Source organism: Stegodyphus dumicola, chromosome 7, assembly GCF_044657685.1.
Source record: "Stegodyphus dumicola isolate Sdum_Otavi_A_Nest chromosome 7, ASM4465768v1".
NCBI classification, from domain to species: Eukaryota; Metazoa; Arthropoda; class Arachnida; order Araneae; family Eresidae; genus Stegodyphus; species Stegodyphus dumicola.
The window spans coordinates 136866730-137403537 of NC_140774.1; the positions used below are offsets into that span (position 1 = coordinate 136866730).

The window sequence follows — 536808 nt, forward strand, 5'->3', positions numbered from 1 at the left end:
ACATGAATTCAAATTCCAGTGAAAGCCGGTTGAATCGGAGCTTTCATGGTTTATAATATAATGCCAGGTAATAAAAGCATCGCACACATCAAGAAACATATAAGAAAACAGTATAAATTGAATTGCAGTTATAATAATTGTGTCATCTATCTATAGAAGACTCTTAGGTCAACTTGTGGGTTAACAGTCATCTGTTCATTTAATGATCATATAGTATATTAAGTATGGTTGTATTTCTAGATAGATATTTCACTATCCCAAAAGTTACAAATTTTCATTTTTAAATAAAATAATATTTTGTTGCTGATTTCATTGTTGAAGAATATTTTTGTTGCTGTTTTCATTGTTTATCAAGATTTAAAACTACAGTGAACAATGTAATGCGCAAATATACCATTGAATAGTTTACTGCGCTTTCTGAAGCTTATAAATATGAGTTTAGATTTTCAACAATGCAATATCATTTTTACACACCTAATGAAACCATACAAATCTTTGCGCACGGGTTTTGGCAGGCAACCAGTATCATTTTGAAGGGATTATGGTCTCCACATTCAGATATCTGTCGTCCCCCCCAAATTTTTCTTGTGGGGTACATTAAACGAAACGTCTTCCCAAACAATCAACCTGGACTCGAGGAACTAAAGAGGAACGTAATCATGGCGGTTAAGAACATCAATATGTAGCCTTCTGAGATCTTTTGAAGGAAACCTTTGCATCATTATCTCAATTTCAGACAAAAACCTACCAGGATAACGGATGGCAAATATGGAAAAAATTGTCTTCGGGATATACCTAATAGAAAAAGATGGGAAGCAGTGGATGCTTTTTCGACTACTTGGCCAGGCATGATTGCGTAGCTGCTCATCTGTGTCGTATTGCGTTCTCACTGATGACGCTTACCCCTTGCGTAAGAAAAAACTTGCCATGGACCAACATCACTCTCCATGAAGATATTGATGCTTCTAGATATTAGATAGAAAGGCTAGAAGATTCTTGGGATGATAAGCTTCTATCATCTCTTGAACGTTTTGATGCTGTTTATACTACTTGTATTTATTTTTTTTTCTTAACTACTCGTGTTCATTTATTTATTTTTTTGCCTTACTACTTGTGTTTATTAGTCCAAAAAGGCTTTGTCTCTGAAGGACTATTGTTTCCGTTTCGCGATTTTGCGTTGAATCACTATAAATGGCCGTTTCACTTTTCAAACAGTTGCCACCAAATTTTACAGTCCTGCATTATATTTGAAGAAATTAAATAATGAAAAATCTGCATAAATGTATGTATATTTCTAGCATTGTCATAAAACAACGGTACATAGAGTCATCGAATTTTGAATGACGCAATCCTCCTACGACTATGGGCATGTGGAAGATCAAATTTGAAATTTGGAATTTGTTTTATTATTGGTTTATATTTTGTAAAACTTTAACGAATTTTTGAGTAAGAAACTCAACGATTTAAAAGCGAGCAATAGCAACACTCTATGTTTTATGTTTATGCTTTGTTTTATGTTTATGAAAGATGTTTTTCATGCTTGGTAAGTGGGAGTAATGTTTCAGTAGTTTACAAAAAACAAAAGTTATGCATCACTTTTTTTTTCTATGTACAGGTCCGGTTAATCCTCAATCAGATTCATCCGCCTTCGGTTAATTGGAAGTTGACTATAATTAAATCCAAGACTGCGAGAGACGGACACCTGAATTAAATGGAAAGCTATACTGAATTCTGATGAGATTAAGTTAGATGGTTTCACAGATTGTGTAAAGCGATTTCAAGTGTTGGCTGTATTTCCATACATGCGCAATTTAAAATGTTATTATAATTCACTATTTTTATATTGTCCAAAAATATCGTAACAATTTTATTTGTTCCCTTCAATTAACCTGTTGTTCAAGAATAAAATATTGAAGCAAATATCATGAGCGTGACATGAAATGTATACAATATTTAATGGAATTGAGTTTAGAGAAACAAAGTTTTGTATCACATAAATGAAAAATAATGAAAACTTCTATTATTATTTCCATTACATTATCATGAATATTATTATGCTTCTAAATGCGCTAAAATTCGCAAATGAATCAGTAGCGAAGTTTTCGTAGGTAGTATTAGTGGTATTCACAATGTTTTGTCATACCTCATATTGCTCACACGACTCTGCAAAGATTGTAAGGAAGTAGATTCAGTTCTTTTATAAAGTTAGATTTCCTCTATCCTGTAATACTCTCGGATACCCCATGCGATTATTTTTCCCACTGCAATAATGGCATACTTTGTGATTCATAAGCCCTAAAACGTGGCTAGTCTATGAATACTGTGAGTATGATGCAGGAGATATCGAAAATACACAGTATCCTCGCTGGGATTCGAAATGGGATCTCCTGATCGACAGTTGGACGTCCTATCCAGTTACACCGCGAATGCATGCATTAAAGAGGGAGAAAATATCTTATATACGGTCCCTTTTAAAAGTCGATTTAATATAAGAGGGCCGAATCACCAAATCCTGGTGGTGCCAAATTATCTTCAACGACCTATTAGTAAGGAAGTCACGTACAGTCACATAGAATTTTTCGATCTCAGGAAACTGAAGAACTCACCAACATCTTTGCCAAGATTCGAACACCAGACCTCCCGATTTGCAGCCGGATATACGTATTCCCAAATTCTTTATCGACCAAGCCAGTCTAATGCGAATGAGAGTTACCTTCCAAGAAATGGAACGGTGAGAATCAAGAGCTCTCTAAATATATTTATACAGGCTTCCAAGATGGTGGCCTTTCATCCGTCATTAGTGACGATTCCACCTGATGCCTTAAACTTGTCATGTTATGAGTGAAAGCTTTGGTCATCGCTTTGTCTAGATATGAATACTCCGAGGATCAAGACTCAAGTTGAACATTTCTAAAACATTAAAAATCTAATAAACTTTATAAGCTTAAATATAAACTTGATATTATGTACATCAGTTCAAGCAGTCTCTTTCGCATGAAAGGAACGGAAATGTGATTCGCCTGCCTTACGTAAAGGTTCGCTGATTCCCTTTTGCAAACTATTATTTTCGCTATCGTTACTCAGGATGCGAGAAGATCCCAAAAGGAAATTTCATGGCTACAGATAAGCAGATATAGATATATAGCATATATATAGGCTATAGATATAAGCAAATATAGACTATAGATAACTTGATAACACAGCAGTTATTTTCATCATTAACTGTTACTCTTAGCGCCACTAACCTGGCTTTCTAAACATTCTATTAGTCTTCTAAAATGTGTTTATAAAACGGGGACAACTTGTTAGAAACATTTTCCCAATGAACAAACAAAATCATGCGAGCATAATGAATAAAGATCTCATTCAGTAAAGCAACGATTATATTTTCCTAATTATAATTACAACGATGAAATACAAGGCAATAAATAGTAAGAACTACTTTTGTACACTATAATATGGTGACAAAATGCATAGAATGATTTGCCTACCTTTTGCAAAGTTTTATCCTATTAGTAACAATTAGTAACCAACTAATACTTACCTTTAGCAATTGAATGAACAGACTATGTACATTGTTAGCTAAGTTTATAGTATGTAGCAAAGGTTTTTCCTATAAAGGTCATCATGAAATTTCGTTTCCAATAGCCGAACACCCCGAAAGTGTTTCATGATTTTAAGTCTGAGGAGGTTAGTAACCTGGCCTAATTCAATTCAAAGCGAGTGCATTTTTTCTAAAGCAAGATTCTAAAACCCTAAACTATTTTCTTCGAAACCGAATCTTATAATTTATTTCCCGCACTTCCTTTTAAAAAGAACAGAAGGTGGAGGGTGAGGCACTTCCTGATAAAAGATTAAAGTAAAGCGATCCTAATGGTTTTATCAAACAGACTCAGGCAAAGTCTCCTTCGCTTAAATTTCATTTAATTACTTCCGTATGATGCCATATCAGTTTGAAAAGTTTTTATTAGTTTTATTAAATAATGCAGGATTTTATCGATCGTCTTCCACCAGCTGTTCATCAAAATCGATCAATATTTCAGAAACAAAGGTAACCTTAATGTGAAAGCCTAAATATTATGACTCCGCAGATTGAAATTCTTTATATATCTGAATAGATATGCAAATTTTTAATCTGCTGCAATTACTGTGTAGCAAATTTTTAATGTAGATATTAAAAACCTAAGGTTAAATACTAAATCACACTGCTTACATTGGGAAATTTGCTCGTATTCATCATATAATTTATATGACCTGTAAAACTGAATGTTTTATTTATGTAGAATTACACATGCTTTAACATGTAATTTTACGTAAATATGTACGTAATATAATAAAGTTATTCATAAATGTATGCTATATTACTTAAGATATCCCTAATAAGAGCATTCGTTAAATGATCACATAATTCTTTATAAATTGAACGAGAAAGTTTAAAGACCATTAGACTTAATGACTAAGTACTCTTCACGTCGGAAATAGGCCAAGCTGTCGTTAATTCGGTGGCGTGGCAAATGCGGTCAAGAGCAGGAGACTGACGTTAATTACGGAAGGGGAAAGTAAACGGCTGTGTCAGGGATCATAAGGGGAGATATATTTTTTTTTAAAAGTGTTTTTTGGCTAGTTTATACATTCAAAGGAAAATACAAGTTACTCACTGAACTTCGCACATTAGTCTGAATAACCTTTAAACCCGATGAACAGTACATTTGTGTGACAAGGCGAGCTTTCTGACTGTACAATCTGTTTTACATTTAGCGAGCTTGTGCCGAATAAGTTTATTCGCTATTTTATGTAATTTCTGCAATATTTTGTAATTCTTTTATTTTTTTAATTTAAATTTAATTTTTTTAAAGATAATTTCTTTTTATTCACAAATATTTATATTTTATTTTTCTAATAAGTGAAACATTTAATTAAATTCTGATATTTTGTTTTCATAAGATAAAGTACGAAGCCTTTGTTAAAATTTTCATAGCTCACTGTAGTTCAGTGACCGTATTTTAATGTGCCATTTTACTCGCGAGTCCATTCATCCGATTTGAAACTTGGGAATGAATTAACAAATCGATCTTTCCATTCAATTGGTCCTATCGACTTGAATACAGTGAGCCTGAGTAAACGGGAAGTATCTTTCGTAAATATAAAAACCATTATAAGCGCATTTCTAAATAATAATTTTAAAATATAATTTTCACAGCTGTTTGACGCTGCTTTCATTTCTTAATTATAAATATATGTACTGAAAATTACGAAGAGAATAACACATACGTATCTGTTATTACGAGAATAAGTATTGCTAATGTGTGCGATAGGGCTTGAAAACTAATTTTGATTCACCTTTCTTTTCTTTATGAATGACGAATATCTGTTTGCCATACACGTGATCAAATAGGGAATAAGTGTTTAATCCGTAAGATTATAAGTATTGATTAACATTTCATATAACTACTTTTAATTGAGGCTTTCTAAGAGCAACCCCCTTAATTTTGACTCGCAGCTTTTAATTTTAGACTAGGATATGAGCATAGAATCTACCTTTAAACAATGGGATTTTTTTTTAAACACTGTGGCATGACAGTGCCTAGTAATAATAGTTTTAACGTCACTAAGAATCATTTTCTGGATTCTCATATTGATTTTTTTCCAAAAGATATTAAAAGCTGCAATTGACGAGTATGAGCAATGCATAATACATACATATATAACGTAAGCATACCATAAAGAAAAATGAACCCCAACAAAAGCTGATCGATGCTATTAAACTCTGAAGAGGGGTTTATCAGAGGGAAAATGGCAATTAAAATCAATTAAAATTCCATTTAATTGATTTTAATTATTTATTTACTGTATCGATTTATTATTAATTCTAATGGATTGGAATATTTGAATATGAATTAGCTGAATATTTAAGAAAAATATTATGACTGCGAGAATAGGAAAAAAAAACATTTTTTGAATATTTACTTTCTTAAAAATGCAGATAAATTCATTTTTACTCAATGAAAATCAAAATTTAGTAGCTAATTAATCTGTCCTGTATCGAGCACTTTAGTTCAGTGATCCGTATTAATGTGCGCTTTTTTTTAAAAAAATTTAAATGTTTCAAGAATAATTAGAAAAGGGCATAACTCTCTCCTTACCCTTAAATTCTTCAATAAAAAAACTGCATTTTCAGCTATAACCAAGTGAAATAATTTTCTAAATATAATTCAAAGCATGAAAAATAAGGTACATAAACAGCTTGGAAATGGAACTAGCATTGAGATTCTCTTTAAGAAATATGGTGAAGCTTAGCAGAAAGTCTACGAAGTGAAGTAATTCCGTAGAATATTTTCTCTTTATGATTAAATTGCACTCAATTATACTTTATAAACGACATGTAAATACTATTTAATGTATATGTGTGGATGTGTGTGTGTGTAGCTCACTAGCGGCTGAGCTGTAAAACCTGGCAGGTCGATCCGGGGTTCGAATCCGGATCGACGGGGATGGCTGTATTGGCGTTTTCGAGGTTTTCCCCACGTGTAACGTGCATAAGAGTCAGTTTTGCTTCGAAAGTTCTCCACGAGGCACCCTTACCCTTAGGCAAATAACAGTCGAATGCTTTGCTATAATCAAAGAAACCAGACCAAACAATAGATATAAGTAGCTTAAAAACTGCTATATTTTACGTATACTTATCAAGTAATATTTCAATATATATAATGATTAAAAGAAAGGAAAAGTAGGATCCTAACTGATTGTATATAATGTAATTCCTATGAAGGCCCTAACAATTTTTTCTCACTTAAAGTCTTAACCCAAAAAGAGAACAAATTAAACTTCAGATACGTATACAATACTGAATCTAATACAAAAAATACAAAATATAAAAATAAATTATATATGTACGAAACCTAACTAACCATTTATATTGATATTACGTAAATATACGTATGGTAATGAACATTGTATAATAAAGATATTTTATACCTTGTTCTATATATGGTTCCATTTATATATACCTATACATAGATATATATAATTTAAGAATTTCATTTAAGGATTATAGTAGTAGTTAATACTACTACATATAAAACACAAAAGTGCATCAATAATGTATCTTTCAGTATTATTTAACTTCCTTCTTAACAATTTTCGGCAGTCTAGTTTGCGTTATTTTATTCATAAGTCTCAAATAAAAACAATTATTGGTTATATATCATTAGAAAATTAACCAAAAAGCAGCGACCACAATGTAATTGAGAAACAGTTCTTAGCCGTGAAAAGGTTGAAAGCCATTCGGTTATGACTATTATCTCACATACTCAGCTACTTCGCATACATGGAACATAGCATTCGAAATGAAAAACTCAATATTTACTACAAATTCATTCGTGTAACAAATATCTGTCTTTCTACACCTATGGCTTTAAAAAAAGATGTTATTTATCTTACAGTTTATCATTAAGTAATACATTTTCATTGTACAAAACTGCATTCATTCGAAGAATTCAATTTGTATTTTCCTCTGTATAAAACTGAATGTACAGAAGTTAGATGTTTAAACGACCCCCAAGACCCCGAGCAAGATTACTCCCTACTTTTCAGCCCCCCTGTGAAAAAAGGGGCTCTAAATTTACGACCTGACCGCATATAAGGGTATTTCGTTAATTCGTCTAATCACCGTGAACGCTACCCAGGGTACACTATCGGAGACGAACAAAAAAAAGGGGGGGGAATTTTAGTCCCAGTTTCGATGGAGACCTGCCAAGGGCCCGAATCCGATACTCTGCCATCCTTTTTTCCCAGCACCAGCTGGCTATCTCATGAGCACTCGCCACTATTTTAAGTGTTCCTGTTTCACAAAGGTACTGCACATTTATAGACCCAGAAGCCTTCTCAAGGATTGTAACCAAGGTCGAACAATACGTAAAACATTGTATCGATCAGAGCGGAATGTCGGAAATATGAAACAGTGTACTGTGGCTTATCACCATGTTCCCGTACATTTCTGCTGCTTTGATAATTATCCACGTTGTATTTTAACACAAAGATTGGATTCTATTTAGTGTGAAAGCCAACATAACTTTTCTTTTGCTTTAAGTACTAAGAATAGCAAATAATATAATAATATAATAAAAGCCTTGGATAATTTATATTTATAAGAAAGGTTTTAAAATAAATTAAGTTATATTGATCTCTTATTTTTTAATAACCCTTAATTTTAACAGCCCCACCAGTCGCGAAGTGGATAACACAGACTATTATTGGTTATTCGACCTGGTTTGGGTTCGAGCTCAAATGAATGGAGTAGCTGGTTGGTTTTTGTGATTTCCCTACGCGAAAGGTAAATACTAGCCAGTTTACCTCAGAAAATTCTCTACTAATTCATCCTTTCTCTGAGAGATAGCCTTAGAGGCTCTGCCATATTCAAATACCTAACCTCACTTTTAATACTTGTACACTAAAGATTACGATAAAACCTTATTTTAACGAAACGTTTAGGAAAATGTAACAAATTTACGCATTGATTTCAACAAAATAAAAAGTATTTTTTAAGCTTGATTGATTCTGATAACTGCATCTAACTATTAATGAAACGAATAGATAAAAATTGGGCATATAAAGGGTTAAGATTTCCTTTAACACGGAACACTAAGTAACTTTAGATAAACCTGTCATATAAATTCATTATTTTTTGAGTTACTAACATAATATTTAGAAAATCAAATTAATTCATGTGAACAGGAAGTGTAGAATGCTTATTATTGCTGCGTACCGAAACTTAACGTTAAGGAGCTTTTATCTCTTAGCTACTGCTGTTTGAAATTGAAGAGAAGAAGCTTTCAGTTTAGAAATCGCAGTTTAAATTCCAAGTCAGTATTCTAATATGCTTAGCTTAGATAATGCAAGATTTAAAGCAGACAATGACCGTCTAGAATATTGCAATTAACATCCGTCTGGAATATTGTAGCCTTGTCAAATATGATACACAATGACTCGTTTAATTGAAACTGTCTGCAACTGAGTGCTTTCAAGTATGCGGGGACTTAGTCTGTAATCCATCTGGTTATCTTGTTAAATTTATTTATCTGTAATCAGTTTTGTAAATTCAAACTGTTTTCACTGCACGTTTAATTTTGTAAACGTTAGAAATAACCACTTTTTAACTGATTGAGACTAATTAATGTTGAGAAACACAATTAAAATAAAGCTGGAGTTAGACCTAGATTCTGAGGAACTAAATTTAAAACGAAGCGTAAGACGTAAAATAGAGAAATTCTTCATTATTCGAAAATTAAATCTATTTCTACTTTTGTGATCATTTTAAAATTTATAACTCTTAAATTGTCAAACTTGAAATATTTGAATAGGAGTGTTTTATTTCATTTTAAAGCAACGGAATTCATGTTGCAGGGCTATTGTTTCAACAACTTCATCTACTTCATTCAACGCTTTCGATGAATTATTCCCGTCATCGAATTTATAATATAGGTTACCAAAATTAAGCACGTAAGAATTCTAAGCATCGAAATGTTTGCTTGAATTTTATTGGATTAAACTCCGAGTGACAATAGAAAGAAATATGTAAATATCACTTATGACATGATCAGTCAGAATTTATTTTCCCAAAATATGCATATTAAGCTATAAGGTATTTTTGGAAGCAGGAAAGATTAAAAATGAGTAACTCCCTCGCCGGGAATCGAAACACGGACCTTTGAAATACACGCCTAGCGTGCAGCTACGAAAGCACGCTAAGAACGCAGGAGAAATATCTTATATATTCCCCTTTTAAAGGGTGACTGGGGTTCAAGGTACCCAATCGCCAAATCCTGTGTGTGAAGAACCATGATCCACCATAATGGTTAGTTCAGGTGCCACTGTAGAGGCATTAGGTATTTTTTGGAAGCAGGAAAAGTGAAACATGAGCAACGCCTTCGCCGGGAATCGAACCACGGACCTCTGGAACACTCGCCTAGGGCACAGCCACTACACCACGAAGGCACACTAAGAAAGCGGGAGAAATACCTTATAAAGCATTAGCTAAGACGGTGTTTACGCTGCTTTTGAGTAGTTGAGATTAACAGGTCATATAATTGTTTTTAAAAATCGTTACAGTTGTTACAATTTTATTTCGTTTGAAGAAATAAGCTCAGTTGTATCTCGAAAAAAAAAAAAAACTACTTAAAAGCTACAGCACTTTTTTTATGTTTTTGGATGATTTCTCATACTGTCGGCCGGAATCTGCAGCTTTGATTTTTGTTGGCCATTCTTGCCGTTTTAAATGGTATTGTAAGAATAGATGAATTGACTGTAAATTTATTTCCAACTGATCAAAGTTTTCCAAGCCATCATATGATAAAAATGTCACTTTATTAGCTAAGCACAATGGATGAGAAATAAAATCATCTCTAAAGGGGGTTACCACGTATAGTTACACACAACGCTATAAGAAATTTTAAAGAGAAACAAGTTTTTTTTTTTTTTTTTTTTTTTTTTTTTTAAATTTTTATTTAAACGAGTAACTTGTGGCTGACACAGTTCCGTTCGACGATGAGTTACAGGCATCTTACGAAGAGAAGAAAAATGCTTCATTTGCAGCTCTGTCTCGCATACATATTTGTCAAAAATTAGTTTTTTCAACCAATCAAATATCATGGAAGTGTAGATTCCTGGAAATATTTCTTCCGACGCATTTTTGACAGTAGCTGGCTTGTTTGATAGCAGTTTAAGAGAAATAGTGACAACAACAGCTGGAAGATCCGCATCTGCGAGTTCTGTACTGACACTGGATATGAAAAGAATAAATGTTTGTGGATATTCAGATTGCGTCCTTTTAATGGTCAAAAGCAGAGAAGCCCGGTAAGGATGGATTCGACTGGAAAGAAGCTGGATGACTTAACGTAATATTCACTGAGGAGTTTGCGCTGCAATTTAATAGTATGTGCGGAAACCAAAAACGAAGAATGAGTACAGAAATTACAGTATTATTGTTAATAATACTGTTGCATACGTACTGTTTCGTAATAGAATAAATGCGTAATAGATTGAATGCAATTTAGAAACAAAAAGGACCATGATCTTATACCATTTACAATTATATACGCAACTTACTATGGCCATAGTAAGGAGCTAAACTGTCGTAATGAAGTACTTTAGGGTTAGAGTTTAATGACTTACGGATCCGAACCTCGACGTCTTTCAGCCTGTTTAGGACTGTGTACGGACCACCCCAAGGGAATTGTAGTTTCAGACAGAGTCCTTTCCGTCGAGTCGGATTCCACAACCATACCTTGTCTCCTTCGTTGAATCGATGTTCAGTAGCTCTCGTGTCGTATCCGGTCTACATTTCTCAATCGCCAAGTTAACGCATCGACTGCTCTGTTTTGGCCCCGACCTAAGATTGTGGCCAGCAGATAGCAGATAGTTTTACCTTTGAGTAACATATTCCGTTTGTTGCCTTTAGGCTAACTAAGGTCGGAAGTTGCTCAGTAGGTCAGTGCTTCAGTGATGTCGTGCAAAACTGTGCATCACTTCAAACCGGGCCTGGAGATCTTGAATGTATTCCTCAGGCGATGAAGGCGCATCCGGACGGCTACGAAAGAAAAGATTACAAGGCAGACGAATGTCACGATCGAAGAGCATCCGAACTCCAGAATAGCCGGTAGGCTCGTGTTGCTCTTCGAACCTAGTACGATTTCGGCAGCTTTCTGAGCAAGGCCTTTCAGACAAGGGGTCGGCGTTTCCAGGTGAGGATCACTTCTGATGATGGATAGATATGTCCTTTGATTCTGAAAGTAGTCTGTTGTTTTTGAAGTCCAATCCGAGTATGCAAGGATCTGTAATTTTGCCCCATATTCCGTGTGATAGTAGGCTGCACTTTCAAAAGTGATGTTCACGTTTATTTTCCCATCTATGGCGTTTTCATCACCAGACGCAGTCTAGAGGGCAACAGAGGATGATGTCCGAATTAGTTTATGTTTAAATTGTTGAGCCAAATCTTTCGGAATGTGGATAACATTAGCTCCTATGTCAATGATCATACTGCAAGAAATTACATAGATAAGCCCATTGATGCATAGTCCATTACTGTTGCCACTCACAACAGAAATCTTGAGCGCTTTGAAACGGGGTTTTTTACTATCGTTCAAACTCCGCTCTGCAATATGGTCATTAATTTGTTTCCTGCGTTGTTGCTGGGAAATGGTCTTATTTTCCTTGGCCTGGGGTGTTCTGCAGTTCCTTCGTACCTGACTTTCAGCTCCGCAGTTCCAGCACTTTGGTTCTTTGTCACTCCTTTTCCGTCTCATGGCATTTAATTGTCTGTTTATATCGTCTGTCTTATTTTCCGTGCTCTGGGGTGTTCTACAGTTTCTTCGTATGTGGCCTTCATCATTGCAGTTCCAGCACTTTAGGTTCGCTTTCTTGTAACTCCTATACCGTCTCAAGGCATTGAGTTGCGTGGTTAAATATTCTGTCTTATTATTCCTGCCCAAGCGAATTCTGCAATTCTTTCTTACGTGGCCTTCAACACCTTAGAGTAAGTTTCTTCTCAGTCCAACTCCATATCAAAGTATTGACGTTTTTGGATAAATCATCTAAACGAGCCATCAATTGATCCACTGGCTCGTGGACTCGCACAGCTCTGACTGGGTAGTGATGTCTACGAGTTGCTTGCTGGGCTACCTCGAATTTCTTGGCGTACAATAGGGCGCGTTTTACGTCCTTGACATCCACCATTCGCAGAGCCTTTTTGTATTTCCGGATCCGGGATGTCATCGATAAAATACTTCAGGGACAGGATTTCCCTTTTTTTCTGTCGGACACTCCAAAAAGTCGAGGTGAGATAGCTTTCGAACATTCGTGGAGAGCTTCTGGAGTGTTTCTGTGGGCTTCTGTTGACGAGATTTTAATTGAAGCCTACTGTAATCTTTTAAAAATTTCTCGCCAAAGCGCAGTTTCATTGCGTCGGATAGAGCTTCGAAGCCTAGTCTTTGGTTTTCTGGAAGAGTTTGAAGTATATTCGCGGCTTCTGCTCTCAGAGAAGCGGAGGGATGACAGGACTTGGCTTGGGAATCCCATCCATTCGCTTTTGCCACTATAGAAATTTGTGTCTTATACATTTGCCAAGAGGTTTCCCATCATATGTGGATAGCTTCAGAGAGAGGCAAGCAAGCATAGGTTGAAATTTAAAACCCGCAGAATTGCTCGCTGCTGTCACTGTGCACTTCTTAAAGGTGTCCATTTCTTTAGCAGCAGCAGATACTTTGTAATCAATTTGCTGTCGAACGGCGGAAACTCTTTCTTCAATATTTCTAACTCTGTTTTCAACCGTGTCAATTCTGGCTGCCATAGTTTCAAATTTGTTTTCTATAATGCAGGTAATTTCTCTTTTATATCGGCCACTTGTAGGGCACAATGAGAAAGAAATCCAATGGTTATTTAACAAATGCTTTATTTTAAGTAGCTCAATACCTGATGAAACTGCCCTCAGATACCTTGTACTCAAACTAAAAAGTAGCTGAAAATTAAAAAAAAAAAAAAATACCACATAACATGCGGTCAGTTAGATGATCAGGAAGTTTGTAAAACTATATTGTTTCTCATTAAGCTATATTGTGATGGTTATTTAATAGTGTAAGCTGAAAAAAACATTTTTTTGTTTTATTTTTCTATCGCTATATCCCAGAAAAGTTGCCTTTCGCGTACCTAAGCAAAATGAGCAAAATATTTTAAAATCAAATTAACCGTTCGCGCATCGCTGTCAAAATTTTGAAAGATGCTGAAATTTTTATGTTTCTTTTTAACTTTTTTATACTTCTCACTACTCTCTAAACGCTATAGGTCCTAATGTGAGTTTTGGGGCATGAAAAACACAGAGGATAAGCTGTTACTTCAAATTATTGTCTGAGCGAAAAGCTCAAAAGCACAATTTTTTATAAAAGAAAAACAATGTTTCGTGATTTTTGCTACAAATTATTTTAAGCTATAGATCTTTTTACCTGTAATTATCCAATATTATGTAAGTATAATGTATATTTAATATATTATGTAACTATGCATGTGATGACCCATTCAAAGAATTCTCAAGTGGTTGACGAGAACAAAATAAAAAGAGGAAAGTCACATAATAACAGAAATGATTTGCAGAATCAGTCTATTAAGGAAACACTGTAGTCTGTACTTTGATGGAAGAAAAGTTTGTTTAGAAAACTGTTGTTGTTTACTGTTGAATTTGCGGTGAAATCGGTTAACTTTCTTTGTTTTGAATTAAGTTCTGTGGAACGTTTGAGTAGTTTAAAAGATAACTACTGTGAGATATTGCCATATTATACGAATATCTGAGGAGATTTACGAATTTTGTTTTATTTGTTGTGATAATAATAAATTTTACTCACTTTTCATCGGGCTTGTGTATTCAATTTATTACGAACCCGTTCGCGCGCAACAAGATATTAAATGTTTGTTTAAATGAAAAAGTAAAATTCTCCGAAATTATGAAATATTGCTATTTTTACCAAAAAAAAAAAAGAATTGTTCATTGAGATTTTAGCGCTAACAATAGATAATTTGAAAGCCCAGGTTTTAATATTTTTAGTGTTCCCGATTCCTGAAAATTCAACAACTGCATTTCGATAGCAGTGAGTTTAGTAACGATAAAAATAGAAAAAGACTGCAAAATTTCCCTACGTTTTAAAACTTTGTGTACTTTGCGCGAACGGAAGCTATATTTCTGTATGTAGAATTTTCTTTTCATTTTTCATAAATCAGTCATAGGCTACTTTACCCGCATATAGCGAAGAAAAATTTAAAAATGGTTTTTTTTATCGGCCCAACTTATTATTTACATTCTACACATAAGGAAACTAAAACGTATCATTGAATGAAATGGTTTGGGCAACTCGGCGCTAGAGGTAGTGTATATGTTTTACATCGGAAAACTTATTTTTAACAAATAGCTGTAAAAAGCACTTCTATCAGAACTGGAATAAATACAGAATAAAACTAATATTTCAATTATCTTATTATTTGCTAAATGTCATCTTTTCATACAAAACATTATGTGGTATGTTTTTCTGAAAACCCAATTTTTTCAAGAGCTCTCTCTGCTGATAGCATTTATGCTTGCTATGAGTCAGGGACAACAATATTTCGCCAAAATTTTAACAGATGATAATATTAAACAATAAAGAATATCATGTCTGAAAGAAAAACTATATATGCTTCACTCATTATTAAAACTAATTTCTGAATGTATGTATATTGTAGTTAGTTGCTTATTTCTCTCTTATTTTTATTAATTTTATCATTTAAAATTCGAGCGGGGAAAATTATAAAAACCATTATTTCCGAAAGACGCGAGTACAATAAGAACATAGCAAATGAAAAGCTTTCATGAATAAACTACCAGTAACTATCACAATTTCTAACAGAAACCTACATTCTAATAAGAATACACTGAAATGTTAACCATTTCCATTCCTCTGTATGCTGATTCTCTCCAGCTCTGATTATTGTCTATTGCCAAGCGAGTACGCTAATAATTTGAGGCCAAGCGAGTCCTGCTGGTCTGTCTGTCTGCTGGTCTATTTACTCTGTCAGTGTCGCCTGCTACGGATTGCAGCTCGTCAACATCATCACCATTGTCATCTTAGTCACCATTCAGTCCGGCTTTCTAGACGCAATGATCTTCAGAGCTGTCAACAACTTTAGATACCTTCCTTTTCTTGAGGATCTTCATTGTTATTTCTTCGTCAAACAGCGCTCATGCACTCAAAATTCACGAGAACATCAAGTGAAAATCATTCCAAAACTTTAAAAAATTTTCAGAAACTTGTGCTAAATAGAGGGGAGAAAACTAACGGGAGCAAATATGGTGTTTTTTAATCTAGTTTGTGCACATACTTCTCCACATCTTAGAACTATCTTCTTGTAGATTGTTTAAAACTAATACGACAATTATTGAAATAACTCGTGTTTATTACTTAAGGATATACTAGTCCTAAATATTTGTTATGCATAAATTACTGAGCGGGTCCAGGGCCCGAGACACAAGTTGCTTTCCGAGAGTACAGAAGTTGACAGTTGTTGCTTTTGAGAAAACTCCTGTCATCTTCAATTACTTCTGACCAGATAATAGGTTTCATTCTGAAACATTGCATCAATTAATGTAAACTTTGGAAACTTGATATGTAAAGGAAAGTCTTTATGTAAAAGTCTAAAGTCTTTATAAACAAGTCACCAGATCAAAAGCAAGCACCTTATACTGTGTGCAAAATATACAATCTAGCATCGAACATTATAAATTAGAGCAAAAAATTTCTTTTATTTTACAAAGAAATGCATTTCTAGATTTCATGTGTTATTTTAAATCCTCTGCCTTACAAAATATGATGTTGTTAGAGAATTTAATAAACGAAACAAAAAAAAGCAGGAGGAAAAGTATCTCATAAAAATTTCAAACACAATTTTATATAATTATTTTCATACTTAGAAAATAAAACAAAAATTTTTCTAAGTTTTTTAAACACTGGAGTTAGCCTCAGGGAGCAAGGGGATACAAAAATTATTTTACACCCAATTAAATATTATAATATTTAATATTAAATAAATTAGAAACCTTAAAAAGTTTTAATAATAATTGCTTTCAAATGCACTTATATTTATAGAAAAAAATTATGACATTACTGAAAAAGAGATGTTAGTTTAGCTGTTTAATGAAAGCAAGAATTCTATTCACTCTCCTAGTAATTGGAGCAATGTATTTAAGCTAAAATGCTTATTACATAATTATTTTTTAAATAAATATATGCCAGAGGAAAAAACCTATTCCCAGCAGTTACCTGTCACCCACAACAATAGTAATAACATAAAAGATATGACATTAAATAACTGTATGAAGTACATTAAAACTCCAAGAATCCGGACTAATAGGGGCGTAAACTGAGCTGGATACTCAAACAGTCCTGGATTACTGGGTTTTACGGTTTTTTTTTTCAAAGCCGAATATAGATAAAATTATTACTTCTTTATTACTTAACTGATTTTTTTTTTGTAATTTACTTGATTTTATTTCCGTTTATTGACATGCAATATGCTAAGCGTATTTTATTTTATTAAACATATTTTTGCAAAGGTAAAGAAAGATCTGAAAATTTCTTATAGCTTTAAGAAAAATTCCAATACACATTTAGTTTAGATATTATACAATATTTTTATAAATACTTCCAAATTATATTTTTATGTGTTCTTTTGTAGCAAAATTTATTTTCATTTGCTATCGCTCTAATCGTTTTTTCTAAAAAGACTTTTCGACCGTCAGACATTCTTCTCTCTGACGGAAGGAATATGTGAGATGTAAATTATGAAGGTAAACTACTAACTTTAATTTAGCTATAGGCCTTTTAATTCTTCATATTTATTTGGATACGTCCCTTCCTGTCTTAAACATACTAATACAGATATTTAAATCGCGTCATCTAAAAATCAATCTGCATTACATTATTAAGGTAGCATTGCGAATTTTTATTACCTAATCATGGTTGAGAATTTAAACAAAGTAACCAACTCTATAAATACCTTTTTCCTGAAATGCCCATCCACTTTCTTGACTTCCTCTCGCTGTGCGCTACTCATTTTTCGCTTCATGCATTTTTTAAGATATTCTATGTTATAAATTGTGGGTGCATATCGCCCCCAAATATGAGAATAAGTACTGCAAGAATTAAGTGTCCAGAGATAAATTGTATCTTGTTATTTTTAGTCACGTAACCTTTTTCCTTCTCCGTTGTGACATATTTTGTATCTACGCAGCTGTTTTCTAAATCGTAAGATATTCACAGAATACATAACGTATACATAGATGTATACGTTTGTTCGTGTTTGTGTGTGTGTATAAGAGCATTTATAATGAACGCATTTCAAGTATTTAATTGAAGTAATCTGAAATATTCGATGACTTTCGTAAATTTGTGCAATTTCTATAAATATTTATCATAAATTTAAAAAAGCTATTACCGTATGTAATAGCTCAAGTCATTTCATGTTTCTATGGGAGAGCATCGTAAGTCAAAATTCATAGAACACTTGAATTGATGGGAATGATCATCAGTGTAAATTATAATCCAAGGTAATTAATTTAACTGCACAAAACAACATTTTATTAACGAAACATAGCATATTTATATATTTTCCGCATTTAGCAGGGGCCATGAAATATCTTACCAAGTATTTTACACATGCTCATTTTATAACGTTGATGTTTCAAGAATTCAACAAATATCTTGACACATACGTGATTGTACTGGGTTTCTACTAAGCTGGGCAGTACTTACCAATTAACCTGCTACAATCCCATTCTCGATCTTCCATTTTTCATCGCAAGCGCTAGCGTAGTTTCATTTCTAGAGCAGTAGAAATCCACTATAACAACCTATATACACAGCTGGCTATTAGAATTGCAACACCAGGAAGAAAAGATATTAGTGCACGCAAAAAGTACGGCATGAAGACAAAAATGATTAAATTTGTAAGCATTTTGGGGGTTTACAGGAGTGCGAAATTAGTGGATACAGCTGCCGAGCTTGGCATCTAAAATGGCCTTACCCCCATTAGGCATGGAGTCAAAATGGTGTTGGATGAAAGACATGGGCAATTCAATCCATGCTGCCTCAAGTCCATGCCACACATCAACAACCGTATTAGCTGAAGAGGGGAGACGAACCAGTCTCTCAGCAACCCATCTCCAGACGTTTTCAGTAAGTGACAGATCTGGAGACCGTGCATGCCAGGGCAGCAATCGAATAACATGTGTATCGAGGCAGGTCAGAATACGATGTGCAACATGTGGTCTTGCATTATCTTGTTCTAACATGGCGTTTCGGATCGTCGAAGATGGGGCACAATCAATGGACGTACGATGTATCCATCTGCGTTCAAATTACCGTCGATCCGAACTAGAGATGTGCGTGTCGTGTACCCAATATCTGCGCAAACCATCACACCAGGTGCAAGGTCTCTATTCCGATATCGAATGCAAGCAGGCGACGTGCGGTCTTCTCGGTACTCCAGACACGTATACGGCCATCAGAATATTGCACGTATAACCAGGACTGGTTATACGTGCAATATCTGATAATAGTGTCACTCCTGTACCCAGCTTTGTCGTTTGACGCACCAGAGTCGCCGTCTCTCTCTATGCTGAGTTGTCAAGGGAAGCCGAAGTAAGGTCATCCTGCAGATAGACCAAGCTGCTGCAAATGTCGACACTCCTTACGAGCTGATACTGGGTGTGTTCAACCATGCCCATTTCCTGACTAATGGTCCGTGATGTGTTCATACGGTTTTGCAGGCTGACCTCGCAATATGTCTGCCCTCTCTAGCATTAGTCATGGGAGGGCCTTCAGACCCTGCATGCCTCTCAATATGACCCTCAACAATCCATTGATTCCATATTCGCATGAGAGTGGTTGGATATCGACCAATGCGACCGGCCATATCACGGAACGATAATCTACACTTTCGATAGGCAACGTTCCTTCCTGTATCGAATTTCGAAACCTCCTGGTAAGCATTTCCTCATCTTATTCGACGCATAATGCGATATTCTGAGCAAACACAAACCTTTCAAAGTACATTCCGAATGACAAATCCACTACACAACTTTTCTTTTATGCAGTGCTTTAGATGTCGTTTCTCCCTCCTGCTTCGTCTAAATGCGCTGAAACAGCAATCTTTTTCATATCCGAACTTCTTCCGTTCATGTGATTTTGACGTTCGTCAGATGATGCCTTCTCGGTGTTGCAATTTTGATGGCCAGCAGTGTATAAACATATCAGCGCCACCTATCTTCCAAAGGTGGAATACCGTACTTCCTCGAATATTTTCATTCCTTTTTTCACCAATTTTTTCTTTGGAAAATGGAGAGGGGGAAATGATGCAAATAATTTGTTTCCAAATAAGATTTTTTTGCAGATACAAAAAGAACATTAAAAAATGAAAAGTAACCGTAAATTAACTAAACGTAAATATCTCATTATTTCTTTAAAAGAAACGACTTACATTCCACTAAGAATACATAGTAATATTAACATCATAATATCGAACACAGCAGTTTCATTTCTACTTCCCTGTAAATAGACTCTCGCCTGTTCTCACTGTAGTCTCTGATACTTCTTAGACCTCCATGGGCATCATTAAATAACTACAGGAGGTGAGTGTGCTGCTAACTCAGCGAAATCGTAGGCTGAATATAAGTTTGCATGTGCTTCGTTATCATTTGCCGATACTTGTATTAGTACCATTTTAAAATTTAAGAGCATCTCGTTCTGTGTACACAATAAGGCGAGGGAAAATTACGCGAATCATTTTTTAAACTTTTAGAACGCGGAAATAAAATGTTAGGGGGGAAAATACGCGAGGAAATAAAGTATTCAAAATTAATAGAAAGTTAATTAATAGACAACTTTTGTTGTTGAAATATTGAAGATCACTAAATAATTACTTCTTAATTCTTAATCTTTGAAATCCAGAAATGAGATTTCCAGTTTTAATAAAAACAAAAATTTATTTTTACTGGAATCATTTATTTTTCCATGAATAATATGCTATTTACAAAATATCAACGAAATGCATATCAAATTTTGAATCGATATTCTTCGTGCAGTCTGAAAACTGGTAATTTGGTCCAGGTTTCAAATCCAGGCGAACGGGCTGGCTACATGGGTGTTTTCGTGATTTTCCAAATCTGTAACGTGTATACTAGCCAGTTCCTCATAGAAACTCATCTACGAATGCAATCCTCCTTTTAAGCAGACAGCCCTCGAGTGCTGTGCCATAATCAAAGAAATCAGATAAAATACTATTTTTGCAGTATATTCGTGAAAGCGTGAATAATTTCCAAACGGTTAGTTCTATCAAGATGGCATGTGCGTTTTTCTTTCTATGTATTAGTTAAATGCGATACAAAAAAATAATGTAATAACACAGAAGATGAAATATTAAATTTTTATTGAAAATCCATTGATAATTATAAACTCAATTTTTATCAAGATACAAATGATTTTCAAAGAAAATAAAAATTGAAAGAAACTGAAGTAATAATAATGTTACGTAAATTTATATAAATAAGCATATATAGATTTCTTGCTTTTAATGCATACACACATTTAAATGTTGCAAATAATTGTATACAGTATTCCAGAAATAAATATATCTTGCCTCAAACACCAAAATCAGCATAAATTATTAATAAACTCACATTAATGTACATTAAAATATTTACAACTTTCTTTTAAATATCAGAAAGCATTTTCTTCCATAGAAAATAAACATATCATTGCGAATTGGAAATTCAAATTCAGAAAGTATAAGCATTTGAAAGTGAATATATATAAAAGTGTATTCAAAATATTTTACTTCAATAGCCCATAGAACGCTTTCACTCAATGATATGGAAATCTATGCTCTTAAATCTATAAGTATCAAATTACAGATGAAATAACGGTAGAAAACAAACTTACTACAATAATGACAGATTTACTAAAAACTAGTGTTGTGTTTTATTAAAAGTTTTACAGCAGTAAATGATAAACAATGCGAATTGTTAACATATACACGGATAAGGACACAGCATTTAAAAGATCAGCTTTACAAATAATAAAAAGTGAACGATTTCTTTTCAAGAAACCGAGAGAAATCACACAAATTTAACAGCTGTTTAAACAGAATATATCGTACTAAATACAACAGTACTTTTTGAAAATGTTGCTTGTTTGCCTCCGGAGATACCATTCATTCATACACTTTTGTTCCTTGTGATATGCCATTCTTTTCCTAATTTAAATAACAAATTACACATTTGAGAGCAACCTGTAACAGGTTTGTCATAGGTTCATCGTAAACTCGCTTGAATGGCAAAAAATTAAACGTATTCACAGTTAAACTATTTCTCAGAAGTTCCAGATTAACCTACGTCTTACAGACAAGAAAATATAAGGTTTATAATTAGCAAGTGGACTCAAAATACTGAAATTATATTTTAATTCTGCAAATTCTTCATATAAAAGTCGCGAGAGGTTATTATCAGGCAGCATTTTGTTCTGGTTATCAATCAAACAATAACAAGTAATTAAAAGTTCTTAAATGATACACCTGTAATATATCCACCTTTGATAGCACCACTTTAAGATACCCGCAGATTTCCACTTGCGATTCAAAAGACACAACACACAAATGAATAGTTTTCTTTACGTGAGGAGATAGATGCCGAATGTATCCTTAACGTGAAAAAAATCTCGTCATCATACAATACATCAAAATGCTTTTTGATACAAAAACCAGAATTGTTCCCGTCTTAAGTGATACTCTTTTGCCTACTCTTCTTTGAGCAGAATTGAAAGAAACTAAAAAAATGTCATGGATACTTTCAAGTGAGCTTGTCAAAAAGCTTATCAACAAACACCAAATCAAATTTCTGTTGTACGGTTTATAAATTTAAAGGTAGAAAATTTGCAATTAATTACTATTTCACTTGAAAAATCTTTCTTTTTTTCCCTGTAGAAGCAAATGCATTAAGAATATTATAAAAGAAGAATAAATGGTTTGTATTAGAATATCTCTAATCCGATTGCAAAGAGTTTATAAATATTTAATTTTAATGTTACTATTTTTGCAACTTTAATACTTATATACTTTTAGGAAAAGGAATGTTTTAAACATGTATCAAAACACAAAACAAAAACAATATCTTTAACACTTTAGCAAAAAAAACCAACAAAATCTTTTTTATTTTCTTATATAAGAAATATATCCGCTCAGGTTTTTAATATCTAACAATTCATCAAAATATAGGCAGTTCTTTACATGCCAAAGAAGATAGGTTATTTGTAAATTGAAACCTAATTATGAAAGTAAACAATAAAACGAAGAGGAAATAAAATATTGTACGAGAATCAACATAACGTATATAATTGGAACAATTTTACACGTGCAAAATATATATGGCGGCCAAATACAGTGTAATTTTCTAAACGTAATGATTTAATACTCTTTCCAAATTACTTGAACGTTGGTTACGTTCTTCATATGTAGCATGAGTTTTATTGCATTTAAATCGAAAAATTGCTTTATAATTAAAATTCACCACTGCAAATCACGAGCAGTTTTCAATTAAATTCCTTGCATGATACATTTTTTGAAGGATAAATGAAAAATTCGATTTTTATAGGTTTTTGGGGAAAAATGAAAAAGGGAGAGGGAAAATATAATAAAAAAATAAATAAAATATAGATAAAATAAGGAAAATTAAGAATTCTAAAACCGCTCTAATAATCCATTTTTGTGTAATTAATGAATTGAAACACAATGATAACAGTAAAAAGAAAAGGAGTTCAGAATTATTTAACTTACCATTTGTTAATTTTTTTAAATATCTCCTTAACGAAAAGGAAATTATAATGCTAAATATAATTAATTTCGATAATTTTTCGCAATTTTAGTACAAAATAAGTATTTGTCATGTGATTAACAGCAATGTTAATACTTATATTATTAACTGCGCCCATTAATTAAATTTCTGATTGTCTTCTTGCATTTTAATTAAATTTTAATGCCTATATATTAAAAAAAAGTTTAATTTCAAAATTAACATAATCAGGGGTATACTACCCGTATAAATAAGAACTCAGATAGTTGGTGTCATTTTAATTGGAAAACAAGATTGAAATTTCCATACAAACTGCTATTTTAAATAGTATATATATCTTTATTAAGTGTAAATGATATCGATATATTATGTATACAGTATCTTAATGTCAGCTAGTCTCCCATTACCTTCCCAAACAAGAACAAACTAGATATAAAATGATGAGACAGAAATGATAAAATCTCTATCCCCGATATGTTGGTTCCAGTTTCTTTCATTCTTTGAGAAGGAGTAGGCAATCATTATCACAACCTGAACTTACGGGTTTGTTATTCCGAATAAAGAGAAAGAATGAGTCCAGACTGCTTTTAATCTACTATCGATTAGACAAGTAGGAGTAAAATATTGACAGAAAAAGAACAGACAAAAGAAAGAACTGATGATGTGGATACAAACACATGACAGAAGAGGCGTAACTGTAAGCAGCACTGTAAGCATAGGCTTGGCAATCTTTAGAATTGTGTTTGAAATTCGAGCAGTGTAATTCAACCAAAGGTCCACCAGCTTGCGTCACGATGTGTTCTCCAAGATTTGCCGCTTCTTCACTGCATTTCTCTCTAACGGCTACTTTAGTACATTCTCTGTAACCATCAAAAAGGCTGAAAAGGGAAAAAATAAATATATATAATACAAAAATTATATAGCTAATTAATATCACGTAAATGTGTTACTGTTACTTGAATTAGCAGTTTTAAATTTTAATTTTTTTTACCCGTTAACTTTCCATATTCTCGACGTTATGATAGAAAAATACTTTTGAATAAAAGATAAACAAATTACGTAAAATCAATTTTGCACACCATCGTCCTTCATTCGAAAACTTCTGGTCATCCCTACAGCATAGGAGACATTAGCTAAAGGTAGCAGAATCAATGTTAACTTTTAAAAATAGCCTATTGCTACAGACGGTGGCAAATAGGATATTCAGAGGCTAGTTGCTATGATATACGTATATCGAATTCTTGGGATAAGGCTTATGATATAGAAGTATGATCCAAAACATACATGTATGTCTACCTTTTCATTCAGTGGTCGATGGAGCTTTGGGATTCTTCCCATGAGTAAGAACGATCCTCATCCTTCCAAAAATCCTTTATCAGGCAATCTGGCATTCAGGCAATCTGAATTTGCCACAATCTTCTAGCAATCAGTTTCGGAAATTTGCTAGCACGACTGTTGTACTTTTGATGAAAAACTAAGCTTTTTATAAAGTTAAAATATAAGGGATATCCGATATTTACCTTTTTTTTTTCATCGAAAAGCTAACTTTCCTGTGCACGCATATAGTTTTTGGTGAGAAACGGATATATTATTTTCATCACACCATAGCATTAACATCACATTTGACAAGCTATGCAAAAATAATGGTAGTTTCAAATAATTTTGTATGCATTTTGTTTAACAACAGTCGTCAAGTATTTTAGGATTATTATAATATCATTCATGGATAATGGCATTTTTGTTCGTTTGGGGCTGCGATACTTTAAAGAACAGCAGAATCAATAAATACATAATCGTATATTTATGGCGATTCTTGGTCATAAATTTAATATAAAAAACAAAATCTTGTGAAAAATACAATATAGAATAATATTTTATATTCAACATAACTGATGCGTTAACATAAATGCCTTGTTTGCTAAGCGCAATACTTTGAAATAAGTTTTATAGTTGGCCGTTTTTTAGTAACATGCAGTTCTTTTTTTTTTTTTTTTTTTTTTTTTTCAGATTTATAAACGTAATCTATAGCAAATTAAATTCTCTATAACGTTTCGCTAGTGAATTGTTAAGAGCGAATCATCTTCTTGTCATAATTAACCAGTAAGCGAAATCATAAAGTAACCTTCGCCTTTTAACAACAGCCATTTTGAAGAAAGCAAGATGCTAGGCGACATCCGTTACATAAATTGATTTTGGGATAAGAAAGAACTTACGTAAATTATCATCAATTACTAAGGAAGCTCACTCTCAAATGTTACCAGTAAGTGAGAATAAAAATTGTAAATAAATTTGCAGTTGCCCGTAATAAATTGTAATAAATAATATAAGTTAATACCAACATTATTAATACCAACATCTAAATTGCCATCCAACATTGTTAATACCAACATCTAAATTGCCATCCAACATTCTTAATACCAACATCTAAATTGCCATCCAACATTGTTAATACCAACATCTAAATTGCCATCCAACATTGTTAATACCAACATCTAAATTGCCATCCAACGTTGTTAATACCAACATCCAAATATTATGAAATGAAATATGATAATTTTCGTTCTCTGTTAGAAACAAAATTAAATCTTTCAGCCTTTCAACTTTGGTTTTAGAAAATGTCTCATCAATTTTCTTGAATTTTTTTTCAGATTTATAAACGTAATCTATAGCAAATTAAATTCTCTATAACGTTTCGCTGGTGAATTGTTAAGAGCGAATCATCTTCTTGTCATAATTAACCAGTAAGCGAAATCATAAAGTAACCTTCGCCTTTTAACAACAGCTGTATAATACCTGTTTCTTTCACAACGAAAAACACTGCAGTAAGTTACATTAGATTCCATTAGATTGGGTGACCTAAGGCAGTAGTTCTAAATTCGTGGTTCGCTGGACGCATGCAGTCCCTGAGGCAATTTTATGCTGCCCGCAAATTTATATTAATCATAAATTTGTTGCAGGTATGATGCTTATAATTTTAGAGATATAAAGGTATGGACTGAGCTTATATACGCTACTGTTATTGAAGGGTAAATGATCGAATGAATAGGTTGCGGCCTTGTCGCTGTATGTTTGTACATCAGCCCACGTGACTAGGTTTATGTGGGGAATTTTACACATATTTCAATCAGCAAATTTACTTTGGTAGCCGACAATTTAATTTTTTCCCTTGTGTTCTTTTGATTATTGCACTTTGTGTAGGTTTTATAAAATATTCAATGAAATTCAAAATGTATTTTATTTGCTTATTTTTTTGTTTTGTTGAAAATGTTTTTAAATTTTGTTAACAAATGTTCTGCAGAGTTATTAGGTTAATTTTTTTTGAAGCAGGAGACATGAAAAATGAGCTATGCTCTCACCAAGACTCGACCCAAGACTAAGGTACGTGCATTTTTTTTTTTTTTTTTTTTTTTTTTGAGCAACTAGAAGTGATGTTAGCACCAGACACGAGGTCCAACCTCTGTAGAAACGGACTACATAGTGTACAGTCCGAATAATTGTTGATCATGCAGAGTCATTTGAGAATTAAACGAAATACAAGGACATAGTCGCGCTCATAAAATTTAAGAAGTAGTGATAAGCTGATGACATGAGGTTACTTCTAAACATTCTTAGGCAATCAACTTAAGGTTCTTACCAAAGCACATAGGTGTTACATAAGCAAGTGGAACAGTTTTAAGAAACATTCACAATACATTAATACAGAGTCAAAAAGAAAGGCTGCAAGAAACAAAATATAGAAACATAATGAATCATTTACAAATTATTACTTAAGATGTCCACTGGAAACTTCGCATACATCTAAGAATGGCAATCATAATTATAAATATGAATGTTACTATTGTTAGAGTTCCTAAAATCCAAATAGAAACTGTCTGCCAGTTGATGAAGTGGGCACGAAATTGTGCTATGCCCAGTTCTTCATTAATTGCATTATTTCTGACAAATCACGGGTAGCTGGTGATACGTCTTAATGCAATTCTATACAAAGTGAAGCTGCTTCCGGGTTGTTTTGCAAGAGTATGCCCAAACAGGGCAGGTGTAACTCAGCATGGAACGCAATAAGGTTTTGTAAATGTGTAACTTGTTGTCTAGAGATAAAACTGTTTTCCGGCCAATTAAACGGGAACCTTTACGTACTGAAACTTCGTGCGTTCACTCCTTTTGAAATGCACAGAACACGCGTACAGTTTTTGTTCATTCAAATCTGCCAACAGAAAAGGAATTCCCAATGACTTTTAACAGTCACGCCAATTTTAAACAAGCACTACAAGTTCAAACTGAAGTATTATTTATTATATTTAGTCACGAACTTCGCGATGGACTTCATACAGAGACCAAGAAATGAAGATTGATCCAACAGAGAGGTCTACGGTACTTTCTAATTTGTCTCTTACGCACCAACTTTTATCCGATGTTAGATATTTGAACTATTACATTTTTATTAATGTTTTTTCCCCAGTGGTTCATATAACGTATATACCACATGTCAACAAAGAAATACGTCAGCTGGCTCTACATAAGTCTCCGTATGCTCACGTTAACTATACGCACTATATTCATATATGTATATATATGAAATTTGAAATAATTTGGAAATTATGACACGTAATATCAGCAATTCAACTTCCATACAGAACAAGTTCTAATGAGACTATACAGGTTTACATACTCTTTTTTTTAATATTAGTCGAAAGTTGAATTTAAGTGTGAGAAACCTGTGAAACAGAAAACAAGTTAGTTTACACATTAAAAGAAAATGTTTAGTAAGAAGAAACTATTAATAAATTTACCAGTAATATTTTTAAAGATGGGAAGAATGTTCAGGCATTTTCTCTTTAAAATTCAGTATTATTTTAGTATTATTATTAAAGATTAATAGTAAGGGAGTATTTAATCTTATAAGATAAACTGATATTTGAACATTTTCTCCCATCATATATACAGCAATTCACTTCATGCCTAGTTGTCTGTGAAAAAGAATTGTTTTCTCGGAGCTGTCTGATCAGACAAAAAGATTTCTCTATCTGTCTGAATGAAATCTATTCCCAATTCTGCAAACAGCAAACAGATGTATAAAATAAATCACAAACATACTCATTCATTCTTACAGCTACCAAAAAAAACGACTTGGCTCAGTAATGATAAAGTAGCTGTTCAGAATTCAGGAAAAGTTATTTTACATAAATTACCATACATTAGCATAAAAGAGCAAAAGAAAGTAAATGAGGTATGAAATGTCATGCCATAACGAGATAATGAAATGTTTATGCATTTTTCGCGTTACCAGCATTTTTCAGGATGCAGCATCTTTAAGCATTAGTTGCGTATCAAATATAAAGTACTTTATATGTAACCTGGCTTCATAAGGGCATTGAGTTCAGCCTTAAAGATGTTACTTTTAAACATATTACAATCTTGCATCGATTATGTGCTCAAGTAGTAATCCATATACTCATAAGTTTTAGTAGAAACGAATAATTTATGTCCAAAAGAAAGCAGTCTTCGAAAATATTTTAGCCGTAATCTTCAACCAAAACTAATTAAGACAAATTATATTTAACAGCATTTTGGAATTAAATTATGCACTAAATGTTTGGTCTTTTAACAAAAAGCAATAATACATTCGTTAAATTAAAAAATGAAAGTAGAAGAAAATTAAAAAATGAAATTTTTTTTATTGATGAAAGTTTATGTAGCAGTGGATTTAAAATTCTTAATATATGCTTTAATGTATTAGCTGTAACGGCAAGTTTTTCGCAGGTTAATTAAAATGCATCAAACGTTTTAAAAGTTCGTAATGACTAATGGAAATAGAGGGTTATTATAAATGACTGATTGGGTTTCAGAGAAGCTTCATTTATAAATGACTGATTGGGTTTCAGAGAAGCTTCATTATTTATCTATCAATAATATGTTTACTTAATGTTCAGGAAAAGAAAACAAAAATCACCGCCGTTCACAACTTTATCAAAATTTTGTTTCAAAATATCTTGTTTGGGTAATGAAGCTAAATGTCGCTCATGTTGCTTAAGTCACAATGGATCCGATTATTGCACGTTCCACCACTGCATCCGCATAACTCTTAAGTGATGCTAGAACCCATGCAGGGAAATGTGACAATCATGATAAATAACAGTGTCTTAAGTTAAAAAAAGAACAGCATTGAATATATTGAAACAAACAATTTTTGGTACCTATGTAGTATTCCATCGACCAGGAAACAATCGCCGAGAAACGCCAGTTATGGGTAAGCTTGATGAAACACACTTATAACATTCGCGCATTGCTTTGATGTTAACTCGATTCATTCTCGATGTGCGTCCTTTTATTTTTATAAACAAGAATATAAATTAGCTGATTTTACTGTATTTTTCCTTACATTTTGAGAAATAGAATTCTTGCAATTTGGCATCTGCCTTCCACAGAATAGCAAGCAGTGGATTATTTTCAAAATTATAAGATTTTACCATAAAAAATTATTAATGGACACGATATGGTCAGATGAATATGGGCGACAGAACAAGATTGAATCTGCGAGAAGATTTTACTTCATAACGTTCTAAGCAGAGATGAGATGTCAGTTCCTTGAAAATTCAGCAGGAACGTTTGCCGCAACTTTGATGAGATCGCCACCAACTTTAATGATTCGATGGTATCCATCTTTTACAGACGACTCGATGGTATAAGTACTACATTTGACAGAAAGGAATATTTAAATAAAATCCTATCTAAGTTAGATCTGTAGAAGATAAATCGCTTTTTCAGACAAGAAATAATAAATAAGCTATTCGGGTCACTCAGAATTATCTAAACTGAACGAAAAAAGATCAAATGACAGATTAGAAAATCGTAAAGTTTAAGGGAGAAATTAGGTATAGAGATAATCACCCTGACTATCATCACATGTGAAGACGCTGGGTATAATTCTAAGAGCGAGGATTCTACTGATAATGATGATCATTAATTTACTAAGTGAAGTGAATTATTAATGGAAAAGTGGAGCTGGCTAAATCAGCGAACTAGCACCTAACTTCTTGACATTCAAGAATCATGGCGATGTATCATGTGTCAAAGAAAACAATTTTTAGCCCTTATAAGAAAAGCCGATATGATCTCCAATTCAAAATTCCCTGAAATTAATAAATCAAATGTCAAAGGAGATCAAGAGTCTGGGATAGTTTTCATCTCAGAAATATGACGAAACTACCCCATTCAGAAATTGAAGAAAAACAAGAAACATAAGCAAAACAGGAAAAAGAATGATACCCCCAAAAATCAATCATTTAGTGAATGAAAATAAAACTGAACATCACACACACACATAAATAAATGAAAGAAAAGCTTGAGTTGTTGGTTGAAAAAACGAAGTGATTTAAAAAGATAAAAACTGTTCTCAGTTGAGAGGAGTTTTGTTTGAAACAACTAAGGCGAAGCTTTTATTTTAACCAATTAGTTCCTTAATGGGGAGTGAATGGTTAAAATAAAAGCATCACCAGGTATTAGACTTACTAGACTAACTGTTTTAGACCAATTATACTAGTAGACTTTAAATCTAAGAGATCTGGAAACATAGTTAGTTTTCTGCTTCAAGTATGTAGATATCCGTATTTTTAAAAGTATTTATTTTATTAATTCGATTTTTATAGAAACATGATAACTACAATATATGTTAGAAATCGTTTTTGCGAGAGTATCTGTATCTAAATAGCTATTAAATGAGAAATTTTAAACACAAGTTTATGGGGTTTTGCAATTTTCTTCGTTTTAAACTATTCAGTTTATAGAGTTTGGCTTTATAGAGTGTGGCGATGTAGCTTAACTAACAATCAAATTCGAATTTATAACGTAGGCTGGTATTTAAAGACTACACAACTAACTTCAATCTAAGTTGGCTCAGAACTTTAACCGGCGACCACGAAATTAAGTTTAAATGACGACAGCTATTACGCAAAGCTGTTGTGTAGAGAATTTGTCTGATAGCGTTATAAAAACTATGTGAATGATTTTCTGATTTATGGAAATCTTAATTTTTATTTGATTATGAATTATTTATTTTAAGGCTTTAATTTTGGGAAAAACAGATGCTTCTGGGAATATTATTTAGTTTAAAAGAATATTATTTATTTTCTTTTATTTGCAAATTTTGTACAAGCTTTGATTCATTGTGAAAGAAGCAGGGAAAGGGAAGCAATTTTTGCCAAGTCATGATTTCGCGCGCTTTGTCCTTTAGAATGTTCTAGAAGGATTTTTCATTGTGGAGTTGACCTTAAGAGAGGAAGTACGTGACAAAAAAAGGTCAAAGGTTGCTACTTGCCTTTCAATGTAAGTCATTCAGGTTTTTTGGCGATTGAGGGTCCGGTTGTTGGCTAAGTGAAGAAAGGCGCGCATGCGCGTTCACCCTTATTTCCGCATTCAGGGGTTGAAAACGCAAATTTTGTCAAAATTAAGGGGGCGATAAGTGAGGCCATAGTGGGAGCCCGTGTTTGTGAAGGAGACGAAGGAAATTCGAGTTGGATTCACTCTCTTACTTACGGGCTTGCTGGACTTTTGGACGTTACTCTGGAAACTTGCTGGAAAGGGAGAGACCAGATGTAATTACGAAGAGAGATGTTTCCTGGCGGGGAGCGGCAAATATGCTCCCCGGCCGCGTTTTGGTTAAGAGGACTCTTTTACTGACTGGCGGGTGGAACTTACTGGGGACGTTACTCGTGAAGCTTGCTCTTGGGATGAGTAAGAACAGGCGAGCCGTAATTGCCTAGAAAAAACGTTTCTGGCCGGAAGCTGCAAACACGCTCCCTTGCCGCGTTCTGGTAAAGAGGCGAAATTTGAACGAGTTACCTGCGTGTTGACTTAGGACTTTCAGGACCAAGCGGATAGCCGTCCTGGGCAGCAGTGCTCCTGTTTCTGTTCTACAGTGGTGAAGTGGCGTCGACATTATGAGAACCAGCGTAAAGATGAGCCCGGCCGACGTCAGCGCTTATTAAGATACGAGTCCTCCACTTCAAGATGTCCAACCAAGTTAAGTTTTATTTTTTTGTGTTTGAACTTTAAGCAAGTTTTTCAAAAACGTCCTTAGAAGTAAAAACAACGTCGAATCTTAAAATTAATTCTCAGGCTATCAATTGTTTTCCCTTTCCCCTTTTTAAATTACCAGACAAACCTTAAGTTTTTTTTTATATGAATTTAAATGAAAAAAAAGGGTAAATGACAAATTGATGACTTCTCCTTAGACTTTCAGATGAGGTTAAGATTTTTTTTCATTGTGATGTAATTGAATAAACTGATATTTAATCTGGAAACCTATCACAGTATGTTTTCTTTATATATTTAATATGTTTTTCCTATATATCTTGTATATGTTTTTCTTATGTTTTCGATCCTCTCACGGCGTGGTCCCGGGATGCATTTTTTCACAACGCAAAATGCTTTAACGTTTCACTATACGATCACTAAAAGTTTGGGTAATTAGCAAATTCTTAAGAGTTTAGTTTCCTCCCTAAGAGGAAGTAGAAACCTTTCACTGCAAGTAGGTTCATATTTAACATTTAACATATAGGAGTTTCTTATTTAACAATGGTACCTTGAAGTAAAGCTATTTAACCTTGGTGTCGAAACTCTCTATATAACAAAGCCGAATAATTTCAATCTTACCAGAGCTGGCAAAAACCTAGTAACGTGGTTTCGAGAGGCAAAAACACATGGGCCTTTACAACCGAAAAAACTCGCCTTAAATATTCTCTAAATAATTTGCATTCTTATGAGGAAACGAAAAGGAAAAGTGAGAGCAAAGGCTGAAGTTATAAATACCTAGTTAATGCAAAATAATAGTAGATATACAAGTTTCTTATAACTCAGATAATAAACGGTAAATACTTTAAAGTTTTATGTTGTTGCAAATATTTCATGTTAAAATTGCAATTTTCAGTATGTTTGTTTAATTTACAAAATTGTTTTGCAAAAATTCAAAATTTTGAAATACCATGTACACTGCGAAAAACAAATGACAGTTGTATATCTCCCGTCCTAGCAGGCCGATTGCCGAAATTCAACTCTCATTTTTTCATGTTTCAAAAGCGCGATTTAGGTATGTATTATATTTATCTATAGCATTATTCTAATACAAGTATTTTGACACAAAATCGAACTTTTTTTTTCTGAAATAACATACCATTTTTTTTCATATTTCGACTCAAATTATGCCTAGATTAATTAATTAAATTTTATAATTTTTGGTGAGAAATTTATGAAGAATTTTAAAAATTTATTTTTGCTAATTTTTTTTTCAGTTAGCGCCAAGAATAATTCACTGGGCGAACTTCTTAATTTTTAGCAACCTATTTTCTCTTCTTTTTCTTCATTGACATCGTTCATTCAAAAAGTCATCTTTCATACTTTCAAACAATTTTAACTTTTAGTATATGTTAAGATGATGGCAAAATTGTATAGGTTATAATTCAATATTTTTTCAAAAAATTTATAAAATTTATTTTAAAATAAAAATTTTCAAACTAATTCATAAAAATATGCGAATTGTATTTGGATGTACCTAAACTTCGAATTCTTGAAGAAGGAATGTAATGAGTTTAATAAAAAAGAGAGATATTAATAAATATATATCGAATTCAATTAACTTGGAGGAGCTAAAATTTTGAGTGCTACGTTTCTGAAAACTACTCGTGCGATTTTTACAAAACTTGGCAGTTTGGCATAATTGGAGTCGTAGAATCGAAATACAGAAAAAACGTGGCATGTCATTTCAGAAAAAGTCCAATTTTGTGTCAAAATAAATGTAGACGTATTTCTAAGCAAACCTGCAAAAAATTACAGTTTTTTATTCAAAATTTCCGAAGATACACGTGAATTTATATATTGCCCATTTTGAAATTTGGCATATTTGTTGAAAGCGATAAAACATTAAATGTAGTTTAGAGACTTTGCTAAAATTATTTGGAAGTAGAAATGAAGTGATTTTTTTCCGCTCATGCAACAATGTAAAAAAGTTAGGAACGAGGTGACTTTTTTCCGCTCCAGCATAATGGAAGGGAAAGAAAATTGGTTGCCTCATATTAAGAAGTCCGCCAAGTGAATTATTCTTGGCGCAAACAGAAAAAAATTTCGCGAAGATAAATTTTTGAATTTCTATGTAAATTTCGCACCACATTTTACCAAATTTAATATCTGGGCATAATTTCAGTCGTAGAATCGAAATATGGAAAAAAAATATTGGTATGTTATTTCAGAAAAAGTCCAGTTTTGTGTCAAAATACCTATGTTAGAATAATGCTGTCTATAAATTTAATATATATCATAAGTCGCGCTTTCGAGAAATGAAAATCGCAATTTGAATTTTGTCAATCGGCCCAGTAGAAAGGGAAATATAGAACTGTCTATTTTTTTTTTGCCCAATGTACGTGATAAAACATTGGCACGAGACAGCCATGGTGCATTCCAGTAAGTACAACAAACACGAGTGTTCGACTCCCATATTCTCACACAGTTTGTTAAAAAAGCTTGCTTTCAATGGATGAGATTTTATAAGATTTACCACATTCACGACACATTCTAACACCAGATTCAGCGCAAGATTCAGATGCTTTGAAGCAAGCGCTTCTCAGTGAATAATGCTATAGATCCACAGTGCATTTCGTGATTTGCTTTGAATAAGTGCCCATAATCCACCAGAGCAGTCAGACATGGAGGGAGCTCCATCACTACAGACACCAACTCACTTAGGCCAATTTTAATTATTTTCAGATATGTATGCATCAAGAATCTCGAACAGGTCTTGAGCCTTCGCTCCTGCAGTGCTGTTTTTACAAAAACGGTGCTATTTACTGTTATTATCATCTATAAGCCGTATAGAGCATATCAGTTTAGCGTACTTATTATTATCCTTAGCCTCATATAACTGCAATGCATATTCCACTCCTTTAATTTTTTCAGTTATTTGATCGTTGATATCCTCCGCCATATGTTGTAGTCTTCGAAGCCGGTTAGTTCTTCTGCGATGTTACGAGGCTTCTTACATTTCGCGATTCTGTAAGCCATTTTGTATGATGCTAGCAAAACATTGTTTGGTATTGATGCAGTTTTTGAAAATATATTTTTTTCAGTTCTTTTAATTATCTGGCTAGAAAAATGACTTTGCCTAAATAGCGCTTCAATTTACTTGTTAGTATACACTCTGCTGCCATAATTTTCATATACAATATACATCGCGCTCTCTCTTTATCATTTATTTCTGTTGACGTAAACCCAAACTCTAAGTAACTGTCATCATGTTTACGATATTTTCGTTTTTTAACAATCGTGCCCTTGTTGAAAAGATATTTTCTTCATCTGCACTATTACGCTTATTTCTGTTCAACAATCGGTTGATTATCAAAGACGGTGCTGACTGTGTGCTAGTTCTGAGATTACTCTCCACATCAACCAACTTTTTTTTTTTTTTTTTTCCCATAACGACCGAGCGCGTCGATCGTGATCTGCCTTCACTAGTCCTTTCAGTTCCTAACGACTCTTAATGCATACACACATTAAGGCACGGCTGAGATCTGTTCGGAAAGCGTTCTCGATAAATTCATTCAGCGGCTCGTTCATTGCTCGTAGCTATTCCATATACTACGTGCACGTCTGCAAGCTCATCGTTCGTATATTGTTGCGTGCTCTTCATGTGCTATCTACTGTCCGACAGAGGAAATCCTCACTTTCCTCTCAAATGCGTTCGTGCAGAGTACCACTTAGCAATGTACAATGACGTTTCTGGTCTTGCATTGCTATGCAGTTCTCAATCCTTAAGATGTGCCCTACCTCCCTCAAAATTTTATCCGTTTATTTTGAGACTCCCTATATAAAATTAAGAGTCTATCCAAGATAAAACCCAGATTCATTGCTAAACACTATCGTCAGCAGGATGAAGATACAGGTTTTCAGTCAAGACATTTCTGAAGACGATTCCTATTAAAACAGATAAAAATATAGTCCAGTAGAATAAATTATCAGTGGAAACTTTTGGACGGATGGTAAAAAACGAGTTATGGCACGTCACCTGCGTGTTGCAAATTCTGGTGCTATGGTAAACACGCAGTTTAAAAGACATTTGCCGAAGATGATGGTCCTGTTATTTTTTCGGTCTTTGAGACATTTTAGACTTTGGCAACAACACGTTTCTGGTGTAATGTATTGCAATCACCTTCTCTGAATGCTGTTTATATTTCTATAAACATACCATATTTCTTTTAGGTAGACTACTTTGCACTTCTGACTGAGTAAACAGAAAATGCAACATCTTTCATTATATGTCAATTGTAATTTCTACCCGCAGAAAGAAAATTATGATGATTAGGTTACATATAAGTTCAACATTTAAATATCAAAATACTGATAATCTTTTCATTGCGTATTTGCTTTCATTGTATAATAATTTTATTGTTTAACTTTGTAGAATATTGTTAGTGAGTGTTATTAATCCCAAGTTGCTCAAAAATTAATAAATGCTGTTCAAGTTTCTGAAATCATATGCTGACATGATAATCGAATAGATACTAGATCGAAAGCGAAAGACACAATAATGTACTTAATATCTCCCTTTCTGATATCAACGTTTAAGGTTTTCTAAAAATTATCTGTATGTTTATTTTATAACAAGTTATGCTATTTCTATTTAACAAAATATTCAGTCATCAAAAGTTTTCCAAAAAGCATTAACTTCTTTGGATTAGTAATTTGGGTCAAAATCAAAATTTGAAAAAAAATCTAAGAATAATTTATGAAACTGATTTATTAATTCAGAGTGATTTGTAATGTACAGAATCTTGAACATTCATTCAGTAGCAATATAAATTCAATATTATCTCGACATAAAACATAAAACTATATGGTGAAAATTCCAAGAATAATCATCAACTTGCATTGAACCTATTAAGCAAAGAAATTGATACTTCCAATAGAAAGTCCTTTCTTAACGTAAACTTTGCAACTCGCTTCATTATGAAGAGATACAAAAGATTTATGTGAGCTGAAATGAAAATATATTCTCAGAAATTCTTCCGTAGTAAAATTGAAAAATAGCCGGTAGGAAGATTTTTCCACCTGTATTTAAATTGAGAAAACATAACTGAATATTTGTGAAAAATAAAACTAATGGGGAGAGAATATACGACAATAATGTAAAAAATATTGATAGAATGTAGTACTGTCTTTTATTATGGAAAATAGCCGAACTTACTTAAACCCTGATACAAAATGAAACATTTGAAGAACGAAATGTAGGATTATTGAAGTTTTCAGTTCGTACTTAAGATTACAGTATATTACCCTACATATATATTAAGTAATCTAAGCAGCATGCTTCTATATTATTACATTAGGTCAAGCTATTTATAGGCATTTCATTCTGATTTCGTATGTTACCTCAAGTGATAGGATTCAACCAACGCTGCATATACCACTATCCCTTACATTATAGCATCAACTATGAGGAGAAATTATCGACTTTCAATAACGAAAGGAGAATATAGTCGCAGTTACAAAACTGTGCTGACATATTCATCAATTTCATCGTCAATTAATTGAGGGTTAATGGAGAATATCGATTGACGGATCTTTAAGTGAAATGCTCGCCAGCAGAATTAATCTTCGTTGTTACTTTACTCGAACCAAGTACTTTGAAGGGATATTAACAATCTTTAATTAGAGTTTCGCATTTCAAAGCAGTTCTCATATTTTCTTGAATGACGGTCAAATATATCTTTATAGGAAACAAAGCTGAAACTCATAAATTCTACTTTTTATTAATCTACTTTTACTGAAAATGTTCATGTCCACTTGCATATTTCGAAAAGATCTCACAATCAAAAATCTACTTTATATTTATGTTCATTATATTTCTCTTTAATGTAATTTTATTAAACATATATGTGGTTTATACAACTATCGCTTCGTTTCATACATACTACAATTTCGTTTATGCTTATTTTATAGTTCAATATTAAGTACTTTTTCCAATCTAAAATATATTCTCTTTCCTCTTCTGCTAGTGTCTGTATAGTTACGACGGGAGTTTGCTTCACCAGTGTTTGCAAGACCATCGTAGTTCAGCTCTTCAATAGATCATGCAAGGCTTGTTTCTAAGTTTCATTTTCCAACTCGGAATTTCAGGAATCGTCGCAAACACTAGCTTTATGCTTATTGTCCATTACCCATATTATATCATATTGCCATTACCCTTATTGTCCATTACCCATATTATATGCACAAATATTCCTATTAATGTATATTGAATTGAACTTCGAAAGCAAATATCCCGATGTTGTTCCTATTTCAATTCCATTACATCTTTGAAAAGCAACTGTTAAAAATCATTAAACTGCATTCTTCAGAACTTAACTCTCTGACCGACAAAGGTTTTCGTTAAAAAAGCCCAGATTTTCCAAGGCTGCCTTGAGAAAGATGTATTTCTTTGATTTTAATGCTAAAATGCCCTTGATATTTTGTACTAGAATATCTGTGCTTTTATTATATTGCCTTGATTTCATGGGCATATTTCAAGATAAATGTTTGTATACTTCCTTAAGGAATACTGCTTTGTTGGTGAGAAAGAACAACGTAATTTTGTAGCAAGTTGATGCAGGTAGATTATCGCGCCTTCTTCCGACTTTTCATGCAACTGAAAAAAACGCATTATTTATGGAATGATCCAATATAGGAACATATACACACATATGTAAAAATAAGTATAGAAATTTCAGATTATGGATATTCAAATTCATTATTAAAGTTACGCCATATGCTGCGAAATTATATAAATAATAAAGAAATGACAATTAAATAATGAAACCGCTAATTCTTGCTGAGCGACACGAGAACAAATATTAATCCTGTATATAAGGTACATAATGGTACGTAAGGTATCGCATGAAACTTTTTTCATTAATGCTCTAGATCAGGGGTTCCCAACCTTTCTGTCCCTAAGAGCACATTCAAGAATATCTGTTGGACGGCGGGCACCATTTACTTTTTCAATGTGAATTTATAGTTGGATAGAGTTAATAATACATGCACATAAGAAAAGAGATCTATCGCATTTCGCTTTGTAGTGGTATATGTGTTCGGCGCAATTTTTATCTCATTAAAAATTAGAAAACTTTCACATAGAATTTTACTAAAAGCTAAAACATTTTTATTGTGATCGCACAGCAGCGGGTACACGTAACATGATCGGCGGGCGACAAGGTGCCCACTGGCATAGTGTTGAGAACCCCTGCTCTAGACATTAATAACTTCAGTTACGTGTATAAGTATACCATTAATATAAATGATATTTATAATAAAATAATTTTTTACATTTGTAAAGAGGAGAAAACAATAGAACTGAATGATTTTAGACAAACATATCATATATGTCTTGAGGAGACTTGCCGCGCTTAAAGACAATTCTAATTAGAAAATTATACGAATGCCGTAATTAAATAATAGATTGATAATGTATTTATAGCCATTAAATCTCGCTTCAGTGTTTCTTTTCCTTTTTTCAAACCATTATGGGCAATAGAATAACTTACCAGCAAGATTTTCGAAGTCTTTCTTTAGCAGGCATCTCAATTTTTTTTGTATGTTCTTGTTGGAGCAAAAAACTATCGGCGCATTTTTTATATTCTTCGGTCAAATTTTTATAGCAGCTTGCATGAACCAAATATTCTGGAACAATAAAAGGTTATCATAAAGAATCCGACAATTAAAACATGCATAAACTTAAATTATTAAATAACTGAACATTCTAAAATATACTCAACACCGAGAAGTTTTCCATATTTAGAAGAAATAAATAATATAAAGACGGGTTTAATGCTAAACGAAATTTAAATTTTACTTTTATTTATTCTAAAACAGTGATAACAGGGTTATATCTGAAACATACGTTAACTGAAAACTTAACTAATTCGAAATGGTATGAAAACGTATGATTCGGAATAAAATTTAATTTATTTATGCACGGATCATTGCAGCTGTTCAAATTTCGTAACAATATTTGTACTCATGGGTTGCGCTACGAGTCATTTGACAGCAAGCGTTGACTCCAGTAAGTTACCCCAGTTGCATGCCTTGCGAAAATCTACCATCCTGGAGGATATGCCAAAGGAACAGCAGCATGAATTTACTCGAAGTTGTATTGCATAATAAATATGCAAAAACTCTTTGAATTTATATACCATCTGCAAGAAAATAACAAAATATTGCAGATTTAGACCACCCGGAGTTCCGTCAAAATTTCATCTGAAAATAAGAATACAGAAATATTTTACAAAATAAAATATGTACCAGTTTTATGGATATTTACATAAAAATTAATATGCGCATCAAATACATTGTACAATATAAAAACAATAATAATAAACAAACACTTAATACACTTAGACGTATTTTTTGAAAGCAGAAGAAATGAAAATGAGCAGCGCCATCGCCCAGACTCGAACCTCAGACCGCTCGAATGCGCGCCGAGTGTGCTAACACCATGAAGGCAGAAGAAATGCCTTATATACTCCCCCTTTTAAAGGGCGACTGGGGATTAAGGGACCCAATCGCCATATCCTGGTGGTAGAGAATCATCACCTTAATTTTGCTCATGAGTGTATAAGGCGGGAGAAATACCTTATACACTCATGTGCAAAATGAAGAAATTTCGGAAATTATGTCTGTTTTTCGAAACATATTGAGCCAAAGGCAATAATTATGACGACGAAGAATTGTGTAAATATTCATAATCGAATACATATATTCGATAATGTGTGTAAACATTCATAATCGAGTACAACCGGGTTCTTTGGAACAGGTGATTGTGGAGGGGATATAAGAGCACGAGGGTCTTTCGTCGATTTGCGTGCTAATCCTTCATAACATCCGCCATATTTCGTGCAAGAGATGGGTAATTTTTAAGGTTTCATGAAAAATGAGTATACACGAACGTATAGATGACGTAATGAGATGAAGAATGGTTCGCAGGTGGGAGACATTTTAATCACAAGCGCGGGTGGCTACACAGCTCAATGTAATTGCTTAGTATCGTCTGCAATTTTCGGAAATACTTTCGGGACACTGAATACATATTGATAAGGACTGGATAATCTGTATGCTACCGCTGGAACTAGAGTTTCACGGTCTAAAATTGGCCGAAGGTTTCATGAAATAGAGCTCTATGTCAGAAGTCCCGCTTACTAGAGGCCACATGACAGCACTTTTAACATGGTGCAGACAACATGCGCCTTGGACTAGACTACATTGGAGCGTCGTGCTTTTTATAGATGAGTAAAGACTCAGCCTGGACACTTAGTCTCGGCATACCCGCATCTGGAGGGAGCCTGAAACACGATACCCGACCTTCATAAGGCAATACGGAGAGTCTTTGGGCAAGTATTATGCTATACGGCCGCACCTACCTGCATCTTTATGATAAAGTCTTGCTGACTGCTATGAGCTACAGAGAGGAGATTTTAGAGCGTTATGTCCGACTTTTCACGGCAACGGTAATCCACATAGGTTCCGATAGCATCTATTACCTGGAAAGTGAGAATATTCGCAGCATGGGTTGGCCAGCCAATTTTTCTGACTTTAACCTTTTAGAGCATGTCGGTAACGATGTTAAGAAGCAAATTCTTCTTGCCATTCCCCTCAGAGAACCATCCCGGTATTGAAACGTGACTTATTACAGGAGTCGGATCGACTGCCACAGCGATTCCTCAGCTTCATCCTGTCCAGAATGCCGTCACGCTTTGCGACCTATCAGGCTGTGAGAGGGAACCATACCGCATTTTATACTTATTTACAGTTCGATATCACAGCGTAAATTCAGACATCAATACAGTATGAGCCTTAGTGACAATCACGTTTTCATAGAATGACTTTTGACTGGTACACCTCGCTCTACTATAAATGTCTGTTACTAAATTCCATTGAAATCTGTCCTTTACGTTTTTATAAATTTGACATAATGTGGAAATTCTCCTAATTTTGAACGCGAAAGTAAATATTAGAATATCTAGCGAAACTGCAACTACAATACATGTATTTACATTTGTCAACTCTTCCAATTTAATTTTATACGTTGGAAATACTTGTCAAAATAACCAAAATATTCTGGTTCTTTTCTGAACTATAAAAGTTATTTACTCAAGATAAGCATCAATGACAAATTTTATACTGAATATTAGATCTTTATGCTTATAATTCATATATCTATTTCAATACTATAATTCCAAATAGCGTCCCTTCCATCATGTTACGAACAATAGAAGGATAGTTTCGTCCAAGAATTAAATGCTAAGAATATCTACAGGGAAAGCAAATTTTTTGCACAAGTTATTAAGTGGTATTAGTGAAACCACACTTTACATTTTCTCAGAAAATGGGTAAAATTGAAAACATTCATTATTTTTATCAAAACATCTATCATTGGTATAATATTTTGAATATTAGAAAAATAATTACAAAATGCTCAATTAAAATTTAAATTAATAAACTTGTAAAAATATATATAATATTTCAACGGATAAAAATGAATGCACGGTGATGAAAATAGAGAATAAAATGTGGTCAATACCGTTCTTCTGAATCTTTGTCCCCTTAAACTGGGAGAAGCCTTTTCATATGGACCATATTCAGCATATTGTGTTATTTTACCTTGATGTGAATTTCAGTCATAAATGTTTGATGGGATTTATGTCCAGGGATTGAGCTATGTGATTGAGAGTATGAGGCAACGCAGCTCCACACTTCCAGTCAGAGTGTGAGATAGAAAAACCAGGCGGACAATATGTGCCACATGTTTGTAATCATTGTTCGTTCTACTGGACGTAGCAATTGTTACACATGTACTTGCGTTTAAAGTATACTGGAAAGCTAAGGGTGGATAAATTAAACTTGTGAAAGCGAAAATAAAATTTATTAATTGTCTAGTGAAATGCATACATTGTCTAGAATTTTCACTAATGTTAGTTTCCTTCCAGATCCACTGGAAGGACATGAGACTCAGCATAAAAGATGTATTCAAAATTTAAAAATTGTGTTCCTCGAAGTTGTATTGTTAAAATTCCAAAATATTTAAATAGCTTTATGTTGTAAGGTTGGTTCTTCAAGTTTAAGATAGAACGTAAATTTTTCGAACAGGTCGTTTAAAGAACTTATTTACAACTATTTAAATTCTGGCAGGAAATATTATAAGGACCATTGTTATTCTAACCAATTATTTTTTGGTTTGACTTTCTTTTCTCTCCTGATTTCAGTTTCCTGTCTAAATGCAAATTTTTAATGACGCAGATGCAAATCTAAACGTGTTTCAGAAGCAGTATTTAAGCTTCGTTTCCAAAGGTCGAAAAGAGTAGCAGCGGATCTAGTTCCGATGTTTATACTGCGTGTTTGAATTTAACTCTCTAGTTGGTGTTAGACACCTTTCATTTTATATTGATAGTTCTCGGCTCGGCTTTGCGGTGTGCATCCGATTTAGCGTTTATTTCAGCTAAGGGAACAGTCGCTAGATATCTTAATTTATTAGTGATTTGTTACATTATTAATTCTGTTAAATTTACGTTAGCCACAAGTGCTGGTTATTTGTGAGCAAAATGTGTGTGCATCTATTTCAATTTAGTTTAAATAAGAAGATTATTTAACACCTTCTTTCTGCAGTAGTTATTCTTCAAGACAAAGCGAGAAGACTGCTATGTAGACTACTACTTCGTCTTCTATGTAGACTACAAGTTTTATGCTACCATAAAGAACAAGGATACTCTATACAATCAAAGCCTTGTAATTATGATCTAATTTTTATGAATTTACATATTCTGTGAATTGCTTTGATGTAAGTTTTATACTATTATGATATGAATGAGCTTAATGTCTTGAATTTCATAATTTAGTTATTGTTTACTTAAATTATAATTTCCAGTGCTAGTAAAGACATCAGCGTCTTGGAAAAGTTTCGCACCTCCGCTTACTCGATTTGTTAAAGAATTCGGGTCTTATTCAATAATTGCTAAGAAAAACTTTCTAGAAACAAATTATGCACTTTAGAGGTTAAATGTAATATTCAAAATATGACAACTTTAATGTAGTCCTACCATGCAATCTTTCTCAGGGGGAGTTAATATAGCTGAAAGAACAGTGTTTATAGCAAAAGCGAAGTTTGGTGAACTTTTTCCGTTTTATAGTTTTTCAAAGCATAGGATTCTGTCGTAGTCTGGACTCTTCACTTCCCAAAGGAAAGGGCGTCGAAGCCGCCCGCCAGCGGTATAGAGGTTAGCGTCGCTGACGGGTCGTGCCGAAAGGCCCGGGCTCGAATCTCGGAGAAGGCATGAATGTTTGTAAATGTATAGTGTCGCTGCGGGGCATGGCGGCACTCTAAATATGCGGCGAGCTGAAAGTCCTCTAGTGTAGTTTTGTGGACGGGGAGAGGGGTGGGAGACTCTCGGACCCGTCCCTACGGGGTGCTCTCCATTAAAATTGGGGGGGGCGGAACTGAGGAAACGTGTACTGTCACCTGAATGGTGCTCAAGGCTATTGCCAACGGCTGGCGTATTTTAGCGCTCCTTGCCACGATGTATTTAGTGGATTTGGGCTGACTATGTCAGACAAGTGAGCATAAGCAATAACACAACAATAACAGGGGGGCCGAACACTGAACTCTAATTTGCCTGTCGAGCACTGAAGGGTCCGGTTGAAGAACAATGTTCAAACGAATTTTGATACACTAACGGAGCCTTAAACAGATAATAAGTGAACTCATTACGAAGACCAGGTCCATAATTTGTGATCTGGAAGTACTTTTCGAGGAATCTTTGAGAATAAGTGCCAGATTAAAAAACTTAATATCCTTAACACTCCTGGACAACATTAGAATCTTTTAGTTTTACAGGCATTAGAAACAAAATTAAAAGGACATTAGAAGAAAGAATGGAAGTGAATCAGCTTCAATCTATTCAAAATTGAGTTAAAATTTCCTGAAACAGTGAAAGAACAAAAATCTTTCACTAAAATTTATTACTTAGTCGAGATAAGCGTAAGAAACGAAAAGAAAAAAATAGAATTTTGCTTCATCCGAATATAGTTGAAATATCGTCGGAAGAGGCTAAATCAAAGACGATGCATGCTGTTGATCCTATTAAATTACAAGTGGATATTAAAAATGATAAAAAAGTCAATAAAGAAGATCAATTGCTTGAATTTTTAAATAAAAATAATACCAGTATATTAAAAGAGGAAATTAAAAGGAATTCCATCCAAAAGGATAAAATTCAAACGAAGCTGCCCACAAACAAAAATCCATAAGTAATCATGTAAAATATTGACCAGTATTATGAAGAAGAAAACAATAAAAGATGATATACAAAGGGAAAACTTTGTTTTCAACGAGAAGGTATTGATTTCATGCTTCCAAAAGGAAAAAAATGAAAAAGCTCACTGATGCCCATTGTTGTTCCAGATAAATTTAAAGTACTTATTGAAAATGAAAAGATTAGTGTTAAATGGCAAAGAATATCTACTATAAAGGAATATTTGGAAAAGGCTTCAAGTGTCAGAGATTTGGACTCTTCAATATAGGTACTAAATATTAATTACGTGCTCGATGCTCTGACACCGACCGGCTGGCTATAAATGTTGCAAAAATATTCCAAAACCTGTTAATTGTAAGGATGCTAATGCAAATCTGGAAAAGAAGAGGCCATGTTTGAAAAAACAAACTGACCTTATTTGAAAGAGCAATTATGAGTATTGTCCGTTAAAGTCCATTGAAGGGTGTCCAAATTAACCTTCATCATGCAAAATGTTACCATGTTCCCGTCATATTTTAAAAGGACCGAACAAAATTAAGCATTTGGCCTCATTCAAGAGCTTTATATAATTGAGAATAAATATAGCGGAATTCCTGCCAAATCGCACTTATCAGTGAGCAATTGGTAAATCATTAGCTGGTATAATTATCTTTGATAGAGATACTTCCTCTGCTCAGATTGAAGTTCTTGAAACTATACGGCAGTTAAAGCTGACAGTTTGTATTACAGTTTTAAAGATTTAATTTGTTAATTTTTTTTACTTGCGTTAGCATTTTAAATGATAATTTCCCAAAGGCCAAACTAGAAGCGGATTTATCAAAATCATAAACAAATAACAGAAAATGAAATTGAACATTACGTTATTTGATATTTTTATCCTGCATGTAGATTCTGACTGCAACATTACTTAAATTATCTTACTCGGTCTAAGCGTTGTTAATTTTAAGTTTTACTCTGTAAATATATTAAAAACATTCTCTATAAAGTGTTTTGCTGTCTATATGTTGAACAAGTTATTCTCTTTTATTTACCTTTATTATGTTATTAACGTTCTGTAAAGCACACACAGCTATTTTATTTATCTTATTATTGCTAAATACGAATAAACTGTATATTATGTTTTTGTGTCCAATTGCATATGTATTGATTATGTTACTTGCATTAATAAGATATTTGTTGGTGATAGCAGTCGAGATTTCCAGTCAATAATAAATGATCCCAGCTAGGGTAGGCTAAAGTTGGCTACTTATTAGGATTAAATGTTTCTATTAATATTAATAATTAATAATGTCTTTAAAGCGAAGCAGTTAAGGAAGTCTTTCTTATACATGTTAAGCCTTTCTTATACATGTAGTCTTATACATTGTAGTCTTATATATACCATCAAGATATTTTTTAGAAATTATTTTTCTAAACTACATTTAATTTCAGCTTTAAGTTAAACCTGCCGCATAAATCAAACGGTTTCGTTGGCATAGTGTTAAAGTAGCGGTCTCAAACTCAAATTGCATGCGGGCCAAGTGCACGATCTGAAGATAGCAGATTAGCCAGCATTCATCTTTAAACGAAATGAAAAATTTTATTAACAAAATAAGAAATATTTTAAGTACATTTCGTGGGATTTAACTATCTTTACTATCATAAAATTCAGTAGATCGTACTAAGAAACTTGGCGATGATACCAACGAAGAAAAAGGGTAATAAACCCTTTATTATTTGTAAAAATTCTTAACTCAAATGCACGTACTTCGTACTTACAATTACACCGACAACTTTCGGTGAAACTGAAGAATAATTTCACAATAAATTCAAACATAAAGATGTAGTGCTGGACTAGCAATTTAATTTAAGGCTAACTAGGCTGACTTAACAACCTACCCCGCGATTAAATCCAAAACGGCATATAAGCAACTCAGCGTGTAAGGATCCTAAGTTTTACTAACGTTTATTTTATTTTAAAACTGTACTATCACTTCTTATTTTCTACTTCCGGCCAGAATTAAATGCTTTAACTTGTTTATGCAAATTGTCTTGCTAACGCCCAAGTATTTAAGTTGTGGCTTTTTGCCAAGAGAGAGAGAGAGAAGGAGTTTTAGGAAGCAGGCCGCTTGCCACTGCAATTTTACGAGTTTTCACTCAGTTGCTGGTTGCCTTTAAGGCCAGAGGTTTAGCCCTCTTGATATTTGTAAACGTATTGTAGTTTCTGTACCTCGGCGTACTACATACGTACCCTTTTAAATAAAGGCCAGGCTTAGTGCTAGCCATTTGTATACTAATTCAAAGTTAGCTTTTAGTTAGAGTTTTAGTTAGTAGTTTTATATTCTTACGTTCAGACCACAAGTGGTTGGTCTTTGTATCCCTAAGTTCGGGAGTACTTGTAAAAGTATAGAAAATAAAGGGTTTCGTATACCCTTCCTGCTTGTGTCGTCTGTTATACACAAATCTTGAACATAGCTTGAGTAAGCTTCCTGTTCCTATTCAGGACACTTCATGTTTCCAAAGCAAATCAAGAGAAACACAATTCCTGATAAGCATAACAGCAAAGATAAACTAGTAACGTGTGCTGGCTGGCGAAATACCGCTCTGAATAAACTTTAAATTTGTAAGTCGTGGGGAGGAAATGCGAAAAGAAAATGAGAGGTTCAGGAAAGTACCAAACTGAAAATATTAATTTGTTATACAAACTGAGGGGAACTCTACTGCTTACTATATATTTATCAAAGCATGCATAACTAATAATAACAATATTACATAGGATTTAAAAAAAACAAATTTATATTTGTTTGTTATCTGAAATCTAAAATTTGGTACTTGTAAGACATTTTTAGTGATTATACGTTGTAATTCAAACATATTGACAGCTAAGTACTAATTCTTAGATTAATAATTCTTTCAAACAATTCTAACATGTTTAATTAATCATTAATACCTTGCTTTAATTTAAACTTAAAATAAGCAATTTATACAAAATTTCGAAGCTTTCAGGGGAAAAAAAAATTAAGTGGGAATAAATAAAACTTGAATAAATCAAAACACTTTGTGTCTTTCTCTTATTTATTAAATTTTCCTTCTATATATATTAAATAAAATACATATATTTGTAAGCAAATAATTCTAAACTTCTTTATTTCCTTATAACTTAGCACTCAGTAGTAGCAGTTCGATTTTCATAAATTTTGTAACCTTGGCGAGAAATTACTGGAAATAATCTTCATCAGGAATTTAGATGCTCAAAGGTCAATCTGGTTATTTTCTTATTGCTTTTAACTTCGAAAACAGCGATGTTAACATAGATAGATAAATAGATTTCCAAACAAAGCGATTACTCTTTATGCAAAAGTTCGTGGTACTACTCTTATATGCACTCTCAGGTTGCCAAATGCGGCGATATGTGTTGTGCGCTGGCTTTTGGCGCAATTGCGTGTTTTGCGATGGTTTTGGAGGCGATGTCGGTTTGTATGGCAACCTTTTTTATGTGAAAATTTGGATTTGCTAGTTGGTTCGTGTGATGTGTGGTAATTAAGTGATTTACGACCTGTTGGTAAAATATTATACGCGTGCCTGGTACAACTATTTTTTTCGGGTGGCTGGAAATTCTACAAGTATTTAGGAGAAGAAGATTTTGAACACTTATTTGTGAAAGATAGTATCAATTTTGTGAATAATGGATCTGGCTGTTATATAAATACGATAGAGATTACGTGGCGGAATGTTAAAGCTACGTTACCTACTTATAATCGAAAATCCGATTTTGTGTTTTATTTGGTGGTTTATATATTTTTCCATCGTTTTTCTGAAACGGGAGAAGATACTCTTAAAAAATTTGTGGTGAAATTGTTTTCGTGATGTTTGAAATTGATGTTTCTGCTGTTCGAAGAAGCGTTCGTTCATGGTAAGTGCATTTTATTTTTGTTCTTATTTTGTAGAATGTTATGTTCATTGTTTTTTTAGTATGAATTTCGTCGTTATTATTGTTTTTTGAATTGTTTACTTTAGTTTATTTTGTTGATTAGTGCGCAATGCCTAGATTGTGCAATTTGTAGATGTTTTTTAAAGTTTAAACAAAACACTGTGTACATGGTATTCTTAAAATTTATTGTTGTTATATTAATTTATTAAAGCGAAGTGTGCATAGTTAGTAAATTCCTTTGCTGACTAGATTGTGCAATTCGTAGATGATTTTTTTTATGTTTAAACAGAAAGCTGTGTACACGGTATTCTTTTAAATTTATTGTTATGTTAATTTATTAAAGCGAGGTGTGCGTAGTTCGTATATTCCTTCCCTGCCTAGATTATGCTATTCGTAGATGATTTTTTTAAAGTTCAAACAGACCGCTGTGCACATGGTATTCTTTGAAATTTATTATTGTTATGTTAATTTATTTAAGCTAGGTGTGCGTAGTTCGTAGATTCCTTCGCTGCATAAATTGTGCAATTCTCTGGTGTTTTTTAAAGTTAAAACATATCGCTGTGTACATGAATTCTTGTGAAATATTTTTGGTTAGAAACTTTACGTTTTTGCTATTTAAATTTTGTTTCGGATTTTTAGCTTAAATTCTGTGTTCAAAGCGTGGTTTTTGCACGTACGAAAACCGCGTTTTTTGGAGCCATTTTAGGCTTAAAGTTCGAAATGTAGACAAAAAATTTAAATAGTAATATGGCACCGTGGAATTTCTCGCCAAAAGTATTTGGCGAGCAATTTGTCGCCAAGCGAGGGCGTATATAAGAGAAATTCCAAGTTCGTAAATTAGCTTATTTAATAATTGCCAAGTACGAATAAAAGTTAATAAAATCTGCATCTTCAAATTTTTGAATAAGATTTATATCACATTTAGAAATTTGGAGATTTTCCATTGCATTGTTCATGTTCAGAGTAACGGGTAATGAAAATAATATAAACTCGGACTTTAAATAAATAAAATCTTGAAATACTTTTAACGCCATATTTATAACAAATCCATAATTGAATAGTTTTCATGGCCGCATAAAGTTTCTGATATTACTTTGAGAGCATGCAGGCGCCTGTACTGAGACCACTGTTTTGAAGCATTAAGGAATAAGATCGAAAAATAAGATAAATTATGCAAAGTATGTTTAACTTTGGCTATATCATTACAGCTCACATTCCTTTACTAATGCATTCGTTCTCTCCCAAAGTTAATTACGCTATTCCAGAATATAGGAGGTGTCTATTATTTTTTATTATTTAGCTTTAGATGGTGAAAGAAGAAACAAAAGAATGCTTTGTTTCCTTTTAATGGAAATCTCTTTTGGCATCAAAGCAAGTAAACCCCACTCTGTTAATTTTCGCTCTGCAGTTTTAGTATAGGAGAGTGTTATTTTTTTTTAAACATCATATATTTGTCTTGCATAACTTTACATAATTACAAAATGTTCGCTTCAAGTCCAAATTGATGACTGGTAATTTTTATTAATTAAAAGATTATAAAACAGAGGTAATTTCCTTTAATTATTAAGAAAACTCGCAATGTGTCGTTTTTGTTTCTCTGTAAATAAATAATTGTTGGTGATTTTTCTTTAATTAAGATATCATACAATTTCCAGATATGAAATTATATAGAGACACTTGCTGGAGTGAAATTATTTCGGTTAAAAAATTTCTAAACTAGATAATTAAAATTTCAATTATTTCGGCTTAATCATATTGGCATAAATTACGTACGTATTCCGTCACATATAAGGCATTGCAATAGATTTGAAGAATAAATAAGTTTTAACACTGGAGATTAAATAATAAATAAATTTTAACACTGGAGATTAAATAATAAATAAGTTTTAACACTGGAGTCAGCTTCATATGTATATACACTCTTAGACAAAAAAAAAAAAAAAAAAAAAAAAAACGACGCACCGAGAAGATATAAAGCAAATTGGACACAAGTTGATATGCATACAGGTTTCGATATCCAAAAAGGATAACGTTGATGACCGCCACCACCCAAATTAAACAAATTGTAACTGTAAACCTTTAATATCTTCAAATAAACGTTAGTTTGATTTTACTTACCTCGTCTTGTAATTAATTTTCATTAATCATAGTAATTAAACGGGTTACTGCCCGACAATATGTCACACAACGCAAACAACCTTTTTGTAATTTAGAATTGCTTTATTCCTTATGGTTCACTCTGATCATTACTCAAATGGTTATTTAATGTGTTTGATATAGAATTGGTTAAGGAAAATTTTCCATATGTATGCACATATTCACACATTTACCTACTACAATGTAGGTATTAACATGATATTTCAATTACACAGAAATGATGTTAGGTAGTAATTATTGCATATGATCTCATGTTATATTGTTCTATACATAATAATGCCACTACTAGACGATATTGACAGGAATGGGTGAACCATGGCCGCACACAACATCAAGAAGGAAGCGATAGGCCTAGAGAAATGACAGAACGTGAAGACCGAGCAATCGTCAGAGTGGCACTCACAGCCCCATACGCATCATTATTGTACGTGCAATTAGTGCTTCAGTGACCGCAAGGACCATTCATAGACGGCTCACAGAAAGGGGGCTTAGTTCACAGCGCCCCTTACGCCGACTACCATTGACCTCTGTACAACGTCAAGCCCGTTTGCAGTGATGTCGGGCTCATTCGCACTGGAATGTCACTGACTGGAGTAGAATAGTCTTCAGTGATGAGTCCCGCTTTGAAATGAGCCCCGATGACCAGCGAAGGCGAGTCTGAAGACACCCCGGACAGCGGTGTGATACCAACCTGACTGTCTTCCGGCAGACAGGCTGATAACCAGGAGTGATGGTCTGGGATGTCATTTTATTTCATAGAAGGATCCCTTTGGTTGTCATCCGTCCCAACTCTACAGCACAGCGGTACGTCGACGAAGTTCTAAGGCCCGTTGTGTTGCCTTTCATGTCACGCCACCCTGGCCTTACATTTCAGCAAGATAATGCCTGCCACCCCGCACTGCACATGTTTCTACTGCTTGCCTTAGTGCTTACCGAACATTATTAGAGCGTTATGGGCAAGTCCCTCTAACTAGCTTGGGATGTTGACGATCTAACGCGCCAGTTGGACAGAATTTGTCCGATATACCTCAGGAGGACATCCGCAGCCTCTATCAATCGACAACAAGCCAAATAACTGATTGCATAAGGGCCAGATGTGGACAAACGCGTTACTGACTTTTTCACTTTGTGAAGCTCTATCACTTCAATAAATTATCCAATTTTCCTCAAACTGTAATCATTTGTTTTTCTGTACATGTACATCACTTCTACCGATTTTCGTCCCATTCAGATAACTCCTTCTTAGCGCGTCTGTTTTTTTTTTTTTTTTTTTTTTTTTTTTTTTTTTTTGGTCTAAGAGTGTATATTCAAAATAAAGTAATTAAAAGTAAATTAAAAAGCCTATGATTTGCGTTACAGCTGCAAAGTAATAAACCAATAATTCGTAATGATTTATAATAAGAAAACTTTCCATGTACCATCTCCAAGGAACACAAATTAAATTTAAAGCCGTAAATGACAAATTTTTAGAATTTAAATTAGAATTTTAAATAATTTCAACTTCTTATTTAAAAATCAACTAATAAAAATCTTTAAGTAAATTTTAAATATTAAAAAAGTAGCTATTGTCATTGATAGCAGATTAATCGACTTATCAAAGGGATAAAACAATCTACCATCAATTAACAACAGCTAAAGGAAGAGAGTGTTTCATCTTACTTCCAAGAAAGCATCAAATTATTTGCTAGATTCAGACCATAATTCACAATTAATACTCAATCCAAATACAGAAATTAGTCCAATTAAACCAAAAAAATCTTGTAAAACAAAACAGCAAATAATCTTAAAATTAAAGTTCTCAATAAGAACACAATTAATCTGAACGAGATGCTAACTTCAGAAGACATATCCTCCTACACTCTCATTTTCAAATCCAAACATAGTATTAAACATATTAGAATGTTAAAAATTGATTCAAAATCATAAGAACATAAAAAATGATACAATCTTAAAATAAGAAATTAATTAGAAATTTAAAGTTTAAACTAGTAAGTTAAAATTAACAAACTTGCCTTCAAAAATTTCTTTAAAAAAATGGCTGGAAATTTAAGTATTATGTGATGGAAGTAAAAGGGTTGTCGTAAAGAGAGTTTTCTATTTAAGGAAGTTTAGCCTAAATTGACGAGAAAATGAAATTATTTAAAATTTTAATTTAAATTCTAAAAATTTTTTCATTGATGGTTTTAAATTTAATTTGTGTTTATTGGAGATGGTATATGTAAAGTTTTATTATTATATATGTAATAAATTCAGGAGAAAGAATTTTGATGTTTTTGAATGCAGAAACGACGATTCACAATGAATAGGAAATTTGGAGGCGAATGCAAATTAAATCTTCTGTTTTGTTTTTAGCAACATGTTTGGGTTACACACAGGTCGGCACATTAAATGTGCCTGTTCCAAAAGGCTTACATTTTCGATAACTTTGTAGCACGAAAGCAGCACGAGATAGACAGCAGTGTAGCTAGGCCAAAGCGTGGAAAGCAAGTGCGTAATGTTCAGGGTAAAGTCAGAGGGAGTTAGTTTTGGTTCTCAAAGCATTCTGATTGGATGGTCAATATTGCTGTAAAATTACTATTGGCTGCTTGAATTTTAGTTTCATTTATATCATCAGAATTACATAAGAATCATATGACATATATTTTTCTCGAAATGACGCAGTGCAGAGAGAAGTTACTATTTTTAGAATAGAGAAGGGAAATTAATTTACGCTGCTAATTTTCTTACACACACATATATATATATATAATATTATTATGAATTATTGGCATATATATATATATACACCAATATACCAATAATTCATAATAATTTATAATAAGAAAACTTCATTTATACCATGTCCAAAGAATAGAAATTCAATAATTCAATATAAAACCGTGAATTAGCCCGCGAGAACGCGCGTTGGGTCTTATTACAGGCCCAGGTGTTGAGAAACATCTCTCCCATTCGTGAAAATGGTTGAGTCTACCAGTACCTGCTCTCAAGGTCACCCCCTTTTCACCCCCTTTTCACCCCCTTTCCATTATGTGGTAGGTCATGTTTCTCGAAGCAGTCTTTGGTTAGAAACTGAATCTCCGAGCCTGAAAGACCCAACGCGCGTTCTCGCATTCCTTTTTTTAATAACGCTTGCATAAGAATTTAAAAGATTTTAAAAGATGCATCGTTATTTAAGCTATAAAGATGAAATGAAACGGCTTCAAACTAATGTTTGCCGTTTATCAACAGATGAACAACTAACTTGCCGAAGTATCAACAGATGAAGAATCAATAAATGCAGATGATGATGAATAAAGTATCGATAAAGAGAAATTTAGTGCTCATAAAACTTCATCGGAAGAAGAATTTCATTTATATAATAAAATAGATGCATCCAGTTTAGGTGAGTTTTATACTGGGAAAGATGGGATTACAAAATGGAATGAAAAAAAGACCAAAACAAAATATACGAACACTTTCGCGTAATATTATCACTAAATTACCTGGAAATATTGGTGATGCCAGAACTGTATCGTCTCCTACAGACTCTTGCTTACTACTGCTCTATAATACCATATTAGAGCGCATTGTTGATTGCACGAACAAGTCATATGGACAAGATTGCAGATAATTTTCAAAGATACCGTGACTGCAAAATCTAATTTAATTGAAATAAAAGCCTTTATCGGTCTTCTTTACCTTTGTGGAGTACATAAATCTTCCCACGTTCATGTGAAAGATATTTGGGCCATTGATGGCACAGGACTGGAAATATTCCACCGGACTTATAAGAGATTTTTTATTTCTGTTACGTTGTCTAAGTTTCTATGATATTAGAGATCTTATGAAGAGGAAAGAACTTGATAAACTTGTTCCTGTAAGATCTGTGTTTGATTTATTTGTAAATAACTGTAAGAAGTTATACAGGCTTGGTAAGTACGTTACTATCGATGAAAGATTAGAACCTTTTAGAGGCAGATGTTCTTTCAGGCAATCTATTCCCAGTAAGCCTGCAAAGTACGATATTAAAATGTTTGCTCTAGTGGATTCATGGACCTTTTATACCTGGAATTTAGAAATATATGCAGGGATGCAACCTGAAGGTCTCTACAAACTGGAAAACAGCGCGGACAAAGTTGTTATGAGACTCGTCGCATCTATTTTCAACAGAGGAAGAAACTTCACTGTTAATAACTGGTCGAGCTAGACCAACACTGCTAATAACGAGTGTTAACACTGCTAATAACGTCTAGCTAAAGACCTTCTAGATAAAAATATTACTCTTGTTGGAACAATAAAAAAAAAATAAATGAGAAATACCGAAGGAATTCACTTGCTCCAGAAAACGAGAATTGCATTCAACTCTCTTCGTATTTCAGAAACATATGACTTTAGTGTCATATACTCCCAAAAAGAATAAATGGGTGCTTTTATTATCAACTATGCATAATGATGATGCTATAGCTGTTTCATCTTTTGATATCAAAAAACCTCAAATTATTTCTTTTCATAACCTGACGAAAGGTGCAGTGGATGCAATACGCGAAATGTCGGCATTATATTCTACAGCTAGAATTAGCACCAGATGGCCGATAGTTGTAATTTTAGTATGTTAAATACAGCTGCTATCAGCGCTCGTGTCCTGTTATTGTCAACCGATAAACGTGAAGAAAAGTACCGTAAAAGGAGGCTCTTTTTGAAGGATCTTGCGTTAGAATTTCTAAAGGAGCACAATGAAAACAGAAGAATCCAACCTAATGTTTCCAGGAGTTTGCGAATGGAATTAAACAGAGCACAGCCTGAACAAATTGAGGACAGCAAGGAAAAGATGCCATTTATGTCCCGCTGTGAAGAACAGAAAATCTAAAACATCATGAACAAAATGTGACAAAAATGTTTGTGGTGAGCATAGCTCCATAATGTGTAATATGTATCAATAAATATATGCCAGCGTCAAGTTTGTAGCTTCATATGTAAGTATTTTTTAAGTATTAAAAGTTTAAATGCATTAATTCATTAATTTAGTTACCTTCTTTAACTATTCAATTTCTTACCGTATTCTGTTATCTTATTCACCATTATATGTGATGTAAAGATTTAACAAGATTTTTTGTAGATATTAATCCATAGTTTTCAATTATATAACTTATCTTAATTTTTATGAATCGTGGTATTAAAAATATATTACTGGTTCAATAATAAGCCGCATGAATTAAAGAAAACTGCGCACGGGCCTATTCGACCCAACGCGCGTGCTGCCGGGTTAAAAAACGTTTTAGTCAGCAATTAGTATTTTAACTAATATATATATATATATTATATCGCAATCACAAAACACATTTTAATAACATAATATTATCATGCATAGTATTTTCGCTAATTAAGCTGTTGAAAAATTATCAGTATAAACATAAAGTAAGAAATTTAGAACCAATTTTTCACAAATACCAAAAATTGAATTTCATAAGTATCTAGCGTTTTCCTTATTTTGCATAAATTTATTTTAAGTTTGATACCTGTTCTAGACTTTTCAACTTCCCCTCACATTCTCTCGCCAGGATGTAAATTTAAAGGTAAATGAAGTGCTTTTTAAAAGTGAATATCTCAGTTTATTCAGAGGGTGTTTCGCTAGCCAGGCGCACATTTTGTTCTTATTTCGCGGTCACGCTAGTAAGCCTCTTGGCCTTATCAGATTAGTATCACGCCGGTTAGGTTCCTGCGAGTCCACCTCTTAGGCGTAAACTTAAGTGCGCTCTTGCACTATATATATCAGATTTGACTTGTATTATATTCTACGTTATAATTTCCACCGCAAGTGGATGGTGTTTTTGTAACGCACGAAGTCCGTGCCTTTCTGTTAAATTAGTTTGAATTACTAAAGGGTTATTTTCACCCTTCTTTTGTGCTGGTGATTAATTCACGCCTGTGCGAGAATTCGTCAGGTTCATTGTAAGATCTAATTTAGTTTATGTGGAATAACAGAGACAGATCTTAAAGTAATAAATTTCAAATAATCCTATAAGGGGAAAAAATAATTTAAAAAATGTTAAAACCAAAATACCCCAATTAAAAAAATCAATGAAATTTAAAGAAAAAAGAACACAATAGAAGAGAAATTCAATCAACTTCAATGCCACTTCGTCAGGAGCAGAAACACTGAAATCAATGAAATCTATCTTCTCCAAAAATTCTTGCTTTTCTGTATCCAGAATTAACCAATGAACTATTTCAATGTATTTTAATTATATTAGTTCATCCGAATATTCAAGTCCCTCCCCAAAACAATGGGAAGAAAGTTTTTTTTTCTTTTTTTTTCTTTTTTTATCTTTAAATAAAGATAAATTCTATCAAAGAATTCGAGCAGACGTTTCAAAAACAGTGTAAAGGCAGAAGTGAAGTGACGCCACGATCGAATGAATATTTTTTGCACAAGTGGTGCTCAAGCGAAAAAATTATTTTAGAACAAGTAGCATTCGAAATACAAGAGTGTCACTTTGAAGAATCTTCACAAAGCACCATAAAGACTCTAGAATCCAGAAGTAGACTCGTTTAGTTTTACTGTGTCTTGCTCATAAAAAATCTGTTCAAAACGCACGGTTTTGGCAGATATGCTAAACTGTTTGATTCTTTAGGTTTTCTAGAACCTGTAATCATGCGTGCCAAGATGTTCCTGCAAAGGCTGTGGCTTTTACGTCTAGAGTGAGATGATCCACTTCCTTTCAAAGAGCGTCAAGAGTGGGAGACATTTCAAAAGGCCCTACCAGAGTTGAGAAAAATCAAAGTCCCTCGTTACGTTCTGATAGAATCAACTAAAGAAATTAAGCTCCACTGTTTTGCTGATGCTTCAAAGTTTGGATATGGTGGAGTAATTTACTTGCGTTGTGTCTCTGAAACTGGCGAAGTTAAAGTGACTTTACTTTGCAGCAAATCTCGAATATCGCCTATCAAAGCAATAACAATTCCTCGTCTGGAGTTGTGTGCAGCAGAGTTCCTTTCAAAACTTGTGTGTAAGGTAATAACATCTTTGAATTTATATTTTGACAAAGGCATTCTGTACACGGATTCAACAATTGTGTTAGCCTGGATTGCTACATCTCCTCATCTTCTAAAAATGTTTGTCAAATAGAACAATTCGTATCCAAGAACTAACTAAGGATTTCTGCTGGCAACATGTCAGAACCGCAGACAATCCTGCTGACCTAATTTCTTGTGGTCTGAGCCCGGAAATTATTGTTCACATCTCTTTATGATTTCAAGGACCAAATTTTCTGCAACAACAGGTCATTAATTATAATAGTGTTAATAATAGCTTGGAAAATTCAAATGAGAACTATGTGCGAAAACTGAAACTTATTTCTAATGTAAATTTGACAGTAACTGTTAACAATTCTCTTTTGGATTATGTTTTTAGTATTACTAACTGTTATGCTAAATTAACTAATGTTTTTGCTTATGTTTTAAGATTTATAAGAAATTATAGATCCAAAGAAAAACAAGTATGTCATTTGACAGTAGATGAGGTTTCGTTAAGCGAAAATAAATTACTTAGTCCAACATCAAAGCTTTTCTGAAGGATTCAAGGAGTTAAGTAAGAAAAAGGAAGTAGGTAAAAATAGTCAGTTAAAATTTTTAATGTCCCTTTTTAGATGAATCTCAAGTTAGTAGAGTAGGTGGTAGATTGCAGAAAGCTAACTTGCCTTTTAACACAAAGCACCCCGCTGTCTTGCCAAAAAATCATAAACTGACTCATTTAAGTCATTACACTACCATATTCGAAACTTCTATACTGGAGCACAAGCTTTCTTGCATAGTGTTAGACAAAATATTTGGCCGATAAGTGGACGTAATCTTGCTAGAAAGATAGTAAGAGAATGTGTGCCAAGGTCAAACCAGTATTGCTGGATCAAAGGATGAGAAATTTACCATTAGAGAGACTAAATCCATCGTCCATCGTTTACCTTTAACCACACTGGTATAGTCTTTTGTGGTCCTTTTGATATAAAATATACGACTCAGAAGAAGAGCGTAGTGCACAAGATTTATGTTGCAATTTTTTTTTTTTTTTTTTTTTTTTTTTTTTTTTTTTTTTGCCTCTTGACTCGTGCGGTCCACCTCGAGATCCTTTCAAATTTGTCTACAGAATCATTTATTGCAGCTTTAAAACGATTTATTTCTAGAAGAGGTAAGTGTGCAACCATATTTAGCGGTAATGCTCGAAATTTTGTTGGGACTAGAGTGATATGGCAACCACGAATAGAAAACGGAACAACGTGGACAGCTAGCGGCCATTGATTGGGTGTGTGCTGGTAGTTCGAGTTGGTAAGTGTATGTATGTGGATGGCAAGAGTGTCTCTCCAAGTAAGATTATGTAAGTTCTCATGTGTTTAATATTTGTTAACAGAAGTAAAATAAAAGAAATCTACAGTCTATTAAATTCAGTGTTTGAATTTCATGAATAATTGTGTGAGTAAATTCTATTCTCGAACAAACAGGGTCCAATGAATACTGAAACATCTATTTGCAGTTATGAAATAAAGTTATTAAATCTTAAGCTTTAGAGTGATACCAAAATCATTTCTTTTTCCGCATAAAATAAAACTTATTTACCGATTTCGTGTTACTTTAGACTTAAAATCCGAAATATTTACAGTGTTTCAGTTATTGTATGCTACAGTAAACGGTGCTTAATGTGATCACGCTTGTCCAACGACATTTTGATAACATTGACCAAATGATAACTGTAATTGATGAGAAAAAGTGTTCCTCAAAATAATAATGGAATTTAACCAATTTAATATATACATATATAACTAGAAATAATTAATAGTTTTCTAATAATAAATTATATAACTAGAAACATGTAAATAGATATTTTCACAGGGTTGTAACTGAGAAAATGCATTTTATGAACTAGTCATAATGCTTTAAGGCGAATGTTTATTAATGAATTGTTCATAATTTTTTCTAGAAATTATTTAATTATTAAAAGGCTTCTGGAAAATATTCGACCGTTTCTCTTGCCTTAATATTCGGAAGGCATCTGTCACTGAAAAGGAAGTAATGTAATCTTAGAATTAAGCTTAAAAACAACCTTAGTTTGACAGAGATATTTTCAGGGGAGGCAGGAATTTGGTTCTTTAAAAGAAGAAAAACTGTGTCTAATCGCTGTTAAAATCTGTAAAGTTACTGAAAATTTACTCTAAGCGTAGGTTCAAACCTCCCCAGTTTTAAATGGTTGAATAAAATCGAAACTAAGCTGTTTGACGATTACTTACTACGGGATAGAATTTTTTTTTGGTAACTTGCCAATTTTTGTAATCTATTTTAACCTTATTTGGCGACGTTATATCACTTCAAAAATTTATTCTATAATTAGTTTCATTATATTAATCCAATTGTAAGCGAAGCATTTTCTATGTTTTCTATGCACAAACAGGCGGGACCTTTTCAATTCGATAACAATATCCAAATGCTAAGATTAACCGTGATCACATTCAGCGGCGTCAAGAATATTTACGATAAACGCTAATGCAATATTAATTTGTTATCAAACAGATGCGCAATATGGATACACCCAGATGCATGCAGAATATGATTGGGCTACGAATACGAAATGGATTAAATAACTCATTGATTAACTTAGATTCCACTGGACAAGCCATACAGTAAAATAACAAAATAAATATAAATATTTGCACTTACGCTTCCGGAAGTCTGATCCTTCCGTGCAGAGATCCGCTAAGAGCTTCTGCGCACCACTAGTCAATTGCCGGTAAATCTCCTGCTTCGATTTATCAAAACATCGGACAGTAAAATGATTCACGCATTCCATTGCATCTTGCAAATGCCTAGAAATATTTATGCGAATTAATAACTATGTAAGTAATCAAACTCAGCAGTTGCCAGTTTGGCTGTTGCTGATACCAGTATTCACAAATTAAACATTGCAAACTGTCAATATAAAAATATTCTCAGGAATGATAATATCTTCTTGTTCTTTTATGTAACGCAATCTTTTTACAACTTAGTAGTAATATAGTATCATAGTAGGCAGTTTATCAAACCTCTGGAATGCAGAGTTTAGAAATGTACCTTGCTACATTAGCTAGAATCAGTTTCGATACTTTTCTGTTAACAAGACTCGAATTACTCACAATCATCACCATTGGTGCAAAAACTTATTAGATAAAGGCTACCCTAAAGTTTGAAGAAAATAATGAATGTGTAATAATGGTAATGTATCATGTAATATAATAACGCTTAATAAGTACAATGGCAGATTTGTTCAGTTCAGTGTAGATGCAGATGAATGGGATCACCTGACTAATTGTTAACAGATACTGTCCCCACATCCACCATTAATGTTCTTCCAATGAACAGCGCAACCGTAATTTCGCTTAAAAATGGTTTTCAAATATCGGAAACTTGCAAATATTTGGCATTACCAATAGCCTACGAAACTCTCACATTAAACATTACACATCTGTTCATACGCCGTACAAACAGCCTACCACATTAAGTGCCTTGGGGCAAATTTGGCGAAGGGCTCTGCGATAATAGATAAGCACCTCAATTTCATTCCAACTTACATCCAAGTAACAGTATGTCCTTGCAAGCTCTGAGTTCACTTGATTTATTACCTTTCCAGGGATCTTCCAGTTTAAAAAATTTTCATTTACATTTTAAAAAACTAGTAAGTCTCACCTTAGTCAAGAAAATTCAGCATAGACAGCTATTAATATAGACACGCCTATATATAAATAACATATCAGCAATAGCTTTTTTGAACAAAAGAATTTTTTATTTGATTTAAAGTAGCTAATATCACAAACAAAAGAAACCCAAACCGAATGTTCAAATGCTGCAAACCTAGCCCCATGATTAAAATACCGAAAAACACCTCCAAAGTCTCTCTCTCTCTATTGTATCTCTCGCTTGTTATGCAAATACCTTCCTTTCATACAACGCTTTAAGTCGTTAAAAATAAACTTCTCAACAAGTGGTGATTTTCGACCTTTGAAGAAATATTCTCAGGATCTCGCTTCTTATCAGAGAACTAATTAAGATACATAGCGTTTCTACGCAAATGATTTTAGTATATCTTTATTTTTTAAATCCTGTGCTTTGTTATTCAAGTCTTTAATATACAAGTATATATACATATATTACGTTATATATATAAATAACTTGGATATATATGTGTATATATACACAAAGCTAGGGGACAAAAACTGCAGGGACATTCATAAAAGGTTAATATAAAGTAACTGACTGTCGTTATATAACATATATAATTAGCCATTTTCTCATACGAAAGAAAAACAGATATTTACATTGCTTTAAGGCAAAAATTACTTGTTACGGGTAGTCTAGATTGGAGAATAAATAAAATACCGTAACCTGTGTGCAGTGTTCATAGGTCACAGTGTAGAGTATGCATAGTGTCATTTTATAACATAACGTTATAAAAGGAGGACATATCTGTGATACATTTTTTGCCGAAATGGTTCGAACCGAAGGGAAAAACCATTAATTAAGAATAGAAAAACCGTTATAAAAAATCTTGTCTTAAATTATATCAAACAACATTTCAAACCTAAAATAACACTGAAAACAAGAATAATACGATGAATACGCAAATAGAAATAACGCAACTCATGTAATTTCAATTTTTTTTCAAATTGGAAAGAAGTGAATCCTATAAGACAGAAATGATGACAGCGATGTTGATGCATTGAACGGATTTACTAGAAATAGCAGAGAGAAATATGGTAAAGGATACAATTACCGACCCACTCTTTTAGATTAGTATTAGAAAGAGTTTCATTGATTGTATCGCATGTACTAGTTTCATTGCCTTCCTGAATGTCTCCAGGCGATGTTTAGCGTTTGCTCTATATGATGAGACGTTCATTATCGGAAGATATTCTCTATTGTATAATTCTTCATGGGCCATCAGAATTGCACTCCTAATTCGCAACTAAATCACATCATGCTTCAAAAGTTGAACGATCTTTTCTCAAAGTAGCAAACATCATCGTCTTATTTCTTCAATATATGATACAGTTATTAATTTAAGAGCCTGTAGTAAGCCAGAGATTCTCTTTAAACTACATTTCTGTAATAAATTTCATAATATTTGTAATATGATATATGGTGGCATATTATTATTATTATTATATAACGACATATATTAATAAATGAAGTAATTTAGTGAAATTTCTATCACATGCTTATTGGCTCACATAAAGTTATTGTTATTGTAAGCCAAACAATAGTGCATAAAATTAAAGCTTTTGAAAAATATATTCCAGATAGTGGAGCTGCGAATAATTCAAATCATACCGTAGTTACAAATTCTGATGTCTTAGTAAAAGAGTTATTTGTTTTCTCCCAAGCGCCAATCATTAAGGCTAACAATGAAACCTTAGCATATGTTTTAAAACATTGATTGACTGCTTTGGTAACTACAACTGAAGACATGGTACTGGGCAGGAAAAAAAATCCGATGAAAATATTACAGCAATTAATAAATAAATTGCCAGTTTATAACTGCACAGTACTGAAATACGTAGACTGTTTTCGTAGTTATACTAATTGAGCTCTACTAATTGAGCAATGCCATCGGCCAGAATTAAGTGTCAACATATTTACGCAGCTATCCAGTGCAAAACTATTTATTTCAATTTAGTTGTTTGACTGATACAGGCGGATTTTTAACACTGTTTTTGATGTGAAGGTAGACGTGAATAAAGCGTATTGGTGAAAGTATTTTTTCGTGTTGAACGTTTGGTTTGGTTTATGTAATTATGGCACAGCCTTGACGGCAAGTCGTTGAGTTTATTAATGAAAAATTCGTTAACATTTTGCAAAATATGAAATTGATAATAAAACAAATTCGAAATGTTTTAGGGCTCACGGGTGCCCATTTTCGGGTGAAGGACTATGTTATTCAAAATGTGATGGATTTAGGTACCGCTGTTTTTTCACAGTGCGAAAAACATGAATACATTCATACAGATTCTTCATTATTTAATTTCTCTAAATATAATAGAGGGCGATAATATTTGGTGGCAACAATCTGAAGAGTGATACGCGGGTTATAGGGCTTCAACGAAGAATGTTGTTTCGAGACTAATACTCCATTCGGGACTGACGTCGATGTGTTCAGATTAACCATGTCGTTAATAGGTGCATTGAGGCGGAAGAAATGATCGGTGATATACAGTGACTTATCCCAACAAAAGATTTTGTTGAAAGAAGTGTATTCAATTAAATACGGATTATGCTGAAAAACTACATTGTGATACTAATGAAAGTTGATGAAGTAAAAAGATTATAACTAAGTTTCTGGAACTACTGAAATATACCTCGTATATGCGATAAAAGTGTCTTTAAATCTACATTTTTTTTACTTCCGTATCTTGAAAATGAAGCCATTTTTCAAACGAGATTCATTTTATCATGATCATAACTGCATACAGGTACCCAAGTGATTGAAAAACTGAAAGACGATGACGAAATGTAAAAAGATTGAAAAATGATCCCAGATTATAAAATTAGAGTAATTTTACAGCCAGCACTTTTATAGTCTATTCTAGCTCTTTAGACAATCATAGTGAACTGTAGATGAGCTAGTTTATGAAAGGGTATGAAGCCATTTATGTTATTGGAATACATCGTATAAATTGCCTCATAAATGCCCTATGATACTGCAAAGATAAGGCATTAACGATAATATTTTTTGACACTTAAACAGTTCCAAGATTCATTGCTTTGAGAAACAGAATTAAAACTCTGATTTTTTGTCATCGGCAGTTATCCACCAATCCTTTAAGCAAACTCAAGTTCTCTTTCTTTCTCGTCCTTCAAGTATTGACAGATGTTGTAAACATAAACAGGGTCTAAATTTAAAAAAATAGCAATCATTCAGGCAGAAGGTAAAGTCAAAATATTATACTTCAATAATAATAGCCTTAATAAATGGCTCGTGCAGATAATAAGTTCTTTTGACGGACCCCATTAGGAAGATATTATATCACCAACCCATTGGAAAAATTATATCTCGAATATATAAGTCGAATTATGAGAAAAAAAAATTTGTATAAAATTTCTTTTCTTAAATTTAAAATGAGGATTAGTATTTATTTTTACTTCCTTGTACGAAGTAAAAAGAAAGTCTGGTAATCGCGAAGAGTTTCAGGCAGCATATTTCAACTAAAATATCCATTTTGACCGCTATCGAATGCAATTTAACGATGATTTTGTGTGATACCTGTACGTAAGGACAGAATAAAATACTCTTTTCCTTCAAAAAAAAAAATTATAAAACTGCTTTAAAATTACTTCTGAAGAGAATTTTTCGTGCCGTCTGTACGAACGTATGTACGTACGTACGTGCGTGCGTACGTACGTATCTCGCATAACTCAAAAACGAGTTGCCTCAGAACGTTGAAATTTTGTATATAGGACTGCTATAACATTAAAATGTGCACCTCGTATTTTGGTTGCAATCGACCGCACACAACGTATATAAATATATTTATATATATATCCACTCTTTTACCCGGCTCAGTAATCTCAGTTTCTTTACTCTTATATGTTTGTAAATTGTACATTTTTTGCTTTAAAAATGGTTGTATTATGTTGTTTTTATCTTCCGGTTAAGGTTTTTATGCCTTTAGTAAATCTGTATGCAATATTTTTCGAATTATCATTAATTTTAAAGTTGTCTAAGTACCGCTAAGGCTTTTCACTTCCTTGTACGAAGTAAAAAGGAAGTATTGTAATCGCGAAAAGTTTCAGGCAGCATATTCCAACGAAAATATGCATTTTGACCGCTATCGAATGCAATTTAACAATGTTTTTGCGTCATATCTGTACGTAAGGACAGAATAAAATACTCTTTTCCTTCAATAAAATTATAAAACTGCTTTAAAATTAATTCTGAAGAGACTTTTTCATGGCGTCCGTACGAACGTATGTACGTACGTGCCTACGTACGTATCTCGCATAACTCAAAAACGAGTAGCCTCAGAACGTTGAAATTTTGTATATAGGACTGCTATAACATGTAGATGTGCACCTCGTATTTTGGTTGCAATCGGCAGCCCCAAACGTATATAAGTATATTTATATATATATCCACTCTATTACCCGGCTCAGTAATCTCAGTTTCTTTACTCTTATATGTTTGTAAATTGTACGTTTTTTGCTTTAAAAATGATTGAATTATGTTGTTTTTATCTTCCAGTTAAGAATTTTATGCCTTTAGTAAATCTGTGTGCAATATTTTTAGAATTATCAGCAATTTTAAAGTTGTTTAATTGCCGCTAAGCCTGTTTTTAATGGCGGCCATTGATGTTTACTTTTGAAAGAGGAGACTAGTGGATTTGTTGCCAGTCTAGAGAAACTTAGCCTCGCAACAACAAAGATAACGCATTCATTTATTATTGCCAACTAAATCATGCTTAATTCTTTCTGGAATTTTTTCGAGGAAATAAGCTTTTGAGATTTACTTCGTAATTTTTAATATAGATATGTTTAGTTTTTATATATTTTTGCCTTCTCGCGAAGTGAGAACTTAATTAATTAAATGAGAAATACTCAATCGTCTGTGAAAAACTGTTTCTGTTTTGTTTCGTTTGCTTAATTTCTTTTATACATGGTTTTAGCTTTATTATAGTATTTGAATAGAACATGTGGCAACGATTAGATAATTCTTTAAATGATATACATTTTGTGCATTCTGAGTTATAATATGAATGAAATATAATACTGTTAAGTAAACCTAGTGCCAGAGTGTCGCTATGGTAAACAAAGTGAATTTTAAAGAATGCATTTATTCTATTGTGGTTTATGCGCTGTCGGCGAAGTAGGTTTACCTCAATCTCATAAGTTTAAATAAAATGCAAGAAAAAATGCGTATAATTTAATATTCCGTACAAGGAAGTCATGTGGTGTACACATCAGATTTTTTTTAATGGCGGCCACTGATGTTTACATTTGAAACAGGAGACTAGTGGTTTTGTTGCCAATCTACAGAAACTTAGCTTCGCAACAACAAAGATAACGTTTTCATTTATTATTGCCAATTAAATCATGCTTAATTCTTTCTGGAATTTTTTCGAGGAAATAAGTGTTTAAGATTTGCTTCGTAATTTTTAATATAGATATTTTGAGTTTTCATGTATTTTTGCCTTCTCGCGAAGTGAGAACTGAATTAATTAAATGAGAAATACTCAATCGTCTGTGAAAAACTGCTTCTTTTTTGTTTTGTTTGCTTAATTTCTTTTATACATTATTCTAGCTTTATTATAATTTTTGAATAGAACATGTGGCAACGATTAGATAATTATATTCTTTAAATGATATAAATTTTGTATTATAATAAGAAGGAAATATATACGTTAACTGTTATATAATTATCGGATTATATAATAGTTAACTTAGTTCCCGTTATATAATTATTATATAATTAACCGTTATATAATTATTAATACTGTTAAGTGAATCTAGCGCGAGTGTCGCTATGGTAAACAAATACTAGAGTGAATTTTAAAGAATGCATTTATTCTATTGTGGTTAATGCGCTGTCGGCGAAATAGATTTAATGAAATCCAATAAGTTTAAATGCAAGAACAAATGCGTAGAATTTAATATTCCAATTTAATATCTCAATACAAGGAAGTCATGTGGTGTACACATCAGTTTTTTATTAAAGAATTAAAGGAGAAATTACTAATAGCAGCTTCAAAAGTCAGGAATGTACTCGTAAATTCAATTCTTGAATATATGTTCAGACTAAGTGGATTATGTGCTTCTCTAAAGAAGCTTTTATATCGATATAATTATATCATCATACAGAACAACAGAATTCACATGAAGTATAACCTCGCACTATCTAAGAAATAAGAGAGTTTCTAATTAAGTAAACATGTAATCGGACTTTAAACTGTGCAAAGCAATATGCAGTGGCGTTGATTAGGATCCAGCTGCATAAATTTCAGGCTTTATCGTTCATTTTTTTAATCACTCCCCCAGTTTTCACAGAATATACTAATACGTCTTTAATATGAAGTTTTTTTTTTTTCAATTTGAGTAAAAGTGTTCCATATATAATTTTAATTGCTTATAGCACCTAAATACCTTCGAACACTTTGGAACGGTAGTTCCTTTGTACCATGCATATCTAAATGCATATTTAAGCTCATAATTACGCATAACATACCTCATACCCAGATTTCAAACATTTCATAATAACCCGAATTTAATTTGTCATGAAATAACTTACAACATCATAGAAACACGTATAGAAATAATATAAAAAATGTTATTTTATTTTTTTTTCTACGTAACTCATTCTGGGAATGACAACAAAAAAATGGGGATATAATTGCTAGCATAAAATTCATTAACTTCGTCTGAAAGCCGGGATAATATATATTATGACAATTAAATTTGGTATAATTGACAAGTTATTTTAATTTGCATCTTTATTGTCTTTTCTTACTTCAGCTATGCAACTCAATCCTTCTATAAAATTATGTAGATTTTAAGTGGCAAGTGCTAGTGTATAAAAGGCTTATTCGAAACCGTAGAAAGCGTGCGTGCCAGAAACAACGCAGCAGCACTCGGAATATTGAATTAGCTGTTGGCGAATATCTGGTAGTAAATTTGGCTTGCGTTGAATAGCTATTCAAATAGTAAGCTCTGCTGAAATTTAAACTGTTATTATCCGCTAGGAAAATGTGTTTCCTATTGGATTAAACTGAATTATGAATTCTTCGAATTAAAATTTTTTTTCTACATTGTATTCTACAATAAATCTCAAGTTAAGTAGACTTTTGCCTAGTAATATTTTAAGACCTCAAGTAAATGTTTTTCAAAACTAATTTGATTGTATTCGGAGCTTGTGTTCGAATGAATTTTGCACTTCGCTTCTTTTACGAAAATTCATGATAATGGATCCTTTCGATATCTGTTAAACACTTGCGCTAAAAAGACGTGCCACGCACGTCGAGATGCTTTTTTCTCAAACCGCGAGCGAAGTGAACACCACGTCGATAGGCATTTATTCGCAAAAATGAAAATAACGTTGTGCACACGTCGCTTAACAACGAGATTGTTTATTTCTCGAGTTACAGCTCTGGATTGCACTCGCAGACGCAGAGCGGCGTAAATGAGACACTTTATTGTAGCTTGTTATATTGTAGCACCCAGCACCGCAACAGTGATGTGGTGTGGTGTATTTAATTATGGCAAAGCACACTAGGGCTATCTGCCTAAGGGGAGGGATGCCTTCGTGGAGGACTTTCTAGGGGAAACTGGCTCGTATACACGTTACACATGAGGAAAACCACAAAAACACCCATGCAGCCAGTCCGTTCGCGGGATTCGAACCTCGGACCGAACTACCAGTGTTCAGCGACTTTACCGCTCGGCCGCTGGTGGGCCTTCCACAACAGTGAAGTTTAGTCGTAGCGCAAGTGGTTAAAACTAACGCATAGTTAGAAGATGATATTGTTATACACAAGTACTTCACGTTTAACATTACCCCATCAAGATGACATCCGTCCTAGGTTAAGCCATGCGGAATTAAATGTCACTCCAGTGGGAAATTTCATCGAAAAAAGGGAGGGGTAAACGTAAAAGAAAAATAATAAAATAGATACACAAAAGAGCATAAAAAGGTACTATTCTGTTTTGAGGGCCGTAAAAAAATTGCAGCGAAAATGTATGCGCAAAAGCGCCAAATCTAGCAAACGCGCCCATTTAACAGCGCGCGAAATCTAGCGTACGCGCTGATTTCAGATTGCGTAAGTTTACATAGTTCTATATTTCTTAAGACGCCATTAAAATACTAGTTTAATTTTTAAATACTTTTTTGATTTTAAATCCTTTTTTGATATCCTATGGATTTAACAATTGCCCATGCCGAAAAGACGGCAATAGAATTTTGGATAAAGTGCAGAATCATCCACTGTTTGACGCGTTTTTAAAAACTGCACATATTCGGTATCCATGTGCACATCGACCTATTTTCACTTAAAAAAAAATCGTAGAATCGCACAAAAATGACACTGCGCGCACCCTTGACATTATCTATGTACACATCGACCTATTTTCACTTAAAAAGTAAAGTGAAATTGACATAAATCGAATTGTTTTTACTCTTGTAAAAAGCAGCGAACAAATAAGTGAGCGATTCTGCACTTTACCGAGAATATTTTCAAAGAAAAGGCATCATTCATTATAGAAAATTACGTTTGAACAACCAACGAGATGAAATTATGCTTTAGCGATAAGTCGGTAGCGAAATAGCGATGCAGGCATCCATTCAGTTATGTTTAGCAATTTTTATATCAATTATAATAATGATCTGAAATAGTTATTTACTCTTATGCTTCCATTCAGTCATGTTTAGTCTTTTTCATATAAATTATAATAATAAAAAAGTATTATATGAAATTAACCTTTCATCTAAATTAAAACATCAATCTTAGATAGTTATTTACTATTATACTTCCTTTCTTGCCACAATTATTAGGGTTGCTGCAATTATTTTTGGCAGCATTGGCATCAACAATAGTTTGGCGATTTTGTACGTTCCTCGAAACCGAATAGTACACATAAAAAATTACATGCAGAGATTTTGCAGACTTTCTTTCGCAACAATGGTATTACAAATTCAGCAAAATTACTGCTATCAAAATAATTAATTTCAATAGTCTACATGTACAATACCGATTCTTAGCGTTACACATATTTTTAAACAGAACATTATCATGCTTCTCTCAGATTTTACAAAGATCAAGATTATTTATAATGCTTATTTGTAAATATCATCAAGATATTTATAAATGCGCATTATAAATACATAAAAGAATCAGCAAAAGCAAAAGCTGATGACAAGGAATTCTGGAATAGGGCGAAGTACAATAATTAATAGCGTTTTCAACCCTTAGATCTTCAATTTCATTAGAGCGTGTGCTTTCTGTGCAACCCCGTGTTCAGGAGACGTTAATTTAAGATGATGATCCTGAATAAAGGAACATTAAGATATGTAGTAATCAGGGTTGCTAAGCCCATCCTTGTCATTATATCCAGATTGGCTAAAATAGAACAAAATATTTGCGTTTACTGATAGAAACTGGGTATGCTGAATTATGTTTCTTGTAGTTAGAAGAAAAATAAATCCACACCTGCAGATTAGTTCTCAAATTAAATCTCGTAGTTCTAGTAGTTACGTCTCGTTCTTGTAGCCTGTCTTTCAATCACTGGGTGAAGTGGAAGCGGACCAGCAATTACTTCGAAGGCAACTGGTGGGTTATGCATGTGAGCATCTGCTGTCCTTGGATTATTAGGAGTTTTCTCTTCATATGCGAAGTCAGTTTACCTTCCCAGATAGAAGCTCCATAAGGAACTACACGTTTTGTGCCCCACTTTAATGATGCTGTACGTTGCATAGAATCGGTAAGCCTACTAGTTTTATGCTTTAAAATGTTCAGATCTGTAATACATGGTAAACAGGTGTCAATAATACGAGACCTAAGTATCTGAACTCAGCAACTAATTTAATAGGCAAGCCCAAAAAGACTAGGATTATCCGTCTTAAAACTCCCTTGCGTCGTATTACCACCGCCTGTATTTAGTAAGTCGACATCTGCCGCTTATGTTCTCTGAGCCACTGAGCAAATTTGTTTAGGCATGTTTGTCCTCTTCTCAGCATGCCACTTCTTTCCGCAACAAACAACAGGTAGTTTTTACTGCAAGTCAGGTTTAATATAGGTGTTATGATACGCTCGAAGCGTTCAACAGGTCTAAGAGCTTGTGATATGTTTGGTCCGCTCTGGAAGCTGTAAAACTACCACCGAAGAAGGAAAATTGCTCTTCTGGAGGACACCAAACATTCAAGACATTACCCAGGATCCGTCAGAAAATGTATACACAATTTAACAGATGGTATTTGGGTATTGGTTTTGAAGTTGAATTGAATTATCTTTAAAATATGTAATATGGTGTTTGCTCAACACTTATCGCTATTCTCATGACAGTAATATATCCCGTATGGCAGAGGATAGTAAATCAAAACAATCTTAAGAACTTTCAAGAACGTCGTGTGATGCAGAAAGTAATCGGATGGATATGATGGAAGTTTTTCATCATGAAATTAAAAACGCAAGCGTAGATAAATTTATAAACGTTGTTTAAGCAACTGCTCGCAACTATGCTCGCTGTCTGGCTGCTAATAGCCATCATTTTGACACTTTGAGCACTCTACAGGTTCGCGTGTAGAAAGGTTATTAAACCTAATTCATGATATGTATATATTAGTGTATAATTAAATTCGACACTAGGATCCAATATATAATTCTATTTCGTTTAAACGTGTATACATTTTTCTGACGGTTTCTGTATATTGTTCAGAAAGGAAAGTAAATTTATATCGTAGAAGTTTTGAGTCTGTAATACTATTCTTTAAATTGAAAGTAATCGCTTCTAACTTACACTTAGCGACGCTGAAAACTTAGAGAATGTTGTTTCCTTCTAATCAACTGTGATGGAACAACTAATGAATAACTGAAAACAACTAATTTATGGCATATAGGGCTACATTATTCTTTCATTTTTTATTAATATGGCAGTTACGTATATTTTGTCAGTGGAGATGAAATTCACAAATTGTCATCCTTTCTATAAATGTTTCCTTCGCGCAAAATAACTTTAAAGCCTAATTTTTTAAAAGCTTAGAAATGTAAAAAAAAATTGAATTAGCTATTTCTTGTGAAGTTCTTCGAATAAAATATAGCAATGCAGAGATGGCATCTGCATTCATACGTTTTCTGCTTGAAACACAGATTTCTCAGAATCCACTTTCGGCTTTTTTAAGAAATACGAAAAAACGATAGCCTTGAGGAAATTGCTAAGCTCTAGAATTTTAAAATAGATTTTCCGAACTTATTTTCTAATGTACTTCTTCGCAGTTGAGATCTGATTTAATAAAGCAACGACACAGACTTGTTTACGATACTCGCCAAATGTCGAAACTAGGAGAGTTGCCTAGTTTATAGCTTGGAAACTATTCGCAAAGAAAGTAGAAGAAATATTAAAAAAATTCGCTTCCAGAATGCATTCCAAAATCAGAAATCTAAACACATAGACTCCTTACAATTATTGGAGTCAAACTCCGCTACAGGAAACCCGGCTTATAACGAAGCTCCGGATATAACAAACAAAGCTTTTCTTAAAGTTCATTTAACTATACGCTGAATTTTATTTTATAGGGCTGTACTGAACTTACAAACGTATAAAAATTGGTCAAAAGTACCCTAGGTTACTGCCGTTTTATCTTTATCCCCACTATTCTATGCTCTGAACAAAAGGCTATGTGAGGCAGGAGTAACATTCAGTTCTTGAAAACCAAGAAACACAGTACACATAGTACTTTAGAGATCCTACTATGCGACTGTGCTACCACGCATTAAGCAAGAAACCATTGAACGACTGTGAAAGAAAGCTTGATCGGGTTCTTTGATGCTATTCATGTTCTTTGATTGATCTGCCAGAGAGCATTCTATTCAAGCCTTATACTTATTCATAATTAAAAGTGCTTATTTTAAATGGGAATATGTAATTAGAGTGACAGGTCTAAACCATGACTATTATGTTAAATAATTTTTGAATAAAATTATTAACGTATGATGAAACTAAAAACAACGGGAAAAAAATTAGTTATTTTACGAAATAATAATTGTAATTAAGTTTCAAGCCTCCCTTTTTTACTATAGTTACTATTAACATCTTTGGGAAAATGTGATAATTCTGGTCACTCTTTTTTATGTGATTCGTCAAACAAGTTTTACTCTATTTTGTGAGACTAGCCATTTTTTTATCAGACTGGACATAGCATACCAAATTTTCTGTTTCTTGAAGTGCTCTACTGGATAAAAGTCCGGTGAGAATGCTGGCCAGTCCATACGAGTGATATCCTCCGATTGAAGGCATTCGCTTACGATGTTTACACGGTGAGGACGGGTGTTGTCATCCATAAACACAAATTGTGCGCCCATGGTGCCCCAAAACAAACGTACATGTTGTTCCAGAATGACGTCCCGATAGATATGGCTTGTCATGGTCCCAATTTGAACATGCAGGTCAGTTCTGGAACCCAGAATAATTCCACCCCAAACGAGCATTCCTACACCACCGTAACGGTGTCGTTCAATGATGTTTTCTTGGTAGTAACGGGTACCTGAAGCTCTCGATATGAAAGTCCGGCGAGAATCAGACTGCAAGCTAAACCTGGACTCGTCGGAAAACATCACACAAGCCCACTGTTGCGGTGTCCATAATGATTGCTCTCTACTCCAGGCTAACCGCAGGCGACAGTGAGTTGCAGTAAGTGGAACGCATCTGACAGGTCTACGAGCATATAGACCAATCTGCCTTAAGCGTCTAAGCGTCAGTACACGGTCTGCCTTGAAATTGTCGTACCAGTGGCTGAAGAGATCTGACGAGACAAGTCTGAGGCTGTGCTCCGCCTGTTTCTTTTGGCAGTAACTGCCAAATACCGGTCCTCATTCGGCGTTGTATCTCTGGGGGGGGGACCTGTGCTGTAACGTCTACTCACATTACCATCATCTTGGAATAGTTTCCAAAGCCTGGAGATGACACTGTGGGAAAGTCCAAGTTCGTCTAATATTTCCAGTTGAGTACGCCCACATTCCAGACGGCCGATAATTCTACCACGTAAAAAATCATCCAAATAAGTCCTTTGTGTCATAACTATTCGGTTATTGCACTGAAATGCTTATAAAGCGCCTGCGAACAATTTTACTTCTTTGCCTGTATTCCTTATATATCACTCTCTTACACTCTCGTCGTTGTGACGCACCATCGGTGTTATCTGGTTACTTCCTGAAATTCGCATATGATTCTTGAAGATGTGTGTAGTGATTTTGGGTCTGGGTCATAATCCCGACAGCCGAAATCCCGACAAGCCAGAATCCCGACTGTCCAAAACCCCGACAGGGCCGAAATCCCGACAATACAAAGTCCCGACACGGTCGAAATCCCGACAGGGTCAAAATCCCGACAAGCCAGAATCCCGACAAGCCAGAATCCCGACAGGGTCAGAATCCCGAGTATCCAGAATCCCGACAGGGTCGAAATCCCGACTGTCCAAAATCCCGACAAGTTAATATCTAAATACAAACACTCAATTTAGCTTAATAAAATACAATTTTTGACTAACTATTACATATTACTAATTAAATGTTTAAATCAAAAAATCATAAAAATTATGTCATTACTTAAAATATTTTTTAACAAATTGAAATGACCGTTAAAATTTGAAATGAAAATTTAAAAAATTATTTTTATTAAGAAAAAGAAAACATCACTTGCACATGCAAACGACATATTTACAGTGACACATCGTGTGCGATAGCACAAAGATATTCCATCACAGGTCGATTATCACGATCGTCCACAACAGTCATAATTCTCATTGCTCCGTCATCATCTACCTTCATACGTTTTGGTTGTTGTTCTCCGCGAAGAATGCATTCAACTTGGTATTCCACATGCTCCTGTTCCACATGCTCCCATCTTCTGTGATAATCCTCGACAGCATTTTGAGCGCGCGGAGCATTTATAGCTGCCAGATTATATTATTATGATCACTAATGATTCTAGATGGCCTCAGTTCAATATTATTTTCTTCAGCGAAATCAATTAAATCTTGGAATAATCTTTTGTAATTTTCCTCAGATTTACTAGTCATCAAAGCATATACTAGTTGCAGCTGTGGAAGTATGTTAAGGGGTCATTAGGCCTTATTGAGATTTCGCCCGTGTCGGTATTTTGACCCTGTCGGGATATTGGACAATCGGGATTTCGACCCGATTGTCGACAATCGGGACAATCGGGATTTTGGCTTGTCGGGATTTCGACCCTGTCGGGATTTTGGCTTGTCGGGATTCTGGCTTGTCGGGATTTCGGCTGTCGGGATTATGTCCGGATACCAGTGATTTTACAGGTGATATATTTATTTTAGAGTTCGATTTCCGCGTGACTCCGAATTATCCTTAATTTATGGACATGAGTGTATATCCAAGCCAATGCCTAGTCTTTCTTCATCTACATCTACGTATAAACGCTGAAGATAGAAAGAACCCTCAATTGCGTTTTAGTATTTTATGCTGGTCGTAGTTAGTTAAATAAAATATCAGTAGATTAGTCTCGTCCGAGGTCAGTAGACAAAGTTTGGGTTCTTCCCAACCCTGGCGTCACTTACTTATAGAAGTGGGAGAAAAAACGAAGACACAAAAGGAGTAGGGAAGAAGGTTGCTTTTGAGTAGACTAGGAGTCAATGACGTCGCACAAGAACAAAAATTATAGTGTAGCAATCTTAGTTCTCTTTAAGCTCGTTTGGGTGCTATTTTAGCACAATGTAATTGCTACGAATCTTAGAATCCTGCATCCGATTCTTTGTTGAGAACGAAGGTACTACTGCGTTTTAAAAACCAGCGGTAAGTTCTGTCTTAATAGCTTTATCACAAAATGCACCAACGCGTACAGCAAAAACAACATGTGAAACAATGAAAGATTTTCATGCGCGCGTTACTCATTCACATGAAGCGAAACACGCGAATTCACGCGAACTTCACGCGAAGATCAATTCGAAATTTTGCTTGCAAGAAAGCAGTAGATTCAAACAGAACATGGATGATGAAGCAACTTTAATTTCTGTATTATTTCTGGAAAAAGAAAATGAAAACCACATAAACGGAATTGCATCAAAGTTCAATGAATTTTTAATTAATTAATATTCCTGTTTATCCAAGCGCCCTCCGGATAAGTTTGGATAATCGGATAAGTTTTAAGACCCGTTGAATGCTGAAAGTTCAACCTCGGGTTGAACAAATAGTTCTCGTGTACTTTACCATATTCAGAAAGCCCACCAGCGGCCGAGCGGTAAAGACACTAAACACTGGTAGTTCGGTTCGAGGTTCGAATCCCGCGAACGGGCTGGCTGCATGGGCGTTTTCCTGGTTTTCCCCATGTGCAAGTGTATACAATCCATTTTCCCTTAGAAAGTCCTCCACGAAGACCTCCCTCCCCTTAGGCAGATAGCCCTCGTGTGCTTTGCCATAATTAAATACACACATACATACACACCATATTCAGAGAACCTAAACTAACTCTTTTATTGCATCCATTTTGCATTTATCACATCACATCTCTCATGTGTTACATGAGCTACATCACAACGAAATCACATGAATCACCTTTTCTGTGCATGCGAACAGGTATTGCTGTTTTCATAAAAAGAATAGTTTAACAGAAATCAAACCTATCAATATTAAATTGTTCACTAAAGCTTTTATTTAACTCTTTCATGGCATTTGTCCCTACGGTTTCGTCGACTTTTAAATTATTTCCTTGTAAGTTATCAAATTCAAATTTTGTACAATCATCCTTTGTGAACAGCAATACAATGCAGTGAAATGATTTTGTTTTTCAAAATTCGATTTAATTTTTTTTAAATTGTTAAAACTATTTTTCTCAGATATCTTAGGTAAATAAATAAATTAAAAGTCTCAAAATTTTACTATTTGCAGCATCGAAGAGCGGACAAAAGTCTTTTATATGAAATTTCTATGAAATTTATAAGATGAATTTTGATATTTTAGTAAATTTTCGAAAATGGTTGAATTTTCGAAAATTTGTTCGCCTATTTACGCCTGTGATTTTAAAATCCCAGCACATAAAAATTCATCGCTTAATTTTTTAATTTTTACATACTACAAAATAAAGTCTTCACCTTCTTTCAAAGCAGGAATGATAAAAAGCTATAAATTTAGCGATTATTGCGTTAAAAAATATGTTGTATTACGAAGCAGAAGGGAAATTAATCGATTCGTTCTTGGCATTGTTCTGAAATATATTTATGAGGATGTGATTGCCATTTCATAACATAGACATTCATAACACAACATCCAGTTTTCTTGATAACTTTATAAGGAATTCTCCCGCCCTCTTAGTATGCCTTCGTTGTGTAGTGGCCAGCACAATCAGCGCGTATTCGAGAGGTCCGTGGTTCGAGCCTCAGCGAGGGCATTGCTCATTTTTCATCTCTCTTGCTTCGAAATAACCTATTGTCCTTACAGTGGCGCCCGAACTAAAAAGAGTGGTGGATGATCATTCACCAGGATCTAGCGATTGGGTTCCTAATCCACAGTTGCCCTTTAAAAGAGGGAGTATATAAGGTATTTCTCCTGCCTTCTTGGTATGCCTTCGTGATGTAGTGGTCAGCACACTCGGCGCGTATTCGAGAGGTCTGTGGTTTGAGTCCTGGCGAGGGCATTGTTCTGTTTTCATTTCTCCTGCTTCGAAATAACGTAATGTCTCTACGAGTTCTCAAACTCAGGTTTTGCATACACACTCATTGTGGATGGTAACATAATGCGGTGAAACCATATTTTCAAAATTGGATTTATAATTTTTTAAGTTTACTGATGAAACAATTTATGGTACATACCTTTGTTTAATGAACAAACTAAAGCTCTAAAGAACTTTACAGTATGCGCCATCGGCTAGAGTAAGGGAAAAAATCCTTTTAAAAAAGTTTTATAAAGTCATTAGGTTTTATTGAAGGCGGAGTCTTGAAAAATAAGCAGTGCCTTCGCCTATAGAACACGGCCGAAGTATGCTACTGTTACACCACGAAAACATGCTAGAAGGAACGAGAAAATACCTTATATATAACCCCTCCCCCCATTTTAAAGAGTGACTGGGAATTAGGGAATCCATTCTCTAAGCGCTGATGGTGACGAATTATTGTCTACCATATTTTATTAATTTCGGGCGCTACTGTAGAGTCACTAGGTTTTTTTGAACCAAGAGACGTGACAAATGAGCAATGTCCTCGCCAAGACTCGAACCTGGACCTCTCGAATAAGCGCCAAGTGTCTACCGTTATACCGCGAAGGCATGTTCTAAGCAGGGAAAAAATACCTTATAGTTTATATCCGATTTTTTGTCAAGATCTCTGGATTTTTTCCATCATTTGAGTAGAACTGCGGGAAGTAAAAGATATATTATTGATTACTATTTTTCAACTGAATAGTTTAATTGATAACTCAGACCAAAAAGATGAAAACAGAAAAAATTAAAGTTTTCGTCAATTAAGCTTTTCTTTAAAATTCATAAATTAATTAATGAACTGAAAGATGAAGAATAATTTACACATAATGTATCGGGAAATGAAATTAAATAATTCTCTTCACGAAAGTCGTCTATTATATTATATCACGAATAGTGGACATCTAAATAATGAAATGAATAATGGAATCTCATTATCAAAATTATAATATATTATCTTTAAAAATCCATCAACCATACCTCACGCTTTTATTATTCGTGTTTTGAAGTATAGATGAACTTTGTAAAGAGATTATTAAATCTCATGTTATCACTAAAACTATACGATATAATATATTTTTCATTTTATTTCATTAATTATTTTACGAGTTTTAAACAAAAATTTATATCTTATATATATGTGAAAATCTAGTTATTTACTAATTTATTTTTATTAGATTTACACAGCAAATTTTTGCAATGTCAGAAACTTTGATATGTAGCAAAATTTAGCTCTACGGAAGGTTGATATATCTCAAAATCAGGTAAAAAAAAAAATTTGAAATTGCGAAAACATTTACACAAGATATATTTAGTAATTATAAATTGTTTAGAAAATTTGCAAGAGATATTATGCAAACTGTGAATGAGAATAAGAAGAATATTGGTATCGAATAAGAAGAATATTGGAACAAAGCAGAAAATCATTCTGCAAACAGAAATAATTGAGGTAACTTATAAATTTAAGATGATTTTTGATAATATAAAGAAGATTTGAATAATAATATCTAATTGAAAGTGAAACGTATAAAAATTTTAAATTTAGGAAAAAACACAGAAATGAAAACGATACATTTATATGCTATTTCACCGAGAGTGTTTGGAATATATGTATCTACTTTACGTTTTTTTTTTTTTCTTTTTTTTCTTTTTTTTGTTATGCCTTTGTGCTTTGGCCTGTCCCCTCATAGCCATATGGCAGGTTTCACCTGCTAGGTGGGCTGGGGGCCAGTGCTCAGGACTAACTAACAAACATTTACACAGGCTAAGCGAACATATGATAACTTTTGGCATTTCGATTGCCGATTTAACTAGTCTGGCTTACTGACCAAGTAGATATGATCGCTAAACGCTAATCGTTCGATCCATGCTAGAATTCCAACGAACGGGCTGACTGTATGGATATTTTGGAGACGGTTACAGCCGAAAACATCGCTGTAAAAACATCGCGAAGAAAACAACGCAAGGCGAAAACATCGCTGTACAAAACATCGTGGGAGAAAAGAAAGCAAAGAGAACATCGCAGTTCTAAAACATCGTGGTCGAAAATAGAGCAGTTCAAAAACATCGTCGTAGAAAATACCGTGGAAAAAAAGTAAACTACGTACAAATCATCGCAGGACGATAACATCGCACACATGCGTTTTCCAAATCCCTAGTCATGACTAACAAAGCGTCATCCAAAAAATTGATTGTGCGCTATACATGAAAATGTTAACGACACTTTAAGAATAAACGGAAACAAAACAAAATATAATTTTCACTGAAACAATATCAGAGAAACAAATGGGAAAGAAAATAATTTTATAACTAACTAAGCAATTTTTATAGAGGTAAACTCATGCAATTATTTATCTTCCCTCTTTCTAAGCATTTGTAGATTGTATTCTGCATAAAAAAATAGTAAAACTTTATAAGTGTGTGTGTGTGTATTTAATTATGGCAAAGCACACTAAGGCTACCTGCCTAAGAGGAGGGATGCCTTTCGTGGAGGACTTTCTAAGGGAAACTGGCTCGTATACACGTTACACATGGGGAAAACCACGAAAACACCCATGCAGCCATCCCGTTCGCGGGATTCGAACCTCGGACCGAACTACCAGTGTTCAGCGACTTTACCGCTCGGCCGCTGGTGGGTCTTAAAACTTTATAAGAAAAAGTTAATTTATGAATGACCTTTGTTAATTAACTACGTAAATTTGAAATTCTATTAACTCCTGTAAAGTGCATTAATTTTATACTCACTTTCAATTTTTAAATGCTTAAGTTTCCTTCTTATAAATATAGAATTAAAATAATCTGTCTTTCCTTCTTAAAAGCATTATGCGAACATACATTTCAACTTTAAAAACCTAGAAGTATGAGATAACTCACAGAACTATGAGAAGAACGTAAACGAATGAGTAACTCATTCTTTTATAGTTTTCAGTTAAGATGCATCTGTTTTTTAACGAAATGTGTTTTTTAAATAAACCGTTTTGAGTGGAATGGGTGGTCGAATCAAGAATCAAGTAACTTCAGAATTTTTTTTTTTTTTTTTTTTTTTTTTTTCCCCGTTTCAAACAGTTGTAGAGTCACTAGTAAATTTCGAAGCGGGAGACGTGAAAAATGTGCAACCCCCCAACCCAGATTCGAATTCCGGAACTTCCGATTGCTAGCCAGACGTGCTTTCCAATTACACTACAAAGTATATTGTGTGGTGGAAGAAATAAATTGTATTTTTCCCTATTTAAAGCGCCACTGGGGACCCAATGGTTAGATCCTAGGGGTGACGAAATATCACCTACTTAGTAGACGATCAGCCGGCTGCACAACTTTTCGTCGATAGTATGAGCTTTCCCCGATTTAGCAATTAATTTTAATAAATTATAAGAGGCTATCAAACCATCGTCCATTGTTTTGATTGCGCTACTAGTAAGCGTAAGACAGAGTGTGCTTTCAGGAGCATGTCCCTGATGTTCGTGAAGAACCATAAATCTCTATCTTGTTTGTCAGGAAGAATTTTAGCAGATGCTGTTGCAAACGAGATGATTTCATTGTCTCATTAGATAATACTTTGTTACAAAGTAAGCACATGGGCAGGCAAGTTCTACGGTGAAGGAACGAATCCAGATTTCAAATACGTGGAACGGTATTGACAACATTTCTTCTTATTAAACAACATCGTTGGCCAAAGTAAAATATGATGAGGGAAAGATAACTATTTCTCAAAATTAATAATTCACAATCACAATAAAGAACTACCGAGCGCAATTACCTAGGCGACTAGCCAAATGAACAATGAAAGTAGTTCGAAACTGAGGAAAATCAAATCCAGCATTCATATTGAAAGGACGCTCAACGTATCTGCTGCGATTAATGGCGCGCGGAAATAGCTGACGCATGCGCTGTGGTGATTCTCATCGTCGAGTTCTTCAAGATCATCCTACCTAGAATATATTTCGCCTCACCGTTTTTAAATGTGCTCCGAGATATATATCTTCGACTTGTTTATATGTATTTTGTGTTAACATTTGTTCTATTCTGCATTTATTCTGTTATTTTGCAACTCATATTAAAATTACTTGCATATTTGCTTTCCTGAAACATCTTCGTTCTCGTACTTTCAGCGCTATATAGCAAATAACTCAGACAGCTGGAACAAAACTTTCAAATCCTGCAAGTTAACGGCATATTCAGCGGAACTTGGAACTAATGAGCATTCGCTGCGCCTACTGTCTCAAGATGCTGGTTGCTGCTTCTGTGACAAGGGTAACCTCTCTTTACCTTCGATCATATCCCTGGCTTCGGCCTACACCAATCATGAGCCTTTACTGTTATGCGTCCTCTCGGACACCACCTCACCGAGCCGGAACAAGTTGCGTAAATATACACAAAAATCTCGGCATATAGCGGAACCTGGAACTAAGAGCAGTCGCGTAAGTTCTTCTCATTGCTAGTACAAATGCTGTAAACCAGGTAATCGATTTAATAAATTTTTTTGAAAGTTTTAAAATTAAGTTCAAATGTCAAAAAAAAAGGCATGCGCATTGCTCCCTACCACTCAAAACATGCCAATCGCCCTCTACCGCCCAAAACAAGTTCACCACCCCTTAGCATATCATCTTACTGCCTCTCGGGCGGGCTACACCGTCCCGGTTGAGAACCAATGGTCTACCAGCTTTTAGCTCGTATCCCACTTGTTAGTTCTAATACTAGAGTATTTTATAATTTTTCGAAGGGAAGGAATCGAAGAAATCCGTAATGCTCTGAGGAAGACTGGAACTTCGAACCTTCCAATTGCCAGCACGATGGGCTTTCAAATTACACGGGGTAGAAAGGGATGGTTACAGTAAGAATATAACAAACGAAAAGTAGTCACGGATAAACTACAAATAATTATCACCATATTACTTTTTAAAGAAACCTATATTCCAATAAAAATACATATTAATATAACATTAAAATATCTAATAAGATTTCTGCATTTCTGCTTCCAGTAACTTGAATCTGGTGCCCGTTCTAATTGTTGCCTCAAATACATCTGAAGCCACAAATCGTCTATAAGTAATTAAGCAAGGTGAATGTGCATCTGATTAAGCGCAACTGTAGACTAAACGTCAGCTCCTGTTTGCTTTGCTGTGATGGGTTGGTTCACCTTGGCTTTCATAGATAGTTTGTAAGGGTTTGGCATTCTTAGTAAGACGGAAACAGTCCGCACTTGTATAAATACATCTTAAAATTTGGAGAAGTATCTTCTCTGAATGCACTGAGAAAGGGAGAAAACATCCAAGTCTGCATATTTTGCATTTATGTTAATACAAAATGTGTTTTTAAATTTCGATAATTAATTTTTTTCAGAATGAACAGGAAGGATTTTTATATACCAAATATACATTATATCCATTGTCTTCAATTTCAATATCAAATAGAAAGCTAAACATATTAGATTAAAAATTGACACACAAACATTTAAAGAAATAAAACAGATAGCAGTGCATTAAATTTATTATAAAGAGCATTCAAATAAGAATGATATAATAAATTTCAAACGAAATGGCAACCATGTTTAAAATATTATTACTGCTACCAATATTTATTTATACAATTATTTAGTATGCTCCTAAAGTTTATCATGGTTTCACTTTAAGAACGTCTGGACAAAATATTTCTTTTCTGGACAAAATATTATCATCTCAAATGAAGCTCATTTCTTGTTGAATGGTTATGTTAAATAAAACTGTCGTTTTGGGTGTTAAAAGAATACACAAGGTATACAGAGAAGCCCTCGCAGTCGCGAAAGATCACTCTATGATATAGTTTAAGCATAGTGACTTTATCGAAATTTCTACTTTAAAAAAAAAAAAAAAAAAAAAAAAAAAAAGAGAATTGCCACTATTGACGTATTACAAACAAGTTGGGTGAAAGGATAATTTCATGAAGAGGATAATTTCATGAAGATGCAGCTGTTTACTGGCCTTCGAGACGTTTTCAATTATTTTTAGATTTAGATTATTTTGTGTGTGGTTATTTGAAATCAATGGCCTATGCCAATGTTTCTTAAACTTTTGGTTGGCGACTCAAATTGGGGTAGCGGGACTTGCAGTAGGGGGTCATCGAAAATTTAGCAATTTTGATATTTATCGAATTTAATATCAAAGAAAAACTAAAATGTTTCGATGCATTTTTTATAATAGAAACTTCATTTTACTTTAAAAATTAAAGTCAGTGCCGTAAAACTTCAATAGTACAATTTCAGTAGAAGTGAACAAACTGATAGTTTCACTCACGCGTGTGTCGGATTTGCGCAATGCTTATAGGGTCCAGCGAAATTTTCGTAAATATTAAGGAGCCCACACCAAAGAATTTAAGAAATCCTGTCTACGCAAACAAACTACGAATCCTTAAATCATTAAAAATAAACAGCGAACTCTACATTCATGGCATCAGACCCGAGTTATTGCATATAAAGTCATCGAAAGATATTTTCATCAAATTCGTTCGTGAGCATTAAGTGGAAGTAAAACTTAATTGGTGTTTTGTGGTTCAGAATAATATAAAAAGATGGCCGTATCTGAAATAGCTTTTATTTTATTTCATTTTTAAATTCTACCATTCTTATTGGAATGCCTATTATAAATGCTCTTGAATTGTAAATAAATAAAAGGAAAGTTTGAGCTGAATAATACTTTCATTTTAGAAACCAAAATGAAACACAAAACTGCACAAAATATATGACGAAAATAACTAAAGGAAGAAGGGAAATATTTTAAAAGCAAAGCATCTATTGAAGCAAACTGAGAATTTAATACAATGAATTTTACTTCAAATTCTATTTTATATATTGTTCGATACAAATCCTATTTTTAGTCATCTGTCTGGAAATTCTTCGTTTTTGATTTCATTTATTTCAATCAGTATCATAAGTATACAAAGAGATTAAATTTCATATGATATAAATCAATGAGTTATTTATAAGCATGTTGTTTTCATTAAATATACATAGAAATGCTAAAAGTATTTTGTGAAATTAATGATATATGCCCTTTACACACGTACATCCGTTTTCTAATATCTCTGTCAGAAAACAACACTCACCTTAAAACTCGTACTCTGTAATGTTAACTTTTATAAACCGACATAGAAAAATACTTCGGAAACATTAAAAAAAAAGTGTTTTTTAAATTTTGGACATATCCTATCACTTTAATTCCTTAAAATTGGCAAATATTCCGCTTCAAATCTGTAATTTTATAGTTAACATAAAAGGTTAAACTAAAACACAGTTTATTACTGATACAACTTAAATTGAAGAAACTTAACGCAACCTAAGAAGATTTTAAAAAAAAAATCTTAGGTGGACCTGGACATCTCATGGTACAATCCCTCAATCTACGAGATACTCTATGTTGCCACATAGCTTCTCTCGGACGTATTTTACTCAACTCGTGACTAAGACTAACGCTTACAAGTCCTCTTGAAACGATCACAAATAAAAGTTTTTTGGATCTCCCTACAATCCACTCGGCTACTTTAGACTTGTCCTCAGTGCTTGTGTAGAGTCCACTCGACTACTGGACATGACAGGACTTGGCTCCTTTTCGGCGTTATTGGTGGTTACCGCAGGAACACCCACTTACTTTGTCGGATCTTCTCGAATCTATACTGTGTTGTCACAGCTGAAATCCCATGCTTTAACTGGTGACGTTTGCTACTGCTTGAGCGAAATATGTTAATTCCAATTGAAGATATTTAACAGATGGCCTCTCTTGGGCTTACAGTAAGCCTCCACTTGGGCTTTAACTTAAGGTAGGAAATAAGAAACTGATATTATCTACACTAAAACCAGCGGAAACTGCACGGCAATGACTAACAGAGTTGACCCTTATTAAAGATCGCGGGCGAAATATTAGCAGGCACGTAGCAATGTGGCCGAAAAGTCTAAGATTAGAATTTAAAGTAACGACGTGGCCAGAAAGCGGAACACGCTCTATTAAGAACTTCTTCGCTTTTCTACTGAAGTGACTGAGGCTTAAACTTAAAAACTGGTTCTCGCTCATCTACATAAAACACGATCCTGGAAACTCATTCTGGTAGGGAGTTGTAAGCGGAAAACAAGGAAGTAAAGGACGACTTATTCAAAAAATAAAAGTAACTATTAGAAAATTAAAATAAACCCCTACAGTTATAAAATTCATTGCTGAATACTGCATAGAGTTAAGCATAAAAATTATTTTACTTGGTCTTTCGAAACATGTTTTGCAACAAGTAAAAGCAACTTTTAATAAAGCAACTTTCTACAATTCGTTGATTGCAAAATTCTTATTCTACATCATTGGCTTACTGTCATCTGTATCTGTGTTAAATATCTGAAAGTTTAGGATTTTCATAATTTTAAAACTTTACTGGAACTAATTTATGGTGCCGGAACAAAATACTCAAAAAGAAAATATAGAACATTCGGAACACATTCATATATCATATCGGCATTCTTATAAACATTTGTATAGTGGTAGTACAATTTAACTTTTAGGTTTGCGTTGTGAGTAACCTATTCAAAGGAAAAATCAATAACCCCAAATTCAGTTAAACTCCATGTTTCTTAAAAGCCTCCCGGCTCAAACAAATGGAGGGACATGACAGACCACAGTATAATACAAGATAAATACACAAATGCAATTAAATTTTAAATAATATTTATTAAATTCTTGACTATATTATATAATTAAATAATGGATAACTGATCAGTAATCCTACCACATATTTTTCTAAGCAAAATAACACATAATACTACACCAAATTACAGCTTACATAAATTAAGATTAACATTATCAAATTCTACTGTATCATAAGTGTAACACTAGTATTTCTCCCATTTCCTCTTCTAACTTTAAGTATTTATCATGGTAATTCACTTTAAGAACACTGATAATTTCCACATCGATTAATTAATTTAAGTAATTGCTCAAATTTCAACAAACATTAAAATAACGACTCTGCTTGAGTATTAAGATAATTATTAAAGTAAAACAAATAGAAAAAAAAAAACAAATCACTCACGGGTTGAAGTCCAAACCGCAACACTCACTTTACTCGGGAATACCTTCGTAAACTAATTAACAAGGTGATTTGACAGCTCCACAGATCGTCCAGCGTCCAAAGTTTACTCGAGCACCACATTATTCTAGCTGTCCTTTATTCACAAAATCCTCGTTAATGGAGATAGACATTTCTTGCGAATTTTAAAGATGACTTGGTTGAAACACCACTGAAGCTGTCCTTTCAATAAATAAATTCCAGAGCACGGAAGGATGAAAAAATCGACGCGGCTGACACAGGCAGAATAAACAGCATCGCACACCTTAGACGGATTCTACACGTGTCTCTTTCATTCTGGAAGCCTCGAAACGCACGAGCACATTTAGAACAGAATCTAATTAGGAAGTCAAAGTCGGAAAAAACAGGAACACGACATCCGGATCACAACGAGAATCTGCATTTCAATTCTTGGAACAAGAGAATCGAAATTTTCTCCTGAGCTCTACGCCTTATGTAGAGAAAATCATACCCGCTGCCGGCTGGTTCTAGCGGCCGCGAGAGCAAGACCCGAAGGGTCAAGCCCCACTTTTTCTCCTCTTACTCTTGAAAATCAGAATCAGAATAATCTCTAGCCTGGTGCAAGTACCCAGGAAATCTCGTTTTCTCCGCCTCTGTGAGTTCATAGGCTTTCAAAAAATCATAAAATTAAATTTTACCAATCCCGGAATTTTATGTTATCTAAACTGAGCAAAATGACACATCCATGACGAATCAAACACCAGAAAATCTGACAATGTAGTTCGAAAAACATCTGTACACATAACGTGAGAAAAAAAATGGACCCCCCCAACTAACAAGCGAAACTAAGCTTTACGAGAATCCAATTATCTAAGCTTAGTACACCCCCCACTGTCTTGAAGTAAGTCAAACTGTAACGTTAACAAAGCGACAAGAAGACGTTTTCCGTTTCACACGCCATGAGTTAAAAGGGCGACACACAACCCTACTGCCTCCATTGTTAATAAAAAGGCCATAAAACAATAAACCAGATGTGTTTCCTTGCAACCGTCTCCCGCCTTTGTTACAATTCCTACTCAAGAATAACGAGTTAAATAAAACCTTAAGAGCTTAAGAATACTTTTTTTTTCAGATTAAAATATACATGAATGCAAACAAAAATACTAGAATAATAATAACTTAAAACACATATTAATAATTAAAATACTCGACATAACATCTGGATAACAAACTAATGATCCCTTTCCCACATTTGTTAATTGTACCTATTTAAAAAAATGAGACATTTTCAATAATAAATTAGTTTTCAGGTGTTAGATAGTAATTTAAGACTTCAGATTGGAATTTCTTTATTTTCCAGTTCACTAATAAAACTTGAACCGACAACAAACATGCGCTAATAAATGACGTTGTTATTACTGATCCCATACACCCAAAACTAATGTTATGAATAATTACCGATGAGTCATTATATAATGAAATTAAAATTGAAATATTAAATTTTATAAATAATTATTTATTTACATAAACATTGAGCATATTATGTTATAAGTATTTCTCCCACTTTCCTAGCGTGCCTTCGTGGTGTAGTGGTTCTGTACGCTGGGCCTGTATCCAGAGGTCCGTGTATTCGATTCCCGACGAAGGCGTTTGCTATTTTTCATCTTTTCTGCCTCTAAAAAATCCTAATGACTCTACGAGTGGTGCCCGAACTAAAAGGGTTGTTGATGATGATTCTCCGCACCCAGGATTTGGCGACTAGGTCCCCCAAAACCCCAGTCGCCCTTTAACAAGGGGAGTATATAAGGTAGTTCTCCCACTTTCCTAGCCTGCCTTCGTGGTGTAGTGGTTCTGCACGCTGGGCTGGTATCCAGAGGACCGTGGTTAGATTCCCGGCGAAGGCGTTTTCTATTTTTCATCTTTTCTGCCTCTAAAAAATCCTAATGACTCCACAATGCAAACAATTTATTTGTAAGTCTGAAATATGTGACATCTGATATTTTATAAATTTTTTTTTTAATTTTAAGGTCAAATTTTAATAATTTTACCAATTTTTAAGATACGAGAAAGAACTGTAATCCCCAAAATTTCCAAATAACATGTATTTCAAGAATTTAATTTAAAATAAATCATTCCCAAACATGATTGCACTATTTTGAGCTTACTTTACGTAGTGTTAGCAATACGTCATTTACATTATGTATACAAAAACCATTGAATGTCAATTTCCTATCTGCTGCGAAAATAAATCAATTAATTATGTTAAATCAAATTAAAAACACTTAAAAATATTCAAATTTTAAGGATTCAAATTAAAAAGGACTCAAATTTTAGTGGCGCATCAAAGAATTACTAAAGATTTTATGCTGTCGAGGAGCATCGCGTGTTATTAACCAGCTGTTGGACTCACTCTTCCTAACACAATGTTTTTATCCTTTTAGCTTTACTATCGCGCATTGCTTTCTTTACACTTATGCCATATAAAATTGAACAGCCAAGTCCTAAAATATTTAAAAGCAGCATAGCTTTAGAATTCCCGATAGTGTCAGGCGTTGCCATAGATTTTTTTTTTAAATATTTGCTATGTGTTTCTCTTTTAATAAGATAAATAAATTGCTATTTATTTCTCTTTTAATCTTTTATTTTTTGTTTGATATTTATTTCTCTTTTATATCTGCTATATTATTTCTTGCCATAGATTTATTTTACATTTGCTATTTATTTCTCAGCGACCAACCGTCTAAAAGATGTATCATAAAAAATAAATAATGAATTTAATGACTCCAGCTAATGATATTTCTTCAAAGTATTTAATATATCTAATTAGACTTGATTTATATATCATGATGTATTTAATATATCATGATGTAAATGTACTTTTATTTAAATCAATCAGATTAAAAAAATCGAAAAATTATTTTTAAGAACTGGGTTTATTGCTTGTAGAAGAGAGGTTAAATCTGAAAGTTAATTAGCTTATGCTTTACTGAATGGCATTACGCTGGTGTGGGGAATAATAATTAGTTTATTTCAGACGGTGGCAACACTTCGCTTTCGAATAGCCGGACATTTTGCCGAATGGCAAGTGTTATTTTCGTTACTTCCTGTTTGATTAAATACAAAGTGTTTGTTCGAAAGCCTGAATACATATTTGAGTTCTCATTTTCAGAAAACTTTGAATAATTGTTTTAACCAAAAGTGCTTTGTATACTTTTTTTCCCAAACAAGCAGGCTTTAAAAAAGGTGATGAATAAAATAGTGAAAAAATAAAGTATTTAGTAGCTGATACTCGCAAATAAAACTGGAAAACACAAGTGTTCGAAAACAAATGTAAGCCATTGTAAATTCTTTAAGAGATTCTGAAAGTATTTCTCAGAGTTTTGACCTGAAAATATTTACAGATCTCATATTATTCAAGAAATAAAAGCAATTACTTTGGATGTTTTAGTTAAAAAATTATATTAGTTATAATAGAGCATAAAAGAGAAATATTCTTAAATATATTCTGAATTTCCTCACAGTACGCTAATCAGGCTCAAGTAATATCTGCATGTGTATATGTGGATAATGAATCAAGACTTTAGGGCATTTTGTATTGATGGTAGTTTGTGAGGAATAAATAAAATGTTTTCGAATAAGTCTTCTCAGGAAAGATAAAAAATCAGCTTCGTTGATTTACGACTTCTTAGAGACAAAAAGAGGCAGAAGTTTTCATAGAATGATGGTGATAAGTATCAAAATAGACAATCCTTTAAACATTTTTAATACACTGTAAGTAATAATTTTTATATTCCATTCATGTTATTAAACATAAAAATTACTTAAGATATATTTAAAAATTTAATCGGATACTTGTAAATTTACAAAATATAAATGATACTTGCGGAGTGTTTTCATAAAGAATTTTAGAAAAGCAACTTAAAAACATTTGATATATCAAACCTTCTCTTACTATATGTTAGGAAGTTTTTTTAGATATGCGCGAAGTACGGCTATTAAGTATTATGTGGTTTTTAAAGTGTGGTTATTAAGATTATGGTTATTATAATCATCATCTATCTGAAGGACATATACAAACAGAAGTGCCTTTTCCTTCTTCTATATCTATATTTACGCCAAACTGAAGGATTTGTATATAAAAAGCAATTGTTTTCAATTTTAAAGCAATCGTTATAAAAACATTTCCAATTATTTCAGCTTTAATAAAAAAAAATCACGTAGGAATAGATATAGTTACTCTGTTACATCCCAACCTAAATCCTCCTCAGCGTGGTGAAAGAGTGATTCCTAAGTGAAGACAATGGAATTTTCTCCCCTGGGACCGATAAATTATGTTATGTCTTTACCATACCTTCGAATGCGACTGTAACGTTCAAATACGAAGAGAAGAAACTGAGAGAGATACGTGTCTTCTTATTTCTTTCCATGGTGCCTGTTTGTTGCAATATCCCACGTTCCTTTTTCCATATTAAATAACAAATGTAATAGTAATAAATGAACAAAAATACCAATGTCTGGTGAGTTTTCGCCGATATTTTGTATTATGTAAAAATGAAATCATTCAATCTCCATAACTATAGTTTCCTTCCTTAGTTGAATACATTCTACACTCTGAATTTGACTGCAATAAGTCTTTAAAAGAAGCGGATATAATGTAGTCCTATTTTTATCAGAAGATATGTAATGCATAGCATTTTTGCAACACAATTATAAATGTACCTCCATTTAATGATATGCAGTGTTTTTAATTATAAAACATATAACAGCTATGAAATTAATTTTTACTGTAATACAAAACACTTCTTACCCACATGTTTTACTCAATTCGTCATCTGTCTCAGCGAAAGCTAAATCTTGCTTGCTTGTAAGGACTTGTAATTCTTCCATGCAGTCTTTGAGATCTTTATCATCACATTTTGGAGCTGCAGATACACAATGAGCTGAAAAAGAATCAAATTATTGAGCCCCAAGTGAATTTCAAAGATAAATGCACCTAAACTATTTCATAAGTGACATAAAATTATGAATGAGGAAGAAATGATATGAAACTGCAATAAGGCATCCACAATTTAACACACAAAGTTTACAAATTTTTCCTTCAACTGTGACTTGATTTCATAGTACGATACGTTGCCACCGAGTTTACTGATTATGTATTCTAGTTATCTCTTTTAAGAGTTCTTTTAGCTTTTCTATTCAAGATGCGTTTTTATTCAAGGTAGCCATTATTTGGCTAAGTGTTTGATCGCATAGAATAATGATAGTGTTATGCTAGCGGGAGTGCGATAGTGCGAGTGAGAAAGCAGATATTAAAGCATAAAAAACTTAAACTCCTTTACCAATTTCCTCTACATTTAAGATAAACGTGTACGGATATTTTTGATTAATCTCTGAGATAAAGATCCCCTTTGTAGAAGATAGCAACATGGAAATGTCTGGCCAAAGTTTAGTTTCTCCATTTATTTTCTTGAAGTTTATATCTCCAATGCCATTTAAAAATTAAACATTTGTGACACGGAAATGATTTATTACAGCAGCTTTTTTTGTAATTCGAAATTCATTTAATTATATTACAAAATCTCATACGAACTATCTGGTAATCAAACAATTCAGCTGTGTAGGTTTTCCCTTGTCTTTTCCAAGTTAATATATACATGTAAAATATAAAAAACTACGATGGCTTTGCTCTACGCGAACCAGAAACCTTTAATTAATTTTCTGCGATTTAGGATCTTATGGCCTGGACCAGTACCTTCTAGAATATGCTTACCTATTACGTAACCGCTACTATAAATACTGAGTACGCGCCAACGTAAAATAAAGAATATGTAAAAGATTAAATTAGCAGCGTAAATTGGTTTCCCTTCTCTATTCTAAAAATAGTAACCCCTCTCTGCACTGCGTCATTTCGAGACTATTCTATGTCGTATGATTCTTACGTAATTATGATGATGTAAATGGAAATTAAACTCAACCAGCCAATAGTAATTTTACAGCAATATTAACTGTTCAATCGAAATGCTTTGAGAACTAAAAATAGCTCAGTCTGACTTGAGATTTCATCCTGAACATTACGCACTTGCTTTCCACGCTTTGGCCTAGCTACATTGCCGTCTGTCTGCTGCTGTTTTCGTGCTACAAAAATGTAAGCCTTTTTGAACAGGCACATTCAATGTGCCGACTTGTGTGTAGCCGCAATATGTTGCTCAAAATAAAACTGAAGATTTAATCTGCATTCGCCTTCAATTTCCTAGTCATTAAGGATCAACACTTCTACGCATTCAAAATTCCTGCTCCTCCTGCTCTTCAGTTACTTCTGACTATGTTATATATATATAACGTTAATTTAAATTTTGAATTATGAAAATTCAATTGTATTCAAATAAAAGATTACTTATTGCTACGAATTAATTTGCAGTAGCATTTAAATTCGGAAAGCATATGTAAATTAAGTATCTAAAAACATAAAATATTTAATAATACAAAAATTAATCCTAAAAAGTTAAAAAGAAATTTAAGACTAAATTAATTGCATAAAGTAAATAATATATATATGTATGTGTGTGTGTAGTATTTTAAATGCGTATTTAAATAGATGTACGCTTAACGTCAGTTTAGGCAAGTGGACATAGCAGCGTGTAGATGCTGGCATGGCAGGAGGTAGGAAAAGGAATGATGTAGTTGCTTGCGAGCAGTACTTACACTAAGTAGGTGCATATGGTATAGATAGGCTGTGATTGATTAATTTTAGATTGTTATGCAACGTGAAAAGATCTCGAATTTGGGAGAACAGATGAACTTTGAGGAAAGAATACCAAATTTAAAATAGTTAATTTTGAGGTCGCCAATTGTTTCTTAGCGCAGCTATTGTATTTTGTTATATCTTACATACCAAAGGAATTTCTAAGCAAATCTTTAAAAGTTTATTTTGTGCAAGATTTACTTTTTCTATAAAAGTGATAAAAATTGTACAGTAAAATATTTATTTAGAAAAATAATTTAATGCAAATTTCTTTACTAATTTTTTAAACTTGGATTTCCTTCAAATTAAGCTGTCAATAAATGCAGACAGAACTTTCTGAAACAGATTTCAGAAAAAAACAAATGGGCAACGACAAGATGTCGAACATCTTCTCGAGTCTTTTTTTTTTCCTTCCCATACAAAACTTATTTCATTATTGCTAATTTGCTTAAAATGATAGAGTTATTTAAACATTATCTTTTTGAATATTTCAGTTTTCATTAAAGATCCTTTCATGACTGCAGTTTGATAAATGGATGATCCTCAAATATTTTCAGAGAAAGTTTGAAAAGGCATTTTATGGACCATGAGCTGCAGTGGTCATTTCAAAAACATGGTTATATGCGTCAGTTATTCAGCTTTAGTATATGTCAGCCGAATTCACCTTTTTGACATTATTCACAGTAAATTAGGGATAAGTGAGAAGTGAAAAGCATCCTTTATTTAATTGGATCGGAAATTAAACTTCTCCGAACGAATAAAGCAAGGCTCCCTGCTGTATTCATGGCTATCAATTGAAAGCTAGATTAAAGAGAATTTTATGGGAACAGATCCCGTAAATACGAAATTGAGCTCTCAGTGAATAACAACTCAGTTTTATTACATGTAGCAAAAATAAATCTTTTATAAAGCGTCAGTATATCAGCGGTGATTGCATTACTAAACGAATTGCTCAGAAAACAATTTTATATTTCATCAATCTTACAAATAAATAACAAATTTAAGACGTTATTGCATACGCATGTATAACATAATAAAGTAAGTAAAGTAGCCACATTAGCCTTGATATAAAAATACATATATCAGCTATTTGCACAGCTATTGGAAGCAATAAAAAGCAGCTATATTTATGATGCGAAAAATCTAGACTTACGGTAAAGAGTAGGAAAGAATTACGTATTTATCGTTTTTGAATTTAAGGAATCAAAGCTAATTTAAAGCTGGAACCTCATCAAAATGTGTACAAATTGCGCAATTTCTAAAAGTGAGTTGTAACACTAAATCATATTATTGACTCACGAAGAAACTATCGGAATTCCCGATGACAATGGCAATGGATTTTCAGAGATGATGAAGTATGTGAAGAATACAGCAAGAGCATAATGTGACATTTCTCTATCGTTCGTAACCACCAGAAAAAGATGTATAAAGCGAAGTGTTTATCCGCAGTATTTTCCTCCCCGTCTTTGGCAAACATGACGTATCTTTAGTTACGAAGTTCATAATCTGTTAAAGGTTCACTCCTACGACAGGGAAAATTGTTTGAATATTTCGATATAGAACATGGGCACAATTTACGTTACTAGTGATTTTGAAATAATGCATATACTGTATACCAAATGGCTTGTTATCCACATGGTATTCTGAGGTGATATAGAAGTACTCAAAAAGGGACGCTGTTCCAGCATGTATTGTACAGTATTTTTACGGGAATTGTTTACCCTGTTTAAACAACAACAGTCTTTAGTTGGCCGGAATTGCAAGACAGCACCAAATAAAATACTGAAAACGGTCACGGTTCTTGAGACAAGTGGTGTAATGGAACACAAAGTATCCCGACTTTGTTGGAATCAAATTCCAGAAGGCAAACTAGGTTGGACTCATTTAGTTCTCAGATACATTATAAATATAAAATTGCCAATCTATGGATGCAAATATTGTAGGCGTGCTCTCTACTTTATACACTTTATTTTGAAATTTTGCGGTCGACTGCGAAATGCCAGACTTTTTCCTTACTATTTTATTCTTATGCCTGATCTTCTCTGAATGTTTTGTGCTAGCTGTCGTAGGGAAATCGGATAGCTATTATATGAGAAAAGATTCACCAAATAAACACTGATGAAGTTTCACTCACATACTGCATCATCTAACTAAACACTATTTTCATAGTCTGGAAAAAAAGAACAGTTGATATTTAACGTAACTTAATATAAAATTTTTTTTAAACTATTAAAGAAAACCACGAATTAAAATTCGCTTAAAGGAACGATTAACTCTTAAAAAAGAGGAAGGACATTTTATAATAAGAAAAGAAATTAAATTTAAATAAATATTTACTTCCCTTTTTGGTAAAAACTAGGTAAAATTCATTGCTATAATGGGTTATCAATTATGGATTAGTTAAGAGTTGCAACATGGTTAGTTAAAGTTGCAACAACGTGAAGGAAGCAGTCGATTGACAACAAATTTCATAATAGACAGAGCATATAAAAGCATGGAAAAATTAGCATTGCAGCGTATATACAAGTAATAGGCGCCTGTAATACCACATAGAATCAGCATAAAAGAAGACAGATGTAGGACATGCATCTAACAAGAAATGGATTTTTATTGCAGGAGAATAACAGGGTACCGTGAATGCGCAATATTACACCGCAAATCTACTGCTTTAAGAAGTACTGCAAAGCTGCAGCATCAGAACACATATGGAATTTGATTGCAGGAAAATAACAGTGTACCGTAATTACGTATTATTTTACCGCAAAATTGTTGCATCGGTCTAAATCCGATTGCTCTCATGACAATGTAGAACTCCTCTATCCAGGAAGCATGACCGGATTGATATCGGAGCTCATAGTAACCTCGTTGCATCAGTTCTCGACAAAACAGACATCTTATGGGAATGACCCATACGGATAGCAAAGCTGCATCCCCTTTAGCGCTGAAAATACGACATGGGCGGTACGATAAGAAACCTGAAAATAAGGTAAGATGGGTCACGGAATATTTGCACGGCGGTCATTACACTGAAGTGACAAAAGTCATGGGATACCTCCTAATATTTTGTCGGTCCTCCTTTTGCCCGGTGAAGTGCAGCAACTCGACGTGGCATGGACTCAACAAGTCGTTGGAAGTCCCCTGCAGGAATATTGAGCCATGCTGCCTCTATAGACGTCCATAATTGTGAAAGTGTTGACGGTGCAGGGTTTTGGGCATGAACTGACCTTTCGATGATGTCCCATAAATGTTGGATGGGATTCATGTCGGGCAATCTAGGTGGCCAGATCATTCGCTGGAATTATCCAGAATGTTCTTCTAACCAATCGCGAACAGTTGTGGCTCGGTAACATGGCGCATTGTAATCCATAAAAATCCCATCGATGTTTGAGTACGTGAAGTCCATGAATGGCTGTAAGTGATCTCCAAGTAGCTGAAGGTATCCATTTCCAATCAAAGATCGGTTCAGTTGCACCAGAGGACCGAGTCCATGCCATGTAAAAACGGCCCAGACCATTATGGAACCACAACCAGCTTGAACAGAGCTTTGTTGACAACTTGGGTCCATGGCTTCGTGGGGTCTGCGCCACACTCGAACCCTACCATCAGCTCTTACCAACTGAAATCGTGACTCATCTGACCAAACCACGGTTTTTCATTCGTTTAGGAACCAACCGATATGCTCACGAGCCCACGAGAGTCGCGGCAGGCGATGTCGTGCTGTCAGTAAAGGCACTCGAGTCGGTCTTATGCTGGCATAGCCCAAGGAAGACAAATTTCGCCGCACTGCCCTATCGGACATGTCCCTCGTACGTCCCACATTGATTTCTGAGGTTATTTGATGCAGTGTTGCTTGTCTGTGAACATTGACAACTCTACGCAGACGTCGTTGGTCTCGGTCGTTAAGTGCAGGTGGTCGGCCACTGCGCTGTCCATGGTGGGATGTTATGCCTGAAATTAGATACTCTCGGCACACTCTTGACACAGTGGATCTCGGAATGTTGAATTCTCTAACGATATCCGAAATGGAACGACCCATGCGTCTAGCTCCAACTACCATTCCGCGTTCAAAGTCTGTTAATTCTCGTCGTGCGGCCATAATCACGTCAAAGCCTCTTCACATGAATAACTTGAACACAAATGAAAACCCTGCCAAAGCACTTCGCATTTATACATTTTCTACGCAATACTACTGTCATCTGTATATTTGCATATTGCTATCCCATGACTTTTGTCACTTCAGTGTATATTTCTTCCATTTAAATGTACAGCAGAGGCGTTTACTATAACAGTGTGTTGAACGAGGTATATAGATGCTTTAATGGAGCCATACCTTTCGTCTTAGACGAATTTTGCTTCAAAATCTCCATGGACATGTAAGCATACGACAACATCGTGGCGAACTCTCCATGGAATCTTTCCTAATATGTAGTCATACCGGTTCGCTAAGACTGTATGGGGTCCCAATTGGATACGAATTCCACTTGTGTCTAACATGCATATCTAACTCAATTTTGTATGTTTCAATTTTTGTGTTATGCTGAACAATCAACGTTGCTTTTTAGAGTTGTAAGGCCAGCGGTTTTCCCATATTTTCAGGAGCACAGTAAGGCCACCTTCCAACAAGGCAATGTAGGATCAAAGTAAGTGAGCTCAATTGCACTAGCGACGTCAGTCGGAGAATGAAACGCATATGTTGCAGAGGAAAATTCACCCAAGCGGGGGAAAGACGCAAGTAATACGCTTAAGGGGACGGTGGACTTTAAAATAGCTAAAAATCAACTAAAATATTAATTTTTTACTCTCCTAATATTCCACATACGTAACTACATAATATGCAAGAAACCTGAAGAATAAAATGACGTCTTCTATGTACATAACAAACATTTATTTAAACTACGAAGACGTTGAACAGCAGAGTAGAAACATGATATTACACAGCGCTTAGCCCTTCTCGCTTACATGCATTACTCACCATTGACTTTGGCTAACTGCCTACTAAGTATAAGTATTACGCAGCAGAGAACTTGCTTATCATGCGCATGCGCTAGGGGAATCGACGTCGGTTGCCAACATACCCCCTTTCGACGTTGATTCTCCTATTCCTGAAAAATAAAACAAAATACATATTAAACAGTATTCAATCCTACAATTGTACAACAGTTTTGATGTTTAACAGGAGTCTGGGGTTTGGTTAACACATCAGCTCCCATTTCACTGGTAGGTATGTACTTCACATCTAATTCACCGCGTTCATACACTTCACGCACAAAATGATGGCAAATGTCTATGTGCTTCGTACGGGAGTGAAACACAGAGTTCTTTGTAATTTTCTGAGCTCCTTGATTGTCGCAGTATATTGTTGTTGGGTGTTCTATGTTGTAACCCAGCTCCTTCAGGAAACGACGTAGGTAGACAGTTTCTTTGGCGGCCTCAGACAGAGCCATATATTCCGCCTCCGTTGAAGATAGAGCTACACTGCGTTGTTTTCGTGATTCCCAGGTTATAGCTGAACCACTTAATATGTATACAAAACCGGTGTAAGATTTTCTATCATCGACATTTGATGCCCAGTCTGCATCCACAAAGGCGATGAGTGGTTTTCCTGTTTTCGTATAAATTAGTCCTTGATCTTGGGTTCCCTTTAGATATCGAAGTATTCTTTTCGCAGCATGCCAATGTTCTTTTCCCGGATTGTTGTTAAATTGACTTAAGAAATTCACGGCGTATGTGATATCTGGCTTAGTAGCTACTGAAAGGTACATTAATGATCCGATCAGATTTCTAAATGGAACATTTTTCATGTCAGCGATATCATTTTCGCTTTTAGGACTAATTTCTTTTGATAATTTTTTGCTGTTATCTATAGGTGAAGACACAGATTTAGCATTTTGCATGTTATACCGATTTAAAATATCATCAACGTATTTCTTTTGAGAAATTTTAATTGAATTCTCATTTTGGTAAAATTCTATTCCTAAGCAATAATGTAATTTTCCCAAGTCTTTCATTTTGAAAGCAGAAGCTAAACTATCGCGAATTGTTTCATACGTTTGCTGAGAATCGGTAAAAACGATAAGATCGTCTACATAAACGATTATAATAGTTTCACTGTTAGGCGTCTTTTTAATATAAACACAATTATCTGAATTAAGAGATTTAAATTTCATAGATTTCAATTTTTCATCCAACTTTTTGTACCACTGACGTCCTGACTGTTTAAGACCGTATAATGATCTCTTTAAAAGACACACTTTATCTGAATTAGTTTCATCGCGAAAACCTTCGGGAATTTCCATGTAGAAGATTCCTTCATCTAAATTTCCATTTACATAGGCCATTACAAAATCTAATTGGTAACCTTTGAGATTGTGTTCTACTGCGTAGGCTAAAACTGTTCTTATGGAACTTAATCTAGCAACAGGGGAAAAGTTTTCAGTGAAATCGAGACCAGGGATTTGAGCGCACCCTTTAGCAACTAGCCTAGCTTTGTATTTTTCGATAGTGCCGTCATGATTATATTTTAATTTAAGAACCCATTTGCTACCAATAACTTTCTTGTTTTCAGGTCTTTTTACTAATTCCCAAGCCTTTTCTTGAACAAGCGAGTTATATTCTAACAGCATGGCATTATGCCAATTTTCAGCATATGGTCCATTTAATGCTTCTTGCACCGTAGAATTAATGCTTTCCTCAACAACATTTTGAGTTTGTTCATTTTTATTTACAACTGTATAATGATATTCCTTTTTAGGCCTTCCTGGCAAACCTGTTTTTATTTTCTTGGGTCGACCAGGCCCCCTTTTAATCAGGATAGGAAGCATTGATTCGCTATCTAAATCACTTCCGCTTTCCTTTTCAGCTTCAGAGTGAAGTGGCGACTCGCTACCGTCCAGAGGTGATGATTCATCACAACATGTTTTATTTATAATTTTTTCCTCCGGAGCGAAAGGCAGATTTATTTCTTGCTCTGAGTCATAACTACAGCAGTTTTCAAACTCATTAATAAATTTTACGTCTCTGCTTATTATCACTTTACATGCCTCGGGATCCCAAAGTCTATACGCTTTTGATTCATCAGAATAGCCAATAAAAATACATTCTTTAGATCGAATATCAAATTTGCCTATTCCCGGCCTTTTATTTAGCGAAAATGCTTTTTGGCCAAAGGTTCTGAAGTGAGAGACAGCAGGTACTCTGCCAAACATCACTTCGTAAGGTGTTTTTATTTCGTGTTTTAAACCTCGCGTTGGGCAGCGATTTCGAATGTAAGCAGCCGTATTGACGGCTTCGGCCCAGAATTTCTGAGGCAAATTGGATTGCAATAACAAACATCGCGCCATTGAAACTAAAGTGCGATTTAATCTTTCGGCGACGCCATTCTGGGCTGGCGTGTAAGGAGTGCTCATTTCGTGTTTTATTCCCGCATCATTAAGAAATTCATTAAAGTCTTTCCCTAAATATTCTAGCCCGTTATCGGTTCGCAGGATTCTGATTTTAGAATTAAGTTTTTTTTCAAAAGATGCTTTAAAATTTCTGAAAGCTTCTTTAACCTCATCCTTAGATTTCAGAAAATAAACACGAACATATCGAGATTTATCATCAATAAATGTTGCGAAATAAAATGATCCACCGATTGATTCAGTTCTCATGGGACCACACAAATCAGAATGAATTAGATTCAACAATTCAGTACTTCTATATTCAGATTCTTTGGGAAGAGAGGTTGCGGTTTGTTTACCCTGAAGGCATACCTTACAAGTAGAAAGAGAGTCATTTTGAGAAAAAGAAAGACCTCTAACCATGTTATTTATTTGAAGTTTTTTAAGATCATTTTCATTTAAATGGCCAAATCTTATATGCCACTGATCTATTTCTTTAGCAATTGATACAGATTCAAATATTGGCATGACAAAATAAAGATCATTTTCGCGTTTAGCTAAAATTACTATTTCGTTATTAGAATTAATTATTTGAGCACATGTTTCTTTGAAAATTACTGAAAGATTATTTTCATTACTTTAGACACTGAAATTAAATTATTTTTCAAATCAGGTACACACAATACATTTTTGAGTTTGATATTTTCAGTTTTAGAACCTATGCGAACTTTAAATTTAACAGTTCCTTTTCCAATAGCTTTAACAGTTTTATCAGCAGCTAATTTAACATAAGTATCACCTACCTCGTGAATTTCTTGAAACAGTTCCTTTCTGTTACACATATGCGATGTTGCACCACTATCCAGACAAAAAATGTCTTTAGAGTTACTATTAGTGCATGCTACGGCTTTTTCTCGCTCCAAGGAATTCTGATATTCTGCAGACATCGCAGTTTCACTGAGGCGTTTGCTTTTAGTTTCTTTATTTTTCTTCATACATTCCGATGCTCTATGCCCATAGATATGGCAGAAGTTGCATCTGTAGGTAACTGGATACTGTCTTCGGTTTGCAGATTTATCTTGTTTCGGTTTAGGAATCGGTCGTTGAGTATACTTCCGATCTTTTGAATAGCACGCATGTTGTGGTTCAGAAAACGTTGAATCTTTATTTTTGCGAGCGTTAGCTTCTTCCAACAGTTTAATTTTCAGCATTTCTGGAGAAGGCAGTTCATCACGAGATTCGATTGCTATTCGAAAGCTTTCATAAGAGTCCGGTATGCTATATAAAAGCAATATTGTAAGCAAATCATCCGCAATGTTTATTTCCATTTCTTTAAGTTTGTCCACAAGCATGAAAAAATCATTTAGATGAACAGTCATTTGTTTAGAATCACTCATTTTTGTAAAAAGCAAGTTTTTTAGAATTGTGGCCTTTCTAGCTGGTCCCTTCGATTCGTAAATAGAATGCAATTTACGCCACAGTTCGTGAGATGTTACACAATTCTTTACTTGTGAAAGTTCACTGGGTAAGATGGATAGGATTATATCCGCTCGTGCCTTTTGGTCAGTAGTTTTCCATTTAGCAAATTCTTCATCACCAGGTTCTGGTTTCGGAATTTTCCCAGTTACATAGTCCCAATGATAATTTTTAATCAGTATTGCTTCCATTTGCAACTTCCACGTGTCAAAGTTGTCCTTGTTTAGCTTTTCAATTGACACTGTATTAGTCGTCGCCATTTTCATTTCAGTCGACGCAGCTTGGCTTGCCGAAAGAATTTAACAATGGTAGTTGCTCTGCACAGTTAAGCGCTATCTGGGCCCATAACCTTTGAAGAATAAAATGACGTCTTCTATGTACATAACAAACATTTATTTAAACTACGAAGACGTTGAACAGCAGAGTAGAAACATGATATTACACAGCGCTTAGCCCTTCTCGCTTACATGCATTACTCACCACTGACTTTGGCTAACTGCCTACTAAGTATAAGTATTACGCAGCAGAGAACTTGCTTATCATGCGCATGCGCTAGGGGAATCGACGTCGGTTGCCAACAAAACCGGGTTCAAATATTCTAATTTTTAAAGAAGTTACAAGCATTTGAAATGTGTAAACAGCGTAAACTTTGCCCTTTAAATTTTGGAGAAAATGTAAAAAAATGTATTTCAACAGTTATTTATAAATGTTATAATTTATATATTTACTCAAAAAAGTGTTTATTTCTTTAAAAAAGGCTAGAAATGTCAGTATTGACAACTATTAATGAATTTAACTTTGGTTATGTAAATACTATAGGCGTAGAACAGGAGGAAGTCAACTCGTTTTCCCTACTCATTGCAAAAAAGCGTGATAAATGTCGCTTGATCCAAAGCAAAAAGAGAAGTTTACCTGCTTGAGGAAAAAAAAAAAAAAAAAAACAGAAATAGTAAAAAATATTGTAAAGCATTAAAAGATAATGTAAATTTAACAAATGAAGGTAAAACATATGATGCGGGTGAATTTTAAAAGTTTTCATTGGATATAATGCATAAATCGTTTTTACCTCTAACTTCGAATCACATACCAATTTGCGATATGTTTATTTTTCTCAAATTTAATATTATGAGATTAAAAATAGTTAAATGATACAAAAATGTCATCCAGTGTCTATATATTCATATTAAAGTTAATTTGCTATTACCATGTATCAAAGGTAAGTTTGAAGAAAAACTTTAATTCTATTTTCTCAAAATAAATTTTCTCGCAGTTCGTATGCCTTGAAAATGCTCCATGCGTCTCATTTTTGGTTTAAAATGAATGAGATTTGGAAGAAACTATTTTGTTATATGTTACAGTAGATCTGCGTATGCATTTTTAGATATGATGTTATTAAAAAGTTTAAACTTGTAATAATATTTAACAAAATGTGACTTTTTTCCAAAAAGTGAGTTTACAAAAATCCTTTTTAAAAATTTCTGATCCATCATATTCAATAACGGATATACAAAACCTTTTGTCAAGTCTTTATAACTAGCCCACCGTCCCCTTAAAGAATTACTGAGCGGAAAAAATCCTTTGATTCTCGTTGAAGGCTGCAAGCGAAAGGCTTCCATCTATCATTTTGCGATCTGCTCAAGAGACAGTTCACATAAGACAAGAGATACACGGTTCAAGAGACGCACATTTTTTTCCTTTGCGAACATACAGACTCCCCGTGCACCACATATGAACAACACGGGGCTTACAGAAGTAAGTTAACTAAAACATTAAAAGTTACATGCATAAATAAAGCGAACAAAAGCAGAGAACAGCAGTCTGGACTTCACGAAAATAGATAAATTGATTGGCCAAGTCACTCCTAACATTTTCAAATCGTTCTGTAAGAATAATCTAGGGCCATCAAATGTAGGGCATGAGAAAATCAAATGTTCCACATCCTGAGGAACTCTTTTTGAAAATTCACATAAATTGTTTTGATCGTAGATTAAAACGAAACAGGTAACTTGCAAATTTGCCGTGACCAGATAAAAAGTGAGACACTTTAAAATTTAACGAGAGGAAAGACTCAGAATTCAGTCTATGGTAAATAGAAGGAAGGAACGTTTTCGTGACTTCAGCATTACAAGATGCAATGTATTCCTCATTCCACATAGCTAAAAGTTTTTTATAATGAAAGGACTTTGGAATGCTAATGTTGATATCAATGGGTAAATTTAAGGCATCTTTAGCTAAGAAATCAGCTCTTTCATTTCCGTAGAAACCATGAGCACGCACATAAGCAAAGCAGATATCAATACCTCTAATTCTAAGTGAAATAACAGTTACTAGGGTTTCGATAACTAATTTATCGCAGCTGGTAATACGGTTCAAAAGTTGAAGAGAAGAAACAGAATCAAAACAAATAAGGTACTTTGAGGATGTTATCCTGGATCCATTTGATGGCAAGATAAATGCACAGAAGTTCTGCTTGAAAAACTGTGCATTCATTCCGTATATGGTGTCTAAAAAACCAAACCTCGGAGTGGCCTTCAAAAAGAACAAATGCAAGGCCAACCTTGTTGTTCATCTTGCTGCCATCTGTAAAGAAAACCACATGAAAACTTATTTCAGCAGTCTCTTTATAATCGCAGATATTTATGGGTTTTAAAGTAGCGGGATGAGGAAGATCAGTGAAGGGGACAATTCCATTATTACAGTCTTCCAAAGCATCAAATGCCAATGACTCGAAAATATTATTCTTATATGCAATTTCAAAATCAATAGGCAGAACTCCAGCAAGAACAAAAGTAGCCTCATAGCTTAAGGTTCTATAACCCATTTCACAATGTTCATATAGTGAGGATTTTAACAAGAAAGCACAAAAAGATTAAGCGGTTATTATACGAAGAATTAAGATTTAATGCAAATTAAGACTAATAAAAAATATTTCAATTGCACAACATATAAAAAGTACTGAATAACTTGAAAGTCCATCCTCCACATAATAAAATTATCTTCAGATTTTATTCCTTCATTTCATTTTTATTTGCTTGTTTCTTTATGTGTGTAAGCGCTTCTTTATTATAACGTTCTAGTACTCGTAATAAAATCTGTATAACAAATAAAGTGTCTTATAATTTCGTCAACCTAGTATTTATTCGACTAAGATTCTTCTCAGTGTACTTCCTCTGATTATAGTAACCGTAAAAGAAAGAAAGTTAGACAAACGTTTTGAGGTATTTTTTTTTTTTTCTTTAAATATACACAACACTGAGTTTAATGACTGAGTTTGATGACTAATTTTCTTTGACATACCGAATATTCAATGATCAAATTCATTATTTATCTATCATTATTTTTAAAGCTTCTTATTAAAACTAAACATGTTCCCAGACTTAAAACTGAATATTCATCAGGAGTTTGGGAGTTAATGGCTTTGCTGCTGCCGAATTTAAATATGTAAATCAATTTATTTTTGGTGTACATTCTTCATTTCTGTATTCAAGATAATGTACAAACTTTGGAAAGGTTATGTTTTGCAGTTATAAGCAGAATAAAATATATAGTAAAAATAAAAGGTAGTTCGGGCAAGAGATGCAGATAAATTAGTACAGGACGTATTATTGATTATGCACAGTGTACATTTTTAAACCAGAAATTAAAAAAAAAAAAACGAATTCCAGATGAAATAAGAACAAAATTATTCTTGATTAAATATAGGATATATCTTAAAAAATAATGAAAAACTCTAGTGATAATGGAAAACAGAGGAGAAAAACTGTGATTTTAGAAGTTTTTCAGCGACGCCTTGATTTACGATCTTAACCTATACATTTTCTTCGGCAGTGTATAATGAATGTGCAACATAAGCAGAATACAAATAATTGCACATGAATAATTTAAAGATAAGAGGCTAAGAATACAAAAAAAATGATAAGAAAACGGTTTATTAGAATAATATTTTATTATTTTATTGTCATAATTGTTTTTAATTTTACAAATGTAAACAAGTTTTAAGAAATAAACTATTGCTAATAACACAGAAATTTCACAAATTTTGAGAAATAAACTTTCTACTGCACAAAAGTTCGATTTTAATTAACCTGAAGGCTGCGGTTGAAGTATTGATATAGTTTCTAAATATTTGGCGTAAAACTGTTTAAATTTAATCCTTAAATCCCTTCGTTTAAAATTATTCAACCTGTTCCTGTATCTGTCACATCACGCTCACGTTCTTTTCAAGGCCATGAGGAATTGCGCAACTTTCGCATGAAAATACAAGAAAAGATTGAATAAATTTCTTCAAAAGAATTTGTTTACATTGTTTTCAATAATATTTTTGCATCCTTTTCGACAGCTGATCAGTAACAGGGCACGTTTCTATAACTGTCATAATGCGCAGACCGAACAAACGATAATGTTCCATCTCCATTGTTCTTTAAGCTAATCTTCTCTCCTCCCCTCCATACATCACTTATTTAAGTGCTATCACGGATGCTGCATAATAAGGAAATATATTCGCAGCTGAAAAATTTTCGCATTTATAGGAGCGAAACTGCGTAATCCAATGAAGAAAATGTTCACTTTCTACGCATTGGTGTCTATTCAGTTACGCTTCCATGAACAAGCTAAGCCTAAATTTAATAGAATGTCGTTCTTTATGGATAACTGAACAAACAGCGCCACCTGTATGATAGCCCAATATATGCTTTCCCTGGTTTAGTTACACATCAAACGAATTTTAAAAAAAATATTTTTCCAATGAAAAATGGAAAAATACATCTTTGAAACTAAGTAACACATTTTCTGGATATGTCGTTTACAAATATTTGTCACGATTAATATACAGTAACTGTTGTTAACTCTAATTTAATAACTGGCTGCTAGAATATTAGATTTTTAACTAAATTCTAATGCACGCCATTCTGAAGAATGAGTGCATAAAAGTAATGCTTATTACTTTTAAAATACACAAGAGAGTTCAAATGGAAAGTTTCCTGGAAACGTTTACATTATTATTATGAATAAAAATTTGACTAATAATAAAAATTCGGTTTTTAGGCTGGTCATAATATTTTTGGATTTTAAAATATCTTCGATTTTGTTTGATTTTGTGGCTACTAAAGCCACAAAAAAGAAAGAAATTTAAGTAATTTTTCTGCCAACAGGAATGACAGATTCTTTGTATAGCTGTTATAATAGAATAAGGTACTAACGTAATTAAATAATGTAATTAAGCAACGACAAATAATGCTGTAATTAATTTAAATAACATTTTAAAAAGCTGGTCTTTAGTTTAAAGTAATAAATAAAGTTCTTAATATCCTATAACTTTTGCCTTTCAATAAAAGTCTGCCTAGCTCCTGAAATAAATTAAGCTTTACATAATTTCTTAATTTTCTTTAAAATTAAAAAAAAAATATGCTTTAAGGTCTTAAATAAAATATTGATTATATAAGCTAAATAAGAAAACATTCTAAAGCTTAAAAAAGTATGGAAAATTAACTACTACGAAGGTGTTCTTTCTTTTACCTCCCATCAATTTACCTCCCACACGTAAGAAGGCGGTTTTCAGTTCAGAATTTCGATAACGAGTTTTCAGTGAATAAGCACGAGTTAGAGTCCTTGCAACACGTTTTGTTATTTTTACAGTGATGCCTGCTTATGCATTTGTCTGTATGTGTGTGACGGTTTTTTTAACCTCGATAACTCTTATATCAAACTTCCAAAATTTTGTGTTTCCTTCATTTAGGCTTTCTACATAAAGAGTTGATTAGATTTTGAGTAAAATAGGTTGTGTTGGTGTATTTCATTATGGCAAAGCACACTAGGGCTATCTGCCTATGGGGAGGGATGCCTTCGTGGAAGACTTTCTAAGGGAATCTGGCTCGTATACACGTTACACATGGGGAAAACCACGAAAACGAACATGCAGCCAGCCCGTTCGCGAGATTCGAACCTCGGACCGAACTACCAGTGTTCAGCGACTTTACCGCTCGGCCGCTGGTGGGTTCGAGTAAAATAGAACAAGCGGAAGGTGTACTCTATTTGAAGCCTTAACATATTTTCATCAAGAGAACCAACCCACACGATAAATTTCGGCTGAAATTGATGAACTGTGGAAGTGGTAATTTACTGGAAACTGAACAGATTTTCACGAAAAACATTATATATGATATAGTCCAAAACTTCTTAAATCTGATACTTAAAACTAGTATATGCATATACGATGCACTTAAAATCATGATTGAAAACAGTATTTTAGATATTAGCTATATACGACAAACCGGAAGTGATATTTTACTTGTAAGTCTTCACAGATTTCTTCACGGGATAAAATATATAATCACTATAATAAAATTTTAATCTAAAATAATGCAGAACGTGTTAAAGTTGTTTCTATTATATGTAGACATGATGCTTATTTAAATCAAGCCAGAGAAGAGAATCATTTTCATTACAGCGTTTCATTTGAAGAACTTAATTTGCAAAGGTACCTTAAGTTTCATTTTGAAAATTTAATTTTCGAAAGGGATTTTCCACTTCATTTGGAAAACTCTTGCAATGCAGACACATTACCGAAAAATGCAGTTATTTTTCTTTTGCAATATTGTTGATGACGAGATACAAGACAATAGAAAATTCGGAAACGCATGTGGCTTTACTTCTAAGTGATTCCGGAAAGAAAGATACTCACTATTTAGCTTAGTTCCAAAATTAACACGCATTGTTTGCAAATACTTAAATGTCCCGAAAATATACGATTAGATCAAAATTAATTTAGTTTTGCTGATACTATGGAAATAACATGGAAGAAATTTTGTTTTAATGGCCGGGCGCTTTATTTAATAGCCATTACAATGCGCTGGAATGGGTAGCCATTTCATTATGGAAGCACCTAATAAATGGTCCCCGTTGCCTCCTATGAAAGGACGGACACTTACAACCACGGTTTCTGCAGGATTCGAACCCAGGCCCATCGCTACGGCAGTCAGTGTCACTAACCATTATATAGTCTGTCGGCACACAGAAGAAAATTAAATTATGGTATTCGTGTCAAAGTATTTATTTTGAATACATTATAAGCAATCAATATTTTTAATTAGAAACCAATTAAATTATATATTTAAGTGCTCAATAAAATATATTTTTAATAAAAATAAATAAAGGAGATTGCTTTGATATAAATTTTGAAAAACACGTTTTTTACTTATGGTCAACTATACCTTATAAAATGCAATCCGAAACTCCCTATTATAGACATTTCTATTCACTGGAACTATAAATTAGACTTTGTTTCCAAAGGTTTACAGGAAGTGAAACTTTTCTAAACGCTCGTTGCTGTTTAACACATTGAATTGGCGATGTGCATGTCTGGCGACATCAGATTATTTTAAATCATATATTCAAAGTAAATTTTTCAATATTAATAAATATCTACCTAAAACATCAGGCATGTCCATTTATTCAGTTATGAAAAATAATTACTAACAACTCTTTTTGATGGATTTTGATTTGAGAATATATCCTCAAAAACAGAATATTTAATATTAATGATGTTAAACTATGTACTTATGTCAAATAATTATGCAAATTAGGCCAAATTATGATATATGACAGAATAAAACAATTAGTAAAACACTTTTGGAGTGTTTAATTTTCTGATGGAGGATTTCAAATAAATTTAAATGAAGAAAATTTTGTCTAGAATTCATGATTAATTTTATATAGTACCATTCATTAAAAACTATGTTTAGCAACTTTTTTTCTCGTAAAAGAAAAATATATTATGAGATAATCTAAAACTTCTGAAACTTAGTATTTAAAAGAAATATCAGAGCCTCCCAGCCGGTATAGTGGTTAGCGAAACTACTGTAACTTACTATCGTAGCGATGGGCCCTGGCTCAAATCTCGGAGAACGCGTGATTGTAACGGTCCGTCCCTTCATAGGAGCCAACGGTTGCCACTCATTATGTCCTTCCATAATGAAATGGCCACCACTTCCGACTACTTGTAATGGCGCAATGCTAAAGGCTATTAAATAAAGCGTCCGGCCATTAAAAAAATATGATTGAGAGCAACCTATTACATTCAATTAAAAATAATTTACATTTTGCTAAAAGGTTTTTCTTCAGTCTTCTTTGAGACACTCCTTTTTTAAGTTGTAATACATGACAGTCTGTTTTAATTACATTAACGGAGACCAATCGCTTTGCAATTCTATTAATTATTTATTTCCTTCTTTCTTTTTGCATAATTAACTTTTTCATGAGTTCACAGGTTTTTTTTTTTTTTTTATTTCATTATTCTTAAAGCTCAATTTTTTACTTGTTTTTGTAAAATGTAAAAATTGTTATTATGCTTTTATTTTAACTTTTTTTTGTGTGTTAGAGAGCTAAGACAGATAGAGAAAAGAGACAGTTAAATGAGACTCTTGATTCCACTAATTCGTTGATTAATTCATTAAGAACTACGTTTCCGAGACTCAGTGAATTAGTCGTAACGAAATTTTTCTTGACTATCTAATCAATCGACCAGGTATGGAGTTTCAAAATACTTTTTCCTTGACACGTGCTGTTATGAATCTCCAAACCAGGGAGATTAATCTCTGCAAATTTTCTTTCTTAATCTCTTTTATACATTCAGATCAATGTCTTAGTATCTTGATTTTTACTTAATTGTTTTACATGTATTGCATTAATTGGTAGAATTCATGTCTTGTTGCTGATGAATTGGATCACACATTACTTTTGAACTTCATTTATAAGCATCAAGTGTATTCTTGGATTTATGCCAAATGCAACAAGAATAAGTTCATTATAAAATGAAGCAATCAAATTTATTAGCCTCAATCTTCAATTTATGTTCGTTTCGCTTTTCTGTGGAATCACTTTTAAAATAATAGGATGCTGCAACCAAATATTATCGTTGTGTATTTATTTTTAAAGAAATAATGTAGTAAATATAATAAGTAATGTAAGGAATATGAAAATAATATATGGCAACCATTAACATTCAACTGAGAAATTTTAAAGATATGCTGATTTTCAAGATTTTGTTGTTGAATTTTATGGGTCTTACGAAAACTCGTAAGCTTCTTAATGATTTTTTTTAAATTTATGAATGTTCATCTACTTTTTATGAGTAATATTAAATAGTTTTGTTGGATAGAATGATTTTAAGCTGAAAAAAAGTATTCTTACCGGTAACTTTTTTTAAATTAAAATTTTTGGAAGAAAAATTTACAATTAAAGTATCTTTCTTTCTTAAAATTTTCAATATTTCCCTCCAATATTTTTGCTGCATTTATTAGAATGTTCTTAACAACTTTGATGATGGATTTTACAGTCAGCAATTAGCTTCTGAGAAAAAAAATAAAAATAATTATATGGAAAACCAAATACAATTTCCATTAGACTACCAATATTTTTTTCTTTTCAACATGTTGCAAAAACGTAAAAGTAAATTAAAATAATAAACTGTAAAAATATTAAATAATTTAGTCTCTGTGTCAGGTTTAAAGTGAAAGGATTTATCGAAAAAAGTGCAAACTGAGAAAACGCAGTTTAAAGAATGTAAACTATGTAAATGATCATTAAATTAGTTCTATTTTTCAAATTTTTTCTCAGTGTTTTGATATATGTTTGTCTAAAATAAAAGTTACTACTATTCAACTGGTGAATATAAACATAAAGTGCAAGCTTTTATTTGAAGCCATAACTGAGCGGAGATATTGTACGAAAAATAATAAAATGCTAGTGAAATATTTGCTTGCCTGTTTTTGTTTTGTAAAACACATTAAAAACAATATAATGTGTTTCCTAAAACATTTAGAATCAATATTAATAACCTTAATATGTTGTTTCATTTCCCTTTTTCAAAAATAAAAGTTTGAAATTTGAATAGATATAAAAGTTTTTATAAAAAACTACCCAACAGATTACGTAATTTCCTGTCATTTGTTCTCGTATATAAATTTCTGTTTTAATTAATTTAAAAGAATTTTAATTAATTTCAGAGTTTAATCTTTGTTCTAGCACGATTTTCACTAATGGTTCAGTCAGGAGCTTGATCACTTTTATTATGCCACATCTTTCTGTTCATGTCTATCTTAATTTCAGCTTCTGAAGAAGCATAATAAAACTGATAGCTAATGCACATAGAAATATTTGCTGAGCTAAGTAAAAAAAGAAGAAAAAAACGTTAGTTAACAAGTGCACATATTTTTGAACATCACTTATTATTTATAATTAATGTTTACACATGCTATAAACAGTTTGTTGATAGTCACAGTCACACCTAATTACATTTCTCTCTTTTATACAGAATTTTAATAAATAACTGAGACAATTATGAAGTAAAAGAAAATAAACACTAAAGTAGGTGCGGCATTTAAAGGGCTGCCGAAATTTTTAAAAGTCTTTGTATACCATTTTTATCGTCAGATCGTTGTAAAATTTCTCCTTAGTGTACGAAGTATATTAAGATACATTTTTAGTGAAATATTGCAAAATGGGTCATATTAAGAAAACTGAACATAAATTTTCTATCGGGAACTCTAAGGATACTCAGCTTTTAAAAGTGTTGTTGTTACTAAGCCACTGATTGTTAACTCCTAAACATATTTTCAGATCAAATTATGACAACAGATGTGTATATTATCATTATCCACTGTATGGAAGAATGCCCCATGCCTTTCTTGTACGGCCTGTTGAATTATACACGTATTTTGCTGCACTCCATTTAAACTTACTATCTCGACTTTCATTAGAGATATAATTTTTATTCAATCAATTCAGTTCTCACTTTGTGGTAAGACAAAAATACATAAAAACTGAAAATATTTTCATTAAAAATTGTAAAATATAGGAAAACCTAAAACAAAGCTAAAAAGTTACAATTAATGTTATATGCGGTGCAATTAAAACACACCACACTTCTTGCAATTAAAATTACAGCTTGTATGCGAAATCAAGTAATTTTTCCAACGGGCACGGAGACAAAATTTTCAGCGCATAAAACAGAAAGCTAATTTTTGGTCCCACCGGGCAAAAAGACGATACATTTGGTGCGCCTACTGCTTTAATTCACTATACTAATAATAGTTTCAAATATGAGCAAATAGTCGTCTCGTTAGGCCTAGTATGACTTTCAATTGTTTATAATTCTACAACTAATCAATACAGTTAAACTAAAGGCATAAAAATCTTAACCGGAACATAGGAACAATATAAGCCAATCACTTTTAAAGCATAGAATGCGCAATTTACCAGTACACAAGATTAGCAAATAAGTGTGTATATATATATATATATATATATATACATATATGCAGATTAAATACCACCGATTGAAAGAAAAAAAGGGAGGTGTACAACAATCCCATATGCCAATTTTCGAAGTTCTCAGGCTAATCGTTTTTGACGTATGCAAGATATGTACATACGCACGTACAGAATTTAAGGAAGAAAAACACTTCTGAATCCATTTTGCAATCCATTTTAGAAAAAATGAATCCTTTATTCTGTTCACATCACGCAAAAAATCGTCTAAATGGATTTGAGATCGGTCAAAATGGATACTTTCGTTAAAATATGACACTCGAAATTTAGACGATTACAGTACTTCCTTTACTTTGCAAGGAAGTAAAAAGGAGCAGTGTTCATAATTCTATATAATTAACATCCAGCCATAAAGATCAACCGCAAGTGATAGTTACATTAAGCTCGTTGCTATTCCGCTTGCGGAATGTAATATGCTGGCAACATCAGGATTTTAGCATCGGTAATGCTAATAGCCCCTCAAAACTCACATTTTGTCCGGATCATTTTCTTATCCAAATTACTTTTCAGGTTGTCACCATTAAATGTTATCACGACCTATTATTAAAAAAATCAAGTAATGAGGAATCTATATGTATGTCCCTTTTTGTGGGAAAACTACAACAGAGTAACCCAAATTTTAGTTTACATAGTCCTCCACCTAAACATGGGCGCCTATAAGGCTGAATTTTAAACTTCCAATTAGCTGTTGACTTATTTCATATCTTCTGCAAATTTAACGAATTTTTCTTAAACAAACGCAGCAGCTAGTGGCAACACTGTTCGAAATGAAACATTTTTATCTGTAAGAAGTAAAGAAATTATTGTAGTCGCCGAAAATTTCAATTGTGATATTTCAACGAAATCATCCATTTTCTCCGCTCTTGAATCCATTTGAATGATTTCTTTTGCTTGACATTCGTATGTACGAACAGAATAAAGGACCTTTTTTTTTTCAAAACATTTTGTAAAATGGATTCAGAAGGGATATTTTTTATTTATGTCTGTACGTACCTATTTATGTATCTCTCAAAATTCAAAAACGATTAGCCGTAGAACATTTAAATTTTAAATATGGGACTATAATATCTAGTTGCGTACCTCTCTTTCTTGCTGCAATCGACCGCACCAAAAGTATATGTACAGAAAGAAATACCTAGCCTCTTTCCCGGAGAGGGGAGCACTTTTTTTATTCTTATATTTTGGTAAATTGTGCATTTTTTGCTTTTGAAGTGATTATATTTGATTATATTTTTCTTATGATCCAATTAGGGTTTTAATGGCTTTAGTTAATCTGCATGCAATTGTTGTAGAATTATCAACACTCCATAAGTGTAAGTCGCGCTAAGCCTAGCAGGGCGGGTATTTGTTTACATGTGAATCTATTAAGAGTTTAGTGAATTAAGTCATTTGGCGCATCAACATCCGTGTCTTTTTGCCGGCCACTGAGAGCAAACGCTAGCTTTAAATGTTTGTGCTCCGAAACATTTGTCTTTCTCCCCGTTTCCGAACAGCTTGTTTCCGCATACAAACTTTAATTTTTAATTGCAAAAATTGTTTTTTAACTGTATTTGTTGTTTCAAGTTTTTCTGTATTTCGCAATTTTTAATGAAGATGTTTTGAGGTTTTATGTATTTTCACCTTGCCGCGAATTGATTAAATGACAAGTATATTTCTAATAAAAGTAAAGCAAGTGATCAACAAGCAATAAACGCAGATGTTAAAAATACTCTTTCTGCTTTTTGGCTGATTGATTTAAATAAAAATGCTTTTAAATCATGAGATGTCTAATTAGAAATACTGAATATTTCTATGAAATGGCACTATCTAAACTCATTAAAATTATTATTTACATTTTTTTCTTTTTTGTGATAAACCATTAGGTGGCTGGCAGGTTACGAGGCTACTTTTCAAATGAATAACATAGCGAATATTAAAAAATGAATTTCTAAAAATAAAAAAAAAAGAAAGAATGAAAATAAAATAAAAAATAAAATTCTTTAACACTGAATCGGGAATTCTAAAGATATGTTGTGGCGTAAATACAAAGCAAGCCATGCATATTTAATGAAACTTTATTATCTTCTATATTTCATAAAGCCTCTCATATTTAATAAATTGTACTAACAAGGGTGAGTTCAAGAGCAGATTGGTAACTTCCTGTACTCAGGAGCTTAAATTACCTTAACAAATCTTCTGGTGTGACTTTGAAATCTGAATCATTTCAGATTTTTTTTTATGTTATTTTTATGAGGTCTTTTGATTACATGATATAAATGCTTAGAAATTAATATGAAAATAATAAACTGCAATTTGCCATAATTTCGTTTTAATTAATTTTGCCATTTGAAGAAAATTATTTATAAGAGCATAAATGCAATAATATTATTTAGCATTTTAAATGTATGTAGCTTAATACAATTTAGCTGTTTCTTAAAATCAATGATTTCTTTAAAATTTCAAGCGGAACAAGTAAATTTCGTTAACATTCATAAAAATCAAATTTTTGCTAATCCTTGTGAAAGAGGTAATAACCAAAACATTAACGAAGTATGAATCCTGATGGCATTTTCTTGTTAACTGATTCCATATTTTTAACAATGGGAAATTACAGTTTTGTATATTTTTTTACGTAGGAAACTATCAGAGCGGAGACTAGAAAATTTTGGAACCTTTTCTTTAAGTACTCGCCGTAACCCTTGCATTGGCAAATATTGTCGTTGAGCGAAACACGAAGTTTTCCATGTGGCCTCGAGCTGAATAAATTTCAAGAGTGCTGTCATTTTCCAGAAATGAGATATTTCATTTATCTAATGACTGTAATCAGATCTTCACTCCAGACATCATATTTAAGTAAATGTCCGAAAGCTTATCTGAAGCAAATTTATCGATTAGTTGAATTCAAAACATTATATAAAATTGCTTAAATTTTTAGAATGGATTCAGTTTATTTCACAGAAATGCAAATTAATGATTTTCAAATGCGTTTGTTCTTAAAACTCTCTAAAAGGTTTGAAATTCAGGTGAAATCGTTGATTTACCATTATGAAAGTCCTTTTCAAACATATTAAATTAAAAAAATATTTGAGCACTTTTAATACGAACGAGTTCTTTCAATAAATAAGTATGCGATTCGTTCATTTGTTTCTTAAAATTTAAGCTAAATTTTCTCTGAGCGCAGCAATTGAGCAACGGCTGAAATCTACAACTATATAGAAACTAAAAGGGAAAAATCAATAAGAACCATCAAACGAATCAATACTCAGTTCCAGACGAAATGTTCAAACACATTACCCCGCCTCTAACAAACTACAGAAAGTTTTGCAGCTAACATCCAAAATACAAAACAAAGATTCAACTACGGGAAACATTTTATCTTGTAAAACGTAATAAAACTGTTCCACGGTGAGTGAAAATACAAATGAAAGGATTTAACTAGAATTAAATGGGTAGGAAGAATAGTCAAAAATAAAAGGACTGTTGAATCCAGAGGAAGAAAAGGATTTCGACTTTACATTAAATGGAGAAAGTTTTATGATGCTTTACTTATATTTTTTAGACTAGAGAAAAGTTTTTCTTATAAATTTCTTTTATGTTGCTTCATACTGTACAAAGTCATTTCTTGGTTTGTTAAATTTATTAATTTAATTAAGTTGTATTCTATTATTAGTTCGTTATATACTAAAAACATTTATTTTTAGCATTCCCCAATATTTAGTTTTCGAGAGTATTTTCAGACGCATTATACTTTTGCTGAGACCTGGAATGGTCTCAAACTGGTGGCAATTTTGTGTAGTCCGAGAGCATTTCCCGTAAATTAATCGGAATTATTATAACAGTAATTGTTATAACTAAAATTTAAAGAAAGGTTTTTAAGATTTTAATCATCTGGAATCTAATTGTACATTATTTTCATTACCATTGAAAACGAACGTCAATAGTGTTCCAGAAAATCTGCAAATGGAAGTAATTAATTTATACTATTATATTTACACTATTTATATTTTTAACATATAAATGTTATTAAAAGTTCTGGAGCTAGAAATATGATTATTTTTTTCTGTACTTGTCAAAAGGTAAATGCCTTCAATTACAAAATGTTGCCATAAGAATAATCACTTTGTTTGGGAATACATTTATATGTGAGTTTTTTTCGGTAGTTGAAATCAAGTCTAGAAATTGAGCCAGATTGACCGACTGGCATCTACAATTACTGATGAAGGTAGTTTGTGGTAATTTTTTCCAAAGTTATAAACTTGATCAAAATCGAAGTCATGAAATATTGTAGCTAAATGTTGTAGTAACATATAAAGAAATTTATACTTATTCACATACAAGTATCTGTATCTTTTCTACATGCGTCAAAGAAAAGTTAAAAAATAAAAGAAAGAAATCAAGTTGTCATTAATTATTTTCAAGTGTTATCCCACTTGGCATGTATTTCAAATAATTCTATTACGCTGGAAAGTTTTCGTAATTTTTTTAAGTTAGAAATGTAAGTTATTTAGAGGCTTATTCAGCGTAATAGAATTATTTGAAATACATGTCTATCTGAAAATTCAATACATAACTGTCAATATGTTTGAATTACAAAATTGAATCATTAGAAATTTCTTGAAGTTTTTTTTTTTTTCGGTTAGACCAACCGAAAAAGGTTTCAGACAGGAAATGAACATAAATTGGAATTCTTTCATTTTCATCGTTATTATTGCTATTTATGCATGTTTTTACTAACACATAGTAACAACATTTTTAGTTTAATTCCCCCCAAAACACTTTTTCACTTTGGTTTAAAAAATAAAATTTCGTCTCGTCCACCTTTTCCAGATCAAGCATTTAAAAAGAACGCCTTTTTAATCTGAAACCATTACTCTAAACAATGGTTAATTTTTGAAAGCTGTTGATTAAAGGATTATTTATTAACTCAATTTTCTAAATTATACCATGCATAAGAAATACTGCATTTTTTATTTTTAATTGAATAGGCTATACAATATAAATACACAAATGCCCAAAATAAAAAATATGAAATTCATACACAATTATATATGTATGCTTTATAAGTCTGCACACGTGTATCTTGCGTCGCGTATAAATTTGAGAAAATAATTGCATGTATTTATTTTATTCTTTTCTATTACATTTCATTGTGAGACATTTGAATAACTGTACGTAGAATGTTAGTAATCATGCCATGTTACAGCGTAAAATATACTTTAACATATTTCATCCACACATCAACTTATATATCATAAACAGAAATAATACAATTTTAGTTTGGGGCTGATATCGAAAAAAACGTTTCAGTATATTATGAGATTCGATCCGGAAGGATGTTTTTTCTCCTAAGTTTGTTATTCAAACAATATCACTTGCTTGTTGTGAACAGATAAAGCAATGGACTCTCTCAAAAATGTTTTAAAATTTTGACCTATGCTAATTTTAAATCTGCTTCATTCCTAAAGCACGCAGTTTTTATCGTAGTCGTTGTAGATATCTAAAACCAGACGTACCCAAAACGGATAATGCAATTTTTTCATAATTTCGAAAGGTACATATTACGTCATTTAGTAAAAAAAAAGTGTATTAAAATTTTTGTCATCGACCGTCATTTGTCACGTCAAGACTGCAAAGACATTTAACATGAACTACAAACACGCTTGCGACATTCATGACAACAAAGGTAACAGTTAGTAAGAAATGGTGCCTTGACAACAATATGATCTGCCAGTGCCAAAGCGGATAAGATTGATGAACAATGAATAGTTCGACCCTTTTTTCAACTTCTAATGAATTCCTTGATTATACGGCTTCATAGTTTAACCCGTATAAGAAAACGAACGAGAGCATTTCCCGTAAATGAGCGAATTTATCTTATGGAGACCTTTAGGAGGGCATCCGTTTCCTTACGGCCTAGGCAGTAATCAAGTAACCTGAGTTAACCTTCTAATAATGCAAGAAATAAGAGTATTGCGCACTTTTGTGGTTTTCAGCTCAGTGAAGAGTGAAATAGACCTCTAATCCTAATGTGTACCTGTACTAATGTTGAACTTCAGTCGTACTATTGCATTAACGTTGATTATTGGTTACAAATATATGAGCCATAAGTAAGTTTACGTATGAACTCATACTATGAAAAACGGCCTTGTCATTTCCAAGGTGGGAATATTACAGAAGACAACATTGCAGCCATAGAGAACATGGTACGGGAAAATAAATGTATCAAAATCCAGAAGATAGCATCATTGTTGGATATCTGTGTTGGATCAGCTTGTTAGATCATTCATAACCAACTGAAATTCTGCAAAATATTTACAAAATGGGGTCACAAACACTTGATACTTGAAATGAAAAGAAAGATGTATCAGTGCTTATTATGAGCTCTCCATCGATACGAAACCGATTTTTAAATATTTCTGCAGCATATCGTCACTTCAGATAAGTCTGAATATGCTTTAAAGTAGAACGATTAGGTTACGTTAGATTAATCAATTAGGGCAAAGCAATTCGAGAGCTATCTACCTAAGAGGGAGGGTGCTTTCGTAAAAGATTTTTAAGGTAAACTGGCTCGTGTACACGCTACACGTGGGGAAAAATACGAAAACTAGCCAAATAGCTAGCCGTTCTCAGTTACCACCGGAAGAACAAAGCCTCTATTCTGCTGCAAGTGACGTCACTAGCAGTGGAACTAGTAGGCATAACAAACCGATCTCATGGTACCGCTTGCTTGTAGTTAATAGCGAGATATTTTATATAGTGCATGTAAATTTATAAAGGATTGACAAGCATTTTCTTTCCTAATTACCGATAATCTGCTGATGCATGGTTTATATTTGTTGTGTACCTAATTGCACAGAAAATTACGCAAATACTAAAATATTGGACTTGTTTTCATCTCTAAAATCGGATTTTATGTACAAGAAATTGTTTCACTGACGGAATTTCAATCCATCAAAACATTTTAAGTTATGTAAGATCTTTTTTATAAGAATGTCCCATTTTTATCCTTCATAAATTTTTAATTAAAAAAGGTACTATATTAGGTGTTCTAATTATGTGCAATTTATAAAATTATGTAGCCCTTGATAGTAAAAGATTAGGCCTTGTACCCTTTTTAAATTTTTATGATAAAATCTAAAATAAATTATGTGCTAACAAACAAGATTACAACAGTTATCAATGAAATACTTTTCTCGAAATGTGCAATTAAATACGTTATTAATTAAAATATAGCATTTTAGTCAATAATATATAACAAGGAACTCATAAATGCTTCATGAATACACGAAACCTTCTCATAATATCAGACTAATTAGTATACATCCTGGAATAATTCTGCATAACATTTTCCAGTTCCGTAAATTTGTTCCTAAATGGAAACCTAAGATCTTGCATGAAAATTGCATTTTCACTTTACATAATCTATTTTAAAGATTTCCTTGTGAATCTATTTTGGATCCTTGTGAATTTGTTTTCACTCTTAATTTGGGCAAACCATTTTCGAAAAGATGATTTACCTTCACATATGCCTGAACGCTCAAAATATTTAGCAAACAAATCTTCAGCCTCTTACGAAAGTGCTGATGAGAATAGAGATAGAACTGATAGAAACAGTTTACAGATTGCACTTGTCCTACTAATAAAACAATTTATTATAAGAAAAATTATTTTTACACATTTTCGATTTTTATTGCGCATAAAACCTAAGAAACGTTTTAATACTAGAGTAATTATTTTCAAAGAAGATAAAGTATTTTTTTAATTATTGATACTCATTCTGAATCAATTATAGAATCTTCTATAATATTGGCCTTATGTAATAAATGATGTAAATAATTTTTATGAAATTTTAGATATTTTATTAAATATTCCTAACCCACAAAAACATATTTTTTTAAAGTTACGAAAACAGCTATTTTTGTATTCGAAGCTGTTAATAATAATGATAATGATAAGAAAAAAACTGTAGCATTCATTACAGAACAACTTTAACATTTTATTTGCAAAATGGAAGGTATTCGTTATTCCTCACATATTTATACTTTGTTCTCTATTTTATATTCTATTTGTTACTATACATATATAATTTTTAGTAGTGCAAACGGTTTCAATTGTCGATAGTTCTGAAACACCTAAAGTTCTAAAACAATTCTGCTGTCCTTTTTTAAGGTATAATTAGATATTATTCTCAATTAACTTAATTATGTGATGATTTTGAAAATAATACTCAAAGTTTAAATCTGCAAATGTTATCAGGTTCAATGTTCCGTCTTACCTTCTTCGGGAACGTGCAAGGACCTGACTCGGAACAGAGAGCTTACTAAAGCTATGTTCAAAACTGTGGGAAGTAGACAGGATACACAAGAAGGGTATACAAAACCCTTTATTTTTCTCTATTTACAATAATTTCCGTACTTCGGAATACAAAGATCCACTACTTGTGGTCTAAACGTAAGAATATAAAAATAGAATTAAACTCTAACTTTGAAGAAATAAACGTGGAAGATTGACCTTATGTTAACAGGAAGCCGTATGTAGTACAGAGAACTGTGAACACTACAATACGTTTAAAAATTATCAAGAGGATTAAAACCTCTGGCCTGGAAGGCAACCAGCAACTGAGTAAAACTTCTAAGGTAAGCGGCCTGCTTCGACTAACTGCTTCCTCTCTCTCGCTTGGCAAAAAGCCACAACTTAAATACTTGGCGTTCGCCAGACAAACTTTGCATAAATACATTAATGCTTATAATTCTGGCCAGAAGTAGAAAATAAGAAGTGATAGTAAAGGTTTAAAATAAAATAAACGTTAGTAAAACTTAAGATCCTTACATACTTCCCGCCAGAGTTAATTAGTTTGAAACTGAGGTCTAAAACGACCTTGTTGAAAACTTTTAGCTCTAGAATCTAACGCGAGGCCAATCTTTTACAAACATTTTTCGCTAGAAACTAGAAATTTAAAAGAAAGAAATTTGTTTTCACAACACATGTACTGCATCTAAACAGGAGCTTTTATTCAAATCTGGTTCCTTCCAGAGATCTGGAAGGAAAACTAGTTTAACGAAATATTACACAATGAAATGGCAAGTAACATGTATAATTATATTTCTCTTAACATTCTTATTTCATTCATGACTATTTTAGTTATCTCTCCCCGTGCTCTCTGACATGTGTTGTAAAAGAACACCAAACACGAATGTGTTTATGTCTATGTGTTCAACACTTCCTCCTACAATCAAAGTATTAACGTGTTAAAATTCAACATACCAAGACCTCATAACACACCCTAATTTCAACTCTAAACCCTGAGGTACTATTCTGAAAGTGGCTAACTCTGAAGTGTAACGTCAGAGAGCCTAACTACATCATTCAACCTTTAACACATATTCACCATGATTTAGTCTTTTTACAGTCACACGAATAAAAAAAAATTTGACATTACTTTCACTTTTACCATATCACGGTATTTCTTAACATTTAAATTAACAGTTCACATTGTATATAAGAACATATTAACATGCCGTTAATTTTACACATTTGAAAACATACATTAGTAGTACATTGTTAACTTCTATTCTTTTCAAAGCAAGTGCCAATTCTTTCTACATTGAAATAATACATTTCAAAAAGTCTTTCAGACTAAAACATCTTTCTTTCCAGAATGTTTTAAATAATATTTATACAATAACTTTTTACAATATTTAAGTCTTTACACAACGCTATTATACATCAACTTTAGTTTTACGCGCGAGTAATTGAAAAACATAATACCAAAATCGGTAACAACTCATTTCTCGCCCTTTTGGCGATAAAGGTAGACCTCGCATGAGGTAAACCTTCTTGAAATCTGCCACTTGCAGTAAGAATGAAAGATTAACTTAAGTTTACAAAGTAACATAAAATTTTACTTATTTTTGTGATATTCGGGCATTCTTTTCTGGGCCCAGTCCTGAAAGGTAGTGCAGATTGTTGTTTGATTTATCCTCCTTCTTGTACGGGCTCGCCCTTCAGTGCCTTCCTCTAGATGCTTTTTTTTTTCTCCAGTTCGGTCACCCTTGAATACCTTCTTTTTCGCTTCTGCCTGTGGTCTTGGTCGTTTGATGGCAGCTGGTCTTGGCGGAACCGGGAAACTTCTTTCGTGTTCCTGCTTGGACCTCGTTGCTGGCCGTTCAAATTTTCCTTGTAACTTTTCCTCCGTCGCTGGTGGCCCTTCCGCAGTTCGGCGACATTTGCTGCGGAGAGTCCTGTCGGATGAGTAGATCTTCCGTTTTAGAGCCGGGTTATAGTTGCCGTCATTTCTCCTGGTCGTCCTTCTCCCTTCTTCATTCTGGGGGTGTTCGTGAGCTCTCTTTTCTGGACGGTGGAACGGCTTCTTTTTCTTGCTACCTTCAATTTTTCCGCGGGGAAACTTTCTTTTCACTTGCTCCTGCCTCTTAATGGCTTGCCCTTGTACTTGTCGTTTTTCCACCTCTGGAGCTTGTGCCTGCGGTGTCTGCCGTGCCGGATCCTGCAAAAGATCTTTGAAAATTTTCATTTTATTACGATCATAGTAGGGTTTGATTTGATCAATGTTTGCGGAGCAGGTTTCACCATTTCTAGCTTTTAACACTACTACAGCGTGAGTTATTTTTTCTATGACATATGGTCCTTCAAATCGTGGAAAAAATTTGACAGTTTTATCTTCTGGTGCTGAAGAAAGTGAATGCTTAATTTTTAAAACTTCATCCCCTACTTTATAAGTTACTCCCCGTCTTTTCAAATCATAATAGAGCTTCTGTTTTCTCTGTGCTACTTCAGTATTCTTCTTTGCTTCCTTAATTAGTTTTTCTATATCACCCATTTTTAATTCTGGGGCTCTTTGTTGCACATAAAATAATTTATCTAACGGCGTTATAATCTTTCTGCCTAAAAATAACTTAGCAGGAGTTTTGCCCGTTGTATCATGTTTTGCGGTCCTAAAGGCGAAAGCAAATTCATTGACATAGTTATCCCAGCTTTTATGAAAATTTTTAACATAACTACGGATAATTTTCACTATATTTCTATTGACCCGTTCCGCTATATTTGATTGCGGCCGATACGGGACCATTTTTAAATGACGTATGCCCAGTTTTTGGCACAGGTCTTCAAATACATTACTTACAAATTGAGGACCATTATCCGATATAACTTTTAGGGGCGCCCCGTATTTTAAAATATATTTATTTAAAACAGAATCAGTAACTAATTTCGCGGAGGCTCGTTTTAAGGGAACAATTTCGGTCCATTTACTAAAATGATCAACCATAACAAGGAGATAGCGACTTTTATTTAACTGACTTTTTGGGAAAGGGCCCAATAAATCGATGCCAATTATTTCATTTGGAAATTCGGATTTAATACTATTTAGAAACCGGGCCGGGTGGAAATTAATATAATTAACGGCTTGACATGTTGGGCAGGACTGGACATACGCCCTTGTTAACTTTTGCAGTTCAGGAAAATAGACTGCCTCGCGTACGCGTTGGATAGTTTTTCGAATACCAGCACGAGAAGCTAAAGGGCTGTCATGGAGCTCCTGCAGGATATTTAATCTAAGACTAGCTGGGATAACAGGTCGAAATTCGTTGTTGGAATTCGTAGTTTTTGTATAGAATAATAGACCATCTATTAGTTCGTAATGGGCCGCCCTATTTCTTATCGCCACAATATCTTGGTGGCTAAAATTTTCAGGATCCTTTAAATACTCATAAATGCTTCCAAACTCAGGATCCTTACCCAGTTCGGTTATTACAGTTTCTCGGGAATTTATTGTACATGCTGTGAGCATAGCCACCTTTACGGTATTACCTTCTTCATCTATTTTAATTCTGGATAGGGCATCTGCTACGATATTTTCCTTTCCGGGGGTATGCTTGATTACCAGATTATATTCTTGTAGCTTGAGTGCCCATCTTATTAACCTTGGGGATAAGTTTTTCCCTGAATACAATCTATGTACCGCCGCATGATCAGAGTACACTGTTATTGGCGCCTTTCAAAAATAGACTCGGAACTTTTGCACTGCTAACAGAACTGCAAGTGCCTCTCTCTCGGTCGCGGAATAGTTTCTTTGTGTTTGATTTAAAGTTCGGCTAAAAAATGCCACGGGCTGCTGATTTTGCGAAAGTACCGCTCCTACCGCATAATCCGAAGCATCCGCTGAAATTTCTAAATTCTCATCCTTTTCAGGAAATTTCAACACAGGGGCTTGCGTTAATGCTTGTTTTAATTTTTCGAAAGCACTATTGGCTTCGGCCGTCCACGAGAATCTTGCCTTTTTCCTTTTTAATTTTAACAATGGCTCAGCGATAGCTGCAAAATCTTTTATAAAGGACCTATAATATGAACAAAGTCCTAGAAAAGAAGAGAGCTTCTTTGCCGTGTTTGGAGTCGGATACTTTTGTACAGCGATTATTTTTGATTCGTCTGTCTCTATTCCTTTCTGAGATATTTTGTAACCTAAATATTTTAATTCAGGGGCTACAAATTTGCACTTTTCGACATTAACTTTTAGACCGGCCTCATTTAATAAAGAAAACACCTGTCTTAAATCCTGTACATGTTGGTCGAGATTATCACTAGTAATAATGATATCGTCTAAATAGATAAATGTGGACTTTCCAAGAACAGGTCTTAACACAATGTCCATACATCGCTGAAATGTTGCCGGGGCCCCTGAAAGGCCAAACGGCATACGCAAAAATGCATAAGTGCCAGACTTGGTTATAAAAGCAGTCTTAGGCACGTCCTCAGGCCTAACACCTATTTGAAAATAACCAGTCGTTAAGTCTAAAGTCGTCATATATTTGGTGGATGTTATGTTCCTTAGAATCTCTTCAATAATAGGTAACCGATATACCGGATATTTAGTTATGGAGTTTAATTTACGGTAGTCAACTGCGAATCTCCACCTTTTTGGATGTGTCAAAGGATAGTCATTATTTTTCTTACATAAAACCACCGGGCTAGCATAACTACTTGAGATGGGCGTTATGATCTTTTTACGTAGCATATCGGTGATATGCCATTCTATAATTTTTTCCTTATTCTTATCATACCGGTATGCTTTGTGGCGAACTGGCATTGAATCTCCGGTGTCAATACTATGGTTAGTAACCTGAGTAAATCCTGGAATATCACTAAATAACGAAGCAAATTGACTTACCACTTGTCGGATTCTTCGCTGTTCTTCATTAGGCAGGTGGTCAAGATTTAACATCGGCGGTTCAGCCTTTTCTCCACGAACTGGTTTCATTGTCAGCTTAAGGGACGCTTCATTAAAATCCAGCGTTGCTTGTGCCTCTGAAAGAAAATCTATTCCTAAAATAATATGTGCTTGCAGATTCTTTACTATGAAAAACATCACCTTTACTTGTTCGTCCTTGATACGGACATACAGCGGTACTTTACCTATACACTTACATTTTTCTCCTTGCGCCACTAACACTGTCGTATTATCCGAATTATATATGCGGTATTTCCGAAAATACTTCCTAAAAAAATCTTCTGCCACACAGGAACACTGCGCGCCTGTATCCAGGAGTGCGGTGGCTGGGATATTATTCACCAACACTTCAATCTTCGGAAGAGTCAAATTTTTCACCATTACTGTATTTAACTTGAAGGAAGAGGGGTTTTCTTGGCCTTCGGATTTCCGCACCCTCCCATCAGCAGAAATCCGTTTTAGTTTAAATTATTTTTCATTTCCGTGCTTTTCTTCTTTTTCCACTGGCCTTGAGACTTTTTTCCTGGATTGCTATTGAACTGTCGACGTTCGCCGGCTGTTTTCGAATGCTCGGGTTTCCTTGCGCACTGATTCGCTTTGCTTCCGTAGCCGTGTGCTTGAGTTTGCTGTAGTCTTGGCGCACCAAATTGGTTTCGCTGTTGATATTGGCGTCTTCTTTCAACGTCCGCCGTTCTTCTACTTTCAAACTGGATTGCTAGCTCAAATAACTTTTCCAGTGTAGTCGGATTTCTTAATTCAATAAAGTCTTGCACTTGGGGCAGTAACCTCGGCAAAATCACTTGAATTATCTCAGGATCCGGACGGTTTCCATACAAGAGTTTGAAGACGTGAATTTTTCTTAAAATAAAGCTTGAGAGGTTTTCGATTCTTTGTTGATATATACTAAAAAGTTCCGTTTCTAATTTCGCACGATCCCTTACAACAGGGAAAGCTTTTACTAGGGCAGTCTTGAAATTCTCGTAAGTATAGGTGGGACTTCCTGCTTGACCCAAGAGACTTCTGCCTATACATTTGAACCAGTTAAGCGCTTGGCCCCTCAAAGCGCTGGTAGCTAAGGTAACTTTTTGAAATTCGTGCACGGGGTAGAGCATGAAGTGGTCATCCGATTTTTCCAAAAAACTAGTTACCGGTGAGTTTCCATTAAATGTTGCTTCTGGTTTCATCGAAGCGCGCATGGTCTGGACGATGTAACCAAATCCTTCCAGGGCGGCAGCTGGCATTTCTGGATTCTGAGCCGCTTCTGCAGGCAGCACAGGTTCTTCTTGAATCTCGGCCATGGTTATTCTTCTTCGTTGGGCGCCACTATCAGGTTCAATGTTCCGTCTTACCTTCTTCGGGAACATGCAAGGACCTGACTCGGAACAGAGAGCTTACTAAAGCTATGTTCAAAACTGTGGGAAGTAGACAGGATACACAAGAAGGGTATACAAAACCCTTTATTTTTCTCTATTTACAATAATTTCCGTACTTCGGAATACAAAGATCCACTACTTGTGGTCTAAACGTAAGAATATAAAAATAGAACTAAACTCTAACTTTGAAGAAATAAACGTGGAAGATTGGCCTTATGTTAACAGGAAGCCGTATGTAGTACAGAGAACTGTGAACACTACAATACGTTTAAAAATTATCAAGAGGATTAAAACCTCTGGCCTGGAAGGCAACCAGCAACTGAGTAAAACTTCTAAGGTAAGCGGCCTGCTTCGACTAACTGCTTCCTCTCTCTCGCTTGGCAAAAAGCCACAACTTAAATACTTGGCGTTCGCCAGACAAACTTTGCATAAATACATTAACGCTTATAATTCTGGCCGGAAGTAGAAAATAAGAAGTGATAGTAAAGGTTTAAAATAAAATAAACGTTAGTGAAACTTAAGATCCTTACAAAGTTACATAATATTTATATACTATTTATTATGTTGAAGAACTGTTACTATTATCATTAAATACTATTTATTACTTTTCAAATAAATAATATTTGAATGGGAACAAATATTTAAGTATCACGTTGTTTCAATAGATATTTTTACGAATCCGCCAACATTTGCTATGTTATTTTTTTGTTTATCAATAAATAAATAAAGAAGGGAATTTAGAACGAATTTTTCACAAAGACAAAAAATTGAAATTCATAAACAAAAAAATTCAAAAAATCCTTTGAACGTAGAATAAGAATTCTGAAAATGTTAAAAGAAAAATCAAAATAAACAATCACAAGAAAAACCAAAAATAAATAAAGTAAAAAACAAAAAGGAACATGAAAGAAGATAAATCCAAATCAACCTCGATATAACGTCGTCAGGAGGAGGATATAATCGAACTCAATTACATTTCCTCTTCCATACGAAAAATCTTGCTTCTCTGTATCCAGAATTAGATGATGAACTATTATAATATATTTTTAATCGTAACAGTTCACCCACAAACTCTATTGCAGCAAAATGTGAATTATTAAAAATCTAAGGAAAGTTTAAAAACGAATTTATAGCAATTCATTAGAAAATACTTTGCTGAATGTCTTAAATTCGATAATATAAAAAAGAAATACGTAGAATTAATTTAGTATTCATGCCGTTATTGGGAAAAAGGGGATTTTCGATAAGCAAAAAAGTCTCATTTCTGACTTATACGGCCTTACCTGTCGCCCAGTTGGTATAATATTTAGCGTCGCTGACTGTCGTGCCAAAGGGCCCGAATTCAAATCCCGGTTAAGACATGGATGTTTGTAAATGTACAGTGTCCGTGCAACACTCCAAATATGTGTCGATCCAAAAGTCCTCTCGTATGCTTTGGTGGAAGAAAAGAGGGGTTAGTGACCCTCAGACCCGCCCCTCGGGGTACACTCCATCAAAATCGGGGGGGCGGAACTGAACTAAATCACACTTCACCGGAATGGTGCTCAAGGCTGTTGCCAACGGCCTTTTAATAATCGTTGCCTCGAGGAATTTTTGTGGGCTTGGGCTGACTACATTGGACAAGTGAGCCTAAGCAACAGCGCAACAACACAGCATTAACTAGGTGCAAGCACGTTCTTTCCTTTACCCGCTACTAGTGTCGTCACGATCTCAATGTCAAGGCCTCGTTTTTTCGTTGGTGATGTTTGAATCCAAGCCTACCATTTAGCGAATTTACTACTCGGCCGCTGATAGAACGATGAAGCTCGTTCATGATGCATGAATTATAAAATACGTCGGAAAAAAAAATACAAAAATACCCTCATTATTTATTCTAAAGCACGGGTGAAACCCAAACGAATTAGTTTCGAATTTGCTGAGCAACGACCTTATAATTATTTCAATGCTAAAACAAATAAAATAAAAAAAAACCTATTTTCCAAGGAAGCCTGTAACACTGTGAGAAACTCGAATTTTACAGTCGCTTGCAATAATAAAACATTTCATGACAACTAAATACCTCGATAAAAATAGACACATATCCGGGATAAAAGAATCAATTTCCAATCTCATCTTTCTTCCTCAAGCGTTATTTTAGGCACACGTAAGTGCCGCTGGATGACTGAAAATAAAGTGTCAGAGTTTTGGTCATCTGTAAGACTTTTCGATAAAATATATCATATGTCTGGACGAAAAAATGATAGCGGAAGCTGAGGTTTTGCTGATATATCAATTTGCCATTTTTAAGGAAATTCATAGAGATTTGACAGACAGTTTCGAAAATTCTAAAAAAAAAAAAGAAAAAATGCAGTTAAACGTTTTTCAGATTTTTATTCTTCATAATATACCAAATAATTGCGGAATTTTTCTGGACTTGCTCGCAATTTATGAAATATTTTCGTTTTAAATATTTTCTCCTTTCTTTCTTACAACTGTTTTTAGACATTAATCATTATTTACTTCCTAAATTCTCTCTAAATTTTCATTCATGTTCCTTGTTGTATAATTGTATTTTATTATGTTAAGATTCTTCTACTTAATCTTTCCCATGATATGTTCTTAAAAAACTGTTTGTGTGTTCTAATGCATGATAATTCAAGTTCTTCTTCAGATCCTAAAATTATTACTTCACCCACCAGCGGCCTAGCGGTAAATTCGCTGAACACTGGTATTTCGAATCTCGGCGAACAGACTGGCTTCATGAACGCTTTCTTATTTTACCACGTGTGGATAAGAGCCAGCTCCTTTAAAAATTCCTCTACGAAGGCATCCCTACCCTTAGACAGATAGCCCTGGTGTACTTTGGCGCAATTAAGTAAACCAAGCCAAACTTGTCGAAACAAGCCCTGATAGGCACTCTTCGCAGGAAGCGTTTAGATGTCCATATATACTTGGAATATTTAAATTATTTTATAGTATTCTTTATCTGGGTATTATAGCAGCATAGAAAAAAAATCATTTTAAGATGTTTTGAATATATATATAATTTGAATCCTTTTGTTAAATAACTCTGAACTACTACTTTAAGACAGCTATATTACTTTAAGACAGCTATATTACTTTAAGACAGCTATATTAAAATAAACTCACATAATATCTGAAATCTAAAAGCTGGTGATTGGATTTAAACTAAATTTATAAATTCATATATCTTTGTAAAATAAATTATATTATTTCATAGCTCAAATTCTTAAAGTCAATATTTGTACATTGAAATAAGATAATATTCTCCTTGGTGTGTTGTATAAAACCAAAACAGATTATGTTTCATACAATTAATTTTCAAATTCTACAACCCCCCGTTTCTCTTCGAAATAATACTATATATTCTTAACTTCCCTGAAAACACTTAAACTATTCCTGAACTCAAGAGATAGCCACAAACTCCTTTCATTGAAACACAAATGCATAACACTTCAAAACATCAGGAAAGGATAATCCACACAAGTAAGATTTCAGTCATAAAATAATAAATCAAATCATAGAATTCAAATACATAGAAATTAATTCGACAACTACACCGCATTACGTTGCCGGGGTTCGTTTCAGAAGATTCTTGTTAATGGGGGACATGATACATCACTAAAATAAATATAAGCAAAAATTTATGATTAAAACTCTTTTATTATTCAATGATTAATATATTGTTACGTTATTTTCTTCCTTCACGTTCGTACGGGGGCAGCGAGTGTCGAGTGGGACGTCGAGTGCATCGTCGAGAGAGTGTGTTAAACTCCGGGAACAACTGAACCGAAGAGTCGGGAGCTGTGCTCTGTGTGTCGTCGAATGCATCGCGAGTTGTAGCGTGGAGAGTCTCGAGAGTTCCGAGAACGACCGAGCAGAGTCGGGAGCTGTACTCTGATGCTTTGCAGTGAAGCTGTCTCCACCGTTATTGTCTGACAGTGTGAAGGCTGCGTCGCTGATTGTTCCAGCGTGTTTATAGCAGATCTTCGAAGACTGTAAAAGTGTTTTGGAGCTGTCCTGATTAATATTGGTAAATGATAAAGTGTGTTTTGATACTTCATCAATTGTCATCGTTATTCACTCCAAATCTACGAACCCCGCACGAACGTGAAGGAAGAAAATAGCGTAACAATATAATAAGATAGCTGGCGAGACTACTCCTACATCCATTGGTTAAATAAAATTTCAAATCATTTCTGTTGCAAGCGAAATTCATCGAAAAATAAATAATTAATAATATGTTATTGTACATTATTTTGTTTGATTTTTAAAAGGTATTTGCTTTTCTTAATTAAATTTCACTGGGATTTTACATATTCAAATGTTTCTACAGCATACCAATACTTAGTCTGCACGTTACAAATCATTTTCAATTACTGTAAGAAAATATGAGTAACCGAATTATCCTTTTCATGCTTACGTTTCAAAATCACCCAAGTATAATACAGTTCTCTATAATCGAAATTTTACCAATTAACTTAAGGTTAAAAAAGGTGACCATAACTTCATAAATCAATGGCATTAAAAAATAATGGAAGGAAAACTCAAATAAAATTTCCACTACAAATATTCCACTTAATAAGCCTCTCCAAAGTCAGATGTTGATTTATATACATGTCTGTGAACAAAAGCATGCAGTTGCATGGTGATCTGTCCACATCAAATAATCTTCACCATTTGTTTTCTTCTTTCCCTTTATGTACATCAGTCTCTGAAAGAAGGAATGCAGTTGCATGTTGCACTGTCCAAATCGAATATTCTTCACCCTTGTTCTCTTCTTAGCGAAACCCTGAATCTTGCTTCAAAAGTATGTCAGCACCCGGGAATGTCGACGACAAAACAATTTTCCGTGGCTAGTATGACCTTTTCCGGGGAATGGAAAGAGCTTACTTTGTCGAATTCGGGAACACTGTCGCTCTTTAATTATTCTCATGCAAATTGTCATTCGTGACCTTTCTGTGAAGAAACGCGACACTCAAATACTTTCTCGCCAGAAAGCTGAACTCGCAGACCGCGGCTTTACAATACAGTGAAAAATTCGCTTTTGCCTCCAGTGCAACAACTTTTAAAACACCGGCTTCTCTCATCTAAGGACCGCCTCTAAATTCGCTATTTGCTCAAATTAGCTGAACTTTAATATCTACTCATTCAGTTCCTTTTCTTGAACTCTCTCCAACCAACGGAAAGGAGTAACTTAGAGCCAATTTTCCGAGAAAATTCTAACCCCCTTTTAAATATGACATAACTGGTTCCCACACAAAACTTCAAGGAATGTTTTTAATCATATTTAGTCAGAGCTGTGACAACGGTAGTAATTAAAAAAATCAAAAAAATTTCTTCTTTAGACGAAGCGGAATTTCTGTCGCTTCCCACAAGCGAAAGACGTGTACACTTTTGAAAGTTAAGGGCTCGGGAGCCGCAGTTGTCGATCACTTTTATGAACCAAAGAGGGTAGCAGCCTGGGAAAGAAAATCACCCGGTTTTAAGCAGTGCAATCCTTTTCGCTAGCTTTTAAAGAAATGCAGTGCATTCAATAGAAAATTGTGTTTAAATTTTAGTTCATTACATACATTAAGAATTATTGCACAGATATAAATTCATTATATACTGTGAATTAATACACAACATCATAATGCTTAGTAAGAGTCCAAATAATTTTTTAAACAAGTATGCTTAAGATAAGTATCGCATGTGTTAAATCATGAATTTAATCCAGAGTGTTCGTTCTTTTAAGATGCATTTGATTTACTACGATGCAACGTTTGAGTTAGTTTCCTCATTACTTTTAATCTTCTCACCTCTTGCGACTCATTAAAACATAAAGGTAGTTTTTCAGATTAGAAACACTTGCTGTGACTCGAGTAATCATGTTCAACAACTTAGCACTTTATTATCAACTTCGAAAGGTAAAATGGTTTACGCAAATTCACGAATTTCCATATTTTTGGTTCCATTTCCGGGTAAGTCAAAAACTTTAGTGAACTGTAGTCTCATTGTGACGTGGAGCACCACTGAAAATTTGTTAAGACGAAAGATTCGTCGAGGAACTAGTAGTAGGAGGCAGCAATAAGATTCCGAAGTAGTCTTTGTATATTTTGCTTAATGTAAACAATCTTATTCCTGCTTCTGTTCAACGTAAAATATTGAGATACATCTGATAAATTTATTATTATCAGATTGTTAACTTTGATTCCAGATAAACTTGCTAACAGTCTTTATTTCAGTAACTTTTATTACTCTTGTTGTATTGAACATGCTAACGGAAATAAAGTTTCGAAAATAAAGATTCTCAAGTCTCAAAATCTATATCATGGAAAGAACTCAGAACTACACTGCTTCCATTTTGAAGAAAAAGTATAATGCACGTAAGATATAGATACAAACTGCCATTTTTGGTTTTCATACTATTCTTTAATATTTAAAATATGCATAATTTCGAATTCAGAATTATCTTCCCTGTTGATTTCAAAAGAAGAAATTATTTTTATATGCAGCCATCAAACAAAATTTAAAAACTTCTTTAGTATCACCATCCATTTCCGAACACAGTACGAGGATTTTTCTATTGCAAAGAACCAAAAAATTCATGCCTCTCCCCACACTCTGATTTTTAGCAGTTTTCAATCGTTACTGAATTTATACACAGATTGTGTTTCTTATAGAGATAATGGAAATAGGCTGGTCAGACAACAAAAGTATATTCCTGACGTATGGACGTAGAAGATATTTCCTTTGCTAATCACTATGTTCACCGGAAGACTACTCATCCGAAACATTTGTATATATCTTTTTCTATTTATTATTAAAACACTATTGTTGAATGCTTGGCTGAATGCCTATTAATTATACTTCTGAGGAATAAAAGCAATTGAGCATTTACCATACGTTCAATTCGTATTTTCTTTAGCAAATTAAAGAATAAATCCAGTTTAAATTACTGAATTAAATTTAAATAAGTGGGCTTTATTGGAATAATCAATACATACATATAAAACAGCTCAAGTATGTGGTCTGATGCCCGTTAGGCATTGAAACTGACCCTGTTTCCAAATAACCGATATTAAATGTAATTTTATGAACAAAATAAACCAAATAAAATGAAACAGAAGCACATGCAATAAGCACAAACAAATTTCCGTAGTATTCCAATTGTAAAACAGTAAAACCAACATGACTAACACGTCGTTGTAGGGTTGCTTATGCCTCCCCTTAGTCTCCAGTATTTCCTCCCACGCCAACGGTACATCGCTGAGCATGCGCAGTAAGGGGAATTCGTTAACATTGATGAACTTAATGTGCGGTTTGCCATTACGCTTCCTTACATGGTAAAAAAAAAATTAGGTCAACAGTTTCAGCTGAGTATTATAAAAATAAAATTTAACAGTTCATGTGTCCCCTAAAAGGCAAAAATTATAAGCAGTTAAATTTAATTCCTGATTTAAAAGGAAACTGTCAAATTAATTAAAATATGCATACTTCAATTAATAAAATGTTGATCACGTTCTAGTAAGTAATAAACGAATTTACCAACTTAGATTACTTTTTGATGTTTTTTGTTACGCAAATTCTACAAGATTTAAGAAGGGTTTTATTTTTATTAGATTACGGCTAAGCACTCGAGGGCTATCTGCCTTAAGGGAAGGATGCCTTCGGGGAGGATTTTCTAAGGGAAACTGGCTCGTATACAAGTTACACATAGGGAAAACCACGAAAACACCCATGCAGCCAATTTAAAAAATAATTTTATGGCCTTCACGCTAAAAATGTCTATTGCACGATAACATTTTATGAAGTTTAAGTTTTGCCATTACCTGCAACAGTTGAATTGAATCAGAATACCTACATATTGATTTTGATTCATTCGATTACGAACAACAGTGTAGTGCCTTACTTTCGAATGGTTTACCCAACTTAAAGATGAGATTTATTTTCCTCAAAATTCCTATTAAGTTTACCCTTAAAATCTGAAGCTCATTATTAGATTTTGTAAATATTGTTTATATTTTTTCACTTTTCAGCTTGAGCCAAACTGAAATATTTCTTCTCTTGATTATTTACTTGTGACATTAGTTTAAGGGACAAATACATTTATTCTAAGCCTTTGTAACATTTCTGTAGTTTACTTTCTTTAAAAGTTTCACATTTTGATGAAAAAATACAAAACAGATTAGTCACAGAAATTATTTTTCAGTGTTAGAAACTTCGGAAGGAAAAACATTACCAGAATTAATTTTAGATTGCAGGTAAAATGGAAAAGCATCCAGTTACGCAACTGAACGTTATTGGTTTACTTTGATTATGGTAAAGCACTCGAGTGATATCTGCCAAAGGAGACGGGTCGCCTTCGTGGAGGGCTTTGTAACGGAAACTAGCTCCTATACACCATATACATGGGATTAACCACGAAAGCGCCCATACAGCCAGCCCGCTCGCAAGAATTCGATTCCCGGATCAAGCTACCGTGTTCAGCGACTTTATCGCTCGGTTTCTGATGGGTTCTTCGTAAATAAATGGTGCATTTCTTATCTGATTGTTTATTTCAAAGCAAAGAAAACGTTTCTTTCAAAGTAAATTACTTTAGTGTGGTAGAGCGGGTATTATGGCCTTCATTGTTTACTTCAGCAATTATTTCCTTTTTTTTTCCATTAATCCATTAAATACTAATCTGACAAAAGTAAATTTGAAAATTTAAAGAGGAAAACCTAAAGTTTTATAAAAATACTTTCGTTAAAAATACGCGACATGAGAAATCTTTTTAGTTATAAATATAATAGTGGTAAAATGTACAAAGCTATTGAATGAGCGAATTTCGTGATATTACATTTATGTAATACGAAATGCACGTAAAACGTAAGCTTCAACAATGTAAAACGGGGTTTCATTGAAAATAAATGAGAAAATACAAACAATAATACAACAAAATAAGGTATAAGAAGAAAGTATGCGAGTTTCCTATTAGAAATAATTTTCCGAATAAAATTTCAATCTTTCTAAAAGTAAATCAATTCTTCAATTTTTCAAATAGATGCTTCTCGATCAAAAGCAATCATTTCCTTTCTAAAAATAGATCTGAAACTGAAAATAAATAGCATAACATCAGAGGCATACGAGTTCTAGAGTAGAATACAAATTTATTTTTCAGACAGACCACTTAGATTAATAGAACCTCCATTTTGTTCCATGTTTTTTCGTGTGGATATTAAGTTTCATTACGATATTAAAATTGCTTTCATTTCACTTGGAATCTATTTAATGCAAAATGTAGAGCATTTAAATGTAATTGCAATATATTATATTTTTCAAAAATTGGTACCAAAAATAAAATATTATAGAATTAAGCAATATTATTGGAAATAATATACCAGTATTATAAGAAACAGAATTAAAATAATAATACAGAAAAAAAAATTTTAATACGGCGTGCTTCATAAATTATTCGCGCAAAGCCCATCAGCGGCCAAGCGGATAAGCTCGTTTAACTCTGGTTGTTCGACCCATGTTAAGCCACAGTAAACGAACCGGTTTAATTGGCGTTTTTGCAATTTTTGTCAAGCAGAATGTGAATATTTAGAGATTGTCAGGCATTTAATATCTAAGCACGAGACGTGAAAAATGTAAATTGTCATTTCCAGGACTTAAACTTCGGACCTCGGGATTGCTAACCGGATGTGCTTTACAATCACATCATGAAAACCCAAAATAAAAAGCAGGGAGATAAATTTTTACATTCTCTTCCATTTAAAGCGGGAATCAAACAACCAAATCAAACAACCGGGAGCGGGAATCAAACAACCAAATTGTGGTGATTTATCGTCCATCGTTTTAGTTCCGTCGCTACTTTCAGAGCCTTTTAGAATTTTCTGGAGTCATGAAACAGGATAAATCCAGAAATCCTGATTTCTAGTCTGTCGTGCTTTCCAAATACACCAATAAGGCACGCGTTAAAGAGATATAAAATACCTTAGAAATAAAACTACGTTTTTCCTAGAAAGACTCTACGAAACTGTGTTTTGGATGAGGACGTCGACGTTAAGGTTATCATACAACAAGTTTTCTATTCTCTACCAAGGTCGCCACGTTGGTTGACCTTGGTATAGAATAACATATCTTGTGAAATAATAACATTGTTATTAATTAAAAATACTAAACTACAAGGTTTGCTTTTGCATGACGTCACTGGCTTCTCCATATGTTCAAAAACAATTTCTTCTGTACTCTCTTTATATCTTTGCTTCACCAACTTGCATAAGTACATGGTATAATATTGGGAAAAGCCTAAACTTTTGTTGTTATTGTTGTACTTTTTGTTTATTTAGTCTAAACTTGCTTGTCTACTCAACTTGATGTAACTGCAGAAAATAACAATTTTATTGTTTTCATGTCTACTTAGTTAAAGTATTATGTTAAGTATCAAATGCTCATCCCAGTTTGGAAAGAGATTTATAACAGAAGAAAATTTCATGAATGTATGGCATTTAAGAAAAAATATATTCATTATTAAGAAAGTTAAAACTGGAGTGCAGTGTTCTAAAATTTAAAAAAAAAAAGAGAAAATGTGTGAGATAATATAATATACATAATATCGTATCAAATACGACCGAAGATACCATTTTTCTTTAGGCTGATGTTGATTTCTACTGTAACATTTCTGTTCTGGCAAAATTATGTAAATGAACATTAAAACTGTGGCGGAAATTTCTTTGAAATTTTAGAAAAAACACGAATATCTTATAATAATTACTTCCATAATTTTCGTTTTTAATAACAGGCATGATTTCAAACTGTTTTTAAACAAAGTTCAAATTTTTTAACTTTTAAATATCAAAATAGTTGTCAGAATTTAAGAATTTAAAATTTGTCAGTGAATATTTTCTTATATTTAAGAATAAATGTCAGTTATCTTTTTGTAGCAAAATATGCACATAGTTCTAACGCATGAAATCATTTCGTATTATATTTCTAAGTTTAAAAAAGATGTTAGAATACGTTTGACTCTTTTCTATGAAATTTTCCACAAGCAGTTTCTCAGAACTTTTAAGTTGCAAACGTTTAAAATATGTGTATTAGTACGTACTTTTAAACATGAATTATTAATTAATAATTCAATTAATGAATTCGGTTAATTGAAAATCATCATTAATTCGAGAGCAGTTTAAAAAGCACAAGAATGAAAAATGAGTTTTATCACAATACTAGCTATAGTACTAATACTAATATACTAGTAATAGTATTAATTACTAGTACATAATACTAGTATCATAATACGAGTCGTACCTTTATTTGCAAGCAGTTTAATGTAAAGAATAAGTCTATTTGGTTACCTAATTTAAATTAGCATACAAAATACTGTACGTAACGGAAGAAAGAATATTGTTAGATGTGAACATATTAAGATGGAATATACACTGAAGAGGAATATTTACAAACGAACATGAACAAAGCCATTAAATTCAAACTTGCATAAAAAATCTGTGAGAAACTTTTATTTTTTGGCAGAGTTTCTCTTTGTTTCTTTCTGTCTCTCTCCATGTTCATTCCGTACTTCACGATGCATCAATGCGAAAAAAAAATTAATGGTTGTACCACTTGGATTTATTTTTACGATTCAAGATATTTACTTTTAAGGGATGGTTTAACGATGTTCGCAGAGGGTGATTCAAACATCAGCACACATGAAACTTTCAAAACTTGGGGAGATTCTAAACTGAATATTAATGAAAAATTGTTTCAATGTAGGATATCAATACACTCTTACAAATAATATATCTCTTGAAACGTAGTTACAATTATAAAATCCCTCTCTTTGTTGCAAGGTGGGGATGAGTTTAGCCTCAGAAGAACGAATGTTTATAATTGGGCATTACTTCGCAGGGCGTACATCTGAATGCGATTTGATCTTTCTCACCATTTTTGTTAGTAATTGCACCATCTTGTTGAATTCGTCTATTTTGTCCGAACTCTGATGAGACTTCATCTCTTAAGATAAAGACTTCCCGTTTCTTAAAATCAAGTTACCAAGAGTAAGCAATGTCTTGTTAGCGTTATCGAAAACTTGGGAAGGTCTCTGTAATGCTTCAAAAACTTTACTTAAAAATGTTTTGCGAAGTAATGCTCAACCATAAAAATCCATTCTGCTTGAAGAAAGTTCGTCTCTGTCTTGCACGAGATGAACGGGTTTTAAGGTTAACAGCATAAACTGCAACTGAAATTTGAAGTGATAACATTTCTTGCAACAGTAATAAGAATATAATCTACTTAAACAAGTTGCCATTGAAATTAATTTTGGAAATTATTTAAAATTTAAAAGACCGATATGCAAGACCTTTGTATCATCTTGAATATTCCGGTTACGTGCAATTAAATTACGTATTTTTGTTAAAAAAATTGAGATCATCTGCTGTGACTACTTTTATCTCACACATTTTAATTTCCAGTAGACTGTTTTGTTTTACGCTGACGATTTGATATACAGATTTTTACATGATTAAGGGAAAAAAATTGAATATTTTAACGTTTTCAGAAAAGATCCACCTTAACCCCGATCACTCTCCCCTCAGTTAAACGGGAGCTAATTGATTTTATAGATTTTTATGAATTTTAAAATTCAAATTTCTTTGGACCTTTTTGAACAATGTAAAGAATTAAAACTAACATTTCTTTTTATAAAAAAAAAACCGCTTTGAATGCAAAATTTACTGACACTTCATTAGAATACCAACCTGCAATTCGGAAATAGGTGTAGATTTTCAATTCAAAATCACGATTGGCAGTTAAATTTTACATACGCACTCAATAATAAAAAAAACGTGAAAACTCCATAGATGATAAGAAATGGAAAAAAAAAAAGGTGCGATCTCAATGTATCAAACATTTCCCGAGCTAGAATTCCTTTCTTTTCAGGTAACGGAAATCAAAAATACCCGAGGGTACAATGGTATGGAAATTCTCTCAACAATACTATCGCTTTAGAATCCCTTTTTGAAATCCAGCACATTTCCTCATGAAATTCAAATATGAAACTGGATCCACTGTCGATATGTGTTTTTGCAATGCGATATGGGAGTATTCCGTCATGATATCAAGGACATATCAAAGACGAGAAAAATCACTGCAGGATCATTTTCGCACAAACGCATTTATCTCTGTATAAGTTTCGAAATGGAAGTCTAGGGATAGAAAAAGTTATTCCTCAAAAAGGCGTCTATTTCTAGAAGGGAAAAAAAATTCTCTTTTTCTCAGAGAAATGATTGTAAAGACGAACAAGTGAAGAATTTGCAATTTAAATACCTCATAAGAGGGAGACACTAAAACGCGTGCGCAGTCATAACGTGAAGTTTCTCAAGTTCTGTCCAAAGCATGTATAATGAAATGCCTATGTTTGGTTTCTTTACAATATTTTCAACGAATTCTGTTTTTCAAAAGGATGTTTTTACATGAATTAACATGATTTAACGAGGAAACATTTTCTTTTGCTATGATTTATTTTTATTGCGCACATTACAAAAGGAACCATTTAAAGTTTATCTTTAAATTTTCTTTGAAAAATATTATTATTCAGGAAAAGTATTCTTACAGCATTTGCAGCAAAGATGACATAATAATCACATTTTTTGAAATAATTTGAATGTTGGAAAATTTATATATACATATATGTAAGGTAAAAATTAGTAACTATCAGTTATACCTTATGTAATCAATGCAATGCGGAATAGCTCTCAGCCAATCAGATTAAAGAAAATTTTTACTAAAAATGCCTCCGCCTCGCTTCTCCCAGCCACGTATGGTTTTCCTGCTGCGCTATTGTTCTCTGTCTAAACAAGATGTAAGCTTTCAAAATTGCGCGGGTGTATAGAGCACCCAAAATGATGATACGTGAACATGTTTAAATTACAAGAACAAAACTATGCATGAATAAATGCCATTTCTACTAAAAGTTTTTTTTCTTTGCTGTTGCATTATGAGGTATTTCTCCCGCCTTCTTAGAGGGCCTTCGTGGTGTAGTGGTCTGCACGCTCGGCGAGTATTGGAGAGGTCCATGATTCGATTCCCGGCGAGGGCATTGCTTATTTTTCATCTCTCCTGCTTCGAAATAACCTAATGTCTTTACAATATTATCATATGTATCTTCTAATCCTCGAGATAACTACACAGCTCTATTATTAGAATCGCTAGAGAATCATGATCTTACTAATTTAGAGAAAATAGTGTTGATAAATACAGTAAAGCAACGTATATTAATTTTTCCATTATACTCATAAAGGTTTGTCTCATTGTTAAGAATTACACCAATATAATTCTTCATAGTAATTAGATTATTACCAATAACCAGAAAATAATTTAAACCCTTAATAAAAATAAATAAAAAATGTAAACTGATACAATTTTGAAAACTTATATAATACATTACCTTATTATTTCCAGCATTATTCACAGCTACCAATGAGAAATACTGAAAAATATGAATTCCATAAATTCTCTAGGAAATGTATGGAATGTACTACATCCCGATTTACAGCGAAATGATAACGGTGATCCACATCCACTACATTGCAACAATCGCGCTTTTTAAGCAAACATTTCCAAAGGACATAAATAAAACTAATTTTTTTTTAAACATTTTAGTCCTTTAGTAGTTTTTAAGATCGAATATAAAATATTCAAATGACGAAATAAGCGTGAATGGGTTTTTGAACTTTTACAAAATTTGTGAACATGGAGGATTCGTATGTCCCATATCAAAATTATATTTCATTTAATATGAAAACAATGTTACGTAAGTATGCACACAGTTTCTCGGTTTTCCTGTATTTAATTTCAAAGTCATGCTTAGTATAGCTCCAAAGATGTAAATAATATTTTTTTAGCAAAATTTTAATTTAAGATGCCTTTTATTAACTTTACTTAAAACATCTATATTTAAAAAGGAAATTTTACTGTTAGTCATTTAATTTTCAAAATTATTTGAATTCATCAAAAATTAAAGACAATCTTGTTTCGAATATAACAAAACAAGCAAATAAGCTGCTTTCGCGCGAAAAGTCTGGTGCTTATTAAAATTCTATCCACATCTTCTTTCTTAAACCCATATATTTTGGGACTCGAGTAATAAATTAAATGTGCCTAAATTTACGGTGTAAAGCGCTCTCTTTCTTTCTTAGTCGGAGGAAGTTTCGCAGACACCTGCTGTTTCTTTGCCTGGAAAAGAATATGTTATTGTTTCCGGTCCAGAACAAAAGAAATGGAAAATTCTTGGTTTGACTGAACATCAAGTGGTTGCCATCAAGCAATCAAATAAAAAGAGTGTGGAATTAATTACTTTAAAGGCGTTTTTAAAATTATCTTACTGCATATTAAAATTCCATTCTCCGTTTTCTAGAAAAATTGCTTTTATATTAAAATCTTACAGAACAGAAAAACCTTTGGATTCGTTATTAATAAAAGAAATTAATAATGAAATATTTGATTCATGAGAATTACAGCGGGTGATGATCTGCAAAGTGCAATTCGTGAAATGAATTTAAGAATTCATGAGCAGCCCAAAGAGCGGTAATTAAAAAGTTATAAAAAGAGATGCTTAATATTATTTTTAATTAAATAAAAAGAAATTTGGTGAAATTTAGTTTATAAATTAACATATAACAGCCACCGAAAATAAATAGTTATAAAATATTCTAAAATCATTTGTACAGAATATATATATATATATTCTATGGAAATATATGTATGAAATTTCGAGGCAGAATACCTGGGAGGCAGTCGAAGTCCTCCCACCAGCCTCTATATTTGGTAGTATATTTCGTGAATTTCGCGTTCTAAATTAACATATAGCAGCCTCCGAAAATAAATAATTATTAAATATTCCAAAATCATGTCTATAAATTATGTATCTCTCTCTCTATCTATCTATCTCTCTATATATATATGAAATTTCGAGGTAGAACACCTCGGGGGGGGGGGCATTTCGAAGTTATCCTAAATCTCTTCCCCAACCATCAACCTCTCGAGGAGACTTTGTCTTGCCATGTATACATATACAAAAGAAAAAATATATAAATTAAAATTGTAACTCAAATTAGCAATAGTTCCTTAACTCTTCGTTTTAATTTGGGTATTTTCCCTCTTTGTTTTAAGAATAGGAGTTGTTTACATTAACGTTTTCTATATCATATGACTATATCATATCTATCATATGACTATATCATATCATATCTATATCATATGACTATGTTAATCTATATCATATGACTTTTATATAAAACTGGCGGCGCTAAATCAAACTAAGAAATCAGCAGCCAATAATAATTTGAGTGCTTTATTAATTATCCAATAAAATGGTACTGAAACCGAAACTAATTCATCCTGAATTAATATTTTGTCATATACACAACGCCTTTTGCTTCTGCGTCTCGTCCTAGCTAGACAGCTGCTTTCTTCTGAAGAGAGCAGTCTCAAAAATGTAAACGTTATGTTAGAATGTTTGTGGCCGCAAAATGCGTAATGAATGTAAACGAAATATTAATTAAATCTATCACGTTTGTAAGCTTCTTTAAGTATGGCATATCATCTACCTTCAACTTATGTACGTATTATCATATATTCAACAAAAAATATGTAATCTACGTAAATCTTCACATACATGCGCACGTATTTATACATATAAATAAACACACACACATACCACAGAGTACAATATATATACTATATATATATTATCGCATAATATAAACTATTTTAAAATAAAATATCAAAATACCATAGGTATTAAAAATTTAAATCGTTTTTCAGTGTACTTTACTAAAATTTCTGTTGTATTAGGCACGAAAATTAAATGCTTAGTTGGAATTTCTAATATTTATCATACCGTTCGTACATTGTTTGAGTTTTTGAAATATATTATTATAAATTTTAAGAGTTGAAAAGCATTTAAAGATTCAACTATCAATAATGAGACCCGAATTTTACCAAGTAATATAAGAAATTCATAAAAGCAAAAACATAAGAAAAATGACATTGATACGGAAGAAGAAATAAAAACTAAAGTGCTAAAACAACTATGGAACAAGAAAGTAAACAATGGAAATAATGGTGTAAAAAAAAATTGTGCAAAAAAATTTTTAATCTTCCCTCTCTGGAGCTTCATAGCAGAATTTGTCATGGGTAAAGTGTTTTGAAGTTTCAGACTTGGTCGATTAAAAAGTGATTATAAATTTTATTTACATCGCACCAATTCTCGCTGGTAAATTTTGTTCTCTTTTAAACAGGTTGCACTGGTAATTCGGTATAAGGTTCGAATTCCAGGGAATGAGCTAGCTGCATGAGCGCTTTCGTTGTTTCTCAATGTGTAACATGTATGCGAGCGACTTTCCCTTAGAAACCCCTACACGAAGGCATCCTTTCCCTCTGGCATATAGCCCTCGAAAGCTTTTCCATAACTAGGTAAACCAAAACAACTTCTTTTAGATAACTGAAGTAACATAAATTTCGGTACATTTTCCCTAAAAGTTTAATATCTAAATCTTTCCGGATTCAGGTATAGGATGCCCGTTAGAAGCGGAGAAGATTCAAAACGAACGGAAAGTATGGATTTTGAAAAGAAAATTTAATATTTCCAAAATAAAATATTTATTTCTACTGCCAAGATTTACCAATTTGTCCCTTTTGCATGCATATGGATCAGCCTGAGTTTATGGAACAGCTTGAGAATTCAAAAATGCGAAATACTATGCATGTTTTATTACTTTTCTTTAATCTCCTTTTATGAAGGTGAATAAAATCTGATATATATAAGAATTATTTCTTTTTTGTTTTGTGTATCTTTATATAAAAACGAAGCATAAGAATTACTATACACATTGATTCAAATCAAATTTATTAACAGAAAAATAAATTTTTATATCATTTTACCCTTTAAACTAAGCAAATATTATAATTCTACGACGTCAGTTACGCAGAGTTATTTGTTTACTATCGCCAGTTAAAATTAGAAATGAATTATCAGTATCAAAAGCCCGATCATTTCTGTACTATCATATTTCTGGTTTTGCAAATGACCTTGTTCCTAATAAAGGAAGGCAGCATGAAAAGTGTCTTAGGAAAGAATATACGTGCATTCTTTCATTAAAATATGTGAAAGCAAACCTGAATTTTATCATTTGTATAAAATAAAATCTTTTTGCTATCAAATATTAGAACTATAGATACTGTATTTCATTACTTAGAATATTATCATTTATATTAAGCTTTCTACGCAGTAAATAATTTAAAGCTATAACAATATTTTCAAAAAGTTTATAGTTTACCTTTATGTCGTTCCTCTCACTTCGTACACAATATTCCCGCCTGGGTGAATATTATTGAACAGTTTGAATTTGACTGAACTATTTAGATAACACAAAACAATGGAATGCTATCTACTTAAGGGGATTGGATACCTTTGCAGAGGACATTTCTAAGTAAAACTCGCTTGTATTCACATAGCACCTCGTGAAAACTACTAACGCTCTTATACTTCGCAGGAAGCTGACCGTGGTCGGAATACCAGTTTTTAGCAATTATATCGTTCTAGTTAGCCGTTTTCTTCAGAAAAATATATGCATATATGATTCAAGCTTTGAAAAAGTTGCGTCCTTATGACACAGTTCTAACCGTTACTGATAGCGTTCATTTGAACAGATTTTTTCGCTGTGGCCGTTTTGCCGTACTTCCAAAAGTTCATTGTGAATATCACCGTGTTTAACCTAAGTTCGAAAAATTGAGTCATTTCCTTTACATTCTTGTTTGATTCAGAATTAGTCACTAAGCGATAGTAGCCTCTCTTTTTAAGATTTAAGAGACGTTAAAAAATAGCTTATTTTGTCCCTTTTTCGCATATCATAGTACTACGTTACGCTATGTTAACATAGTACATCTGCACAGAATTGGTAAGTATTGGCATTCCCCTACTTATCAAAATTTACACTTATCTAATAAATCGCTTCAACAGTTCCAAGTTTCCAGTGCTGTTGCCAGTCGCTATGTCATAAAATCGTTAATTTATATTACAAATGTTAAAACATACATTGTTTTAATAATTAAGCAATTAAAATATACATATTTCCTAACATTTCATATTTTTACTACGAAGACTGCGAACCCTTGGCCATCTAGAGCTGATTTCTTATCAAAGCAATATTTTACTTTATTTTATTTTACTTTTATACTAAGGCGTTTGAGGAATATAAATATTTATATACTGATATATATATAGATAACAATGAGAGCATTTGGAAATGGAAAATATTTTTATTTTATTGACAATCTTGCTATTGTCAATGGAAAGTAAGAAAACACTTTTTAGCACTCATATTGTTATTGTTTCTTCTTTAAAGACTAACATACAAGCGTAATCCGAATCCATTAATGTATAAACCTTCAGGAAATTCAAAATTAGACCAATGTGTGAGTGAAAATCATTTTGCCGCAGCTCAACAAAGGAGACAAGATGATTTGGTGAGTTTTGTGTAGTATATTGAGGAAGAGCAACACAGAAGACGTTCTTCAACTTTAAGAACTGAGAAGGTAATTACAGGTTTTGGACTTCCCTGTTCCAAGAACTAGCTCACTACAGGTTGACTCTGCCTTCGGGCACATCGTGGAGGTTCAACCTCCACTATTACCCTCCAGCAGAGCCGCGCACCACCTGGATACGTCACCAGGCAGCACCGGTCGTCAATTGCTCCTGCCAGTCGCTCGGGCGAGCCCGTCGCGGCGGGACATTACCCAGCGACCCCGGGGGAAATCCCCACGGGTTACTAGCACCACGCCGCGCTAGGACGTGCCAGACTCCGAGGCCGGCCAATAAGTGACCTTTCCCAGAGCCTTCAGAACTACCAAGTTCATAAATTTTATACCCCCGTGGCCGAGACTGCCTAGGTACAGATCCTAGCCAGTAGCTTCGCAGAGTTCTCTACGTCGACCCCCGGGGGGGAGAACTGTGAAGGTTTTGGTTTATTGAGATTCCGGCAAAGCACACTAGAGCTATCTGCCTGAGGGTAGGGATGTCTTCGTAAAGGACTTTCTAAGGGGAACGGGCTCGTATACACGTTACACATGCGGAAAAACACGAAAACGCCCATGCAGCCAGCCCGATCGGCGAATTCGAACCTCGTACCGAACTACCAGTGTTCAGCGACTTTACCGCTCGGCCGCTGGTGGGCCTGAGAAGAATGTAAGAAGTTTGGTTTGGTTTGTGTGATTACGGCAAAGCACACGAAGGCTATGTGTCTAAGTGAAAGGATGCTTTCGTAGAAGACTTTCTAAAGGAAGCTGGTTCGTATACGCGTTACACATTTAGAAAACCACGAAAATGCATATGCAGCCACCCCGTTCTTAGGATTCGACCCACGGAACGATTTACCAGTATTCAGCGACTGTACCGTTCGGCTGTTGGTGGGCCTAGAATATAATAAGTAAAATTGCCTTTAGATACTCTAATATTTGAGTAAAAGAGCTGCGTATGTTCACTTAAAAATGGCAAAGTTTCTGCTATAAAGAATGCGTCAAATCAATTATCACAGTGTGAGAGTAAATTTTGCGCTAAAAAATATCCCATCGTATCGCCTTTATTTTGCGATGTATCGCATATAAAATATGATACTGCTCTATTAAATTTCTTTTAATCTTAAAGCTTCAAAACACAAAAATAGATGATTCTGAGATAACTAAAAATGGCCAGTAGGTTGCCACGAGGAGTTTAAGTATATCTCAAATAAAGATGTCTTCTACTGCTAAAGCAACGCCAGAATCACTACATTCATTCAGCATTCCATTCTTTAAGGTTATAAACTGTAATTATATTCAATTTAATACATTAGTTGAATTAAAATAGAAATTATTTTCATTCTTTTGATGACAGACAGTATACATGTGCCTCGTTACAAAATAATCATTTGTGAAACCTCTTATAAGAATTTTTTTATATTGCATGTACATGCAATATAATTGAAGGAAATAAAAAAAAGATTTAAAAAATATATAATCTTGGAATTGTGCTGCTCGCTAGCATACAAAGTAAATTATTATTCTGCGCATATAAAAGTAGTTTAGCTGCGCATTTACCAGGTACAGCAATAAAGGTAGAAAATTATGCAATGAACAATGCAATTTCATAACTATCCTTAAATAGTAATTTCTTCGTTTTGTCCTTAAACTCTTAGGTTTCCTGAGAGAAACAGGAAGCATCAGCCATGCGTCAACCAAGCAACGTTGGTCTGAAACCACGGATCTTCTACTTCTTAAAGGAACATGCTAACTACTTACATCAAATGAGCACGCGCGTGGAAATGCGTTAACTTTTATACGTTTTCCGCTGCAGAGAGGGTACTTGTAATAGAGTAACTTGGGCCCTATAAGAAAAGTTTAGATTCAAGTTCTAGCAGAAAGAAATGAATACAATGGTACTGACCTAAAATAGAAGCTTTAGAGTAGCGTGGTTTGCTCCATTGTTATTATGCTTGACGGAAAGGATAGAAATAGACGAAAGTCTCACGGTATAAGGTAGAAGTGTAAAATACCATTTCGTATTGTGAAATTAGAAGCGATGAAGTTTGTACACTACCTCGCTAAGTAAGCAGATGTAAGTTTCTTCTTGAAGAAAACAATATCCGCAGTTCAGATGGTTAAGAGTGAATAAATTATGTTCTTCTTACACGGGCACATTACTTAATTCCGCCGCCATGTCAACATGCCATGTCATTAAAAGCACAATTTTCAGTTTTATCCATAAAGAAACCAATCGAGTCAACTATTGGTTTCGGACACTTCTAGAGGTGACGAAAAAGAACGAAAAGTATCGAACCAGAACTGGCATCGAAGAAATAGAGCTGTAACTAAGAGATTCCTTACATTTTTCTTCCTACAAAAATTAACAATAAAATTCTAGAATGAAAAATTTTCAAAAAGTTGAGAAATAATAAAAATGAAACTTATTTTTAATAATACAGGATAAATATTCTTTTCATCCCTAAAAAGGGAATCGTTTCCTGCCGCATTTCCACTATTTCAACAAGAGTTCCCTGTTTTTTTCGCAGAACTAACTGCAGATTCCTATTCCTGGCACGCTTTCAACAACAGCTGTCAGTGAACATTAAAAGAGCTACAACTCCGTGTTCTGGAATCGGAGTAAATTCGCTCAGTAAAGTGAACAGATTATTTGAAATAGTAAAAGTAAATCGGTTCTCCAAAACTCACTGGTTACTAAATCTGCAATTTATACAGCGATTTAACTGAAATAGAGTTAGTTTAACGCTATCACTGAAAGCAGTCCTTGCTAAAAGACAAAAATGACCTTTGAATAGAACAGCTGCAGGGCTAAGCTAGACCAATAAATGTAGAAAAAAAGTAGACTTCAAACTCTAAGCGCAACAAATTCTGATCGTGTTACATCAATAAATGGCGCTCGTGTGTAAAATGTATTTCATTTGCTTTCCATTCACGTAGGTCTTTAACCTCAGGTTATGCAAATTTCTTAAACTGACACTTTCATAAAAATGGAAATGTTTCCTAACTTCTCCTTTTGAGCTAGGAAAAAAATTATGCTTTTTAAATCTCTGAGAAATACCAAACAGTAAAAAACTGTTTTTAAGGTATTAAGAACATAATATATTATTTTTCCTCTCTTGATGTCAAAAGAATTTTCTTCATTACCGGCATAAAAATGCATTAGCTCAAACACTTATCCATTGTGTCTCTTTGCAAATTCCTTTTAATTATGATTTAAAGCCAAAACATAATAGCAAGCATCTTTAACAAATAAATTTTAATGACTTCATAAAAATTAAATATTTATTTTTATAAAAAGGATGTTAAGCAGCATTTAAAAAAATTATTAAATTCATTTGAAAGTACTAAGCCTCAGGAATGATTTGTATTTTTTTAAAAGCGGGTATTAGCAATTCTTAGGCTTTCGCCACTACTAAGACCAGGAGTGGGGGCCATTTTATCATGAAGGTACCTAATATGCGGTCATCATTAACTCCTATGAGGGGGACAGACAATTTACATCCATGTCTTCTCCGGGATTCGAACCTGGTCCCTTCGGTATTGCAGTCGGTTCCCCTAAACACTATACCGTCTGGAAGGGGGTTTGTATTTATATGTGCAACATAAGTAATGCTTGGTTTTAAAGCTGAAAAGTAAATTCTTATGACAAACTAGCAGCTCAGCACAATAATAAAAAATCTCTACAGAATCGTCCAAAGAAATTATCAAAATCAATATCATAAAGGAAAGCGTATTGATTAGCAACGAATGCTAGTTCCAAACCCAAATGTGGGTTTGACTCCAGCATAAAACCTGGATGTACGTACGTTCGTTATGCCGCCCAGTTAGTAAAGTGGTTAGTAAAGCTGGCTGCCCTACAAATATGCACGGGTTCGAACTCCGTAGGAAGCATGGGTGTTGAAAGTCTGTGTGACAAGGACGCGCTCAAAATACACAGCAAACCGAAAGCCCTACCGAATGGTTGGTGCAAGGGAAAAAGGATGGGCGACCATAGGACCGCCTCCAGTGTGATTTCCATCAAAATTTTAGAAAGCAGAAAGATACTTAGTATAACTTCAAGAATGCACAGGCGCTGGCTTTTCTTCAACCAATGCACCTCCTGTCTTCCTTTTGTGAGTGAAATATTGGTTTGCTTCCACTGGTGAACCTTTGGAGTTGTTCTTGATGTTTGGATAACTAAATTGTTGATGGGGCTCGGCGATTCCCAACGAATGTGTTTCAACACGTGTACGGTCCTTGACGTATACAGTGTGTCCCACGAGTCTGTAAATATTTTGAATTTTTACAAAAATTGAGGAAATTAATAGAATTGAACGCGGTTTGCAAAAACATTATTCTCGTCAAGGGGGATTTTGTTTAGGGGTAAAGAAAATTAAATAGTTGCAATTTTTGCCGATAGAGGTCGCCTCATAGATGCAGTAACAAGAAATATGTAAATGCAGGTTTTACGATTAACAGCTCATTTCTGATATTTCCTTCTAGTTGTTCGTGCGCAAAGTTTTAATGGCGATGCTGACATTAGTAGATAAAGCTTTATGAGTGAAGTTGTTTTACCTCAGCCAAGAATCACCGACTGAAGCTTTACGGAAGTTTCGGACACAGAAGCACTGGAAGAGAGGTTCAGGTCCTTTTTGCTTTGAACAACGCTCTGCAAACGCTGGCTGGAAGGCTTGCTGAATAATTGGAAAACGTTACTTGCGGTTGCTGCAAGAGAAAGTGATACCGCGCTTGCTAGAACTTAATGTCCTTGATACAGTGACGATCATGCACGACGGGGCACCTACTCATGTCGCAACCGAAGTGTGAAGACGTTCCTAAGAAGACATTGTACCGAACGATTAATTAGCCGTCAGTGTAGATATGAGTGACCCCTCGCTCGCCGGACTTACTACCACTTGATTTTTGGCTTTGGCGTTATGACAAGTCCAGAGTGTACAGTAATAGCCCATCATCTTTGGTGCAGTTAGAGAACGCCATTCGTCACGGTATCTCTTGCATCCATTCACATATGCAACAAGCTGCAGTTAATGGTGTCGCAATTCGATTGCAAACTAATTTGTGATAATGACGGTCATATAGAATGAGAATGATATACTTACAAACATTTGACTGCGTGCATATAAATATAGTTTTCCTTGACATGCGTGATTTGCTCTCTTACAACGTCCTCTACCGACTAAAGTGTTAAATATTTATTTCTTATCTTTGCCAAAATAAGATCCTCTTTCATGAGAATAACTTACTCGAAAACCGTGATCAATTCTACCAATTTCCTTCAATTTTTATGAATTTTTAAAATATTTACTAACTTTGGGAAACACTGTATATTTACTTCTACACATATACATATTGCATAAACATATAAAAACGCATAACATTTATATTTAATTGTTCTTTTTATTAAATATTATCGGGAAATAAATAATTTTCCATAAATCTTCTTCTCGGTTCAGATGTTCTGAATAATGCGTTCGGAAATTTCCATTGTTGTCATTTTTATTAAAAAAGATTATTATCATTTAAGGATTAGAGAAGCAACACACCAACGTTATTCTAGATCCCTTTGCAGCAAGTTATTTACTTCTTGTTTTATAGGGATTCTGTGAGGAAGTAATTTGACAGGTTTAGAATTCCCATTATTGATTAGATGATGTTGGATTGTGTTCGTTGCGGCAAAGTTTTCATTTGCCGAGTCTGCGAGAACTAAGTAAACATTGAAACAATTCTTAATGTTTGTTTTAATAATACTTTGGATCTTTTAAAATAATTCAACAAATGCTAAAGGTTTTCTGAGATACTTTATGTCACCCGGAGGATTTGAGAAAATTCAGATAATCAATTTTCAATGTAAGAAAGAACTTTTTATAGAATACCAAATAATCGTGAAATTGTTGGATTCATTTAAAATTCTAAGTTGCAGTAAATAAAATAGTAGTGTTTAATAATTTACACGTCTAAAAATGGCAAATATTATTGACATTATATTTTTTCTTTAGCTTACTCATTTATTCTGGCTATAATCTGATTTATGAAATAATAAAGCTTTTATGACCTTAAGGAAGTTAAATTTTTTAAAAAAGGTCACTATTTATTTGTTTGTTTTATTAAAACTTTTTTGTTAGTGTAAGTTGTTTTATTTGCTTCGTTTTCGTGCTAGACCTTGTCTTTAAGTAGACATAATGTTTTGTTCAGTAACAAATTTTCATTGTTCAATTCCTGTAATTGCCGCATTGAGAACTCCACTAATTGTCATTCGAAATGCGTTCGTTCTCAACAAACTTTTTGTCACTTTCTTCACTATCGGTAGCGATAATTTCTGGGCTGAGAACTCTGGTTTTAGGAGTAGATCACTTTTAGAAATTATACTATTCTGCGGACCACCTTTCTTTTGTCCTTCTTCGAAAGCAATTTTTAGTATAGGTTACTCTCAGTGTATTCGTATTTTTTAAATAACATTAATTAAAATTAATTCAAATTTTTATTAATATTATATAATTAAGTTAACAGACTGAAATGTTCACAGCTTTTTAAAATTTCAAGGTATTAAAGTTTTCTTATTATCTATTAGGTTTGGTTTCGTTTATTTAATTACGGCAAAGCATACTAGGGCAATCTGCCTAAGGGAAGGGATGTCTTCATGGAGGACTTTCTAAGGGAAACTGACTCACATACACGTTACACATGGGGAAAACCACGAAAACGCCCATGCAGCCAGCCCGTTCGCGGGATTCGAACCTCGGACCGGCAGTGTTCAGCCACTTTACCGCTCGGCCGCTGGTGGGCCTCATTATCTATCAGAGTAATCTTTACCTTATTAACTAAAATTAAATAAATGTTGGAACTTGCATTAATGAGATAAATGAGCTTGCAATCCTTACATAGCTGTTATATGGTTGGATGTATAGTGGTAAGAAGCACCACAGTCCTAGTTCTTTAAATACTTTTTTGAGCTAAAATTAGAGTGGGATGTTCTTAAATAAGGTAACCAATAAATAAATTTCATGAAATGACAGTCCCGGAAGAAAAGGTGACAAACTGCCATGTGCAATTTCTAAATTTTGAGAATTTTATCTACAGAGTAGAATTCACAGTTAATTTGAATTTCAATTTTTGTCTTTTACAGAAACCTAGGATGACCATAAGCTGAAGCTCTGAGGAAAACTTGTGTTCCGCTGGCCATTGATTGAGAAGCGCTATATTTTTTTCCAATGACGGGCACTTGCCTACAACAGCATTGGCCACTACTAAGGCCAGAAGTGGTGGCCATTTTATTGTGGAGGCACCTAAATAGGCGGCTACCGTTACCTCCTATGAAGGAACAGGCAATATTACATACATGCTTCTCCGGGATTCGAACGCGGTATCGCAGTCAGGCTTCTCTAACAACTATACCGTCTGGGCGGCAGAAGCGCTATATTTAGGTAAAGCACTTAAGAGCTGTGCTAGGAGCAAAAATGTATGAAGAACTATTCTACTCGGGAGATAATTTATTGCGACAAAGTAATCGAGAGTTATCTGATAAGAAGGACAGATTTTTGGAGAACGTTCTAAGCTATAATGGCTGGTATTCAAATTACAAATAAGGAATACAAAACGGTTAATTATCAGTCTGTTCTTTCTTTAGAAATCAAATCTCGTGTAAAAGCAATTAACTCTCAGTAATCTATAAAATGCATTACTGTAAGCCTTGTTCTCCTTAATTTGCTGTATCCAGTCGGTTAAGTTACTGCAATAAACCTGGGTTTTGGAAATATTATTATTTATTTACTTCAACCTCTAAGCAAACACAGCAAGGTAGCTTTTATGTTACATGAATAAATTAGCACATAATGTCCTCAGAAAGTAATTTATTTACTTCAACGATACTTCATAAGGAATACATGTCTCACGCAGTGCAAAACGGGAAGCTGTTGAATTTTCAGGAGTCATGAAATTATGAATAATAACAGATACTTTTGTTTTGACAAAAATAGTGCTACACCTTTATCTCAGATAAAATGAGTAGAAAAGAACACGAATTGTTTGGATATTGTAATATAATTAGTGTTAATCATTTCCCAACAAAAATTTACTACAAAATGAAATTTAGTTCCTTGTAATTAATCATCACATATGACGCATATGACTTCCTTATGAAGGACGCATACGAGCATTCTCAAAGTTCTATTGATTCAAATACTTTATTAATTAAAATTTTAAAACAATTTAAATAAATCCGTTTATTTTTCAAAGTAAATATCCAGAAACATCCATTTTTGTCATATATTACTAAATTATATCAATTTCTGCATCTTTATTATACGTTCATTCATGTTAAAAAAAGCATTGTAAAATTTTTATACTGGTGGAACGTCGCCGAGCTTCCGGGATGGGAAAACTAAGCCCGGTCGTCTTTTTTTTTTTTTTAGATTTATTAAAAAATTAACAAAGGCTTTCTTGGTTAATTAAAAAGTAACATTATAGCACTATTACAAAAGGGGAAAGACGTCAACCATCCCGACACTCGAAAATGTCTTACTCTCTCGGCATTTCTGAAACAAAAGTTACCTGTGTAGAGACATTCGGTTATTTCGAAGCAGGAAAGATAAAAATGTGCAATACCCTCGGTGGGACTCGAACCTGTCGAATACGCTCCGATTTTGCTGACCATTACACCACGAAGGCATGCTAAGAAGGCGGAAGTAATGCCTTATATACTCTTCCTTTTAAAGGGCAACTGGGGATTAGGGAACCCATTCGCCAAATCTCGAGGATGGAGGATCATCATCCACCATATTTTTTAGTCCGGAAGCCACTATAAATTTATTATGTTATTTCGAAGCAGTAGACATGAAAAGTGTGCAGAGCTCACGCTAGGCCTCGAACCTCGGACCTCTCGAATGTACGCCGAGTGTCCTAACCATTACACCACGAAGGCATGCTAAGAAGGCGAGAGAAATATCTTATACCTTTTTATACTTGACAAGATGAGTCAACGGAAACCCTCCAAAGGGGTTGTGTTTTTAGCTAGTATTTTCTTAGTCAGCCTCCGCGGTGGACACTGTTGTTCTTTCCCAATAGTACAGGAAGTTCTCTAAAACATATACCTGCTGCTTGATACTGTTAAATTTAATGTTTGGCTGGCTACGTTTGGCACAAGGTACTGCAAAAATGCCTACATATAATTTAATATATCTAGTAAGCCTAAAAGCTCTCTGTTAAAGTGCATAACAGCTAGTATATATGCCCCCAATTTAAGAGTTTGCAATTCCACAACGGCAACTATCGGAACCATTTGGAACCATAAATTTCCAATAAATGTCATTAAAATTTTGTTTGCATTTGGTGTCTTTCTTTATAAGCACTTTTGTAAGAGCTTCTGCTCACATAGTTTTATATACACTCTGAAGGATATTAATTACATTCCTTGGCCCAGTCCCTTGGATTTGTTTTCTTCTAACTGATACAGCTCGCTGATATTTAGAAAAAATGTCTGGTCCATCTGGGCACTGACCATGTATAGGTAGTTTTGCACTAGAGAAAGTGTGAAAAAAATGGAGCAATTACAGAATTTTCCATTCATTGTTCCTGATTCTAACCCCATTTTGAAGTTTGTCATTAAAGACATGCATTAATGAGCGACGTTGACCTTTCCATCAAGATATTTTTGTTTTCCCTTCAATTTTTTAACTCTAGAACGGGGCTTCTGAATATGACTTGGGGCTTGGTGTTCTGAATATGACTTGGTAGACGGTTGCACGGATTTTGACGATTTTTTTTTTTTTTTTTTTTTTTTTTTTTTTTTTTTTTTGTGAAGATTTACTCCTTGCCATGTTCACTTCAGATATGTAACTGCTAATATATTTTGCTAAACAAGTAAAAACTTCAAATGCAGACGATAATTCTTGCAATGTGTTTCCAAATGTTAAATGTTCCAAATGTTTGTGTTAAAACAAAAAATTACAACAAGAAACATTGCTTATGAAATTATTGCATCAAAAATTTGGAGTGTCGGAATTATTATGTGAGCTACCAATGAGCATTTTTGAACAATTACTTTACTATACGGGATGTTTTGATGATATTTATTTTACGATAAACAAGGCTTAAAATACAGAAAACACAATATATTAGAAAAAAACTAATATTTTCAATATTTAGCATAAGATTGATGCGAATAAATTTCAAAAATACAAATGTCTGTGTGCCACTGTATGCATTTCAGATTATGTTAATATTTTTTCCATTTTGTCCGCTTCAGAATATAATTTGGTCTCTAAATAAAGCAATTAATGCTTGAAAATACATTTAATTGCAATAAATAAATAAATTTTTAAAATTAATATGTCACTTGAAATAATCCTATAAAATACGAAAATCAATATCTGAACGATCCAATTATTGACACCTAACCTAATATCTTTCATTTCGGATAAAACAGCTCTACATACATTAAGACACCTATTAGACAATTAAAATTACATTTTGTATAGGATGGACACCCGTTTCCGAATTCTTATTTAAGAAATGTGGTATTGGTCCTGAAACGTATCTCATACAACTAATGACATAGAGTTTTGCAGAAATTTTGAAACAAGATACCCGAGAAATTAACTGTCGGGATTTGATTCATGGATCTTTCGAGTACTAGCCGGACCTGCTGCCACAGATACCACAAGAAAAATGCAAGAGCAATTGCTTTAGCTTCTTACAATGCATATTTTTGCTCTCATCTACAAATTAAAAATATTATATTTTTTTCTAATGAACTCAAGTTATATTTTTGTTTTCACTCAGTTTTATTTTTGAACGTCAAAAGCTCGAGCTTGAAACAAGAACGTCGCCAGAATTCATTTGTATGAAGAAATATCCGAAAGCTTTGCTCCTCCCAAGTTGGAAAGGAAACAGCACGTAACTTGCTAGCCTTAATAATCGAAGTTTACAACACGTTTTATAAGTTTTGAGGAAAATGCAGAAAAGGAAAGAGGTTGTAAAAGAAATTTTGTTTTCCTACAGAAGATTGAATTAACAAATCGTCATTAAATCATTGAATGAATTGTAACTTGAGTGATAAAGTAATACAGATTTTTCTGGGCACTGTACTTTTGTACTATAAATATTTCAAGCATATGTGCTGTTTCTTTTCTTGCTCGATAAACTTCCATTCGCTAAATATTTCAGGTGAAAAAACGAATGTATAGAATTGGAATCAAAAATACAAACAAAGATTCTTTTTGCGATTGACACCAGCACTGAAGTCGCATATCTTCGAAAGACGTAAAATTTCAAGCCATAAAATGTACTAAAATTTTCGTTGCAAAAAAGCAGAAGCAAAAATCTTTCCTCAATGGAAACCTATTGAAGAGAGAGGCGTCGAGTGTTTTGTTTAAGAAATCGACTTAAAAGGGTTTTGATGCTGAAGTGGCTGCTTTCAAAAATATTAATATTCAAAAATACCAGAAGGTTCGTGAAGAAAATGCAAACGTAGACACGTCTGCTATTACTGAGTGCAAAGAACATTGAAACTTTTAGAGAATATACGAGAAAATATTGTGATGTATAAGAAAAAGATTTGTTTTTAAAGTCCTGCCAGACGAAATATTTGTTTTGAAAGTGAAACGTGCAAGTTTGAAAAAAACCGTAAAATGCACAATATTATTTTGAACCAAATTTCACTTTTATTCATAAGTATTATTATATTTATAAGAGAAACATCCACTTTTATTCATAAGAACACACAAAAAGTCAAGACACTTTAAAGTACGTAAAGAAACTCTACTCGTTGTACTATATGACCAACAATGTGTAAATTACCGCTGAAATTTGCGAAAAGCTCTTAGACCAATAATTTTTCGGAAAAAGGAAAATTTGTGTTGCAGTGAATAACTATAAGATTCATATAGAAGTCCTTGGGTTTTAGAAGTGACAGGTACCTTGTTTCCGTGGAATATTATTTCAGTTTTTGAATCCGTGAATCAGAGGATCATGTACGAATTTGAACGAAAAATACACAGTTTCGAATGAAAAGTACTTTTCCGCATTTGGAATTTGAAAAATGTTATAATATTGACATAGTATATACTTTAGTTAATGAGTCTCTCCAACAGCAAGTGTCTACTCATTTCAGCATACATTGCTTACAAAACATAAAATCATTGCAGTGTAAGAGGCTTTTCTTCCTCCTTACCGCATGCCTTCGCGGTGTAACAGAAAACCACTCCGGCTAGCACACGAAGGAGTGGAGTTTGAATCCCGGCAAAGACATTGTGGATTTCTGTGGTTTCCTAACTTCAGAACAATTCTATATGACTCTAAAGGAGTGCCTGAACTAAATGGTGGTGGACGACAATTTCTCCAACTTTTAGTTAGGGCGCCACGTAATTCGGAGTCATGGAGTCGGAATCGGAGTTGGGCAGATTTTGGGGTAAAAGGAGTCGGAGCTGGAGTCGCTAAAAACAGGTTGACTCCAGATTTTGTTGGACAGTTTGAATCTGAAATGAAATTAAAATGAATTGAAAAAAATTAATGACAAGCTGAGTTATTATTTTTATTTATGCACTATATACATTAATAAATAGTTATTTTCTATTTTATTGACATATTAATAAATAAATATAAGGGAGGAGGATGGATGTGATATTTGCCATTAGTGATTAAACTGATTCATTTAATTACTTCATGTAGTTACAAATCTCACTGGTAAATTTAGGTAAGGAGCAATAGCAGCAATAACTCCCAAAATTGATGTCATTCTTAGGAAGCGAGCAGGAAAATGAGCAATTATTGATCAAGCAATGCTATAACGAAGTACACATTTGATGATAAAGAGGTTTTTAGAATTAAGAACTTTTTTAGATGTAGATAACCCTAATGTTTCACTAACAGAAAGAAATATAGAAATATGATGAAATATGAATTTTGAAGAAATAGAGAAATATGATCTTGCAGAATTGGAAACTCTTCTTTCTACATCGTATATAGCCACAAAAAAGCTGCAATCTGAAGAATTAACAGGAGGCGAGAATGGAAGAATGGGATGTTTGTCCTTTCTGAAATGAAGGGTTTATTGCGGAAGGAATCATTTCTTCAGTGAAGAAAAGAGAAACTAGTTTGCTAGACAATGAGATCTTGCTGGGTTCAATATATGTAGATCCGAAATACCGAATTTTCTTGGATGACGAACAAATTGAAGAGGCAAAGAAAGCCACCTATGAACTTTCATTAAGAATGAAATTATTCTCAGAACAATTGGAGAATTCGAAACAGGACAGTCAAACTGCAGACATTGCAACTGAGTCTCTATCATCATATTCCAGTGATGAAATAGATTTTGAGAAATATTTTTGAATAATACTGAAAAGGCTAAGTCAAAGCGAATGAAAATAAAGAGCCTTTAGATATAAAAATGTAAAAACACAAACAGGATTTCTACACGGCTTTGAAGAAATAAAGAAATATGATTGCACTTGCAAGACACCTCTTTTAGATCTTATAAAAATCTATCCTGAAAAGTTAAAAGAAGTAGTAAGAGCTTTTTCTCCTACTCAAGTTAATGTAGAAAGTTCTCAACTCTGAAGTTTACCAAATCGGATCTATAGGCTTCCAACAAAGAAGATCTTGCCGAAACTTTATTGTTTCTTAGAAATGACTAATGTCAGTTTTTTCATTTCATAATAAATGCTAATAAATATAAATAATTTGCTATGCCATCAATTTTTTTCTGTACCCTTTATTACTTTTTTTATATTAAAAAAAAATAAGCTGTAACCCATGTGTATATGTTTACATACATATATGAGGGAATTGGAGTCTTTAAAATTCCAGGAGACGGAGTCGGTCATTTTCCCTACCGACTCCACAGCCCAGCTCATCACGGTCCAACATGCAATAAAATAAGAAGAATTAATTCCGCAAACTTAGAAACCCACAAAAAGAAATGCTTGTTTTTTTTCGGTCTATTTTTTAATACTATTTCTATTTACGAACTTTCGATTTTATGAACTTTGTAATGCTTCTTAAAAGTTCGTAAAATCCAGAATTCATTGAATTTCACAAAACCTTCAAACTAGTACACACGCCTTACCAAACGGGTACGCGACGATACTAAAATTTCAGAGATGTAATTTCAAATACATTTTGCCCTAGAAATCCCATGCTTGGCAAAATCTTATGTTAGAAAAGGCGAAGAGAAAAAAAATGTATATGTTGTGGACATCAGTTAGTTGATCAGTGTTCACGTTTATAGAATATTAAGTGTTGTCATAATTCTTTTATATTTATTAAAATATTTACATTTGGAATGTACATTTATTTAACTATCGAGATGATGAAGGTATCCGGATCTGCTTCGGTTATCTTAACCTGTAAAAACCCGTTACTTACTGGGGTTGTAAAAAAGGGTTCTAAGCATTTCATAATTTTTTTTGCTCTTATGGCATGTTTATTCACAAAGTTTATACAAACCACACGCACGAAATACTAACGAAACGCACGAAAACGTTAACGCACGAAAATACTAACTCAGAATTTAAAACTACTGGAAAATATCAAAATGTTTAATTTACATATTTTTCGCTTTGAAACTGTGGATGGCAACGATTTATAAAGCAATTTAAAACGGAATGCTAGGCTAGATGTTGAACTGCGCTGCTTAACCACCAGGGTGCCTGGGCGCCATAGCCCTACCCCTCATCGAATAACATGATAAAAGTTTCGAATTATGAGAAATATAACTGAATGTGCTAAATAATTAAATGAGCAAGAGTTTAAATTCATAATTGCTAATAGTTAAATACATATTTTTCCCTTAAGTACCTAATTACTAATCCATACATAATTAACTATTTTTAACAACTATTTCACAGAAGAATACATGTACACACAAGAGAACAAGAGAAACAAAACACGAAGTGCGACGCCTTAGTGCCACTAATAAAAACAAAAAGCAATCAGGAGGAAAAAGGAACATTATACAATAAAGAATCTGAGCAACAATTTGCATAACACATATACAAAATTACACATTACTAACATTTAGGATCGCCCTTGGGCGTTTACTGAAATTGGGGTCCCTAGTATCATAACAATAGTTAACAACCACAGGATTGTCCAGAAGTTCCTGTTTATCATAAAATGCCCTAGATAGGCGGCAATAAAAATCACAAAGATCCTCTATTCTTAACTCTTTACGAATTTGGCTATTCCGAATGTACCACGGGGCATTACATATCATAAAACGGAATGCTCAGTTTTAAGGCTTTTATTTTGGAAAACAGGTAAGATGTTATTTTTACACATTCTAAAACTATGAATTTTAAGATTCCACTAATGCAATCAGCATGGAGTTAGTTTTAAGGTACTATCTATAAGATGAATGAGTTTAAGGTACAAATTGCCTTCTTTAGTACTATTTACGTACTTCTTTAAGTTGTGTACTTCTTTAGTACTGTTTACGTCACATTAGCTATCATTTCGAGCATTAGTAGTGACATCAGTATCTTAGTTCATATGATTTTTGAAAAGATGGCGGAGAAAAAAGAAGGTCGAAAAGAAAAATTGTATGTGTCGTATACGCAATCAACTGATTAATGTTTACTTCTGCAAGTAATGTTTTCGAAAACATTAGTAGTCAAAAACAGTCTGAGACACACTATTAAGTACTCAAACGTTCGTTCCCGACGAGTTAACATATCAAAATTATCACATCACAAAAATTACTCGAGACAGATCATTGAGGACTGAAAACAAGGGCTGAAAGTTACATAGGACATCTGTTGTTGATTGGTCATTTTAAATTAAAGCATATTTGTTTGTTAGAAAATCTTGGGTTTATTAGTAAAATATAGTATAGTAAGTAACTAGTTACATATTAAAATCGTTCTGGATTTTTTTCTTGAGGAAAGGTTAACATTGTCTGTTACTAACTGTTTAAAGAGTTTTTAACGTCTTTAACGCTTTAACATGAAACCCATTAAGTCAAATAAATACAAATGAAATATTTTAAGTAATCCATGTCGGTTTGCAGCTGGAATTTACACTACAAACTAAAACAATGACTTGTAGTACGAAACTTCCAGACACGAGGCTGCTAGCCATGTGGCTAAAGTTCAAATTCTTACATCACAAAGTTCTAATTGAAATCACACACAACGCCCACCTAAAGTACGGATAAATTTTTAAATCACGCGAGGTGTCAATAAATAAAAATCTAATGTGTACACCACATGACTTCCTTGTACGGAATATTAAATTATACGCAATTTCCCTGCATTTAATTTAAACATATTGAATTAACAGTTAAAGAATTTGGAATTAAATCTACTTCGCCGATAGCGCATAAACCGCAATAGAATAAACGCAACCTTTAACGTTCACTATATTTATTTACCATAGCGACACTCCGGCGCTACGTTCACTTAACAGCATTAACATTCATTTTATAACTCAGAGTGCACAAAAATTATATCATCTGAAGAATTACTACAAGTTCTCTTCAAATACTATAATAAATCTAAAACGATATATAAAAGAAAATAAAAAAGAAACAGTAACAGTTTTTCGCAGAAGATCTCACTTACCTAATGCGCATGCGGTACTAATTACTGTACCGCATGCGAACTAATTCAGTTCTCACTTCGCGGCAAGGCAAAAATACATAAAAATTCAAAATATTTTTATTAAAAATTGAAAGATATAGAAAAAAATAAAATACCAAGTACAGTTAAAATAATTTAAAAAAACAATTTTTACAATTATAGTTTCTAAGAAATACAAGGTAATAACTTAACCGATAATTCCAGAATGAATTAACCATAATTCAATTCGTTAGAATAAAGACATTACATTGTTGTTGCAAAGCTTAGTTTCTCTAAATTGGCTACAATCCAGTATTCTGCCAAATTTCAAATGTAAACAAATATGGCAGCCATAGTAACAAAAATTAGGCTTAGCCGTACTTAAAAAACTTTTAAATTGTTAATAATTCCACAATTATTGCATGCAGACTAACTAAAGGGCATAAAAATCTTAACCGGAAGAACAACATATCTTAATCATTTTTAAAGCAAAATATTCACAATTGACAAACGTATAAGAATAATGAAGCTGAGCTTACTGAACCGAGTAAGAGAGTGGATATATTCATGCATATATTTATACACTTTTGGTACGGCTGACTGCAACCAAAATACGAGGTGCGCATGTACATGATATAGCAGCCCTATATACAAAATTTCAACGTTCTGGGGCTACTCGTTTTTGAGTTACGGGAGATACATATGTACGTACAGATGCCACGAAACACATCTCTTCAATATTCATTTTAAACCAGTTTTATAATTTTTTTGGGGGGAAAAGAGCCCTTTATTCTGTCCTTACGTAGAGATGTCACGCAAAAACATCGTTAAATTGCATTCAATAGCAGTCAAAATGGATATTTTCGTTGAAATACGAGTATTATACCCGAAATTTTTCGCGATTACAATACTTCCTTTTTACTTTGCACAAGAAAGTAAAAAACAATATAAAATCTAGCAAAATAGAATTCAGACTAATTTATCGTTATTACAATAAACATTTCTACTACTTGTTAGGAACATTTCACGTAAAACGTTAATTTATGACAAACTCATGCATAAAAAAAATATATTTTTGCGTTTTGGAATTACGCATTTTAATGAACTTTGGCATTTCTGCGGAGAAAAATTTTCATGTCTTTGTAGATAATTCTTCATTATACAGCCGCTAAGTAAATTGTAATTCTTCATTAGATTATGCGGTAACACATTAATTAATGATTTCCTAATTCCCTCTTACTCCTGCCTATCCATTATCTGTGCAGATAAAACTGTAATACTTTAACAAGCTCCGGAGACCTGTAACCAATTACCCATGCTCCCAGAGACACTTTCACGATGGAACCTCATAAGAAAAAATAAGATCTCGCTACATCCGGTCCTTATCACTTCAGTCGCTGTACTTTAAGCAAAAACGTAATGAACTCCAATAATGCTTTATTACCCGAGGGCTTCATTAGGTGGCTTCCTCTGGGATGATTTACTTTCGCAAAGTGCTTCCATAGCCTTATCGTAATCTCCGGCTTCTTAAGCCATTTCCATTTTTGGTTTTGCTTAAACTTCGTATAAATTTCAATAAAAATGCTTATAATTTTATTTATGTGATGCTTTATGTAAAGTTAAGCCGAAAATAACACCACATATCCGGACTAATATGAGATAACAGCATCAAATTCAAATAATTGTTTCGACCTCCTGTAGAAATATTATTTGCGTTTTTATTTATCGTATTTTATCTCAACAAGAATTATGTAAAGATAGAAGATGAGATATTATTTCCGTTAAGTGGCATGCAAAGCAGACATTTTTTGATAAAATTAAAATAAAACAATTAAAATTCGTTTTCCAATATACAGACCCTAAAACTAACACATATTTGTTTTTTATATTTGCTGCATCAAAATTGAAAAAATATCAAGTTATTTTTTACGTAAAAAAATTACCTGATATGATTCATTCAACTATGGCTAAATATAGGCATATTTACATCAAATAATAAAAACAAAATTAAATTTAACAATCGGTCAAATTATTTATTTTTTTGCCTATAAATTTTATAAATTTGTAACCAACTTATGATTTCAATTATAAAAATTTAAAAACGATTTTCTACCTTGTTGCAAACTTTGCTTTAGCATCTAAATCCTATAATCGTTCTTTTTTTCTTTGAAACAGTTAATCTATTTTTTAGAAAAATGCTGTAAAAATTTGGAAAGTTTGTTTTCTTTTTTCTCTTTTTCTTCCCCGTTAATCTGATGTCTGAATCTTAACCTTCAAGTACAATAACTCAGTTATAACTTCGACGGATATAGATTTACAATAACATTGGTTTGCATCAGAAGACAGCAGCAGGTAATTCTACTAATAACACTAGCAATCAGTGCAATATATCATGGTTAGGTTTTTGCCAACACAATAACACATCAAATTCCATTCGACAATTTAGGACTAAAGTATATCGGTACTTAGCTCTCTCCTTAACTAAACTGCAAACGAGCTTCTTTTATAAGAACTACAGGTATGCACTGTTCCTAGGCCACGGAATTTTTCCATTTGCTAAAAATTATTTTATTCTCTTTTAATACTCAGCATACACTTTTATGCTCTCAAACGTTTACACAGACGATAAATGTGAAAGAAATATAAAGGAATAAAATTGAAAAAGAGATGTCTGTGATGTTTTATCATCCAGAATCCGTAATCAGAGTTAGTGGTCGCATTGATCAGTGAAATAACATACTGGTTGCACAACACAGTTTTATTTGAAAAACGTAATAGTTGGCTGGAGCACTTGAACCAGTTTTCAGTGCTGAAACTTTATCTGAATCGTAACCTTTCATTAAAGAGCTAAACAAGCGAGGGACAGAACCGGACATGTCTCTTGGACAACCTGACTTTTGAAAAGCCCTAAGGTCATAGGAACCAAGGATTATAAGATTTATCATGGAGGCTCTGTCATGGAGGAGAGAAAAGCCACAAAATGTTCGCAGTACGCATGGAATTGCCATGGTATTATAAAGATGTACTCGGATTACGGCTAGAAGCCATTATCCAGTCGATTGAGACAACGGTATATCGCAGATCTTCGATGTCATTAATTCGCGCCACATCAAATAGGAATATAGCTGTTTGATTGATTGCGTTCAATAAAAATACAACATTTCAGCGATTTTTGAGACATTGTTAAGGTGAATATATGACGCTTGCATTCTACGGTTAGTGAAAGTTAAATTTATTAATGACTACTTTATTAATATGGCTCTTGGTGTGAAAGGTTGAAAACTTTCATTCTACAGCTTAACAAAGAAGATAACACGCACATTAATTTTTTTCATCAGAGCATCCAACGGAATTCCCCAACGGTCAACCCATTAATATTGTATATTTCCACAATTAAGGAAAACATCTCACTTAAAACTATAATTCGCATCTGTGATTTAACTGTAGTAGTTTATCGTTCACAATCTGGAAGTCTTCTTATAAAAAGATGTAATCTTTGATGCATTAACGATTGATTACTTAACACGTCGAGTAATTTTCTTTCATGAGCAACTGTCTAAATCTCCTCTATTACCATTAATTCGCAAAAGACAGACATACGATTACAATAATTAAGATATTGTGTTTTATCTATAAATTTTGTAATAAGGATTTACCAAAAGGAAATTTAAACTGAAATATAATAGCTTCTTGTCAATGTACATAATATCCGAAATATCCGTTTATTATGTGTGTGATATGGAATGTATATCTAATTATTAAGTGCAATTTACAGGAAGAACTTTGTAAAATGGAACAAAATAAATGTGAATTAACTTCACCTTATATGCCATATTTAAATAAATGTGAATTAACTTCACCTTATATGCCATATTTAAATAAATGTGAATTAACTTCACCTTATATGCCATATTTAAATAAATGTGAATTAACTTCACCTTATATGCCATATTTAAATAAATGTGAATTAATTTCACCTTAATGCCATATTTAAAAAAATATATTTTATGCAATTTGCTCCAAAAATAAAAATAATTATGCTATTTAGAATTTGAATTCTTAAATCGTTATTTGAAATACCAGTAGGCAAACGTAAAGCGAAACATCAGTGAACCAAATTCTAAAAATGCATAAATTACTTAGAATATTAGGCTGCATTTTTCATATTTCGAAGAGGTTCTAGGTGTGCTTTCACAAATTTGTTTATTTTTAATGGCTTTTATATTTAATATATTTCAATACAATAAATATAATTTTGTATATATATTTTAATGGTTTTTATATATTTTAATGGCTCGAGCAAAATTGATATTGTCAAGATTGTGTAACCCTTTTATAACCTCAAAAATTAATACTTCCTATAATTGCAAATTTTTAACTGGCTTTATACCGAGAAAATATACTAGTTTTAACGATCAATTCTAAATATCATTATAATTTTTAATTTTATTACACACATAACCTCTATCTCACAACAAAGCCCTGTTTGTCTTGAAGGTTAAAATTACATTAATAATTAATGGACTAATGAAATACACAAGAATAACAGAAATGGTCTATCAATAAATCTAACTGTTAAGCAGCGATGTTGTAACTTATGTTACGTTTCTCGAGTTGTAGCAAAATATTTACTCTTAAAAAAATTATCATAAAATTTCTGGAACATTTGCTCACAAAATGATTTGTTTTAGTTTGTTGTACTAAGCAAAGCACACAAAAGCTATCTGCAAGAATCGAGAATGCTTCTGTGGATAACTTTTAAAGGGTAACGGGATTGTATCAAAGTCACACATGGGGAGACGTAATGAATGAACTTTAAGGTATAAATTGCCTTCTTTAATTGCCTCTTTACTTTAGTTTATTATTTATTGGCATTTTAGTTATTGTTTCAAGCATTACCAGTGACATCAGCATCTTGGTTCATATGATTCATTCATATGATTGATATCGGGAGTACCGATACCTGTAACCAATTACTCATGCTCCCATAGACACTTTCACGATGGAACCTCATAAGAAAAAATAAGATCCCCCTACATCCGGTCCTTATCACTTCAGCAAAAACGTAATGAACTCCAATAATGCTTTATTATATAGGAAGAAACTCAAAAACATTAAGAAGAATTTGCTTAAAACTCATTAATATACTATATAAGTAATATCTTGTTGAATGGGTAGCACCTGTAATGGATTTAGGCAGTTCTTTTATTGCGTAATTTGAAGCGCAACTAACTCTTGAAACACATAATCTTCTTCACATATCATAAAAAACGCAATGTGCAACGAATCTTCAAATTATTCTTTAAAATGTATATCTTTAGAGAATGGATGAAGCAGAGAGATGAGCGGCACGTGTTAGGACAGCAAGACCATGCGGAAAAAGGAATACACATTCAGAAGAAGCGGAAAGAATCAAAATGTATCTTGATCTGCGTGATTGGATAAGAGCTGTCCACATTGCAGGATTATGTAACAGATCATGAAGAGGATTGGTTTTTAGATGACGCAGTTTAGATTCATATATTATAAACAGTTACTAATTTTAGGAAAGAAAGGGGAAATAGTGAAATTAGAATGAGGAATAAAAGTTGCCAAAATTATTGCCAAAGTTAGCAGTTTCCTTTCATAACTTTTATGTTACACACACACACACACACACACACACACACACATATATATATATATATAAACTCCAATTTAGAAATTCGTAACTTTTAAGTAATATTAGAAATTTTAAAATGTTAAAAAAGTTTTAGAATTTTTTTTATAAGTAATACATAGTAAAAGTTAAATCGGCATGGAAAAATTGCTTTACTAGCAGTGGCAAATAGAAGCGGATATGCATAAAATTACTTCTTTGCAGATATAGATTTAATTCTCTTTTCTTTTGCTTTTTACGATAACTATGCTGTCTAATATTGCTAGAACATCTAGTGGTCACATCTCCCCAGATTCTCTTTAGTTTCGTTTTTGTGAGAAATAGTCAACCCCATCACATCAGCCAGAGAAAAAGTTTCGGAAATTCTACGAACAAAGCGATCAATGCCTGCCTTCTTTCCTGGAAAAGAATAATCGACTTCCGCATGTAACTCTCAATGAGGAAAGACCACCCCATTTCCAATAGAACGCATAAACGGAAACTTGTTTTTCTTTGATGTTTGCTCTGTCTCTTTAAGCACAAAGGTGTGATCTCTTTCCTCTTTGTTAAGACACGATTGCTACAGAGTGAGGAAAACGATCGATGAAGTAGAAATGTAAATAAATTGGTACGAAAGATACGCCTTTATTGGGCTATTATTATTTCAAATGTCTGAGAAAATGTAGGAAACCATAGCTCAAGATCGAAATAAAGAAACAAATAATAACATGCATGTTGATGCAAAATCCATGCAGTTGTCATAGCATGCAATGCCTGCACTCCACTGTCAAAACTACTAAAATTTATGTAAACGCTACAATTTATGTACTACAATTTAATTACTTTAATTACTACAATTTATGTAGACGCTTCACAATGACAACTATTTCAGAGGCATTTCCACAAATTTCACGTACTGTTTTAGTCGAAATTGTGTCTGACCGCTGGAATTAGCGCGAACTGTGTTCCCGATGGGTTCAAAAAATGCTCACTAATGTTCACAAAACAAAGCGACTTGGTAGTGCCCTGACATTTCTCACGCGATACAGTGATGAGGGAGAAAACTTTTTAAACCAAATTGTGACAGGTGATGAAACGTGGGTGTGTCATTTCATACCAGAATCGAAACAACAATCGATGGAGTGGAGACACACTCATTCTCCGAAAAAACAAAAGTTCAAAGGGACAATGTCATCACAAAAAATCATGTGCACTTCTTCTGGGATAGGAAAGGCGTTTTGCTTACTGAATTTCTTCCCAGAGGTGAAACCATTAATGCGGCACGATATTTAACGAAACTAAGGCGTGCCATTCAAAACAAACGAAGAGGAATGCTCAGTAAAGGAATTGTGTTGCTCCATGACAATGCTCGGCCCAATACTGCCGGTGTCACTCAATCGTTAATTCGACAGTTTCATTGGGAGCAGTTCGATCACCCGCCGTACAGCCCGGACTTGGCGCCGTCCGACTATCACTTGTTCCTGCACATGAAGCGCGAGCTTGGTGGCAAGTGCTTTGGATCTGACGATGACACGAAAAATGCTGTGGACTCGTGGTTATCGAAACTGGTGGGAAGTTTCTTTGACGATGGTATACAAAAACTGGTCACCTGCTATGACAAGTGTTTGATCATTGGCGGAAATTATGTTCAAAAATAGTTTAAGACATGTATTTACATGTAAAAATAAAATTGGATTCGAAAAAATTGTTTTACTATTTTTTTTCAAAACGGTACTTAGTTTCCGAATACGCCTCGTACAACTATGTGAACTGTGTTACTGTTCAAACTACGATCCGTGTTTACCAAAACCACGTACTATGCAAATGCGCAAACTGCAGAGTTTGCATCCTCCTGTACTACAATTGTCGCTATTTGCATCACTGCCTCCGCAGCCAGCTGCACCCTCCTGTTTTCTTCGTCAAAATTCTCGCAACGATCTGTAACTGCGAGCTTATAAGTGCACGTTCGCAAACAGAGACCTCACGCAACTGTAAACTATGTGCAAATTATGAATAACACGCGCAAACAGCGAATAATTTGCGATTATACACATTTGCAAACTGTTTACCTATGTGAACTACGCAACCTGTAACCTGCAGCGGTCTTACGCAAAAAACTCCCTTTTTATTTATTGGATATCTTAAAATGTTTCATAATAAATTGTTAAGCTACACAATCTTAAAGAACATTTTATCCATTTATGTATTTAATGTTAATACTCAAGAACGAAAATAATATCTATTTGTTTAATGCATCATTTAAAATTATACCCTGTTGAATTGCGGAAGCGAAAGATGATTCTTGATAGTGAGTAGATATGAAGCTGTTATTCTTGATGTAAAAGTACCAAAATCCCCATTATCCGTGAGTAGACTGGATGAATAGACATCCGATAGTAATTTATCTGGGTTAAACACTAATTTCGAGGAAAAATATTATTCTCAGTTGCAGAAGGCATCAATGACTTGATGAAGACATCAGCAAAAATATACACTGGTGTGCAAAAGGTGTTCTTTTTGCCATAAATCTACGAGAAATCATCTGATAGACATGAAATTCAGAGAGACAGCATTTTGTATTTAAACGAACACGAAAGCATACTTGCGCAAAAATTAATACAATGCATACAGCACGGAATCACACGCAAAAAAGGCTTTATTAAGCTCATAGTATCGTTACACATGATTGTCTGTACAAAAGGAAGAACAACAAGCAGACGTTCCTTAGTATGAGATATGCCTTCCCCTTACTGCAATGGTTGCTTCGCACCGTCTGTCCATACTCAGCACCAGATTGTCCAACAGATCTTCAGGTAAAAGTTTCCATTCCTCAATCAGCTTCTGTTTCGGTTTTTGGGTGTTTCCTGCAGGATGTAATCGTGCAAGGCGTTTTCCCAAAGCATCCCACACATGCTCTATGGGATTTAAATCAGGAGAGTATTCTGATGATATCTTCACTTCCCAGTAGCTTCTGAACAGCAGACGTCCGGTGTGGACGTGCATTGTCATCCATAAAAACGATGTCTGCTCCAATTGCACCTCGGAACAGACGCACATGGGGAAATATCACCTCCTAAAAATAGCGATCTCCGGTTACAGAACCTCTGTTGAAAACGTGGAGCTCTGTTCGCCCGTTCAGCATAATGTCTCCCCAGACGAGAACCCCAGGACCACTACAACGGTCTCTTTCTGTGGGATGAAACCGTATCTCGACCTCTCTCCAAATCAATTGGCATTGAGAATCGCTTGTGGTACTAAAACGACTCTCATCCGTAAAGAGGACACGACTCCATTGGTGAGGAGTCCAGTTTTTGTGCTCCTTCCACCACTCTAAACGGTAGCGCCTAAGGCCTACCTTCAAAGGGATGCTTCGCACCCTTTGAATAGTTCAGGATTGTGGGCGAATAAGCCACCTTTGTGAAGGCGTCTGGTTATAGTGAACCGCGACAGTTGTCGCTCCGTTGTTGTGCACAGTTGCTGAGCTATGGAGCTTGCTGACTGGTTTCGGGCTCTTTACGCCTGCAGGGCGATATACCGTTCATCCACTGCAGTTGGTTTCCTGGGGCGGCCACCACCACCCTTTCTAACAGCTGTACTTATGGTTTGGAAGGCTTACCAAGAGCGTTAAAACGACACTTTTGTTGATTCCGAACTCTTCAGCTACACTGGTCATACTACGCCCCTCCTCCAGGTTTCCGATCATTCTTACAAGTATGAAGTCATCTAGGTGATTTTTTCTAGCCATATTTCACGAAAAAACTCACTTGCACCTGCAGCGAATGTCTAACTTTTTGGGTACATTTGACGACTTAAGACTTGTCATGCACTTGTTTTGTCTAAGTTATGCATAATGAATCTTAATCGTCATTCAAACTAGGACAAAATTAAACATGTACATTCTTGTTCATGGCAAAAGCGATTGGAATCAGTTATAAGAGTAAGTTTCTTCCTGCACTTCAGCGAATGTTGTTTGTGAAAAGTCAACAGAAGAATTGTTTCAAATAATTCCGTATGCTTAGGGTGAACTGCGTTTCCGTTCCTCCTGTTCTTGTTGTTTTGAGTTGAGCGCGCCGACCGCCCGTGTTTTGCGTACGGTCACGTCGCCTGTGACGTTTTGTTCCTGACATTTGCACACTCATGATCTTTCTGCTGAACGTGTTCATTGTATTGATTGCAAAAACCCCTTTTTCTGCAATTTCATGGCTATTTGATGAAAATTTACATTGTTGCTTACGTTTTGCACAACAGTGTATATTTTGCCGTAGGAATCGTGTGCGAAAAATTATATATTTTCATTTTTTTCCTCTTAAAACTTGCATACTACGAAGTATATTTCAAAATGAGAAATAAACAACACAGTTTCAGAAATATAACTGATTAATGCATATTTGTTCATTTTCGTCTTTATAAAATTAAATACATAAACTGCAATGTGAAAAAGTTAGATTACTGTCTAACACCATAGAAAGTTCGTCATCGTTTGAAAAGATTAGGAAAACTATTTAAAAAATTTTAAAAAAATAAACTTCATAAAATTAAAAAGAAATTGCTGTCTAATCTTGGTAGGCAAATTCCAGTTAAATACCTGAAACAACTTTAAGTTGAGCAACTAGGATAAGCTATATATTTTAAGAATTAATCCTACAAACATTAAATGTAGTTAACAACTTTTATATTTTATTAAGAAACTTTTCAAAATAAGCAACAAATCCGTTGAAAAAAATGTTTGATTTTTTTTAATATATTATTTCAAGACGCAAATGCATACTTATCGCTTTCTCAAGAGGGATTGCCAAAAATAGTTCTCTCAAATGGAGATATACTTTATTCTGACAGAACAAAAATAGCTTACTTAGAACAATAAACATTTCTTCAAAGTATTTGCATATACATATAAAATAATTTACTTTAAAAATTATTTTAGAGAGAGTTTCCTATCAATAAATGAAAATACTATTACAATAATTTAATTTATGAAAAAATAAAAGGATGATTTGTGAAATAATTTGGCCCTAGGTGCAACATAATGAACAGTTAAGTACTAAATATGCTTTTGATTTTCTTAACTGAATATAAGAATATCTTTCATGCCAAGAAAAAAAAGATGTACTCGCTCATCCTAAAAATAGGTTGCATTCACAAAGTTTTTTTTCCCTGTCATTAAACTTTTAATTTTAACAAAATAGACTACAGTAAATGATTGGTTTGGTTTATTTGATTATTTCAAATAAATCAAATGACTATCCGCGTAACAGGAATAATGCCTTAGTGAAGGGCTTTCTGATGGAAACTGGCTTGTGTGTTATACATGGGGAAAACCATGAAAACGCCCATGCAGCCAACCCATTCGCTGGGATTCGAACCCCGGTCCGAAGTACTAGTGTTCAACGTCTTTACCACTCGGCTCCTGATTGGCCTCCGCCTTCTACAGTAAATGAAAAGACAACATACTTTTAATTAATTCAAGTAGAAAACCCACAATTAATTAAATTATAATGAATATATCCCAATGCTCCTAAATTTTCATATGAATTAGACTACATAAAATATATAAGGAAAATATCAAATTGCGTGCGAAGGCATTTCTTTTATATCAGTACAAAAACATTTGCTTTGCATCAATTTGATCGATAGAGCGAAAAATCATCATCAGACTTAATTAATACTTTGTACACAGGATGAGAACCCGTATGCAACCTACATTCGTAACCGACACACGACACATAATCGATACGGTTAAAAAAAAGAAAAAAAGTTAATCCTGTTAAAATGCGTATTTGGATTAATGTATTAATTGACAGGGCGTAGGAAGGTCATTGATATACAATCGATATTACGTAGACGAACCGGCGTCCAATCAAGACTCTAAGAAAATTGGATTGAATTATTTTTAAAGTACCTAAGTGAGACAACTTAGTAAAGGCTTTGCCGACAAAAAACCGCTGCAAATTCTGCAGAGTCAACCTTACCTAAATGCTTGAGGATGACCATAATTGCAAGAAATTACATATTCTAGATAACAAGTCTAAAGGTTTCATAAAAAAAGTTTTCAAATGCCAAATAATTTCTGGCTATCTAAAATCCTACACATTTCAAAATTGAGCCTTCTTACCATATGAGTCCTCTTCCGAAAAGCTCGTTAATTATTTTACGAAGTATGGAAATTTTGTGAAATGCCACCAAGAGTCATAGTTATCTGATTTGTCTCATTCTATGCGTTTTATGTAATTTGTATTTAGGCCTGGTCAGTATATAATTACAATATTTTACAAGATTGTGAGTTTTCACTGTTACATAATAGAATGGATTTTATTTTTATGTGATAAATTTAATTTCAATGCAAAACTCCTTATGTTAAATTTCTGAAAACAATGAAAAATTGCAGTTATTACAAATTTGTAAAATCTGTGCAAGTCGTTTATAAAAGTAGTTTTAAATTATAGGTAAAATGTTTCAGATTTTTGGTATTATTTTGCAAAATGAGAATTCTTGGATTGCATTATGCATAACTATGTACTGCGATATTCTTATTGAAATTATTTTCGAATAGACTAGACGAGGGTCTAGAGTGATGACATTTAGGTATGAATCTTAAATCGGCAACCTTAACTCTGCAGTTCATAATGCCGCCCTTCGTCGGTGAAGTGATTAGCGATGACGCATCGATGGGCCCGGGTTCAAATTCCGTTGAAGGTTTGAAAGTTTAAGTGTACACTATCTTTTTAGCATGTGGACACTCAAAATACATGGCGAACCGACACTGGGTTTTAATTAAACTAATAAGGAAACTTTCAACTTTAATGGAAAAACTTTGTTATACTCCTTGTTTTTTCTAGAAGCATGTCGGAATTCATTCATATACTATTATGGGAACGCCGCCCAAAGCTACTAATTAAAGTTAAAATTCCTTTAATAATCGACGTAAAACAAATAGAATTCACCCTAATCTCATTTATTACGGGGGTTGACTTTCTTCAATCTTTTTTTTTTTTTTTTTTTACTTCTAGAATGAATAAAAAAATAAACTAATTACTGTCACGTAATGAACGGATGACGAAAGTTTGGTAAAACACACAATTTAAATTCTAAAAACTTACATCATGACTAATGAGAGATTAATATTTTAGTATCAATATATAGATTTTTGCCGAAGCAAACGGCACTGGAAAAGATATGAAAGCAAAGTATGATTTCATCGAGATTTACCTATTTGACATCTACAGTGTCCATATGAAGGATTATGCTAGTTTTAATAATAGGAATTATAACCTGTTTAATTCTCACTACGCAATTAGTATGTTTAACTTTCATTATAAAGTTTTATGTTCCGAAGCCAAAGGCCTAACCACTAGTGTTGCTAAAATAATACCAAGGGTCTTTACTCCGGAGTGAAGTCTGAATATTCTGAAGCTCTAAGTTGGCTGCTTTGAAACATCCAATTCAATTAAATGAATCGAGATATCAGCTGCATGGAGCTTGTAGTCAACAGCATAGGAAAGACCATGCTACCATACAGAATAGTGACAGTTTATAATATATTTCTCCCGCCTTCCTAGAGTGCCTTCGTGGTGTAATGGTTAGTACACTGAGCCGGTATTCCAGAGGTCCGCGGTTTGATTTCCGCTGAAGGCGTTGTTCATTTTTCATCTAGCCTGCTTCCAAAAAAATACGTAATGTCTCTACAGTGGCGCCCGAACCAAAAAGGGTGTTAGATGATGATTCTCCAGAATTTGGCGATTGGATCCTCTAAAAACCACAGTCGCCCTTTAATAAAGGGAGTATATAAGGTATTTCTCCTGCCTTCCTAGCGTGCCTTCGTGGTGTAATGGCTAGCACACTGGACCAGTATTCCAGAGGTCCGCATTTCGAATCCCGGCGAAGGCGTTTGCTATTTTCCATCTTTCCTGCTTCCAAATAACCTAATGTCTCTACAAGTTTAACGTTTGTTTACTATATTTTGACATGGTTTGTAGAGTCATTAGGTTATTTTGAAATAAAAGAGGTGAAAAAGTGCAATGCCCTCGCCGGGACTCGAACATTGATCTCTCGAATACGCGTCGAGTATGCTTCCAGTTACACTACGAAGGCATGCGGAAAGGAGGAAGAAAATATATTCCGACTTTCACTTAATTCTGGAGTGAACTGTTAAGGACTAACACTAAATTCTAGAATGACTCTAACAACTATCATTTTATATACTCCCCCTTTTAAAAGGCAATTGAGGATTAGGATCCAATAGTCAAAACTTAGAGATGACGAATTATCGTCCATCACCTTTTAGTTCGGGTGCCGCTGTAGTGCTATTGTTTTTTTTTTTTTTTTTTTTTTTAAGCAGGAGACATGAAAAATGTACAATGCCCTCGCTGGGACTCATGACGAAATCAGGTTGAAAGAAGGGAGAAAATACCTTATAAGTTAACATAAAGAAAAGTTAGCGAATACCGAGAAAATAACAGAAAATATTCTTTACTGATCCATGCTTTCGTATTTAATTTCATCCACAACCCCCCCCCCCAAAAAAAAAGGTTTTCAATAGTACATTTCAGCCTGTACTAATTCAAAATCGACAGATATGTAAGAGTTCTAGATTTACTTCCATGGGGGGGGGGAGCCCATTCCACCAGTAAATTTCTCCATCTAGTTTAGGAAGCGAAGAAGATACTTGGTCATCGATTTAGTAGGAGTAGATCCCAAACAGCTTAACAACACCTCATGGAATCAACACATCTTCATTTAATTCGCAATATCCTTACTGCAGGTACACAGGTTACAAAAAAAAAAAAAAAAAGAGAAAAAAATCTGATTGAATTTTAATTGTACACGCTTCCGTTTTAGGTAGATGATACTATGATTGTCGTCGACTAAAGTTACATCTTTCACTTTTGAAAATTAAGAACTACAGTAGTTATAATTAAGATTTTTATTGGTATAAGGTAAATCTAAAAGCTATCAATTAAATATAATTTAACTTTTATAAACATGCATTGAAATTAATTGGAATTATAATTTTAAAAACGTATTTAGAATTTGATTTTAAACTGTCAACATGTTCCCTGCAATAAAATTTCAAGACGTATAAATGCTCTTTTCTCGATAAAATAATGGACGGATTTGAAATTATATTCAAAGGGAAACATTACTTTCATTTAAAATGACAATAATCAAAATATTATTTTATATATTTTAAAATAGCAATTTATTTCTGTGCAAAATGTCATATATAAATATTTTCGTGATAAGAATTAATTCGAGATAATAAATTGTTATCCACAAATTTAATATTCTTATTATTGTCATATGATATTTTATAACAATTTGACATTAAAGTAAACACACATAGGCGCAAATACAAAAAGAATTAAATATTTTATAAGTTTATCTTTGTAAAAAAAAAATTATATATGAAGATTTAATGTTGAAAAGATCCTTTTTTTTTATGTGCACATGGGTGTGTGTGTGTGTAACTGAAATCTAATAAAAGTATTTTCTATTGAATTAAAAGTTTAATGCATCTAAAAATCAACTACTGACCTCATGCATATTTTACACAAACAATCTTCTGTGTAAATTTTAAAAAATAAGGATTTATGTAATTTATATTAAATACTAAGTTGCCTTATCCGGTAGCAATGGGTAGCGAGGATCTAAATAATTCATCCTGTTTCGCAGCAGTAATTTTAAAAAAATAACCAGCGGAAATCGTATTACGTAAAGTATAATAGAATGGGAGAAAAAGATAAATAAATGACAATAGAATGAGCAACGAACTGGAAATGTGGTGAAATATTTCGTTTTTCGTTTTTCGTTAACTCATTTTTCTCCATTTCTCCTGCTTCCTTTATCGTTTTACAATTCTGAAAAACGATTTTTTTTTAATGCTCAAATCATTATTAATCATAAAGCAGTCACCTATATGCCAGCAAAGAAAACGTGAAAGTGAAATACATTTCCGACAACGTCATAATACAAATATCAACTTCCTTTCTTCTATTTTCAAGGACATAACACACGGTTTTCAACATTTGGATGGATATGTGTATTAGCCGTGTCACGAAGCATTCCTGGGAACTAAAACATTCGTTTCTCAAAGATGTAAGCATTAAAATTAAAACTATAAATACTTCTCTTTGTTTTTATGCGCCTTGTATATAGTATAAATATCCTCAGAATTATAGTTACGCGAATTATTTAAAGTTATACAATTGGAAAGACATTAGTTTTTTTTTTTTTTTTTTTTTTTGGGGGGGGGGGAAGCAAGAGAGATTGAAAAATGAGCAACCACTTCACGGGGAATCGAACCACGAACTTCTGAGAGAACGCAGAGTGCAGCCCACCTCACCACGAAAGCATGCCAAGAAGAGGCGGGAGAAATACCTTATATACTCCCCCTTTTAAGATATCCGACCTCGTACAAAAGACGATTTTCGGACAAAATTTCGATTTTTACTTTATTATATTATCTTAAAGAATACATCTTTAGCTATCAAATACAAGTTTTTGCTTGTTGATATGTTAATTAGAACTGAAGTTATAAGCATTTTTCTGTAACGGAATAAACCGGAAGTTCCAATATTCTGGACCGTAAGTGAGCGTTTAAATAGACATACTTATTTAGAAACTTTATTTATCATCAAGATTTTGTAAATTATAAACCATCGTACTAAGTTTAGATATTTTGTAATACATTTTAAGAATCTGGCGGTAGTTTTTTCCTTTAATTTCGTATTTAGTTTGGCGCAGAGGGTATTCGACGTTGAATGGATGTGTTACTGCTTTGTCGATTAGCGTTGACAGTCTTGATTTGAAGGCTGTCACAGTCTTGATTTGAAGGCTATGTCACATTTTTGCATCATTTGCAACAAACTAAACAAAATGGAATGCAATCTTCAGCACGACATATAGTTCATAATATATATAGCGTAACATTATTATTCTGCAAATTATAAAGAAGCAGCTTCGGGTATGGAAGCAGTTGGTGTTTATTCACTTTTTGAATGATCTATTAAATTACGAAAGCTGAAGTACACGGAGTATTATGAGGATGGAGATTCTAAGGGGTTTTTAATTGAATGTAAAAGTACAACATATTACGACAACCATTTATAAATGTTTATCTCTTGTAGCTCGGATAACTGAGTTCTATTAATTTTAAATCACTAGTATATTAATTGGAATTATAAGCAGTTTCGCTCCCCCATCCGGAAACAATTCTTTATCACTTTTTCTTAATTCAATGAACTTATGGGATACTAAATTTTATTTAATTTTAAATGTGCTTTTAATTAGACTTCACATATATAAACTTCATTTTATTGCTATAATTTTCTGGTGTATCATTTATCCATTTTCTACATTACTGAAAATTTTAGAATAAATTGTGAAATGTAATTAGAAAAACTCGTATTATCCTCCTACCCTTTTCCCATGTATATCTACTGCTCACGACTGTCTAACCATAAAAGACTCAGCTATAAGTATAAATATACCTGAGTAGTGCAGAAGGTTTTCAATAATACATTTTCAAACATGCTCTATTTAACAAATGCGATAGATGCCTCCTGAATTTTATGATTTTATTGCCTTTTTAATGATCGATACTTGTATTCATTGTTAGCTATCGAAAATGAAAGAGGTAATAAAACCATTAAACAATTCACATCAAAAATTGTAACTAGCACAATGATAGCAATAAAATGATAACCATTAAATAAACTGATAAAAGAAATTGTTTGAATCTCTTCAGATGAGCGCTTTTACAAACTAGTAAAAATACTTTTTACATTTACGCAAAATGCAACCTAAAGTCATCCTATTCATGATTAAAGTATACATTTTTCATCTGCTTTTATCTTCCTATAAATATATTTTAATCGAAAGCAACTTAGATCCTCACTCAGAATAGAAAACACGAGAATAACAAACTTCACATTGCTGAATTTGTACACTACTGCTTTGATACAATTTTTTAATCATCGAAGCATACAGGGTGATTCAGAAAGCTAAAGACACATTTCTATTTTTCACTTACTGCAGAGATCAACAATTAAATCATGGATAAATGCGTACGGTAAAAGTTGCTAAGGAACGCAAAGGAGTCGTGTTTGCCATTTGGTATGCCGATTGAATGCACGCAAGTAATTTATAAGCTTCCAAAACCAAAAATACGTTATTACAATTCTTAGGAAATTTTATTATTTTAGATAATAATCTGACAATCCTACAAAAAGTTCAATAAAGTACAAATATTTTTCACTTACAAATTAAAGCAAATTACGGTCGTTGCTTAATCTTTTAACACAAACTATTTTCTAAAATTATAATTTTCAGTTACGTACAAATGCAATCATTTGGTCTTTAATTTGTGTACAGATCCTGAATATTATCTCCGATTTTGATATGAAGTATCTCGGTCGGTTTTTGGCCCGCGGGAATCACATGCTTTTTAGTATGTTATCATTTACACCCAGGAAAAAATACAATTATTATGAAAAACTTTTATGGTAACATGCAAACATGCGAGTTCTTTCTATATATTTCTCTTTTCAGTTCTTTTCAAATAACAATACACATTTTAAAACTTAACAAGAGCTGTTTATGTGATCTTAGGCTCCAAAAAGAAATGAGAAACAAATTTTGTTCTAAAACTGAAATTCGTTTAAGGTTGCTTTTAATTTTATTCACTTCATAGTTTCCTGAGCTCGAAACAGTGGATATTGTGTTAATTTAAGAAGAAACGCGAAATATTTATATGGCTTTTTCATATTTTAAATATTTTTCATCCTTATTATTTTTCTAAATTTTGTTTTCTTAAGCTATAATCTAAAACACCTTCAAAGCATTAGGCTGTAACTTAAATTTGCCAGATTGCAGGTCCTTTTCCTATCCAAAGCAATTATTCAATATTTCGTACAACAAATATATCTACTAGACATGGGCAAAACCGCTCTTTTATGGAATCAGACTACTAAATTGAATCATTTCTTTTTTTATGACTCGCTGCTAATTAACACCTTTGATGAAAAAAAATTGTAGAATAGGCTTCCATTTCTTGAACTAGATATCTTAAAAATATCTATTGACAATCTCATTAAAAAATGACACAAGAATGGAATTTTTGTGAGTAGGACAGACGCACATTTAACTATATGCCTACAGTTGATCGTAAAATTTCGATATTCCAGTTTCAAAATACATAATAGGATATAGTCCCTACGCAACGTATTGCTCTAAGCACTGGATTTACTGATACTAATATTTGTGTCTGTGGGGACGCTGGATCTCCAGATCATTATAAAATGAAATGCCCTTTGAAAAAACAATATCACATTAAATTTCGAGCAGCTAATGTGAAAATACAATTATTAAAAAAGGATTTTTTATTAAAGGTTTCATGTGGGATTCCTTTCAAAAGCTTCCTTATTATTCCATCATGTTCTTCCAATTTGTAAAATTATGAATCTACCTGTTTCATTGTGAAAATATTTTTGCGATCCCGTTTAAAAGTATGAATATTATAGTGGCATATTTACTACTACTTTAAAATTTCATTCTTTTATTTATAAGTTCACATACAGTAACTTTTTTAAGATCACAGAGTAAAGCCTTAATTAAGACATTATGATTCTTTGTATGATCAATTTTCTGAATGTTTTATCAAACTTTATGGACTCCATAAACTGTGGACTTAATGGGCTTTTAATTTATTTTTAATGCAACCGCACTTTATTTTTAGTCTTTATTCCTCTTTCACGTAAATATGTTTCAAAATTTATACTTTTACATTATGTATTGTAACATAAAAAATGCAATTATTTTCCTTATATTATTGAAAATTAAAATATGTCTAGTTAATAATTAATGTGGGATAATACCTGTTAACCCCTGAAAAAGAGCGGGTGTCTTTATTCACCGTCTACTGAACTGAAAAATGAAAAAATTGAGAAATGGGAGTAAATCAAGAATAGAATAAAACGAACAGCGAAAAGAAGTGAATGAATAACGAGATCAGAAGAATGGACTTAATCAAACCACGAATTCGCAGAGATGATTTCTTCCAATTGTAGTTTTGAGATTCCCTAAAACCTCCTTTCTACTAAGAAGTAACTATAAAATTCTTGTATACAAATTTTTCAAAAAGTTGAGAAATGATAAAAATTAATCTCAGTTTTATTTCGGGCGAGGATAAGCATTCTTTTCTCCCCTAAAATGGGAACAGAACTTTCATGTCATGCTTCCAACAAAAGCTTTCGATAGACGAACTGTAAACGAGCTACTGCTCTTTTTTTTTTTTTAAGGAATCAAATTTCACTGTTTGGTGAAGTGAGTCTGTTGTTTGAATCAGTTCTTGAAGGAATTGCACATCTCTAATATCTACTTCTACTTCCATACACATATTGTTGGCACAGATCTGCTTTTATGCAGGATTTTCTGAAGATAAATAGCCAAATTAAATTAACTGTCATTCAAGAACTTAAACCTCTTCAAATTGCTTCCCAAGATATTTGCATATTTAAATGTTTAAGTAGTGAAAGCATAGACTGACCAGTTTATACCCACATCCATATTGTCGTACATCTTGAAGCAACGATTAATAAATGGCAAAATGAAGGCAACAGGTGTATATATATCCCTGTGAGCTTTATCTGTTTATTTTTAACTATTAGTTCATTTTTAGTATTTTCCTATTACTCTCTTTTCACCCACGCTTTTCATGCCAGAATGTAAATGAGATATCGAACCTTTATTCAGATTAAGGTAGAAAGAAGTGCTATTTAAGCAAGAGTTTCGGAAATTAATTTTAGAGCGTGTCTGCTTATTCCAAGCCATGTTGTGCCATGATTATTAGCGACTGGATTCTGTGAAGTTGAGTGCTTCTAGCATTCATGGAAAAAATTTTGGCTTTGTCTCGCCGATTTTCTACAAGCCAGAGCCTTTCCTGCAAGTTAAAGTATTCTGTGAACCATTATGCTAAACTATCATTTCATTGTTCTATTTCTGTTAAGTCAGAAGTGCTTGGCTTGTGTAAACCCAAGCTGGGTAGTTGCTAATTTTGTGTTCGTTAAAAGGGTCTTACACACCCTTCTTCTGACTGAAAGACTATTGAAGAAGATAATTCTTTTTAAAGTCTATAGTATATGCTCTCTAAGAGACATAGACTTTATATACCATTCATTTTCAATTATTATTATAAGGGGAAAAGTGTTCGCTCATAAGATACAACCATCAGAGCTGTCATGCAGCGAAAGGCTAGCTCATTTACAGAGAATTTATTTCTTCGTGGTGCAGTAGTTTACCTATCGAAATGAATTGAGCTTTCTTATTTTGTTTTCAAAATCTGCATTTTTCCAGTTATTTATCTCTAAATCCTTAACAACGTGCTTGCATCTAATCATTAATGTTGCTGAAAGAGGATTAATGAGAATTTCCATGATCTATTTCGCTGAGTATATAATAAATTTCTTTTAAATATAAGCTCATTTATTCCACAAAATTATTGCTCCAAGAAGAGAGCTTTAACACGTGTTCTTGTATTTATCATTAAATTATATTTTTATATATTTAGCCTATCCTTCACTAATGATATTAGATTGTCCTCCTTACATGAAAGGAGAGCTAATTTTCATATGTAATATTGTTGCATGCATACGGATTCGTAATAGATTGCAAGCACACAAAACCAATGACACCTTGTTAAAATTAATTTTACCAGAGAAAATGTTTCTCAATTTTGGAATTTCTCATAAAAGTATTCGTACAACGTTTCACAGTATCACAAAATACAATCAGTAGAACGTTAAGCACAGTGCAATGCAAAGTGCATCTAAAAGGTGAATCTCTCTCGGATATTTCAATACTCCGACTCTAGTTCTGAAAAAACAACTGAGAAGCTGATGCTATCTGCGGTCTTATAGTTTTCCCTCGGCCATCGGAAAATCTCTAGTGCTTTTTGCTTCTCTAAGTTACTGTAAGGCATATAAGGGCCGGATATGAGGACAGCTAATAAAGGAACCACTTGCAGTTATTTAGTTACTATGACTATTACGGTAATACAGGCAGCGGGCCAAAATATTACCAAATGATCGCCAAGGTTGACGACTTTCAGCAATTCCTTGCAAAATTTGGTGACAAAAATTAATCTTTAATACCGTTGTCAGCTTGGCGATATCCCGCCAAGTTAGTGAGATAGCCATTTACTCAATGTTAAACAGACTTGCCCCTGTACTCTTCTTTTTCCGGCACAGCATCATTTCTCTCAAACTTTTTACATTACTTCTACAGAAAAATAGAACAGTTACACAGATGATTTCACTGAAATCATCTATCTGTCTACAGAATTCGTAACAGTATTTAAATAATAATTTTGGAATAAAAATATGATTATAATAAATGATGCAATTTCAAAGATACTTTATTTCATTTTAATAATATAAAAACAACACTCATTATCCATAACAACATGAAAACATTTAAATATACATTAATACAAAATTTATCTCTATTACCTTGAAATCTCTAAAAATCATTTATAAACAAATAAAAATCTTATAACAACCAAAACGCTCAGCCTCTTTTTTATGCCACCTGCTTAATATGTGTAATTTACATACAGGAAAAAATCATTGCATTTCTACATTTCATTTCCTCCCATCATGAACATTACGCAATAACCAAATCCTCAATATATGTTACTTCCTTTGTGTCTAGGCCGAGAAAGCTTTTATATACAAACAAACCGATTTCGTCCTCCTTACTTTGGTAACTCAGATGTTTTATTGATGTTTCCGCACAATGTATATTTTTCTCCCGTTTAACTATTCCTAATGTTCTCTTTGTGGATAATCATTCTTTATTTGAGGTTTTTTCCATAAATTATATTTTTTGCTCTGTCTGGGCAATGAGTGACTTTTCTCATTCCTTTAATTAGTTTCCTCTGAACAGTTACATAATATTAAAATTTTGTAATAAATAAACTGCAATAAAGGGTAAAATTTAACATTTCTAAGCTTACGGCACGAAATATAAGGATATTTATTAGAAATATGTTTTTAAAGTGATTAAGTTTCCTTTGCATCAACACTAATTAAAAGCAGGGTATCAGATTAAAGTTTTGATTTAAAATTGAATGATAATTACCCTTAGTAAAAGAACATAAAAATGCTAATAAATTTAAATACATATTCACACTTATATCACATGAAAAATTCAGTCTAAGTCAATGATGGTGGCATCTTCAGCAAAAGTGAAGACAGAAAACAAGCTGCCCTTAAAACTAGCTCTGCAACTGATACACAGTGGAACCTCGAGATACCTATATACGAGAACTTCTAAATACGAGAAATTCGAGATACGAGGAAAGTATGAGAGAAACATTTGTCTCTAAATACGATCATCGACTCAAGTAACGAGAAATGAGCCAGGCTGTAGGTATGCGTGGCACCATTTCCCGATCCGGCTCGAGTTGGGGAATGCCCTCGTCAGATCACTTAGTGTTCATTGTTCTACGTATTTTTGCGCTTGTGAGTTAATTGTTTATTACATTTAATGTGGAAATAATTATCTCATGATGCCTCCCAGGAAATTTGTTGCCTCAGATAGTGCTGCAAAGAAAAATAAAGAAGCCGTGGCTATTGAAATTAAGAAAGGAATCATATATAAACTTAAACGTGGTGTTAAGAGTGACGGATTTGGCGAAGACTTACGGCCTTTCGACATCAATGATCTACACTATTCTGAAGAAGCAGGAAGAAATTGAGAAACTTGATGTAGCCAAAGGAGTTACCGTTACTTCCAAAGACCATCCAAAACTCCTAGAAGATTTTCAGAAGCCGTTGATGGTGTGGATTAACGAAAAGCCAGTTGAAAGGTCGGTGTCGGAAGATATGATAAAGTTAAATTATGGTTATATTATTTACCAGTGTTATTTATTAGAAAAATTTATTTCTATGTTTATATATTTGGGGGGTGCGAAACGGATTAACTGGATTTCAATTTTTTTCAATGGGGAAGGTTGTTTCTAGATACGAGAAATTCACTATATGAGCTCAATGCTCGAACGAATTAAACTCGTAACTCGAAGTTTCACTGTAGTGGTTAGTGGCGCCGACTGCCATACAGATGGGCCCAGGATCTAATAGTGCAGAAAATATGAATGTGTACTATTTCTGAGAACCGAGAATATGCATGGGTATCATTTCTATATACCGAAAGTCCTTTCGCGTGGTTCATAGCCGATCTGTATAGTCTTTATTAAGAAGCATATCCAGACCGTTCAGATATTACAAGCAAGTATACATTATTCGCCGATTGAAATAGGTAGAGTACGATCTAAAAATACCTAAAAAATCCTCTTCAAGATATTATTATCTAAAGTTCGATAAAATTGCGTTAATATAAACATATGTTGTTGCTTCTCTGGGATGAATAACATCCTTTACTTGATTTCGATATTATAAGCACGTGTTGATATAGCATTAAATCCATTTATCTATATTTCTTATTAACAATTTGAAAACAAAAATATTAGTCTAATGCTGTGAGTGTTTAATGTAAATTTCTCATACTTATCCACTAAAATCGAATTAATTCTAACTCTCTTTCTTGTACGCGCTACCGTCCTCATTAAAAATTGTGATGTTTTGTTGTAATAATATGTAAACTGCTAGATTCTTTACGTATTTCTTTATTTTTTTGTTTGAAAATTTTGATCAAAAGAGTTATGTGCGCTTTCATCACTTTATGTATTTTTCCCTTATTATTTTACAGACACAAACATGTGAATTTTTTTTATGTATTCTTTTTTATGTTTTTAGCATAGTTATTCAGTCGTAAAGATTTCAACTTAACAAGGTAGGAACAAATGGCAATATTTTCATTTAAGAAGGCAAGCAAAATATATAAATTTTATATTTCAAATCTAAAAATGTAATTGTTAGTTTTGTTAAATATATGATACTGTGATCCGAAACTTTAAAAATTCATCAAAATAGCAATAGCAAGGCGAAATCAAAACTCGTCATCTGGTTTGCAGAACTACGCTCACACATTCTTCTAAGTCATACCAAGCTTTAAGATATCACCAAACGGTCTTAATAAGGTAAAGAGCAATAACATTTGCGCAGAAAGAAATACATACGCTAACATACACACATATAGCATATGTATACGTTAATATTTGCAAAATATGTGAACATGCGTTTTTAACATAGGTTTCCTTTGTGCGCAAATTTCATCGCCCATTAACGTTTATAACGCTTCGGTAATGAACATATTTCCACGATTTTACCATATGTTTCTCTTTGTAAGCCAATTTCATTGCTCGTTACCGTTTACAACAGTTTGGTAATAAACATGGGTTGGCCGTTTTTGCCTTTTTTTTTTTTTTTTTTTTAATTGGGCGCAGATTTCATTGTCGGTTAGTTCACTAATGTCAAATTGGTGGCCCCCTAAACAATTTTATGCCGCCCACGAAGTCATTTCCCGGAAGTCAATTATCATTTCTATGACAATAATTATTATGGCAAATATTTGAAGAAAGATTTCAGGTTTTAATGATTCTAAGCCCAATTTTACATTACTTTTAAAAACGAACGTGAGTAACGCCCCAGAAAATCGACAAATGAAGTTAATTCATTTACACTCTGATAGAAATCATATTCGAGGAACTGAAGATACATTATTAATTAAACTTTATTTATTCTTGTCAAAAGATCGTTTCCCAACTTTCAGTTACAAAGTTCTGTAATAAGCCTAATCACTTTATTTGAATATAAACAATGAATAATATACGTGCAAACAACAAAGTAAAACTAACAGAAATTTCTTGCAGATATCAACCATTAGATTTCAGAAAATAAGCATAAATTGGAGTTTTTTCTGCTTCATCATAATTATTACTCTTTAAGTATGTTTTGACAAATATGTATTAAATAAAATTCAATTAAATAAGTTTGTTTGTTAAAACAACATCTTTTCATTTAGCTAAAAAAAATTGGCCCGTCAGCTGCTTTTAGATTACGCAGTTCTGCCCGCAATTTGAGTATGAGACCGCTGGGTTAGCGTATATTACCAATTATTAGTAACAAACATAATTTTGGTAACATTGTAGGATTTATATTTATTTTAACTAACATTTATTTTAAGTTTAAACTATCTTTCCTGTCAAGCCTTACTTTCCCCTGGAACTACCAATGCCAGAATATGTAAATTTGAGTAGAACGCGCAAGAATTCAAATTATCAGCGGAAGTATTCTGATTTAAATAGAAGGAAACGAGTTCGGTGTGAGATTCTTACTTCACGAGCGCGGATGTAGTTAGCGAGAAATTGAAGAACCCCGCGTTTCGGCCTATGTGCTTGGCGGGAAGTAGTGTTAATCGTCCAAGTGAGCTTCAAGTCTGCTGAATTAGCAGCGGTATTGTAAAACGCGGTGAGTTAGTTATTTTAGAGAGCCTCGTAGTTAGAGTCTTGTCTTTAGTTTCTTTTCAGGTTATTATTTTTATTTGACTGCCGAGTTGGCACAGTCTGTGAGCGTCAAGAGCACGCAATTGTAATTTATTACGTTGAATAAAAAGAGACTTAAACCCTTCACAAGACTCTATCTTTTATACAGTTTTCACAGTCACCCCTTGGTTGCGTGCAAGTTGGAGGCGCGCAACGTTACATGGGCGCCCGAACAATTATCGAACTGAAATGGCCGAAAATTGGATGGAAGTCGCTGGACAACACCAAGAAATGACAAGCCAGTTAGAAGGATTTGGATACCTGGTCCAGACTTTGAGAGCATCAATCAAGCCAAACGTCCATTTCGACGGAAAACATTCGGTGGCGGTATTTCTAGAAGGTCTAGAAAACCACTTTCAGCTCTACCCTGTTCCCGAAAGACAAAAAGTTGCCATCGCCACATCAGCACTAAGAGGACAGGCCGCGCTATGGTGGAAAAACATAGGCAAATTTTTATTAGGGGAATTTGGAAGCCAGACATATACATTTGAAAATTTCAAAAAATCGTTAGTAAAGGCCTTCCCCATAGTGAAAGATCGCGCACGGCTGGAAGTCGGACTATATAGTTTCTATCAACGGGATACAGCAGAATTGACGGACTTTATTCTACGAAAAATTAAGCTAACGGATATGCTGTATGGGAAGAAACCCGATGCGGAGATAATCGAAATAATATTACCAAGATTGTTACCCGCTCTTCAAGACTACTTTGAAATTAGAAACCCAAGCACATTGCAGGAACTCTTCGAATTGGCGGTGAAGTTTCAAAATCGCAGAATAGCGGAAAAAGCGAGAGGGGAAACATATTCTCAAAGTACCCGAAGGAAATCTTCAAAGGAGGAAACCAGAAATGGAAATCGCTCTTATGGGGGAAAGAACTATCAAGCTAACGCATCGAAACTCGAAGGTCAAGGCCCAAAAAGAAAATTTGAAAATAAGCATCCGCGTACCCAGAAGACACAGATTGAAAGGAAAGCGTTAAACGAGTAGAGGGGCCTGTGAAAGGGAGGGTCCAGACCCCGGAAGTTTTAAAAAAACCCTCAAATAGACATTTAAATACGGTCATCGTAAAAAACTCACAGCTACCAATTATACAAGTCCTGGTTGGCGATGTACCAGTAGAAGCCCTCATCGATACAGGAGCAGAAGGAAATTTTATGAGTGAAAATTTCTTCAAAAAGAATTTTTATAGGGTACGACTATTTAAAACCAAAAATACGGAAATTATAGCGGCGCAAGGAAAAACATGTCACTGCATCGGAAAATTATCATTAAACTTACAGGTAAAAGAGGAAAGTCTCAAAGTATTAATTTTTGTGGTGAAAGATCTGCAACATTCTCTTATTTTAGGTATGGAGTTTTTAAGGGCCGCGAGGGCCAAATTAAATTTTCAAGATAGTTCCGTGGTGTTGGAGATGGACCAGAGGGTGGTGGAACCTGTGGAGACACCGCAATGGGACCTTAGCCATCTGAATGACCATGAAAGGAAAGCAATACAGCAAGTGGTGAGTAATTTTTCTCATTTGTTTTCAGAAAAACCAGGAAACTGCCAAATAGTGACGCACAAGATTCAATTAAATGCCGAAAAACCTTGTAGGACTAAGCCATACCGTTATGACAAACAAAAAGACTTAATCATCGAAGAACATATTCAGGAGATGTTAAAGAATAAAATAATAACGCCCATAAATAGTGAATACGCGAGTCCAGTCGTACTATGTAGGAAAAAGAAGGAGTTTCCTCCTTCGGATAAAAGGGCTTGGAGGTTTGCTATTGATTACAGAAAACTAAATAGTATTACCAAATTTCCAGTTTACCCTTTGCCGGTTATAGACGAGATCATTAGACAGATCAAATCGACAAGATATATGTCTACTTTGGACTTAACGTCTGGCTACTATCAAATAGCTATGAGACCCGAAGATATACATAAAACCGCGTTTATAACAAAATCGGGCACTTATGCATTTTTACGCATGCCTTTTGGGTTGTGTGGGGCCCCATCAACATTCCAGAGAGCTATGGACATTGTTCTAAAGCCTGTCCTAGGAAAGTCAACTTTAATTTATCTAGATGATATAATTATAACGCGTAGTACGTTGGAACAACATATGAATGATCTAGAACAAGTTTTTAAATTATTAAAAGAGGCCGGTCTTACAATTAACGCCTCAAAATGCAAGTTCGCAACTAAAGAACTTAAATATCTCGGTTATAAAATTTCGCAAAAGGGTATAGAAACGCAAGATTCAAAAATAAAAGCTATTAAGAATTTCCCACCGCCCAACACCGCCAAGAAACTTTCATCCTTCCTTGGGTTATGTTCTTACTATCGATCTTTCATAAAAGATTTCGCTAATATTGTTGAACCACTCTTAGTAATCAAAAGAAAGAAGGGTAAATTTACGTGGACAGCGGAAGCTAACACAGCTTTTGAAAGATTAAAAGAAGCGCTTATTAATGCCCCTGTTTCAAAATTCCCGGAGGGGGACGAAAACCTGGAAATTGCAGCAGATGCGTCAGACTATGCGGTGGGTGCGGTTCTTATGCAAAATAACCATCCTCTGGCATTCTTTAGTAAAACGTTGAATCAGACACAAAGGAATTATACAGCTACAGAAAGAGAAACATTAGCCGTATTAATGGCTGTACACAAATTTCGAGTTTATTTCGGCAAATCGCCAGTAACAGTCTTTTCGGATCATGCGGCTGTTGGTAGACTTTACTCGGGGAAAAACCTAACGCCCAGGTTAATAAGATGGGCTTTAAAACTCCAAGAATATAATATCACAATAAAATATAAACCGGGTAAGGAAAACAATGTAGCTGACGCACTTTCTCGTATAAAACTGGACGATGAAGGAAATGAACTTAAATGCGCTGTGTTGACTTCAAAAATTTTATATTCTATAGATACGGTTATTACTGAACTGAAAGCTGATCCTGAATTTGGAAATATCTATGCTTATTTGAAAGACCCCGAAAGCTTTGACCACACAGATATCGATGTGATAAGAAATAGAGCAAAAAACTATGAAATAATAGATAATTTATTATTTTATACGAAAACAACAAACGAAAATCTTGAGTATAACCCAGTCATCCCAGCCTCGCTTCGATTAAGCATTTTGAAGGAGTTGCACGAAGCAAAAACAGCGGGCCACCTAGGGGTCAGAAAGACTATAAAAAGGGTACGCGAGGCGGTATATTTCCCGCAATTATACAAAATAGTAACGGCGTATGTCAGGTCCTGCAATCAATGTCAGTTAATAAATGATATTAATTACAGCCCGGCCGGGTACTTAAATAGCATTCGCGCTACATTTCCGAATGAAATTTTAGGCATAGATCTTCTTGGTCCCTTCCCCCAGAGCGAGTTAAATAAAAATCGTTTTCTTTTAGTAATAGTAGATCATTTTTCAAAATGGACAGAAATTGTTCCACTTAAACGCGCGTCAGCCAAAACAGTCGCAGATGCATTCTTACACAGATACATTTTAAAATACGGTGCACCGATAAAAGTCATTAGCGATAACGGAAAACAATTCATTAGTCAAATATTTGAAAACATATGCAATGGACTTGGCATACGCCATACCAAAATGGTTCCGTATAGACCACAAGCTAACATAGCAGAAAGAGTTAATAAAAATATAGTAAAAATAATTCGCAGTTACGTGAGCGCACATCACAAGCGCTGGGATGGCTACATAAATGAATTAGCTTATGCTTTAAGAACGGCACATCATGATACTACGGGAAAAACTCCAGCAGAATTATTCTTAGGCCGAAAATTAATTACGCCTTTAGATAAATTATTCTTTGTGCAACAAAGAGAGCAGGAGTTTAAACAAAAAGATGTGCAAAAGCTAATTGATCAGGCGCTTAAAACCTCGGATACGGCAAGAAATAGACAGAAAATATATTATGATAGAAAACGCCGTGAAGCAGATTTTAAAGTTGGGGATAAAGTATTGAAGCGGAAATTTTCTTTATCAAGTGCCCCAGACAATTTTATGGCAAAGCTAGCTCCAAAGTTTGAAGGCCCCTATGTAATTCAGGAAATCAAAGGAGTAGTCTTATATCTTAAGAACGAGAGAGGGGAAATCTGTAAAGCAAGTCCCGACCAGGTGAAAAAATACTATAATCCAAATGATTTTGAAATCCTTAAAAGTTTCTTGCAGGACTCAAGTCTAAACGAAATAGAAGGTCCAGAGACAACAACTATTCCACCACCCAAGAAACAGAGAACTGAAGAGAGACCTAGCACTTCTACAACCCGGACGTCGGTATCAAAAAGAAAAAATAATTTTCAAACGCCGGCGTTTAAGAAAAATAAAAATACAGATGCACCGGGTAAAGAAACCGTGGTAAAGAGAAAAACACCACCTACAAAGGATTGCAGGAAAATTATACATCAAGGAGAACGCGCACACGGCCACAGAGTCAGGTGCCAGCAAGGCCGCCGTTCCGGAAACTGAAACGCCAACAGGAGGCACAAAAATACGAGGAACAGAAGAAATTCAAGAAGGACTCCAGACCGGAGGACGTCAAGACCAGCCGTCCCAGGGAGAAACGGAAATGCCAACAACCAGACGATTACTCCGCCAAGAGGCCAGCATGTAGAGGACGCAAAAGAAAAAGTTAGGTGGACGACACTCGGAGGGCAGTAAGGAGAAGATTAACATCCATGAAACCTCTAACTTGGGACCAATTCTGCCAAAAACGAATGACGGAGTTTCAAGCATCGAAAACTCAAAGATAAGTTAAAACCTTCTATAAATTTTTTTTCTCTTTTGTTCCGAAATGTTATGCATAAGTACGAAGTTCTATGTTTTGACGAAAGTCAATATGTCTCGGTTGAGACTTAGTTTTGTTTTACTTTATTTAGCTAAGGCAAAAGTATTATTTTCTTTAAGTGTAAAAGCTAAAAACAAGCATTTTCTGTTGGTCGAAAGACTAATTCTGTTATGTTAAAGCCAAAATTTGGCCGAAGATAAAAATAACTTCGTATTCTTGTACTAATAAGAATTTTAGTTTCAGTGCCTCCAGCTTGGCGAAGAATGAGTAAAGTAAAAATTTATTTTCTCTTATTCATTTTATGGTAAATTGTAAAAATCATATGTATTAAAATCTTGTAAATGTACGTACATACTTGAATGTTATGTAAAAGTAGAATTTAGTCTAGAAGCATAAAATTGTAGATGCTAAAAGTGAATGCTTAAAAGCAATGAAGTCAAAATTTAAGTATTAAATTGTAGATAAAGTCATGCTTTAGAGCGAAAGCCTGCATGTTTAAAGATGAATGAGGGGGAAATTAGACTGAATGTGTTTTGTAGGGTTCTCCACCTACATTTGAATTTTTAAGACTATTAAAGTAGCTCATTGAGTTGTAGAATGTCGAGTAAGGTGTGTCTATTTGGTCGTTGAATTCTAACAAATCATGGTGGTTAGGGGAAGTGTTGTAAGACTAAAACACGAATATTCCCGTTTGACACCACACACGGTGGAGAGCCAGGGTAAAGTTAAATTAATGCTTGAAAAATTGAATGAATGTGAAGTAAGCAATAACTAAGAAAAACGAATCGTTTAAAAACAAAAATTTATTGTGTCAAGAAAGTGTAAATTATAATGTATGTAGAAAGATACTGATACTTATTCCTTCCAGATGCTGGAAGGAAAGACCAAGATTGATTGATGAAGTCCAGGAAAAGTTGCTGTAAGAAGAGAGCTTTATAACGAGCAACAGAATTTTAGTATACAAATTGTTACTTAAGATTTTTTTTTTTGTGTAAACGAGGTTCTCGACAGTTAGTTCAGAATTAGAGAAACTTACAACAGGTCGTTTGTAAGACCTGCTTCCAAGTTTTCCAAATTCTGGCAGCGGCAAATGTAGGGTTTATATTTATTTTAACTAACATTTATTTTAAGTTTAAACTATCTTTCCTGTCAAGCCTTACTTTTCCCTGGAACTGCCAATGCCAGAATATGTAAATTTGAGTAGAACGCGCGAGCATTCAAATTATCAGCGGAAGTATTCTGATTTAAATAGAAGGAAACGAGTTCGGTGTGAGATTCTTACTTCACGAGCGCGGAGGTAGTTAGCGAGAAATTGAAGAACCCTGCGTTTCGGCCTATGTGCTTGGCGGGAAGTAGTGTTAATCGTCCAAGTGAGCTTCAAGTCTGCTGAATTAGCAGCGGTATTGTAAATTGAGTTAGTTATTTTAGAGAGCCTCGTAGTTAGAGTCTTGTCTTTAGTTTCTTTTCAGGTTATTATTTTTATTTGACTGCCGAGTTGGCACAGTCTGTGAGCGTCAAGAGTACGCAATTGTAATTTATTACGTTGAATAAAAAGGGACTTAAACCCTTCACAAGACTCTATCTTTTATACAGTTTTCACAGTCACCCCTTGGTTGCGTGCAAGTTGGAGGCGCGCAACGTTACAACATCTTAAAGCTATCTGTGACTTAGAATAACGTGCGAATGTTTCAAACGGACCAACCTGTATTTAAAATTTTAAAATACATTATTTTTATTGTTATTTAAAGTTTTTGTTTTGCAAGAAAATGTATTCATAAAAAAATTGTAAATGAGTGACAAAAAGTGGCAACATAAGAATGTCAAGAAGATTAAAGTTTTCATTTATTTTTGTATCAATTCATATCGGCTACAATTATAATTCTATTTATTATAATATTTTTACGAAATACACAGGCGCGGTTAGATGGCTTCTAAGCAAAGCAGTTTTAGGATTGCCATATAATGACAAGCGAAGGCAGGTTTGCCACATTTGGCGACAAAACTGGCGATATGCCATGGCCATATGGAGAACCTTCTGGAACGAATTATTACCATTTTAGCCCAGAATGTTCTCGAACACAAGGCGAAAGCTATATAAACCCTGCTGGTCCGCAGTCAGTGTGTCTCATCTAGTTAGTCCGTGCGGAGACAATCGAGTTAACAGCCGGACCGCGAGTGCCGAGTGGATCGTCGAGTACATCGAAGAGTCTGTTAGTGTATCGCGGTTAGTGCATCGTCGAGAGAGTGTGTTAAACTCCGCGTTGTGCTCTGTGTGACATCGAGTGCATCGCGAGTTGTAGCGTGGAGATTCTCGAGAGTACGTGGAGTTCCGATAACGACCGAACAGAGTCGGGAGCTGTACTTTGGTGCATGGCAGAGAAGCTGTCTCCACCGTTATTGTCTGACAGTGTGAAGGCTGTGTCGCTGATTGTTCCAGTGTGTTTATTGTAGATCTTCGACGACTGTAAAAAGTGACTTTGGAGCTGTCCTGATTAATATTGACTAAAAAAACTTCATCATAAAGGGTCATCAATGTTCACTCCAAATCCATATTTCATCATCAAATGTCGTCATTGTTCACTCCAAATCTACGAACCCCGTACGGAAGAAGAAAAAAAAAACAACAATATCTTGTAAGGATTATGTTAATTTTATTAACAGTTAAATTTTTGAGTTAAACTCCTTTCATGTCAAAGTCTTAACTTCAACTTATTACTTCCGGCCAGGATGTAGTTTTGGAATCACGTCTGAATACATAATGAGGAACAGCGGTATTTAACCGCGAAGTTCTACTTGCTGAGATAGAGAGAATCAGAGTTTCCGATTAGCGCGCGTTCGCCTTTTGGGCTACTCTTTTTCAAAGCTGTTATTACGCTCGGCCGTACTCAGGCCCTTGACAGCTTTTGAAATAAGGGGCCAACTCGGTTAGAATCTTGATAGCTTCGGCGATATCTCTTTAGTTTAAATTAGTTTTAGTTTACTTCTTAGCCTCTTACGTTCAAGCCCAAGTGTCGGCTTTTATTGCACACTCCAAGACAAAGTTCTGTTAAATCTTATTTGAATAATAAAGGGTTATTTACCCTTTCATCCTGTTGTTTCTTGTCACACGAACTCAAGCGATTATTCGCTTAACAGTTCTTAAGATTCTTCACGTTTAACAATAACTTAGCATTTACAAAGTGAGGAACTCTACAATGTACAAATATATTTATTATTAAAAATTCAAAAGATGTTCAATTTTCGCATTGCACATTTGATAACCCTTTTACGGAAGATAAAGTTTCCACTTAAAATTGAGAGAGATAAATGTTTTATTAAACATTAAAAAGCAGCACTGTATACTTTACTGTTGCTGGTACGACATGAGCATATTTAATATTTCCTAAAAGAGTTTCACTTTGTTGGCTATATCACCAATAACATTTATTTCTAGAGCTTTCATCAAATAATTTCCCACGCTTTAAAAATACATAAATTAAGAGTTATGCAATTTTGGTTAAAAATGCTTGCCTTCTGTAAAACTCCTGCACATATAATGGAGCAGTGGAAGTCCTAAAAGTAGCTGTACAAGCTCTGGTGTATCGCGCGTGCAAGTTGGGTGGGAAATTCTGTGGTTGGATAGGGTAATAGTGGGTCTTAGCTAAGCATTGCAACACACCATTAGCTAACCATTTGTCGACAAGCAGTTAGAGCTAGATTAACTCACGAAAATCCTGGAAGTAGTGGATAGTGGAATTAATGAACCCTGTACGAGTGATGTCTTGTCTCATTAAAAAAATATAGAACCATTTATCGAACAGTGATACGAAATAAAATTGTGCGTCAAACCCTCAAAATTCGGAACAGAAACGTATGAGAGGTTATTATTATCTACGTGTTCTGCCCTAAGGCACTACACGGAAGGGGGTGATACTTTTCTGGAGGACTTTCTAAGGGAAACTGGATCGTATTAACATGTTACACTTCGAGAAAACTACGGAAACGGCCATGCATCCAACCCGTTCGCGGGATTCGAACCTCGGACCGAACTACCAGTATTCAGGGACTTTAACGCTCGGAGACCTACGTTTGAAAGTTTCAAGACAATATTCGGCGATGGGTGTTTCAGTAGATGAATTGTTTCTAGCTGGCATAAGGCCATCCAAGGAGGGGAAAGAAAATGCTGAGGATGAAAGACGAGTGGGTTGACCTTCCACCACTAAAACGAACAAAAAGGTGGAACGTGTACGCGAAAGTTTGAACAATAAACGAAGAAAGAGTGTACAGTTAATCGAGGATGAACTTAACTAGAGGAAAAATAATATTTATGAAATTGGTGCCGCAAGAATTGGGCATGCGAAAAGTGTGTGCAAAGTTAGTGCCAAAAGTGTTGACCGACCAAAGCAAAGCAGAACGTTTGGCAATTTAGCAAGAATTGTAGGAGCGTTTGCCAGCACAGCCAAACTTTCTGCAGAAAGTGATCACAATCGAAGAATGCTAGCTGTTTGTATACGATTCAAAGACCAAAAGACAAAACCCTATTGGCTCAGAAAAAGGTCACCCTGGCCGAAGGCAGTTCGGATGAGCAAATCCAAAATCAAACAAAGAGATTGTTTTACCTGGACAAATTGTAAATGCAACATTTTACGCTGAAGTACTCAAATGACTTCGTGAGTGAGTCCATCGCACAGTCCAAAAAATATTCCAACCTCCCCACCACCGAATAGCCCAGACTTATCTCCATGCGATTTTTGCTGTTCTCTCGGTTCATGAATGAAACCATTTTCATACCGTTCAAGCCATTCAATACGTCAGGAAGAAATAATTCAAAGGACCCCAGGAAAGGAGTTTCTGAGTCAACGAGTGACATACGAGTCATTTCTGAGCATACGAGTACTGGAAAAACGTTGGGAGAGCTGTCTATCTTCAAGAGAGACTGACTTTGAAGATTTTTAAATGTAACTGGTGATATCCGTAACAAATTCTATTTGTCAGTATTAGTTCTTTTACTTTTAGAACAAACTATTAAGAGTTAATATATATATTCCAGTTCTTCCTTTATATTACCATGCATAATTAATTTCATCTCATTACACTTAAAATTGATGCTATGGAAAGGTTTGTTGCAAATTAAAATAAGCCTGAAATAACAAAAGTAATTAATTATAACTATTAACAACAACAACAAACAAACCAAGAAAAAGGTAGAATTTTCATAACTTTAATATTCGATGCCTGTCTTACGTTTATTATTTTATTGTATTCTGTTGCATTTATGACAGAATTAGCTGGAACTATAAAAGATGACAGAAAAATCTAACTCATAATTTTTATATTCATTTATTTAGTAACTAACACGATTATTCTTTTCAGTTTGTTTTAAAACTCACCAAGGAATTTCAGTGTGTCGACAAATTCTTCCATACTTCAGTTCACATAATATCTTCTGACAGATTTTTTTTCTCAGCTTTTAAGTGTAAAAACGTTTCTTCTGTAGGATCGTAATAATCTTAAATTAATAATACATATCCTTTAAAATTAACTTATTCATTATACACCTTGGAGAAACGTCTTCGAGGGTGTTATTGTTTTAGTTCGTGGATTTCATGGCCTGACGAAATGAAAATTTGTTACAAGTTTGGTCGTCCGCAAGCAGTCCACCAGCTATGTTGTTAAACAATGCGCATCTATGTTTCGAATAATTAATTCGTTTCCTCATCCAATTAGAGACAAGTAAAAACGTGACATTAATTTATAGAGAAATAATATCGTAGCACTTTTTAAATATTTTGTTTGTCCTTATGAATAGTTTATTAAAAGCAAAAATTTATGTTTCACATCTCAGTTCCTGAAGGACTAAATCGTTTTACCAAAATAATTTGTGAACAAGTCTTCTGTACATTTCACTGTGAAAGTAATAGTACCCAATACGCATCAGAACTTTCTTAGACACTCAAATCCTTTTAACATTCTCTACCCACGGTTTTCTTCCTACAAAAACTTTTATTCGTAAGACGAGAAGGCTTCCTTAGGATTAAATGAGCAAAGAGGAGGGTGCGGTAACCTCTTTTCCGGAAAATCGTCGCCGAAACTGCTCTGAAATCTCATCTGCCTGAGGAACTGATCAATAGTTAATAAAAAGCAAAATCCAGACCAATCGATATTCCTCTGGATTAATCGATTAAATTTGCTTTTAGCCTGCTAGTAGTAGTTGCCAGTGTTTGACGATATTAATATTCCCAAAGAAATTTTAGGAACCATGATAATAAAAAGAGAAAACACACATTTAATTTAACTGTTAAAGAATAGAATGTTAGAAATAAGTGACAGATTTTGGAACGATTGTTCGTTTTTCTATATGTGTACAATAAAAGATTACGAGCAAAAATATAATATTCAATTTTTGGTGTTAATGGTATCTTCAATGAACAGATAAACGTAGAGTAAAATCAGTTTTTCTTTAATTTGCATAGCCACTAGTTTATGCAGATGCAGTATCGTGCAAAACGCACAATGTCCTCGCTGGAATTCGAACTCCGGACCCCCCTCCTGAATACGTGAAATACCTTATACGAATACGTGACGAATACCTTATACAATTATAACTTCAACAAGGTGTAACTGTAAAAGCACTGTGCAAAGGACTACAGAAGCTCACTTTAAACTAGCAGTGCACTTTAGTACTTCTAAGAATATCCTAGTGTCCAAAATCAAAAGGCTTCTTACGTTAAGATAAGACAGGATAAATTATCATATGCTGGTACAAACAAAAGGACCGTCATAATTGATCACCAGATATTATTTCCCCGGGTGGTGAGATCTTACCATTTTGACCAAATGAATTATATAAGTACTTTATAAAAAGATAACAGTATCAGGCTGAACTAATTAAGATTTCATAGGGCTGCTAGTCTTTTGATCAGTTATCAAGCACCATTGACCAGAGCTATTTACATTTTAGCAATATACTAATATATATATATATATATATAATACGCAGAGTGTATACAATAAATTAATTTGTAAATATCTGCCAGAGTTTCATTAACGGTAAGATAAATGTTATGTTAACGAAAACTAGTTCATATAGCTCTGAATATATCATTTTATGACATTATTAATAAATCCGAGACTTGGACATAGTTGTGTCACGTATGTTGCTAATTTTGTAATGATAGTACTTATTTTTACTGTCAGATATGGAGTCTTGATTAGGTATCTTCTGAAAGCGAGCTCATTGTGTGCTATTTTATTTACATGAAATCAAGACATTAAAGGACATTTGCGTCTTTCGATTCCCCTCCTACACAGATTCCTGTAGAGGAAATATTTCTCGCATTTAACTGACTAATTACTTGGTCAATATTTATATTCCCCATCTATATGTATCATCAATCTCAATAGAAAATCCGGCATTTCAACTACGGACATTTTCATAAGATGCTTGGCAAGATTTGTAGAACGATCTTCGAAGAATAAAACCAAATAAGGTACATCTAAATCAAATCAAATGTCCCAGTAGTATTGCTCGAATCCACATCTAAGATCTTTCTTAGCTACAAAACTTTTTCCCAACATTACTGACTCTTGATATTCCAACAGGTTTAACAGAGCGGATACGTGTAATTGCCTATGTGACCTGCGAGAAAACATGAATTCATATATCCAACCTATCTAGCCTGAACTTTCCCATCCCTTTGAGCGAAATTCTTTCAGTTTGAAAAAGAAGATTTGCAAATACATCGGGCTTGAGAGGATATTAAAATCTCTCAATTCTATAAATCAGCGTGTCAGATTGTAGAGCCATTATGTTATTTGAACGAGGAGACATGGAAAATGAGAAAAATGCTCGCCGGGATTCGAATTTCGGAACTCTCAAATACGCGTCGAGTGTGCAGACCATTACTCCACGAAGGCATGCTAAGAACGGAAGGAGAAATACCTTATAAGATAATTAACAATATTAATAGCTTGGACTTTTAATCTTATTTTTTATCTAAATTTTGCTTATTTAATTTAATAAACGGAGAAATTACTATTATTGCTGCACCGGTCATCAAAATATCAAAATTAAAGAATAATGACAGAAATAAAAAGTAACTGATACTTAATAAAAAAAAGCTATTAAAAGAAATTTTAGAAAAGCATCAGTTATTATAAATTGCAATATTTCGCAGTTGATTATTCGCAAAATATTGAAATTTAAACCAAATTTATGGAAATTGGAAAATGATGGAAAAATTAAGTCACCTATTGTAGAAAAAAATTTTCTTTAATATGGTGTACATGGTCACCTTTGACAGACAGACATACCTCACATCTCGATTTCATAGACTTTACCAAAATGTTGATGAAGTTTTGCGGAAGAGAGGGTTGTGACCATTTACGTAATTAGAATTCCCCAAAAGCATTGTGCGATGTCAGACCAGACGGTGCACAATGACCAGCGACCATCATCTATGACGTCATGAATGCAGGTCTTGTGATAGAAGGGTATGGGAAAATAATCTATAGGTTACTCGAAAATTACACGAGAAAAACGTAAAGGTAGTTAAAAGGGACCGAGATATATTTTATCTGTAGAGCTGCAGTTCAATATGAAGAAGCTGCTCAAAAATGATAAATGGAAATCGTTCATTTTACCTTTTTATAGTAGCTGCTCTGGTTTAACTGCAACCTCATAGATAAATTAGATAAATTCATGTCGGTGAGCTTCTTATTCAATTGACGAAGCGTATTGCTTAAACCCGCATGGGGAATGGAAATGTATGCTAGTTAAACGCTTTCAGCTTGCTTCAAACGATACCCTGTATCATTTTGGCACTCAAAACAAAATCTGTTACAAAATCTGCTTGTTTCGATTTCTTCTTTTGCCTTTCTGCCAGATACTTTCCGAACACCCTGTATATATATGTATATATATATATATATATATATAATGAAACAAAATTAGACGCAATGATGAAAAAACATCCATAGCGTAAATGAAGAAATAGGGCATTCCCTAGGCGTTGATCATAACGAACAGCAGCTTGGCACCTGAGGCAGACCAAATGTTAATTTTTCTTTCGGTATATATGTCGCAGCCACAAACAAATCGGCACAGTGCCTTTTCAAGAACATTTACATTTTGGATAGCTTTACGGTAAAAAGGGAAGCATCAAGCAGCAGCCTATCTAGATCGAAGGGCAGAAAGCGAATAACTTGTGTTCAGAAAGAAACCTTAATTCAGAATGAATTAGTTCCGGTTTTCATTGCATTTGATTGGATAATTAATATAATGCTGTAAAATTATTTATTGGCTGTTTGAGTTTTAGTGCCATTTACATCACCAGGGTTGTGTTACAGTCATATGACTTGGATTAGTATCGTAATGATGCAGCGCAGAGAAAGATTATTAAGAACAGAAATATCCAAATTAAAATTAAGCATTAAGAGGCTACTGGTAATTTAAATTATAATTAATATTGTGAGACATGAAGTAGATTGGAAGCCGGAAAGATGAAAATTGAGCAACCGTCTTCGCCGGGAATCGAACCGCGGACCTCTAGAATACGCACCTAGCGTGCAGACCACCACACCACGGAGGCATGCCAAGAAAACGGGAGATATACCTTATATACTCCCCCCCTTTAAAGGCTGACTAAGGTTTTTTAGGAGACTCAATCGCCAAATCATGGGCGAGGATTATCCAACACCCTTTTAGTTCGGACGCTACTTGTAGAGACAATAGGTATTTTTTTGAAAGCAGGAAAAATGAAAAATTAGCAACGCCTTTGACGGGAATCGAAACGCGGACCTACAGAATACGCGCTTAGCGTGCAGACCACCACACCACAAAAGCATGCCAAGAAGGCGGGAGAAATACCTTATAATATCTAAATATTTAAAAATATTTCTATATATTTTTTATTGTTCTTACGCACACATAGAAGAATGAAAAAAGATTACAAGAAAAAGAATAAATTTCCAATTCGTTACCCACGAAACTTTTACTGCCAGAATTGTGAATTGGTAATGCACAGTAGCGTTATTGAGTTATGTCTGCAGAGAATTTTTTCAGAGAAATCACTTTCAAAAATAAATAAATCTCTTAATGAGATGATGGCAGTGAATGATTTTACTGCACTTTCAGTTGCACAGTTTTTTTAGAAATAAGGAGGTGCTCAGCCTATAAATGTAGATTTAATACGGTGGTAAGGGTACTTTTGTTTCATAGAATTCTAAAGTTATATACCATTGATGTAGCTTTAAAACTTAAGTTTGCAAAGCATTCATTTCACTTTTGTTAATTAAACGAAAAACGTTCCATATTATTACAAGCAAATTTTTCATATATATTCTACAATGGATTTATTAAATAAAATAAACTTTCTGTTCCTACTATCGACTAAACTCAAGTCGTTTCTAACAAACTAGGCGCAGCTACATAAAAAACTGCTCATATTGACGATTAATATTTTTTTTTTTTTTTTTTTTTTTTTTAAATAGTATTCGTTATTTGATTTGTAGATGATTCCTGTATTTTCAAAACATTAAGGTTAGATAAGTTACATTAGAATATAAATATATGAAACGCTATTTTCGAACTAATGAATAAATAATGAAGATTTCACTAATTGGAACTCTGTGGCAACTGTGCAAAACTAAAATCGTACGTAATTCTCGATACCCGCATTGTTGAGACAATCCGCATGTGATATAAAACACTAAACTTAATTTTAAGCTCTTGTCTAGACTGAAAGAGTTTGCTTTGCAATCTTTTTTTAACCTCAAAATATCTGTTTTACCATCTTTAATTACAACTCCACTTCTGTCTTTGAAACATCGCTTGGTATTTTTCAAACGCTTTATCCATGAGCTCAAATAGTGCTTTTCCAGTTAGAAAAACAAATACATGCATACGCAAGATTATTGGAAGATTTCAAATTTTCTTCTTTGCTAATTGACTAATTAGACTGACTTTAATTAACTTTCAGCGTATTTTCGTTTTCACATTGCTAAACATTGGCTCAGGACTTAGTTAAAAAAAAATAGAACGCTTTGTAAAAAAAATACTCTTAGGCACTAACACATATAAAAATAGTTATGTACTTCAACCCGTAGAATAACGTATAAACCTATCAGAGTTTATCTCTTCATAGGGATGAAATTGCTAATTGTACCAATGCTCCGCTAAACGAAATTCTTGCATGCTCGAATGTGTTTAACATGCGTAAAATTTGAATTTAAGTGCAGTCTTTCTTCTACCTTGTAATAAACAATATTGCAGTTAAGACTTATACCGCAATTGTATTGGTTTTCTTAGCTTTGTGAAAAATTGTATACGTGCATCAGCTCTGCATTTTGAGAACATGCATAATTTCCAGTAATAAGATAAGGTAACATATTATATAATGAAGAGTATTAGAATGATTTCTAAGTATTTGCATTATGAAAATTTTATTTTAGCATTGCGTAGAACTTTGACAGAAATGCACTGTATATTGCATAACATAGTAATTTTAAACTGATAGGTATTGCAATGTTCTACATGCAATCCTGTTCTTGCATCTTGATACATGTGTACGTATACGTTACTTATTAGTCCAAAGGAGCTTTGTCCCTGAAGGACTATAGTTTTCGTTTTGTGATTTTGCGTTGAATCGCTATAAATGTCCGTTTCACTTTTCAAACTGTTGCCAGCAAATATTAGAGTCCTGCATTATATTTGAAGAAATTAAATAATGAAGAATCTTCATGAACGTATATATGTTTCTCACGACGCTACCTAGATTACATCGGATTTTGAATGACGTAATCCTCTTACGAATATGAGCATGTGGAAGACCAAGTTTGGTATTTGGAAATTGTTTTATTATCGGTTTCATATTTTATAAAACTTTAACGAATTTTTGATTAACAAACTCAAGAATTTCAAAGCGAGCAATGGCAACATTCTATGGGAGAAAAAACCTTTCTTTCTCCAGCGCGCGGAACTGTGTATCGGAAATTTTAAAGATAGGCTCATTTTAGAATTATTTTGCGACACTGCTATTGAACTTAATTTTATGGTTTAAGTACAAAGAACATGATATTTAATAAATAATGGTAACACACAAACGTTAAAAAAAAGGCCCCTTTGGACGTAATTTAAAATCTGAAAGCTTTAAGTATTTTTTTTTTTTAATTTTATTTTTTATTTTTTTTTATTTTTATATATTTCTGTTGTTTTACCAAGTGTTTTTTATTAAGTTTCTTTCAAATGTTTTACTGTTACATATAAAAAGGAATATTCACGTATACCATAACATAAAATAATTCAATTACACCCTATTTTTCTTGCATTACATTAACTACATCTTTATGACAGTAATAGCTTTACTGAAAGATAAACTCTTCAGCCAGTCCCTCCTTCTAGTATTTTTCAATGAAGGTAAGCATACAGATACGTCCCGTAGATCAAACATTTATATTAACATGCATTTAGGCTGGTACATGCAAATGGAGAGATTACCTAATCGATTTAAGAAACAGCAAAAATAAGAACGAGATAATACCGTGTTTCTTCGTGTACTCTTCCCCCTTTAACTTAATTTTAAAGTCCGAAAATCGAGAGGGGATTTCTAAATAACATGGTTATAGTAAGAACATAAAAAATGAGTTGTCATGGATACTTGTAGCTCTCACAATATTATTTCTTTATAAGAAACCTACATTTTAAGATCGAACTTATAAGGCCACAGTAAGCTGGAAAGTAAATAACAGAAAAAATTGGAAAGTTTCGTAAGAGTGATCTGTCATGACCAGTTAGTTTAATGAAACATCTGCACAAAATACGTATCCAATAATAAATGCAAGGGAAAATAAATTTGATGAAGTGCTAATACAAAAATGCAAATACAAATTGATTACTCTAAATAAAAATAAAAATAATCAAGGGAATTACAATTACCAGCAAACTAGCTGTCAGGGGAGGAAACCTATATATGTACGTTAGAGAAAGAGGAAAAGTATTCGAACGTTTTTAAAATTTTCAGAACTTAGTTCTAAAAAGCTAGGGAGAAAAGTAGCGAGGAAGTATAATACAACTCCAATTATCTGAACTCCGACTATCCGAATCACTGCTTACCCGAAACGCTTTCAGAATTTAAGAAAAAAATTAAAACGGAAACGTACTGCGATTCGCAAAATAATGATTATGTCTACATATGCTATTTTCCTTCTCTTCGCGAAGCTAGTGTAGCCACAGCGCGAACATTATTGGGATGATGAGTCACCATCTCATAGTGCACTTCTATTATTGGCTACAGTAATGTCGTCCGTCGCCAGATGGCCGGTCCGACTCACTTGTTACTATTCGTTTTGATTGTTAGTCAGTCAGTGTGTGGTTGACTTGCTGTGATAGTACTCTTTCACGTCGGTGCGTTGTTTTGTGTGTGTTCGTTTCATCGTTCACCAAGGCTTCTAAAAGAATACGTGTTGTGTTATCATTAGCGGATAAACTAAAAATTATAGAGCAATCAGATAATGCAATTACGGGTAAACAGTTGGCTGAGATATATAGTGTTGGACAATCAACGATTTCAGACATTAAAAGGAGCAAATGATGTGTAATTCGTCAGAACCTGGATTTAAAATTCTAAATGATGATGAACTCATTGAAAGTGTGAGAGAAGAAAGTGTCGAGGAATGCTGAAGTCGAGGAATGCTGTGTCGAGAAGATGACCTTAATGCTGAAGTTGAAGCAGACACGGGACCATCAGCTAGTGAAGCGTTTACAGGCCTTGAAACTGCAGCTAAAGTGGACGTAGCTTCAGCCCGAGTGTGACCACATCCAACTTCTCTTTCTCAAGCGGCCCCGTGATTTGGCTGTCCGAAAACGGATGAAAACAGTCAAACAGCTTACTTTGACCGAGATGTTCAGCAAGAAATGACTTTCAGCACTTGTAAGTACTGTACACTACGCTATGTAAATTCTTGCATTTTCATTTTAATTAATTAAAACCTATTTTTCTTTAAAAATAGTGTTTTTCTTTTAATTTCAACAGACAGTACGTATAGTAACTAATTAAAGTGTACGTAGACTCTTTCTTCGGAAAAAATCCAGTTATCCGAATGGTGTCCGGATTCGGATAATTGGAGTTCTATTGTACGATATTTAAGAAATTACCGCATTCCTCTGTGGACGTAATCGTTTTCAGTGTAAGTGATTAGCACATCCTGCTAGCAATTGCAAAATCCTGATGAGAACACAGTTCACTTTATACCTTTTTTCGTTCCCATATAACTCAACGTAGAATTTTAACTAAACGTATGGAAAATGAAAACTCGTGAACACCCAGATTTGGTCGACTAAGCTAATCTTGTACTATATTCCCGAGTCGCCTTTCGGGTGAGGATAACCTAAGTAGTTATCGAATTTTCTACATGTACTTTATAAAGTAGGTGGACAGCACATCCAGCAGGCATTTGGTATAATCGCGTTTCGAATCCTGGCTAAGGCACAAAAGTTTTTTTTTCCGTTTCTGAGCTCCAAAAATGCAATAATCTCTATGCAATTACTAAAAATTTAATTGTCATTTAACTTTGAGTTGCTTATGCAAAAAATAAACAAGACCTCATCTAAACATTAGCTGCAGACATTCGCAATACTAGATGTAACACAAAGATGGCCATAAACCCAAACGTTTTTGTGTCTTTATTACTCCGCTATGACAAAATACGGAAGGGCTGTCTGCCTAAGAGAGTAGATGCTTTCGTGGAAAACTTTTCAAGGTAACGTAATTATTATCCCTGGTTTACGAACGCGAAAAATCGAGGAAAATGCCTTATGTGGTTACCCTCTTTCACAGGACTCGAGACCAAGTTGAATTGCCAATGTTCAGCTGTCTTATCCATTTGATGCTAGTATACAGTTAATTCCTAGATCAATCGAATAGGCTTAAGCTCTGAACGATGATTGTTGTGCATTCACATTTTAAGTCCCGTAAAGGCATCAAAGGTATCAGAAAAGTTAGGATAATCAAACTTCTAAGAAGTACCAAAATTCACAATACTTCTCTGAAGTATACTGTGACAAAATATTTAAAGTTTAATAATATATGTCAACTAAAATATATGCTTTAAAAATATTAATGAATAATCAGTTAAATCAGCAGAATGATTTGACATTTTAACATTCTTTGATTTATAAAACAGGCAAATCGGCAACCTTGTATTCGGCTTAGATTTTGTAAAATCCCAATCGATTTCGAGGTCAATACGAGTCCCCTTTCATCAGCAGCAAGAAATTCAGCAGAATTTCTTGCTCCTGATGAAGGGGGACCCGTTTTGTCCTCGAAATCGATTGGGAGTTTACAAAAGCTACCCCGAATACAAGGTTGTCGATTTGCCTGTTTTACTTTAGACATCGGTGTGTTTCTTTTGCGTCTTGATTCTTTGTTTTACGACAAATTACGATTAGCATAAAAAAAGAGAAAACATTTTGTAGCCACCTGTATTATTATACCATATAAAAAACTTCCTCGGCCATCCGTAAAGGGTTAACGTTCCTGATTCAAATGTAATGAGTCGTTAACATCATATACAGGTGTGGCAAATGAAACAACGGCATAGCAGTTTCAGAATTAAAGCGTGATTACCAGCAGACCACCTAAATTTCATCACAGCTGGTCATTAAAATTACTACTCTACGAAGACAGCATGCAATAGTCGTCAAATTTGTATGCATGCTGTGAATGGTTAGCATTCCAGCTCCTGCACACAAACAAGGTGTGAGTAAAGCAGTCTGTATGCAAAGTGAATAAATAGGGAGTTTACTCATCGATTTTCTCATCTAGAACTCGTATTTGAATTTTGGCTGTTTGTGCAAAGACCATGCTAAGCCTCGTGTAAGAAGGAGGAATTCCTACCAGCACATTTCAGTGATCATCATGGTAGGATCGTGGCTTATAGGGACAGCAGTTTATCGTTCAGCGACACTGCTGCTCGTATTGGTCAAAATCGCATGACTGTCAGGTTAATATAGAATCGATGGATCTAGAAGAACCACACTAACTGCCAAGCAGAATCTTACCAGCTTTGCCTCGCTAACGCTCGTGAGGATAAACATATCCACTTGGTTTTGCGGGATCGTACAGCCACGTCACGGACCATCAGTCAGGAACTTTGCTCATTTGCATGACGCAAACATCCGCACGGACAGTGCGACAATGTCTGAAGCTCCACGGGCTGACCAAACATAAATAAGTATTATATAAGGATTTGTATTATTTGTATTAGGCCAATATTTAGGTCTATAATTAGGGCTTGTGTTTAGGACATACTAAATTTTATGTATTATTACGTATACAATTAAGAATGAATTAACTTTATCAACGTAGCAAATAATATTCGTATTTTATCAAGCCAACAATTTAAATGTAAGTAACTTAACATCCTGACGAGCTAAATAAATTCTAGAAAGTGGTCGTTCCTGAGGTACCTACTGCACCCTGGAGGTGGCACTTCTGCCAAATATTGTGGACTTCCCGTGGTTGGATGTCCAATGCGGATTCTCACTGAAGCCGTTAGGTGGCTGTGCTTCAATCTAGTTAGCCAGCAAAGACGTTACCTGGTGGTTAATTGACGACGGAATGGTGCCTCTTCCACTTCTACCTCTACGTCTGGTCTATTTGAACCAATTACTTCATAGAAAAAAAATGCTCGGTATTCTTTGGTCAGAAGAGATGCCCGGGATAACACAACACCTAAACCTAGTTTTTCTCTTTTATTAAAATGATTCTACGGGGTCAAATATTTCAAACATTTCAAGCTGTCCAAGTGGAAGCAACAGCCAGTCTACGACAGGCTAAAGATTAGGCGTTTTACTAGTGCCTCTGGTAATGCCATTAGCTTTGAACGAAGTGTGTGTGTTATTTTGAAGGTAGAAAATTTGACACATAACGTGGAACTGCTCTACAAGCCATTTTGCGAGCATTTGGATAGATAATTATGAGTATTACACATACAATAGCTAATCTTTATTTTCGAACACATGTAGTTTTAAATGGTTTTGCATAGATCTTGTAATAAAGATTGAAACATAGATTTTAGATGTTTTTAATATATTTACTAAATTTTGAAACATTAACTTCATTTTTCCTAACATGTATTTCTGTCTCTCAATTCTACATTACACTGATTTTTGTAAAACATATATTATCAAAACATTCCTTGTAATAAAATATTCTATTCAAAATATGTTAAACAGTAACTAGCATAATAAATCGGATACTCAAAATATATGCTAAAATATTTGTGTAGACAATGTTTCTTGTTATAAAATTTTATTTTAAATGAAAATATATCTCTACATCGTCTGAATTTACAGATCTAAATCATTCTTTTAAAACTGATAAAAGTATTTGAAATATCCAAATAATCCTCGATGTAAAAGCTTTTAACAATCTTTGATGCAATAAAACGATGGAAATTCCGCGGATCTTTTGACAATGCACTGAATTCTGGACCATATTACAAACAAACGCCAAGGAATCGCATATATATTTTTTCAAAAATCAAACAAGACCCAAAATTAAGTAATACAAAACATTCAACAGATTTAGGAGAATGGTTTGCAATGAATGTTAACACTGAAGATTTTAGAATTATTTACTACACAAGGATATGAGTGATCAGCGATAAGGAAATTCTTGCGGATTAGCAAGGAAACAAAGAAAATATTCCTAGTGTTCGTAAAAACTGTAGTAAGTAAAGTTTTATCACACTGGAACAATGTTATAATAATTGAAATTTTATATATTTGGGTCCGACAGACTAATTGACAAATTCCAGATTCAGAACAGAATTCGAAAACCTTTTTGGCTAATATTGCACACGGGAGTGGAGCTTTGGAGATATTTCGCTGCCTATGGAATACGTTTATCGAAATAGTTATAAATATTATTTATGAAACCCTGAAAGCATCTCTAAAAAAACTTACAATGCAAAGCGCGTTCAAGTTCTATAACGATCTAAACTTCAAGATAACGATTATAAACATAAAGCTTTAAATGTTCACTTGAGGCTACAACTGTCATAAAGTTATCAAAACGTGTATGGAATACGTAAGGAGTGAGTTGGAGAAAAGAATAAAGAAACATGATACTTCTTCAAAAGCACCACTAAAAGCAATTCTCACGCATGGAATTAAAAACGGAAAGCTTTTACAAGAAAAAGATAGTTGTATCCATTCCAAAACGCATGAAAAGTGTAATTTAGCTCAAGGATATTCAACGAAATGCTGAATATCTCGTTATTTTCTATTAATAATTTATGTTTCTGTTAAATATAAACTGTTTATTCAAAGTTTCTGAATATTTATGTAAGTTCCTTTTAGGAACTGCGTAAATCATATTTTTGTACGAAAATGCTTTGAATAACTTTTTTCCAAAACAAAAAAAGGTTTTAAATAACGTAGAAGATGAATATTATATGTAAAAGAAACATAAAGTCATTTTTCTAATATTTAGAGTTGGTATTTCCAAATAAAACTGAAGCTTCCATGCGTCCAAACCAAATGTCAGCCACTTTATATCATACAAGTTCACGTTAATCTAATTGATACACAATAAAAATGCGCCAATGTCGTGAAAAACGCGGATTTTTAAAATTAGAAATTCAGCTAGGATTGTGGCAAAATATTACTTCTTTTACTTGGCGCGGGGCCCCTGTTTACACATTTGGAGTATTGATCGCAATTTAACCATCTGTTTCTTACGAATTATAGAAGGAATTATTCCTAAGCTAGCTCAGAGAAAAGTGATTAAGTTTGACCTTCAGTGTAGACTTTATGCATCATCGCTGTCGAGGAAGCTATCCTCAGTCAAACGGCATTCTATTTGCAATCATGTAAAACTTTGCTTTCTTTGAATTAATAAAGAATTAAGTTTTTAAGCGGTTCGTAATTATTAAATATGGCTTAATGAAGTGTATTTTGTTGGAACCGATAAATATAAAAAGGGAGGATAATTATTTGGGAAACGTAAGCGAGTTTTATAAATTCTGTGAGATGTTTTTGTGAAAAGTATTCTCCAGGAAACGTAATTTTATCTGCGTTACTTGTATTTGAGAAGAAATGAAAATACTAAGGCATTTAACTCACGTCGTGTGTATATATAAAATTGAAGTAACATGCAATTAAATAACTGCATGATTTCGGTTATCCAAAATGAATTCAAATAATATTTTCAGTTCGGATAATACATTTTTAAATAGATGTCTATTTCAATTAAATAATTTATTCTTGAAAAATACCTAATTTGTTTGAATTAAAGATAATTTTATATTCATAAAAGATAAATACTTTTATTATATTAATTTTTACGACAAATTAAATTCTACTCTCTTGCATAATGAATTAAGATGTGTAGTAATCCTAAAAGATAATAGTTATTGATTTTCCCGTATTATAATCTACAAGTAACGCACATATAGCTTCACCGTTTAAAAAAATGATAATTGTTAACTTCTTAAAGTAGATGTGAGTCTTTTTAAATAGCACGATTAGGAGTAATACCTTCATAAAGCCGATTGTCTATGTCCAAACTACATAACAGAGTGAATAAGAGAAATAAAAGTCGAATGAGGGAGGTGGAACAAGACTAGATGACTACAAAAACAATCATTGTAAAATATCGCAGAGATCTATGAAATAAATCTGATATGTGCACCACATGACATCCTTATACGAAATGTTAAATTACAGGCATTTCTTCTACATTTCATTTCAACTTATTTCCTCCAATTTCTTTAGAAATAAATATATTTTTCATTCAATTAATCCAGTTCTCCCTTCGCGGCAAGACAAAAATATATAAAACGTCAAAATATCTTCATTAAAAATTGAAATATATAGAAAAACATAAAAACCAAATACAGTTAAAGCAATTTTTAGAATTAAAATTACAGTCTCTACGCAAAAGCAAGCAATTCGGTCAGCAGGCAAGAAGGTAGATTTTTCGGTAGACAAAACTAAAAGTTTCCTTTTGGTCCCACTCGGCACAAAGACATTGAAAGTACAGAAAGACTTGAATCAATATTCTGCCAAGTTTCAAATGTAAACAAATATGGCCGTTATGGTTGAAAAAAAAAAAATTAGGCTTAGCTACACTTAAACAAATTGTTGATAAATCTGCAATTATTGCGTGCAGATTAACTAAGCTCATAAAAACTTTAACCGGAAGATAAGGATAACATAATTAAATTCTTTTAAAAACAAAAAACATATAAGAATAAAAAAATATTGACCTCACTGAGGCAAGTAACAGAGTGGGTATATATATAATATGGGTACATATATATATTAAATCTTTTATATGTTTGCACATTATTTTAAATTTAAATTTGCTTTTTTACATATTCATGTTTTTTTTACATATTCTTTTTATTTGCTTTTTTACATATACATTACATATTCATGTTTGTTAAAATATATATATATATAATTGAAAAATGTGTCGCGTACAGTTTCATTTGTCTGTTTCGGCGAAACGTGTGATGGAGTTGGCTTAGTTTGAAGTTCATTAAAAAAAATATTTTCCTTGACGTGCCTTAGTGAACTTCGAATTGGGCTAATCGACCATTTACCGCTTCTTAATTTTATTTTTAACTCGATTAATTACTTAATACTTTTACTATGTTTTAAATATACTTAATTAGTTTAGCATATAGCTTACTATTATTGTTGATTTTTACTTGTAAATAATCAAATTTTGTATTTTTCTCTTTTAACACATTTCATTACAACTAATTTTGCTTAAGTTAAAGTTTTCACGGAACTACAGTATTTAAGCAGCTTTTTAGCTTGCGTACTAGAATTTATCTTTTAATTTCCTTAATTTTGCAGCGCGATGCGCAAAATTTTTGACAACATAGGTTTTATATCGTTTGTTATTTCTACTTTACTTTTTAATTATATATATATATTTATATATATGTCATAATAAAAGCAAAGGAAATAACGGAGCAGTGTAGATGCGTGATTAGATCCATATTGAAGAAGAATTTTGATTGCGTAGTATTTAAAGAACTTGGCAGTCGAAGCAGTTTTAATTCCATTTTAATTTCCAATTGATATTTGTGGCCACAATCACTTGGCACTCTAGTCGTGCCTTTCCACAGAAGATTTACATTTTTGATATTGTTGGGATAGAAAGCAAGCCAGCGAAATTACATATTAGCAGAGTAGAGAGCAAAAGCTGAAGTGCGTAGTTATGAAAGATGGAAGCACGCGAAGAGAAAAGTTTTGGTTTACAAGGACAGTTTCAGTTCCCAATGATTACGTCATCAGAGCTGCGCCGATCATAGAGTGATCTAGAAATGACGCAATGCAAAGAAGTTATTACGATTTTAGAATAGAGAGGAAGAATTAATGTTTATAGTTATATTATAATTCTGATTCATACATTTTTATCTTACATATTTCCCCCCTTCAAAAAGAAAAAGGCGTAGCGACAGAGAAGCCTTTTTAAAGAGAAAGAGTTAAAGCACTAGCAAATGTTAAAAAAAATAAAAATAAATAAATCATAAAATTTTTGTCCTGTAAAGTATAATTATCAATTTTTTTAAAATAAATTTTTAATTTTTAAAGTCCTATTGAATTTTTCAGCATTTCAGTCCAAAAGTCTTTTTGTTTGAGAATTCACATAATCATAATTCATCAGGGAAGGTTCTTGTTATTACAGAATATCACAAAAACTTTTACATAATCATTTCTTATAATTAAATGCACATAAATATTTATGATATTAATTTTCATATTGATAAATTATAATTTAACATCATAAATAATAGGATTAAGGTTTTCAGAATTTATGGTTTCACCGTTATCATCTTTCATTTACAATTCCTGATTTTACCAAACTGGAAGCCTCGCAATACTTCTAAACAAACATATCCATCAATAGGGCTGTCCTCTTGAGCTAACCAGTGTGTTCTCTGCACTGGTGACCCAGGGTGCCTAGACAGTTACTTGAAAAGGCCTCCGTTCCTTGCATTAAGGTAACTGGCCTTGAGAACTGCACTAATACATTCCATAATAAAAAATATAATAATAATAATATAAAAAATTTACATGCATTCATAAAATGAGAGCCTCCAACATTATCTTGCATGAAGAGGGTAAAAGGAACAACTGTACAGAGGTAATTACAGGCCTCTGTTGAAGGAACCAGTACACCCTCATCATACTATACTTAACACACAATAAGCCATAAATTTTAACATGCATTTACCATAATTTCATATTACTTATCTATAATAATTTCACTTATTTTTTACACCTACTTCATTTTTAGAATAATTATAAAATTAGTATTCAAAATTCTCAACAAAATTTCAAAAACATAAAAACTTATCTTAATATCCTTCCCTATGAATAATTTAAATAGCTTAAAATTCGTTACTTAATTTTCTCACACATAATTATGAAAAATCAGCAAAATTAATAAACAAGAATTTCAGATTTTCTCAAAACAAATTGCAGAAAATTTTAACTAAAGTTGAAATGAAAACTATAGAATCCGCAGCACATTAAATAATTTAGTTCCTGAGCTAGATTCACACGAATGTAATAATTTTTGAGCTGTTGAAAAAGCGGAAGTGCAAATAACTTTCTGTCGCACATACTTGCAAACACTAACTCAGATCGACCTTGAACCCGCTGTTATGCTTAATTCCTAAACGGTAATTCACTGATGATTTAACTTTCACTAGGCATTCGAACTTCTCAATTTATCGAGAGATTACTTTCAATCTGTAAACACTACGCGTGATTATTTTTTGAAGCACTTGCAAAACACCACAGCAGAAGAATGATCTGTTATTTTTTAAACACTAAAAAAACAAACTTGATGATTCACTTCTTTCACATTATCTTGGATTTATCACATATATATATATATATATATATATATATATAATTATATACTTTTGGTGCGGCCGATTGCAACCAAAATAAGAGGGCACAATTACATGTTATAGCAGTGCTATATACAAATTTTCAACTTTCTGAGGCTACTCGTTTCTGAGTTATGCTAGTTACATACATACGTAGGTACAGAAGTCACGAAAAAATACGTTTTGAATCCATTTTAAATAAGTTTTATAATTCGGCGGGGGAAAATGAATTTGTTATTCTGTCCTTACGTACAGATGTGACGCATCGTTAAATTGTATTAGATAGCGGTCAAAATGGATATATTCGTTGAAATGTGATACCCATAAATTTTCATAATTACAATACTCCCTTTATAAGATATTTCTCCAACCTTCTTGGCATGCATTCGTTGTGTGGTGGTCTACACGCTGGGCGTATATTACAGAGGTCCGTGGTTCGATTCCCGCGAAGGTGCTGCAAATTTTTCATCTTTCCTGCATCGAAAAATTACCTAATGTCTCTACAAGTGGCGCCTGAACTAAGACGGTGTTGGATGATGATTCTCCACACCCAGAATTTGGCCATTGGGTTCCCTAAAACCTTAGTCGCCTTTTAAAATGGAAAGTATATAAAGTATTTCTCCCACCTTCTTAGCGTGCCTTCGTAATGTGGTGACCTGCACGCTGGGAGCGTATTCTAGAGGTCCGTGGTTCGATTCCCGGCGAAGGCGTTGCAAATTTTTCATCTTTTCTGCATCTAAAAAATACCTAATGTCTATACACCTTTACTTCGTACAAGGAAAAAAAAAATCAACGTTCACGAGAAGTCTTAGAGAAAAAGTATAAAATTACCAAATTTTAGAAAAAGAGGGCTGAATGCGTTTTGCAGAATTTCATTCGTCACATCTAAGCATTCACATTTGTATCATAAACATATAACATTCATTATTTCTAAACGCTTGCTGGAATCTTCACCGATATTTGTTCGCACACGTTGCACTGAATTCTGATAACTGATTTTCGAATAATTTAAACTCTTACTATCGAGAGAATTTCATTCGGCCACTGTTTGACCCATTCCAGAGAAGAAAATGTGTAGAAGCAGTAAATGAGGTCCGTATTTGCAAATAAAAGATATTGTTTTGTTTGTCTGTTTCAGTATATTGAATCAAAGCACACGAATACTATCTGTAAGGAAGAAATTATTTTGAAGAGAACTAAGAGAACGTAACTTGTATTTACACTACTTATGCTTCTGTTATGATCAAAGGTTCTGAGAAAATTATGCATTGGATTTGGTATTAGTGAAAATCCAACCACCACTTTCATATAAAAAACACAAACATTATAACTTTTCATACTAAAAGGTACATCATTATGGGTCGTACATATATATTGACTTGTGTTTTGTATAATTTATCTCTCAGATCGTCAATAAAATTAATTTTTCCCAATAATGATAATTTTTAATTACGTAAACGGTGATAAAATTTTACATCATAACTTAAACGTCATTTCTAGATGTATTTTCAAAAATATTTAAGTACCAAAACTATCTTTAGTGTAGAAGTTCGGAGTATCAGTAGGATGTAGTTAATGATAATAATATAAACTTTCGATTTAATCCCACACAAATTACTTTCGTGTTCAGGTGCTAAAGTTAGATTCTGGTAAAACTACAGAAAAAAGAACCATACATTCGGCTTACAACACCTTATATAAAGAGAATTTATTTTTAATACCAAAAAGTATTACAAATAAAATCTTCCAAATTAAGACGACTATATTTGGTTATTTTATTATTAATATCCTTTCAGGACATTTCCAGTGTACTTAGAATTTCTATAAATCATCCTAATTTGAAACGTTCTGAAAATATTTGGGAGGAATAGGATAAACTGAATTCAAAAATATTTTCTTCCCTCAGGGATTTAAAATATACTCTAACTATATTTCTCACTTCTTAGAATTCATGAAAAATTTTAAATTAGACGTATTTTAGTAGTCACAAAATGCTCGTGCTTTTGCAACAATTCTTTTAGATGCAGTTGAAATGAATGCTTGGATGGATCGTTCATGGTTTCCGTTATATGCATCGTAAATACCTAACAGGTTCTGTCATAAATTCTTCCACATCCCTTCCCATAGGCTGATATCATTAATGTCATGTTTCCTTGTCGATAATCTGATGTTCCTTTCACGGTAAAATATACATGAAATTTTTGCGTTTTTTTTTAAACACTATTAGTCCAAAGAGGCAATTTGTCCAGAAGGACTGTTAATTTCGCTTCGGCATTTTGCGTCGATTCACGATAAGCGTTGCTTCGTTTTTCAAATTGTTGCCACCAAATATTATCGCCCTATTTTATACTTAAAGAAATTAAATACTGAAGAATGTGCATGAATGTATGTATGTTTTGCGATAAAACAACGGTACCTAGAGCCATCAAAATTTTAATAACGTAATCTTCCATAGAATATGGCATGTGGAAGCCCTAATTTGAATTTGAAATTTGTTTTATTATCGATTTCATATTTTGTAACACTTTGACAAATTTTTTATTAACAAGCTCCACGATTTCAAAGAGAGCAATGGCAATACTGTGTAGGGTTTATATTTATTTTAACTAACATTTATTTTAAGTTTAAGCTATCTTTCCTTTCAAGCCTTTACTTTCCCCTAGAATTGCCAATACCAGAGTATGTAAATCGTAGTAGAACGCGCAGAGTATTCAAATTTTAGCAGAAGTAAATCGAGTTTAAATAGAAGAGAAACGAGATTGTAAGTGTGCTTCTTGAATCGCGAGCGTGAAGGTTGCTAGGTAGAAATTTAAGAACCGCGCGTTTCGGCCTGTGTGCCTATTTCGGCAGTTCGTTGAATCTTTCAACTTCTTAATCAGTAAGTTTGCTGAATCTCAGCTGTATCTTAGAACGCGGTTAAGTTAGTTACGATTATAGAGCCTCGTAAGTAGTGACCTCGTTATTAGCGTGAAGTTAGAAAGCGTGAAGGGCAGCCCAGGCTATAATGACTTGAGGGTAACTACCACAGACGATAAATATGCACAGGATTAGCAAATTTCCCCAAATCCCGTTCTTTTAAGATAAGGCATGAAGCAAGTAATACTGTTAATACGTTAGACAATGTTTCAAGTGATTTTCATTACTTACATGAGGGGTTTCAATTCCTGTGTCATATGGACTGAATGTTTGATCTGAAAGAAGCTGGAGAACCAGAAACATTTTCTAACATAATTTTAAAGCTGATCACACTGCGACATGAAAATGTGAGTGCTACTTTTCGAAACGTTTGAAATTCATTCTCTTTCATTAGAATTCCGAAATCTTAATTGTTTGTTTTTTTAATCCCGTATCTCAGCGCAATCCTTTAAATTCCAACGTGTCAAATTTTCATTTCGACTCATCGAACCATGCTGTCTTTAGGGGTTCGTATAATGCAAATGGAGTTCTTTTATGATCAATCTGCACATCTAACTTGCAGATTATCCTCTTACATTTAGAACTTTAACACCATAACAATTTGTTTTTTTTAATACATGAATAAATTTAGATACTGTTTCATAAGCTGAGAATACCGATAAAAGTGTAATGTAGCATTAATGAAAATATTCTTTATAAAAATGTATACGTATTATGAAAATGTGTACAAGAGTTTCATAGCACAAACTGCGTAACTCCCTTTTAAACACTTTTGCGGAAAGATAATTTTGTTTGCGTCCCATATGATTAGAATTTTGTTAAATTCTGTAAGGAAATTACTTATCGTAAAGAAGCTATTTAAAATGCGTAATGTAAATTAAAAACATATCGAGTTGCTTAGCTTACGTACTGAGCTTACTGATCAGAGACGCAGAATAGTTTATCGGTATTCATTTAGCTTGAAGTAAATTAACTCGCTAATCCAAACACATACTCATCATTTTTGACATCAGAAACTTAGTATCTGGTGTCTAATGAGAAGAGATACGGATAAGCGAATACGTTAATACAGTAAAAATGTTACCAAAGAATGTATATTTTTAGATTTTTAAAGTCAGACTAAAAAAAAGTTTAAAAAAATTTAATTCGTGTAGGTTTACAGTCTGGGGATTTCATAGGCGAAGTAACATCGGTCTTAAAGAAAAGGGACTTTTGCCCGTATGTCAGTTTGCCAATATGTCAGTTTGTGTCAACGCTGCTAGCGAAAAGAACTCCCTTGGTTTTGCACTTAGGGAAATCCACCTTATGAATTTGGTTATTCGGTCAATTACCTTTTTTAAATTTCATGACTAACAATGCTGTGATTTCAGATCGCCTGTATTAAACCTTACACCATTCTTCCAAACAAAACCATTTTTAATTACTTAAAGTAAAATGCATCATGCAAATTTACACTAATCCCAGATGATGAATTCAACTCAAAACGTTAGTCCTTGTTAAGAACGAATGGACTACCTGGCTTGTAGCTTTAAAGGAGGAGTTCAACGCGGGTTCGATACCAAGCGAACGAGGTGGATATTTGGTTAGTTTTCCTGGTTATTCCCACGCGCTATGCGAATGCGAGCCATTTCTCATATTCATGTATCAGACAATTTCTGTAAAAAAATGGGTTGCCAAATTTTGCTCTGAACCTTTCATACAAATTGTAAAGGCCATTTATATTAAGTAAATACTATGTGTTTATATAAATATAAGACGACTTCCCATATACGATGACCTTGATTCTTAGTTGTAGTTTACAAGAAAAAAGGCTTACACACAAATTGGCTTCACAGATATGAGTTTGATGTGCTGAGAGTATGTTACAGGTACATAATTAAGTGGCCTAACTACTACACCCTAGAATGAAATAAATGAGTTCTTCTTATTGCATTGAAGATATAAATGCGATCTACTGTTTCGAATACATTTTTTAATCTGCGTACAAGAAATGAGTAAGGTTTCCAGAAGAAATTTTAAAGCAAAATTCATCAGATCATACTTGAAACAATATACTCTTTGTTATACGTCAAATGTTAAAATTATAACTATCGGACTGCGTGTTTCGTTTCCATTTCAGTCGAGAGATGTTTAAATTAAAATTTCTCAGAAATTAAATCTAGTTCCAAAACAGATTCTTCTCAATAGTGAAGTATCCCCTATTAACATATTTTAGCATAATTATCGGGGCTCTAATATCAATAATAATAATTATCGTGGCTAAGTAGCTATTTCGCGTTAAAAATACTTCAATTCGAAATTAGTCTTTTAATATCTCCATATCATTAAACAGAAAGCATATTCACCGAACGAATTAGTAACAAAATCTCACTGAAACTGGTCTTATCAGTTAATGTTAGGTAAAAAGGCTTAATCAAAACTTTAAGCAAGATATGTTTTCTTTTAAATTTCCATTTCAAAGTTGTGTTACATGATAATAATAGTTTTATGGTGATAAAAACTCAATATAATCATTACTGCAAAGGTTTGTAAAAACGAATAATATCACTTATTCTTTGGCATAAAAAATCCCACAAATCATGCTACTTTTAATTTTTAAAGTTAATATGAAATAATACATTGAATTTTTGCAGAATCTTATCATTTAATTTATATGCAAAATTACTCAGTCATACTTATTGGAGAATCCTGGTTCTTAAATTCACTTATAAACTAAACATCTCCATATTAAAGAAACACATTTGTTCATTTTTGAAAAATTTTTAAATTCATTTTGTCATTTTGTTTTGGGCCGCAGTCGCCACAGCATGCTATACATCGAACTGCTAAACACACTAAAATTCCCTGTGCACTACTACACTTACAGAAACTTATATTTGAGATGATGACCGGCCGATCGATAACTATAATCACTGAGTAGCCACGTGGGCTCGTTACGTCAAATGTCAGGATCGTGGTATCCCTAAGAGAGAAAACAAGAAGGAAAGAAACGGGGAGAATTCATTTGCCCTTTGCGTTTGTTATCCAAGAAACATCTGATAAAAGTGAAGCAGTATGCAGTATTAATCAGGCTGATACGGAACGTATGGTCAAAACATCCTAGTTGTTTAATGTAAAATCATGCTCTCGCTGGTTGAAGTTTCTCTGTTGCACGAGCAAATGTATATACAATACAAGAAGACATAAATACAAAAACTAACCGATGTATAACTATATACAGAAATACAATACTACAATATAGAAAAATACATAAAAACTAAATGGGCAATTTGGGGAAGGATTAAGTCGCAATGTATTGGAGACGTATTTTTTTTTTTTTTTTTTTTTTTTTTTTTAGCTTTGCTTTCATCAGCACGTGATTATCAACTTGATTATTGGGAACGACTCCTGCAGTGATGAGAGAATATTTATCTAATGTTAGTTATTGAATAACAAACACTTATTCCTCACGTTCTTTGAGAAAAAAATTTTCGTTTATGAAAACTCACGAACTCCCATTATATATTCAGAAAACACAGTGTCCATAGACAATTTTTTATATCCGACAAGAAAGTCTCTCTTTCATAGCATTTGACAATTCATTACTAGCATAGTACATCTAGCCGGGATCGTTTCCAACAACTTAGAAGTTAATTAACATTCATTCAACTGCAAAATCATTATATCCTGATATTTTTTATGCAAATATAAAATCGAAGGAGACAGTTCAATACATTTTCGTCTTTCCAAAATTGCATACGTATTTATTAGCATATTTGTAATCCGAAATATAGGTTTAGTTCAACTTTTCCTATGACATCTCATATAGGGATATAAATTAAAATAAACGTATAACTTTATAGATAACCAAGTGTACTACGGATTTCATAAAATTCCATAGTAAAAGTGCATATGAATGTTTGTATGTTTCGTAAAACAGAAGAAAAAAGTCTGATGGGGACACCAGTATAGCCTATTCAACTATACACATTTTTTGCTTATTTACTATAATTATTCTAACTTGAATAACCAATCTCTTAAGGCAAGTTAAAGACGACATCAAAAATTTCAAATTTTGAAATTAAATATACCGGTCAATTTTTGTCGTATGGAAGTCAAACTTCTTATAATTTTATGTTTTCATAATAAGATTCACCTTTCACTGATATACATAGAGGAACCGGTAGTCCGTGTTAAAATTTAGATTTTTCTTTGTTTAAAATAATTTATTCTTTAAATTTGACATTGCCCAAACATGAAAATTTTCGTCACTAAAAACATTTCTGTAATTTGAAGAATATGACTACAACCAATGATTGCGAAAATAAAGATCGAGTAAGGTCTTTTAAGCCGGATAAGGGGGTGGGTATGTATATGTGTGTGTATATATATATATATATATATATATATGGTGCTGCTCAATACAATAATCAAGGGAGGTGCATAACTAGATGTTATAGCAGTCCCATATACAAAATTTCAACGTTCTACAGCTAACAGTTTTTGATTTATGCGAGACACATTCATATATACGTACGTACACATGTGCAAACGTCACGAAAAAAAATCTCTCTCGAATCCATTTACAATTCATTTTGAGGAAATAAACAATTCCCTTTATGAGTACGTACAGACGCCACGCAGAACAATCGTCCAAATGGATCCTGGAACAGTCTGAATAGATATTTCCATTAAAATATGATACCCGAAATTCTTCTTGATTGCAATATATCCTGCACTTCGTACGGAAGTAAAAATGTAATAGCCTCTCATAAAATTATTTAAGGATATCGTAGCTTTCTTTCTTTTTTCTGCCCTCGTTGAAATGAGATTCCAGACATGGTGGATTCTAAAAAGTACAACTGTTATTAGAAACATATTAAGAAAAAATTTTTATCTTACGTTTCTACTTTAACGGTTTCATGCTGTCTTCAAGTATTTCATTAAAAGGATGCATAGCTGTTAAGTGTAAGTCTCATAAGCGTTTTTCAGCTGAAATCTCAAAAGAGACTCTGCGAGAAATAATAATGCCTTATGAAGAAGAGTCAAGGTAAAACCGTTTGATAGCGGAAGAGGCATTTGAAAGTAAGCTATTTGGTGGACATAGCCAAATTTTAAAAAAAACAATAAATGTATTTATTAACTTTTCTAATTAATTGCTATACCTCACTCTGTAGCAAATCCAGTTTTGAAAATATAACTAGGAATAATTTAGATCCTGAAGAACGTAACTGATGTTCAGTTTTTAAGGTATATTTTAAAGGTGGACTTGATGACGTATCATAAAATTTCAGTTGCTGAATACAATCACCTCAACTATTTCGGCATGCAAGTAAAATATAAGTCAGTATTACAAATAATAGATCAAACTGAAATAAACAGGAGAAAAATAAGCCTAAAAATCTTAAAGCATTCCATTTAAATGAAGGTCAAATAAACTTCACACAAATGTAACTGTATTTCGTTACTTTAAGAAAATGCGAAGTATAACAAACATTATACATAATTTCTTTTTCAATTATTCTGCATATAAACGCTCAAAACATTCGAAATACTGTAGAAAAAGACACATTTTACCCAAAAATGTTTCATGTCACATGGACTTCATATTCAATTTATTTGTATTATTTCAAACGTAGTTTAACGTACGCCGAGACAAACAACTCTTCCGCTTGCTTTCCTAATGGAATGTCAATAGATATTGAATAAGTCTGGATATTTTAAGATGGCTTCTGTCGGTTCCAATTTGAGCTTTATGCCAATCCCTCCTTCTTTCCGTTCTGTTTGTTTATGTATCATTTTCGGTATAAGATTTTAGCATTATTTTCGTATGAGTCATTTTACTGCACTTTTCAAGCACGCTGTTAAAACTTTCCTGCCCGTGAAATAACATTTAATAAATGATTGCATACAATAGTCACTTAATATTTTCATTTATTTATTATTTATTACAAATTATGCAGACCACTTTCAAATATTCACTCTTTTTCTTTCAAGTCTTCTACCTTTCAAAAACATTATTACTAATGCAAAATACGAAAGAAATTACATCATTTCTTGAGAATTCTTTCATGGTGTGCCGGGTAGCACTTCCAGCTAACATTGGTAAACTACTGTTCGAAGCTCTGAGAGTTAACTTGATTTCTTATATACACTATCTAGTGTCTCTATAATAAAAAAAATAGTTTAGCAAATTTTTATCAATTACATTTCTACTTTCGGAAACATCGCTAGTAAACATGCCCTGGATGATATGATTATAAATACTGAAATCTTAGATTTTGCATCTCGTCGAATTTTAAATTCCTTTTAATATCCCAGAAAGAGAAAAAAAATTAAAAATATGAACATGGTACATGCTTAAAATAACTTTTTCTATTTCTTCAAACATGCGAAGCCTTTATCTATACTATATAACTAACGATAATGACATCATCATACTGCAATCAATTTAATAGTACAGAATTGGTTTCTGAGTAAATTCTATAACTATCTGATAGGGTGCATTCACCTTCATTTAGATTATTACATTTTAAAGAAAAAATTTTGTTTCAGACTATACTGTCTAGACTATTTTGTTAATCATTTAGATAAATAACTTCTTATTAAAGGCGTACAGACATAAGCAAATAACCTGGGAACTAAGTTAAAACAAACTGTTTGATGTTCCAAAGAACGGAAAAAACTTTAACAATCATTTTTTCAAAACATTTCATTCAGATATCTATGATAAAACACATATCTATTCACATATCTATGATAAAAACAAGGAAAGGGATTATAAAAATTCTATTTTTTTAACTAAATTGAACGTTTAAAAAATTAATTACAATTTCTTGGACTAGTTGGATGAATACGATTTTTTCCCTTAGACAAGTTGCGATTGAAGAATAATGCACCGTTAAAATTTTAAATGTTTCAAAATTAAAATTAAGTAATTATAACTAAAATGCGGTTTTTTTTCGTGCACAAAATGATTTAAAAAAAGTTGGAAAGTGAGTATTTTATGATTTTCATGAAAATCTGATAAAGGCATTCTGGGTACTTTAAGACACAGGTAAAGAATTCACTTCATAAAAATTTCATGCGTAAGATGATTTTATTATTATTAATGTAAAAGTTATAAAGTTCTAGTTAATTTGCATTCATGGCTACTAGAACTTTAGGGAAGCGTCTAACGACTATTCGCTGGTCTTCTTACAACTATAAAACCAGGGTTAAAATACCCTTTTATTCACTCAAGGAAATACCAACAGACGGGCTTACAGAAAAGGTTAGGTTATTTAATTACTTCAAAGCCTCGAGGGCTATCTGACTAAAGGGAGCGGTGCCTTCGGGGAGGACTTTCTAAGGGAAACTGGCTCGTATACATGTTACACATGGGGAAAAACACGAAAACACCCATGCAGCCAGCCCATTCGCTGGATTCGAACCTCGGACCGAACTACCAGTGTTCAGCGACTTGACCGCTCAGCCGCTGGTGGGCGCTAACAGAAAAGCATCCACTTAAGATAGAAATTAAGAAACTAAGCTAATTCTAACTAGCTAAACTTTAGCCGAAGCTATACAAAGGTTGCCCCGTAATTAAACCTCACCGGCGAATATTAACAGGCTCGTAAGACAACGGCCGTACACAGTAAGATAGGCTTAAAGCAATGACGTGGCCCGATGGCAGAACCTCCTCTACTAAGAACTCCTGAGCTCTTCTACGGAAGTGTATGAATTTCCCATTAAATACTGATTCTACTTCATTACAATAAAACGCGTCAATGAAATCTCATTCTGATAAACTGCAGTTCTTTATATGACTAGATAAGCTAGTTGGTTACTATATTAGTTAATTAATGAAACGCATATAATCACTATCAGTCTAAGAAGAGGGATACTTTATGGAGAATCACGTGATATTAGTCTTAAGGAGAAAGATGCCTTTGTAGAGGACGTTGTAACAGAAACTCCTCATTTCATGGACTTTCTAAGGATACAAATTTTTATATTCACATTATGTATGCAGAACGCCATGGAAACATCACAGAAGCAACCGTTTACCAGCATTTCATCAAGGGTTGAACCAACGGTATTCAAGAAAACCTTCCACTTGGTGGCGGGAGGATCTTGTTTATTTAAAAATGAATTATGAAATTCTTTCAAATAAGCAAACGTCAAAAAAAACTGCTTGTCAAAATTTTACTTTCCAGATTTCTCTGAAAAATATAAAGCATAAGCAAAATTAAAGCTTATATGTGATGTCGTGATGTTAATGAAAATTAGATAAGAAGGAAATTTGAGCTCACTAACTTTCCTTAAAGTAAAATATTACTCGTTCAAGGTGTTGCTCACGATATCCACATGAGCAAAAGACGCCTAAATTTATTATTCACACATGTGTATATTACCACGTATTATATGCATCATATAGTTTTTCCCATTTTTATTATGATTTACGGTTTAGGGAAGAGTCAAAAGTCGTATAGATTATTCAATTAAATAAAAAAACGAGAACATAACATTAATTTATCTCTTCTCATAACATAGCAAAATGAATGATAAGTAAATTATATTCACATTAATTAATGAAAGTCATATTTACAACAAAGAACTTTAATAAATGTCAGAAACCGAAATTTATACAGTATATTACCCTTTTGTTTTAACAGTTAAATTTCTAAAGAGCAAAATTAATTATTATTAAAGATGTAAATTTTTAAGTTAAGTTTTCTACTTTTTTGAAATAAGATCAAATTCTAAATGAAGCTTGTTTTATCGTACATTATAAGTGACAGGAATATTGTTAGTCTACATTAAAAATAAATGTGTCAAAACTTTCTCACAATAAAAAGAAAGGGTAAGATATATGTCATAAATAGGCAAGTTATGAATGTACGATGAATAAAAAAACATCTCACTGGTATATGATGTTAAAACAACGAAATCATTAATATATTAATATAATTAATCTACATTATTGTTAGATACATCGCTTAAAAATGCATGTTAAGACGATATTGATGCTAAAATAAGAGTCAGTAAAAATTCTGCAACGCTGAAGAAATGTGAATTTTAAAGTTGAGTTTATTCATTACCTTAATCCATTAATAGTCATTTGAACTATTTCAGCTAATTAAAACGTTTCTGCAAAAATACTATTAGGAAAATATTACTTGGCGAATAAAGCGAATTAATGTCATCATCATCATGGATGAGATCATGGATGCGGTCGGAATTCTTTAATACAGCAAAATTCTTCGATATTTGAAACCATTGTTACTCATTATCAATAATTTAATAAAGGTTTTTCTAATACCTTTTATAATGTTCGGCTTAAAGGAATAGGCTTTCTGATAATTAATAAATTAGATATTATTGTCATTTGAACTATTTCAACTAAATGAAACTTTTCTGAAGAAATACTATTAAGAAAATATTACTTGGCGAATAAACAACATTGCGCCTTCTTTTATATATTCAAATTCGCTTTAAGCCGAATACATGACTGTAATCTAATAAAATAAAAAAGAAAACAAATGACCGTTGTTCGCTCTTTAATATAGCAAAATTCTTCGGTATTTCAAAACCACTGTTACTCATTGATCAATAATTTAATAATGGTTTTTTTAATGCCTTTCATAATGCTCGGCTTAAAGTAATCGGCTTTCTGATAATTAAATACGATCAATTAAAAAAAATTTTGATAATAAAAAACGATTTTTCTGATAATAAAAAACGATCAATTAAAAATTAATATAACATTAATTTCTCTCTTCTCATAACATAGCAAAATGAATGATAAATAAATTATATTCACATTAATTAATGAAGTCATGTTTACAACAAAGAACTTAAATACATGTCAGAAACCAAATGTCAGAAACCGAAATTAATAATATCTAATATTACTATGTTACGCCGAATACTCGTAAATTCAGCATCATTTTTTTAGCATTCAAGGGAGCGGAGAAGTGTGTTATATCGAATCATCATAAAGATGGGTCTTATTCTATGTGTTAATTAAGTGTGCTTAGTGTGCATGCGTTAAGCTGTTCGCTTTCACAGGAACGTTGCCTTCCTAGCCGTGCAGTGAAGTTTCAGAACTGCTGGGCAACTCTTATAAATAACTCTATTTATAACTCTATAAATGCTGCTGCGCTGGGGAGAACAATTCGTTCAATTTAATTAATACGTTGACCGCCATGGTGCACAAGCATATTATGTTCCCAGATACCCGATACCATTTACTTCATACCACTCGTTCCAAGTAGTGTTAAAGGCATTTGTGCTCGAGTTGTGAGATATTGTTGCACGTGACAGAAAACCGTTTAGTCCAAACACTCGCACGTGCATTAATTACAACTGTAAGTATGCCGCTTAACACAAGAGTAACTATAATGGAATTAGATGACTATACAAATATGAGTGTTTCAGATACTGATGGTGCTTAAATGCATTTTTTATTCTTTCTTGTAGAATAATAAGGTTAAAATAAATTTTATTGAAAAGATTGTTTTTGTATTTTTTTGTATTATTTTATGAATAAATAGGTTTAGTTATTGTTAGCCCAAAGGCGTGTTAACGCAGAAGGGCTAATAGTCTCGAAACGGCATTTACACTGAATCACCAAAAGGCTTGAATCACTTTTCAAACTTGTTGCCATCAAATATTATCGTCCTGTATTATATTTAAAGAAATTAAATAATAAAGAATCTGCATAAACGCACTGTGAAAAAACGACGGTATCTAGAACCATCAAATTTTGATTAACGCAATCGTCCACCCTAACATGTACACCTGGAAGTCTGAATTTTTAATTTTGAACTTGTTTTATAATCTGTTTCATATTTTTTAAACCTTTAACGAATTTTTGATTAATAAACTCAACGATTTCAAAGCGAGCAACGGTAGCAATGTAAGAAATCAGCACACGAGACGTCTATCGGAAATTATAAAGTTATGCTGTTTTCAAATATTTTGTGATATTGTTGTTGATTTGAATGTTATGTAGTTTAAGTGCCAAGATCATGATATCTAATAAATAGAGGTAGCATAAAAAACGTTAAAAACGGCTCTTTAGGCGTTATATAAAACCTGAAAGTTTTCGGATTTTGAGTTTATGGTTATTATTATTTCTATTAGCCTATGCATATTCATTGCATCCCCAGGTGCTCCAGTGCATAATTAACACGTATTTGCTACGAGAGCTTTAAAGTTGTCAATCTAAATCGAACCCACAAATAATAGTATAACCACCTCAAACGCCGGACACTGGATGGACCCTGGACGTGTGGTCGCCCAGGCCTAGAATTCTGCTAAGAGGTATCTCGTAGTTGGCAGTCAACGTGCTAAGAATTAGCTGAGTGAATTTATCAGTTGTTTGATTACACTTATAATTACTGTTTTAGAATTTATATATATATCGAGAGAGAGAGAAAGAACATTTTTCATTTTTAATGTTACAAAATTGGCATATAAATTTAATTAAATGAAACAAATAATATAAAAAATTAAACATTTTTAGTTGTAAGTAATTTAGATACGTTTGAGGCTTTGATTTAAACGTTTTCTACAAGTAGAAATGTGATACTGAAACACCAAGTGAAATTATAATTTTCTGTTTTACTTCAATCGTAGCGTAAAACCTATAATATTCATATTTTAAAACAAAAATACTTTTGACGCTTAAACTTATTACACTTATTAATTGGTAAAAATTTACATTTACTTATTATTTTGAAAAAAAGATAAAATAAAAACATGGTAAAAAAGTAAAAAATAAGCACTTTTAAAATAATGAATTAACACTTGAAAAACTTCTTTACTTCTAAGCACTGAACAAAAAGACTTTCCGAAATGCATTTAAATTTTGCTGCCACTCTTAAATAGTTTTGCTTCGCGTTCTGTCTTTCAGTATCTTTTAAAAGTTGGTTAAAATTGTATTAAATACATACAAGCAGACAATACTTCGTTGTTCTATAAACTCAGTTTCATAATATTTCGCGAAGCACTTAGCGATTGTTCGCAGAACCCAGTTTAAGAGAACTTGCTTTATCTATCAAAGTTACCTACTTTGCTGCGAACTGTTATTTACTTTAATAAAGCAACCATATCATCTTTATAATCTGGCATAGTATTAAAGATATCTGTGCGAAACCGCAGATGGCAACAGAATTAATTACTTTATTTCTTTACATTAATTTAATTGAACATTTATCACTTTCAAAGCCGAAAGCATTGTTATACATTTTACAAGTTATGATTCGCTGCCACTTCATATTCGCCTTACTTTGCGCTGTCACTTCAGAAAAACACAACTGGCTATTAATTTCGTTCTTGCATTTTACCTTGATTCACTATATAAACGGCGAATCGTTTTTTAAATTGTTGTCACAAAATATTAGAGCCCTGTATAGTTAAAGAAATTAAATAATGCAGAATTTCCATAAATGTATTGTTACGAATTTGGTATTTAAAAAGCTAATGTTAGTTCAATTATAAATTAATTGGTTTTATTTCCCGCGCAGTGCAGCGCGTGACGAATATTAAAAGAAGAAAGCTAAGCCGGAAAAATTAAAAATACAAGAGCGCGTGCGTTAAATAAATAAATATCTCTTTTTGATTTCGAGAAAGTGCTGGAAAATTCTAGCGCGTGATTTTAAAATCTTATAAAAGGAGGAAAACATCTCAGTTTGTAGGTGTTGCTTAGTTTGTTGTTGTTTAGAAAACTGCTGTTGTTGATTGTAGCGAATTCGGCGGATTAGCGTTCTTTAGCTGTTTTGAATTACGTTCTATTGGATATTTGAGTAGTTAAAAGATAACTACTGTGAGATATTGTAATACTGCATGATAATTTGAGAAAATTTAAGCATTTTTGTTGTGATAATAATAAATTTTTGTTCATTTTTCATTGGACTTGTGCATTCATTTCATAACGAACCCGTACGCACGCAACAATTTTTGGTGTCAGAAGTGGGATTTTGAATGCCAATCACAAGAGCGATGGAAGAACAGTTAAAACAATTCGTGGTAGCCTTTGCTACATTTAAAGAAGAAATGAAAGACTCTGTTAAAGAAGAAATTAGGTCAGTTAAAGAAGAAATGAAGTTGGGCCAGGAATCCGTTAAAGGAGAAATGAAATTGGGCCAGGAATCCATTAAAGGAGAAATGAAATTGGGCCAGGAATCCGTTAAGGAAGAGATGAAATCTCTTAAAAATGAGATGAAAGCAGGTCAGGACGAAATGAAAAAAGAAATTACCTGCGTAATAGAAAATAAATTTGAGGCTATGGAAGGCAGAATAGACGCGGTTGAAACTAAAGTTGGACAAATAGAAGAAAGAGTTTCTTCGGCAAAAGAACAAGTAGAAGAAAGAATTTCTTCTGTAAAAGAACATATAGAAGAGAGAGTTTCTGCCGTCGAACAACAAATTGATGATAGGGTTTCTGCTGCCGTCGCCAAAGAAGTTGACAGCCTAAAGAAGTACATAGCGACGGTAGGAAACAATTCTGAAGGTTTCAAATTTTTATCGATGCCTGCTCGTTCCGTTCTGAAACTATCTACATATGATGGGAAGACCTCCTGGCAGGTGTATAGCACACAATTTTCTATCGTTGCGGATGCGAATGGATGGGATTCCCAAGCTAAGGCCTGTCATCTCGCCGCTTCTTTAAGAGCTGACGCAGCAGATATCCTTCAGACTCTTCCCGAAAACGAAAGGTTAAATTTCGAAGCTCTGTCCGGCGCCTTGGAGCTGAGCTTTGGGGAGAAGTGTTTAAAAGACTACAGCAGGCTTCAATTAAAATCTCGTCAACAGAAGCCCACCGAATCACTCCAGGAACTCGCCACGGATGTTGAAAGGTTGTCCCACCTCGCCTTTTCGGAGTGCCCGACAGAAACAAGAGAAATCCTGTCGCTGCAATATTTCATCGACGGCATCCGGGATCCTGAAATACAGAAAGCTCTTCGAATGGCAGATGTAAAGGACATAAAAAGCGCTCTGTTGTACGCCATGAAGTTCGAGGCAGCTCAGCAAGCAACTAGTAGAGATCGCTACCCAGTTAGAGCTGTGCGAGTCCATGAGCCAGTGAATCAACTGATGGCTCGTTTAGATGATTTAGCCAGACAAGTCGACGCTTTGATACGGAGTAGGAGCGAGAAGAAAGTGGCTCTAAGGTGTTGGAGATGTGGTAGTGAAGGTCACCTAAGACGGAATTGCAGAACACCCCAGGGTCCGGAATATAAAGCAGATGATTTTACCAGACAAGTCAGTGGCTTGACACGGAACAGAAGTGAAAAGAAACTAATTCTAAAATGCTGGAACTGCGGAGTTGAAGGCCACATACGAAGAAATTGCAGAACATCCCGAGGTACGGAAAATAAGACCATTTCCCAGCAACGACGCAGTAAACAAATTAGTGACCATATCGAGGAACGGAGGTTGCCAGATAATGAAAAACCTTGTTTTAAAGCGCTTAAAATTTATACAGTGAGTGGCAACAGTAACGGAATGTCCATTAATGGGAATATCGATGGAGTTCCTTGCGATATGATCATTGACACAGGAGCTAATGTTACCATCATTAGGAAAGATTTAGCTGAACAGTTTAAAGATAAACTTATTTGGACGCCATCCTGTGTTACCCTTCAGACTGCGTCTGGTGACAAGATCGACATAACTGGGAAGTTAAACGTAAACATCACGTTTGGAAGTGCCGCCTACCATCACACGGCTTATGTGGCGGATATCACAGATCCATGCATACTCGGATTGGACTTTTTAAGGAAATACAATTTTTCCTTAGACTTCAAAAACAACAAACTGCTTTCAGCATCTAGTGACATGACTATCCATCCTCAAAAAGGATCCTCGCCTGGAAATGCCGACGCCTTGTCCGAAAGATCCAGCTTGGGAAGCTGCCGAAATCATACTAGGGTCGAAAAGAAACGCAAGACTACCAGCTCTTCTCCAGCCCAGATGCTCTTTGGTCGAGACCTTCGTCTGCCTTGTGACCGCCAGTTTGATCGCCGTACGAATGCGCCTTCATCGCCTGAGGAACACATCCAAGATGTCCAGGCCCGTTTTGAAGTGATGCCCCGTTTCGCACGAAAGCGAGTGAACTTGGCGACAGAGAAAGTAAAGACCAGATACAACACGAGAGCTACTGGACATAGATCCAACGAAGGAGAGAAGGTGAGGTTGTGGAACCCGATTCAACGAAACGAAAAGGTCTCAGTCCTAAACTACAGTCACCTTCGGATGGTCCATGTACAATGCGGAACAGACTGAATGACATCTCCGTAAGTCATCGAACTCTAAACCTAAAGTCGGTCATTACGACAGGTTAGCTCATTACTTTGGCCATAGTACATAATGTAAATAATTGTAAATAGTGTAAGACATGGTCCTTTTTGTTTTTTAAATGTGTATTTGATTTGATTTGTATTTAGTATTTGATTTGCATTTAGTATCTGATTTGTATTTGATAGCATTTGATTTGTTTTATTTATTGCATTTATTGTTCATGTTGTTTATTATTGTAATGTAATACTTATTAATGCATTTACGCCACAGTTGTAAGTTTAGATTCCTGTCCAGGGATTGTACTGCCCGGAACGTGCAGTCCTTGGGAAGGGGGCAGTGTTACAAATTTGGTATTTAAAAAGGTAATGTTAGTTCAATTATAAATTAATTGGTTTTATTTCCCGCGCAGTGCAGCGCGTGACGAATATTAAAAGAAGAAAGCTAAGCCGGAAAAATTAAAAATACAAGAGCGCGTGCGTTAAATAAATAAATATCTCTTTTTGATTTCGAGAAAGTGCTGGAAAATTCTAGCGCGTGATTTTAAAATCTTATAAAAGGAGGAAAACATCTCAGTTTGTAGGAGTTGCTTAGTTTGTTGTTGTTTAGAAAACTGCTGTTGTTGATTGTAGCGAATTCGCGGATTAGCGTTCTTTAGCTGTTTTGAATTACGTTCTATTGGATATTTGAGTAGTTTAAAGATAACTACTGTGAGATATTGTAATACTGCATGATAATTTGAGAAAATTTAAGCATTTTTGTTGTGATAATAATAAATTTTTGTTCATTTTTCATTGGACTTGTGCATTCATTTCATAACGAACCCGTACGCACGCAACAGTATGTTTGTTTCTCGCATTGTGATCAAACAACGGTACCTAGTTTCATCAAATTTTGAATAACGTACGTCTCCACCCGAATATGAACATCTGAAAGCCTAAATCTGGAATTTGCTTTATTATCCGTTTCATATTTTGGTAAAGCATTTATGAATTTTTGATTAAGAAAGTCAAAGATTTCAAAGGCAGCAATCGCAACACTGTACAGGGGAAAGGAAAAAATATTTCTATCTCCATCGCACGATACTGTGTATGGGATACTCTAAAGATATGCTCTTGTAAATATTTTGTGATATTGCTGTTGAATTGAATTTTATAGTGCGAAGAACATGATATTTAATAAATAAATGTAGCACACCAAACGTTAAAATAACGCCCCTTTGTGTGGAATATAAAACATAAAAGCTTTCAGATTTTTTTTAAAAATTTCTAATATTTTCTATCTCAACACATCGGATATATTAATTTAATCCAAGCATCACTACATAAAAACTCTAACAAAATCTGTGCAATTCATATTTACTTATTTCTCGAAACTTTCTTTCCAGAAGTTTACAGAACGTTTCCTATATCCAATGGCATTGCGAAAACTGAATTTAACAGAACAGGAATAACTAATGTGTCAAGTATAAAATTTCATCACTCGTGTAAACGCCACGTGGCAAAGACAGTTTTCGATGTTCAAGAAAGACTCTAATATACAATTTAAAACAGTGCTGATCGCATTAAAGAATTCCCTAGACATCAGCGAAGGCTGTTTTAACATTATAATGGACAGAATTAACACAGAACGTGGAATTAGAAAATTAGCGGATTACGCACGTTAATTACTTTAATTAAATAAGCCGATGAAATTGTCTCGGCTTTAAATTAAATTTAGATCGCGAATAGTAATGAAGCGTCAACATGCGCAGTTGCAATATAATACTACTTTGCGAAACACTATCGGATTTACGCAGTTGCAAACTTTATATTCAAATGAATAATTAAATACAAGCTGAGTAGCAGATGAAATTGTTAAATCGGAGAACATTTGTGTCATAAAAGTTAACTAAGTTGCAAATATTGTAGTAAGTTGCAAATATTGAGTAATAATGATGTATAAAATGAAATTTAATAATGTTGTATAAAATGTGTGTATTTAATTATGGCAAAGCACACGAGGGCTATCTGCCTAAGGGGTGGGATGCCTCCGTGGAAGACTTTCTAAGGGGAACTGGCTCGTATGCACGTTACACATGGGGAAAACCACGAAAACACCCATGCAGCCAGCCCGTTCGCGGGATTCGAACCTCGGACCGAACTACCAGTGTTCAGCGACTTTACCGCTCGGCCGCTGGTGGGCTGTATAAAATGAAATTCAATTCCCGAATAATTTCTGAGTCTAGATCAAAATAATTAGTTATTGTTGTGTTTCTATTGTTGTTATTATTATTTAATTAAATCAAATACCTTGAAATTGAATGCTTCTAAAAACGCTTTAACGAAAACTAAGTCAGATGACTGACTAACTTTTAAAAATGTCTTCATATAACATTTTGTGCTTTAATTATTAAAAATCTTACACAGTGGATCTTGGATTATTCGAAATATACAAAATCTTGGATTATTTGAAAATAAACTAAAGTTTGTTATCGTAGATTTATAAAAATTCCTGATGTGAGCACCACATGCCTTGCACGCATATATATACAAATAAATATTTACAAACTGCAGTAAAAATGTATATTAATTAAATAATATACATTTTACTGTACTGATTCTTCAGTTCTTTATTAATGTAGACAGTTACGCAACTGCTAAAATAATGGTTTTATTAACAACAAATACTTATACAATTATTAATTCGTATGGTGATTATTCTAAATGGTGATCGGGCAAAATTAGCTTAGACTTTCGTATTGAAGGTTACGTATACCTACTTATATGTACTAGGGTTCCGCAAAGGTACGAGTACAAATTAAAATGTTTTACATATGGCGTTCTTAGATAGTATAATTGAGTTAGATTCAGGGTCCTAAAATTTCAAAACGAATTAGATCTTTCTCCCTGAGAAATAAAAAACGTGACCTATGTTAATAAACAAGTAGTTAGGCAAACCTATAGCTTTCTTAATATTATCGGCACAAGCTCACGAAATTCGTCGTGGCAAGGAGTGAAAGATCGCGCCTGTCGTTAGCAAGAGCCTTGAGCCAGCACTCTCCTAGATAAGTTCTAGGAGATGTTCCTTGAGCACCATACAGGTACCAATACGACTCTGCTCAGTTCGTCCCCAGTTCTGATGGAGAGCACCCCGGGCGGGGACGGGTCAGAGAAACTCCCAGCCCTCTTACCCTACATTAACCTCTATAGAGAACTTTTGGCTCGCCTAGCCTCCCCGCCGCACAGACACTATACATTTACAAACATCCATGCCTTCTCCGAGATTCCAGAACGGGAGCTTCGGTATGGCAGTCAGCGTCGCTAACTGCTATCTGGCTGGAATTTTTACAGTGTTTAAGGAAATCAAATTTGAACAAAACTGTTTCGATTAAAATGCGTTACATTTAAATCAGGCAGAAAAATCAGAATTAGTTACACGAGATCAATAACCTGTGTACGGTGTTTCGATTACAAAGCAAATAATTTAATGTTACTTTTAAAGCGGGAGAACAATGCTTTTGAGAAATTGAGGCGAACGGGTAAAGTATAATTAAGAGAACGGGGAACGTTTATGAACGGGGCAGAGTTTGAAGTACATAGATATCTGAGCGAACACATTTTTCTTTGGATTAAAGAGGCACCTGTATATCATGCTTTCAATGGCGAAAGTGTAAAATAATGCATTTGATTTACAGATTACTTGGAAATATGATGAAAATGATGTTTTTATAGCAATTCAACGTCATAGACATACTCATACATGTTACAAAGGAACAGAAATATAATGAAGCTTCGAATTAATTTTACACAGCCTGTTATTAACAAAGCAATGATTTTGTAGGCTTAAATAATGATGAAAAGACTAATGAATCTGTAAAAATTTAGTCTGAAATTCGCAATCTGATGTTAAATTTTTCAGAAGATATTTTAATTCAGTTATAAATAACAGAAAAAATAGTATTTAGCTTTAGGGAGTTCATTAAATGAGCACACGTATTTGTAAATCATAATAGTTTAGAAGTAAATATTAATTGTTTACTAAAACCATAAAAAGTTTATTTAAATCTAATATAGACGTATAGTTTGTTTTGAAAGAATATGACATAGCGTTGAGCATAATTAACTGTATAACTACACATGGAAAATAGGTGTAGATCTGACTAAACATTTATGTGATGCAGAATCTGATGTTAATAGTAGTAATATTACTGTAAAAGAAAAATTACTGACATAGTTTTGGATGGTAAGTTAATGCTGGCATAAGAAGCTGTTATTAATTAATGTTGCTATTGTTAAAAAATAGTAGAGAAACGACTTACGAGTATATTAGAATAAGTTACTAAATGAATGAGCTATGATTTTAAGTCTCCGGCAGGATTATGAAAATTGAACTTTGAATCTTCTGAAATATTCGTGGATAATGAAAGCCATAATAATGTATGCGAAACAAACCATCACTTGAAAATGCATATTTAGCAGATTTACTTTCTAATTATTCAAAATGAAAAATTCGAAATAATGAAAATGATAATAAATTGATTAAATACGACCTAAGGAAAAAATTGCTGTTATTAGATACAGACGGTATAAATTAGATCAAGACTCGTTCATTATTATCATGAACAACTTTTGTTATTTTTGCACCTCGTGAAATAAATCTAACGAGACAGAAAATATAAATACGTTTACAGTAATAACATAGAAACAATCGAACGAAATAGATATAAATATCAGATGAAGACCCATTAAATAAAGCTTTAAAAAACTCTCCGAATGAAATTCAAAATGTCAAGAGTAAAGTGTCCTTTTAAAAAGTCCGATTGAAGCCAAAAACTGAGGTATATAAACAGATGCTATATCATGCCCATATACAAAATTTTAACATTTTACCGCTAAACGTTTTTGAGTTACACGAGATCCGTATGTACTACACTGCGAAAAAAAATGGAACAGTTCCTATATCTCTCGTTCTACTGGGAAAATCGACGAAATTCAAATGCGTTTTTCATGTCTCGAAAGCGGGACTTAGGATATATACTAGATTTATATATAGCAATGTTCTAACGTAGGTATTTTGACACAAAATCGGACCTTTTTCAAAAATAACATACCATTTTTTTCCATATTTTGATTCTACGATTCAAATTATGCCTAGATATTAAATTTTGTAATTTTTGGTGAGAAATTTTAAAATTTATGTTAGCGCATTTTTTACCGTTTACGTCAAGAATAATTCACTTCGCGAATTTCTTAATTTATAGCAAATTATTTTCTTTTCCATTGAACATGAAGGGAAAAAGTCATCGTTTATATTTTCAAACAATTTTAACAAAGTGCGGAAACCACATTTGGCATTATTATCGCTTATAACAAATATGTCAAATTTCAAAACGCGCCAATATGTCAATTCACTTATATCTTAGGAAATTTTGAATAAAATACTTTAATGTTTTGCATGCATGCTTAGAAATACATCTATATTAGATAATAAAAGTATAGTTTAGTAAGTTATTGGTATAAGAATAATAAGTAAAAGTTTTATGGGTTATAATTGACCTTTGTTTCCGAAAAATTTATAAAAATTATTTTAAAATACAAAATTTAAAAACAAATAATAAAAAAATGGGCAAATTGTATTTGGAATGAACCTAAATTTCGAAATTCAAAAAGAAGAATTGATAACTTTAATAAGACAATAAATATAAAATTATAAATATTATAAAATTATATATTTTATATTATTATTTATTTTTTATATATTTTATATTATTATTTATTATTTATATATTTTACATTATTATTATTTATTATAAAATTATAATATAATATTATAAAGATATTAATAAATATACACCAAATTCAATTCATATGGATGAGATAAAATTTTGAGAACTAATTTTTTTAAATCTACTCGAGCGATTTTTACACACCGTGGCAGTTTGGCATAATTTGAGTCGTAGAATCGAAATATGGAAAAACATTGGTATGTTATTTCAGAAAAAGTCCCATTTTGAGTAAAAATGTCTATATTAGAACAAATTGTATAAATTTAATACGTATTCTAAGTCGCGCTTTCGGAAGATGAAAAACGCAAATTGAATTTCGTCAATCGGCCCAGAAGAACGGGAGATATATAATTTTTTCCCAGTGTACACGCAGACGTCCTGCCGAAACTAATAAAAATGGATATTTCCATTGAAATCTGAAAACCGAAATTTTTCAATGAATCGAAATCTTTCGCGATTACAATACTTCCTTGTTTTAAGTTTTAAATTGAGATGTATTTATAAAAATTCATTGAACACTTTCGTCAAGAACTATTTATTTATTGCGCATTTTAACAATTATCCACGACAGAAAAAAAAATGTTTTTAAGATGTATTTAATCTGAATACCTCTTTAAAAGATGAACTCCTGAAGCGTGAATCTTACTTATGCGAAAAGAATTTGATTTCATTGAATTAACAAAGCAGATAATTTCCTTTTAAATTTCTATTAAAACGAATTATTACAAAATTTCAAAGAAAGCGAAGGAACTTAAATCATTAAAGTTAATATATTTTAATTGCGATGTGTTGCTGAAATTACTTTTAGAGAATAACCAAAAGAAACTCATTAGAAATATTTGGGAAATTAATCACAAGTTCTCGAAATAATTACTTACATTTTGAATATATAACTATGCAGAAAAGATTTCTGTTCTTAAAACGACAACATGGAAATTCTTTTCAAACTTTTGTTTTCTTAGAAACTTATTTAGATTTGTTTCTCAATTGTAATGAAATTAATTAATGCATAGTTTAATGAACCATAAAACACCAACATATTGAAGCAAAAATGGTACATGTAAATAGCTTAGAACATGATATTAGAATATTGCTGAATTCTGACATAATTATAGCTCAGCTGAGGTGATGGAAATATCAAAATATGGAAGAATAAATGATAACGTATGTTCATATCAAATATAAATAATGTTAAATTTTTTTCACATATTTTAAAATGTATGACTGCGCAAGACAACTGCAAAAAAAATCTGATTTTATTTTCTCATATCGTAGACAACAGGATACAAAGAGCCAAGAATTCTCGTAAACCCCTCTAAAAATTTATGAGTGGCATTGCAGAATGATCTACATCAGCGGTTCTCAACATATCGACTAACTACCATCTAAACAAAAATTGGTAAACTTCAGTACCACCACTACATTTAAAAAAATTATTCTTTAGTTTCTCAATACAAATCATAAATATATACATAGGGCCATTTGCACAAGTTATTGGCTATTGGCATCGAATATGCCCACATAAAAATATTAGAATAAAAATTGCATTTTAATTATCAAATTACAACTGATAATTTTTAATAACAAATACAACTGATAATTGATAACAACTGATAAAAAATTACAACTGATAATTGATTTTAGTTATCAAATTACAACTCATAATTAAAAATTGATAGTTAAAATTACATTCAAATTGTCAAACTTTACGTTATAATACTTTAATTCTAAAATTTAGTTTGAAATTTGGGCCTGTTTAAAGAGAGATCAATTTCTTTATGTCTTATCTTATTTCACTTAATTTTAACCGTAAATTAGTATGCACTTTCAATTTTACTCCGTATTTATTTTTCAAATAAAACATGGAATGGAATAAAATCCTCGTTCACACAAATAGGTTGTGTAAAAAGGCAATAAATGTGTGTGTGTGTGATTATGGCAAAGCCTCGAGGGCTATCTGCCTAAGGGGAGGGATGCCTTCGTGGAGGACTTTCTAAGGGAAACCGGCTCGTATACACGTTACACATGGGGAAAACCACGAAAACGCCCATGCAGCCAGCCCGTTCGCGGGATTCGAACCTCGGACCGAACTACCAGTGTTCAGCGACTTTACATCACCGCTCGGCCGCTGGTGGGTCAAAAAGGCAATAAAAATTTAATAGCTTTATATGAAATGGCTTTATTTATTTTTATTAATTTTTGGAGAGGGTGTCAGGCAAAATTTAACAAGTACGCTGTTTTTGAAATCTTCAGTCAAAGCTCGATCACAGGAAATTTCTATCAATTGTTCAAATTTCAGGTACATCTAAACAAAATGGAATTCTAATCCATTTTTTTATAATCTTTGAGAAAATACATATTGAAATTATTTATCATAGAAAAACAGATTATTATCCTATTCTTTGATTATCAGCTCGAGGATTTTATCCTTGCATTTATTTTATCTCTACCGGTAAACGAATGAACACTTTGTCCTTGTAATCCAAAATCTTAACTTTCTAAAAATATCAGCTAAATATGCTAAACGCGCCAACCATAATTCGCTAGATAAATAATTTTGCAATTCAAATTTTCAATTTCTGATCCAAGTTCAGAAAGACGATTTAAAACTTTGTCTCTGGTCAACCACCTTACTTCGGAATGTAACAAAAACGTTTCATGTTCACTACCCACGTCTTGGCAAAAAAATTGTAAAGATACTTGAATTTAATGTTTCGCTTTTAATAAAATTCAAGTAGCTTGATTTAAACGATTTTTTTCAGGTTTTCGAGGATTGTTTTGGCTACTAAAGCTTAACAATAAATGGATCAGTGAGTAAATTTCGTTTTACGTGCAACTATCTTTATTTGAGAAATAACACCGAAATGTTTTCCTTTTAAAGGCCGATCTTCGTCACTGCATACGGCAATGCATTTATTCCAAGGAATATCATTCTCAGATGTAAAATTGATAATTACTTTGAAATTTCAACTTGCAGTTGTTCTATCAAAAAGCGATTCACAAAATAAACACTCTTCGCCAATTCGTTTATATTCGATACGTAAGTAAACTAACAATTGAATTAAATTCGTTATATCAGTACTTTCATCCAACTGCAATGCGAAATACTCAATGTGTTTTACTTTTGGAATAAGAGTCTCATCTATGGAATTTGTCATTTCATGAATTTGTCGACGTACTGTATTATTTGCTAAAGGAATATGCTTAAGTTCATTAGCCGCTTTATGGTTAAATGCTGTTAAACAGTATATTTAGTTGCTGGTGATATAAGGTTTTCTTCAGCAGTGTGAACTTGCACAGTGCTGGCAATTCTTAAGCTTACTTAGTAACTAGCTTTCAAAGCTATATAACGGAACCTTTCATTACGTTTTTACTATTTTTGAACTTCGATAATTTTCTCTTAATATATTCTTCAGATTTATCCTTTAAATTGGCATGCATAGATTCAAGATGTCCTTATAGAAACGATGATTTCTTATTTTGATTGGATAATAAATAGTTCTACGCAGACAGCACATTGAAAACAGGGTCCATCTCATCTCCATTCCAAGTCAACCCAAATGATAAATAACTTTCATTACATTTTCAATAAACAATTTTTCTTTTCTTTTCAGTATTCTTAGCGCTAGTAGATTTTCCTTGACGCATGACCTGTGAATCATCACTTTTCGGCCTAGTCATTCCTAGCCATTCTTGTATTTTGCAAATCTAAGTTTAATTCAGAAGTCAAACAACAAAAATCAGCGTTATATTTTCAAAATTTTCACAGGACTTGCTGCAAAACCGCAAATGCAGCTGAGGATGGTGATTCGGTAAAAAAATCGAAACAAGTCCTATGAAAATTTTGAAAATATAATGCTGATTTTTGTTGTTTGACTTCTGAATTAGTATTTGTTTGGCGTGTTATTGTGTCTTAAATCTAGGTTTGTTTTATTATTTTTTCACAGATTATTTAAATGCCTAATATGTCACGAGTTCTTCAAAAACAAACGGCTATATTCTCGAATCGCTGATAATAGTAAGGAATACATGCAAAAAGATGACAAAATAGAGATAGCAAATCGACGTAAATGATTCTAATTGAAAATAGAGCAGTATGAATCCGAAAATCGTGGCTATATAAAGTGTTGACATGCTAATAAATCGGTTAACTCCAAAAGAATTAATGATCTTTTTATAAGAACTTATTTTTACTTTTTATTAAATACAACATCCATTTCTATTACTCCTTTTAAAAATAGCATTTATGACAAATTTTGTTAAGTGTATGGCTTAAAAGAATATTTGTGAAAATAAAAAAGGGTAATGTAATTTTGCCGAAGTCTAGGAGAGGCTATTGAGCTTGAACAAAGGTCAGATCGCGTAAATTTAGAAGTGTTAGAGAAAAAACTTGAACAAGATGTTGGGTTATTTAAATTTTGAATTTAACAGTTAAAAAATACTTAGTTTTTTTGCGTACGACCTATTTTTCTGTTGCGTACCACCGGTTGAGAATCTCTGATCTAAAACTCATTGCTACTTGGTCTGCAGGTGGCTGCTTAATGTGCAAGACCACTAACTTACAACACGTTTCTCTCAATTTTGATCCCAATAACTATAGTTTGTTACTTTAAAGCACTTCAAGGTTGTAGCATCCCTCCCCTCTGTAGCGTGTGTCGTTTTCTCAGCGGAAGTTAGAGGATTTTAGCAAATAAAAGGAATCGACCTATTTTCCGCAGCAGTCTCTGCCAAGGTTATGAATCGTAGTTTCCGGAAAAGGAATGGCATTGAAGTGCTATTCCAATGTTATAAACTATTAATGGATAGGATGTATGGTGCTTCTATAGTACTTTCTGTACACTGTGCGAGCGCGAATCGATTTACGTTTGAATGTCCTGCAGAAACACATACTTCCTTATATATTGATAGCACAAGGCTGCTTTTTCATAATAATAAACTTTAATTCAATATTAAGCAGCAAGAAAACGTACTGGCGAAGACTAGAAAAAATGCTCTTTATTATGTTATTTATTATTAAAAAATGTAAATATTACTATTTATAATGAATTACGAAGAGCGTTTCACAGTTGAAAATGTCATAACTCCTTCGGCCTGAAATAAAAAAAAATACATACCACAACTTCAGATCTCATGTAAAATTGTTTACAGTTTATAAATCGAAATGTTTTCCACAAACCTTGGCGTTTAGCTTATACATTACTCGATTCTCAGTCATATAGTTAAACTTTTCTTCTGCCTCATCTGTTCCCGAAGCTTCTTCAGCAGGCAAAATTAGATTTTCTTGAAGTTATACACATCCAAACATGTTTTCCCCTTTTTATTAATAGTTTATTCTATCCACATGAATAAACTTCCAACAGCTTAAATCGCGTTTCCTTTTTTATTTTACTTATACATAATTAATGACGTTAGCTGTTTTTATTTATTCTTTTCCCAGAAAATGTTCTCAATTCTTCTTTCCTGTTCTTTATCCTTCTTTCATTTTCCTTCTGATTAGAACCTGCATTTCATTCATTTATAAACTGCGGAAAAGACATCATGAATAAAATTTTCGAAATATGAAGATTGCAAATTTTTTTTTGGGAAAAATTAAAAACATTCAAATAAGCTTGTAGTTTTCTTATCTCCAAAGGGCAGTTTGCCCAGAAAAGCTATTAATTTTGTTTTGACATTTTGCCTTGATGCACTATAAACACTTTTAAAGTTGTTTTCACTTTTTCACTTTTTAAGTTGTTGCCACCAAATATTAGAGCCCTGTATTATATTTAAATAAATTAAATAATGAAGAATCTGCATAAATGTATGTATGTTTCTCGCATTGTGATAAAACAACGAGCCATTAAATTTTGAATAACGTACGCCTCCACCCGCATATGGGCATCTGGAATTTTTTTATTATCTATTTCATATTTTGTGGAGTATTTATGCGTTTTTGATTAAGAAACTTAACGATTTAAAAGCGAGCAATGTACAGAAAAAAAAAAGTTTTATCTCCATCGCAAGAGGCTGTGTATGGAAAATTCTAAAAATATGCTCTTGTAAATATTTTGTGATATTGCTGTTGAACTGAATTTTAGGGTTTCAGTGCGAAGAACACGATATTTAATAAGTAAAGGTAACACACAAAACGTTAAAGTAACGCCCCATTGGTTGTAATATAAAATCTGAAAAGCTTTCAGAATTTTTTTTATAAGCGTTTAGCTACTTTCTCCTCGTGTTATTGTCTAAACAAAATTACTGTGCTGTAAATCAGGTTGCCTTGAGAAAAGTTTAAAAAAAAATATGATTTCAGAATTTTGTTCCTCTCTAGTTAGTTCTATCACGTAGAATAAGCCTGGATTTCATAACTGATAGTTACCTTTATTACAGTTATAGCTTATCATAGAACGTTAGCTTTCACTACATTTGATGTAAAAAATTGAATTTTATTCTAACTTTAAATTGCTAAAAAGAACTTTCGCATTTGATACAAGTGAATAACGTTAATACAGGAAATTGTTTCTAGAGGACTTAGGTGTAATAATGCTGATGCATTATAAAAATTTTGAAATAATACTGTTATTTTCTCATTTAAATGAGCAGTAACAAATGACGGTTCTGTAAAGTGATAAACAATAACAATCTCTTTTGTATGACGATATTCGGTTATAAAATTATAAGATATAAAGCTTATACACGGATATTAATGGTAACAACTTTATAGTGTTTAATTTTATTGCTATCCATTAATATCGGAGCAAATAAGATTATTGAAATCTGATCTGTAGGTTTTAGACAATGTTACCTTTATTCTACCAGTTCACAACATGATACCAACTACAACTGCTGTGCTACTAAGTTTGTTCATCAAGGTCAATTTAGAATGATGACATCGACATCCTGTTCCAAAGCAAGGTTTCCTTCACTTCCATGGGAAAAGTGACATCACTGAGCATATGAATAAATGCGTCACCGACTCTAGAGTTGGAAAGAGAAAGGTGTGACCTTGAAAAGCAACATTTTTTGCGCTCTGACCTTGATAACGACCGGTTGGTTTTTACAACGAGGATATTCTATATTTCTCTGGTATTAAATCATATAATGTTCTTAACAAATATTTGGCTAAACACACGTCTTTACAAATATTTGGCTAAACACATATGTCTTTAACAAATATTTGGCTAAACACACATGTCCTCCTGTCTTAACAAATATTTGGCTAAACACACATGTCCTCGTTAAAAACCGGTTTTTAACGAGGATTTTCTATATTTCTCTGGTATTAAATCATATAATGTTCTTAACAAATATTTGGCTAAACACACATGTCTTTTCCAAGATCAGGTTCATCAACAGTCGACCGGTTAAAGCACCAAAATGGTTGTGGTTCTTTCTGGAATTGTCACTCAGCGATTGAAGGTGTTACCTGCATTAAGAGTATCTCCATCTGCTAGGTAAAGGCGATTCATTTTTTGTTACAATGTTCACAAAAAACGCGTTTTCACATTTATGCAGATATAGCTCTCGCAAGTGCCTGTAACCTAATAATCCATTCATCCAATCCTTTCATACTTTGCTGTGATCAGTTACCTACTTCTCCAAGGGTTTAATCTAGTATTTTTATTTGAAGCGTACACTCAATGTTATATATAATAATTAATTCAGTTTTAAATTTCCGTAAATTTTTCCTTTGTTAATCATATTTACTACATCTAAAAGTAAGCTATATGCATCAATGGTAGGTCATATGCAAACAACTTTTGAGTTATGAGACGTAAATAAGTATAGTTTCATAAAAATCCCGCGTATATAAATATTTTAAGTTTTTGCGAGATTCTTTGAGCTCTTGAGAGAAAAAATATATTCAGACTGTATCAAAAAAAAAAAATCTACCATTTAGGTGACTAAAGCTGCTCGGGAAAATAATTTTCATAAACACAAATTATTAAAAATGTCTAAGAAATTTATATTTTAATAGTTTTAATTAATTAATCCTATTAAAATAACAAGTAGAAAATTTAAAAGAAATAATGATTTGTTCTGCATCATAAATTTCCTTTTGCACACTTCACTTGAATTCGAAACAAATTGTACACTTCTTATTCAGTCAACGTAAATGGTTTTAAAATTTGTTAATGACACTCTTTTTTATATAAGATAATCTGAAGAAATTTCAAAGAAATAATACAAAAGGCATGATAAAAAAGTTATTTAATTATGAGCTTTAATTAAAATTGTATTAAGCATACGTAAAGCAAATTTTTCAATATACATTTAGTATAAAGTTTTTATGCAGATATGATTTCTTAGTTGATAAAATATTACTTTTGAAATTTTGTATAAAATATTTTTTCACAGTAACGACCGTGGTGAATTCAATATAAATTCGTTTTTGCTATCTGCATTGCTATTTATATACACTGTGTCTGTACATGTCCTTACCCGGCATTTATTTTTGCAACCGTTCTTCGTGGACATATACTATTTTTGCTACAAAAATGTTTTAAACTAATCATATGTTCGTGGTTTGATATTTTTTAATTTAAAAATCGATTTTGTAAAAATTTTTAATCATTGAATGCTAGTGCTTTGTGATTCACTAGCGTCTTTAATTTATAATTTTGCTACATCTCTTAATATCAGAACCTTTTTCTAAATTGATATTTTATTCTTAGTCGCATATAACTGCAAACATTTCGCTGTTCAATTTGGTTACGACCTCTGAACATAATCTACGATTTTAGTATCAAATATATCGGTAAATTTTCGTCGTACAGGAGTCACACTTTTTATGTTTTTATTTTTTATAAGAAAAACAATTTTTTTTCTAAATATAAGAACAAGGTTCGGAAGAACACATAAAAAGTTAAACTTCGTAATTTTTAAAAAATTCATTTCTTTAAATTTAAATATGGTAAAACATGAACGTTGGCGACATTTAAAACATTTTTGTAATAGCGAAAGTATGCCTACGACTAATGGTTGTGAAAAAGAATTAAGGGTAAAGACTTTTGTGGACACAATGTACATTGAATTAAATAATTTATTCAGATGTAATATTTCTTTTCTGTAATATATACATTTTATTTACGAATCATTTTTCGAAATTTTCTAAAAAAACTATTAAAATTCGTAAAACATTTTCGAAATAAGCTAAACATAAAATGTAATGTACAAACACTTAATATTTGGCTTTCGCACAGAACGTCTACCTCCCCCCCCCAAAAAAAAATACAAAAGTGATAAAAAAACTATTTATTAAAATACAAAAGGGAATTAACAAGCTCTGGTCAACCGTGTAAAAGTTTGTACCGAATAATTCAAGGTATCATCATTTTTCCCATACATAATAATATGTTTTTTATGTATTTTAAATTTTTTTGAGTTACGCAAATAGCTATTAATAAGTTGCCTAATTTGCTATCTAGACACTAACGCTGTAACTAGGCAGCATATGAGTTAGAAAATAAAATATAAAAAACACTTGAAACCAATTTCACCCTGTTTGCGAATACAAATTACGTTTGCTATCGATAAAATTTTGTTGAATATCTTCGAACGCTAGCAGCAGCACAAAACCTCTAAGGCGATGGGTTCGTTTGATTTGTTTAGCGATTTCCTCGTCCATCTGAATCCGAATTCCGCACTTTTTGTGATTTAATCTAAAAAGGTGTTTATTCCTAGAGGCTTTCAATCTCTTCTCGAGAACGTGCGGAGAAGGTAAGGGTGAGGGGAAGATTTACGGGTGAGAATGGGCTTCCAAATAATCGGCACAGCCAGAATTGGGAAAAAGAGATCAGAATTCTTCCATTTGCCTATTCGTTATGAATGAACCACGCTAAGCAGCTTATCCTCCCACTCAAACAGGAAATGAATTTTTGCAGCAAGAACATTTATTTGGTCTATCTGAACTGCGGACTTAGAGCGTAAGTTAAAGCCAGACTACACCACCAGGAACTTATCTACACCACCAGGAACAATATAGTACAGTAAACTAGGGAATAGGCAGCTGTTCGGCTGTGAGCTATCAATTTTTATTACTTATCCTATGGTATAATAGATTAGCTAACACAAATATAAAGAGTAGTATGTCAAACACAAAATCATATTTTACGCATAATAAATACACATTCATAATCTTACTATTTCTTTTTCAAATAACATATTGCAGATTACACACTGTGTCCACAAAAATGATTACCCTGAATTTAATTTTGCGCCTTCTGGACGAAGAAATATATTTCCAGTTACGAAAATGTTACAAATGATGTAAAGATTTTTTTGGCATTTTTAAATTTAACAAATAATAATTATACAAAACAGCGAAATTTAATTTTTACACGTTCCTCATCCCTATACGTGAAAATTTTGTACATTTTATAAAAATTCAGACAAAACTAGTTTGACTCCAGAATGACAAATATTGCCCATGCATTTGATATTAAAATCATAAATCATACTTAGGGGTCGTACTTAAATTAAAGATCGAAATTTTTACATTTGTATTTAACTAACAATAAATTATCATTTAAAAATGGTTTCTGTTGTTAAGAGGTTGCGTGACAAGCATTGCTATGCAGATGTTTGTAAAAAATATTCATCAATACAATGTTTTTCAAAAAAAGATCCCAGACTCATAGAATTCGACCTCTAGAAAACACTAGGATGTTTTAGCATTGCCAAGTAGCAAATTCATAATATTATTCAATAATTAAAAATAAAAATTTTGTACTTTAATGAGCTTTTTTACGATTACCAGACTATGATTCTAAATTAAGAAAATTTCATGAGAACATTACTAACAGTCTAAGAGATTAGTCTAACAGTACGGTGAAACTTATGAATTACTTGTGTGAAAATTCTTTCGGCAAATCAAATGTAACAGCATTATAAATATAAGACATCAGAGATTTCAAATTCTAATTTCTTTCCTGTTTATTGTATGATATATCATTAAAAACTCTTAAAACCTTAAGCCTTTAAAGATGACTTATTGCAACAGCACATTGTTTTGACTGGCAATTTCCAGCTGAAAAACAGTGGAATTTTCCGATTCACGGGTCAAATGCTAGATTTATTACGGAATCGTGAGGTATGCGAACGATATTCTTTCGTAATTGGGTGTGACTTAGCACAGAATATCGTTCTGTACACGGTTACTTATAACTTCCTCAAATCAAGCTCTTATAGCGTAGTCTGACTACATTCTAGAAGCATTGAATTGCAATAAATTCTCTTATTGCGAAGCTCTTATAGCGTAGTCTGAATACATTCTAGAAGCATTGAAACAGCACTTGTAAAGAGCGGATCCGATCACATCACATTTAGAAATCACATGGGTACTATGACATCAAGCAGAAATTACCTAACGCTGATTTCTACAGCTCAAGATAGATTTCCTTCCGCCAAAATGTAGCCCACTTATTCAAAATCCTAGTCGAAGCCTATGCTTTTACATAGTGATTAATGGAACAGCGTAGTTAGGATTAACTTTCAGATTTTTCTAAGCTTTTTGAATGCTGCATTGTAGATTCGCTTGTAAAATTAAGAGAATGTACAAATTATGTCTATTTTTACAAAACGTATTGAGCCGAAAGTACTAATTGTGCCACCGAAAAATTATGCAAATATTCAGATCTAAGCGTATACGGAGTCTGCGGAGCTCTAATTGTGGGAGGTATATAAGCTCACGAGAAGTTTTCAGCGATTTGTGCGCTCATGCTTCTTGACGATATTGGTTGCGGAGATAATTGAGACTTTTTATGTGTTTGAGTATGCAGTAAAAAATATTGGTTTGACCGTCAATGAAGACAAAAACTAAGTTCATGACAGTTACAAACATAAGATATAACCTTATACCGCTGAAAATAAATAAATATGTTTTTGAAGAGATCAAACAATTTAAACATTTAAGTATAATTTTAAATAATAATGTAACTATCGAAATCACATGATGTAACTACTATATAATGGCATATTATGTAACTATCGAAATCAAGAACCGAAGGAACATGATTAACAGATGCTATTTTGAATTCCGAAACCAGTTTCAAAAAGAATATACGTATTACAAAGTGTTATTGTGTTCAGACTATCGATCACTGCGCCTCGGCTCGGCTATTGGCGAAACGAATACACAGTCTAGTTTATATTAATAGCCGCTAGATATTAGTTGTCTTCTGTTTTGCGTGGTAACCGTCGCATGTTTAAAATGGCTACTCCGCAGCAGAAATCATTTTGTATTCTCGAGTTTTCGAAGTGCAATTCCGTGGTTACAATGCAAAGACGTTTCAAGTTGAGGTACCAGAGTGATCCTCCGAATGGGTGGAACATTCGCAGATGGTATCGACAGTTTGTAAATACAGGATGTGTTTGTAAAAAGAAAGTGTCCTGGCCGACCTCGTGTTCCAGACGAAAATGTTGCACGAATTCAAACTGCTTTCCAACGCAGTCCTTCAAAATGAACTCGCCTTGCCAGTCGGGAGTTACGACTGTCTACAAAAACAATTTGGCGTGTTTTGAGACGTCGTTCGGTTATGAAGTCGCACAAGTTACTTTTGTTATAGGCTCTGCGTCCTGATGACAAACGCAAACGTGTGGCATTTTGTAACGAGATTATTGATGCTATTGATAATGATAACACTTTCGCACAACGCATCGTGTTCAGTGATGAAGCGACCTTTCATGTCAGTGGTCATGTAAACAAACACAATGTTCGAATTAGGGGTCTACAGAACCCACATGCAGCCATTGAACATGTACGAGATTCGCCCAAACTCAATGTGTTTTGTGGGATATCCCGATATTTACGGCCCATTCTTCTTTGATGGAAACACGGTTAACGGTCAGCAGCATCTCGCTATGTTACAAAACTGGTTGTTTTCGAGGCTGCACGAAGACAACTTCATTTTTCAACAAGACGAGGCACCCCTCACTGGTGTTGTCAAGTGCGTGATTATCTGAATGAAACTCTACCGAACCGTTGGATTGATCGTCAAGGAGCTGGTGCCTCAGCTGGCCTCCACAGTTACCGGATCTGACACCCTGTGACTTATGCTGTGGGGGTTCCATTGAAGACAACGTTTATGTACTTTCACTCCCACAGAACCTGAAAGAGGTGAAGAAATCCGTACTGCCAGACAACGGACATGTTTGCCCGAGTATGAGAGGAATTTGTGTATCGATGTGATATTTTTCGTGTCGCTGATGGACGACATATTGAACATCTGTATAGTTCGACCGCCTCATCCGTGATCATGAGCGAAAACACGCATGCGCCATTCGGACCGAATTATTCTCAAAATAGGGTGGAAGGATGGGGACTTTCTTTCCCTCCAGCGTAGCTCTTTCCGGCGGAGGGAAGACCTTTCACGTCGCATCAGTAATACCACCCCTTTTGGACGAGTCTATGTGTTTTGGCAGAATGCCAACCAGGATTGCACTTGTGATGGTCGAACTATATAACATCTGTAATCTGAACTTGAGAGGGCCGTACATACGTGTGTAAAGTTTCATATTCGTATGTCATACAGTTTAATAAATATATGCATTCGAATATAGAGTTGTATGAAAAATGAGTGCTGAACACTAAATAAAACAGATGAGGACAGAGTAATGACATCTGAACAAAATATTTTGGGAAAAATTTTTGGAGTAGTAAGTGATAATAGAGTGTAGAGAATAAGATATAATTTTGAACTAGAGCAAAAATTTAGAGAGCAAAATATAATAAAAGTTATTAAAGGGCTATCAAGTAAGATAGCTAAGCCATATGTACAAAGATGAAAACACAGTGAAGAAACGGGTATTTCAAAATCCAGAGGAAAAGAGAAGAAAAGGAAGATTATGAATGAGGTGGCTAGACAAGGTGAAAAAGTGGTTAAAGAACGCTGGTATAAATTACTCAGATGGCAGAAAGATTGTCAAAATGGCAGAAGTTGACTGAGACAGCTTTGGCCAGAAATCGGCTGCATAGCTTAAGAAAAAGAAGATTCACAATACTGAAGTTGATGCTAGTAGCATATAATTGGAAAGAACTTCCGAGATATTCATCATGATCATTCTGAAACATACTTGTCACAAGTAACGCTTAAATCTAAAAAAAACGTCTAAACATATAATCACAAAAAGGTTAATAATTTTTCTTTTCTTCTTTATAATAATTCAGACACTTGAAGCGCCCCACGCTTATTACTTCGTTAATAGCTCATTAGAACTTAATAAATAATAAAAGAAAGGTATTTTTTCTTATTATTATTTCCCTCCAGCATCAGAACTTCAACTCATTTCAGAATTATGCAGTATTGTTGAAGAGGGTATACTGATTATCATGCAGTAAGATTATATATCGCTAAAGAAAACGTACTGTAGAAATACAACACTGAATAATGCAGACAGGTAATAAGCATACGAATAGGGACTGAATTAATGCTTTAGTCATGAAATTTCGAAGAACTGCAAATACCGTCATCTCGACAAGAAGCTGGATTACATTTACAACAGTCGGATGATTTATCTGATGGTGAAAAATGTTAACGTCATTCAAATATTGCAAAAAAGCTGAATATGTAGGATAAAGCTGCAGTTAGAACAATCCTTGTGGGAAAATATGCAATACCGAAATATATAGATAACTGAAATCTCTATAGTACCTTAATCTCAGTAAAGCTACCTTTGCCTTCTATAAAAGATTCTGATGTCATTGATATGCAAATACCATTTCTTCCAATTTGAATAAATTGAAATATTCGTTGGATGTTTAAAGATATCTATAATTCGTCACTAAAACTGCTTGGCATATATTTTATTTAGTTTATTAAAACATTTTTTCCTCTTAACACCAGGTAAAAGGTAATTGAAAGATTACGTGACTTTGTTATCATATTTTTCACAATAACGTTTCATTCCATTTTGTGCCTTTTTCTCCCACTGTAAATATCGTTCAGGATATTGGGCATTTGAGTCATTTCCTTTTCATCACTCGCTTCCGAGGTGCTTTCAATCAGGCAATTCTCATCTGAACCTAAACTATCAAACTCCTTTTCTGTTTCACAGTTAACCAAGAGAACACGAAACTGTTATTACTTTGCTTCACAATTCATCTGAGCACGCTAGTGCACGTGTCAAGTGTACTTCCTTTCTGTCACAGAAATAAAAAACGATAATAAAACAGATAAAAACTTTTAGGCTTTCTCGCCCTTGATCTTGAAAGGTCCAAAGATAAATAAAAGTGGCATAAATGTAATTCTCACGTTTTCCAGCAAAACAAAGCAACCATACTATAGGATGAATCAGAAATATGACTGCATGTTTCGAGCAAATGCAGCCTATTGTTGTATATTGTAAATGGAAATGGTAAATTGTATTTTAAATTTGAAATTTCAGTTTTGATTTTCAAGTAACACTCACATGCTCGCTCTTATCTCAATAAGCAAGAGAGCGCTGGACATGCAACAGCAGTTTAAAGTAACTGATCATTTCTCAAAAGGATCGTAAAACTGGGAAAATTTAATTTTAGTTCAGTGTACTATAGAAAAGTTAATAAAACGAATACCAAGGATGGGAAAAACTCAGAAAAGGAAATTTACAAGATGGACTTGGTGCATCAATATCGATATGTTTTGGAATCTCTACGACGATTTATATGATCCATACGAGGATTTATAGGTGCTTTCAGAGATTTATAATTAACCTGCAGCAAGCGGTATTTGGTTGGAGAAGTCGATTTAATCTACGTTGAGTATAAGTGGGATTAAATAAGACCCAGTTGGATGTATTCCTAGAAGTGCTTACGATATTTTTTTAATAGACTGATGCAAAAACCTTTCGTACTTTTTTAGAATTAAATCTGTATATAAGTGGCAATAAATGCTTTTTTTGGCCTGAAAAACCAAAGAAAATTGAAACTAAATTTAATTTATTTGTTTTAGAAACTTCTACTTGATTTAGACATTCGGATCATTATGTGACAAGGTAATGTCTCAAAAGTACAAAAAGAAATCAAAAATGAAAATTTGAGTTCTCGCCTTCAATATGCATTGCAAGAAATATCTAAGTCTTAAGTCACCTCTGCAGATTTGTAAGATTCGTTCCGGAATGATTCACTTTACTGAGTGAATGAACAGTGATTCCAGAAAACGAAGTGGTAGCTGTTTTATAGTTCAAGAACAGCTCTTGTTTGAAGTGTGCCAGGAATAGAAATGTGATATTTTTGTTAGAAGCGTGAAAAGAAAGTTCGATTCCTATTTTAGGGAAGAAAAGATAGTTTATTCTCTCATGTTAAAAGAGAGTTTAGGTTTTACCATTTCTCGATTTTTTGAAAAACAAATTTGAGAATTTTAATATTACTTCTACCTAGAAAGGATATTTTAGGGAATATCTGAACTACAGTTGAAAGAAACCAATCCCGGGAGCTAAGGCTTGACTGAATCGATTCTTTTGATCCAACTACTTGTTCAAATAGTTTCGCTCTTCCTTCTATCTCACAAAACGCTCTTGATTCTCTCCTCATTCACCATGATTTTCATTTATGTCATTAGTGAGCGGTGAGTCAGAAAATAGAACTGATTAATTTCAGTGTGCGAACAGTTCTGAGGGATCACATAAAAAATCGCTTTTGCACATCTCTACATCTATAAATGTCTCATAAATGATATTTTTTCTCTCTCTCCGAATGAGAATAGTTTAAAAGAAATTTATTGATGTCACATCCAGTGCAACGAGAATAAAATTCATTCCAATTATTATAAATATCGATGCTTTTGTTCGATGGTTATATTAGAGGAGGCTCAAAACGACTAACTAAAAATACCTAAACGACAGATTTGAACCGCTTCATTTTAGCAACAGAATGAAGATAGATAATTTACTGATAATAAATGCTCCCATCGTCAATCATGTTCAACACCAAAGATTAAAACTTACGCAAATATAGCGCTATTGACTAACTGACAGTTTATTTTAATCCTCTATTCGCAAACGCCGCAAACTTGGGTCTACATGTACTGTTAATATAGGCGGACCTGTCATCGCGTCGCATTGAATTTTTAGATTTAGCGGCAGTTTTGGACACTGTGGAGCATTATTTCCCCGTTTGATGAATTTTATTACTGTTTGAATACCCGTAGACTTTGTTTCATCAAACAAGCTTCTAGGAATCTTTGTCTTCCTAAATAATATTTATTCTAGGAAATATTTTGTTTTCTAAATTTTCCCTCAAACTAGTAAATCTAGTTATTCAGCAGCACTCAAGCGGTTCAGACATATATCTCATATAAACAACATTATACAGTGGATTCTGAAAATATCTGAACATGCTGCTCTATCGAATAATAGAAACAACATTATACAGTGGATTCTGAAAATATCTGAACATACTGCTCTATCGAATTTTGATTTGCAAAAATACATATAGTAAAAAATTGCCAAACACATCGTTTTCTTGAACTACATCTTCCTTTTTAAAAACAAATTATCAAATTATAGACCTTTTTAACTGAAACTCTATGGTATTTTCTCCCTCCTTCATTTTCCAGCCGCTCTTTAAGTGGGAGAGAATGTAAGGTATTTGCTCCCTTCTTAATGCATGCCTTCATTGTGTAATTAGAAAGACGTCTAGCTAGCGACAGGACAGTCCGAAGTTCAATGATTTGGTTTGGTTTATTTGATTATGGAGAAGCACTCGAGGATTATCTACCTAATAAGTTCTGCCGAAGTTTGAATACCGGGAATACACTGCACATTTTTTGCATCATCTGCTCTGAAATAAAATGTATGATCGCCTCTACAAAATATCTAGACATATTTTTACCCATAAGGGTTTGTTGGTTTCTTATTTCCAAGAAAAATCTCTTTCTAAACACTTCATTGAAACATTAAATTGCCAGTAACTTCGCAGCATAACTTAAACTCCTGAAAAACGATTCTTGGCGTTATCATAATTTGAAGTGAAGCATCGTGATGCAAGAATGGTGCATCATTGAGCAATGGAATGTTTCTGTGAGAAGAGCCAAAATGATATGTTTACTTTTGCGTATCAAAGCTTATATGTCCAATGTGTGCTACAGGAAAAGAGATTCTGTATAGTTAGTTGATCAACGTATACATTGATGCTTACAGTAATATATTCTGAGTCATAAATTTGAAGATTGTATGCATAAGATTGCGTCTATACGTGTTAAGCATTAACAGATAATAAACGAAAAAAAGTACTACAGTTTGGAAAGAAAGAGAAATGAAAGCGGCTGAAATATTAAGCAAGTTGGACAGAATTTAGATGGATTTGAATTTCATTGTACACGAGAATATAAGAATACCTTCATATTCATACGCACTAACATATGAAAACGTTCTACAAATGCTGCTTTTTCTGATAATAACATAGGAAAAGAATTTTACATATTTCCTTAAAACAATATAAAACACTGTTTTAGTTATTCTAAAATAAAATGTTCTAGTTCTTTTTTCCTGTAAATTGTCTAATTTTTAAATACAATCAAATGTTTTCTGTGACATTTCTCTTCATTAAGGCTGCATTCAGATGAAGACCTCTCGATTATAAGGTTTTGTGGTTTAAGGCATTAAAGTCATCAAAATCTGTTCAGACTTCTTTAATAGGGTTTAAGCTCTCGACAGTTGGGGAAAATAAAGTGGCGCATGCTTAAATGGGTATCTGACTCAGAAAACTGTCAAGATAATATAAATTCGTGTTTGCTACGCTGTCATTTATCCGTTCTCATATCAAGTTGGCATAAACTTGAAAAGTTAGCACTTCTAGGTAAAATCCTTAAACCAGTTTTTGTGTCTTAGCAAGGTCTGGCTGCCTAGCAACAAAGTTGGACTTTTGCCTCTTACGACCAATATACCACCATTATGTGAACGGGACCTAAGACATAATTCCTGAATTCCTAATATAACGAAATAACCAATTTTCTTCAATTTACTGATCAAAGCGACAATAAACAGAAGATTTTATCCTCTAAATATCTGTTAAGGAAGACTCGACTGTAATATAAGTTATAAAGTCGGCTTTTAAATTCATTTTCTAAATTTGTTGTTCTTTCCCTTTATAAAAAAGAACTTACGTTTGACTGCCTTTGAAACTCAGAGTTTCGTTCAATATCTAAACCAATCTAAGACTGTTTTTATTTTATTTTATTTTTATTTTTTCCCTCAGATTTACATTTTACAGTGCGGTTTTTCTCTTCTAATTAATTAGAAATACAGAGTACTAGAGATTTGTATAAAGGATCGTAAAAAACTGAGCCGTTTACATACTAACATAAACTCCAAGCGATAGAATTGTTTTGTTCAAAAAGAAAGAGATAATCTTTATTCATTTGTTTTCATATCTATATTACAAAAAATGTTTTAAAGAAAATAACTCTATTACGTCTTATATTTTGGCATGGAAACATAAAATAGAAATTCCTCCAGGACCGCATAAAGTACGATAAAAACTACTCCAAAGAATTCTTGCTTTCTTTAACATAATTGCATTTTTTGTTTCCTTGCATATTTCAAAAATATCCCAAGAGGTTTGTTAGTTACAAAGTTAATTACAGCGTCTTATTCTCAGAAGCAATTACGTCTGGAAAACGTTCACTTTAAAATTTGGGATTATACCCATTTAGTAATATTAGAAATTTAAAATTATCACTTTTTGGTGGAACTTTTAGATTGTGCATTTGATATTCAAGGAAAAAAACTATGTTTAAAATAGTAACATGTTAATCTGCAGGTATAGAACAATACATATAAATTATATATTTTTGTAACTAAGTATAAGATTTAAATATTTCAGTTGAAACAGTTATATAGCAGAATATTAGATTTTAGATCTTACTTTCGTTTATATTTTATGTGTTGATAACTGTTTACAAGTTTTATATTTATACATATTTTCCTTCAGGACTCCAACTTCCGATTTACTGTCTACCGGAGACGGGATATACGATTAACTTAAAACCATTATTAATTAGATGGCAGTTAAAAAACGAAGGAAGAAATAAGAATCCTGACTGGAATTAACAGAAAAACGTAGCTTGCAATTTACTTGTATTTCGAAGGAATTTAATCTAGAGAATAATTTTATCTGGTTGTATAAATTACCATATTTGCCGGCTTATAAGACGCAGCGGCCTATAAAACGTACCCCCTTGTTTATGTACATTTTTGAAGGATAAAACTGTATTACTGATTATTATAATGAATTAACAGTATTTTAAAATACAAATACAAAGTAATATTTTCTGCGAATACCCAATCTATCTTGGAAAGAACACCTTTTAATCTTCTTCGTCAAAATCCAGACACTCATCCCCAGAGCTAAAGAGTCACTTGAAACCTCTTCTAAATCAGCATCTGAGTCCTCATACAACGAATTGTCCTTCCATGTTCAGCCTGTTTCCATGTTCTTCAGCATACGCAATCACACATAGGTTGTATGCTATGTTATAGAAATGCTAACGTAGTTTTAGATTAGAATTTTACAACTTGCCAACAAATTTTAAAAAATTGAACAGTAGAAATTTCACACACTTAAAAGTCGTTCACAAAAATTGGAAAATTTAAACGAATACAGCTGTGATCGTTGATGACAGCGCATGCGCATTCTCTGAACTCAGCGTTACTGTAACATTCCCACACTCCTCAAGCAAACAAGTAAAAAATCGCATAAATCCGAATAGAGAAAATTTCCAGAAATGAAAGTAATCAAAACAGAGTATCGACGTATAAGACGCATCCTGTTTTTCAGACCTATTTTCAAAGGGGAAAACTGCGTCTTATCCGCCGGCAAATACGGTAAATCGTATTAAAAATTTTCTCTCGCTCTTGAAACAATGCGTCCTTTTCCTCTCTTGTTTTTCCTGAACCTGTCGGTATTTCATTCAAGCTTGCATACTGCAAAGTTTGTTCTTGTATGACGTCAGAGGCTCCTAGGCAACTTCTTTCCTACTCCCTTTATGCCATCTTTTCTTCCATTTTTGTAGGTAAGTGACATTTAGCGTTACGGAGAGCCTAATACTGTTTGTCTGCTAACCTAGGTTTCTTCCTCAGTAAGGCAAACAAGTGGCCGAACAGTAAAGTCGCTGAACTCTGGTAGTTCGGCCTGGGCTCGATCCCAGATGAATAGACTGGCGTTTTCGTGGTTTTCCCGAAGGTAAGTGAACAGAGAAGATTATGCTTTTTCAAGATCCTCATGTAAGGGGAAGAAACCTTGCTTGGGAGCGAGACATCGCTGCCATCACTCTACTGTACCTTAGTCGAGAATAGTAAACCATGTTGGAGAAGACTGGTGATTGTATACTTGATTTATTTTTAAATTTCAGCATACAATTTGCTTTTAACGAATGATTTAGCAATGGTTACGTACTCCAGATTACGTACAGTTGAATTAACTTTCAGTTTGTAAACGAAAACTCCAAGATATTTACACATCATTTATTTCAGCAGTATTCCAAGCATTTTTCTTTTTCTACTTTCCGTAGAAAGTTTTGTTTCACTCTGCTGGTTTGTGATAGATCTATAAATCCATTTTCAGAAATGTTTAAAATGCAGCAAAGACTAACTTTTTCATATTTTAAAATTTAAAAAAAATATAAACAAAAAGCAAACTGTTTCGCAACGACTGACAAGAATAAACTAAATTTCGGAGAAATTTTCAAAATAATCAACTGATTCAGCAATTGAAAATAATTGCAGGAGAGATCCTTCTCGATATCAAAAACGTTCGATAAACTTTGTGAGGCAATTTTAACATGAACATTTGCAATATAATTGACCTTTCTTCCGGTTCTTGAATAAAAATGGAAAATGCAAATTTATGTTGCTATTTTAGAACGAAGTAGTATGGACCCTATATCTTGTGGAAAAATCACCACTTGTTTGGATACAAATTTTCTGTTGCGAATTATCTGCCAAAATGTTAGATAATGTGTTGGATAATACTATCACATCCAGGAATAAACTACAAAGAAGTAAGTACAAATTCAGGGTCGTGATATTTGTTTTGTTTAATAAGAAAAACGTGCTTAAAATAAGGGGCAAAAATATATAAAACGTTGTTGAGAAATGTTTTAAATATAATGCATATAATACTTTATTTTTATGTAAACTCGAGCGTTGCAATTAACATTTGGTACGACCTATGTTTTTAAATTCCCTCCGAGAGCAAGAAATATTTTTTTATATATATATATACTCGTATATATATATATAATTTATCATGATGGTACCAATTCCTCTCACTAGGAAGATGTTCAAAACCTACTTGCGTTTTTAAAATTAAAATTATAACTTTTCTTGAAAAGTTTTAAAAACAGGATATAGAATCTAATACATCACTTTTGGAGTCTTGACAGTGAATAATTGGGAATTTTGCATCATTGTTTATTCTGAGGAAGGTTGTTTTAAGAAATTCTATGTCCCCGTGCTTTGTATCCTGGTCTGTTAGTTTCAACACCCGATTTGAATAGTTACCATAGAAACAACAGCTGCGGGAAAAAGGTTGAGTGGCTTAATTAGTTTTCTCACTTTATTTCGGTTTGGGCACTTAGCGCACGAATGAAGCCGATTACATCTACAGTCTCAGACCAGGTGGACAAAATAAACGCTCTGCGGTGATGATGACACGAGTTACGATCGCAAATGGGGAACTGGCAACGGCTTTGAAGTGCCTATTTTAAAGTAACAGAGTATAATAGCCTTGATATTAAATCTCTGAACATTGAAAGTTCAATTCGTTTTCAAATCTCATTTGGCTTAGTGAGAGTTTTACTGTTTTTACTTCCTTGTACGAAGTAAAAAGGAAGTATTGTAATCGCGAAAAGTTTCAGGCAGCATATTTCAACGAAAATATCCATTTTGACCGCATTCGAATGCAACTTAACGATGTTTTTGCGCGATATCTGTACGTAAGAACAGAATAAAAGACTGGTTTCCTTTGAAAAAATTATAAAACTACTTTAAAATTAATTCTGCAAAGAATTTTTCTTGGCGTCTGTACGAACGTATGTACGTACGTGCGTACGTACGTACGTATCTCGCATAACTCAAAAACGAGTAGCCTCAGAACGTTGAAATTTTGTATATAGGACTGCTATAACATGTAAATGTGCACCTCGTATTTTGGTTGCAATCGGCCGCACCAAACGTATATAAATATATTTATATATATATCCACTCTGTTACCCAGAACAGTGATCTCAGTTTCTTTACTCTTATATGTTTGTAAATTGTACATTTTTTGCTTTAAAAATGATTGAATTATGTTGTTTTTATCTTCCCGTTAAGGTTTTTATGCCTTTAATAAATCTGTATGCAATATTTTTAGAATTATCAACAATTTTAAAATTGTTTATGTGCCGCTAAGCCTTTTTTATGGCGGCCATTGATTGTTTACATTTGAAACAGCAGACTAGTGGATTTGTTGCCAATCTAGAGAAACCAACAACAGTTCGTGCGCAACAACAAAGATAACGTCTTCATTTATTATTGCCAATTAAATCATGCTTAATCCTTTCTGGAATTTTTTCGAGGAAATAAGTGTTTAAGATTTACTTCGTAATTTTTAATATAGATATTTTGAGTTTTATGTATTTTTGCATTCTTGCGAAATGAGAACTGAATTAATTGAATGAGAAATATTCAATCGTCTGTGAAAAACTGTTTCTTTTTTGCTTTGTTTGCTTAATTTCTTTTATACATCATTCTAGCTTTATTATAGTATATGAATAGAACATGTGGCAACGATTAGATAATTCTGTTCTTTAAATGATATAAATTTTGTGCATTATGAGTTATAATATGAATGAAATATAATACTGTTAAGTGAATTTAGCGCCAGAGTGTCGCTATGGTAAACAAATACCAGAGTGAATTTTAAAGAATGTATTTATTCTATTGTGGTTTATGCGCTGTCGGCGAAGTAGATTTTATTCAATCCAATAAGTTTAAATGAAATGGAAGAAAAAATGCGTATAATTTAATATTCCGTACAACGAAGTCATGTGGTCATACACATCAGATTTTCTCTCTCTTCTTAGGCAGAAAGCGTTCCGCGACTTTGCAAAGGAAAAAAAACACCATTTATCTCTAATCGGAAGCCTATTATTTATATCTTTGAAGCTCGAAATTTAATATGAGTGTTTAAGCATAACTATCGTTCACAGAAAAGAGCTTAATTACAATGCCTTTTATAAAAAGGAACAGCTACTTAAGTTCCACATTTTTGCGAAGAAGCAAAATTTGGGGCAGATTTATTTCTTCCAAACAAGTTATACAGACTGTGTTTTCATTAATTTGCTATCACTAATTATGCAATTATGCTTTTATTTTCTTTGATAAATAGTAGCTTCCATCAAAAATTGAGCGATAGCCATGAAAATCATATGAAAGTGTTTCCGATCCATGAAGGAAACGCCATTTACTCGCTTAAGAAGGACAGAACAACAACAACATAATTGTGAGTTTATTTACTGAACCGGATATTTGATCAGCAACTTCAACTGGTGAACTCTAATTACAGTTTGGCGGTCTAATTTCAAATCTGAACCTATTTTATTGCAGTAACGGAACTATTAACTAAATTGCGCCCTCTTCAGGAATTGTATGGGTTATAATGCATACACAAATATAGCTGAATACTCTTAGGGCATTATTAGATAAAAAAATGTCATTGCTTAAAACAATTGTTTACATAATCTTGTTTGACAACTTATTAAACCAACTTGCGTAGTTTTGGAAGAACAAGTTCTTTTTTAAAAGTTTGAGGCTATTCTGGATGAACCAACTGCTGTTTTATTACCAATTTTGCAAAAATTCGACTTGTTAAGAAGCAGATAGACAGTGTCGGAAGCGCATTTACCATTAAGAAATTAAATCAAATGACAGACAAATAATATAATTAATTTAAACTATTTTTTTGCCAAATTTCTTTCCAAAAGCAATAATTTGGAAATTGGTTGACTATCGACCACCAAGCATTAGCAGATTTGTGTCAGTTGCAAAGCCTGTGGGGCAGAAATGATGGAAAGTAATGTTTTTTACACAACATTTTCCAATTAAGTTAAAATTTAATTTCTATAAGCATATCCTCCATGACGACATATTTTAAAAGTCAAAGTGACAATTCTGGAATGTTTAGTCAACATTAACTGTATTTGTACATAATCTCTGCATTTACAATTTGGAACTTTTGAAAAGTGTAGGCTGAGGAATCTGAAATTAGAGTTCTCGTGGTTCTTTTTGAGTGTTAAACGATGGCAAAGTGAATACGTTAAATGTGTTCCTCAGCTAAATACAAATATCTAGTGTAAGAACCTAACTAACTATACGACTGTAAAAATAATTTCAAATAGTAACAGAAAATATCATTTAATGCGGCGGAAAGGAAAGAAAATGGTTAAAGAATCGAAAACTTACATGTTCGGGATGTCTTATATTTATACGCACCAGGAATACAAACTAGAACAGCCAACAATTTGACAATATTGCACCAGAGTCCTTTTAGGGTTAGTTGGTTAGTTAGTTAGTACTAAGCACTGGCCCCCAGCCCACCTAGCAGGCGAAACCTGCCTATGACTCTATGCCTAGCTATGATGGGACAGGCCAAGCCACAAAGCATAACTCCCCAAAAAGGTTAACACAACGAAAAATAACAAACTTAATAAACATCTGGTAATGAGTTCAGATCATACAATCGCATAACCGAATATAAGAGCTAAAACAAATAGTTATTTTAAAAGAAAAGTAAAACAGATATAGTCGTTCTAGGACATCTCGACACTTTTAAGGAAGTCCCTTAGTAGAGTGGTGTGCACTCTGGTGTCGCATATGGAAACCACTGTACTGGAATAACCTAAGAGTGCAGTGCGTCATTGTGAATCGAAAATGTTGTAAACTCAGAGACTGATCAAGAAAATAAATATTAATAATAATATGTCAGGTAAGTTCTTTATAGTTTGCAATGCATAAAGTATAAGATTGGCTTTGATAACGATGATAAATGTGGACGATGGCTTCGATTTTTGGCGATTTCCAAATGACTGGTAAGCGAGATCAGGCATTCAGGAACATGGATGTCTACGCAAAAAGTTTTCATAGCCAGTCAGAGGAGGGATGCTGCCATCTTTCATAGAAATGTGTAACTCGGGAAGATTTCAACAGTAGATTACGGGGAGATCTCGACAGTCCAGTCAGGCAATTTTGCCAATGGCTTTCGAAAATGTGGAATATACCCGTACAATCCCGATATTTTGGAAGACAATGTGTTTGAATATGAACTCATGTCTACTACAAATGGCACCATTCCAGTTATGGTAGAGAAGACGATAACCTCCAGAGGTCATCATCACCACCTACTGCATCAGCTTCTACATCAATTTCGGAATTATCCTTTGTTCCAGTAGTACAGAAACACTCTGTACGGAAAAGGAGGAAAAAAAAACAAGAATCAGCCATTATAACATCCGCAGAATACAGGAGTCAACTGCGCAGTAAAACACCAACACAGGGACCTAGACAAAAGGGAGGAACTCAACCCAGTACCTCGAGGGGATCTCGAAGAGAGTGAAAATTACTGTAGCGAGTGCGGTGGGTACTATTTTGATGATACTGCCGGACAGAAGTGGGTGAAATGTGTTGGAGAGTGTAGTACGTGGTTCTATGAGGTGTGTGTAAAAAATGGGAATCAACCCCAGTTTACATGCAACAAATGTACATAGTTAAAAGGAAGGATATATATTGTTGCATTGTTAATATGTGTTTAGTCCGTCAATCTTTCTTTTCCATAGTGCATTGTCCTTATTTCTTAAAAAAAAGGCCATTCTTCTGAATTGTACCTAGATACCTGTCGAGATCTCCCGCAGTTAAGGGGGAAGTAGACATCTGGCTTTTATGTTTTTCATTGCATTTATATGACCTATGGTATTTTTCAGGTAAGCCAAATTTTCATAATGTGTTACTAATACAGGAATAATTATTTTTTGTAAAAATAAATGATAAAATCCTTAAATATCAACCAGTCATTCATAATTTTCCCTTAAGGTGTCGAGATGTCCCTAAACGACCTTACATACATTCCAAACACTCTCGGTGGAATAGTATATAGATGTGTCGTTTCCATTTCTTTGTTTTTTCCTAAGTTTAGAAACTTTATAAGTTTTACTTTCAATTAGTTTTTATTATTAAAATCTTCTTTATATTTATTATCAAAATTCATCTTAAATTTATAAGTTACTTCAATTACTTCTGTTTTCAGTATGATTTTCTGCTATGTTATATTCTCGATACCAATAATCTTCTTATTCTCATTCACAGTTTGCATGATACCTCTTGCAAATTTTCTAAACAATTTATAGTTACTAAATAAATCCTCAAACTTCGTAAATTTATATTTTCCTATCACACTTCCAGTCAGGCAACAGTCCCCGATGAAGTGCTTTTGAATCGCCGAATTTATTACAAACTTTACATATATAATTTTCCTGGAGGTGGAACGTTTTCAAGTAGGCAGGGAACCTTCCATGTGCAGTTAGAATTTTATTAAAATCTACATCGCCTAAAATTCGCATTTGTTTGCTAATTTGTAAACATTTTAGACAGTTTCTGTTTCTTTCAGAGAGATACCACAAATTTTCCAGTCTCTAATAAGCTTGTCATATATTATAGTACATGTCTTCTTTTTCGAATCTTGAATAGAAATCTATTCGGTCCCAACCCCCAGGGCGGCATCTTTCGCTAGAGCATCCGCTCTCTCATTCCCATAATGACAAGCGTGAGCTTTCATCCAATGTAAATTCAAAATTAATCGCAGACGCATTTCAATTTGTTACGCATCACGAATGTAACGCATCAATCACAGACAGACTTCTTGATTTTTTTTGTGTGTGTGTATCACGTGATACATGTTGACCACCTACATTACAGAAAGGAATGTAGAAAATAAGCTTTATGTTTATATGTATATACAAATACAATATCATGGAGTGTCTTCCACTGTGACTTTCTTCATAAGCCATTGAAACTATATACTTCGTTTTTTAAATGCATTGAAAGAAATCGAAAATGTTCAGATTTTAGTTTCATTTTAAATTTTAAAAATGGCAGACACTTTAATTCGACACTTTATACAAAATGATATAAAATTCTTTTATTCAAGTCTGTAACCAAATAAAAAACATAAGTATTCAACGAAAAGAACAAAATATAAAAACAAAAAGTTTTGAAAGTAACCAGAATATTTCTTCCTTTATCTCTACATCTAGAAATAAAATGCTCAACCTACTTTCTGAAATACCATTACTCCATGTATTCGCATATGAATTTCCTAGTAATAAACATCAGCCATTGTGAAAAGAATTATTATATAACTTAATATCAAATACTGTTCTTTTTTCTTTGCACAGATTACGTGCCATTTTTCTCCCAACCTCTTATGCTCTTCCATGTATTTTTTCTGAGAAAGCCTATACGAGATTTAGAACCTTTCTTATTTTCTATCAGGCTATCTAACACTTGTAATTAATTAAATTTTATGCATCGAATCAATCATATTCTTCGCAAGATGCTAATAAACTTATGTCATAGTATTTTTCCCCCTTTTCTTTATATTTTCTTCAACAGATTGCACTTTACTTGTCTCATACACAGACAAAACGAAAAAAAAGACAAAATATTAATATGATGTTTATTAGTTTTATTTCATAATTTAAGTGATACACTTCTTGGAAATAAAGCAAACACGCTACTATTCTTTAAAAATGCTAAATCATATAGAAAGTATAAGATTTTTTCCTTCATTTTCAGAAACTACAAAGTAGGTGTATGATGTATTTCTCCCGCCTTAGTACGCGTTCGTGGTGTAATGGTCAGCACACTTGGCGCGTATTCTAGAGGTCCGAGGTTGGAGTCCCGGGAAGGGCACTGCACAATTTTTACGTCTCTTGCTTCAAAATAACCTGTCTCTACAGGTGTAGAGTCCAACTCGTAAGCGAGTCGTCTCTTGTGTTCACAGTAATGACACCCAAATTTATCCTTTCTGTTTATTCGCAACACAATAATTATAATATCTGTGCTAGAAAATTATATAGATTAGAAAGAAATTACATATTTTAAAGCTTCCTCCACTGAATTTTCCTACCCTCTCTCCCCAAAAGACAGACTTTAACTAATTCTCTCCTAAGCAATACAGAACAAATTATCATTTCACCAAATTCCGAAATTGTGCAAATAAGCTCTCGAAACGTAGCCATGTGCAAACCTTCCTGAAATCTTTTAAATGTGGCATGGCTGGACAGTGGTGGTTAGTTATCCTTGTCCAAGAGCGAGTGAGAATGCTTTTGCATCATGCGAAACAATTCTATAACCGTATCAACAATTATGATGAATGATGCATTGCATGCAAAACGAAGTGGGTCTCTCTGGAATATTTCTGGTAAAGTGTTAATAAGGTTGCAGGATGCAATGGGGGAACGAAAACGCCGGTCTCCTGCAGAATTCAAAAACTACAAGTACCATTAAAAAAATTACAAGTTTTTTGTTTCAAAATTCCCTCTTCCCCAAAATTTCAAATATATCAAAAACGAAATCTATTCCTATTTGTTATCCAGCGATTAACATTACATACTCTTTCATTTTTAAATAAATAATTATAGGTAAAATGTTCTTTTCCTTCGCTTCTTATCTAAACAGTCCTTTATCTCAGTAATATTCGTGTTTCGTTGTTTGAATTTTAAATTAAATCTGCTAGAAATGATGAGACTATTTTTCAGTGGATACACATGCTTTCTAGCATATTTATGTCCTCAACTTATATTGGTTGCTAGTATAGTCATGCGCATATAGGTGCTTATACACTGTTACAAAAGATGCGCAATCGTGCTTCTGATTTCAGTAGTTTGCGTTCAAAATCGGGTAGTGAAAAGTTAAAATGTCGTTGCACAGGATTTCATAACCGGAATAAGTAATTAGAAGGGCTGCATTCGATCCGCAGCCAGACTTTTGTCCATCCCTGTTATGAAGAAAAATTATCCAGGGACAATTCTTCCAGGGACAATATCTTCGGCTGACCATTCTGCATCATTAATAGAACTGGAGTAACAATGGCTAAAGGTAGCATTCGTCATATATCACAGTTACTATGTCAGTATTCCATACGCTTTTGGATCATAAGCTCATTACTCGCTTTTCAAGCTATGTTTGACATCCCATCAACATATTATCAGATTGCAATGGTGCTTAGAATGACATATACCGCAAATTAAGTGACGTGACAGAGTTTTCACTGACGATCCATGATTTGATTTAGGCAAAAATGAAGATCACATATGTGTGTTTACCCTCCAAAGACTAAGAGACTTCATTCATTTGTATTCAGTAAGACATCATTAAAATTGAGTTAAATTCAACGCTATACAAAATTTAGTTTAAAATGTATGCAACAAATATTTTATATTTTTGGAGTTTGAAATAGAAAGATGCCAGTTAAAAAAATTCTGAGAACATTTTCTTTAATTAACACACCTATTAGTTGTAAAAAAATTTTAACTTAAACAGAGTCCTTTTCTTGCCTGTAAACCACCAAAATAAAGATATAAAAATGAGAATAACTGACTTCCGCTAATTCTGAAATCCTTCGAATAGAATAAATTGCCGGGAGACCACAGTGGCAGAAACATGGTATTACTGAAAACAACACCATACACTTCCTTGATCTATTAGGCCACTTTTAATAAGTTCAACATTCAATATAATTTTTTTTTCTTAATTTTCGTTCCGAACTTACTTTGTTTCTTCATTTTATGCTCTGCATACATAGTTGTATATTTAGATGTTTATCGTTAGTTTATCTCTCACTCTTTATATCCATAAAACTGTCCCTTTTCACCCCTTGCATAGTTATTTAAACTCTTTTCTACGCTTTTGTATACCCTTTTTTTATTTTCTGCTTTTCATTTAAGCAGTATGCGTTTATAATACCTAAAATCAGGCGTTATTCTTTTTTATTATTATTAAATCCACATTTATTTCTCCTCACGATGCGTGAATATGAGGGAATAAATTCGCACCAAAAGTTTCTCCATACTCGTTTGCATTGTTATTAAGCACAGCGTGTTTTAAATATGCGATATTACGTTCTATATATTGAATTCTTTGCATCCGAATTTAAGCCTGTATTTCGTTAGGTTAAAACTGTTTCACGTGTTATACATAAATATGAATACCAAGACAAGATCGTTGTTTTTATTTATAACTTTTTATTATTTTTTTTAAAGCGTGGGGAAGTAATTTTCTTTATTTTTTCTAACGAAGCTTTTGTTTGTTGCAGAAAATTTGATATTTATTTAATAATCTTTAGGGTAATAAGAGGAGTTCTTACACCAGATGTTACGATTGGATTCAGTTTTAGATCCTTATGACTGCAAATTTTACGTAGAGAAAGGGCATTTAACCCTTTGGCTGCGAATTAAACAAAAACTCCTTCCAAGTGTCCAAGTGTACAAAATATGTCATAAATAAGGTAAATTTAGCGTTTGGGATTTTTTGACAAACGGTTTTAAAGCCAAACTCTGAGACACATACGTCCCAGCCGTAGTTAATGGCGGGATACATTATGTCCCACACGTAATGATCGACTTAGCATAAGGACACCTATTATTCTGGAAAACTTTATTATATGAAATAGATTTTACATCATATGGTGCAGGGTAAAGCATTCCTTGCATAACCCAACATTATACATTGGGCAACTCACATTTGTTCTTTCTTCTTTGTTTATTTCTGTACAATGAGGACAGCGGCGTCTTGATTTTCTAACAATTGGAAAATTATCTCCAACATTCAGGAGATTCTAAATACTTTTAACCCAGCAGTTATTTTTAAACTTTTAGTGGGACATATATACTCCGTTAGTAGTCAAAGGATAAAGTCGGTACCTGCATTTCTTCTCAAGTGGTTAATAGCAGAATAAAAGAGATATCTAGAATCTCTGAGCTGATTCCTTGGCATGTTCTCAAATAAAGCGGAAAGCTAATAAGCCATCCTCCCACCGGTGGACATATACGGATCTCGAACACTGACCACTCTTCATGTTTCTAACCAATTACAGAAGCCATATACTCTTTACCATAATTATACATGAAGACTTAAGTATCAACTACAGCAAATTTTTTATTACATTTCAATATTTATTTCCTCACTACGATATAATAACTAGATCATCTAAACAACATAATAGATGCGTTGAAAAATACCGTATTTACTCCCCCTGACTTTTTAGCAAAAGCTTTTAGAAATTTTTCAAGTATTCGCGTAATTTTTGCCCTTCTTTAGTGTTCAAAAAGCGACCTTCGCTAAATTTTAAAATGTATTCGTCAACTTTGTGGTTGCTGCTATCTTACTAATTCATTTACTCATATAATTATGACACATCGGCTGGGATTGATGAAACAATAATAGATAAGCGCTTCAAGAAAAAGAAATATTTAATATTCTTTATGGTTCTGAAAATTGTTCCACGTGGAAAGACAGTGATGACGAAGTGACGGTGAACGGTGATGACTACGATGACAAAGATGACGATGGCAACCAAGTAAGGTTGTAATAGACTTCTAAGCAGCATTAAAGTAGTGGTGGATTAAGCAGTGAACAAGAAGAGCGAGCCAGATTCAATATACAGGGAAGTAGAATTGATGATATCTTATTAGAAGTGCAACGTTTATTTTACCATGCATTCTGATTGGAATTCAGATTTCTTTTAAATAAATAAAATTGTAGTAGTTAATGACAGTTTATTTATGAATATTTTAAATTTCTTTTGTTCGTAATGTAATAGCATCTTTCAGAAATTAAGCTATTCGCATAATTTTCCCCTCTCGATTTTCCTACGATAAAATTAGTAAACAAGGTAAAATTAGTAATACGCGTGTAATTACAATACTAATATAGTTCCATATAAAAACTATAATTATATTACCTATTTTTGCACATAATTCCACTGCAGTGTGGTATGGAAGATGACGGCCACAAGATTCGAGCAAGTTTTGATGGTCTTAATCAGAAGCAGATTCTCTAAGTTCTTCTGGAAGCGATCACCGTATAAATATGGAATGAGGTTCTGGCTCGTTAAATATCTATACAGCGATCACTGTACGTACTAGCAACATGCTGTGTTAACGTGCAATGATAAAGCGGATTTTAAATTTAAGACTCCAAATGTATTGCTCTAAGATTTTCTTCAAGACGCAATCATTCTTTCCCCTGCCTGGTAGCCATATATGTCGACGAACCTATTTCTTTGATTTCATGTAACTCCGTAAGATTTTCACATTTTCCACGAAGCAAAATAAAAAGAATGGTAAAAATAAAATGTTTCATTGATAGAAAATGTAAAAGTAATAATTTTTTTTTTAATCTGAAAGGTTTCCGATTTTATATTACACCCAAAGGGACGTTTTTTAACGTTTTATGTGTTACCTTATTAAATACCATGCTGTTCGCACTTAAACTATAAAATTCAATTCAACAGCAATATCGCAAAATATTTAAAAGAGCATATCTTTAGAATTTCCAATACACAGTCCAGCGAGCTAGAATTAATTTTTTTTTCATACAGTCTTGCCATTGCTCGCTTAAAAATCGTTGAGTTTCTTAATTAAAAATTCTTTAATGTTTGACAAAATATAAAATAGGTAATAAAACAAATTCCAAATTGGGACTTCCAGATGCCTATATTCGGGTGGAAACGTACATTATTCAAAATTTGATGTCTCTAGTACCGTTCTTTTATCACAATGCGAGAAGCATACATACGTTTATGCAGATTCTTCATTATTTAATTTCTTTGAATATAATACAGGGCTCTAATATTTGGTGGCAACAATTTGAAAAGTGAACCAAAGCAACATGCCAAAACGAAATGAATAGCCCTTCTGGACAAATATCCTCTTTGGGTTAAAAAAATTATCACTTAATTAATAACTCAAAAACCTCATTAAGTAATCTAATTAGGTTAGGTTATTTGAATATATCAAAGAACATTGCGGTTATTTGTCGTAATTTCTGAGGACTTTCTGAAGGATCATACTAATGTTACACAAAAACCGTGAAAACTAACCATGTAGCCAGTTCATTAATCTGGGACCGAATCAGAGTTGAACTTCTAGCATACAATGACCTTTCGGCCACTCATGGACCAAATCAGTCACCAAAGCATATGTTTAACTATTTAAAACTAGCTTCTTTCTATTTGATAATTCTAATGGAGGTGTCTGTAAGTTTTGATACAGTAGCAATAAGGGCAATTCGCATGTTTAGGTAGTGTTTTGGAATTCAAACAAGCATTCGATTAGGATAATTGATGCATTTCAGGCTATTATTAGAAATAAAATACGAAATACATTTGCAAATTACCTGAATAGTATCTCTGACGCTTTGAAGCTGAAATTTTCTGATCGAATACTTTTCTGTATTTAGCTTCCTTGCAGATGGATATGATTAAGAGAAATAAAATTTCAAATCGCCAAAGTATTTTAAATTCTCACTGTGGAGCTTTAAATTGTTGCCTAAATGCATAACAGTTAAATAATTTTATATGAAATAAATAAATGTATCCTACAGTTTGTTCATTTAATTTATTCTCCTTCTTCTGGCATATTGTAAAATATTATGGTGAAAGAAAATTTACGAGGATAATAGTTTTATTTAGAAGTTCTCTACCTAGCACACCCTTATTGTGATCGTTCCGCTCGAGGTGTGAAAAATGACCGTTCGTGCATTCATTCTCATCAATTATTCCGCTGCAATGCACTTCAAAGGCTAGGACCAAATACTTTCCGGTTTCCTTTAAAAAGTTGTAGTTCTCCATCTGAATAAACCATTCAACAAAATATTTAACCGTCGTTCATTGCATAGCGTTTAATTCCAGTGCATTGACTGTTACACATGCGATTGACCGCACAGTGTTTTGCATAGGAATAATTGTTATTGAGTTAGAATGGATAGCTTTGAAATGTAAAGTAATGTAATTCCTTTTAAACTGTTTTCCATTTTCAATTTATAGAAGAGCATTTGATTTTTTCTTAAGGTACTTAATTATAATAGACCTTCATGTCTATAACAAAGGCTCTGTAATTGCTGTGAGCTATAATGAAGAGACCTTCACCATTTCAGGCATTCAGCTGCCCTCAGTTTGATGGATAACCTTCACCCACATACCGCTAATCTGGTGGGTGCTTTTCTGGAAAAGGTGGATATAAACTGGATAGATTGACAAGCCAGATTTTTAGACCTAAATCCTATAAAACATGTCTGGGACGCTCTTAGGAATGAGATTACAACTCACCTTCTGCCTTTTTAGAACTTTTCAGGACTGAAAATGCGCTCCTACGGGAGCTCAGTTGTGGAGATATTTGACGAGAAATACAATTTTTCTCAATTCTTAGTACGAGTGTAACACACATTCTAAAACATTATGCCTAGCTAATGTAAGATAAATATATTTATTCATATTACAATTTTTACAAAATGTATTACTTTCAATTTTACTAGCAGGAGGGATGCCTTAGTGACGTACTTAAATCGAACTGGTTCATATTCACGTTACACTTAGGACAAAACTCGAAAATTACGCAACTAAAGTAGTTCTTATCTGGAAAGCACACCCAGATAGAACTATGTATTGTGTTAGCCACTCGCCAACTAATATTAGCTTTGGGTGGCTAAGCAAACTAAATATTATTAATATCTCTTTTTAGTGACTGAAAAGTCAGCTGCACGGCTTTTTAAGATTTCTCTCGTACGAAACATTAATGCGTTCCAGTTTCCTTAGAAAGTCCTCCATCAAAGGCATATCTTCTCACCGGTATATGTTTTTGGTGTGCTTTTCCATAAAAGCAATCAAATCCGTTCACTTTACTTTAGTCTAAATATTAAGGCACAGTGGAGAAAGAAGATGTTTTAACTACTGTTATTATATGCATTATTAGGCAAGCTCAACAAGCTGGTGAGAAAAGTGTAGGAAATAAAATAATGTATAGGGTCCTAACCTGTGTAGCATTTACTACAGTCCTTCAGACCCTATTATACTGACAGGCGGGTTACCACTCGGTCTAGACCAGCGATTCTCACCCGGTAGTACGCGTACCACTGGTGGTACACAAGAGATGAATATGTGGTACGCAAAGAAACAAATTATTCTTAAATATTAAGTTCAAAACTCTTGTGAAGAAAAAGAAAAGTTGGTAGAAATTTCCTGTGATCGAACTCGAACTGAAGATTTTTAAAATAACACACTTGTTAACGTTTGGCAGAACCGAAAAAAAAGAATTTAAAGGCATCTCAAATAAAGCTATTAAATTTTTATTGCCTTTTTGCACAATATATTTGTGTGAACAATAATTTTCTTCCATGGTATATTTGAGAAAACAAATACAGGACAAAATTAAAAGTGGATCCTAATTTACGGTTAAAACTAAGTGAAATAAGACCAGACATATAGAAATTGATCTCTTTGAAAGACACGCACATTTCACACTAAATTTTAGAATTAAAGTATTAGAACTTAAATTTTGATAATTAATATAATGGTAACCAATTTTTAATCTAACATTTTTATGTATGCTTATTTAATACAAATAGCCAATAAGTTGTGCAAATGGCAATATATATATATATTTTTTTAATATTTCTATTGAAAATGGGAAACTAATCATTGTAAAATGTGGTACTAAAGTGTTTCAATTTTTGTTTAGATGGTACGCGTTAGTCAAAAGGTTGAGAACCGTTGGTCTAGACGACAAATTCCTGTGACGGTTTATGATAAACTTTTTTATACTAAACTTGAATTTAAACGGAAGGAACCAATTGCGCTATCGAACCTCTGCCACTTGCGGGTAGTAAAATGACAGAAAGTTCAATTTGCAAATTAAAAGTATCATAGCCGAAGACTGCACAGATTTGGCCAAACCAAGTTGCCTCAAGTCTAAACCTTCAAAATCTCGCTTTAAATCCCTTTTATTCATTCATTTACATCCTAGTGAGGATTAATGGATAGAAGAAATTACAACAAAGATCCAAATCATAAAACTGATTAATTAACATAAAATATCATGTAAATTAAGATGATTTTAAAGGTCTTAAGAATCAATAATGGCAAAGTGGCTGAGACCGCTGAGTACCGGTAGTTTGATGTCATGTGTAACATGAATACGAGAGATTATATTATTAGGTGGTTTTAGGAATGCTTCGATAGTTCTCCAAGAAAGAATTTCCCTCGGAGAGATAGACCTTGCGCGCTTTAAGATACACGAAAAACAATACCTTAATTATTGCATTTCAGATTATCACAGTTATGTGATTGATTGCACTCAATTAATTAATTTTTCATACTAAAAACCAGAAAATTATTTCGTGTGGTACACTACAATACAGAACATCTGAACTAGTCTGTGTCTCTAAACAATTAAACCATACCCCAGCTATCTAAACTGAATTATGATTAATATTTACAGAGTATAAAAAATATGTATTATGATATGAAACGTGAATAAAATTAATACTACGTATTACTCTAAATGCAACCCAGATATAAAACACAGCATTTTTTATGGATCTTCCACTTTAACTTCATTTGCTTTCCGCTTCTTGACTATTCCCAAGCCTAAGAGAAAAATGTTGCTTTTGATAAAAAGCTAATTACAAAGTTGTTGAGAAACGCTAATCGTCAAGTGAAGTAACTGAAGTGAAATATCCCTTTATCCCTTTGAGACGCAATTGTTCTCGAAACATGAAATAATATAACATTTAAATAACTTTTCATTATTACAATATTTATCATTTCTTTATTATTTTATGCCTCAATTACTGCTTATGTATCAATTAAAGTGTCTTTTACAGTTTTTATAATCATTAAAGCTCTGTTGCTAGATTTTTCAGTACCTTTAAATTTATTTAATTATTTATTATTTCTATTTCAAATTTCGCTATCAAAAAGGATTTTATAATGCTCAATGTTTTTCTTTCTACTTCTGTCTTTCTCTTTATAAATTGTGCTCTATACTAGTGTTTATTACGGTGATCTTAGGAATGCACATGCAAAATAATATTAATGTTTCTCAAAATAATTCAGTTTTTATGAGTCTGGACTTCGTAGTTCAAATCCCAGAATACGCATGTTTTATTTGAAATTAACAGTAAACAAGCACTTACTAGTTTGAATATAAATTATTGGTACTTTTCTGTTATGCATGTGACACGCATTTCGGTGGGCTTTTCAGCTGTAAACATTTTCTAGTGTTAAGAATAGTTTATAAATACATACACAGCAATAGCCCAGTAGGCGCTATAGTTAGATCACGGCGTACGTTTGGCTTGTTTTCACAAGTGCAAAAGAAGCATTATGGTAGGTGTATAACTGAAAAGTACCGAATTAATAATTACTAATAAACTTGTATATCTTATTCAAGAATTTATTTAATTTTTTCAGAAGTTTTAACAGTGCTATATTAATTAAACATTATTACGATTTTAACTCATCACATGTGTGTTGAAGCTCAAATGAAAAATTATTCAATCAATAATTACATTTCCCAGAGAAATATTTGCAAAAAGAGAAACATTTTAAATAAAATTCAGCCGTAGTTTAACGTTGATTATTATTTATATTAGCATGACACGGACTTGCAGACAATAGCAATGTAAGGTTTAATTTGGATTAATTCTAAAGTAATGTCTATATTATACTCTTATCTTTATTATGGTTCAGTTTTGTTAATTGATTACAAAAGAACACCAGAGCTGCCTGCCTATAATAGGTTAGATTATGACGAAACATACCAGGACTATCTGCTTAACAGAATGAATGCCTTGGTGGAGGTAGTTCCTAAAGAAAGTGGTTACTTTTATACATGATGAAGAGTATGAAACTCAACACTGTAGCCATCCCGTTAGCCTGAGATCTAACGCGGGTCATACTCCTGGTATTCAGTGCTAATGCCACTGGTGGTACATCTAAATAAGAGGAAGTACGTTTTCGTGGAAGATTTTCTTATGCATATTTTCTCCTTATTTATGGATTGTAGTCATCATGGGGTTTAAAAATAATTCTAATTTATTTCGCTCAACTCACCGACATGGTAAGTTTAGTATTATAAAACCAGTATCTACTCAAAAAAATTAAACTAATTCACTTGAACAGATTTTTTTATAGACAAAAACACCAAGCATGCATTACTCGACAGAATTTTTAAAATACCGTCAAGAAGCGTCATACACACGCCAGTCACTGAACCACTTTCTGAGCCTCTGTGAAGAGCGCCATGCAGGTTCACTTTCAATAAGGTTACCTTATCATATTATTACATAACATCGACCGTCCAAAAGCTGAGCAACGGAATAAGTCTCACCGTGAAGAATGTATTGTCGAATGTAATGCAGTCCACCATCATCACGGGGTATGTCACAGTTGAAAGATGTATTCATTCCTCGCTTCTGTTGATACTCAAAGATTCAAGCAGGCCCTTCGATTTCAAGCGACCACAGTTTTTCATTGGCTTGCATTTGCTGTGGTTATAGATAAAGGTAATAACTTTGTATACAAGGCATTTTTGCCTTGTATACAAAGTTAATAAATAATATGTAAATGAATAAAATGTAATGTAAATAAATAATATGTAATGTAAAATAGGTATTGGCTTGCTCAAGAGTCGCCAAACTGGATATTTTGTTTATTTACACTCCGAAAAGACAAGCGTAAGATATTGTGTTTACACTCAAGCTTGCGATAAAATTTACGACGAAAATAATGTTTGTTTTCTGTCTGAATAGCACCTATATTTTTATTCGATCTTCCTGAAATACTATTTGCACAACTCTCGAACCAAAATAAGAGGAAAATCACTCTCTGCCTGAGATTTCGAAAAAACTACCCCTATCCCCCTAAATGAAGCCTCTTCACTCTGCGTAAAGCTCGCACAGCGTCGGATACTTCGACTAGTTTACCATAAAGTGTACATTTCTTCAATGATATTACAAACAATTTTGCATCATACTGTAGATAATATACAGGAAATAACAAAGACGATGAAAGTAGCTTTGTCTTCAAAACCGTTATTGCTACTAAAAGTTTCTTTATCTTTCAGATAAAAATGAATCGTTTCACTTTCGAACAATAAGCTGCATTAAATTATAAAGGGGCGATGAAGAATAAAAAAGATGGTGTGCAATTTTAAAAAAGAAAATGAAATACTGGGCTCATCTACGTTCTTTGAAAATCTAAATACTCAAAACTATTAAAAGTGTTTCTTATTTTTAAATTTTGTGTTTTAAATGAGTCAGTCAATTTTTTTCTACCATCTACATTTTCACGAAAAACCATAAAATTTTAGGACAATCTTCTTATTAAAGTGTTCGTCGTTTAACTATTACATGCAGAAATTCAGAAATTACTCGTACTTAGATAATCAGCTAATTAAGCACTCGACTAGGTTAATTTCTTTGGTCTTTCTAATCTTTATTCTTTGAAAAAATGACGTTTTGTAAAGACAGCATTCTTTTCTTTTGTCCGGGATTAAAAAGACGAACAAAAGTGATTATCTTCGCATAAAACCAGAGAAACAAATTGAGCAAATTAACTGGAACAGAAGAAATGGCATTTACCCGCAGTTTAACGAACGTTTACGTCGTTCCAAACAAATGTACTACGTCTTATATATGCAATCATTACAGAAGTAAAAATTCTAAGCTGCATTCTGAATTTATTATTAGAAATAGCATCCAAAATCCCATCTTATTATTTTAGACTAAATAAATGCATTGACCTCTTCCACTACTGACAATATTTAGAGCAGAATGAATATTTCTTCTTGGAAAAATTAAAAGATATTAACATAAATAGAACATACTGTTAGCCACTGGAAAATTAAAAGTAATTTCTACAAAAGTACAATTTGGCATAAATCTTATGCTTGCCAGTCGGTTAATTTCAAAACACTGACCTCGAAGGCAAATTTAAAAATGATGGAAAAATGATCGGCCCTGTTTTGATATGACTCCTGGTCACCTCTGATAGAAATTCAAACCTCAGAGCTTAATATCATACAATTTATCACCGTTGATAATGCCTCGCAGAAATGCACGTAACTTTTCTGAAACTATACACTTCACTGTCCAGGATGGTCTGGCAACGCCTTTGTTCACTGTAGTCTGGTAGCCTAAACCAGCTCATCCTTCAATCGGTTTCAATGCTTTCGAACAAGAAGGCCAGTCCGTTCAAATGTTCCAAGTATTCTGACACTGAGGCGTTTTCTGTTCTCAAGTACTGACAGAAGAAATACTCGATGGGAAGGAACATTCTCATCCACTAGAAAAACGCTTAGCTAACTGCTTACCTAAATACCCTAGCATGGGTTTCCAAGATATCATCCACATATTTCTGATGAATTACAGAACCTTCATCAAAGATAAACTGCTCCGTGTAGCCACGACGATTTCTCTTCAAAGCACGAAATCTGCTTCCAAGGAAATGGGATTTTTCATGAATAAAGGAAGTCCAGTTGTGTATTCTTCGCTCCCTCTATGTAAAAACATCTTTAGAATCACACTTTTTACTATATTTAGATTCTCAGTAAACAGTACTTGCTCCCATTTGTGATGAAGTCATGTTAAATTAAATTTGCAAGTTCTTGAATTCTTATAATGCGAGTATTATGAAAACAGCGGGCAGATCTCATTAGATTTTGTTGGCGAGAGGGTTCCTTGTGTGTTGTAACACTAGCAAGCGATGTCATCAGCTCTTTACGTCTCATAAGCTGTAGAGTAATTAAGACTTTTATAGTAGTACGGAAAATGAGCAGTCCCTAGCTGAGACTGGAACCTAGACCTCTGAAATACACGTCGACTAAGCTGCCGTTACACCACGAAGGCATCCACAAAGGAGGGAGAAAATACCTTATTTACTACCTATTTAAAGGGCGACTGAGGTTTAGGGGTCCCAACCGCCAATTCCTGCTGGTGAAGAATGATTATGCACCACTTTTTAGTTCGGGCGCCACTGCAGAGTCATTAGGACTTTTGAAGTAGGAAACAGGAAAAGTGTATAAAAGATCTATATTCAGAATGTATTGGGCTAGAAATGCCGATCCTCTGCCAGAAATTTGATGCAGTATTCTGTAGAATCCTATATCAAATTTCTGGCGGCGTTTGAAAATTCGATGTGTTCGGTCTGGTATGAAATAATGAGTAAACAAACTTCATAAGTGTAACCAAGTCTCTTCATTTGCATTGGCGACATCTGATCATAGCCAGGCATCGGCCACTATCTAACCATTATACATGTTAATGTTAATGTGAGGTATCATGAAATCGTTTTACTATTACTCGCCACATCATTCATTACGATACCATTTCTCTTCGTTCTATTGAATATGACAAGACCAACTTAATATTTTTCTTCTGTAAGTGACCTCTTCGCTGTACTGTTGAGTGGAATTGATGTCGCAATCTGAAAACTAAAATAACATCTCTTGTTGCCTTTTATGGTTTATTCGAGATCACAAAGGCAGAAAATGCTCTTTGATGCAGTTGTTGCTGGTCGCCATTGATTAAGCTCTCTCTCTTATAACAAACCAGCTGTCACTGCTTAAAAATATAGTTCCAATTTCTTTATACTTCCACTTTGGGAGATATTCACTGTGAAGGATATTTAGATCTCAACGGACCTCCATTATTATTTGTCCTCCTTCGATTCTACCAATCAACTGTCAGTTTTATACTGCAATTGCATGGTGCCTAAAATTGAAAACTACTATATTCTCATCATTCTCTAAAACCATACTGACTTTTAACAACTACTACGTAATAAAATTCCATTGTGGATATATTAAATATATACCAACATGTTGTCAGCCACCCAATTTGCATATTTCATACGCTAACGTGTGCCTCCAATTTTGCATTCATTTGTAGATAATTATCATACATAATTACACCATTTGACATTGAAAGAAAACTTTAATCAAAAAGCTATTTTAAGACTATTTTTTAATTTTGACAAGCAGTGTGCATATGTTTCCCCCCCCCCTGAAATGTTTCCTTTCCAGCTAGCAGTTCTATGACAGTATTAATGGAACAGTACAAACTTAGTAATAATGATTATATTCACAAATGCCTTCATTCCTTTCTGAAGAAATACAAAACTTATGATACATGCCTGAGTAATGGTAGAAATAATGTACAGCAATTTTTTCCCAACAATCGACGAGAGATATTTTAAAGTAGTGTAAGTTTATTTAGATGATAAAAGCGTGTTTTGAAAATTCATCAAACACTTCGTTTAAGGACATAATGGCACTTATTTTTAAGTATTTTGCATAAAATTCTTTTAATTGAATATTGTTTCATTTGATTTTGCATGTGTTTATCAATCTAAATTCTAATTATCTTCTCAGGTTTTAAATTAAACTCATATCGCTTCTAAATTATTAAACCCAGGTTTTAATTAATCGTCTGAATTATTTTTCATTTTCCCAGATCTACTAATAGTAATTAAAGAGGGAATGTAAAGCAGTTTTTATGAAAACTATAGCTAATAAGCGCAATTCTTGCGTATGCTTTTATGAAGAGGAGCTAAACAGAACACCAGATGATACATTTAAAAGTAAAAGCTTCATATTAAAGAAAGGGTGCAAACAAGTAACCCAAAAAACAAAGCTGAAACATTCATATCTGTTATTTAATAATTATGAAGAAAACAATAAAATTTTTCTCGTAATAGATTTCAATTTCCTCATCACTTGTTTTGTCAAAGAAATGAAAGATTTATCTTAAAAAAGAAAATACCCTATCCCTCGATTTACACGGTACTCGTTTTACACGATTTCGTTTTTAACGGTTTAAAAATTAACGCCTTTCAAAAACTTGGTAAAAACGCATATTCGACTGCATATACGTAAATACATATATTTGAAGTCATTTTTGAATCTCATTCCTTTGGTAACACTGGTGGCAACAACAAGGATAGAGATTCCCCGTGTTGTAAAAGGGGGAATCCCCGTAGTATGTATATGTATTTCACAACTGTAAAGCTGTTTGTTTCATGTGAATTAGTGCAGTATCAGTATTTTAGCAGCAAAGCTTACATCATTTTCATCTACATATCTGAATATTTACTGCTAAGTTTTCAACATTTATATTTTTCGTGGCATTTTTATAATTTACGCAATTTTTTAAGTTTTATAGTGCCAAAAGATTTGAAAAAAAATCATATAAAAAAGTTATTTCTTTAGAAACAAAAATTAAAATATTAGATCGTCTACGTAACAGATGTTGCTAAATGTTACTTCCATGAATGAAGCCGCCATAAGGACAATTAAAAAAATTAAGACTCTAATAGAAAAAGTGTAGCAGCTGGAACTTGCAGCAGTAAGAGCTCTATTTAATATGTAAGAGATGATAGAATGGAAAGTATGGAAAAGGCATACTGATATAGAATTTAGAAAACCAAAATCAAAAACGGATTCCAATTGATAATAATGCTGTTACTAATAAGGCTGTAAGAATTTATAAAGCACTTAATAATCAGTCACAGTCGATTTCTTCAGATGAAAAAAATGTATCTCGTTCCGCAAGTCATGGAGATATTTAAACAAAAACATTCTTTACATAATCTAAGATTAAAAGGAGAAAGTTCATCTGCTGATTCGAATGCAGAACAACAATATCCAGCAAAATTTGCTGAAATCATTGCCGCCAGAAAAAATCTGGTCACATCTTCAGTTCTGACGAGTCCGGGTTGTTCTGGAAAAAAATGCCTATGGATGCTTGGAGGAAATTCACAATCTTCGATTGTGTTAAGCATGTTGGAATGTCATATACTCAGATTAAACAATCAACGCTCAACGCATGGTGAAAAGCAATATGGCCGAATGTTCCTAGGGATGAGAATGATAGATTACCATTACAGCGTGAATATTCTCAAATCACTAAATTGGCCCAAACTATAGGAGGAGAACGTGTTGAGGATTTACCTCAGGTAGATATTCAAAAAATAATGGCTGATGAAGAACTAAATGAGGATGAGTAAGTTAACATGATTCATCAAACCAATAAACATGATGAAGACAATGATTCTGATGAAGAGCAATCTGTACCAGTTGCGTTCACAGCAAGAGTCATCAGCACAGGACTTGAATTGGGAAGAAAATTAGGTAACCATTTTTTTACAAATGACACGAATGTTGAACGAGCTGTCCGATTTCAGCGGGAGCTTAATAAGTGCTTAAATCAATATTAGGAGGTTTACAAAGATTTAAGAAAAAAAAATGTAGGCAATTGTTAATTACGGATTTCACTACAAAGTCTTGTCGATCTGCGATATTCCCTAATTCGTCAACCATTGAAGAAGAATCTTATTAAGAACGCTCAAGTGATGAAAGAGACGTCATACCAATCAAGAAGAAAAGACTAGTAGTTCATGAAAGTGATGACAGTGATTAAACTTAAATAAATTTTTGAATGATCTTATATTTGCCTAATGTAAAATGATTTAAATATGTACTTCTATTACCTACATATATTTATTTTATGAACGAAGTGTAACTTTATTTCAAGATATCTTATTTTTGTTTTATGTAAATAAATAACTAAATTATGCACATTTAGTGTGTTTTTCGTTTTACACGGTTTTACATAGCAAAATCTAAGATTTCGATTTACACGGTTTTGTGAGGAACCTATCTTCCGTATAAATCGAGGGATAGAGGTATATTTTTGAAATATAAAGCTTTGTTAATTAAGATAAGAAAACTTCAAATTAAGTTCCGCCTTTTCGGTAAAATGCTAAGGGTTTGAAAGCTTTTATTAAATAATAATCAAAGATTCCGAGGGCAGAAAAATAGATGCGGAATTTGGAATATTTGGAAACTTTTCCGCACAAACTGAAACAGACAAATAATGACAAGACTAGGAATTAAGAATTACTTATTTAAAATTCCTTTTACTAATAAATAAATATAATAAAACTATTCTAAATAATAAGCGAAACTTCTTTCATTTCCCTTTTATAGAATGTCAAGATAATTTTTAATTTCTAACCAAAACAAGATTCTTCTAATTCAGAGTACGATAAGTTTTTGAAGTAACTCCACATTCTTAACGCATTTAAGCGAGATAAAGTTTTCTGCATAACTTAGAGATTTCTTTGACTGGCAACAACATTAAGAGCATACGACTTGTTTCATTTTCTTTCTGTTTCATTCGAGGGGAAAATTTGTAAAATTCTCGTTATTCGCGAATAAAATCCAAGATCTCTAAACATGTATGCGTTGATGGGAATAAAATATTTTTTGCTATAAATTTGGAAGAGCCGTCATTTCGCAACTTTTCTTTTAACCTGAAGCATTTACTTTGGTCTAAAGAAATACTATATTTTATTTATTCTCATTTACTTTCAAGGGTCTACATAAAAATAGCTTTTTCATAACTCAAGAATAGAATCAAATGGATTTGTCAAATAATTAAATCAACGTTGTTTCATATGATAGGCAGGTAGGAAAACATTTCTGTCTAAATATTCGCAATCAATATGTTTACGAAATATTACTTTCGTGGAATATTTTCTGAAGGAAATTTAAGTCTATTTACATTACGCATAGTCAAAAACCATGAACATTCTTAAGTAATCACGTTTTGTTTCTGAAAAGTGAAACAAGAGATTTCATATAAACCACAGAAATTTTAAGGCACATAAGTACACCGAAGTGCCAGTGAATTAGGAATAGACATGGCTATGCAAACCGTGTAGCACTGCGCCACATTTATGTTCATGTCAAGTCACTGTGGTAATTACGTATATAGCTAGTACTGCGGTTGTTCTTAATCAGTCGTTTCAATTTCCAGTATGGTTAAAACTTCTGATTTAGACGCCTTCGATGCCGGACAAATATTAGGCGCTCGATGTATGGGACATTCAGTTTCAATAGTTCAATTCAGTTCAATTCAGCTAGGTCAATAGACCAAGATTTTCAAGATCGACAGTTTCAAGACTACATCGAGAATGCATAGATGGTGGATGAAAATAACTAGCCGATCGGGCAAACTGCAAAGGATAATTATCCTTGACCAGGCGTGGTGTAACACGGCTTAGCCGTATTGTACGTATTGTAGCCGTATTGTAGCGAAGATGGTCTACCAGCTGAACCAGAGCACCAGTCGTATAGTCAGTAAATGCACCGTACAACGTTCGCCTCACCGCATGGGGTTCAAAAGCCGTAGACCCACAAGAGTACCATTGCTTAACGTACCCTATAGGGCAACATGTCCTGTCTGGAACATAGAGAATATAGAACATAGAGAATTAAATGTAGATGACTGGAAAGTCTGGACTGATGAGTGTCGATTCCGATTGCTTAACGCCAACGAAAGGATGAGAATATGGCGGCAGGCTCATGGAGTCATAGATCCTGTATGCCATGTTGGAACTGTACAAGGTCATGTCACCTTAATCATGTTCCGGAGTGTTTTCTCTTGACAGTGTTTCTGATCTTTGGTACCTGTACCAACTTCCTTCAGTGCAATTCGGTACGTAGAGTTTGCTTGGCGATCACCTCTATTCATGTGTGTTGTCCTGTCATTCATGCGGAAATGGAGTATTCCAGCAAAGTACGTGCACCTTTCATATGTCCCGCTTGGCTACTGTCTAGTTGGGTAAGCATTCCTATGACTGCTCTATCATGAACTAGAAACCATAGACATAAATCCCACTGAGTACCTTGGGATGTTTTCGAGAAAGATGTGAAAGCATATAACAAACACTATCCACAATTCAGGGAATATAGAATAGAGCTGTCCGTAATTCACGATTGGTCACACAACACTAGCGACCATTTCTGAATAATGGATATCTCTTGCCGATGTTTAGCAACACTTTCCTATAGAATGCATCCGCTAATTTGTTGATTTTATGCCTCCTCGTGTGGTAGCCGTTATCAAGCCAGTTTTTGACTTACTACACCTGATTCAGTGTACTTCTCGTCGATCAAGAAACTCTCTAAAAGCAGCGCCATTTACTCCAGTTATGGATAAGAGTGACGTAACAACACATTCGTAACATCTGCGTTCCGTTTGATATAATCCCGATTTATTCTCGATAAGTCACATTTTGTTTTTATGAACGGGGATATAAATTAACTGTTATTGCTGTATTTTCCTTACATTTTGAAAATTTTTAAAACTTGGGAACTTCTTTTATAAAACAACAAGCGAAGGATTATTTCCAAAGTTGTGAGATTCTGCCATTAAAAAATGTAACATTGAAAAACAGATGTATTAGCGCTTTGGTTAGCAGAATATGGCCAACAAAACAGACATAAATAGGAAGAATTATCTACAAGAAGTTTGTTCTTGGTGTTCAAAACAGAGCTTCAGCTAAAATCAGAAAACAAAAGAGCAGAAATTAGCGAAACTGTTTTCCCGAAAAGCAAAAATGAAGCGTATCTAATAATGATTGTTTATTAAATAAAGAGCCATCAGTTCCTGTTAAATTCCACAGAAACAATTGGCGCAACTTTGGGGGGATCTCCACTAATTTTCATGGTCTGATTGACGGCATAATACATACATTCTTATTTTAGTAAATTCAGAAATATTAGAATTATATTTCTATGAGCAGCATTTTCCAATTTCATCCGCAACCAGAGATTAAACACTAAATCTACCGGCTTTCGGCAGCCGAAATCCAGTGCTCGAATTGAACCCACTTCAAATTACACTATCTCATCACGAATTTTTAATTTGAAAATAAAAAATCGGCTGCAACAATTACTATTTTTTTAAAAATTTACTCATTAGTTAAATCTAATCATTATTCGGATTTTTTCACATACTGTCGCTTTTATCTAAAGGCTTTAAACAGATTTTCACCAACATTTTCATCTAAAATTATTCGCTAATAATTATTCGCTAGTAATTTCACTACATAATTAAATTCAGTTGCCTAGATAGTTATAATTTACCATGTTTAATTTTATATATGTGTGTAATATTTTTGTTGGTACATCGATATAATTTAGTAGAGATTTGGCTAGTTAGCTAGGGAAGAGGAAATCAATTCACTTTTAGTCGTGGTCGAAATAACATAGCAGGTGATAGCTGAAATGGAATGGCAAAGGTTTATTGCGTAGATGGAATAATGTATTTACAGACAGATGTGGTCTAATTCAATATAGTTTTATTAATGTATAAAGCAGCTCTGAAGACACAATATTTGTTTCATGCATGACTACGGGTGCAATGGACACCCCCACAATTTTGTACAAGCAGCTTACAGTTTAGATAGTAGAAAAATGAGTACAGTGAAGCAAGAGAAGTGGCGTATTCAAGCGTATTAAGCAGTGAAAAATATTTATAATCTCGATTCATTTGTTTGAGTTCTGTACAGCGATTGGTCCAACGTTTACAGCAATTCACATAAATTGCAGGTAAAGAGTGATGTCAATGACGCAATATAGATGCGCTGAAGATAGTTGTATTAGGATTAAAATTAGGAATTTAAAGACTTTGCCAATTTGTTAAGTTTCTTTTGTTAATAAATGTCTGTCATATTTTTATACGTACACATATATACACATATATATATACACACGTACACATATATACATATATATATATATATATATGTGTGTGTGTGTATTCAACTACTTATTGTTAATAAAATCCGTTCCAGAATTTAAAACCATTTTCAACCATTATAATGTTTGTATTATGAATTTCATAATTTTTGTAATAAATTTTAAAAAGAATTTTAAAAATCATTAATCTTCTTATAAATAAGCAAAGAATACGATGAACCTGTATGTATTATTCATTCTCAAACAGATTTATATAATTATGATAAAAGGTAAAAGTTTTCTTACTATGTTCCTAACAAACTAAAATGATTCAATTATTGACTAATATATCTTCTTTTTCTTATTATGTACATGCTATTCTCAAATGTGGTTATTCTACTCTGTTCTCTTAAATTCTATTCTGTTCTCTTAGATATGAAACGTATACATACCTGCAAATTATTGCAGTAATTTTTAAACGTTTTACTGCTATATGAAAAAACTTATACTATATGTATTTATTTTATCGCTACATGAAATACTATTGCTAATATAATATGCAATAAAGCTTTGATTTACCGCGACAACTGTTTTTAATCCCAACTGAAGTTTTATTTAAGTAATATTCTTTTTATTGTACCATTTATTGTTTCTCTAATTATCTTTTTACTGCATTATTAATTTGAAAAGGCATAAAATTTCCTGAATAAATAGTTTGAATTAAAACTTATGACGTAAAAAAACGTATATATTATCTGCATTAAATTCTTTTTCTACATTAGATTTAGTAACGGTAAGTAATGCAGTAAAAGTTTCGCATGTCGCGCATAGCCGCGCGTCCGCATTATTAGCGTCATTCACCAATGTTATCGTTTTGCAATTTATAATAGGCTTGTATTTTTGCTAGTTTGAATTATTTCGTTCCACTTACTTTTCATTTAGGGTATATAAGAAGTACAGACGTATACGTTAAACAAAAAATAATACTAAGCTTCACCGCGACTTAGGAAGCATTAAAGTTAAATAATTTTTCTACTATATACAAAGAGAACAAGACATGAACTGAAAATGTATTAAGTTTCAAAAATCGTATTTTCAATTGAGAATTCAACGAAGAAATATAAAGTAATGTATGACACTTTTTGGTTAAAAAGCAATTTTTAATGTAATGCATCCATTCTGAAAGCAAGAAATAGTATTTACTTACAATATGTTAATTATTTACAACATTTATTTTTCCAAATGTTCCTAGTTTCGCAACTATTGGTAGACACATACTTCCATTCAAAATATATATTTCAAATGGCGAAAACATTCATGTTTTGTATTTCTAAATTTAATAAAACATTTCGCATAAAATACGTAATCTCACATTTTAGAAATTCCTTTGGGCTCGTTACTTATATTTAGGAAACTTTTGTAACCCTTATAAACCACAAAATACAGAATGTTTGAATTCCGTATGACAAAAATTAACGGAGATATTTAATTTCAAAATTTGCGATGTTTAATGTCATTTTCAATATTCGATATCTGACGTCATTTAATTTAATTTTACATTTTTGAATCGGTTAGTAAATAAATTACTATACTTTGATCTCGATGTTTTCTCCTTAAATGCCGTTCAATAATATCCCTTTATGACTTACTGGCGCCTAGTTTCAAAATTTGCGCTATTTGACATCATTTTCAATATTTAATATTTCGACATTTGACATCATTTCATTTAATTTTGCCTTTAGGAATCGGTTAGTAAATAAATTCCTATACTTCAATCTTGGTGTTCCCCTTAAATGCCGTTCAATGATGCCTCTTTGTAATTTACTAGCGCCTTTACTTTTGTTACATTTGGTATGTCGAATGAATTCTCACATAAGGTTTTTTTTTCAAAAACTAAAAATACGTTATTAATATTCTCATGCATGTCTATTACTTTAGAATAATATTCTGGTAGTAGTAAAACGCTCATTAAAGTAAAAATCTTTTAAATTTGTTATTAATGCAAGTAATATTACCAATTAGCTACTTGCCAATACTGCAATTGCTCTAGAAGACATAAATAAGCCTATATATGTCTTCTAGAGCACATATTCTATAAGATTCAGTGAATACGATCTCCATTTTGGAATATATATATATATATATATATTAATCAATATTCTACAGTAATCTGCGTAGAAATACTTGTCAGTTAATTTGTTAATTTCAGAAACCTTTTTTTTAAACTGTTATTTTAATTTTAGTTACGTGCAAATGCAAACATTTCGCTCTTCAGTTTGTGTATGGCTACTGCGTACGTTTCCCGGTTTTAGTAAAACATACGTTGGTCAATTTTTGTGGTATAGGATTCAAACCTTTTCTATTTTATTTCTTATAACGAGTACAAAATTTTCGTAAATACAAGTAAAGGGAACGTGAGCATGTGTAAACGGTTAGATTTAATATTTTATATAACTAATTTTTTTAATTTTAAAGTACGAAAATATGAAACTTTGAGTCACTTAACCCTTTCGGCCCCACCGGGATATATATGTCCCGCAAATGTTTCCAAATCACCCAATGGGAAAAACAAGCGTAAAATTTATTGCCGCGAGTGTCCCACTGGTTTCCTGTGATTACATCTACCTTTTAGTGTAATTTTTTCTCGATAGATGACACTAGTGCCCTGTGAGCTCTTTGTTTTATCGTAACAGTTTTGACAAGCGGGAAAGTTTGGACATTCTGGCAGCCATTTTAGGCGAAGATACATGAGTGGACACACGTGCTGTTTTCGTTGTATGTGATTTTAGTCTATTTTTGCCATATCAAGCAGTTTATTTGAAGTAAGTGAATTTTCATTGTAGATTTTGAAAAAAAATAATATTATGGGACATATATGTCCCAATGGTCTGTTTTATTGGGACATTATTGTCCCAGTGGTTATTGAAATATATCTATGCCTCATTCTCAAAGTGGTCATTTCTGTATTTTTAGGCATAGCAATATCATGAATCGCAGGAATGGATTGACAAAGAAAGAAATAATTAAATTATTGAATGAACCGGATTCAAGTGATGAATTGGACGATTCAGATATAGACAAGGAATATGTCCCTAGTTCCTCAGACAGTGATAGCTGTGAAGAATTGAGAGAAAATTCAGGAACATCAAGGGCACCGAAACGAAAGCAGTCATGTCTTGAGCATTCATCAGAAACCTCCGTTGACTCGGACTCTGATGATTTCTCACCCGATGAAGCGGAGCAGGTATCAAAATATAAGTGCAAGGCAAAAAATAAACATAAAAAAAAACTATTTCAAAACCTACTGATCCTGTCATTTGGTCAAATGTTGGTCCAAATTTTGAGCCACGGCTCCATGTATCTAAAGACCGTCCAACTGCAATACTGGCCAAAATCAACAGATCCTCTAATGAATTAGAATGTTTCTCATGTGTATTTCCACGAAGTCTTCTTATTTTTATTTCTCAATGTACCAACCAGCGCCTTGAAATACTGAGACATGAAAAAGAAGTAGATATTCCTGACACAGACCCTTCAGAAATTATGCTTGTGTTGGGAGTTATGCTTGTCATGTCGTATAATCAAGTACCGAACTTTTCAGATTATTGGTCCAGCAATTCTTCATTGGGAAACGAAGCTATCAAAAATGCGATTTCCCGTAACAGATGCCTACTGCTCTTTCCAAAAATGTACTTCAATGATCCAGAAAAAGATGCGAATGCTCCAAAGACATATTATATGGATGAAGTGGTGGCATGTTTCAAAAGGACATTTATGCAAGCTCGCGAAGATAGTCCCTTTCAAAGCATCGATGAATCCATGGCTAAATTCAAAGGTCGTTCTAGCCTAAAGCAGTATTTACCCCTAAAGCCAATAAAACGGGCAATCAAAGTGTGGGAGAGATGTGATGCTGCTACGGGCTACACCTATGACTTCAATATATATTCTGGCAAAGACATGGATAATACAGATCATGAGGGTACAATACTTGGAGAAAGAGTTGTTCTAAAACTTTCCTCAACAATACGTAACCCAGATGTTACACTTACATTTGATATATTTTTTACAAGTGTAAACTTATTGGATAACATATCCTTTCCTTCTGTTGGTACTTGTATTTCTCGTAGAAAAGACATGCCAAAATTCTCTGACGAAAAACTTCAAAAAGGTGATTCAGAATTTCTCCAGAATAGAAGAGGAACTCTTGCAGCAAGATGGCAAGATTCAAAGGAAGTTCTGATTCTGAGTAATTGCCACGGACCTGATGTCATACAAGTAAAACGCAAGCAGAAAGATGGAGAAAAAGTAATGACAAATTGTCCTACCGCTATTGCCGACTATAACAGATTTATGGGAGGAGTAGATTTGTCTGATCAAAAGATATGCCTATATGATTTTGACAGAAGATCTACAAAATGGTGGAAAAAAGTATTTTATAAACTTTTGATGACAGCTGTTGTGAATGCACACATATTGTTTCAAGAAACCAAACATAGGAAAATACCTCTCTTGCAATACATTGTCCCCCTAGCCGAATTAATGATTGCTCATGGCAAAGAAAATGCAATTGTCAAGAGGAAGAAATCAGGTCGACCGTCAAATGCAACAAAACTGATGTTGAATGTTGGAGATCATTTGCCATTAGAAGGGCCAACAAGAAGAAGATGTGCCCGCTGTGCCAAACAAAATAAAGAAACCCGAACAAAAACTGTTTGCGCCATGTGTAAAATTGCACTATGTAAAAACTGTTTTGCAATGTACCATACATAGAAATTTCATAAATAATGTTGTGTAGGTAGGTGTTTTCTGATAAAACTGTTTCAAAAGTATTGTGAAATTCATTTAGAACTAGAAAACTGAACTTTTCACTATGTTTTATATTGTCACTTCAACCCCAATGGGACACATGTGTCCCAACTAAAAAGACCAGTGGGACACATATGTCCCACCTCCAAAATGGCCCTTACAGTAAATTTTTGCTTATAATTGGGCAGAATATTGCTATTTCTACTTTATTTTACCTAATAAACCCCTAATTTATCTTTTTAAAAGAAAAAACTGGTTGTGAAAGGGTTAAAATATTTTTCTAAATGGAACCATGCGTCTATGACCAACGGTTGCAAACCTAATGCTTGAATAATAACTTCTATGGACATGGAAGTTTTCATTTTGCTTAATAGTTTTGTTTCATTCATTCTTTGTTATTCATTCCCACTGAAAGATGATAGATCAGAATTTCACTGCACTAAAAATATTATTTCACTAAAATAATTCACATAGCATATCTTCTTCTTTTCGTTGAAATTTAAGCTAGAATAACAGCTCACTAATTTATAAATTTCGCAAATTTCCTACGTATTTCGAAATTTAGCAGTAGTGCATTTGGAAATAAAAAGATTCACGCAATGGAAACTCTACGATTTTTCCGTAAAGTATTACGTAATATCAACTTGGTAAAAAGCACTCTTAAATAATTCTGATTTTACAAAATAGTTTGAAGCATGCAATCTAATATTGTTACGGAGGAAGCTACTATAAATAAGCAATATATTTATTTGAGTGGAAGGTTTCGGACCAAAATAGATGAGAAAAACAATATATTTATTTCAGGCTGAAAGGATTGGGTAAAAAACAGTCTCGTATAGAATTCTTAGCAAAACAGGAAAGATACTAATATATTACCATAGCCTAGAAATCTCATTACTTACAATTGCTCTAAAGCTGAATGCAGTTCTTTAACTCCTACGCATTATCTCGGTACTGTAGAAATTTTTTCTTTTACAGGTTCACGAAGAGCTAAAATTTTTATAAGCATCTAGCTCATGGGAATTTAAGATAATCGAATGAAAACAGAGGCGACGGCAAGAAGATGTAGTATAAATTCAATGAAATGTATATTTTCGCTTACAGCTTCATAACGCAAAAGACTGTACTTTCTTAAATCTTCCAAAAAGCACAAATATATACATTTGATATCTCCCATCCTGCGTTTTTGACTGGCATAAGGAAATTTTAAACTTTCTTTTAAAGTTTACACTGTCAAATATTTCTTGCCTGAGAAATTTCTTATTTGTTTTACTATTAAATATATTTGTCGTCTGCATTTCTTTTCGTACTTAATATAATTAATGAACATCTAGTGAAAACAAAATACGGTATTTTTCAAACTTTACTGTGCCTGTACCAAAGTTTTTTAGGCTTCATCTTCCTTAATATCATCTAAAGCCTGTTACTTTCAATTAAGACTCATAGATCCCTGATCGATGAGAAATAGGAGAATCTAAGTGACCAAAGACGCCTTTTCAAATCTAATAAAGAATTAGGCTGATCTCAGCTGCATGTGTCCGATCGGTAACCTGTTGAAACTTACACTTGATATATATATATATATATATATATATACATTTGTAGATAAATAGTGGGCTCTTAATGTTCCTGTAACCCTGAATACAGGTAAGCAGTTGTTGGCTTCGGTTGCACACCAAATAATGACACTGACGGAATATGTGAGCTCCGAATCAGTAGAAGATGTCCAATGGCCATATCATACCGTTTATCCACTGATCATCACTAATGAGGCAGAAAAGAGATTTTTCCCCGAAATTCCCACTATCCCTTTCCGTATTCCAAGCAACTGTAATGCGGCATCATTAAGCAATGACGACGATGATTCCGCTATTAAGGATAGCCTCATCGATGGACAGTTTGACAAAAAATCGTGCTGCAGCTAATCTTCACAACGCTATCCATGGTGATATCGGAGTAGCCAAAACTCCAGGCACAGTTTACAAAGCATCGCTAATCATGGAATTGTGAGTTCTGATGGATCATGTGTAAGCAGCTGTCCATCTCCAGAATCAAATTCCGTTTCCGTTACAAGCTCGCTCATTTCCTGCACGGAATCACTGTCTCGAATAACATTACATTGCGTTTCTACCTCATAAGGCCCTAGGGCCAATTCTTGGTATCCTATATTTAATGTTTACTGGGAAAGTGTTAATTTTAATTTTAATTTGCCAAATTTTTTCTGTTTTCTAATTTCGAGAATTTTAATTTTATATTGTACAATTTTTGTCCAGCTTTGTTTCTTTAGAGTCACGTCGGAGTAAATTATATCCTGATGGTTAATCAAAATTAAAATAAAAAATGAGCCTTATTATGTCAGTTTTTAGTAATATAAAATCATTTTAATGGTCTTGCATTTTCATTTCAAATTACTTTAAATCTGTTTATATTCTGCACTTAGTTTTGAATTATTTATGAATTTGTTTCTATAATTAACCAAACATGTTTCAGAAACGATGCTCGAGAAATGTTTTCGGCTGCTCCTTAAAATAGACCAAAGAATTTTCAACTATTTCTTATATTATATTTTTATTTTTATGCTGTTATATTAAGTTGTATTGTTTTTACTTAAATTTTGATTTGTGCGCTTTCTATTAGCTGGTTAGTCAACACTTTTGATTTAATTATTATCTCCTGTTATTAAATATATATATATATATATACATATTAAATCATTCTGCCCTCAAAGTCTACTGCATTTTCACCTGGCCCTGAAAAATATTAAAAGCAGCCCATACGGACGTGGTCTGCTGCATTTAACGGCCTTCATTTAAAACTGCTGTTTTAAATTTTAAAGTGGTTTGTACCGCACGATAAAGCACATGCACATTAATCAGTACGCGTACAGCAGTTTCTGACCCGAAAACAAAATGTACTCAGTTACTCCCCTTATTCTACAGATCTGATATATTTTGATTTCTGAAGACTAAAACTATTTCTGAAGGAAAGAAGCTTATTTCTTATATTGAAGATATCCGAAGAACTGTGATAAACAATCTCAGAGCAATACTGAGGAATCACTTATAATTTTTAAGTTTGCCCATTGTTTGATTGCGCCACTATATGTATTAAAGCAATAAATTACTAATAATATAAATTACATACAGTTCGTCCCCAAAACTTTTACTGAGCCTTTATTTCCACAACCATTGATCGTAGATATATACTTCCAGTTAGGAAAATGTTTTAATTGGTTCCGAAATTCATGGTGTCTTTTTTTTTTTTTTTTTTTTTTTTTTTTTTTTTTTTAAATTTAAAAAGCTCATTTTGTATAAAATAAGAAATCTAACTTTTCACACATTCCTCCGGTTCCTACATCATCTGAAGCCTTTGGTTCCTATATCATCTTATAGTTAGAAAAATTTTATACTCCTCACAAAAAACAAAAAAACAAAAAAACAACAAAAAAAAAAAAAAAAAAATCAGAAAATTTGACTCCTGTAAAGTAAAATTTGACCGAGGCATTTAATTTCAAAATTTGCGATATTTTATTTCATTTTGAATGTGAATTAAAGGGTTGCTTAATAAATAAATTAAGACAAGTTGATTTTTCCCCTAAAATGTCATTCATTGATAATCTTTGCCGATTTGCTAGATGCCTTTAGTTAAAATGTTGTTATATTTGATATGATGAAAGAAGTTTAAGTTTCAAGTCAAATATTACGTTATTAATATTCTCATGAAGCTTTATTACGTAAGAATCATAATTTGATAATCATAAAAAATGCATTTAAGTACAAATATTTTTCCTTTTTAATAAATACAAATAGTATTGCAGGTTAGCTTCGTGTCAATACTGAAGCGTATTTGTGTTTTCTAGAACAGCAATCTACAAGATTCTGCAAGACCTCTATTTTTGAAATTTAAAAAAAACTATCGATCAATATTTTTCACAATGATCTGCATAGAAATGCTCGTTATGTTATCTCTCAACATCAGAAATATTTTGTAGGTGATACGTTGATTTAGTCACGTACAAATGCAAACATTTCGCTCTTCAACTTCTATACACACTCTGAATATGATTCCCGATATCAAATATATGAATCAAATTTTTGTCATACGAAGTCAAACTTTTTGTGTTTTATTTTTCATAACAAGTACAAAAAAATTTCCTAAATATAACCATAGGCACCGGAGGAACATGTAAAAAGTAAGTTTAACTTTGTTTACAAAATTGATTACTTTAAATTAAAAATGCCAAATCATAAATCTTTGGGTCATTTAAATTATTTTTTGTAAGTGAACGTATATGACGACAATAGTTGCAAAAATAAAGGCTCGGTAAGGACTTTTGTGGACACAGTGTGTGTTAGTGTCATTTCAATGATTTTAGCCTTTTTCTTAAAACATACAGTCTTATTCACAAGCAGCCCACCAGAGGCCGAGCGTTAACATTGTTGTATACTAGTAGTTCGACCTTGGTTCGATTCCAGGCGAACGAGCTACCTGCACGGGCATTTTCGTGGTTCTCCATGTGTAACGTGGATGGTTTTCTTAGAAAGTCCTCCATGATATATTTGTTTTGTTAGAACTAAACAAGTCATAGTTTCTACCTGTCTAACAGATGTCCCTAAATAATATAATATATGTATCTGTGATGAAAAAGACGTTAACAGTTATGATTCAATCTACTAAATACACACTTAAACAGTGAGAAGATAAGAATCTGTGAGTGGTGAATAAATAGTGAGAATATAAGACATTCCTCAGCTGAAGGTGTGCGCATGAACCTACGTTTTATATAAACTAAATTGAGTATCGTTTAAATACTAAATACGTAAATTTACATCTTCTGAGAGAGTTGAACAGATTGAGAAAAATCAAAGGAATCAAAGACTAAATAAAACCTTTAAATGAAATTCAAATAAATCCTTACAATAAAATGTTAAGCAATTTCAGCGTACGCTACAACTATTTTAGTTTCTCTGGCTTCTAACATTCTTGTGCTTTATCAGGCTACAAATCTGATAAACAATGTTAATTCAAAATAGCTGAACATTTCTTTAAACAAAAGATTTTTCATGAACGCAGTATTTATAAAACTGCAAAAGTAAGAACACTATGGCATACGTACACCATATTGTCTTGAGTATTTTTGGCCCCAGATATAAGCTCCAGGTTCATAAAATTAAAAGAATATTCTCACAACTGTCACATTCATAAATGTATAAGAAAATAATAAATGTATAATATATAAGAAAATGAGTTCCCGGAAATTTTTTAAATGGATTTCCCTGCGTAGGAATCGTTTCCGTCCTACTAACAAAGACTAACGTTCGCCGACTATTGCGAAGCTAACTCCTAACCTTTTCCTTCTAAATGCTGAGCTTCATATCAGCTACGTAACAATCTATTGTTTTGCTAGTCTTCGTCTATGAGTTCGCTGAATCATCTGCACATTCATCTTCATCATGTATGGATGATTTAAGGCCTAAGAAGTAGCACAGACAATAATAAGTATGGGCGAGATCCCAGTTACACTGAAGTAGAAATATTATATTGTAAATACTACTATGTATTCTTATTGGAATGCAGGTTTCGTTTTAAAAATAATACTGTTATGGTTTCCAGTAATTTAGTCATTACTTCTTTATATTTGTTATGTTCTTACTGTAACTGTGTTCTACGGAAATTACATAATTTCCTCTCTCGGTTTTAGGGGATAAAGTTATTAAACGAAGGATGGGAAAGAATACGCTAGGAAATACCATAAAATGAGTCATTAAAGTAAATCTTTGTATTCGCTGTATTTTTATATACAGCGTTTAAGTTCGATTCCAAGTGAACGGATTGGGTACATCTGCGTTTTCGCGATTTTTCCCCATGTGTAACGTTCCCTTGCAAAGTCCTCCACAAAGATATACCTCTCATTAGATTCCCTTGTGTGCTTTTCCATAATCAAATAAACCAAACAAGCCAAGTCATATAGTGGCACAAACTACACCATAAAATCATTGAAAATAATGTATTGTAATCATTTAAGAGACTGTACAAATGCCACAGAATTCTTTACGTTTGATTGAAATTATAGTTTTGGATTCCTTTTAAAATATTCCAACTTATCATATGCCACTTTATATGAATTTTCAGCATATCGGTTTTTCTGTTCAACGTAATTCAATATCCCTGGAAATAAAATATTGATATTACAGTTAAATCTATTTCTAGGATCGGATTTTCTCATGCGTCCATTCAGCATTCCTTAGTTCCCCAGTCTAAGCATTCCTTAGTTCCCCAGTCTATCTAATTCTTTATACTGCCGCTGTCAATTGAATTTTATACTAGACATATTTAAATCTCTTCACGTCTTACCTCTTTTGTACGTGGAAAGTTATCTAATCTGACTAGCTTTCCTTTTCGCTTTACTGCTTTCAATTTAGAAGCTATTTGCTGGGTTTCAGCTGGAAAGGCCCGAATGTTTTTCTTGTTAAAAAACATAATTCATTCAATTAAACTGAAAGTTAAAAAGGAAAAAAAATAATCAAACTATTTTATTAAAACTTTTGTAGAAAATATTAAACATTACCTTAGAGCTATAGTGAAAATCTATGCCAAATAGATTATTTTACCAATTACTAAAATAAATGCTCTTTTAGTTGGTATTTGTACGAAACTGTTTGCATTAGAAAAGAAAGTCATTCATTTAAATAAAGGTTGCGACTACTGAAATTTTACAATGTGAAACGAGGTCACAATATTCAAAAACTTTAGAAGCCATTTTTATGACACTTTGCCTTCTGTTTGAAAAATATGATATGTTTACTTACCAATTGAATAATTATCTAATCATAGATTTGTTTACAGATTCACTTTTTAAGCTCATTGTTTTCATTTAATTATACTGAAAGTGATTATAGCAAGTTCCTCCCGCATATTCTTGAAGTATAAGGGGTTGACATTTCCAGCTAGCAATTCAAAGATTAGTAGTTCGAATCCCAACACTTGATTTTTCACATTAATTGCTTTGAAAAGCCCAACATATCCAACAATGCAGTTAATATTCAATAATCCACACTGAATGGAGAAAGTTTTAAAGAAACCCTATTTTTTTTTTCTGTGTGTGTGTGTGTGTGTTTGTGCTTTTGCAGTCTACAAAGAATCATGAGCTGGATAATGAATAATTATCTCGTTTGTTAAACATTTGAGTTTGAGTAGCAGTGATTAGAATATGACTTCTCTCCACCTGGCATCAAAACCAAGATTGAGAAACCCCGTGGTACGGTACTTCAAAAATGGGTGGTATCCCTGGATTATGCATTTAAGGGTTTTTTTATAGTAGGTGATAACTATTCGACTCATTCCTAAGAAGATAGCCGCAGGAAAAATTTTGCCTATTTGAATATGCGAAAGTACACAAGAGCTATCTGCTTCAGGAGAAGAATGCCTTTACGGAGGACTCTCTAACAAAAATTGACTCGTACCTTTTATTATTTATAAGGATCAAACATTTTGAGTTTTTATGTATTTTTGCCTTGTCGCGAAGTGAGAACTGAATTAATTAAATGAGAAATACTCAATCGTCTGTGAAAAACTGTTTCTTTTTTGTTTTGTTTGCTTAATTTCTTTTATACATCGTTCTAGCTTTATTATAGTATTTGAATAGAACATGTGGCAACGATTAGATAATTGTTTAAATGATATAAATTTTGTGCATTCTGAGTTATAATATGAAAGAAATATAATACTGTTAAGTGAACCTAGCGCCAGAGTGTCGCTATGGTAAACACATAGAGTGAATTTTAAAGAATGCATTTATTCTATTGTCATTTATGCGCTGTCGGCGAAGTAGATTTAATTCAATCCAATACGTTTCAATGAAATGCAAGAAAAAATGCGTATAATTTAATATTCCGTAAGTCATGTGGTGTACACATAAGATTTTTTATATTTATTTTATACGGGCAGATTGGAAAATACGACCGATAGACTTTACATGCTGCAGTTTTTACAGATGGCAACAAATTTTAGAAACATAAGTTTTAAGTTTAGAAACATAAGTTTTAGATATATATATTCTATTATCCGAAAAAATTTTCTGTCCAAAATTGATGAAATCCCATTGCTGCCGGTTAAGAGAGATTCTATTACAATTGCTTTTCGCCAGACTATGAGTCAGTGACATCGCGGAAAAACGCGGAAATCTCGCAATATAGTTACTTTGCCACAGACCTACCCCTTTTATGAAAACAAAAAGTTTATGCTAAGTTCAAATGGCGTAAAACAAAAATGCAGTTGCCCTTGGTTACATAGGAAATATATTGTTACATGCATACAGGTTAGCCATGGATTGAATGCACCCAGAACCGGTGACAGCTAGGTAAAGTTTATTTTCCCAAAGGAAATATTTTACAGTCCTAAATTTTTTCACAAAAGTATTGGTACAACTCTTCTCAGTACGACGGAGCACAATCAGTAGTTGCCACCTCAAACTACTGAGAATGTTAAATACATCGCAAACGTAAAGCGCATCTCAAGAGCGAAGCTCGCACGGAGATCTCTCAATACTCCGAACTCAACTCTGAATTAAAAATTGAGAACTGACGCTCTCTCTGGTATTATATAGTATTGTTCCGTCCGCCGAGAAAGTTAAAAGTAATTACCTCTTCACTACCGGTTTAATTACGAATAATTTGAAGTAGTTACCCCTTCAAACTACTAAGAGAGTTTAATTCCAGTAAAATAAAAAGTATTAAATGGGTAAGCACGCTCAGTGACCTCTAAGTACTCTGAGCTCAACTCTGAACTAAAATGATAAATCTGTCCAGTCTCTTATATAGTTTTTCACCGTCCGCTGAGAAATTTCCAATACCTTCGATTTCTCGAAATTACTGGAAGGCATACACAGTTACAGTTACATACGACTGGATACTGTCAGAGTTACAATAGGACCAAATAGTCACCCAGTTTGGGTCATTGTTGTCGATTTCTCGTCAAATTTGGGACAAAACGTAGTCGCCAAAGCCATCAGCAGCTTGGCGCAATCTCGTCATTTACCTTAATGTTAAATGGACTTATTGCTGTAACCTTGTTTTTCCGGCCACTCTCTTGAAGCCTTTCATATCATATTATACAAGAAATACTACAATTTATGTATAATATCACTAAAATATTTACATCTATATAAAATTCAAAGCAATAATTTAACAGATAGTATATGTTCAAAGTATTGCTATGAATCTGAATTACCTTTACAATTATATATATAATGATGCTTGCTCAGCACATGTTGGTACTCTCCTGTCTATTATACAAGGTGTTTCAAAGATCATGGGACAAACTTGGAAGGGTGGTGAAGCGTACTAAAACATGCATTTTTTTGTATAGAAATGTAGGGTCTAAAGTGACGGGTTAAGACAGGAACGCAAAAAAACGGCACGAGAGTAAAATATGTTTATGTACAAAATCAACGAAAAGTGCTTCTTTATAGCAATGCAGTATTCACAACAAATGTTCAAAAAAGGGAACACTAACAGTAATAGGAACTACAGCTGTGACTGACTGGCAATGCAGCGGTAGAGGGCGGTAGTGATCCGGACAAACCAAGATCCGATGCATCAGAGGATCATTCGCAACTCTGATGTCGAGCGAGATGGGTGAGTTTACGCATAGGGAAAAAGCTGACATGCATCTCATGTATGGTGCTGCTAATGAGAACAGCATAGCAGTGCTACGATTGTACCAGGAACGGTTTCCGAACAGGCATATGCCGAAGCATACAATGTTCGAAAGGCTGCATCGGTCTCTGTGTGAAAACGGGTCGTTTGAAGCCAACTCTGACACTAGGAGTGGAAGAAGTGCACGACAACCTCGCATTGAAGAATCCATCTTGAACATTGTGCATGAATCACCTCAGACAAGTACAGGAGCAATTGCACGTCATCTGCAGCTGAGTCGTTCCACCGTTTGGAGAGTATTGCATGAAAATGGTTTGCACCCATACCATTTGCAGAGAGTCCAAGCTTTGCAAGAGACAGATTACCCTCTTCGAGTCCATTTCTGTCATTGGTTCTTGCAGCACTGTGCGGCGCAGGTGGATTTCCCATCGGATGTGCTATTCACGAACGAGGCAACTTTATGACAGGACGGCATCTTCAATAGCCACAATATGCACGTGTGGGCAACTCATAATCCACACGGCACACGTCCACATCCATTCCAAACCCGCTTCTCTGTGAATGGGTGGGCGGGTATTGTTAACGACTACCTCATAGGCCCATACCTCTAACCTGCACGTATAATTCTGCAAGAGGTGCTACCGGAATTCCTGCAGGATGTTCCGGCTCTCTTTCGTGATCGCATGTGGTTCCAGCATGATCGTGCACCAGCCCATAACCACGTGCGGGTCCGCAATTATTTGGATGGGACATTTCCGGGCCGATGGATTGGCCGTGGTGACCCGTTCGATGGCCACCCCGTTCGCCAGATTTATCCAGCTTGGATTTTTATGGGGTCATCTGAAAAGCAGCATTTACGAGACTCCCGTTGAATCATTGGAGGACTTCGTTGCACGACTATCCATTGCGGCTGCAAGCGTGCGCGAAATGCCTGTCGTTTTTCAAAATGTTCGTCAGTCCCTCCTGCGACGTTACTAAGCATGTATTACTGCTGGTGGTTGCAATTTTGTACATTTATTGTGAATACTGTATTGCTACAAATAAGAACTCCGCGTTGATTTTGTACATAAACATATTTTCCTCTCGTGTTTTTTTTTTTTTTTTTTTTTTTTTTTTTTTTTCGTTCCTGCCTTAACCCGTCACTTTAGACCCTACATTCCTATAAAAATACCCGCTTTAGTACGCTCGACCACCCTTCCAAGTTTGTCCCATGATCTATGAAACACCCTGTATGTGACGTATGATGATGACTGTGAACCTCAGAGGGCCTATGAAGAACGTCGTAGCACAGGAAGTTGGTTATATTGGAGGTCTTTCGTTAAGAAATTACAGTGTCATGTTCAGCAATTCTTCCGAACCAACTGCACATCATTCTTCAAACAACCAACGGCCAATCGAGGTGTGTTTGACCGCTAATGGTCACTACTCTAAGGACTCTAAATAACTGTTCAGGTGCAGGTGGAAGAAGATGCCTAACCTATGATATGTATGATTATAGTAACCAATAATTACCGTTTTTGCCGGCGTATAAAACGCACTATCTTTTCTTTGAAAATGGATCTGAAAAACGGAGTGCGTCTTACAAGTCGATACTCAGTTTTTGATTGCATTCATTTCTAGAAATTTCCTCTATGCGGAGTTATGCGATTTTTTTCTTGTTGCCTTGCGGAGTGGAGGAATATTAGTTACAGAGAGTTCAGTGAATGCGAATGCGCTGTCATCGACGAGCACAGCTGGGTTCGTTTAAACTTTCATATTCTGATGAACGAATTTCGAGTGTGTGAAATTTCTACTATTTAATTTTCTTTAATGTTTTGGCAAATTATGGCTCAAAAACAACGTCGGCATTGCTATAACATAGTATACAAGCTACGTGTGATTGCATTTGCTAAAAAACCTGGAAACAGAACTGCAGAAAGGCATTTCGGGCCAACCCCAACTGAGAAAATGATTCTTCATTTAGTTCTGCAGATGAGTGTGTGGATTTTGACAAAGAAGATTAAAAGATGTTCTTTCTCAGATAGATTGAGTATTTGTAGAAAGTATTACTTTGTATTTGTATTACTTTATATTTAAAATACTGTAAATTCATTATAATGATCAATAATAAAGTTTTATTCTTCAAAAATGTATACAAAAAAGGAGGTGAGTCTTATACGCCGGTAAATATGGTAAGTTCGTCTCTAACACACAATAAAGAATTTTCTGGCATTAAATTGTGTATAGAATTTTCTGTCGGACACTGTACGTACTTGCTCACTGAAATGCAAAATTTTAAGAACGGAATAAAATGCTTGCTCTTTATATATACGGTCATTTAGTTCGCTATCTAATTCTGTAATTCAGTTTCAGTATCCATCATAAAATTATAAATGCATAGTAAAAATCTCTTATTTACTGTTAACAGCATGGTCAAGTTCCCAAATCTTATGTACAGTTCTTTTCGACATGCTGACAATAAGGAAGAAACGCAGTAGTATATTAAAATGTATCTTACGTGAATAACGTTGATCACAAAAGACATGATAACCCTATTATTATCATTTAAGAAAAAGGTAAATTTTAGAACCCAAATTTACATTTGTTTTAGAACGAAACAGAAACTATTGTTCTCAACGATCCAAAAGCCCAGTCGTTTCGAGAAAATATTTGAAGAAAAACGTGTCAGAAATTTTGTCACGTTATGAAAAATTTAATTAACAATTGAATTGTTCTTTTATGTCAAACTTGAAGAATAAACAATCAACTCCAAATTTACCAAAATAGTATCGGCGAAGACGTGTACAGTTACCTCAGCACCACGATAAAGCCGATGATAATTAAAAGATCGGGACCGGATTCAGGAATGTCTGTACGTGTGGATGTATGTGCTCATGTATGCATGTATAAATATATGTACATACATGCATGTATATATAGATATGCATGCATGTATATGTGTGTATACACATACGCACATACATACATAGGTGCATACATACATATACTTCTTAACCCAGTCCCGATAACATAGGGGTACCGTTAACAAACGTAGGAATGAGAAATAATCCAATTTTTAATTAAGAGAAAAATACTATTTACAATTACTTTATACTTTAAAACAGTTTACTCTGGAGTATTTGATTACGTAAATTAAATAAATATTCGAATTCTGAGCGCCATAGCCGGCATTATGGTCATGAGATTTTTTTATCACTTGGTATATATTTGCTCATAATTTGAGATATTTTGCTTTCTTACTTTCTTTAATAGTCTAAATGTCATCTTAATAAATGTTAAGTTTACGAATGTAGAGACTAAAATAAGTAAATATACAAATTTATCCAATAAAGACTGTTTAAATCTTCAAAACAGATCCAAACCCCGCGCCGCTTAGAGGGTTAAAAAGGATGTAGTTGAACATCATTAGAAATCACGAAATTAAAACAAATAATAATATGCTTTCAGGAACAATTGCTACAAGCTTATTTGAACAATATCATTGAGTTAATACTCGTACAAAGAAGTAAATTAGAACTTTTGAAATGTTACTTTATGTATTTCACATATTAACATTTTGTTATTTTATGTTACTTTATATATTTGCTTTTTTAAACCATTTTATAGATTCCGAATTCTTTAAAGTTAAATTACGTATTGTTAGAGATAAAAACAAGTCTCAAATGCTACGATGTTGGCTGTCTCATTACTCTTTATCTCGTGAATTTTTCTTTTCATTTTCTTCCATATATATTTTACTTTTACGATGATGTTTTGCGATCATAACTTTTCCATTCTTCCGCAATAAATTTATTTTTTTAAACCAGTATCGGTTTATCTGTTTCCAGTCAATCTGTACATATCTCCTTTTTTTTTTGGCTGAGAGAGAGAAACTTCTGAAAACAATTATAAATTTCTTTATAACAAACTGTTAAAAAATTCAAGTCATTGTATTTTGTAGTACGTATTATTGAAATAACAGATAGATATGGGAGATTTAGGAATTAAATAAAAATAAATTTAAAAAGATCCTTTACAAATAAAGGCTAAACATAATCAGTTAATCAAAAATATTTTAATATTTTTCTTCCGAGATGAAATACATTCAGTATTTACACACAAAGCGATTTATGAACTTCGCGATTCACTACTATAGCTATCATCCCCAAAACTTTCTAAAATTCTTTTCTGGGTCCTGGGAAAGGTCGACATCCATTTTTGCCCAGCTACAAAATAGCTAAAATCAGAGATATTAATTAAAACACCGATTACGCTAGTTTTCGCCCTCATTTTTTCGAGTGGCAACAGCCTCGCACGTTGGAGATGGAAATCTGCTTTATTTCGAGAAGCGTTGCCACTGCTCGCTTCATAGAATTTATTAAAAAAAATTTCTACGTTTTACAATGAAGTAAAAATAGCATTGCCAAGCATTAAATACATTATTCCCAATTCCAAAAATTCGTGGGAAGCCATTTCGACTATTCCCATCTTCGTACGACTTTAACTAGCCGAAGTATTAATTAGAGCTTCGAAAACACTAAATTTCGCACTCATCCTTTCGAGCTTTTTATGTGGGTTCCATTATCACATCAGACTGAAAAATGTATGGCTGTGAATCGTATTTTTTGCATCGTTATTAGAGAGGGATTATAGCGGTATCGTTCTTTCTGTTGTTAGATACATTACTCTCAGTCTTACTTAACTGTCATCGAGTACTTCCGCTAGTATATAAAATATTCCTAAAAAATTAATAAAATTTAAAATTAATTAATCGAGAAAAATCTGAAGGGTTTCAGATTCTAAATTACGTCCAAAGGGGCGTTTTAATGTTTTGCGTGTTACCTTTATTTATTAAATATCTTGTTCTTTGCATTTAAACCATAAAATGGAATTCAACGGCAATATCTAAAAATATATAAAAGAGCATATCTTTAGAATTTTTGATACACAGTCCCACGTGTTAGATATTTTTTTTCCGTACGGTGTTGCCATAGTTCGCTTTGAAATCGTTGAGTTTGTTAATCAAAAATTATTTAATCATTAACAAAATACGATATAGATAATAAAACAAATTCAAAATATGGGTTTTGTTTTATTATCTATATCGTATTTTGTTAAAGATTTCCAGATGCCCATATTTGAATAGAAGACTAAGTTATTCAAAATTTGAGTCTCTAGGTACCGTTGTTTTTAACAGTGCTAGAAACATACATACATTCATGCAGATTCCTCGTTATTTAATTTCTTCAAATGTAATACAGGGCGATAGTATTTAGTGGCAACGATTTGAAAAGTGATACGCCTTTTATAGGGTTCCGACGCAAAATCGCAAAACGAAATCAATAGTCCTTCAGGGACAAAGCTCCTTTTGGACTAAAAATCTGACTGGTTTCAGATTTTAAATTACGTCCAAAGGGGCGTTTTTTTAACGTTTTGTGTGTTACCTTTATTTATTAAATATCATGTTCCTTGTACTTAAACCATAAAATTAAGTTCAACAGCAATGTCGCAAAATACTTTTAAAATGAGCCATCTTTTGAATTTCCGACACGCAGTTCCGCGCGCTGGATATAAAAAGATTTTTTTTTTTTTTTTCCGTAGAGTGTTACCACCATTGGTCGCTTTCAAATCGTTGAGTTTGTCAATCAAAAATTCATTAAAATTTTACAAAATATGAAATCGATAATAAAACTAATTTCAAATTTCAAATTTGGGCTTTCAGATGCCTATATTCGCAGTAGGATTACGTCATTCAAAATTGGAGGGCTCTAGGTACCGTTGTTTTACCACAATGCAAGAAACATACAGACATTTATGCAGATTCTTCATTATTTAATTTCTTCAAATATAATTCTTCATTATTTAAATTTCTTAGAATATAATACATGGCTCTCATATTTAGTGGCAACAATTTGAAAAGTGAACCGATATTTATAGTGAATCAACGCAAAATGGGAAAACGAAATTAGTAGCACTTCTGGGCTAATGTCATTTGGGCTAAAAAATAAATTAATAAAAAGAGTGAAAGGTTTCCGGTTTTATACCATAAGCCTAAAAATTGCTTGTTAAGTTTTTTACATTCTCTCTGAACTCGCAGTCTACCAGTCTACTTTAGCACTGACTCCTGCTAGCCCACTCTTTCCCTTTTTTTTTTTTTTTTTTTTTTTTTTTTTAGTTAATCGCTTAATTAATCTGTCTTAGGCCTAGGCCTTTACCAAATGGCAACACACCGGTACATGTAAAATAAAAGAATTTTATTTTCAGCAGCAGAAACAAACGCATCGCTTTCGTACAGCCGAGTTTGTTAATGAATATTGAAAAATAAATATGTTATATTTTTCCGAATGGCTGCGGTGTCGTGCGCTAGAGATAAAAATGTTTTATTTTGAACAATGTTGCCACTGCTTGTTCTCAGATTGTTGATTTTATAAACAAACATTCATTAAAATTTTACAAAATATGTAATAAAAAATAAGAAAACACCTTCTTACTTCAAAATTCCGGCTTTCCGATACACATACTGTATTATTAAAAATTTACATTAGAACGATATTATTCAAAATTTGATGGTTCTAAGCACCGTTGTTTATCCAGTGCCAGGAATATACATACGTACATGCAGATTCTCCAGTATATATGCTCTTTAAAAGTAATACAGGACCATAATATTTAGCGGCAACAATTTGAAAAGTGATATGCCGTTTATAAAGAACCAACGCAAAATCTCATTTCGAGAATATTAGCCCCTTCTGGGCTAATAATACGTTAGTTTCAGGTGTCCGCGAAACGTAACATAATATTTTACGGTTAATCTGAATAAATGAACTGACAAAAAAATCAATTAATTTTAAAGAATGCCTTAAATCCGTATTGTGCATTTCAAATACTATACTTATTTTGTAATTAGAAATAGTGTTCTTTTCGGGAAACGTTATGCAGTTGAAACTTCAAGTTAACAAATGTTGTTAACTTGAAGTTTTGACTAACTAACTTTTAATAATTCCTCGAAAGTCTTTATTCAGTTAACTGAATATTCAGAAGGAACTTAAAATCTTTCGAAATCTTCCAATAACTATGATTTAGACGCATTAAACTTCAAAAATTAAATCGAAACAATGAAGTAAGAAATAAAGAAAATGATCCATTAATAAATGATGAGGAATATATAATATCAGTCAACTTTAAAAAAAAAACCTAGAAGAAGTTCTACTAAAGCTCCGTTCTTGATATTAAACCCTTATTTTTGGTTCTTGTTCTTTCGTAATAAAAATACGCTGAGGAACTTGGTACTACTGAAAACTAAAGCAATTGTATGCACTTGCATTACAGATTATAAAATCTTGAACATTTTAATAGATATGTATATTCAAACTTTTATTTCTTTGTCAGACTGATAAAATCGAAATACAAAAGAAGTAAAGAAGTTCGAGTATTTCTTTTGAAATTGAATTTTTATTTATTTCAATTTAACAAAAGTTATTTCACACTTTCTCCGTGTGAACTAAAGACTCTTTACTTCTCTCAAATCATATTTCATATTGAAATAAACATCATTTTATTTCTAGAAATTCGTTAATTCTTTTTGACATAATTCACTTACGAAGTTCCATTATTGGGTTGCCTTGGAGTAGAAATTTTTGTGTTCAACTTACTTGATTTACAACTAAGTTTTGAAATATTAATTTTATATACAAGTTTACCTGTGCTACACCCTGATAAATATTCCAAAGTATCATATCCACATACTTTACTTCGGTTTTAATATTCCGGATAATACTTCGCAAAGTTCCAACATAAAATTCTTGAGGCAATAATTGTAATGAAGTAAAAAGTTTATTTTAGCTCCAGTTAAATAACTTTTAATTTATTGAATTTCATTTTGCAACTATACATAACGTTGGCCATGATACCATTATCATGTAATTTAATAATAACTGACCGTATAAATACAATTACGCGGTAATAACAATCGCAGATTATGAATTTTAAACTCGAAAAGTTTTAGCAGTCCGAAAAAATACGGTACACGCGCTTCTCGCGTAACAAAAACAAAAATGTCCATATTTTCTAAAACTCTTCGAAATGTGATACTCACCCCAGAACGACCCCGCGGTCAAAATAAACATCACTAACTTTACCGGCATGGTTTCACGGAGAGCGCAGGAAGCAGCTTTACACACAAACGATTCAGAACTGTTTTGTCTTGAATTTACTCGTCGCAATGTCATGCAGAGATGTAGGGAAAATGTGATGCTACTTTTCCCTAAATCAATACATTTTCCCTAACAAAAGGAGAAAAGGAAAACGAATGCATTCCAAAAATCTAGAAGCTGTAAAATGTACACATTTTAAGTAAACCGTCATACATATGCAATGTATTATCAGCCTATTTTTTAAATAATTTCAGTTTTTAAATATAATTTATTAAATCATTACAATTATATAAAAGTATACAAGCCATTTTTATTACAATTACGCACACAATTTCTTTTAAGCAAAATTTATTGGAATATTTATAAGTTTTTATGATGTAGCGCTTTAAACGGGGTTTAAGCGACAGAAGAAAATACTTTTAATACTTACTTTATGAATTTATGTTGACTTCCCCCCCCTATACCAATGGTTCTCAAATTCTTTTGCATATGTACCCTTTGATCGTTGGTAGACAATCATTCCCCCCTCCTCTCCTTTTCAAAACTCTAAAAATACATATACATTTGTTTAGATTTATATTATTTTTTAATGTTTCATATATTAAACAAAAAAGTATAGAAAGTATCGATAAAGACCAGAACTTGAATAAAGGTAGTATCTTTATATTCCTAATATAAAACTAAATATTTAACAGGTAAATAGAAGGTTGACTGCATTCCCCTTCCTAATACTATGAAACTCCTCTTAGGGAGAATTATGCCGTTGTTGAGAACCCCTGTTCCTATAGAATGAGCGGTTAAAAACGCTAAGTATTGGTAGTTCCACCCAGTTTAAAATCCCGACGAACGTCTTAACTGTGTTGAGTGTTTTGTCATTTTTCTTAATGCAAATCGTGAATACGAGGCAGTGTCCCTGTGGAAGTCATCCGCGAAGCCATCTCTTCTTTAAGCAGATAGCCTTCGTGCGCTTTGATATATAGCTTTGATATATAGCATATGTTCACTATTTAATTAAACAGTAAGCTGCCTGGGCTTAATAATTTGTTCTTCCTATTACACTTATAAACAAGCTGTAAAAGGTTTCAAGAGAACTTCACTGTATTTGTCAACTTTCTACTTTTTAATTAAGTACAGTACTTCTTTAGTTTCTTAATACCGTTAATCTTACATTAATACGTATACATATTATTATTAAATTGTAAATATTAAGTTTTAAATTTAATTTAGTTTAGAAAAGGATCATGCAGTTCTTCGTAAATATATCTATTTGATTTTCTGCTTATATTTTACGGGTTTTGGCTCACCAGCGGCCGACCGTTAAAATCGCTGAACCCTGGTAATTTGGTCCGAGGTTCGAATCTCTCAAACGGGTTGGCTTCATATTGGATTTTTTCCAAGTGTAACATGTATTCGAGCCAGTTTCCCTTACAACGTCCTCCACAGTAGCACTCTTTCCCTTAGGCAGATAGACCTCGAGGTTTTGCCATAATCATACAAAACAAGCCAAACCATTTTAAGATCATTTTCTAGTTTAAACCAAAAATAATGATACCTCAAAGCTTCTCCTTTTAACTTTGAGAGATGATTAATTGTATTCCATAATTTTTGCGAGTATAGTGTAATTTTGTGCAGTTATTAAAGAAATATGCTTTCTTCATTGTTTGCTTTAATGAGTTGGGAAAAAAACAATGATTTTTAAATATCTCTATTTGGTTTGTGAATTTTTTATAGCCTATATCTGTTAAATTGGGATTTTGCATCTTGTGTTTATATCTTGTTATGCAACTATATAGCTCTGGGTACTATTCCGTTTTGAGTACCGTAAAAAAACTGCAGCGAAAATGTATGCGCTAAAGCGCCAAATCTAGCAAACACGCCCATTTAACAGCGGGCCGAATCTAGCGTACGTGCTGATTTCAGATTGCGTAATGCGTAAGTTTATATAGTTCTATATTTCTTAAGACGCCATTGAAATACTAGTTTAACTTTTAAATCCTTTTTTGATATCCTATGGATTTAACAATTTGGGAATTGCCCATGAAGAAAAGTCTGCAATAGAATTTTGGGTAAAGTGCAGAATCATCCACTGCTTGACGCGTTTTTAAGAATTGCACATAGAATTTTATGACCCTATAAAAATGCAAAATATTTTCAGCAACCATGAAACACAAGGAAAACCAAGAAAATATCGAAACTGCAGAACCTAGCAAATCTATTTTTAAGGTAGAATGACTAAGTCGCAAAATGGTTTAGTCACTCTACCTTAAGTTTTTTCTCATGTTCTATTCCTGATTATTATACAGACTACGACTGAAATGTTTCTTTGTGTCAAATAAAGGGTGTCCCAACAAAATCGACGGATTTAATATTCCCAATAAAGTGCATTATTTTTAGAAAACTGAGAAAGTTTTAAAATGGGAAAGTTCCGATTTTAGAATGAAAATGAATGATTAACATATGTTATCCGCGACTTGCTCTTCAGTATCCTACACCTTGTTATTCCTTGTAATCACCTTTTCACATATCTGCTTATCGCGTTGGCTAATTCCATGTTCACTTCCCTCATTAAGTTCTTTTGTTATTTAAGTTCGAAGTTTTGGGGGGTTTGCATTAATACTGACACGCGCAATAGGAATGTTTTCAACAGACCGGCTGTATGGAAAGTATGGTGAATTAATCTCTGCTGTGCTCTCAGATTTCTTTATCAGTTTATGGACTGTTGTTTCATTAGATCCATTTTTACGTCCAAAGAATTCACAAAGTTTCCCAACAAATCTGTGCAAAACACTCGTCGGTCTTGTATTTTACTCGAGTTTTCACAATCAAAACCCGCTCTTCCTTTGAGTAGCACTCCATGTCGACTAAGCTGCAACGAAGCTGAGCAATAAACTGACAGCGACAAAATGCCAGTCTTGTCAGGCCAAATCAAACTTGTATTCTGAAATCGGTATATTTATCGGTTGCGAAGATGAAAACATATTTCCCATTTTCTGAAAATAAAGTAATTTGGGGGGATATTTAAGTCCGGTATTCTTTTCGAATAACCTAACCACGTCCAATACAGATCTGCTTCAAGGAATATGTCTAGATTTATTTCTGAACTTTGTGTCAAGATTCTTCAGATAGCGCATTTATTTTAGATTGAGGCAAAGCGAAGTTTTTTTATCAGAACTTAGTACGTTAATTAGATACATGCAGTTTATATATTTCATTCAAATGGTGTTTTCAATGTGTAGAAATAGATTACGCTGCATCTTTTAATTATTCATCATTTCCGAATCGAATGTGTGCTGATTAAATTGTAAGAAATTTCATAAGGGGATCTAAACATATTTTTAGTTTGATTATATCGTTGAGTTCTACGGGTTTGTGGATTTGGAGTAATTGATGATAACACTTGATGAAGAATCAAAACACAATTTTTTCGCCAGTAAGCACTATTACAAAGACAGTTCCAAAGACACTTTTACACTCGTCGAAAAATCACGACAAACGCGCTGAAACAATCACCTACACAGCCTTTAGGCTCTAACGGTGAAGGCAGCTTTCCGACAAAGCACTAAAGTACAATTATAAACTTGGTCGATCACTCTCAAGCTAATCTCTGAACTCAAAACACTACTACTCCCAGGACTTGCAAGATATATATTAGCTTTAACCTACCTTCAAGAATATTCTCGAGAAAATCGCTAAAAATGTGTTCTAGAATGTTCTCGCTTCGTCTATGACATAGCGCCAATTTTGTCGCCAAATATTGCCAAATGGACGATTTCGCGACAAATTTGGCAATGCCACCTTTCTCTGCCACTTTTTGGCAAATCTAACCCCGCTTTGCTGGACAACTATCTCACCTCAACTCGGCATTTCGTAGCAATATAAATTCTAATCTGACATTTAAATATTTGCACAGTGTATTTAAATGTTTTCAGACGTCGTAAATGTTACGTAAAGTATACGAAGTAGGAAGTAAATATCCACACAGAGCATAGTGAAAAGGCAAAATGGAAGATTTTCGAGTTTTTGAACAGGAAATTACTAAACATGTTAATCAATAATTGTCAGTGACGGATAGTTTTCTAAATATTAATAAATGTACTGTTCAAAGTAAAACTTAACTATTAAAAAATGACAGCAAGCAATATAAAAGAATAGTAACACAAATGAAATAAAGTACCCTTTAAGCTAGTCTATATCCTTTCGGGACCTATTATTGTGAATGGAATTTCCTCCTAAAAGTAGGAAGTTAAAATCTCTGAAACTTTTATTCTTTTGGTAAGACAAAAAAACCACAGTGAATTTACTTTTATTCTTCTAGATTGATAACAAGATTTATAAATGTAACACGGAAGTTATTTCTGTGTTCAGCATTGAGAAAAGGAAGAGTAACTATGAGTTTCATGAAAGATTCGGAAAGCCCTATCGGTATATTATTTCTCTAAGGAGTGATTGCTTAAATTCTATAAACAGCGCATTTTCTTGGTTTCGGGGAAACGTTTGAAAAATGTTTGATGTCTACTGTTGACGAAATAATTGATCCAAAAGTTAGTAATAAGTAAACAGCACAATAAGGAAAGATAAATGTATGATATATGTATTTTCCGAAGGTTCATTCTTTCGATATTTACAAGTCAAAACTCATGGATTTCTTTGTTAATTCACTTTTACGGCAATCTATCTCATACTTTTCAAATTAAATTTTTTCTTCGTTTTACTGTACTTTTGTGCATATAAAATATGTTATTTAGATATCAGTTGCATCGCAAATAAAACATTATACACTCTGTATTTTGTACTGTCTGCCGAAATATTTCAAGGAATTCCAAGTTCAAAGTTTGAATATGCAGTTCGATTATGAGTACGGTTATCCAGCTAATATGAGTACGCTTGATATAATGAGTAGTTATCCAGCTAATATGAGTACAGTTGATATAACGAGTACAATTATCCGGCTGTTATGAGTACAGTTATCCGGCTATATGAGTACAGTTATCCGGTTGTGGGTTAACGTGATCCACTTACGTGCTGATTTTTTTTCAAGGAAATACAGAAATGTTTTAAATTGAAAATTTGATAACCAAAACTATAAAACGTGCCATTTTCACCATGTTTAGTGGGATGCAATAAAAAAAGCTATGTGCCCCGTATGAAACACCTTTATTTGTATTAAAATATTCCAATGATATACAGAAAATAACAGTATTTCAATTTAGAAATTGAAATCCTTACATACCTGATAAATTTGTTTACTACAATTGTTAAAGATATTGGAAACTATTTTAGAGCAACAAATTTTAACACCAAGCCACCCAATCCTTTATATCTTTGTTTTCGAGATATTAGCCGAACAATTGCTTTCAAATAACAACTTTGACTAAGAATCTCCGAGTGAAATTCTTTATTTATTTACGTTGTACAAAGACAAAACTATAAAATTTTACATAAATGACCTGTTACAATTAACTGCAAGTTGAGTCCAAATAACAGCCATTTCATATGATTTAGTCCTTGTAGTAATCGAAGATTGTCTTAAAACTTAAAACTGAAGAGTTGGATTAGATTAAGTTATTTTATATTAATTAGTTATTATTAAAGTTATTAGTTATTATTAAACGAAAAATATCGTCATGTATTATAATAATCTGGCAAACGCACGAAGGCCATCTACTCAAGGGATGGTATGTCTTCATGAATGAGCTTTCTGGCTCGTATTCGCCTTATGCAGGGAAAAACCTCAAAACTAACGAAATGTAGCCAACTCGTTCGTGAACGTTTTGTCGAACTACCATGATTCGTTGGTCTAAGCCACTCAGCCACTGGTGAAGTTAGATAGAGAGAGCGCTAAAAATATCGATTTGAAATAATAATGGCCAGGAAACCGATGCTTGCTCGACAGACATGTGTGTAACTCAGTCTTCTTAGCCCTTCGGTTGTGATCTCTGCACTCGCAGTGTGACTCTAAACATTGAGTGTATAGTAACAGCAAGGCTGTTTCTCAGCTCATAGAGAGTAATTTATGATCTGTAGCCAGATCATATGTGAATATAACTAATGACATTTACATTTGATCCGTTTCATTTCTTATTTACCTCCTATTTGGATCTGATGGGCAGGCTTTCTTGCAACCGGTAGAATATTTTGTGACATTAAAGAACAATAAAAAAACTTAAAGATGATAAACATCATAAAATTCACCATGCTGCAGAAAGAGAATGCAAATTAATTAATCATGTTATAGATATTTGTTATCATGTTAAGACTATTTGATTACAGAAGTTTTCAGTTATAAAGGAATTCTTAAGAACAATGAAAAGTATTATTCCATTCCCTATGCATAGCGAACAAGGTTTTAGTGGTCCACAATTTGGAATGTGAAATTTAACCCTTTAAAGTTCAGTGCATATTTTTTTTTTTTTTTTTTTGCAAAAATACCTTTACACATACATAATTAGCCCCTAATACAATGTTATTTCTTGGAAAAAAAAAGAAAAAAAAAAACAGTAAACCTTTAAGGTAATTCAAGACATGGTTGGATACCGCTTGTTCCACCGCGCATCAAGAGCAGTAAAATGGCATCTTTGCCTCAGCTTAAAATTTTCCTAATATGCTTATCTAAAGTGCTAGTTTTAGCAACCAAATGAAAATGCAAGATATAAAAATCATTTTAAAGTAATTATCTAGAAAATATTGATCATATCTGAAAAATATTTTTTTTCAAAAAAAATTACATAATTTAAAAAAAATCGCTCTCTGTACGACTTTTTAAGATATATTTTAATGATTTCATAATAGATTTGAAACAGAGAAGATTTTCCCTCCAGTACTTTATTTGCTACAGGTTTGAAAAGGAACATATTTAGATGGCCGTCATGTTTATTTACATTTCACCTCTCTTTCCTCTGCTTAGGATATTTTTCTATGGTGAATCACACGTATCCATTCCGTATTCAATGACATTTCATATTACAGAGTTATGCTTTCATTTCTTTCGGAAAAAATATTAAATACTTTTCAAGTTTTAACGTTATTGCAATTTATTAAAAAAATATAAGTTTGCATTATCAACATATAAACGAACATGATACTTGAATTTAAAAATAGTTGAACGGTGCTGCCATCTAGTAGCAACAATTCCTACATGCGCGGTGGGACGTATTTGGTCCCACCTTTTAATTTCAACCATTCTTAATTAATATATATGAATTCAAATAATATTTTTATTAGAAAAGGAAACTTTCACATAAAATATTCATTCTAACAGCAAAAGGTGTCGTTCAGACAATTTAAATCGCATTAGAAATTAAGGAAAAAAACTGCTTCAAAATTAGACCAGTAAAGAATTTTTATTTTATATTATTTTCATGAATGAATACTCGTGCTGCCATCTGTTATACATTTATAAAACTAAAAGGCGTAATTTTATGTATTTTAAATGGAATATTGCAACTTTCATCTGGGAATTAAAAACTGGTAAAAAAGGTAGGACGCCTGGCGTCACACCGTCCGTCAAAGGGCTAAGAGAATAAACGTTTTTAGTTTTTAATGTACAATTTAGAAATGAGGTTGTTTTAATCCAGCTTATTTTATTCATCACCTTTCAATAAACTGTTCAGTGCACCTCTTGTTGACCTTTTAGTATTAAACGTCCTCCTGGATCGTGTTTGCAATTCTTGGAACATCTATCCTAAATATAGATTTCTTTACGACAATCTTACCTGCAAAGGCATCTTTAATCTTACATTTATAGAATGGATTAATTAAGAAACAACATTCTCGAATTCCTAGTTCAAGTTTCTTAAGCTCTTTCAACATTAATATTTTCTTAAAATCCCTCATTAGTGTTCATTCAAAACTAACCGATATGAAAACTTAGAAGCTAATGAATGTATACGAGTAAATAAAATAAATCCTAATTATTTTTGTCTGCGTGTTTGGTGTCTTTAATAGGATGCTGAATACCATATATGAATATGCAATAAGGCAAACTGATAGCAAATCAGAGCGTTTTTATAGCAACTGATATAAAAGTTAAGTAACAATGATATTTATTTGCAGTCTGTGTATTTGGCTGACTCCATTGGTTCATCCAGACATTTCAGAATATAAATTAAAACTAGATCGTGAATAAAATGGGAAGTATGAACACAAAGACCTTCGTCTCAGTGCTTTCTGATTATATCATTAAAACAAGGTAAATCTACGTAACTTCGTGATATGAGATATACTATTTACCACAGAGTAAAACATGTATTGCACATTTAATTTCTTAGTTTTTCAAAAGATGTTTTCAGACTAGTTTTTGATCATATAATGTTTGAAGATGTAAATATGTTATACATCTGTCATTTTATTTTAAAATTTTATTATATAACTTTAGTTCTAAATATATTGCAGTTGTTATTTTGATCATAAAAATGTATAAGCAGCTTAAGCATAGTACAATACACATTGTATAATAGTTTCAGTTTTGTGTTTTTTGAGTTTCTTTTACTAAACACCTCGAATTTATATCTGCCTTCCCTCCCACATAGCTGTAAATGTGTGTTTTTCAATCTCCTTACCATTACGTAGATAGGTTTGCCTTGTAGAGATATTGTTTTTAAATAATAACTTACTACATTTCGACATCTCTAACAAGGAGGTAAATTGGTAAATAAGATAATAAACAAAATAATAAGATAATTATACATATACCAGAGAATATGAAATTCCAAATAAACTTAAATTTTCCAGTTCGATCGATTGAGTAAATAATTGAACTGCGTATCATAAGATCACTCGTCCGAAATAATTTAAAACCAATGTATTTGCAAATTCCGATTTCTAAACTTTGTTAGCACTATCGATCAAAAACGCAGTTATTCATACTTAGATTCTTCTTCCATGATAAAGCATAGCAACAGAAGTAAATGATCGACGGTAAGTAATATAATACCCAAATGTACATCCTAAGTTATGAGACAAGACAGCAAGTTTTTGCATCGTTAGTTCTATAATTTATTTTCTGCTGACGGTATCTCTCGTCCGTGTTGTACATAATTAGTTTTAATTTGAAGCTGCAAGAATATAAGCTCAGTTAGTAAATAAAAAACTAGATTTAATATAATAATCTTAATAGTATATAATAGTAAATATATTATTTATTGGCAGCAGTTTTTGCATAATAACTAAAGGTGCAGTTGATAAATGCCATTAAATTCATCGCTAATAATAATAGTGATAAATGTACAGCTTTCCAGTCAGGAATTCTTAAACTGTAGGCAGTTAATATTTATATTGTAATTCAGTTTTATTTATCTTTTCTATCTATTTCTTAGTTTCGTATTTGAACCAAAATGTTCATCTCCGCATAGCCAGACTCTTTTTACGCACAGAATTTCAGAACTCAAAAATGTGTTTCAAATAATTCCAATTTAGTGTAAGATTCGAAGATCTAGATTTGGCGTTATTATGCTTTTAATTAATAAGATTAAAAACTTTCAAAAAGACATAAAGTTAAAAGAAAAACAGTTGTAAAGATGATTGGTATCAAAAACGTTTTGAGCTTTGAAGTAAGTATGTTGATTAAAAAGAAGGAAACTGCTTAATCAGAAGAGAAATATGAGCTGAAAATATTATTGTGATGACAGTTTTTGTTTGTTTGTTGTAGAATTTTGGTATAAAGAGCTATATCAGTTACATCATCAAATCAGAAAAAAAAAATATACATTAAAACATTTTTTGGAGATTCCATACGAAAGATGCTTACGGCTTATTAAGAATAAAAATTTCACTTAATAGTTATTAGTAAAGCAGGACAGTCAAAAATAAAAGCTTTTGACATCCTAATCAGTAGTTATGAGTATCACTGCTTTTAATCATATACGAAAATGCCTACACATAATAGATATAAAACTGTCTCAACATCTTTTAACCTCATTAACTTTGGATGGTGCAGCTTCGATAGAAGAGTAAATAATTCTAAATAAGAATTAACTGTAAATATTCGGATTATTTTTAATCTTTTAATAACAATCGTTAAATAATCTTTGCCGATATCATTATGTGAGGCTCAAAAATAATTATTTATTGTAAAACATTAAGAATATTCATAATTTATATATTCTAATATGTATCTTGGGGTTACGGTGCCCTTTAAAAGTTGATATCCAGCTTGTTTCACATTACTCCTCCATTTTTCAAGCAGCAGTCATAAACACGTATATATCTTGGACGCTGTAACTAAACTGAAGGCCTTATTAAAATTAGCACTTTGAAGTTGATCCAGCTTCACTTAAATTAATTAACTTTAATTAAAATTAACTTTTATTCAGAAATAGGTATGTTCTGGTAGCTGACAATGAATTATAATTGCATCAGTTGATACACGTAGAGAATAAACATTCTTTTGCTCAAATCGAAAAGAAAGACAGTTTAAGAACAAATTCAATAAGACTTTAATTAGGCAAAAATTGAATTCGATATTGTCCAATTGTTAGTCACTGCTGATGATAAATGAATTCTTAAGTGCTCGTGGATCCAAATCCTAAATTATTTTAAAATCTTTTAAACTTCGAATTTTTGAAACCCTTCTTATAAAAATAAGAAAAGGAAGAAAAAAGAAGAAACTTAATTTATAAAAATTTTAACTGAAGCAAAATTTTAAATATGCATGTATTATAAACCAAATTTAAAAGCACAGATTTTGAAAGTACATGTAGGGGACAAGAAATCTGTAATCCCAGTGATTGAAATGAAAGCAATTTTTGGTTGCTTAGTTTTGATTGTAATTTAAAATATAAGTTAAATTGCTAAGTTATAGAAGGACAAATCAAACTCCTCACTGGGGAATTAGCCTTGAACTGTGCAGAAGGCGCTAAAATTGTTTATTTAAAAAATCTAATACAGAACAGTAATGTTTCCGAAACTGGCTTGAGTTAATGAAACATTTAGTGCACAAAGCTGTTTACAGATAACAATAAAACTAACGAAAAAGTAGAAGTGATAGTACAAATTTAAATCATAGTAAAACGGGTTAATTAATTTAAACTCTACAAACATACCAATATAATTCTGTCCCTTGTAATCTAAAATTGTTTTGCCTTGTTTCATTTCCAGCAAGTCTAGTGCTGAATGACATTTCTTACAGCAAATTCTTTGTGTCCCTAAAGTAAATATTTATCCCCAATCATTTCGGAAGTAGAAATTTTATAATACATGTTACTGACATTAGAATAAGTAAGCAAATTAAATAAAGACATTTCATCGCCCTTTCTTCAAATAAACTGCCATGGAGAAATAGCGAAATGTGCAATATAGAATTATCTAACTTTTCTTATCATAATGCAGCTATGATATTCAGTAATGAATCGCATATGTAAGCGTATGAACATCATCTCAATAACTATAATTTGGCTGTTTTTCTTTTCTTTTTTCCTTCTTTATTGTAGTTTAATGACGAACACTCAGTTTTCCGCTTTCCAAAAAATGTAGTTATTTCCAATGCTTTTTTTTTTTTTTTAATTTTTTTTATCAGCCTTGAATTTTTCTGATAAAATAACGCAGAGATTCTAATTTTACTTTCTTTCTTATAAAACCACGGATGAGTTTCATATAATAAAAATGCAGCGGCATATCGGTAAAGATACGGTATTGAATCCACTCTAGATCCTTAAACGTATACCAAATTAGAGGTATGCTAACTTTTCAATAAGACATAAAGGGAAAATAATCAAATTGTTTTTATAAAATATTTTATTGTTATTATTATAACTCTGTTTGATACAAATGTAGTGGATCAAATATGGACTGTACATAAATGAAGTACCTACTGACCATGAAATGTTTTTCTGCTATCCAGATCAAAATCAATTTTTCAACATGCCTTAACGTCTCTTATTGCTCATGTTATGATTAACAAGATAATCATTCTTAGAATAAAGGTAAAAGACTTTTACTCTTTCAATTGATCTTTTTCTCTTTCTAATCCTAGGTAGATAGCCGGGAATATTTTATTTAATTAATTGAAGGTAATCAGTATTCATTTGAAAAGAAGGCACTTCTATAATAATAAGATAGTATTTAATTTACAAATCACATCACAAACTAATTATATACATAACACAGAGCGCAGTTACTGATTACATCTTAAACGTCCATTACGAGTTCTAAAGTTCATAGTTCTGTTTTTATTTTGGTTGCGCGCATGCGCAGATCACGTGGTGTTTGGTAACGAATTTTAAGGAGACGGTGGACTTTAAAAATTAGTTTTTAAGCTTTTGTGTTTTTAACAAAAAAATTTACACATATACGTATTATAACATCAGTTTATAAAATATATGTTCAAAATTGCAATTTATTTTAAATAAAAAATTTTTAAAACAAATAATTAATTATTTAAATTAAAGATTAAAAATGCTCCTTTGCGCTCTAATTTTCAATATTTTTTCCTAATTGTTCCTTTAAGTTAGTTATATAGACTTAACAAAATATTTTGTGCATCCTTTATTGAATATAATGAATCAAAATGTTTTTTTAAGGAATTTTGTAAACTTAATCCTAGTTTTCGGAAATATATCACCTTTTGTTAAACATTATCACAAGTTTAAACTTCTTAATAACCTCATATCCAAAAATGCATATACAGTTCTACTGTAACATATAACAAGATAGTTTCTTGCAAACATCATTCATTTTGAACTAAAAATGAGTCGAATGGAGTATTTTCAAGGCATAGAAACTGCCAAAAAATGTGTTTTGTGAAAACTGAATTTAAAGTTTCTCTTCAAATCTACCTTTAATACATGGCCATGAGAAACAGCAAATTAACTTTAAATATAAATTTGTAAACACTAGATAACATTTTCGTATCATTTAACTATTGTTAATCACATAATATTATACATGACAAATATAGACGTATCTCAAATTGGTATGTGATTCAAAGTTATAAGGAGAAACAATTTAGGCATCATATCCAATGAATCTTTTTAAATTCACCCGCACCATATGTTTTACCTTCATTTGACACATTTACATTATCTTTTAATGCTTTACAATATTTTTTTACTATTTCTGTTTTTTCCCAAGCAGGTAAACTTCTTTTTTTGCTTTGGTTCAAGCGACGTTGATCCCGCTTCTTTGCAACGAATAGGGAAAACGAGTTTCCTCATGGTCTAAGTTAAATTCATTAATAGTTGTCAATCCTGACATTTCTAGCATTTTCTTTTTAGAAATAAACACTTCTTTTGGGAAAATATATAAATTATAACTGTTGAAATACATTTTCTTCAAAACTTAAAGTTTACATTGTTTACATTGTTTATACATTATAAATGCTTGTAACGTCTTTAAAAATTAGAATATTTGAATTTGGTTTTTTGCATAAGATGTAGTTACGTATATGGAATATTACGAGAGTAAAAAGTAAAATTTTAATTGCGTCTCAAATTTTTTTTTATATTTTATTTCAAATATGACACATGATAATAATCATAATTATTTAATGTAACGACGTAATATGTATTGCGTGGTTACGGTATCCTTGAAAAGCTGATATTCAGCTTATTTCACTGCGTTTTTCAAGCAACAACCGTGAACACATATATACCTTACACGCTATAACTAAAGTAAAGGAAATTAAATTGTTTCTACAGATGTCCTTGAGAACTTGACGTGATCCAGCTTCAAAACGGAAAAAAATGCCAAAATTGTAACTTTCGTTCAAAAGTAGGTGTGTTCTGCTAGTTTTTTTTTTGTCAATCCATTATAACTGCATCTGTGAAGACACGCAGAGAATAATCATTTTATTTTCGCACGTAGCAAAAAGCCAGGTTGTATAAGAACTAATTCAATAAGATGCTAATTAGCTAAAACTGAATTCTGTATTCTGCGACTGTTAGTCACTGCTGAAGATAAATGAATTCTAAATTCTCTTGGATCCAAATACTAAAATATTCTTATATCTTTCGAGCGTAGAATTTTTCATATCCTTCTTATAAGATTCCGAAAAGGAATAAAAAAAAGAAAAAACTCTCACTTAATATTAAAAAAATGTTAAACTAAATCAAAATTTTAAATATGCATGCATTGGAAAACAAATTTAAAAGCACAGATTTTGAAAGTACATGTACTGAGGATATAAACTTTTAATCCCAGTGATTTAAGCTTAAAAACAATTTTTTGTTGCTTAGTTTCGTTTATAATTGAAAACATATCTCTAATCACTAAATTATAGAAGGACGAATAAAGCTCCTCGCTGAAGAATTATTCTTCACCTGTCCGGAACCCGCGACAATTGTTTATTTAAAATATCTAATACAGAACAGTAATCTTCCCGAAACTGATCTAGTTAGTGAAGCATTTAGTGTACACTACTGTTTACAGACAGCAATACAGTGTGGGGAACGGACTTTTATTTAAATTTTATTTTCATTTTTTTAATGTTAAAACGATTTTTGTACATATCTTCCTTTATCGAACTAACTCAAAATTCTCAGAAATTTATTGTTTGCATCGCCAGATGCAAAAAACATAATTTCCCGATTTTTTTCAAAATCGCTGAATTCTTCCTACCATTTTACGCAATAGATTGTTATAATAAAAATAATTATGAATTGCTGAAAAATGATTTTTCAATAAGACTTTTAAAGTTTCCTTTAGTTAAATTAACATATTATTCAAATTTTTGTTATCTTTTCTGAACTCCTCAATTTTCCCTCGCATTTCCTTGCCAGAATGTAAATTCAAAGTTAAGTGAAGTAAGTATTTTAACGGGTGAATCGCTGAGTTTAGTTAGTGTATCTTTCGTGGCTGATCTAGCCGTTACGATAATGCGCCCTTTGGCCATTCGGTCGTCATGCTTCTTAGTTTTGCTGAGTCAACCTAAGCTAGCCGTAAAAGAGCTAATCAGGCACTATTCTATTTACAATTAAATTGATTTATCTTATAACATTTAAATTCCACCGCAAGTAGTCGGTGTTTTTGTAAAGTACGAAGATCGTGCCTTCTATTCTTAGTTCGAATTAATAAAGTGTTATTTTTCACCCTTCTTCTGGAGTGGTATTTACTTCACGCCTGTGCGAGAATTCGTCAGGCTCATTGTAGCATCTAGATTAGTTTATGTGGCCTAAATAGACTAACGTATCACTGAGCTAGAAGAAATTAACTTTTATGTAAGCTTTTATTTAAATCTCGTAAAGGATTAATGAACTATAAGTGCGAAAGTAATTTATCTTAATTTATCTTATTTTTATTATAAGTGCGAAAGTACATATTAGTGGAAATGAGAACAAGAGATTAAGTAATTCTCTATAAAATTTATCTGCAATAACTTCCGTTTTATATATTACGAGTAATAGCTGATTATATTAAGAATAGTAACTAAGCTAAGTGTGAGCACGTTAAACTACGTGATAAATTATTTTTCTACTTTCAGTTTTTCAATTCTTTTATGAATTTCAAATAAATCATATAAACATTTTATTATTTTTATTTATTAATTTATTTGCTTTTTAAATCCAATAACGAAGATTGCATGTATGTGTGAAAACCCGACGACCACTCAGCCACGGCGTTTTTAATACACGTAATCATTTCGAAGTCCGAATTTTCAGTTGGAAAACTGTTTCTGATTTATTTCATATTTTATACAAATTTAACGAATTTGTGTTTATTCAATAGATTTTATTAACAATTTTGTTTATCCAGCGATTTGGAGGCGAAAAGTGGCGACACTGTTCAAAATAAAGCATTTTTATCTCCAACGCACCAGACTGTTGCCGTTCGACAAAATGAATATATTTATCTTTCAGTTTCAGTTCTCAAATTCGACTGTTTGAGAGCAATATGTTGCGACTGTCAAACAAAACAGTCACTATCTCTAAGCAACAGCGTGCTAGATTTAAAGGAAGGAAAGCGCGTAAATTTAGGGTTTCGAGTCTCGAAACATTTCCAAGATTCAAAGGACTCAAGGATTCTAGTACCTGGTGCTTACCAGTTTGTAGTTGATATGCTGCATTTCACAGTGGTTTGGAATAGACACGTATTCTTCCTAGTTACGGGTTCGTAATGGCACTTTAATAATTGCGCTTGATGAGAAGAAGAAATAGACCCTTTATCGAAATAAATAGCAACTCATAGTATAATACAGACAAGCATAAATACATCTCCAGACTTCGAGGTACCCATGCTCGGGTGAAGGATTACGTGTATTAAAAATTCGGTGGCTTTAAGTACCATCATTTTTATACTATGCGAGGAACACATACACACAGATTTTCATTATTGGAATTTTTTTTTAATAATAGATAGCCAGGAAATTTGGGGAGAAAGATTTGAAAGGAAAAAAATCATGCATAAAGAAAATTCTCCTTAAGATGCTATGTATGTTGCCAGTTCAAAATCATTAATAGAACAGAATTTAAATCGCGGAGCACTCGCACGATACTGGAGTGAATAACCCAGTAGTCAATTAACTGTGTTGCGCGACTCAAAATAAAAATTAGAAAAGAAAATTACAATGCGCTCACATTAGTTGATATAAAAAGTTTAGTTAGATAACTAAAAAACTAGCTTAACTAAAAAAATATCAAGACACATTTAGCTGTAGATTAGTTTTAAAACATCACATGTAATCATCATATGTCAAAGAGAATTACGTGCAATGTTTTGCAAAGGTAAACAGTTTTCTAATACAAGAGAAATCGAACGTAGATGAGAGAGTTAATAATTATACAGTGAAACACCTATTTTAATTGAAGAAAACCATAAACGAATATTTCTCAGAAAATAAACTTAAGTATGACTCGATAAAAATTCCATTCGGTAGTACTATGAAACAGAAATCTTACCAATGAAGGAAACGGATCAACTCATCGACACATCAACAGATTTGACATTACAATTAAGCAAAAGCAGCTCCTAAATTTTTGGTTCTAGATTCATGCAAAATACAGAGAAGTTTCTCACACAGTTAGTTACAAACATTTTAATGCCATTCGAGATAACATATTTTAGTAAAATTTATTTCAGTAAAACCTCTTTCTAAATATATGTGGCAACAGAAAAAATATACAAATAAATTAAAGGAAAATATGAAATGACACTGCAGATAACATCAATGTATCTAGACTTCGATCGACAATTCACGTAAAAAAGATGCAAGCACAACCCATATACTAAATACGCTGCAAGGGTAACTGACACTTGGAGCACGAGATAATGCTATTAATGACAAACCTACATTAATTTTTAAAAAAATTTAAACACTTTTCTTTAATGGCCTTCACATAAAGTAACTATAACACACAGATAAACTTAAAATTTTACTTTAAGATATATTTTTTTTAAGTGTGAAGTGAGGTTACCAAAAAACATGTTATAGGTCTAAGGGTTCCGTGAGTCCACAAGATCTGAAGACTGAACTAACTGCTTTTCATCTCTAATGTATTCCGTATTTACAGGTGCACCTACGAGTTTCTAGAAGCTTCGAAAAAATCTCTCCGGAACTTTTAAAATTTTATTTTTCATAAGCTTCTAGAATATCGCCAAATTTGAGATAAATCGCCAGGTATTGCCAGTGTACGGCAAAATTTATATTCATGACCAGATAATAATTTTCTTGGTTAGATGTATAGTAATAAAGAACTATGTTTACCATTCAGAAATTTATCGATTTAGAATTATCATGAGATCGGCAACTTAAAATACGAAATCAAATTTTATTTACAAATGAAATAAGTAGCTATAAATTCAATTAGATAAGAATGTGCAATAAAATAGTTATATTAAATGTCCTAAGTAACTAGATGAAAACTAAATTACTAGATAATGTAACAAAAATGCATAAAACGTTAATACAATCTTATAAATAAGTATTTATATAAATTTACAGTATTATATAATATAAATAGTGTTGTTCAAATATGCTCATTGAATTTAACATTTTGGATAGATACTTGAGTTAATCTATTCAAAATTTATTTATGTACTATGTATCAAAATGTATCTATGTATCAAAGTATCAAAATATATTAAAGTATCAAAATATATCATGTCTCTATATGTACATCTATGTATCTATATGTACATCTATGTATCTATATGTACATCTATGTATCTATATGTACACCTATGTATCAAAATGTATCTACAAGTTAGCTTGTATCTATCAGAATCTATCTATGTGTTTTATTACTTAAGTTAGGCATGTAAATATACAATATGCATATTTTATTTTCACTTTTCTTAGAAAATGAGAAGACGAGGCAAATGAAACTCAGGTATATAATGTTATTTTTTACTTTGTAAAAAACAAAAAGTATCTGAAGCTCACTAAATATAATATGACGATTATCAACAAAACTGCAGTTATTTAAATTTTCCCACCATATTGCGACATTTCGCTGTAAATAAATTTATTTAGCCGTTATTTCATATTTAAAAAAGAAATAAATTTAGATATTAACGTAACGTAACCTGCACATTAACAGTAACCAGATTACCCACACTAAGAGCATTGTGAATCATATTACAAATTATAATTAGACATCTGTTATTTCTCTGCTATACAAATGAAACAAAATGTAATGTTTAAGCATATCTTTGGTGAATATTACTGAATAAAGAAAATCAAGATTATTTACGTTGAAACGGTGCATATAGCCGAAAAAGGTGTATCTTTAGATTAGTATAATGTAAATAGTATGGAGGAAGAGAGAAGATGGGCAATTAGCTAAATGAGACACAACGGAAATGTAGAACTCACAGCAGGGTTGACGCAAAAAAGATCTAGCAACTGGGAAGAAATGTCGAAAAAAGGACATTCAGGTAAAAGTCGCAGCATTTATGAATACTGTCACTTTCAATTTGGGTGATTTATTTTTCTGTAATCTGTAACCTTTTTTTAATCATAGCAGATCTACAAATATCCATTCCTTTCACTTTAAAGAAATATTCAAATTGATAAAGCTGTTGAAAAAAATTTCAGAATTTGAGAACTATATAAAAAAACCAAAGGACATCTCTTCCTACGTGCAACATCTATATTTCATGCCCTATTGCAGCTGCCTAAAAATAATGGGCTATAATCACGAAACGTAATAGTAAATAAAAGATGTTAAAAATGTATACACTCGAAATCCCGTTATAAAGATTCCAACTTAAAACAAAACTCCGGTTTAACAAAATATATTTTTGTCTCGCCTAATTTCTTATAAACTTATTGTTATTTTATACAGCTATACCGAAATTCTAAATGTAGAAAATTCGGATATAACGAGCTTTGTAAATATCTTAGACTAAAAATATTTTGCATTTTTCCGGAATTTCTGTACCTTTTAAATGCAAAATTATTAACCCTTAAATTCGGCCTGTTTAGGGTATTAGAACAATGAAAACCACATTTAGGAGACTGTTTTTTTTATCTAATAAATAAGCCCACCTGTTTCTGTGTCCTAAATAAAAAGTTTCGTGAACCAGGTATAGCGCTCAATTCTTGGGAAACCAAGATAAACAGAAAACATATCTTTAAGATCCTAGTGAGCCAAAGAACCATTGATCTATTACGACAAAGAACTTGAACCTGTTCTCTGATTCCATTCGAGTTCTTTAATTGAGCTATCAGACAGTATATTTTCAAAGCTGATATATATGCATAGCTGTAAATGCCTATTTTAGACGGAAATGCATAATTGGAGATGTTTAAACCATGACTTAAATGCTGAGTACTTTTTTGTGTAAAATTATTAAAGTATGATGAAACTGAAAAAGAACGAAAAAAAATTAGTAAATGCACTTAATAATAATTGTAATTAACTTTTAACATGTTTTTGTTTTAGCTTCTTTTGGGAAGTGTGACAATGCTAACTACTCTTCTTGGGCGATTCTTTAGACAATGTTTTACTATTTTGTGAGACGATCCATTTGTCATGTCAGATCGGATATAGCGAACTTCTGGGCGTAGGGAACCAAATTTTCGGCCTCATGAAGTTCGTTACAACGGGACTCAATTGTATATACATACACTTTAATATCGTATAACACTTAAATTTTAATCCTTTTATGTTTAACCAATATCAAAGGATGCATGGAGCTGTGTGTAATTAAGCTGTGAACAAAGTAAAATTTATACCAAAATGTTATTGGATATTTAAAAAGTAGTAAGTAGAAAGATAGTTTAGGACAGAGTTTCAAACAGATTCACTAATGTGGCTTACCATCACTCAAGTTACAGATACATTTAAAGTAGATCGACCCTTTCATGCTCTCAGTATTCTCAAAAGACACGAAATATCAATGATCTCTACAAGGCAAGGAAAGTTGCTGGAAACGTATCTTCAGAATTGGTGTAAATCTTCGAAATAAGAGCGAAATGAGATAAGAATTTAGTTCACATTCCCATAGCATTTCGAACGGCTGTCATTAAAATAATTCATTCCAAAAACAATTCATACTCTCAGTGAAGATAGATTGGACTGAAGACTGTAATTTTGCATACATTACCTGGTACGAGCTGATTCATCTATTAGCATATCTACACTTTATATCTCCACCATTTCTGGGCTCATATTGCTCTATTTTCAATTATAATAAATTTTTCATCGATTTGCTGTCTCTAACAGCACGTATTTTGTCTTCTTATTGTATTCCTTACTTTTGTATTTGTATTCCTTACTTTTCTGCGCATTTTTAGAATATCGTCGTTTGCTTTTGGAGAACGGGTACTATATTGTGCATTTAAATATTTGTGAAAAAATAATAAAACAAACCTGGGTTTTCAAAACGGAAAAATGGCTAAGACTGACTAAGCGGAAACGTGATGGATCAAGGAGAATCTACTAGCACTAAGAATACTGAAAAGAAAAGAAACATTGTTTATAGAAAATATAATGAAAGTTATTTATCATTTGGGTTTACTTGGAACGGAAATGAAATGGACCCTCAACCTCAGTGTGTTATTTGCGGTGAAGTATTATCCAATCAAATTATGAAACCAAGGTTTCTTAAAAGACGTCTTGAATCTAAGAATGCCAGTTTAAAGGATAAATCTGAAGAATATTTTCAGAGAAAATTATCAAAAATAGTGATATCAAAAGTAATAAACAAGTATTGAAGGGTTTTGTTACTTCAAGTTCAAAAGCTTAGGAAGCTAGTTCCCTAATAAGCCTAAGAATTGCCCAGACTGAGGAGGCTCACACTACTCCAGAAAACCTTATATTACTAGCAGCTAAAGGTATTGTTTTAACATAACTCAACGGTAAATGGCTAATGAACTTAATAATATTCCATTATCAAATGACACAAGTCGACGAATTCATAAAAGAGACACTATTCAAAAAATAAAATACAGTGAGTACTTCGCATTGCAAATGGATGAAAGTACTGATATAACGAATTTTGTTCAATTATTAGTTTACATATGTTTGGAAGTAGATAAACGAATTTCAGAAGAGTATTTATTTTGTGAATCTCTTCAAGATAGAGCAAGTGCAAATGAAATTTTCAAAGTAATTGACAATTTATGTCTGAGAATGACATTGCATGGAATACGTGCATTGCTGTATGCAGTGACGGAGCTCGGGCTTTAACCGAAAAACATACCTGTGTTATTTCTCCAATGAAGAAAGTCGCACCTGAAACTAAATTTACTCACTGTTCCATCCATCGTGAAGATTTAATAGCCAAAAAGTCCCCGAAAATCTGAAAATCGTTTGGAATCGAGCTGTGAAAATTGGTAATTTTATTCAAAGCTGAGCTTTTAATTCAACAATGTTTACCAGAGCTTTCATACCAGAGCTGGGCAGTGAACATGAAACACTTTTGTTACATTCCGAAGTAATGTTGTTATACAGCGAAAAATTTTAAACTGACTTTTTGAACTTCGATCAGAAATTCAAATTTTCCTCTGTGATTCAAAATTTTAATTGCAAAAATGTATATTTGTTGAATTATGGTTGGCGCTTTTAACATACTGATATTTTTGAAATGTTAAATGAATTAAATTTAAGATTACTAGGACAAAGTGTTAATTTTTTTATCACTAGAGATAAAATAAATGCAAAGATAAAAAACTCGAGCTAATAATCAAAGAACTGGATAATAATATTTTACGATTTTTACCACTTTTCGAAAATTTTCTAATCGGAAAAAATTTTTAATTAAAGAAGAATCAGCATCCTACATTACAAATTACCGTTTTCACTGATAATTCATTTCAACATATATTTTTCGAAGGACTGTGACAAAGAAAATTGGATTAGAAATCCATTTTTTAAAATGTACCTGGAATTTTATCTCGTGAAGAAAAAGAAGAATTGACAAAAATTTCCTATGATCCAACTCTAACTGAAGGTTTCAAAAATAATACAATTGTGAACTTTTGGCTGAACCAAAAAAAAAAAAAAAAAAAAAAAAAAAGAATTTAAAGGCATTTCAAAAAAAGCTATCAAATTGGTAATGCCTTTTTGCGCAACCTCTTTCTGTAAATAAGGATTTTCTTCCATGTTGTGTTTGAAAAATAAATACAGAACAATATTAAATGTGAATCCTATTTTACGGTTAAAACTAAGTGAAATAAGACCAGACATAAAGGAATGGATCTCTCTTAAATAAACAGGCCCAAATTTTATAAGTATTATAACTTAAATTTTGATAATTAAAATGGTAACCAATTGTAATCTAATATTTTTACGTGTGATGATTTAATACAAATAGCCGACAGTTTCTGCAAACGGGAAAACACATTTTTTTTAATATTTCTGTTGAGAAACGGATAAATAATCATTCTAAAATGTAGTGGTAGTACTAAATTTTTCAGTTATTGTTTAGATGGATCGCATTAGTCAAAATGTTGAGAATCACTGTTCTAGAGCATTCTTCGGATGTTAAGTTGAGCAAAGCGACAACTGGTAGGAACATATGGATCTTCAAAAGGTCACTACCGTATAGCCTCCACGGTTGCGTCAGTGCCCATTGCTGTTAGGATCTGCTTTCAGAAAATCGTAGAAGTTTAAATTCATATAATCACTAGGAAATAATGCGACTTATAACGTTGCCTGTATTTTCTCGAAATTGCATTACTGAACTTTCGCATGAATCTAAAAACTCAAAATCAGTCCACAAAACGTTTAGACTCCTCTCCGCAGTGACGTCACTTGAGAAACTAAGACAGAAGGAATGCAATAGTACCTCTGGATACGAGTGTCTTGATAAGCAAACCGGCGTTTGACCAAATTTTTGAATGTGGTTAAGAGTAAAAATCGGGATACGTATGCACGCGAGAAGTTCTCTGTTTTACAACTAGTTAGTGCTGTATACTGAGCAAGAAACAGGTTCACTCGTTCAATTCACTTGTACGTTTAGTAAACACTGAGTACTTTGTACTAAATGCATTTCTAATATCTCGTTCTAACTTTCTCGCATTCTACAGTACAGTTACTCTATCTGTGCACTTATTTTTCCACTAAGATATTACATTTATAATAAACATAAATATTTATACGAGTACTTATTTAGAATTATTATTAAGACGCATTTATAGCAATGGGTCCTAAAAACGTGAGTACACTAAAAGGCCGCCTGTCCGGCATTCAACAAACTAAGCTCAAATTACTCGAATATCTTAAAATTTTGAGAACTCCTTCTCCGTCTGAAGAATAAGCTTGTAGAGACAATATCGTAAAGCATTACAGGACACTGCTGCCAAGTAGTGTTATTAAAAACAGGCATAATTTCACAATATAATCAAAAGATATTCACCTAGTTTTATATTACAGTCTCTGGTCCCTGTAAGGCAGTGTTTCTTAACCTTTTTGGCACAATAAACCACTTTAAAAATTTTAAATATGTCACGGACCCCTCTGTGAAAAAACAATTGCTTAAACATCATTTATTACAAAATATATTCTGTTTTATTATTTAATTATTTTAATATTTTTATTTCAAAAGTATAAAAAATTTGAAGAAATTAAAATTTTTAATGTGAAGGCTGTTGCTGCTTTTCCTTGATTAACAGATTGAATTGAGGGATGGTTTTCGACAAAGCAACGCCCATATCATGTTCGATATTCAGTCTATTTCGATGTTTTGTTTTTATTGTGACAAGTGTAGAAAATCTCGCTTCGCAAAGATATACTGTAGCAAACGGAATAATGGCTGTCATAGCTCGTTTTACAAGCAATGGGTAGGCTTCTCTTAAAGAAGACCAAAACTCTCCAAGAGTTTTTGAATCGAAATTAATTTTTAACAAGGACTTTGTTTCAAATCAATTAGCTCATCTTTGGCAAGGTTCATGTCATCGATACAGTCAATATTACAAAGAAAAGGATTACGAATCCACAAACCATCTTTTATATTTATTCCATTCGAATTGAAATATTTTTCAAATGAAACTAGAAGTACTTCCAGGTGTTCACAGATTTCATTTTTCAAGTTATTCAATAACAAACTATCTTTCCGAGATCCATTTTCAAAAAGCACTTCGTCCAACATTTGAAAGTTTGCATATATCCCATTTTGAATTCTAATTTTCCAAAGTGACATTTTCAATAAAAATGCCTGTAGTTTCTCAGTGGCATCCATAATTGTTTTATCAGGCCCTTGAATTGAAAGACATATATCGTTCATGTGGTTAAAAATGTCTGCCAAGTAAGCCAATTTATATATAAAATCTTTTTTCTTGAAATATTCGAAGAGTGAGTTATCTTTTTCTTCTAAAAAAAGTGATACTTCTGTCTTCAACATGAACATTCGTTTCAAAACCTGCCCTCGTGACAGCCAGCGCACTTCCGTGTGGTACAGAAGTATCTCATGTTCTGCGTTCATTTCTTGACACAGTGTTTTAAAAAGACGATGATTAAGAGCTCTACTTCTAATAAAATTCACAGTTTTAATAACTATTGACAATACTTCTTTTAAGCTGATTGGAAGAGTTTTTGTAGCCAGTGCATGTCTATGTAAAAAAAAATGTGTAACAATAACATTAGGAGCCTCTTTTTTTTATCAAATGGGCAAAACCAGATTTATTGCCAAGCATCGCAGGTGCTCCATCTGTACAAAGTGAATGAAGTTTTTGTTTCCAGGTCGAAGTCGTGTTTGGGAAAGAAAACATTTAAAATCGCTAAAACATCAGCTGTCTTTGTAGTTTGCAAAAGAGGCTCACAAAATAAGAATTCTTCTTTGATAGTATCAGATGACACGTAACGAACAAAAACAAGAAGTTGACTACAATTCGAGATGTCTGTAGTTTCATCCTGTTGCATACTAAAGGGAAATGGCGATGCCTCCAATTCATCGATGATCTGTTTAAATATATTGCAAGAAATTTCAACTATTCTTGAATGTATCACATCCTTTGACAATGGAATAGCCTCAAGTTTTTTTCTCTGTTCCAGTCCGCAAACTAATTCAACCATTTCCAGCGCAAATGGCTTAATTAATGTCTCTCCAATAGTATGCTGTTTCTTATTTTTGGCAATACGATATGCAACTCTGAAAGATGCCTCAACCAAAGGTTTTTGTGAAATACCAAATCCAAGTTTGGTTAATGTTCCAGATTTCGGAAACTGAGCTTTCTTTTTTGTAAAAAATACTAGATCTTTAGATGCTTTTTCAAGATGAAGAGATTTGAGATGCTCTATCAGTTTTGCAGGTTTCATACTGACGTTTGCCAAAACTTTTCCACACAGAAAGCATCGTGGCGTTTCAACACCGTCCGATTCCTTCATGCAGCAGAATCCATATTTTACATAATTTTCATCATACTTCCTTTTTTTGGACATTTTGGGCTACAAAAAAATCAAATAATCAAATGAAACATTAAGACAAAAAAAACACTTGAAAAAAATACTTTAATTACAACTTATGAAAATTAAAACAAATATTTTGTTTTAAAAATTTGCAAGAACTTTGCGGAACTGATTTTAACGTCACTTTATTTCCAAGTGAAGTAAAATTCAAAGGCTACTTTGTGTTTCTAAAAATTTCAAATTTTATATGGTTTGCGAATGTTCTTTTCCTCGTATTGTGGAGGTCTCTATTATTGGGAAATGGCAGACAGACGGCTTACAGAGGTTGCCCGTGACAAAGAAATTTTTTTTTAAAATATTGATGCAAACATTTTAAAAATTAGGAGTAGTCGGCGGACTCCCAAAATATGACCCATGGACCCCCAAGGGGTCCATGAACCACAGATTAAGAAACACTGCTGTAAGGGTAAGTCGAAGCAATTTTCAATTTTGAATCCACTATGATGTTCTGGGAAGCCCAGGAAGGCGTAATCCCAGGGTATTACCCAGGAAGTTAATACTGATAGCACTAAACTATTTGTAAGATACACGTTAAATTAACTTTACTTTGATGTGTAGATCTTTATTTGAACTGTGAAGCGGCTATTCGCTAAGTTCAAACTGTTTCAAGATGTGAGAAGGGTGAAAAACCTTTTTTTATTCAGCTCAAGAAGTAATATAAAGATGGTACCCCTAGTCCTTACAAACTTAGCCAAAGAGGTAATTAACTCGAGTTGGCTCTTATCCCTGCCAACTTCGTTCATAAACCGGCAATTAATATGCACGACCATAAAATAGCAAGCCTATAAATATCAGTGAACGTGGTCGAATGGCAGACCTCACTCTGTCTGAAGCAACTCAGAAACCAGCTTCAGTAGTATCTTTCTACCTTACTTTGTTTAACAAGCGAAACTGAAATATCATTCTAGCAGGAAATATAAATCAAGGAAGATTTTAAGTAACTTTGATCAACACTGGTTAGTTTAAAACTAAAATAAACTTTCTTACAAGTTATAAATTGTTACTGTAGAATGAAAAACCATTTTTAATTATTATTTTTTTAAGAACCTGTCTCGAATTTTTATGAAAACGTAACTGAAATCTGGTCACTTGTCGCAAGCTCCAAGACATATGTCCAATCCTGTGTATAGCACTTACATAAAAAACTATAACAATTTGCTATTGCTAGCATAGTGATGAGTGTAACGCTGGAATAAAATTTACTTCAGATGTTGTAGCAAACATTTAATCATTTTATAAGTGATTTCTCTCACCTTCTTCGTATGCCTTCATGGTGTGGTTCTCTGCACGCTCGCCGCGTATTCCAGAGTTTCGCGGTTCAATTCCCGGCGAAGGCGCTGCTAATTTTTCATCTTGCCTGCTTACAAAAATACCTAATGTCTCTATAATTTCAGAAAGTCTGTGCGAATAAGGTGTAGATGGTGTACTCTGGTCAATGAAAACCGCTAAGGTACTTTAGTTACGTAGCTGTGACGTCAGGTGCAGAAATTTGCTGTTGGCTGAAAGTAGGGAGTTAACTTATACAGTACATGACTTAACCTTATGTAATTCTTCGTTCTTTGTAATTTCTGTAAAAGGATTCTTCATATAATGAATTAAACTGCAAAGTTGCTTCTCAGAGTCAATGGACCACTGGCTCTTTGTCTAAACTCGCCTACTGAGTTCCCCCCTACCTCCTACCCCTTGACCTGAATTGCTTACGATGTCATTCACCTACACGCGTGGTTCCTTTTTCGTGTTGCTTACACCACAAAATCAAGGAAACAATACCTTTTAAATTTATTATTTCTATCCATTTCCAGTTTATTCTGGCCCTTACTATTCAATCTCAAAATTCTAAATAAAAGGTTACATTCCGATATGACGTTTACTCGCATTTTTATACATATTTGAGCTGCAGAAGGCAGTATTTTTTAAATAAGTTTGATATCGTTTCAATATAGCACTAAATTTACCCTATTTGCGGACTATCTCTGTTAATGTAAATTTTTAATCTTTTATGATGTGGGGATAAAGGCTTAATACCTAAGTGCGTCTTAAATAAGTCCTTCCCTAATCCTTGATGACATACAATACACTGGATAATAGGATAAATTAACTGGGAAGGACTAATTTCAGAGCCATAGTGAATTAGAATAAAAAGGTAAAAAAAGAAAATCTGGAAGGTTTTCAGATTTTAAATTACTTTCAAAGGGGCGTTTTTTTTTTTTTTTTTTTTTATTTTTATTTTTTTTTTTTATTTTATTTTATTTTATGCGTTACCTTTATTTATTAAATATCATGTTCTTCGCACTTTAACTATAAAATTCAGTTCAAGAGCAATATCGCAAAATAATTTTTAATTGAGCATATCTTTAGAATTTCTGATACACAGTCTCATGCGCTGGAGATAAAAATGCTTTTTCTGTACAATGCTGCCATTGCTCGCTTTGAAATTCTTGAGTTTGTTAATCAAAAATTTGTTAAAGTTTTACAAAATACCAAATCGATAATAAAATAAATTCCAAATTTCAAATTTGGCTTCCAGATGCCATATTTGCAGCAGGATTACGTCATTCAAAATTTTATGGCCTCAGGTACCGCTGTTTTATCACAATGCGAGCCATTTATGCAGATTTTTCATTATTTAATTTTTCAAATACTATACAGGGCGATAATATTTGGTGGCAACAGTTTGAAAAGTGAAACGGACACTCAGGAAGATCCGACGCAAAATCGCAAAACGAAAACAATAGTCCCTCAGGGACAAAGCTCCTTTGGACTAAAAAGACGAAAACTAAATATATGGGATATATATGGGGTAAAGAAACATGACGGAGAATATTAGGAGACTGTATTATAATTGAGTGATCAATAAAAAAACCAAAAATTAAGACAAAACATAACTATTATATGAACTTTAAAAGTTTGTTTCAAACTGCCAGCTTTCCGTAGTCTTGGGTTCTATCCATTGCGTTAGCATTTTCAAAGCCAAATTAACGCAGAAATTAAATTAATCTAAGTGTATGGGAACTTTTACGAGTCTTTTTCTGTAAATACTTTATAATAATCAAAGTGAAGTTGGGGTATTGATACAGTACTGACGTTTTCAAAATTGTTAAATAACCTTTTGCGTTTTTCGCCAAATTTATATATACTTTTGACATCGTGAATGGCACTGTTCCAGATGAACCATCTATTGCCTGTTATTTGCCTAAATGTAGTATTTTGCAGTTTTTGAAGTGCATACATATCCACCTTGCATGCGTAGCTATAAACAAGACAAGCATATGTAATAATGGGAAACAGATAATATCATTGCGTAGGCCTTTATTTTAGAAAGAATATGCCAATACTTTAATTCAATTATTGTGACTTTCATGCACGTGAGATGACTTGACTGCAAACTTTTTTAACAGATTAATATTGCTTTCGGGGATCAGGGCTCATCATTCCAGGCGTACGGAGTGGCTGCATAAGCGGTTCGTGGTTTTACCTATGTGTAACGTGGATGCAAGCAAATTTCTCTTTGGAATCTTCCATAAAGGCATGCGACATGCGACGTCTACAGATAGACTGTGCAGAAGATACATATATATTCAGATGCCTAAATACATCTTACGTAGGAACATGGGGTGCATGAGATGTATAAGGGGACATTCATAAGAACATATCTAAGGTGACACACATTGGGTGACATACACATATGAATATAAGATATTTTCCTTAGGATATCTGCCTTAGGGAGGGGGGAGGGTTGCCTTTATGGAAGATATTAGATATTCTCCATAAAGGCAGCCTTCCCTAAAGCAGATATCCCTCATGTGTTTTACCGTAATCAGATAAATAAATCAGATAACCAAGCTAAGCCTTTTGGGGATCAACTAAGCTGGCTTTAGAAAACAGTACTGCTATTTACCCTTTTCTCTTGCTGGACTTGAAAAAAAGTTAACATCTTTATATTTTTCCTCAAAGCCTCTCTTTTGTAATTGAAACTGTCAGAATCTGAGTGTTATATATTTTTATTCGTTTCTTTAAACATAAATTTCAATCATTATTATTCAAAAATTATTCAACCGATATTTAATCGTGCAATGCTCCCGAAACACTCGTACAATCCTTTTATAATTAAATTGATAGACTCCAAAAAGCGAATTTTATAAATGATTATGAATCTGATTGGATATTTATCTTTAAATTTCTAAAAATAAACTTAAAAATTCACTATTTCACTCTTTTTCCCTTGTAATTTTACTCATAAATACTCAACTTGACTTCAAAAATGAATCTTAAAAGAATGCTAAGGTAATCACTATCAGCGTAACTTTGAAACTCGAGAGAACTAATTAAGGAGCTTTAATACTTTTCTCTTGATCTTTAAGAAGTGAACTCTTTAATTAATAAACTTTTTCGGTATTAGGGATCAGAAGGTCTCAGGTGAAAAGGGCAGATGAAGTTAACAGAACAAATTAATAGTCATTGTATTTTAGATCGGTGTTACCTAAACTTATCAAACTGCTTATGACGTAAATGCTTAATTTTTGTTGGTGAGGAGTAAGTAACTGAATATATTGCTCGGAGGGGTCATATAAATATTTAAATATTAATTTTTATGTAAATGTTTATTCACAAACAAGTATTAATTTCATAATCTAGTTTTATGCCATTTACGGAAACATCTGAAAGCGTCAATGTAAAATGACAACTGAAAAGGACCTATGGTCCAAATTTAAGTCTTCACCAGAATTCATGTAGCTGCTTGTGTTTTATAAATAAATAGAATTAGCGTAACTGAAGTGTTATCCAAAGACTTTCTTATTGGAATCATTTTGTAACAAATTAATAACATACATAAATTTCTCTCCTTATTCTGAGGTTAGTTGGAGGGAATTTGCTCTTTTCCCTATAAATTTTGAACATTTCCTCTGTTTGCGGTAAATGAAAAGACAACTAATTGTGCAGTGATTTGGGAGCCGCTATGCAAAATTCAAATAGCATCCCTGTAGTCCCAGTTTCGATTAACAGAGGTTCCGTGTTATCCGTACCCAATACAATAAATAAAAAAGTCGTTAAAACAGCCTTTTTAGCTCAAAAGATAAACAATCTGTATACTTGTGTTTTAGCAAGAAAACAAACTATAAAGATAAGAATCCCATCATTTCATCGTTACTATGTTTGAGCTCTGAGGCCTCGATTCTTGTGTGCTTTCAGTGAACAATCAGTTGGTTTTTAATGAGTCCTCCGGTAAGTTCTGCGGTTTTATTGTGATAAATACAAATGAAATTATTCTAAAGCATAAGAAACTAGCATTGAAGCCATTTTGTTCTATGACGTTTTGCTATCTCCACAGCAGCTGGAAAATTCCGCTGCTGGACAGTCTCCAAAGAAGCGAACTTCGAATCGTTCAGAGAATTTTCAAGTGATCTGAAGAGAGGAAAATCCGATAGGAGAAAGTGTGATGAATATGAGTAATGACACAAAACATCTCAGCCAAGTTTTTGTTTGACAGTCATCGAAATATAGGACCGAGGATTATCATGACGGAAGAAAACCTTCAAGATTGGCCAGTTCTGGCGCTTTGCTCCGATTTCTGCTTTGAAAAATACTGTTTAGAAATAGTATTTTTCAGAATTTATTGTCTGTTTATTGGCAACAATTTATAGTATAGAATTCCTTTTTAGTCTTACAGTACACAAAGCATTACGTTATTTTAACACGTGGTTGCAATATTATGATAAACGGCGTATTGCTTCTATGAATATTAACTATACAGTGGACGCACACTGACTGAAACCGAGCATTGGAAATGGTAACCTACAATCCCTCGATGAAACAGGCAAGAACCATCAACTCAATTATGATATTCGAGGCTCGACAGACAAAGCGCGTACTGTCTACTCCTACTGCAATACTGCATATTTGCATTTGTCGAATTAAACCATATTAAATATTTTTACTCCTCTTTCAAAATGTTGGCAAACCAAGTTAATCCCAATCCAAGTGTTCACAGTAACCTTTATAGCTTTAAAGTTTTGTAACAGCAGATGTTTTTTAATGTTGGTCCAAGTGGTAAGTTACCAATACCAATAAGGTTGGAGATAAATATGGTGAGAAAAGCTGCTTATTTCAGCATATTTCCTCATTCTTATTTATTCATGAAATATTCCTTCACATATTCTGTAGAACTTGTAAAATGAGAGTTGCATTGTAAATGGGACGCTATATATATATTTCCTTCTGAGGTTCAAAAGACCGTATCTCTCGACAAGTTTGAAAAGATATTCTTGAATTCTTAAACCTAAAAATTCATTTTAAAACCTTGTGATCCAGTGACTTTTGATGTCTGAGATTTCTTCCAGACTTTGGGTTTTAGTACAAGTCTTTAAAAAGTTTATAAGAAGAGTAAATGGAATTATTTCTTAAACATCTTCAAAACAGCAGGCGTATTGCTTAGTATTATTAGCATTTAAACAGATCCAGCGATATTAGTGTTATAAATACAACCCACCAGCCACTTCCTTCGAAGCTTTAATAATACTTTTTATGACAAAAAATCAACATAATCAACTAGACAAGTTATTTTACGCTTTCTGCTACGCTTTTAGCGACTCATCTCTTTCTAAGAGAAATAGTGACATTATTAACTAACAGAACTGCTTCGTTATAACATCGAAAACTAATAAATGTTAGATAAATTAGCAAAGTACAATAAATACAAGTTTTTAAATATAACTCAGAATTCAATATATTTTCTGTATATTTTTTTTAATGTTTTACAAAAGAACCATCTCAATAACACAAAACATCCCAAAGATTCCAAATTAGATAATATTTTTTTAAATGTCATCAAATTATAACTCAGCTCGGTAAATTTCCAAATTTGGTCATTTGTTGTTTGTATATTTATAGGAAAATTTCTAAGTAACTATGAAGGAAATAAACAAAAATCTTTGAAATTAGTGTATTTATAACAATTGAGGATTATTTATAATTCCATGAGACATTAAAAATATACATTAAAATAAACTATACAATCAAAGCCAAATTTTGTGGTACTAAAAAAAGGAAAACGCAAACCAAACAAATATTTTTTTTTACATATTTTACAAATATTTTATGTGTCCACCTCTAAAAACACGGCAAATTTCTGTACAGTAATCCGGTTCCTCTCATAGGCATGTGCCAACACAGACACATCATCAAACACTAGAATTACCACATCTGTAATATGGTTTAAAAAATATCTAAAAAATATATACTCGCCCAGAAAAAATTTGCAAGCAAGCACAAAGAAAGGTCACATGTTTAAAGCCCGGAAACTGGAGTATCAACAACATTTACCCGCCATCTGCCTTTCTGGCAAATTTTGATTTCATTCTTTTCTCGAGCCGTCTCGTTAACGGTATCTGTAATAGTTAGCTTGCAAGATATATTTTAATTTTATAACGGTTATTTTAATTTAGTTCCCCTTTTCCGTCTTTCCTAGCTTCATCTTACAACTCCCTACCAGAATGAGTTTTTAGAATCGCGTTAAATGCAAATGAGAAAGAGAATAGTATTTAAGTCAAGTTCAACTGACTTTCCTTGAGTGAGGTGAGTAGCGCGCGTTTGCCTTTGGACTACGTCTCTCTAAGCTGTTACTACGCTCAGCCTTACTAAGTGCCGTTTGATAGTTCGCTGGCTAATTCAATATTATTGATCAACTAGCTTAGAATTGTATTAGCTTCGGCTAAATCTCTTTAGTTAGTCATCAGTTAGTTCTTATTTCTTACATTTTGAGTTTAAGCCCAAGTGGAGGCTTCGTTGTACGCCCTGAGAGAGGGGCCGATTGTTAATCTTATTTTGAGTGAAATAAAGGCTAATTAACCCTTCTTGTGTTTACGTTTCTGTTGTTGGACTTAAGCGAATAATCGCTTAGCAGTTCATTAAGTTCCTCGACCCTTAGTTTAACAGAATAAATGTGATGAACTCTATAACATATACAATTGTTTAATTGAAAGTTCATTAGTCACTGTTCTAATGAATAACCATTTTCATTTAACTGTTGCATTAGCTAGCTCTCCCATATATCCAATTAAATCTTCCCAATAACGCATAAATACCAGCCATACCAGAAAAAAGAATGAATACATTGAACGTTTGTGAAACATGCAAAGTTGCTAATAAGTTTAATTTTCTCAGTGTGATAAAATCTGATATCTATTTCGCAGTTTTTAAGGGAAATTGTGAGTAATAATGTACTAAACACAAAACAAATATACGCAATTTTTTTTTAAAAGCAAAATATATTAAAGCAAGTACATCTTTAATTTTTATCTAAATTTATGACAATACAAATATTTATCAATGTTGAAACATCATTCCAACTAAATTAAATTAAATAACAGTTCAAAATATATCAAAGCACACAACACCTACCTGGAAGATACTTTTAGGAAGATAGTTTTCTTACAGAATTAAAATAGAAATTTTAATATTTACTAACTTTATTATATAGAAATACGAATTTTACCTCGTATGATGCTTAAACCAAAAGTATCCATATTCTGTTAATCATATATAATTTTATTTGTTGCTAAAGTTTTGAACAGCAGTTAAATGCTTACAGTAATTTGAATTTTTAAGGCCTCTAAATAATGGGCACACAAAATTTAAGATCTACCTTTTGTTTAGCATTTAATGTAGTATAATTAACAGTTAATGAAGGGTATAGTTAAAAGAAAAAATGAGGTAAACGAGCCTCTATTTATGATGGTGTTAAATACCGTAAAATGCTATAATAGGAATCCATCCATTAATAATATTTTCTTGCGATTAGTTTTGCTTTTAGCTGCATAAAATTAATGAATTGTTTCGCTACTCTCTCATTATTCTCATAAAAAAAAATTTCATGATTAAAGTACGCATTAAAGTCTTTGAGAGGAAATTCGTTGTACAACGGGAAGACAGATTAATTACTTTCAGGCTCGTTAACAACAAAAAAAATCGTTTCAAATGATGTTTCAGGTATCTAAATGTTAGATGGATAGTATAGTATCTCACAGTGGTTCTGTTATTAATTGTTTTTGTATTCTCCTTAATTAATTTCAAAACGTTTTTTAAGAACGTCCGTGGTGTCTTTATTTCTTTGCCGTTCTTTATCGTCCAAATAAAACGATTTTTTCCCTGGTAAAATTCATTCACTTTAATTTGAACTTTTATCTTTTTTTAAATCTAATAATTCTGATTCTATCTCAAAAATAAATTTCAGCTTTAAACAATTACTAAATTGCTAACATCAAAACGCTAGAATCATTGAATAAATATGCAAGAAAACATTAATTATTTTAATGAGTACAATATTTTTAAGTAATTTTTTTAATTTAAGGAATAAAAATAAAAATATAGAACGACGTTTTACCCAATTTTCAATACAAACGCTGCAAATGTCAAAACTTTTAAAATTTCCTATTAGCAGTCATCTTATAGAGTTTGACTTTCTTTAGTAGCATAAATTAGTATCAAATTCCTAACAGACTTAGAGCAAAGTATCGTTTGGCTTGAAGTAATAACAGAGTCTCGAGAAGGTTTAAAACAACCTTTTTATTAAATCAGAACTTCAACACAAAATGCTTGTCTCATGTTCGCAATCAGTTACAATTCGTGGCGATGCGACTTTAAAATAACAGTCATTGAAAATAACAATAATGGATTCACTACAGTTATGAATGTTAAACATTAACGTTTTGCCGTAAGTTAGTTAAACTTAAAATTTTAAAATAATTTAGTATTTTAAAATTATCTAAATGTATTTGAGTTACTTCCGACGTATTCTGAATTTGCAAATAATTCAAGCTCTTTTTTAGTACAAAGTACCAGTCTAGAAAATATTACTGAGCATGGTATTTATGAGGTTCGAAAATATAAGTTTTTTATGTTATGATGTTGGGAGGCCCCAACTTGTCAGCAACAGTAGTAGTGACTGCTATGAACTGGAAATTACACAGACTCTTAAGAAGGGTTTAACTCCCTTTTTATTTTACTTTAGAAATCACAGTTGCGTTTTTACTTGACGCTCACAAACTACGCCGACCCGGCGGTTGAACAAAATAGACAAAAATGCAACTAAAAATAAATGACAGGATGAATAAATAACGAAGTTACTACCTACGAGGCTCTATAATCGTAACTAACTTAACCGCGTTCTAAGATACAGCTGAGATTCAGCAAACTTTCTGATTAAGAATTTGAAAGATTCAACGAACTGTTGAAATAGGCACACAGGCCGAAATGCTCGGTTCTTAAACTTTCTACCAAGCAACCTTCACGCTCGTGATTCAAGGAGCACACTTACAATCTCGCTTTCCTTCTATTTAAACTCAATTACTTCTGCTAAAATTTGAATACTCTGCGCGTTCTACTATGATTTACATACTCTGGCATTGGCAATTCTAGGGGAAAGTAAAGGCTTGACAGGAAAGATAGCTTAAACTTAAAGGGACTCATACACCTTAAAACCAATAAGATGTTCGAATAGGTGACTGTTGCGAGAGTTGGGATAACTTATTTATTTTAAAAGCAATTACTACCAACTTTTTACAGCTGACTACATAATATAGCTGCTTTCTGAAATAGTCATCAGAAAGTTTGTGTTGCCACAAATATTTTTATAATTTAATCCGCTTTGTGACAACATTTTTCGTCATGTTTCCAACTTGCGCGCACAGTTTACAACATTCTGTTTCATAATTTGATTCTATATTTAATATATAGCTTTTATAACATTTGGAAACTACTGTGAACCTAAAATTCTAAAAATTTCATGTTAAATTCTTATTTTATTTTGAGTTGAGTTTATAAAATGTATTTTATTAAAACATTTTTTAATGTTTTCGCCCATAAAATTTTTCAATATTAAAATATTCATCAGATTGTTGGTTCAGTTAGAAAATAGTGCCCATATAAAGAATTCTATCAAATTTCAAGTATTTACCATTAGCCATTTTTCAAATATCATGCGCGCAAGGTGGAAACACGACGAAATATTTTGTCACAAAGAGGATTAAATTACAAAAATATTTGTGGCAACACAAACTTTCTGGTTACTAGTTTCCAAAGCAGCTATATTATGTAGTCAGCTGTAAAAAGTTGGAAGCAATTGCTTTTAAAATAAATAAAATATTCCAATTCTTGCAACAGTCACATATTCGAAGATCATGAGGGGTTTAAGGTGTATGAGTCCCCTTAAAATAAATATAAACCCTACAATGTATTAAACAATAGTCCAGGAATCATTTGCTTAAATATAATGAAACCGTTGTTTTTTGTAGATTATACGTTCAGTGTTATTCATTATTATTATACGGGAAATATTATTCATTTGTATAGGCGGTATTATTATTTATTATTTATTAAGGTAAGATAAACGCTAGAAACAAATATGAAATGATAACATACTGGTAATTAAATTTATATTTATTTATATTGCTGCGTGCGTACGGGTTCGTTATGAAATGAATGCACAAGTCCGATGAAAAATAAACAAAAATTTATTATTATCACAACAAAAATGCTTAAATTTTCTCAAATTATCATGCAGTATTACAATATCTCACAGTAGTTATCTTTCAACTACTCAAATGTCCAATAGAACGTAATTCAAAACAGCTAAACAAGGCTAATCCGCGAATTCGTTACAATCAACAAGAGCAGTTTTCTAAATAACAACAAACTAAGCAACTACTACAAACTGAGATGTTTTCCTCCTTTTATAACATTTTAAAATCACGCGCTAGAATTTTCCAGTTCTTTCTCGAAATAAAAAAAAAGTTATTTATTTATTTAATGCACGCGCTCTTGTATTTTCAATTTTCCGGCTTAGCTTTCTTTTTACATATGGATTGTGCGATGTAGTGAGCGTTGTTTAGCGTAGTAAGAAATGAGATGCGTAATTAACGATATAATTTAATTATTTATTCTTAGCGAGAACAGAGGCAGCGTTGATTCAGCGAATATATGTTGCGTTAGCGTTCTACTGCGTAGAAGAATAATATATCTCAGATGCCAATTATCAGAGACTAAACTTTACATTATTTCTCGTTGCCAGATGTGACAGATTAACATAATAAATGCACAATAACAAAAATGCGACGGGAAAGTGCTCCGTTAGTTAAACGATAAAGTTACAAGTACAGAACATGGATAAATTACTTTTATTGAAGCTTCTTTATTTTAATTGAATCTCTGTGAAAGTATTGAAAAGTATTGAAAAGTATTCTGTGAAAGTATACTGTGAAAGTATTCTGTAATAAATGATAACTGCGAACTCTGAATGATCATGATATATTTAATTTATTAAAAAATCTGAAATGCAAGTTTTCATACGTTTCCGTACGTTCCGTTACGTCCATACGTTCCGTTTATAATTAATTAGCTGTAAATTATTTCCAAGGAGATTATTGATATTTATCTTACAATAATACAAATGTTATTCAAAACTTTTTTTTAATTCAAGTTAATGGCTTTCATAAATGGTGTTCAATAAATATTGATGCGAAAATTGGAATAGTTTACCTTTCTTTCATATAATACGACGCAACTGGAATGGAAACACTTAAGTTCAAAGCATATTAATGATAATTTGGAACAATTCCAAAAAGGTATAAAATGAAATCAAGCATATGATTAATATTCAGATATTTACAGCATCCATATTGCTGCTTAAATAGGCTAACGAACATCCATATAACAGCGTTACATAAAATTAAATTATATGTCATAACTGCAGTAAGACGTCGATGTAACGTCAGGAAAAAATGTATGAACTGGTTAACTATAAAAATGCGAGATTGATAATCTTGGCTTTTACTTTTTTCTACATACATAATATCTCATTTAAGTGTTTTAAGGTATTATTCGCTTACAGATATTTATTGTTTAAAGTTCTCAGATTAGATACCCTAGCGAATCAAAAGGTGTTTGTTGCCAATGGAGAGAAATTTTCGTTGCAAACCTTGAGCACAAACGATCTACAGAAATAAGGCACAGAGACCAGTAATTAAATCTTTCTTAATACAAAAAATTAAAAAAAAAAAAAAAAAAAAATGCACAAATCTGCACCTGGCGTTGATTTACGATGAAACAATATTATAGCGAATTTTTTTCTACATTTTGGTTTGCCATTTTGAGCAGCTAGTTTTAGACAGAAAATTTCATATTCCATACATTTCCGTTGTGGAAGATTAAGTTTTAAATAAGAAGTCTATGATTGCTTACATATTTTTTTTTTCAGGTTACAAGGTATTTCTCCCGCCTTCTTAGCATGCCTTTGTGGTGTAGTGGTCAGCAATCTCGACGCGTATTCTAGAGGTCCGTGGTTCGAGTCTTGGCGAGTGCATTGTTCATATCTTCTACTTCCAAAAAATCATATTGTCTATATAGTGGCGCCCGAACTAAAAGTTGGTGAACGATGATTCTTCACCATCAGGATTTGGCATTTGGGTCCCCTAAAACCCCTGTCGCCTTGTAAAGGGGGAGTATATAAGGTATTTCCCCCGCCTTCTTAGTGTGCCTTCGTGGTGTAGTGGTCTGCACCCTCAGCGCGTATTCGTGGTTCGAGGCCCGTGGTTCGAGTCTCGCGAGGGCATTGGTCATTTTTCAAGTCTCCTGCTTCCAAATAACCTAATGTCTCTAAAAGGTGTTAAACAGGATCAGACAAAAATTTCTTTCTGATTTAATAAATGTTTATATTTTTTAATTAATTTTTTATTTATTTTTTTACATTTTATGAATATTAATGCTAAAGTCTTCTAGGTGTTATATATCAAACAAAACTTTTCAAATATTGGTATTATTTCATTTTCCATTTTTTATTTGTAATCAATTCGTAATTTCAGTAATATATCACCATGAATAAATCGAATACCGTATTTCTACATTAACCCTTTTTAACAGAGTTCAGAAACATTGTGCAGCGGACCACACAGAGATGAGAAAATCGTGTGTAGGGTACCCGCAAGTCGCTGTTTTCAAACTTTCACGATGTGTCACACGATATGGACTGATATAGCAGGCGCAGTAATTCTTCCAGTTGACAACACAAGAGGCATAACTTCAATGTCAAAAGCTTTTAGCGTTATGCAGCTGTCGTCAAAGTCTCTAGATTTCAGGAGGACTGACTAACCAATGATCTTTTTTTTCCTCTGATATCGTTCCAGATATAACGAATCAGAGGATGTAAAATACTACTGAAAAATTAAGGAGACGTGGCTCATTTCACTCTGCAGATTTTTTTCAACCGAACAACACGCCATTATGCTCGTATACTCTCGGCTAGAGAGGCCCTCGTTAGCAGGTTCCTCACGTGACGAAGAATATACTTCACTACAATAATTGTTATATGCTTTCCCATGTTATCCGATATTGTAATAGAGCTTCTCGTAATTGTAATAAATACGTTTTGAGTTCGAAAAGACAGTAATTATTACGCATCCTAACAAATGTTCTAATCATTATATGGAGTCATCAGAAGCGCTACCTGCTGCCAATCACGACAACTGAATAATAAAGCTTACCCAAAGTCGATGTCACAGATAGGTTATCTACAAGAAGGCAACTATTTCCACAAAAGATTAAAAACATCTGAAACAATAAGTGATTGTTTTTAAGAGGATTCACCGTACTTCTGCTCATGAGAGCATTTTGAAACTTTAGTTTTTAATTATTAGTTTTTATGTTTTCCAAGTAATGCAAAAAAATGAAGTGTATAAAAGCAACATTTAAAGTAAGACATTACATGTATTACAGGCATTACTGCAACCAGGTCAGTTTTCACCCAGAACAGCCAGTTCTCAGATTTATGATCTGGATCAACTATTATTTTTTCCGTTTTCATAGAAATATTGAAATTATGAGGAAATAAAATAAATTTGCGAGTATTTTATTTAAATTAATAAAGAATGTAATGCTCGAACTTATGCCAAGAAGTGACAAAAAACATAATTTTTTTTTTTTTTTTTTTTGTTACCTGCAAATATATTGTAAAGCGAGTGTGACATTTTCAGTTTATAAGTTTTTAACTTCTATTTTAATTAGTCAAAGTAAATCAACCAGTTCTAAATATGTATATATGTTATATGAAATAAATGTTTGCATTAAACGAAATAAACAATTAAAGAGGGAAAATTCATAATATTTGTCTTTTTACTGCTCAGTCGGCCCACCAGCGGCCGAGCGGTAAAGTCGCTGAGCACTGGTAGTTCGGTCCGAGGTTCGAATCCCACGAACGGGCTGGCTGCATGGGCGTTTTCGTGGTTTTCCCGATGTGTGACGTGTATGCGAACCAGTTTTCCTTAGAAAGTCCTCCACGAAGTCATCCCTCCTCTTAGGCAGATAGCCCTAGTGTGCTTTGCCATAATTAAATACACCAACTGTTTAGTCATTTTCTTTAACTCAGATAATTACAGAATTTTATGAAGCAGAAACAGACAAAGTAGATTATTTATTTTTAAATCATTAATTCAATATTTTTAATAAATAATGAACAATTAAATAAAATAGTAATAAATCAGAAATAATAATAATAATAATAATAATAAATGTAATAAATAATAGATAAAATATTGAAAACTATTTATTTTCATACAACTATAAATAAAAAAAAAGTATTTTTTTAATGATTTTTTATTTTTAATTTCTCTAATGATCCTAATTTTAAAATGTTCCAGTCATCATTTTGAAAATGTGGCAACACTGCTTGCAAAGGGGAAAAAAAAATACATTACGAAATAAATGAGCAACGTATGTGCGTTTAATACTTTATTTGTATTCAAACGCTGTTTGTTATTATTTGTGTCAGCGATTTCTTATTAAATTCTAAAGATTTCGGAAACATTTTTTCAGAACGATTTATCAAAGCCTACTGTTACTGTGGTTATTACAATGCTTAAAAGATGGCGCCAGGAGGCGTACTTCATTTAGCGTGCAAGAGAGTTTTCTGCTAGTGAAATGCCCCACACGCCACTATATTTAAACAAAATTTTCATATGCAACAAAAGGGTAACTTACAAGTCTTACTTAAAAGAGAGGAAATAATACATGTGTGTACATATTTTTTTTATAATTACCTGTTAGACAATGGCCACTCCTAAGGCTACAAGTGGTGGCCATTTTATTGTGGAAGCAGGTATTAGGTGTTTCGACATAAAAGAGTGCATAAGAATAATAGCAGCAATAAGATGTGAACACCTACGGAACCTAATTACTTTAAATCTTAAATTCTGGCTTCGTCAAAACTGGCAGAAAGTTTATCGCCCCGTCTTAAATTTTTCAGTTATGTTACACCAGTGCAGAAGAAGGTTTAAACAAATTTATTTTTTTAGATCTTCAGCTGAACAGTTTATTCAACTAGGGTAATAGCAGAAGTAACAGCACCGTTTACATTTTTAAAACAATAAAAACCTAAAATTGAAATTTAATATTTAACATATTAAATTCATAAGATCAAGTCTCGACTCAGGCTGTCAATTTCTGCAAGCAAACGTGGCTAGTAAAGGCTAAAGCCGAATTAATTATATTTTAAAGGGTGGGAGATAATAGTATTGAGGCGGTCAACTGTCGTAGGCAAAAGTTCGCACCTAAAAATAAAAACTATGTTCTTGTATACATTAACTACTTTGCATTCGGTGTGTCCTTCAGTGTCAAGAAGTAGGGAAATAATGCTGATATCCGCGAATGACTAAACTGAGCTCATATGAAAGACACTAATGATCAAGTAATTTTTCAGCTGACGCAGAGAGGTAAATAGACACTCTTTATGCAATTGAATTAACTATAGTGAACCTGTCGTAGCAGCTCTTCCATTTGCTTCTGAGAGTGTAAACGAATACTGGTATTGAGAAGTACATTATAAAGCGGTCACCTTCAGACGTAATCAATATAATATAGAACAATGACTAGTTGACTTAAACAGGGTTCATTTTAGCCCAAACGGCGTAAGTCAAGAAGGGCCCTCAGTCTCATAACGGGATTTTGCGTTGAATCACTATAAAATTCTGAATCACTTTTCAAATTGTTGCCACCAAATATTATCGCCTTGTATTATATTTAAAGAAGTTAAATAATAAATAATCTGTATGAACATATGTTTCGCGCACTTTGAAAAAACAACGGCACTTAGAGCCATGAGATTTTGAATAGCGTAGCACTCCACCCGAATATGAGCCCCTGAAACCCGAATTTGGAATTTGTTTCATTGTGTATATTCATACATTTAAAAGTTAATAATTTTTAAATTAAAATTTTTTTTTAAGTTTATTAATAAAGGGCAAACGGCATATGCCCCTCGACTCATCATCTACGAGCATGATCATAGGCCGCAATTTACATCAAAAGCAGCGTAAATCAATATTTTATTATCTTTGTTTAAAGCAATTTGTTTTCTTTCTTACATCTTTTGCTTTCTTTTCCTGAAAAGAACGTTAAAATAATGTTTTTCCCAGACAACAGCTAAAGCAAATATCGCGTCTTTCAGTGTAAATTGTTTCTGAAAATCGCACACACTACTACATTTAACGTTCACGCTTCTACACGTGAAATTGATTCGGTAGTTGGTGTTGATGTTCTGGATAATTCATACATTGAATAAAACTTCTTACTTCGGGGGCATAAGTACACTGACTAAAATTGAAATTTAATATTTAACATATTAAATTCATAAGATCAAGTCTCGACTCAGGCTGTCAATTTCTGCAAGCAAACGTGGACACCTATGCAAATGACGATATCTGCGATCCTAAGGTACGTCACGGACTCCGCCGCTATATATCGTGTAGGAAAGAGCATCGGCTTTAGTCGCATGCAAAATGCCTCGCAGTTCGGAGATCTCTGATTTCGAGAAAGGTATAATTATCGGGTGTCACAAATGTGGCCGATCCTTAAGGGACATATCTAGCGATCTGAAGTACTCAAAATTGACAGTGGCCTATGCGATTAAGAAGTGGAAGGTGAGCGGTGATTGTCGGGATGTGCCCCGAGTCGGCAGACCAACGAAACTGGAAGATAGGGACCGACGAGTGCTGTCCAGAGAAATTCGGAAGAACCGCACCCAACCGATGGCCCTCATCCGCGAGGAGTTTCAACAGGCATCTGGGAGTTTGTTTCAATGAATACCATCCGTAAGGAAGCACATCTTCTTGGTTTTCATGGTCGTGCTGCTGCCCATAAGCCTTTGATCAAAGTCCAAGCGCGCTACTCGGTTAATGTGGTGCAAAGCACATCTAAATTGGACCGTAGATCAGTGGAAACGGGTTCTTTGGAGTGACGAATCAAGGTTCGCCCGTTACCATTCGGATGGCAGGGTCTGGGTCTGGCGTCTACCTGGAGAACGTCTCCTGCCAGAATGCATTGTGCCAACAGTCAAGTTCGGCGAAGGTGGAATTATGTTCTGGGGGTGTTTCTCCTGGTATGGGCTGGGACCCTTGGTCGTCCCCATTCATGGTAAGCTCAACTCCGATGCCTACTGCATTATTTTGGATGACAATGTGCTTCCTACGTTGTGGCAGTTTAACGGGTTGGACCCCTGTTATTTTCAGGACGACAATGCCAGTTGTCATGTTTCGACGTTAACCAAGGCTTGGTATGGTGTCAATGGAGTTCGTGGAATGGACTGGCCTGCCCAGAGTCCAGACCTGAAGCCTATCGAGAACCTCTGGGACGAGTTGCATCGCCGAATTCAGGGGTGCACTACCCGTGCGAAATCGGTGAAGGAACTCCTATGTCTTCTCCAAGCCGAGTGGAAGAAAATACCATTAGCTGTCATACAAAGACTTGTGGAAAGTATGCCCCGGAGGGTCCACGCTGTAATTACTTCTCGTGGAGGCTCTGCCAACTATTAATTTTGAATAAAGTTAGTTTTTCTTTTCTATCACAGGTGTCCAAATACTTATTGGTAGTCAGTGTATAACACAAGTGATTTCCGTATTCCTTCAGATCGAAAGCCTATTATATACTTCTTTATTTCATAGGCCTAAATTTTGGATTTCAATTAAAGTGCGGTTGTTTTGATACTGCTGATCAACTGGATCCGATTACGAGGGATTTTACTGTATTAAAGTATTGCAGATATAGGGTGCAAAGCCTAATATGTATTAGACAAAAGACCTCAATCTTTGGTATACTGGGAGATTTGCAATAAATAGTTTCAATATATATAACTGTCTGATATTTTTCCAGTTTATTCCAGATATTTTTATGATGGTATCTTGTTCAAGGAACTTTATAGGTCTCCCAGTGCAATGATATAAGTGCAAAATGTACTGTTTGAGAACCCTTTTATTATCTGAGAAATGTGTTTTTACATTATTTACATTCTTCAGAAGAAGTGGATTGTATGTACCTATAAAATGCTTGAATTTTATCTTTTGACTACTGCCACCCTACGTCTCAGATAAATACTTTATTTATCACTACAGTTCATATCTCAAACTCACCACATTTACAGTCTTGGAGTGTAGATTTATAAAGAATGAGAATTGTTATCTAGAATCTTAAACAAATGGAAAATGTACTTTGAAAGGTGTTCATGAAGGAGAGCTTAGAGATAACCTTTCCAGAACCCATGTTGTCATCACTGAGTTATTCAACATTTATCCCATTTAAAATGCAGGAATTGAATTATTGGTTTAAAAGTTAGGAGCTTTTTCTGTTTAAGGTATTTAATTTAATAATTTCGGTTTGATTCTTCAGAGCAATAAGTTTGGAAACTACATTTCTTCTGCTTGAGCAATATTTTGAATTTTTCTCCGAACTTCATACCATAGGATTTATTAAATTAAGAATATATCTTCTTTTAATTGAGAACCAGCGCCGTTCCGAAATAATATTTTCTATTTTCATATGAATGTTACAGTTATCTTTTTACTTTAATTTAATTTAGATTGATGGAAAAATCTCAGTTTCTTTATTTTGTTTCATAAAATTGATTTGTAAGAAAACTTTTCATAATTTGGTTATCCAGAGGAAGTCAGAAGTATTCTACTTGTGTAAATAAGTATCATATTTATACCTGTGGCGTAATTTTTTAAGATAATTATGTTGACCGATAATGAATCGCTGGAGGATGTGAAAAAAGAAGCTTTCGAAATCTGCCGAAGCTTTTTGCTAGGGCCATGGAAGACATTAAAGATGGAAAACTTTAGGTTTTCTGCTGTAAGGTAAGAATTTAATTTATTTTTCCATGTTCATGAAATATTTGCTCAATTATTCTTGTTAATGCTTTTTCCAAGGTTTCAATTAATAAAATTGTAATTCCTATCATCTTCATTGTTGCTTCATTTATCTCATGTTAGATTTAATGCATTAACTGAACTTTCTTTGAGAAGTGTTTTAAAGCAAATTTCAATCTATTACTTCATTAATTAAGATTTATTCCATGATATGCATTACGTTTTTATAATTATACTGGAGTTGGAATGCAATTAAAATATCCTTGAATGATGTGAAAGAAATAGGAAAAACTACATTACCGTTTCTAAATCAGCTCTTCAATATCTTTTCAGTTATTTTATTCATGACCTGAATACATCTGTGTGTAAAATGTAATATATAACTATTTAATGACAGTGATCGAGGCGAAATGTATTGCTTGAGCAATATACTGCTGAATGTTGTCAATCATGTCTATCAGAGTTTCATATACTATACACCCTGTCCAGAAATGCTCTTCACGGCCATTATGCTTGTAATCATCTTTCATAGACATATACTTTCAATTGCAAAAATGTTTTAAATGACTCAAATATTCATATTTTCGTATTTTTACATTAAAATTGTGAATTTTGTATGAAATACGAAATCTGCATCTGATGCGTTCTTCCAATCGCCATACTTATATTTAGAAAACTTTTGTACTTGTTATAAAACCAATTCACAAAACATTTGACTTTTGTACGACAAAAAACGACGGGAATATTTAATTTCAATATTGGGTACTTTTCCGTTTCGCCGGCGCAAATCTCGCCAAGCAGACTTTATTGGCGACAACATACGGTATACACATAAAAAATATTTAAAAAACGTTAGTTCTAAGAATTCTTTTTTTGAAGGCATAAACATTTTAATATCGCTTAAAATTTTATAAAAAGCCAATAAATAAAGACAATAAATTTGTAAAAAGACATTAATTTAAGAATTTACTATGCTTTCATGGTTCAACATCCTGATTCGCCGGTTCATATCACGTGACCCCAAGAGATCTCATCTCACGTAAACTACTCTACAAAAATCAAATGCTCTCAGTAATTATCTACATTAATTTCAAGTTAAATCTTAATTTGGAACACAAGTTTAAATGCAAGAAATATTCCAATTCGTACGAATAGCTTACTCAGAAATTATGTAAAACTGCAGTGCTTTACTTCGCTAATGCATTCTCATTAGAATTGATGAATTTAACCCTTGACTTTACCTTTTCTATATTTTCGGCTTCGGGTAAGCGCTGTGATTGCATCCTAATTGACTTAATTACCGAAAATGGCCTTAGACATAAAACTGAACTATCTGATAAAAATTCTATGTAATTATATGCCAGTATTGAAAGAAACAATCAATCTGATAAGAAAAAGCTGCCACTTGTTTTGAAAATGAGGCGTAAAAGGTTACCAGCAAGAATATTCCGTTTGGCATCGGTTGTACCATTATTGGCGACTTTATCGCTTGCGCCGGCAAAACGGAAAAGTACCCAATATTGCGATATTTAACATCATTAAAATTGTATTGAGGGGTCGGTAAATAAATAAATTACAATAATTCGAGAGCCCCCTGCCCACTCAGTGATATTCTTATGTGGTTTAGTGTATTTAATTTATATTTTTGTTACATTTGATACGCTGAAAGAATTTTCAGTGCTACTTTGGTAGACGGTTGCATGGATTTTAGCGATTATTTTTGGCGAGCGATACGACTTATGATAAACCCATTGCTGGACAAGTTATTTATGCTAACCGATACTTTATTGTCATTTTATTTAAAAAATAATGCGTTTTATTATGCATAAATTGTTTTAAATTTTATATATGATTTATAAATATTAAAAATCAATTTAATTTTGCATTTTTATTTGAAATAAAAATTTTGCTGTTTATGATATTTTATATAATTTTATGTTGTGGATGATGTAATCAATGACGTCACCTTGCTTTAAAAGTAATTGGTTTTATTAATATGTATAAATTTAATCTAATATTTTAAACATTATTTATGGTTGTTAAATATTAAAATAAAATTTAATTTTGCATTTTTTAAATGATTGTATTATGAATGATTATTTAAATAATTTTAATTCTATGCGTGATGTAATCAGCTCCCTGATTGGTTACTGAATATTTGTGCATTACCGCGCCATTTTAAAATTTTATTATTCATCTCTTCGAATTCCTCAGATTTGAAATGGAATGGATATGTCCGTTTCGAAGATGAATGTTGTTATTGGTAATTCCCAAGAATTATTGGTATCGGAATAAAAAAAATGCTCTTTGAGACCTTATTTTGGCCAACCTGGCTTTTCTAATCAAAGATTTATTTATAAATTGTTACAAGCGTCAGAGGAAATTTATTTTAAATTTTTGGAGGAAACCTCGCTAATTGCTTCTTCAATGAAGTGCGAGAGATATGTATCACAGATGAAGATCGTTAGAAGATCTTTTTTTTTTTTTTTTTTTTTTTTTTTTTTGTGGTACTTATCAATATACGACAGGTAAAATACTTAAAATTTAAGTACATAATTCTCTTTTACTTTATAATTGTATACTTCAATTTTTATTAAAAAATTAATACAATGTTTTCAAAAATTCCATAGATATTTATTGCCACATATGTTTTAACGTTAAATAATTAAATCCTATAAAACTTATTTTAAAGTATTTGAATTTAAGTAATATTTTAATTCTTTTAAACGTTAGTATGATGTTTTTAATTCGATATTCAATTTAAGTAATACAGGGTGTTTATAAAGTTCCGGACCCAGTTTGATGTTTAGTAACTCATAAACTAATGAAGATATAAGCAAACTTATCGCATTTATTGATGGAATAACTTATATATTTTCCTTTTCAGGTTTGAATATATTTACTTTTGCCAAGATCGTCTGCGCTTGGGGTTAATTTCAGATAATTTCCTTTTCCAGTCTAAATATCTGTACTTTTCTAAATATCGTCTGCTTATTAATTGCATTTTTCTCTTTTTTTGTTTTTTGCAACTATTGCAATGTTATGGACTTTTTCCTTTGGGAATTTGTAAAGTACAACGTTTCCGGGAGGAGAGTGTCGAACATGGATGACCTAAAAGCCAGAATTACAACCGCAATAGCCTCTGTGGATGCCAACATGCTTGCCGGTACCTGGCGTGAACTTGAATATCGACTTCATATTCTCCGTGCGACGAAGGGGGCACACGTGGAAGTTCATTGACAAAGGTCATGAAACTTTTTTAGTCTATCTAACTATTTATGCTATTAATTTTAATATATCTTTATTGTTTTATGAGTTATTAAACATCAAAATGGGTCCGAGACTTTATAAACACCCTGTATTTTAATCCAATTAAAAGTTGGCGCAATATTTTTATAGCGGTGTTTTTATTCTATTATATGAAAGTAATAATTTAACCTTACTTTAGCATTTTATACTCTTAGTAAATGTATTTATTTACATTTGCCAGCCATCTTAAAAAACAACGTTTTCAACAAAAAATTAATCCATTATTTTTAATAATATTTATTTTTTAAAGTTCCGAATACTTTACTATATGCGTAAAATACGTAAAAACAGCATTTTTCAAGATGGCTGACGACTGTAAAAACCGCGCCAACAATTGCGCCAATGTAAATCGCCAAAATTCCGTAGAACCATCCAACTAACCGAATATTCTCACACGTCTAAAAATACATAATTAATATTCCTGTGAAATTTTATTACTTTAGAATGATAATCGAGTACTAGTACAAAATAAATAATTAGATATAACAATTTTTATTTTTAATTAATTCAAATAATATTACGAGTTGGCTACATACTCATAACCTGCCAGTGTTATTTGCAATACGAATTCCAGAAAATTGTGAGAATAAAATCCCCATTTTGAAAAAAAAAATTATATTGATCAATATCTTTCACAATAATTTCCAGAGAAATGCTTGTCACGTAAGCTCTTAAAGTGATAAATCTTTTTCAAAACCGAATTTTACTTTTATTTGCGTACAAAGGCAAATATTTCGGTCTTCATCTTGCGAAAAATCCCTAAATATAATTCTCGGTTTTACTATCAAATATCTCAACCAATTTTTATCATATAGTAGTTAAATCTTTCGTGCTTCGCTTTTTCACAAAGAGCACAAATGTTTTCTAAATATAAGTATAGGGAGTGGAGGAACGTGTGAAATGTTAGACTTAGAATTTATGTAAAAATACAAAAGCGTTTATCTTTGCGTCATTTAAAACATTCTTATAACTGAAAATATATATCTAAAAATAAATAATACTATACCTGAATAATAAATATACATAAAAATATATATCTGAAAATATATATCTATACATTGCGAAAATAAAGATCGGGAAAAGACTTCTGCGGACGCGGGGTTAATCAAAATACAAGTACTTATATATTACTTTCTCTGGCTGCCCCCCAGACGGTATAGTGGTTAGATATGCTTGACTGCAATACCGAAGGTTCCGGATTCGAATTCTGGAGAAGGTATGGATGTAAAATTGTCTATTCCTTCATAGGAGGTAATGGTGGTCACCTATTAGGTGACACCAGAATAAAATGGCCACCAATTCTGGCCTTAGAGTGGTCAATGCCGTTATAGGCAAGTGCCCGCCTTTGGGAAAAAAAAAAGAACGTTCACTAGCTTTAGACCACTATCACACATACGTTTACTAATTCAGAAGTCAAACAACAAAAATCAGCGTTGTATTTACAAAATTTTCACAGGACTAGTTTCGATGGTTTTACCGAACCACCATCTTCAGCTGCAAAACCGCAAATGAACAAGATAGGAAATAATGATTAGATAAGATAAGAAAGCCTGGACAAGAATAAGCAAGTGGCGTCATCTGTTGGTGAAACCAGAACTAAAACATAATTTCTTTAAAGGCCGAAGGCAAATTTGGATTGGAATTAGGATTGTTAACTACAACAGAAAGATTTTTATGAATGTGAAATGCCTCTAGAAAATCCAGTTCTCCAATGGAAGATGTTTTTTGAATAATTTTGGCAGCAGAAAAACTGAAAGTGTGGTTTTTGGACCAACAATGTTGAGCAACAGAAGACTTCTGTGTTTCCTTTTTTCTAACATATGCCTCATGTTCCTTGACGCGAAATTTTAAGGCTCTCTTAGTTTGGCCAATGTAAATTAAACCACACTGGCAAGGAATCCTATAAATACCCCAGGAATTCATATCCGGAATGGGGTCCTTGAGTATGGAACTCGGAATTTTATTGATGGGAGAATAAACAACCCGAAAGTTAAATTTCTGCAAAATATGTGCAACTTTATAGCTAATTGATGGAAAGAAGGGAATGACAACAGAATTTTTATAATCTCCTAAAACAAGATTGTGCCTTTTAGTGTGTTGAGATGAGAATTTTTTAACTGCTTGATTAATAATGTTGGGTGGAAAATTTCGCGTCAAGGAACATGAAGCATATGTTAGAAAAAAGGAAACACAGAAGTCTTCTGTTGCTCAACATTGTTGGTCCGAAAACCACACTTTCAGTTTTTCTGCTGCCAAAATTATTCAAAAAACATCTTCCATTGGAGAACTGGATTTTCTAGAGGCATTTCACATTCATAAAAATCTTTCTGTTCTAGTTAACGATCCTAATTCGAATCCAAATTTGCCTTCGGCCTTTAAAGAAATTATGTTTTAGTTCTGGTTTCACCAACAGATGACGCCACTTGCTTATTCTTGTCCAGGCTTTCTTATCTTATCTAATCATTATTTCCTATCTTGTTCATTTGCGGTTTTGCAGCTAAAGATGGTGGTTCGGTAAAACCATCGAAACTAGTCCTGTGAAAATTTTGTAAATATAACGCTGATTTTTGTTGTTTGACTTCTGAATTAGTATTTATTCGGCGTGTTATTGTGTCTTACACAAACGTTTGTTTCGGAAGAACAACTGTTTGCAATAATTTCTCTGCTTTGCACAACAGCCAATCACCACAGATCTTTTTGGGGTTAACATGTAAAGATGAAACTGCTTCTCCATTACAAACAAACTGATAGCTGATTGGTTGACAACGAGCTTGCAAATTTTTTTTTTTCTTTTTCTTTTTTTTTCTTTTTTTTTTTTTTTCTGAAAGGAAGGAAAAAATTGCGCGTCTTTCTTTCAATAGTAAACCACACAGAAAAAATGTCCCAAACAGTTGTTCATATGAAACAAATGCATGTGCAATATAGGCCTTAGAATTATTAAAAGGTTGTTCTACTGTATCGTATCTCTTAATTTTACCAAACTTCGTACCAGATCTTAAATTGTGCCGTAACACATAGGAGGCCGGCTCCAGTACTACTCAGTTTTTCAAATAAATCGTAATTTCATACGGACCATACCAGAACCCTTAAATGAAAGGACTCCGGTACTTCTTTCATGAACTCTACCCGCATACCAAAGGCTTATTTTCAAGGAAATTCAATGCATTTATGACAGAGCGTATTTTTTTTTCGTTAACGAAATTACTAAAGTGATGACCGTGGTCGTGCACGTCCGTTGCACAGCTGCTGCAGACGCTTTCAACAATGTAACCAAATAAGGAGGAACGAATATAGTCACTTGTATACTTAAAGCCTTGCCTCTCTTCTCACGTTGTTATTGGATCGGAATCGGGAAAATAGTTTTCTTTTGTCGCATTCTGCTTGAAAACTAGAATTATATAGGCACGGTATTCTGATCAGAAAGTGCTGGACTGTTCTTAATTTGCACATTGGCAGATGATGCAGATAATTCTATAGTTAAACCATCGAAACAAGTTCTGCAAAATTTAAAAATATAATGCCGATTCTTTTTCTTTGACTTCGCCAGTAATCTTCTCTCTTTGTTTACGAAGCTACACTTCTGTGTTGAAATTTCCTTCCATACTCCCATACTGCTTCTAGAATTATTATATCTATTCTAATGAGTGACATTTTAATAGCTTTACGTTTTTTATAAGTGTGCTTTCAAAAGAATGGTGTTGTTGCTATCATCCCTTGAAATAATGCATTATATCATATATTCAGGACTTGAAGTCGGCCGGACGCCGGTTTAACTCTCATTTTCTGAATAAAATTGTAATTCCAGTAGGAGACCCAATGAAGACGCGGTCCGAATTTTTTTCTTTAAATATCATTACTGTAATAATTTATTAAATTTTTATTTATCTCTTTACATTTTGTTTAATTTTAATTTCAAACTATTTGTTTTAACTATTAGTTATTTTATTATTTTATTTTTTACTCTATATATTTATTCTTCCTCTTCTTCCTGACGACCTTCTGTAGGGCTAATTTCAGAAAATAAACCTATGTCTAATTTATGAAATTAATTCCTATCAGAAAGGGTAATTTTGTTTAATTATTTACATGCATCGAAGAGCCACAGTACCCATGAACACCTTTGGAGGACTACGATCAGTGTTCCTAGGATTTACCATGCTCTAGTAACTGTACTTTGAGTTAGATTAGCTGATTAATAACCAAAGCAGGGTGCTCTTGAGTTATATGGTGCTGAATATTTTCTCTTTTGCTGAAGAGGTCTACTGTACACTTGTGTGCGAAATTAAGAGAATCAGTACATTATATCGAATTTCTGAAAACCTAATGGACATATTTTGAATAAAATTTGGCATGAATATATAATAGGTAAAGAGATTTACCACTCAAAAGTCATTTCATGTACGTATGATTATCAGAAAGGTCAAAGTGCAGAGTTGTCTAAATCCACGCTGTCATATAGAACTAAAAATGAGTATAATATGGGATATAGCCCCCTGCGGCAACCAGAAAGGTAACGTAACGTCACCTCGTTCTGGACAGGAGGCAGTTGAGGGAACCCTGTGCCAGTGGATCCCTCGCCTGCTACAAAGCAGTTTTGCAAAACTGTGGTTTGTGTTCTTTTGTCCGCATCGCATGTCAAAGTACGGCTGAATTGGTCCATGAGCATCACAGTTGGGCACCGGAGCATTGGGCCTAAGTACTCTATATGGATGAGTCTCGATTTAATATACAGAACAATTCCCGAAGGCAATGATATGGCGAGAGCCGAGGACACGATATTGAGCGCAAACATCGTCGGAAGAGACCATTACGGAGGAAGAGACTTATATGTATGGGCTAGCAGTACCATCTCTATATTATTCCCTGTGGTTCTGTCACAGCCGTCCGATATCGCAAAGGAATTCTACGCCTCTTCTGCTCTGATGAGCTCTTTTATCACTACAATGGGTACCGAGCGGATAGCTATGGACGATATCGCCCTGCCGCATAGAGCTTGAGTTATGTGGATTTATCTAGAGAGTTAAACGATTCCCCATCTATCGTTCCCTACTAGATCACCAGACCCGAATCCCATACAACATATGCGGGACATGTTGAAACGACAGATAGTACGTCACAGTGGGCCACCAGGCATCCTGAAACAGTTTCGACATGCATTACTACAGGAATGGGAGCTACTGCGACAACAAACAATCAACATCACTATTGCTAGCTTGCCTGGCCATTGTCAAGCATGCGTTTCAGCTACAGGGTATCATACCCGTTATTAGCGTGATGTTACCGGTGCACATTCTTCTCATTCATTTGTTCTTTCGCGATCTATGGGGTCTAGTAATACCATGCCAATCTCTTGGGTCGATTTCACCTCGTATTCAATAAATAGTGATTGTTTTATTCCACTTTTTGCTTTTGTTGCTTATTTTTTGGACAGGAGTGTACCTGAGAAAAATAGAGACACATCCAGAGTTCTCAATTGCTGGGAACTGAACTGAGATTTTTTGCTTTTTCTGCAACGGTACGGAATGCATATAATTCATTTTTAGAAATATAATCGAATTTAGATACTCGACCATTGGTGAGATTTGCTAAGACAAAAATTAGAGCTGATCGTATATTTCTTAATAATATTTTCCATGTAAATACACTTTTGTTTTGGCTTTAAAAGTATTCTTGCTTTTCTTTCAAACTCATTTCGAAGTTATTATCTTTCCAATTAACAGACAAAACAAAATACACTTTATTCATAGGTTTTACGAATTCATAGGTTACAGAGGATGTCATATGCCTAAACTTGTATAGTAAAAACATGATCATAAAATATTGAGCAGTTGAGCATATTCTAACTGGTAAAACATTGAGTATATTCTAACTGGGTAACATTTTCACTAGATTTTACATTTAATTCTTCAGCCCCTTCAAAGAAAAAATCATTTTTATGAAGACAGTAAGTCAGTTTCTCATCAAAGATAAATCCCAGATTATGATTTAAAATTGTTTAATTTTAATGCTAAAACATTCCGAAACCTAATTTATAAGAGTGAAACTGCCAGAGCTGTATGTAAAATATTTTGAACCGAGAATATTTGATTTAGATGGAAAATAATAGTTAATTAAACAAAGTATTTAGAATTATAAAAATAAATAACAATAAATGGAATAAATTTACAATTAGTAAATAAAATAAATTAAATAAATAAATAAATATTATAATCGCTTGTAAACAATGCTCAGTTATTTGACATTATCAAAATAACGATACTTGTATATAATGATCTAGCAATCTGAAAAATGTTGTTGTTGTTGCTATATTTCTGCTACCCAAAGCGTTAAGTCTTATAAATCTAGTGAATCAAGAAATTATCCGTAATATAAGGATGAACTACTAATCCCTTTTTATGCGTCTCTGTGTCAAATTTGAAAATAGCCTCCACGATTTTCAGAAACAATTTACGTTGAAAGACGGCAAATTTACTTTATCTCTTTCTTTGAAAAATATAAACAACACTATTTCACGTCGTTGCTGCTGTAAATGGTAGCCTATGATTATGTTCGTAGATGACGAATCGGGAACATTATCTTGGTTTCAAAAGAGGACCGGCTCCCGTGTCAGACATCTGGGATTTACTTACATATTCGGAGAAAATAATTAGTGTTAATGAAGAGAAGATGCAGGCTTGTGTGACAATTCTGTTCTCGACGCAGTTTTTGAAGGGGACAACAAAATAATCTGACATGTACTAGGAAAGAAGAAAGATGGTGAGAATGAGAGGGCGGTTGAAGAAAGGGAACAACATTCAGATCAAGGAAATTACGTTGATAAATGAAGAAAGGTTTTCTTAGGATTGGTTGATAAATATTCATCAATATCAGTATATGATATTACGAAGCTTCTTTGTGTACATAGAGAATTTTATAATTGAAGCGACAGTCTTCTAAGAAAGTTGGCATTCGAAGTTATATGCCATCGTGCTAAGAAATTCGCAATTTTCATGTAATAATAAATATCGTAATTTCAAAAATGTTGTTGAATTTCCTTTTTCTGAAATACACGTAAACTTGGACTTTCTTTGATAGCATAAACTGAGTATCAAACTCCTAACAGACGTTAAGGGAATTATCGCTATGTCTGGATAGAACTAAAAATTCTTCACATTTTCATTGAATCAAAACTTTGAACATAAATGCACGACTCGTGCTTGTAAACTCCTCCAGCTACCTGCGGCGAGGTTACTTAAAATAACAATCAAATTCAAATTTAAATTAAATAGCTAGTAGTCCAAGACTACGCACTACTAACATGAAGTTGGCTTCGTACAGGAACAATAATTTAAGCATCAGCAACTCTAATGTCAAGTCAAATAATACAACCTTTTCCTAGCTAGCTAACCTAGTAACATAATCTCGAGAAACATTCTCTGAATGAAACTTCTGAAACCTTCATGGTAACACGTTCTGAATGAAAATCCTGAAACCTTTCTTTAAATTCTATCTCATAACGCCTTAATTACATTATGGTAGAGAAATAGAAAACAGACGTGATGGTAAAGATGCAAAACATAAAATAAGTAGTTAGTAGAAAACAATAGTAGTAAACCTACATATAAAATCATGTATTTTAATTTTAAATAAAGCGGCGATTTTCAGTATTAAATACATAATTTTAACCACTTGATCAAAAACACTACCAGCAGACCACGTATGTTTCATTTTATACAGGTGGCATCACAAAACAGGAGCAAATATGTTCTAAAAGTATAGATTAAATTATTCGGCTGACCTCTTATCCGGAATAAGCACCTCCCGTTGCAACCAGTTAAAAGGATTTCTCCTCTCTCTCTCTCTCTCTGTGTGTGTATATATATATATATATGTGTGTGTGTGTGTGTGTGTGTATGTGTGTGTGATGGTGTGTGTGTGTGTGTGAATGAAATAATTGTAAGGTTAAAAATAATTAATTACAATTACATTTGACAGGAGGATAAAAGAAAAGTAAATATTATGAATAGTAGTTTAGCTCATTTAAAAACTGGGAAGTACAACATTTTTTTAAACGCTTACTGAAAAATGTATCTGCAAACAAAAGCATTTGACCTGAAAAAATCAATATAGGCATATAAAATAGCATGCTAAAATACAAAGTATAATCCAGAAATATAATTATTGACATGATACAAAGTTTCCCTCAACTACATTTTAATAACAGAAATTTGTTCTCAAAAATGTTTCATAAATTTTTATTCTTCAATAATTTACCCAATTGGAAATAGTTACTTTTCTCCATGTTTTCAGTATTCCATGTCAACAACATATTCTTTAATGGTTTTTCAAATATCAGACGGACCAAACTCGACATCTCATATCCTGAAAATTTAGATAAAATTTCGCTTCTTCTCCTTAAAGTTCAACGAGATCAAATTTCCTTTCAAATATTAATTTTCTGTATACTGTATTTGTTACGAAATCGAAATGTATGTACAGTAAACAATAGCAACTCCATTGATATAAAAAGATAAATCTTATGTTACATGAATTGCAGAATATTTATCGAAATTTCAATTAAATTTTATGACAAAACTATACTGGTAGCACTTCTGCGCGTTCCTGTTGAAATTGCGGTATCTTTCAAAAATCATTACAGATGATGGACTCCGGTGTTCTGCGATTGAATTTTAACACGAAAGAACTTTTATTTTAGAGGTGGACTATCGAATACACTTTATCATTGTGCTCTGCCGGAGAATTGTGCTGTGGAAAACTCTCGAGTTCCCAAGGAAGCTTTACTCAGGATATATGGTGTACATCAGGAAGATGGCAATGTTATTGTAAGGGAAGCAGTCACTTACATGCTTCTATCAGAGAGAAATTTAGGCCCTAAATTATATGGAGTTTTTCCTAAGGGACGTTTGGAAGAGTTCATACCGGTAAGTGTATTGACGTTTTTTAAAACTCTGTGTATTACAAAAGGCTTTTTACAATTTGAAATTATCAAAATTTCACTTTTAACCATGCTAACTTGATTCACAATAAATGTTGAACAGCGTAATACTTCGCACATTTTATGGTAGTTAAAAATAATAACTATATAATGTATTAATTAAATTTATTCGACTAATTTGGCTTTTCAAATTCCTTATAAGGTATTCTCTTCCTCTTTTCTGCATACCTTCATGGTGTAACTGGAAACACTCTTGTTGTGTAATCGGGAGGTTCGAATCCTGTCGAAGGCATTGTACATTATGTTCCTGTATCGATATAACTTAATGACTCTACATTCTAATGGATTCAATGAAAGAGAAAGTAAAATATATCTTTAGCTGAGATGGAATCCGTCGCAAAACCAGCTACCCAGAGCTTATATATTCAATTAGATAAGATTTCTTATTTGTCGCATTTAAAAACACGGGTTCCAAAAAATTCTTTGAATTCTGAAGAGAGATTTCTACTGTCTTCTCAAAATGTAACTTCCTATCACTGGCTAATAGATATTCCGAAACGCAATGAAGAAATTAATAATTAAATATCTCAATAGCGTAATTTAAAAGTATTGTTGAGATATGCTATAGACTCTACAAGAAAATGCTTTTTAAATTCTTAAAGTATCTTATTTTTAATATTTTAGTTAATGCAGACTGATTTTTCAACGCAGAGAATTGGAATTATAACTTTTTAAAATTGCATGAGTGCTTTATAATGATCCGATGCCACATAAATTTGCAATAAAAAACTCGATAAAGTCTGCAGGTGATATAATGATAGACATGCATCTAAACACGCTATTAAGGCGTTTAAAATTAGATATTCTACCGCTAATCAAGATATATAATCATCACTAGTTGCGAAAGCAACAGGTCTTTATTTAATAAACTTCTTCATCTTGAAAAGAAAAATAAACTCTTTTCTAATTTAATTTTAATTCTTTTTTATTTCAGAAACAGTAAATTAAATCGTTAAGGTAAGTTTTCAGAATGCTTGCATAAAACTGCGTAATTAGTGATGCAGACAGAATAGTAAAACAGTCTTTTAGGTCACAATGCACACTGTTAACGACCGAAGCACTCTAATGGCAAAAAGCAGAATGTCTAGCTGACACTGATAATCTATTATTTTTTTGGAAGTATTCACATCGAGTTTTAAAATGCAAAACATCGAACAAAAATGCAAAACAATACTTCTTCTTCGTGAATTTATTATCATTATTTCTTAAAATATATACTGACTCAAATTCTTTTAGTGCATCAATGATTTTTATTGAAACGATCACATGCAAAGCATTAAACAAAAATCAATATATTTATAAAAGAATCAACAAAATGAAAATTTCCTAATCACAAATTCAGTACTAGACATCACCTGCTGCTGGCTTTATTATAATTTAACATGAGAAAGCTATATTCTATAGGTTAATAAATTGATTAAAAAAATTAAAAAATAATTTTTTGGCTAATGCATCCCATATCAGTCAAATTTAAAAAAATTAGGATTGCTAATTACGATATGCGTGTTTTAGGGTACATCCCATACTTGTTCATTAAAATTATTTTCAAGTAAAAATGAAATAAAATATGCTTGGCTTCTGGATCTATGTGGAATTCTACTTCTATAGCAATAATTCCATATTCATCTAGGAGAAGCTTTTCGATGTATATGGTATTCTTGCTGTTGGAGATGAACCCCATATCAATTAAAATATAAGTATTTAAATTACTAGTTGCTTAAAATATTGTCGCATATTATTAATTTAAATTATGTTTAAGTGAAAATAATCTAAGGTGTTGCAATTTTAACATCTTCCAACTGAGCAGAAATTAAGAAAAAAAAAGAAACTTTCTATATACATCTAGAAAAGATGTTAGTATATACATGCATACATCCAGAAAACTTTCCATACATGCTGAAAACAAGTTGGGATATTTTTTCTAGATATAATTATTAATGTTCAGTAATTATTAAAGACAATGCATAAAATAATGCTTTAAGTGCTCAAAAGAATGCATTTATATTTTATATTATTTATTTAAATGAGTGTTTTTAAGTTTTCATTTATATGAGTTCACATAAAGGTTTTCGTAATTTACAGTCTCGTAATGTAAACCGTGATGACATCAGGAATATGACAGCTACTATAGCAAGAGAAATTGCAAAAATTCATGCTCTAGATGTTCCAGTCGTGAAAACTCCGGAGATATGGCAATACGTCAATAACTATGTCTTTACATAAACTTAACCTAATAGAAAAAGTGCAAAAAGAATAGGGAAAATAAAAAAACTTTAAAACTACAACCTAAAATAAATAATTTTTTAATCATTTACAATTGTTACAATATTAACTTTTTGCAGCAAATTTTCTGCGGTTAAAATACCGTAAACCCCTATCGTTCGCGCATAGGCAGAACGCGATTTCGCATACTAAGCATTTTCTTAATTCTTTTCATTTAATTTGTCTTACTCTAAAACTTCATTTATACGCGCTCCAAAGATCATTCATCAACAATTAATGCTCGTTGGCAACAATGAATGCTTTCTCAGGCCAACAGTTTTAAAGAATTTCCATTGACTGAAAATGAAGCCCAAGAAATCGTACCATTTCCAAAAGCAACTGGCGGCGAAGGATTTACAAATAATGGAAAGGGTCGGAGAATTAATTTTGGCAAATGCGGATTGTGTTAATGACGTAGCTTCCACATTCGGCAAATGTTTCCTGTATATTTTAAAAATTACAAAAAAATAATAATAAATTTATATCTATTTAAACAAAATGTACTACAAAAGACTTATGCCTTACGTACTAAATAACGTATCCTCTCTCATCACGTAAACGTGTTTTCGGCACCTATGTTTAAGCAAACGTTTCTTCTATAGAATATGAAGTTATGTAAAATAATTATATAGGTATTATTTGTAGAAGAAATACAATAAATTTATCTATTATGTTTTGTAAAATATGAAAACTTTATACGTAATTTTTGTTCTCTTATATAATGTCTCCTACACCTACCTTTTCTTAATTTATCTTTGTTGTGAGTCGGTATGTCCTGCTTTCTCATCCAGGAGGGAAAAACTTCTTTCGATAGATAATTATAGCAGTACAGAACTCGGAAGTGTATGGAACAGCAGACTTACCCGCTTAATGCCTTATATAGGGTTGTGTCTTTACATTTGTATATTTTTCATAGTTAATGAATAAACCCATGGTTCAACAGAAAATACTTAAAATAATAGTAAAATGTATTATGAAAAAGAAAGTTACTCTTAAATGAAAACAAATTGTTTTAATTGTTTTCATTAAATAATAGCATAAAAGTAATACAAAAACCTCCAATCATTTTTCAAGATAATTTTTAAAGAATTCAAGCCATTATCACAAAGATTAATTTGCCCATATTTACTAACTGTAACCAGTTCAAAACTACATGTTTAACGTCATCTTCTGTTCCAAATTGTTCCGTTCAAAGTTTTGTTTCATATCGCAAAATAAATTATAGTCGAAATGTATAAATTAGAGCTGTATTATGGGTGGGCTCGTATCACTCATCTGAATTTTCTAGATGTTCTTTTATTTTCTTATCTACAAAAGAATAATGGCAAAAATACAAATGAATACTCAAGATAAAATATTATCGCAAACAGAAATAATTCTTCGTTTAAATTTTCGCTTCGTCAATTTTTAATGCCCTTGCGAACATTCTTTCAGGTTTGGACAATATGACCTAAACTTACTATTTTCCTTTTTGCATAAGTTCGGTATCAACAATACTTTGAACAAATATACTTCAACAATACAAGAAAAATGTCGCCATGATTTTAAGAGGTTGGATTTCTTTCTCTTTACTTGTTGGTGAATTAATATGCCAAAATCCAACTAATGCGTATTTGTTAAAGTGAACGAGTCACTTAAATCCACGAAAATTCAAACATGACAGGAAACGCTGATTTTTGTGGTCATCCATCAAAAAGTGTGGATCTCGCCTGACACATACAAACGATCGTTTTTCATAGAATACACATTTTTATATGAAATACCTAGAATAGTGGCAATTTCTGTGAATTTCATACTTCACTTATAATCAAAACACTTTCAAAATGGGCGAATATTGCTTGCTGAAGGCATTGTGAGAAGCTTTTGGATGAATTTTATCCAAATTTAAGAATTAACCTCTTACAAATAAAATTGTCCCCCGCATCTCTAGTTTAATGTCCTGCTGATGCGTCGTTACAATATGTGCAGTAAAATTTGTATAAAGAAATTACACTGGCATCCAAAAATTTAGAAAAAATCACAAAAATAGCGATAACTCATCCAAAAATATGCCATCCGTATAACATTTGAATAGACTATATCTAGACTATATCAGCAACCAGCACCTGTAATAATTTATTTTTGATTCACTTACATATTTTTCAACTAATAGCTTGAATGAAAGTGTATCAAACTATAGCACTAAAAAAATGAAAAAGTTGTGATTAACTTAACGTTATTTCATGCTGGAAAAATTAATGGTAAAGAAAGTAAATCTTGACGATCAGGCAAGTATAAGACCAGACCTGGTTGAAATTATTTATAAATTTCAAGGTTCCAAAACTAACCGGAGGAAACACAGAAATGTACATGGATAATTGATGCCGTTGTTTTGTAAGACATGTTAAAAAAATATATTCGCCACTTTGAGAAAATTTGAGGCCCACTATTGGCCGAATAGATGAAGACTCCTTACTACTGATGATTCGTTCTAGTTTGGTTCCCAGCCATTGAAAACTGGTTGACTGCGTGTGACCTTTAGTTTCTTCTATGTGCAAATATGCGAGTTTCATTTAAAATTGCTTCACGAAGGCAGGCTTCTGAATACATAACCCTCTAATTATTTGTCATTTTTAAATGACTTATCTATGAATTTGAAATGCAGAACTTAACTTGTATTTATTACTGTAATCATTTTTCAAGATTAAACCGCAAATATATTGAGACAATAATGGCAAAGGTTCGAATAGCCGCTTTAGTCAATATGCGCTCTAGAAAGATTTAGATTAGCAGTGTTTTTATACTGCACATGGCGAATATCGTGTGAAACTCTAACACACATCCTTTTCCAACACAAAGGATCAATTTCTAATAATTATCACATTTATCAGCTCATCTTTGGTAAGATTTCTATGAAGCATGAGGAAGAGGATAAAAGAAAGAAATTTACTTCTCATTACAGGTGAAACGTGAAAATAGTAAACTACTTGCAAATCAAAATTGCCTAATATTGAATTTTTCTTGAAAACTGAAACTAGTATTAAATCTTAATTTTTAAAACATCAATTTCTGAAATAATGTGAAAAACTACTGCTTTTATTCCATTAATTGTTATAGATGGCTTGACGACATTGAAGGAGAACTCCTGAAAAGAAACGAATCATTTTCGAAAAGACAGTGGTACGAAGAGGAATTTGAATGGCTAAAGTGAGTATTTGAAGTTTGCTGTAAATTCTTTAGATTTATGGATGTAGAAGATGTGAAAAATGTGCAGTGGCCTCGACATGATTCGAAAATCGGAGTTCTTGATTGCTATCCAGACATGCTATCCATTTACACCACGAAAGCACTCAGTAAGGAGGAAGCGACTTGCTTAGAATGTTACTATAATTAAAACATAAATCTGAAAGTTTTCTACTTGCAGTAATACCTTTCTCAACATAGGACAAAGATAACTATAATTAAAATTAATCATATTTCTAGCCTTATTATCTTACAATGTCAAGGAGTCATTGTCAGCTATCTATTAGAAAAAAATTTCACTTTCTACATATTATTTGAAAAATTCATTTTTGAAATTAAGAAGCTGGCTTTATGAAATTGCTATATGACATACATTCTATAAATCTGTAATTAATTTTATGTTTAACGGCAAAATTTATGTAAACTGTATTTTGTTCCTTAAAACAATTCGATAAAAGTTTCTATATTTAGAGCATGGGTGACGTTTCTTTTAAACTAACGTATTTATTACGTGCTCCGCCTTTTAATATTACACTAGGTATGCCCCGTGGAGGACTGCTTAAGGAAACTGACGCATTATCCACGTTACACAGAGGAAAAACCCCGAAAACGCTTATGCAGCCAGTCCGTTTTCTGGGACTCAAACCCCGGGCTAAACTACCAGTATTCAGTGGCTTTTACCGCTCGGCCTATCTATTCTAAAGACGCCAGACTGAAATGGTATCAAAGTCAGTAATTTGAATTACAATAAGCATATATATAATACAAAGCTCTCTAATTATTTGCCGTTTTTAAATAACTTATCTATGAATCTGAAATGCAGAAAACTTGCATTCATTAATTTTAGTCGACGACACCCTGGAAAATCTCCCGCCATTCTTTTCCTACATTCAAACCACATAAGAAGACTTACACGTTGCCTTGTGTTTTTCGTTCCTCTATTCCACAAAGATACTATACACCACATAGGTACTATTCCCCTTCTCCGGGATTCGAACCGGAGCCCAAAAATCCTAGCAAATTTGGAGCCCTAGGAGCACCAACCATTATAGAAGAAGCACTAACCAGTATACCGATCATGATAGATGCATCAATAACAGTAAAACAATAATACTCCTTTTATTTGTTGAAAGTATTAAGATTTTGGGAGAGAGAAACATGAAAACAAATCAACCTCGCCCTTGCCGTAATTCGAAACACGGAATTTCCAACTGCTAGCTCAAGTATAATCATTTACACTACGACGACAGGCTCAGAAGAATATAATAATCGAGAGAAAAAAATTTAATCCAATATTCTTGGTGCATGCACAGCATGCCTCATGTTCTTATGTACATACGGTTCCTATGCTTGTTGCTAAGACTGAGCCATCATTCTCAAAATTGAATTAATAAAAAAAACTATTTTCTCCAGTTTAGCTTTGCTCTCACTTGAGAATAATTGAACGCAAAAAATTAATCTCAATGAAATAATTAATATTTTTGATTCAAGAAGAGATTTACCGAAAAATATTTCATTCGATAAAAAGTATCTAAAGTTACTTTAATTATTCAGAAAATGATCAATCATAAATAAGTGGGGGGGAAGTACTTAGAGTAAAAAACTTGTAACAAACATTAAAGAAAAGAGTCCCATTAACATCTGTTATCCTGGAGTATCCAAATCTCTAGTTTCGCCCTGACCCTTCGATCAACAAGACCTTTCAGGCCGACGTAGTTCTTTAGTTAAAAGTTACTGTTTCAGGAAAAATTCAACACATGCAGGCATAGGCTTTCACAGGGCACATATCAAATGCAGCTGCCCTTTAATGGCTTACCTTAATAGTGCAACAGTTTATTCCCAAAAGGTAAGTTTTTAATCCACTAATAATATAATTTGGAAAACAGACAATCTAAACTTTAGTAAAGATTTTCATAAGCATCTGCAAATTAAAAAATCTTTACATCGATCTTATTGTTAAAATTTTATTGAAAAGCTATAAAATTTGAAACTTTGCAGTTTTAGGTAAACCTGACTGCATAAGCAAACTGCAATATTTGTAATATTGAAATCAGGTAGTTTACTTACCCATCCGTAAGTACGTAAGTATTTCATTTATTCCTCTTCTTTCAGAAAAGAAATGGAGAAAATAAATTCACCTATCGTATACTGCCATAATGACCTCCATGGAGGTAAGTTTTTCACCATTATTATCTTATTATAAAAGGTCTAATTCATTTTAGAGTTTGAAATTTAGATAACAGAAATTTATTGTGATTGCGAGTTCACCAATTACTGCCGCAACGCAAATTCTTTTTTTTTTTTTTTTTTTTTTTTTCCCCTATGAAAGCAAACGCTTTTTAGTGGCTGAGTCATAAAGACTTTTTTCAAACACTTCCAAAATCTCTGAAAAATTCAAAACAAATCTGAATCAGGTCTGTTGTTTCTTACCATTAATTTAATTAATTAATTAACCCTAAGTTCCTTTGTTTCAAATGAAGAGTTCATTATAGTGGAATTATAAAGAAAAAGAATTTTTTTTAAACTAAGGAAAGGAATCTTAAAAGATTGCACAGCGTTGTTTCATTTGATGTAATTGGTTTATTAATCACTGTTTTTAAAATTTTAAATGACAATTAAATTAAATATTAATTTTTATAGGATGACAATAAAAACATTTTTTTTACTAAGCATTCTTCTGAAAGTTTGAAGTCGACCGGATTATTAATTGAATAAGAAACATTAAGACTTTCAAATGATTTAAAAGTAGTAAGAATAGCTTTTAGGCAATAAAAAGAATTATTTAAGACAACGAACTTAAGTGTTTTCTATTGTAAGATTCTACAATAAGTTTATGGTAAAATTTAGTAAGACTTTTTATCACCCTCGTAGTTATTAAATTTAATATTTTGTATAAATACCTATCAAATTATACATAAATTATTTATGCACATGTTCGTAACAGAACATAACGGCTCTTTTTTTAATAATATTCATCGGTGGGTACTAGGATTAGGAAAGCGCAACCATTCAAATGTGTGAAATATGGATTTTCTAGTTGTATCGATTAGCATAGAAATACTGTAAACTTTAACAAATGGAAATAAAAATTTTGAATTTCAAACGTAACTGAAAAAAATAAATTTGCAGGTTTTCAGTGTAATAATTAGAGATAGGACGTTCAAATCCTTCAGTCTTGCATATCTTAAAAAAGATCTGGATTTCAAAAAATCATATCTTCGGAATATTTTTGTCATTCTAATCTTTCGCATACCAACCAAAAAATTATCACTATTTTAACTACGGTTGTTACAATATCTGTAGACTTGGATCAACAACATCAAACATCGTCTTGAGAAATATATTTTTTTGTTTTCTATAACGAATTTACTCTTCCAAGAAAAATATTCATCTATGTTAACTCTTAAAATGATCCTCTTACTCCCCTCCTCTATACTTACTTTGGTTTAAGAAATTTCTGAGAAAATGTAAAACATTTCAGTAGATATCCATATATATATATATATCGTAAAATTAATTATACTGAGAAAATAAACCTTAAGATTCAGAAGTTGCAATTATGCACTTCGTTTTCCAGTTTAATATATATAAATTTCTTCTTTTTTATGAATTTCATTTGTGTAATCTTAATGAATAAATTGTATTATGTATTTTATAAAAGTCAATATTATTTTGAATGAGCTAAGTGTTTAATTTCTTATTTTATAAACTATATTTATCAGAAGAATTAATACCTGTATTTCTGAAAGTGAGAAATCAAAACACATTACTTTCTAAATAACTCTTGAATTTGTTTCTGACAGGAAATATTTTACTTCGAGAAAATGCATTAAAAATTAGCGAACCTGACATCATATTAATCGATTTCGAATTCGGTGGATACAATTACAGGTATGTTCACATAATTAAAATAAATATCCCTAAAATTTCTTTATTTCGTTTGAATTTTTTAAATTTTATATGTAATATAGCTTTCCTATTTCAAAAACATATTAATTGTTATGATGCATTATCAGCAATGAACTCTTTGAAAAACATTGTTTTCCAGTAACTTCAGAAAATTTTTTACTAATAAAGTGATGAATAAAATTCTACAATATATGAAATTCTGCCTTACAAAAATTTTTACTGAACAAAATATTTACTTCTTTTTCTCAATAAAAATACTTATTTGATTTTTTTGTACTTGTTTTCTGTATCACCTCCAGTGATCAAGCGTAAAGTCCGGTTTTGGAAAATCTCAAGCATACCCAAGCGTACATTTTGAATTTTACATTTTAAAATAATTACAGATTTGTTTTGGCAAAAATAAAAAAAATCAGATGTGTATAGCACATGATTTCCTTGTACGGAATATTAAATTATGCACATGTTTTCCAGCATTTCATTCAAAATTATAGAATTGAATTAAATCTACTTCGTCAACAGTGCCTAAACGACAATAGATACATGCACTCTTTAAAATTCACTATATTTATTTACCATAGCGACACTCTGGCGCTAGGTTCATTTAACAGCGTTACATTTCATTTATTTTATAACTTGGAATTCACAAAAATTATAACATCTGAATAGAATTATCTAATCGTTGCCACATGCTCTATTCAAGTACTATAATGAATCTAAAAAGAAGTATAAAAGAAAGGAAACAATTAAAACGGAAAGTTTTTCACAGACGATTCAGTGCTGCTTACCTAATGCGCATGCGATATTCGTACACATTCTCCTCTATCCGAGACAGACTGGCAATAATATTTACTCCTTATACCAGACACTAATTTCCTCGAATTTCGTTAGAGATATATTTCTCATTTAATTAATTCATTTCTCAATTTGCGGCAAAGCAAAAATGCATAAAAACGCAAAATATTTTCATTAAATATTGAAAGATATAGAAAAATATAAAACACCAAATACAGTTAAAACAATTAAAAAACAATTTTTACAATTCCTAAGCAATTCGACCAGCAGACAAAATGGCAGATTTTTCAATGCACAAAACTGAAAGTTTACTTTTGGTCTCACTTGGAAAAAAAGACACTGAAGGCGTAGAAACTGACTTAATTTGTTGTGGACGCTATGCTGTGTCAATATATGAGATAATTTAATAACTTAAATGATAATTCCAGAATGGATTAAGCATGATTTAATTCGCAATAATAAAATTATCTGAACTAGAATCTGTATATTGGCGTCGCAACATAAATTCACAAAAGTAAGAGTCAAAAATATCCTCCGTAGTGCCGGTATCCTCCGACGTTCGACCATGCGCATTTTCCTTCCTACAAACAGGATATTTATAATGGCTACTAAGTAAACCTTCATTTACACATATGTCAATTAATGCCTTTTCCCATTCGTTCCAAATCGTACAGAAACTTCAAATTATTCGTACCACAATCAGTCATTTTAGCGTGTAAACCACAAAATAACAATGTGCTTCTTACCCAAAATCCGACACACAAAAAACAAAAATATTCCTCTCCAAATCTTTTCCCATCATTCAAATTCTCCGCAATCATGCAATCAATTACGTCATAATAGGGTTTCCATATAGCATTCAACTACTCAAGTTGCCATAAATGAAACAATAACTTGGTGATAAATGAAACAAGAACTTAGCGATAATGAAAGAGGCACCTTTAAATCTACTTTAATTATTACCTTATTAGGATGAACATATATGACTGATATATTTTTCAGAAAGATGTTTTAAAAGCAAAAATTGTCACCTTTATTTAGGTTATCATGGTTCAACGCTAAGCTTACAATTAAAATTTAATTGACAATGCATAAATTAATAATAAAATCCAATTAAATAATGAACTACTTGAATTACTTGTAACATAACAATCTAAATTTTTCTTACCCATTCAAAATGTATATTAGCATGTGGACAGGACTAGTCTTAGGACAGTTAAACAAGAACGTATTCAGAGGCCCTAAAACATTTCTCAGTACGAAACAAGCTATAGTATCTTCATGCAATAAAACAATCAATATAAAGTTTTTAAAATATATTTCAGGATATTCCTGCAGCGCATGGCTTCTTAACGTATTTTGAATATATGTAGATACACAAACATACAGAAATTTACATTACAGCCTAAAATCAACAGTGGTTGTGCCTTTTACATCACAACCACAAATACTGTATGCAAAATTCCATATTTCTGAAGAATGCAATTTCATCAGATGGTAAATTCTATAGTTTCTTTATCATTTGCTATGACAAAAACAAATGCACTCAATGCAAAATGAAATACTATTCGGAAAGGTGGGCAGTGAATTTCAAAAGTGAAAACTGCATATACTGAAATGCACATATACTATATGCACAAATATATTTTAGCAACATTGCGTATTGCCTGAATAACACTCTTTCATAACTTTTGAATACGTGTGAAGATAATAAGAAAGTACAACATTTTATTTGTTTCTATTACACATGTGATCTGTTAAGTTTGAAGTTTTACGAAATGCACAGCAGTTAGCAGTTACTTGGAAAAACGTAAAGTCTAAAAATAAATGTATTCTCTAAAAAAAAGGTCTGCACAGGTCATTTTCCAAATTGCTAAACCCTCTCTCTCTCTATATTTCATCAGATGGTAAATTCTATAGTTTCTTTATCATTTGCTATGACAAAAACAAATGCACTCAATGCAAAATGAAATACTATTCGGAAAGGTGGGCAGTGAATTTCAAAAGTGAAAACTGCATATACTGAAATGCACATATACTATATGCACAAATATATTTTAGCAACATTGCGTATTGCCTGAATAACACTCTTTCATAACTTTTGAATACGTGTGAAGATAATAAGAAAGTACAACATTTTATTTGTTTCTATTACACATGTGATCTGTTAAGTTTGAAGTTTTACGAAATGCACAGCAGTTAGCAGTTACTTGGAAAAACGTAAAGTCTAAAAATAAATGTATTCTCTAAAAAAAAGGTCTGCACAGGTCATTTTCCAAATTGCTAAACCCTCTCTCTCTCTCTATATATATATAATGAAAAAATGCTAAGCAAAAAAGGAAGTTCAAAACCTAATCCAATTGTGTGATGAAATCAGCAACAAGTGGGATAATAATACAAAATAAACTCAAATAAAAATAAAATAATAATGAATTAAATAAATATTAATTCATTTTGCATTTGATATACATATAAAATCATGTAGAAAGGTTGCACCATGTAAATGCGAAATGAAGAACTTGCAGACGTGGTCAAATTAATAATATTCCTTTTTATTCAAGGTTGACACTCATTTTTCATTCGTTAACAAAAAATAACTAGGCACAAGAGGAATTTGTTCTGTAAGAACAAAATTAGCATCATTGCAATATTAAAAAAACCTAATTTTCAAGACAAATGAAGCAGCAAATCAGCAGCAACAGAAGTAAAAAATTATCTATTACATGTTGGAAGTTTAATTTAAAACGAGAAATGTTTTGGTCTGCAGTCCCCTCATTGGCTATTAAAAATTTCGATCTTGGTTGTTTGAATTAGTTTGCAAATTATCTGTGAAAAGACTGGAGAGGGAAAATGTCCATATTAAATTAGAATGTTAAGAAACTGTTGCAAATTAAGTTTAGAAGTTTGCTTTATATATTTTGATGTTATATAAAAATTACTACATTACTAATACTAAAATTACTACACTGTTTATTAACAGAATCAAGTACGTTCTAATGACTTTCACCCCCACTTAAAAAGTTCCCAAAATATTACTAATACCAAAAATATTACTAACACATTACTAATACTAAAATTACTACACTCTTATTAACAGAATGAAGTACTATAATTAAGACACAATAACACGCCGAATAAATACTAATTCAGAAGTCAAACAACAAAAATCAGCGTTATATTTACCAAATTTTCACAGGACTAGTTTCGAAGGTTTCACCGAACAAGCATCTTCAGCTGCAAAACCGCAAATGAACCAGATAGGAAATAACGATTAGATAAGATAACAAAGCCTGGACAAGAATAAGCAAGTGGCGCCATCTGTTGGTGAAACCAGAACTAAAACATAATTTCTTTAAAGGCCGAAGGCAAATTTGGATTGGAATTAGGATCGTTAACTAGAACAGAAAGATTTTTATGAATGTGAAATGCCTCTAGAAAATCCAGTTCTCCAATGGAAGATGTTTTTTGAATAATTTTGGCAGCAGAAAAACTGAAAGTGTGGTTTTCGGACCAACAATGTTGAGCAACAGAAGACTTCTGTGTTTCCTATTTTCTAACATATGCCTCATGTTCCTTGACGCGAAATTTTAAGGCTCTCTTAGTTTGGCCAATGTAAATTAAACCACACTGGCAAGGAATCCTATAAATACCCCAGGAATTCATATCCGGAATGGGGTCCTTGAGTATGGAACTCGGAATTTTATTGATGGGAGAATAAACAACCCGAAAGTTAAATTTCTGCAAAATATGTGCAACTTTATAGCTAATTGATGGAAAGAAGGGAATGACAACAGAATTTTTATAATCTCCTAAAACAAGAGTGTGCCTTTTAGTGTGTTGGGATGAGAATTTTTTAACTGCTTGGTTAATAATGTTGGGTGGAAAGCCCCTGTCAATAGCTATTGCTTTTAAATAATTTAGTTCTTCATCAAGGGCTAGTTTGGAGGAGCAAACTTGAAGAGCACGGAAAACATAGGAATAAAATGAAGCTAACTTTTGTTTAGTCGGATGACATGATTTAAAGTGTGGTGGAAGGCAAACCGATGAAGGTTTACGGTAAACCGTAGTACTGAAGTTGGATGTGTTACGTGTGACCAGAATGTCGAGAAACGGAAGAGAATTGCAAGTCTCAAGTTCAAAAGTGAACTGAATAGCAGGATCAATAGAATTCATTGTTGAAAGAACTTTATTTAAATCATCTTTATTACCTTCAAACAGAGTAAAAGTATCGTCTACGTAGCAACGCTGATTTTTGTTGTTTGACTTCTGAAATAGTATTTATTCGGCGTGTTATTGTGTCTTAATTATAGAAGCCCCAAACAGGCTTATTTTTTGCTTTCTTTTTTACACGTGATGTGGCCGCCATTTTGTGATTGCATGAGTTTCGGTAAGTACTTTTTTGCAATTTTCAAGTTATGTTTATATTTTGTATATTAGGATATTGTGCTTTGCTTGTCTGATTTCATGCATTTTGCTTACAAACGTTTTGTTTTCTATTAATTTCAGTGAGGAATTTTTCTGCTGTTTTGTGTGTGCTTTATTATTGTTTAGTTAATTTAGCTTGATTTTCTGTATTGTTTATCATGCCTTCATCCGTTAATCGTTTCACTAAATTACGCCTGAAACAGCAAAAATTCCTGAATCATCTTGACTTTTTACTTAAATGTAAATGTAAAAAATTGATCCCCAATTTTATTCAAATCAAATCTAATCAAAAACCTTCGAGTCGCGTTTCAAGAATTCTGTTAAATTGCAAGCTTGCTTTACTTCAGTCCGTCATAAGGGATACACGTCAACAATTGTCCAAAATTGAACGTGAACTCTATAAGCTTCATCTGGAACTCGCTAAATCATATCCAAAATTCACTGCCCTTGAACAAAAGTCTTGGTCTAGAACGGAGAATGCAGTTAACCGTCATAAAAACACCCTTGCAGTTAAATTCGAAAAACTTCTTTTACAATCTTCCAGTTCAAGTAGTTCTAAAAATCTTCCCATTGTAAACATCAAGCCAATAGTTAATATTTCTAATGTTAGTATTTCAGAAGAACAAGAGAGAATTCTAAAATATAATTTTAACTTCTCACAAACCTGTAAACCCTCGATTCCAAAGATTTTGGCTCCTATCGAAAAAGCTTTCAAGTTCAGTAAAGTTTCAGATTCACAGAAAGAAATGATTAGGCATCTTATCGCTCATAATGTGAAATTCAATAATAAACCTTTGAAACCAAATCTAACTGCGAGAGAAAGAGCTACATTGCGTGAAATTCATTCTAACCCGGATATTATTATTTCAAAGGCCGACAAAGGTGGCCAGATAGTCGTCATGGATAGGAACACTTACATCGATGGTGTCACTAAACTCTTAAACGAAGGACCATATAATCCGATCCCTAAAGATCCTTCACCTTCGGACTTGTCAAAAATAAAAACTGCGATCAAATCTTCGCAAATCATTTCAGGCAACTTAAAACATTCACTTATCCCATCTGTTGCGAATTGTGCCACATTATATGCTCTTCCCAAAATTTATAAAAGTGGTATTCCTTTCCGCCCTATTGTATCAAATTTAGGTACTGCCTCGTATCCATTAGCTAAATATTTAGTTTCTAGATTTTCAACTCTATTAGACAATAACATTTACACCATAAAAAATTCAATAGAGTTTGTAAAAAAAGTTAAAAACATTTCTCCTAGTAATTTACTCATGGTTTCTTTTGATGTAAAATCATTATTCACCAATGTCCCAGTGGAGGGTGCATTAAGATGTCTAGAAACCAGACTTCGCGAATTTCATTTCTCTTGCATCGAAATTGATGAGCTAATTTCTCTCACTCAACTCTGTTTGAAACAAACACATTTTGTTTTCCAAAATAAATATTACAAGCAAACTGAGGGATTAGCCATGGGAAGCCCCCTCAGTCCCATCCTGGCTGATATCTACATGCGTTATTATGAATCAAAATTGTTTGAAACTTTAAACTTCCCGGCATGGTTCCGCTACGTAGACGATACTTTTACTCTGTTTGAAGGTAATAAAGATGATTTAAATAAAGTTCTTTCAACAATGAATTCTATTGATCCTGCTATTCAGTTCACTTTTGAACTTGAGACTTGCAATTCTCTTCCGTTTCTCGACATTCTGGTCACACGTAACACATCCAACTTCAGTACTACGGTTTACCGTAAACCTTCATCGGTTTGCCTTCCACCACACTTTAAATCATGTCATCCGACTAAACAAAAGTTAGCTTCATTTTATTCCTATGTTTTCCGTGCTCTTCAAGTTTGCTCCTCCAAACTAGCCCTTGATGAAGAACTAAATTATTTAAAAGCAATAGCTATTGACAGGGGCTTTCCACCCAACATTATTAATCAAGCAGTTAAAAAATTCTCATCTCAACACACTAAAAGGCACAATCTTGTTTTAGGAGATTATAAAAATTCTGTTGTCATTCCCTTCTTTCCATCAATTAGCTATAAAGTTGCACATATTTTGCAGAAATTTAACTTTCGGGTTGTTTATTCTCCCATCAATAAAATTCCGAGTTCCATACTCAAGGACCCCATTCCGGATATGAATTCCTGGGGTATTTATAGGATTCCTTGCCAGTGTGGTTTAATTTACATTGGCCAAACTAAGAGAGCCTTAAAATTTCGCGTCAAGGAACATGAGGCATATGTTAGAAAATAGGAAACACAGAAGTCTTCTGTTGCTCAACATTGTTGGTCCGAAAACCACACTTTCAGTTTTTCTGCTGCCAAAATTATTCAAAAATCATCTTCCATTGGAGAACTGGATTTTCTAGAGGCATTTCACATTCATAAAAATCTTTCTGTTCTAGTTAACGATCCTAATTCCAATCCAAATTTGCCTTCGGCCTTTAAAGAAATTATGTTTTAGTTCTGGTTTCACCAACAGATGGCGCCACTTGCTTATTCTTGTCCAGGCTTTCTTATCTTATCTAATCATTATTTCCTATCTGGTTCATTTGCGGTTTTGCAGCTGAAGATGGTGGTTCGGTAAAACCATCGAAACTAGTCCTGTGAAAATTTCGTAAATATAACGCTGATTTTTGTTGTTTGACTTCTGAATTAGAATGAAGTACGTTCTAATTACTTTCGCCCCCACTTAAAAAGTTCCAAAAATATTTCTGAGGCGAAGCAGTTGGGTGGCGATCCAAATAGGCATATATCTCTTTTGGCAATCTGCAATAAGAAGGTTGTACGGATGGCGAGTTTGTGCGAATCTCTGGCGCTTTTTAAATAAAAGTGTACATGGGCATAAAAAAGAAAGCTTTTTCAAAAAATATAGATGTTTTATTACCGATGTTCCTTGTTGTTTTAATTTTATTGATTCATTGCTTTGTATGGAATTCTTAATGCAATGCCATTATGAAAATGGCTGCTGCCTTTCGTGCATTAGCTTGGCAAAAGATTAGTCATGATGTTCACGAATGCTCTCCAAAGTTGTCAAGAAGTTTGTGACTTTACAGTGTGGGTGCTGATAAGCGGTAAGTGCCCTAAATACCCTCAAATACAGGCAACTACAGTCATTAACATAACCAGTTACTTTACTATATATCAATACATGTACAAATTATGTAAGTGTTTGAATTATGAACACAAAGTATACATAAATCTGAGAACACACAATTTTAAATTTTAAAAAATTGAATCTTTTTAAACTTAAATCAATTATTTTTCTCCATTAGCTTATTAAACTGTTATCATGCATTGAAGGTTTTCAAAGTAATTAAACTTCTCATTAGATATTACTAAGAAACATAATATACGTTTTACATGCAAATTAATAAAATAATTTTCAATTAAAGATAAGTCATTTTCACAAGTATTTTCACCTAACATTACTGACTAAGTGGTTAAAAAATTCTCATTTCAACACATTAAAAAGCACCCTCTCCTTTAGGAGATAAGAATTATATTTTCATTCCTTTTTTTTCCACATATTAGCTATAAAATTGCATATATTTTCCAGAAATTAAAATTTTGTGTCGTTTTCCCTTCTGTCAATAAAATTTGCAGTTCTATACTTGACACCATTCCAGATATGAACTCCTGGGGTATAATCAACGTGATGTAATTTACATTGATCACACTAAGACCACCTCAATATTTCGTGCTCAGGAATATCAGGTATATGTTAGGGAAAAAAAAGAAACACGTAAATTCTCTGTTTCTCAACAATATTCATCAAAAAATCGCATTTTCCATTTTAACTGCAGCCAAAATTATTCAAAAAATATCTTCCATTGGTGAATTATATTGTTTAGAGGCATTTTACATTCACAAAAATCTTTCAGTTATAGTTAACGATCCGAATTCCAATTCTTCTTTACCCTCAGCTTTTAAGAAAATTTTTTGATTGTTGTTTTCATTTTTAATTAATGGATGGTACCTGCAGCTTGACTTCCTTCCTATGTTTCTTATTGCCTTATCTTATCACTTTCGTCATTTGCATTTCTGCAGCTGAAGAATAAAGGTTATATTTAAACTTTTGAAATTTGCAAATTTATGAATATTACGACGGTTCTTGTTCCTTTAAATCATTTTATAATGTCCTTAATATAATATTAAAGACAATATAAGATGTACATAATTTTATTAATTAGTATCAAGAAAAACAATAAAATATCTTGTCAGTTTTTTGGCTTTAACAATTTGCAAAGTTACTCTAATATATTAGTCACTTAAATACAAACAAACTTAGTCACTTACATGCATATACACTAGCAAATAATAATAATGACACTCTTATTACAGTAAATATAACTAAAGTTTTGGAATTTGTATCTGATATATACATAACTTTTGCAGAAGTGTTTATAAAATTATATCTGCATTATTATTATAAGCATTCAGTACTTTTACAAGTTTTATGATTCTTTCACCCCAATTGATTCCTCGAATTGTGCAGTTCCAAAAACCAAAAGCATTTTTTTTTTTTATTCTCCGCTGATGAAACTCTTGCTGTGTGCTTAACTATATGACTGACATACAGTTTTTCAATTTTTATTCATTCTTTCACATTTCCAACGTTCAACGTTTTTCACTGATTCATTATTAGAAAGTGATCCAAAGGGAAATGAAGCATAAATTATAAATTTCAGTGCTATTCTCAATAAAGCAGTGACTACATATTTTACTTTTATTAATTGCAATGCCTATTTCTTTTCACTTGTTAGTAAGATTTCAACAAATTGATGACATCCTGAATGTGTTGTGCGAAAATACATAACAATCACGGCTTACGGCAACTCTTGGAACTTGGATCAAGGCAGAAACACAATCGAACGCAGATATCAGTGTTATTCTTGTCGGTACAATTGTAATGAAATCAGCACAGTGGCACATTTATCAATACATTAGTAAAAATTTTACAATTTTAAATTAACACACCAAGTAATATAAAACTGAAATTTTGGGTCAAAATATATTTTAGACGGGTTTTTTAGTTTTTAGACATTTCCAATTTAAAGTTTTTTCATATTACATGCAACCCAAACATCGTCTGTGTATTTTATGTTGCGTAAATTGTGTTGCTAGGAAACTTTTTGTTTCAGACACTGGAAATTTGAAAGGCCTAGAAGCTAAAAATTCTGATATTTTGAAACTAAATTTCATTTTCCCGTTATTTGACTTGTTCAAGTTAAAATTGTCATTAAATGATGTATTAATTCAAAGAATTTCATTAGTTAAAATTTGGAATACGACAGCACAATTTGATGTTTAATCAGTACAATCAAAACGCCGAAATCGGTACAAAAAGCAATTCCTAAAAATAACATGGGCAGACAATATTTTTTCAGTTGTTTTCATACTTTTGTAAAATTTGACGGCCTTTGTGTTGTATTTTCAAGATTTTTTTTTTTTTTTTTTTTTTTTTTTAACCTTTAAGAGCTCTTCCGCGCATGTGCCATTTTGTAGAAGAGCCACACTCAAGGAGCTAAAAGTTGTCCTGTTGTATTAAAGAAAAAACCGGGAGAAATCTAAATAAAGGTTTAATTGAGCAATGACAAACAACAATAATCGTCGTAACATAAATAAATTTGCAAGACTGAAGTGCACACAAGCGAATTTCTTACTTCGAAAATGGGGATAACCCATTTTACAATACAATCTGTGTCTTTACTCGACCTTTATTTTCTTAACCGTTGTTAGAAGACATACACTTCCAGTAACAAATATGCTTTAAATGAAGCAAAGATTAATCTTTTGTTATTTTTAAATTTAAATAAATTAATTATTTTAAGAATAACTAAACCTAACGCTTTATACATTCCTCCCGTCGAATGTTTTGTACTTTTTACACTTCGAAATGTTTTGTATTCATTTTAAAAAATAAAACACAAAATGTATGAGTCCCGAAATACAAAGACTCACCGAGATAAATCCGAAATCATATTCAGGGGCCGCCCGCAAACTGAGCAATGAAATGTTTGCTTTGGTACACAACTAAAAATAAAAATCACTTTAGAAAACGCTTTCTCATAGTAAGAAATTAAATTGCGCGCATTTCTATGGAAATTATTGTGAGAAATATTGATAAACATTTTTTTAAATATCTTGTCCACAGAATTTTACAGAAAACGTGATCAAGAAGACATTCGCAGGCTTCAGTATTGGCACGTACCAAACTCGTAATATTATTTACATTAGTTAAAAATGAAAAATATTTGTACTTTGATTGATTTTTTAGAATTACCATGTTATGATTCAAAAGTAATAACACTTCAGAGAATAGATGTATTTCTAAGCGTACCTGGAAAAAGTTAGAATTTTTTATTCCAAATTTCCAAAGATATACCTAAATTTATATATTGGCGCATTTTGAAATTTGGCATATATGTTGAAAGAGATAACAACATCAAACGTAATTTAGGCACTTTCTTAAAATTATTTAAAAGTAGGAACGATGTGACTTTTTTTCGCTCGTGCGCAATGCAAAATGGAAAAGGAAAATAGGTTGCTATATATTATCAAGTTTGTCAAGTGAATTATTCTCGAAGCAAACTAAAAAAAAATGCGCCGCCAAGATAAATGTTTGAATTTCTACGTAATATTCGCACCAAGTTTTACAAAATTTAATATTTAGGCATAATATGAATCGTAGAATCGAAATGTGGAAACAAATTGGCATGTCATTTAAGAAAACGTCCGGTTTTATGTCAAAATACCTATATTAGAACAATGCTATATATAAATCTAATATATATCCTAAGTCGTGCTTTCGAGACATGAAAAACTCAATTTAAATTTCGTCAATCGGCTCAGTAGAAAGGGAGATACAGAACTATCCTATTTTTTTTTTCGCTGTGCACCACTAGTCTTGTATTCTTTAATATACAACACAATCTCCTTTAGTTACAACTTCGTTGCCTTACTTTCGCATAAAGAATAATTGCTTAAAAGTTATTGCAGCAAAATATATATTAAAATCATACGATAATTTATGGAAAAAAGCTTCCAGAGGTCGGAAACCAAATATACCGAGCAACTTTCTTAGGCCGTAGAATTTTAACCATATAAAATCTCTGCGTTTGTGAAACACCGGTGATTCACACGGCTTCAAATAATACAAAACCTGTGACTCAATTCGATGCACAAGGATCCGAAAAGTAAGGTAGCTGTGACAGTCAAAGTGTTAAACATTTTTGTTGTAACTGTTTCTACGACGAATGGTTATGAAAATAAAGACCGAGTACGGAATTTTTTATAAGCATGATTTGCGGAAAGCAGAAAAGGCGATACGCGACGCTTGACAAAAACTTTAAAAGCTTCGTCGAATTACTGCAGCTTTCGAAATTTATATTATGTGATGAATTAAGCAAATATGTTCAAATGTCTTGTTGTTGTCGGCGTGTCCATATTGCATGGAACAATGGTTGCCAGAGACTACTCCGAAGAGAGGTTGGATTTCTATTTTCCATCCCCAATTTTGAGGAAGAGGACACCGAGGGGGGTTCACCCTTCTCCACTCTAGCCAATCCACACGAGAAGACTTTCAGCTCGCCACATATTTAGAGTATCGCCTTGCCGCACCGGCACAACACATTTACAAACATCCATGTCTTCTCCGGGATTCGAACACGGGCCCTTTGGTACCGTTGTAGGTTCTCTTAACCACTATACCGTCTGGGCGACTTCAGGTGTCTTACATTCATGGTATACATTTAATACTTTATCAAGTCGGCAATATTTATCAGGCATTTTATAAGGTACTGGATCGAAGCATTTTGCGAAATCTGCAATACATGTGAAAAATATTTAAACCGTAATCATTTTGCTTATTGACTAATAAATAATAATTTATCTCTGACATCTGTTACAGTATTAATTTCATTTGACATAAAAATAATTTCGTCTATGTGTAACAGCGATTCATGCGAAATCCAGCATCAGAATAAATACCAAATATGTGAAACTTTTAGCAGCTAGAATATAATGATTTATTAGTTGTTATTCTCCTAATTCAAAGTTATTTTTAATAGACTCGAATACCATGCAGGATTCTCAACCAATGAGGAATAGATGTCGTGTCATTTGAGCCGAGAATGAGTCTTCTGTGTTTCACCCAGTTCCTGGAACAAAAATATATATTTTTATATATCAAAAGAAAGAATGACGACGTATAAAAAATAAGCATTTCGAAAATTGGTTATTTGTGTTAGGTTGGAAGTTGCCCTGGAGTCAGACTTAAATAACAAACGCGTGTTTTGTTTTGGTAAGCTAATATTTCAGTAATATTAAAAATTAAGGAGACATTTTGAGTTTCATAGATATTTAGCAATTCGTTAATGTATATATTATTGCTTTGTGTATTTTGTATAAACCCACATTTGGATCTACACAATTGATTTCAGTTTCTCGGTTCTCATTCTCAAGCTTAGGAGACCGTATCTCTCGACGAGTTTCAAAAGATATTCTTCAATTATTAAAAATAAAAATTCATTTTAAAACTTAAAGTAGGTCACATTTTATCAATGCTTACTTTTAATTGGTTTTTGAGATTTCTTGCAGACACTTTTTTGTCCAAGTCTTTACAAAGCTGATAAAAAGAGTAAATGGAGTTTACTCGTATTTCTTAAATTTCTTCAAAATATCAGGCCTATTGTTTAGTATTATTAGCATTTTAAATAAATCCAGCAACATTAGCCTTTTAAATACATCCACCGACCACTTCCTCTGAAGCTTTAATAATATTTTTACGGTAAAAATCTACATGAGCAATTAGACAAGTTGTTTTATGCCTTCTGCTGCGCTTTTAGTGACTCACCTCTGCTTAGGAACGATAGTGGCATTATTAGCTACACTGACATAACAGAATTACTTCGTTAAACCATCGGAAACTGATAAATGTTCGATAAAGTACCAGAGTGTAATGTTTAATTTTTTTTAATATAACACAAAATTCAATGCATCTCTTTTCTAATGTTTTACGGAAGAACCAGCTCAAAAGTATAAAACATCTCAAAGATTCCAAATTAGACAATATTTTGTTAAATTTCGTCAAATTATAACCAAGTTCGGGTAATTTTAATACTTGTTACTTCTTATTATCTGAAAACTGCTAAGCATCTATGAATGGTTATACACACAAACGTCTTCAAACTCGTGTCAGGGTTGAGGGTTACAATTGAGGGTTATTTATAATGACTCATTCTAAAAATACATAAAAATAAACTGTACAATCGATGCCACATTTTGTGATATTTAAAAGGAACGCAAAGTAAACAAATATTTTATGCATATTTTACACATGTTTTATGTGTCCACCTCTACAAACAGGGCAAGTTTTTATACAGTAATCCATTACCTCTCATACACATGGGCCAATGCAGATGCATCAAGCACTAGAACTGCCACATTTGCAATACGGTTAGAAAAAGAATTTGGACATTAGCGGAGAGTAGAGACACAACCCTCAAAGAAAGATCACATGGTTTAAGCCCGAAGACCGGTGTGACAAACACATTTGCCCGCCATCAACGTTTGTGCATTCCATTTGTCCTTTTCAGAAAATCTTGATTTCTATCCTTTCTCGAGCAGTCTCGTTAACGGTGTCTGTGGTAGTTAGCTAGAGAACTGTTTTATTGAAAGAGTTTATGAATCACTGTTTCAATGAATCGCTGTTTTCATTTAACTGTCGCATCGGCTAGCTCTCCCATATATCCAATTAAACCTTCCTAATGGCGCATAAACGCCATACAAGAAACAAAATGAATATATTGAACGCTTGTAAAACAAGTAAAAATAATTTAATAAGTTTAATTATCATATTGTGATAAAATCTGATACAGGTTTCGTGGATTTTTAAGGGAAACATGCTTCATGAAATTCTGAATAATGTACTAAATTTAAAACAATATACCCAAATTTTAAAGAAAGAAAAATATATTGAGGCAAGTACATATTTAATTTTTATGCAAATTTATGATAATAGAAATACTTAGCAATATTCAAACATCATTCAACTAAACAATTAAGTTAAATAATAATTCAAACCATGTCAAAGCACGCAACACCTATAACACCTATTTTTTTAAGTAGATGGTTTTCTGACAGAACTAAAATAGAAATTTTTAATATTTACTATTTACTAACTTTATTATATAGAAATACAAATTTTATCTCGTAGGATGCTAAACACCAAAACTATCCCTGTTCTGTTAATAATATATAATTCTCTCTGTTACTAAATTTTTGAACGGCAGTTAAGTTCTTACAGTCATTTGAATTTTTAAGGCCTCTAAATAATGGACAAATACAATTCAAGATCTACGTTTTGTTTAGCATTTAATATAGTATAATAACAGCTAATGAAGCGTATAGTTAAAAGAATAAAAGAGGTAAATGAACCTCTATTTACGATGGCATTAAATACTAGACAATGCTATAATAGGAATCCATCCATTAATAATATTTTCTTGCGAATAGGTTTGCTTTTAACTGAAATTGATGAATTGTTTCTCATACAAAATTTCATTATTAAAGTACGTATTAAAGTCTTTGAGAGGAAATTCTTTGTACAACAGGAACACAGATTAATTACTTTCAGGCTCGTTAACAAGAAAAAAATCGTTCCAAATGGTATTTTAGGAATCTAACCGTTACAAAGATAGTATACTTTTTCACAGTGGTTCTGTTATTAATTCTTTTTGCATTTTCCTTATTTAATTTTAAAACTTTTTTAAGAACGTTCGTGTGTCTTTATTTCTTTGCCGTTCTTTATCGTCCATATTAAACGATTTTTTCTCGGGTAAAATTCATTCACTTTAATTTGAGCTTTTATCTTTTTATTAAATCTAATAATCCTGATTCTATCTCAAAAATAAATTTCAGCGTGAAAAATTCCTAATAACAGAAACTGGAACCATTTAACAAATATGCAAGAAAACATTAATTATTTTTAATAACCACAATATTTTTAGTATTTTTTTATTTAAGAAATAAAAAGAACAATATAGAGACAGGTCTTTTATCCAGTTGCTAATACAAACGTTGCAAGAGTCAAAACTTTTAAAATTTCCCATTCCCAATCATGTTATAGAGTTTGACTTTCTTTGGTAGCATTAATTAATATCAAGTTCCTAACAGACTTGAAGCAAAGTATCGCTTAGTTTGAAGTAATAACAGAGTCTAGGAAATGTTTAAAACACCCTCTTTATTAAATCAGAACTTGAACATAAAATGCACGTCTCATGCTTAAAGATCAATTACCATTTGTGGCGATAGTAAAAGTGAAAACAAGTAATATAAAATTTGCGAATTATTTTTATTCAAAATACGTCATGATTTAATTGCATGTGATTCAGGAAATCTAGACGTTGTTAAAAGCAAATTGCTTTAATTGTAAAAATAAATTAAGTGTACAGCCAAATCTTCTGTTCCACAGTAACCTTTTGTAGAAATACAAAAATAATAAGTAAAACTATTAGCATGTGAAATGCGGATTACACCACGTTCAGAAACGTTCTTACACGGCCTTTATTTTTGTAACAGTTGGTCGTAGATATATACCTCCAGATACAAAAGTGTTTTAAATGAAGCAAAGATCAACATTTCTGTATTTTTAAACTAAAAAAAAATAGTTTTGTAAAAAATGTTTTCCCAGTGCCTATACAGGAAAGCTTTGGTTCACGAGCTTAATTCTTTTCTGAAGATAGTTCGTCATCTGAAATTTTCGTAAAAGGAAATAATTTTCTCTATAGGAATTAATGTAAAATGAATTAATCCGTTCTCTGTTCCCACATAATTGTTTAGAAAAGAGTACATTCCATGTGAGTTTGTAATACTTACCAATGGAATTCATTAAATCTAACACATACCCAATATTTAACGCAATACTAAACATATAAAAAAATAGGAACACTTGAATTAAATTTTACCGTCTGGTCTACGAAGAAAAGTTGACGGCGTAAGGTGAAAATGCCAAATGTGCAAGGTGTTTGAAAACGAAGTCCCATTCCATAAAAATATCTCAGTAACCGCTGTCTTTCTCCCCCCCCCCTCCGCTCGCTTCTACTCCCCAAATTCTACTTGAGAATCACTGAGCTTATTCTATCTAGAGATATCTTTCGTCATACGAGATATTTCTTCGTTCGAAAAATTTGGTGGTGGTGTGATTTGCTTGTGATTCAAGTCGCTCGTGAATCAAGGTTTCACTATACTTATATTTAAGAAAATGTGGTATTTGACGTCATTGCATTGAGGTATCAGTTAATAAACGAATTAGAGTAATCGAGGATAATTTTTGCCATTTAGTGACATTCTTTTGAGATTAGCGCCCGTAATTTACAATTTTATTACATTTGGTATGTCGAAAGAAATTTCACGCAAATAATTTATAAGTTTTCAAACGTTAAATATATGTTATTAGTGTTCTCATGAAATTTTATTACTCTTGAATTATAATCTAGTAAGCATGCGGAAAAAATAATTAAACTGGAAATATTTTTATTTGTAATTAATACAAATAATGTTATTGTTACTTACGTGCTAATGCTGAAGCCTGCCAGTGTTTTAGAACAAGAGTTATGTATTATTCTGTTAATAAGATCTCTATTTTGAAGAAAAGAAATATATTGATCAACACTTTTCATGACAATCTCTACAGGAACACTATTCACTTAATCTATTAATAACACAAAATTTTTCTCGTAATTGGTGTTTTATTTTTAATTAGGCCTGAAATTCAAACATTTCACCTTTCAATTTGTCTGCGGTTTGAATATCATTTGCAAACTGAATGTAAATTATCTCAAATAATTTATGTCGTACAGAAGTCTTTTTGCAGCTTACGTTTTATAACGAGTAAAAAATTCCCTTAATATAAGTACAGGCACCGGTAAAGCATATAAAAAGTTAGACTTTATGATCTTTGAAAAACTGGTGTTTTAAAATTTTAAATATCAAAACAAGAATACTTGCATCATTTAAAATATTTTTGTATTTGGAAGTATATGTTTGTAATCAACGATTGCAAAAATAAAGGCCAAGTAAGGACTTTTGTTTACGTAAGTACAAAAAGAAACAGGGAGATGAAAAGAATATGAACGCGTGCTCATGAGCGACAGAAATTTTAATGCTATTTAATTTAAACCAAAAGAATTCACTCTTTAGGTTGAAGTCCTTAAAATACAAATTATTTCTCAATATTACTTTTTATGTTAATTGTAGTATGAGTTATTCTTTTTCCTGTGTTTTAACATCTTTCGAATTAATTATGATTTTGAATTAACGGTAGCTGCTGTGCTCGAATTATTCCAATTAATCTTGAATTGACTGAAAATATTACCTACACACATGTTTAAAATGCATACGACTAATTTTATCTTATAATTATTCTTTAATCTTTCAGATTTATTCGCTTCACTTCGTGTCAGACATGGAGGCATTCAGTTGAAAAACAACACCTAGCTTTCATTCATTGACAGAGCAAAATCGTAATGCAAGATTAATTCTTCCATTAAAAAATGATTCACTCAAAACCAATTGTATTTTTTGAAATAATCCAAACAGAAAAGCAGAACATCTATGAACCCAAAAACACTTTCGTTGAACATGGACCTAAATTTAAAAATCATGAAGAAGCTACTATTTTTCTAAAACAAAGAACAGAAAGGCAGCTAGATAAGTGTCAGATACAGAAAACATTCGGAGAAAATGCTATTTCAGTTTCTAAGTTTGACTCTTTAACTACGAGAACAGGGCCAGAAAGTTTTGTTGGCTGCCTTAAGGAATCTGCTGCAAATTCTGAAGTAGAAGTGAAGGAGCAGCAGGATCTATATCAGCCATATAAAGCTTTTAGTAAGGAACATAGTTTTCTTGAGTTAGCATCTATATCAAATTTAATATCTAAAGAAGAGAATATTAAAGAAACGAAACGTCTTGTAGCTTTTCCGACACGTAGGATGGAATGGCAGCTAGATACGTATCAGTTACAGAAATCATACGGAGAAAATGTTGTTTCGTATTTTAACTTAGATCCTTCAACTAAGAATCCAGGATCAGAGAGTTTCCTTGGCTGCTGTAAGAAATCTTTTGAAAATTCTGAAATGAAAGAACAACTAAATAAATGTCATCCAGCTGATGCTTTGAGTGGAAAAGCTAGTTTTGATACTGAGTTATCACCTATATCAAATACAATACCTATGAAAGAAGATATTGAAGGTACAAAATCTCTTCTGAATATTCGACCTAATTATGCTCAGAGTGGAATCAAAGGGAACCATACAGTTTCAAAGAAACGATCTGCCAGGGGTATTCGCAAGGTCTACAAGTGCTGCTTCTGCTATTATGCCACCACTAGAAGCGATAGATTGGCAAGACATAAGGTATTCATTCACTCAAAAGCATCCTGTTATGAATGTTATATCTGCAAATTCAAATCCACCTACAACCATGAGTACTATTTACATATGAAGCAGCACTTTGGAAATTCTCCTTACATGTGCCCGTTGTGCAATTATACTACCAGGATCATATCAGCATTTGTAACTCATAGAATCACTCACACAAACCATCATATTTTCCAGTGTCATCAGTGTGCTTACAAGTGCAAAAGAAAACACCATTTGACTCAGCACGCCAGTGCACATACTAGGGAAGCGCCGTTTCAGTGTACGTATTGCGAAAAAAGATATAAACATAACTGCAGTTTAAAAAAACACTTGCTGTCACACATGAGGAAAACATAAATCTTTTGCCATCATGCATAGAATTTATGAACATATAAGAACAGAACTTAAGACCCAATAATCATTATGCAAAGTATATAACAGATTTTGTATAAGATACAAAAAGGAGGTGAAATAAAACTGATGATTAACTGCATGCATCTTATGGCAAGTGTATGCATCTAACAATATTGTTTCAATAAAATCAGAGTAACAAAAGAAAATGCTTTAACTGATACGTAATTCTAATTTATTTTGTAGAATATTATGCCAACAGTTTTAAATCGTTATTGTTTAAACCTGCATATGAACCTTACTTGTATAATCTTAAAATCAAGTTTCTTTTTACCTCCTTGAGTAAGTTTTCAAAAATGTTTTGTCAGTTTTTCCAAACTGTAAATGATATGTCTTGTAAATTCGGTTGCACAAATGTTACGTTGACTATTTGGATTAATCATAATTCTGTTAAAACTTTTTAAAATTCCCATGGAATTAAATCCGAAGACCAGTTGAACACAGTAAAGATACCTTATCTTCTTGTCCTCTGTTCCTATCCATCTTAAAGTGTCTAGAACACATAGGACTAGTTTTGGCTGAGTATACCTCATCCACCTTTTCCAGGCAATACACCAGATAAAATTTGTAATTAATCACTGACACATTTTGTCTGATTAGTAATCAGTGAGAAATTTTGATTTAGATATTCTTTCAAATTTCATATTTTTGTGAGCAAATTTTAAACAAGATATTCCTATAAATGATTTTGATAATAATTTTTGCAGAAGTGAATCAGGTGAACCTTGCTAAATAGGTTACCATCACTTTTTTTCATTCAACTTCAGCATAAGACATCTTTCCAATACCTCCAAGTAATTTACCTCAAATGGCTCTTGGACGTATGCCTCACCAACAAAGGCGGACAAATTAAGAGCTGAAATATAAAAGATGGATGAAACACTAATCTCCTCAGAAATATTACAAGACGCAGCAATTCAAGGAGCGTTCCTGAAAATTCGTATGACATCTGCGTTCGCTTAGTATATTATTTTTTTTTTACTTCCCCAATTTTTTGTGGTCAGAAAAACAAAAGATGACTTCTAGAAACTAAACGCCGCTTCTAATGCAGTATTTTAAGCTGTGATGTTTTATTGATTTTGAGTATTACTAAAACTATACTTACAAACGATTACTATTAAATCTATCCTTACCTATGAATGTTTTATGAGTAGTGTTTAAATTATTCTTTATTGTTGCATAATTTTATCAGTTTTCTTCAAATAAGCATACCACTGTAGTTTCATAACTTTTGTAAATGTGCCCTTTTTCTCTAATGTATTAAAATAGTTTACTTATATTTCAGCATAATAAAATTTGGTATCATTTGTATAGTTTAATTTTCAAGAACTTTTTATAAGTTTCAAGGATTTATAATAATCCTTCACTTTTGTTTGACTGATCAGGTATAGTATTTAATCAAAATGACAAAAAGCTGCATCCTGCCAGTAGAAGAAATAATTTTCTTTAAAGGATTTTTCAATGTCTACAGTAAAATATTCAAGAATTTCTTCATACATTTTTCGAATTTATTCTGTCGTACTCTATGATTCCCATGACCAACTCTGTGTTCACGACGATAGTGGCTGAATGGTATTGTGCATTCTATGTCAAAAGTTTCTTGTTTAAGACACCAGATGCGTATATCTTGTCATCTATAGGAGATATATACTTTTAGCTTTAAAAAATATTCTTATCAGCCCTCTTGACCTCAGGACAGACTTTGCCTGAAGCTCACTTTATTAGACTCTCCATTGAAGTCTTCAGCAGAATTTTGCTTCGGTTTTTTTCTCTATTATTTTGAAAACATCGGTTATTCAAAAATATTATCATAGTATTCTATTTCATATAATATTCCATTTTATTTTATAATGGAATCATAGTGTTCTTTGAGAGAATTATTAATTATTTAAGAGCAAATTATTAAACCTGATCTTTTTGTGCATATTTCACACATAATTCGATCACAAAAATAAATAACTTAAAAATTTAAATAATTAAAGTAATTTAAAATACTATTTTGTTTTGTTTTTTCCTAGTTACTATGTTTTGTTTTGTTAATTCGTACATTAATCAAATTTTTCGATACAGTATCTGACCTTGAATTCACGAAACACGAACAATTCACGAAAGTCTGTCTTCACAACAGGCAAATCAGAGTTCTTCATTTTGTTATTAACATCGTCGTCAACCGCCTCGTAGAAATTTTTATCTTCAGTTCTGTGCACAACATTACCGATATCACAATTTTTGAAATATCGAAGGATAATTTCTGGCTTATTATTCGAAAGGTTAGGTTATTTAATTACGGCAAAGCCTCGAAGGCTATCTGCCTAAGGAGGGGGATGCCTTCATGGAGGACTTTCTAAGGGAAACTGGCTCGTATACACGTTACACATGGGGAAAACTTATTATTCGAAAGAAGAGGATTCGGCACTTATTTTCATCTTGCGTAGCTGATATGACTAAGTGAAACAATTAGTTATTTAATTTTATAGATACACACGATCCAAGAAATAATGCACAGAGACCAGTAATTAGAGCTTTTTTATAAAAAATGCACAAACTGTGAAGTTGATTTACGATGAAACAATATTATAACGAAATTTTTCTACATTTTGCTTTGCCATTTTGAACAATTGGTTTTTAAACAGAAAATTTTATATTATATCTGGAAGTCTAAGTTTTAAATAGAAAGTCGATGACTGCTTAGTTAAATTTTTTTTCAGGAGTTAAACTGAAATGTGCGTACCGAGGTCAGATAGGAATTTCGGTACTATTCCGTTTTGAGGACCGTAAAAAAATTGCAGCGAAAATGTATGCGCAAAAGCGCCCATTTAACAGCGCGCTAAATCTAGCGTACGCGCTGATTTCAGATTGCGGAAGTTTATATAGTTCTATATTTCTTTCTTAAGACGCCATTGAAATACTAGTTTAATTTTTAAATCCTTTTTTGATATCCTATAGATTTAACAATTTGGAAATTGCCCATGACGAAAAGTCTGCAATAGAATTTTGGGCGAAGTGCAGAATCACCCACTGCTTGACGCGTTTTTAAGAATTGCACATACTCAGTATCCATGTACACATCGACCTTAACACTTGAAAAAATTATCCCAGAATTGCACAAAAATGGTACTGCGCACATCCTTATCTATGTACACATCGACTTATTTTCACTTAAAACATAAAAGAAAATTGACAAAAATCCAGTTGTTTTTACCCTTGTAAAAAGCGGCAAAAAAATAAGTGGGCGATTCTGCACTTTACAGAGAATTTTTTCAAAGAAAAGACATCATTCATTATAGAAAATTATGTTTGAACATCCAACGAGGTGAAATTATGCTTTAGCGATAACTCGGTAGCGAAATAGCAATGCAGGCATCCATTCAGTTATGTTTAGCAATTTTTATATAAATTATAATAATAATCTGAAATAGTTATTTACTCTTATGCTTTCAGTCAGTCATGTTTAGCCTTTTCTATATAAATTATAATAATAAAAAAGTATTCTATGAAATTAACTTTTCATCTAAATTAAAACATCAATCTTAAATAGTTATTTACTATTATACTTCCTTTCTTGCGTTAGGGTTGCCGTTATTATTTTTGGCAGCACTAGCATCAACAATAGTTTGGCGATTTTTTACGGCCCTCAAAACCGAATTGTACCGGAATTTCTGATTTGATAAATGGGTACTTTTCCGTTTCGCCGGGCGCCCACCAGCGGCCGAGCGGTAAATTCGTTGATCACTGGTAGTTCGGTCCGAGGTTCGAATCCCGTGAAGGGTGTTTTCGTGGTTTTCCCTATGTGTAACATGTATACGAGCCAGTTTTCATTAGAAAGTCCTTCACGAAGGCATCCCTTCCCTTAAGCAGATAGCCCTCGAGGCTTTGCCATAATCACACACATACCGTTTCGCCGGCGCAAATCTCGGTAAGCAGACTTTATCGGCAACAACATACAGTATACATATAAAAAATGTTAACAGATGTTAGTTCTAAGAATTTTTTTTATTCTGAAGAAGGCATAAACATTTTAATACCGTTTAAAATTTTGTAAAAAGCCAATAAACAAAATCAATAAATTTGTAAAAAGACATTAATTTAAGAATTTGTTATGCTTTCATGGTTCAAAATCCTGATTCGTCAATTCATTTCACGTTACCACAAGTGATCTCATCTCACGTAAACTACGCTACAAAAATCTAATTCTTTCAGGAAATATCTAAATTAATTTCAAGTTAAATCTTAATTTAGAATTAAGATTTAACTTAAAGTTTAAATGCAAGAATTATTTCAATTCGTACAAACAGCTTACTCAGAAACTATGTAGAACCGCAGTGCTTTATTTCGCTAGTACATTCTCATTAGAATTGATGAATTTAATCCTTGACTTTGCCTTTTCTATATTTTCGCCTTTAGATGAGTGGTGTCATTGCATTCTAACTGACTCAATTATCGCGAATGGTCTTAGAATTGAACTACTTGCTAAAAATTCTATGTAATTGTATGCCAGTATTAAAAGAAACAATCAATCTGACAAAAAAATGACTGCGACTTGTTTTGAAAATGAGGCGTAAAAGGTAACCAGCGAAGATATTCCATTTGGCATCAGTTGTACCATTATTGGCGACTTCATTGCCTGCGCCGGTGAAACAGAAAAGTACCCATAAATGTTTATATTTTTTAATTTGTTTTAAAAAAAATTTTACATTTTTTCTAACATTAACGCTAAACTCTTCTAGGCGTACATCAAACGAAACTTTTCAAAAATTCGTATTATTTCTTTTGCCTTGTTTATATTACGTGCAGCTTATATTTCTAATAAGTTCGTAATTTTAGTAGTGTAACACTATGAATAACTTGAATACCATTCTTCTGTATTAGCCCTTTTTAACAGATTTCAAAAGCATTTAATAGAATAAATCTTACCCAAAGTCGATGTCACCGTTAAGTTATCTGCTTTAAGACAACTATTTCCACAAAAGATTGAAAACATCTGAAACAGTACGTGATTGTTTTTAAGAGAATTCACCGTACTTCTATTCGTGAAAGAATTTTGATTTTGATTTAAAATTTTGGTTTTTAATTAGTTTTTATATTTTCCAAGTAATGCAAAGAAATGATGTGTATAAATGCAACACATGAAGTGTATCGTATATGACAGACATTACATGTATTACAGACATTGTTGCCATCAGACCAGTTTTCAATCGGAGTTAAATTTCTAAATTTATGGCCCGGAGTAACTGTTAGAGCCCAGCCTCATTTGTTATTTTCTTTTTATAGTTTGTCACTGCAAGAGTGGCAACCATCTGATCTTTGTTGTACTTTGTTGCAGTTCTATGGATTTTGAAAATAAATATGACGCTGTAGAATTTTATATGTAAAATTATTTTATTTTAAGTTTATTAGGAGAAAGGAGAACGGTTAGTTCTTACAAATCTCGAACAATTTTGGTGACCCGGACGTGATCGGTAAAACAAATCAAGGTAATTTTGTTGGTTTTATCGAATTTAATTCTATTTGACTTTATTGAATTTATTTTTATTGAAATGGAATCGTTAATTGAGAAACGAAAACCTGTCAGAGCGTCTTTTACGAGAACAATTAATGCAATATTGCAAGAATTAGAAAAGGAAATTCCTGATGCAAAATCTGTAAAAACGAAACTTGTTACTTTAGAAAGTTTATCTGTTGAACTTAATGAATTTGATACTCAAATATTAAATTCGGAATTTTCTTCAAATAATCAGTTTGAAAGTGAATGGGCGAAAATTGAAGAATACAAAGAAAAATTAGATTTAATACGAGTAGAAACGGAATTATTCTTCAATCGCCAAACGACACTATCCATAAGCAGTGTTCCGCCGAATTCGAACAAACGGAAACTGAAATTACCTAAAATTGAGTTAAAACAATTCGGTGGCGAAATTAAAGATTGGTTACTGTTTTGGGGGCAATTTCGGCGAATACATGAAGATAAAGAAATTCAAAACGAGGATAGATGCATTATCTCGTTCAAGCGACCGTACCCGGTACGAGACCACGGGATATTGTAAACAGCTTCCCTGCAACTGCCGAAAATTATGAAAAAGTTATAGAAAGCTTAAAAAATAGGTTTGGCAGGAAAGAATTGTTGGTAGAATTCTATATTCGGGAATTATTAGGTTTGATTATTAAAAATGTCACTGATCAAAAGGGAAAATACAGTATATCAGAATTGTATGACAAGTTAGAGTCGTATTTGCATTCGTTGCATTCAATAGGAATGACAAGCGATAAATACGCTGCAATGCTGTTTCCGCTCGTGGAATCTTGCATTCCCGAGGAAATTTTACGAGTTTGGATTAGAAATTATGCATCAATAATTACAGCAGAAAATTCTCACTCTGATAAATTGAAACAATTATTATTGTTTTTAAAGAATGAAGTGGAAGGAGCGCAGAGAATTTCTTTGGCAAAAGCTGGATTTAAATTAATTGATTCGAGTGCCAAGAGAGAAAGTAGAAAAGATAAAAGGTACCAGAGTGAACATTTCGTGCCTACAGCAAATGATTTATTCTCAGGCCATAATAAAGCAACCAATTGTAGTGAGAAGAATTCCTGCATATTTTGTGAAAAAGTTCATGAGAGTCGAGATTGCTTTGTTGCTCAGAAGATGCCTCTGAGCCAAAAGATTGATGAAATTAAGAAAAAGAAGGGTTGCTTCTTCTGCCTCAAAATTGGACACAGGGCCAAGCAATGTAAGACAAAAGTACGATGTATGATATGCTCGAAAAGACATTGGGGTGTCATGTGTCCGGATTTGACCACTAATCAAAAGAGCAATGATGTTGAAAAGAATAAAGAAGAGGAAACACAAAACGTATCACTTGCAAGCACTAATTTCCTAGATGAAATGTTTCTTCAAACACTATCAATTAATATAGACGCAAACAAAAAGCAGAAGATAGTAAGAGCACTTATCGATACAGGATCGCAACGTTCATACATATTAAAGAAGACTGCTGTAGACATAGGGTGCCAAGCAATTGGATCTGAATCTTTAATCCATGCACTTTTTGGTGGAGTAACAACAAAGAGAGAAATTCACGAACGCTATGAATTGAACGTTAGGGGAAGAGGTGATTTTTCTAGACGTCTAATCTTGTTGGAACAGTCGAAGATTTGTGGACCAGTAGTCAGTTTACAGCCTGGACCATGGATAGAAGAACTAAGACAGAAGAATATCCATGCATCTGATGTAGGAAAAAAGGATTTGAAAATAGAAGTTTTTATTGGAGCTGACGTCGCAGGTGTTCTGTTAACCGGAAGAATTCAGAAATTAGAAAATGGGCTGACTGCTGTGGAATCACTACTTGGATGGACAATCATGGGAAAGATAAAAGATAACGTTTCAGAAAGAAACTCCTTGTCCATGTCTTCAACCATAACGTCGATGTTGACTCACAGCAGTGACATAGAAAACTTGTGCAAGCTAAAAGCACTGGGAATTACAGATGCTAAAGAAAGTAAAACTGATTCAGAAGAAGCAGTGTGGGATCACTTTCACAAGACTCTGAAGAGGGTGGATGATCGCTATGAAGTCAGTTTACCTTGTATCAACGATAAAAAAGCTTTACCATGTAATAGAGAAGTTGCTGAAAAGCGATTGATTTCCACGACAAAGAAGCTTATGTTGAAAGATAAATTTGAAACATGCAATGCAGTATTCGAAGAATGGCTCGAATCTGGAGTAATAGAAGAAGAGAAACGAATTAACAATCATTATCTTCCCCAAAGACCGGTCTTCAAAAATAACTGTACAACAGCAGTAAGGCCTGTATTTGACGCTTCGTGCAAGCAAAAAGATTTCCTGTCACTTAATGACTGTTTAGCAAAAGGTCAAAATTTAATTGAATTAATACCTAGATTGCTTCTTGAATTTAGGCAAGGAAAAATAGGGATTATCTCAGATATTAAGAGAGCTTTTCTTCAAATATCTGTTCAAAGATCTGATCGTGATTTCCTAAGATTCCTATGGTGGAAAAACTCGGAACAAAAGGAAATAAGAAAATTTCGCCATTGCAGAGTAGTCTTCGGACTAAAATGCAATCCTTTTCTTTTAGGAGCAGTGATCAACTGTCATTTAGACCAATGTGAACCTTCTTTGAAAAAAATGGCTACAAAATTGAAAAATTCCTTCTATGTTGACAACTGTGTCACTTCAGTGAATTCGAATGAAGAAGCAGAATACTTTATTGCAAAATCAACTCAGTTAATGGCAAGTGCTAATTTTGACTTAAGAGGGTGGGAGCAAACAGAACTGAACAGTGGAAAATCTGCAATGAGTGAACCATTGAAAGTACTTGGTCTTCTGTGGGATAAATATGAAGATTCTTTGTTTTGTGACATCCCTAATATCAACTTGACTGATCTCTCAGTGACAAGACGAAACGTACTATCAGTTGTACAGAGAGTTTTTGACCCAATAGGTTTCACATGCCCTTTTACTCTCCTTCCAAAGTTATACTTGCAAAAGAGCTGGGAAACAAATTGAGCTGGGATGCAGAGCTACCTGAAGATATTAAAAGAAAATTCTTGAAGTGGGTCAAAGAATTGCCCTTGTTATCCTCTGTGAAGATTCCCAGACTACTTTCATTGACAGAAGGACAATCTTTTAGTTTGCATACGTGTGCCGATGCTTCACAGGGATCTTATGCAAGTGCAGTATATTTGAGAGGTCAAAATAGAGAAATCAAAGTAACCCTAGTGCAAGCCAAAGCACGAGTGGCTCCCTTGAAAAAAATAAGTATACCATGACTTGAATTGCTTTCTTGTCTTATTGGGGTGCGATTAACATCATTTGTCAAGAAGAACCTTAAAGTCGAAATTTCAAAGGAATATTACTGGACCGATTCGTCAACAGCACTGTTCTGGATAAAGAACGTAGAAGTTTGGAGCACTTTTGTGAATAACAGAGTTTCAGAAATTAGAATCCTATCGGATCGTGAAAATTGGCATCATGTACCAGGTGCGGAAAACCCAGCCGATATGCCATTAAGACGATGTTCTGTGAAGAAACTCATTGAATCAAGATGGTGGGAGGGCCCACCTTGGTTGGCACTGCCGGAAGAAGAATGGCCTCGTTCTATCCCAATCGATAATAAAGAAGAGGTTAATACTGAAAAACGTAAAGCAGTTATAGTTTCGTTAAGCAATGTTAGCGATATGTCTTCACAATTCTTTGGCTATTTTTCAAAGTATAAGAAAATACTTAGAATGATTGGGTGGATACACAGATTCATAGGAAATACCCGAAAGAGGAAAGAAGAAAGAGAATCAGGAGAGTTAAAAGTTTATGGATTGATAAGGGCTGAAAAATCTATCGTGAAGATTATTCAACATGATTCTTTTTCATTTGATGATATTAAGAAGCTGAAGTCAAAAAGTGTGTTCAAAGATGACGAAGGCATTTTATGTGTCAGGTCTAGGTTGACTGAAAGGAAAGACCATGAAAATTTTATTTATCCAATGTTACTTCCAAAGAATCATAAGATTGTGGAGAAATTGATAATTGATAAACATCTCTCTATGTCTCATGCAGGAATTCACGTACTGATGTCAACACTTAGAGAGACGTTTTGGATCCTGAAAAGTAGAGCTACGATTCGAAAAGCTTTATATGCATGTGTCAGGTGCAGGAGACATGGAGGTAAACGACTACAGACTGTGCCTGCTACTCTACCAGAAAACAGAGTTAGAGAGGCTCGTGTTTTCGAGATTGTCGGCGTTGATTTAGCTAGCCCATTAATTTTGAAGGATAAAAGAAAAGTTTGGATTTTACTTTTCACATGTGCTGTTTTCAGGGCGGTCCATTTGGAACTGATTTTGTCTCTTTCGACTCAAGGATTTTTACTTGGTCTTAGAAGATTTATTGCCCGTAGAGGGAGGCCATCGATAATTTATAGCGATAAAGGAAGCAATTTTGTCGGATCCAATAATATCTTGAGATCGATTAATTGGAATACCATTGAGATAGAAGCCGCCACAAACAAGATCGATTGGAAGTTCAGTCCACCCGCAGCACCATGGTGGGTTGGCTTTGGGGAACGACTTGTTCAAATGATTAAGAAGCTTTTGCGTCGAGTCCTAGGCCAGTCATGTCTGAATTATGAAGAATTGATAAGTGTGCTGTGCGACTGCGAAGCAACTGTGAATGCCAGACCACTCACTTATGTGTCAGAGGACTCTGATGATCTCATCCCTTTGACACCATCCTTGTTTTTAGGTGAAATTCCAGTCTTTGGAGTTCCTGACTTCGATCATCTTGATAAAGTTGATTTCAACAAGAGACTGAGTCATTTACAGAATTTACGAGAGCTCTTCAGAAAGAGATTTAGAAATGAATATCTCGACCTGCTAGTGCAGCGTCCATCTACAGTGCCGATTTCTCAACAGATAAAAATCGGTGATATAGTTCTTATCGAATGTGATGACAAACGCAAGGTGTTGTGGCCTCTAGCAAAAGTAATTGAACTATATCCCGGAAAGGACGGCAACATTCGAGTAATTCGTGTCAAAACCATGTCTGGAGAATTAGTTCGACCAATCCAGAGAATATTTCCTCTCGAAATACCTTCATCTTTGGAGTCAGATGAGGCAAATGAAATTGAGACGCAGGGTGAAGACAGTTTAGTCTCAAAATTACCAAAGAATAATTCAGCTGCAGCTTTATAAAAGGACATTAAAACTGTCGTGACTAGAAGTGGACGACAAATCAAAATTCCATCTAGATTTCTAACCTGAACACTACTTGAGTTATTTTACAGTAGAAATTCAAGAACTTAATTTTTTCTTTTGTTTACTATTTAGCCTTAATATTTGTATGGACAGTATTTTTTATTATATTTTGTTTTGATTGATTAAGTATTTGTCATCAATGGAAAGGTGGGAGTATTGTTAGAACCCAAGCCTCATTTGTTATTTTCTTTTCATAGTTTGTCATTGCAAGAGTGGCAACCATCTGATATTTGTTGTAGTTTGTTGCAGTTGTATGGATTTTGAAAATAAATATGACGCTGTAGAATTTTATATGTAAAGTTATTTTATTTTAAGTTTATTAGGAGAAAGGATAACTGTTAGTTCTTGCAAATATCGAACAGTAACTATTATAATTTTTCCGGTTTTCGTAGAAATTCTATTATGCGGGGAAAAAAAATCAATTTGCAAAAGTATTTGAGAGTAATTTATTTTAACGAATGAAGAACGTGACAGTTTCAGTTTATAGTTTTTAATTGCTATTTTAATTATTCACGGTAAATGAAGCAGTTCTAAATATGTGTATGTATTATTTTGTATGAAATAAATGTATAGGGTAAATAAAATAAACAAATCAATAGGTGTAATTCATATTATTTGTCCTGTTGCTGTTTAATACTTAAGTGAGACAATTATAGAATTTACGATAAAATTTTTTATGAAGCAGAAGCAGATTATTCATTTTAAAATGATTAATTCAATATTTTTTATAAATAATAAATAAATAAATAAATAATCGAACAAAATAATAATTATAATAATAAATGTCCTAAATAATAATGATTATTATAAATAATAAATATAATAATAAAAAAATTATTTTCTTTCAACTATAAATAAATTCCCCCCTCCCCCTAAATATTCTAATTTCAAAATGTCCCGGTCAGCAATTATAAAAAGGTGGCTACACTGCTTGCATAGCAAAACATCAGTTACATTACTAAGCAATCAGTTACGTAAGTGTGCTGTATAATTTATTTGTGTTCAAATGCGGTTTGTTATCATTTGTGTCAGCGATTTCTCATTAAATTCTAATTCAAAGATTTCGGAGAAATTATAGCAGGCCGATTATCAAATTTGTGATTTAATAGATGGCGCCACGAAGCGTGCGTCATTTCTTAGAACAACGTGGAAGAGAGTTTTCTGCTGGAATGTCCCACACGTCAGTATAAAGGCAAACATTTTCATATGCAGCAAAAAGTTTTAAAAGAGTAAATAACAGACGCATTTATAAAACACGCATATTTCATTTTAATGACACTTTATCTGAATCTGTTTTTCCCTATGCACCCCTTTCACTATTTCTAGATCCTCCCCTCTTCCACCGTCCATTCCACAATTCGAAAAATACCTATATATTTATTTAGATGTTTGTAAAAAATAATACAAAAATACATAAAAAAAGATGATAAATTTCAAAACTTGGAAAAAAGTTATATTTTTTATATATTCGTAAACTAAAACTAAATAAGAAGCTGACCTCACTTTTCCCCTGAAACTATGAAATTTCTTTCTAGGAAGGGGGGGGGATATTCCTTCTGGCTGAGAACTTCTGCTTTATCTATTGGAGGACGACTGATATTAGAAATTCTTTTACTTCAATGAACAAAAATATTTCAAAGATACTCAAAATTCATATGGTTTATCACTACTTACGTATTATTCCATCGACCGTAAAAGTTGGGTACCACCGGACCATGAAAACTGGGGGAAGATAATAGTCAAAGTACGTAATCCAGTCGGTCCTGTGGAACTCTGAAGATGCCTAGCCTTTTTATTTAATAAACAGTGCTTATTCGACCCGCTTGGTTTTAACGGTTCATAAAAAGTACTATTATAAGTCGGTTTCTATAATTTTGTTGGGCTTTCTTTTCTTTTCACCATCGACGAAACAGAACACTCTATGACTAGAAATTTCTTGCTGGTTATTGTCCCAGTATGTTACGTTTTGTCGGCCATATTCTACTGACCTTTTTATATCCATAATATATATTTTTTTTATTTTAAGATTATATAACTTTTAAAATAATGTATTGCTGCTTGTTGTTTAGTAGAAGGCAGATCCGAATTTTAACGCCGCCCCCCCCCAAAAAAGTGCAAGACAAAATGCAACAATAACAGCCAATTTATACATGAAAGGAAATTATACATGAAAGGAAATATTTCATGAAACCAAATGGTCGAGAATCATCAAACTAAAACGCAGATGTTGAATATGTTGTTATATAAAGCTTATCTATAACTGGCTCTAAATCAGACTATTTCGCGACAGCTTCGCGATCGACGAAATAATACGTAAGTACCGGTTTATCATTAAAAAGAACATGCAGCAATAGTCTCAATCATGTTTTTCGTGTCAGAGGGCAAAGACAGCTCATCAAACTAAATTAATGAATGTGTAATAATAACCTGTAGCAAACTGAAGAATTTTATAAAATTCATATAGATTTCATGCAGCTTTCACCATCATCTAATAACAACATCTTGCTGTCTCTCTTACATAGGCAGATTTGCTAATTGGAAGGAAGCTGATTTTGTTAAAGAACATCAAAGCCTAATTTTGTTTCTTTCTTCAGTACCTGTTGACTAAATAGGAATTGTTATATAGGTGATTCCACTAGCTATTTTTCTGACTTTAAGCCTGCACTCAAGTAGCAGAATTTTAGTAATTATATTTAAACATAATTTCTTAAGCAATAAAAAGGCCCCCCAAAAAAAGAAAATCTGAAAGCTTTCAAATTTTATATTACGTTTATATTATGTTTTTATATTATGTTATATTTAAATTTATATTATGTTTTTTTAACGTTTTGCGTGTTACCTTTATTTATGAAATATCAAGTTTTTCGCACTGAAACCACATAAAAATACAATTCAACAGCAATGTCAAAAAAAGATTTAAAATCATCATACCTTTAGAATTTCCGATACACAATCTTGCGCGCTAGAGATAAAAATATTTTTTTTCCGTACATTGTTGCCATTGCTAGCTTTGAAATCGTTGAGTTTCTTAATCAAAAACTCATAAATGCTTTTCAAAATAGGAAATCGTTAACAAAACAAAATCCAAGCTCCAAATTTGGAATTCCAGATGCCCATATTCGGGTGGAGACGTACATTATTCAAAATTTGATGGCTCTAGGTACCGTTGTTTTATGACAATGCGAGAAACATACATAACCTATGCAGATTCTTCATTATTTAATTTCTTTAAATGCAGGGCGATTATATCCGGTGGCAACAATTAAAATAGTGATTCAGACTCTTAACGTTTTCGATGCAAAATGCCAAAACGAAATTAATAGCCCTTCTGGGCTAACGCCCTTTGGGCTAAAAAGGTTGTAAGCGAAACTGGAAGTCTAGCCGAGTGCATCTCGAAAACAAATGATGGAATTGTGTTTATTGTTACCTAAAACGCGAAGGTGTAATTAAATTTAATAATTTTAGAAAAAAATAATATTCAAATATACCTTAGACAACATCAATAAATAAATTTAAGTTTAAATTAACTAATAATTAAAGAGACATCAGAAAAGAAAGCAAAATAGTTCACTAATCTCACGCTTTTCTGAATTTCATACCATAGTACAGACCAGTGAAACGAATGGCCGTTGTCAATTAGGTCCTGCTAAAGTATTTCTTTTCCTCACTAGATGGTGTTATTGATGATGATTAATTAGATGGTTAATTAAAGGAATTTTTTTTTATTTATATTTATTTACTTATTTATTTATTTATTTATTTTGGTTTGTTTTTGTTGCCATGTTTGCCTAGAGGTTTCTGTTTACTTTTTCTTCTTCGTTCTAATCCTACTACGCAGAAAATGTCGATTTAGACGCCCGCCCTCTCTTTTTATTTTTACAACCACCATTTTCATTTTTATGAATGCACACGTTACTACAGCTATTATAACGAATTAGGCAGTGTGTTGTAGTGTTTAAGAATAGCTACTAAATATATATTTTCATTCACTGTTTGTATAATATGTATGTCGTGTTGTAAAAGTGATGTTAAAATTAAAAGTTTGTATTTTCAACCACATGAAGATCTTTACAACTCAGAAACCACTAACGCGAAGTACTTATCTTGCTGTGTCAGCAATAAAGATGCAATAAAATTTTCTCAATTATATAAAACATAATTATTACCAAAAGTACCTTGGTCAGTGGATTTTCACACCGTTTGTTAATAGCTGACGACTGCTTAAAGCTGTAGCATTGAGCCAAAATTTGACAGAGAGCGGCTAATTTTCTTGCCGCATTTTATGCGCGTAAAAATTTCTGTTATATTTTACAATTTCATAGTTTCCGTTTAATTTTTACCTATGCACAGTTATATTGAGAAGCAAGGCACAATAGACAAATTATAAATTAATTAACATTTTAGCACATTCAAAGGAATGGCATCTTTTGCATTTAGCAAAGGGGGGGGGGGAACTGACATCATATGAAATAATGCTAGTTCCTCCTTCGTCTAAAAGTATTTGAAAATTCATTAAAATGTACGTGAGAATATGCACATTTTTATGAATGCGCACCTTACTACAGCTATTGCAGAATAATAGCTGTAATAAGATGTAAACACGTGCGGAACTTAATTACCTTAAATCTTAAATTGTGGCTTTGTAAAAATGCCAGAAGACTTATCGTCCCATCTTAAATTTCCCAGTTATGTAACACCAGGGTGGAAAAAGTTTTAAACAAACCCATTTTTTAGATCTTCAGCCGAACAGTTAATACAGCATGGATAATAACAGAAGGTTTCGCTGCTTGCGGTATTAACAGAACAAAAACTTTAAAATGAAAGTTAAATATTTAAAATATCAAATTCATAAGATAAAGTCCGCGCATGGCTAGCAAAGGCCAAAGCCAAATCAAGTACATTTTAAAAGACGGGAAATAATAGTATTCAGACGGTCAACGGTCGTTGCCAAAAGACCACACCTAAAAACAAAACCTCTTTTATTATATACACTAGCAGCTACGCTGCCAGCTTCGTCTGGCTTTTAAATGTACCGGAAAAATGGCTGAAGGGAACACCAAACGTTAAATTTAAAAACTGCATAGAATTTTACTCTGCAGAACAACTTCATAAAAAAAAAGTTATTACGTATAACAAAATACAGTGAAATAAGCAATACCCCTTAATACAAATATTAATTATCCTAATAAATAAATTAACCAACTTCCCTTTGCAAAATCTTAAGAACTCAAATGGTATAAAGGTGTGGTGGTGTGGTGTATTTAATTATGGCAAAGCACACTAGGGCTATCTGCCTAAGAGGAGGGATGCCTTTCGTGGAGGACTTTCTAAGGGAAACTGGCTCGTATACACGTTACACATGGGGAAAACCACGAAAACGCCCATGCAGCCAGCCCGTTCGCGGGATTCGAACCTCAGACCGAACTACCAGTGTTCAGCGACTTTACCGCTCGGCCGCTGGTGGGCTTCTGGTATAAAGGAGGTTAAGAACTTTGTTTCCTAAAAAAATCACTCAAAACATTTCAATATCTTAAAAACAGTGAAATGAGCAATAAATAACATAAAAGAATACAAAAAAACAAAAAATTCTGAAAAGCAAAGTATAATTAATGATATTTTATCTTATATTTTCAAGAGAAAAAAATTAGGTTCTACTTTGGTAGACGGTTGCACGGATTTTTGGCGATTTACATTGGCGCAATTGTTGGCGCGGTTTTTATAGTCATCAGCCATCTTGAAAAAATGCTGTTTTTACGTATTTTACGCATATAGTAAAGTATTAGAAACTTTAAAAAAAATAAATATCGTTAAAAATAATGAATTAATTTTTTTGTTGAAAACGTTGTTTTTAAGATGGCTGTCAAATGTAAATAAATACATTTACTAAGAGTATAAAATGCTAAAGTAAGGTTAAATTATTACTTTCATATAATAGAATAAAAAAACTGCTATAAAAACATTGCGCCAACATTTAATAGGATTAAAATATTGCTTAAGTTGAATTTTGAATTAAAAACATCATACCAACGTTTAAAGGAATTAAAGTATTACTTAATTACTTTAAAATAAGTTTTATAGGATTTAATTATTTAACATTAAAATACATGTCAATAAATATCTCAGGAATTTTTGAAAACATTGTATTAATTTTTTAATAAAAGTTAAAGTATACTGTTCAGTAACGTGCACGAACTCAGTTAATACGCAATAATTTAATATGTTCATTATAATGTAGATTTTTTGTGGCAACAGTGACGTTTTGTTATATATTACTTTGAGTGTGATAACGCGTGGAATGCTACTTTTTTTGTAATGTTTATAATGCTAAATAAAATAGTTCATTGTTAATTAAAAACGTTTTCTCTGCTAAATATATTACCATTCCTCCGAAGTTAATAAATATGCCAAGAAATTGATTAATTTCAAACATATACAATTTTAAAGTAAAAGACAATTATGTACTTACATTTTTTTAAAGTATTTTACCTGTCGTATATTGATAAGTACCAGAAAAAAAAAAACGATCTTCATCTGTAATCCACATCTCTCGCACTTCATTGAAGAAGCAATTAGCGAGGTTTCCTCCAAAAATTTAAAATAAATTTCCTCTGAATTTATAAATAAATCTTTGATTAGAAAAGCCAGGCTGGCCAAAATAAGGTCTCAAAGGACAATTTTTTTATTCCGATACCAATAATTCTTGGTAATTACCAATAACAACATTCATCTTCGAAATGGACATATCCATTCCTTTTGAAATCTGAGGAATTCGAAGAGATGAATAATAAAATTTTAAAATGGCGCGGTAATGCACAAATATTCAGTAACCAATAAGGGAGCTGATTACATTACGCATAGAATTAAAATTATTTAAATAATCATTCATAATAAAATCATTTTTAAAACAAATGCAAAATTAAATTGTATTTTAATATTTATCAGCATAAGTAATGTTTAAAACATTAGATTAAATTTATAGATATTAATAAAACCAATTACGTTTTAAGTAAGGTGACATCATTGATTACATCATCCACAACATAAAATTATATTAAATATTATAAACAGCAAAATTTTTATTTCAAATAAAAATGCAAAATTAAATTGATTTTTAATATTTAGAAGCCATAAATAATATTTAAAACACGGAATTTATGCATAGTAAAACGCATTATTTTTTAAATGAAATGACAACAAAGTATCAGTTACCATAAATAACTTATCCAGCAATGGGTTTACCATAAGTCGTATTACTCGCCTAAAGAAAAATTACCAAAATCAGTGCAACGTCTACCAAAGTAGCACCAAAAATTACAATGAAATAAGCTATATCCCTTAATACAAATATTAATTATCCTAATAAAAAACTTTCCGTTGAAGGAAAACAAATCATGCAAAACTTTTCAATATCTTTCAAACAGTAAAATAAGCAAAAAATATCATGAAAGAAACTCAAAAAGCAAAAAATTACGCGCAGAATTTTACTCTGAGGAACAACTTTATAAAAAAACATCAATAAAAATGTATGATATATATAAAATGGCAATGAAATATGACAATCTCTTAAAAACAGTGACAAAGAAATACGAGGAAAAATTGTTGCCAAACCCATATTTCTAAAAGAATGAAACTATTCAAAATGATGCGATTTCATCAAAAATATATCAACAACAATAAGAAAGAAAAATTGTTGCCAAAATCGCATTTGTAAAGATGTGAGATGTGAGAAGTGTACTCGGAAGCTTCATTTAAAAAAAATTTTAAATACAAAATATTATCATTTTTCCAAAATTCTTTTTGTATAAGCAGTCGCAAGGATAAAGGTTTAACGTGTCTAAAAATCAAAGAAAAATAAACTGTACATTTTTAAACATAAACTTTTTTAGAAAAAATCCCGTTGGAAAGGTGTTAAGCTCACTTTGTTAAATAAATTCGTATTTAATCGATTTATTGAAACACGAAATTTATTTTAAGTTCGTAAAATAGTTAAGTGCCTACATTTCATGACGATGTGGAAATGGAGTGCGTAGAGTAAAATTTCGCTTTGCTATGGCCCATTATGTCTCAAAATGACGCGATTTCGTCACAAAACATAAAATAAAAAAGTTCTAATTCGAATTTCGAAAAAATCGCTTCGAGGTGCACTGGCTCTTGTCTAGATGCATCTATGTACCAAATTTCGTAGCCGTGGGTCTATTAGCTTACGCGCAGCGCGAGCGAAAGACACACACACACAGACTCTTTGTTTTATTATATGTGTAGATATTAAATACGAGGGTCGGTACTTTAATAGTGGCAACACAGCTGAAAAAACGCTACGCAACAAAACCAAAGAATATCGTGTATACCACACGTAAACTACATACCTACCTTACCTCTCAGCAAAAAGACTCGTCCTGCCTACGTCACACGCATGCGGAATGACGCGAAGAACGAATCCTTGTATTAGCTCGCGGTCTAAAGTAAGTATTGTCAGGATGTTTTCAAAACGAGAACAACTATGTTGGATAAAAATTGAATGTGCCAGAGGTCGTACAGCACGACAATGTCATCAAGAGGCTTGCGGGGAATCTGCATTGCCTTACAGAACCGTAGCAAGATGGGTGAAAGCATTCAATGAAGGACGCGAAAATGTAGCAGACATGCTGCGGCCAGGTTGTCCGAGTGTCAGCGATGCAGACGTGCAAGCTGTTGCCGCACTAATGGACAGTGATCGCCGCCAAACGATTCGTCAGCTGGCCGGACAAACAGGATTAGCACATACGACTGTACTGCACATTCTGAAGGAACGCCTGTCCATGAGAAAAATTGCTTCACGATGGGTTCCACATCAATTGACGGAAATGCAGAAATGGCTACGATACGATGCTGCCCGAACCCACCTGGAGCGCTATGAGCGCGAAGGAGATGCTTTTTTACGCCGTATCATTACGCTGGATGAGACTTGGGCCCGATCCTACCAGCCAGAACTGAAACGCCAATCAAACGAATGGCGTCATCACGGGTCACCACGACGTTCGAAATTTCGTAAGAACCCCAGCAATGTGAAAGTTATGGTGATTCTCGTGTACGACTGTGATGGTGTCATCCTAACGCATACTGTTCCCCTACAGCAGACAGTCACTGCGCAGTATTACTGCTCACTTTTGGAGCACAATCTCCGACCAGCTTTGAGAAAAAAAACGGCGACACTTTCTGCAGAACGCTCCTCTCATTTTGCATAACAATGCTCGGCGCATGCAACGCAAGCTGTGACTGATTTGTTCAAGCGATGGGGCTGGGAAGTGCTTTACCATCCACCATACTCCCCAGATTTAAGCCCTTGTGACTATGACTTAATTCCTAAGATGAAGGAACCACTTCGTGGCACTCGCTTCCAAACTGTTCCCGAGATTCTTGCGGCAGTAGACCGGTCCATTCAAACTATCAACAAAACAGGCGCTGCTGCACATATTCTGCGACTTCCACATCGTTGGAAACGGGTTGTACACAATGCTGTACAACCTATATGCTGACTATATTGAAGGACTGTAAAACATGGTGACATGAATCACTTTTGTATTCCTTGTAAATAAATAGTTGCCACTATTAAAGTTCCAACCCTCGTAATTTGCATCCGGTGAGAACCGACGAACGTAGAACTGATAATAAAGGTTTAGTGATAAGATATGTGTTTAATAAACGTAAAATCTTGCAAATGGATACCACTATTTGACCATGAACGTTTAGAGCATTGAGCAGGACTAGACAAAAATCAATTCACCCTTATAAGGTGTATTCATAAATAGCCTTGTGAGAATAAATAATTAGTATTGTTGCAACAAAAATTCTTCTGTTCTTTGCTAACGAACTGAACTAAATCTTTTCGAAAATTAACATCTACAAAAGGAGATATGATAGCGAAAGTCTTCTCAGCATGCGAAAGTTTAAATCTTATCTCAAAACCGAACTCTTCAGTGTAAAAAATAGAGAAATAATCCTGACATCCTTTCGAATAACTGAACTGAGCACAAGTAAAAGAAGTTGTAATGATAAGGCAGTTTTTCATCTGCGCGAGAGAGGCAAATGGCTCTGTATGCAATCGAATTAACTACAGTGAACTTTCTCGTGGCACCTCTTCAGCTTGCTTCTAAGAATATAAACGAATACTGGTACTGAAAATTACTTTATAAAGCGGTCACTATCAGACGTAATTAACATCATCTAGAACCATAGTGTAGTTGTCTTAAATTGGTGTATGTCCCCCCCTTTTTTTCTCCCCCCTTTTTTGGTTTTGTGTATGTGTGTAAACTTGATACATCTAAACTTTAAAAATTTTAACGTTAATAGTTCAATTTTTATATTATATTTTTCTAAAAGTTAGTAATTTATAATTCACCATCAGACGTAATCAACATCATCTAGAACCACGATTAGTTTTCTTAAAATGGGTTCCCTTTCCCCCCCCCCTTTTTTTTTTTTTTTTCTGTGTGTGTGTGTGTGTATAAAATTGATATATCTATTAAATGAAAAATGTTTAAAAATTCTTTTAATTAACAGCAAACAACATTTAAATGGCATAAATAGTAATCTAAAATCATATATCAATATAAGATTTTTTTTCACGATTTTCAAGCATATTTTATATTTTTATTTTTCTTGCTTTTAACGATGCAAGATCATGATTTTCCCCCTAAAAATCTGCCTCATTATTTAATGACAATACTTTATAAAGAATAGCGATGATTGAAATTTGCCCTGCAATGAAAACCTTAATTTTATTATTTTGCAGCTCTTTATTTAGCCCTAGTAATTGTAACTAACTACGTTAAAAATATTCATAACTTCATTTCCAAATTTGCTATGGTTGAATTAATTCTGAGAGATCTAAACATGCCTGTTTTTGATCCCAAAATTAGTCAAATAATATATATGTACAATTCCACATTCCTGCTGAAATTTCTGCAACCTTTATATCATTCGGGTATTTAAGTACAAAATTATAAGTTACTTCATTTAAAATATTTGAACCCAGTCATATTATTTTTCACCAGATAGAAACTGAAAATCAGAATATATCTCGCTTAATTTTTTGTTTCTCCATTGTAGTTAAAGAATTAAAACTTTCTTCTTTCAATTGTACGGTAGGGTACGAAATGCGCGAAATTTGATCGAAATTTCCCCCCCCTCTTATGTAATAGACGAACTGCGCGACTTTTTCCTGTCCCCTCTTTCTAAGACATGGAGGTAAGAAAGGAAGGAGTGGCCAACCGGCACTAGAAGTGAAGCACTGCTTCGAAGCTTCCGTCACCAGATTGGGTGTTCTTTGTTTACATTCAAAAGCTCGCTTGACAGTGTTCTGATAGTATTTCGACACACGACAGTTCCATACAAATCGAAAAAGGGACACTTTCATATGAAAGAAACATTCATAGTGTGATACATAATAGCAATTTGTATAGTTAAGTGACATTTACGCAAAAATCACATCTTGGTTATTTTTCGATAACTAACAACAGCGATTTTAATTATGAATTTGTTTTATAAAATTCTAAGCTGTTGAACTACAAAAATATAAATTTTAACAAAAATGTTATGCTGAAATACTTTACGGCACCTTTAAAATTGTATACGTCTTTCGGTACCCTTGATAGAGTATTCGCTACTTTTATTTTATGTTCCAAACACCAAAATGTTTTAAATAAAATAATTTTTTTTCACATCCATATATTATTGTAACATGTACATTTAAAATTTTTTAGAGGAGAGGTTTTACTGTTGCTCATTTTAAACTCATCATTTTAATTTTATATATCTGGAAAATAATCCCTTTGGGCTTACACATTTTACTTATTTGGGTTAATTAAAAATAAAATATAGTGAATGCACAGAAATTAAAGATTTGCACATGCCGGAAATGAAAAATATGAAATATGTGTGGGTATTTATGCATGTGCTTGCAAAAAGAATGTATCTGCCTTTAACAGAATACATAAATTTTCATTAAATTATTTATAAATGTATTTGAAATGAAGAATTTATTCATTTATAAACAACTGTGAATTGAGAAAGTAATAAAGAGTTTTGGAATATGGATTGTTGAAATTAATGGTAAAAAAAAAATCTGATAAGTCTAATTAAAAGAATTATTCCTCTTACATTTTATAATAACTCAGTTACAAGTTTTAAATAATACTTATTTTATTCCCTTTCAGAAATGTTCAGAGAAAGTTAAGTACTATTTAAAGTATTTCGATAATTTCTAATAATTCTCTAATTTAAAATGAACCGAATAGAGCATTTTAGGAAGAAGCTATATAAATAGAAAAGAAATAATGCATAATTTTAATATTAATAATACAATAAACTTTGATCTTAATTTTTGTACCTTAACCGAATAAAATCGAATTACTTTATTTTTTTTTTCTAACGTAATTAACGAAAACTTGTGAAAATATTTCATTCAAATTAAACCATTCTGAGAAAACTGTTCTGTGAAAAGTATAGCATTTAATTCCGTTCAGAATGAAATGTTGTTTAAAAATATGTTGTTTTCACATACTTAGGACTCTGAAGTGTTGTAGAAAAAGAAAATATATACATTTATATGTATATTTGCGACGTAATTACAAAATATTTACACCCGAACGCGTCAAATCCCATAGAACTCAATGGTAAATGACCCAATGTTTTGGTCACCACGTAGGGATCGCCTGTGCTTCAGAGCAGGGTACGGGAGAAACCTGTTTAGGGCTATTCCATCTTACTTTCTACCTCCATGTTCTAAGAACTTGAATTCCCAAGAAGATTGGGTGCTACAAAAAGTCATTTATCACCATTAATGGTCATTTTATTGAGACTGCAAGCCTCTATTTTCGTTTATCAATATTATGAAAAATTGAGCGTACAAAACAAATATTAATTTAGAGTCTGGCGTGTGCTAAAGTAAAAATGAATTTCTATTACACTCATTTTAAAGTTTTATGATGCTTAAAAGAATGATGAGCCAGATCTCTTTTACTCTCCGTAAGAATTAAAAACTTTCCAAGTTGTTTCTAGTCGCTGATATATATATATCAGTTTTGAAAAATAAAATTGATAGATTAATGACATACACAAAACTGATACATCCAATATCGGATTTGTAGTGCACCTTAAATAAGTTTTTTTGTCTAGGTAAATATTAACAAATCTTCTTAGATAGCAGATTGGTTTTTACTTTCAAATTTACCATTTTAGGTAAACAGTTCTAATTTAAATTAAATAATTCTCTTTATTAAATCGAAAAATTGGATTTCTTAATTGGTTATAAATTGACACTAATATTATTGCAATATGTTGCCGTATTAAGCTTTTCATTTTTAGTCAGTTATTTTAAGGTTAGTTGGTGTTGGTGGTGTATTTAATTATGGCAAAGCATACTAGGGCTATCTGCTTAAGAGAAGGGATGCCTTCGTGGAGGACTTTCTAAGGGAAACTGGCTTATTTTAAGGTTATTTGACTTTCTTACAAAGTACATATTTTAATACTAGAAACGTTTAAATATTTATTCCGTTTTCCAGTTACTCTACGTGATGTTCTTTGGCATACATTTAATTTCGAATACATATTTAATTAATAAATTAATAACAATGAGCGTCTGCAGAATTTTCATAATTAATAAAAAAATCGAACTCCCTTATATTCATATCTTGGGATTTTCAGTTCCCTTTTTATCCATTCTTTTTTCACATATTGTTGCACTGTATTCAAATTTTCATGTATGTAGAATTTATATAGTTTATATTGTACTTATGGAAATTTACATTTAAATGATAATTTTTACAAATTCTTGCATCATAACTCTAGTTAAGAGAAGATATTTCTAACACCTTGGTAAAGCTTAATCTTCAGCATGCAGCTAATTTTTTAACCTAGTTTCTGGCTGAATTATTTGGAAAATTAATTATCTGAAATTATTTGTTAACAAAGTTGGTCGCTAAAATCACGCTAATATTAGTATTTCTAACTGTTGTTATTTATAATGCAACAAGTTCATGTGATTTATAATAGAATTCATTTATAATTTTTTCAGCAGTATTGAAAGTAATAATAGATTTTGATGATGCTATACGTTTAGATTATAATGATTTATATTGTCACTGCCTTTTTCACTGATGCTTTTACTCTACATTCCTAATATTTCATAATGGCATACAGATAAGTTTGACTCATTCACCAAACATGGAATCTCTAATTCAGCCCACTTTTTTTCTTACGTGTATTGTATCTTCTATTTTCTTTAATATATATTTTTCAGCCTAATTTCAAAAGGTCTTAGGATCAAGCGGAAAAGTCACTAAACATTGGTAGTTCGACCCGAGTTTCTAATCCTAGAGATCTCCCAGGAATTTTTTTTTTTTGGTACTTATTTACTGTGTAAAAATTTCAGTTCATGAAGCAAAACTATTTTTTAAATTCTTTAAAAATATTTACCTTTACATCGAGCATATCTTTTTACAAATATCTTACCATCGAGCTTATCTTTTTACAAATCCCTCTAATAAGGAAAAATAAGGAAAGAAATTAACTCGGATTCCGTGATTGATACCTCGGTCCAAATTATATGTAATCTTTTCCAAAAGCATAGTTTATATGGATAAGAGTTTATATGGATATCAATAAATTAAGGATTATTTCTCCGTCTAATTTTAACATGTTTATTCCAGAATTTTCTTTTCACACTGTAGCGCTTAATTTTATGAGTTTTCTATAATCATTTTATTTCTGTAGCTATGGTAACTTTGCATATCTTCTGACAAGTAATTATATTTTTAACCACTGTATTTTAATTCCTGTTGACTATCAGTACATGATTCACTTGTTTCACAAGTGCAAATATTTATTTTATACGCAAATATACGCAAAATAGCAATGAAACTTCAGTTATGCGGAGCTCCTGATCGATTGCTTGTTTTAGATTGAATGAAATTAAGCTTAATGTTGCTGTTAATTATCTTGTTATTAATTTAATTGTACGTTTCTAATTAATTATATGTTCAGATATTTACAAGTATATTACATGAACGTTTGCATCCCAATTTTTAGTTTTCAGTTAAAAAAATAAGCTTTTATTTATTGAGAGGCCTGATTGATTATATTAATTTCCAGAACTGTTTATCTAATTCTTTTCTTCTAGATAAATTTTTAAATTTAACTAATAATTTCTGCAAACATTTACATGATTACTTCAATTAACGAAAAATATTTCTAGCACACTTTAACAGACTTTGATTCGAAATAATCTTTTGCACACCAGTGAACTATGTTAAATGTTTTAGTCTAGTTCAGACATCTTGACTAGTATTGATGGAATTTATAAAAAATACAATTGGTATGCTTTATAATTATTTAATTTATGATATTATTATAATACTCTTTGCTCTAATATTGTAATTAATGTAAAATGTTTGTAATGCTAATATGCATGTTTACCTATACCTTTTATTTTCTTTGTTAGCTCTCGCAATTATTACTGTTATTCAAGTAATTAGCCTACTTGTTAGATATTCTTTACTTGTTCTTGTGATTGTGATATATAATTAAATTTCTTTATTTTCCTCTTAGCTACAACTGGCTTCGAAAAGTTAAATTGTAACCCTGTAGGCAACGAGGAAAAGAAATTTTGATTCGCGCAGTTGGACTATAGAAGAACGGAAGGAGGATTTTCATTCGCGCAGTTGGAGCCCACCCATTCGTACTATGAAGAAAAAATCCTAAAAAATTATTTCTTTCATCACTCATTTTTTACAATCTAATTTAGTAACTTTTTTCGTGTATCTTCAAAGTGTCTTGATGTGTTCATTTTTAGACAAAATTCTCCCATCTCTCAAGAATATTTTCAGAACTCTTTTTTTCTCATCTTGTAGAGACATTAGGTATATTTTTGGAAGCAGGCAAGATGAGAAATAAGCAATCGCCTTCGCCAGAAAGCGAACCACGGACCTCTAGAATACCGGCCCAGCGTGCAGAATCACTACACCCTGAAGGCAAGCTGAGAAAGCGAGAGAATAACCTTATAATCCAATGTAAAAAAGAGATAAATCCTCTATTATATTTTTGTTCTCATAGTTCAATATTGCAAAGCACACAAGGAGGTTATAATTTTCGGAAGGATTTACTAAGATTTCAGAAGCCAAACAACAAAATCAGCGTTATATTTTCAAAATTTCACAGTTATTGTGTATTAATTATAGAAGCCCCAAACAGGCTTATTTTGTGCTTTCTTTTTTCCACGTGGTTTTCGTCGTGTTGCGTTTGTATACTGTGAAATTTTAAAAATATAACGCTGATTTTTGTTCTTTGACTTCAGAATTATTATTTGTTCGGCGTGTTATTGTGTCTTAATTACCTTGCATTTACCATAAATATGGAGAAAATTACAAAATACGCATATAACCTCTGTTCTCTGGGACTCGAACCCGTGTTAGTTCCCATATAAGTGCGTTTACTTAATAAGTTCACATATAAGTGCGTTTACTTGGGAAGTTCCCATATAAGTGCGTTTATATAGTTTTTTAATGAGGAATTACAGTTCTTAGTTTAAGTCCTATGATTCTAGTATTATTGAAATGCAAGAAGATAACAGGCATAAAAGCCTTTAATTAATCTATATCTAGATTTTATTATTATCAGCCGGTTGCAAAGATTTATCATTTAATGCTCTATATGAATCTTTGTATAAATGCAAGCAATAATAACGAACTTAAAATTATATAAAATAAATAATGTTGATTATATCTACCTTATTTTATATTATATCACTATACATCGTTAATAGTTAAATAAGGTTTTGATTTGTTTTGATTAACTGACTAAAGTAACACGCGCGAGGTCTGTTTCTCTAAGGCTTAATTCAGACTACAGTTTTTTTTTTTTTTTTGGGTGGGGGGGTTCTGTAGGCACAGAAAAATTGAATTGAAAAGGACATACAGGTTACTATAGGTTACTCTAAACCTTATTTATTTATAGCATATGGCAACGATACACAAACCAGTCTTTCGTTCAAAGAAGTTTTGTTAGCGCTACGTTTAATAGCTTTGAGTTGTAGACGTTTGTCTACAACTCAAATTGAGTGCGTCTACAATTGAGTGTGTCTTAATTGTAGACGTTTATTTAATATTATTATAATATTATTTATTTATAATAATTATTTATACATTTATTTATTATTTAATTTATTAATTACTAACACAATTTATAATTTCAAATTGTAGATATAATATTAGTTTATTATTTTCGGATTTTTATTCATTTTCCAAATGGATCGGAGAGGGCTGACCATTTCTGAATCACTGAAAGTACTACACGACTTACTTTCAGATAGGAATCTGACACGGATCCCTTCACATGTGCAAAACATGCAATATTGGGTTGTGCTTTTTTAAAGGTGATGTCACTTTCTTCGAAAAGTACCACCATGACAAAAAATAGACGAAATTGTAAATATGAAATGTAAATAATGTAAATGTCATATATCCAAATTACTTTTTTTCCATTCATACGCATGTAACCATCATATTAAGAAGAAGAGCTTATTTAGGGGGTGTAGAATAGCAGGCTTCCCCATGGCACACCCTGGGTAATGCTAAATATAATACGGTATTCAGAATCTAGTGTTTTTTAATCGTAAGCAAAATGTCTGACTCTTTTACTCACTTCCCAGCAATGCTCGTTTCAGCACTCGTTTCGAAGCTCTATTCATTCAGTGTACCCGCTCCGGGCACGCCCCCCAGAATTAAAACGATAAGTGTTATCTTCACAAAATTTAAACTATATACTTCTCTAGGCCTGATTAGACTGCCTACCTTTTTTTTTTCTTGTGAAAATTCCAAATTTAAAATGTAACGTGCCGGAAAGGGTTAAGGCATAAAAGTCATTAAGTCCATGCACACCTGTTACAGAATTCAAAGCAAGAAAAGTAGTGGCCTAAAAATAAACTTGCACCATAATTCCCTCGTCGCCCAAAATTTCACAGTAGCAGAAATGAAGTCTGATAAGAAACCGTCATCTAGCATTCTTTATGTTTATACATGTCCGTCGAAATTTCTTAAGATGTAACATGATTTTTCAAGTCCACTTGGTACTTTTGTATTGTTTTAGAATCTGTGGCACACCCACCGTTAACTTACTTACGCTATTGTTGTCTCTTGGTTACATCTCCTAGTAAAGAGGAGAAGGATGGCACCATGTATTGCTTCAGAGTCTTTAAAGTTCTCATATAAACTTGGAGATCAACTAGGCTTTGCTGCGTAAACGCTAACACAGTACATCCTATCGCCAGGCAAAAGCGCATTTCAGCATGTGCTGCTGATATTTGTAACTCCTTCTGTGTATCTAGCTCTGATTGAAGTCCGCCCTAAGTCCATAGGCGATGTGTTTTGTACCATTGTAACCAGCAGCTAACGTTCTACTTAATTATCACTAGTTTATGTGCTGCACTCGCCCATGTATTCCAAGGATAAACATGTTTTGATAAATGATACAAATACCATCATCAATTCCAGATGTCAATAAAAAATCTGTGGTTAGGGTATCTAACAATGCTTGCTCATTTGATTTAATCACATGTTGCAGGCATCGGTGGCCCCTATCTGTTAATATTTTGGCACCTCTTGGTTAGATTTAAGGTTTCATAACACACCCATGTTTTTATTTTGCTACTATATCATTCACGTTTACGCGTGGTGTCTGAAATTTTCCCGAAATTTAACGGCAGAAATCACCGAATTGGTGGAATCGATAATCACGCTTCTTTCGTCCACTTTGAATGCTATAGCTAGTAAACATTTCTAAAAAAAAAGACTCCTCGTTTCTTTGTTAATCTCCCCGATATGCATCAGCAATGTCTTAGCGATCATCGATTCCTCTGAGACAGGTGCCCTGTCTTTAAAAGCAATAGAGTTTTATTTGGTGGTAGCGGAAGAAGATGAAAGACCCTCGGACCCGTGCCACAAGATTCTCTCCTCCAAAATTTGAGTGGAACTAGGCAAAGTCGTACATAAAAAACCTAACGAAGATAAGTTCATGATTTCATTCGATCACAAAATAGAGTATAAAATCCTCTGACAGGCGATGCCATATACGGACTAAAATGTTTCTCGTAACTTTTTTAAGGAAGTGCATCTTGAAATATGTAAAGGAAATTAAGAGAATATATTAAAAGTACCAGGATAATTTTGACATTAAAATCCAAAACATATTTCTTTCTCATGATAGTTTTGAGATATTTTTATTTGCTTAATGAAATCCCGTGCCGACCAGAGGATTAATTCTGATTTTCTTTCATTAAAAAGGAAAATGGGCGTTGAGGGTCCTGAAAATTGTTCTGCCTAGGGCCTCAGGTAGACTTGATGAAGCACTAATCCTAATTCGACATCAAAAGAAGCCAATCTACCTTCTTAGGGTTTAAAATTTTCTAGGTATGATTACGTATTTAAATTTAAGTGTAAAAGTAAGATCCCATTTTGAAACAATTCGACCAATTTTAAAAACCAATGTAATCAAAAAAGGTTCTGATTTTTTTTTCAGTTAATTTGGATTGTAGTACACTTAAAATGCTATTATCTGTGGGCTTGTCACCACAGTATGAAAATCCAGTTACATTAATGATATATATTTAGCAACTATAAAATGTCCATAAATAATTTTTACACAATTTTACCTTACTGAATATTAATACTTTGTTAATATTTAATATTTATGAACTTAATTGCTAAAAATGAGGAATTTCAAAATTTTAATTTTTCAAAATGTAAGACTTTGTTTCTGTTCATAGCAATTTTTATATATGAAAAGTTTCACCATCACGTGAAGCCATTTTTCCATCTTAGCTGCAATTTGTTTTTCCTTTTCGGCCCTATCTTTTATCTCATATATAAAATATATGAATCTCATATATTTTATATATGAGAAGCACGCATAAATGAGCCTTTAATAATAATAATAACGTACATATTATAGTTACAAAATTAATTGATTGGCCTTTTTTCATCCAGTTTCATTTAAACTGCTATACGAAGCTGAGCTTTACAACTTGCCTCCCTTTCTATTTTCAGTGTATGCATCTGATATTTAAGGATTTAATGACTGGACAGAGAAAACGTCTCATCGCCCAGTCTGATGTAGTAAATCATTTATAATCTTTATTCTTCTGATCTGAAGCTTACGGATTCCTTCCCTTTCCCTAAACAGAAATCTCACGCGTGAAGAGAACATTATTAAAGGATTTCCGAAATTCAGCGAACCTTAACGATAGGATGAGGTGAATTCTACGAATCAATCCAAAAGTAAATGAATTTACTAGCAGATGTAGCATTAGGAAAACTGTACATAGGAGGTTAAGCAAAGTAAAGTTATTTTCTTCAGGTTTCAACTTTTATAAGTTTTTGTCCGCACGCATTGTAAAACACAATGTATATATCCAAACTCCAGTTTGTAAATCATCTTTCTTTCAGCATCTAAAATCAAATTACAGTCATAAATGTAAAATAATTTTTTTGGATAAACTAACGGTCAACTATCGTTCACTTGAAGAAAGGAAAACAAAGTATGCTTTGGGTGATGATACTTTTGTGATTATTTGTTTTCCTGTAGAGATGTGAATTTTTCAAGACGCTTCCGACAGTTTACAGAAACTCGTAGAAATACGAGTTAGTTAATATACATATATAAATCCAACCTGCACAAAACAAACAAACAAAATACTTTATTTGCAACGCTATGTTCATATCTATTTACTTAAAAAGCATAAGTTATTTATATAAGGTTTCAGTAGATAGCAACCTTTGGGTGCATTATCCATGAGTTGAATGTTCTTACCTCGTCATCAAATCAAATAAGTCTTTCCAAAGATAACTTCTGATATCTTTTAATTTGAAAGGTTAATGCACTTACTGACTTTTGTGTTCAGCTATCAGTTTTACTTTCGTGTATCAGAAAGATAAACTCTGTACCTTTATGTGCCTATGGTCTCAAATTATTTATCAGATAGACAGCGCCGCATTTTAGATTTTCCGGAGGTCAGACAAAAACATAATTGCCGTCCTCGCCCATCCTCATTTAGGTTTCTCTAAGTTTTGATTTACAAGAAATAGACTTAAACGCCATTTTGACGTAAAACGTAAACGTCATTTTATACTAATAAATTCTTTATTTATCATTTCTTATTGTAAAGGAAAGATACAAACCAAAAGTTACATAATTAAAACCTAAGCCACCCCTCCCAGGGAAATCTCCGCTCCGGTGAGCTTACGTGCGAATTCATGCTCGACTACTTCTAACCCTCCAGTCTTGGGCACCACTCTTTTTTCTGTGCTAGACCGATCGGCCACCCCGTAATTTTCTCTCTACTTCGTATTCATTGCATACAGGCTAGGTTAGATTAGATTAGTTGAATATGGCAAAGCCACAAGGGCTCTCTCTGCTTAAAAGGAGAGCTGCCTTCGTGGAGACCTTTTTAAGGGAAGCTTGCTCGTATTCACGTTACACATGGGAAAAAACACATAAACTTTGCTAGCCCTTTTTCCTGGGTTTGAACCCAAGCTAGGTCGAACTACCAGCATTCAGCGGTCTTAACCACTGGGCACGGGTGAGGCTATTTATTTATTTGTTTATTACGTATTCAGCCATTAGGCACTAGATGAAAAAGAAGGGATGCCGTGGAGGAATTTTTAAGGAAACCTGTCTCGTACCTACGCTACACATGAGGAAAACCACGATAACGCCCATGCAACCAGCTCATTCGTCGGTACTCAAACCTCGGATTGAACTACCAGTGTTAAGCGGCTTTTACTGCTCGGCTTCTGGTGGGACCATTGCATAAAGAATAAGGTCTGTCACAGAAAGTAAAAGGTTAGTATTCGTACTTCCTAACTTGTTTTTTATACTTTCTAATTCATTCGTAATTTTAGGTTCTTACCTGTCCTCTAACGGATATTACGGAATTTGTAAGGGAAATTACAATTTTTACACTGCGAGCTTTTTATTCTGAAAATAAGTCGTAATTCATTTGATGCTCGGTTTGATTTTCGACTGCCAAAATCGCGAGACTTGATAAAGGCTACTGGCTCAAGGATAATCGTAAATAAATTTCATTTAGTTTTAATTTGTTAAAACTTCGTTCACAGGTTGCTGATGAGATAGAAAGCGTAGAGTAAATCCGCAGGGAAACACAAATATTTTAAAAGGTATCCTGCAAATAATATATATGTATCTGTTGCAAGAGATAGAAAGCGCTAGTAATTTTTTATGTCGCCGAAAAATAGTGGGGCTTGTTCTTTAAAAAAGGCGAGTTCTTTTCAGCACCCAAATGTATTTAGGTCTCGCTCATATTTTCGTGCAAATTTTGCTCCATTCTTTTGCAGTTTTTCAGTCGATAAATTCCCTATTTCATAACCACTGAGATATGAAAATTTGAATTTAGTGTAGTAGCGCCGTTAATTCAGTGTCAGTTTCTGATAAAACTCAATCAGACAATCTTTATTGCCTTAGAAAATAGCTGAACAGGCTGGAATGTTCGTGATTCGTCCTCGCCCAAGTCATGAAAGTGCATTTTGCGTTTTAGAATATGTTTGCCGCCCAGATGAGATAGTGGTTAGTAACTCTGACGGAATTACCGACGGACTCGAATTTGAATCCCGAACAAGGCATGGATGCGTTGCAAGGATGTCTGTGCGGCACGGGGGCACTCTAAATATGCGGCGAGCCGAATGCCCTCTTGGGAGGTTGGTGGTAAGGAAAGAGAGGTGAGACTCGCCACAATGAATTTCGTGGGCTTGCTCTGATAATACTGTCAAAAACGTGAGATAGGTCACAATAACAACAACACAGCTGATTTCTTCATTTCTCAGAACAAGATCAACTTCAATTTTTCAAAAATCAGAAGAAGAAGCAAGAAAGATCGTTCATTTTTTCTGTGACTGATCAACTGCTTGGGTCGGATAAATTAAAAGTTAAGTCATCGTGTTCCTGCTGACCACCTCCACCTAAATGAGGAGATTCATGGCGTCGTGACCTCCAGTTATTCATTTGAAGTTGATGAAGAAGGCGGTTTTTCAAATGCTGATTTGTAGACTGTCTGGGGGTTTAAATGAAAATTCTTCGTTTTGGTCATGGAAATAACAAAAAATATTAATATCCTCTAGAATCTCAGCATCATCGGAAATTACGGCATGGTTTGACGGTTCACCCGTTTCACCATCACGTGAAGCCATTTTTCCATCTTAGCTGCAATTTGTTTTTCCTTTTCGGCCCTATCTTATATATATATATATATATATATATATATATATATTCAGCTCCCAACGAGAATTTTTTTCCTAGTTGCGCTCAGAATTTTTTATGCCCTAAATAAAATATGTTACGACTTGCCTTGGTCAGAATAACTAAAAATTGACGTAATTACACTTGACAGTCCTAAGGCTAAAGTCAACGGTGAGCCTAAGTTGCCGACTCGTTGCAAACAAAAATCTAAATACCTTTCTTCATTTCTTGAAGACATAGTCCAATCCAATCCAATCCATGCAAGTATTGCCGGGGAACCGCTGATATTTCGATATGTATCTGGCTTGGTCACATATGCCTCATGGGCGCATAACATGAAACTGCTTGGATGGCTAAGCAAAGGAGATCTAGAATGGAAAGAAAAAAAAAGGGGGTGACCATACGTCACAAAGCTGAAAAGCCAAACAATAACTTCAGATTAGAAGAGACCTGACGAAGTAGGAACTGAGAGCGAATAAACAACTGTGGGGTGAAATATGTAAAGTAGAATACATATACAAGTTAAAATAATACAATGCATAAAATAGAATAGGAAAACATATTTACAGAAACATATGTACAAGATAATGCCCAGAATAGTATCAAGTCGGAAAATTTGAGTCACGGGATAGGTGAGCTGGTAGTGGTCTAATACTTCTATCTTCTAAAAGGATAACATCTTAGGCAAAAACTTTAAATTTTGCAAGATGTGGACAATTTCTGGCTTTACAGAAATGTTTTCATCCAGCTATGTAGAAATATTTCTACTCTCTCAAGCTTCATACTTTGTGTAGGGTGTCAATAGATACTAAAAAATGTGCATTAAAAAATATTTTGCAATGATTTTTAAATCATTTACATCCTTCTCTGAGACTGCTGCTGATGCAAGAGATGCATATGGAAGTATTAGTCTGATTATAGCAGTATATAATTTGGTTTCCGTCGTACATTTTTAACATGGCCCGTCCATGTAAATTTCTTGCTGAATACAACTCCCAGATAAGTTGTTTTTAACTGCAGGACCCTCTACATTAAAAAATTGGAGTTTAACACTTAGTGGTGTACTGGCCAGTTTTCTGCTAATAATTTATAGCTGTGATTTCTGTGAATTAACGGCTATTCGCCGTTTGGTACACCAATGCTTAATATGTGACATCACGTCTTATAATTTTCTGACTGCAATTTCCGTGCTCATGGACTTAACTGCGAGGGCCGTGTCGTCGGCGTAATATCTTAAGTAGGTATTGTTATCAGTATGTACTTTGGAAAATTTCGCGTTGCCAAAAGATAGAAAAGAGTTACACATTACGGAAACATAATATGTATACAGAAACATTTGCCTCAATGAAACATGTACATATAAAAAATAGTCCATATAAATATACAATATATACACTAACAGATAACTAACAGCAGTGAAAAACATAACAGCTCACGGAAAATATACACCATACATTTCTTCAGCTCTTATACTTACATTAAAAAATGTTATACTCATTTGGGATAGTCCAGAACTAATGAACTTAGCTAAGTGTTAAACTTCCACCCCCAATTTTGAGGGATTACACCTCGAAGGGCGGTCCGCGGTCCTCCCACCCCTCTTCCTCTACCACCAACGTATCAACAGGACTTTCGGTTCTTTATGTATTTTGAACGCCCCTTGGCGCACAAGTATTATACACTTACAATATCAGTACCTTCTCCACGATTCGAACGTAAATCCTTCAGTTGGGCAGTCAACGTCATTAACCACTATTCCATCTGAGCAGCATTATAAGGTAGGTAGGTGAATGACGAAAGGTGAGACACCAAGCGGCTACCAATGCTGAGCAAGTATGTAGTACCTCTTCTTTGCCGTTACCTACAGACAACGCCTTCTGTAGGGTCCCTAAAGATTCTTCATCGAGAGTTTATTGAATTGAGAAATTGCAGTTACTTTTACACTGCTGAAAAAGCGACCCAGAGATGCTGTTGATATGCAGAGGGTATACAGCTAATATATAGCTTTTATATATCAGCTGTTATGCTATGTATGCTATGTAATGTATATTTAGTTACATGATAAAACTAAATATACATTACATAGCATACATAATAGAATAATATGCTTTGAATTAAACATTCATAAATAGACTGTAAATGCATCCCAAGATTTATTGTATGCCGAGAGCGATTTACACAGACAAGGGCACCAGTTTCGCAGAAGCGAACAGTGTATTGAAACGTTTAAATTGTGTTAAAACTATCTTACTTAAATACTATTTCTACTTGACTACTACTAATCTTCTACTTGACTTAGAAAATCGTTCCCCCAACTGCCGCCTCATATAAATTTTCTGCTATATTTTGACTCAATTTCTCAATCGTCGCATCACAGTACTTTTAGCCGATTATAGATCTTCAGTTGCAACAATAATTTCAGTCTTGTTTTCATAAAAAAAAATTTGGCCTTTTTAAGGACGTTTCTTTCATAAATTCCCCGTCAAAACACACTCTATATTTCTTTGCTAAAATATGGCTAATCATGCAGTAACACGTTTTGAGGTTTTAATCTAACCTTAAGATCTCTAATTTTATTTTTTCGCTGGCCCTTATTTTATGGATAATCTAAGTTGCTTTGGGCATTAAAATGGTTTCATCTCGGCTGTGATCAACCAAAAAAAAAATAAATAAATAAATAAAATAAATAAATAAATAAATACCTTACTTGCTGGCTATTCCTGGTCCTACCGTAATACCTTTATCTCTGTTTGCATATATCTGCAACATTAACGACACTACATTTTATCCTCCTTGTTTCTGCAAATTCTCACCATTTGCTGGCCATGTAAAATTGAAAGCTCGTGAACAGGTTGGCTTTCTATTTGTTAGTGTGGAAGTATCCTGCATAGATTCATAAAAATAACTTGCTCCCGTTTCACTCTGTTTAATCAAAATTCGGGTAAGATAATGAACTTCAGTTGCTTTAATAAATGCCGGCAGTGCACATCTGGTCTTTAATAACTGGTAATTTTAATAACTTACCTGTTATAAAATTTCATCTAGGCATGAATCTCTTGCATATTTACATCAGTCGTCAAATGGATGTAAACATTTTGAACCATTTCATTAAAAATTAAAGCAAAAAATAAACGTCAAGTTGTAATAGTAATCTGAATTCAAATCGCTATCCTGTGTTCAACTACTGTAAAATCTTATTTAAAGAGAAATACTAATTTAGTTGACTGCAAAACTAGAGAAAGTCAAATGAAATTAAGAAACTGATTCGAGAAACGAAAAACCCTTGTCAGATTTTTTAATTTTATGAAGCATAAAAGTCAAGACACGAATTCTCCTTTTTTCATTTTGTCAAAAGCGGATCACTAGACATGAATTAAAACCAAGAGAATCTGTCACTCGACTCATCATCTACGAGCATGTTCATGGGCCGCAGTTTACATCAAAAGCAACGTAAATCAATATTTTATTATCTTTGTTTAAAGCAATTTGTTTAAAGTTTTCTTTCTTACATCTTTTGATTTCTTTTCCTGAAAAGAACATTAAAATAATGTTTTCCCAGACAACAGCTTAAGCAAATATCGCGTCTTTCAGTGTAAATTGTTTCTGAAAATCGTGCACACTACTACATTCAACGTTCACGCTTCTACACGTGAAAAGGATTCGGTAGTTGGTGTTGATGTTCTGGATAATTCATAGATTGAATAAAACTTCTTACTTCGTGCGGCAGAAGTATAACATAAGTTATTTCCATATTCCTTCAGATCGAAAACCTATTACATACTTCTTTATTTCATAGGCCTAAATTTTGGATTTCGTTTAAAGTGCGGTTGTTTTGATACTACTGATCAACTGGATCCGAACAGGGATTTTACTGTATTAAGGTATTGGGGATATAGGGTGCAAGGCCCGATATGTATCAGACAAAGACCTCAATCTTTGGTATACCGGGAGATTTGCAATAAATAGTTTCAATATATATAACTGTCTGATATTTTTCTAGTTTATTCAAGATATTTTTATGATGGTATCTTGTTAGCGGAACTTTCTAGGTCTCCCAGTGCAACGATATAAGTGCAAAATATACAGTTTGAGGCCTCTTTTATTATCTCAGAAATATTTTTAACATTATTTACATTTCTCAGAAGCAGTGGATCGTATATACCTATCCCAAGCGCTTGAATCTTATCTTTTGACTTCTGATGCTCTACGTCTTGCATAAATACGTTACTTATCGCTATACTTCATATCTCAAACTCACCGCATTTACGGTTTTGGCGTGTAGATTTAATAAGAATGAGAATTGTTATCTAGAGACTTAAAGAATTGGATAATGTACTTTGAAAGGTGTTTATGAAGGAGAGCTTAGAGATAACCTTTCCAGAACCCAAGTTATCATCACTGAGATGTTAATCATATATCCCATTTTAAATGCAAGAATTGAATTGTTGAATTTAAAAGTTAGGTGCTTTCTGCTTAAGATATTTAATTTATTATTTGCAGCTTGATTATTCAAAGCAACTACGTTTTGAAATTGCATCGCTTCTGCTTGAGCAATATTTTGAATTTTCCTTAACTTCATAGCATACACTTTGTTAAATGAAGTACACCTGTTCTTATAACTGAGAACCAGCGCAATTTCGAAATACTCTTTTCTGCTATGATAGGATTTTTATATTAATTATATTTAATTTAATTTAGAATTAGGGAAAAATTTCAGTTCCTTTACATTGTTTAAGGAAATTGATTTGCAATAAAATATCTCATAATTTGGTTATCCAGAGGAAGTCAGAAATCTTCTTGTGTAAATAAGTATCATATTTATACCTGTGACATTATTTTGAATATAAATATGTTTACCGATAATGAATCGCTGGAGGACATGAAAAAAGAAGCTTTCGAAATCTGCCGAAGCTTTTTGCTAGGGCCATGGAAGACATTAAAGATAGAAAACTTTAGGTTTTCTGCAATCAGGTAAGAACTTAATTTACGTTTCCATGTTCGTAAAATATTTGCTCAATTATTCTGTTTAATGCTTTTTTCAAGGTCTTAATAAATAAAATTGTAATTCTTACCATCTTCATCCTTCTTTCATTTATCTCATTTCAGTTTAACGCTTTACCTAAACTTTCTTTGAGAAATGTTTTAAAGCAGACTTCAATCTATTAAATCATTAATTAAGATTTATTTAAGGCCAAGCATTATATATTTATAATTATACTGCAGTTTCAATGCTATTAAAATAAATATCCTCGAACAATATGGCAGAATTATAAAAAAAATACATATCCGTTCCTAAATTAACTCTTCAATAATTCTTCAGTTATTTTAGCTACGATCTGAGTACATTTCAGTGTAAAATGTAATATTTAATAATTTTATGACAGTGATCCGAAGTTAAATGTGTCACTTAAGCAGCAAATTTCTGAATATCCCCCATGATTATCAGGGTTTGATATACTTATACACGGTGTCCAGAAAAGTCCTTTTACTAGGCCATTATTTTTGCAATCATTGGTCATATGCTTTAAATCACAAAAATGTTTTTAAATGAGGGAAAGGTTCATATTTTTGTATTTTTAAACTAAAAATATTAATACGAAATCTGCTTCTTGTACGTTCTTCCTGTCACTATACTTGTACTCAGAAAAATTTTGTATTTGTTGTAAAACCAAATATCTTGTACTCTTGTACGACAAAAGGCGACCAAGCTATTTAATTTCAAATTTTGCGATATTTGATATACTCGTAATTTTGAAATTGTACTGATGCATCGGTTGATAAATAAATTAGAAATACTGAAAATTAGAATAAATGAATTTGTTCGAAGTTTTTTTTTTTTTTATTTTATTTCCTCTTAAACCCACTCAGTGATAGTCTGATGTGGTTTAGTAAATTTAATTTATATTTTTGTTACAATTGATATACTGATTAAACTTTCGCCTACATAATTCACTCAAGTCTAAAAATACATACAAAATAACATTTTCATGAGATTTTATTACTTAAGAATTATAATCTGGTACTCATACAAAATATTCATGAAAATACAAAACGTTTTCATTTTTAATTAATTCAAGTAATTTCACATGTTGACTACGTGTCCATAGTTTTCCAGTGTTTTTCGAAACACGAATTCTAGAATATTTTGCAAATAAGATCCCCATTTTGAAAAAAAGTAATGAAAAAGTAATGCTTATCAGTATTTTTAACAATAATCTCCAGAGAAATGTGCGTCACGTAATCTCTTAACACCACAAATAGTTTTCTAAACCATATCTTACTTTTAGTTACTAAAAATATGAACATTTCGGTTTTCATATTTTGAAAAATCCCTGAATATTGTTCTCGATTTTAATATCAAATATCTCGGTAAATTTTTGTCATATGATAGTCAAACGTTTTGTGTGTCGTCTTTTTATAACGAGTACAAAAGTTTTCTAAATATAAATATAGGCACCGGACGAAAGTGTAAAATGTTAGATTTCACATTTCATAAAATTTATTTATTTATTTATTGTGTGTAAAAATTTAAAAACATGTACTTTAGCATCATATAAACATTTTTATCATTTTTATAACTGAAACTATATATCTGCTCTAAACGGTTGCAAAAATAAAGGTCGAGTAAAGATTTCTGCAGACACGGGAATATAAAAATACATGTATATGATGTATTTTTATATAATTTTGAAATTGCTAGAGAAAGTAATATCTAAAATACATGCGTATGATGTATTTTAGATATTACTTTCTCTAGCTTTAGAATTATTACTATATATTTTCTCTTAATTTATACCAAAAAGCAGAACTTATATTGAGCTGGAGCCCATTAGGGACTTTTCAGTTTTTCAAATTTATCGTGGACCACACCGGAGCCTTAATGAAAAGACTCCGGCACTTCTTTTATGAAAATTAACCATAATTTGAGCAAAACCAATTTTACTTCGTTGTACGAAGTAAAAAGGAAGTATTGCTATCGCGAAAAATTTCAGGTATCATATTCCAACGAAAATATCCTTCTGACAGCTATCGAATACAATTTAATGGTGTTTTTGCGTAATATCTGTACGTAAGGACAGAATAAAGGACTTTTCCTCCAAAAAAAAAATTATAAACTTATTTAAAATGAATTCTGAAGAGAATTTTTTGTGGCGTCTGTGCGTACGTACTTACGCATCTCGCATAACTCAAAAACGAGTAGCCTCAAAACGTTGAAATTTTGTATATAGGACTGCTATAACATGTCGATGTGCACCTCGTATTTTGGTTGCAATCGGTCGCACCAAAAGTATATAAATATATGTATATCCACGCTTTTACTCGACTCAGTGATATCAGTTTCTTTATTCTTATATGTTTGTAAATTGTACATTTTTTTTTTTTTTTTTTGCTTTAAAAATGATTGAACTATGTTGTTCTTATCTTTCGATTAAGGTTTTATGCCTTTAGTAAATCTGCATGCAATATTTGCCGAATTTCAACAATTTAAAAGATGTTTAAGTGCGGCTAAGCCTAATTATTTTTATATCGCGGCCATATTTTTTACATTTGAAACTTAGCAGAATAGTTGATTTGTTTCCAATCTAGAGAAACTAAGCTTTGCAATAATAAAGATAGCGCCTTCTTTTATTATTGCGAATTAAATCACGCTTAATCCATTCTGGAATTTTTCGAGGAAATAAGTGTTTAAGATTTACTTCATAATTTTTTTCAATGCATACATCTTGAGTTTTAATGTATTTTTGCCTTGTCGCGAACTGAGAAGTGAATTAATTGAATACGAAATACTGTGAATTTTTTTTTCTGTGTGTGTGTGTGTGTGTGCTCTTTTTTGGTTTCTTTCCTTAATTTCTTTTATACATCGTTTTAGATTTATATAGTATTTGAATAGAACATGTGGCAACGATGGGATAATTCTTAAGGCGATATAAATTTTGTGCGTTCTGAGTTAAAAATGAATGAAATGTAACACTGTTAAGTGAACCTAGGGCCAGAGTGTCGCTATGGTAAACAAATATAGTGAATTTTAAAGAGTGCATTTATTCTATTGTGGTTTATGCGCTATCGACGAAGTATATTTGATTCAATGCTATAAGTTTAAACGAAGTACAAGAAAAATGCGTATAATGTAATATTACGTACAAGGAAGTCATGTGGTTTATACATCAGACTTTTTTAATAATAAGTAGTCCTTAAAGATGAATTCTGATTTCTGCGTCTGTACCTGTTCTTTCCTGAGGAACTAATACGTAAGAGGATGTAAAAAAAAAATTTACAAGCATCAACATTTGAAAAGTAATTATTGTGGAGGGAGCACTTCATCCCCAGAGTGTAGCTAGATTGCACTAGTTGTCTAACAGCGGTTATGCGGGTAGGTAGATTAAGTTGGAAGATTCATCAAAGCGATTGAAATGGCAGGACCTTTAGTCAAGTGGTCTCGCTTGGAGGTGTGAATTGTGATTCGTTGTCTTGATCTCGTATCTAGAGGGTAGTCATACATTTACTGTAGATCGTTATTGTGCCACTTAGAGAACGTTACATGAAGCCATCCAACGCAAGTGCTCTGGTATGTTGAGTGATGGTGTCATCATTCTGCATTGAATCCTGCTGCAAACTCAACAATTGCTGCAAAAGCGGGAAGTCTGGAGTCACTCCCCTAATAACACCCAGTGACTATTTTCTTTTTCCGAAATTGAAGGAACATTTATCTGGAATGACGTTCTGCTCAGACAGTGATGTGATAACAGTCACCGAGAAATGGCTTAGTGGGCAGGGGAGCGATTTCCATCAAGACGTATTAAACAAGTTGGTCCTGCGTTCAGATAAATGCCTTAATAGATTTGGTGATTACGGGGGGGGGAATTATAAGCAGCTATGCCTTTTAATTTCTTTTGTATTTTCTGTCTATCATTAATAAATAATTATTTATTACCCTTGTAGCCTTTTTTTGTATCCACCTTCGTAGTTTGATGAAGGTTGACTGAAAAAGCCTCCACGCACATAAAAGCTTAGTTTCGAGAAAACGCAATGAATTTATGATAGGTAATAAGACAGGGTAACTTTTTTCATTAGTAAAATTACTAAAAATGATTAGCCTGGTCATGCACGTCCACTGCAGAGCTCCTCCAGACTTTTCGAACGATGTAACCAAATACAGGGAATACGTAATGCAGTAGATACGTAATAATAACCAAATGCAGGGAATACTTATATACGTAAAGCCTTTCGTTTGTTCTCATTGCTATCATACTGCTTCTCGTATTCTATCTATTCTAATGAGTGAGACTTTAATCGGTTGACCTATTTTATTGGTGTGCTTTCTAAAGAATGGTGTTGTTGCTAGTGAATTAAACCCTATATTCAGGATTTAAAGTTGGCCAGACGAAAGCTGAACTCTCAATTTTCGAGTAAAACTGTAATTTCAAGTTGAGACCCAAGGAAGACGAGGTCCGAAATGTTTTTGTTTAATTAATTATCATTATTATAATAATATGTTATTTTTATTTATGTTGTTACATTTTATATAATTTAATTTAATTATTTTATTGTTTCAACTATTAGTTATTTAATTAGTTATTTATTTATTTTTTATTTTTTATGACGACCTTCCGTAGGGCTAATTTCAGAAATTAAACTTTATTCTAATTTGAAAAATTAAGCCCTGCCCAAAAGAGGGATCTTGCTCAAATCTTTATCCACATCGAAGAACAGTAGCACCAATGAACACTTTCGGAAGATCTAGGATCAGTGTTTCTCGGATTTACCATGCTTGAGTATTTTAAATTAGATTAGTTGATTCATAATTAAAGCAGAGTTCTCTTAAGTCACATAGCGCAGAATATATTCTTTTATTTAAGGAGGTCAATTATACATTCGTGTTCGTAGTTAAGAGAATTTGCACATTATGTCAAATTTCTGAAAGCCTAATGGACATATTTTAATGAAATTTGATATCAGTATGCATTTATAACAGAAAAAGAGATGTAACATTCAAAGGTTATTTTATGTAAGCATGACTATTATTAAAGCTTGTAGTAGAGAGATTTCCAAAAATCCACGTTATCATATCCAACTGAAAATGAATCAAATATGACGTATGGTCCCCTCTCATAGCCAGGGTCGAGCGGCATGATGGTTACTGTACAGGGGGAAATTCGGAAGACCCTGTGGCAGTTGATCCAACTGCTGCAGGAAGGCAATTTCTAACTCCGGGGCTGTTCTAGGATGGGATAGTGACAAGAAATTGTCCTCCTATGCTCTATAGGATTAAGGTCAGGAGATCTGGCTGGCCTGACCATGTGGCAAATATCTTCACTTTCCAGGTAATCGTTGACCAGCTGACGTAAGAGCTGTGAAGAAGTAGCAGTTTCGAGTCGCTTCGCAGAAAATGTCAAATAACGATCCTCATCTGTGCTTGTGGGTCTTGGTCAACCTTACACGGGTCTTCTCGATATGGATCCAGTGTCCTGAAACTGTTCCTACAAATTGCAGACGACATTAGGTGTTGCATTGTGCTCTGTAGCCACGTACCCTTGTAACTGGCCTGCCTCTAATCCACCGAAAATTCTCCATCTCATTTCATTGTATACGTTCGTGAATACTCATTTTACCTTATAAGGTATATCCAGCTTCATAAGATTATACCAAGAATACCTTACAAGATTTATACAAATGTTGCTAGAAAGACGGCGAATGTCGTGAAGATGTACGAGTATACACATTTCTGAAAAACCCTCATGCGTTTACATCCCCTCCATTATCACAGCTCCGCAGACACACTCGAGTACGCTTACGTATTCTGCTCTGACTTCGGTACCGTTTATTCAAAGCTTTCCGTAAAAACATACATAATTTGCAAATTCTCTTGATTTTGAGCACGAGTGTGCTTATTTATATATGAGGAAAATAGGCACACAATCAGAGTTCTCAATTCCTGGGAACTGAACTGAGTTTTTTGTTTTTCTGAAACGGTACGAATATCATATAATTTTACTTAGAGAAACATAATAGAATTTAAATAATCTTCCACTAATGAGTTTTACAAGGAAACAAGGAATTATAGCTGATTGTATATTTCCGACAAATACTTTCAGGTAAATATTCTTCTTGCTTTAACTTTTCAAAATACTATTCTAGTTTTTCTTTCAAATTCATTTCGAACTTACTACCTTTCTGATCAAGAGACAAAACAAATTTTATTCTTAGGTTTGGCGAATTTTACAAGGATGTCATTTGCCTAAACTTGCATAATAAAAACGAGATCATTAAATAGGCTTCTAACTGAGTAGTATTTTCCACAGATTTTATATTTAATTCTTCAACCCCATCAAAGAATAAACCATTTTTACGGAGATACTGTTGTTACTTGTTATGTAAGGTATTTAACATTTTTAAGTCAGTTTCCCATCGAAGATAAATTCCAGGTCATAAATATAATTGTTTAATTTTAATGCTAAAACATTTCAAAACCTAATTTATAAGAATGAAACTGCCGGAGTTCTATGGAAAAATATTTTGTACCGAGTATAATTGAATGAGATGAAAAATAATAGTTAATTAAACAAAGTACTTAGAATTATAAAAATAAATAACAATAACTGGAATAAAATTATGATTAGTAAATAAAGTAAATTAGTCAAATATATATAAATTAGTCAAATATATATATAAATTATAATCCCTCTTAACCAGGGCTCAGTTATTTGGCAGTATCAAAATAACGGCATTTGTTTGCATTGGGCCAACAATCTGAAGACTAAAATGTTGAAAAAATTTGTACTATATTTCTACATCCCAAAGCTTTAAGTCCTATAAAACTAGTGAATCAAGAATTTATCCATATTTTATAAAGATGAACAAGTGATCTCTTTTTATGCCTGTCTAAGTAAACAATGAAAATAGCGTCTACGAGTTTCAGAAACAATTCACCCTGAAAGGCGTCAATTTTACTTTACGTCTTCCCTGGAAAAATATAAACAACATTATTTCACGTCGTTCGTGGTGCAAATTGTGCCTATGATTATTTTCGTAGATGACGAATCGAGTGACAAAGACTACCTTGGTTTTGAAGCGCGTCCGGCGCCAGTGTCAGATATTTTGGATTGACTTATATATATTCGGAGAACATTAGTGTCAGTGAAGAGAAGATGCAGTGTAGACAATTCTGTTCTCTTCCCGGCCTTTCAAGGTGACGACGAAATAATCTGACATGTACTTAGAAAGGAGAAAGATGATGTGAAGGAGGGGCGATTGAAGATAAAGGCGACATGCAGATCAAGAAAATTACGTTGATAGAATCCAGCGAAGACAAACATTCATAAGCTTTTTTAAGAAAAATTGATCAGTATATGACAGCTTCTTTGTTTTCACAGCAAATTTTTAAAATTACAGTGACAGTCTTGTAAGCATGCTGGCATTCTAAGTTATATGATATCGTGCTAAGAAAATCTGAATATTCGTATGATAATAAATATGGTAATTTTAAAATGCTATTAATTTCCTTTTTCTGATATATATTTAAATTTTGACTTGTTTTGATAGCAAACTAAGTATCAAACTCCTAACAGACGCTAAGAGAATAATCGCTGTCTGGACAGAACTGGAAAGTCTTACGATGGTTTCAAAAAAAGAAAACTCTTTTATTAAATCAGAACTTTGAACATAAATGCACGACTCATAGTTACAAATTCCGCCACCCACTTGTGGCGATGTAACTTAAAACAACAGTCAAATTTAAATTTAAATTGAACAGCTAATCGTCCAAGACTATATACTTCAAATTAATGTGAAGTTTGCTTCTTACACGCATAACAATTTAATATCGACAACTCTAATGCAAAGCTGAATAATACAATCTTATACTAGCTAGCTAACCTAGTAGCATGACCTCGAGAGGCAGAACACATTATGAATAAAATTATTGAAACCTAAATACTATCTCATTACACCTTTGTTACATTCTGGTAGGGAAAGTAAAGATGCAAAAAGTAAAATAACTAGTTAGTATATAGTTAGAGGTAATAAACTTACATATAAAATTCTGTGTTTTAATTTTAAATAAAATGTACAATTTTTAATAATAACTACTTAATTTTGGTCGATCAAAAACGCTACCAACAGATTTGGTATGTTTCATTTTCTACAGATGCCATCACGAAGTAAGAGCAATCACGTTCTAAAAATAAAGATTCAGTTATTCGGCAAAACTTCTTACCTGGAATCATCACGTTCCTGTTACAGCTGGTAAAAGGATATCTCTCTTTCCTCTTTCTTCCTATTTCTCTCTCTCTCTCTCTCTCTCTCTATATATATATATATATATATATATGTATATGTATACATATATGTGAATATATGTATGTAATGAAACTGTGGTTCGATGACACGACATGAATGATTGTATTGAGAATGCGGCACAAACTTGCATTAAAATCTTTGGTGAAACAGGACTTTTCCCGTGATTCACTGTGAACATAGAATAATAAACCCATGTAGATTTCTTCATAATTAGAACTGGTCGAAGAATGTAATTACAGAACAATTTTGGAAGCACTGAAATAAAAACACTGAGATGTAAATGTGCAAAAATACTGATTGCGTAGATACTTGATGCTTAGAGCGTCCATCCATTTTGAAAAATAAGCAGTCGAGCCGGATTAAATTCATTTTTTATTTAAATTCTCATTTTGTGGCCACATTTCGCTTGGCACTCTACTCGTGCCGATTAAAGAACACTTAAAATTTTTGATATTATTGCCATAGAAGCGAATATAGCAGCTCATACATGATTACAATAAAGCATCTTGCGAAGAGGAAAGTACAAGCAAAAGGTGATGGAAGGGGCACAAGTGGATATCCTGTTGAGTTTTCTGTAATAGATTCTGTAGTAGAACGCAGATGGTTGCATCCACAATGAACAGCTAGAATTTTGATGCCGTAGATAGCTGAAACGCCGATCCACAAGGAATAAGAAATTTGGCAGTCAAGGTATATTTAATTTAACTATTTATTATTTAATTAAACATATTGTGGCCACAAACAAATTAGCACATTTTATGTGCCTATTCCAAAAAGTTTACCTTTTTGATAAATTTTAGCAAGAAAGAAGCAGCAAATAGACAGCAGTCTAGCTAAGTCAAAGCGTTGAAAGCAAGTGTGTTATGTTCAGGGTGAAATCTTAATTTAGACTGCATTAGTTTTGGTTCTCAATGCATTTTGATTAGATGGTTAATATTGCTGCAAAATTACTATAGGCTGTTTGAATTTTAGTTTCATTTACATCATCAGAATTATGTAAGAGTCATATGACACAGATTTTTCTTATAGACGCAGTACAAGTAGAGGTTACTATTTTTAGAATACAGAAGGGAATTAATGTTCTCAGCTAATTTAATCTTTTACATATTCTTTATTTTTCTTACAAGTATGTATAGAGAGAGTTCACTGCCCCTGTTCTAGTCCTGCTATCCTATTTGATCTTCAACAAAGATGTAACCTCTCAATCATCACTCTTTTTGTTTTCATTTGTAAATAGTCACTAATGTTTCTCCACCAATAATTAAATAAAATACTGAAGTCACCTAGATATGTATTGTCAGCCTAGAAATCCCCTAGACGCCGGTTTACATGGTGTCAGAAGTGTGTCAATATCGAGTTTATATATATATAAATGAAATGATATAATTTAAGGAAAAAATAATCAATAATAATAAGATTTGGTAAGAGCATAAAAGAAAAGTAAATATCATGAACAGTATCTTAGCTCATTAAAACTCTGAAATACAACATTTCTTTAAACTTTTAATGAAAAATACATCTGCAAACGAAAGCAATTGACTTGAAAAAATTAATGTAGGCATATAAAAAGGCAAACTAAAAATGTTAAGTATTATCTAAAAAATATAATTTTTGATATGATACTAGGTTCCCTCAAATACATTTTGATAACAGAAATTTGAGCTCAGAAATGTTTCATAAATTTTTATTTTCAATAATTTATAATCTAAAATTTTTATCTTCCTCCCTGTTTTCAGTATTCTTTGTCAACAATATATACTTTAATGTGTTATCAAATATCAGACGACTTAAACCCGACATCTCAGGTCCCCAAAATTTATATAAAAACTCGTTTCTTCGTCTTAACGTTATTTCCTTTCAAATATTAATTTCTCTGTATACCGTATTTGTTATGGTACGGAAGCGAAGTGTATGGTTAGTAACTAACATCAACTCCGTCGTTATAAAAACATAAAACCGATATTACAGGAATTATGTAAAGATGCTGAATTGCTATACAGCTCCTGCAACATGTAATTAATAAATTTATGACAAAATTAATGCAGGAAAATTATATGACAAAAGTATATCGGTAGCATTTCTGTGCGCTCTTGTTGAAGTTGTGATTTCTCTCAAAAGTTATTACAGATGGTTATTCAATCGGGTTCACCGATTGAATTTTAACATAAAAATTATTTTTATTACAGAGGTGGGCTATCGAACACCCTTTATCATTGTGCTCTGCCGGAGAACTGTGTTGTGAAAGACTCTCGAGTTCCCAAGGAAGCCTTACTCAGGATCTATGGTCCATTGCAGGAAGATAGCAATGTTGTTATAAGGGAAGCAGTCACTTACATGCTTCTATCAGAGAGAAATTTAGGGCCTAAATTATACGGCGTTTTCCCTAAGGGACGTTTGGAAGAGTTCATACCGGTAAGTGTATTGACGTTTTTTAAAACTCTGTGTATTACAATAGGCTTTTTACAATTTGAAATTATCAAAATTTCATTTCTAAACATGCTAAATGGATTCTCAAAAAACGTTGAACAACGAAATGTTTTGCATATTTTATGGTAATAATAAATATGCAGTGCATTAATTAAATTTTTTCGAACCATTTTGCTTTTCAAATTCCTTAAGGTATTTTCTCCCTCTTTTCCTTGTGCCTTCCTCTTGTAACTAGAAGCAGGCTCGACTGCTTCTAGTTACATAATATTCTTATATGTGGCATTTAAAGAGACGGGTTCTAAAAATTCTTTGAGTTTTGAAAGGAGATTTCTGCTGACTTCTTAGAATGTAACTTCCTGTCACTGACTAATAGATAATAGATATATATTGTTGAGATATGTTATAATATTAAATTAAACTCATTTTTAATTTAATTTTTAAACTCCTTTTTTATTTTAGAAACAGTAAATTAAATCATTAAATTCTCAGAATGCTTGCATATAGCTGGGTAATTAGTGCTGCGGACAGCATGGAAAAACTCTCTTTTAGGTCACGTGCACACTGTTAACAACTGAAGCACTCTGATGGTAAGACTGGTGAAAGTAATGGCAAAACAAAAACAGGTCTAGCCGAGACTGTTGGTCTGATATCCCTTTGGAAGCATTTGCATCGAGTTTTACTATGCAAAACACCAGTTTTCCCTGCATGTAATGAAAACACAAGCGAATTTCTGGAGAGAAAGGTTTCCGAAAAGGTTATTTTCAACAGACAGCTGTCTCCTGCTTTGTCTTTAGTTACTTACTTCTTAGCCAATGTAAATGACAATTCCACTGTGGTTGGAAAATACAGGCGCATGCACAAAAAGTACGAGGAAGGGTTATCCGAAAAGGATAAAATACAGTAGATGTGATGTAGATCCATAGGAAAAGAACCGATTATTGTTTCAGATTATCTGAATATTATTTGAATGTTATAATCAGGTTACAAGTAGTGACAAAAATAAAAAGCTGAAACTTCTATCTTTTTATGCAAACCTTTTGACTACTTGACATTAGTTACTAGAGTTGACGAATGAGCTCTTTACAGATGTATTACCAAGCTTTTTCTACCTGCGAAATTAGGTCAACGACATCCTGGGTTGATTGGAAAAGTTTGGCAAGCAAGAAGTGATAAGCAAAAATACAGAAAGGCATAATCCTGTTGAAATGCATATCAGGGGGTGCTTTGAAAGGAAGTGGAAATAACTAGGCCTAGAATGCCGTCAAAGTACCGCCGTGTTGTAAGGGTACTACGACAAGCTAAAGGACAAGCATGAACTGTCAAATGAAATGACATCTCGAGCCATAATTCCATGTTGCCATGTTGTATGATAGGCGACAGCCAGATCACTATGTCTCCGGTGTATTGTACATCTCTAGACACGTCTTCACCGCTCCTCATGGATTACTTTGAAGCAGGATTCATCGCTGAAAGTAATTCTACTCAAGTCAATAAGATTTCAGGTAGAATGTGTCTGGAACCATTGTAAAAGGGCTCGTCGGTGTGCACAGATGAAGGACAGTTGGCACTATAAGTGGTTAGCGCCGGTTGCGATCTTTGAGTCACTTATCAATGTTTCTTGCGAAAGTGGATATGGAGTGGATATAATGTCCTGGATATATATCGGATTTTTGATAATGACAAATCAAATGCTGTGAGAGCCGCTCTGATAATCGCTTTGTCCTCCCGTCCTGATATTTCCATAAATCAACCGCTAACTTCTTGGCGCTAAGCTTTGCCATGTTTCTATCATTCCAGCCAACATCATCAAAGTAAAACATCGCTCCGACCAAAACATCGAGTGATCTTTCGATTTGATCGTCCAGCATTCTTTAGGCCTATTGCATTTCCTGTCATCTGGAGTTATATGAACGTATTTTCGCGAACTCATTTGCGAGACACTGGTCAAAGTCCTAAGGTGGTTCAAGATTTATAGAAACGATCGCATGCAAAGCATTAAACAAAATTTAATATATTTGCAAACGAATCAACAACAATGCAAATTTTCGTATTAAAGATTCAATACCAGACATCAGCCTGCTGCTGGCTTTATTATAATTTAGTAAAGTGATAAAAAAAATTAAAATTAATTTTCTTTTTGTTAAAGATGCATTCCATATCAATCAGATAAAATAAATTTTAGAACGGCTAATAAGGATATGCGTGTTTTAAGACACATCACATACTAGTTCATTAAAATTATTTTCAAGTAAAAATGAAACAAAATATGCTTAGCTTCTGGATACATGTGGAATTTTGCTTCTATAGCAATAATTCCATATGAAATTAGAAGAAGCTTTTCTATGCATATGATATTCTTTCTGGTGGAGATGTAGCTCATATCAATTAAAATAATAAATATCTAAATTACTAGTTGAGATCATGCTTTAAATAACGTCAGATTTAAATTATGTTTAAATGAAAATAATCTAAGATGTTGTAATTTTAACACCTTTCAACTGAGCAGAAAAAAAGAAACTTTCTATATACACCTAGATAAGATGTTAGTATACATACATCCAGAGAACTTTCCATACATGCTGAAAACAACTTTGGATATTTTTTCTAGATATAATTATTAATGTTCAGTAATTACTAAAGACAATGCATAAAATAATGCTTTAATTGTACAAAAGAATGCATTTATATGTTATATTATTTACTTAAATAAGTACATTTAAGTTTTCATTTATATGAGTTCACATAAAGGTTTTCGTAATTTACAGTCTCGTAATATAAACCGTGATGACATCAGGAATATGGCAACTACTATAGCAAGAGAAATGGCAAAAATTCATGCTCTAGATGTTCCAGTCGTGAAAACTCCGGAGATATGGCAATACGTAAATAAGTATGTCTTTACATTAACTTACCTAATAGAAAAGTGCAAAATGAATAGGGCAAATAAACAAACTTTAAAACTACAAAATGAAATACATAGCTTGTTTAATTATTTACAATTTTTGTAATTTTAACTTTATATCTTCTTTTTGCAGCAAACGTTTTTAGTTTAAAATATCGTAAACCCTGTAGAGCACACATTTGCAGAACGCGATTTTACATATACGCGCCCTTTTGATTGTTTCATTTAATTTGTATACCTCTAGAACTTCATTCATACGCGCTCCAAAACTCCATCCATCAACAATGAATGCTCGCTGGCAGTGAATTATCAGGCTAGAATCTTCGAACAATTTTAATAGGTCGAATGAAAATGAAGCCAAAAAATCGTACCAATTGCAAAAGCAACTGGAGGCGAACTATTTATAGGTATGGAAAGAGGAGAAGTTATACAATTGATTTTGGCAAATGCGTAACGTGTTAATGACATTCCTGCATTCGTCAAGGATTTGCTGTACCTATTAAAAATAACAACAAAAAAAATTATTTCTATTTAAAAAATTTCCTTCAAAAGACTTTTAGATAAAGAAAGGAAACATTTCTTCTATAGAATTTGAAATTATGCAAAAAAAATTTTAAGTATTATATGTAGAAAAAATATAATAAATGTATCTATTATATTTTATAATGTACGAAACCTCCATACGGAATTTCTGTCCCTTATATAATACCTCTAACGCAGTGTTTCTTTAATGTATCTTTTTTGTAAGTCGTTGTGTCCTGCCTGCTTATCCAGGAAGGAAAAACATCTTTCGATAGATAATTAAAGCGGTATAGAATTCAAAAGTGTATAGTACAGTAGACGTACCCGGTTAATATCTTATATACCTAACCATGCAATGGTATACAAATGTAAGGGATGTGCCCTTACATTTCAAAAATATCTATTGAATATCAAATTTTGTAGCGGAATTTCTTTTAAGTTACTTTAGAAGATGCGTATTTATGGCCTGTAGTTATTAAAGAGACCCTGTCAAGACTTTGACTATGGAGAACGAGGATTTTAGCAATATTTTATGCATTGTGATTCTCAGTTTTACAGAAAATATTTGCTCTAGAAGTCAGTGGTAACTTGGATATTGCATTATACTGAACAATATCAACTGGATATATTACGGCATAGTCCGACGCATCTGCTGCAATTTCCAGGTTTTCGTCCCCTTCGGGGAATTTCAAAACAGGGGCATTGATGAGTGCTTCTTTTAACCTTTCAAATGCAGTATTTGCCTCTGCTGTCCACGTGAACTTACTTTTCTTTCTTTTAATTACTAACAACGGTTCAATAATGTTCGCAAAATCTTTAATGAACGACCGATAATAAGAAAAAAACCCAAGGAAAGAAGAAAGTTTCTTGGTGGTGTTGGGAGGTGGGAAATTCTTGATGGCTTTTATTTTTGAATCCTGAGTTTCTATACCCTTTTGCGAAATTTTATAACCCATATATTTAAGTTCTTTAGTCGCGAACTTGCATTTCGATGCGTTAATTGTAAGACCGGCCTCTTTTAATAATTAAAAAAACTCTTCTAAATCTTTAATATGTTGTTCCAACGTACTACTCGTTATAATTTTATCATCTAGATAGATTAAAGTCGATTTTCCTAGGACAGGCTTTAGAACAATGTCCATAGCTCTCTTTAATGTTGACGGGGCCCCACACAACCCAAAGGGCATGCGTAAAAATGCATAGGTGCCCGATTTTGTGATAAACGCGGTTTTATGTATGTCTTCGGGTCTCATAGCTATTTGATAATAGCCAGACGTTAAGTCCAACGTAGTCATGTATCTCGTAGACTTAATCTTTTAGTAATTTCCTCTATAACCGGCAAAGGGTAAACTGGGAACTTAGTAACACTATTAAGCTTTCTGTAATCGATAGCAAACCTCCAAGCCCTTTTATCCGAAGGAGGGAAATCATTCTTTTTCCTACATAGTACGACTGGACTCACGTACTCACTATTTATGGGCGTTATTATCTGGTTCTTCAACATTTCCTAAATGTGTTCTTCAATTATTTGTTCTTTCTGTTTATCATACCGGTAAGGTTTAGTCCTACAGGGTTTGTCAGGGTTGTGTTGTTCTAAATAGGTGCGGGTACCGGACGACACCCGATTTGTCATATTAAGCCGTCCGGGTGTCCGGACCCTGCATTCACCTGTCACCTGTATTTGTAATGATAATTTCCCAATGCATTGACAGGTTTTTCCCTGCGCCGCTATAATTTCTGTGTTTTTATTTTTAAATAAATTCTTCTTAAAATGTATCACTCATAAAATTACCTTCTGCCCCTGTATCGATGACGGCTTCTACTGGTACATCGCCAACCAGGACTTGTATAATTGGTAAGTGTGAGTTCTTTACCACGACCGTATTTAGGTATCTTCTTGAGGGTTTTTTCGAAACTTACGGGGTCTTGACCCTCGCTTTTACAGGCCCCTCTACTCGTTTAAAGCTTTCCTTTCAACTTCTGTCTTCTGGGTACGCGGACGGTTGTTTTCAAATTTCCTTTTTGGGCCTTGACCTTCGAGCTTCGATGAGTTAGCTTGATAGCTCTTTCCCCCATAAAAGCGATTTGTGTTTCCGGTCTGTTGATTTGAGGATTGCCTTCGGAGACTTTGAGAATACGATGCCCCTCTAGCTTTTTCCGCTATTCTGCGATTTTGGAACTTGACCGCCAACTCGAAGAGTTCCTGCAAGGTGCTTTGGTTTCGGATTTCTAAGTAATCTGGGACAGCAGGTAGTAATCTTGGTAAGATTATTTCAATAATCTCTGCGTCGGGTTTCTTCCCATACACCATGTTTATCAGCTTAACTTTTCGCAGAATGAAGTCCGTCAAATCTTCTATATTAGGTTGATAAAAGCTATACAGTTCGGCTTCTAGCTTTGCTCGGTCTTTCACTATGGGGAAGGCCTTTAATAATGATATTTTGAAATTTTCAAAGGTATATGTTTGGCTTCCGAATTCCCCTAATAAAAATTTCCCTATATTCTTCCACCATAGTGAGGCCTGACCTCTTAGTGCAGACGTGGCAATGGCAACTTTTTGTCTTTCAGGCACAGGGTATAGCTGGAAATGATTTTCTAGGCCTTCTAAAAATATCGCCACCGAATTTTTTCCGTCGAAATTGACGTTTGGCTTGATCGATGCTCTCATCGTCTGGACCAGGTATCCAAATCCTTCTCTTTGGTTCGCCATTTCTTGTTGTTGGAATTGTACAGGAGCTTCCATCCAGTTTTCGGCCATTTCAGTTCGTAAAGTGTTCGGGCGCCAATGTGATGTTGGGAGGCCTCAACTTGTCAGCAATAGTAGTAGTGACTGCTATGAACTGGAAATTACACAGACTCTTAAGAAGGGTTTAACTCCCTTTTTATTTCACTTTAGAAATTACAGTTACGTTCCCTTGACGCTCACAAACTACGCCGACCCGGCGGTTAAACAAAAATAGAAAAGTACAACTAAAAATAAATGACACGATGGCATAACTAACGAAGTCACTATCTACGAGGCTCTATAATTGTAACTCTCTTAACCGCGTTCTAAGATACAGCTGAGATTCAGCAAACTTTCTGATTAAGAATTTGAAAGATTCAACGAACTGTCGAAATAGGCGCACAGGCTTAAACTTTCTACCAAGCAACCTTCACGCTCGTGATTCAAGAAACACACTTACAATCTCGCTTCCCTTCTATTTAACTCAAATTACTTCTGATAAAATTTGAATACTCTGCGCGTTCTACTACGATTTACATACTCTGGCATTGGCAATTCTAGGGGAAAGTAAAGGTTTGACAGGAAAGATTGCTTAAAATAAATGTTAGTTAAAATAAACATAAACCCTACATGCTTTTAGATTTTCGCAGTTCATTGCCAGGTAGTCTATGAGAATTTAAAATTTTTTTCGTAGTAGCTTATTTTTTGAAGTTGTTTCTAACCCCAGATTCGGCATCCAAAAGGAGGTTCAGCCAAAGATGGTCAACCGCTACGGTGAGCGCTGATGATTTGTTGCTAAGTGCCCGATGGAATAGAATCAAATTTCCAACTCAGATCCTCCCTTATTGCTGCCATTCTAGTTAACCAGAAGGCTGGTTCCAACGTCAACTGTGTGTGGAAGGCTTTACGAAGGAGGTCTGTACGCGAGGTGAACAGCCATTTGAGTACCGCTCACGTCACATCACGCTTGAGGCGGCCACGTCAAAATATCCACTGGGCGGCTGATCAGCGGAGGGTTCTTCTCTTTATGGATGAGTCCAGGGATAGCCTCTAAAGCCATAGTAGGCTTTATTTGATTTGGAGAGGACACAGTAGGAGTTTTGATTTAAAAAAAAGGTAGGCAGTCTAATTAGGTCTAGAGGAATACACAATTAAAATTTTGTGAAGATAGCACTTATCGTTTCAATTATGTGGGTGTGCCCAAAAAGGGCACACTGATTGAACAGAGCTTCGAAAAGAGTGTTGTCAATGAACTGACCGATGAGATGTGGAGAAACAAAGAATACAGACTCTCAGTTGTCCTAGATTATCAGTGAGCCCAGTCTAGACACACCTAGGGTTCGCCGTTTGATTTTAGGCAAGATTTCAAGGTAAAAATTTAAAACTAGTATTAAATAAGGAGATTAGCATACAGTCCTCAAACAATTCCTTTTAAACCCTAAAAAAAATCTGGAAGATTTCTTTGAAAAATGAGGGTCTTAAAAAACTAAACATGGCTAAAATATATGGACTGGTTTGTATTGAGCTGCCATATACTATAAAGGTTCAGAGTAACCTAAAGTAACCTATAAATCCTTTTTATTCAATTTTTCTGTGCGTACAGAAGGAAATTTTTAGGTGTGTCGAGACCGGACACACTGTGCCGCAAAGGGTTAACCAATAACCTGAATGAAAGTATATCAAACTATAGCACTCGAAGAAAATGAAAAATTTATGATTAACTTAATACTATTTCATGATGAAAAATAAATAGTAAAGAAAGTAAGTCTTGCCGATCATGCCTGGATAACGTCGGAAATGGTTGGATTTTTTTTCTAATTTTCAAGGCTCCGAAAATAATTGGTGCAAACACAGAAATGTACATAGACAATTCATGCTGCTGTTTTGTAAGACGTAAAAAAACATATTCTGCTCTTTGAGAAAATCTGAGGCCCACTAGTGGCCGAACAGATGCAGACTCCTTACTACTGATGATTCGTCCTAGGTTTGGTTCCGAACTATTGAAAACAGGTTGATTGCATGTGATTTTACTAGTTTCTTCCACGTATGAAAATGCGAATTGCATTTAAAAACTTCTTAACGAGAAGAGCGGTTCTAACTATGTAGCCTTCTATTTATTTGTCATTTTTTAATAATTTATCTATGAACATGAAATGCAGAAAACTTGTGTTCATTACTGTAATCATTTTTCAAGATTAAACCACAAATATAGTGAAACAATATTGGGAAAGTTTCGAGTAGTTGCCTTAAGCAATATGCGCTCTCAAAAGATTTAGGAAGATTAGCAATGTTTTTATACTGCACATGGCAAATATCGTGTGAAACTGTAACAGCCATCCCTTTCCAACACAAAGGATAAATTTCTAATAATCATCATTTTATCAGCTCATCTTTGGTAAAGTTTCTATAAAGCATAAGTAAAAGGACAAGAGAAAGAAATGTCTTTTTCATTAAAGGTGTAAGATGTAAATAGTAAACTAACATACAAATCTAAATTGCCCAATATTGAATTTTTCTTTGAAACTGAGAACTAATATTAAATCTTAATTTTTTTAAATATGTATTTCTGTAACAATGCACAAAACTATTGCTTCTACTCCATTAATTGTTATAGATGGCTTGACGACATTGAAGAAGAATTCCTGAAAAGAAACCAATCATTTTCACAAAGACAGTGGTACGAAGAAGAATTTGAATGGCTAACGTAAGTATTTCAAGAAATTAATCTCAAATTTTACTTATTTTGTTGTAAATGCATTAGGTTTTCTCGATGTAGCAAACGTGAAAAATGTGCAGTGCCCTCGACAGATTTCGAAAATCGGACTTCCTGATTGTTAACCAGACGTGCTATCCATTTACACCACGCAAGCACTCGGTAAAGTGGAAGAAACTACCTTATATTGTTGCCGTAATTAAAAAATATTTCAGCTGAATATTTTGTACTTACAATAATACGTTTCTCAAAATAGGACTGTGTTAACTATAACTAAATTAATCACACCTATAGTCTTATTATCTTATAACGTCAAGCAGTCATTCTAAGCTATCTATTAGAAAGAAAAGTTTTTTACTTTCTGCATATTATTTGAAAAATCGATTTTTGAAGTTAGAAAGTTGGCTCTTAGGTGTCGCCAGGCAATTTTATAAATCCATAATTAACTACTCTTTCATGTTTCATTGCGAACCTTTATGAAAATTGCATTTTTTTTCCTTAAAAATAATTAAATTTTAATAAAAGTTTCTACGTTTAGAGCGTCGGCGGCATTTTTTAAACATATTTATTTATTACATGCGCACTCTTTTGGCACTATACTGGGAATGTCCTGGGGAGGACTCTTAAGGAAAACCGGCTCGTATCCACGTTACACTTAGCAAAAACTGCGAAAACACCTATACAGTTAGCCCGTTCGCCGGGTTTTTCTGTCATCATCGTGCTGATATTTGCATATGCATCATCTTTCTATAGAGTTGGCCTTTCATTGTACTCATCGCAAAAAGTCCTCTTCAACAATTTTGTAGTTGTATGTTGAAAAATGAATTTGTTGCTTAAATTTTGATCACTAGTATTTTAGAGAGGTATGATCTACAGTTACTGCTGTTGACTATTTATGAGGTCCTTCAATTCCCGAGTAGATGATAGATCTGTTGTTATTTTGCTATAACTTAGTAATCTTATCCACTTTACACTTACAGAAATAACTCGGTTTAACATCTAACGTTGTCAAACATGAATCAATCACATTTAAAGCTTGAAGATTTACTAGTGAAAAGGTGGGTGCAATAAACAATGAAACTTTATACTCTTAGTTACAAAACCATACACATTTATAAGCGCCAAATGAAAACTCTTCATATCTTACCAGATTCCACTGATATTGCCCTTTTGTTTATTTAAGGGAGACAATATTCTCCTGCACAGAACACCATAACATAAATACCTTTTTACAGCTCAAGACTAAAATAAAGCATTCTGCTCAATGTGCAGTTGTTTGAATTCGAATGATTCCAGAATTCACTTTCTTCATTTAACTGAAAAGTTTTTCTACAACTTCTAACCATTAAAATAATACGATCTCTCAAAAACTTGACGAAACTCTCACTTATGAAAGTTTCGTGTAGTTTTAAGATCAAGTGATTATGCCATTGTTCTTTCACCTTAGAACGTTATTAGTCAAACTCGCTCTCTTTTAAGTTAGAATAATTCCTTCTCTATTAGTCACTTTAGTCGTCTCTCCAGTCTGGAATGCACAGGAATTGTCAGGAATTTTATCTATGTACACAAAGAATGTGAAAATAATATTTTAACATTAATTTGCATTAACCCAGTGAACCTTCTGTTTAATTTCGTTACTTCTCTGTTCTATTCTAGAACAATAAAATGTTTTTAAAAAATCTTTCTGAAGTGCGTCATTCTAAAATTAATCTCTGTCATGTGATTCCTAACGCACATGCATTTACATAATCCTAAAAGTAAAACTGAAGTATTTCTTTAGCTAATATTAAAGAAAAAAAAACTTTTATGTGCCAGTAGAAGGTAAATGTTGAAAAGGACGGGAAATCAGAAATTTACCGTTGGTCCCATGGTGTAGTAATACACTAGCTTTTAAGCTCCGCTCCAATTTTGGTTGAGGACACCCTCCAAAACAGTCCGAAAGTCTCCAGTTCCTCATTTCCTACCAACAAACCACACAAGAGGGCTTTCAGGTTCCCTTTAATTTATAGTACACCTATTCCGCAAAGATACTATAACTTCGCAGATACTATTAACGTCTCCGAGATTCGAACCCGAGCCCAAAGATACAGTAGCCAGGACTCCTAACCACTATACCGATTATGACAGATGCATCAATAACAGTAAGACGATAATGTGTCATTTTACTTGTAAAAAGTATTGGGATATTTGAAGAGAGAAACATGAAAAGAAAACAGGGGTGCTACAACGCCCTCTATGGGAGATCTCAACATCCTGGAATACCGAAATCTCTCGTTACATCCTGACTCTTCGATCATCAAGACGTTTCAGGTCGGCGCAGTTCCTTGCTTAAAAATTATTGTTTTAGGATAAATTTCCTTCAACACATGCTTCAGCATTTAGAATAGGTTTTCACTCGGCATGTATCAACTGCAGCTGTCTTCCAGTGGCTTGCCTTAACACTGCAACAGTTTATTCCTGAAAGGCAGTTTTTAATCTAATAATCCTATAATTTTAAACAATTGACAACCTAATATTTAATAAGGATTTTCATTAACACGTTTAAATTACAAAATCTATAAACTGATCTTATTTTATTAAAAGCTACAAAATTTGAAATATTGCAGTGTTAAGTAAGCCTAACTGCATACACAAACTGCAAAATTTGTAATATTGAAATTAGATAGTTTACATACCCATCCATTAAGTATTTTATTCATTCCTTTTCTTTCAGAAAAGAAATGGAAAAAACAAATTCACCTCTCGTTTACTGTCATAATGACCTCCATGGAGGTAAGTTTTTTACGAAATATCCATAGGTCTCATTTATTTTAGAGTTTGAAATTTTAAAAATAGAAATTTATTCTGGCTGAGAATTTACCGACTGCTACTCCAGATTCCATTCTTTTACTATAAAAGTAAAAAGCTTTCAACCGTAGTCATAAAGACGCTTTTCGAACACTTCTAAAATTTCTGAAGAATTCAAAGTAAATCTGAACCAGGTATCGTATTTCATAGTCTTAATTTAATTAATTAATTAACACTGAGTTCTTTTGGTTTAAATGAAGAGTTCCTTACAGTGGATTTACTGAGAATGAAAAGAATTTTTTTTAAACTAAAATAGGGAAATAATCTTAAAAGAATGCAACTTTAAAAAACAGTGATTAATAGACGAATTAATTATTTAATTTAATTCGTCTATTAATCACTGTTTTTTAAAGTTTAAATAATTATTAAAGTAAATTTTTATTTTTATAGGATGACAATGAAAACATTTTTTTTTAATTAAACATTCTTCTGAACGTTTACATCGCACGGGATTATTAATTGAATAAAAACTGTTAAGACTTTCAAATAGTTAAAAGCAGTTAGAGTAGATTTTAGGGAAAAAAAGAATTATTTAAGACAACAAACTTATCTGTTTTCTACTAGAAAACAAAATTGTGTAAATATATTTTATATTGTAAAATTCTACAAAAAGTTTACAGTAAAATTTAGTAAGATTTTTTAATCGCTTTCATAGTTATTAAGTTTAATATTTTAAATGCCTATCACATTATTCATAAAATATTTCTGGACATATTCATAACAGAATATAACGTACTTTTTTTATCAATAGGCATCGTTAAGTACTTTGATTAGGAAAGCGCAACCCTTCAAAGGTGCGAAATTTGAATTTTCTATTTTTATCGATTAGCATAGAAATACTTGTATAAACTTTAACAAATGGAAATAAAAATTTTAGATTTCAAACGTAGCTGACAAAAACAAATTTGCAGGTTTCGATGTAATAATTAGAGATAGAACAAGCATGTTTGAAAAAACGATTTGGAATCTAAAAATTCGTATCTTCGGAATATTTTTGTCATTTGAATCTCTCGAATACCAACCTAAAAACTACCAGTATTTTAATTCAAAATTTTGTAAAGATTTCTTTTATTACTGCCCAACAGAAATATTCATTAAATCGAAGAATACGATTATTATAATTTCTATGGACTTGGATAATCAACATCAAACATCTCATGACCATCTTGAAAAGTATATATATATAAAAATATATATGTATATATATATATATATATATTCTATAAATTTTATAAAACTTCACATTATTTTGAATGAGCAAAGTTTCTAATTTTTTTTTAACTTTTTGTAAACTACTTGTATATTTATCAGAAGAATTTTACTTGTATTTCTGAAAGTGAAAACTTAAAACATCATTTTCTAAATAACTCTTGAATTTGCTTTTGACAGGAAATATTTTACTTCGAGAAAATTCATCAAAACTTAACGAACCTGACATCAATTTAATCGATTTCGAATTCGGTGGATACAATTACAGGTATGTTCGCATAATTAAAATAAATGCGTCTAAAATTTCTTTACTTTATTTGTACATTTTCAATTTTATATGTATTATAGCTTACATATTTCAAGAACATATTAATTGTTATGATTCATTATTAGCAATGAACTTTCTGAAAGACATTGTTTTCCAGTAACTTCAGGAAAATTTTTGACTAACTAAGTGATAAATAAAATTCTACAATAAATGAAGTCCTGCATCACAAAAATTATTACTAAATCAAATATTTACTTCCTTTTCTCAATATAAATACTTATTTGATTTTTTAAATATTAATTAGTAACCATATGGGTACTTATCTTCTGGAACGGGTTTGGGTGAGAAAGTGGAATTGGCGAGTTTCCGCATTGGCAAGAGAGACAAATGCTTACCGATTACAGTACACTAAACACAAGATAGCCTTGTAACGTATGAACCACAGCCTGCTTTTTTGAGTTCTAAAATAAGCGGAATTCTTACAAGATTCTACTTCCAAAGAATTGAAGATCTTTAAGTTCTGAATATGGGTTCCACAGAATATTCATGTGAATTCCGTGTTCTTGAGAATTCTGTTCAGTACTGAGGCCCTTCTCTTTGTAAATGTTGAAGTTAATTGTACCACAGCTGTAGCTATTCTTGTGTATAAATCGTAGATTATTCCTCGTAGATAATGATGTTACTTAATTCCGTAAGAGATTGCGTGTTACTAACATAAAGGAAAGAACATAATATGTATTTGTTTTTGACGGGAGATCGCATCATGGAAAATTCCTTTTGACTTAAGTGAAAAGGCTAGTACTTAGGTAACGAGTATAGACAGGGAAATCCATGAAAGCCACATGCAATCAGCTAGTGAACAGAACCCGAACAAACTAAAATACAGTTTGGAAGAAAATTGGCCAGAGGGCTGGTGATGCCCAAATTACAGTAATAAGATTCTTTTATTATTCATAAAAATGAGCCCAACAGCGGCTGAGCGGTAAAGTCGCTGAACACTGGTAGTTCGGCCCGAGGTTCGAATTCCGCGAACGGACTGGCTGCATGGGAGTTTTCGTGGATTTCCCCATGTGTAACGTGTATACGAGACAGTTTCCTTAGAAAGTCCTCCACGAAAGCGTCCTTTCCTTTAGGCAGATAGCCCTCGTGTGCTTTGTCATAATTGAATAATCCAATCCAATCCATAAAAATGATCTTACTTCGTTCTTTGGCATCAGTCATTGTTATGTCTCGGACACCCGGAACCAATAAATAAATAATCAAATCTGAAAGGTTTCAGATTTTAAATTAGGTCCAAAGGAGCGTTTTTTTAACGTTTCCGTGTGTTACTTTTATTTATTAAATAGCATGTTCTTTGCACTTAAGCCATAAAATTCAGTTCAACAGCAATGTCGCAAAATATTTTAAAATGAACTTACAATTTCCGATACACAGTTCCTTACAATTTCCGATACACAGTTCCGCGCGCTGGATGTTTTTGTTTTCCCGTAAAGTGTTGCCATTGCTCGCTTTTAAATCGTTGTCTTTGTTAATCAAAAATTCGTTAAAGTTTTACAAAATATGAAATAGATAATAAAACAAATTCCAAATTTCAAATTTGGGCTTTCAGATGCTCATACACTGACTACCAATAAGCATTTGGACACCTATGGAAATGACGATATCTGCGGTCCCAAGGTACGCCACGGAATCCGCCGGTATATATCGTGTAGGAAACAGCATCGGCATGCAAGATGCCTCGCAGTTCGGTGCTCTCTGATTTCGAGAAAGGTACAATTATCGGGTATTACAAATGTGGCCGATCCTTAAAGGACATATCTAGCGATTTGAAGTACCCAATATCGACAGTGGCCTATGTGATTAAGAAGTGGAAGGTGAGGGGTGATTGTCGGAATGTGCCCCGAGTCGGCAGACCAACGAAACTGGAGGATAGAAACCGACGAGTGCTGTTCAGAGAAATTCGGAAGAACCGCACCCAACCGATGGCCCTCATCCGCGAGGAGTTTCAACAGGCATCCGGGAGCATTGTTTCAATGAATACCATCCGTAAAGAAGCACATCTGCTTGGTTTTCATGGTCGTGCTGCTGCCCATAAGCCTTTGATCACAAAGTCTAACCGCGCTTGCTCGGTTAATGTGGTGCAAATCACATCGAAATTGGACCGTAGATCAGTGGAAACGGGTTCTTTGGAGTGACGAATCAAGGTTCACCCTTTACCGTTCGGATGGCAGGGTCTGGGTCTGGCGTCTACCTGGAGAACATCTCCTGCCAGAATGCATTGTGCCAACAGTCAAGTTCGGCGAAGGTGGAATTATGGTCTGGGGGTGTTTCTCCTGGTATGGGCTGGGACCTTTGGTCCCCATTCATGGTAAGCTCAACTCCGATGCCTACTGCACTATTTTGGATGACAATGTGCTTCCTACGTTGTGGCAGTTTTACGGATTGGACCCCTGTTACTTTCAGGACAACAATGTCAGTTGTCATGTTTCGACTTTAACCAAGGCTTGGTATGGTGCCAATGGAGTTCATCGAATGGACTGGCCTGCCCAGAGTCCAGACCTGAACCCTATCGAGAACCTCTGGGACGAGTTGTATCGCCGAATTCAGGGGTGCACTACCCGTGCAAAATCGGTGAAGGAACTTCTATGTCTTCTCTAAGCCGAGTGGAAGAAAATACCACTAGCTGTCATACAAAGACTTGTGGAAAGTATGCCCGGAGGGTCCACGCTGTAATTACCTCTCGTGGAGGCTCTACCAAGTATAGATTTTGAATATAGTTTTTCTTTTCTATCATAGGTGTCCAAATACTTATTGGTAGTCAGTGTATTGTCAGTAGGTATACGTCATTCAAAATTGGATGGTTCTAGGTACCGCTGTTTTATCACAATGCGAGAAACATACATACATTTATGCAGATTCTTCATTATCTAATTTCCTCTAATATAATACAGGGCGATAGTATTTGGTGGCAACGATTTAAAAAGTAATACTTTTAACGGTTTCAACGCAAAATCGCAAAACGAAAGCAATAGTCCTTCAGGGACAAAGCTCCTTTGGACTAAACCATTAGCAGCCCCTTTAATATCAGTATTCTTAAGCCATTATTTCCTAACAGAGCAAAAGAATGAAAAATGATCTGCATCTTTGTGTTTTTAAATTTCTTCTTAAGAAATTCTGGCTTACATTCATGTATTACATACCCCCTTCCCAGTTTCAAACTTTCGAGCGACATTCGTATACTGACACTCATGTAAGTCGGTCGAGCCTTTTCGATTCCTGCAGATGTTGGCAAAATAGAAAGGTGCCTCCAGGCTATTATCCTTTAAAGTATTTCATGATGAGCCGTTTTTACTTCCTTGTATCAAGTAAAGCAGATATTGTAATCGGAAAAAAAAATTCGGGTACCATTTTCAATTTAAATATTCATTTTCACCTTTCTCGAGCCCATTTAGACTTTTTTTTTTTTATTCGTGATATCTGTCGGTACGGAGAGACTTCTTTTTCCAAATGGATTTAAAAGGAATTTCTTGTGGCGTCTGTACGTACGTACGCATGTATATCACAAAATTTAAAAATGATTAGCAAAACGAAATTTTGTATGTGGAACTGCTATAACATCCAGTTATTGCAGTTAGCAGTACTAAACTTATATATCATACCCACCCTCTTATCCGACTTAAACATCTTTACTTTCGCAATCGTTGGTCGCAGTCATACACTTTGCTTGTAAAGCACAGACACTACATACAGTAATATACTTTATATGCAGTCATACAGTCATACAGTCATACACTACATACAGTCATATACTTTATACAAAACAGTCATATACTTTATTTGTACAGAACTTACACAAGTGTTTTGAATGACGAAAATAATCATGTTTTGGCAAATTGAAAAAAGAATTAATTTTTGAAAATAGCGAAATATATACTCAAAGTAAAAATTTTAAGGTAAAATTGTATATTCGTTATGGAAAAAAAAAATTACAGGAAAATTGATTCGCTTACAAAAAAAATTGACCGCGATATTTAATTTCAAAATTTGCTATTTGTGATGTCATTTTCAACGTGTCTTATAGGATTGGTTAATTAAATTAGAATAATTCGAAGAAATAAGTTTAAACGAAGTGCAGAAAAAAAAAAATCTGTATACTTCAGGGCCATATATGGAAGTCATATGGTGTCCACATCAGAATTTGTTTTTAAGTATCAAAAATAGGATGCACTTTTCGGGAAGACAAAACAGTAATCCTCCTGTTAAGTGTCGTACTGTAACTAATACATGAGGATACACTATATGGAGAACTGTCTTAATACTTTTGTACATGATTAATTGTAAACTTGATGTAGCTATATTTACATTATGCGTGATTTCTGATTTAAATTATGGCAAAACACCTAGTTGCTGTCTGCCCAAGGGAAAGTGGCTTTCTTAGACAACCTTCTAACGTAGTTTGTAGGAAAGTATAATGTGTGTGTTTGTAAGGTTTTGTTCTTCCAAATTCGTTTTATTAAGAGACAAGTTACATCAATTCTATGAAAGTAACGCAGATAGGTTATCTACTATTTTGTTCCTAGTTCCGCTAATAAACCGCTATACTACAAGGTGTGTTTCGGCTTCCTGAAATTAATATGCCATTAGGGCGTTTCAGGTAGATGAATGTTGATGATGTATCTGGAAAGACAGGCTAGCAGGTGAGGAAAGAGGTGTAACCACTTGTCACGTGTCTTCTGAAGACATCTTGATTGGTGAAAGATGATCCATTAGAGAGTCCTAAAATACAGGAAATAAGATTTTTTTTCTTTTAAAGTCATGATACAGTGAGCAGTACAAGTCTTCAATTATGTAATCATAAATACGAGTCCATGAATCTATTTACAAGCTGAGAAATATATTTTTCTCGAAAGTCCACGTCACGTGACAAATTCAAATGAGATCTCCTGCTTAAAATGATATTCATAATAAAACTAATAATAGCAATACATTGAATGATTAAACAATGACCAAATCACATCAATAAAATACAGCAAGTATTGAGTAAAATAGAATAAATATGAGATATGTACAAGTCCAAGTTATCGTAGAAATCATACGATGCACAAAATGTCCAAAGTTCACACCACGTGACAACTTCAACCAATCAGGTGCGGAGGATGAAGTCTGCTGTAATTATGGCATACAACTCTTAAATATTTCCAATAACGACTAAATGCAAATAAGCACGTAGTAGAAGAAGTTTTAGATGCTGCACAAATCATAATTATACACATAAACAATGCCCAGAAAAATGGGTTTCACAGAAACCTTAAAGTCCTCACATCACGTGACTAGTTCATCCATTGATTCACTACTTAGGGTGAAATTCATTACATAAACAAATCTATACATAAAATACAATAAACTAAGTAAGCTGAATAGTGATAAATGTATAAATAAGATGAAGCAAAAATAGAAACTATATACATATGTACTAATTGCAGAGATCCATAACATCACAATATAAATTAGTTAGAGCGTCAGGTCACGTGGGGTGGTAACCCACCCCAGTGCTGGCTCTCACTGATGCTGCTAAAGTTTCAGAAGCTTTCATTAATTGAATAAGCAAATTAAAATGTTCACAACCATGGTTAAGTGGGAAAGGTTTGGTTACTAGTGTTTCCTAGAAAGCACGCAGCGTAAGGATGAAGATGCTTGTCCTCAATTAAAAAATCTCATTGTGAAAAGTATTAAAATACTGCATGTATTCACAATCCTGAGCATTAGTGAAAAAGTTTTCATTTGCTTTCTGAAGAAATTATCTTATGGATTCCATTTTCAAGTCATCATGCAAGAGCTTATTACGAACACAACATAATGAACATTTGTTACCATTCGGAGAGATTTATTTTGAATTATTTGAAGTTTGTGAATGTCCGAGTGGGTTGCCATTGCCCATGCTGGGAGCGCATATGTCATGAGTGGCCGAATCATAGACAGGTAAATTAGCCCCTTTTTTGCGAGATCCAGCTTAGGGAATTTTTTCAAAAGTGGGTAGAGTTATTTCATTACTTTAATTGCCTTATTCTTGACATGATTTATGTGCGAAGTCGAGGTTAATTTATTGTTTAGGATTAGTCCTAGATAACGAGGTTCACGAACAATTCGCATAGGCTGACTAAAGAGAATGCGGTTTATCTTAAGGGGGATATTTCTTTTCTTCCTTCGAATCAGTAACTATTGGGACTTTTGAGCACTGATGCAGACCTTACAATATCTACATCATTCCTCTATTAGTGGGGTATTGACCTGCAGCATTTTAACTGCATGGTTAATATTAGCAGACTTTACTGCCAAGGCAGTACCGTCTGCATAACACTGCGCTACTATTGTGATGAATTTTAGGGAAGTCATACACATAGTATAATTAGAGTATCCGTCCGAAAACCGAACCTTGTGGTTTCCTTTCAGATGAGCAAGCATTCCCCACAGACACTTTAAATTTCCGAATTGTGATGAAGAAGTGTATCACTAATATTATTTCAGGAGCAAAGGCCAGATTGATCAGTTTGTAGATAAGACTCTCATGCCAGACGCGGTCAAAGGCGTTCGCCACGTCTAGCATGAGAATAACAACATTTAATTTACAGTGTAATGCTTGATCTGCAACTTCTGTAATTTGCACAAGTTGTTTGGTCGTTGAGAGTTTTTCACGGAACCCAAACTATTCCGGAGATAGTAAATTCAGGTAGGATTTCTTTCTTCTGTTTAATATGATTCTTTCATGGGTTTTTCCAAAGTCCTAGGTAATAAACCAATAGGACGTAAACCATCTGGCTGGGAATGGTTTTTACCTGATTTGGGAATCATTATAACCTTTCCCATTTTCTATTGTGTAGGAAAGTAGGATGCGGACAGACAGGCATTGATAATTCCTGTGAATTTGCATGTAATGTTCTTGGGAAGATGACTACATTGTTCTGTACATTTTAGCTTTAGAGTAAACCCACTAAATACAAATAAACTGTTATTTATTTTTAAACTGGTTGAGTACGAAAGCTGATGAATAGTCAGATCGATAATACTCCAGCAGCAAAAGAATAGCTCTTCGCTTAGTATCATTGGATATGTTAACATTTTTTAAAATACCTTAAAGTTATAGCTTGCAACATTTTAAATTACATGCCCAGCCAATACCCATGCATTTCCAATTTATTAATAAAAAACTATTTCCTAAAAGGAAATTATTTTCCATATAACCAGTTTAAATTGCGCTAGCAAAAGAGGGGAAAAAGAGAGAGAGAGAAATGAAATAATACTTTAATCAGAAACAGATTATTAAAAGTTTCTGCTGAAATATCGGTAAATTTTTATAGATAAATATCCATTTGTAACTGCATTTTATTATTAGATATTTCTTTGATGCATCGCCTTTTGATGAGCACATTATCTTAAACACCTTTTAAGAATAAAAGGGCAGTTAGTATTAAGCTCGCAATGTCTCATTAAAATGCTAATTACGGATAACTTCGCAATTTTACATTAAAGATTAGGAAATATTTTGTTTTACTAAAAGATAATGAAAATATTTTTAACTGGAATTCTGGGTTCAGTTAAAACTATATAAGAAGTTAAATAATGTGGCAGCAACGTCACCGTGCTATTGGGGATGTTTATTCTGGGAAAAAGCCAATCCTTTAATAAAGAATTCTTTTTAGCATTCTTTAACCGCAAATACTCCTACAATTTCTTGGCTATCCGAGCATGCAACTGATAGTATTTTTAATTTTTTAAATTATCATTCAAACTGATAGTCTTTGTACTTACGTGTAAACAGATTTATATTAAATATCAAGTGAACAGTAGAACATTTATTTCATGTGCTTCATGTCTCGTATTCATCAAAAGTATATCTTTCATTTTCCTTCCAGGGGCTTTGACATCGGAAATCACTTTTGTGAATGGTGTTTCAATTATATCACAGAAAAATTTCCCTTCTTTGAAGGAGATTTCAACAAATTTCCCTCTGAGGAAGAACAGGTAAAGACAAAACTTCTTGAATTACAGTCGAGAACAGCTTATAATTAATCATAATACACGGTGCTATATTTTGAAATTGAAACTGGCTGTAGAAGAATAGTAACGCTTTCATCTATCATTAAAAAATTAAAAATAAAATAGTTTCCTGACAAACATCTGCTATATAGGTCATAACTGTAGGCAATTTTAAAGTGTAAATCAGATAAAACTTAAATGCATCGTCATAAAGTATTTCTCCCATCCTAGATGATCAAATTTCCTTACTTCATTATGTGACAATTCGGGCCAAGAATCACATTAAATTTAGCATCATGTCACTATATGCTATTATCAAGTCAAAACACATTTGAACAGCTTTGTGTTGGCAATGTAGCCACCATTCTGTAACCTGTAACCAGAACTTTCAGCAGTATCTTTTTTAATCCATCAGTCATTCTTATGCACTTTGGAAAAGAGCAGTGAATATACTTAAAAGGAAATAATTTTGAATAAATCAAGATTAGGAATTCACTATATTTTCTTTCATATGAAACTTCTCAAACTGCTATATTATGTACAATAATTTTTCAAAATTGTACAGGGAGTAGAGAACATTTAAATGAGGAAATCGCATAAAATTATGCAACCACAGTTGATCATGCACCTATAGTTCTTTCCAATTATACGACTTACTTTACTTCTCTATTATATCGCTACCTTTTCTGATATAATTTTTCAGTCTTTCAGAGAATAATTTCCATCATTTTAGGTGACGTATTTTAAGGTCTATTTAGATCAACTGCAGAAAGAAGGCCGTCTCACAAATGTGTCTCTAGAAGATGAGATAAAATCTCTTCTACGTGAAATCCCGGTTTTTAGTATGGCTGCTAACTACATATGGTCTATTTGGAGTATAAAAATGAGCTTCTTAGGTTTGGAGTTCCCACATAAAGTAAGTAGAATTATCTTTCTTTAGCAAAGAAATAGTAAAATTAAGAGCTGGTATTACTGAACAATAATATTAGCCTAAAACTTCAACAGACAATTTAGTTAAACAAATTCAATAAATTCCAGGGAAAATCTATATCTTACATTTTTAGAAGCAAAAACTGTTTTCGTATTTGCCCTAAAATAATTTGACGGCGTTTTTTAAGAAAGAAAATAAAACCTAATTATAATAAGTCACATAAAATCCCTTTTACAATGAAAATTCGTTTAAAATAATTACAGAACCGGGCGAAAGAAAGATAAAAATTGCTGTCTGAAAGCTTTCTATTCTAATATCACAAAACGATTATCATTCAACTTTTGGAAAGTCATTAATTACAGAATCGAGAGAAAAAAACAGGAAAAACTGCAATCTGAAAGCTTCACAGTCTAACACCATGAACAGAAAAATTGCAATCTGAAAGCTTTATAGTCAGTCTAACACAGGGAAGGGCAAACGTTTTCGGTCGCGGGCTAAAAATCGAAGGAAAAAAGTTTGGCGGGCCAAGATAAGTTTTTCTAAAATTTTAAAAACAATATACAAGTATTACAAGTTAAATATGTTAATGAGATGAATGAAATGGCGATTTCATTTTTAAAAGTTCCTCATACTGAGGTTCGAAGTGAGATGTACTGATTCTAAGGAACGAGGCTAAATGCTCATTTGTCAGTCTACATCTTAAATAATTCTTTCTAAGGTTTACAGTTGAAAACACTTGTTCACATATATAAGATGAAGCAAACATAGCACTGATTTTCTGGGCGTGAGGTATAAATTTGGGAAACTTACTTTCGTTAATGATTTGTAAAACTCAAACTTTGGCATATTTAGTAATAACTCCTTGAAATGATTGTTAGATTGCAAATCAATTAATTCAAGCTGCAAATATGACCTCACTAGTTCATAATTTACATTGAAAGCCATGGTAAAAATATCCAGTTCTGTTTGAATGGCACTAAAATCTGCGTTCGAACTCAAAATGCAGTTTTTTACAAGCCATCTTCATAATTTTTAAGCTTCTCTTCATTTACTGAGAGTACTAAATTTAACCTCGGGAAATGAGACAAGTCGTTCTTAGCTAGATGCCCAGGAAACAGATTAAGTTATATTCCCATATTGAATGCTGTCTGATCTTGCAATTTCCGTAGATTTATGTTTTGTAGAACAAAAATAGAGAAATTAAAAATATCATCAGTCCTTTGAAAAAAGGAAGAGAAAAAAAAAATATTTAAACAAAATTAGAAAAGGAAATGGATATATAATATATAAATACATACTTCTTTTAATTTGCCTCGGGACGGCAAATTAAAATTCTATCCGCGGGACGGATAGAAGCTTCTGGCGGTCCAGAGTTAGCCCATCCCTGGTCCAGCACTATGAAACGTTTATCATTCAAGTTTCAGAAAGTCAGTAATTACACAGCAGGGCAAAAGAAACAAAAAAATCGCAATCTGAAATCTTTGCAGTCTAAGACCATAAACAATTTATCATTAAAGTTTCAGAAAGTCAATAATTACAGAACAAGGAGCAAGGAACAAAATAATTGCATTCTAGAATCTTTACACCAATACTACGAAACATTTATCATTCAAATTACAGTTAATCAAATATAAATATATTAGTGTGCAAAACTTAAGCAACTTTTCTGATTTAGGCCATAATTCGGCAAAAAGTCAATTGGGAGACATGAAACTCATACTACAAAGGCACAATGTAGTACTTAAAGGATAAGGAAAGTGTAGCAAAAAAAAAAAATGATTAGGACTCATACACCTCCGGAACGAACAGAAAAAGGCTTTATTGACAGAATGGCGTTGATGTAAAAAACTAACTGGCCAAGATTAAGAACAACTAACCAAAAAAGCCTTAATAAAAGATATGACCTCCCCTAACTGCAATGGTTGCGTTGCGCCGTTTGTCGATGTTCAGTTAACAACAGTACCTAACAGTTCTTAAGATAAGAATTCCCATTCTTCAAGGAGCATCTGTTTCAGTTATCTGGTGGTTTCCGGAGATAACGATCCTGCCATCAAGGGTCTTCCTAAAGGATCCTACACTTATTCAACGGTATTTAAATCATGGGAGCACGCTGGTCAATCCATTCTGTGGGTGTCTTCATTTTCTAGGAGCTCCTCAACAGCATGAATCAATAGAAGATAAAAGGTATTCCAAAAGATAAGCTCAAAAAGAAGATAAAAAGGGATTTCCGCTAAACCAACTCGCTTACTTATATTTAAGCTATATAAGAAGGGCTATTTGTCTTACAAATAGTGGAACATCGGAGTAGAGAGATCATATGGTTTTCTATAATGTCAGAGAACGCAGGGCTTCTTTACTATGTTTCAGTTATTTTTATTTCTGGAGATAGTGGAGAAAAATTAAAATAAGAGTCAGTTGATACAGTAGATTCTGAAGTCCGCTTTTTTCGGCGATATTCGGGAAAGAGGCTTTTTTTTTAGTTTTATTTTGATGAAATATGAGTAAAGTACGAGTAAAAACATGGTGTCTGTGAATAAGTTAGTGTTAGGGTAAGAGCTATGAGGTTTGAACATTGACATGCTATCGAGATAACAGAAATAACAGGTGATAGTCTGAAGTTAGACAACTACAGATATCTTCTCTAAACCACTTAGTACGACAGTAGTTGGAATCTAAGACGGTGATAGGTCTTGCAGCTATCTTCCGATGGCTATAACCAACCTTTGGATTTTTTGCTTAAAGAGTGCCAAGTATGTTTTTTTTTAATAACTGAATGCTGAAATTTCAGTGTCGCAGAATGCTGGAAGGTAGAACTTGGCCAAATAATTTTTCTTTAACGTTTGAAAGAACTTGTGTGAAAAATCTGGGCTTTTCGATATATAATACCTAGTGTTTTAAGGAAAACCTTGCACATAAGAAGATTCCATTACCACTAATCCCTCTTTTACAGGCAATCAAGAATGTACAGTTTCAAAATGGGACTATGAACGCGGCTTCTGAAATACGAGTTTGAGTAATTCCAAATAACTTTACTGCATTTGAACACTGTAGCAAACTCAATGCTTAAAAAATGAAAGGCCTTTAACTCTTCAGATTTATTTCAACCTTTTGTGTATATAAATTAGTAGTTTCTGGAAGGATAACATCTGCCGATGGACACCCAAAACAAACAGAGGAAAAATAAACAGAGAAAGTGATAATGAGCACAACCTCATCTGGATATTGACGTGAACTGTGTAATACAAGAGGAAATACATGCTGTTGGTAAAATAAATAAATCAATAATTTTCCGTTGTCTACATATGCATTTTTCTGATTTGAACCATAATACGGCGATTTATTGGAATCGATCTCGGTACTTTTTAGGATAAAAAATATTACAAAGTTTACGTAAGATCAGAAACTTCATCTAATACTGAAATGTTGTCAGTTCTTGAACAACATGCAGAGGATGCATAAGTGAAAGGGAAAATTTTGCAACAACATACAGTAGATAGTTTTTGAACAAAATACAGTAGATAGAACGAGCCACACTTAGTTACATCTGAGCACTAAACCTGTCTCCAACTGTTGCGTTCCTTTTAGAATACTTGAAAGTGTATATCTTTCAACATCAATAACAACCATGAAGTAACGCATCTAGGAAGTTCAAATTCATGTCACTGTATTGAAAGCTGAGATGAATAATGAGCACTAGAAACTAACAATATAGAAGAAATGAACGTATTCATTCTGATTGATCTTATTTTTAAATAGCAACCGAAGTTGTTGTCTGATATATGTATGAATCGTAAATAATTGTAAATTATATACTTCCCTATAACCTTTTAATGGGGGCTGGGACATACATGTCCAATGTGTTCACTGCATTAAATAAAACTCAAAGGAATTTAATTTACTATGGAGATCTAAAATTTGCTTACTGCACAGCAGGAAATGACAGACCCAGTCTATTTGTTTTTATGCACCTTGCTGATTAAATGGTTACAGTTTATATAAAAATAGTATATACTATAGTCTACGTGAAAAGCTTCACATAATGTTATATTAATATAGCTTGTAATAATTATTAAACTTTCATAATCGCCTAATTCACCCTTTATATGCTCAAAAGTTACTGCTTTTAGGATAGTTTTGCCTGATACAATTGTAAGGAAGAGAATATAGACAGATTAAAAAGAAATCTTAACATCTGAATACACATAACCCATTGGGGAGGGTGTACGGCTATAAAATGTTTAATGTGACACTTCTTTTGTCATGCATACCACCCTCAAATTTATTGACTACACAGAAATATCAATAGCATGCTGTCCAGGAGCATGTTATTGATGCCGTTATCCAATAATAACCTCGGATTAGGATCACATTTTTAACTAAGCACTATCCTACCTTGTTTAGGAGTTGGCAAAGAGAGGATTATGTACTGCAATCCCATGAACAAGCATGCTGTATGCATGTTCAGTGAAATAAATGGGCTTGACAGTACACAGCTATTGTACTTTCGGATTTCAAGTACTGCCGATCAAACTAGTCATGTAAGGGCACACATTACTGTCCATTAAACCTCCGAGCCAAATATACCCTTAAAAAGCCTCAAATACTGATGCAGTATGGCATCCTTATACACATCACCAGTTACAGAACTATCATGCAGATGTACAAGTAACAATAACCCTGAAATTATACTACTCCAAACAAATTCTCATACACCTCCATTACGATTCTTATTTATGATGATATAACCTGGGTTACAACTCATCATTGGGGGTTTGCTTAATTATACACGTTATAAATAATTTTCTAGGCATAAAAAGGACTCTTCTGTAAAAAGTACATTGTTCCATTGGAAGATCCAAGTACGTTGTTCGGTAACATGTTCTGTGCATTTGCCTCAGCCTTGAATTAAATGAAAGAATAATGAAGTCCACCTTACATACATGCCAATTTCGTGTAGCTGCCAATAAATGGTTGATCTGGACATGATGATACACTAAAATGTCAATGTGATAGCTGTGCAACTGTTTTATTGCAAATTTGGAACATAGGAATGATCTCAAGCATATTATTTTGATCATTAACAGTCCATCGCCAAAGCCAATGTACGATGTTTGGGGAATACTGACTACTTAGACACTTATATCTGAGTATGGCAGCCTATAACCCTCCGATGTAAGGGTTCTTTGTACTATATCAGCCATTTCATAAGCATCTACTACTGATATAAAGATGATGTCTTCAGATGCAAAGTGCTCATGAATTCCAGCCCGCTTCCAATCCTAATGAACTTTAATAATACTAATAAAACTTTTGCTATCATTAATTTAAAAGAATTTTTATCACAAAGATAAAAAGTAGTGCTTTTTTTTTTTTAAATTCCATCACAACGGTAGTAAATATGTATCTTGGCAAATTCTATAATTTAAGGTACATAAATGGAATTGAGTTTTAGATAATTCAAAATAATAATATTGATAGGTATAATCCTTTATTTTTTTAATTTTATTTATTTTTTTTATTTATTTATTTATTTATTTTTTATAAAGCATATATTTATTTTGTTTCGTTTCAGGAACATAACAAAGTAAGAATTAAAGCTTACCATGCTATAAAGGAAAAGTACCTGAAATCATCTCTTGCTAATAGTGAAATGAATGAATGCAACAATTAGTAAACATAAATACATGTATCGCATGTTAGAAGAAAATTTCTAATAAAAATATATTCCCATAATTTACAGCCTTTGTATCCAATTATGTGATATAATCAAGGTATTAAAAACCTGAAATTCACAACCATGCTTTATATGATTAAATCTCCATCAGAAGCATGTCATTCATAGTTTAGAATCATAAGCAAAGAATAAGAAAACTATAAATTAAAGTTGTTAGATGGATAAATGGATTTGAAGCCCTTTTACATCACGAATACAATTTAGTTACATTCTAAACACAATGCATATAAATCCAGCATTATTGAGATACATAATTATTCAAAACATGGCAGCAACACCTTTCCTATCACCTTTTAACATCTTCATCTCTTTCACTGGTTTGAATCCCTCTTTGGTGCTCCCAATGCCAGTGATTCAAATGCTACAAGGGAGAAGTCAGATTTATGAAGCAGGAGAAGGAAAGAAATGTTCGCAATACTCTCAAATGCCAAAATTAATTGTCTAAGAATGGAAAAGTGATATCCGTAGTTTCTTATGTTAGCCTGTTCTGGACATTCGGCAGGACGGTTAGCAGTTAAATTATCAGGTGCAAAACTTTTGTACCTGTGTATCTGAGCTCAAAATGGTACAAAGAAGGAAGATATAAAAAGCTAAGGAAAGTAGATAAATTATTCCACTGAGAAAAATGAAACACAATTTTTTAAAAAAATTAAATTTATGTGAAATTTGGTGTATAGATAAAGAACTATACTCTGCAAAAATCAATGTAAAAATAATAATTGCAGTTGCTGTATGTACAGGGAATTTAGCAAGTAGTACTGCCTTCATGTCATGCTGAGTTAGCATGATTCAACAAGTGCTACAAATGTCTTAACTACTGTATATTGTGGTATTGACCACAGTTTCAAGTTCATTTTCATTGCAAGGACAATAAACAGCATTTACTCAATAAAAAATAATGTTCAACTGATTGGTGAAAGATTTCAAGACTACGCTGGCAAAGAAATCTCCAGCATACTTCACATAATACTTGTTGATTTTAGCCGAATGCAGTAAAAATATGTTAATTACCATGTCACTTCGAAATTCCCATTCAACAATGATCACAGCTGAGATAGAATCAAGATGACTTAACACTACACAATACCATTTGCTATCTCAAATAGCTTTTCAGTAACAGAACTGCAAATATCCACAACAATGATTTGATGTTACTGACAGTCTTTACAAAGGATAGTAAAAATGCATAACTGCATGACAAATTAAACAGAAACTTTTGGGCCAATACTGGGTCATTAAAATTTCTCAATAAACCATGGAGAATGTTGCCGGTTAAAATTGCATGACAACAGATGAGTAGAATGCCGGTTGAAATAGCATGACAACAGATGAGTAGAAATATATATATACACAGATGGAGGACAAAATAATATGAACACCTGTGAAATAATGGAAAATCTTTATTAATAGGGGGTTGGACCACCCTTTGACTGAAGTACAGATTGAATGCAATGTGGGATAGATGCATAAAGGTCATGGACAATATTTAAAGGATTATTAAGCTATTCCTCCTGCAGAGCAATCTCTAATTCCTAAACTCCAGTCGGATGTGGAAATCGGGAACGATGTCTGGACTATAAATATGCCCATAAATGTTCAATAATATTCAAGTCTGGAGACTGAGAGGGCCAAGCGAGCTGTTTAATTGCATCGTCATGCTCTTCGAACCATTCTTGAATACACCTAGCAGTGTGGATAGGGGCATTGTTGTTTTGAAAAAGCATTCGCTCCCCAGTTAATGCAATCTGGACAAAAAGATGGACATGATCCCCTAGAATGCTTAGATAGTGATTGGGTGTGATCCTCCTATGCAGAATAAAAAGTGGCCAAAGGCCCCACCAAGATATTGCACCCCATAACATCAAGAGGAAGTCAGGATGAAACGCTTTTTTGTGTGTTCTCCAGGCATAAACACGTCTGATCCTCTGAAATAAGGTGAATGACGATTCATCTGACCATATTACCTGTTGTCACTGCAGTAGGAATCAGCCTTTGTGATCTCTGCACCATTGGCGTCGCTTGAAAGTATTAGTTGCTTTTACCAAGGGTTTACGAATTGCCACTCTGCCATAAATGTTCGCAGCATGAAGTTCCCTTTTGACAGTTTTTGTTGAAATGGGATCCTGGAGATGACTATTCATTTTGGATGTTATCTCAGATAACGATTGCTTGTGCTCTTGGGCTACTATGCGCTTCAAGACCCGTCTATCCCTATCCGCCAGGTTTGATTTTCGGCCACTGCTGTGCTTTGAAGACGTTGTCTTACCCTCTTTTGTGTATGCTGTCATAACGGCTGATACTGTACTCCTTGAACACCCCACAAGGTTTGCTGTTTCCGTAACCGATTCTCAACTTAAACGCACTCCAACTATCATTCCTCTTTGGAACTCTGACAGGTCAGACATTTCAACTTCCCATAGCAGTTTTATCAAAGCATGCAACGCAGGTGACTGCTGTTGAGGGACTGATACCTTCCTCTTCACACTCACTAGATGGCAGATTTCTGTTGCAGGTGTGAAATACGTCATACCTTTTTCAGTGTTCTCATTATTTTGTCCTCCATCTGTGTATATATATATATACATATATTGTTCTAATTTCATTATAAGAAAACATTTAGAAAATTCAGCATACAAATTTTTAAAATCTCTTCTCATTTTATTACAGACTAAGTTAAATGCTAAACAACACAAAACATATTTATTACTAATAAATACACAAGTTTTAAAAACATTACAAATGCTAGACTTTCAGCAATAACATTTTATATAAATAAAACACTATATACAAAAATATTCAGAGTTCACAAAACATTTTGTAACATCCCTTTTTAACATTAAATAAATTTTAATTAGTACCTAAACTGTTCTTATAGAATTTTAAACCAAATTATTCTTAAGGCATAAAATAGAAATTTTACATTTCTCTCTGTTTTCACTTTTTCTTGGTCTGTGAATTATTCATGCATATTACAATACTAATACAAGAAAGCAAACAGAGGTGAATATTGGGTACAATATCTTTGAAGTTCAATAGATCTTACAATATTAAGTTCATCAACTTCAGTTTATTCAGCAAAAGTATCACAGAAATATTTTACTGTCAACTAATTTAAATATTAAGTAGCATATAAAAACTACAGATAAAACTCAAATTATAGGATTTTTCATTTCATAACTCTCGTATATATAAATGCTATAAAATAAATGCATGCAATATCACCAAAGAAGTTTGCAAGATTTATCCAGAAAATTTCAAAACATTAAATATTGAAAATAAACAATGATTATAAATAAAAAATTACAATTTATAAAACAGCTAAAAATCCTTGCTTTAAAATCACAGAGGTTAAAAATGATTGAAACAAATTTAAAGAAATAGTGCTAATTCTCTAAATACTCAACACAATTGGTAATTTGTATAAATACATAATATTATACATTTATAAACATAGCTAAAAATTATAAACATTACTGCATATGCTTTACATGTCAATACACTTAACAATTTTTAATTTTTATTTAAACTAACACAACTTAAGAAAACTGAAATGTTTATAAAGGATAGCATCTTAAAATAAACTTGTTGAAATAAGGCCAAAAATATTCTGCGTATTAATTATTTAACATTTCATATGAATTTCTTAAAGCTCTCCATAAAAATAATATAATCAGAGAAAAGAAAGATTGTGACATTCAAATTAGAGCTGAAGAAATGGGACAAAAGTCTCCAAACTCCTCTAATTTTCATCTATTTTATATGCAGATTAATATATATACAAAGATACTAAATGACAATTATAATTTCTAGATAGCATGCATCAAAACAGCTCAAAAAGGAGCATTTTATAACCACCATTTGATTTATTATACTACTTCATAAAATCCCACCATGGATTTTTTTCAAATGAATAGGTAGCATCTATCTGTAATAATCCAACAAATGACTGTTTAATATAAAAACATTTTAAAACTTCAGAAAAAAATAAAAAAACTTTACAAAAATGATTTGTAAAAACTACATATCTTTCAGAGAAGAGAATAGTGGATTATTTCTTGAAATTAGCTAAAAACTTTAAAATATTTTAATTATACCGAGCATAAAAAAAATGAGCTCAGATTGGTAAATATGATTTACACTTTTCTTTTTTTGACTTAAATACGTAATAAGGGTACTTTTCTGTTTTGCCTGTGCACACAATAAAGGTTACCAATAATGGCACAACTGATGCCAAACAGAAAATCCTCGCTGGTAACCTTTTATGCCTCATTTTCAAAACAAATAGCAGCCTAGCAGCCATTTCTTATTAGATTGATTGTTTCTTTCAATACTGGCATACAATAATAGAATTTTTATCAGATAGTTCAATTTTATGCCCTAAGGCCATTCGTGGTAATTGAGTTTAATCAGGATGCAATCGCATCGCTCACCCGAAGACGAAAATATAGAAAATTAAAAGTCAAGGATTAAATTCATCAATTCTAATGAGAATGCACTGCGGTTTTAAAGAATTTCTGAGGAAGCTATTCGTATGAATTGAAATAATTCTTGCATTTAAACTTTTATTCCAAATTAAGATTTAAATTAATGTAGAGAATTACTGAGAGAATTAGATTTTTGTAGTGTAGTTAACACGAGATATAACACTAGGGGTCATGTGATATGAACCGGCGAATCAGGATATTGAACCATGAAAGCATAGTAAATTCTTAAGTCCTTTTACAAATTAATTGTCTTTATTTATTGGCTTTTTACAAAATTTTAAACGCTATTAAAATGTTTATGCCTTCAAAATGAACAATTCTTAGAACTAAAACTTTTTATGTGTATACTGTATGTTGTCACCAATAAAAGCTGCTTGGCAAGATTTGCGCCGGCGAAACGGAAAAGTACCATTATAAGTTTTTCCATCTTTATCAGCTAATTTCAAATCCACAAATACTGCATACCTCCAAAAAAAAATATAACTTTTCCAACTTTATTTTGAAACATTTTGTTGTTGTTGTTTGTTTTGGCTAAGATGGAAAATATTCTTTAAAGTTCTATTACATGGGAAAATAATAATATTAACAAATATTCTTTCCAGTTTCCATTCTTCCTAAATTTATTTTGCTACAATAACCCCCCTGGAATTTAAAGAAAACAGAGTCATAAGAACTAAACGTGTTTTAAAAAAAAAAAGCTAAACTACCAAAAAATAAATAAATGAATAAAATAATAAACATCTTAAGGCTAAACCGGTGAGTTTTTAAATCACTGAATTATAAGTTGAGTAATTAATGTAGAAGAGGAAATGGAGAAGAAAAGAAAAAAGAAAGGAAGATGCAGGACAGTTTACCAATATTTACTCAATACAGGAAATTTTAAAGCTGGCATCAAAATATTAAACCTTCAAAAAGTAAAATTTTTAACAGTCAGTCTTTTATACTACATAGAAACATTCTTTATTAATTTGTTCAAATTTCATCAATAACTGCACTTTTGTATTTGTAACAGTTACTTAATAGCAATTCAACAATTAAGTGAACATTTGACATAGATTGCAAGGAGTTAAGATAATTGTTGATACTATTACATAATGACAAACAAGTATTGTTTGGCATAATATAAAAACACAGCTTGAATAAACAAATAGTTAAAAATAAATAGCAATATCTTTTAAATAATACAGAACAGAAGTTTCAACATATCATAGAACAGAAGGTCAACAAACATTTTAAAACAGTAAACAGTCCTAAATGTAAATAAAAGTGTGTAAGAAGAAAAAGTACATGGTCTTAAAATGAATGTGACTATTAATGAAAGTAACAAAAAACATTCCTATATAGTTTCATACACAATCATTTTAGTATATCCACTGCATGAAAATCACGCAAAATATCACTATTAAAAAGCTGACTGAAATATACAGCCATTAATGCTGATTTTACGTATCATTCTTTATCAAAACTTTTGGCCTAGAAAATATTTTTATTCCCTCTTCTACTTTAGCTAACTGACGCTCGAGTTCTTCTTTATAATTTCTTAATCTAATTGTATCATTTCTAACAGGAAGTGCACAAAGACTTCGAATCAGCTCTTCTTCATCTAAATATAAAAATATGATAATTTAAAACAGAATTCACATACTTCATTAGCAGTATTTTTAAAACTTTAGACTATAAAATGTTTTTTATGAACTTCCATGCATACAAAAAGAAAAAATTACTTTTAGTTACCAGTAAGTAAATTAAGCAAACTTATATTAAAAATGAATAATTACTATTTTTAATCCTTATTTAAGAGTATCAAAATTCTTTTGTTTATGACAAAGTTAGAAGACTACAGGATTCCCTTTAAATGTTTCAAAACAAAACTTCAAAAATCAAGAGAGAAGAAAAACATTAAAGTAAAATGTAAAATTAGGCATAACAACAACCTTGTGCTTGGCATAGATTTTAATTTAATTAAATCTCTGTCAAACATGAGGTTGTTGTTCTGTATTAGTTTCTAAAAAACTAATATGAGATGCTGAATTTACTTAATTTTTTAGGTCAAGTATATATCTTTCATATATTATTAATACTGTAAAACAACCTTGATAAATTTTAAGGAATTTCCAATGAAAATTTTTTACCTAAAAATTAATTTAATCAATTCAAAACAAAGACGAAAAATTCAATCAATTACTTCTTATACAAAAAAAAGAAAGGAAAAGAAAAGTTTCATTCATTTCGATAGGGAAATAAATTACCAATTCAATCAGAATATAGACAGTTTCTTGTACAACATAAACTAACACTTTTTAAGATGTTGTACAAGAAAGGGGCACTTGCAAGTGATGAGCTTTATATGGTAAAGATTTATAAGAATAAAAAGTGAGTATTATAAATACTACAAACAACTGATTATGTCCCCCCTCCTTCCAAAAAAAAATGTAAAAGTTAAGGAATATGTGATAAATTAACTTATTAGGGTAAATATATATGATTGATATATTTTACAGAAAGGGGTTTTAAAAGCAAAATATATCACCTCTATAAGTTATTGTGGTACAGTACTTAGCTTGCAGCTAAAACTTAATTGACAACACAAGACTTAATAATAAAATCCAATTAAATACTGAATAACTTGAATTACTTGTACTTAACAATCTAAATTTTTCTTATGCATCAAAATGTATATTAGTATGTGGGCCAGGACTAGTCTTAGGACAGTTAAACAAGAACGTATTCAGAAGCCCCAAAATAATTTACGCTACGAAACAAACTAAAGCATTTCCATGCAATAAAACAATCAATATAATTTTTTTTTTAATATATTTCAGGATATTATTGTGCTGTATGCCTTTTTAATCTATTTTGAAGAAATGTATATGCACAAACATGCAGAAATTTACATTACAGCCTAAAATCAACAGTGGTTGTGCCTTTTACATCACAACTACAAATGCTGCAGGCAAAATTCCGCATTTCTGAAGAATGCTATTTCATGAGATGGTAAACTCAATAGTCCCATTATCATTTGTTATGACAAAAACAAATGTATTCAATGAAAAATTAAATACTATTCAAAAAAAGGCCAGTGAATTTCAAAAGTGCAAACTGCTTATACAGAAATACACATATGCTATATCACAAATACATTTTAGCAACATTGTGTATTGCCTGAATAACACTCTTTCATACTTTTTGAATACATGTTCATATAAATAAGAAAGTACCACATTTTATTTGTTTCTACTACAGATATAACCTGTTAAGTTTGAAGTTTTACGAAATTCACAGCAGCTAGCAGTTACTTGGGAAAACTAAAAATCCGAAACATAAATTTATCCTCTAAAAAAGATCTGTGCAGATCACTTACCAAATTGCCAGACTATCACTCTCAATATATAAAGATAAAAAAATATGAAAGCAAACTTCTAAATTCACTATAACCTCTTTTATTTTTATTTCATTTGGGAACTTCATCTCTATGTTTTAGAAACAGCACTATAAATCTAAAGTGCGTCATTCAAATTAATCATGTGATTTTACGTAATGCTTAATGCAGATGCCTCTTGGCCAATCACCAAATTGTAAACCAAAACATAAAACTAAAATTCTTTGACTCCACCCCTATTCTTGTGCATTACTACTGCCATGCTCTTCATTTTTCCACTCAAGCTTTCATCCTGTTAAAACACTTTTTAGCAATCATGTTTGTGCTGCTATGATAGCTTCTACCAGTATAGTATCAAAATTGTGAATGTTCTGAAGTGGGAATCATTGGAGTGTTAAGTGAATTGTGGCCACCAATGTGAATTTAAATAAATACGAAATTTTATCTGGCTCGACTGTTTCTTCTTCAAAATGGATGGACGTTTTAAGCATAAAGTATATTCACAATCAGCATTTCTATGCATCTACATCTCAGTGTTCTTACATTCAGTGCTTTCCAAAAATTGTTCTGTCGTTACATTTTTGGGCCAGTTCTAATAATGAAGAAATCAACACGGGTTTGTTATTCGATGTTTACAGTGAATCATGGGAAAACTCCTGTTTCACTGAAAAATTTAATGCAAGTTTGTGCTACATTCATAATCAAATCATTCATGCCATGTCATCAAACCACAGATTTATTATATATACTATATAATGAAAAAATGCAAAGCAAAAAGAAATTTCAAAATCTAATACAATTGTGTGCAGAAATCAGCAACAAGTGGAATAATAATGAAAATAAACTAAAATAAAAATAATAATAATGATGAGTTAAATAAATTTTTATTTATTTTACATTTGATATATATGTAAAATCATGTAGAAAAGTTTTTAACATTGTAGATGCATAATGAAGAACTTGCAGATGTGGCCAAATTAAAAATATTCCTTTTTATTCAAGGTTGACACAAATTTTTCATTCGTCAACAAAAAATAACTTGGCACAAGAGGCACTTGTTTTACAAGAACTAAATTGGCATCATTACAATATTAAAAACCTAATTTTCAAGAGAGATGAAGTAGCAATAGAACTAGAAGTGAAGAATTACTTATTCCATGTTGGAAGTTTAATTTTAAAGGAAAAATTCTTTGGTTTACAGTCCCCTCATTGGCTATTAAAAATTTCGAGAAATAAAAAAAATATTCCTGAGGCAAAGCAGTATTTTGTCAAAAAGCAGTTAGGTGGCAATCCAAATCTGAACAAAATCTCTTTTGGCCAATCTGCAACAAGAAGGTTGTACGGATGGTGAGTTTGTGAAATTCTCTGGCAGATTTTAAATAAAAGTTTACATGGGAAGAAAAATGGCACAAAAAAGAAGGCTTTTAAAAAAATGTAGATATTTTATTACCGATGTTTCTTGCTTTTTTTTAATTTTATTGACCCATTGCTTTGTATGAAATTCTTAATGCACTGCCATTATGAAAATGGCTGCAGCCTTTCATGCATTAGGTTGACAAAAGATTAGTCATCATGTTCACGAATGCTCTCCAAAGTTGTCAAGAAGTTTGTGACTTTTCAGTGTGGGTGCTGATAAATAGTAAATGCCCTAAATATACTCAACTGCAGGCAACTCTAGTCATTAACATAACCAGTTACTTTACTATATATTAATACATGTACAAATTATGTAAGTGTTTGAATCATGAACACAAAGTGCATATAAATCTGAGAACACACAATTTTAAATTTAAAAATATTGAATTTTTTTTAATTTAAATCAATTATTTTTCTTCATTAACTTATTAAACTGTTATCATGCATTGAAGGTTTTCAAAGTAATTATTCTTATTAGATATTACTAAGAAGCATATTACACTTTTTACATGTAAATTAATATAATAATTAACAATTAAAGATAAGTCATTTTCAGCAAACATTACTAATCAAGTGGTTAAAAAATTCTCATTCAACATATAAAAAATTCGGAGATAAGAATTCTGTTGTCATTCCTTTCTTTTCACATATTAGTTATGAAATTGCATATATTTTACAGAAATTAAACTTTTGGGTGATTTCCTCTTCTGTCAATAAAATTTGCAGTTCCATACTTAAGGACCCCATTCCAGATATGAACTCCTGGGTATATTCAACTGGTTTAATTTACACTGGATTAATTACATGAGATCTTTCACATTTTGTATGACTACCATGTTAAGAAATTTTGATTGAATATTCTTGAACAGTGCATTTCAAATCTCGGTTAGTCTATATTTTAGGGTGCCTCTTTGATTATCACCAAGCTGTTGTTTCATTTATGGTAACCTGAGTAGTTGAATATTATGAAAATCCTATTATGACGTGATTGGTTGCATGATTATGGTGAATTTGATTAACGGGAAAATTTTTCAAGGGCTTATTTCTGCGTTGGATGTCAGTTAGGTAGTACATTGCGTATTTTGTGCTTTACATCGTAAAATGGCTACCGGTGGTAAACTGGGTGTTTGATGGTACAGAACGAGAGAGAGGAAGGTGTTTTAAAGTGGAGGACTGAAGAAAAGAAACTTTGTTGAGTGCAATTCAAAGGACTATTTTACCTGGAGCAATGATCATATCCAACTGCTCGAAATTGTACTATTGTCTTTTTAATAACGGTTTTGTTCACTTCTTAGTAAATCATGCATTGACATTTAAGGATCTGGAAACAGTGCTCATATCAACACTATTGTAAGTATGTGGAGTGTGATTAAAAGGGATTTTTTTCAAAAGAAATGCCACCGACAGTCCAGCACCATGGAGGATATTTTTTACTCTTTATTTTTTGTGAATTTATGTGCCGATGGCAGTATGCATATTCTAGTTCAGATAATTTAAAAAAAAATTTTTGTGTGCTGTTAAGGAATCTTGTGTGCCACAGACTGAAGACACAAAAATTTCTAAATAAGGCAAGTCGATATTTCCTTTTTGCAGTGCATATATGAAATAACATGTATTTCCTTTTTTATGTTAACAATTTGTTTGATTTAAAATGCAGTTTATTGAGATTACATATTTTTCTTTGGTTCTAATGTAGAATTGGATGCTCCTTCAATTGGCGACAAATTTTGTTCAATTTTGGCGATGAATAACTTTTTTTTAACATTATATGACGTCATCATTCTCCTGATTTTTTTTTTAAAGTGAAAATTGATCGATGTGTACATGGACAAGAATAAAGGCAGTGCGCAATGCCGAGCTTGTGCAATTCTATGATTTTTTTAAAGTGAAAATAGATCGACGTGTACATGGACAACTAATACGTGCAATTCTTTGGCTTGTTATTTTGCTTTTGTGTAGTGGGCGTCTTGAAATTGTGCCTTGCTGGTGTCAATTTTGCCATCAAAAAGGAACAATGAAAAAAAAAAAAGAGACACCTAATTGTAAACTTTCACTATATTTTTACCCGAATCTCTTCCCCAATTTGCATGAAAATCAACCAGTTCTTTATACTGCTTTGGAAAGAGTAATGTACTTGAATTCTAGCATATTTCAGATGGTATGGCTAAACCAATTTCATTGTATTCATTTAATGTGGCACATGCAAGTTCAAAATTTTGAAAATATTTTGTGAGTTAAATAACATCTTCAATATCATTTAATATATGTTACATATTTAATCAGTAAAAAATATATATGCTGAAGAATCTTAAGATATAAGCTGAAAACTCTTTCCCAGTTTTTTTTCTTATTTTGTCATACTTGCCAGCTGTGAAAAGATGAATTTTATATTTAAATTTGTTTTCAAAAATTTAATGGCATCAACAGCAAAGTAAATTTTCACTTGTATCTGGTATTAGTGTTGTATTAATAGTTCACATTAAATGCACTGTTCCATTTATTATACAAACGCACAAAGAGATTATTGGACGACTGTAGATGTAAAGACCATTTATACATATATAAGACCATTATATATATTGTTTGAGTAGCTAAAACATTTCTACTTTCTCCATTTGTTGTTTGTACATATTATTTAATAATTTACCACTTAAATCACTTTCAAATGGAGGCTTATATCCTGGGTACATCAATTTAACGAAATGAAGTTTCTTACTCTAAGGAATGATACATTTGTAGCAGAAGAAAATTCTGCACTTGATGGGATGGCCTATTTTAAATTTTTGATAAGATCATTTTTTTACAACATAATTTTACTTATATCATGCACTATATATTTTAAATCAGTGCATCCATTCTCAGATTAACATTTGAGACTAGATGAACATGGAAGTGACACATTTTCTTATATTGCACATGGCTCATTTAAATAATTTTACTTGTAAAATAATTAAAATCTACTTAAAATCACAAATTATTTTAATCTTTTCAGTTTCACACATTTAAAATTATTTAAAGGCACTAGTTCAGAAATCAATAACTAATTAAATGTGGAAGACTGCACACTACATGAATACCAAAATTATAAATCATGTCAGTTCTATTTTTTTGAGTCACAACAAAAGGAAATGTAAACTGAAAATTGCCTTAAATAATCTTCACTAAATATTTTTATAAAGCACACTCTTCTTTTATAGAAGAACATTTAAGTTTCAAAACTATCTATTGAAATATATTTGTTTAAATGAATATCTATTCCTTGCAACAGATCTGTATAATGCCAACAACAACTTGAAAAAAATTAAATGCTATTAAAGATCTTACATCTGTTTAATACTAAAGGGAGATACGTATAAATATACAACTCTTCATGACAGCCTAATCATGCTTGTGAATAATAATTAAATTAAAAGGATATCATGCACAGTAATAAGAGGATAATTAATAAGATATCATGCACAATATAATACATTTAATAATTTGAATATAATTATAAAATATATATTACTCTTTTTTAATAATTCTAAAGTTTCCAGTCTTTCTTCATCAGGTAGTAAAGTATGACCAGGAGGTATGCTAGCTTCTTCCATTAGTTTTATCTGCTTCTCTTTCTCAAGTTCCCACTGTTTCTTCCTTTCAGTTAAGCTGATGAAGAAAAATAACATGCAGTTATCAAAATTTATTATTAGAAAAGTAAATTTGTAAGAACAATAAGCAAATTAAAATATAAGGGAAGAAAACTGTAGTATATACAATAAATAAAATGTATCAAATGCCACATTCTTCAGTGGAAATCTTGTTTTCACGCAAAGATATCCTAACATTGTCAGATATGGATTCATTTATGAAAATTAATATCAGTTTAAAAACATAATATATTGCTTATTTCAACTATATAATAATTGTTTTATTTTTATTAAACATTTCAAAGGTAAACTGAGGTACTTTCTGTTTCCAGTTCATACATTTTGTGTCCAGGCAAAATGCAAAGTAATGGCACTTACAGGAAATATATGTGCATACCTCATTTTACAATGAAAAAAATCTTTTTATACCATTTGGATCTGCTTTTCTGAACAGACAATTTTTAAGTCTAAGATTTGAATATTATGCATTTTTAATTTTCTGGAAAACATTAGTTTTCCAGAAACTAATCTATATTTCCAGAAACTATAACAGGTCTATTAAGACCTGTTATAACTGCTTATTTAATTTTTTTCAGGTGTTAAACTGAAATTTTCATACCAAGATCAAACTGCGAATTCTTTAAATTATTTTATTTTATTTTATTTTTTTAACATTACAAATCTAATGGTAATTTTTTTAAGCTGTTAGACTGTAATCAGAAATTTTCAAATTGATTTTTATTCATTTATTTATTTATTTCTACTTTATTTTTTGAAATTGTAATTCTTTTTTCAATAATTTTCATGAAATTGCTAATATAAGTCTTAAGCTGCAAAATATAAATTTTCCTTATGACTGACTGCTCGACAAACAGTGAATTCTTTTTCAAAGATGAAGCTACTTGTTTGAGGCATGAGTTGGCAACACTGTCTACTGTGTCATAATGCTATTTCCTTTATGTAAGAAATAAATAATGCATGGTTTCAACCTTTAAAATATTCTTGAAAAGTAAAGAATTTCAATTGAAAAGGTTAGTTTTTAAGCAGCACATTTTCTATTCTATTAATCATAGCACTTTAAACTGTATCTAATAACCAGTTAAAGTGGGAGGAAAATGCCTTTACACAAATTTTTATTACATCTGAATATGTCTTTACAAAAATAATTACAATATTTCCATAAAACAAAAAAGAAAAAATATACTTTTAAAAAACAAATTATAGCTTATACATATCTTACTTCTTCTGTGAACATAATTTCCAAAGTTAATTAGCCACTTCACTATCCTACAGGCTTAAATATTTACTTCCTTTTTTCCCCCTCTAAAGAAACAATTTTTGCATCTCAAAGTGATTTCAGAAATGTTTTTTCCCCTCCAGCTATCAAGACCAATTTAGAAAACTGAATACTTGTCACATTCAAGGATGTTGAGTATTGTCTCCCTATTCAAGAGTGAAAAATTATTTTATGTTCCTTAATCTCTTTCTTTAAAGTTAACAGAGACAACCCTCTCTAAATGCATGTTTTCAAATGAGTAGTAATTCCATAGAAAGGCCAACTGAAAGAGGTCCATAACTACATTTCCATTTTCTGTCTTTTTAAATGAACTTTCCATTGTATGATCCTGATACAATGCTGCTGTCCAGAAAACATGACCAATTAAGCTATCAATTACCTGTTTTCATTTTCACTGCATCACAGGGGAATCGGAAATGAGCATCTCTTGGGGTTAACAATCCAGGTCACATTAACCCTGATGATTGTCAGTCATTGCTAATGCTTCAATTGATGTGTCTAACTTTCAACTTTTATAACTTTTCAAATTGATGTATCTATCTGGGGGAAAACAGTGAAGTGGTAAACTGCTTGATTGTAACTTAGTGGAACAAAATCAGTAGCTGCTTTTTATAAGCAATTTTCAAAATAATGTGATTACTTCATAAACTACTGTCATAATCAATTTTTAATGACAACTGGACACTATTTCTCTAACATACAATGCCTTCTTTTGTATCAGTGTCAATTGATTCTTAAATGGATAAAAGAATGCAGTTGCTGTATTTTGCAACTCTGGCAGTACCAAAATTACATCATTGTTGAAATCTAAGAAATAAAATTTATACTAGGTTAAATCATAATAAAATCCTTTATGCCTTAAAAATTGAAACAAATCTTCATTATTTTATCTCCATCAGTGTCAGATATTATAAATTACTCATGCAAGATACGAAACTATTATTGCTTTATTGCACATATTGCATAAATAACACCCCTTAGTAAATTGAAATATAAACAAACAGATTTGTATTTAGGAGACAAGCATACACAAATAAGAAACTAAGCTGCTATGACAGTCAAATCTTTTGCAAATGAAATTAATAATACTTTTTAATTTAGAAGGGGAAAAAAGGAAATCAGTAAAATGGTATATAAAGTAGCAAACATAACATTTTATCAAATATATTTTACAGAAATTTGTTTAGAATTAAAATTCTAACAGATCTTAAAATTTCAATACCTATTCATGATGAATAATAACGATTACTTTCTAAAACTGCATTAGCACTGAAAATTACAGCCTCCTGTTTAATATAAAGAATGATCACCTTTGGCCCTCAAAACCGCTAACACCTGGCAAGGCACTGACTTAACAAGATGCTGATAGGTATATGAGGCATCTGGTACTATATCTCATTAAATGGTTATGCAGTTCCCGCACATTGCAAGGTAGTAGTATGGCAACACACTTATGACATAGTATATTACCTTGTTGGTAAACACCATTACCACTGGGAACACTGTTAACACGAAGGAGTGCACCTGGTCTACAATGATATTCACATAGTGGAAAGATATCATGGATTGTTCTATGGAAATGATAGGTCCTAATGTGTTCCATGAAAATATCACTCATACCATAATACTGTGACCACTGCCTTGTATCCAGTCAACTTTGCACCTGGGTGCCATGGTTTCAATTGAAATTGGCATAATTGCATTTGCTCAGAAAACATGATTTGTCAAGCCAAGGGACTTTCTTCCACTCTTTCATGGTCAAATGCCCATGTTCCTTGGTTCAATGCAGATGCTGTTGGCAATGATGTGCTGTCAGCACAGGAATGTGATTTGGGAGGCAGCTGTGTAGGTCCATATGTAGCAATGTACACTCCACTGTGTGTTGAAACACACCATATGTGTCATCACTGTTGTAGTTGCTGATGATTTCGGGGTCATAGCCCTTCGATCATGATGAACAATACACAACAGACTCCGCTCTCCTGAAATTAATGCACCGTGGCCGACAAACTAGTGGATGGCAACTTGTTATTTCACCCTACACACTCGAATTTCAGTAAGTACTCATGTCTGCATGCAAGCAGCTCACCAAATGTGAAGTTTCTGAAACCAATGTTCCTAGGCGATGAACCATAACCGATTTGACCTTTATTGAAAACTGATGAATTAGCTGCCTTTTCCATTATGCCGCTAACATTCTACATGCTGAAAAACAATACATGAATTCTTTATATACTCAACATTAGCCACGTGTGTGCCATAGTCTCTGAGCAAGCTCATTGCTGTAGGCAAATGGGTTGTCATAATGCAGTGACTCTTTGGTATATATTACCTGGATATTCAGTATTTGCCCCAACTAGCAATGAGAAAAGTATAAAAACCAGGTAAACATAAATTGAAACATTCTGCAGAAAAGTTTGAGATTACAGTAAAAAATATACTTTTTCTCATTTATAAGTAGAAAGCAGAAAGTAATAAAAACTGAGATTTAGGAACAACAGCATACTTAGAGGCAAATGTGTCTTCTTTCAGTACAGTACAATTTTAAGTATTTCTTTAGAAACAATATTTTAGTGAATCAAGAGCAATATCCATTAAATTATTGAAGACAAAGAATGAACTACCATTAGCAAAGAAACGAAACACTTAAAAATTACATTCTCATAAATAACTAAAAAGACTTAAATTACAACATATGAGGTAATTCTTAACCTATGGTCATTTGTTTTTATTTCAGGAATTAATAAATGCAAAACACATATTATACTGTTGGTCTACCAAGAGATTTACTCTCTGCAGAATATCTAATTGGAGGCATTCACTATAGTAACAGACTAAATACATTCCAAATAAGGTTTAACTAGATAAAAGTATTACACTGAAGCACCATTTATATGTTTCTCTTTTATACACCTTTTACATTTATACGTTGTTTCATCTTGGTGCTGATTCAGTACTATTTATTTTTACTGTAAAATAATTCTTTTATAATTTTGGTTATACATTGCTTTTGTTTGACTTGTTCCAATGGTTTAACATTTCATAGCCCAATCACTCAAATATTTCTCCCATAAATGGGGTCAAGAGAAGGAAACAAAGGTATGAGACATCACAGTCTGGTGCAGAAATTGAAAACCAGTTAAAAAATAGAAGAGATATTTAGGAGGAAAGATAGTTATAGTGTTTTCTTCTGAACAGGACACTGTGTTAAGTAAACTACGTGGAGCAGAATTACCTGATACAAAATGTTATGAAAGTGAGAGCACTCTTGTTAAAGGATAAAATTTAAATCTTAAAATAATTATATGAGAATTCTGGTTTGCTGAACACTGGAAAGTTGACTTAGCAAAGAAAATGGATATTACTGTTACAACACTAAAAACAAATGTTGATGAAAGAAAAAAGTTGAAAAAAAAAAAAATAGAAATTAAAAATAAAAATAAATAAAAATAGAATCTGTTTCAATTGAATGAATGTGAATGAAGCCTGCTTTTCAACTGGATGGCTACAGAAATTTAAATGTTGGCATGTGATCTCATGTCTTACAATAAGTGGAGAATCAAAAAGCGTTCTTGGTGAGTCAGTTGAAGAGTTATTCAAGAATTTATCCATCGAAATAGATGGATATAAATTAAAAGGCATTTTTTATGTGGATGAAACTGCTGTTTTCTTTAAAATTTTGCCTCCACCTTTCAAAGGTGACCACTGTCATGGAGTTAAGCAAAGTAAAGAAATGTCTCAGTGTTTTACTTTGTGCAAATGCAAAAAATGACCCCTTTAATTAAAGGAAAGCCACAAAAAAAGGTTCTTCAAACATATTAAAACTATGTCATTAGAACATAAAGCAAATAAGAAAGCACAGATGACTATGGATATTTGTTCAGAATGGCTTAAGAAAATACACAAAACTGTGAGGAGACAAAAGCCACAAAATTTGACCACCTACCTTCAAATGAAAGATGTTGATGGTGAAATTGTGATTATGGATGAAGAAGACTGGAAATAAGTTCGATTAGACATTACAATCAAGGAACATATAAACTGTGATGCCAATAAAATGACATCAGACTTCTGTACAACTGAAGAACTGACTGAAAACATTTTATCAGATGAACATTTAAATAGCAGGGATGAAGAAGAAAATGAAGAAATAATCCCACATTCTTTTCACAAATCAATTCTTTTTCTTTATCTACTGCATTGATACCTTCGCAGATTTCTTTGAATGTAATAACACAAGTGAAAAAATGTTTCAAGAATTGAATCTGATTCATAACATTTTGCTTAAGATTTAGAATCAAAAGACAGGTCAGACAACACTTAAAAAAAGACTTTTTCTTTAAAAGATGTTAAAAATTTGCTTTAAAATGTTCTTGGAATTTGATAAATCAAAAATGTATTACTTTTCTTTTTTCAATTTTACATAACTATGATCAGAAATTTGCATTTTTACGATTTTAAAAACAGTAAATTTGGATTAATATCATTTCCTAAATATTAATTTAAAAAATTGTTTAGTTGTTTAAAGTATTAATATTAATTAAATATGTATTCAAAACATTAATTTTAAATTTGTTTGAACATAGCTAATACTCTACAAAAATGAAAGCATGATAATAAAATTGTATAATATCAATAGCAGATTAGTAGTATCAAAATTGTAAAGTTAATATCTATATGTTTCATAATTAAATTAAAATTTGTCTACCCATTTGATATGTAAATGAGAAATCATTTATGAATCATTTGTGAATGGTTCCTTGAAAGGCGGTGCTGCACTGTATTACCATTTTGTTTTTGATGAATGTTGGCCACAGGAAGGACAATAATATTACAACAGGTATTGCACTTGAAACAAAAATGAAGAAATTTATATCACGAATTCCTCATCAAATGCATCAACACTGCATACATCAATGCATTTTTTGAAGACACATGTATGAAAAATAGAGTTTGTTTTGATGGCAACAGAGAGGTGTGGACATTCTGTTGGAAGGATTCTTAGGGTAGACAGACAATATACTGTACTTCAAGAAGACTGGACTTCTAACTCTTGAGCACAGACTAAGAGTTCCAGCAAGAAATGCAGTAAACAAGCTTTCAATCAAGAATACTTTGTTATACTCTTAAGTTATACTTTATTAAAAAGTATGTTAAACTTAAGTTTTATATGGATTCTACAGAAAACGTTTTTTTGAAAAATTTGTCTGTGGATTGTCTCTTTAAATCTTAATTAGAAAAAAAAGTCCACAGACAATTAATCAAAAAAATTCACTCCTTGTGACAAAAATTACTGAAATGTCATCAATTAAAATTTCGTGTATGGTATGTAAACAATACTACACACGACCATATACTTAAGGACTTATACGCAAATTTTGGAAAAAATATGTTTTGTATCACTAAAGGATAAATACACTAACCACTTAACAGTTTCTTTTTTTCGTCACATTATGACAAAAAAATAAGCATATTTTTAATAAAAATTTTTAAGAAGAAATTCATTATATAAACCCAAATCAGCAGTCAAAACTATTACAAGCGTTGAATTTATTGATTTATGCTAACTTTTTATTTTCATCATAAAAAGCACGTTTTTCCTTAAAGTTGGCTCTTTTCGAACAAATAAGCGAACTGGAAAGAACACTTTACGAAAATAGATGTCAGAATTTAAAATGTTTTATTGTTATTACATATCTGTTCGATTCCAAAGAAGAATTATTAATATCAAGAAAGAAGGATTATTTTAATATCAAGTTCACAAATGTTCCGAATTTTGCGTTAGATTACCTAAACTTTCCGTTTCTTCATCACTAGAGAAGTCAGACAACAAACTGTCATTACTTCCAGAATCATTTAGTGAAATTTCAGATTCACTATCTGAGTCAATATCAGAGTTATCTTCAGTTATAAGCTGCTCATTATCATTCATTTCTTCTTTTATTTTAGCTCCAAATTTAAAAGAAATAGTATTAGCAGTAGCTGGAACACCGAGCTAGTGAAAAGAAATTTCACGCTTTTACTTGTGTAAAAGAAGTAAAACCTAACCTTGAAACCAGTTGTTTTGCAATTCTAACTTCACTTGATTACTAGCGCCATCTGTTAGAAACATTACACACTAAGCAAGCAAAAAATTCGGGCAAATCAGTGCATTAGACTAGAAAAAAAATGTTGCCCACTCGGGTAAAATAAAAAAAGTGCCATTTCCAAGTATAGCGTTCGGGCAAAACTGGGAAGTGGTTAATAGAGATTTAAAATTTTCACTATCTGAAATGCTAAAATTTGATAATTTTTTCTAAACTTAAAAATTTTTACAGTCCTTGCTACGAGTAACTTTTCATTACAGGTAGAAGTAGTTAACGATAAAGTTTTAAAAGATTTTATTTTACAATCAATTACGCAAAATTACAGATTTTTTTTTTTTTTTTTTTTTAAATAATCTTTTTTGGAATAAGGAATGCTTTAACAGAAGTTTTTTTCTTTTTAATGGGATATATAAACATTTAATTTTGTATTTACTCTTATTAAATTATCTCACAGTGCCAAAGTTATCTCAGTCTGAAAGCCCTGTTACTTGATTCATTCCTCAAACCATGAGCCCTCTTAAAGATAATGCACACAAATTAATTGACACATATATTCTTAATAATTTTACTTTATATATACATATATGTGTGTGTGCATCCGTATTTTGCATAGATAAGAAGAAAAGGAAAGAACTTTATGAATATTTTATCCCAGTTAAATGAATGTAAAAAATTTCTATATTTTTCATTTTTTAAGTTTTTACAATTTTTTCCTAAAAGTTCACCATACTAATAATTCACACGCCCGCCTTTTTCACATCCATGCTGAAATTATGCTTTAGGTATTGAGGCAGAAAGGATGGTTTCAAGCTTGTTTTCTTTTAAAGATCATTCACATGACTAAAAAGAGGCAAACCTGAAACTTCTGCAAGCTTTGGTACAGTGTCCATTCATATCTTCAAATCACTGAGGGATAACAGAGCCACTACTTAAATGAAGTACAGAAAACTATTAGCTTCACAAATATTATTATGCTATTCAAAATTGAATCATAAATTATGGCATTTATACCTAGTGTTCTTCATATAAAAATTCTGTTTAGCATCATCAAAATTGCTTTTAAATGGAGAAGAACAAAATCCTTATTATAAACTGCAAATGAATGTGAGCTTCCTACTAATAACGAAATCTATGAAAAATACAATGTCGATGTGCAAAATGAAATTTTACTACTCTATTCACACTCATCTTCTGTATCTATCAACACTGATTGCTCAACTGTTATGGCACAATTATGATGGAAGACAAGAAAGCAGAGAATCAGATCTACATAACGTTCTCCATGAATAATAAACAGCCACATTCATGGATGAACAAACAATAAATTTATATTCAAAACACTTTTTTATTTACAGATGCAATGTTTAATGCTTTAAAAAAAAAAAAAAAAAAAAAAAGAAGGGAGGAAGGAAGGAAGGGGACGAACAAAAATTAGAGAATAAAATCTTTGAATAAAATGAGAATTTTAATATGAAATTTATTTTTAAACACTAATACTTTTTGCATTAATAAATGTATTTTTAAATTATCTCTATGGCTTGCATGGTAATAAGATAGCAATAAAAGATAACTAACTAAGTTGGAATATGACCCAAGCGATGCTTTGCTTCTGATTTTGATTCAGCCTTGTGCTTACTTCTTGAACAGGCAATATTATGAGATGACTTTTCACAGTGCAATTCCTCTTCACCACTATGAAATTTCTCTGTCACCTAGAACAAAAGAAATATTTATATTACAAAACATATAACAGCATAATAGATAAATAAACAAAACAAATGTTTTAACAATCAGATTTCATGATATATATACAGATACATCAGAGCACATAAAATACAGTTATGTTGCATATACATGGCCATGCAATAGCAATGCCTAGATTGGAACTTCCTTTAACTGAAATGGTAACAGTTACTCTGCTATTAAGAGTTTTAGAGTTTGATATGTTGCTAACAGAATGATGACATGAAGCAGCTTATGATATTGATGTTAGAAATGTCTTTTAAAGAAGTTACACATTAAAAATGTCCTACCAAAATTTCTGGACCATTATGCACATTATGCTTCCATACATTTAATTAATGAACTATGAAATGCTTGATTCAGTAGCTTATTTTGGAATAATCCATAATTTCACTATTCCTGTATCATTAATATTTTTCCCATGCTAAAACAAGTTTAGGAAATTATTCTATTAAATTATACCCAAAAGCTAAATTATTATATGATCTTACACATTATTCCAACACTTAGAGAATGATTTTATTACTAAAAAACTGAGAAAAACTAAAGGTTGAAATTAATATCTGCCTAAGTTTAATTTTATAAGCAAGGCAATAGACAAATTTTCATTAGCCCTTATTAAAACAACTTAACTATAAATCTAATTAAAAAGATCAAGTACCTTAGTTATATAGGTGAATTAATGAATTCTCTGAAAACAATTAAAGTGGATATACAGTCATGCCCCACCCACCCCATAAAACCCCTTCTAGCAAGTCCCATTATATGAAAGATGTCAAGTGCAAGAGGATTTAAAAAACAACAATACTATTCTTAGCCAAGAATAATATGAAATGAATAACTGAATGATAAGTCTGCACTGACGTTTAAATATATGATATTAGAAACATCTTTTATCAGTTATTTTCATGGTGCAGATGTTCATAAAAGTAGTAAGTCAAACTGTATTTCCTTGAGTATTTTTCCCTCTAGCTTTTTAGCACTTGATTCTAAAATAATTGCATAATTTCATCCTTCCTTGGTGCATTCAGAGAAAGAGTTCCCCTTAATTTTGACATGGATATGTGCAAATAGTGATAATTTTTGTCTTACTAACAAACCTTCACAAAGGAAAGGTAATGCAGAACCTTAAACTTTTAACGATTGGATTTTATGCCAGTCTAATACACAAACTGACCAATCACAATGAAGCAAACACAAATTGACATTTAGTCTGTGACTTCACTGCATCGGCTGTACATTCACCTTCTTATCATTTATGGATGATTTGGGGCCTACGGAGTAGCAGAGACAAAAATGGGCCATGTTCAAGTTACAGGGAAGTAGAAATGAAGGTATCTTATTAGATATTGTAATGCTAATATTATTATGCATTCTTACAGGAATGTAGGTTTTCTTTTAAAGAAAACACATTGTGATGGTTACCTGTAGTTTATAACTACTTTCCACTTGTTATGTTCGTACTTACTGCATTCTTTGGAAATTAAAATCATTTACATAATTCCTACCCCCTGATTTTCGGAGGATAAAACTAATAAAAAATAAGGGGAATATAAGAGGAATACAGTATTGGAGACTAAATAAATTAAACATATTTTTAAAATTAAAATAAATATACAGGTTATTTAAAGTATGTTTACTGTTTATAAATCATCCAATTTTATTAAAAACTCAATACTACTGCTTTCAATAAAAATTTAATTTGGAAGTTAAATTAAAATCTTGTTATATCAAATGGAAACACCATGGAAACTGGCTATATTCTAGGCCATGTGGTAGATAAATTAAAACACTCCTATCTTATGGAATGACATCACTTGTCATGTCATGTGGATAACAAATAGTGATTTAATACAGCATCAACATTACGCAAATTTCTTTTGTACAGAAAAAGATATTATCCATAAGTGAAAACAATAGCATCTCATTAATAAATGTTATAATGCTGCCAGTAATAGAATTTAATCTACACAAATTTATACATATAAAAATTATACAAATACAAAATTAAACTTCCCAAGGTAAAATTGCATAAACTTTTTAAATTGAACTCATTCTAATCCTAGCACAATAGCCAAACGTTTAACTAGTGGAAATGATACCAAATACTTTTCAGGTTTAGAAACATTTCTTCTCACAGAAAAAACATTTTACACTCACGTTTGTGAAAATTGCAACACCAAGAAGGAATCGTCATAATTGAATGCAATTTAATACACAGTTGAGTGGTAGTGGTACAAATAAATGATTAAATGTTCAAAGCAAACAAACAAGAACAAGAGATCAGAATCAGTATTTTGTGTGGCCACCACGCGCCGCAATAAGTGCTGCTACACGACGTGGCATGGAGTCAAACAAAGTTTGAATGTCTGACTGAGGAAGAGCATTCCATATCATTTGTACGCGTACCCAAAGTTCGTCTGCAGACGCAACAGGACGAGGATCACGAGCAAGACGCCGACCAATGACATCCCACACATGTTCAATTGGCGACATATCCGGGGAACACGCAGGCCAAGGAAGAAGCTGTACCTGCTGCGCTGCAAAGAAGGATTTAACAATCCAAGCAGTATGAGGGCGGGCATTGTCCTGTTGAAATACAGCGCCTGGCAAGCTTTGAAGGAAGGGAACAGCTTCGGGCTGTAGAACTTCACGGATATACCGGTTGCTGTTCAGATTGCCCACAATTCGTAGCAATTGAGATCGTCTATGATATGCTATGGCGCCCCAGACCATAACTCCGGGTGTTCGTCCACTGTGGTGTTCGATAATGCACTCCAGAAGGTGGCGTTCACTGGCATAGCGTCTGACACGAATGCGGCCATCATGGTACCACAAATTAAAGCGGGATTCGTCAGAAAACATGACATGCTGCCAATCAGCACGCCAGTCTCTATGCTGATTGGCCCATTGTAGCCGCAGGCGGCGACGGTCGTGCGTTAGGGGGATCCTGTATAAAGGAGTCCGTGCGCGCAGTCCACACTGCAGCAGATGTCTACGAATTGATGAAGCACACAATGAAACACCTGTAGCTATTGACCACAGTGCTGCCAATTGTCTAGAGGAAGCTGTACGGTCCGTCCGCGCCATGCGGACCAGGTGTCTATCATCGCGAGCTGACGTCACATTTCGGGGTCCACTCCCGGATTTCCGAGTTGTCCGACACTCGTCCGTCCACTGCTTCCAAACGCGCATCACTGTGCTGCTGTTACGCTGCACACGAGAGGCTACTGCACGATACGACAATCCAGCTTCATGAAGGCCGATGATTCTCCCTCGTTCAAACTCTGTAAGTTGTTCAAATCTCACTCTCTTTCGTCGATGAGGCATAAGTACAGATTGAGTTAACGTTTACCACTAGCAGATAACCACCGATAACCATACACGCCTCGCTACAGCCGTCTATTTATTCGGATCCATCAGCCGTTCAGAGGGCGCTGCTCAGCATACGCATGCGCTACGGATTTGCAATTCTAATCATTTGCATATCATGCGCTACTTTGCATTTCCTGAAAATTTCAGCTCACTCGCGTAAGTCCTTCATGGTGTTGCAATTTTCACAAACGTGAGTGTAATATAGTTTTATGCATCTAACATATACTGCCATGGACTCAAAGACTATGACACAAATTTTCCTTACACAGTCAACTAACTTCTGCATGTTTGTGGCAATGAAAAGTGTAATCATTTTTAACCTTTTCTTGGAGGCTGCGAAAAATGTCCTACACATTTTTGACGTTAAATAAGGCTTAAAGAAATTTAGTCTACTGTAGAAATTTGAAATCTGTTACTTAATTTGCAGCAGGAAAAGGCAGACCTTGTTGATTTGTTTTTTAGTCCTTTTCTGGCTAAACTGTTGACCAAATAGCTAAAATACATAAAAAAATTACTCACTATAGCTTACACAAAAAAGGTTAATTATTCTCTTACATGCCAGACAGAACATCTATTAGATGTCTTCTATTCTCTGGAACAATATCTTATTAGTGTCTTTACGAAATTCAAGAAGCACAATGAAGGAATGGAAATGTATTCCAAGAGTTGCTTTCTACAAAGGCATCCAGAAGTTTTAAGACATAGATGTGAATGTGTATATGTATGACAACATTCTAGAGTGTTAGTAGCAAAACATACATACTTATGTAATTACAGACATCATTGTGTAATTACAAATAAACATAATTGTGTAATTACAAACATACTTCAAACATACTTCCATACTATTACAAACCTACTTCTATATTATCTTGAGCACAATTTAACTGTGGTAAAGATTTACAAGTCTGAAGTGAGCGACAACCATCTGATCTAGAACTCAAGCACGGGGATAATGGAGGCTGACTTCTTACAGGCCCAACAGTTTTGAGAGATGAAGAAATTTCTCCTTTACAATTAGGTGCCTACGAACAACAATGAATAAAGTATTTTGATAAAGATTCTGCTTGATTTTTCATGTACAAGCAATTTATTCAAAAACTGAAAATCTTTTACATATTAAGAAAGACATAATACCACTATCTTCTTATATTAAATCTGAACTACTCTTTGTGTAATATGAAATAAATACAGCAACAGAACTGAGAACATTCTACTATGAAACCCTCTCTTACACTGGTTAAAAAATAAATGATAAAAAAGTTTTAGTAATTATATTTCCTATGACATGGCATGACATATTACTGAAGCTAATAAGGCGAACTAAACTAGAAATGGGAAACTGTCTTATAGTAAATGAAAAACAAAATGATATATATATGTGTGTGTGTATGTGTAAGAAAAATAAAGAAAATGTAAAAGATATTAAAATTTAAGTTAGCAGCATAAATTTATTTCCCTTTTTTATTCTAAAAATAGTAATCTTTGCACTGCATCATTTTGAAACTAATCCTATGACTGTTATATAATTCAGATGATGTAAGTGAAACTAAAACAGCCAATACTAATTTTACAGCAATATTAATTATCCAATCATACTGCATTGAGAACCAAAACAAACTAAGTCTGAATTAAGATTTCAACTTGAACATAATGCACTCGTGCATGCTTACTACTCTTTGGCCTGGCTGGACTGCTGTTTGCTGCTTCCTTCTAACTGCAAAGTTATCAAAAATATAAACCTATTGAAATAGACACAAATAATTTGCAGAGTTGTCTGTGGCCGCAACATGTTTACTGAAATAAAATAAAGATTTAATTTGCCTCAACTGCCGTTTCTTATTTATTGTGAATTGGCATTTCAGCATGCTACGCCATCAAAATTCTTGCTCTTCATTACAGATTCAACTTTATGTGTCAACCATCAATACTGCAAAGTCCTTTTTTATTACATATATATGTCATATGTGCCAACCTTGGAACATGAAAAGCCAAGAGTTTCTGGGAGGTTTTTGCACTGCATGATAACACTATTTCAAAAGAATTTCAAACTGACTCAAATTAATTGTATCATGCATGATTCAGGTTACTGAACTTATTTATAATATGCTTCTAACACAAAATATATTAATATTAAAATAGATTTTCTAAATTTTATTTGACTAATTTCATTTGTCATTTTGCTACACTTTTATAATGAGAATGTCCCAAGTAGGGAAGAAAACTTTTATTATCAAAGTATTTTTAAATATGACAAAAAATTAAATTAATATATAATGTATATATTATTGCACATATAAACTTAGAAATATACCTATATTAATGTAAAATAAAGCTAAATACAAATATTAACTCATTAAACATTGGTTGAATCTTAAAATAAAATTCTAGAAATATCAGCAGAAACTAAGGTACTTCAAATCAAAACGCACTGAATTAAACGTTGAAATGTTACATGCTGAAATGAAACTAAGCAAATAAGATTTCAACTGAAATCAAAATGTTTTCTGAACCCAAACCTTTTGATATTCTTGCAGGCTTTCTTCTGAATGTATTACACTTTCTTGCTTTCAGCTAACATGTAGCATCTCACTTTTCTCTGTCATCTACTGTCAGAAAATATACTCAACTTCCAAAAATATGTCACTGTGCCCATTAATGATGAGTGAATCAGAACATGCATCTCAAGAATTATTTTCTCCAGAAATAAAATATGCTGAGTCAGCAGCTATATTTGCTTGCAAGTTCTAGCCTTTTACTACTTAATTAGATATTCCATATACCAGTACCATCTACAGCTATTGAACATGATTAAAAGCTATTTGCATCTTCTCTCACCTGCACCCTAAACATATGATATGAATTCCCACACCTCTTACAAAGTTTAGGAATGGAGAATTAAATGCTTTGAGATTGTTGTTGAGAAAATAATATTTAACAAAGGAAAGTAAGTGTACCATAAATGTGATTTTTTTCCTGACTGAGATTGCTGTATATCCCTTTCAAACACCTGCTGGAACTGCACTGTGGCCAATGACAATACACTGATGATGTATTAACAATGACCAGGATCATTTGTTCAGCCTCTGAGTTGTTATGGAGGGGTTAGCATGTTTCAATCAAATCTAAACAATATCTGAAGTGTCAATATTTTCATGTGTGCCACCCAGATGGGTTATTGGTTAGAGAAACTAATGGCTGAAGGGCCTAGGTTTGAATCCCAGAGAAGGCATGGATGTTGTAAGCATATAGTGGCAAGATGGTACTCAAAATACATAGCAAGCTGAAATCTTCTCAAAAGGTTAGTTGCAAGGAAAGAAGTGTGGGAGAACTTTGGACCCCCCAATTATTCTCCTTTGGAATTCCAAATCAAGACAGTAGTTTAGCAGTTAGCAAGGTACAGTCATACCTAATATGACTATGTGGATGCACATGTGCTAGCCTAGCTTCAACCTATACTTATTACCAAATCTACATGCCATTTTACTAGATTTAAATCCACAAATTCCAAAATCTGGAATCAGCCAAATCCTGATGATTTTGTATTGTATTATGATCTCAGATTTTGTATTGTATTATGAAATATAGGTATGTTATATTGCACATTCACAGACTTCCTTAACCCTTTCAGTACAGGCGTGTCATATGTGCATCAGCAGCAAACATTACCTCATGGCCAGGTGTGTCACATTTGAATTGCCATTTAATTCATTCTATGGCCGGGCGTACCACATTTGACTTTTTAAGTAGAACATTTAATTCATATTTTTTGTTGCCGCTGTATGTCTGTTACGGGAAAATATAACGAAAGTTAAGTATATATGTACCTTCATTCCTATGCATTTTTTTTTTTTTTTTTTTTTGTATTTTCTTTCAGAATGAGAGGGAGATTTGTGGGTGGGTAATGTAATGTCTCTTTAACTGCATCATTTGATGTAAGACATAAACAAAAGCACGTGCTCTTGATGCTTTGAGGTACTTTTTATTTTTATTTTTGCGATATAGGTACCTGAACCTAGAAGAATATACACAAATGCTAATTCGTTAGTGTTGAGTAACGTGATGGCTTTTACTGCCTCATTCCATATAAACAAATGAACATGTTCTCGATGCTCTGGAATACCTTTAATTTATTTAATTCTATTTTTATTTTATTTTTTTACCACCTGGAGTAGATGTTCTATCATTAGAGACTTTTTTATTACTCTTAGATTTTTCCAGAATTGAGACGAATATTTTGTATGGCTTAGCAAAAGTTTTTTTTTTAATGTTCCATTGCTGGTATTTTACTTTTTTAATGGCAAAACGAAAGCGCTGTCTGACTGTAGAAGATACACAAATGCTACATGAGTTAAATTTGTTGATATTCTTTTCCTGTGACATTTGCAACTTTGGACTTTGCGTACAGCCATGTTTCAAAGAATATCATACACAGTCTCTTTTTTTAAATATTGCTTCCTTTTCGTTGTTTGCACATTGAATTTTTATGAAAGACAGTTTTAATATTTTGTCATTTTAATTATGTGTTGTGTTAAATAAAATCTGCAATTGTTTGGATATTTTTCCATTTATATTTAATTGTGGGATAAAGGAAAAATTACATTATTCTAGAATGAGTTATCTTATAAAAATTTTAAGGAAAATATAACAATAAAGGTTTTAAATTTATTCCGACAACTATCTGAATGTTCTTCCCATAATGTACCAAAATTTGGAACAATTGGATGACAAATTTAATTTATACAAATTTTTTTCCAAAGTTAGGCTTAGCAGCGTGAATTGCCCGTCCCCACATAACGACGTGTCTGGTTAACGCGGCATTCCAAGAAAGCGCTTCGGTAACAGAGGTGCCCATCGTGAACAGGTTAATTAAGCAACATATTTTTTATTTAAATTCAGAAAACAGATTTATTCTATGTCAAAGGTTTTGCCATTATTAAAAGAAAACAAACAGCTATTTCATATAACTTAGGACTTTCTATGGAAAACTGGTTCATATACACATTACACATGGGGGGGGGAAATGAAAATACCCATGCAGCCAGTTCATTTGCAGGAATTTGAATCCTAGACTGAATTAGCAGTGTTCAATGCCTTTACTACAGATAGCAAAACAGAAGTACAATACCTTAAGTTTCAAGGTTCTGGTTTGGCTTTTTGGAACACGATTAATTTGAAAAGACCTCCTCATACAAATTTCAGTGTAATGTAATGCTAAAGCTATCTGAATGTAAATGTGAACCTAATACTTAAAAGGAAAACAAAGGAATGGGCTGGCATTCATGGATATTTGTAGAAAAATTTTTAATTTACGAAATATAAAAAAATTTCATAAAATTTTCAAATATAATTGCAGAAACTTATGCCTTGCTACTTTCCAAACAATAATTCAAAAATTGTTTTCATACCATTTTGAAAGTAGCTATTCTTATTCAATCACTTTAGTTATTGAGTATTGAGAGCATGAACTTCAATAGGATTAAGATCTTATACGAATCCAATACAGGCCTTGAATAAGGCTTAAACAAACATCTGCAAAATGACAGTTATCATTCTGATATCAAACAGATGGAATTATCACCAGAAAAAAAACACAAAGAAAAATATTTAAAAAAAGTCTTTAAAGTAGCACAATACATTTATGAAATTAATACCACTTAAAAGCAAACTCTAGACTCAGAATACCTTTTTACACATGCAGTTAGATTATCTTCGGTCATCTAGAAAGTTCAGCAGCTTTTCAAATCAAGGTATATTATTTTTAAAATGTTGTTATTGTTAATAAGGAACAACTTTGACCAAAGCAGATCAATAAATACTCTTTTATCTACTAATGCTACATAATCCTAGAACATGTTGCGGCATAATTTTTTTGTTTTAAGTGCAGTGATAAAAATGGAGAAACTGATTCACTTTTGTCATATTATGCTCTTCTTATTCTTTCTTTCTTTCTTTTTTTTTTTTTTTTTTTTTTTGTTTGTTTGTTTGTTTCTTCTTTTAAAGGGAAAAATTGTGGTCAAACAACATGTAAAATTTTTGCAATGTATCAACAAAGTGCTGTTTCAGATGTCATATTTTCAAGGTATTTGAGAAGTTTAAATTTGGAAATTTTAGTTTTGAAGATGATGCCTGTTCTGGATGAATAACCAGACAGGACACAGTAAAAGAAACTAATTCTGAAAAATCCATCTATACAGTTCAGGAATTATCAGACAGACTAAGTATTCTGAAGAAAAGTACCATACATGAACATTTGAAGAAGACTGGGAATGTAAGCCACTATGATGGATGGGTAGTCCATACTTTACAGCAGAATATGCTTGCTTGAATTTCAGCATGAGATTCTTTGCTGAGACAAAATAAAGAAGTTACCTCCCCCATTTTTTTAAACAGCTGATTATTGAAGATGAGAACTATACAGTAATGTTACAAGAAAATCATAATGGGGTAAGCCAAATGCAACATCATTTAGTAACACTGAGACAAGGCTATATTCTAAAAGAGTAATGCTTTGCATATAGTAGCCCTACAAAAGAATTTCATGCTATGAATTTTTAACACCAAATCAGGCAATAAATTCAGAAAAATACTGTTACTAAACAGAAGTTTTAAAAGTAGGCATGAAAATTAAGTGCTCAGAACTGACCACCTGTACTTATATGATTGAATGAAATATTTCTGTGTTTTTGTCCTGCTTGATTTGAATTTACCATAAAATATCCACAGAAATTTCTGGATGACCCAACAGCATTAAAATGCAAAAGATTTAAACAAAAAACAAAAAAAAAAAAAAAAAAAAAAAGAAGAAGAAGAAGAAGAAGAAGAAGTAGAAGAAACTAAATGATAAAATAAATGTATATGATTCAGATATTAGAGAAGAAAAACACACGGTCTTTAAAATAATAGCTTGCAAAGAAAGGAAAAAATTTCTTTTAATTACATTTATTGTTGTAGAAATTTTAGAAGGAACTTGACCATATTTGTTTATGACTTTCACTGGCTGCAGAGGTTGCTTCTCCATATTTTTCAATTTTGCACTTGCTTCTATTTCTTTCAAGCGCTTAAGGTTTTCTTTCAAATAATTTTTCTGAACTGGTTCTGTAAAAATATATAAGCTTTAGATTAAAAAATGGATATCAATTTCCTAGGATAAACTAATTGAATAAAATGAAACTTTAAGCATTAAAATAAAAAGACTTTTCTAAAAAGTTAATTTCTAACATCAATTGCACAGAAAATTTTATATTTAAATTTTAAAAGTGAGGGGTTAGAAAGAAAGGGAAAAATTATGTTATGTATTAAAAAATGTTACTTTTTAATATCTATCATAAAAATTACATTCCTTGAAAATGTAAAACTGTCAAAACTTGGGAAGAAGTGAACAAGAATTCATTAGGGCAGTAAGAAGAAATAATTCATACATTTAATATGCAATAATAAAAACAAGCATTATATTTCTCATGGGATATTTTTTTAGATGGTACCTGTCCATTAAGATTTTAATTCACAATTTCTGGGAGAAGAAAACATTCATTAATTTCAATTCAAAGTTTTAAATTGATCTCTAAATTTCTCAATTACTAACAAAGAGTATTTTTAAGAGAGCTATAACAATGTTATGATAAACATCAATTTTATTTATATTTGAACAATATTACAAAATCTTCACTTTGGATACAAAATAATTTTGTTGAATTATCCACAAATATGTTAGTGTGAGTACAGTTTAACTATATTTGATAAACAGAATCCAGAAATGAGCCTTAGTCTGCCATGTAAATTATACTTATACTATCAGATAGAAATAAATTAGTAGTAAAAGTCCAGAAAACATCTTATTATTATGCTATGTTTCTAAATCAATAACTCACAACCCTTTTCCTCCATCAACCACTTTTAAAAGAGAAGTTTTATTCATTTAACCCCTTACATTTTTCTCTGTTATACAGAGTGATTCTAAATTGTTTTTACAAATTAAGAGGGATGATAGTACCCATCCAAATGAGTAATAATTACCATAGAACATAGAGTCACATTCCACTCATAGAGACAAAAAAGAAGAATATTAGAATTCCAACCTGAACTTAACAATAATGTTGGGAAAGCTAATGATTGAGATCAAAAGTTTCCCAAATTATATTTACTGTTTAGTGAAAAACTCACAGAAAGTGCTTAAAATGCCAACAATGCATGTCATTGCACAGTTGACATTGGCAGAGGAATGACTACACACGCTCTCGAAGATTACTGGTATCGTGTTAATTTTGTCCATGGCAACAATGATTCTCACCACGAGATCTTCAGCTGAGTCCTTAGGCGTCTCGTATACTAAGATTTCATGTGCTCCTAGAAGAAAAAGTCCAGTGGGTTGAGGAGCAAGGAGGCCAAGCCACAGGTCCGCCAAGTCTGATCCATTGTGCAGGATGTGTGGCATTCAAAAAGTTATGAATCGTGATATACTGGGGCTCCATCATCCATAAACGACATGTCTCTCTAGACTTCCATATGTATTCTATGTGTCATGATATGTATTTTCGTGTGTGTTTCTATGTCTTTATGTTACGTAATTACGAGTGTGTTTTTATGCTTTTACGTTTAATTTTGTATATCTATGTGTTTCAGCTTATATGAGTGTTTTAGTGTTTTAATGCTATCCTTTATATTCTTGCTAAGTTACTTTGTGTTATTAACAACGTCCTATGTAAAAACTACCCGACATCTAGCCCCTGTATGGCCATGTAAACTCCTGGTGCAGCCTCACGGGGCTCCAGCGAGTTGCTTCTTCGAGATAGTGGAGGACGTGGGACATATGCCTGTTTACCTATGTTATACGTCAGGCGTCCCCGTCCTCCGTCACCTGTCTCTCTAGATAGGAAGTGAAACAGCCTGCAATAAACTGGAAAGCACTTGTTCAAAGAAGATACTCTATGTTGTGCCGGTCAAACAGCCTGGCACGATGCAAGGGCCTACCAGGTAATCACTTACGATACCTGTCCAGATGTTCACACAAAATTTCTGCTGGTGTTTATGAAGGGCTGTGCTGAGGGGATTACTGTCAGACAAAACATGCTGATTGTGCACGTTGAAAATGCCTTCTCTGCTGGATGTTGCCTTATCACTAAATAATACTAATGCAGGAAATCGTGGATCGTTATTCTTCACCCATAATATCCATTGTACATAGTATGCCCGGTAGGGATAATCATCTGTGTACAAAGATTGCGCTTTTTCAGGTGGTAGGGGTGAATGCGTTCCTCATGTAAAATACGCAATACCACTAGCTGAGAAATACCCATTTCGTATGCTACCGCTCGCGTACTTGTGGAAGGAGCTGCTTCAAATCTAGTCAAAACGCGCTCTTCCATTTCTGGCGGTCATGCATTTCACGAATGTCCTGCATCGCTTTTTGAGATGGCAAAAGAACCAGTTTCTCCAGTCTTTGATCAACACTGGAAAAGGTTGGATGACTTAGAATCCGCTGTTCATACAATCTTCGTGCTTCACGTCCATTCCCTTTTGCTTCACCGTATGTGAGGTGAATGTCTGCCAATTCCTCATACATGTACTCTCCCATATCATTCACGAAAATTTTATGGGATCAAGGTAATACTTGAAGCGATGATGTTGTGCCATTTTCAAGGACACTGTTTGCTCTGATTGGCTTTCTCTGGTACCAACTAAGAGCAAAGCACTGCTTCTTCTCAGTGCAATTTTGCATATGGTTAATTCTTTATAGTCTTAGGACAGCGATGGTGAACCTTTTTGGGACCACCTGCCCAAAATTCAACCAAAACCCATTTATTTATAACAAAGTGCCAACACTCCAATTAAACTTGAAAATGGGGGTTTGGCTTAGCAAAACACTTGTCTTTGAAACAGATTGTTTTTGCATAATTAATTGAATTTTTGCTGTTGTTTGCATAATTAATTGAATTTTTGCTGTTGTATACATACTGATTATTCATCAAACCTTGGCTCATACTTTGTTACTTTGAGCACAACACATGCAGCACTCAGGTTATCTGTCCATCTGTTTCTTGTGCCACATTTAATATAATTCAAAAGCTGAAAACAGCTGTTCACATGCATAGGATGATCTAAACAAAGTAAGAATAACACCCCCAAGTGTTTTCATTGATTTAAATGTATTTGGCAGAGAATTCCACGCTTTAAGGATTTCATTTTCATAACTATCAACTGTGCTGTCCTGTGTGTGATCTCTTCACACATCTTCTAAAGTGTTGCATGCAGATCAGAGAATTTTCTTTTCCACATAGAGCTTTCTTAAAATTCCAATAGCTCCATTTCCAAATTTTCAAAGTAAGAAAACACATGTTTGTTTCCATCTGACAGCACTTTAGAAATCTATCAGTAGAATTCTCCTTTGCAGCTGCTACGATGCTGGAAACTTTCTTGTAGATTTCTTCATGACTTGAAGGATTATGTGCAAATTGTGTAGAATTTTATAGACGCATTTTTAGATTTGGAAAATATTTCAGCTGTCCACTTGCAAGATCTCTTTCAAAAACATGCAGTTTTCTTTCAAATGTTTTTATATCGCAAAACATCCTTTCTGCCTTTTTTCCTAAGCCTTGCAGTTGCCTCTAGTGTTGTGTAAAATCTGTAAAAAACATAACGTTGTTAAGCCAGACCATATCAGTGAGATGTGGATAATCCTGCTCTTTTTCATTCAAAATAACCCAATTTCATACAAGCAGCTTAAAATTCTCTCTAAAACCCATCCTCTGCTCAACCATTAGACATTATTGTACATAAGCATTGTGTTATTATTGTGCTTGAACCTCCTCAAGAAGTGCTTGAAACTTTCAACAATTACGAGCTCGAGCCATGATGTAATTCATCATTTTGGTTACATCTTTGAGAACACTGTTTAATAATATTTTGCAGCTGTCCCTGGCACTAAGAGGTAAATAAGACAACGAAACTGAATAATGTATATTTTGCTTCTTTAACAAAGAATTTTACAAAACCAGATGTTGTTCCCAACATGCAAGGCACACAGTCACTAGTAATTGAAACTACTCTGGTATTATGTCTTATTGCAAAAGAGCTTCCATCACAGCATTGTAAATATTTATTCCTCGTGTTCTTTCGGGCAAAGATGCCAATTCAGCCAGCTCTTCTCTCATAGTATCACCAACAGCATAATGCAAAATTATTGCTAGCCTTGGCTATTTATATGTGTGCTTTAATCCAAGCACACTGAGTAACAGGCTGCTTTTTGTAAGTCAGCGGTGAGCTGCTGACCAATATCACTTGCCATCCGCAGGACTCGGTCTTTTACAGTATTTCTGCTAAATGACATCTCAGCAATGTGTTGTTTAATTTTGTCCTTATTTGGAAAGTCATGAGAAAAGGAATTACTCCCAGACAACCTGACCTCTTTGATTAAATCCCCATCAGAGAGCAGTTTACCATGTTTTGCCAGGCACAGTTAAATTTGAAAGCTGGCCATTGTTAGATGGTTTGCTTTAGAAAGATACTTGCAAAAACCAACTTTCTGGCAATTATAATTCCTTATTTTCCCTTCAATAAACACCTGTTAAGCTACATCAACAATCTTGTGGAGAATCTTGAAGGAAACAATCTTGTGGTTGGTGTTAAAGTGTCATCTGACACTAGATGTGCGACACACAACATTTTCCCTGCACAGAATGATGCATAATGCTTTCCTTTTGCAATCAGTAACTCCAGCTTTGACCAGGTTTTTAAATTATGTCCAAAGGGGCCTTTTTTTTTTAACGTTTCATGTGTTGACTTTATTTATTAAATATGATGTTCTTTGCACTTAAACCATAAATTTCAGTTCAACAGCAATGTTGCAAAATAATTTTAAAACAAGCATATCTTTAGAATTTCCAATACACAGTTCCGGGCACTGGAGATAAAAAGGTTCCCTCCTCCATTGAGTGTTGCCATTGCTTGCTTTTAAATCACTGAGTTTGTAAATCAAAAATTCGTTAAAGTTTTACAAAATATGAAATCGATAACAAAACAAATTCTAAATTTCAAATTTGAGCTTTCAGATGCCAATATTCGCAGTAAGATTACATCTGGCTCTGGAAAACTGGATGGCTCTAGGTACTGTTGTTTTATTACAATGCGAGAAATATACATACATTTATGCAGATTCTTCATTATTTAATTTCTTCAAATATAATGCAGGACTCTAACATTTGGTGGCAACAATTTGAAAGGTGATACACCATTTATAGTGATTTGACGCAAAATCGCAAAACGAAAATAATAGTCCTTCAGGAACAAAAGCCCTTTGGACTAAAAATGAAGCATTAAATACAAATCGATTATGTACTAAAAAGAGGTAATATTATTAGCCAAATAGTAAGGAATTGGATTTTCATGAATCAAGAATCTATGGCTACAGATTCAAATATGCACAGGGGATAACAGTAAGTATTAACCCGGACATCTCTTAATTACACTTCTAATTTTAGATTTGATATGCTCCTTTTAGGCTTTATTGGACTTATTTTGGCTGAGTGCATGTGAATAAGCTTGGCTTCCCTATTAAGCTTTCATGTTTTGCTATATTATCATTATATTTATACATTCCATTTGAGATATTAAATTAGAATTATTTAGAAGTTACCTCAAAATACTTAGATCTGAAAATTGGAATCTATTTAACAATGAAAGTATTAAAACTCACCGGCAGTCTCCCATAAATTTAAATTTATTCAGAAAATATTAGCTGCTTCAACTTTGGTGTATTCTTTGCCATGTAACAAATAATACGATTGATGTAAACAATTGCAATGTCATAAATTGTGTCAATAAATATGTATATCATTTCTATGGCGATATATGAAAATCTTATACCTAGGCTTAGACCCTATGCCAGTGGCATTAGGTGGTAAGTAAGTAAGTGAAACATTCAAGAACAGATTAAAACATTTAAATAACATAGTATCATTTTCTTGTGATTGATTAAGGAAGTAATATTTTAGTTGCATGTTGGCTGATGAGGCTCTGTGTGCCAACTGTGGCCAGGTTCACCATCACTGTCTTAGGACATAGTCTCCTTGTTCTTCCTCAACTGCATTTCTACTTTTCTCTTTTCTGTCTCTCAGAGTGGAATGCGACCCTGTGTTCTATGGTAATTATTGTTAAAGTCTGGATATGTACTATAACACCTCCTAATTTATAAAAGCAATTTAGAATCACCCTGTATATAGGATAAGACATAATCAAATTAAAAATTACAGCACATAACTTAAAAGATAATTGGACTAAAAATGTGAACAAGAGTTTTGACAAAAAAAAAAAAAAAAAAAAAAAGATTTATAAAACTTTTGTTTAATTATTTTATTATTATTATTAATAATAGTTTTATAAACACAAACAAGTTATCAGATACAAAAATCCCATATTATAATTCCCATAAAGTTTTAATTTAATGAATGTGATAGTGCCCTTGATGCAAGATGTATGTTTTTTAGCATACATAATATAAAATTGTTTAACTTAACAGTTACATCACCTCATTCAGAAATATTCAACCTATTTTTTGTTTTTCAATTTGGTATTAACTTTACTATGCACAAAAATCAATTTACATATGAATAAAAGTTCTAAAAATCTTTCAAATAATAAAACAGAAAAGTAAAATTTAAAGAATAATACAAATTTAATACACAAATATATAATTTAATATGCAATATACAAATATAAATATTTTAATAATACAAATTTAAAGAATGATGATTAATGAACTTAAGAAGGAAAAAGAATGAAATAATTAAGAAACTAAATAAAAGTATAAAAAAGAAAATTCCTTGCAGAATTTACATAAAAGTTTTTTACACTACAATGAAAAATATATGACGAAATTTACATTTATTAGTAAAATAATATACTGTTATGATTCAATATGAACATTATGTAATTAAACAAATACAATTAGCGGTTCAATCCTGCCCCCCCCCAAAAAAAAAGCACAACAGAAATGTTTAATTATAATAAAGAATTATAATCATTTTGTGATCAAAGTATAATGTTAATAATGACATTTTATTTCACATAACTCATAAAATGAAGTACAGTTTCATACTTACTTGTTTTGACTGTTGGAGTTGTTGCCTCATTTTCAATATCTTTAATTAATTTCATAATAAAATTGGATGGAACATATGACTTTGGCATTGAACCAACAGTATGTGGCCGTGGAGGAACTTCACAATCAGTCATGACAGTGAAACTATTTGTAAAAAATGGAAAATAAACATGAAAAATAACTACAACACAAAACAGACACTTTATGCACTCCAACTAAAAATTTTCAAATCATTATTTTATATTCTGGCTTCGCTTTAATGAACTTTCCTGAAAAAAATACAAATTTAAAATATTACCTAAATTAAATATTTACCATTCATGCATTTCTTAATATTTGCAGCATCAGTTCGCATATTTCCCACAGAATACTTCTTGACTACACATTTTGAAAACAAATTTCCAACTCAGATAATGTATACATTTGGTTTTCTTGAACTTAATCTGATATCATCTGACTTCACTAGAGAATAGAAATTATAGAGAGACAGCTGAAGTGTTAAGGCAGCGTTGTTGTTGTCCTGTCCATAATACATGGAAATACGGTTGCCAAAGAGAGGTTGGATTGTTTTGTTGACACCAAACCACAAGAAAGGACTTCGGCTTGCTGCATATTTAGAATGCCCCCATGCCGCATGGTCATTATTACATTTACAAACATCCATGTTTTCTCCGGAATTCGAACCTGGGCCCTTCGATACAACAGTAGAGCTCCCCTAAACACTATACCATCTGGGTGACTTGAGAGAGCATTAAACAAAATAATAAGCCTAGCAATGATGTTAAATTGACTTTAATAACACAAAAAAAAAAACTGCAAACTTTTACCTCCAAAAGCGGTAAAAATTTTCGGTAAATAAATAAACACTAGTCATCATGGACATTATCAACTGTCTTGCCCTCTGAAGTGACTCCTCCAGAGAGAAAGAAAGATTGCATGGAAACGTGAGTAATCATACACATTCATAAAAACGAAGTTATCAGATTTTTTAAGCCAATGCAAAATAAAACAATTTAAACAACTTCAAAAAAAGAGGGACTGTTTTTTTGGGGGGAGAAGGGGCATAAACTTATTATTTTACACAATTCACATTTTTACCTGGGTTTCCTCATCTACTCATTCATTACAGTGAAATCATTTATACAGGACCAAAGTTCCAAATGATTTCATCATTAGCGAAAAACAGTGCTTATATTCACAGGCAGTCACCAAGAGAACTTTCACTGTATTTATTATTAAATACGACCATTCTGATTACTGGAAAAAATCTTGCTTTAATTTCAATTTTATACTGGGTATAATCTTTCAGGTATTCATATCATATTTTAATTGCTCCACTAGTGGTTGAATGATTAAGGTTTCTGAATACAAGGGAGTTCAACCTGGTTTTGATCCTAAGTGAGCAGGCTGACTGCATAGTTGGTTTTTGTGTTTTTCCACGTGTAATATAAATACTAGCCAGTCTCCCTTAGAATATAACCCACAAAGACATCCTTTTCCTCAGGTAGATAGCCCTTATGTGCTTTGTCATATTGAAATGACCTATCTTTTTAAAAACTTTATTACCAGATAATTATGATATAATTACATAAATATTTCTTTTCAGAAGTTATGCTTTCACCCACCTGTTTAAATTTCTCTGTATTTTCAAAAGTTAATGGATTTAAAATTCTTTAGATGGCCCATTTACCGAGTACGAAACTCAGCTGGAATAAAAATCTTTTCATAAACCACACTTTCCATGGACCTTTCAAGTTCTCTAAAACACATAACTAGAAAGTACAATTATTGGATTATAGAATATATTCCTCGTCCCACAAAAACATCTCCATGATAGTAAGGATTATACAAACAAAATTCATACTAACTATCCTTGTCAAATCCGCACATTTTCTGGGACACATCATGAAGAGAGACAATGCATCAAAATACAGGACTTTCTTGCATAATTCAAGAAGTCTGGTCACTTGATATCAGCCTAAATGCATTGACATGGTATGTAGAATTTATTTAAAACTACTCTCAATTGAAATTTAATTTTTTATACGTCATTATATATGGATAAAAAAAATAGATAATATTTATTCGACAAGTTTCTCTTAGTTCAAAGCTATCACATTTTTTACGAATATATTTTTACGATAGCAAGAAGTTCAAAATTCCTCTTATATGATTAGTATTAATTAATTCCTTCAGGAGAATTTTTTATTTTGCCACAGTTTGGCGTCGTTATTATGTTAAGCTTTATCGCTTCATTACAACATATTCATTCACTTAGTTCAGTTTCTGTTAACATACAGGTATGCATCTTGTAGATATACAAGTATGTTTTTCAACTTATTGAAAAAAGCGCAATAAGTTTTTACTATGATTAACATATGCACACACTAATACAAAGCAAAAATACCTCCAATACCTCCACACGATATGACAACAATTTAAAATAAGACTAAGATATCCTATTAAAATTACATACAATAAAATAATACAATAAGAATAATGATAACAATAAGAATTTACAAAGGAATAAAAAGTACAAAAGCAAGCAATGTTAAAACCATTTTTTAACAGTTATACAAAAAGTTAATCAATCATTCAATAAAAGATTATATGTGCTAACGACGAATGTAACGAGTGTAATATGACTTCGTATGGTTTTATGTTATGTTTAACCCAAGCATGCTAATAAAAATTAGTTGAATGCTTACATTAGTTTACGCTTTTATGAAGTTTACTGTTAACAATCGCAAAGATTTTTATTCGATTATCAGAGCAGAAAACATGTAACAGATATTACAAAATTTCCGTTTGTTTACTTTTACACATTGTCCTTACAGTTAAGAACTCGTTACGATAGCTAGTCAGGTTGCGCTGCTAATTCCTTCTTTCGGGGCATTAGAGAATAAAAATAAATACATGAAGATAGAAAAATCTTAAACATAAAAATGAAAGAAAGTAAATTATGATCGTATACAAGGGTGATTTAATTCAAAAGAGAGTCATGCCATTATAGGGGTAATGCCTTCTTGGGCTAATTCTAAAGAAAATTATACATATAGAGCTAATCTTAATTCAACTTAATTATTTTAAGATTATGAAAACGTGCAAATGAATTTCTTACAATCAAGCATTGTTGGAAAGTACTGCAAATAAAATAATTCTTTACTTTGCAAGTATTATTGTGATTTAACTTAATTTCTAATAATTGTATTTTATATTGTTGGGAAATCACAAAGAATATCCATACTTTTAGAAAGCAACTGATGAGAATAATGTCTTTTTAATCTGACAGTTCCTTCATATCTCTCAAACTAAATTTGAAAAATTAATTTCTGTTAATATGTTTCTAAACCTAGGCTGACTATACACACCGTTTTCGCAACATTTTCGCAACTCCATGGCCTTTAAGAATGACTACTTTTGTCCCGTTTGGAATAACAACTACACATGATAGGGCAACTGCAATTTTTTACATTAATGCAATTATCCAGATGAGTCGAATCCTTCGAGCATCTAGGTCTCGCACCACAGAAACCTACCTCAGAGCTTAAACTGCGCCGGAAACCACCGGAGCAAGACTTCGGCATCTCAGATTATGAGAATTCTAGCCGGAATTCGAAGAAGCCCTAAAGTAAAAAAAGGCTAGGTTACTGTGAAACTGAACAATAATTTCAGTGAAAAATTCTTTTGGTCTCATAAAACTTTATTTTAGTAATCAGTCAGTCTTAAAAATCAATTCTAATTTCTGAACGCATATTCAGGCAATACTAGGACACAAAATTTTGTATCCAGCTAAGAAGAAAGAGAAATCCCTACGCTGAAAGAGAAGTCCCTAGCACATATCAAAATCTTATTCTCTAGTGATTAATCTTGGTTGTGCCGCGGGATTCATCGATTCAGCATCGGCGATTTCTGTTATTTGTGATTTACAGTAAAAAGAAGGGAAGCCGTTCTTTATATTTCTTAATACCCTCCAAATTGAAGTGAATGTTAAGTTAAAGTGAAATGTTAAGTTAAATGCTTCCTACACTAGTAACTTTCTACAGAAAATCAAACGAACAGTGTAGCTAGATATGGGAGATGTAAAAAGGTCACTTTTACTGAAGTTTACTTCTGTTCTCAGTTTGCCGATCAACTCTAGTGTTCAGATGCAATATTTGGAGATTCGCTGCTGAGCTGTCGAGCTGGTACGACGTTATCTGTTATCGCTTCGGTTAACTTATCGTGACTCATCTTGCGAGCCTCGTTGCTCATGTGAAAATCCTTCTGCGTCGTGTTTTTACGAATGTGTTTTTCGGTTCTGATGGTGTTACTTTCTTATGTAGTGAGCTTAATATCATTGTCTGTGGATTATTTTTTAAAAAATCATTATGCAGGAAGAAGATTCCCCTTCGTCGTCAGTTAAGATTTGAAAACATCAGTCCGTCACCTCGTGGCGGAGCTACCAGACGAAATTGTGAAAAGTGCGAATTGCATATTAGATAAAAACTGGAACAATGCATTAGTAAAGGATACGCTTACATACGAGGACTTTAAGTCTGCTAAGTAATATGTAGAGAAAATTCAACAACATATCAAGCTGACTGCTGATGAGTGAACGGAAAAAGTCAATAGTGTAGATTCGGAGAAAAATCAAACAAGCCAGAATAATGGAATATCAGCGAAAAGGGGGAGTTGCCGAGGGCTTACCTCAGTTATTCCAAGTCACCATACTTCACCACCATTTCAAGTCACCATACCAGTTTACTTATAAGTCACCATAAGTGTGCTACTTATTATTTGATTATTCAATTATGGAGTTGCCTCGTGTCGAAAGCACACGAGGGCTATCTGCATGAAGGGAGGGATGCCTTCGTGGAGTACTTTCTAAGGGAAAACGGCTCGTATACATGTTACACATGGGGAAAACCACAAAAACGCCCATGCAGCCAGCCCGTTCGCTGGATTCGAATCTCGGATCGAACTACCAGTGTTCAGCGTCTTTACCGCTCTGCCACGAAACGCTCATCGAAGCAGATTGATGCAACTGGCTTTGCTGAAAAATACGGCTCGCCCTCCCAAGCTAGTGAAACCTAATATGAAAATTCCGGTAAATAATATGTTTGAGAATCTGTCAAATGAAGTAGGTGATAGCACTGAAACACATATGGGTATGCAAACAGCTGTTCAAGTTGTTGAACCTAAGATTAAGTCAATTATGGCCAAACCTGCCTGTAAATATTCTGACTTTCTTAAACAATTACGTGAAGATACTAAGCTAAATTTTGCAGGAAAAGTCACTGGTGACTTTCTTAAAATTTTTCCTGAAACTAGTGATCAGAGGAATCACAAATTATCTTGAGGCCAAAATGTTGAAAATTATCTTATTTAAAAAAGAGATAAACAAGCCCATCAAAGTAGTTATTAGAGGCCTACGAATTGATAGTTCTCCAGATGAAATCAAAGATGAACTCTTGAACTTAGGTTTCAAGGTAAAAAAAGTTGCACAAATGCACAGACTTGCGTCTCGTGCACCCATGCCTCTCTTCCAAATTCAGCTTGAAAATGTTAAAGGGGTTGCGAAGGTTTATGATATCACTTACTTTATGTTGTTTTATGTTGAAATTGTTGAATACAAGGTGAGTTGGGGTGTTGGGCAGTGTCACAACTGCCAACATTTCCACCACCATTCTGATCCTTGTAAACTTAATCCACGCTGCTTAAAATGCGCAGGCCCACATTAAACTTCCGATTGTTCAGCTAAGAAATTAGACGTTGTTAAGTGTTGAAATGGCCTGGAAACAGAACACACAGCAAATTACAGGGTGTACCCAAAGTTCCCGAAAATAGTTAAAAATACTAGTGTGGCGACACCCTGCCTTTCTGTGGCAACCCTAAAGAATTCGTCTGTCACGAGGATCACGTGCCCAGATGATGCATCATTACGTCTACGTCTGCTTTTCTGTTTGATAGTTAGTTGCACTTAGGATATTGTAGAATTAGAAATGTCGTGAAAATAAATGTTGGTGTTTTTAAAAAGTGTCGATTCAGATTTTCGAACCTATGATTTACTTGTTAAGCAACAAATTTGGCGAGCCTGCCAGGATGAATGACACAGGGTGACATTATCGATTTCGACACTTGATAATTTACGAAAATAAGAGAAGTTCCTAGGTGCAAACATGGATGATTTAGAAACAGTAAAACAGAAGCGGAAAGCAATTTGGAGTGCATTTACGAAAACAGCTAATAAGTTAGATGAACTGATACGATCAGATTCTCCGGATTTGGACGATTTAGAAATTTATTTAGATCAAATTTCAGAGAAGTATAAAACTTTACGAAATACGGATGACTCTTTTTTTGGAACTTCTACAGAAAAAAGGCTGTGTTGAAGAAGAATACGAAAGAGAATTTAGTGCAGCTCAAGAATATTACGATAAATTATCTACGTTGAAAGTAAAAGCCAACAGGAAAAAGGATAAGTGTTCACAGCATTCTACTGGGTCAACGAATAGCGGTTCTTCATCAGGAATAGTTACAGCCGCAAAACAGAAATTGCCAGAGATCGAACTGGTGAAGTTCGATGGAGACACCCGAAAGTGGTTGACATTTTGGACGAGGTTTAGTAAAATACATGAAGATACTCGCATCGACAAGAGAGACAAGTTTCATGATCTACTACAATCTACGAAACCTGAGACTGCGTCTAGAGCAATAGTGGAGAGTTTTCCTGCTACGGAAGAAAATTACGAAAAAGCCGTGGAGTATCTCAAAGAACGATTTGGAAATGAAAATGTTTTAATTCAAATTTATGTTAGAGAGCTATTAAAACTGGTAATCAATGACAAACAAAAGAAAGACTTATTAACTCTTTATGACAAGTTGCAAACTCAACTACGCTCATTGGAATCACTCGGTTTAACTAAAGATAAATTTGCAGTTGTTTTATTTCCTTTAGTGGAATCAGCACATCCTGCTGATTTAATACAAATTTGGGAAAGACAACGAGGTATGTCTCCTGAAACAACAGGTAAGAGTGATTTAGAGTCATTAATAGATTTTCTTAAAAGGGAAGTAGAAACTGAATTTAGAGTTAAACTTACACGTGATGTTTTGAGTTCTGATAAAGTAAGTAATAAGAAAAATAAGTTTTTTGACACAAAACCTGTTGTTCCAACTGCATGTGAACTAATTAATGCAAATAGTAGTAAGTGTAATGATAATTTTCAAAAGTATAAAATGTCTGATACTTGTATTTTTTGTGAAAAATCCCATTTGTCTGAAAGTTGTAAAGATACATCTTTAATGAGTTTAGAATGTAAGAAAGATATTATTAAGAAAAAGAATGTTTGTTTTGAGTGCCTTAAGAAAAACCATAGAGCAAATCAGTGCACAGCTAAACATAGGTGTACCTTATGTAAAAATCTACATTTTGTGATTATGTGCCCTGATTTGCCTTCTAACAAAACAAAAAGTATCACAAAGTTAGGGAATGACGAAAACAAAACAGGCATACTTAATAACTATGTTAAGGTATCAGATGTATATCTTCAAACTTTAATTGTAAAAATTCAGAATGGTTCTAAAGAAATGTTTGTACGAGCAATTCATGATAGTGGTTCTATGAAATCATATTTATGTAATGATGTTGCTCAAAGGTTAAATTGTAAGTGTATTGGTGAATCAAAAATTAAGCAGTTTCTTTTTGGTGGAGTTGAGACTTCAGAAAATGTATATAAAAACTATGTTATTGAAGTAAGAAATATATATAGTAAATATAAGTGTAAATTAGAGGTACTTGGTCAAAACAAAATTTGTTCTGAAATTAAGCAACTCCCATCTGGTTCGTGGTTACGCGAACTTAAGTCACATGGTATCAAATTAAGTGATTTAGAAAATGGTACATGTAAGGTAGATAACGAGATAAAATTACTAATTGGTGCGGATTTTGCTGGTAAGTTGCTAACTGGAAAAATTGTTCCTCTTACGTGCGGCGTCAGCGCGGTGCATACGCAGTTAGGCTGGACTGTTATGGGTAAATTTACTGGCACTGAGCCAACTACGATAAATACTGCATTCCTCCTAATTTCTCCTCTGTTAGTGAAGGGTCAATGTATAAGTGATCTCTGGAAGTTAGATGTTTTGGGTATTGGTGAACTTTCCGTAAGTAAAACCAAAACTCAGTTACAGGAGGATACGCAAAAATATTTTGAAGAGACTCTTACGGTAAATTCAGAGGGAAGGTACGAACTAGCATTACCCTGGGTATCGGATAGTTCGCTTTTACCCGAAAACAAAGTGATAGCAGAAAAATGTCTTGTAAGTACTAAAAGAAAATTAATGACTACGAGAAATTTTGAAGCTTACGGAGACGTTTTCCAGAACTGGTTAGCACTCGGGATAATTGAAAAAGTACCGGATAAGAATAAATATAAGGGTGTACATTATTTACCTCATAGAGCAGTTGTTAAAGAAAATAGTAGCACGAGTATAAGACCGGTGTTTAATGCAAGTTCTCATTCGCCTGGTTACCCATCATTGAACGATTGTTTATCTACTGGACCAAATTTAATAGAAATTATACCTTAGATTCTTAATCGGTTTCGCAAGAATTACGTTGATGTCACTTCAGATATAGAAAAAGCGTTCTTGCAAATATCTATAAGGGAAAAAGATCGAGACTTTTTGAGATTTATGTGGTTCAGTCGGGATAATAAAGAACAAGTTGAACTGTATCGGCATGGAAGGGTAGTTTTTGGTATTACGTGTGTCCGTATTTATTGGCCGCTACAATACAATATCATTTGAGTGTAGTTCCCGAAAGCTTAAGTCATACAGCGGAGATTTTGAAAACATCCTTTTACGTAGATAACTGTGTGGCTAGTATGGATTCAGAAATAGAAATGAGAAAGTTTGTAAATGAATCACAAATAATTATGGCTTCGGGTCACTTTAATTTAAAATTCTGGAAATCCAATATAAGAAGTGTTGTGCCAGAGGAAGATTCCTCCACGGAAGGAGATGTGTCTGTTTTGGGCCTTGTATGGCATACAGTTACAGATACCTTATCTTGCAAAATAAGTCAAGATATAAAATTGGATGACCCAGTTACTAAAAGACTAGTTTTAGCAGTAGCTCATCAGGTGTTTGACGTTATAGGGTATACGGCTCCTGTAATGTTGATTCCAAAACTAATTTTACAGGAAACTTGGAATTTAAGGCTTAAATGGGACGATGTTCTTCCCTATGAATTAACCAAAAAGTTTAAGTTTTGGCTTAAAAAGTTGTACTTGCTATCGAGTATCCAAATACCTAGATGGGTAGGTCTCAAATCTATTAATGAAGCTGTGAGTATACATCTATTTTGTGACAGTAGTAAAAGTGCGTATGGTGCATGCGTCTTTTTAAGAGTACAGAGTGGCAAAAAGGTGAAGGTTAGTTTGATACACGCAAGATCGAGAGTAGCTCCTTTAAAACCTATTACGATTCCTCGATTAGAACTTCTTGCTTGTAATATTGGTTTTAGGTTATTGTCTTCAGTTATTAATGATATTGGCCTACATGAAGTTCGTATTCATTGTTGGACTGACTCCTCGACGGCTTTAAGTTGGATACGGCGAAATCAACGTTGGGGAGCATTCGTTTCTAATCGTGTACAGGAAATCAGGTCGTTGACCTTCCCCACTGTAGGGCGACATGTCCCTGGTAGTCTCAATCCTGCTGACCTACTTTCTAGAGGTTGTTATGCAGATCAATTAATAGAACGAAAATGGTGGGAGGGACCTGATTGGTTACGGGAAGATGAGGCAAATTGGCCTAAATCTAATGATGAACCAGATGAGGATTTGGTTAATTCAGAAATACGTAAGACAGTTATTGTTACGTTGGCAAAGAGTGATAATTGTATTGGGTGGTACTATAAGTATTTCTCATCATTTAAGAAAATTGTAAGAATGTTATCATGGATATTCAGATTTTATAATAATGTACGTAAGAATAATAATAATAACAACCATTCTAAGGATTTGACTGTATCTGAAATAGAAAGGGGAGAAATAGCTTTAATGTTATTAATACAAAAAGAGTCGTTTAATGGTGAAACAGATGATAAGCTAAGACGACTCAGACCATTTGTCGATAGTCAGGGTCTAATAAGAGCTCAGTCTAATGTTGCTTATCGTAACGACTCTAGCAGCATTAAGTTCCCCATCATATTACCTTCTGAGCATCCAGTAGTCAAATTATTGATATTAAGTGCACACAAAGATTTGTTGCATGCAGGTACTACATTATTAATGTCGCATTTAAGAGAAAGATACTGGATCTTAAAATCACGTAAAACTATAAGGAACTGTATAAGAAAATGTGTAACATGTCAGAGATTTAAGGCTAAAAGAGGTGAGACAGTCCCAGGCGTTTTACCAAATGATAGGGTTCGTGATTCAGCCATTTTTGAAATCGTAGGGTGTGATCTTGCCGGACCCTTGCATTTAAAGGATGGACGAAAATCGTATATTGTGCTCTTCACCTGTGCGGTTTATCGTGCTATCCATATGGAACTGGTTACCTCATTAACAACTGAATCATTTTTTCAAGCTTTAAGGCGTTTTATCGCACGTCGTGGACGCCCTACCACCATATATTCCGATAATGGGAAAAATTTTGTGGGTGCAGAGAGAGTTCTGCAAACCGTTGACTGGGACAGCCTCTGCTCTAAGGCTGCTGAAAAGAGAATACAATGAAAATTTAATCCTCCATCCGCCGCTTGGTGGGGTGGATGGTGGGAGCGTTTAATACAAATTGTAAAACAAATATTAAGAAACATTTTAGGTCGTGCTTCTCTTGATTATGAAGAGTTACTCACCGTCTTGTGTGATTGTGAAAGAATTGTCAACTCAAGACCACTTACGTACGTGTCTGACGATATTGAAGATCCCTTGCCTTTAACTCCAGAAAAATTTCTGCATGAAACTCCACAGTCGGGTGTACCGGATATTGACAATGTGGACAAAGAAAAATTGAGTAGAAGAGCGAAGTATCTCCAGAAAATGAGAGAATTGTTAAGAGTGAGATTTCGCTCTGAGTATCTAGGGCAGTTAAGACAGCAGTCTACCAGAAATTACAAAAATAAACCTCTCTCTGTAGGAGAAATTGTCTTGCTGGAGGATCAAAATAAAAACCGTGCATACTGGAATTTAGCACGCGTTATTCGAGTGATCCTTGGTCGAGATGGCAACATAAGAGTTGCTCTTTTAAAAAGTAATAATTCAGAGTTCTTGAGACCAATACAGAGATTGTTTAGATTGGAACTGGATAATATAATAGATAATACTCAAAATGAGCAAGTTACTAGTAATAACAGTAAGGAAGTCAGCAAGGCGAAATCCACCCAGGTTACTCCTGGAATTTCTTATGCAAACATCACTCAAGGCTTTAACACTGTACAGAATTCTACGACTGAGGTTTAGAAATCAGGCAGAAAACAGGATAGAATTAAAGAAGTTGGCATTAATGCTTTTTCAAATATATTTAAGTTAGTGAAAGAAATATACAATGTGTTCAAAGGTTTCTCCATTGCTAATATTCATCAAAAAATCTCAGCTCTAATGTCTGATATTCAAGCCGTTAACAATTCTATTGACAAAATGTTTATTTTATTTAATCTATTTGAGGAAATCTTTTTGAATAACGCCAACTAATAATGTTCAATTTTCATATTTATATTTAAATAAAAAATTATGTACACCTATTTATGGAAATTTATATACCCTCGGTTTTGGTAGTAATGCTCTCATTCAGTTTTTCAATTCTATTGTCTGTCACCATAAGTTTTGCACCTTACCATGTTTTTAATCTACTGTAATTGTTCTTATTCAACCTTTCAAGTCACCAGCTCGGATGTTTTTCCAGATGCACAACATTCAATCACTAAGTACTTATTTCTTCATAGTTTTACATATTGCTAACTCTGCTAGATTCTTCCCTCACTTCTTCGCCCTCTGATATGAACTGTTATGTCTGCAGAATTAAGAACGGCTCAAATTTTCGATCTGGGGTAGGGCCTTCGGTCCAGGCACCAGGTGTTCTGACACCGCTTTACAGGAGATGTAATATTTTGGCCTAACCTTCCGCTTGACAGCTAGAATTATATCGGCAGGGGATCATGGCCAGAAAATGTTACCTATACTTCTCCTTTCTATTTTAACAGAAAACCTGCATTTCTCCATTACCTACCCTTCTCCATTAAATTTTTTTCCGCACTTTTATATTGTTTCTAGCATTCTCTTTATTCTTATTAGAAACGCTATAAGCAATGCATCTTTTTTCATTGGTGTAAGGAAAAAACTATGATTTTTGTTTATGTCAACCCTTAAAAAAGTATATTATAATGCCTTTTCAGGGCGTAAAATAAGCTGCAGTAACAAAAAGACAAGACCTGTATTTTATTTTATTTAATTAAATGTCTAATAGCCTACAAAATGTTTCTTGATTTTACCTCGGCAAATTCTCTTGATAATCTCTATCGATGACCCATAGAAAATGTTACAACAGCTCTTTTGGGCGACCATTACAATCTGAACCCTTTCAGTTTTTTTTTGTTATTCTTTTCTTTTATTTATTTATTTATTTTCAGTTTTATTTCTCAGTTTATCATGTGAAAGTTCAGGTTTCTAATCAGGACGACCTACAATTTTTCTTCTACGCACTTTGCAAAATTCAACACCAAAATCACAACATTTTTAATAGTAGTATATGCTTAGAATTCCTGATACAATGTTAAGTTTTGCTGCCATTTTTTATCAGATTTTTTTCTCTTTATCACATTAATGTTCAGTTTTCTTAGTAAGATGGCCTACACAACCTTTTTGCTTCTTTTTGTCACTTTCTCTTTATAAGCGATGATACACATTATAATATTTTGATGTTTTCCTGTTTATATAACGTCATAAGCTCAAACATGAAATGTGGAAAGAAGCTTTAGAGTTTTAAAAGTGAAATTCAGTCTGCGCTGAGTTTTAATTTTAGAACTCTCCAAGTAGCAACATTTAAAACTATTATTTTAAACAATTTATGTATAAAACCTATGATCTCTAAATTAGGATAATACATGATAATGCAAAATTTAAAATTAGACAAAAAAAGCAACTTTAGTTTGGCGTATACTTTGAGTAAAATTGTATCAGTTTCGAAAGCGATCACATAAAAATCCCTCTTCTTCTGTCATCAAAATTTCGTGGATAATTTTCTTGTAAGATTTCTTATAAGATTTCATTTTTGTCAAACTGTGTCAGAATTTCTTCATGTACAGCAAAATATTGTTTAGTAAAGTAACCTACCAGTTGTTGAAAAAATTTACTCGATTTTTTAGCATTGAGATACTATTGCAATTTAAAAAAGAATAAGATTTTAGAAACATTATATTGCACCGTCAAAAGGAGTTATTTTTCTGTTCTTATTTCGCAACATAGAAACGAAAATAATTGCCTCAAAGTAATTTAGCTCTCGTATCTTCAATTTGGAGGTATAAAAAAGCGTGGATATCTTTCGAAGGTATTATTCCCAGTGCAAATGAGAGGGACAGAGAAAGAAAGGAAACGTTCAGCTTATTAGTCCCCCCTTTTTTTTGTTTTGTTTTTGTTAAAATATTCCCATGTATATCAGAGAAAAATAGCTACGTTGTTAATATTTAAATATGAAGAAGAAAAATTATTTTACTAACCTTGGATGGTATTTGCTGAATTTACAGTTACAATTTTACGAGAATGTTTCGATGCTTGTTTTGTTATTTCTTACTTTATGTAAATACTGTAGAGATTTAATTTGGAAGTATAGAAAGAAATTACAATAAAGTTGCAAATATCTGGATTAATTCTCTCTTTTAATGTATATAGAATTATAGAAACTTAGATCTTCCATATATTATAAAATTCTGAATAAGTGGGCTATCTTTTCTCCTGAAGGCCATATTGTAATGAAATTAAGAAATTTTTTATTTTAATTTATCATATTTATTTCAAAAGAAGTTTTAAAAAATAGCTTAGTTTTACTTCAATAGTGTAAAATACAAAACACGCTAATCAAATTTGTACGATTTTATTCCTAAGAAAAAAACAATACGGAAAACATATACAAGAAATGCGATAATCGCTAATGGAAAGCAACTGCGACTGTACTTAAGTTGCAAATCATGAAGCAAAGATTCTTCATGTAAAGAGAAAAGATACAGTGCCATCACTTTTCTTTCTTTTGTTAAGCAATAATTCCCGATACAGGAAGTAATTATTTTTCATTTATGTTTAAAATTTACACATTTGCGAAAGATTTTAGCTACATGCTACTCAGATTCATTCAAATTAATATGGCAGTTTTTTAAAAATATATATTGCGCTGTGTTAGCTTTTTTCCATCTGTAAATTCCCGGGAATGTTAAATTGAGCAAATAAATAATAAAATGTTCATTTTATTTTGCTTAGATTAAAAAAAAATATTCGGGTAGTTGGATAATTCGAATTCCAGATGTCTAGATTAATGCTATTACTTGACATATTATTAGTATTTTAAATTTATCATTACTTTTATTCTCTCTTAAGTAGTATCCTCTCCTAAGTAGAATCGTAAGTTTTTCACATGATTTTCGAAAACTGAACAAAAGGTTTTCAAAACGGTTTACAGAATTTAATTTGTCTTTTGACTTTTTTTGTGATTTTTATAACATATATATATAAGCAATCGAAAATAATACGTATATAATAATATATAATCGAAAATAATACATAAGTTTATATATATATAAGCAATCGAAAATAATATGCATAAGCTACAAAGCATTTTAAAATTCTGCATATAAGAAATTTGAAGGGCTTCAAATGAAGTTATTTTTTATATTATTCTTTCATCTTCCATTCCGGTATTGATAAAAAAATGGTTTAAAAATAGAATTTTTTTTATTGAGAGACTTTTTAAATTTTAAATGAAGTCTCATGTGAGAATGCGTAACAGACTGTGGAAAACTGTGTAGGTCTTTTGATATTTTAATAGCCATTAAATTGGAGAATAATTTTGAAGCGACAGTTAGCATAATAATGAGTACATTTAATTATCAAAGATGCATAAACAATAAACTTTTCAGGACAAACTGCACTTACTTAACACTGCTTAGGTAGCGTTGTAATATCACCAAGGCAAAATACGAAAAAATTTACAAAAACAATCAAGAGAGAAATAGTAAAATTTCGCAAAATGTTCGCAGCCTGGGATTTCCACTAAAAATTTCACGAAAACTTTTCGGGGTCAAGAATTTTCTGTAACATTCATCATAGTTTTAGATTTAATTGCTATAAAGCTATCCAAAAGAAATTCTTTAACTGATGTTTAGATTTGTCTTGAAGCCTTCCACGTCCGCTGATAATGGAACTAATTTTAACCCAATTTTTGCAACGCTTTCAAACTTTCAATTCATTAACTCTGAACTTTACTTTCCATTTTGTGAGACAGATGACTCTGTTTCCATTTCGTCTTTAGCTCTACCTTCTCATACAATGACTCATATTTATTCGGCTTTTCGGTCCGTCACCAGAATTTTGCTCCTTCAAGAAGAAACGTTTATATTAGTTCTTCTTGACATTAATAGAATATTATAAATATCTAATCCTTGCCTTTTGGGGGGAGAGGGGAGACTAAATTTATATTCTGGTAGTTTATTTTCTGATAGTAGTAACTCAGCATCTTCTTAAATTCTTATGATTTGAACTGATCAAGAAAAGAAATAGATCTTATTAAACAATGGTTCCAAGCTAGTGCCATGCATATTCCAAAGAATACGCGTCAGGATACTGAGAAGCGAAAGAAAAATCAATAATGGTGGACATTTGAATTCTTAGACCCAGTAAAAGTAGTAAGAAAACTTTTGATGATACCATTAGCTACGGATATTCGTACATAGCAATGTGGCCATAGCGCGACTCGCGAGCCATTTGTTGCTCCCATAGGCGAGTGATGTGGCTCTTATGCAAATAAACTATTGGAATGACATATGGTAAATTAATAATATTCAATGTCCAAGAAAAAATTAAGTTATTTAATTTCTTTTCACAAAATTATTAGTTAACTTACACTGCTCTGTGTCCAAACGTAATCA

General features: G+C 32.9%; 4 protein-coding genes across 7 annotated transcripts; 2 read left to right on the forward strand and 2 right to left on the reverse strand.

Annotated features, from left to right (window-relative positions):
• Positions 1–21533: 21533 nt before the first annotated feature.
• LOC118194770 (uncharacterized) lies at positions 21534–315867 on the reverse strand. The gene is made up of 5 exons (XM_085820845.1): positions 315753–315867; positions 93051–93183; positions 61481–61626; positions 39976–40111; positions 21534–24291 (listed from the first exon to the last, which is right to left on the reverse strand). Exons 1-5 carry the CDS (start codon positions 315799–315801, stop codon positions 24009–24011), a joined length of 747 nt encoding a protein of 248 aa, XP_085676971.1. The 5' UTR covers positions 315802–315867; the 3' UTR covers positions 21534–24008.
• Positions 315868–361062: 45195 nt separating this feature from the next.
• On the forward strand, positions 361063–405529 carry LOC118202411 (choline kinase A2-like). Its single transcript, XM_085821434.1, has 8 exons — positions 361063–361759; positions 373776–374001; positions 376158–376274; positions 379208–379278; positions 379434–379523; positions 381672–381730; positions 383363–383450; positions 402140–405529. The coding sequence occupies exons 1-8, from the start codon at positions 361638–361640 to the stop codon at positions 402210–402212; spliced, it is 846 nt and encodes a 281-aa protein (XP_085677560.1). The 5' UTR covers positions 361063–361637; the 3' UTR covers positions 402213–405529.
• Positions 405530–441921: 36392 nt separating this feature from the next.
• Positions 441922–481186, forward strand: LOC118203009 (choline/ethanolamine kinase-like). Its single transcript, XM_035375252.2, has 9 exons — positions 441922–442550; positions 453062–453287; positions 456068–456192; positions 462066–462155; positions 464878–464936; positions 466401–466488; positions 474399–474507; positions 475256–475438; positions 481026–481186. Exons 1-9 carry the CDS (start codon positions 442429–442431, stop codon positions 481122–481124), a joined length of 1101 nt encoding a protein of 366 aa, XP_035231143.1. The 5' UTR covers positions 441922–442428; the 3' UTR covers positions 481125–481186.
• A 2634-nt stretch (positions 481187–483820) lies between these two features.
• On the reverse strand, positions 483821–524238 carry LOC118203008 (uncharacterized). Of its 4 annotated transcripts, none has more exons than XM_035375248.2 (7): positions 524060–524233; positions 520690–520832; positions 513534–513691; positions 507454–507618; positions 503051–503187; positions 493975–494111; positions 483821–487274 (listed from the first exon to the last, which is right to left on the reverse strand). In XM_035375248.2, exons 1-7 carry the CDS (start codon positions 524071–524073, stop codon positions 487114–487116), a joined length of 915 nt encoding a protein of 304 aa, XP_035231139.1. In that variant the 5' UTR covers positions 524074–524233; the 3' UTR covers positions 483821–487113. The 4 variants fall into 4 exon arrangements, with proteins under 4 accessions (XP_035231139.1, XP_035231141.1, XP_035231140.1 ...); XM_035375250.2 differs by having other exon boundaries at positions 523936–524074; XM_035375249.2 differs by lacking the exon at positions 524060–524233 and adding an exon at positions 523397–523554.
• Between the last annotated feature and the right edge of the window lie 12570 nt (positions 524239–536808).

Coding starts and splice junctions, on each gene's coding strand:
- LOC118203008 (XM_035375248.2), bottom strand. Junction 503,188..507,453: donor GTGCTCAAGATAATATAGAA/GTAGGTTTGTAA, acceptor CTTTTGTTCTAG/GTGACAGAGAAATTTCATAG. Junction 494,112..503,050: donor TTGGGTCATATTCCAACTTA/GTTAGTTATCTT, acceptor TTTCTTCATCAG/CTTAACTGAAAGGAAGAAAC.
- LOC118194770 (XM_085820845.1), bottom strand. CDS start 315,801: ATGCCGGTAAAGTTAGTGATGTTTATTTTGACCGCGGGGTCGTTCTGG. Junction 93,184..315,752: donor GACCGCGGGGTCGTTCTGGG/GTGAGTATCACA, acceptor ATTCTTTTTCAG/CTCATTGTGTATCTGCAGCT. Junction 24,292..39,975: donor AGACTTCGAAAATCTTGCTG/GTAAGTTATTCT, acceptor TTCCCTTTTCAG/CCTTTTTGATGGTTACAGAG.
- LOC118202411 (XM_085821434.1), top strand. CDS start 361,638: ATGTTGACCGATAATGAATCGCTGGAGGATGTGAAAAAAGAAGCTTTC. Junction 374,002..376,157: donor GTTTGGAAGAGTTCATACCG/GTAAGTGTATTG, acceptor CGTAATTTACAG/TCTCGTAATGTAAACCGTGA. Junction 379,279..379,433: donor AAATTTACTTCTCATTACAG/GTGAAACGTGAA, acceptor TAATTGTTATAG/ATGGCTTGACGACATTGAAG.
- LOC118203009 (XM_035375252.2), top strand. CDS start 442,429: ATGTTTACCGATAATGAATCGCTGGAGGACATGAAAAAAGAAGCTTTC. Junction 456,193..462,065: donor ATATGGCAATACGTAAATAA/GTATGTCTTTAC, acceptor TAATTGTTATAG/ATGGCTTGACGACATTGAAG. Junction 462,156..464,877: donor GAAGAATTTGAATGGCTAAC/GTAAGTATTTCA, acceptor CTTTTCTTTCAG/AAAAGAAATGGAAAAAACAA.